Source organism: Elephas maximus, chromosome 1 (assembly GCF_024166365.1).
Source record: "Elephas maximus indicus isolate mEleMax1 chromosome 1, mEleMax1 primary haplotype, whole genome shotgun sequence".
In the NCBI taxonomy this organism is placed as follows: domain Eukaryota; kingdom Metazoa; phylum Chordata; class Mammalia; order Proboscidea; family Elephantidae; genus Elephas; species Elephas maximus.
In genome coordinates, this window is record NC_064819.1 from 106,599,247 (window position 1) to 107,174,259 (window position 575,013).

The 575,013-nt window shown below is 42.0% G+C and overlaps 5 protein-coding genes and 1 non-coding gene across 37 annotated transcripts; 1 reads left to right on the top strand and 5 right to left on the bottom strand.

The window, feature by feature from the left end:
• Nucleotides 1-682: 682 nt before the first annotated feature.
• On the bottom strand, nucleotides 683-9,640 carry GUCA1B (guanylate cyclase activator 1B). Its single transcript, XM_049875298.1, has 4 exons — nucleotides 9,434-9,640; nucleotides 3,242-3,391; nucleotides 1,730-1,850; nucleotides 683-810 (listed from the first exon to the last, which is right to left on the bottom strand). The coding sequence occupies exons 1-4, from the start codon at nucleotides 9,638-9,640 to the stop codon at nucleotides 683-685; spliced, it is 606 nt and encodes a 201-aa protein (XP_049731255.1).
• Nucleotides 9,641-16,697: 7,057 nt separating this feature from the next.
• On the bottom strand, nucleotides 16,698-27,142 carry MRPS10 (mitochondrial ribosomal protein S10). 2 transcript variants are annotated; one of them, XM_049891965.1, is made up of 7 exons: nucleotides 27,083-27,142; nucleotides 24,039-24,103; nucleotides 23,872-23,941; nucleotides 21,626-21,762; nucleotides 20,536-20,644; nucleotides 18,804-18,893; nucleotides 16,698-18,298 (listed from the first exon to the last, which is right to left on the bottom strand). In XM_049891965.1, the coding sequence occupies exons 1-7, from the start codon at nucleotides 27,128-27,130 to the stop codon at nucleotides 18,203-18,205; spliced, it is 615 nt and encodes a 204-aa protein (XP_049747922.1). In that variant the 5' UTR covers nucleotides 27,131-27,142; the 3' UTR covers nucleotides 16,698-18,202. The 2 variants fall into 2 exon arrangements, with proteins under 2 accessions (XP_049747922.1, XP_049747915.1); XM_049891958.1 differs by having other exon boundaries at nucleotides 23,872-23,944.
• Nucleotides 27,143-35,338: 8,196 nt separating this feature from the next.
• Nucleotides 35,339-291,640, bottom strand: TRERF1 (transcriptional regulating factor 1). Of its 27 annotated transcripts, none has more exons than XM_049892037.1 (20): nucleotides 290,749-290,902; nucleotides 290,239-290,321; nucleotides 192,201-192,283; nucleotides 118,579-118,693; nucleotides 100,135-100,597; nucleotides 85,568-85,605; nucleotides 77,545-79,215; nucleotides 76,017-76,063; nucleotides 74,946-75,096; nucleotides 73,251-73,625; nucleotides 69,452-69,836; nucleotides 68,649-68,715; nucleotides 67,396-67,535; nucleotides 67,145-67,248; nucleotides 65,570-65,645; nucleotides 56,580-56,668; nucleotides 54,594-54,707; nucleotides 46,064-46,270; nucleotides 43,205-43,452; nucleotides 35,339-39,096 (listed from the first exon to the last, which is right to left on the bottom strand). In XM_049892037.1, the coding sequence occupies exons 7-20, from the start codon at nucleotides 78,952-78,954 to the stop codon at nucleotides 38,772-38,774; spliced, it is 3,738 nt and encodes a 1,245-aa protein (XP_049747994.1). In that variant the 5' UTR covers nucleotides 78,955-79,215; nucleotides 85,568-85,605; nucleotides 100,135-100,597; nucleotides 118,579-118,693; nucleotides 192,201-192,283; nucleotides 290,239-290,321; nucleotides 290,749-290,902; the 3' UTR covers nucleotides 35,339-38,771. The 27 variants fall into 27 exon arrangements, with proteins under 27 accessions (XP_049747994.1, XP_049748010.1, XP_049747980.1 ...); XM_049892053.1 differs by having other exon boundaries at nucleotides 100,131-100,597; XM_049892023.1 differs by lacking the exons at nucleotides 85,568-85,605; nucleotides 100,135-100,597 and adding exons at nucleotides 223,254-223,349; nucleotides 241,564-241,620.
• On the bottom strand, nucleotides 131,758-131,864 carry LOC126058069 (U6 spliceosomal RNA). The gene has a single exon (XR_007513075.1). It is a non-coding gene; the product is annotated as a U6 spliceosomal RNA (small nuclear RNA).
• Nucleotides 291,641-416,159: 124,519 nt separating the features above from the next.
• UBR2 (ubiquitin protein ligase E3 component n-recognin 2) lies at nucleotides 416,160-545,390 on the top strand. Of its 5 annotated transcripts, none has more exons than XM_049892205.1 (47): nucleotides 416,160-416,645; nucleotides 424,655-424,914; nucleotides 452,761-452,839; nucleotides 454,744-454,857; nucleotides 461,070-461,200; nucleotides 463,983-464,121; nucleotides 464,744-464,806; nucleotides 466,268-466,388; nucleotides 468,693-468,800; nucleotides 469,547-469,635; nucleotides 470,560-470,658; nucleotides 480,255-480,418; nucleotides 480,504-480,603; nucleotides 482,072-482,200; nucleotides 483,684-483,867; nucleotides 486,840-486,901; nucleotides 487,090-487,200; nucleotides 487,857-487,922; nucleotides 490,843-490,965; nucleotides 491,091-491,154; nucleotides 492,545-492,669; nucleotides 494,852-494,904; nucleotides 497,006-497,108; nucleotides 497,885-497,933; nucleotides 498,450-498,604; nucleotides 499,873-499,975; nucleotides 503,813-503,922; nucleotides 504,033-504,116; nucleotides 504,441-504,619; nucleotides 505,137-505,336; nucleotides 512,346-512,439; nucleotides 513,256-513,417; nucleotides 516,114-516,208; nucleotides 517,251-517,329; nucleotides 519,534-519,682; nucleotides 519,951-520,006; nucleotides 528,704-528,800; nucleotides 529,245-529,312; nucleotides 530,557-530,692; nucleotides 531,898-531,988; nucleotides 533,408-533,538; nucleotides 534,941-535,049; nucleotides 535,911-535,967; nucleotides 539,046-539,123; nucleotides 539,914-540,084; nucleotides 541,852-541,953; nucleotides 543,230-545,388. In XM_049892205.1, the coding sequence occupies exons 1-47, from the start codon at nucleotides 416,568-416,570 to the stop codon at nucleotides 543,369-543,371; spliced, it is 5,262 nt and encodes a 1,753-aa protein (XP_049748162.1). In that variant the 5' UTR covers nucleotides 416,160-416,567; the 3' UTR covers nucleotides 543,372-545,388. The 5 variants fall into 5 exon arrangements, with proteins under 5 accessions (XP_049748162.1, XP_049748173.1, XP_049748184.1 ...); XM_049892216.1 differs by lacking the exon at nucleotides 470,560-470,658 and adding an exon at nucleotides 470,729-470,827; XM_049892227.1 differs by lacking the exon at nucleotides 470,560-470,658 and adding an exon at nucleotides 470,729-470,827 and having other exon boundaries at nucleotides 516,117-516,208.
• Nucleotides 545,391-549,492: 4,102 nt separating this feature from the next.
• Nucleotides 549,493-567,916, bottom strand: PRPH2 (peripherin 2). Its single transcript, XM_049875307.1, has 3 exons — nucleotides 567,336-567,916; nucleotides 557,154-557,400; nucleotides 549,493-549,705 (listed from the first exon to the last, which is right to left on the bottom strand). Exons 1-3 carry the CDS (start codon nucleotides 567,914-567,916, stop codon nucleotides 549,493-549,495), a joined length of 1,041 nt encoding a protein of 346 aa, XP_049731264.1.
• Nucleotides 567,917-575,013: the final 7,097 nt, after the last annotated feature.

A 575,013-nucleotide genomic window follows, 5' to 3' on the forward strand; every position in this document is an offset into this window, starting at 1 on the left:
AGGGTGGTGCTTGAGAGTTGACAGCACCAGGCAGAGCTGAAACAGCCCCTTTAAGCAGATCTCACCTCTCCGGGGGGCTGGAAGACCACAGCTACCTCACTTGCTGCAAGTTTACCTTGTTGACATTCTGGGGAGGAGGCCTTGAGGAGGAGGAAGCAAGGGTCCTCCCCAAGAACACCCCTCCGGATCCTGGGGGGAATGTAATTTTTATTTCCCCCACTCTTACATCTTCTTCAGACTCAACCCCTCCAGCCCCTGCCTTCTACCAGTCTTTACTTTGTACCCTGTGGGTGTGGTGGTTCTCATTGCCAATTTAGTCTATGGAAGCCCCACCCATCAGCTGGCCTATCTTTCTAGCTTGGGAGCCACCTAGAAATTTGTGGGGGCCCCACAACCCTGCCAAGTCGTTGTCTTCCCAGGAGCAGCTGAAGGGCAAGGGTAGCCCAGTTCCCTCCACCACCCAATAATGTCCCCTGAAATGGATGGTGCCCTGTTGGCCACTTCAGGCTCAGCAGTCTCCAGCTCCCAACTCACTGCCCTACACAGAGTGAAGTCCAAGCCAGGATAAGAGTGGACATGAAGGGGCTAAGACAGGGACCCTCCCACTACTTGCAAACCTGGGTGAGCTTGGAATCCTGGAAGGAGGCTGTGGGCTCCTTCGGGGCTCCCAGGGCCTGATCCCTCAGAACATGGCGCTTCTCCGCCTCTGCTGAGAGACCCAGCTGCCGGGACTCACATCCATGTGCAGCATCTTCATCACCCACTTGTCACGGCGGGCCCCTTCCAGGAATTCAGTCAGAGACAGCTGGCCTGAGCAAAGGGCAGGAGTGATAATCATTTGGGGAGAGGGGAAGAAAGGGAGGAGGGGTAGGAGTAGAAACATTTTCTCCTTCAGGTGTACCTACACCTCTTACACAAACTAGCCTGTGGTTTCGGGTGCTAAGCAGGTAGGCTTGTCAATTCTCCAAGAGTCTCCTAGAACTTAAAAGGGGCTCTCTTTGCAAATAAGTTGAGGCTTTACTTTTTTCCCCATGATACCCCTGAAATACTGGGTGGAGCTGACAAGTTCTTGAGGTCTCTTCTGGGATGTGTTCTAAGCCAGCTTTCTCCTTGCACAGCCTTGGAGCTGGGAATTGAGCTACAGAGAGAAGGGCCCAAGTCCTTGGATGGCACAAATGGTTAAGCACTTGGCTACTAGCCAAAAGGTTGGCAGTTTGAACCCACCCAGAGGAGACTTGGAAGAAAGGCCTGGCAATCTTTTTCCAAAAGGTTACAGCCATGAAAATTCTATGGAGCATAGTTCTATTCTAAAATACATGGGGTCGACATGAGTCAGAATCAACTGGATATCAACTAGATACTTCATATATCCTATGCCTGGCACTTAAGTTCATTATCTCATTTATTCTTCTCAACCACTATCATTATCCCCACTTTCCAGATGAGAAAATTGAGACCAGCCAAGAGGTTAAATGTATCATCCTGACCTACCTGATTCCAAAGCTCCTATTAGACTCACCTGGCCTCCATCATCAAGTCCGATAGGAGTTTTAATCACGTTACAAACATGATGTCCCTTGTTATTTCTTACAGTCCTCTCCACCCTCATCTCACAGATGAGAGTACTAATCATTGGGAGGTGGAGAGCCTTGCCCAAGGTCACATAGCCAGAAAGAAGGGGTGCTACAGAGTGGGCAGCCCTCCCCACCACCGTCTTCGCCCCTGTTACCATCTCCGTTCTCGTCTACCAGGAGGAAGATCCTGTCCACCACCTCCTCGGGTGTGAGCAGCTGGCCTTGCTGCTCCGCCTCCATCTCCACCTGGCAGGCTTTCTTCATCTTGTAGATAGCCTGCCGGAGAAAAGCCAGCTGCATTGACGGGAGACCCTGCAAGCCCTGTGACCCACGTCCCTAAGCACCCCCTCCCCAGCACTGTCCTCCCAGGGTGCTCATCTTGGGACCACATGATCCAGGTCCAAATAAAAACTGACTTGTCCTAAGGGTGTTCTCTCAGAATCCCAGGGGCCTCATTCCACCTGAGAGGTTCCTGGCCTGACATGTGAGCGTCAATGCCCGAAACCCAAGAGCTCTAATCAGGGATGATTAAGCCACTGCAATTAAATATTTTAGAACTGGAAAGACTCCAATGGTCTGCACTCCATTTTAGAGAGTCAGAGAAGAAAATTCAGCATATTTATGTGTGTGTGTGTGCGCACGCGCTTGCATATGTGTAAAATAGAATGATGGGAGATACAAGTGTTTGGACTAGAGGGGAAAGGAGAGGTTTCTTCTTTGCCCTGTTTCCTCTCCAGATGAGATAACATATGGGAAAGCACTATGTTCACTAAGAAGAGAAAGACAAATATGAAGACTAGCCTTTGTTCCTAGACTGGACGCTCTCTGAGGACAGAGGCTGTGGCTTCCTGATGCCTGGCCTCACGGCCTAGCACTGTGCCTGACACAAAGCAGGTACTCATTAAAGCTGTTTGGGAGTTTCAGGGGTTAAGTCCTGCTCCAGCACTTCCTAGCTATATGAACCTGGGCAAACTACAGAACCTCTATGAGACTGTTTCCTTATTTATAAAATGGGGCTAACAATTCCCACACCATAATGTAGCTGTGGGGGTTAAACAGGTTAACACAGGTAAGTGTCAGAGTCTGGGATAGAGCAGGTGCTTTTCTTCCTGTGGTCATTTTTGCTAGTGGTCTATCAGTTTTCTTAGCCTTTTTAAAGAACCAACTTGACGTTTTGTTGACTTGTTTTTTCTCTTGTACGTTTGTTTCCTATTTCTTTAATTACTCTTCTTTTTTCTAATATCTTGATAGGGCTTCCTAGATCATTGATTTGTAGTCTTTCTTATTTTCTAATATATATGTTTTAAGGCTATAAATTTCCCTGTAAACCCAGCTTTAGCTGCACTCTGTAAGTTTTGGTATGCCATGTTTTCAATTAAAATAAAATTCAGTGTAAATCCTTTTCTGGTGTGTGTGTGTAATTATTTCTTTGATTCATGGGGTATTTAGAAATGTACTGCCTAACTTCCAAATAGATGGGGATTTTCTAGTTATCTTTTTGTAATTGATTTCTAGTTTAATTCCACTGTGATCAGAAAACACACTGAATGATTTAATCCCTCTTCCTCTACCCCTGCCCCAGGAGCTCCACATCAGCTGGCCACCTCCAGGTACCCCTCAGAGCTCAAGTGTTCAGGTGTCTGGGCCCCATGGGCAGAGACACTGACCTCCACGATGTCCAGTAGCTCCAGGCGGTCAATGCAGCCATCGCGGTCCTTATCATAGATCTTAAAGGTCCACTTCAGCTTGTGCTCCAGAGTGCCTCTCAGCACGAGGTTTAGGGCTGCCACATACTCCAGGAAGTCGATGGTGTTGTCCTACATTGGGAGTGGGAGCTGCTAAGGCCCCTCTGACCTCTGCAAAGGGTGGGTGTCAGTCCTATTCAAGACCATCCATCCCTCAAACTCAGGGCTTTTCCTCTTCCTTGCAATTGATATGGCCTCTGCATCTTTGCTCATGCTGCTCTCCACCCCTGGAATCCTTTCCCAATCCCTATGCTTACCCAAGAAAGCTCTCGTGGTGCAAATGATTAAGTGCTCAGCTGCTAACAGGTTGGCGGCGATTTGAACCCACCCAGAGGCTTTATGGGAGAAAGACCTGGGGATCTACTTCCATAAAGATTAAACAAAAAAAAGCTCACTGCCATGGAGTTGCTTCCAACTCACACAGACTCTATAGGACAGAGTAGAACTGCCCCATGGGGTTTCCAAGGCTGTAATCTTTAGGGAAGCAGATTGCCACATCTTTCTCCCATGGAGCGGCTGATGGGTTCAAAACGCCAGCCTTCTGGTTAGCAGGTGAGCTCTTTAGCTACTGCGCCACTAGGGCTCCTTTGCCAAAAAGATTACAGCCAAGAAAACTCCATGGGCAGTTGTACTCTGTCAGGTGAGGTTGCTATGAGTTGGAATTGACTCGACAGCACCCAACAACAATACAATACGATTACCCAATCATACTTACCCTTCAAGGTTCAGCTAAAGGGTCTCCTCCTTGAGGAAGCCTTCCTTCTCTGACTACTTGGCCACAGTGCTCGCTCTCTGTCCCCATTGTACCATTCACAGTGCCTAGTACCTATACTACCTGTTTCAGTATTGTCACATATAACTGTATCCTAATGTGTCTCATTATAAGCTCCTGGGGAATAGGGAGGGGCTCTTGCTTCTGTCTCCCCTCTATGCCTCCCTCAGTTCCACATATGCCCAGAGCTGAGGTCCCGTGAATATTTATGAATCAATGAATAAATGATGGACTCAATCTGAATTTGGTACTAAGGTAGTTTGAAAGGAGATGAGAAAGCTGTGCTCACATTTAAAATTTCCTTTGCCCTCTCATTCAAGTTGGAGGTTTCTATATCCTGAGTCTGAGGAAAGACAGGCAGTGGCTCCTGCCCCCCACCCTCAGCCTATAGGGTGGACATTACACGGAAGGACAGGCCGGCACTCTTATCCCCATCCAGGAGGAGAAGGGGAAGACAGAGCTCATGGGATAATTGGGCAGGCAAAGGAAAAGGGGCAAAGTCCTCTTCTAAGGTGTCAGCTATTACTTTCCTGTAGTTCTGAATTCTTCTCTCACAGAAATGTGACAGCAAAAATTACCCCCAAAACAGCAAATGAGAAATGGAGGGGAGAATTTTCTTGCTTTTCTATTTCAAGTGAGTTTGTGGTGGAAAGCTGGTGCTAGGGGTGGCAGATGCCACAATGGGTAGTTGGGCCAGGGTTCCAGGATGACCCTCCTCATACAGGGTTGATGTGTCAGACTTCCAAATTAAAAATCTGAGTCATCATCACCCCCCAGAAGTCATTTTGTAATCAGAAATAACATGGCTCACCCAGAGCACCTCTGTCCCACTGGGTCAGGACTCTCAGGAGACCCAATAACAGATCAAGGGCACCTGGGTGAGCAAAGTTTAAGCAACAGGAGAAAACGGGGGAAATAATAAAAAAGAAAGAGAAAATCAAAGAAGAAAATAAAAAGATTTTATCAAAATTAAAAAGGAAAATCAAGAAGGAAATAAAACTAGCCTAACCCCAACACCTAACGTGTTTTATTCAACATCTTTTATATAATTCCTCCTGGGGTTTCCCTCCACGCATATATTTACGTAATTGAGGTCAGATGGTTTCTGTGGTTTTACTTACTGGATTTTTATTTAATATTTTCTCATGTCCTTAGAAATTATTTAAAACCATAACTTTTTTGGGGGGAGTACCGGACATTCCCTCTTTTTTTTTTTTTTAATTAACTTTTATTAAGCTTCACGTGAACGTTTACAAATCCAATCAGTCTGTCACATATAAGTTTACATACATCTTACTCTGTACTCCCACTTGCTCTCCCCCTATTGAGTCAGCCCTTTCAGTCTCTCCTTTCGTGACAATTTTGCCAGCTTCCCTCTCTCTCTATCCTCCCATCCCCCCTCCAGACAAGAGTTGCCAACACACTCTCAAGTGACCACCTGATATAATTAGCTCACTCTTCATCAGCATCTCTCTCCCACCCGCTGACCAGTCCCTTTCATGTCTGATGAGTTGTCTTCGGGGATGGTTCCTGTCCTGTGCCAACATGGACATTCCGTCTTATTGAACATGGTTTTAATATTTTACTTTACACAGTGGACATCTTTCTGCATGTATATTTTTCTTATATCTCTGGTAATTCCTATAGGGTAGATTCTTAGCGGTGGTTGTTCTTTCAAGAGTTATTTTCATGTATAGTTATTATTTATTAAGCTTACTATGAACTGATCTTGTGTTTCTTTTTTTAGTGATAAGTGAGTATAAACTATACACAAAAATGGCTGGTAGGGGCCATCTCTTTTACATACATCACATCCCTCAGGTCTGTTACCCCCATTTTACAGGTGAGGAATCTGAGACTCACAGGTTGAATAAGCTGTCCAAGGCCACCCAGTCAGCAAGGGGCAGGACCTTTCAGGCTACAGATTGTCTCTAGTTCAAGTTTTAAGAACTTCCCTTCTCACTCAAGGTCTACTTCTGTCTAAAAGGCTAGCCTGGTGTCTAGCACCAAGGGTAGAAATAAACAATTAAAAAAAAAAAAAGCACGGACAAATTCCTAGATTCTCTCTCATTTTTTGTCTAGAACCTTCTGTTCTCACCATATCCTCTCTCAACACCTTAGTGTTTCTACAATGACTCCTTGGCCCCTTCCTGACAAGTGATCTCACCCGTGAGGTTCCTTCAAACCCCAGGGCCATTTCTGGGAGTTTCCAGCTGGGGCTAATCTCATATGATGTGCACGGGCTCTTGTCAGCTTCAATTACCCAGAGAGGCCTAAGAGTGACGGAAATGCCTCTGTTTACTCAAGAGTAAGAGCAGATGTGATGGGTATGATCTGTTCTATGAGATTACCTGCCCCATTTCTCCCTGAATTCACTTCATCTGTACACCAGCTCTGACCCTCCCCGCAATGCATGTTATATAAGAATCCCAAATGCCATTTGCTCTTCATCCTCCTTTTCTTCCATTTCAGTTTATCACAGGACAACTGCTAGGGAAGAGAGTTCAATGGAAGGAGTAGTAAGAACAAGGTGTTCCTACTCCTTTGCCTCCACCAAACTCCTGTTTCTATCACTACATATTTTGAAATATGAGCTAAATCTATGAACTCTTTTGCTTTTAGTTACTCTAGAAATCTCAGACTCAGTGCCTAGAAATGGGACTCCCTGATACAAAGATAGCGCCAAAGTGGGGAATGGATCAGGATGTGGGATTGGAGAGACACTAAGTGGGAAAAGAAAGGAGACTGAGTTCCTGACAGAGGGACTTAGAAACAGCTTCTAGGAAAGCTCTTCCTTACAATAGAATGCCAACTAATAAAGAAGGGAGGACGGAGCTAGAAAATCATCACTGGAGGCCAAAACCAGGAGATGAAAATTTGATGAACAACAGGATATTTACTTGGTCTGGAAGTATCTCCCTATAAGACGCTGCTTAGTTTCAAAGGGAAAAACAGTAACTTTACACTGAAGAAACCTGGCAGACACCACCTTAACCAAATGATTAGTCTCACCAGTAACGGGGCAAACTGACATCATACGACCCCTGATATCATGCACTTAGAAGGACATAACTATCGCTTCTGTGGTATTTCTGCAAGAAGTGTATAAACTGAATCTATCATGAGGAAATATTAGAAAAGTTCAAATTGTGGGACATTCTGCAAAATAATTGGTGTGTAATGTTAAAAAATGTCAAGTTGTGTCTGTTTTTCTATCTTTAAAAAAAATTTTTTTTTTTAATATTGACTATCATAAGAAACCCTGTTGCAGGCCTCAAATTCTCCTAAAAATACCAGACTGAGACTAGAGGGACCCCGAAGTCATGTTCCCCAGACCTTCTGTTAGCCCAAGACTGGAATCATTCTTGAAGCCAACACTTCAGACAGGGATTGGACTGGACTATAAGACAGAAAATGATACTGATGAGGACTGAGCTTCTTGGCTCAAGTAGACACATGGGACTATGTGGGCAGCTCCTGTCTGGAGGCGAGATGAGAAGGCAGTGGGGGACACAAGCTGGCTGAATGGTCACGGGAATACAGTGTGGAGAGGATGAGTGCGCTATCTCATTTAGGGGGAGAGCAGCTAGGAGTACATAGCAAAGTGTGTATAAGTTTTTGTATGAGAGACTGACTTGATCTATAAACTTTCACTTAAAGCACAACAAAAAAAGAAGAAGAAAAAGAAACCCTGGTGGCGTACTGGTTAGGAGCTACAGCTGCTAACCAAAAAAGGTTGGCAGGGCGAATCCACCAGGCACTCCTTGGAAACCCTATGGAGTAGTTCTACTCCATCCTATATGGTCTCTATGAGTCAGAACTGACTCGACGGCAACAAGTTTTTTGGTTTTATCATAAGAAAAATAAATAAATAGATCAGGTCTATGGGAAGACACACACAGACCCACAGACAAACACACACACACAAAATTACCTTCCAGGCAGGGACACTTGACTAGGAGTCAGTACCTTGAGGAGATGATTGTGGGTAAATCAATTCACTTTCTTTTGCCCCAGTTTGTCATTACTTAATTTCGAATAACAAAAACTATCCCCCTCCTTCACAGGACAGTCATGGAGGGGAGGAGGAGCTTTGGAAAGACGGAAGCTAGCTCTGTGCCCTTCCGAGAGGGTTTCTGTGGCATTGAAGATGCTGATTCCTCCCTTCCCACCCTGGGGAAGGGATACTGAGGAAATGTGTGGTGACAGCTTTCAGAGACGGGGTCAGACCTGCGGAGGCGTTCCCCATGACTCAGCCTTGAAAGGCCAGCCAATGAAGTCCTCCACTCACCAAGAAGTGGAGTACTAAGACTTTCTCCAGGTTAGTTGTCTAGGTTCAACCCACCCCCTCAAAAAATTTTGAAGTGAAATAGGTATCTGAGGTATACCTACTGGTTTAAAATGTTGAAGGGGCACCAAACTGGATGGCCTTGAAAAATCAAGGAATGTCGATTTTTAAGTTCAATTTCCAGGTATGGGTTTTCAAAATTTATTACCCTCCTAGCTGCTGATGCCATTGGAGGGCTTTAAGAAATCCTGTGGTTTGAATGGTTTCATGGAATCTTCCATGACTAGAGGAGTTGAAAGGGACATCTGCAATAGTCCCTTCTATCTCCCTGTCAGTGCAGTGCCTCCTCCAGCATCTTGATGGGGAAGACCTGATCAGTCTCAATTCAAAGAACCTGACAAGGGGAGATCACAGTCTATCCCAAGATAGCTCATCTCATTTAGGACAGCTCTTAGCTCTGCATGTTTAGAGTGAAAGGGGCTCCAAACCACACCCACTGTCATCAGGTTGATTCCAGCTCATAGCGCCTTTATAGGACTGAGTAGAACTGCCCTCGTAGGGTTTCCAAGGCTGTAAATCTTTATGGAAGCAGACTACCACATCTTTCTTCTGTGGAGCAGCTGGTGGGTTGGAACCACAGACCTTTCGGTCAGCAGCTAAGCGCTTTAATCACTGTGCCACCAGGGTTTCTTACAGGGGCTCCGGTGGGTGTGAAAAACCAGGTCCACGGGCTGCAGAGACCTTGCCAAAAATACACAAAGAGAGGACGTGGACTGTCTGTCCTTCTGCCCTGCCTACCTCCAGCTCTCAGGAGGACAGGTGAGACTTAGAAAGGGTAAGGAAAGACAGGAAGGGACAGGATGATGGAGAGACAGAGAAGAGTTGGGGAAAGAGTAAGACAGAAAAGGTGAGAGGGAGATAGAAAGAAAAGGAGAGCAGGGGAGGAGCAGGTGGAATGGGAGTTGGGAGCTCCCACTGAAGATGCTCCTTTGCTCAAGGGTAAGAAGTGGGTCAGGTGGACTGGTCACTGGTTCTCCCCTCCAGAGTACCTTACCCCATTCTTGTCGAAGGCCCGGAACATGCCCTCTACATACTGGGTGGCTTCCTCATTGTCTGTGACCTTGAAGAAGCGCTTAAACTCATGCATGAAGAGTGTGCCGCTGGGACACTCCACTACGAACTTCTTGTACCACTCCTGGAGCTCGGCCATGTCCATCTCACCGGATGCCTCCACCTCCTCCCAGCTGAACTGCTGCCCCATCCTCGCCCAAGGAACGTCAGGAAATGAGGGTGTCTCCTCTGAACCTCTGCAGACTGATTCCTTAGGCTATGGCCCTTTTCTTTCCTTTCCTTTGCTTAACCAGCCTCTTCATCATCTCCTGGGCATGATAGGCAGGGAAAAGGCTGTTGGGGGTTGGGGGGCAGCTAAGCTGTTCTAAGATCATTAAGAGGATTCTCTTTGAAAGTCTAACCTCCTGCTGGCTAAGTGCCCCCGGCCTCACCCCTCCCCTTGGCCTTACCAACCAAGCAACTAAGCAGGACCAGTAGATTCTGAGGAGGGAGAATGGGAAGAAGCTGAGAGATGGGCGGCAGAAGGATGGAGTGAAGAAAAGTTGGAAAGAGGCTGGGACCCTCGCATCTTACACTCTCTCCCTGTCCCATTAGTTGGGCACCACAAAAGTCCGGAGAAGAACTTCTTGGAGACACAGGAGATTCCAAAGTCTGGAAAAGAAGCAAGACCAACTCCAAACCCATAAAATAGAATCTGCTGCTGACCAGGGGCTCCCCGCTCCTGCGTGGTCTAGGGAGAGCAGAATCTATGATATGAAGGACTCTAGGTGAGCTGCTCTGTCCTCAAGTTATCTCAGCCCCGCCATAGTACCTGAAGCTCCACTAGATAGAGATCTCTCCTTTGAGTCTTAGAGCTTTTTCATTTTCCAGCTTAAAGTACAAACGCTTCCCTCCGATACCCTTCCCCCAAGATTCATACCTACAGCCAAGGCTCTTCCTACTTTTCCTCCAAAGTACTAACAGTGACAAAGATCTGGAAGCATAGCCTAAAATATCTTTGAAGACTCTTACTTCTTTATGAAAGATCCATGCAATTTTTTTCAAATCAAATAACACATTCGTGTTTGTTTTAATACAAAAATGATGCCTCCAAGAAATCAGAAGATCTGGAGCACTGACTTTTCCAGAAGATGTTACAGGCAATCGTCCCAGTGTATCTGCAGTTAGCCTCGGAGGTGACACTGCCCGTCCTGACTGGACATTCATCCCTGAGTTGTTTTGTACATCTCCAGGCCTGGCCCCGTCTCTCGCTGCTCCTTGCCTCCCACACATTTCTCAAGGTTCCTTTAACATTCTTGCTCTTCCTGAAATGGAAGCCTCCTTCCTCTGTTGTCCTTTCAAGTACTGGTGGATTTCTCTCCCACATACCCCAGGGTCTGGAGAGAAGGGTTAATGTCCTCTATGCTCCTCATTGTCTCCAATGGTCTGTTCATTTTTCTCCCTCAGACATGGCAGCCCCCCTTAGAAGCCATGTCAGACTCAACACCCCCTGACACATGCACACACTCACATTTACCCTCCCGTGTGGTCATCAATCCCAAGTGACTTCACCACTTGGCTCAAGACATCATTTTAGTGACTTCACAATCCAAGTGGATAGATGATCCATCCCACACAAAGGTCCTTGATCTCCTTAGCTCCCAAGAACTTTTCTTCCCCCCACAGTGGCCTCCCACCCACATGTGGTCCCTGGACCAGCAGCTGCAGCATGTGTGAACTAATTAGAAATGCAAATTCTCAGGCGCCACCCCCCCTTCCCCCATGATTCCAGAGTCCCTTGGCTGCTAACTGAAAGGTTGAGGTTTGAGCCCACCCAGAGGTATCTTGGCCATCTAATTCCAAAAAATCACTCGTTGAAAACCTATGGAGCACAGTTCTGCTCTGACACACATGGGGTCGCTATGAGTTGGAATCGAATCAATGGCAAGTGGTGATGGTGGGGCCAGATGGTTCCAACGTACACTAAAGATTGAGAATCACTACCCTAGACTTTGCCATCATCAATTTCTGCCCCACCTCAGAAACATTCAAGCACTGCATTCCTTCATCATCATCCCCTCTCCTTCCAGCTCACTTATTGAAACACCTTCACCCCAGTAACTCACCAGCCTTAACTAGGCTTCCAATCTGTTGATTTACATTTCTTTTACCATCCATCACCTCCCTCATATCCTCACTGCCTCCTTCTCCTTACTCCATAGCCTAGCACGTTTGCCATTTCCTTGTCATAACCTTGACTTTTGTGCCCTTCTTTCCCTCCAACTAGTCACTTGACACAACCTGACCCCGGTTAAAGTTATCCACTAACTAGGCACTACCACCTCACCTGCACCCAAGAGGCTGAACATTGCTGGAGAAAATCAGAAAATCATGCTAGCGGCACATACTTCAAATGATGCCAGGCAATCCTACTGCATGCTCTTTTCTGCTAAGTTCCCTTTCCTTTTCTGAGATGACTACTCCACAATGTTTCCTCTCCTCAAACCTTCCACTCACTCCCACCTTCAGCTGATGACCTTGTCACATGCTTCATAGAGAAACAGGTGCTTCACACAACTACCTCAATCTTCCCACCACAATATTTACCAGCGTATCAGTGTCCATATACTTTGCCCCTCTTCCTGTTTTGGTGACAGCACGGTCCCTTTTCCACTCTTCCACCTGTCAGCTCCTCCACTGCTCCCTAGAGCCATCTCTCTTTGCCTACTCAAGGATTTTATTTCCACAATTCTCTTTCTCTTCTGCATTCTCAATCTCTCCCTTTCTACCACATCATTCCCATCAGCATTCAGACATGCTTTAATATCACTCTTTTCTTTTATTGTGTTAAAAATATATATAACAAACATCTGCCATTTCAACGTTTTTATGTGTACAGATCAGTGACATTATGTTCATCAGGCTATACAACCATCACTGTTTCCAAGCTTTTCCAGCATCCTTGACAGAAATCAGTGTCCCCTAAGTAATGACTCCTTTTCCCCCCTCCCTTCTGCCCTTGGTAACCACTAATGTACTTTGGTCTCTATACGTTTGCCTACTCTAGGTATTTCATACAGTATTTGTCCCTTTGTGACTGATTTATTTCATTCAGCATAATGTTTTCAAGGTTCATCCATGTTGTAGTTTGTATCAGGAATTATCATTCTTATTAAAACAAAACAAAAATCCTTCCTTGACCCCACATCCAGGTCTACATTATGACTTTCGGGGGCCCTATGCATTTTTGTCTTCATGGGCCCTTTCCACCATAAAAAAATATTAAAAATTATATTTTATTACTCATTGGTAAAAAGACAAATATAATCCAGGCTGGATTATATGAATTTTTTTCTGATTTTTTAATATGAGATACCCAGAATAAGTAAATCCACAAAGACAGAAGTAGATTGGTAGTTGCCAAAGGCTAGGGGTGGGAGAATGGGGAATGACTGCTTAATGGGTAAGGGGGTTTCCTTTTTGGGGTGATCAAAATGTTTTGGAACTAGATAGAGGTGATGGTTGTACAACACTGTGAAATCATTAATTTTATGTTATGTGAATTTCCCCTCAGTTTTTAAAAAGTCGATAACGGTTTCCACCTGGCTTTTTCTGCTTGCCTTTGGAACCCAGCCACCATGTGGTAAGGAAGCCACATGTATGGGTTAAGATCTCGGGTGGCAGCCACATGAGTGAGCCTTCAGATGAATCCAGCCCCAGCCTTTGAGCCAGCCCAGCTGGTATCAAATGGAGCAGACACTATCCTGGTGAGGCCCAAATTGCCGGTTTGTGTAAAAAGTACATGTCATTATTTTAAGCCACTAAGTGTTCGATAAGGAGCCCTGGTGGTGCAGTGGTTAAGTGCTCAGTTGTGAAAGAAAAGGTTGGCGGTTTGAACCCACCAGCTGCTCTGCATGAGAAAGATGTGGCAGCAGTCTGCTTCTGTAAGGATTACAGCCTTGGAAACCCTATGAGGCACCTCTTCTCCGTCCTATAGGTTGTTATGAGCTGCAATCTATGCAATGGCAATGCGGAAGTTGTAGGTGTTAAGATAGTAATAAGTAACTGCAGTCCCTGGGTGGTGCCAACAGTTAACATGCTCAGCTGCCAACCAAAGGATTGGAGTCTCGAGTCCACTCAGAGGCACCTTAGAAGAAAGGTTTGGTGATCTACTTCCAAAAAAGCAGCCAGTGAAAACCCTACGGAGCACAGTCCTACTTGGACACAGATGAGGTCACATGAGTTAGAGTCAATTCAATGGCAACTGGTTTAGAACAGTGCTTGGTACATAGGAAGAACTCAAATACTTGGGGAGTGACTGACCAAAGTGCTTGGCCTGCAGTGCTGGGTTAATGCAAGGGATTACTCCTTAATTTTACAAGGCAACTCATCTTGATGCATTTGGGTGTCTGGGTTAGCAGGTATTTGGTGAAGTTATAAGATACTGGGATTTTGGAACTGGAAGAGGCCTTGGAGATCATCTAGCACAACAATTTTCAACATTCTCCAATCTCAACACTCCTGAAGAAAACATGCCCATCAGCAACTGTGGCTTTCTAACAGCAATAACGCAGTTGGCTTGGTGTGATGGTGGTGTTCTCCCTGTCTGTTTCTTAATATTTATTGATATTTAAGCAACTTTGGGGAGTGATTAAAGGACAGTACCGTGTGCTCAAGTGAATAAACTGTATGAATGAAATCCAACTTGATTCAACCTCTGGCTAAGGAATCCAGAATTTGATTGGCTTTTCATGTGGGTCAGTTGCCCATGACCTGCCCCTATAAATACCGTTGAGCTGTTGGGGTATAAATATATCTTTTTAAAGAGGATTAGGAGTCCATAAGAGAGAATGATAGCTTGCCATGAGTAACAATAATGAGGATTTAAAGAGGGCAGGGTCAGGAATTCAGCGGGGATTTGCAAAGAGAACCCTGGCGATCCCAGGCAGTCAGCCATAAACCTTGCTCCAGGAGTAAAGAAACGCTCGAGACAGCCCGAGAGACAAGCCAATTTCTACCGAGCCCCAGAGAGGCCTGGCCAGAGGCCCTACTGTAAATCACCTGTATGCCAGTGTTCTTGTGACCCAGCAGAACCCGCACTGCTGAAGCCTAAACTCTCATGTTGACAAGTGTCAGCCAGCAGGACCATTAGGATCGCACTGTGCATTCTGTTGCTTGCCTTTATCCATATGCATTTCCATATTACTCCTTAGATTTTTTCCCCTAGTCGGTTTCTTCTTAGCTTTAGGAGAAATGAATATATTCTGCTAATGTGAAAGGAGAAATAAATCTGAAAACTAGGTTTGAATAGTCTGCATTTACTATGTGGATGTCTGAGCGCCTCAAACCAAAACCAAACCTGTTGCTGTAGAGTCGATTTTGACTCACAGCAACTCTACACGACAGAGTAGATCTGCCCCAAAGGTTCCCAAGGAGCGGCTGGTGGATTCAAACTGCTGACTTTTCAGTTAGCAGCCAAGCTCTTAACCACTGTGCCACCAGGGCTCCTGAGTACTCATAAAAAATTTTTTTAAAAACTTGCTGCTATAGAGTTGATTCTAACTCATAGCGTAGAAACTGCCTCATAGGGTTTCAAAGAAGCAGCTGGTGGATTTGAACTGCTGACCTATTGGTTAGCTGCCATAATTCTTAACCACTATACCACTCCAAGTACCTCACAGCTCTTTTAAAAATTAGGTTCTAGGGCTGTCTCTATCAGTAAACTGAACTCTGACACATGAATTTCACCTTTTTTTTGCCTCAGCCTCATCTGTGAACTAAAAGGATGGTTGAGTAGACAAGTCATAACTCTCTAAGCCTTGGTTTTCCCTTGATAATAATAGTATGACTTCATTGGGTTGTTTATAAAGATTAAATATCTGTAAATGAGACTGTTCATGTAAAATGCTTAGCACAGTGGACAGCTAATGCATGCGTGGCTGTTAAAATAAGCACGTTACATGTTTTCTTATCTAAATTAAACTTCATGACCATAGTCTAAGGTAAGTATTATCCTCACCTTTCCAGCTGGTTTTTACACAATACAGCACTCAAGTGTCTGAGAGCTTTACAGGTTATCTAATTTAATACTCCCAACTTTAGTAAGTAGGAATTATTTTCCCTATGTTACTGAGTAAACTGAGGCTCTGACATGGTTAAGTATCTTGGCCAAGTTTATAGGTTTGAGCTCTTACCTGACTCAGGCTGTCTGGCTCCAAAATCCATGCTTTCTCCACTATGCTACTCATTAACACTGTAGTAAAGCTAAAAACAATTCGATGATATAACGCAGAAAAAGCATGCTCGCTGACAAGAGAAATTTAAAAAACCATCTATGGTTTAAAATAATTTATATATTTACTGTTACATGTTTAAATGGTCAAAGGAATATATAAGTAATTCTCTTCCAAAAGCATACCAATCATTCTGAAGTATTAAACACCCGTACCAATTACTTACATATAACTAACATTGTAAATGAAGGGAGAGAACACGAATGGAGAGAAATAGTGATACCAATTGTACAAATGGTATTGTTAAGACACAGGCATTTAAAAAGATTATAAAATTATTTAATATGAAAATATACTTCAGGTCAGAGAAATCAACAATACTGGCTTGTTGTAAAAATGACAACTAGGACAGTGGTATCTTGAAACAACATTTAATTTGACAATTACTTCTTAAAAGGTGTCCTTTAATATTGAGGGATGAAATTAAGCTGCTTTGAAGTCTTTTTACAATTTCTACATTGACTTTAAAGCTTTTGTCAAATAGGTATATGAGAACAATGAACTGAGGGCTTTTCCTCAATAAAAAATAATCTCACTTCCTACCTGCCTTCTGGTTCTTTCTACAGTCAGGTCCAGTCTTCTCTCAACACCTTCCACCCCGACCTGGGCATTAATTCTAATTTTCAGAAAATGCATTTTATTGAGACTCATTCTTTAAAACTTTCTCAGACTATCAGAATAAAGAAATGACTTTGCTTATATCAAGCAGGAGGTTTTAAACACAACTAAAACTTTTGTCAAGGCAACAATGCTACTATTTTTGTCCTGTGCAGTTTATTTGGATATATGTATTAAAACAAGATTTTGATATATAATTTGAAGTGCTTGGCTAAGTAATCTGGTTTACAGGTTCTGGTTTTTAGTCTAAAAACAGCTGCAGGTAAATGCACACCTTTGAAGGCGCACACATGGAAGCTACTAGGGCAGAGTACGTAGAAATCAACCTCGTATGATACAGTGATTTATACTGTCTGTAAAAACCAAAAAAAAAAAAAACTGCTTAGGTGTGGGTCTACATTTTTAAAGAATTATTATTTCTTTTAAAATGAAAATGTGTCATGAATTGCTGCTTTGGTAGACAGTTACCATTATACCACTCTTGCTTCATAGACTAGTTTTTTATCCTGAGGCTTATCCTTGGGATTTCTGCTTTGGCCCTTTACGAATGACACTCGACAACTGAGCTATTAGTGGAATGAGGTCATGGGGCACAGGGCAGCTATTCTTTTAATGTTAATGACAGTCATGTAAATCTCATACATAAGCAGTATGTATTCAAAACACTGATACCTGATAGTTGACTGGGAAGACTACAGGCACTCCAGTTTAAGGGGGAAAAACTGAGAAGTCCTAACTACCCCAGAATTGTGAAGGAAACCACAAAAGACCCAGACCTGATTCTGCTGTAAAAAGGAAATGAATTGCTCCCTTGAGGTTAATATGCTGTTTCAGCCCTTTCTGTCTTGCTTCTTTCAGTGCTTTAACTACAGTTTAATTTCATGGAATAACAGACATCTGCAAGCAAAAAGAGTACCATTAGCCAAAAGAAAAGGGCTTCTATCAGTGAAGAGAAGGCCTGGTGGCACAGTGGTTGAGAGCCTGACTGCCAACCAAAGGGTCGGCAGTTTGAATCCACCAGTCGCTCTTTCGAAACCCTATAGGGCAGTCCTTCACGATTGCTATGAGTCGCTATGACTCAAAGGCAATGGGTATCAGTGAAGAAACAATCAGGAAATATATTTATCTGCGCCTTGCTCAATTTTCAAAAGCCATTACTTCTCATTCAGTGCCGGGTGCAAAGAACACAACATAAAAGTTTGTTGAATGAATGACTCACAGCATGAATGAAATGATATCAATAATCATTTCTTGAGAGTTCAAATTCCATTACAGTGACCCTTTCACAGGCAGTCCTGTAAGGGCTTGGACTACAGGAAGAGTTCAGTGCACATCACAAATGTGCCTGATCTGCCACAAAGGCTACTCACTTCAAGAATTTAATGCTAAAATGCGGTAAAATTGGTGGTCACCACTCCTAAATCAGCATATGCTAGTTTGTCACTAAAGTAGGTAAGAAAAGTTATACTGCTCAGTAAATTGACCAAAACTACCAAAGATTCCTCCCAGAAACCTCAAATGATAACAACAAAACCTTATGTGAGGAATACATCAAACACTCACTGTCAGATGAAAGAACTGATACAATAAAAATCTGATTCTTTTGGCTTATAGTAGTGGAAATAGTTTGCTCACGTTTCTTAAAATAAGATCTGAAGTAACGACATGTATAAAATCCCAGATAACACAGTTATTCTACTGTAGTCCAATCTATCATTAAAGTTGCACGTCTTGCTCTCCACTGATCAGGGTTATGGGCTCAGCAGAGCATTAGGTGGGCTCAAAACTGTCTCAGCTGCAAGCAATCTCATTTAAACACATACATCAGCTCTGTTCTCATTTCAAACCCAGGCACAAGTGGCCTAGCTGAGGCTCGGTGACTTGCTGTCTTCTTTTTCTGCTGGTCCAGTTTCCCAGATTGGCTCCTTGATGTGTTCTGGTAACCGTTCTAATTTTGTCTAAAAATGAACACACAAAAACATCAAAAAGCTAAACTATAATATCATGTGGACTTAACTGAACTCTTTGGCCACATATTGGATTTATGAATTTTGTTCCCCCAAATCCTCTTGACGTCTTTTCCTTTTATTTTTCTCTCCTTTTTGCAGGGCTTTGAAACAGAGAAGGAAACGTGGTGCTTTATAAAGTGCACTCACACATATACTCTATTTGGCCCTCTATGATCTCCAGGGACTGCCACATAACATGGTCTTCATGTCTAGACAACTACTTTGAGAAAGGGCGACTTTAGAGGAGGCTTGGGAGGACCTGAGCTGGCAGTAGCAGGATTCTGCTCGGCTGACACCACAGCACAGGGAGTGAAGGCCCTCAACCACTATGGCAATAATGCCTCCCCACTGGCCACAGGCCCTCCCCTTCACTCAGTGGGCCAGAACCAAGCTGCAACATATCAAAAGGACAATACAGATGTTTCCCTCCAACACATAGAAACTCAAGTCATACCTTTGTGACTTCCATGGCAACCCCTTCAGGCAAGTTTCGCTGAATATATTCCAAGTAGACATCTGCTGTACTTCCAGTTAGATGTTCTAGCTAAAATATCAAATGTGAAATTGATTTAGGCTATGCTTTTAAAGCAGATTTTTTTTTTAATTAGGGTAAAATTCAGCTAACATAGACTTAACCTTTCTGAAGTGTACAATTCAGTGGCATTTAGTACATTCACAATGTTGTACAACCAACCTCACTGTCTAGTTCTAGGACATTTTCATCACTCCAAAAGGAAACCCCGTACCCAGTAGGCAGTTGCTCCTCATTCCCTCTTCACCCCAGCCCCTAGAAACTACTAATCTGCTTTGTCTCTGTGAATTTGCCCATTATATTCATACAAATGACATCATACAATATGTGGTCTTTTGTGTCTGATTCTTTAACTCAGCATAATGGTTCTGAGGTTCATTTATGTTGTCGCATGTATCAGTAATTCATTTATTTTTATGGCCGAATAATATCTCACTGTATGGATATACATTTTGTTTAGCCACTCATCAGCTGATGGGCATTTGGGCACAAGTTTTTGTTTGAATATCTGTTTTCAATTCTTTTGTGTACATACCTAGGATTGGAACTGCTGGGTCACGTGGTAAATTCTACATTTAACTTTTTGAGGAACCATTAAACAGTTTTCCTAAAGCAGAGGTTTTTTAAAGTGTGTGTATGTTTTATGTTTGTAAAGCAGTGGAGCCTTTCCTCCTGCTAAGAAATCTTACATAGAATTCCCAATTTAACTGGATGGGGGAGCTCAGTCCTGAAGTTTCCTTCCCTCCACCTGCAGCTGCCTTAAGGCTAGTGCTCCATGCAACAGAGCTGGCAAGCATGGCATCAGAGCAGGATACTCCAGACAAAAAGAAACAAAAGGACTAGATTATAAGATATTCTTAGAACAAAATTTTCTGTGTGCTCCATGAGGATATTTTTCTGTCACACATGAGTGGATAGAGTTTTGGGTTCTTCTTTTTCATTTAAGAATAAGGACTATGTCTTAATTATATATGCACTCTCAAAGCCTAATGGAGCACGTCCCATATGAAGGACACAGAAATGCTTGTTTTAATAATGTTTACTACGTGATGGAAGTATTCTAAGTGCTTTCGATAAATATCTCATTTAATCCTTACACTAGTCTAATGGTATCGGTACCACTTAGTCCCATTTATAGATGATGGAATTGAGGCAAGGTCACACAGCTAATAAGTACCCGGGCTTGGGTGTTAGCAGTCTGACTCCAGAAGCCGTGTTCTCCTTAACCATGAGATTATGCTGATCCTAGGGGATGAATGGGTGAATGAAAAACCACAATGATGCCCACAGTTAACATGGCAAATCCAGTTAGCATGTGAAAAGAATTATTAGAACTATGTGGAAACAATTCCAATTTTTGAACTATAAGCAAAATTATTCCAACACTATCATGCTGTATATACATGAGCCTACTAGTAATGCTTTGCGTTACTGTGTTAAAGTGTGTGCTACCCTAAAGGATGGCTTTCTTTGAGTCTGACTTTCCTACCATGCCACTTCCATAAGAACAAAAAAGACATGTCCCTTTCCTACAATTAATAGGCACGGGCTGACTGAAAGGAAGTCAACCTCGTCAATGTTAAAGTTACGATATGCTAGTGTAAAGTTTTGGGAATTTAACTAAAACTGTGTTTCATGTCTGAAACAAACTCACCTCTAAACACCTGTAAAGTGTTCTCATTTCATACTGAACTCTGTGCTTCTTGAAAATATGCACAGATTTGAGAAGAGTAAATCGCTCTATTTTCCTTGGAGGTTCGTGTCTGAAAATTAATGGGCAAAATAATATACTTAAGCTAACTGATGTTAAAACTTGAGTCACTGATATCAAAGCATAATTTTACAATTTTGTTGGTCAGGCTGACACCCAATGACAGGCATTAACTACCATTTACAGACTTCTATTTGCCAAGATTGTCATCTGTAACAACAACTGCTGTCATAAGGCTCAGACCAAAATAAACACCGCAGACAGCAAGAGAACATTCTTCCACAGATTCAAATAGGAGCACTGGCATGCAAATGCGTGCACGCACACACACACACATACGCATGCCTGCACCTTTATACTCTCTAAGATCCTAGTGACCAAATACATGAATTATTAAGAACAGCATCAGTGTGTTAGGCACAGTGCAATGTAAGCTGTAAGTGTTTTGTTTTCAGAAAATCTACAGATGCGTCGATAATCACAAAACCAGTCAGCATTTTGGAAAATGTGTAAGTTCCTTCTGTTTTTGCTAGAAAGCAAAGCTGGCAAAACCCCAAATGGGTCTTGTTCAGCACCACAAGGAACAAAAGACAAGACAAAGGAGGCACTTCTGCTTGACCCTGCAAGACCACATGAAGCCCGCCTGCTCACACAGAGAATTACTACGTGGGTGGCGAGTCTCAGGGCAGATTCGAAACAAAAGATCATCAAATCCAAAAGGCCTAAAAGATTGTTTGTTCACCTAATCTACCTCCCCTCCCCACCCCATGGAGATCCTAGACACGAGGGCTTCTCCTTTCTGTGCAACCCCTAGAGAAATGACTGCCTTCATTTTTCTGGTTCACTCATTCCAGTAAAAATTCTAGTAGATAAGGTTAATCCTGCTAAGGATAATACACGACAAACCTACACACTATCCATTACGAGTTTCTATTCCATTTTAAGAGCTCAGACCTACGGGGGATCAGCACCGTTTTCCTGGGTGACTTCATCACAGCAGCTAACAGGTCGGATTAGGAAAGGTTATACTCACACTTTAATAGAGACACCAAGTTCTTTAGCAGCAAGCACAGCAAAATATTCGTAGCTGTCCAATACAGCCTTATCGTGGCCTTTTACTAAAACTGACAGGCGCTTATATAACGTGTCTGGTTCATCAGAAATCGTTATCTACAATTTTAAAATCAAAGATAAGTTTCAATCTAATATTTATCACTAGTAAATTTAATATGCTATCTTCAATTGAACAACCTAAGAGTTTATTAAGCAAGGGGGAGAAAAATGCTGAGTAACACCTTAACACTGTTAGCTTAAGTATTTTGATATTATTACATTCAGACCTGCACAATGATCTTCAGAATCTGTTAAGATACCATGTGAATCAAAATGACTTTCAAGGCAACCTACACAATCACTAATGGAACTGTCCAACTTAAAAGTTATTGAGCTCCAAATACACAACGGGGAAGATTCTGGGGTCTATTAACAAAATAGCCTGGTCGGAAGACCTGGATTCAAAACTAAACTCTGCCACTTCTACATGAGTGACGATGGGCAAGCCATTGCATCTCACTGCACTTTAGTTTCCTCATATATAAAACAGGATAATAACACCTATGCTAGAGTTCACAGCATTTCTATAAGAAACAAATATGAAAACATAGGTTTAAGTGTTTATGCATTATACAACATTATTTTACAAAGGCAAGCTATTGCTCTTCATATTCTGTTTTACTAGGTTTTATTCACATGTGGTTTGCCTGTCCTAATATACGATTTGTTCATTTGTAATTAAAATGCGATGACACTGACGGTACACATTACTTCTACCTCTTCTACCTAATTCCTAATGAACGACCTTAGAAATAATGGGCTCGACATTTCTGACTTTCTTCCAGGAGATGAATTACTTCACTCTATTCATCCATTAAGCCAGTAATTTAAACAGTATTTCTAATCCAATGATTCAGGGTTAAGTCATTTCATCCCGGAAAGAGATTTACTTACTAACCAGGAAGCTAGCCATCCACTCCCAAAAAACCAAAACCAAACCCACTGCAGTCCAGTCAATCCCAGCTCACAGTGACCCTGTAGAACACAGGAGAACTGCCCTATAAGGTTTCCAAGGCTGTGTAATCTTTCACAGGAGCAGACCGCAGATCTTTCTCCCACAGAGCAATCGGTAGGTTTGAACCACCGACTTTTCAGTTAGTAGCCAGTGCTTTTACCACTGTGCTACCAGGGCTTCTTCATCCACTTCCAACTACCCAAAATAGAATTCTTGGAAGACAATATACTGATAACGTTTATGTCACAAGCTGCAGCACAGAGGAGAAGGGAAACGGCCCCAAGATATGTTTTATTTGTCCCCTCTACTGTTTTAAAGAAATTCCGCATTTTTTACAAATATTAAAAATCAGGAGATTTCACATAAAAATTTAGATGTTCAGTTTTACTTGGAAATATAGAAGACCTGGCATCACTAGGTTTGATTTCCCACATGGCAACAAGTGGCCAGAGTTAAGGAGCAGCCGCCACTGTGCCCTTCTGGCCCCTTTCCTTACAAGCCTGGCCCCTGCAGGCAACTGAGTTGGAGTCCCTGGATTATATGAACTGTCACAGAAATACATTCAATATCTATTAAGTGAAAAAAACGAAACATCAGTACATTATATAAAATACAAGTCCATACTGTTAAAAAAAATTAAGTGCATTTTTATTTTAAAATTTTAAATTTAACTTTAAAATTTTAAACACAAAAACTTGGTTGATGGAATCACAGCTTTTCCCCAAAGCAGTCAAGGTTACAGAGCTGTATCTGGACTTCCATCTGTGCTAAAGCTCTTTTTTTTACTATTAAAATAAAGCACTGTCCATGTCCAGGCCCCATGTCTTAAAATAAAAACAAAGACTTGAAGGTTACAAGAAACTTTTCCGTAACATAGAACATCACATAAAATCAAGTATTCTGCATCATTAGTTACGGCAAATCAAAACACTCTTCCCATTATGCTGAGCTAAGAGCAAGAGACTGTTCATTCCCATGGTTATTTGGGGTAAATAATTTATTCCTTTAGAACTTATCTTGAAACTCTGAAAGATAACATGAGCACCCAGGGACATGAAAGAATACTTTACTCAGGCACACTGTGGATTTGCCAGTATTCCAGAAAAAAAAACTTTTTTTCCTGAACTGTTTGGGAAACAATCTCAAATGAAACAATGAGGAAAATTTATTGCTGATATAACTCCATAAACCAAGAAATAGGGAGTACATACCGTAGGCTTGGTCAAATCCTTGGGAATATCAATGTATAGGTTTGAAAACTGTATCCACTTCATATTGGTACTGCTACATGCAGGAGGAAAAACAAAACAAAAGCTAAGTAAAACAGCACAAGAGCCCATTATATTGTTCAGTTTAGCATATCCAATTGTGTACTTACAGAAGGAAGCCACCATTCCTGGCTGTACTGCTCTTGGAATTGTTCACAGAAAAAGTCCCTGAACCCTTAAAAAAAAAAAAGGGGTGGTGGGGGAACATGTGTTAGAATTAGAGTCAATCCACAAACCATTCAGTTCCCACTAAAAATAAAAAGATACATAATGCTTCAAATGAAGCGATACCTAATTATCTCAGATGAAGGTATCAGTCCAACTAAAATGGCCATATTAAATTTCATTTAAAAAAATGAGGACAACAATAGGGTTGATAATCAAACAGCACCCTCAAAATATTAAAGAACCCATATGTTGTAAAGCTCAGGAGCAAGAACTTTAAAAAAAAAAAGCAATTTTCACATCAAAAGAACAGCTATGAATTAAACATGTGGACATCAAGGAATAAAATAAATAACATCACAGGTGATTTCATGTTTCCCATCTTTTTTTACATAATCAACATACTTCAATATAATACTTATTTTGATGGAATATTTTTGATCGAAGAAAACTATTAAGTGTCTGTGTAATCTAATTTATTAAGAATTGGAATAAGAATTCTAAAGTATCCATTTTTGAAGCTTTCATAGACCTTTCCCAGCATATGTAATTCTTGGCTTGACTAGGATAACTCATTTATAAACACATTAAAGTACACACTGGAGCTTTTACATTTATTATCATCTACTGTGCCACAAGCTGCAACAATCCAGTGTTTCTAAATTCTTTATTGTTGGCGCCTCCTGGTGGTACAAAACTTCTAGTTTAGAAAAACCCAACCCAGTGTCGTGGAGTGGATTCTGACTCATAGCGACCCTGTAGGACAGAGTAGAACTGCCCCATTTTAGAAGCTTATAAAAAACTCAGTGCCAAGGAGTCATTTCCGACTCATACCTTACAGTACTACACATAATAGTTTATCATCTACCTGCTTTTCCTTTAAGCTTTCCTGAGATTAAAAAGTGGAACCCGAGAAAGTGGAAGCACAATGCTGTTGTTGTGTGCCGTCCAGTCAGAGTACTGAGTGCACTCTGACTCAAAGTGACCCTATATGACAGAGTTCAACTGTCCCATAGGGTCTCCTAGGCTGAAATCTCTTATGGGAGCAGATCTCCAGGTCTTTTCTCCTGCAGAGCCAGTGGTGGGTTCGAACCACTGACCTTTGGGTTAGTAGCGCAGTACCTAACCACTGAACCACCGGGCTCCTTCAGAAGCACAATAGCATCCTTTAACATACTTTGGATTAATATTTTAGCACAAGGAAGTTTAATTAAAACACCTGATGATTACCTAAATATATTAAAAAGTATAAAAAGAAGTTCTGTCCCCAGCCTATTCTTAGTTTTATTGTCCTTCCTCTCTTTACTCAAGATGGAGGCAAATCAAAGCTTTCCATATTCTCCGTTGGATCACAGGGAAAAAAACCGAAAGCAAGGAAATCGGACACAGTACAAGGTAGGAAGAGGCATATGTCATTCTTCACATCATCACACAGAAAATTCCTTCCCCACATTTATGCCATGACCCCACAATCCAGTTCTGCAAAATGACCACTTCCCAATCACGATCCCCCAGTGGACGCCTCTGCTTCTCAAAGTTGGAGCCCCAAAGTGCTGTTACACCCACAAATCAACCTTAAATTAAATAAGGCTTTTTATTGTGGTAAATATATATGTAACTAAAAATTGCCATTTCAGTATTCTTCACATGTACAATTCAGTGACATTATGTTAAGAAGTTCTTAAAGTTTTTCTCTCCTTCTCTTTCCTTTCTTTCAGGGGTGGACTTGTGTGTGTGTGTGAGGTGGGGGAGGTAGGGGAAGGCTGCCTGGGTCAGTCTGTTTTCATTCAAAAACTTCAACCCCTAACACCATCTGCCTTTTCTTAAGAAAAGCTGTTCTTAAGTGGGGTCTAAGAACCTCCGGGGCTTCACTCAGACACTTTTAGGAGGTTAAAAAAAAAAAACGTTGCCGTGGAGTAGATTCCAACTCAAAGCGACCCTAGAAGACAGAGAACTGCCGGAAAGAGTTTCCAAGGAGGGCCTGGTGGATTTAACTGCCGACCTGTTGGTTAGCAGCTCTAGCACTTAACCACTACAACACCAGGGTCTCCTTTCAGGAGGTACGGGGCAGCGAAAAACTATTTTCATAATATCACTATCCACTCTCATGCTCTCACGAGTATACAGTGAAGTTTTCCAGAGGCTACGTGACTGTGATATAGCAACAGACTGAATGCAGAAACAGAGAGAATCCAGTTGTCTTCCTATTAAAGACGCTTGCAAAAATGTAAAACGTCATTCTTCTCACTAAACGTGTTTTTGTTTAGGAAACAATAGTTACTTTTCATAAAACATGTTGTTAACATGTAATGGATATATTAGTGTTACTTTTAAGCGAAAAAGTATTTTTTAAGATTCTCAGTTTTATTTCTCGTAAGATAAGTACCGGTAGCCCCCCCCCCCAAAAAAAACTCTTTGATGTTCTCTATCATTTTTTAGAGTGTGACGGGGTCCTAAGGCCAAAAAACTTGAGAACCACTGCTTCAGAAGTTTTTGCTTCTCCTCCGAAGAACCACCATCAGGAGACAGCCACACCACCCCTCTGGCTTTATCGACTCTTGTCTAAATCTCAGACGCCCGGGTATCAGGAGCATATCTCAGTTTAGTTCCAGGGGAAGTGTCTGAAATCGCGTGCCAGCTCAGCCCTTAATTTTCGCGGGGCAAGCTTTCTGTCCTCTCTGCGCTTGTTTGTTTTGCAAATCTCAAAGGGCTGGGGTACTGGAAGATATGATGTTCAAGATCTTTACCAGCTCTTAAGATTCTAAGATTCTTCTTCCTGTGTTTGCCTTGACTACTAACATATGTTTAATCTCATGAGAAAACAGGAGATAAAATCAGCTCCTTTCTCGCCATATTCCTTGTAAACACCGGGTTCAGGTGCGGAATAAATATTGGGAAAGGCTTCTGCGGGCACAACTCTGGGTGACAGAAAGACTTAGGGGCAACTGTCCCTGTCGGCCCGCCCGGCACCCACCAAAACGCCCATTACCTGCCAAAGGCGCCGGCACACTGCACCGACAGCCGCTCGCGCCGCCATTTTGCCGCCCGCTTCCCCAGGATCGCTTCCGGGGTCACAGCCGCGTCCTCAGACCATAGAGTTCGGCAGCGACCATAGAGACAGGACTCCTCACTTTGTCAGGATGGAGCACGGAATACAGGCCACGCTCCTAGGCTTGGTGGACTGCCTGGCACCGGTTTTGATAATGTCGCTTCAGTTCATATCTAGATGGTTACCAAGTCTCATCAGTGTTTTCCTTTTTCAAATTGTGTTTGTCCTATGTGGTTTATTTTGTTGGACACGAGCAAAACGCATTTCTTGTAAAAAAAAAAAAAAGTAATATATTTACAGTGATTATCTCTGGGTATTGGGATAATTGTTGATTTATTTTCCTATTTCTGCATTTTTCAAAAATTTAACGAAATATATATTAATTAAAAGAAAAAAAGAAAAGTTTATCTCTGCTATTGTTTCTGGAGTCCCTGAGAGGTGCAAACAGTTAAGCACTTGGCTACCAGCTAAGAGGTTGGAGATTTGAACCCACTCAGCCATGTCTTGGATGACAAGCCTGGCAGATCTGCTTCTGAAAGATCACAGCTTTGAAAACCCTATGGAGCAGTTCTACTCTGCGCATCTAATTACCATGGATTAGTATCAACCCAACAGGCAACTAACAACAATGAGTTCCTACCCCAGTCCTGTACCTCATTGCAATAGCTTTCTAGCTATGTAACCTTCCTTCCCCGCAGCCACTGACCTTCTTGTTCTCTAGCCATCCTGCACACCACTGTCCTACCGATCTTCCTAAATCATTCATTTAATTATGTTACTTTAGTATTTCAGAATTTATAATGGCTCACTTCACCTATTACAACAAGCCAAAAGTATTTTGTCTGGTTATTATTGTTCACCATAACTGACCTGCAGCTAAAAAGGTTTATAACTGGCATTTGCTGCGATAAAAATTTCTTCCATTTGTGCAACTTTCTAAGCTTTATTTTCCCAAAGTGCTTTCACATGTGCAATTTGTCAGAGCACTCTAGATGTACAATCATTAAATTAGTTGATAAATCAATTAAATCTAACTTATTATAATTGGGTACCCTGGTGGCATAGTGGTTAAGAGCTAGGGCTGCTAACCAAAAGGTCAGTTCAAATCCACCAGGCACTCCTTGGAAACCCTCTGGGGCAGTTCTGCCCTGTACTGTAGGGTCATTATGAGTTGGAATCAACTCGATGGCAATGGGTTTGGTTTTGGTTTGGGTATTATAATCGTTGTTTGAATGCAAATAAATAAGGAAATTTGATTGGTTTCCTCATCTTCCTGGGCCAAGCCATGTCATGTCAGGGTAAGCCTATGCGTCTAATGGTTTTGGGTCAGATATTAACTCATAATGAGTAGTAAAACCAGGCTTTGTCTACAACAGGGCTGTGTACAGGCTGTTTTCTTTGGCATGGCATGTAGACTTGAAGAGTGTTCTGAAACTCAGCTTATCCATCATGGATCTCTTCCCTGCAACCTAAACTTTCAAACATCTAACCTAATGCAGATGAGCAGGAAGCCAATGATTCAAAATGGTTCATGCAAGGACACTTTGCTTTATATTCAGGAAAAACAAAAGTGTGTACCTCAAATATTTGTAAATTAAATGACACGTTGATTGCACCTGCAGTTCTGTTTTGAAAGACAGCCCTTTTCAAAAGATTTTATCTCTTAGAGTGATGGAAAACATTCACCTTGAGAAGAGAAACTAGACAAGGATGCCATTTCTCACCACTCTTATTCAACACTGTGCTGGAGGTCCTAGCCAGAGCAATAAGGCAAGAAGAAGAAATAAGGGGCATCCAGATTGATAAGAAAGAAGTAAAAGGATCCCTATTTGCAGATGATAGGATCTTATATACAGAAAACCCCAAAGAATCCACAAGAAAGCTCCTGGAACTAATAGATTTCAGCAAAGTTGCAGGATACAAGATTAACATACAAAAATAGGTAGGATTCCTCTACACCAACAAAGAGAACTTTGAAAAGGAAATTACCAAATCAATACCTTTCACAATAGCCCCCAAGAAGATAAAGTGCTTAGGAATAAAACCAGGACATAAAAGACCTAGACAAACAAAACTATAAAACACTATGGCAAGAAACCAAAAGAGACATATCAGTGGAAAAACATACCATACTCATGGATAGGAACGCTCAACATTGTGAAAACGTCAATTCTTCCCAAAGCAATCTACAGATACAATGCAATCTTGATCCAAATTCCAATGGCATTTTTTAATGAGACAGAGAAACAAAGCACCAACTTTATATGGAAAGGGAAGAGGCCCCATATAAGTAAAGCATAACTGAAGAAGAACAAAGTGGGAGGCCTCACATTAACTGCTTTTAGAATCTATTATACTGTCATGGTAGTCAAAACAGCAAGGTACTGGTACAACAACAGACACATAGACCAATGGAACAGAATTGAGAACCCAGATGTAAATCCATCCACCTGTGAGCAGCTGATATTTGACAAAGTTCCAAACTCCATTAAATGGGGAAAAGACAGTCTCTTTAACAAACGGTGTTGGCATAACTGGATAAAAAACAAAACAAAACTGGATAGCCATCTCTAAAAAAGTGAAACAAGACCCATACCTCACACCATGCACAAAAACTAACTGAAAATGGATCAAAGACCTAAATATAAAATCTAAAACGATAAAGATCATGGAAGAAAAAATAGGGACAATGCTACGGGCCCTAATACATGGCATAAATACTATACAAACCATAACTAACAATGCACGAACACCAGAAGAGAAACTAGATAACTGGAGGCTCCTAAAAATCAAACACTTATGCTCATCCAAAGACTTCACCAAAAGGGTAAAAACAGAAGCTACGGACTGGGAGAAAAATTTTTGGCTATAATGTATCTGATAAGGGTCTAACCTCTGAAATCTACAAGATACTGCATCTCAACAACAAAAAGAAAAATAATACAATTAAAAAGTGGGCAAAGGATATGAACAGACACTTCACCATAGAAGACACTCAGGGGGCTAACAGACACAGGAAGAAATGCTCATGAGCATTAGCCATTAGAGAAATGCAAATCAAAACTACAATTAGACACCATCTCACCCAACATTATTGGCACTAATAAAAAAAAATGTTGGAGAGGTTGTGGGGAGATTGGAACTCCTATGCACTGCTGGTGGGAATATAAAATGGTACAAGCACTTTGGAAAACAATATGGTGCTTCCTTAAAAAGCTAGAAATAGAAACACCATATGATCCAGCAATTCCATTCCTAGGGAAGTAAGAGCCGTCATGTGAATAGACATATGCACACTCATGTTCCTTGCAGCACGATTCACAATAGCAAAAAGATGGAAACAACCTAAATGCCCATCAGCAGATGAATGGATAAACAAATTATGGTACATAACACAATGAGATACTATGTAACGACAAAGAACAGTGATGAATCTGTGAAACACCTCAGGATATGGGTGAATCTGGAGGGCATTATGCTGAGTGAAACAAATCAATCACAAAAGGACAAATTTTGTAAGAGACCACTATTATGAAAACTCAAGAAAAGATTTAAACACAGAAAAAAAAATTCTTTGATGATTATGAGGGTGGGGAGGTAGAGAAGGGAAATCACTAACTAAATAGTAGACAAGGGTCAACTTCAGTGAAGGGGAGGACAACACACAATACAGGGGAAGTCAGCACAACAGGACCAAAGCAAAAGCAAAGAAGTTTCCTAGACACATCCAAACACTTTGAGGGACAGAGTAGCTGGGGCTGGGGTCTGGGGACCATAGTTTCAGGGGTTGTCTAGGTCTATTGGCATAACATAGTTTATAAAGAAAATGTGCTACAACCCACTTTGGTGAGTAGTGTCTGGGGTCTTAAAAGCTTGCGAGCAGTCATCTAAGATACACCTATTTGTCCCATCCCACCTGGAGCAAAGGAGAATGAAGGAATCCAAAGACACAAGTAAAATACTAGCCCAAAGGACAAAGGACCAAATGAACCAGAGACTCCACCAGCCTGAGACCAGAAGAACTAGATGGTGCCCAGCTACCACCAAGACTGCCCTGACGGGAGACACAACAGAGAGTCCCAGACAGAGCAGGGGAAGAATGTAGAACAGAATTCAAATTCATGTAAAAAGACCAGACTAAATGGTCTGACAGAGACTAGAGGAACCCCTGAAAGTATGGTCTCTGGATACTCTGTTAAGCCAGATCTGAAACTATTCCCGAAGCCCACTCTTTAGACGTCAAGTCGATTCTGACTCATAGCAACCCTATAGGACAGAGTAGAGCTACCCCATAGTTTCCACGGAGTGCCTGGTGGATTCAAACTGCCGACCTTTTGGTTAGCAGCTGTAGCACTTAACCACTATGACACTAGAGTTTCCAGACAAAGATTAGACAGGCCTATAAAACATAAAGTAATACATGTGAGGAATGTGGTTCTCAGTTCAATCACACGTAAGAGACCAAATGGGCATCTCCTGTCCAAAAGCAGGGATGAGAAGTCAGGAAGAGACAGGAACTGGTCGAATGGACACAGTGAACCAGTAGTGGAAAGGGGGAGTGTGCTGTAACCTTTTGGGGACTGCAACAAATATCACAAAACAATATGTATATAAATTTTTGAATGAGAAATTAACTTGAGCTGTAAATTTCACCTAAAGCACAATTAAAAAAAAACTTTTTTTAATCTCTAGAACTACCGTAAGACCCAACTATTCCAATCCCAGGTATATACCCATAAGAAGGAAAAGCAGTAACTCAAACAGAAACCTGTACACCAATGTTGCTTGCAGCACTTTTTACAACAGTAAAATTTGGAAACAACCAAAATGTCCAACGATAGATGAATGGATAAACAAAATGCAGCATATGCATACGATGGAATATTATTCAGCCATAAAGAGAAGTGAAAGTCTTGATGCATGGCACAGCGTGGATGAACCTTGAAAACATTGTTGAGTGAAATAAGTCAGCTGCAAAAGAACAGATAGCACATGATCTCCCTGATATGAAATGATACAATATATAGAAACCAAAGATTATTAGTGCTTACCAAGGGTGGGAGAGAGGGGAAAGAGGGAGCATTTTTGCTTAGGGAGCATTAAGTTCATGTTCATGGTGGTAGAATGATTTTGTGGAATGAATGGTTGCATAACTTGAAGAATGTAGTCAATGTCACTGCGTTATACATGTAGAAATTGTTGGGGAGAAAAGATTATATCTCTTACATGAAGGAGATAATCAGCCTTTTGGATCTTTTATACAAGAGCAATTGTGATCCAAGGATCACTTATGGCTCACTTAGTGTCTTAGTTAGCTAGTGCTGCTGTAACAGAAATACCACAGGTAGGTGGCTTTAACAAAACAGAAATTTATTTTCTCACAGTTTAGGAGGTTCGAAGTCCAAAACCAGGGTGCTGGCTGTAGGGGAAGGTTTTCTCTGTCAGCTCTGGAGGAAGGTCCTTGTCTCTTCTAAGCTTCTGCTCCTGGGCAATCTTCATGTGAGTTGGCATTGTCTTCGCCATCTGTGCTTGCTCTCTTGCTTGTTTATTCTCTTTTACACCTCAAAAGACATTGACTCAAAACGCACCCTACACTAATCTTGCTTTGTTAACATAACAGACAACTCATTCCCAAATGGGATTATAACCACAGGCATAGAGGTAAGAATTTATAATATATTTTGGGGGGACATGACTCAACCCTTAATATTTAGGAATATATTATTCAGTTCCTTAATGTGCTTCATCCTAATCATGTTTTGCTTATGTCAACATTAAAACTCATCCACATTCCTAGAGCACACCTCAGCTGGCTGGCTGTGGCATGCAGAATTGACTTTAGGTAAACTCTAGTGTTATTTACACACACACACACACGTCTGTTGGTGGGCTAGAGGGGTAATTAATTTAACAAAGAATTGCCGAGCACCTGCTGGATATTGCAGTGTACGTGTGGGCGGTGGTGAGAGAATTCAGAATATTAATAAAGCATGAACTTTGCTCTTCCGATAGTGGGATTGGATCAGTTCCCAGCCCCCCATATGCTCTTTCTAGGTATTAAATTCCTTGGCGAGAAAGAGCCATGTCACAGCCATCTTTTTCACACATGGATAATACAGTGTAGAGTAGTGCCTGGTACATGGTGGCTCAAGAGTATTAAATGAATGAACATAACAGGCCAAAGTCTTCAGATTGAACACCTGGGTGCCCGGCAGCAAAATGAAATGCACATTGCTTCTAGAGGAGTAGCTATTTTATTGGGTACACGACTATCTAAAATAGATAGCTAAAATTAAAGATGCCAGAAGAACCTAGAATATCAAGGTCTTGAGCTGGTCTTGAGCTGGTATGCCCTCACTTAAAGCAAATTCTGTGTAAAATCCAGAATTTCAACTTTCTTCTGAAGGTTGTTTTCAAATATTTAAAAGCAAGCACACTTATGAAAATTTAGAAATGTAGATTTGCAATGCACATAAATCAGGGTGGACATGGATTTTTTGGAGGATTTACTGTTAAGATACCTTTATGTGTGTCAGAGTAGAACTGTGCTCCATAGGGTTTTCAGTGGGTGATTTTTCAGAAGTAGATTCCTAGGCCTTTCTTCTTTTAATGAAATAAATAATTTTCTAGATCATAACAAATATCCAACATATGTTAACCAAATATAATACTAATAGCATATGTGTATTTAACATGTGCACTGTCTGTAACTTGAGCTTGTTGTTGTTGCTAGCTGCTGTCAAGTCGATTCTGACTCATGGTGACCCCATGTGTACAGAGTACAACTGCTCCATAGGGTTTTCAAGGCTGTGACCTTTTGGAAGCAGATTGGCAGTCCTGTCTTCTGAGGCGCCTCTAGATGGGTTTGAACCACCAACATTTTGGCTAGTAGTTGAGCTTAAGTAATACTACAAAAGGCCATTATTTTACTCATAAAGCACTTAGAACAGTGCTTGGCCCATATCGCTGTTGTTAAGTGCCTTCAAGTTTGTTCCAACTCATAATAACCCTATGTACAACAAAATGAAACACTGCCCAGTCCTATGCCATCCTCACAATCATTGTTATGCTTGAGCCCATTGTTGCAGCCACTGTGTCAGTCCAACTCATTGAAGTTCTTCCTCTTTTTCCCTGACCCTCTAGTTTACCAAGCATGATGTCCTTCTCCATGGACTGATCCCTCTTGATAACATGTCCAAAGTATATGAGACATAGTCTGGCCATCCTTGCTTCTAAGGAACATTCTGGTTGTACTTCTTCCAAGACGGATTTGTTCGTTCTTTTGGCAGTCCATGGTATATTCAATATTCTTCACCAACACAATTCAAAGGCATCAATTCTTCTTCGGTCTTCCTTATTCATTGTCCTGCTTTCGCATGCATATGAGGCAATTGAAAATACCATAGCTTGGGTCAGGCACACATTAGTCTTCAAGGTGTCATCTTTCCTAGGCCTTTCTTCTGAGGTGCCTCTGGGTGGACTACGACTTCTAAACTTTCAGTTAGCAGCTGAGGGCATTAATCATTTCCGACACCCCGGGACTTCATGTAATACCGAGTTCTCCTAAATTGAAGTTTGAGTAACATTGCTTGTTGTTGTGTGCCATTGACTGATTCTCACAGTAACTCTACAGGGTAGAGGAGAACTGCCCAGGGCTTTACAGGCTGTAATCTTTACTACTGAAGCAGATTGATAGGTCTTTCTCTCAGATAGTTGCTGGGTGGGTTTGAACCACCAACCTTTTGGTCAGCAGCTGAGTGCTTAACCACTATGTCACCAGGAAATCTCTGTAAAGATTATCGTCTAGGAAACCCTATGGGACAGTTCTACTCCGTCATACTGGGTCGCCATGAGTTGGAATCGACTTGACAGCACTGGGTTTAATCTTTAACTGGGAGCAGATCACCGGGTCTTTTCCCCCATGGAGTGGCTGGTGGATTTGAACCACCAATCTTTCAGTTAGCAGCCGAGCCCAACTCTTCAGTGTCTCATCCACAGCTTGAAGAGCAGAAACGTGTGTCCTAGCCTCCAGCGTGGGTGGGCACTTTGATGAACATTCAGCTCCATCAACAGACCTCCAATTCTTCAGAAGCCAACCAACAAGTGAATTAGCATTTACGCAGCACTGAAGTCATTTCAGTGGCTAGAAAGAAGAAATATTTAAGCCAAAATGAAACTCATAAAGGTAATATTTTATTTTCAGAGCAGCTGATGCAATATTGAATCAGGTTTTCACAAATAAATATGACAGTGTCTATTTGGTTACATCTCTATTTGATGAATGTCCATCCATAGGAACTGAAATAAATTTCTGAGAAGGCTAATGACTGGAACTTTTTAAGCTAAATCCTCCTGGTTTCTCTTTCTGAGGAGGTATCATGACAATTAAAAAAAAATGCCGATCACTCAGGGGGGAAAAACAACCTAGAATGCCCCAGCTTTTTGTTTGTTCTTTTAAAGGAATGCACCCTTTTAGGACAAGTCTATAAAACATCTTTATTTATTTGTTACATATGATGTTTAAATATAACTTTGCTTTCAAGCTTCAATTTTTTTTTTTAACCCCTGGTAAAATAAGACTTTTGTTTCATCTTAACAAAAACTGACCTAGGAGAAACATTTTTAGCAAAATGTTATTATAAAATTCACTAGAAAATACTGTCCTTTTTTTTTTTTTTGCCAAAATGTTACATAAAATCCTTATTAAAAATACACACATTACAAAAGAAAAATTATGAATAGGCTATACATAGTGCTCTTGATATGAACCAAGGGATCTGCATTCCGGGAAAATACAGTTAAGCACACTGGATATTATGACGTCAACTTGTAATAGTGCAAATGTGAATAAATTACATCCTGAAATGGGAAGGCATGCAAGTCAGTTGCTGAGAATAGAACTTAACGAAGCCAGAACAGGAAGCAATCACAACCACTATTTAAAAATGTTTTCATTTTTATTACATTAGGTTTTTTTTTCAAAAATACTTTTCTTTACAATAGAACTCCTAGAAAATATGTACACCCTTCCTCTAATAAAATATAACAGCAGTTAAATATATTTGAAAATAAGATGGGTTTTTCCATAAAATATATCTGTTAACTTTTTATATACAAGCTTTCTCAAGGAGGTCTAAATTCACTCATGAAAAACCATCTGATAGTAAACAGTAACTGTGTTGAAGACATTAACCATTAGAAAGGAAACTTCTTTGGGGTGGGGTGGGGGCTAAAACACAACACATACATGCAGGCAGAATCATTTCAGAAAAAAAAAAGTGCAAATTTTACTATGAAGTCAATTCTTTAAGTTGATATTGTCAAGAAATACTAATTCAGAATTTGAACCGTCTCGTGAAGGAGGAGTTCTTTGGTTATCTCAAGTCAAAAATCCTTATGCTGTACTGCACAAAAAATTAAACTGTGCATTTTATTTTTACCTTGGCAACTCAAGTTTCTTTTTAATGTTTAAAACCAGAACAGCTGGGTAAATCTCCCAACAGAAGAAATGCATTGGCTCCTTTGATAGATAAGCTTCCATAGACCGAGGAACAGAACCATTCGGAGTCACTCCCAGACACCAGTAAGTGAAGGGAAGTGGGCACAGTGGCCGATTCCATCTGAGTCAGCCGACCGACCATATGACAGCTGGAATGGTTCCGTAATAGTTCTGCCATAAAGTTGATGTCTACTGTCAAGGCAAGTTCTCAACTCAAAACCGCTTAGATAAAACATAGAATATAATAACCTGTCTGAAATGGCAGCAAATAGAACACTTTTTTTAAAAAAACCTATTTTCTGAAAACAGAATGATGAAAATGAAAAGAATCTATTTTTCTTCTGTCTAGGGCTTTCCAGAGTTTCCAAGAACATTGCCCTTGTGGGGCCGCTGTGGGCCAGAGCTGACTTCTGATGAGGTTGTACCAATGCTTTCGGAGAGTCAAAGATGCTCCTCGAGCCCTACCCTCTTGCTTCCACTGGTAACTCCTGTGTTGAGCTATTAACCTGCCAGTCTAGAGGCCCAGCATGATCACTGCACTTGCACAGAGCTGGGGAACAAGCCTACCTGGGCTGGGGCAAGGCCTGAAAACACCTGCTTCGGATGCCATGGGCACTAACGTTGAAGGGGGAGCAGTGACACGCAGGGTCTTCCCTGTTCGGGTTGGCGTCTGCCTAACAGTGGGCTAGATCAGTCTGACTCAGTCAGAAGCCTGAGCTGAATGACATTTTTGAAGGATTACAGGTTTATTACCTTCAAGTACAAACAGCAACCATGCTGACAGGAACAGGAAGAGACAAAGTTATGCAGCTTGGAGAATTCTCGAAGTGCTTTGGTGAGAAGTGTAATGAATGCATTTGTTGCTTGAATGCAAACGTGGTAGCTAAAGTGGTATCTGAAACCATTTTTGCTGGCTTTCAATGCTATTTCCCTTGTATTTGCAATCCCTTTTTGTTAGAAAACTCTCACAGCTAGTGTCAAGGTTAACCAGTTCAGCATAGGTGAATTTCAGCAAAATCCTAACGAATGAGGTTTCACAGTACTTCCAAATGGTGCAAAGTAACTTCAGAACCCCAATGACCATGAACAGTGCTGCAAAAAAAAAAAAAGAGAGCAGACTCTTGGGATCTTGTCTTTGGGCAAAAGAATACTTCTTGGATTCCAGGTGCTTCAGTGTATGGCCCTCATCCACCCTCCCTAAAAACAAAAGCCATCCTCTACGGCCTTGGCTATAATAATAATAAAAAAGAAAAAATAGTCGGGGTTATTTTACTCGAGGGGTCTCCACATCAGCTCTCACCGAAACACAGCTCTGCCAGCCCATGATTCAGAGCCGACCATAGACAGGGACAGGGGAGAGGCCATGTCTGCCCTGCAGGCCAGGTCCTTGGTAAGTCACTCAGTAATGGCCTAAGGTCATGCAGTCCTCAGTTGCTGTAAATAGGTCACATCAAGGAACAGGCCAGGTAGAGTGAAAATCTGTTTGGTCACTCTTCAAACGATCTATGTGCTAGAGGAAAGCTGTGGAATGTGAAGGCTTGCTTTACCCACTGGAAAGCAACCCCTGCACAGTCTCCTGAAAAAGACACCAGGTTCATTGCAAACTACAGAACAAGGCCAGAACAGAACAAAAATAACTCTTGATAGGAAAAGACGGCTCAAGGCCCCAGCACAGAGAGGGGAGCCTGCTTCACACACATGCACACGCGTGGAAGCGCGCACACGCACACACGCACGCGCGCACACACACACACACACACACACACACACACAGAGCAAGCTTTGGGATAAAAGGCAACCAGGATGGTGGACATCTGAAAGCAAATGGAACGTGGACATCAGGTTTGTCACCTGCCAGGAATGATTACAGGAGAACACAGCCCAGATGGAACACCTCTTAAAGATATTTGTGCCAATTATTTATTCCCCCCAAGCCCCCCCAACAAAACTTTTTTTTTTTTTTTAAATAAAAGGAAAAGAAACTGGATTTTTTTCCCCCTCTAAACCTGAATAAAACGACCACTGTTTAAACAGGTAGTTTAAAATGGTTACAAAACAAGCAGGCAGTCCAGGTTTCCTGATAATGAAGATGGAGGCCGTGGTTCCACTGTCTCTAAGCAACAAGGGGCTTCATAGTTCTGTGTCACCCTGAAGCAAAACTGAATCTTGATCATCCAAGAGGAGATCGGTATCCACGACCTCAGCCTCTTCCATGACACCTCCTAGCTGCTGGACCATGTCGTCATCCAGGATGTCCACGTCCTTAATGGGCTTGATCAAGTTCAGCTGGTCCAGGGGCAGCAGCCCCGGCCCCCCGGCCGGCCCTGTAGTCCTCTCAATGGTGGCTGCCATTTCAGCCGCAAAAGCCGCTTTCTGAGCCTTTTGCCTCTGCTGTTCCTCCTGCTGCCTGTGGGTTTTCATGTGCGCGTTTCGGCTTTTGATCTTGAAGAAGACCCTAAAAATGAAGAGAAAGAGCTATGTGAAATTGAGGAGGTCCTAGGTCCTGGAAATCAGGGCGTCTTAGAGGGAACAGAGTTTGATGCCTTGTTTGGGGTGGCTTTGCCAGAGTCCCTGCTCCTCAGATCTCCTCACCCTGTGACCTGTCACTGCCCCTCTCTCATTGTCAAGAAAAAGTGGTGGACAGGTTACGGAGCTTCCTTCCTGTTACAATGGAGGATGCATTGCCAAAGGCAGTCCTGCCCATCTGGAGGGTATGCCCTTCCTCCTCCTTCAGCGTCCCCCGATCCTCACCATCACTAATCACCCTGCTTGACTGGAGACTCCCCCAATCATGCCAACAAGCTCTGATGGTCCCCATCATCTGCCTCTGGCCCCTGCTCCAGCTCTTCCACAGCCCAAAGTCTTGAAGAATCAGCCTACACACACTCGGAGTATCACTGTTTCTTCAACCCTCTCCCATGGATCTCAGGTCCCCTCCACTTCAATCCAATTGCTCTTCTCAAAGTCACCAATAACTCTGTGAGGTCAGATCCAATGGGCCATAGTCTGTCTTCATTGTACTTCTGAGCTGCACCCACCTCAGCCAACCAGTCCTTTTCACCTGAGACCCCTTCTTGCTAGCCATCATATTGTCATCATTTCCTGTTTACTCTAGACTAAAATAATGGTTCTCAAGCGAGGGTGGTTTTGCCTTCCCAGGGAACATTTGGTAGTGCCTGGAGACATTTTTAGTTGTCACAACTGGGGGGAGGTACTACTGGCATCTAGTGTGTAGAGGCCAGGGATGCTGCGAAACATCCTACAATGCAAAGGACGGCCCGTCCCCTAGATAAAGAACGATCAGGCCAAACTATCAAGATTGTTGAAGTTGTTTTGAGGCTGGGATAAAAGGATATCACATTTTGGGATTAATTCTCTAGACCAGAGGTCTGCAAACTGTGACTAGCAGGCCAAATCCAGCCCATCACCTACTTTTGTAAGAAACGTGTTACTGGAACACAGCCACGTGTATTCATTTACGTATTGTCTGTGGCTGCTTTTGCAGTGCACTGGCAGAGCAGAGTCACTGTGACAGACAGTATGGTTTGCAAAACCTAAAATATCTACATTTGGACTTTTTTAAGAATAAAGTTTGCCCATAAACATGGGCCTGTCTGCTTATGGGGAAGAGGTGCTGTAAATACTTTATATTCATTCCTGAGCCCATAAAAGACGAGAAATCACACTGATTTCTTGGACTGAGTCAAAGAGATTGGTGAATCACAATTCTGCCTGGGTGTACTGAAAACTGTTCCATGTAATGAATATAATTTCAGCAGGTGAGAGAGGCATTCTGTGAACATTTGCCTGATGCTATCCCTAGTCTGGAGTCCGGGTGGCCCAGTGGTTGAGAGCTACAGCTGCTAAACAAAAGGACGGCAGTTCGAATCCACCAGCTGCTCCTTGGAAACCCTGTGGGGCAGTTCTATTCTGTCCTATACAGTTGCTATGAGTCTTTTTTTTTTTTTTTTTGCTTATTTCTAGTCTGGGAAACCGCAGAAAATATTTCTATTTCCCATAAAATCTTTGCTGGAGTTAAAAAACCAAAAACCAAACCCACTGCTGTCGAGTCGATTCCCACTTACAGCGACCGTATAGGACAGAGCAGAACTGCCCCCATAGAGTTTCCAACGAGCGCCTGGTGGATTTGAACTGCTGACCTTTTGGTTAGCAGCCATAGCTCTTAACCGCTATGCCACCAGGGTTTCCTAGCTGGAGTTATACTAGAAAAATGTCCTAAGCAATGTAAAAAAAAAACAAAAAAACAAGGAATATATTTAATGGATGCCGCTGAAAGTCAGCCAGAAAGCTCTAAATACTAAATTTTGTTTGCTAAAATGTCCTTTGTCTCCATCTGTGTGAGCTGAGGGAACAGAAGGTGCGGGCTCCTCTTCGAGGAAACTGGCAAGACCCCAATGCCCCCCAACTTCTACCCCAGGGCTAAGAGGTGGGAGTTAACAGACAGTCAGTTGGGGCAATTTCATTATCTCTAATAAATAAACCTAGCGATCAACCTAGGGCTGCATTTCCTCTGTGGCTTAATCACCATGTGATGGTGGGATGTGACATGACGATGGTGTCATGTCTGGGCTCTGGACAATGTCGGGGCACAGAGAGCGGACAAACACTTGAACTTATTTCCCCCATCCCTGCACTTCATGGAGTGGAAGAGGGCCCCACCTGATGACATGACATGCGGCTAGTTCCAATTCACATTGGCGGGTGCCACCTAACAAAGGTGGGCTTTCTCAGAGGCAGCACAATGCAGGGCTCAGAGCACGGGGCCTGGGGCCAGCCTACATTTTTTTTTTAACATTTATTTTTACATTACTTGTATTAATCATGTTTTCTCTCACTAAATCCTCCCAACAATCCCAGGAGGTAGGTACTAATATTACCCCACATTTGACAGATAACGAGGTGGGACCAGGATGTGAAGTGTAGACATTCTGACTCCAAAGCCCGGCTTCCGAATCACTATCCTATACTGCCTGCGTGGTTTGAGGCCCCACTCGGCCACTCATTTGCAGCATACCTTGGCAAGCCGCTTAACCTTCCTGTGCCTCAGTTTCTCCACTCGTTAAAAAAGAAGTTACTAATAGTAGCTACCTCAAAGGATTATTCTAAATGTTAAATTAATCAGTGTCTGTAAAAATCCTTTGAAACAATGCCAAGCTCATAGTGAGTGCCTGATGAATGGGAACTACTATTATGTTGTCTGATGTCATTTATGAGGATGTATATTATGCACTGAGGTCCCAGGTGGCCTGGCTTGTATAATTAGGGATTGTTTTCTTGGCAGAGTTTTAGCAGCTACCTGGTGGGCAGATAACATTTCTCTTCACATCTGAGGCACTGGAAGAGAAACTCAGCAAGGCTCCTAAAGGATGTCACCAATGCCAATGTCGTACCTCTCCAAGTCTGGCAGGCTTGCTGAGAATTAAACTGGACTTCTATACTGGATGCAGCAGGGAGGGGACTGTGCATCTTAGTATCCATGAGCTCACTCTGACCATTTATTTCCTACCTAAAGTAAATAAACAAGCAGAGCAAAACCGATAGGACAGGGCAGTGGTAGAAGCTCAGATTCTGCATTCAGACAATGCTGGGTTCAAATCTCTACTCTGCTCTTGTAGTGCATCCCGGGGCAAGTTGTTTTGCCTAACTTCCAAATTCCTTATCAAGGATAAACAAACAGTATTTATAAGGAGGATAGAAACGGTATTTACACCATAAAGGTTTGTCATGTGAGGATTAAATGAGTTCATGCACCTGAAGTATATCACATAAGTGCTCAATAAATGTTAGCTATTATTATTATTACTGCAAACCCCAATGGCATAGTGGTTAAGAGCTACGGCTGCTAACCAAAAGGTTGGCAGTTCGAATCCACCAGGCGCTCCTTGGAAACTGTATGGGGCAGTTCTACTCTGTTCCATAGGGTCGCTATGAGTCAGAATCGAATACACAGCAATGGTTTTATTATTATTACTATCCACTGTCAATTTCTCCCCCTTAGTTGTTGTTTTAAATTATACCTCTAAGGGAAGGGATGGCGAGTAGGTTTTATTTCATGTATGAACTCTGATCCATCAGTTGTGCCACAGTGAAAGGGATTTTGAAGCCCTGTCTAATGTGGCAGCAAAGAGGGTAAGAGGGTCCTGGACTGGCCATTCCTGCTATAGAAAGTTCCTGGTTAGGTGTTGAGGGGTGCAAAGAGAGTGATGCTAGTGAATACAGGTTGAGTGTGAAAGAAAGAAGTGGGAATCAGAGTTTCACCCACCATTTCAGGAAAAGAAAAAACTTTTGCTGCGAGAGGTTCACTCTCTGAAAATGCCCATCCTTACTAAGCTGTAAGACATCAGAATGACCATGTTCTGAGTCAGAGACAAGGTCCGCCCACCCTGAGGCACCGTGGAGCCTCAAGGGCAGTATGAGGGAGAGTTCTGAGAGTCGGGGTTCTTTTTCTAGCTGAAGAAACCTTTGACCACCTCAGGCCTGGCCCCTACAGAGCAATTATCTGTCACAAGCTTAGAGTCCATCCCAGGTCCAACTTCACCTACTTGCCACACTCCTTGCAGGGGAAGATGGTGGTGGGGTCCGTCTCACCGCTGGTGGTGCTGTGAGAGGGTGAGCTCTTCACTGAGCAGTACCCACTCTGGGCACCACCAGGCTTCTGCTTCCCAGAAGGGACGGTACCCCGGGCTTTGGCCACCTGGTTGGTGCCGCCATGGATGCGGGCGTGGCCGTTCAGTGCCTGTCGGGAGCTGAACACCTGGGGAAGAAAGGGAGTGACATGACATCTACAGTCCTGAAAAGGAAATTAGGGTTATTAGTTACTTAATGGTAAAACATGGGATACTTGAAACAGCGTTTAATGACAGGACGCAGGGTTTTCTACAACTTTGGGCATAATGTCACAGAAGTAGGGCTCCAATACTACAACCACAAATGCCATGCCGACAAAAACACCCCATCATTATAATAACCAGAAGACAGACACTGTGGCAGTGTGCGAAGGACAAAGCTCCAATCTAGAAGTCAAGAGACCAGGGTCTAGATCAGCTCTGTCATAACTACCGGGCAGGCCATTAGGCCATTTCCCTCTGTACACCTCAGTTTTTCTACCTGTAAAATGAGGGGTTGGACCAGCCTTCAAAATTTTTTTTAAGCTGAGAACTAGCCCCCACTTTTCCTTTCTCCCTCCCTCCTTCCTTCCCTCCTAACAAGTTAAGTCTTACTCCAAAGCCCGATGTGTAAAATACTTCGAAGCAGGGGTGCTCTGGTTGCATGAAGACAGCACCCCATAACTCAGGCTGTTTGCTCAGCTCTATCTCCCCCAGGAAGCCACAGACACTGACGAGCTGCTCTGGAATATTCTATATGATATGTCCGAGTCCCAGCCCACTGCTGCAGCAGTGGTTCAGACCCCACAATTTTAATGCAGGATGACAAAAAGAGGGAAGAGCTGGGCAGTCTTGAAGCTTGCCATAAAGCAGGGTTTCTCACCCGCAACACTGCTGACATTTTGGGCTGGATAATTCTTTGTTATGGGGGACTGTGTTCTGTAGGGTGTTTGGCAGCATCCCTGGTCTCTACCCACCAGATGCTAGTAGCATCTCCCCAGTTATGACAACCAATATCTCTAGACATTGCCAAATGTCCCCTGAGGGGCAAAAGCACTCCCAGTTGAGAACCAGTGCTGCCAAGGGATGTGTTCCACCGTCTTGAAGTCCAAGAGCACTAACTTCTAGCTCATTAAACTCGTTGGCTAAATGGAGTGCCCAAAGAGCTATCAACCTGGAGGCGGCTGCTCTCAGTTAAATAAAGCTTGCTTATTCCCTTTCAGGGACAAAAAAAATACTGCTGATTTAGCAATCTTATCCTCCATAACTAGGCAAAGAATAAAACCAACATGTTTTTTGCCTTGTGATTTTTAAAAGTCATTAAAAACACATCCATCTTCTTGCCAAGTATTTCTAACTGGGACAAGTAAAAGATGACTTCCCACTCCATAAAAAATTTACTGTACCCCAAAACTGGGAATTGAGGAAGCATCCAATTTCTGAACAAGTTCACCAAGAAACACTGCTGTTTAAAGTCACATCTTATGGTCTCTGAAGTGTGCTATACAAAATGGCACTGATGGAGTGAAACGTTCATTAAACATCAAAGACGGCAACAAGGCTGCAATTTCTTATGTTCTCTTGAAAGCGAATGCAAAATGAACACTGCCTTTTTTTTTTTTTTTTAAAGCTTTTCCATTATTTTCTTAACTACGTAAACCAAGTGAACTTCTGCCTTAGGATCTAAATATTTTAAGGGCTGCTGCTTTATTTAAGTGACAGACTCAACGAGCAGCATCCAATAAACTCTGGAAGACAGCAATGTCCTATATAATGAACAAGCAACGACAAGAGCACTAGTTTGAGGAAAATTGGGCTTCTTGGGAAAAAAAAAGCCACATTCTCATTTTTTTGGGTAACATCTCTAGAACTTGCCCATACAGGTGTGCCTGGCTTTAAGAAACCCTATTCGGCAAAAGCTCACCAATTCACTCTGCCTCTTGACAGAGAGGAGGGTTTTGAATTCAGACTAATGGGGACTGAGAAGAGCCTAAAGCAAAGTCCTTTAATACACACACGGCGTCTTAGTTGAGACCAGTGCAGACCTGGCAAGGACTTTCCTTAGTGATAAGAACAGTCAACCTGTGAATTAGTTTTAATTAACTAAATGATGCTTCTAAAGTATTTGAAAAGTTCTAGGTTAAGTAATTACATAGACCATCTTTTAGTCTTTTTACATGATTAATTTGCTTAATAAATCTTTTTATTTTCACATGTAGAGTATACAAAGATAAACTTTGGCTAAATCTTTGTAACAACTTGCTCAAACTTCAAATTAGTGGCATTTGAATTAGGAACACTTTATGGGATATGAAATGCAAAAATCGTCCAGACAGGTAAAACTGCAGGGGGGTGGGGCCGATAAGGAACCATGTTATTAAAAAATAACCTTCGAGGGTGCCCCTAGCGCATGTACATGTGTGTTTACATGGCTTGACTTGTCTGACATACAGCCCAGAGGAATGGAGAAGCACCAAGAAGTGCGGACAGAAAGTTCTGGAAGTCAATGACCACTGCAGAGCCACTGTAACGGCAGTGAAGCTCTCCGAGTCACACACTTCTTATGGGCAGGGACCTCATTTGTGTCCTCAGAGCACCCATCATAGTGCTTGATACAGAACACACACTCCATAAATCTTCACTGGCCGAATGAATGAAAGATAACAATGGGAACATCTGAATTGTTTAACCGAACCCTTTCTAAAAGGCACGGTCTCTTAAAGTAAGGCACAACTGCATAGACCTTGCTAGTCCTAGAGCCCCGGAGGGGTAAAAGGGTGGCACAAAGACACTTACAGCCCCACAGTTGGGCATTTCACAGATGAAGGAGCCCAAGGGCTGGCTGAGGGCCTGCAGGGCCAGCCCCTCCGCGGGAGCCAGGGCAGGGACTGGCGGTGGTGGCTCCGGGGACTTCGCGGCTTCACTCTCCTCTTCTTTTGTGGATTTCCTATCTTCTTCTAGGTCCTCCTCCTCCTCCTCTAGCTCTTCTTCTTCTTCGCTCGTCTAGCGTTAAGGTAATAAAAGGAAGAGAAGTCCTCAAATGCCAACTTAGGGACAAACAGAGCTCACAGGCTAGTAGAGGGGATGGAAGCGATTCATCTGTTTCTGCGTAAGGAACAGCTGGAGATAAATAAGGTCTTGAAAAGCTTTGGTCTCTGGACACTTGGAATTTTTAGTTAAAGAAGCCCCTTCCTTCTCTTTGTGTCCCCTCATCCCTTATACAAATATGCTAATGGCAGGGAGCAGAGATTTCTGTATGTAGTTTCTTCCCCTTGCTGGAGACCATCAGATCTTGAAAGTGACTGTTATGGACTGAATTGTGTCTCCCCAAATATGTGCTGAAATCCTAACCCTATACTTATGGAAACGGGCTTTTCTTTGTTGTGCTAATTAGATCATACTTGAGTAGGGTGGGTTCTAAATCTAATCATTTTTGAGTTATAAACAGAGCAGATTAGATACATACAGCCACACACACAAACGGGGGAAGACAAATACCATATGAGGACTGTCTAACAAGCCAAGGGACCAAGGAAAGCCTGAGGTTGTCTACAAGGAAGGAACTGACATAGTCAAAATTTTTAGCCTCCAGAAGGGCAAGAAAATAAATTTCTGTTCTTTAAAGCCACCGACTTGTGCTATTTGTTACAGCAGCAAGAGGCAACTAAGATAGTGACAACAACTGAAGCAGACTGCCCCTGCTGTGGGCAGAGAGGAGGGTTTTCAAGCAATAGCAGTACTGTGGGAATCCCTCTGGAGAGACTAAACACCTAGGATAACTTGTTTTATAGGTTAATGGCCTTGTAACACTTCCACGAGCCTCACCGAGATGCCTGATCTGACCCTGGTCACTTAGAAAGCACACGCCACACAGTTATAACGTGCTCTTGCTCTGCTCTTCCAGAAAACATGATGGAAGAGGGAGCCTCGGTGACTTTGAGAAGGAGAGAAAACGGGAGGGGGTATTTCATTTTGATTTCTCATGTGCTTTTTCCTTGGTCTCTGACCATGGGTTAGGAAAAAACAGAGTGTTCAATGCTTCTTTTCACTCATTTTCTCCATCCAGAGGCATTTTATGAAAAAGAACAAGAAAAATATTTTCTATGAATAATGATTCTCTCAGCTGTTATGCCCCTCCCCCACCCCCCTTCAGAACAGCAACTGTGTGGAGAGTTAAGGGGCCACTCCTGCCCTCCTCAAGGTTAACAAAGTAAGTTCCTGGAGGGAGCAGCTTGGAGCAGGCACTCTGGGTGGGGGTTGGGTGGAAGGGTAGGGATATGGGGGCTTTCATTCTACTCCTTGATCAACTCTTGTTGTTGTTGAGGCCCATCTAGTTGGTTTCGACTCAGAGAGACCCCATGTGACACTGCAGAACTGCCCATAGGGTTTTCTAGGCTGAAATCTTTAGAAGGGCAGATCACCAGGTCTTTCTCCTGTGGAGCTGCTGGGTGAGTTGGAAACACCAACCTTTAGATTAGTAGCCAAGTGCTTAACCATTGAGCCACCAGGGCTCCTTGCTCAAGCTTCTCTGCTCTCTCTGTCCTTACCTGGGTAGCAGGTGGAGGCATGCTGGCTCTTCCTGGCCCAGAAAGGACTGAGGACCAGGAAAAGGAATCCTAGGTTATAGTAACCTCATTCCAGCTTATACGTGACAGCACTTTATAGTTTACAAGGTACTTTCACATTGACTATGTCACTGAATTGGCTGTTAATCAAAACCAAACCAGACTTATTGCCGTCGAATTGCTTCCAACTCATGGTGACCCTATAAGACAGCGTAGAACTGCCCCATAGAGTTTCCAAGGAGCGGCTCGTGGATTCAAAGTGCTACCTTTTTTGATTAGCTGCTGTAGCATCTAAACACTACGCCACCAGGGACCTCTCATTTTACAAACAAGGAAACAAAAAGTACATCCAGCTGCCTCTGGCCACTCACTGACAGGCCAGTTGTCTCTGCCAGGCTCTCTTTACAGATTCATGCTTAACGCACGTGGGTTCCCATTTACTGGACCCCTAACACTGATGTAACTTTCGGGAACCTATGATTCCTAGATCACAAAAGTGAGGATTTCCAAGTAGAATAAAGATTTCTGAGAGTGGCAGTACCCTAGGATCCAGAAACCACAGCTTCCTCTCTCTAGCTTGGATTGGGCGTGGGGGACAAAGAAAATGCCGGCAAATATGGTACATTTAGAACCTCCCTCACTGTTTCAGTATTTTCAGTATTTAATGTCATCTTTATATGTGTAATTGAGATGATTTATTAACAGGATGTATATAAGAAACTACCACCTGTCTGTCAGTTTGTTGTACTGTGGTGGCTTGCATGTTGCCATGATACTGGGATACAGGTTTCAGTGGAGCTTCCAGACTAAGACAGACTAGGAAGAAAGGCCTGGTGAGCTCCTTCTGAAAAGTGGCCAGTGAAAACCTTATGGATCACAATAGACTACTTACTGTCCGATACAGTGTTGGAAGGTGAACCCCTCGAGGTTGGAAGCCACTCAAAGTACACAGAAGCTGCAACAATGGATTTGAGCATGCCAACAATTGTGAAGGCAGTGCAGGACTGCGCGATGTTTTGTTCTGTTGTACATGGGGTTGCCATGAGTTGGAGCCAATTCAAAGGCAACTAACAACACTTAAGTCCGAGCTCGTTTCCAGTGGGCTAATCAGAATTAATCGGTGAGGATTACATTTGCGGAAAGACTTTAAGGAATACAGGTGCAGGTCCAATACCCACATTTTATATAGCAGTTTATGATATGAGCTGTAAGCCTCGTAAGAGTGTAGAACATATAGGCTGATTTCACTTAAATGGTCTTATTCCCATATGAATTTTACCCATCTTTCATGCTCTTTAAATTTTGGGTAAAAGCACTTTATGCTGAACTCTAAGTGTTCGCCCCATTCCTTTATAGAATTGGAACTCTGTGGTCTCAAATACCAGTTATTAAGCAGACCATGACCTACAATTTGGCATTTAAAATAAATTACACAATCACTTGTAACGACAATGACATTTGTTTCATGGTGTTTGTTATACATACAATTTTCTCATAATGCCACTCCTTGGTTTAAAAACTCTTAGAAGAAACATTCCATATAGCCACAAAATTATAGATTACATTATACTCTACTATGGTTAAGCATGTCTCAGGAATTTAGACAGGCTTTATTTCAACTGGCAATCTATACATGCTTACGGAACGATTTATCGTGAAGCCCCATGGTGACTAAGAGATACAAAGATAACCCAGTGCCATCGAGTCAAAGATAGGAGGACAAAAATCCTAACACGTAGAATTTTGTATCATCAAGTTGGCCACTTTATGATGTATTGTGAAAGGAAACATTTAGTAATATTCTAAAATTGGTAAAAGGTGGCCAAATAGGGGGCAAAGAAGTGGTTATAGTTTAACATGGTGTTCAAAACCATGAAAGTCCTCAATAAAGGTGTCTTGAGGAAGATGACATTTTTATTTCTCAGGCATGAAACTGCTCAACAACTCAAATTTACACAAAGACACAAATTTGAGTGTTACAGTCATTGATGATGACGATGATGTACTGAATGCCTGCTATGAATAAGGCACCACACACATACATACTTTATAGTCCTCACAACAACCTTGTACAAATTTTTCTTTTTTAAACAAGTGAAGAAACTGGCCAGAGAAGTAATTTTCTCAGGATCACATAGCTGGTCAAGAAGCTGAATGGGGATTCAAGTCCTGGCCTGGTCTTATTCGCAAACCTCAGCCTTTTCCACTCTTTGCCCTTCTGCAAATGTCCACAGGTATAAATTTGTCCCTCTGTAAAATGGCTGAGATTTTAGCTCAAACACAGAGATCCTAAACCTCTCAAAATCACTGGAACCAATTGCCTTTAAAAGTCAAAGGGAAGGAGACGTTTCCCAAACCCATTGCCTGTGGACCATGTTGTACCTAAACTTGTGCTTAGACCATAGGCAAGCTTCACTTCTGCCACTGGAGCCCTGACCACTGTCTTCCGGAGCTGAGTAACTACCTCACTTGGTTTATTTTGTTGTTGTTGTTGAGAATATACACAGCAGAACATTCACCAATTCAAAAATTTCTAAATGTAGACTGGTAGGGTAGGAGTTAAGAGCTATGGCTGCTAAGCAAAAGGTTGGCAGTTCAAATCTACCAGGTGCTCCTTGGAAATTCTATGGGGCAGTTCTACTCTGTCTTACAGGGTCACTATGAGTCAGAATCGACTCAATAGCAATGGGTTTGGTTTTTGGTTTTTACTTCAGTGACATAGCTTACATTCTTCAAGTTGTGCAACCTTCTCGATCTCCTTTTCTGAACTGTTTCCCGTTAACATAAATGCACTGCTCCCTAAGGTTCCTATCTGATCTTCTGAATTGCTGTTGTCAATTAGATCCCATGTAGACAGTCCTTAAAACAGCACAATGCTCAAGGCAGACATTCTTTACTAGTTAAGCTAACGTATTGTTTTGTTTTAAGAAGATTTTGGGGGATCTTTTTGGTTTAAGGTTTAAAGATTATCTCAGGGCAATAGTTCGAAGGGTTCATCTAGAGTCCATGGCTCCAGAAACTCTGGTGTCCATGAAATTTGAAATTCTGTTCTCCATTTTCCTTCTTTTGATCAGGATTCTTCTATACAATCTTTGATCAAAATGTTCAGTAATGGTAGCCGGGCACCATCTAGTTCTTCAGGTCTCATAGCAAAGGAGGCAGGCATTCATGGAGGCTATTAGCCACACATTCCATTTCCTCCTCCTATTCCTGACTCTCCTTCTTCCTCTGTTGCTCCACTCACTTGGTTTCTTAAACTATGTTCAATTTTGGTCACAGACAGACCCACATATTTTGGGCTTGAGTAGGGAGCATGGGCAGGGGACAGGAAGGTGTGACCAGCACCCTTTCCTTCTACCTCCTCAATAGGACCCACCTTCTTCTGCCTCCAGGGGTGGAAGGGCCTGTGATGGCCTTGGGTCAAAAGTCAAACCACCCCTGTTGAGTGAGTCAAACCACCCGTCTTGCTGACCTGTTGGCTCCTAAAAATGCAGTCGTTCCTTCCAAATGTTCCTCCTTTTCCCTTCTCCCCTTTAAGTCCTTAACAAACCCTGAACTACCTGAGCATGTTCCATCGCTGGGAGGAAATGGTCACTGGTTCCTTTTACAAACCACTGAGGACCCATGATCAGGACAGCCATCCCAGTTGTCCCAGGCAGCCCAGAGGACCAAGGGCAGGACCCTCCCTAAGTCCCTGCATGATACCAATTTTTCATCTCCACTTGGCAGGTGATCCTCAGATGGCTGACTTGCACACAGTGCTCAAAAGGGAGCTCTGAGCTACCAAGCTGGCCTGAAATCAAGATCTTCTTGTTTTTGTGGGTGTGAGTCATCGCTGTATGTAAGCTCTTTGTTCTCCCTAAGCTCACAGGTCACAAGGGTGTGGATACTCCTGACCTAGCCCAGTACTATCTCTTGGTGAATAAACCCAAAGTGGCACGTCCCCTGGGGCACCTCTTCTCCTCCTTAATCTGGCCTGGGTGAGCCTTTCCTATCCATCTTCAAAGCCCCGTCGGCCCAAAATGGAGCCTCTTTGTGGTGTGGTAACATCTTTTGCAGTGCCCCTCTGCTCAGCATCTCGCTTTTACCAAGCCTCTGTCTAGAGGTTCACAGAGGAACTGTTGGTATGAACAGGAGTGACTCCTATCTTGGAAAAGTATTCACTCATTCAGTCAACAAATGTGAATTGAGTGTCTAAGGAAACCCTGGTGGCATAGTGGTTAAGTGCTACGGCTGCTAACCAAAGGGTTGGCAGTTCAAATCCGCCAGGCACTCCTTGGAAACTCTATGGGGTAGTTCTACTCTGTCCTATAGGGTCGTTATAAGTCGGAATCATCTTGACGGCACTGGGTTTGGTTTTTATAGTATGCCTGACCCTCTCCTAAGCACTTGGTAATTCCCGAGGCTAAAGAGACACCAATTTGCCTTAGAAGACTTTATCTTCTGAGTTTGCTTTCATCCAAAAGATAGCACTGACAGAGCCCAGAACATTCCAGAACTGGAAGGTACTTTCCAAATCATCAAAGGAGCGCTGGTGGTACGGGAGTTAAGTGCTTGGCTACTAACAGAAAGGTCAGTGGTTTGAACTCACCAGCTGATCCCTGGGAGAAAGAAGGGGCAGTCTGCTTCTATGAAGATTTACAACCTTGTAAACCCTGTGGGGCAGTTCTACTCTGTCCTAAAGGGTCGCTAAGAGTTGGAATTGACTCGATGGTAACAGGTTCCAAATCATCTGCTCATCTTACCAGTAAGGAAGCTGAGATTGGAAGGGGGCAGTGACTGGCCTAAGATGGGCCTTGGAACCAGGACCGAGGTCTCCAAGGCCAGGATTCTTGGTGCTTCCTTGTTTACTGCCTATTCTACTCACTTAGAAAGCAATGCTCTGTGGGACCTTGGGCAAGCCCCTTCCCATCTTTGGTCCTCAACTTCCTGTCAAATGGTGGAGTCGGATAAGAGAGTCCCTGAGGTCCTCTCTAACTTTCAGACTCTCTCTGGTTCTCATCTCCCACTGACCTTAAACACTCTGAGGGTCATGGTAAACTTTCCCCTTGTATGTGCCACATCTTTGCAACTAGAACACATGCTCCAGGGGCAGAGGGCATTTATTAACAGCCCTGGGTCACCCATAGCACCACAAACATATCACTGTTTACCCCTTCAAATGCTTTTAGTTGATTGAACCAGAGGCCACACTGCTTTTAAAAAACAAAACATTAGGCCTCAGATGAGAAAATACGATTCAAATGCAAGACATTACTGCTATAAACCAGTCAAACAAAAACCCTGGTTGCAGGAAACCCTGAATATAGAATACTGTCTGCCATCTTTGATTAAAAAAAATGGCAATACCATCCTATCATACAGGTATATATTTTCTCTGATACCTGTTTCCAAATATAAGTTTATAGGTATATGTATGTTTCCTAGCTAGGATCAATTCTTAGTTAAGAGCTTGGGCTTTGAAGTCATTAATGAATCCAAGTGCTTTTACAGTTAAGAGAATTTACATTTGACTGCGCTTAAGTATCACACAAGGGAATCAGGCTCAGACAACACACTCACCAGGTGTCTGACCACGGGCAAGTTAACTAAGCCCTGTGCCTCAGTTTCCTGCCTCGGGATGAAATGAGCCAATCTGTGCAAAGTGCCTAGAACAATGCCTAGCACACAGAAAGTATGATGTAAGTGCTGGTTAAATAAAATAACCCACTTATGTAAAAAAAAAAAAAAAAGTACTAACACTTATATGCGGGGCATGAATGAGAATGAAAGTATAATTAGAACTGTTCACAACATGCATGAATTCCAAACACTTTCCCTGATGGGGACAGAGGCTGGAGTTAAATAATTTGTTGAAAGCTGCATCCTCTTTACATACACACACATGGCAGGCATGTTTTCCATGAAATGTGAAAAGGAGATTTCCCCTGGCTGTGGATGCAGAGAAGAGAGTTAACTACGAGGATGAAAAGTGACAATAATTACCAAAGTCACACATATGGGCTTTGAAAGATATCTTGATCTTGCTATGTCTTTACTACGCACTTACTCCTCATATGCAGATAACTTCTGACCATCTACTAACGGGGAAATCAACGGAGGAGAAAGGTCATGGAAGGATTAGAAGAATTTATACACTGATAGCTAGTCCTCAATAATTGAGAGTTCCTGGCACTATCCAGAGGTCAGAGCTCCTCCTTGTTCATGTTTTACAACAACTGGGATAAAATCCAAGGACTTCTTCCTCTTTCTGAGGCATGTTCTGTTCTCTGGCTGGTAGCATCTGTGACATGGAAGGATCAGGGAGGGATGCTTATGTCGTCTTTAGCGGCACTCCTCTGCTCAATAGCCCCCTTTCACCCCATCTCTCTCTAGTGGGTTCATAGAGTGACTGTTGCTATGAAACAGTGTGATTTCTGTCTTGGAAAAATGTTCATTCCTTCATTCAACAAATGTTCATTGAGCAGTCCCTGCATCCCTGAACACCCTCAATGACCCTTAAGGATCCAAGCTCTGTGAGGTCACCACTTACAAGCCCACTCAAGCAAGCCATCACCTCCTAAACATTGAACTCTAGGGCAACCCCGAAGACGCCTTCCTCTGCCTATAGTAGGAAGGTCAAGTCCTGAATCCAGCCAGGAAGCTGGGCCTCTGTCACCTATTCATGAGGCCACCTCGGTGGCAAAACCAAATCAAACAGCAGACACTTACTAACTCAGGTGTGGGGTCAGCACAAGCAAGGACTGAGTAGCTTCACTCACCACACAATCCTCTATGATCTCTGTGAGGCGTGTCCGATGTTTCCGCCCTAAGCGCATTATTTTTTTCCATGTGTAGTAGTATTCCACACACTGAGCCACTGTCTTAGACTTCACCTGCCAGGAAAGCGAGTTCAAGATTAGCTCCAGCCGTGGGCAGTGTGCAGAGCAGCAAGCTTTTTTTGAAGATTTAATTTTGTAATAGGTAGTATAATTATGCCATTCAATAAAAAATGTATACAGTGGAAATTCTCCTTCCCACCTGTTCTGACTCCCCATCCTGCAACACAGAAAGGCTGTTATTAATTTTGTGGGTATCATTCCAGAATTTCTTTATGCATATACCAACACACACAAAAATCTTTTCCTCCTTCACGAGAGGTAGCACACTAAATATGTTGCTTTGCAATTTCATTATTTTTCACAATATAGCTTGGAGATTTTTCTATATCAGTACATAGAGAGCTTATTCATTTGTTAATCCATAAAGGTGCACGCTTTTTTATTTAATGTACCTGAATGTACTAGCTCTACAAATTGGTGACCTTCAAAATCTTTTTATGGAAAGTGTTCCTTAGTAATCAAGCAGGAATATAAAGAAAAAGTTATGATGACAAGAGCTTAGTTTTTGCAGGGACCAAGCCTTGCCTTGTTCACCTCCAAAGAGGAAACGGTGTATGTATTCTGAAGAGAAAACATCCCTTTGTTTAGCTCATGTACCCCTAAGCTCAAGGAGGAGATTCAATAAGGTGGGTTTTGGGCTGCAGGTAAAAGGCTGGCTCTACCCTTGGGGGTCAGGGCAGGGAACACAGTCACCCACATGGTGAGATGGAGAGACACCCTCAGAAGTCTTGTCTGCTCAAAGTTGCCCCTGTCACATCCATCTGGGAATTTCTACAGCAGAATCGCCCCGGGGAGTGAGGATACCACCCTGCAGAGCCTCTGTTTAAAAACCTGTTTCCTGGGAAGCACAACACATGAATCCATCATCAATCAAAGAGGTGCGTGGCCTTCAAGGAAGAGGCCTACAGCAGGTTGGTACCAGGGGCAGGTGACTCTGGAAAGGTCAGAGCACAGAGCTGCTGGGCCTACAGGGCAGCAAAGGGCATGCTGGCCACAAAGGCAGGGAAAGGTAGGAGAGGATGCATTCAGCAGAGACCAGGCAAAGACAACACCACCTGTTCCTGATTCCCATCTGGGCAAGGGCCTAGATTAAGAACAAGAGACATGCCATCCCAGGTGAGCCCTGAGGATCCGGTGGACCAGCCTGGAGCCACTGGAAGCTGTCACCTGTGACCCTGAACATACTTAATGACTCTTAATAATACAATTTGGTCCCACCATTCATCGGCTTGCTGACATACTCTTTGAATCATTTTAACTTTTTGGCCTAAGCCACCTCTCAGCTAATTAGGTCCTATTAAGTTTACTAGCTGCTATATAAAATGCTATTTCACGTGTCTGAAAGTCTTTGTTTTGCTGTAAAATGCTCTAAATGTGAGGTGTGATTGTTATTACTATTACTGTCATTACGATTAGGGGCCAATACCGGGAACTCTGCTACTGGGTTGTGGGGAGGATGTGTCTTTCCCTCCCCAATTTCCTAGAAAAAAAATTCTAGCTATCAGAAATTACAACATATCTATCAGATATCCATCAAATAAATTACGCGAATTGTGAATCAGAAGCCCTCATTCCATTTACTCTGAGAAAATGTACGAGTTACACATTTTTTATTAAGAAAATAAACTCCCCACCACTGCCATGTCCAAGTAATTATGTCCTTCCTTCCATCCTTCCCTCTCCCCCACATCCCTACACTGGGGTCATGCCACCCCTAAGACAACTATCACCCTACACCAGCAAGGGCTAGAAGACATCCTTTTGTATAAGAGCGTGAAGTCGGTAAGCAAATATATCTAAATAAATATTTTACATTCTAAAAATCTACCACTTCCCAAATTTGAGCAATGAGAAAAGCAGGCTTACCATCTTCTGTACAAAAATAAAGTCTTTGCTGTAAGTGGCTAGTGCTTTATTAAACAGTTTTCTTTCTAGAGAGGTCCACTTGTCGGAACCTACAACAAAACAAAAACTTCGTAAGAACAGCCCACAGTTCTCCCTATTTTTAGCTGTAGTTCACTTGGGTTACAAAACTTAAGTTTTAGCAAGTGATATAATACATATCAAACTTCTGGTTTAACAAAGAACCAGTGTGGTGTCATAATTAGCAGCCCTGACTACTGGGGTTCAAATCCCAGCTATGGCTTTGTTACTTAACCCGAGACTCAATTTTGTTACCTGCAAATGGGAATAATTATAATTATCCCCACCTCACAGGACTGTTACAAATATTCAACAAGATAATGCATGTAAAGTGCCTAGCTTAGTAATTAGGAAATGGCACTCAACAAATTTTAGCTATATTTTTGTGTAATTATTACACTCATGAGTGCCTATATGTAACAAGCGTTGTTCATCTCCACCCTCAAGATGCTCACAGTCTACTGGGGAGACAAGCCAAGGTTAGTTATGAGTGTAATGATAAAGGTAAAGGTGAGGTGCCAATGGGGCATAAGGGGGGAACACATAGGGCCAGGGCAGCCGGGAAGGCTTCCTCATAGGGAAAATACCAGAGCTGAGTTTTAAAGGACACAGAGATGTAAGTTAGAGGCAAAAAGTGACATGATGTACTTCATTCATTTGTTTTCTAGCAAGACACTGTGCTGAGGGAAAGAAGCGCTAATATTTTTAAGTGCTCACTATATGCCCTGTTCTCAGTATTTTATAGGTATTAATCATTTAGTTCTACCGACACCCTTGTAAGACTGGTATTACCATTACCCTATTTTACAGACGGGGAAATGGAGGTGTTTAAAGAACGACCTATAATCCAGTATGGTTCAACTATAGGGTTCCAGCAAAGGAAATACCAATGAAGCTGAAGGGGTGAATGGGGCTAGTTCTTGACAGATTTGCAGAGTGAAGGTGGAGGGGCTCTGCAGTGTAGGCTGGTGCCTCTGCTTGGCTGCCTAAACTTGAAACTCGCGTCTTTTTCCTCAATAAAAGAGAAAGTAAGATATGTAGATGATTATATAGAATGGTTCTGGCCTGTTCTGGGCAAGAGATAAGGTTGAAGAGCTGTACTGTCCCCAGTGCTGGGGGTTCGAAGGCTCAATCATTATGACTGGTTCACAGAAAGCCCGACTCCTGGCTTTCTGAATTTCCCACGTCTCCGAGCCTCCTGAGTGGTAGACGGCCAGGCCTTTGGCATTCCTCCACTTCTTCTCAAATCCGTCATCCCCAAACCATGGGATCCTTCCTCCCAACCAGGACAAGTCCAAGGTTTCCACTTTGCTATGGTTGGCTGATGGGGCTGAAGTATATCAAAGTTAAATCTCCTCTTCCCTTGGAAGCCTTGACCAAAATGACAATCTGGAGAATCAAGTAAAGCCACTCTGGGCTATGGGGTGGGATCTTAGGCTCTTTGAGAGAATATGATTCAGTGATATAAATTCAGATTTCTGAAATAAACACATACATGCCCCTTGTGATTCTGATGAGTCCTCAAGCCTAGAGCTCTGGCTTCAGTCAGAATATGCTCCACATAGCTGGGCTGGTTCCGATGTCTAAAAAGGCAGGACCATCGTCCTATTTGTTTGGTTTGCAAGTTTATCTCTTTACTTCTAGAAAGAAAGCAGCAGTCCAATAAATTCCCAGTTGAAGGAAGCATCTTCCACAGGTTCTGGAAGCCTGGACATCTCTGGATGTGAAAATCACGGCAACAAAAGAGATACTGCTTGGTGTTTGGAGATGGTGTTCGGAAAAGCCTTGCTGGAGTGGGAGTGGATGTGAGCAGAGGTGAGTAGAATTTGGGGCTCTGTAGCTGTCCCACTGCCATGCCTCAAATTCTGTCCAACATTCAAGGCCCTGGGGTTTCAGCTCCCATAGGTTTCCCTCACCCAGGATGAAAAGCAGAAAGTGGAAGACAGAAACCATTAGCCAGCAACTAGTTGAATGACCTAGTAGTCATGGTTCCTTTCAGATATTCATTAAAAGAGCAAACGGGTAGGAGGGATCAGAAAGACAATGATGGAAGATGACGGTAATGGTGACACGTCGCACCAGGTAAGCCCCTGGACCACTTTATAAAGAGACTGAAGTGCAGGTCCAGAGTCTATGGAGCCCTGGGCTGAATTTCAGATGGGGAACCAGGGGATATTATGCTGATGAAAATACCCAACTAGAGAATCCTTTTCAATGACTCAGCCAGCCCATAAGGTTCCTGAGTTAGGGTGCAGTTCTAAGACCTGGTGAGACACTAACAGGGTCATCCATCCTTCTTAGGCCAGCACCATGTCTACGGAGGGCACACTTTCTCCCACCCTATAGCAGGCTCACCACCTGATTTCTGGGTCTGTCTACATCTGAGGAGCATGTCCCAAATGGCTTCTCAGCTGCAACTCTACAGAAGGTGAAGTAATTTTCTAGCCTATCTGTTATGGGGAATGCCCAAGCCTCGTGGGGAAAGGGGCCTTCTTTTGCTGACTCCCCCGGTGGTTTTCAGGGCAGCTGCTCTGTGATGGGAACAACGCTAGTCTTTAGTCCTCTGGATTCCAGTGTTCATCCCACACACCAGTCCTGGACTGGAAGGGGCTGCGCCATCTTCCACTCTGAGGGCTGCAGGGGCTGGGGGAGGGGGCATGTTCTTACAGAGTAAGAGACGATGGTTCTTCCACATGCTCCTAGTATCCATGCTTTAACGCAAACGATATCGCTATGTGTGCGCTCAATTAGGTGTCTGTGAGGTGAGAAGCAGAGACTGGGCTGGACAAGCTAACTCATTCTCATGCTCACGGCTCCATCTTCACTGCATCCTGATTCCAGGACTGTCTAATGGGGCTTAAAGTCCACCCCAGGGCTCTCTGACTGAATTCCCAGGCCAAAGGCTGCTTTATGTAAACAGCACCTGAATATGCTCTCCCCAAATAATAAGGTAACTGTGCTGTGAGAAAAAGGGGTGAATTTAGTGAAGGCATCTTAGGCTGCAAACCTGGTTCTGCCTGTGACTCCAGGCAAGTGTACTTAACTTCTCTGAGTCTCAGTTTCCTCATCTGTGACATGGGAATCATGACAGTCACCCCTGCGACTGACAGTGTCTGGTCCTAAAGTAGGTGCTCAAGAAATGTTTTGGATCTTCGTTGGCAACTCAATGAGCAGATTCCAAACCAGCCCCCAGATATGGAACACACAGTAATCCCTACTGATGTCTGTGTGAATGGCACTCAGCAAGATGCCTGTTCTGGCCAGCGTTCTTTGTTGTGTGGATTTGTAATGCCACAGCCTTACTCCCAGCTGCTCCTAACTGCCATGCCCCCCAAACCCCTTTGTAATCCAAAGTCAAGGAAAGAATCAAGTGTTCCCATTTCCTGGAGTTGCTGATGGGGGTACCTTCTTCATTCTTAGACAAGGTTCTAGGCCAAACCTTCCTAGATTCTGTGTCTTGGACAAAGTCCAGGACAAAATGCAAAACCAAGGCAGGGGGCCGCCTCAAATCCTCCCCTTCCCTTGTGCCCTCGCAATGCCACCCCTTTCTTTTGAAGCTTCCTGCTGTCTTCTTAGCACACACAGAAGGCTAGTCGGATGACATCCCCCCAGGAGCCATTTGTTCTACCTGGGGATTCCTGGCTATTGGGTTATTATCAGCAGGGGCCCCCTAACAAGATGATTAAGGCTAATTACAAAGAGCCTAATTAACTGGATGTAACTGGTGCTGGAACGGTATCAAGAGGAAAAATATTCTCAGCTTTGGTTGCTGGGAAACAGGCTCTGGACTGTGGCTAATTTTGGGGCCATCTACAGTGAACTCATGCAATTAAAGAGAGACAAGAAGGGGTTACAGAAAGTTTGGCCATGGTACCTTTTTAAAGAAGGCCTTTTGGTTTTCCTTTCAAGAATTTTAAAACTTTTATTGATGTTCCTATTTTTACAGTCACAAAGAGAAGACATGTTCATTGCAGGAAAAGGTGGGCTGTTTTTCTCAGACCTTTATTTCCGTGTAGGGTTTTCCATAGTGGGTGAAAACGGAATAACTTTTTCAGGCACGCAGAGTGAAGCCGGCTGCTACCAAAGTTCCCTCTGGGGGCAAAATAGAGAGGGAGGCTGGATCTGAATCCAAAACTCGAGCCTGTCCACTAAGCCTTTTTGTTACAAGTGCTGTGTCAGACAAGGCAAGGAGCAGAGAGTATTAGCTCAGTTCCTGCCCTTAAGCAGATCACAATCTAGCTAGACACATGGGCTAAGAATGCCTGGAAAATTTAAGTTATAGCTGTGTTTCTTGCATGGTATGCTCCTAAGCATGTAATTCCGTCTCCTTCATCAAACTAGGGCACCTTCCAGGACAGAGACTCTTCTCGGGTGCCGTCAAGTTGATCCTGAGTCATAGTGACCCCATGTGACAAAGCAGAACTGTCTCATTAGGTTTTCTAGGCTGTAATCTTCATGGGAGATCACCAGGTCTTTCTCCTGCGGAGCAGCTGGGGGGGTTCGAACTGCCAATCATTCAGTTAGCAGCCGAGTGCTTAACTGCTGCACCAGAAGGGCTCTTTAGGGAAGAGACAAGGTCTCTCCAATTGAATGTGTATCTCCCAGGTTTCCCCATCTGCAGAGCTCAGGCTTCAGGACCCAGTGAGAGCTTGAACTATGGTGGGAACCAAGGGCAGCCTCTGTGAAACCCTTGCCGAAAAGCCCAGGGCCACTTCTGACATCCCCTCTGCTCTGCATCTACTGCAGGAAGGACCAATTCAACGGAAAAACCAAGGAGGCTGCAATCCTCTAATCACAATCAGGCACCCTCCCCAGTCTGGCTCCCCACGCCCCCACTCAACCTTCCCCCACCCAATCCAACTGCTAATGGGGAACCACTGCAAACGACTGCTAACCACACATGGAGGCAGCACTGAGGCTCTGTGGGGGAGAGAGAGGGTAAAGGCAGAGAGGGCCAAACCAGGTACCTTGATGGGAATTAGAGTGCTGGGAGCTATTATAGGTCCCTGGGTAGCATAAGTGGTTTGTGCTGGGCTAGTTGAAATGTTGGCCATTCGAACCTACCCAGCAGCACTGCAGAAGCCTGACAATCTGCTTCTGTAAACAACTACAGCCAAGAAAACCCTATGGAGCACAGTTCTACTCTGTAACACATGGGGTCGCCATGAGTCAGAGCCAACTGAGTGGCAACAGGTTTGGTTTTGGGAACCTCTACAGCCGTACCTTCCTCCGAGAATCTTGTCTAGGGCTCTTGTGGTCTTGGCAAGCAGCCCTCAAGCTGGGGTTGCCCAGCCCACACAGGTCAGCTCCACTCCCCTCAAAAGTCTTTTCCTGGGCCCCAGCACTGGTCACCTTTTCCTTTTCTTACTGAACTAGCTGGGAGGGGTGAAGCAGGGAAGGGAATGAGTAAAACAGGGGAAGTGATTTTCGTAAGGCTATGTCTCTGTCTTTTTTCTCCCCTTTTCCCCAAATTGGCAGCCTTCCCCTTAGCCCAGTCTTGCTGTCTTCCCCAGACAGGCCTGGGAGGTCTGACCACCTTCTCCAGACAACTGGGAGCCTGGAGTGCAATTCCAGGGCCGGGAGTCGGGTGGGCTGCCCCTGGCCATAGCCACAGAATTGGATACCAGGAGAAATACAGAAGACAGTGTCCTGACGGGGCTGGAATGGAGCCAGACCGACCTACTGAAGAGCAACCCAAAGGGGCTTGGTACAAAGGCCAAATCAGGGTGGGACAACAGAGATAGGATTTGTTGCTGCCCGGGAACCCAGTGTCATGGACTGAATTATGTCCCCCCAAAATATGTGTCAACTTTGGTTAGACAGGATTCCCAGTATTGTGTGGTTGTCCTCCATTTTGTGATTTTCCTATGTGTTATACATCATAATCTCCGCCTGTGGTTAAAGAGGATTAGAGTGGGATGTAACACCCTTGCTTAGGTCACATCCCTGATCCAACCTAAAGGGAGCTTCCCTGGGGTGTAGCCTGTACCACCTTTTATGTTATGAGATAAAAGGAAAGGGAAGCAAGCAGAGAGTTGGGGACCTGCTACCACCAAGAAAGCAGTGCTGGGAGAAGAGCATGTCCTTTGGACCCGGGTTCTCTCGCAGAGAAGCTCCTAGTCCAGGAGAAGACTGATGAGAAGGACTTTCCTCCAGAGCCAATGGGAAAAGCCTTCCCCTGGAGGTGATGCCCTGAATTTGGACTTCCAGCCTACTAGACTGTGAGAGAATAAACTTCTGTTTGTTAAAACCATCCACTTGTGGTATTTCTGTTAGAGCAGCACTAGATGACTAAGACACCAAGTAAATGGGGGTCAGGAGTGTGGGAAGGAGGTGGCGGCTGGGAGCTGGAGACACGCGATGAGAGTGAGCTCTGCTGCCTTCTCCTTCTTCTGTGGCTTGGAAGGGCGCTGTTAGGAGAGTGCAGTCAAGTGAGGCTTTCAAGATCAATGACTTCAGAGAGCATACCTTGGAGGAAAACAAGCCCTTTTTGCTTGTAATTCCTGAAGATTTTCTGGGACCCAGTCTGTGATCACTTGATAGAGAAGGCAGGGGCTGGCTGACACAATTACCCCTTTCCAGGGGATGCACAGCTAGTAGGATATCAACCCTCTACCCTTCACCTCCTCCTTTCTTGCCTCCAAGGGTCAAAATGATATAAAGTGAAAGAGGCCCTCCTGGTCTGCCTCTGAGGGAAGGGTCAGGAGACAGGTAAGGGATTAGCCTGACATCCCCAAAACAAAACAAAAAAAAACCGGTTGCCTTTGACTGCCTCATAGGGTTTCCAAAGCCGTAAATCTTTACAGAAGCAGACTGCCACATCTTTCTCCCGCGGAGTGGCTGATAGGTTCGAACTGCCAACCTTTTGGTTAGCAGCCAAGTGCAGCCACTGTGCCACCAAGGTTCCTTAGTCCCCCTAGGTCAGTTAATCTTAGCAGAATTCAAAGTCCCCCTCCCCCCCGCTGTTTCAAAATTCTTAGTATCATTTTGGTGTTTTAGTTTAGTTTTGTTTCATTTGGGGGGGTAGAGGGAGCTTCTACTCCATAGTTTTCAAACCTTTTTATGTCATGATATACATAAAAAATAATAATGCTTGTTTGGCATTCCAGGAGGAACTGGTAGGTAGGTATCCGGGACCCAACCTTGGGTCTCCAAGGTTGTTCACAGCTGGAGCTGAGGAGCCCAGAGACGCTGGCCACCCCAGGCACCCTGAGAACCAAGAGTATCAGCATCTCAGAGTACAAGGTTGGGAAACTCCTCTGGTCAACCAACTATCTCACCCATTATGGTAAGAAGCTTGGGACAGGCTCCAAGAGGGTGGACAGCCTGTCAAGGTTTAACGGGCAGCTGATGACGCTGAGAATTCAGAGAGGGTTGGATTATTTCCATGGCGGATGATGGAGAACTCCCACATCGTTCTACCCACATTAGGGGCAGACATCAAGAAGGAAATGATTTAGACAATGTTAACTGGTTAAATGGTGCCTATCTTATTCCATGTGTCTGTTTTGGGTCTGCCTAGTTGTGTGGCTTCAGAGGACTTTCCTCCTCATAGGAGAAGCACTAACAGGCAGGAGGGCAGCTTGTCAGAGAGGAGGAGCACATGGAGCAAGGCAAAGGGCAATGAGGTAAGGAGTCCACTGAGAGCACTTGGCATTTGCAGACAAGCCTTCACATTAGGCCACATCTGCCTCCTGGACCAATGATGGGAGAAGGTACTACTAGCTCCCCAAGACCCCATGTTTAGTACCTTCCTATGCAGGGTCTGCTCTAGGCACCAAAAATACTGTTGCCGTCGAGTCAGTTCCAACTCATAGCAAGTAATCTTATACAGCAGAGCAGAATCGCTCCAGAGGGTTTCCAAGGCTGTAATCTTTACGGGAGCAGATTGCCACATCTTTCTCTAACACAGCAGTTAGTGGGTTCGAACCACCAACCTTTTGGTTAGCAGCCAAGCTCTTAACCCCCGCACCACCAGGGCTCCTCCCCAGGCACCAGAGACCCTCAAATGACTGAAAATCAGAGGCACTGGGGATTCAAGCCCCTCTGAAATACAGAACCAAGGCAGGTTCATGGAGACCTGTAGTATATGGGGATTTACTGGATTTAATGGAAATAAAGGTGTTTGACCTCAGCGTTATTTGTTACTTCTTAGGCTTCCCAGCCTGTTTCCTTCTCTCTTTGTGATTCTCACTCCATTCCAATCTCAAAGGTATCTTCTTCTTCCCTCTCAGTGGTGGTGCTGTTGTTAATCCACACACTCAGAAGACCCTATATGCATAAGGTCTTTCTCCTGCCATTAGTGCAACCTCGTTTCATACTGTCTCCCCCTCAGACTCCACACTGCATCAAGCAGGACAATGCCACAATCACTGTTGCACCTTTGTGCCCAGCACAGTTCCCTGTACTCAGTATGCTCTTAATAAGTAATTGTCTAATTACTTAATAATGACAACTAATAGTATGTGCCCAGCATTGGGATACATAGACTAACTAATCCTCACAAGATGCTGCAAGGGATGAAAATGAGCCCACTTTACAGGTGAGGAAACAAAGGCTGCAAAAGGTCAAGGGGCTTGGCCAAGGGGCACAATCAGGATGTGAACCCACATCTAGCTGATTCCAAAGCCGGGGGCTGCTGAGTCGTTGGCTCAGCACTGCATGCTCTGTGGCTTTCTCTCTGTCTCATCAGGCTCCAAGCACTCTCACTCGGCTCTCAGTCGACTCACAGAGGCAGCAGCTCACGCAGACACACCCCCAACAAGTGCCCATTCAACAGACATACTGTCCCACAGCTCCACTCCAGAAGGCCTGGAGATCATGAGTGCAGACTATGATAGAACCAATGCTATCTATTACTAAAAATCAACAACCAAACATGCACCTGGCCCGCTTTCAGGAAGCAATGGGGCATGGGGCACCTGGCAACCTACCGGCATAGTGGTAATTTGCTAAAGGATGATATTTTAACCTGACTGGCTTCCGCAGCAGCAGCATTTCCAGAGCAGCCTGCAAACCCAGGGGAGAGAAAAGGCAAGAGTCAGTAAGAGAGTTGTGTGTCCTAGGGAGACCATCTGCCCCAAGAGGGAAGGGGATTAGCACTGCAGAGCCCATGGGGACACTGGAAGGAACATCAGGCAGAGTCCTCCCTACTTGGGGTTTCCTTTCCTTAGCACCCAATAGCCTCCCCGGCCACTATGCTTGCAGTAAGTTGGTCATGTCAGAGAAAGACAGCTGTGGCAGCAGAGGCTGACTCCTTCCTTGGTGAGTGCCCCTAGCCTCAGAGATGGGTGGGACTTACTTTGAACAGAGGCTAAATCTCTAGGGAAGGGCTCCAAGGAAATGAGTGGGTGATTTGTAAATGATTTTACAGAAAAATCACGTATTTCATTATAACCGAACGTAAACAGCTATATTAGTAATAACTGTACCACACATGCACTTCCAGACAGCCTAGCTAAACCCTTTCAAACCGTTTCTGCCTCCTTTAGTCTTGTCCACGTTTTAAAATATGCTGCAGGTAGAGTTGAGCAGCGGATGGTTTGAGGGCCGAGCAAACTCTAGAATCTTGCTACTCCAACTGTGGTCCACAGACCAGCAGCACCGGCATTCCCGGGGAGCTTGTGAGAAATGCGGAACCTTGGACCCCACCCCAGACCCGCTGAATCAGAATCTGTATTTTAACAAGATCCCCAAGTGACTCCCGTACACATGAAATTTGAGAAGCACCACAACACGGATCTCAAAGGATTAAGGGTAGTTCTCTAACATGCTAGAAAATACTTGTAAGGTATTAATAATCTCACGAGAAGATAATATTGGTAAATTTGTTTTACTTTCACATTTTCATAAAATCAAAAAAACCGCAAGCTAGATCTGGTACCAGGAAGAATCAAGTAATGACTAAGGGGGAAACTGAGAACACTGATGGCACGATACCACCAAGAGTGGCGGCTGAGTAAGCAAACCGTCAGTTCTGGTTCTGGGAAGAGGCAGCTAGGTTTGGGGACACCCAAAGAACCACATCAGAGGCGGAGGGATAAAACCAGTTGGTGAAAAGTAAACACCTCATTTTGGGTAGGGAGGAAAACAGTTCTGTGAACATCAAACTTAGGCTGGTTTCTATAGGAGGGAAAAACAACCAGCAGAGTTACAACAGGCTTATTTTAGCCCAGTCTTCAGTAAGGCCTTTTGTCTCCATCGCTGGAGACCAGTTCTCTGATGTGAAGTATAAGACTCGTGAAAAGAAATCATTCTCATTTCCCAAGACAGATATACCCACAATTATAGCTTTGGGAACACATGTGTAAGCGGAAGTCCAAAAAGAGATTTTTCTACAAGTGTTTAAATTCTGACCTATTCATTGACGTGAGGATAAACGACATGGAGACACAGTGATTGATTATCACTTTATGAGTTGCTTGGAGGGTACGTGGAACAATATAGAAGCTACAGAAAATACTTTTTGGAATTCTGACACTGTGAGTCTGCTTGTCATGATTCCTTACCATCACATCACCTTTGGCCTCGAAGAGAGAGTGCAAAGCAAATTCAGAATTGGTCCCTCCGCCTGGCAATGCGCTTGAACAGCATAAATTCAGGAGATTCTCCACTGTTGGGGACAAGGAGAAGCCACTGCATCAAAGAGACCTCAGTATCATGGAAAAACAAGTTTCTGTGGGGGCACACTGATCCTGGAGCCAGAGATCCCAGTGAGAGAAATAGGCCTCTCCCACCCAGCTCCTCCCACGGCCAATACCTCTTTGCTGCAGGTCGTGGTTTTCCAGCTCTGGCCAGGGCTTCCATACCAGTGTGGCCTTGTGTATGTCCTGGGCCAAGGCAGAGGCGTCCTGGAGTTCTGGGATCTCTGCTTGGAATCTTAAGCCAATGTTGATACGTCTTTAATGACAAGAAGAAAAACAACAGTGCGGTCTTCAATTTGATGACCTAGGCCAAGGGCAGCTGTCAGAACTTGAGAAAGGATGAACTGGCCCCTTCTGCAATAAAAATGCAAGGGCATTTCCTCATAGTGTGACCCTAAGATTCCAGGCATGACCTTTTCAATGGGATAAAAAACATCTTCAAGACTGAGGAGAGATGCTGAAGGGAGAAAGGAGACCATCGGCCTGGGGCTTCCCTGTAAATGGGAGAGAGAGGGTGGCTAATTCCAAAGGGCCAGGGGCCAAGAGCATGGTTGAGGTACCGTTTAACTACGCAAAATGGGACAAATAACAAGTGCTTACTTAATTTTTATCCCTTTCAGACCACTTTCACATACATTATCCCATCTGAACCTCACAAAGACCTGTGACGTAAGCAAGGCAGCAATAATTATCACGGTTAATTGATGAGCCAATTAAAACCTGGAAAAGTTGATGTAATCAAGATCGAATAAAAAAAACGGTGTCAGAAATGGGACTAAATTCAGGCTTTCTGATTCCTGACCCCATCTCCTCACCACTCTACTACATGGCCTGTTCACGTCATTCAAAATAATCACTTTCCCCCTTCCATGATCTTCCCCACTGCCCACCCAAGTCCATTTGGGAGACTGTCAAGAATCTTAGGGAGGGATTGGGGACAGCAAGGGCATTTGGAAGGAGCCTGTTAGAGAGGCTGGGTACCTCAAGAGAGATGGTTCAATGTCACTGGGGGTGTGAGAGCAAGTAGCTATAGCTATACTGGTCCACGGAGTTAGAGATGGGGATCCTGGTTCTCCAAATACAGAGATTTGTGCTTTTACTATGAATCTAGTCTTTGGCAAATACCGTGGAACAACAGTACTCAAGAAATACTGTGACCCTATGGAGCACAGTTCTGCTCTGACACACACATGGCTGCCATGAGTCAGAATTATCTCGAAAACACATGGCTATGTGTTTTGATTTCTACAACTCTCTCAAGTGGCTACTATAACTCCAGAAGTACTAACTGGAACCGCACTTCTCTAAGTTTCTGATCCGTTTCCTCAGCAAAGGTCTCTGTTCTATAAAATAATTGGTTTTTACTTACGGTTCAACATCCATGGTCTGCTCCCCAGGGCCTGGGGTGACAGTCACACTGCTGCCATCGATGCTATCTGAAACAAAAACAAAAGGTCACTGGGCAACATGGAAAAGAGACACAAAGATCAATCACTCTGTGATCAAGAAACTCAAGCAAATGAACAGTTACTTCATCAGTCATAAGTGGGCCCTTCTCCTACTCAACTTATGCCAGAGTTACCCCCAACAGTCTCCAGGGAGCTGAATGGAATGTGGTGCTAAATGGTATAGGGTTACCCCATTTCTCGCCCAGGGTAAAGAGAAGCCAGTTGCCCCACATCAGTCTGCTAAACTGTATTGTTTCTATGAAACTCTTCTTGCTCCAGAAAGATACGCTGGCTACAGGTCTCTCCATACTTGATCTTTATACGTCATGCTAAAACGCTGAGGCCTGATTATGCATGTAACACCTAATCCTACGTGTGCTGTATGTATTGTGCTTAGTATTTCTGGATATCTTACACAATCATCCACAATCTTAGATACACAGTGTGTGCAAACAGGAACTTTTTCCTTATCCCAAAGATATAATAATTATCACTTCATGTGTCTGTGTCCCCAGCCAGACTATAAGCCCCTTGAGCATTAGAACTTTATTTCATTCTAAGCATCTCTAGTACCCAGCACAGTGCCTGGTACATATAGCAGATACTCCATAAAACCTTGTGGAATAATGAGACAACTTAAGAAAGTGAGGCCTCCGAGGGTAGTGCCCAGCATAGACAGGGGCGAAGTCCCCTGGTTCATTAAGAGGCTGAAGAGGCGACTCACTGGAGCGGCAGAGCAACACGCGCGGCGTGGGCGTCAGGGGCGTGAGGGGCAGCTGCGGATGGGCGCCAGCGCCATGGCCGGAGATGAGGACATTGCTGAAGAGCCCCGAGCCCTGGCGGACTGGGCTCAGCATGGGCGGGGGCGTGTAGGGGGGCAGCTCGTGGGTGGGGTCCAGGAGCAGGTGGTCCCCGAGGACGCGCGGGGAGCGTAGCTGGCTCTGGTAGAGGGTTGCGCCCGAATAGGAAGAGGCGGGGTTCAGGTTGTAGGAGGGTGGTGGCGGGATGAAGAGCGGTTCCGGCCGGTGCCGGAACTTTTTCTTCTCTTGCACAGGCTTGAGGGGTTCCTCAGCTTTGGCCACGCCTGGCTGATGTTTCTTGGGAATTTCCTAAAACGGGAAAAATGATCTGATTCAAATACGTAGGCCCCTCGACAGACCATTTCCACAGACTTCAGGGAAAGGAAACTTCTACTGTTCTAACGGGGACCCTCTTCCCCTTGTTCCCTCCCAACCCCACCCAGCAGCCTCTGCCTTAAAAAGCAGCCACACGCATTTCAGGCCAAGAAGAGTCCTGGTGGATTGACCATAGAGAAGACTTTGGTTTTGGAGGAAATTGTAATGTCTGGAGAACGATGGGGGTGGTAGGAATAGTGGGTGGGCAAGAAGTAATAAATTCAGATTTTTTTATTGCTTATCACTACATTCCCATCTGCTGAGTGGAATCCAGCTGAGTGGGCTCTCTCATTCTCCAGCACTCTCCAGGGACAGACAACACATGTTCTGAGAGGGGACAGAATAATCTACTCAGGGAAGCTGGGGCAGAGGCTGCTGGGCAGGAGGAGGGGCTTCTGGCCCAGGCGAGGCTCCTAGGGCCAGTGACCCACATGAAGTTTTCCTTCTAGGCAAATTTCAGGCTAGGGAAGAGCCATCTGTGATGTTTATGGCCTGACTAATAGGCTCTCCTAAAAGTTAATTGGTTAACCTCCCCCCTCACAACCCCTCACTATTGCTCCCAACACTGGTGACTCATTTGTAGCAAGTTCTTCTCCTAGGTTAGCTTCCTGTCAGCAATGTTAGTTTATTTTTTGGCAGCCGGAGCCAAGCATAGTCTGGAAGGAAGATCTGCCACATGGATACATATACATATTAATAAGTAAACATATGCACGTAAATAGAGCAGGGCATGCCAAAGCGGAACAGAAAAAGACTTGGTTGTGTGCCAGCATCAGCACAGAAAACTCCAGAGCAGGGTGTGATTGGGAAAAGCAGTGGTGTGGTTGGGAGGCAGCAGGGATACCTGAAGAAAAATTCTGGACAGTCTGTGGTACCCTCTCAGGCTCTGCAGGCTAGTCACAGCTGCAGTTCCTGGCAATTCCTGAGCCCAGGATGGCACCTCCGTAGAAGGAAGCAGGGGGTGATGGAAGGGTTGGCCACGGTCACATAACCAGCTGTCTAGGCCATGTGACCTGCCCCAGTCTGCCCCTCACCTCTGGGATCCTCTCCTTCTGGAGCGCCTTCTGCCTTCAGCATTTGAGGATTTGCCCCACTCCTGTGTCTCCCTCAACTTCACTGTCTTCCACAGCACCTTTCTAACCCCAGGGAAGCAGAGAGGTAGGGAAAGAGGAAAGGGCCCCCAGCTTCCTAGCGGCAGTGTGGAGGTCTATAACCCCTACCTCACCCCCAGGGGGCTCTCCTTAGGCAAGAATGCTCCAACCTGCCTCCTCTCCCCCACCAGAGGGCTCCTCACCACCTCAGGCTGAGGAGAAGAGACAGGGCTGAGGAGAATGAGGGGGTCTGCCTGGGTGCAGGTCTGGTTCCCTCTCTTACCACCCTCCACCCCGGGAATAATTCCTGAATCACTTATGAGGTAATTCAAGCACATACAGACCTCGTGTCACCTCAACCTTGCACTGGAATCCAGACCTCTGATCACAGGGCTAAGGTCCCTTTTGGGCTCCCTCTCCTCCAGCCTCCTGTCCTGTTACTTCAGCTCCTCCAAGCCTGGATTTTCTGAACCTCCAAGCAAGACTCTGAGCCAACTGGGTCAGAGCAGAACCCCAGAATGTTACCTGAGAGAAAGTACTTACAATGTTCCAACCAACCAAGCTATTCACAATCTCTGGGGGGTGGGGCCGAGCCCTGAGGGCTTTTAAAAGCTGCCCAGGTGATTCTAGAGAGAGGTGAGCAGCCCTGATGAGCCCAACCCCTTCAAAGTCAGGGGAGGAAACCCTGGCTCAGAGAGTCTCAGCTGCCTCCTTTTTAGCTGGCTGGGGCAGAGCTGGGATTAGAACTCAGGGCTCCTCTCTGGGCTGTTTAGTTTCTTTACATCAAGTGACAGGACCTTGCTCACATGTGCTCAATCCCATCCACATGCTTCCACTTTGGCCCATCTTCCTACATAAGATGTCTCTCCCACCCGTTCCACAAAGCCAAGTTCGTCTCTGTCCTCAAATCCTTGCTCAGAGCTCCCCTAATGATGATCTCCCGATCAAAGTCAAGCCAAATTTCCTTCCTGCTCTCCACTCCCTGATTATTTTAGCCACTCAGGTGTATTCTCATTGGCTGCACCCAGTGCATCACTGTTTCTTGTCTGCCCTTGTCTTTCTCCCACTGTCCTGAATGAGTGGAGGTGTGTGTGCTGCCTGCAACCCTGACCCCGTGTGTGACTAGAACCTTACTATGTGTCCAGCTTCAGGGTGAGAGTTCGCCAAAGGTAGGAATATTGTCTCTCCCACTAAATCATCCCCTGAGCAAAGAGGGAAGCTTGGGAATGTCATTTCCTCTCCCTGCCTATTGCTGGCACCTCAAGTCCTGCTAGCTTATGAGACTCTGCACCCCCAGAGGTTCTCCATCAGTCTCTTCTCTTCTGAGGCCTTATTATTACAGAGAAAACAAAAAAGGCTCTCGCTGGATTTTTTGTTCTCTGAGTTATCTGCCTTGCCCCTTCTCTGGCCCGACCCAACCCTCATGCCTCCTGGAATCCCAGCAGCCATCTATTCTCTAAGGACAAGTATGGTGCAGAACACCAATTTGTAGGGGAGAGGAAAGGTCTGATGCAGCCAACCACGTAGGACACAAACTCCCAGAGGCCAGAGATGCAGGCCCCTGTCCAGAGAGAGAAATAGACAGAGTCTGAGAAAGACAGAGACAGACACCCATCTCTGCTTGGCTGAAGCACTTAGAATTTGAGAAAGAGGAGAGCTTAACAGTGAGAAAACAAATCTCTTTGCTTTCCTGAGATTGGGGGTAAATGTCACTCAGTGCATACTTTGGGACCCTTAACGAATTAGATCTTCCCAGGGTATTTAACTAGGCGTAAGAGTCAAAATGTCAAGCATCTGATAAGGCTGAGAGCATCAGAATGGATGCAGGCATACTGCTTGGAGGCCCTGCTGTGCCAGGAGCTACCTCTTTGGTTTCTGGATTTGGGGAGCTCTGGAGATCCTGGGGGAGGGGCCAGGTCCTGGCAACAGCTATTTATGATCTAGGACAGAAGTACTTCAATATTTTAATAACTGGTATAATTGTTTCAGTGAGTACCAGCTGAATTATTATCTGTTTGAACCCAGGAACACCATCTGGTCTCAGAATTTAACCCAGATAGTAAGCCTGGTAGAGTAACAGGTGGTCAGTGGGCAGCATGGACAAGGCCGGGACTTCTAAGGCTGCCATGGGGGCTCAGCCCCCAAGAGGCCAAGTCATGTCCCAGCTCAGGCCAGTGGCTCTGGAAGAGCTGACCCCATCTCCAAGAAAGCAAAGGGATTCCCCACCCCAGGCAGGTGGGGCAGAGCAGCAACTCACAGCAGGCGTGCGGGGGGCAGCCCCTTGGGGTGAGTGTGGGGGAGAGAGGGTCATCCTCACGAGCACGGGCATCTCGTCGTCCGACACCGAGCTGGCTGGCTTGTCTCTGGCCGAGGGGGCAGCAACGACGCTGGTGGCGAACCCCTGTGAGCTGGGCTTGGGCAGGAGAAGCTTGACAGGGACAGACACGGGCATGACCATAGGCGTGAGGCTATCTGCCTCGGGAGGGAGCTGCGGTGGCGGCGGAGGCGGAGGCGGCAGTGGTGGCTGGGGCTGAGGCTGAGGCTGAGGCTGAGGCTGAGGCTGACGCTGAGGCTGAGGCTGAGGCTGAGGCTGAGGCTGAGGCTGAGGCGGCGCGGCCTTCTCTCCTTCCTCCTACACAGACAATAAAGGCTTTGATCCCGAGCTGCAGAGCAGCTCTCACAAGGGGGAACGCACTTTGCTGTTCCTGAAAGGTTCCAGCACATCAGGCATGGCTGATAGAGAACCCCTGCAGGCTGGTTTCCTTCCTGCAACCCTGAGTCCTTTGGCCCAAGTGATGCCAGATGGCTGTGGACAAAGATATGAACTCTACTTCCTACCTTTCAAAAACCTGGACCATGTACTACTTGTATATTAAAAAGGCATTTTGGTGCTGTTGCTTTTAAAGAAAAGGACATGGACTTGTAATCAGGCCCCCCACAATGGACGATCTTGTGTAAACAAAAAAACAGTTGCTGTTGAGTCAACTACAACTCATTGTGACCCCATGTGTGTCAGGGTACAACTGTGTTCCACAGGACTTTCAATGGCTGAATTTTCAGAAGTAGATCACCAGGCCTTTCTTCCGAGGTGCCTCTGGATGGACTCAAACCTCCAACCCTTTGGTTAGCAGTCGGGTGTAGTAATCCAGGGACACAATGTGTAGAACATTTAAGTTCTGGGGGCCTCAGTTTACTCATCTGTCAAGTGGAGGTTGGGATTCCATCCTATATGTTATTCAGGTTAGGAAACCACTTTGAAAACACAAAGCATGCTAATTTTAAAAAGTGAAGACAAAGTTCTTTTATCTGGTGTGGTCAAGAGATGGAGTTATCTCATCTTGGTAGTCAAATTTTGGTTAACAGAGAGTTAATCTCATAGATTTAAATGAAGATCAACAATATTCAAAGAATTCTGAGAAAACTGTTTGAATTTTAATCTAACTCTGAATCTACGTGGAAATGGTATATTATTGCATCTTTCTGGGGTAATCCAGAGGGGATTTAAGGTTCTTTGGCTCCTAGAGTCCAACAGGGGTACATAGGTGAGTGGAAAATTCTGGTTACATGAGGCTTCCCTGAACACTGATCATTCATCTTGAAGACCCAAGTGACTCTGGCCTCGAGTGCTCCAAGCATCAGAGGTTAAAAACATTGCATCTCCATGTTTTCCTTTGCTGTCTTCTCCTAGGAGACGGAGAGGGGGAACGCTGGGATGCCCCAAAGGGTTTCTAGCACCTCTCTGTTGGACTATTATTCAGAAAGCCAGTGGAAGTGGGAAGCGCTGGACCTGGCTGGCTCTCAGGGCCAATGCATACGCATTCCCGTCAGGGGAGGACTGTGCCTCCCCAGGTGCCCGCATGGGGCTCACATCGCTCTCTGTTGGATGGCAGCAAAGCAAAGCAAGCAGCACATAGCCTGGGAAGGACCTAGGCAGGGGTGGCGCCCCACTAACCTGTTTGAGGCTGGGGGAGGCCCTCATTCCCCCGTGGGACCGCATGTGGCCATTCAGGGCAGGCAGGCTCTTGAACTCCTTCAGGCAGATGGAGCACGTTAGCTTGTTCTTGGCATCAAACTGCTCCCCAAACACTCCTTTGGCTTGGCCACTGCTCAAGGGTAGGGCCAAAGGGAGAGGACATGTACAATGAGGAAGGGGAAAGAACGATTTATCGGCAAGACCTCACACTCCACAACCAACACATTTTATTTATGCAATGCTCCCATGCCCATGATCCCACTTGTATCTCCCCCAACACCCTTCAGAGAAATAAACTCAATTTACAGATGAAAAGCCGAGGCTGAGCAGGAAAGGATTTGCCTAAAGTCATGTAAGAGTTGAACAAATCCTCCTCCTTCACTGCAGACATGCAGGTGCTGGGCTGTTCTCACTTTCCACCCTTCTACGGTCAGGTCAGCTCGGCCGCTTCCTTCAGAAGCCCTCCCTCAGAGTGTGTGTGGTGGTGAGCCTGGTCTAAATCTTCTGGTGTTCGGCCTCCATACTGCACACTGTTTTAGCCGTTTATCAGGTTCTCGCTAAATCTTTAATTATTCCACATGCCCATCAGGGAAGGAAGGAGGCGAGTCTGAATAATCCACTGCTACATTTGCAAACCTGGCACACAGTAGGCACTCAATAAATACTCACTGACTGACTGAACAAACAGTGGACAGAACACGGACTTTGGAGTCAATTCCAGCATTGCTACATACTTGATGTGAAACCTTAAGCCCTCTGAGCCTCAGTTTTCTTATCTGTAAAATAACAGTACTAATAGCTTACAATTATTGAGCGCTTACTATGTTCCAGGCACATGGCAATCATACCTGCCCTCGACGGGTTACCGTATTACACGTAATATATAGTGCCTAGTACATAATACATGCTGAAACTCAATAGCTGCTGTTATTATTCCTATGACCTTCTTTGAGGAATTGACCTTGAACTTAGAAGTGAATTGTGAGAGACAACCCAGAAAGACCTCTCAGTCTCCTAAACTGCCAGCTAGCCTCTGCTGATCCATCCTACCTTGACTCAGGAGACCCTGGCTGGGTTCTGCCATCAGGTAGGTGCATCTAATTTTGAGCCAAGCAGGACACCGAGAAAAAGAAGAGGAAAAAAAAACAAACACATTTCTGAAGGGAAGTATCCTTGAGTTGGGGGAACACCAGGGCCTGCACCCCTAGGACTCTTCCCACCTCACACCAAGCTCGCTCACATCCACTCACTCCTTCATTGTTCTACACCCTGGGGCCTCTTTCGTACTTGCTACCAGACTTAAGGGACTGGAGCTCCACTCCTGGAGCTGTTGTCATCCACAAGCCCACCAGGATGCAATACCCTCCTCGTTCCTTCCTGTTCTCCCTGTCCACCCACTCTGTGCATACAGGTTCCATTCCCACAAGTGACACAGAAAAGAGAGTTGGATGACACAGTACCATGGCAGGAGATCTCCTGCTGGAATTCCTTTCAAGCCTTAGTCACCTTCTTCTTATGCTCACAAGGGCTCTCAGTTACTATCAGGCCTGAGCCCCAGACAAAGCAGGGTCAAGGGGAAGTTCATTTCTTGCCTTCCACCTCCATTAGAGTCCTGTCTCCACTGAACCAGGTCCTATTCAGGGACCCCTCTTCCCTGCACCCTGGTGTCACATGAGCGCAGCACTAGGAGCACGCTAAAGCATGAAGAATGCCCAGCACATGGAAGGCTGTTTTGTGGTCACATATGTTTGGGAAGCAATCACCAGTTAGTAACTGTAGCCCACAGGCTGGATCTGGCCTGCAGACATGTTTTGCTTGGCTAGATTGTTTTAAAAATTCTGAATGAGAATGCCACTAGCTGGAACGTCTGCTCTCTAGTACACCGCAGTGGCCGCCACTCCCTGTTGTCTCACACCAGGCAATTCTCCTGTTCACTTGCCCTGCCTGGCTCCCGTGGGCAGCTATAGTCCTCATCGCTTCAACTGTATGTGATATCACCTTTTGGACATTTTTTACGATGTACATTAGCATGTTAACAGCCCTGAGAACCCTGCAGCACAGCAATTTATTTCACTTTAGGTAACCCCGAATTGATTTATCCAAAGAAGCCATGTTTCCCCAGCAATATTCATTAAACATTCTATAGAACTGCTGTCCTGAGCAGTACAATCAGAGAAAGGCTGCCACAATGTCATCTCCCTCCTAAAGAGGGAACGTTTTCACAGGGAATTCCCTGAGGACCGGGATCCCGGGGGCAGCGACACCCTCGCTCTGTGTCCCCAAGCACTCGACTCAAGGCCTTGGTCATTACATGAATCATTCGGGAGAAGACACAGTATTTGGGCCATCTCCTTAGTAAGATTATAAACTCTTTGGGCAAAGGGCTGAGTCATAACTGGTTTTCTATTCCAAGTGCCTAACACAGACAGCACCTGGCACACATAGGTTAATGTGTATGGAATGAATAAAAAACCAAAGGGCTGAAGGGGCTGAAGAGAGGATTCAGCACTGCATACACGCAGCTTGGCGGCCCCGTCGCACATTGAGATACCAGGAAAAACTCCCACTGTGAGAATACCTGGGGCCACATGGCACTGGGGGATAGCTGCTGGTGCTGAGGCCCCACGCTGTTGAGGTGGATCCCACTGGGGGACAGGAGCGATCGATGGGGAAGGGCACTGCTGACCCGGTTCAGGTCCGAGCTTGCTGGGTCCCCCATTCCTGTATCGGGAGGTCCCAGGTCCCCGTGGGAGCTCAGCAGGGCCTGGGCCTGCCTGTCACTGGGATAAGTCTTCGGCTGACTGTCCTCACGCTGCTGGTGCTGAGGCAGGTGGCTCTGCTGGTAGAGGGGGTGGCCGTAGGGCTGCTGGGGCTCCTGGTAGTAGTACTGGGGCATGGAGCCCAGCTGAATCAGCTGGACAGCGTGCGCCTGCTCTGGGGTGTATTGGTGGGGGTCCCTGTGATAAGAGGGGGGTTGTAGGTGCATCTGTTGCTGCTGTTGCTGCTCTTGCAAGTGCTGCACCATGGGTTGGGGCTGATAATACTGAGGTATCTGCATTGCACCCTGGCGCTGCTGCAGCTGTAGCTGCTGCTGAGGCTGTGACGGGTGAATCTGCTGCTGCTGCTCCATTTCTTGCACAGAGATCCGCTGTTGTCCAGCTTGCTGCTGTTGCTGCGGGTAATACTGGTGCTGCTGCACCTGCTGCATGTGCTGTGACAGCATCTGAGGGGCCTGCAGTGGCTGTCCCCCCTGCACTGGCATTTGAGCCAGTGGCTGCTGGTAGTCATAATACAGGTGCCCTTGGGTAGGGTGCTGCCCGACCTGAAGAGCTGGTTTCGACAGTCCGCCAGTGAAACCAGGGTGAGGCTGCTGTGGCACCTGCTGGTAGCGGGGAGGAATAGCCGCTGCTGGGGGCTCCATGGGTTTCTGAGACAGCAACTGGCGGAGGGCACTGTCAGGAGTCCCGTCCATCACTGCTGACTGGGCGTGCAGCACCTGGGCCATATTGTTGACCTGAATGCGCAGGTTTTGGTTGGCAAACACCTGGGTGAAAGAGTCCAGCTTGTGCAGGACACCGCTGGTAAGCTTCTGGGTCCGGATCTCACTGGCCTGGGAGTAGGTATATTGGTAGCCATCGGTGGGCTCAGCCTGGGCTGACGCGCCCCACATCATATTGGAATTGGCCAGGTTGCCACGCAGCTGGACATGGTTTCCGGGCCCAGAATGGCCTCCCCACCCTCCCTGCCTCGAAGTATCCACTTGGCCAAGGCTTTTGGAAGCAACAGATAAGCCCAGGCTATCTCGAGTATCTTGAGGGAAGTGGGGGGAGATGGGAGAAGCCTGAGGGGCATCCATCCCACCCCCTGTGACTGTATTCCCATAGTTGTGGTTCAGGCTGCTGTGGATGCCCAGGGGGGGCTGTTGGTAGAAGAGGTTCTCACTGCTGTGGGCCACGTGGTTGGTCTTGTACAGTTGCTGATCCCCCATGGTGCTTGCCTTGGTCGTGAATGTCCAGCCACAAAACCATAAAAAAAGGTAAATGAAACAAACCAAAAAGGACCGAAACCCTGAGAAGCTGAGAGAAAACGTCCACACTACTCCATGGCTGACATGTCTGTGACGGTGGTGGCTGGAGCCAGGTGTCCCTGCTGGCCTGAACCACTCATGTGCAGAGTGGGGAGTTTTACATCCTCGCCCAGGCTGAGGTACGGACCAAACACCACCTTGGTGAGGAGATGCTGCTCACACCTGCAAGACAAGAATCAAAGGAAAGGAAAGGTTTACATGGATGTTTCCCAATGAGCAATTATACCTCCCAGGTCCAGTGATAGGAGTCTCTGAGAGGCACAAATAGTTCAATGAGCAAAACAATGAATTAGCAAATCAATGAGCCAATGAATAATGGCTTGAAAATAAGAGTTTACATTCATATGGTGGTCAAGATCTATGGGATCAGTGTAAAAAGTGGGAAGTCTGAAACTAGGTATTCTAGTCTTTTGCTTTGTTTTTACTTTTATAAGTAGACCAGTAGTCTAGTTATAGACTACTGCTAACCAAAAGGCTGGTGGTTTAAGTCTACCCTGAGGCACCTCAGAAGAAAGGCCTGGTCATCTACTTCTGAAAAATCAGCCATTGAAAACCCCATGGAGCACAGTTCTATTCCAACACCATGGAGTCGCCATGAGTTGAAGTCGACTTGACAGCAACTATCTTTTTTTTTTTAAATTGGTCAAGTTATAAAAGTAAAAACAAAGCAAAAGACTAGAATAGAAATACCCAGTTTCAGACTTCCCAGTTTTTACATTGATCCTGCAGATCTTGACCCTCATGTAAACGTAAACTCTTACTTCCAAGCCATTATTCAATGGCTCGTTAGCTCATTGATTTGCTAATTCATTGTTTTACTCACTGAACAATTCAGTCTTTCTTCTGAGACTCTGTTAAAGTCCAGCACTATTCTAGGACCTGTGGAGGATATGAAGAAATTTAAGACATTCATTAATCAATACACCTGTTCAACAAATATAGTATTCCTACTAAGTGTACTGCACAATGCTAGGAAGTGATTAGACACGAAGCCTACTCTCCAGGAACTTACAGTCAGAAAAGGTGAGAAGACACATGAGTTGTTAGGTGTCATCGAGTTGGTCCCAACTCATAGCAATCCTATGTACAACAGAATGAAACACTACCCAGTTCTGTTATGTTTGAGCTGATTGTTGCAGCCACTGTCTGTCAATCCATCTCGTGAAGGGTCTCCCTCTTCTATGCTGACCCTCTACTTTACCAAGCGTGATGTCCTTCTCCAGGGACTGGTCCCTCCTGATAACACGTCCAAAGTACGTGAGATGAAGTCTTGCTGTCCTTGCTTCTGTGCAGCATTCTGGCTGTACTTCTTCCAAGACAGATTTGTTCTTCTGGCAGTCCACATTATATTCAATATTCTTTGACAATGCCATAATTCAAATACATCAATTCTTCTTCAGTATTCCTTATTCACTGTCCAGTTTTCGCATGCATATGAGGTGACTAAAAATATCATGGCTTGGGTCGGGGCACCTTAGTCTTCAAGGCGACATCTTTGCTTTTTAATACCTTAGAGAGGTCTTATGCTGTATATTTGCCCAATGCAGTATGTTGTTTGACTTCCTGACTGCTGCTTCCATGGGTGTGGATTGTGGAACCAAGTAAAATGAAATCCTTGACAATCTCAATATTTTCTCTGGTCATGATGTTGCTTATTGGTCCAGTTGTGAGGATTTTTGTTTTCTTTATGTTGAGGTGTAATCCACACTGAAGGCTGTAATCTTTAATTTTCATCAGTAAGTGCTTCAAGTTCTCTTTGCTTTCAGCAAGCGAGGCTGTGTCATCTGCATATCACAGGTTGTTCATAAGTCTTCCACCAATCCTGATATCACTTTCTTCTTCCTATAGTCCAGCCTCTCAGAGTATTTGCTCAGCATACAGATTGAATAAGTGTAGTGAAAGGATACAACCCTGACTCACACCTTTTCTGATTTTAAACCACTCAGTATTCCCTTGTTCTGTTCAAAGGACTGCCTTTTGGTCTATGTACAGGTTCCTTGTGAGCACAATTCAGTGTTCCAGAATTCCCATTATTTGCAATGTTATCCATAATTTGTTATGATCCGCACAGTTGAATGCCTCTGCATAGTCAATAAAACACAGGTGAACATCTTTCTGGTATTCTCTGCTTTCAGCAAAGGTCCATCTGACATCATCAATGGTATCCTTTGTTCCACGTCCTCTCCTGAATCCAGCTTGAATTTCTGCCAGTTCCCTGCCGATGTTCCGCTGCAACAACTTTTGAATTATCTTCAGCAAAATTTTATTTGTGTGTGATATTAATGATATTGTCTTGATAATTTCATATTCTGTTGGATCACCTTTCTTGGGAATAGGCACAAACACGGATCTCTTCCAGTCGCTTGGCCAGGTACCTGTCTTCCAAATTTCTTGGCACAGTGAGTGCTTCCAGTGTTGCATCCATTTGTTGAAACATCTCAACTGGTATTCCTTCAATTCCTGGAGCCTTGTTTTTCACCAATGCCTTCAGTGTAGCTTGGACTTTTTCCTTGAATACCATCAGTTCTTGATAATGTCCTACCTTCTGAAATAGATGAACGTCGATGAATTCTTTTTGGTACGGTGACTATGTATTCCTTCCATCTTCTTTTGACGCTTCCTGTGTCATTCAGTATTTTGCCCACGGAATCCTTCACTATAGCAACTTGAGGCTTGAATTTTTTCTTCAACTCTTTCAGTTTGAGAAATGCCAGGTGTGTTCTTCCCTTTTGGTTTTCTAGCTCCAGGTCTTTGCAAATTTCATTACAGTACTTTGTCTTCTCAAGCTGCCCTTTGAAATCTTCTGACACACGAGTAAGTACTTATAATACAAGAGAAAAGAGATACATTTAATGAAACGGTAAAAATAAGAGCGAGGGGAATTCAGAGATTAGAGCACTTATTTACAGCAGAAGAATGGAACTGGAGAAGGTTTCAATGAGGAGTACTGCCTATGTCAACTTGACTGCCAGGTCAACACAGTCACCTGCCTCTTGTGATCCCTGCTCAGGGAAACAACTGTGCACAGGGAGTGACCACCTGGCCAGAAGCCTATGACACAGCCTTCCTCCCGCCCCCCCTCCCCCCACCACAAATAGGCTGGGCTAAGGAGATTTCCTTTTTTCAGTTGTGCGTTAGGTGAGAGTTTACAGCTCAAGTTATTGTCTCATTCAAAAATTTATACACATATTCTTTGGTGAAATTGGTTGCAATGTCCACAATGTGACAGCACACGTTCCCTTTCCACCCTGGGTACCCTGTGTCCATTCAACCATTTCTTGTCCTTTCTTGCCTTTTCATCCTGCTTTTAGACAGGAGCTGCCCATTTTGTCTCTTATGCATGATTGAACTAGCAGCACGTTTCTCTCATATATTATTTTTTGCTTTATAGTCCTGCCTAATCTTTGTCTGAAAGTGGGCTTCAGGAATGGTTTCAGTTCTGGGTTAGCAGAGCATCTAGGGGCCGTAGTTTTGGGGGTTCTGCCAGTCTCTGTCAGACCATTAAGTCTGGTCTTTTTATGTGTATTTGAATTCTGTCCTACATTTTCCTCTTGCTCTGTCTGGGACTCTCTGTTGTGTTTCCTGTCAGAGCGGTCATTGGTGGTAGCCGGGCACCATCTAGTTCTTCTGGTCTCAGGCTGGTGGAGTCTCTGGTTCATTTGGTCCTTCAGCCCTTTGGGCTAGTATTTTCCTGTGTCTTTGGTTTTCTTCATTCTCCTTTGCCCTGAGTGGGATGGGACCAATAGATGTATCTTAGATGGTCGTTCATCTTAGATGGTCGTTCGCAAGCTTTTAAGACCCCAGATGCCACTCACCAAAGTGGGATATAGATGATTTTCTTTATAAACTATATTATGCCAACTGACCTAGATGTACCCATGGTCCCCAGACCCCAGCCCCAGCTACTCTGTCCCTCAAAGTGTTTGGATGTGTCTAGGAAACTTCTTTGCTTTTGCTTTGGTCCAGTTGTGCTGACTTCCCCTGTATTGTCCTTCTCTTTATCAAAGTTGACCCTTGTCTACTATCTAGTTAGTGACTTCCCCTCCTTCTCCCTCCCCACCCTCATAACCATCAAAGAATGCTTTTTTCCTGTGTGCAAATCTTTTCTTGAGCTCTTCCAGTAGTGAGATTCCCTTTTTTTAAAAAAATTATTTATCTTGTTGCTGTTGTTGAGAATATACACAGCAAAACATACACCAATTCAACAGCTTCTACATGTGCAATTCAGTGACAATGATTACATTCTTTGAGTTGTGCAACCATTCTCACCGTCCTTTCCTGAGTTGTTCCTCCCCATTAGCAGAAATTCACTGCCCTCTAAGTTTCCTATCTAATTTTTCAAGTTGCTGTTATCATTTTGATCCCATATAGATGATAGTTCTTAAAAGAGCATGATGCTCAAGGCAGACAGTTAATACTAGTTAAACTAAACCATTGTTTGATTTTAAGAAGACTTAAGGGAATATTTTTGTTTTAAGGGTTAGGGCAATAGTTTCAGGGGTTCATCCAAACTTCACAGCTCCAAGAAGTCTGCAGGCCCTGAGAATTTGAAATTCTGTTCTATATTTTCCCCCTATTGATCAGGACTATTCTGTAGGATCTTTGATCGAAATGTTCAGTAATGGTAGTCGGCACCATCTAGTTATTCTGTTCTCATGGCAAAGGAGGCGGTTGTTCATGGTGGCAATTAGTCACACCTTTTACCACACATTTCACCAAACAGGGCATTCAAATGGCCACCAAAACACACGAAAAGATGCTCAGTGTCATTAGCCATCAGAGAGATGCAAATCAAAACCATAATGAAATACCAAATCACTCCCACTAGGATGGCTAAGATAAGATAAAATAAAAAAACTGAAAATAACATATGTTGCTGAAGATGTGGGAAAACTGGAACCTTATCCATTGCTGGTGGGAATACAAAATGGTACAGCCGTTGTGGAACAGTGTGGTGGTTCCTCAAAACACTAAAAATAGAACGACCATATGATCCAGCAATTCCACTTCTAGGTATATATTCCAGAGATTTGAAAGCAGGGACAAACAAGAGACTTGTACGCCAATGTTCATTGCAGCACTATCCACAATAGACAAAAGGTGGAAACAACCTAAATACCTACCCACAGATCAATGCGTGAAAAAATGTAGTACATACAAAGAATGGAATACTCAGCTAGTAGGAGACAGGAAGTCTTGATGCATGCTACAATATGGATGGAGCTGGAAGACATTGTGTTGAGTGAAATAAGTCAATCACAAAAGGACAAATATTTTATGACCTCACTTATATAAAAAGACCAGAAAAGGCAAATGTAAAGAGAACAAAGTTTATTCGTGATTACCAGGGGTGGGAGGGATGGGGAAAGTGGGAGTTAGCAGTGATGGAAACAACGCATTGATTAATTGGTTGCACAGCTGATTACTGTAATTGATGTCAATAGGTTGTATACCTATAAAAAGTTGAGTTTGGCAAAAGTTGCGTGATATATTTACAACAATGACAGAACAAATAAAAAAAGAGCAGCTGCTAAGGCTGCTTATGTACAGCCAAACACTTCATAGGATTTGGTTCCTTGGCTCAGAGGCTTAGGGTCGTGGTTTCACAGGACATCCCAGTTAATTGGCCTAATAACATGTTTACTGCTTCTGTTCTACCTCCTAGTTCGTTTTGTAGTGCCTAGGGTCTTAAGAGCCCACAAGTGGCCATCCAAGGCACAACAATTGGTCTCTATTTGCCTGAAGAAACATTGGAAGAAAGAATGAGAAATAGGAGGAGGATATGGAACGTGTGGCTAGTTGCCTCCAAGAACTGCCTCCTTTGCCATTAGACCAGATTTCCTGTTATAGAAACACAAACTAGGCAATTTGGAGAGCCTGGTCTCGTTCCTGTTTGAGTCCATACCAGCTTCAAACTGGGGAGTACACGAGATTTTCCAAAAATGACATATGTGCACTAAGTTTTACGAGAATCTACGTCCAGATCCTAAACTTTCATAGAAACTCTAGAATTGAACGGGGATGGAGGTGCAGGCTGTCCTTTTCCACGTGCTTTCTCACAATCATCCTCCTCCTTTACAAACAAGCAGACTTCTCCCATCCCGTCTCAAACCTGAGCCTGGCTCACTGCACCAGGGAGAAAAACCTCCCTGCACCAAGCAAGAAGACACTTAAACAATTGAGAGCAACCCTGACAACTGAGTGATAAACCTTTTTGCAAGACAGGTGGTTTCTAGTTCTTTTTTATTAGGAAAACTCGTTGTCTTCGAGTCGACTCCAACTCATAGCAACCCTATAGGACAGGGCAGAACTGCCCCATAGGGTTTTCAAGGAGCACGTGGTGGATTCAAGCCGCAGACCGTTTTTGGTTAGCAGCCTAGCTCTTAACCAGGGCTCCCTAGTAGAAATAATTAAAAGATAATTTTGAATGCTAGATGATGATGTGATTTTTGGGGTTGTAATAGATCAACGGATTGAGTGAATCTGCTGTAACAAAACTAGTATTTCTATTTACCTGTTCATGTGAACAAGGGTTTTCAGTGTGATTTATATCTACATAGATGGAAAAAAAAAAAAAAAAGAAGTGCGTTAGATGCTAGTCCTTGTCTCACGTTAGCAACAAATAATATCCTTCCATGCATAAATTAACAAATTAAAGAACTAACCAGCACAGCAACAATCTATTTCCGGACCTGGGCAATAACTTCACGGGCACGCTCACTCTATGATAACTCAAGTTGTAAACTTATGACCTGGTCACATATGGGTCTATATACATGTTGTTGCAAACTGTTAATGTGCTTGGTTGGAGGTTTGTGTTTACCCAGAGGTGCCTTGGAAGAAAGGCCTGGTGACCTACTTCTGAAAGGTCACAGCTATTGAAAACCCTATGGAATACAGTTCTACTCTGACACACACGGAGTTGCCATGAGTCAGTGTCAACCTGATGGCAACTAGTGGTGGTAGATATATGTTGTATGCCAATAAAAAAGTTTATTTTAAAAAGTCACCCAGAACTACCATGTCACTGAGATACATTTTTAATGTAACTTTGTATGTTTATTAATTATTTATCTAAATTGGTAATACATTTATGCTGTTTTGATGAACTGTGTACCACTAGTAATTGTAATGATAACTCAAACCAGAAGAAAATTTTAATACTCAGAGCTTTACGATTTTAGGAAATTAAAAAAAATTGTAACTTTATATAAAATTGTTGCAGAGAAATATGATAGGGCCCACCCATTGCCGTCGAGTCAATTCTGACTCATAGCGACCCTATAGCACAGATAGGGCAGCAGATAAAAAAGTTTTAAGTGTGATAATACATTACATATACAACAGTAGGATAAAATTCCATGGTGAGAGTGAAATAAAAATAAAAGTTCACAGAGAAAAAGGGACAATGACTATTAAAGAAGAGCTTGTTTATGCATTTCTAAAATGGATGACGGTGGGTATCAGATTGCTATGGTGTTTAGATTCCACTGGATAAATGAAAAACAGTGATGTAATAGTTTTACTTATAAAAATCAATGTTTACAATATGCTGGAAATTGCACCTTCTAAAACTTATGATAAAATATGTAGATGTAAACTTAAAAATGTGTGAGGGTGTAAATAGTTTTACAAAATTCTTCTGGGGGGATTTTAAGCAGAAATGTTTGAAGAAGACTGCAGAAGTCCCCCACCCCCCCGCCCCCAGCCCAGGGAGCTAGCTTGAGTTGGGTTCAGTCCCTTTCCAAACTATAAAAGAAGGAGGGGGAAAAATTCAGAGCGAAGGGTTCGACTGGATGGAATGAAGGGGAGCAGCGGCAGGAGATGACGGCTGGCCAAAGATGGCTGGGACAGACCCTGAGCGTGCAGCTCCGTGGTGGCTGATGAGAGAAGCAGGGAGACCAGCTGACCTCAGTGCCCGCAATGCGGTCCATGTCACCTGGGAGCTTACTAGAAAAACAGAATCTCGGCCCCAGCCCAGACCTACTGAAACAGAACATACACTTTATCAAGAGCCCCAAGTAATTCATGTACACATGAGAGTTTGAGAAGCTCTGGATTAGGAGGCTCCTGCTGCATCCAGGCAGGACATAAGACCTAAACTAGGATAATAATGGTGGGCAGAAAGAGAGGGAGGAAGGAGAGAGACACATCGGTGCTGACAGTGGGAAGTGACCCTTCCTCCTCAAAATGCTCTGCCCTTCAGGGAATTTTGAGGAATCTGGGAGACACTCCCTCCTTTTCTTACACACACTCTCCCCTTACATTCTCATCCTGCGACTCCCGGTGACTCCCCCTAGCTGAGATCATTTGAGCTCCTGACCAGCTGCCTGCTCCACATCACCACTTCCACGGTTGAGGCCACCTAAAACTCAACATCATCTCCCCCAGCTGGATCCTTGTCCTTGATTCCTCACTCTCTCTTAACCAATCACCACATCCTATTCATTCCCCTCTCAAGTATTTCTTAACTCAATCCATCTTTCTCAGACTCTACTGCTACCTCCCTACTCCAAGGCACCACATTTATCTTCTGGACTATTCCAACAGCCTCCTAACTGGTCTCCCTGCATCTACTCTTGCCCACTCTCCAGACAGCAGTAGCAGAATGAGCTTTTCAAAATGTCACACTGATTCCATCAGGCCACTGCTGAAAACCCTGTGGTGGTGTCCTATAGCTCTTAGATTAAAAATCAAAACCATGAACAAGGCCAACAGGGGTCTGCAGTCTGTCCCTAGTCTCAAGCTGTAACCTTTTTCTTGCTCTTCATCTCTCTCTCTCACACCACAGGATCTTTGCACATGCTGTTTCTACCCTTTGGAGAGTTCTTCTTCCTACTCCCTCTTCATCTAGCCATCTGGGCATCCTTCATTTCTCAGGTCAAACTCCATTTCCTCAGAAAGCCCACCTTGACTCTGACCCCCACGTCTACATCAGGTTCCTATAAAAACCACATTCCTTTCCTTCAGACCACTCTTCGCCATTTGTAATTGTACTTCCAACAATGCAATTATTTGATTAATGTATCTTTCCCCATTGGAGCAGGGATCACGTCCGTTTTTGCCTATGATTCTGTATTACCAATGCCTAGCATAATGCCCAGCACACAGTAGGACTTGTTGAAGGAAAGGTAGCATTTGCTGAATGAATGAATCAATTAAAGGAAAAAAGCTAGATAACAACGTTCACGTGCACCACTGATACAGGCAGGAATGGACACAGTATAGGTGGAAGCAGATGGCAAAATTCTCATGAACAAGAGTCAGATTTCACCTTGATCTTGATGGACAATAGGGCCTACAGAGGTGGATGGGGTCAGGAAGGGAACAGTGCGAACAAAGGCATGGAGTCAGGAGGGACCATGAAAGGTAGAAGTGTCCATGCTGGGGCACCATGTCCTTGTCGGTAACTCACTGATGATAAGGCTGAATTTGTAAGGTAGGGGCAAACTGTGGTGGGCTTTAAAATGACATCCAACAGTGTTATCTTGTGGGCATTAGGGAGGGCCTGGCAATTTCCGAATGCCCTGAACCCTTCCTCAAAAGGGTTGTACAAAGTCACCTCTCCAATAAGACTTACTTGTTTAAACACACTGGACTCTGACTCCAACAATCTGATTTCATGTCCCTTCACCATGCCCCTGTGGGTAAAATGGAAGCTAGATAATTTTCTTAACTGTTTCCAATCTGCTGAGTGAAGGGGTTACTTTGCATCCTCAGCTAGAGGACCAAAGAAAAAAACAAGTGCGTTGCTGTCAAGACAATTCCAACTCATGGCAACCCTATGTGTTGCAGAGTAGAAGTGCTTCATAGAGCTTTCTTGACTATAGTCTTTATGGGAGCTGCTTGCCAGGCCTTTCTTCTGTGGTGCTGTTGAGTGGGTTCAAACCGTCAAGCTTTAAGTTGGTAGCTGAACACAAACCATTTATGCCACCCAGGGACCTTCAGCAGGAGGAATCTATTCTTTATAACTGATCTGTTCGCCAATAAGGTAACTGTTTTGCTCATTAATATTTTCAGAACCGCAAATGTAGTTTATTCACAAGAGCAGAACCCTAGAATGTAAGAAGTGGGTTCCCAAAGTGTGATTCCCAGGCTAGCAGCATCAGTACCTCCTGGGAACTTGTTATAAATGCTGATTCTTGGGCTCCACTCCAGACCTACTGAATCAGAACCTCTGAGGTGGTGTCATGGATTGAACTGTGTCCCCCCAAAACATATATCAACTTGGTTAGGCCACAATGCCCAGTATTGTGTGGTTGTCCTCCATTTTGAGATTGTAATTTTATGTTAAAGAGGATTAGGGTGGGATTGTAACACCCTTACCCGGGTCACATTCCTGATCCAACATAAAGGGAGTTTTCCTGGGGTGTGGCCCGCACCACCTTTTAGATCTCAAGCGATAAAAAGGAAAGGTGAGCAAGCAAAGAGGGAAAACTCACACCACCAAGAAAGCAGTGCCAGGAGCAGAACGTGTCCTTTGGACCTGGGGTCCCTGCGCGGAGAAGCTCCTAGTCCCAGGGAAGATTGATGAGAAGGCTGACAGAGAGAGAAAGCCTTCCCCTGGAGTTGAAGCCCTGAATTTGGACTTTGAGACTACTCTACTGTGAAGAAATAAATTTCTCTTTGTTAAAGCCATCCACTTGTGGTATTTCTGCTATAGCGGCACTAGATGACTAAGGCAGGTGGGCTCTAGCAATCCTTGTTTTGATGAGCCCTCCAGTTAATTCTGATGCCTACCCTAGTAGAGGACCACTGCCTTAGAGGTCATCTAGTCCAGTCTCCCCCGTATTACAGATAAACAAACTGAGGCCCAGAGATGTAATTTCTTGGTTTAAAGTAGTATGTGGGGTCATAGTAGGCAATCAAGAATCATTTGCTGAATGAAAGAGGGGAAAAGATTTCCCTAAGACAACACAGGGAGCTAGTGGCAAAGCTATGAGATATTTATTTTACATTTGTTAGGGACTGAATTATGTCCGTTCCCCCCATCCCAAATATGTGTTGTAAATCCTAACCCCTATACCTGTGGTTAGAATCCCATTTGGGAATGGGTTTTGTTATGTTAATGGACAATATTAATGTAAGGTGTGTCTTAAGTCAATCTCCTTTGAGTATGAAAGAGCATATCAAGCAAAGAAGCAAGCAAGCAAGCAGAGCTGGGGGAAGACAGATGCCAGGCCACATGAAGATCAGGGAGGAGCCAAGGAACCGAAGCTGAAAGAAGACAAGGACCTTCCTCCAGAACCTACAGAGAGAATGCCTTCCCCTAGAGCTGGGGCACCTGATTTTGGACTACTGACCTCCTAAACTGAGAGAACGAATTTCTGTTTGTTAAAGCCACCCACTGGTGGTACTTCTGCTACAGCAGCACTAGACAACTAAGACAACATTAAAATTATATATATTTTTGAATAGGTACTATATTCACATGCTTCAGAATTCAAAAGATAAAAAGAGTATACAACAGAATGAAAATGACCCCAAATAAAGGCTTGAACATAAAGTGAAAAAGTTACACCAAATTTTTAAAAAGGTACGAGTTGGAATCAGTTTGATGGCAATGGGTTTGGTTTTTTAATTTTTTTATACGTGCAAAGTCTCCCATGACCCCTGGTCACAGGCACCTAGCACCATTCCTGGGACACTCATTCAGGTTCTTGCATATTCTCCTGGACACATTTATGCCCGTACAAGAACACTGACACATCACCTCTCCCCTGACCCCTTTTATACAAATGGTAGTGTGCTGGGTCCACAGTTCAGCATCTTGCCAAAAGGGTATTTTAAACACATTATTCAAAATCTGGAAACTGTTCTTGGTGGATTAGTCAATCTCACAGAACTGCTAGAAGACCAAGTCAGGATTCAAGTCTTTATTATTTTTCTAATCAGGTACCCATTTTGCTCATTACGTACATTTCCTATTGGGTAATTGGTACCAGGAGGTTTTATCATTCATGAGCTAATTAACAAAACGACTACATTCACATATCTTTGGTCAATTCCTTCCTTAGAACAAGACTCTAGGATTCAAGTGGGCTCAACAAATAAATACCCACTCAGAATTAAAAGGGAGCTCTAGTGGGACAAAGGTCTTGGCTGCCAACTGAAAGGTCGGCGGTTTGAATCCAACCAGCGGCTCCGTGGGAGAAAAACCTGATGAAGTGCTCCCATAAAGATTTACAGCCTAAGAAACCGTATGGGGAAGTTCTATTCTGTCATACACGGTCACTATGAGTGGAAATTGACTTGATGGCACACAACAACAACAGAACGCAAAGTGCTATTACAGATTAAATTGTATCCCCCAAAATTTATGTTGATGATGTCCTAACCCCTGTACCTGTGACCATGATGGTGTTTGGGAATTGGGTCTTTGAAGATGTTATCAGTTAATATAAGGTTATACTGGAGTAGGGTGGGTCTGGAAACCCTGGCGGCATAGTGGTTAAGAGCTACAACTGCTAACTGGCAGTTCAAATCCACTAGGTGCTCCTTGGAAGCTCTATGGGGCAGTTCTACTCTGTCCTACAGGGTCACTATTAGTTGAAATCGACTCAATGGTAATGGGTTTTTTTAACGGGTTTTAGGGTGAGTCTTAATCTTATATGACTGGTGTTCTATAAAAGAGAAGAGATACAGAGATAGACACAGACAGAAAGAGGATGGCTATGTGAGAAATATCTACAATCCAAGGAACACCTGGGGCTACCAGAAGCTGGGAAAGACAAGGAAGGCCCTTCCCCTACAGGATTTGGAGAGAATATTGTGCCACCATGCTGAATTCGGACTCCTAGCCTCCAGAACTGTGAGACAATAAATTTCTGTTCTTATACCAAAACAAAAACCAAATCCAGTGCCGTCGAGTCGATTCCAACTCATAGTGACCCTACAGGACAGAGTAGAACTGCCCCATAGAGTTTCCAAGGAGCGCCCGACGGATTCAAACTGCTGACCCTTTGGTTAGCAGCTGTAGCACTTAACCACTATGTCACCAGGGTTTATAAGCTTATAAGCCATCCAATTTGTGGTATATTGTTATGGCAGCCCTGTTGTTGTTAGGTGCTGTAGAATCGATTTCAAATCACAGAGACCCCATATGACAGTACAGAACTACCCCATAGGGTTTTCAAGGCTGTAGTCTTTATTGGAGATCACTAAGTCTTTCCCCTGCAGTGTTGCTGGGTGGGTCTGAATGGCCAATCATTTGGTTAGCAGCCAAGCACTGCAGTGCAATGGATCACTTATATATGGCTTTTTTTGCCATGGTCACGTAACTCCCATCCAAGTGATTGGGTGGGACTAGGCAAATGAGGTCTGTGGAACCCTAACAAAGAGACTGGTCAGTTTTGCCATTCTTCTAGGCTTCAAATGAATTACCCCAGAGATGGAAAAGAGAGGATCTCACCACTACCAAGGAAGAAGAGCCAGGAGTGGAGTGTGTCTTTTGGACCTGGGATCCCTGGGCTGAGAGGCTCCTGGAATCAGGAGACCAAGAGAGAGAGTTGTAACACAGAAGATGGCAAGAAATAGCAGCAGCACAACCAGGAGACCAGCAGGAGAGGGCCCAGCCCATGGAATGAGAAAGCTGAGTAGCTTTGGGCAGGAGGCTTGCTGGCAGAGTAGGGTGCCTCACGGTAGAGCTAGGTTTGCCAACCCACAGAGCTAGAGCTTAGCGCTTTCGGGCCGAGGCTTCCTGGCAGAGTAGGGGTGCCTCAGGGTACTTACTGGCAGAGGTAAAAGAGCTTTCTAACACCTGCTCTAGTAGGGCAGAGGCCAAGGGGCCAGCGAGAGGTGTGCCCGTGGGCACAGCTGAGAAGAGGCTGTCCTGATGAAAAAACTGTATCCTGAGCATTCCCGAACCTGAACTGTAACCTGTCATTCCCCTAATAAACCCCATAACTGTGAGTATTGTCTGTGAGCTCTGTGTGGCCATTGCAACAACTTAGCGAACTCAGCAGAGAAGTAGAGAGTGCTGTGGGCTGGATGGCTGGTGTCAGAACTGGTAAAGATGGCGGAAAGGAGGCATATCGGATCTCCACTTCATAGGAATCAGCCTTGGGCTGTTATCTTAATCCTCCTTCCCCCTTGTGAAGTTAGAGAAGGCCAGATACCGCCCCCACAACATTTTTTACAAGCACTTCACCATTTGCACCACTAGGTTCCTTATGCTAGCCCTAGGAAATTAGACAGTGCCCCTACATGACCCTAGCAGCCTGTAATAGCCTTCTCTGCTGAATTCACCACAGCGCAGTCCCATGACCCGTCTCCCCGACTGGCCATCCAGTCAGGGACAGCATCCCACCCATCTGTGTCTACAGTAACTGAGACACAGGAGAGGATTGATCTGAAACGTTGAGCCAGGCAAGTGAGCCCCAGAGCAGGTCCCTTCACCTCCCAGGTTCCCTGACATGGTCAGAATTTACCATTTTCTGTTGAGACCATGGTGCCCTAAATTAGTGCCAGATGCATGGAGTGCTGGAGAAACTAACAAGGCTCTACAGAGACCTCCCAGCACAGGGGTCCACACACTTTATATCTAAAGGGCCAGAGAGTCAATATTTTCAGGCTTGCAGGCCACACAGTCTGTTGGAACTCTGTAGTTGTAGCCTGAAAGCAGCCACAGACAACATACATGTAAGCAGATGGGCATGACTGTGTTCCAACACAACTTAATTTAGAGACACTGAAATTTGAATCTCCTGTCATCTTCATGAAGCCCTGGTGGCGCAGTGCTTCAGAGCTTGGCTGCAAATCAAAAGGCTGGCAGTTCGAATACACCAGCTGCTTCTTGGAAACCCTATGGGGCAGCTTTACTCTGTCCTATAGGGTCACTATGAGTCAGAGCCAACTTGACAGCAATGGTTTTTGGTTTTATAATTTTCACATGTCAAGAAATAGTGTTCTTTTTCTTTTTCTTCAACCATTTAAAGATGTAAAAACCCTTCTAAGCTCACAGGCTGTACAAGAACAGGCAGTGGGCTGCATTTGGCCCGAGAGCCATAGTTTGCTGATCCTCGTTGTAGTGCATCAAAGTCCCTCTCCCTGTCTCCCGACCCCCAGGGGTACCAGGAGTCAGAGGCACAGTCTGCAGGGAGGATATGTGTCAGAAAGGGCCATCCTTTGAACCAGACAGAGAGGAAGTCCACTTTGCCAAGGTCTCAGCAGGACTTGTTTGCTTACAAACCCAAAAGGGTAACACCCTGCTCCTGCCAGACCACCACCGCTTATTTGAGAAAGAAAAACCAGAAAGATTTTCCTTTTGCTGATACCAGATCATCATTTAGCAGCTGTATACACAATTCCAAGGAGCCCTGGTGGCTAAGTAGTTATGTGCTCGATTCATAACTGAAAGGTCAGCAGTTCGAACCCACCAGCCACTCCCAGGGAGAACGATGTGGCAGTCTACTTCCATAAAGATCTACAGCCTTGGAAACTCTATGGACAGTTCTACCCTGTCCTATAGGGTCTCTGAGTTAGAACTGACTCAATGGCAATGCGTTTATATTAAATTCCTCACATGATTAGGCTTATGTCTTTTTTTTTTTTTTAATTATTATTATTTAGGCTTATGTTTCAGTCAAGCCTTCCTCTCAGGTCCATCAAATAACTTGAACTCAGATTCCCCTGGAATTTCTCTTATTCCAACCCTCCCAACCCCCAAAAGGAGGCAGGAGCCAAGGGCAGCTCTCCAGGATACAGGCTCATGATTTCCTTTCTAGCAAAGTTGTTGTTTTAAATGCTTTCTGATTAGTCTTCTAAATAAAGCCAGAGCATAACCCGATTGCTGTGGACATGTTCTGCCAATGACAGCGATCAGCACCCAACCCTCCCTCAGCTTGGAGTGTCGGGCTCCCTCATTCTTTCATGGCCCCTCTGATTCCTTCCCTGGACTTCATGCTGCATCTCAGCTGTAAGAGGATTTTCAAGGCTCCCTTTGGTCAACAAAACTCCCTAAAAAATCGGTTACTGTTGAGTCGATTCCAACTCATAGCCACCCCATGTGTCGCAGAGTAGAACTGTGCTCTATAGAGTTTTCATGTCTGTGACCTTTCGGAAGCAAATTGCCATGGTCTTTCTTCTTTAGTGCCTCTGGGTAGGTTAGAACAGTCAACCCTTTGGTTAGCAGCCAGTACTTAATCATTTGTGCCACCCAAGGACACCTCTGGGCATCAAGGGGCATTGATTCCTGCATTCCTTGGTCTCACCCTGTGGCATCAACTGCTCCCTCCAAGCCCTTGGAAACACCAAGAAGCCTGACTCACAGCCCAGGAACACTCAAATTAAAAGGTCTGAGCCTTGCCTCCTGTAGATGGATCTCTACCAGGAAGTGGAGATTGGAGCTATGTGGTATGATTAATTACTTTGGTGTGTGGCCTTTCTAGCCATGGTCTTGTGACTCCCACCCGGGTGACTGAGTAAGGCTGTGCAAATAAGATAATTGTGGCTCACTGAGGGGACTGGTCAGTTTTGCCTTAAAAGAGAGACAGCTCCAGAGCAGGAGGAGAGCTCACCACCATGGCGGACTGGCAGTGGGCTTCCTGGACCATGGAGCCTGCGGAGCGAGAAAGCTGACTGCCTTTGGGCAGAGATTAAGGGCCAGGGAGAAGTCTATGCCTGACCCACGAATTTGGGACTTACCAGCCTCCACAACCACTTGAGCCATTTCCTTTACGTGGTTCGTGAACTCTGTGAGAGGTTGCGGCAAATTAGGGAACCAAAGATAGGAGGGAGAGTACTGAGGGGAGAGGGAATAGTTGATGTGAGAGATGATGGACTGGTATAGCAGCCTGGAAAACTTGGACACTCGAGACCTCTTTAACCTCTGCCTCGTAGGATCCAGCTTTGTGCTGATCCTTATAAAAGAAATTATTCGTTTAAGCTATTTCATTTTCTGGTGCGGGGGTTCCTGGTCCTTGTTGCCAAGGCTCTTTCCTCTGGGCTAGCAGTAGTTCTTTACCGGAGAATGTAACATTGTCTTCCCCCGTGACTTTCATATGCCATTTTTTCTCTCCTTATCTATCTGGTGTAGAGCAATGTGGATGTTGAGGAGATGGGGAGAGAAGTGGGGGCCCACAGGAGTCTAGGGTGGCTTCCTGGAGGAGGCGGCCATGGTCTGAGGGGGCCCTATTGATATAGTCCTAAGTAAATTTTTTCAAACCACCCATCTCCACAAATGGCTAGGGCTGGGTAGGGAGATTAGGAATATGAGGAGCAATTCTGTAAATATGGTGTAGTAAGAGGGACACTGGACAAGAAAACAGGAGCTGTTATGGACTGAATTGTGTCCCCCAAAATATGTGTTGAAATCCTAACCCTTCTACCTGGTGATATAGTGGTTGAGAGCTATGGCTGCTAACCAAAAGGTCAGCAGTTCGAATCCACCAGGCACTCCTTGGAAGCTCTATGGGGCAGTTCTACTCTGTTCTATAGGGTTGCTTTGAATCAGTTGACTGAATGGCAATGGGTTTGGTTTTTTTTTTATACCTGTGGCTAGGAGCACTGGTGGCGTGGTGGTTAAAAGCGCCTGTCTGCTAACCAAAAGGTCAACTGTTCTGTAGAAGATGTGGCAGTCTACTTCTGTAAAGATTTACAGCCTTGGAACTCCTATGGGGCAGTTCTACTTTGTCTTATAGGGTTCTTGTGAGTTGGAATCAACTCAAGAGCAAGGAGTTTTTTGGTCTTATGCTTGTGTATGTAATCCCATTTGGGAATAGGGTTTTCTTTGTTATATTAATGAGGTCCTATTTTTTAGTTATTAGTATAGGGTGTGTCTTAAATTTACTCACTTTTGAGATATAGAAAGAGCCAATTAGGCACAAGAAGCAAGCACAAATGGAGGGGAAGGTACGTGCAACGTGACATGGAGATCACCAAGGAACCAAGGAATGGTGGGTCTACAGAAACTGAAAGACACCCTCCCCCAGAGGTGACAGAGAGAGGGCTTTCCCCTAGAGCTGGTGCCCTGAATTCGAACTTTTAACCTCCTGAACTGTGAGAAAATAAATTTGTTTTTTAAAATCACCGACTTGTGGTATTTCTGTTATAGCAGCACTAAGAGACGAGCCCTGAAGTTCCACTGACTCATTGTGTGACCCTGGGTAAGTTATTTGCCCTTCTCTGGACCCCAGCCATGTTTTATATATCCAGATAATTGAAGCAAAGCCTTCCTGGAGCGAGCCTGAATACAATCAATAAAGTGTCTCCATCTTTTATTGACTTGGAAAGTCTGAAATCAGGTTTCTGCAACCAGCTGGTATTCGATGCATGAACCTGACCACTGTTTAGGGGGCAAATGCACAAAGCATGGAGACCACCACGTGGTGTCCTCCCCTCCTTCCAGGACACAGAAGTTAGGGAAGGGGGAGGCAGTGTTAGCTGACCTAACTGATGTTAGGAAGCACTGACTGAGTGCTTCTTGTATACTGAGCACCACATGAATGTTCCTCAAATGAGTGCTTTAAAAATAAATCAAAACTCAAAGAAACTGAAACATAAGGTTTATTCTTAGCAGTTATTCTATATGCATATAGGGAGATCATTCTGATTCCAAAAAAAAAGTAAACAGCTGGAAGTAGGCTGGTTACAAGGAAGCTTATAAAGAAAAGAGGACGGAGAAGAATAGAAAGCCAACCACTGGCTCATGTTAACATGATTGATTGAACCTTGCCCTTCTCAGTCTTACTGAAACCAACTGATTACTGAATGGTCTCTGGCCTGGCAGCTAAAATTTTGGTTTTGTGGGTAAAGAAAAAACTTTCAAATCAAAGTAAGATGTCTGTTATTAATTTTTCTCTTTGACAGGACTGATAAAGACAGTTATCACCTATGGTCCCAGGGAGAAACTGACATGATACATATGCAGAGCTAATGTAGGAAACTTACCCTAACTTTCAGAGCCTAATGGGCAAGATGCAATAAGCTCCAACAGGGACATGCCAGGGATGAGGGCCACACCAGCCTGCCTGCCGCCTCCACGGAGCCTTCCCCAACCCACAGTTGACCCAACGCCCTCCTCATCCCTTATCCCCTGTGATGATGAGGCTGACACATGACTCAGCCAAGTGGTCTGCAGAGAGAAGATAGGGCAGGGAGACACCTAAACAATCCACAGGTGAGATCCCAAGTGACCCAAATCCTGGCCATGTCATAATTACAGGTTTTTCTTCTTCTGCTAGGAGAAGTTCCGAATCAATCAGCAGCCATACTGAGGACCTCCTCTGTGTCAAGATAGAGAGATGAACAGGTCATGGTCCTGGCCTCACAAAGCTTACTGTCATGGGGGCTGGGGACCTCATGGCTAGAAGACAGGCAGCTTCGCCCTGCCCCGACCTTCACATTCTTTCAAACAGACACTGAAGTCCCATTGTGCCAGGACTCTAAGGGAGATACAAAAAACTGCACACCTGTGTCTTTAAGCTCACAGCCTGTGGCAGGGCCTTCCAAAAGACTGTTGGAAATTTTACATCAAAGAGGGAGAGAAAGGCGATTAGCAATCCCAAATTGAGTGGGAGTCACAGTAAGAGGTTCACACCTTGCAGGCTGCTGAGGTTACTCTCAGCCAGGGCCCAGGAGGTGTTGTGGACCCAGGGAGGGTCCGTGCAGGGTCCTAGCTGGAGGGGTCTGTGTCAGGACTCACACTGAGGCTCTTCCACTCCTGCCCTGGAGGACATGGGGCACCAGGCCTTGTGAATCAGTGCTTGGGACTGCAGCCAAAGAAAGGTCCCCATCCCCACAGCTATCCAGGACTGGCTGGGGCAGGGCAGGTGCAACAGGGCAGGGCTGGGAGGAGGGGAGGAGATTTCCCTCTGGCTTATTCCTGGGAAGCCACAGGGAGTACAGGAGGTGAAGATGGAGGGGAAAGGGAGCTGGCGGGGAGAGCTGACCCCCTTTGCGCCACCCCCAGCCTCAGAATGAATTATCAATCTAAGACGACACGTCAAGCGCCCGAGCGCTCTGTTCCCATTACTCAAGCCCCACACCCAGCATCTTGGGATCCGGGTGGCTAGGAGAGCCTCTGGCCTGGCCAACACAGACTGCTTCCCCTATAGGGGCTGGTGGGGAGGGGAGTGGCCAACAGTGTCCCTGTGTCCCTGCCATGCACAGCCAGGATTGTACTACTCCACAAGGTCTTTTCAGGCCCTAGGATTTCAGGTCTCAGGCCAGGGTGCTCAGGGGTGGGAGTCTTCAGATGCCATGGTTATGGGTTCAGTTCCCCAATGGACCTGCTGGCTTGGCTTTGGTCTGCAGCCTTCAAAGGCATAAAAACAAAACAAAACAAGACAAAACAAAAACCAAAACTCCAATGTTGTTGAGTCAATTCTGACTCATAGTGACCTTATAGGACAGGGTAGAAATGCCCCATAGGCTTCCAAGGGTGTAATCTTTACAGGAGCAGGCTTCCACATCTTTCTCCCATGGAGTAGCTGGTGGGTTTGAACTACTGATCTTTCAGTTAACAGCCAAATGCTTAACCACTGTGCCACCAGGGCTCCTTTCAAAGGCATTAGACTGTATAAAAAACAAATGCCCCAGGACACCCAGGACCCCTTAGAAGGGGTGGGTATCTTAGGAAAAACCATCCCCCTTCTTGCTGGAAAACAGCTCACAACTCTCTGGGTAACAAAGTTAGTGATACTCCCTTGTATATAAAATAGTTGTCTTTGTGTTTGCTGAGGGTCAGCTGCCACCATATTTGGGTGCTTGTTGGTGTCTTCTGGGCTCTCCTGCCTGTACTTCACATGGGAAGTTCCTTGCAGGACTCCCAGGGTGCAGGTGTCATTGCCACACTTGGGGCATTCTGTAAACACTGGCAGTAAAGATGGCCCACAGAGCCCACCCAGGGGGGACGCCTGGGCCCCCGTCTCTTCACTGGGGCCTTGGACAGGCAATCCTTCAGGTCGTTTTGGCTCAGAGTTCTAAAACCTTTTGGGGAATTCTGTGAGTAAACAAATAAGCCAGATGGACCTCTGGTGCCTGGGGCTGGAGCCTTCCCAGGGGCACTTCCTGAGTCACCCCCTCCTCCAAGAGGCCCTGGTAAACCTAACTGCTGTCAGTCAGTTGCTCACACTCACCTACCCAGCAGGTGGGAACCCTCGAGGGCAGGCAGCGTCTGCTAGTGCTTATAGCCTGTGTGCCTTGTGGTGTTCACCCGTGTTTAATCGATGAAGCCAGGTTGAGGTTCCTCTCTCACTTCAAGTTTCCCATCGCCTGTAGTCCACCAAGGTTTGAACCCCTTGCTTGGCTGCCTCTAGTGTTAGCTCCTTTGCCCTTCAATATGCGGAGGAAGGCCAGCCTTCCCAGTCAGAGGAGAAAGCTTCCTCACTCAAGGGTCCAGGAAAGCCTCCTCCTGCAGCACCTTGCACAGGCTCTCAGGGCCCCTGTGAGCTGTGGAGGGTGGGGAAAGCAGGGAGTGATGGGGCCAAAGGCATGAATCAAGGAAGACATACTGGAAGAGTCAAAAGCTGACAGGTGCTGCTGCCTACCTGAGACTGTTTTGGTGGGAGGATCTTGCTCCAAACTTGTTCCAGATCACGGCCTGCTGAGATTTTCAAAAATTGTGTATGTTCATTTACAAAAGCTTCTAAGAATTCAAGTGTGATAAAAACCCAAACCCATTGCTATCGAGTTGATTCCGACTCATAGCAGCCCTATAGGACAGAGTAGAACCGCCTGATAGAGTTTCCAAGGAGCACCTAGTGGATTCAAACTTTCAACCTCTTGGTTAGCAGCTGTAGCACTTAACCACTACGCCACCAGGGTTTTCTCAAGTACGATAGAGTATATAAAGTTGGAAGTGGAAATTCCCTACACCCCCCTCACTTGAGATCCTCACTGTTAAAATAGTTTTATGTGTGGCAGTATCAAGGGATCACAAAGCTTGGCTTCCCCCTACCAGAGGGTTTCTGAGAGGCCTCAGGAAATATCTTGCCCCTTCTGGGTTTGTTCCCTCCTCTGGTAATGCTTCCTGTCTCCCATGGGGAGCCCCCAAACCTGTCTGGATTCGCTCAAGATAGATTTCCAGTTGGTCATTGGCCCCCATTATCTCACTGGGCAAATTTCTTGCCTGAACAACTTCCCTTTCTGTTAGGGGACCAGAGAGCTGAAGGGAAGCATCCACCAGGGGTCCCTACAGCTGAACTGAGCAGAAATGGGGACCCCGAGCATAGGGGGGGTGGGCAGCAGAGAGAGTGTGAGGAACACACACACACACAAACACACACACACCCACCCCTCCCTGCCTTCTCTATTGTACCATGAACAGAGTTTGGCCCAAAGCAGATTCACTCAGTGTTTACAGAATGCAACAAACAAGTTCGTCAAACATTGGCCCTGTGTGCCTAAAGATTAGGAAGGGACGGAGCTAATGCCTTTCACAGGGAGCCGATGAGGTACAGGGTTGAGCCTGGGACTCATAACAAATGATACATACAAATGACCTATACCAAGGGTATTCCCTGTATAATTGTTTGAATAGCAAAAGGCTGAAAACAACCCAGCAACAAAGGATTTGGTTAAAGGGAATTAGGAAATAACCATACACTGGAATACAACACAGCTGTTAAAAAGAGCAGGGAAACTCTCTAGGAGATGATAAAAAGATCTCCAATGTTCAGTGAAAAAGCATGATGCAAAACAGTGTGTTTAATACGTTGTCTTCTGGGTAAAAAATGGTTAAAATAAGAATATATATGTGTGTGTATGTATGCGTGTGTATTCATAGTTGCTTGTGTATGTATAAAGATATTCTGGAAAGATCCAAAAAACTAGTAATAGTTGCCTGGTGGGGGGGGGAAGACTGGTGGCATAATGGTTAAGAACTAAGGCTGCTAACCAAAAGGTCGGCAGTTTGAATCTACCAGGTGCTCCTTGGAAACCATATGGGGCAGTTCTACTCTGTCCTATATGGTCGCTACGAGTTGGAATTGACTCCACGGCAATGGGTTTGGTTTGTTTATTTTTTTGTGGAGAAGGGGTGAGAATTGGGCAGGTTGCGGGGAAGGGCAGGAAGGAAACTTTTCCCTTTATAGTTTTTTATATTTTTCTAAAATTTTGGACTATATGAATGTATTACTTCTTTCCAAAATAAACAGATATAATGGAACAGCGAAAAAAATCCCATGCACACTTAAAAGCAATACATTTGTACCTTAAAAATTGATTTTAACTTAAAACATAAACGTCTTACTAATCTTTTGAGGTAGACCCCAGGCCTTTTCTTTACTTATAGATCTGTTGACTAGAACCCTGCAGTTGTCTTTTATGCATAAACCACCCCACAATGCGTAATCTTTAATTTTCCCGTTTGGTTCTTTTAAAAAGCAGCCAGAAGTGGAAGACACTAGTAAAGGAACTGTGGCGCAGAGCCCTCTCAGATACTGACATTCCCCCTCCCTCTTCCACCAGTCTTTAACCCTTGCCATTCCCACACCTAACTCAGCAACAATTTTCTTTTGTGGCTTGCTTTCATAAATTCTTTCTAAAGCATTCAGTTTGCTATTCATAGAAACAGCACTTCTCTTTTTGCATTCACAGGTCATCAGCTTACATCACATTCAATTAATTAACGTAATTACAGTAACAGGTGCAACGGGCATAAACAGGTTTGCGGACAAACACAGCTGGTGGTGGTTCAGCCCTGACTACATTTGTGGGACTGAAGCCCTGGTGGCAAAACAGTAAAGTAATCCGCTGTTACCTGGCAGTTCAAACCCATCCAGTGCTCCTCAGGAGAACGACCTGGCTGGATCTGCTCCCAGAAAGGTTACCAAAAGCCCATTGCCTTTGATTCGATTCCTGCTCATAGTAACCCTACAGGACAAAGTAGAACTGCCCCATAGGATTTCCAAGGCAGAAATCTTTACGGAAGCAGCCTGCTACATCTTTCTCCCACAGAGCAGCTAACCACTCCAGAAAACCCTATGGGGCAGTTCTAATCTGTCACATGGTCTAGTTGGAATAGACTCTCTGTACCTAGCGACAACAAAAACGTTTGTGGGAGCAGGTTCCCAGGAGTACTAAGGAGCCCTGGGAGGCAGTCAGTTGCCAGTACTGTGTATGTAAATGCCTTGTAAACTTAACCACACTACAAAAACGCTAGGTATGATGAATTGTCTTCTTGCATTGCTCTGGTGGCGCAGTGGTTAAAGGGCTCAGTTGCTAACTGAACAGTGGGTTCAAACCCACCAGCCGCGCTGGGGGAGAAAGATGTGGTCGTCTGTGCTTCTGTAGAGATTTAGTCTTGGAAACCCTCCGGTGCAGTTCTACTCAGTCCTATAGGGTTGCTATGAGTAGCAATTGACGAGGTTTTTTCTTTTGGTTTTGCATCGCTCTTCTTGTGTTTCTAGGTCCAGACTTCTTGGGGGCAGAGCTGGATTCCCCACGGTGCTCAGGGCAGAGCTGGTGCCTGGTAGGCCCTCAGCGACCATTTTCTGAAGTGAACAGACCTCTTTTTCCAAGGCCTTCAAGGTAGGATTTCTGACAAAGCTGACATTTAGACATATTTTAGTTTTCCTTTTTGTATGAGGAAAGGCAGGTCTGTAGGCTCTCCTGAACCCCAAAACCAAATCCAGTGCTTCTGAATTGATTCCGACTCACAGCAACCCTACAGGACAGAGAACAGCTGCCCCATAGGGTTTCCAAGGAGCGGCTGGTGGATTTGAACTGCCGACCTTTTGGTTAGCAGTCGAACGTTTAACCACCACACAACCAGGGCTCCGGCTCTCTTGAAGTGTCCCATTACCCCCCAAAGGAGTTTTCTGAGCTATAAATCCTGACTCTGGGCCCCCAGCACCCCCTGCTTGTGGTGGATCCCCCAACAATTTGGGGATGACACAGAAACCTCTGCACCAGGGCAAGAGACCATGACCTGAAACCAAACTGTCTTTGTCTCGGCAGATGGCCCTGACCCTCACTTTGTGAAGACAATGGAGGCTTGCAAACACTTATCCTCTCAACTTTCTGCCCCCAAATTCACCTGCAGTTACCTTTAACTCACCCCTCTACTCCTCTTCTATTTCAAGCATCTTAAATGAGCAGAAGCCCTTCTCCCAAGAGCCTAAATCAGAAGCGTGGAACCCTAAGAGCCCACCTTTCTCCTTACCCGCACTTACTTCCAATAGACCTCTCACTTACTTCCTGTTGGTCTCTCCTCCATAGTATTTCCCCGGACCATCTTCTCCTCTCATTCCCACTACCTACACTCACTGGTTCTCATCTAATTTATGACCAAAAAACCCCCCCAAAAAACAACCAAACCCGTTGCAGTCAAGTTGGTTCTGACTCATGGTGACCCCCTGTGTGTCAAAGTAGATCTGTGCTCCATGAAGTTTTCAATGGCTGATTTTGGGGAAGTTGATCCTTTCTTCTGAGACGCCTCTGGGTGGACTCCAACCTCCAGCCTCTGGTTAGCTGCTGAGAGCACTAACCATTTGCATCACCCAAGGACTCATATTCACTGGAACAAACTACTTATTGAATGCTCACTGTGTACCACGCACATGTGCCAGCTCTCATGAGGCCTGCAGTTGGCAGGGGAGTCAGACACAGACAAATACAATTCTACAACCGTCATAAGTGCCAAGAGAGAGAAGTGGTGCTCTGAGAGCCTATAATAAAGTGGCATGACCTCGGCCAGGAGGTCAGGGAAGGATCCTGAGGAAGTCACCACTATGCTGGGATTTAAAGAGTGAGAAGACCTAAGTAGGGGAAATAAGGTGTGGAAAGCTACATTCCAGACAGAATCAAAGGTAGCATGAGCAAAAGCCCTGTGACAAGTGGGGACATGGTGGATATAGGAACTAAATGAAGGCAGAGTGGCTGGAGTGGAAAAACAGGTGCATGGCGATGAAACTGCAGAGGGGCAGGGGTCAATCACTCAAGGTTCTTAAAGGTAAGAAGTTGTATTTTTATCCTAAAAGCAACAGGGAAGCTATTAAGTGTTTTGAGCACAGTATGTGTGTATATGAGAGAGAGAAAGAGAGAGAGAGCACATAGCCATGTGTGACTGATCAGCTTTCCATTTTGAAAAGCTTGGTCTGGCCATGGTGTAGACCAGGAGTCAGTACATTTTCTGTAAAGGGCCAGATAATAAATATTTTAGGCTTTGCAGCCAAGTGGCAAAACTGAGGCTAGTATGTAGGTACTTATATAATAAGAGAAAAACCACATTTCTTAACAATTTTTTATTGATGAAATTGTTGTTGTGTGCTATTGAGTCGATTCTGACTCATAGTGAGCCTATAGGACAGAGTAGAACTGCCCTATAGCGTTTCCTAGACTGTATTATGGGAGCAGATTGCCAGGTCTTTTCTCCCGTGGAGTAGCTGGTGGGTTCAAACTGCCAACCTTTCAGTTAGTAGCTGAGCACTTAACCATGGCACCACCAGGCTTCCTTATTGATGAAATTAAAAATATAGTATTAATTGAGTATAATTTTTTGTCAAACAGCTCTGCTAAATAAGAATGGAATTATTTTTTTGGGGGGATAACATTTTGCTTAATTTGGGTTCAAAGTCAGTGTTCCGTATGATCAAATCAACTGCAAGTGTTCATCCACAAAAACCATTTTTAGCTCACTGGCTGTACCAAACGAGGCAGTGTGCTAGATTTGGCCTGTGGGCCATTGTTGACCGCTGGTATAGACAACAGACTGGCGGAGGATAAGGAAGGATAGGAGGAGACTTATTTTTGCATGAGGATGGTTATGGTGGGGTGAAGCTGATAGGGCTTAGTGATGGAATGAGCATGGGGTGAGGGAGAGGGAGGCGTCAAGTAAGACTCCTAGATGTCAGGTTCACATTTACCACGGTGGAGGCACTGGGAAGTTCAGTTCTGAGATGTGCCTCAGGGGCTGTTACTGAGGCCGGTGGACAGAGGGCTACAAGGCTCAGAGAGGACTGTGAGTCCGGACTACGGGCAGCAAATACAGGCAGAGACAAGAGAAGAAATGCCTGGAGAGCCAGCAAGAAGGGGCCCAGGACTCAGCCGGCATGCCTTTATTTCACCACTTTAGCACCTTGTTCAGAACTCCTCTATCAGATGGGGCCTCCTGCAAGGACTGCCTCATTCAACTCTGTCTCCAGGGACCAGCATAATACATGACACTCAAACCTGCTGCCCGAGTGGACTCCTGGTGACCTCAGGTGTGTCAGCGTAGAACTGTGCTCCACAGGGTTTTCAGTGGCTGATTTTTCAGCACCCAGTGGGCGTTAAAGACATAAGAGAGGATGGGAGGGAGAAGAGGAAAGGGATATCTTTGCTTCCATAAGTAAACACAGAGAAGATCATCTTGATTCACAATGGAAGCCAACTCCTCATGCCTGCTCTAACCAGCTGACCATCCCCTGTGGCTAACCTTCCACAAGAATTGCTTTTGATAAGGGTCACTGGACCCTTCCCCAATCACTTTAAATCATCCAAGTGTGCATGCGCACCACACACTTAAACACAAATCTCCTCTCGATCAACCCTTGGAACATAATTTGTGGTGATGGTGTATTGACAACACACCCATCAACTGTCAGTTCAACGTGTCTAAATATTATACTCCATCATTCAGATCATTTTTTTAAATTAAAAAAAAAAAGTGGCAGTCCTACTCAAAACAAGCAGAGAAGAAGAAGAAGAAAAAAAAGCCACAGGTTAAAGAAAACGAATTTTACTTCCCCCTCCCCCACTTTTAGCAGAACAGTAAAGAGCTGACAATGCCATCTCTTCAATAACCCTGGGAGGAGGAGGTCAAAGATAAGATGTAGAAGTGGTCTGTTCCGGTGGCTATGGGATATGTTTGCTTGACATTAATGGCACTCAGAGGAGACCAGTAATCCTGGCCATAGCCACGAATCCAGTGGTCCAATGTTGAGTCTCTGATGGGGACACTGAGGAGTTCATGGCAATAATAACATTCCAGAAAGCACTACACAAAGCATAGACATACACTATTTTATTTTGTCCCTATGGTAAACCCATGTGGTCAGAATTGTTTTCTCCATTGACCAAACAAAAAACAAAACCAAACCCAGTGCTGTCGAGTTGACTCTGACTCATAGCGACCCTATAGGACAGAGTAGAACTGCCCCATAGAGTTTCCAAGGACTGCCTAGAGGATTCCAACTGCTGAAAGCCGTAGCACTTAACCACTATGCCACCAGGGTTTCTCCACTGACAGATGAGGGAATTAACAAACAGAGAGGTGATCTGCTTGAAGTTGTACAACTAGTGACAAAGGGCTAGGCCCCCAACCCTCTGATGACAAAGAATAAGGCTTCCTTTAAGATACTGCAAAGTTTATTATTCACCTATGGAAGGTGTGATTAGCCTTTTTTTTTTTTTTTTTACTTCCCCTTTTCAGCGTTTATTCTTTACTTTTGAAAAAGTCAGTGATCACTACCTTATACCATAGTATAGATGTGCCCCAGGAATCTGGCCATCAGCTCCAAGCAGCCTTCAACCATCCAGCATAGAGCCGTGACTGAATGTGTGGAAAGGAAAAAAAAAGCTGATATACTTTACACCAAAAAACAAACAAACAAAAAAAAAAACACTTTCTACACTGAAATGGCTCAGGTTCAGTTATCTGGAAAAGTTATTCATCAGGAACATCTCATTGGCGAGAAACAAAGGGGTTATGTGATGAGAATTTCCTCCCAGGAATACCAAGAGCACAGAGACCACTGTTCAAATGTTAACATTCTACTGGCAAAGTGAATAACCCATGCAGGCCAACTTAACCTATTTTGGGCCTCAGTTTTGCCATTGGTAAAAGAGAAATAATACCTACTGTACTAGGTTTTTGTGAAGATTAAATAGGAGAACGTACGGGCAGGACATGCCTGACCCCTGGTCCCAGAGTCTCACCAGCGGGGTGGGGCTTCTGTTGTTTTGTTTTGACTTGGGTACGGTTTAGATTGTGCTCAATGACTCAGTTGTGATTTAATCAGTTTGGTTATTTGTTTCCTGGGCAACGTTGGGCTCTCCCTTTGTTTCAATTAGTAGACAGAAGTAACATGGTGCTCAGAGGCAGGAACTGCCGGGAATGGACACAATAGGGAGGAAAGCAACCATCCACTGGGGAACCTTAGCTGTCTGAAGCCGCCGGATGTAGGGACCAACAACCTCACTTTTCCTCATGCCCCTCGAAAGCACCACTGCACTGGGGTCCATTCACTTGCATCCATACGATGATCCCGAGACATCAAGACAAGGCAACTTACTTTCAATGTATTGCTCACTGCTCGAGAAATAAAGGGATGAATGGAGATGCTCATATGACTTACTCATTGTTGCAGGAAGCTTCTTGGGGCAGGTCAGCCTTGCAGAGGAAAGACCTGGGGTCCCACATGGGCCAGTTCAATTCAAGAGGTGCACAGAGGGAATGTGAACGGGGCTATGGATTAAGCTGAACTCTCCAGCTTGCTCTTATCAGTAATGAAGGTGGTTTTCAGCTCTCTGGGGCTAGCTCTCAAGTAGTTTCAGGCCTCAGGAAAGGGAAAGAGAAGTACTTACTTACTGGTCACCTAAAGCTTAACAACATCTACCCACGGTTATCACTGAAGAAACAAGTTTAAAGGGGTGTGCCTCAGTTACCTGGAGTTATTTCATTCCCTCTATGATGTCAAATAAGGAAACGATATTGTACTTCCTCCTCTGTCTTAAGACAGTCCCTAGAACTCAGATTCCAGGAAAGGGGCTGTGACTCTGTCCCTATCTGCCATTTCCTGACTTAGTTACAGCCCCCCCACCTGTTTAAACAACTGCCCTCTCTACAGGAGCTTAGGGCACCTTGTCTGGCAGGGCTTTCCCAAGCCTGGCTGTGGCTGGCTTGGAGGGCTAAGGAGACATTCCCTGTTGGAAGCACCTAACTATCTCAGAGCTCATGACAACCTCACACACATTAAAAAAGAAACAGTAAGGCCAACCTAACCCTTTAAAGTGAGGACATGGTGGTTCAGTGATAGAATTCTCACCTTCCATGCAGGAGACCAGGGTTTGATGACCAACCAATGCACCTCACCACCTGTCCATTCTCAACGGAGGCTTGCATGTTGCTATGATGCTGAACACGTTTCAGCAGTGCTTACAGACTAGGAAGAAAGGCCTGGCATCAGACAATGAAAACGCTGCAGAGCACAAAGGTCTGATCTGCAACCAATCACGTGGATGGTGCAGGACCAGGCAGTGTTTTGTTTCGTTGTGCATGGGGTTGCCATGAGTCAGGGGCCAGCTCAGTGGCAGCTAACATCTGCATTCTCACACCCATTATCTCTCTGTGAGGCAGGCCCAGCAGGAGTCTTTATTCCCATTTTGAGCTACACTATGGAAGCTCTGAGAAAAGGAAGAGATTTATCCTGCATCACATGTCCCCGTTACCTGAGGGCAACGAGGGCTCCCAGCTCCCAGGCCAAAAAGCCTCCCAGAAGCCACAAAACCCCTGCTACTAAAATGCAACTAGAGTTCTACATGATCGAATGTTCTCCAAAAATGCAAACAAGACGGCATCACTGAAATAGGAAGAAACAAACCCATGTTTATTTCTGTATTGTCTATAAAAATGTCACAGCTTTTTCTGAAGAGCTCTCATTTCTTTTCCTCCTTCTCACTCCTCACTCTTGGTCTTCTGGACCAAAACCAAGCCTCCCCCTCTCCTCTTGATTATGTGCACATAGATTATGTCCCTCTTCATGGGACAGTCACAGGAAATTTAAACATTCTCAGAGGAGGTTCTTTTAAGGCCACTTCCCCTGCCCTCCACCCCCACCCCTCACCCAGTTGCTGAGTATTCAGGAAATGCAAACCCAATATAAAGATAACCCGGACTAAACAGAAAAGGAGACCAGCCCTGTGACCCTGTTGGGCAAATAACTTCCCCTCCCTGAGCCTCAGACTCGGCTTCTGCAGAACAAGGAAGCTAACCTGCTGAGCTCCCAGGACGGCCTTTTGGCTCTGACCTGCTTAAGGCTCAGCTGGACGAACCGCCCCAGACCCTGCCTGCTCCAGGAGACTAAGGCAGTAGGGTTTTTCACCACTGACACCTGGCTCTATTGTGGGGAAAAGCTCTGAAATTTAGTCTCAGTTCTGCCATCTTTTTGAAGAGGGAAGAGAATGAGTTTGGCAAGGGGGTGGGGAGGGTATCAGAGCAGACTTAAGCTCTAGCTATAATGTTTTAATTTTTTTTTTTATACTATTACTAGTATAACAAAGATTACTAAGATATTTTTAGAAGGGAGAAGACCACTTAACAGTGATAAGAAGCTAGTGATCAATCTCCAGAGCAGCCCTTATGGACTCAGTTTATAACATCGGCTTTTACTTGGTTCTGTAAGCATATCATTCCTTTGCCTGGGGTGCCTCTTGTCTCTATGTTATTGTTAGCTGCTGTCGAGTAGGCTCCGACTCATGGCAACCTTATGTACAACAGAACAAAACACTGTCTGGTCCTGTGCCATCTTCATGATCATTGTTATGTTTGAGACCACTGTTGCCTTGCAGCCTAGGGGGCTCATCTTCCAGCACTATATCAGACAATATTCTGTTGTGAGCCACACAGTTTTCATTAACTAATTTTCAGAAGGAGGTCACCAGGTCTTTCTTCCTAGTCTATATTAGTCTAGAAGTTCTGCTGAATGTTGTCCACCATGGGTGACCCTGCTGGTATCTGAAATACTGGTGGCATAACTTCCAGTGTGACAGCAATGTGCAAGCCACCACTGTATTATAAACTGACAGATGGGTGGTGGCCTGTCTTTATAAGTAACCAAATAACCTTGCACCAGAATCTCCCCAGAGAACACCACACATGCTGTGTCCTGACTTTCTGGTTCTGGGAACGGTCTCCCTATGTGCATCTAGGACTTGCTTGTTTCACTGTACAGGGTTTGGCTGACAAGAAGAGCCTGGGGCATCACTGTTGAAGAATAATATAACAGTTGAGCAACCCATGGCAAGGCCAGCTGGATAGAGTAAGTAATCAATCTTGAATCATAGCTCTGAGAAATTAGAATGGGGAGGGGACAGGAAGCATGAATCATCATTATCGAGAGACAGGCTGTTAATAAACTTTGAGGTTTGCTGTGGGGGGTGGGGTGTCAGGGGGTAGGGCGAGAGGAAGTTGGGCATTTAAGCCCAGGTGAACAGGCCTAGCTGTTCGGCTGGGTTGAGAATATCCGGGACACCATCTTGGGAGTTGTGGAAGAACAAAGAAGCCCCTTCCCTAACTTCGACAACATCTACACTCAGGCTCCCTAAAAACCCTTACCCGTCTAAATATTTGAGCAACACTTGGAAAAAGAAGACAAGTAGCCAGTTCCTTATGATTTCTGGGGACTCAAGGATTCAACTTTCACCATGCTTATTCAATCTGTATGCTAAGCAAATAATCCAAGAAGCTGGACTATATGAAAAAGAACAAGGCATCAGGATTGGAGAAAGGCTCATTAACAACCCGCAATGCGCAAATGACACAACCTTGCTTGCTAAAAGTGAAGAGGACTTGAAGCGCTTACTGATGAATATCAAAGACTATAGCCTGCAGTATGGATTGCACCTCAATATAAAGAAAACAAAAATCCTCACAACTTGACCAATAAGCAGTATCACGATCAATGGAGAAAATACCAAAGTTGTAAAGGATTTCATTTTACTTGGATCCACAATCAGCACCCATGGAAGCAGTGGTCAAGAAACCAAATGACAAACGTTCTGCATCCCACTTTGGTGAGTGGGGTCTGGGGTCTTAAACACTAGCAAGCGGCCATCTAAGATGCATCCATTGGTCTCAACCCAGCTGCGGCAAAGGAGAATGAAGAACAGCAAAGACACAAGGTAAATATGAGCCCAAGAGACAGAAAGAGCCACATGAATCAGAGACTCCATCAGCCTGAGGCTGGAAGAACTAGATGGTGCCTAGCTACCACCGATGACTGCCCTGACAGGGAATATAACAGAGAATACCTGATAGAGCAGGGGAACAGTGGGATGCAAACCTCACATTCTCATAAAAAGACTAGACTTAATGGTCTGACTGAGATTGGAGGAACCCCAGAGGTCATGGGCCCCAGACCCTCTGTTAGCCCAAGACTGGAACCATTCCCGAAGCCAATTCTTCAGACAGGGATTAGACTGGACTATAAGATAGAAAATGATACTGGTGAGGAGTGAGCTTCTCGGCTCAAGTAGACACATCAGACTATGTGGGCAGCTCCTGTCTGGAGGAGAGATGAGAAGGCAGAGGGGGACAGGAGCTGGTTGAATGGACACGGGAAATACAGGGTGGAGAGGAGTGTGCTGTCACATTGTACAGAGAGCAATTAGGGTCACATAACAACGTGTATATAAGTTTTTATATGAGAAATTAACTTGAATTGTAAACTTGCACTTAAAGAAAAAAAAAAACCAAACTACATATTGCTTGGACAAATCTGCTACAAAATACCTTAAAGTGTTAAAAAAACATGTCATTTTGAGGCCTAAGGCATGCCTGACCCAAGCCATGGTATCTTCAATCACTTCATATGCGTGCCAAAGCTGGACAATGAATAAGGAAGACTGAAGAAGAACTGACACCTTTAAATTATGCTGTTGGCAAAGAATATTCAATATACCATGGACTGCCAGAGGAATGAACAAATTTGTCTTAGAAGAAGTACAGCCAGAATGCTCCTTAGAAGTGAGGATGGCAAGACTTCATCTCACATGCTTTGGACATATTATCAGGAGGGACCAGTCTCTGGAGAAGGACATCACGCTTGGTAAGGTAGAAGGTCAGCAAAAAAGAAGAAGGCCCTCCAGAAGATGGACTGACACAGTGGCTGCAATAATAGGCTCAAGCATAGCAACCTGGGAGTGTTTCATTCTGTTGTACACAGGGTCGCTCCAAGTCAGAACTGACTTGACGGCACTTAACAACAACAAAAACAACAGACTCAACGTTTGAAGAAAATTGTCAGCCTTTGTTTCACAAAAGTGGGTTGGTGGCCCAGAAAAGAGTAACAGAAGCCATATGCAAGTTCATTCAAGAACCTCCATGTTCCTCAGCTATGAGTGGTCAAGCACGCTCAGGAAACCTGGGTAAACAGTCAAACAGTGACTGCAGGACTTTTGATATGTTCATGGGTGGTGCCTCTGCACCCATTATATGTTTCATTTTTTTAAAAAAAGGAATGATAGATACTACTAGTATAAAAAAGATTGCTCAAAGATTTTCTGAAAGGAGACGACTACCTGTTTTAGTTATCTAGTGCTGCTATAACAGAAATACCACAAGTGGGTGGTTTTAACAAACAGAAATTAATTTTCTCACAGTTGAGGCTAGAAGTCTGACTGTCAGCTCTGGGGTCCTTGTCTCTTTTCGCTCTGTTCCTGGGTGAACTTTTTTTTTTTTAAGTTGTACTTTAGATGAAGGTTTACAGAACAGACTAGTTTCTCATCAAACAGTTAGTACACACATTGTTTTATGAGATTGGTTAACAACCCCACGACATGTCAACACTCTCCCTTCTCAACCCTAGGTTTGCTATTACCAGCTTTCCTGTTCCCTTCTGCCTTCCAGTCCCTGCCCTTTTAGTCTTGTTTTGTCCCATGGGCCTGTTCAATCTTTGGCTGAAGGATGAACCTCAGGAGTGACCTCATTACTGAGTTGAAAGAGTGTCCAGGGGCCATACTTTCAGGGTTTCTCCAGTCTCTGTCAGGCCAGCAATCCTGGGTCATCTTCATGTGACTTGGAATCTCTCTTCCCCCATCCTCACTCACTTGCTTGCTTGTTTAATCTTTTTTATATCTCAAAAGAGATTGACTCAAGACATACCCTACACTTTTATCTCATTAGCATAACAAAGATAACCCACCTCCAAATGGGATTATAACCACAGGCATAGAGGTTAGGATTTACAACATTTATTTTTTGGGGACACAATTCAATTTATAACATCTGTCAACAGGGGGAAGGGGCTGGTTGTCAATGTCCAGAGCAGCACTTATAGACTTAGTTTATAACATATTTCCATCGGCTTTTATGTGGCTTCGCAAGCATGTGATTCCTCAGTCAGGGGAATGCAGCGTGTTATTTATCCAAATATATTTAGCTACAAAGGACACTTGGAGGGCTGGCATGGCACAGAAAACCTACTCTGGGAAGCACTGTACTGAGTATCCCTGCCTCATGAGAATGCCCATCCCTAAACCTTGGTTTACACCATTTCTACTCCCAGAACTCTCTGTAGATGTCTTATCCCTACCAGTAACCAGCAGCCATGGAGTGGCTTCCAACTCCTCTCCTGACCCAAGTGGGAGAGGAGAACTGTACTTCAGAGGGTTTTCAATGGCTGATTTTTGGGAAGTAGAGGGCCAGGCTTTTGTCCCAAGGCGGCTCTGGGTAGATTTGAATCTCCAACCTTTCAGTTAGCAGCTGGATACTTTATCATTTGCACCACCAAGGAATGTCTTATCCCTACTTATCCTAAATCTGCCTCCTCCAGGAAGCCTTCCCTGATCACTCAAGGGCATAGTGCTTTTTCTCCTTTGAAGCCCACTGGCATTTTATTCTCTGAACACCTGTCATTTAATCATATGAAGAACAGGATCCTGTTTTATGCATTTCTGTATCACCTGCCCACTGTATACAGCCCAGAGTCACTACAAAAGTAGGTGCTGACAAGAGTCACTGCCTGATAGATATACCAGGAGGTGACACAAACCTGAGAGTCCTATAAATCTACCTACTAGAAGGCAGCATGTGAGATAAAAAGCCTCATGTCAGCTATGAGAATGGAGGTTAAGTGGACAGTGAAGACTACTCCCTCCTCGTAGGACACGTCCTGGGGGCTCTACAAGGGAACCCCCTCAGTGAGTGGTGTGGTGTGGTGTGGTGTGGTGTGGTGTGGTGTGGTGTGGTGTGGTGTGGTGTGGTGTGGTGTGGTGTGGTGTGGTGTGGTGTGGTGTGGTGTGGTGTGGTGTGGTGTGGTGTGGTGTGGTGTGGTGTGGTGTGGTGTGGTGTGGTTCCAGCACTATCTTGGCTCAGGAACAGAGGGCACAGCTCAAGGGGTGGGCCCCGATGCCAGGATGTAGGGGTCTCGGCCCCATTTCCAGGACCCATGGTTTGTATTTCCTACCAACACCAGTCAGATCGCCGCGTTCTGTCTTCCCTCAGATAATGTTTAAAAACACCCAAGTTTGAGGAACATAATAGTGAGGCAGGGAATCCCACATTTACACTAGATTTATGCCTCCATTTTTATCACATTTTATAAACCAGCTCTATCAACCTAAAAACATCACTGAGCAAGGGCCCTGGCCTGGAAGCAGTCTGTTCTCAGTCATAATAATGGTACCCACTATTGAGTGACAGCTTATTATGTGTCAAGCACTGCGCTACAAGCCCTACATGCATCATCTAATTTAATCCAGGAACAGCTCTGACTATCTTCTCCCCATGTTACAAATAAGGAAAGGAAGCTCAGAGAGATTAAGCTAGTAAGTGGCACAGCTTGATTCAAACTCATTTCTCTCTCTCCCCTAAGCCCAAAGAGCCTGACCACTGTGCTCTGTGGACTCCCCTCTGATCAAAGGATACCATGATGGCAGAGAAAAACCAATAGCAGGAAGTGGCACAGGAAGGGAAGAGAGTGAGGGGAAAGAGAGAGCAGCACGAGGAGCGTAAGTGAGGGGTGTGGATGAGATGCACTTGAGTTCTGGCTTTGGGTCCAAGAGTCTTCTAGGGAGTGGGACTGCAGCAGGAAAGTTGCTGGTGACTGCTAGAGAAACAAACCACAAAACATGCAGAAACCATTTCCTCTCTCGAGGAAGATAAACAATAGATTCATAAACAAATTTTACAAAGCTGCCCAGCTATTTAAAGCATTCCAGTCAGAACTCATATCCTTTATGAAGAATAAGGCTAATCCTGATGAAATGGTGGACAGTAATCTTGGGTAGAGGGAAAGTGGGAAGAGGAGAGAGGAGGGGGATGTAGTCCTTCTCAGTCATTTGCTTGCTAGCTCTGTGATTTTAGCCAGTTACACAGTCTCTCTGAGCCTTGGTTCCCTCTTCTGTTAAATAGAATTAGTAACTTCTGCCCCATAGGGCTATCATGGAGAAGAAATGAGGTATACTCTCTGGCCATATGGTAGACCAGATACCCTACTCACCTGTCTCAACAGGAACAACCAACATGCTAGATAAAATTTAAAATACAAAGATTGTATATGCATTGCAGAGCTGGTATAAAAGGAAGGAATCTTCAAAAAACCAAAAACGAACCAAAAGGAGGAACCTTGGGAGGTAAGCTAGCACCTGAGGGTTTCTGCTGAACCCTGGAGATTGCAATTTTCCCCCTTGAGAGCTGCACAAAGTTCAGGAAACAGGAGAAAAAGGCTAGAGAGACCCCTCCATACAGCTGGAACTCCAAATGGCTCGGCCTGCAGTGAATGGGAAATAAATGCACAACACAGAGAGGAACGGCAAGGAAACTTGACCTTGGAGCTGGGTAGAATGGGAAAAATATCTCCCCCTGCAAATGAGTAACCATAAGCTGGACCTCACATAGCTTAGCAGTCTGGAATCATGCTACTTGTGTAGCCAGAAAAGCCTTAACTAGATAATTTAAAATGATTTTTGTTTGGTAGTGCCCCCTCCCCCTCCCCACCTTCCCAGACACCTAACAGAAGTGAATGAAAATCTTCTCTAGAAAAATCAGCTTCAACCTATACTTCAAATAATTTCCAAGAACAAAGCTCCAAAGAAAATGAGCAGCTCACAGGCAACAATAATAACAAAAGGAAACAAGCCACGATGAGTACAAAAAACAACAGATGGCAGAATCAGACCTGCAAAGACTCCATATTCTGAAATTACCAACATAAAATGTAAAGTTTCTTTTAGCTACTTCAACGTTTTAAATAAACAAATAAAAATTTGTAAATATGAGCAAGAAATAAGAGACCATAAAAATGACCAAGCAGACTTGAAAAATAATGGATCAGAACTTCTAGAAATGGCAAATGAAGGAGCTGAAAGGAAAAATTCAATGGATATACTAAACAGCATTTAAAACACAGAATATATTAGTGAACTAGAAGACAAATCTAAAGAAATTATTCAGAGTACACCACAGTCACAGAGAGACAATGAGATTAAAAAAAAAAAAAATGGAATAGAGGTTAAAAGACCCAGACACTAGACTGAGAAGGTCTAACATTAGTCTAATTGGAGTTCCAGAAAGTGATATTAGAGAATGGGGAAGAGGCAATATTCAAAGAAATAATGCATGAGAACTTTCCAGAACTGTTGAAAGACCTATCTTTAGCTCTAAATCTCAACAAAACCCAGGCAAAAAAAAAAAAAAGAGAGAATCTACACATAGACACATCAAAATGAAGCTGAGGAACACTAAGCCCCTCTCCCCGCCAAAACAAGAAATCCCACGGTATCTTTAATGCAGCATACAGAAGTGGCATGATGCATGTTTCAAACACTCTCCAAGGATCCAAACCTATTTTGTCTAAAAAACGACAGGGACCCCGCCTTTCTTTTTCATTGATGGATCTCCAGAGCCCAGCCCAGTACCTGTCACAAAGGAAGCCCTGAATATTTACTGAAGAATGAATGATTCTCTGTGCAGGATGGCACAGGTTGAATGAGCAACTGGCTGAGCAGACACTCGAGGTAATGAAGCCCTTTCCAACATGGAGGGGGATGAGAGAACAAGATGGGTGGTGCCAGTCTCTAGGGAGAAATTATACAAAAAAGAACAGTTGTGGTAGCCATTTTCAAATTTAAAGGGAGTCATGTGGAAGATTCTTTGAAAATTCATCTTTGTGGTTCCAAATGGCAGAGCAGAGCCTAGTAGACAGAAATTCCAGAGAAGCAGAATTTGTCTAAATATTAGGAAGTATTTTCTGACAATTAACAAAAAACATTGTTTGAGAACTGGCATGGCTGATCTTCTAAGGTTCCTTAACTGTGCAATACTGTAGTCTCTGCCTAGGATGTACTAGGAGTCACAGACCATGGAGTAAGACAAACCCATTGCCGTCGGGTCAATTCTGATTCCTAATGACCCTGTAGGACAGAGTAGAACTGTCCCATAGAGTTTCCAAGAAGCAGCAGGTGGACTTGAACTGCTGACCTTTTGGTTAGCAGCCGTAGCACTTAACCACTATGCCACCAGGGTTTCCATGGAGTAAGCAGTCCTTCCAGTTCCATCCTATCTCACAGATTCTTTCACCCAAAACTCTCTGGATACCCAATTCCCCAAAAGACTTCCCCAAGATCCCAGATTCAGGAGGCAGAGGAGAAATAACGAGAACTCCAGGCTCCAGACACTCAAGTCAGTGTCCTTCCCACTCCCACCAGTCTCTCCATTAACCCAAACAAGCATACTTTGTCCCACTGAGCTGACACATGCCTTCTAAATCTACCTGTGTCCAGTCAACCCCATTCTTCTAGCACATGGCCAGGGATTACAAAAGCATATAGAACCAGATAAAATGAAAACTCCTAAGCCTTCCAGGAGAAGGAAAGCAAGCTTACCTTGACCTCCACAGCAGATGGCTGAGTTGGGGGCCTGGTTCCGGGGGCTTCTCCTGCGGCCGGCCAGTCATGCTGCTCTCATGCTGCTGGACAGGTGGGAAGAGGAGACCTGGTTCTGTGGGGACGGGAGAAGGAAAAGGTTACTTCTTCATCACCTGCTCCTGGCTCTCCATCACCAGCCTCTGTAGAACACTACCCAGTGGCCCAGGGAGATGCTCAGGCTGGCCTCAGCCACTCATGTAACTGGTAAGCAGGCAGGCATGCATTCAACAAGTGTTTCCCAAACCCGAATGAGGCTACAAGGATGAATTAGACACAGTCCCTGCTCTAAAGACAGTCTAGCAGGAGAGAGAGACATATATACTTTTCATTATGATGTCATTTAGTAAGTGCTATGATTTCCCAAAATTCATTCAACAGCCTACCTATCCCACAGGGGAGCTGAGGCAGTTTACAAGCGCACAGTGCGTCTCAGATAATTTGTGATGAAGAACCAGTTTTTTAGTGTTTTTTTTTTTTTCCAAACTTCCAATCCATTACCGTTGAATACTTTTGTAAAATATAAAAAAAGAATTGCTAGAAAAATGAAGTGAAAAATATTCATACAAAATACAAGCCCACTTTTTTATTATTTGATTCAACCGATAGCTCTATCAAATTGGTATGAAAGTTTCTGACTCTTAATTTCTGTACTTAACTTGTGGACCAGGACAGTTTGCAGACCAGCACCATTCCACAGATTTTGAGTTGTTGTTGTTGTTGTTGTGTGCCGTGGAGTTGATTGCAACTCATGGTGATCCCGTACGACAGAGTAAAATGGGCCCATAGGGTTTCCTAGGCTGTAACCTATATGGGTGCAGATTCCCAGGTCTTTTCACCTGCAGAACTGCTGGGTGGGTTCATATTGCCAACCTTTCAGTTAGCAAGAGAGTACTTAACCACTGTGCCATCAGCAGGGCTGAATTAAGGCATGTGAGGGCCCTAAACACTGATTATCTGTGGTGTCCCCTCCTCTGCTTACTCATGCATTCAAACAGGACATGTGGGCTATACACACACTTACGCGCGTGTGTGCACGCATAAGCCTCAGCTATTCCTGATGTAAGTTCTTTTTAAATGTGACTATAATATCAGCGACTGAACGCAAAAGTGGTGCGTAACATTTTAGCGGAATAAGATGAACTGCATTATAAAATTTTTAGTGGATGTGGGGCACTAAGATTTTTATTATATACCACATTTTCTACAAAAGGTATACTCCACATATTCTACAACAAAGAAAATGAGTCTGTGAACTTAGTTGTTTCAACAATCAATGTAAAATTCTTTAAATGGTTCATACTTCAATTCTGACACTTTTTGTAATAAATGTTATAAATGAACAAATGAAAAGATATCAGAAAAGAAATTTGATAATCAGAAAACAAATACAACAAATTACTATATTTTATTTTTAGATAGATCTTTTACCTCTAACACGTTATAATGCAAAACCTTTCTACTCTTCGCTCTTATAAATTCTTTAACAATTTTGTCACAAGTATTGCTGCCAAACAATATTTCCATATATAATAAGGATAACAAATTGAGTCTTTCTTGAACTACTGTTGTATGCTAAAGGTTTTTGAGACTCCTTAGGAAAGAATATGAGCGTTTTGTTGTACAGTTTGTGATTATTAAAGTTAGGAATATTTGTAAAGCGATTATAACATTGGGAAATGTGTATTGTATTTTATCTTCTATTACAGAATCATACATACCTACGTGAGTAAAATTTGTCTTTCCTGAATCCGTAAACTTAGTTCTCATGTAAGAACAAAATGGTCGCACTTCTCTGTAACTCATCGAGATAAGCCTGCATTCTTTATCAGATATATCCACATTGTTTAAGAATGAAAATCCATTTGAAAGATCTTCATACACTTTCACCCTTCTTTTCATGTAAGGTTCAAGTGTGTCAGTGATGGTGTAGTTTGTGGTTACATGGAATGGATTTCTGGCACTCAGTACTTCTGGAGAACTTCTGTCATTTACTAGTTTCTTTCTAATGCTTCTGTGAGGGTGAGCTGCTTGATAATCAGTATTTGGCAGTATTTGTTTTACTATGTTTTCAAGTTTTTCAAAATCTTTTCTTAAATTACGTAAATACCCTGTTAATGACTGGCAGTATTCTGTGCCTGTCTTTAATGTACTCCTGAATCTTGGAGAGTTTGGCTTGTCCGATGAAAATACCCCAATATATTATTCCATATAACCAACATAAATACATACTCAAGTGTTTGCATTTTGTTGGTGATGTTCTCAGCTTTTCTTTTGGTATCTCCTTTTTGTCTTGTCTTCAGCAATATTTTCTAAGGCACCTAGAATCTGAGTGTACGATTCCAGGGTTGCACTCGTTGCTACAGCATGCACTTTTCAATGTGCTTTAGAAAGACATTTTAATACTTGATCACTGCCTAAATATGTTTTAAGAACTGCCCATCAGTGAGTAGAGGTATAGAGTAACCGAACAGTAGAAAAAAATTTAACTGCTTACGGACAACAATCTACTACACTACATCCTACAAGATTATAAGTGAATGTACAGCACATAGTGTGAAAATGGCATATTCATTGCCTTCTAAAATTTTCTGTTGCACACCTTTATAACACCCTGACATATGGGCAGCATTGTCATAGAACTGGCCTCTGCACTTAGAAAATCAATTTTGCAAACTTCACATAAATAGTGAAATACTTGATCTGCAGTTTCTTCACCAGTGTCTTAGTTATCTAGTGCTTCTGTAACAGAAATACCACAAGTGGATGGCTTTAACAAACAGAAATTTATTCTTGCACAGTCTAGGGGGCTAAAAATCCAAATTCAAGGTGCCAGCCCCAGGGGAAGACTTTCTCTGTTGGTTCTAGGGGAAGGTCCTTGTCATGAATCTTCCCCTGGTCTAGGAGCTTCTCAGCACGGGGACACCAGGTCCAAAGGGCACGCACCCCTTCTGGTTCTTCATTCTTGGTGGTAGGTCCTCCTGTCTTTTGGCTCACTTCTCTCCTTTATACCTCAAAAGAGATTGACTCAGATACAATCTAATCCAGTAGATTGAGTCTTGACTCATAAACATTAACTGCCTCTAATCCTGCCTCCTTAACACCATAGAGGTAGGATTTACGACACATAGGAAAATCGTATCAGATGACAAAATGGTAGACAATCACACAATACTGGGCATCATGGCCTAGCCAAGCTGACACACATTTTAGGGGGAGGAAATTTAATCCATGACAAGCAGTATGATTTTTGAAACTAATAAATACGATAAACTGCTTGACAGGTTTTCCATCTGTTGGAGATAAAAGTATCTTAAAATGATACTTAGCTGATCTGTATGAGGAAGGTCAGGAGTGGATCTACAAACTGAAATATCGAGCTATACTTATTTCACTGAAAATACCTGATTGAATGCTATCACTTATTAAGTTTATTAATTCTTCGCAGGTTGTTTTAGACATATACGATGTGTTACCGTTTCCTGTGCTACCATATTTTGAGATGTGACCTGCTAAAAATGGATCGAACTGATCAAATTCAAGTAAGCCCCTCGAATTTCTATTTTATGGGGACCCAAACACTTCATTTCTTCCTCAAAAAGATGGTCCACATTCAGCGATTGTTCTAATGATGACAACATGTTGCAAAACAACTTTCCAATACTGATGTTCTTCATTAATATGTGTTCCCAGTTCACGAGTTAAGCCAAAACTATGTCTTTGGTTTAAATAGGACAACATAAAATCTCTGTGAATTGAACTGTTTTCATGTTTATCAATCATATTTGAGTTGTGCCAATTGCTAAATCCATCCGTAAGAATGAGAATTAAATGCTTTAGGTCTGAATAGTTTGCAAACAAAACAATATACAGAGCCAACTGAGGGAGAACACAGTAGCTACTCCCTCTTACAATTTTCACCATTAGCTTTGCACCCTAGAAATACATTCTGGCTACAGGACCTTGTTTGTTTACCATCCAGAAATTTTTGACACGCATTTTCAAATGGTCCACTGTGACGTTGACAACCACTTGGCCCTTTTTTGATCCAATAATTTACATCATTAGAACAAAAATTATTCGCAAAGCAGGATCTGTATTTCTGTTTTTTACGGGGTCTGCAGGTGTGATAATTTCAGATTCTAAAACAGTTTCATTTTCTTTCTACACCATTATTAATTTTTTACTACAGCAAGAAATGAACGCAGAATTTGGAAAAAATTCTGTTACATGTGTATTGCTATTAGTAGTTTCAGCACTAGCAGTACTGGTACAACAATTTGCACCCATTAAACTCCAGCGTTCAACGGAAGAACTCTCTTCTGATTCATTACATTTTCAAAGGGAAGTTAATTTTAGAATTGTCTTTGGGGATTCACAAATCTTTTTCTTTTATCTTCTCGAGCTTTTGTTTTTGCACTCCACTTAATTGTTGCCATTTCACTTTACCTGGATATAAAATTATGTCACTTTTAAAATTTGGTTCTACCATCGCAAATAAATTTGAATAATTGAAAATAAATAAAATTTATAACTCAAAACCAAACCCACTGCCGTCAAGTTGATTCCAACTCATTCTGACTCATTCCAAGGCTGTAAATTTCTATGGAAGCAGACTGCCACATCTTTCTCCTGAGGAGCCACTGGTGGTTTCGAACCACGGACCTTTTGGTTAGCAGTCAATTGCTTTAACCACTGTGCCACCAGGGCTTCTTAAAACTTATAAGTAAAATGTATAAAATAAAATTTACACTTGAATTTGAGTGTTAACACAAAAATTTTTATTTGAAAATTAGTAAGTAATAAAAAATTGATTTGGAACATATAACTTTGTTCTTTAGATCTGAGGCAGTCAAAAGAAATAGTACTTACAAGGCAGTCAGAAATAATTTCATTCGTTTGTTATACGATGTTTGACGACGGGCCCTTCAAAGATCTCCGTGAGTGTTTTTCGTTTTGAAATAATACTTAAAAACCTGTGCATCCACTTTCCGTCCTTTGATGCTACACCTTCATAGTTCCCTGAACTACTGCTGATACCCAATGGGGCAAAAGCTACTGCAAAGAGCACGATACAAATACAAGGGCACGCTCAATCTGAAGACGTGTTTTGGTTCGCTTTGCACAGGACCAGATACATCACAAGTCACATGATCATAGAGCCGCTGGTGTGCTCTTACGTGGTTGATGCGACGGAAATGAATGTGAGGTTACACTTGAAGGGTCCGAAATGAACAGGAAAATATAACTGTTATTATATACAAAATTTATAAAATGGTATCAATTTCATTTTGTGCCTGCCAGTTCCCTTCTACTGTGGTGCTCAGTTTTCCTTGTGTCCTGTCTGCTTGACATCTATGGGTCTTTGCTTTGGACGACTGGTGTCTCTGTTCTGTTGATGTCCTAAGCACATGCTTACCTTGCTTATTGGATAATCTGTCCCTAGCCACCAGGGCTAGCATTGCTATGTAGAAGTTTATACAGAGTGTAACGTTCCTAAGATGCCTGGCTAATCAATCTCTTGGTCCAGAGAGGATGGCTAAAAATGAAAGTGATTCCAAATTTACTCTCCGGACTACAAAAGGTTCTCCAGGAGGGAGCATGTTGGCAGGCGCTTTGCTTTGGAAAGTGTGGCGGTACCAACTTGCCAGGCTCAGGTAACAGAGAGTGAGGCTCACCAAACCTGGTCTAAAGCTGTGCGGGAGCCCTGTCTGGTTCCACCTTGAACTTCCCAACCCTAACTATGGCAACCCTGCCAAGGCAACCTCCCTGAAGGAGAATAGTCATCTATCAGAAGGAGCTGGAACATTTCAGAAAATAAATCATTTTCAAAATGTCAGGAGGGCTGCTGGTGTTCATTCCTACTATTCAATGCTATAAAAATGATTTAAAAAAAAAAAATTGAGAAATCCTTTGTCTGTGACAGCCAGCTCCAAAAAAGCCTTTAAATGCCTACTGCCTTAATACTTGAGGGAGAGATGATAAGTCATTTTCACCCATTTGAATGTTTAAGAGAAAGCGTTCATTCCTCTGAACTCTCAGCTTTTAAGTAGTCCTTTATTTTAAACCTTAGAAGATAACTCTGCAGAAGAAAAACTTCCATTTTCAAAGCCTTGGTTTTTTTTTTTCTTCCCTCCTAAATGCAAACACACACAGACTCATTCCCAGCTTCAAACGCTAAAATCATCTGCAATTTGGGAGTTTGTTGTTCATGAAATTCTAGCGATAAGCACATCATAAACATTCCTATAGCAACAGACTGTTTTTGAAGCGATGTCTGCAATGTTACAAAGATTGTGTATCATTATCTCTGAATGTTGGCGAAGAGAAGTTTATGGGGAATAACTGTTTATGTACAAATAAGTCAATATAGTAACTGGCATCCTGAATAGCAGACCTTACCAAGGAGCTAAACCATGGCATGGAATTGAAGTTGGAATGCTCTTCATTCTGTCTCCATGAATAAATACCCCATCCTTACCCTCAACATATGACAATAACTCTCCAGGCTCCCTCATAGCAGCATGAGTCCTTGGAACTGGTTGCCTCATGGGCAAGAGTTTTACTTAGACAACCACATTGTTGTTGTTGTTAGCTGCCATTGAGAAGGTCCCCGACTCAGGGAGACACCATGCATGATGAGACTGAACTATTGTAGTCCACACAATCTTCACTGGTTGATTTTCAGAAGTAGGTCACCAGGCCTTTCTTCGTAGTCTATCTTAGTCTGGAAGCACTGCTGAAACCTGTTTAGCATCACAGCAACACACAAGCCTCCAACGACACACGAGTGGTGGTTGTGCTTGAGGTACGCTGGCCGGAAATCCAACCTAGGTCTCCCGCATGGGAGGTGAGAACTCTACCACTGAACCAGCACTAGACAACCATATACTCACCTTTTATTGGTAATCCCTTATATTTCAGACACTGGGTTAACCTCTAGGGTTTTAAAAATGGGTTCTTCTTCAAGGAGGCTCAAGAAAGACATATTAACAGGTAATTACAATTTCTCTTCCCTGTTAAGAAGAGACTATTGGTTGGAGTTGAGGGAAAGGAAAGGAAGTTAACTCAGTCCATCCATTCATTCAACGATCCATTCACCTATCCAATGCTGAATGGGTGCCCAGTATGTACAAGGTAAGTGCAAGGCACCAGACATTCAACTGTTGAGTGAGACCAATATGGTCCCTGCCCTCATGGAGTTTATAGTCTAGTGGGAAAAGCCAACATTAAAAAACGAGAAATAACTGTAATAGTGATTTACTCTAAAGAAATATGGATTAACAGCATGTAACAGGGGGCAGGAAACCCTGGTGGCGTAGTAGTTAAGTGCTACGGCTGCTAATCAAAAAGGTCGGCAGTTCGAATCCACCAGGGGCTCCTTGGAAACTCTGTGGGGCAGTTCTACTCTGTCCTATAGGGTCACTATGAGTCCGAATCGACTCAACGGCAACGGGTTTGGCTTTTGGTTTTAACAGGGGGCAGATCAGTATGGAAAGAGGTCAGTAGTGGTTTCCCCATGGAATTCATCTTTACTCTGAGCACCGAGAATAAATTAGTGAAGCAAAGTAGGGAGGGGAGGAAGGAAAAGATAGGAAGAAAGGGTATTGCAGGCATAAAGAATAGCCGTGCAAAGTCCTGTGGCAGGAATAACATCTAAGAAACAGTACAGAGAGTAATCAATTTGATGAGAAATCTCAGGAGGCTCCTAATGTGGACCAAATAGGTTTTTGATCTAAGACTGTGCTCCAATCACTGTGGTAATCAAGACAGGCATTAAAGATGTGTAGTTGAAAAAAAAAAAAAAAAGTCCAACAAGTTACCTAGGACAACCCAGGCACGTCATGTACATATCTGCTAAATTCTCCTTCTTCCTAAGTGTCAGAAGACATCCAAATTGGGGCCACTTTGCCCTCCTTCTCAATTTATACCAAGTTTTAGAACTCTTACCTATTTTTCTCTGCAACAATGGTAACTTGGTTAAATTCAGTTCAGCCGGTGGTAAAATTAGTTGGTAAACTCTGATATAAGGCTGACAGTGAGGATAGATTTTGGGACATGGACGAGCTTTGTATTATTAAAATTAATAATGCTCGTGATGCAAGTTACTTTAAGGAATGCCATAGATTTACGCTTTAGAGAACATGAGCTTTGGAGCCAAGCAGACCTGGGTTCAAATGTGTCCCCGCACCTCACTGGTCGGGGTTAGCTGTGTCCTCTTTGCAGGGGTATCACGGAGATCAGGGAGAATGTAGGTCCTACACTGAGCACCACCTGCCTCCCAAAAGGCTTGGATAAATGGTGGCCGTCACTATTGCTACATACCAGTGAGTGGGGACCATCATGCCCCTCCCTCAATAGGAATCCATGAAACTGCTTCCCAGCTGGTACTGGGGCTGCAGGGCTACTTTGCAAAGGCCCAGGGGTCAATCCCCAGGGTCCTGATGACGCACCATTTCCTGGTCTGTACCCTTACGGGTTCCCATCCACTGTGCTGGGAGGTCCCAGTAGCAAGTCCCACTCCTCACCAGAACCAACCCTCACTGAGTCATGCCCTATCCTGCTGCCCCAGGCTTAACCTCCCCAGGGCACTCCAGATACCTAGAAGCTTAGGGCTGGAAGCCAGTAAACCTGGGTCCCGGTTCCTGCTCCACTGCTAATGACTGGGGCCCTCTGGGACAAGGGCCAAATCTCAGATGGTAGAGGAGGTGGAACAGCTGTCACATCTGGAAACCTAATAGAGCCCCCACATGGTGCTGCAACTGCCCGGACAGTGCCTCTTGTATCTACAAGAATCTTGTGTGCTGATAGCATCACCATTTTACAAGTGAGGAAACTGGTTCAGTGTCTTGGCCAAAGCCACACAACTGTAAGAGGCAGAGCGAGGACCCGAAGCACCAAAGCCTCGAGTTCCCTCTTTACCCCATGACCACACTGCCTAAAAAACCAAACCAAACCCACTGCCGTTGAGTTGATTCCGACTCACAGCGACCCTATAGGACAGGGCAGACTGCCCCCATAGGCTTTCCAAGGCTATAAATCTTTATGGAAGCAGACCATCACATCTTTCTCCTGTGGAGTAGCTGGTGATTTCGAACCGCTGACCTTTCAGTTAGCGGCGGAGTACTTAACTACTGTGCTTACCAGGGCTCCCTCATACTGCCTCACAGGAAAGGAAATCTTACTTATGCTCTTCTCACGTTGCCAGTGAGGAAGCCTTCCTGGAGTGCTGTGTGATTTTCTAAGGACCTACAGCCAGCAAGCCCCCAGGCACGGCCAGAATCTGTGCCTCTGGAAGCTCTTTCCACTACCCTGCACTTCCATCTGGGCCTCAGTTTCCCTTCTGCCCAATGACAGTGACAAATGCTGCCTTACATACTACACACTGTTTTTAGAGTGAAGGGGGAAAGCAGGTTTAAGAGTCTTGGAGAGGAAGAACATCTAACATACAGAAATGAGCACTTTATACGGGTCTCTACAAAGCCCCAAGAGGAAGGGCTCTTCTCAGTCACAAGGCGGTTGGAATGAAGAGAACAGCTCACACCCCACCAGGCAGGACAGAGGGGAGGAACCCAGCCAGGGGCAGGAAGGGAACCCAGGATATAAACTATGGGCTTATGAAATGGGAAGCAGCAGGATCAGATGAAGTGTGAAGAATTCCCTCCATGCCACCCACATCAATTAGAAATTGGCACAGATTTTAAAAAAAGAGGGAAAAGATGGGGGGGAGAATGGGGAAGAGACGGAGGAATTAATATTGAAGCAAGATCCACAAAGCATCTAAGACACAGTACAGAGAGAATCCGCAAACTCCAGTCACCTGAAGGCCAATCATTCCATCAAATTAGTTCTCTTAGGTAGAGACAATGGTGACATGGAAGGAGATCTAACTTTCAACTGAGACACCCAACAGCCCAAAAGCCAGGGGGCCCAGAAGTTTTTCAGATGTAGTGAGGTCTCCCATTCTCTCTCTAAGCTTCTCTCCTTTTCTTTTGACGCCCCACCTATACCCCCTAGAAGGTAAAGGAAAAAATAACTTCTATGGGCTGGAGAAGGGGTCCTGTCCAGACCACATGAGATACAGTTGTTGTTGTTGTTGTTAGGTGCTGTCGAGGAGTTGGTTCCAACCCATAGCAACCCCATGCACAACAGAACAAAACACTGCCCGGTCCTGCGCCATCCTTACAATCGTTGTTATGCTTGAGTTCATGGTTGCAGCCGCTGTATCAATCCACCTCGTTGAGGGTCTTCCTTTTTTCCGCTGACCCTGTACTTTGCAAAGCATGATGTCCTTCTCCAGGGACTGATCCCTCCTGACAACATGCCCAAAGTATGTGAGATGCAGTCTTGCCATCGTGGCTTCTAAGGAGCATTCTGGTTGCACTTCTTCCAAGACAGATTTGTTCGTTGTTTTGGCAGTCCATGGTATACTCAATATTCTTTGCCAACACCACAATTCAAAGGCGTCAATTCTTCATCAATTCTTCTTCGGTCTGCCTTATTCATTGTCCAGCTTTCACATGCATATGATGCGATTGAAAATACCATGGGTTGGGTCAGGTGCACCTTAGTCTTCAAGGTGACACTTTGCTTTTCAACACTTTAAAGAGGTACTTTGTGGCCGATTTACCCAATGGTTGTGAGATACAGGGGACCACTTAATCAGGTCTACATGCAGCTGCTCATTAGAGAACACAGGTGAACTGAAGCTGAACCTTCCAGATCAATACTGGAGCAGCTCAAACATTGGGAGCATGTCAGATGGACTTGTCGTGGGCTGATAATGGATGACAGGCCACCGTCCACCCTCCAACCTCATCTTGGGCCTCCCACAGCCTTGATCACAGCTTCAATAGGCTCGTCTTTCAGATTCTCAAACACTCCAAGCTCTTTTCCACACCACTGCCTTTGCACATACTGGTCCCGCTGGCTGGGATGCTGTTCTCCCAGCTCACCCCTCATTAACATTTACTCAGTTGTTATGGATTGAATTGTGTTTCCCACCCCCCGCCCCCAAAAAGATACGTTGAATTCCTAACCTCTGTACCTGTGAGTGTAACTGTTTAGAAACAGGGCTTTTCTTTTGTTATCAGTTAAGTTAAATGAGGTCACTCTGGAGCAGGGTGAGTTTGAATCCTAATTCCTTCTGAGTGGTGTCTCAAGAAAAGGGAGCTAGGGGCAGGGAGCGGGAGGACAGGTGCCCTGTGGTGGTGGAGGCAGCAGAGAAACATCAAGGACAGCTGCAGCAGCCACCAGAAGCTTGGGGGAGCGGCATGGAGCAGCTCGTCTCTCAAAGCCCCAGAAGCAATGGACACAGCTGATACCCTAATTTAGACTTCTAGCCTTTATAACTGTGAGAAAATTAATTTCTGTCCTTTAAAGTCACACACTTTGTGGTATCGTTAGGAAACGAAGCCATCATCTTTCAGGCTACAGCTTCAGTGAGGTTTCTCTCACCATCCAGAAACGTCAGTGTGCAGCAGCACTGATGGGAGTTATAATTATGTGATTAACGAGTTGGTCTCCCCAGTCAGAATGAAAGCTCTGCAAGGGCCGTGTGTTTTTCTGCTGTCGTGCCCCACGGGCCAGCGCAGGGCTTCTTAATATGGATTGTACGTTAGAATCACCTCAGAAGCTTTAAAAAAAAAAAAAAAAAAGGGTGCCTGGGCTCTACCCCATCGGTTAAATGTTTAGAAGCTCACCTGGTGATTGCAATGTGAGACCAAGGTTGAGAATCACTGACTTTGAGAAAAGGCCCTAGGCACTGGGCTTATGTCCCGGAGCAATCTTGAAGCGGCTCTCAGGAAGTTACAGCAGGACATTGCTCCCTTTTCTTGTGCATACAATGTATCACTTAAATATTGTTTTCCACCCTAGAGATTAATTTTGAGGAAATTCCGGAAAAAAGAAACAAAATCCTGTCCTTAAGAGGAAGACTAGCGCTTTCATTAAGTGCCCCCATGCAGCCCCTTCCCACCACACCTCCGTCCCCTTAATCTCCTTTATCATCTTTATCGTCAGAGCCATAGGATTAACCTGATATGTTTCTGAAATACACTTAAACATCTGATGTAAAACCTGGTAACTGTTAATTTAAACAGGCCCAGCTATACTACACAGGTGGTGTTGTCAGGTGCCGTTGAGCTGGTTCCGACTCATAGCGACCCTACGTACATCAGAATGAAATATTGCCCGGTCCTGCACCATCCTCACAATTGTTGTTATGCTTGAGTCCATTGTTGCAGCCACCGTGTCAATCCATTTTGTTGAGGGTCTTCCTCTTTTTCGCTGACCCTCTACTTTACCAAGCATGATATCCTTCTCCAAGGACTAGTCCCTCTAATAACACGCCCAGAGTATGTGAGATGATGTCTCGCCATCCTTGCTTCTAAGGAGCATTCTGGCTGTACTTCTTCCAAGACAGATTTGTTCTTTCCTCTGGCAGTCAATGGTATATTCAATACACAGTAGAACGGGATATTTCACATTAAATTTTATTAAAACAGGAGAGTTCAAAGCCAGTTTGTGCTGGAACAGACCCTCCAGGCCAGCTCTGGGCAGACAGGTAGGGGTGCTTTGCAGAAGTACATCCTGGGGCACTGGTGAGGGGGGAGCTCACTTATGGAGGTAGGTCATCTGATCTGGGAAGTCCAGAGAGAACGCCCTACCAACTCAGTTACCCTTACTAGGGGGAGAAGGAGGATAATCTCAGTTATGTAGTGCTGCTACAACAGGAACACCACAAGTGGGTGGCGTTAACAAGCAGAAATTTATTCTCTCCCAGTTTAGGAGGCTAGAAGTCCAAATTCAGGCCACTGGCTCTAGGGGAAGGCTTTCTCTCTCTGTTGGCTCTGGGGGAAGTTCCTTGTCTCTTTTCAACTTCTGTACCTTCAGCTCCTTGGTGATCTCCGTGTTGCTAGGTGTCTATCTCCCCCTATCTCCTCCTATCTCTACTTGCTTGCTTAATCTGCTTTTTTTTTTTTTTGGCTTCAACAAACAGAAGTTTGTTCTCTCACAGTTTAGGAAGCTAGAAGCCCAATTTCAGGGTGTCAGCTCCAGAGGAAGGCCTTCTCTTCTCTGTTGGTTCTAGTGGAAGGTCCTTGTCAACTATCTTCACTTGGTCTAAGAGCTTTTCTGTGCAAAAATATGGAACGCTTCACGAATTTGCATGTCATCCTTGCGCAGGGGCCATGCTAATCTTCTCTGTATCGTTCCAATTTTAGTATATGTGCTGCTGAAGCGAGCACTTAATCTGCTTTTATATGTCAAAAGAGATTGGTTTAAGATATACTCTATGCTTACTGCTTCATTAACATAACAAAGAAAACTCATTCCCAAATAGGATTATAACCACAGGTACAGGGGTTAGGATTTACAACACACATTTGGGAGAGGGGGCACAATTTAATGCATAACATGGACAGTGTGTGAAAAAATTCCAATTGCTCTTAAAACAGCCCATGAAGTTGCAGCTTCAATTCCCTGATGGGTTTTGCCACACAATAGAAGTAACGCTCTACCCAATTCTCCGTGAGAAGTAAACTCTCACTTAACTAAGTGGGGCCCAAAGTGGTTCTCCAATCTGAATATTCATAAAGACTACCCAGGACCTTGGTAAGATGTTAAGAATGAAGCCTCCCTTCATACCTACTAGACTGGCAGTTAAAAAACCAAAAACCATGGAGAAAAACAAGTGTTGATGAGGATGTGGAGAGACTGGAACCCTCATGCGTTGCTGGTGGGAATGTAAAATGGAGCAGCCACTGTGGAAAAGTTTGGCAGTACCTCAAAAAGATAATTGTAGAACTACCATATGACCCAGCAATCCCAATCCAAGGTACACACCCAGAAGAACCGAAAGCAGCAACTCAAGCTGACACACGTACACCGATGTTCATCGCAGCTCAATTAACAATGGCCAAAAAGTGGAAACAACCCAAGTGCCCATCAACAGATGAATAAAAAAACAAAAAGTGGTATATCCATAAAACGGAATATTATTCAGTCATAAAAAGGAACGAAGTTATGACACATGCTACCACGTGGATGAACCTTGAAAATATTTATGCTGAGTAATATAAGCCAGACACATGAGGACAAATATTGGGTGATTCCATTTATCTGAAACCTCCAAACCAAACCAAAACCCACTGCTGTCAAGTTGATTACGACTCATAGTGACCCTACAGGACAGAGCAGAACTGCCCCATAGGGTTTCCAAGGAACAGCTGGTGGATTTGAACTGCCGACTTTTTGGTTAGCAGCTGAGCTCTTAACCACTGAGCCACCAGGGCTCCATGAAACATTCAGAATAGGCAAATCCATAGAAACAGAAAGTAAATAAGTGGTTGCCAGGGGCTGAGTGGCAGAAGAAATGGGGAGTGGCTGCTTAATGGACACAAGGTTTACTTTTGGGTTAATGAAAGTGTTCTAGAACTAGACTGCGGTGAAGGGTGCACAATATTGTTAATATACTAAATGCCATTGGATTGTATACTTTGTTGTTGTTAGGTGCTGTCAGGTCAGTACCGACTCATAGTGACCCCATGTATAACAGAACAAAACACTGCCCGGTTTTGCACCATCATCACAATTGTTGTTATGCTTGAGTGCATTGTTGTAGCCACTGTGTCAGTCCATCTTGCTGAAGGTATTCCTCATTTTCACTGACACTCTACTTTATCAAGCATGTCTTCTCCAGGGACTGATCCCTCCTGGTAACATGTTGAAAGTATGTGAGGCATAGTCTCACCATTCTTGCTTCTAAGGAGCATTCTGGTTGTACACTTTAAAACGGTTATAATAGTAAATTTTATCTTAATAAAAATAAAATAATAAAGAATAAGCTTCCTGGGCTCCACAATGAGAGGCTCGGACTCAGAAAGTTTGGGCTGGGGTCTGGAAACCTACATTTTAAAAGAACACCTGGGTGACTTTTGAGATGGGATGGCCTTAAAGGCAAGGCCTATATTTTCTTTATTTATTTTAATTGTGCTTTAGGTGAAAGTTTAGAGAACAAATTAGTTTCTCATTAAACAGTGAATACACAAACTGTTTTGTGACATTGGCTGCCACCCCAGGTTCCCTGTTTCCATTCATCCAGTTTTCCTGTTCCTTCCTGCCTTCTCGTCTTTGCTCTTGGGCTGGTGTGCTCATTAGCCTCATATGATTAAACTACGAAGCATGTTCCTCACATGTGTTACTGTTGGGCCTATAGACCTGTCTAATCTTTGGCTTATGCCTTTATTTTAGATGAATCAATAACTGTTGCTATTTACGGAGTGCCAAGTATGTGCCAGGCACTGGGCTTGGTGCTTTCAAACATACTATCTCAGGCTGCAAGGTGGAATAGTCACTGTTTTATTTTACATATGAGGAGACTGAGGCTCAGAGAGGATAAGTAAGTTGCCCAGGGCACAAAGCCGATTAACAAGGAATCCCATATTCAAACCAATCTCCCTGTAACTCCACAGCCCATCTTTTTCCCACAACCTTCACTATGTTGCTGTGTCCTCTAACAAGCTCATCCAGGCAGCAGAAATGTCATTCTTTATGCAATATGTAGAAAAAAAATGCTCTTAATGTTAGAGACTCAGATTGTCCTACAGTGTGATCCTCAGGCCAGCAGCTTCAGAACTTATGAGAAATGCAGATTCTTGGGCCTCACCCCAGATTTGCTGCATCAGTGTTTGCTATCCCCAGAGGATTCGTGTGCACATTAAGGTATGAGAAGGACCCGTCTCCCTGGAGCTGTGCTGCCTGGCTTTTAAATTTAAATTAAGATTAAATAAGCATGAAATTCAGTTCTTCAGTTTCACTAGCCACTTTTCAAGTGCTCTGTAGTCACATGGGGCTACTGGCTACTGTATCGGACAGCACAGAAGAGAGTATGTTCATCATCATAAAACATCCTACTGGACGGCGCTGAGCCGGGTTACTCAGCCTTGGCACTACGAGCATTCTGGGCTGGATAATCCCTTGTTGTGGGGGCTTCCTGTGCATGGTAGTGCAGTAGCTCTCAACCTGGGGTGATTTTGCTCTCCAGGGCACACTTGGCAATGTCTGGAGACATTTTTGATTGTCACAATTGGGGGCCCTACTGGCATCTAGTGGGTAGAGGCCAGGATGTTACTAAACATCCTATAATTACAGGACAATTCCCAAAACAAAGAATTATCTGGCCCAATATGTCACTAGAGCCGATGTTGAGAAGCCCTGCTCTAGAATAATCAAGAAAACATAGCCAGCCTCAGTAATACTGGCAGCAGAAGACCAAAGTGCCACTGCTCTCTCTTGCCAAATTCAGAACCCTGAAAAGCTGCTGTCTGAGCAAACAGGTATCGAGTTTTGCCAAGGCTGCAGAGTGAGAAATCCTGGTTTCCAAAACAAACCTACAGGCTCATTGCTGAGATAAAGTCCCTATACTTCAAATTCCAGGGGCAGGGAAAGGAAGAAATTCATTTTTGGCATTGATGTTCAGAATATGGTTTCAAATTCTACATAGAAACCATGACCTGCTTGTTGGTAGATTTAATCATTCATTCATCTGTTTATTGAGCACCTGTTATGTGACATGCACTGTTCTAGTGTTGGAAACAAAGCAGTAAAGACAAACCAGTATCTTGCCCCTGTAGAGCTGACATTCCAGGGGAGAAGACCCACGGTACACAAGTAAACAAATAACTATATAACATAAAGAAGGGTAGTGGCCAGTGTTACAAAAAAAAAAAAAAACCAGAATAAGGCAACAGAAGAGCGATGGGGATAGGTAGGGATCTACTGAGGAAGGGTGATCAGGGAAGGCGTCTCAGAAAAGGGGACATATGGGCAGAAACATGAGAGAACAGAGATTGAGCCAGGTGACTTGGGGAGAGAAGAGAGTCCCAGGCACAGGTAACAGTGGGTGCTAAGACCTTCTGCAGAGCTGGCTTGATGTCACCTACCAACTTAGAAAGGCAGCGTGACAGATAATGGGAAGAGGAGTGGCAGGGGCCAGGTTGCATGGGGCCTCAAAGATACAGGGACCTACCATTGAGCAATCTGAACAGGGAGAGATGGGGTTTGATTAACTTTTCATATGGAGAAGAAACTGTAGGAAGACATGAGTGGAAAAAATGATGTCAGTTATGAGGCTGCTGTAGTATTCCAAATGAGGGATGATGACGGCTTAATATTATTAATCAATCAATTAATATTAACACTAGTTGGCTACACAGTCGAGTCTATTACTATTAATATCTTAATATATTTTATTTTATACTATAGAATATATTCTATAATATTCTAATTAATAGTAGACCAAGCATCATGTTTCAGCTACTTCTTTGCGAAAATGCATTCTGAGTCTCAGATGGTCAACTTGAAATCTTTTCTATCCCCCTTAGGTTGAAGTCAGGGACTTTGTGGTCTGGTAGAAGACAGTGGGAAAGGCGGATGGGGGCTAGGGCAAGTTATCAAGAGGAAAATGACGTATGCCCTGATCATCCTCTTTCCCCAAAGCCATAGGAGAAGAGGATCTAAGAGTTCTTCCCAACATAATTCTTCCAGCGGTTGCTGGGCAGCAGATGGATGGGACCCAGATGCTCCACTCCAGATGGAAGAGAGGGGAAAGGGCTGCTTATCCTGGAAGGGTGGGATGCACTATAGCTGTGTCCAAAGGAGACTGGAGTCTTTTGCAAAAGCAAGGGAGAATGTACTGCTGGGGTTCTGAGGTTTCAGAGCAACAAAGCATCATGGAGACAGCCATGGAGTCAGCAGATTTAGGGTGGAATCACCCAGCTGTGCCTTTTACTAACTGCGCAACACTGGCATGTCACCCGATCTCTGGTTCTCAGCTTCCGCCTCTGTAAATAAGAAACAATAACTCCTGCCTCTCAGAGTTGCTATGCTGGATCAAATCAGGTGATGCCTGTGTGGAGGGTGGATGACAATGTCCAGTCCATGTTCTGAAGTCTGGGTACCTGCACCTGCTGGAGCAGACACAGATCTACCATCCTGCACATGCACGTTGGTTTGTGCTGTACTCACATCTAGTAGTACAGCTTTGAAGGAGCCCTGGCAGCACAACAGTTAAGTGCTTAGCTGCTGTTATGGATTGAATTGTGTCCCCCCAAAATATGTGCCAACTTGGTGAGACTGTGATTCCCAGTATCATGTGGTTGTCCTCCATTGTGTGATCTGAAGTATTTCTCCTAAACAAACAAACAAAAAAAAAACAGTGCTCTCCTACGTGTTGTAAATGCTAACCTCCATGACAACTGGTAGTTGGAAAATACAGCCTTCCTGATAGAAATGATGCTAGAGATGGCATGATAGAATTTTGCAAGACCAATGACTTCTTCACTGCAAATACCTTTTTCAACAACATAAATGGTGACTATACACGTGGACCTTGCCAGATGGAATACACAGGAATCAAATCGACTACATCTGTGGAAAGAGACAATGGAAAAGCTCAACATCATCAGTTAGAACATGGCCAGGGATGGAACAGACCACCAATTGCTCATATGCAAGTTCAAGTTGAAACTGAAGAAAATTAGAACAAGTCCACAACAGCCAAAGTATGGCCTTGAGTATATCCCATCTGAATTTAGAGACCATCTCAAGAATAGATTTGATGCGTTGAACACTAATGACCAAAGACCATCAAGTTGTGGAATGACATCAGGGACATCATACATGAAGAAAGAGACTATTAAAAAGACAGGAAAGATATATCCGCACAATGGAATACTACACATGGATAAAGAACAATGATGAACCCATGAAACTTTTCGTTATATGGAGGAATCTGGAAGGCATTATGCTGACTGAAATTAGTCAGTTGCAAAAGGACAAATATTGTATGAGACCACTATTATGAGAACTCAAAAAATAGTTTAAACAGCGAAGAAAATATTCTTTGATGTTTACGAGAGTGGGGAGGGAGGGAGGGAGAGGGGTATTCACTAATTAGATAGTAGATAAAAGCTATTTTAGGTGAAGGGAAAGACAACACACAATACAAGAGGTCAGCACAACTGGACCAAACCAAAAGCAAAGAAGTTTCCTGAATAAACTGAATGCCTCAAAGGCAGCATAGCAGGGGCGGGGGTTTGGGGACCATGGTTTCAAGGGACATCTAAGTCAATTGGCATAATAAAATCTATTAAGAAAACATTCTGCATCCCACTTTGGAGAGTGGTGTCTGGGAGAGCGGCCATCTAAGATGCATCAATTGGTCTCAACCCACCTGGAGCAAAGGAAAATGAAGAACACCAAGGATGTAAGGTAATTATGAGCCCAAGAGACAGAAAGGGCCACATAAACCAGAGACTACATCAGCCTGAGACCAGAAGAACTAGATGTTGCCCGGCTACAACCGATGACTGCCCTGACAGGGAACACAACAGAGAACCCCTGAGGGAGCAGGAGAGCAGTGGGATGCAGACCCCAAATTCTTGTAAAAAGACTAGAATTAATAGTCTGACTGAGAGTAGAAAGACCCCAGAGGTCATGGTCCCCAGATCTTCTGTTAACCCAATATAGGAATCATTCCCAAAGGCAACTCTTCAGACAGGGATTGGACTGGACTACAGGATAGCAAATGATACTGGTGAAGAGTAAGCTTCTTGAATCAAGTAGACACATGAGACTATGTGGGCAGCTCCTGTCTGGAGAAGAGATGAGAGGGCAGAGAGGGTCAAAAGCTGACTGAATGGACATGAAAATATAGAGTGGAGGGAAGGAGTGTGCTGTCTCATTACAGGAAGAGCAACTTGGAGTATATAGCAAGGTGTATATAAGTTTTTGTATGAGAGACTGACTTGATTTGTAAACTTTGACTTAAAGCACAATAAAAATTAAAGAAAAAGGAAAAAAGACAGGAAAGACAGAAATGACCAAAATGGATGTCAGAAGAGATTGAAACTTGCTCTTGAACATTGAGGAGCTAAAGCAAAAGGAAGAAATGATGAAGGAAAAGAGCTGAACAGAAGATTTCAAAGGACTGCTCAAGAAGACAAAGTATTATAATGACATGTGCAAAGACCTGGAGATAGAAAACCAAAAGGGAAGAACATGCTTGGCATTTCTTAAGCTGAATGAGCTGAATTAAAAATTCAAGCCTCGAGCTGCAATACTGAAGGATTCTATGGGGAAAATATTAAATGATGCAGGAAGCATCAAAAGAAGATGGAAGGAATACAGAGAACCATTACACCAAAAAGAATTGGTCGATGTTCAACCATTTCAGGACGTAGAATATGATCAGGAACCCACGGTACTGAAGGAAGAAGTCCAAGCTACACTGAAGGCACGGGCGAAAAACAAGTCTCCAGGAATTGACGGAACACCAACTGAGATGTTTGAACAAACTTATGCAGCACTGGAAGTGCTCATCTGTCTATGCCAAGAAATTTGGAAGACAACTACTTGGCCAACTGATTGGAAGAGATCCATATTTATGTCTATTCCCATGAAAAGTGATCCAACTAAATGTGGAAATTACTGAACAATATCATTAATATCACAGGCAAGCAAAATTTTGCTGAAGATCATTCAAAAGCGGCTGCAGCAGTACATCAACAGAGAACTGCCAGAAATTCAAGGCAGATTCAGGAGAGGACATAGAACAAGGGATATCATTGCTGATGTCAGACTGATCCTGGCTGAAAGCAGAGAATACTAGAAAGATGTTTATCTGTGTTTTATTGACTATGCAAAGGCATTTGACTCTGTGGATCATAACAAACTATGGATAACATTGTGAAGAATAAGAATTTGGGACACTTAATTGTGCTTATGAGGAACCCATACATAGATCGAGAGGCAGTCATTCGAACAGAACAAAGAGATACTACGTGGTTTAAAGTAAGGAGAGGTGTACACCAGTGTTGTATCCTTTCACCATACCTATTCAATCTGTCTGCTGAACAAATAATCCAAGACGCTGGGCTATATGAAGAAGAACGTGGCATCAGGATTGGAGGAAGACTCATTAACAACCTGTGTTATGCAGATGACACAGCTCTGCTTGCTGAAAGTGAAGAGGACTTGAAGTACTTACTGATGAAGATCTAAGTCCACACCTCAACATAAAGAAAACAAAAATCCTCACAACTAGACCGATAAGGACAACGAATAAGGAAGACCAAAGAAGAATTGATGATGCCTCTGAATTGTGGTGTTGGCAAAGAATATTGAATATACCGCTGACTACCAAAAGAACAAACTGTCTGTCTGAATGCTTCTAGAAGCAAGGATGGTGAGATTACATTTCACATACTTTGGACGTGTTATCAGGAGAGATCAGTCCCTGGAGAAGGACATCATGCTTAGCAAAGTAGAGGGTTGGCAAAAAAGAGGAAGACCCTCAATGGGATGCATTGACACAGCGGCTACAGTGATGAGCTCAAGCATAACAGGGATTGTGCGGATGGTGCAGGACCAGGCAACATTTCATTCTCTTGTACATGGGGTCGTTATGAGTCAGAATTGACTCGACAGCACCTAACAACAACAACAGGATATTAATGAGGCAGGATTAGTGACAGTCATGTTAATACGGCAGGACTCAATGTGTAGGATTATGTTGTATCTTGAGTCGATCTCTTTTGAGATATTAAAGAGAGAAGCCAGCAGAGAAGCCAACAAGAAATAAGCATCAGGAGTGGAATGTGCCCTTTGGACCTGGGGTTCCGTGCTGAGATGCTCCTTGACCAGGGGAAGATTGATGACACGGACCTTCCCCCAGAGCCAGCAGAGACAGAAGGCATTCCCTGGAGCTGGCGCCCTGAATTTGAACTTCTAGCCTCCTAGACTGTAAGAGAATAAATTTGTTTGTTAGAGCCATCCACTTGTGGTATTTCTGTTATAGTAGCACTAGATACTAAGGCAGCTGCTAACTAAAAGGCTGGTGGTTCAAACCCACCCAGTGGCTCTTCAGAAAAAAGACCTGGCAATCTTCTCCCATAAAGATCACAGCCTAGAAAATCCTATGGGACAGTTCTACTCTGTCACATGGGGTTACTATGAGTTGGAATCGACAACACCTAACAACAAGACAACTTCACACATGGAAAAAGGAAAAAGGGGCTTCCTTTTCATGAATTCATCTATTCAACACACATTCACTGAGTCTTTGTGCCAGGTGTGGTGTCTGGAAGAAACAATAAGATGCAGCTCCTCCTCCAAGAACATATGGGCAGCTGGGAAGACAGACATGAAATACCAATATTTATCTACTACTTGTCCCTTGGTGCCTGGTGGCCATTGCCTAGAGATGGTTTTTGTACCTCTGGACTAAAGTCACCTGCCCTTTGGGACCTGCAGTGCCCCCTCATCTACCTGCAGCTTGTGGAGTCGGCCCTGGGGGCAGTGCCCACTGTTCGTCTCTAGGCGTGGCAAGTGGGCCTGGTCATTGCTGCAGAAGCAGGAAGAGATGGTGAGAAAAAGGCAGCCTGGCTGGGAGAAGCATTTGCCTTTGGCCAGACCCTCCTTGCACCCCCATTTCCTCTCTTCTGTGGGCTCAGCTCCAAGATATAAAGAAGACCAGTATGGGCCTGGGCCAGGACACCCACTCCTGATCCCCAGGTCACCTGTGGCTCAGCATCTCTCCAGCACCTCCCAAGGAATGTCTTCAGGAGAAGGTCCCAGCTCTGAGTCATCTGCAGCGGAGAGGAGGCCTTGTAAAAATAACTCAAAGTACGAGGCTCTTGTGCTCATTTTATTCATGATACAAAGAACAAAAAAGCAGGGCAGGAAGCAGAGGAGGGAAGTGTCGTTCACATCAGTTTTCTCCAAATGACAAGCAGCCAGGAACTCACTTGCTGAGCCTCAGCTCTCTCACTCTCCTTGGAGCGATTACGTAAGCTGGAGAGAGGGTCTTCTTTCAACCTTTTCAACTCTCCCACCCACCTCTTCTCTATCAGTTTCCTTCAAATCTGAGCCTTCCCTGTAACCCCACCAGGACACAAACAGGGACTCAGGTTGGGCCCTCTCCTGAGAGGTCCGCCCTGGAATAGGAAATCCCTTTGAAGACCCAAGAACCTCCTCCGAGCCCCAGGGGTAGAATTTCTAGCACCATGACAACGTGAGGGAGAACCTGTGGGGGGGCGGCCACAGGGCTGGCCCCTGTCCCTGATGACATACATGGTGTAGCTTCCTCAAAAGGTCCAGAATTTCAAAATGCTAGGACTTCCTGGCTAGGTGGCCTTGGGGACTCACTTGGTCATAGTCAGGGCTTTTCGGGCTCCAAGGGGTAGTGCTGCTGACTCACTCCCACTCAGCTTTCTGGGGGACGTGGTCTTTAGGGTCATGAGTAAGGACAGGGACTGTGAGATAAGGAAGAGTTTGGAGAAAAGGAATGTGTTATACGCTTGGGGAGTGAAGGCCCAATAAGGGTCGAAGCGAGGGAAGGAGACTAGGAGTGGGGGGAGATGAGAAATAAAAATGATCCTGGGTGGCGGGAGACAGGCAGAGGTGCGGCCATAATGCTTTTATTCAGCACTTATTAAACCATGGCTCTTGACAGGGAGCCATCATAGTTGTGGTCCTGACCTCTTGTGACTCATAATTAAGAACAAACTAATAACTACTTTTAGACAGGTGCACACACATATTGGGAAATAAAAGCCACAACTAAGGCATGGGAAGTATAAAGTCAGAAGTCCGGCTAATGCCAGTAAAAGCAGAACTATTAGCAAATTCATTGCTCTGTGCTTTGTAAACACCCTTGTTCATGAGAAAAAATGCTTTAGAGTATGAATCTACCCGGACTGCAGACTTCACCAACAGAAGTCTCTGGCTTCAGAAGAAGAAGCCAAGCTCACCCAATGCTTCCAGACATTGACAGCTATGTAACGGCAGAGGCCCTCACTAGTCTTGCAAAATAGAGCTTATTCATTCAAAAAGTATTTATTGAGCGCCTGTTACGTGTTGGGCATTGTTCTGGGTGACTGACATACAACAGTGACCAAAAAGACAAAACTCCCTCCTGCCCTCATGGAATTTTCATTTTAAAAGGGGGAAAACAGAAAATAAAAACAAATAATTAAAATAGATAGTATGATAGATGGTTATAGGGGCTATGGCTAAAAATAAAACATGAAAGGGGGAGTGGTCAGGGAAGGCCTCAATGAGAACGTGACATCTGAACAAAGACCTAAAGGAGGTAAGTGAGCCAAGTGAACATCTGCGGAAAGAGCATTCCAGGCAGAGGGAACAGCAAGGGTAAAGGGTCTAGGGCAGGAACATGCCTGGTATGACTGAGGAACTACAAGAAGGATGATGAGGCTGGAATGGAAAGAATGAGGGGAAAGTAGTAAGAAATGAGGTCAGACAGATTCTAAGGATAGTTAAAAGACAAACCAAGTACGGGAATATGATAGGACCCCTGGTAGCTCAGACAGTTAAGCACTTGGCTGTTAAAAGTAAGGCTGGCGGTTAGAATCCACCCAGTGGCTCCATGGGAGAAAAACCTGGCGATCTGTTTCTGTAAAGATTACAGCCAAGAAAACCCTATGGGCAGTTCTACTCTGTCACATGGGGTCTCTATGAGTTGGAACTGACTTGACGGTACACAGCAACAAGGGAAATCTGACAGTGTGACTGGGCTGGTCACATAGGGTGCTCAGGAAAAGCCTTGGTAAGGAGGTGTTAGTTGGGCTTCACATGACTGGCAGGTGAAGATCTGAGAAGCAAATATTCCAAGCAATGACAAGAGCTAATACAATGGCCCTGTGGTAGAAATATGACCAGGTGTGGCAAGTACACAGTGGGTAGGATGGGGCAGATGTGTGGTGGGAGAAGGTACCCCATCATGCAGGGTAGTGGTTCTCAACCTGGAACAATTTTGCCCTACAGAGGATACCTGGTAATGTCTGGAGGCATTTTTAATTGTCACAACTATGGGATCCTCCTAGCACCTAGTGGATAAAGGAACAGGGATGCTGCTAAACATCCTACAATACACATGAAAGCCCCAACAACAAAGAATTATCTGGTCCAAAATGTCAATGGGGCTGAGATTGAGAAAAGTTGGGTGAGGGCCTTGTAAACCATGGTAAGAAGTATGTGTGTAAACAGAAGCACAACTTGTGGATTTACTAATTCCTTGTGACTGTCAGAGTTTGGTCCGTATACACGACAAAATCTATCATGTGGTCGGGGTCCAGAGTACATGTGTTGGGATGAAAAATAAAAGGTACTAGTAATGGCTCTCAGAGCACAGGTGCAAGGCTGGAGCTGAGAGGGAGGTCCTGAAAAAGAAACATAGGCGGTCAAATGGGGAGACATCAAGAATGCCTCTTCCAGAAGCTGATGTTCCTGAAGAGTCAAAGTGAGGTCCTGGGTTGGGGGAGAGGAACAAACCTGTCATAGTAAAAGTACCAAGGGTGGGGGAATGCCACTTGTCTATGGAGGCACTAGATGAGGCCAGTGTGTCAACAGTGGAGGGCCCAAGAGCATGCATCAATTAAAAAGGAGGGACTTAGGTGGGGGATGACAAGGGGAAAGGACCACCAAGCCCAAGAATACAATGAGTAAGGAACAGACGCAAATGAGGAAGCAAGAGGAGCTGGGAACACCAGGGGCTCTTTCAGTATGATCTCAAATTTGGTTACTGCTACAGAATGGGTTGTTCTCTGCTCCACTGAGTATATGTTGGGGGAGGGGGAGTACCTGGAAGCCAGGCTCTCTGGTCACTGCCAACACAGTAGCACTTCAAGTCACAAGCTATTTCATTTTCCCCCCAAAGTCAAGCAAGTCCACAGGTCTGGGAAGTGGCCAAGGTGGCCAATGACTTTGACATGCAGTTAACCTGCAGTATGTCTCTCCTCCTCCCCGCCCCCCCCCCCCCCCGTTTATAATCTCTCTTATTCATCCAGAGAAGTCGGTCCTGCCTAAGTGGAAAGATAATCTAGATAAAGTTCTCATCACGTAGAAACGAGAAAAAATTTTCAGTGTAGAAGCAGGCCATTTATTATCCCTTCCCTGGTCACTACTCAAAGAACCTTTTTTTAGCTTGCAAGCAGCCGTTCAAGGTTCAACAATTGGTCTCTGTTTGCTGGGAACACCAAAGGAAGAAGGAGGGTCAGGAATCTGTGGAGGAAATGGAATATGTGAACAATCGCCTCCTTTGTCATGAGACCAGAAGACCTAGATGGTGCCCAGCTACCACTACTGAACATTTAGATAAAAAATTCTAGTGAAGAATCCTGATGAAAAGGGAGAAAATGAGGAACAGAATTTAAAATTCTCAGGGAATCCAGGCTTTCTGAAGCCATTGAGGCCAGATAATCCCCGACACATACTCCGACTATTACCCTAAGGAAATCTTTAAACCCTGAACAGAAACTATCCCCTGAAGTCATCATCTTTGAACCAAACAATACTTTAGCTTAATTAGAAAAGAATGCCTATATTAAGAATTATACTCTTTTAAAGGATTATCCCTGTGATCAAATAGACAACAGCAACGAGAAAGGATAGATGAGAAGCGTAGGGGGCAGTAAGTTTGTGTTAATGTTGGTGAAATAGTTTGGAAAACGTCGAGAAAGGTGGCACAACTTGAAGACTGTAACCAATGTCACTGAATTGTACATGCAGAAATTGTTGAAGCACTGTGTTTTGTTGTACATATTTTCACCAAAAAAAAAAAAAGTTGTACCAGTACTGAGGATATTAGGAAACTATGTTCTAGGGAAAAAAAAAACAAAAACCTTTTTTAATTTGAGGGAGTGTGGAAAGGAGAGGCTGCCTCATAGTGACTTTATTCCTACAAAATTTCTAATGATGTTCTCAGGTCTAAGTTTGTATGTAGATGCCCTCCTTAGCACTCTCTTAATCAGTGCTAATTCCCCTCCTGTACATCTTTTAACATTTATTATTCTCTGACTATAAAAGTAAAACATACTCATTGTCAAAATTTTACAAGACACATACAAAATAAAAAGAAGACTATAAAAGCCACTCATAATCCCATCACCTGGTGAGGGTATATTCTTCCAGTCTTTTTGATAAACTTTTCTGAAAATAGATTTGAGCGTCAAGATAGGCATAACATAATTTTGTATCCTGCTTATAAGACAGGCATTTTATCGTGCTATTAAAAGCTCTTTGCAAATTTCAGTTTTTACCACTGAATAATAATCCACTGAAAGCTATGGTCTGTTCCCCCATTGCAATGAGAAGCAGAGGCCCATATCCTCCAAGGACTGGTTTCACCTAGTTTTTATCTTCCATGAGGAAGTCCCAGGTTCGGCCAATGCATCTCACGCACAGCCAACTGTCTGTCAGTGGAGGCCTGTGTGTTGCTACGATGGTGAACAGGTTTCACCGGAGCTTCCAGACTAAAACAGACAAGGAAGAAAGGCCTGGAGATCTACTTCTGAAAATCTGCCAACGTAAACCTTGTGGATCACAAGAGTCTGATCTGCAACCAGTGATGGGATGGCACAAGACCAGACAGTGTTTTGTTCCACGTGCATCAGTTTCCATGAGTTGGGGGCTAACAATAAAAACAAGGAGTCTTTTGAGACATATATTTTCCTAATTGTCTCCCTCATTGAAATCTTAATGCCATAGATACACTGTGTATCTGTTTATGTAGTGTAGATATATCTGCAATTTATGCATAGAAAAGTAAAAATTTTTTCTGGCCCCCAAGAACCAATTTTTGCCCCCTTGGGGGTGATATCACCCCTGTTGAGAATGTAAGCTTTACGGCATAGCAGAGTCACAAAATGGAAAGCATGTGGGCCCCTGAATCACCTTGTGGGAGAAAGCCAGTCACAACCTGGAACGTCTGCATTTGACTGTTGTAAGAGCGAGAAATAAACTTTATCATGTTAAACTCCTGAAATTTGGGGGATGATTACAGCAGCTAACCTTGCTCTAACTGCATATAAAACAATAAACAAAGAACCTCTCCCAAATCCTAAAGGAGGTAAATTTAGGATTAAAAAGCCTCTACTTTAGATGGTGGAGAGTTTAGCCCATTAGTGCTTAAAGTGGTATAGGCCAAAAATATAGACAGAATCAAGAAGGGCTGTGATCAATTCATGAGAGTAACGTATTAAAGACTTATAACAAAGTAACTACATGCATTTATATCCTCTCCATCTGGACACAAGGAGCCCTGGTGACGCACTGGTTAAGTGCTTGGATGCTAACTGAAAGGTCTGCGGTTCGAACCCACCAGCTCTCTGAGGGAGAAAAGATCTGGCGATCTGTTCCCATAAAGACTGCAGCCTAGAAAATCCTATGGGGCAGTTCTTCTCTGTCACATAGGATGGCTATAAGTAGGAATCAACTCCACAGCACGCAACAATAACATCTGGATGCATCACCATCAAGGTGAGAGTGACAGAATTAAAAAAAAATTCTTTTTCTTTAAGGCATAACTCCAAACAATAAAGGGAACAAGTGAGGGTTACCTGGGAAAGAGGCTGAGACAATTGTGTGGAACACACAGAATATGGACGATTAGAAACCAATGGCATAGGCACAGGAAACCTGAGCCTGGAGTGGGCTCAGATGTTATGGGAGACCACCAGCCTGGAAGAATGGCCAAGAGCTCAGGACTCAGAGATGCCAGGACAATGGAAGGCAGGAATCAGACGTGAAGCCAAAAAGGGCAGATTATACAAAACCTGAAGTCAGAACAGTTGAGCCCTCTACAGGGAGTTCAAAAGGCAACCAGATTCCTACTCTCCCCCAAGCAAAATACTGGAATTTCTTTCTCTGGAAAAACTGAATGGACTCAGAGAAAAGATACAGGATCCAGAAAGAAGTGAAACCAACCTAGAAAAATAGTACAGGGAAATCCCACGTGACAGCTCTGTAGCAGGCCTAGAGAGCAACCAGGTCAGACTTGAGGAAAGGAGTAGAGGACTCTGGGAGGAAGGGGGAGTTTTTAAAACACCCAACTGGGTAGAGAATTTGAGTGGAATGGGGGGGAGGGAGAAAACGAGGATATGATAACAGCAAATGGTAAAAAAAAAAAAGGCAATTAGAAACTCTTGGGAAAATTAAAATCTATAAAAGAAACTATTCATAATACATTACTTGGCTCCAAAGAAAATAATAGATCAGGCATTGGAGTCACATACTTAAATCTTCCAGGGTAAGGTAAACAAGAAAATGCACAATCAGGCCAGTTATTTGAGCATATGCACACACATGCTGTGTGAGTGGCAGGGCCTGTGGCAGGATGGAGCACACATGCCCAGGCTAAAGGGGGCAGCCTCCAGCAGAATGTTACCATATAGGAAGTCAGACCGTACATGTCAGATCTTCCAACTTTTTAAATGAAACTTCAAATTCCAAATCTTTTATGAAACTCTCCCAATTTTAAAACACTGGCTGACCATTTTCTAAAAATCACCAGGCAAACCAAACAAGTACGTCTGAGGGCCAACGGTCAATGCTTAACTTCTCGTTTATACGTTCACAATAACATTAACTATCTATTGATTTTTGCAGATTTTAGAATCGAGCTACAGATAAAGCTTTCAAGATGTATTGATAGTTACAAAATAAAAGTGTAAATGTTATTCATCTTAACAATATAAAAGTAAAAAATGGTGATGAAGTTGGAGGTAGAAGGCAACCTGGGATGATAAGGACACTAATATCTTCATCTAACTGAACAGGGGATCTTGTTAGGAACAAGAAATATGATAGTAATAATATTACTTGTTAAGGTAACCAAATAGAGGAACCATAAACAACCATATAACTGTTTTGTGAGGATGTGGGGAGGGGAGATACAAGACTGCTATAAACAACCTACATCGTCATCTATCACAACAGGAAGTCAGCAGATAATTTCTAAAATAGGAGTGAAATAAAAGCACATTATTTAAAGACATGGCGGTAAATGTCAGGGGGAAAAAAAACTTAAAAGAGTTAAAAGTGGTTGGCTCAGGGGAGTGAGACTGGGTTTGGGAGGGAAGGGGCCAGGAGATTGTTATTTTTATTACAAATTCTTCTGAGTGCTGCCCCACCCTTCAAAAAACAAACAAATTCCTTTTTCAAGAAAATGAAACAGATTAATTCATGGTTGGTTACTGGGACAACTAACTATACTTGTAAGGTTGACTCTCAGTAAGATATTATAAATGCCACAGTCAAAAGGGTTGAAAGGAAAAAAATTTAATGAATGGACCAGTTGCAGAGCTGTGGGCAAGGTTAAGGGAACCAACATAAATGGTACAGCACCCACAGACTCAGACCAGCAGGAAGCTGTTACTATCTCTAAGTCTAAAGGGCAAAGGACAGGACTGGTGTTACTGGAACCCAATGAGTCTAGTGCATTGGAAGAAAGGCAGCAGCTGTAAAACAGCTGTTGCCAGAAATCAGATGAAGCAGAGGGGGAGCAGGGAGATAAATACTCCAACCTCTCTTTCCTCTTGTGTTCGCATCTCCTGCTGATGTCCCCTACTGGCCAAACCCAACTTGAAGCCAGAAGGTAAAGGAGCCCAGTTAATGCAATCCATAGAGGCCAGCCTGCCTTCTAAGACACAGGAGAGACTAGAATTCGGGAGTGGGGACAAATGAAGAATAGCCAGCAGTGAAAAATGGTTAGATAAAACACACACCTGCCTCAGGGTTGTCTGACCTCCTCTAGTTCAGGAGCAGAACTGAGGGACTGCTAGGGAGAGGTGATTAAAGACATGTAATTTCTCCCAACTTTTATTAGCAAATATAGATGGTAGACACGGCATTCAGTCACAGAAGAGAACAAAGATACACAAGCAAGAATCCCACCAATTTCACCATAGAGGAGGTGAGACACACTCCCACAGAAAGATAATGATACCATGTAGTGTGATAAACACTCCTTAAAAAGTACAACGACGTATCTCTTCAAGTTCCAATCCAGAAGACAATGTGTCTCCCCAGGCCATTCTTGGAAGGTCTTCCAGAGCAAGGGAGCCTTGGACGGCCCTTGAAGGGTGAGTGGAATTAGACAGACAGAGGAGGCAGTATGTTGAGATGTGTTTGAGATCCCCCTGGTCATAGGAGGAATGAGAAACAGACTGGGCAGCATAATGGAGAGATCCAAATGCCTGGCTCTGGAGCTGGGATTTATTTTTGAAGCAGGATGTTACCAAGTTTCTCTGATCCAGTGACATGTCTGAAGCCATGTTTGAGGGGAATCACATGGGTGGGACGTGCAGGACATTTGTTGAACCAATGTCGAAAAGAGAGAAGGTGGGGATATAAGCTGGGAAGGATGAGAGGGAAGGGAGGAAGGAAGACTGGGTAAATGGATCTAAGCAAGCAGAGACCTTGTCTTTTAAGACTCATCTGCAAGGTAATCTCCTCTATTAGATCTTTCCTGGCCAAACCCTGCTTTGCCCTGCTAGTGGGACTATTAGGCCCCAACTATCTGAGCTTGGGGAGTCCGTGGGTGTGCAAACATCTGCTAAACAAAGGTCCACCCAGAAGTGATTTGGAAGAAAATTCTGGCTACCTACTTCTGAAAAATCAGCCATTTAAACCCTATGGAGCACAGCTCTACTCCGACACATTTGGGGTTACCACAAGTCGGAGCTGATTCCATAGCAACTAGCTTTTATCCGAGCTTGGAACTCTTCATTGACCACATGTTTCCTGATAAAATTGTGTAAAATCTTTGAATGCAAGGATGATGATTTAATTATCTGCATATCACCAGGTTCTAGCACAGGGCCAGTAAGTGCTCAAAAAACGTTCATTGGGCAGGTGGATGGACGGACAGACGGACGGATGGATGGATGACAGGAGCCTGCATTAGGGTGGTATCAGTGAGAATGAATGGGATGAGATGGCAGAATCAATAGGACTTAGAGACCGGATGCTTCCCAGAGTGTGCAGGCCTGATGCTGTCTCTTTGGAAAGTGGGAGATTATAGCATAATTGCTTTATCACTCTGTAAATATTCCCCAGCCTGTGAGGACATGTTTGGTTATTAACAAATTATGCCACAAATTAGACACAGGAAACAAACCACGAATGATAGAAAGGCGGGTGAGGCCCAGGGCAAGAACCAGAGACCAAAGCCTCCTCTTCCGTACTATTTAGGAGGATGGGATCAGACACTTCAGCTTGCTTTACTTTAAAGGTCTGATTGCTCCATTCTGTATAGTCCATTTCAGGAGGAGGACAAGGAGGGAGAATCCCTTTCCCCGTGGCTGTTTCCTCACTGTGCTCCAACACGTCATCTATTACCATGGCCTTGTTATTAACTAACAGTCTTGGCAAAAACGATAGAAAGCAAAACATTGCTCTTGCATTAGGTTCCAGAATAACACCAGCTGTTGGAATTAAACAGTCAGGCTGGTAGCCTACTGATGCATGATGAAAACCTCCTTCAAAAAATGCCACCAGTAGACAAGGGACTTGTGAGTGGTCACCTACCCTGGACAACAAAACCCACCCCTTCCAATCAGATGGGACTGTTGCCCCGAATACCATAATCCTATGGGCCAGTTATGTAAGTGTGGCATCTCTTACATCATCGGCCCAAAAAAGGATATCCCAGCTAGAATCTCTCAGCCATTTAAGAAGTCCCTGATGCTTTACCACAGCTTCCACCAGACTGAATCCCATACAACTAGATGGTGCCTGGCTACCACCACTGACTGCTCTGACAGGGATCACAATAGAGGGTCCCGGACAGAGCTGGAGAAAAATGTAGAACAAAATTTTAACTCACAAAAAAAAGACCAGACTTACCAGTCAGATAGATACTGGAGAAACCCAGAGAATATGGCCCCCGAATACCCTTTTAACTCAGTACTGAAGTCACTCCTGAGGTTCACCCTTCACCCAAAGATTAGGCAGGCCCATAAAAGAAAACGAGACTAAATGGGCACACCAGCCCAGGGGTGAGGGCAAGAATGCAGAAGGGGACAGGAAAGTTGGTAATGGGGAACCCAAGGTCGAGAGAGGGAGAGTGTTGACATGTCGTGGTACTGGCAACCAATGTCACAAAACAATATGTGTGTTAATTGTTTAATGAGAAACTAATTTACTCTGTAAACCTTATCTAAAGCACAGTTTTAAAAAAGTTAAAAAAAAATTCCTTGATGCTATAAAATGCCCATAAGTAAGGAAGCGTGGAATCTGATAACAACTAAGTACCACCAGGACAGAAATGAGTGTGCGTGTATGCGTGCGTGCATGTGTGTGCATGTGTGTGTCCAATTCTCTACCTCTCCTTCATCCAGGCAGGAAGAGAGACCATGCTTGTTGTCTTCTAGTCTCAGAAGTGAGGCTGCCTGTGACTCTGTGCCTTTGTATCCCCCTGTGCACCTCCCAAAGTGATTCCATCAATGGATCTTACAAGAATCCAGAAGAGTAGCTGGGGTAGGTCCCTTTATTCCCATTTTACAGACAGAAAAATTAAAGTTCAGGTAAGTAAGAACTTGCTCAAGGCCTCAGAGGGGAGTCGCTGACCTAGCCCAAACTGGAATGTTGGTCTCCTGATGACCTGAATACAAGCATAGTGACATACTCATCTTTGTGTCCCCAGGTCCTAGCACAGGGCCTGGCCCTTCAAAAGTGTTAAAGAAATATTTACTGAATAGATGGCTCCCAGTGCCAAACTACTGCATTAACCTCTGTCAGGACTTGGTTTCTTCATCTGTAAAATGGGAATAACAATCTCCTCATAGGGTAGGAGTCCCTGGGTGGTGTAAATGGTTGATGTGCTTGATTGATAACCGAGAAGTTGGCAGTTTGAGTTCACCCAGAAGTGCCTCGGAAGAAAAGGCTGGCAATCTACTTTTAAAAAATCAGCCACTAAAAACCCTATGGAGCACAGTTCTACTCCGACACACACGGGGTCACCATGAGTCGGCGTTGACTCAGCGGCAACTAGTAACTCAATGTAAGAATCATATGCGTTCATACACGTACAGCTTTTACAACACTGCTGGGTACATGGCAGGCACTCTTTATACTAGCTGCAATTATTATTCTCCTTGTTGTAACTGCTATGAAGAAGATAATAAGAGAATGTGAGACAGAATGGCATAGAAGAGGTGGGGAAAAGGCTGCCTTAACCAGGGCTGTTGGGAAAGGCTTCTCTGAGGGTGCAACATGGCAGCAAAGACCTAAATGATGAGAAGCAGCCGGCCCTGCTGGATCCGGAGAAGGGCAGGGCAGGCAGGAGGCAAGGCAAAGGCAAGGGCTTGGAAATGGGGAGGAATTTGAAGCCTTGGAGGGGCAGACGGAAGTGTTACTTTTGTATCGATCACAATCCACCCTATTATATTTTCTTATGCCCCAAGTCCTACCTCCAACTTTTAGGAGGAAACGTGGAATTGTCCCTATGAATAATGACCCTCACACTGGACAGACTTTTTAAGGGCCACTCTGGAGGTTTGGTTAGATTATTTCAAATAGAAATACTTGCCCAAAGTTAAAGGGAAAAAAAAAAAAAATCCCCTCAGCACTGTTCACACACTTCTAAAGCTAATCTTACTTTCTAGGCCAGAGGAGACCTGGCTGGGGAAATGAGGCTCCAAGTCACCTCAATCCTGGAAGTCCCCAGCTTACTCTCAGCAACAGCAGCTCAGAGTAATTTACTGGCATCCACCCCTAGTCTGGTCTCCCCAACCAGGCCTTACCGGGAAATAAATCTGGTAAATGGAAAGGAGCTAGGCAAGTTAATATAGTTAAGAGCTGGGGAGAAACACAAATTGGAAGGCAAAGCCATTGCATTAAAAAAAAAAAAAAAGTTCTGTCATTGTTGATGTTTGATGCTCTGATCATAGTGAAGCCAGAGTTTAACAAGTCACTTGGGCTTTTAAAAGTCCTGGCCCCACGTGTCAGTTCCTGATTCCTTCCTAGGCTTGATCAACCAAGGCCAGAGATGGGACCTGGCAGAATGGACTTGGCCAGGAATGGCCTCTCCTCTTGACCACTGGCTTGGTTCCCACGGCACTAGCGGTGAACACTACCTCTAAGGCCAGCTGTTAGTGGCAGGAGGGGTTTATTGAGACCTGAAGCCACACACCTTGCAACCTTCACCCTCTGCCTCTGGGTCATCACAATGCAAGGATGGTCCTCAAACACTCCAGACCAGCGACACTCCAGGTCTATGTTGCAGACTCTCAAGAGGCAGCTGCCTCTTCTCCAGAACGACCTCCACCGGCCATCCACCAAGACTGAGCAGCTCCCAAAAAAACTGCCAATGGTGAACATGCCCCTTTTCTGGAACTATTATCCATGACTCCATGACCTGGAACTTGGTCACAGACACATCTGCAGCCAGTCCATTACTTAAAAAAAAAAACCTAACCCGTTGCCATCAAGTCGACTCTGACGCATGGCAACCCCATGTATTACAGGGTAGAACTAAGCTCCATAGGATTTCTTGAATGTAATCTTTATGGGCACAGAACTGTCAAGCCTTTCGTACATGGCACCACTGAGTGGGTCTGAACTGCCAATCTTTACATTAATAGCTGATTGCAAACTGCTTGCAATGCAGGGACCTCTGCCCGTTCCTCATTGTCGTTGTTAGGTGCTGTCAAGTCAGTTCCAATTCACAGCGACGCTTTGTACAACAGAGCCAAACACTGTCAGGTCCTGTGTCATCCTCACATTAGTTATGCTTAAGCCCATTGTTGCAGCCATTGTGTCAATCCATCTCATTGAGGGTCTTCAGCTTTCTTGCTGACCCTCTACCTTACCAAGCATGATGTCCTTCTCTAGGGACTGGTCCCTCGTGAAAACATGTCCAAAGTATGTGAGATGAAGTCTCATTATCCTTGCTTCTAAGGAGCATTCTGGGTACACTTCTTCCAAGATAGATTTGTTCGTTCTTCTGGCAGTCCATGGTATATTCAATTTTCTTCGCCCGTTCCTTAGTCCCCAGCAAATGAAGCAGCAAAGAAAATCCAGGAAGTCCAAGATTCAGGTAATCTTGGGAGCATGCCACAAAAGGCTGAGAAACTTTACTGCTTAAAACATATTAGTTCCGTGTGTAAAAAAATTAGGATAAATAAAATTAAATGTCAACAAAATGAGAAAAGTTTCCACATATGTGGCAATGGTTAATATCCTTAATAGATAAAGAAGCTGAAAATCTACTACGAAAACAATAAAAACACCAAGAGAAAAATGGGTTACAAACAGTCTACAAAAGAAGAAATATAAATGGCACCGGAAAAAAAAAAATGGCCGTTGAGTCGATTCCAACTCATAGCGACCCTATAGGACAGAGTAGAACTGCCCCATAGCGTTTCCAAGGAGTGCCTGGTGGGTCTGAACTGCTGACCTTTTAGCTAGCAGCCGTAGCTCTTAACCACTACACTACTAGAATTTCCACAAATGGCACAAAGACATGAAAAACATTCAACCTCATGACAAATCAATAAAATGCAAATTAAAGTAACCTAGCAAATTGGCAAATATTTTTAAATCATAGTGAAGGGATGGCAAGGCTACAGAGGAACCAAGCAAGCTCATACACTGATGTCAGGAGAAAAACTTATTAATTGGTAAAATGTAATGAGCATGTGTTCTGACCTAGGAACCTATCCTGCAGAATACTCACATTTTATACACAAAAATATACATTCGAAGATACCCAGTACTGACAAGGGTATGGAGAAGCAGGCACATTAACATAATGCTAGTGGGAACACAAATTAGTATCATGTTTTATGAAGAGAAATTTAATAACATGCACCATAAACATCTTAAAGTGTTGCATATTCCTTGAATCAGAAACTCTACTTACAAAATTTGACTCTTAGGTAATCATCGTGGATTTGCCTACAGATTTTGTTACAAGGATGCTCATGCAAGCATTGTTTTTAATCAGGAGCACAAGAAAACAATCTAAATGTGCAAAAACACAAGGCTGGGTAAATAGAAAGTAAAACATAGGATGGAATACCATGCAAACATTTCACCAAAGAGGATATTTGAACGGTTAACAAGCACATGAAAAGATGCTCAACGTCATTATCCATTAAAACAAAAACCAAAAACCAAACTCGTTGCCGTCCAGTTGCTTTCAACTCAGAGACCCTATAGGACAGAGTAGAACTGCTCCATAGGGTTTCCAAGGCTGTAATCTTTATGGGAGCTGACTGCCAGGCCTTTCTCCTGCAGAATTGCTAGTGGGTTTGAACCGCTGACCTTTAGGTTAGCAGCTGAATGTTTAGCCACTGCGTCATCAGGGTTCCTCATTATCCATTCCAAAACCCAAACCCAAACCCAAACCCACTGCCGTCGAGTCGATTCCAACTCATAGCGACCCTATCCAGTAAAAAAAAAAAATAGGTAGATGCAAATCAGAACCATACTGAGATAGCACCTCACCTCCATCAGAATGGTAATCATAAAAATGACAGGTGTTGGCGAGGTTGTAGAGAAACTGGAACCCTCAACCATGGCTGCTGAGAATGTAAAAGGGTACAAACCCAAAACCAAACCCACTGCCATCAAGTCAATTCCAACTCATAACGACTCCATAGGGCTTCCAAGGATATAAATCTCTACAGAAGCTGACTGCCACATCTTTCTCCCACGGAGCTGGTGGTACTTTCGAATTGCTGACCTTTCAGTTAGCAGTTAATCGCTTTAACCACTGTGCCACCAGAGCTCCTTAAAGGGGTACAAATGCTGTGGAAAACAGTTTGATGGTTCCTCAAAAAGTTGAACGAAGAACTACCATATGACACAGCAATCCCAATCCTAGGTATATACCCAGAAGAAGTGAAAGCAGGAAGAAACCTATACGTCAGTGTTCACTGCAGCACTTTCTATAACCGCCAAAAGGTGGAAACAACCAAAACGCCCATCAACAAGATGAATGAATAAACAAAATGTGGAATATATATACACAATGGAATATCACTCAGTCACAAAGAGAAATGAAGTCCTGATACATGCCACAACAAAGATAAACCCTGAAAAACATCATGCTGAGCAAAATACATCGGCTGCAAAAGGACAAATACTGTATGATCTCACTTACATGAAATGAGCAAATGTATAGAAACCAAAGATTATTAGTGGTTACTCAGGGTTGGGAGGGATGGGGAAGAGGAGGAGCCTTAGTTTAGGGAGCACCGAATTTATGTCTGGAAACCCTGGTGACATAGTGGTTAAGAGCTATGGCTGCTAACTGAATGGTCAGCAGTTCAGACCCACGAGGCACTCCCTGGAAACTCTACGGGGCAGTTCTACTCTTCTTCTATAGGATCCCTATGAGTCAGAATCAAGTTGATGGCAATGGATTTGATTTGGGTTTTAACCCACCGTTTTCCTGAAAAATCAGGAAACATTCGAAACTAGGCGTGACACCCTTAGTGAAGAACAGGGTGAGGTGTGTGGGGCCAGGTCCAAGGGCGCCATTCTAACTTTTCCTCGTTCTCTGCAGAGAGAGAACATGGCTCAGAAAACACTCTCCACTATAGCATTCCCCTGATGGTCAAGGCTCTCCCAGAGATGACACTTGCTGCAAAGCCACTCTAGCTCCTTGGACTGCAGGTGATATCAGAAGGGACAGAAACCTCAAGTGAGTGGGGGGGGGGAGGACAGAAGCATCTCTCCTCAGCCTTCTACACAGGCAACAGTCCCATCTCCTGGTGGATGGGACAGTCTAGTCTAAAGGAAAGGAGATAACTTTTGCTCCCTCTCTAAAGCCCCCTCCCCAACATGAGAAACCTCACCTCTATAAATGTGCTCAAAGGGCTCTCACAATTATGTATGGCCAGTCTGAGGAAGACCTCGTCCACTGGCCTCTTAAAGGGAGCCAAGATTTATTTTCCTGCCATGATGTTTATTCTAAGAAACCCAAAAGGCTGTGTTCTGGCCATTAAGACATAGGTCAAGAAGGGAAGATGTCTCCAGATGAGTCAGTTGAGTTTACTATGGAGCAACTAGCTCAGTCCCATTGTATCCTTCTACTGAGCTCAAGGGAAAGGATATGAAGCTGGCCTGCTTTTATGGTCTGGCCTTCCACCATTTTCCCAACAAGCGTAGAGAGAGTACTTATGATGTTCCAAGGACTGCTGGAAGGCAAAAGAACCAACCCTCGTCCCTAAGGAGATTCCTGAAGTGATGGGGTGGTAGGTTAATACAAAACCTGGGTTTAAGAGCCAGCAGAATGAACTTACAGCCCAGGACAGAAACATACACTCATCCATGAAGGTCTTCTTCCTTTACCAAGATGCATCTTGGGTTGATTGGTGTTACCTAAGATGGCTTCTGATTAAAATCATCAGTCATTGAACATGTATCTCAATTTTCAGAAGCTCATTTCACACATCTTGCTTTCACCTTTCTTGGATTTCACATATATTGGGGAGCTAGGTTCAGGCAACATTTTGGGGAGCTCATGACTGTCGACAATGCTTAAGATCTTACTTAAATGAGTGGGCTACAACTCTGTTCGTGTGAAGTGAGTAAGACATTGGAGGGGGTGTCTTCCTCTATCTTCCAAAGGCTCTATAATGGTATCATATCAGCACCAGACTCGTTGATTACTTAAGCTTCTTCACTGCTGGTACTTGTTTTGTTCGACACAAACCTGCAGCAGCCACATCAAAGCCAGCAGTTTCTATTCATCTTGGCGGAGCTGAGAAAAAAGATTCTTCTTGGCTGAGAAGAACTGACCTTCGGCCCATGACCAAGGATGCTGGGTGCCTGGCAATAGTCGGTAAGGGGACCCTACATTCCAATTTGTACAAGGGGCGGAAAATAACCACAAGATCCAAAGAGGGCCCCATTACTGACTTCAGCCTCCATAGGAGAAAACCAGAGGAGCTTTCAAGAGCCACTTGGGCCCCTCTAGTGCTTACTTAATGCAAAGAGGAAATTGCTCCACAAACACCCACCAACGGATACAGAGACACGGAGGCCAAGGGCAGTGATGAATCCCAACGGCCACATCTGACCATCTCCAGCCATAAAGAAACGGGAAATTTTTAAGGATGCAGCAAGGGATATTTTTTCTCTTAGGTTGGCACTCCTGGGTGGGGTTTCATCTAAGGCCCCTTAAAAAATATATATAACATTAATATATATAATATTATATACATATGGTGTGTGTATATAATAGCCAAAATCCCTGGGGGGATAAATATGGAAATCTTAAAGTCAAAGAAAACATGGGGGAGCCAGAGGAATCCAGCGATCTGAAGGTAGTCTCAGTATGGGGCGATGGCAAGCTTAAGACAGGAACCTCAGGGAACCTGACTATGGGAACCACTGACAAACTTCTTCCAAAATAGCAGCTGTCTCAGAATCCTCAACTCCTGCTCCCACCATTAGCACCTTTCAGAGTTCTAAAGCAACTCAAGACTCAACTCTAATATCCAACAATTATATTCCTAGCAACATTATATAGGCCAATCTTATTTATCAAATCTCATTACAAGAACTGCTTATACGGGCCAAGTTTCGATTCAGTTAGAAAAAATGGCTCTTTGGGAGCTAATCCTATAGAGCAAATTCTGTATTATCTGGGCCTATCCCTGTAGAGTGACCCTCTCTGTAATGAAAGTAGCTGGGTCTCTGCTGGGAGCATGGCAGCCCTGTGAGGGGGCTGGTGGAGCGCGTAGGCCCTGCTTATACCGCCAACTCCCCAATGGGAAAGAGCAATTAGACTCTGAGACCCCACCCAGCTGAAGGCCACCACACACCATGGGTCCAGGGGCACTGGAGCTGTAAAAACGAAATGGGGTTGGGGGTTCCCCCTGATGTTTCCCAATTTGTGAGTAAGTGATCCGGCCGTAGAACACAAAGACGCCCCCCATGCATTGTGGGGGACACTGGTGTGGCAATCAGAGACTGGGTCCCAGTCAGATGGATGAGTCTAGCTTACTCAGCTTCATCACTGGCAGAATGATGGGGGTTGGCCCAGACAGTCCCTTCCACCTCCAGGACCCTATTGTTTATAATGAGTGTTACAACTGAACTTGCTGGATTGAGATTCAGCTGGATGGCACTCAAGCCACAGAAATGAGTGTAACCGCCGGGCCCTCTGCACAGTCAAGCTCTGGCATTTGCAGGGGCAGCTGTGGGGAGAGGAAGGAATGGGGCAGGGCGGGAAGAGGGCATGGGGGTCAAACCTCTTGGCTCACCTGGCAGTGGGACCAAGGAGCCCAGAAGCTCTGCTCCCAGAAGCTAGGGGCTAGGACCAGGCACTCCTTGATTCTATAAGGAACTCGCAGTAGGGCATCCCCTCTGTTTTCAAGATAGGGGCACTGGGCAGCTACAATAATAATAGTAGCCAACACTAAACAGAGTTCACAGTGTGACAGGTCCTTTACAGTATTAACTTATTTAATCTGCACAACTCTACAATGTATGTATTATCATTATGTCCATTTTACAGATGAGAAAACTGAGGCGTTGGGTTTAAGTAAGTGGTAGAGCCAGGATTTGAACCCAGACTATCTGGATCCAGACTCTGTGCCGACCAGATAGCCAGGGCCTGTGCGTCCATGCAGTTCTGGGTTAAACAGCTATTGTGAGTGTGGATAGGGCATGTCATTTATTGAATGCTGGTCATGTGCTAAGTCTAGGTACTTTCACGTGCATAACCCTGGAATTCTCTCCCTTCTACTCTCTCCTCCAACTCCTCTGCCACCTGGTTAGCACCTGGTCCAATTCCAGCTCAAATACCATTTCCTCAGGGTAACCTTCTTTGACTCCACTCAACTAGACTGGATATCTGTTCGTGGCTTCCTCTGCTTAGTCTTCCTATCGTCTCCTATCGCTTGATGTTATTTGCTCGCCTGATTACTTCTCTCCTGACCAGACTCTAAACCAGTGCAGTCCAGTAGGATTTTTGGTGACAATGTATATGTCTTATATGTGCGCTGTCACTTTGGTAGCCACTAGCCATAGTAGTGTGTGACTGGGAAACTGAATTTTTAGTTTTAATTAATTTAAACAGCCATCTGTGGCTATTTAAATTAGACAGCTACAGGTCTAATCCTCAAGAGAGCTTGTTTTGAACTGCAACATCCCCAGTGCCTAGCACAGAGACTGACACAGTCAGGACGCAATAAACATTTGTTAAATGAATGAATGAATGCAAGAACACATGAGCGGAAAGCTGATGAGGAACAAAGAACAGGATCTAAGGAGCATCAAATTCTTCTTTTCCATCTTCTACTCCCTCCCTGGAGCCCTGGTGGCTTGTCTGCTAACCAAAAGGCCAGCAGTTTGAATCTACCAGCCGCTCCTTGGAAACCCTATGCGGCAGTTCTACACTGTCCTATAGGGTCACTATGAGTAGGAATCAACCCAATGGCAACAACGGTTTTTCTTTTTTGGGGGGTACCCCTTCTCCATTGCCCATCTCCCACTGTCCCAGACCATCATGTCACATTCCCTGGATCTTCAGAAGCTCCTCAGAGCAGCTTCCTCCTCTACCTTTTGCAGCCTCTGAGCTCAGTTGAAGCCCAGAGCCATAAATGCCCGTTCCTATTCCTCCCATGACTTCTGCAGACTGCCTTAAATTCCACCCATTAGAGATGTACTGGGGTGAGCACACAATCACCTCTGAGAAAGAGGATCAGCACTCCTTCCCCACACTAAGATCTGTGGCAGGGGAGTCCTGTGCCCCTGTGGGGTTCCTGTCACACCTGCATAGAACTGAGTAGGGCAAGTATTGATTCATCTTATCAGACTGCCTGCCTCCCAACCAGTGGCTGAGAAGCGTGAACGAGGAAGAAACAGTGATGTACGTGGTGCGGGGCAAACTCACAGCGTGCAGACTGGGGAGCCAGCAGCCCTGGGTTCACATTCCAGTTCTGCCATTAATAGGTCACAGAGCTTGCGGAGGCGCCTGTCTCAGCTGGTGCACAATGTCATTCATCGCATAATTTATTAAGTTCCTACCATGTGCCAGGTTGTGTGCGAGGCATGGGGGTATGATGGAGGATGGGGTAATCATGGCTCCTGTTCAATGGGGCACTTACAAGTTACCACTTGCCATCGAGTAGATTCTGACCCATGGTGCCCCCAGGTATGTCAAAGTAGAACTGTGATTTATACGGTTTTCAATGGCTGTTTTTTCAGAACTCAAAACCAAACCCATTGCAGTTGAGTCAATTAGTAGGTTTTTTTTTTAATTTTATTGTAAAAACATACATAACAGAACAATTTCTACCTGTACAATTCAGTAACATTGATTGCATTCTTCAAGTTGTGCAACCATTCTCGCTATCCTTTTCCAAATCTTTCTTCCACCATTAACATAAACCCAATGCCCTCTTACACAGAAAGTCCTCCTTCCTCCCACCGTCCCCTCCCCCCCCCGGTAGCCACTAATAAACTTTGGGTTCTATATATCTGCTTATTTCATATAAGTGAGATCACACAATATTTGTCTGAACTTTGGGTTCTATATATCTGCTTATTTCATATAAGTGAGATCACACAATATTTGTCTGAACTTTGGGTTCTATATATCTGCTTATTTCATATAAGTGAGATCACACAATATTTGTCTGACTTATTTTGCTCAGAATGTTTTCCAGGTTCATCCATGTTGTAGCATGCATCAGGAGTTCATTTCTCTTTATGGCTGAGTAGTATTCAAACTATTGTATATATATGCCACATTTTGTTTATCCATTCATCTGTTGATGGACATTTCAGTTGTTTCCACCTTTGAGCTACTGTGAAAAGTGCTGCAATGAACACTTGTGCAAAGGCTTTTGTTTGCATTCCTGCTTTCACTTCTCCTGGGTATATACACAGGATTGAGATGGCTAGGTCCTATGTTCACCTTTTTTGAGGAACCACCAAGCTGTCTTCCACAGTGGCTGCACCATTTGACATTCCCACCAGCAACGGATGGGGACGGCAAATTCACCACATCCTCGCCAACACTTGTTGTTATCTGTTTTTCTGATCACAGCTATCCTAGTAGAGGTAAAGTAGTATCTCGTTGTGGTTTGGATCTGCATTTTGGCTTTTTTTTTTTTTTTTTAAATTAAAAGCATCTGGCTCTCTTCTGTGGGGAAATGACAGGACCGAAAACAGCAACACAACCAAAATGACCGAAAGAGGAATAGTTCCGTGTGAGAGAACTGGCCTCTGCTGAGCACCAGGAGAAAGGAAGGTCACCATACAGAACAGACACAGGGGAGAGGAAAGAAAGGAACGGAAGGAGGGGGAACCAGCGTTCTCAGCAAGACTGGGATTCTATGAGACACCGAGAAGAAAAAGTGACCCTGGCCACATGCACGAAAAAAAAAAAAAAAGTAGCACTAACGATGTAGCAGACTTTAAAAGCTACCACCACAAGCCAAGTATCCTAAATTAAATGCATCTGTTCATTAAAATACAATTTACAAAGAAACTAATAAGCACTCTACTATTAACTTCTGAAAAGCAGCAGCCTTGCTTTAGAGAATTATGAGCTGAAAACTGGAGCAAAGGTAGACCCCAAATGGTGCTACTTTGCCTCCTCCCTTCCTTATGCACCATCCCTGTCAATCAAGACTCAAGATGGCTTTCCCTGAACCCAGCCTGCAATCTCAAAAACAGGCCTTGGTTCCCATCCACCAAATGGCTGCGATGGGATCTAAATGATGACCTTCCACACCATCACCCCAGGGTTCCCATGTGGGGCTCCATTCACAGCCTACATGTAGGATCTTCCCAGGACCATCTGCCTTCTGTGGTGAGGGCAGAAGCGGAGCTTATTCAGAAGATAACTCCGCGGATACAGTATTCCCCCCGCCCCCCCCGCAACTGGTCTGTGTTGGACACAATTGGCTGGTTACTTAACAACCATTTCTAACTGCCCCTGTTCATTTCCATTACAGGGGCTGGCAAAGGTAAATAATCCCCTTCCCAGCCTATCTTGCAGCTATCTCTTCCCACATGATACTTCCAGAACTGACCATGAGACAAGAAGCACAGCGACAAACAGCCTAAGGATGGCAAGGCAGAAAGACTAAAAAACTCCGGTCCTTAATATTATTACTGCCGAACTGCCACATAATACCAGATAACTACCACCTCCACCCAAATGTCTATTGTTTCATGAGACAAATGTATTACTCAAGCCACTATTTGTTTATTTTCCTGTTACTTGTAGCCAAAAGTACGCCTATGGTCTTTCCTAGCCTCAATTCCTCTTGGTTCACTTCTTTGCCTATTTACTATTTCCATCTAGCTTTTGCAACAACTTTCAGACTACTCATTTTCTTCTTCTTTTCCTACTATCTCCTCCAACCCCACTCACAATAGCAGGGTCAGACGACATACCCCCACTTTTGAAACGTCACGTCTTAATATCCACCCCTTAGTCCTCTGATAGCACCGTCTTCTGAACCCTGATAACTTTAGCACAACTACAATTTTTACCCAAAGCTACAAAGAACAAAGAGCAAATTCCATTATTATGCTGTTGTTTCTTTACAGATTGGGTTACTTTTTGTTTGTTTTTTCAGTCAGTCTGATTTTTTTTTTTTTGTACTTTAGGTGTAAGTTTACAGAACAAGCTAGCTTCTCATTAAACAGTTAGTACATATGTTGTTTTATGACACTGGTTAACAACCCCACGACATGTCAACACTCTCTCTTCTTGCCCTTGGGTTCCCTGTTACTCAGATTACTGTTTTAAGCTAATAGAAGTATATAAGGCTCTTTCTCAAGTGCATGTGTATCTAAAATATCCTGAATTTCATAGCACTTGGTATCCAGACTCAACCAACTCATGCAGGATGACACATCCACAAAGACAAGCAACAACTCCTGAGAACAGACATGTAAACAGAAAGGCAACTTGCGAATTAGCCCAGTGCTCTTCCCCAAGTAGGCGGATGTCATTCAGACACTACCTGGCTGGCCCCAGGTGTCTCCCTCCAGAATTTAATCAGACATGTGATTAGGAAAAATGTATTTTAATCTTGATTAAGTCTAAGATTTCCATCTTTCAGTTTACTACTTAATTTATGTTTAAACCAACATGTTCTCCGCAACTATCAACACACCTTGGCCTCCTTTAGGTCGTAAAGTGCTCAAAGGTAAGAACTCTGTCCAAATGGCACTGTGTCATCCTTCCACACTGCATGCACCCCAGGGCCAAGTCTGGTCCCATCTCCAAAACAACAGCAACCAAGTCAAAAGCAGAAATTACACGGCAATGCCAGTCACAACCAAACAGCCATGTCTTACCTGTACGTGCTATAGAAATTAGTCACATTTTCAGGGCTCCCTCATTTCAAGAATGATTCACAACTTTTTGTGACTCAGATACACCACCTCATTCCTGCTCTAGCTCATAAGGACGGTGGGGTGACAGCTTCAAGGGATGGGCGAGTACTCCAAGATTACCCTGGGGGGGTGGCAGTCAGACACAGAGAGAGACAGGACTTCACCAGGACCATTCACAGAAGGCTGTGAATTCTTTCTAATTGCAAGACTCAGTTTGCCAAAAGACTATTTCTGCCATGATCAGCATCTATTCATCAGTACACAAACTGATCTATTTATTTTTTTTACAAGTGGTATCCCCTCCCCCTTTCTTAGCCTTGTTTCTTCTTCACACACATGAAGCTTCAGACGGTCATCTTTCCCCAACCATAAATATGAGTGTTATGGATCGAGTTGTGTTCCCTCCCCACCAAAATATGTGTGTCAACTTGGCTAGTCCATAATTCCCAGAATTGTGTGATTGTCTACCATTTTGTCATCTGATGTGATTTTCCTATGTGTTGTAAATTCTACCTCTACATTAATGAGATACTGGCAGTTATGCTAATGATGCAGGACTCAATCTACAAGATTAGGTTGTATCTTAAGCCAATCTCTTTTGATATATAAAAGAGAGAAGCGAGCAGACATGGGGACCTCATATCACTAAGAAAGTAGCTCTGGGAGCAGAGCACATCCTTTGGACCTGGGGTCCCTGTGCTTAGAAGCTCCTAGAACATGAGAAGATTGATGACAAGGACCTTCCCCGTGAGCCAACAGAGACAGAAAACCTTCCCCTAGAGCTGGCGCCCCGAATTCAGACTTCTAGTCTCCTGGACTATGAGAGTAAATTTCTGATTGTTAAGGCCATCTACTTGTGACATTTCTGTTATAGCAGCACAAGATAACTAAGACAAAGAGCAAAAGAGAAAATGCTCTTGTCAGATTACTTTAAATTAACATTCTCAGAGGGTTCTCCTGAAATGATCGATTTCTTTCTAGAAACTTCTCTGACCAGTACACCATTTCTCCATACACCATCCCTAGCTGATTGGTCTTTAAGGGGTAATCTCTATGCACCTAGCACCTGGCTATGGGAGCTGGGAAACTGTTCAGAATAGGATACTCCAAAGTCCCTGCCAGTTCAAAGGTGCTCAGAGCTCATCAATACTGACCGGACCCCAAAACAGGCACCTGTACACAGTATGGAGCCCAGTCTGGTACGTTCTCCTCATATTCTTCCAGATTTGGGTACAAGATTTTCACGACCCCAAACCATCCACCAGCAGAGCAGAGAGTAAAAAGAATAAGGAACTTTATAGACAGAAAGCTAGGTTTGAACTCTGCTTGTGACTTCCTAGCTGAGTGAGCTCAGTCAGTTACTCAACTCCTCCAAGTCTTGGTTTTCTCATCTGTAAATTAACACCTACCCTGCAGGGTTGTTTCAAGGATCACAAATAATGTAAGAAGTTTCTGGCACAGAGGAGATGTTTCCAAACCCAAATCCATTGCTGTCAAGTAGATTCCAACTCATAGAGACATTATAGGACAGATCAGAACTGCCCCCACAGGGTTTCCAAGGCTGTAAATCTTTATGGAAGCACACTGCCACATCTTTCTCCCACAGAGCACCTTTTGGGTTCAAACAGTCAACCTTTCAGTTAGCAGCCAAGCACTTGATCACTGCGCTAACAGGGCTCCTTTGAGGAGATGCTTAATACTGGTCAATTACCAATAATCATCTTCATCATTATCACCACAGGGAGAACATTCCAGAAACACACTCACCTCTGTGACAGCTTAATCACCTAAGTATAGGCACCACCTGGTCTGTGTATCTGTTCAGAGTTTTCATTCTGGTGTGGGTCTGTCCTCTTTATACTGGTATGTCCAGTATGGGACCGCCTTAGATTCTAAGGCCACCAGGGTAGGAGGGTGTGGAGACAGAGCAAGGTCTTATCCCCAAGCTCTGGGACAATGCAAAAACATGTTTCCATCACAGGTGAGGTGTCTGGTTTTTTTTTTTTTTTTGAGGGGGGCGATCTGCTTACTATTGAGAGCCAGTTAATTCAAGTGGGTACAAATAGTTAACACGCTTAACTGCTAACCAAGAAGTCAGAGGTTCAAGTCCCCCCAGAGGCACCTTGGAAGAAAAGCCTGGCAAGCTACTTCTGAAAAATCAGCCACTGAAAACCCTGTGGAGCACAGCTGTACTCTGACACACGCGGGATTGCCATGAGTCAGAATCAGCTCCACAGTAAGTGGTTGCTGTCGGAGTAATTCCGCGAGTTAGCCTGCCCACTGTCCGAACGACACCAGGACCCCAGGTCTAACCCTGACCGGGCTCTCTCTTCCAAAGCTGTGGAGACCACACCCCTCACTGGCCAGCAGTTTCATGAAGAAAACGATCACCTGCCACAAAGGACGCTATCGGAAGAAAGCTAAAAACGTGGCCATCGGTTCACCTTGGACAAGATGGGGTAGGAGTTTCAACCATATTTGCAGAAAGGATGACACATGAGTGTTTAATATCAAGTCATATGCAGACAACGTCCTCGCACCCCCACCCAGGCTTTGATAATTATTAGTGGAGCCATCTGCTCAGCCTAATGAAATGTGCAATCTCCTGTACATATAATTAGTGAAGTCATTTTAATTAATTAAACAAATTAATTAATTGCAAGGGTACTGCAACCAGTTCCCAGGAACTGCATCCAAGTCATTCATTCTGCACGTGTCTACTGGGCTCCTACTGAAGGCAAAGCCCGTGATAATGCTCTGAGGAGATTACAAAGATGCTCATGGCACACCATAAGCAGAAACGGAAGCCCAATGTGCACAGTTTCTGATGACCAGCTCTTCTGCTTGGGGTGACGAATTCATTCCTGTTTTCCTGAGACTGCCTTGGTTTTGAACTGAAGGTCCCATGTCCCGGGAACTCCCTTGGTTGCAGGCAAACCAGGCTAATGGGTCACTTTCCTGCTTGACCTGGGTCAGAAGTCACCACTGGACAATCACCACTGGAAAGAAACAGCAAATCCTGGGCATCCTGTAACCCCAGGCCCCTGCTCATGGCAGGCATTGCTAATAGATCAGGGAGCTCCTACTTGCTTAGCCAGGACTGAAGCAGGCCAAAATCCTTGTCACTTCTGCTCTAGGCAGCCACATTAATCACACTGAATAGGAGGTCTAAGAAATGAAACCTATTTTCCATCTATGTCCTAGAATCACAGAAGCTCTGGGCTAGAAAAACCTTCTAAGCCTAGTCTAATCACCCATCCAGAGCTTAAATTCCCTCTCCAGTATTCTCCACAAGTGGTTAACCAGCTCATCCTTGCAAACCTCTAGTGATGGGGAACTCACTACCTCTTAAGGCAACCCTTCTAGTCTCAACAATTTTGACTGTTACAACCCTGTCCTTTAAATTAGCAAAATGTCTCTCTCCAATCTTTACTCTTACCAACCCATTTTGGGGGCCACATGAAATACAGTTTGTTATAAATTCCTCAGCCTTCTTTTTTCCAGATCCAATTTCTTCAACTGTTACTCCATGACTTGATATAAAGTTGGCGTGCCATTCTGGTCTTATACTGCCCTGTCTAAGTCCCTTTTAGGGTACAGTATTCAAGATGGCCCCCACTCCAGTCACCTTATTCCTGGTAGGTCCTCATTCTGTTAAAGCATCTGGCAGTCCCCACCCCACACAGACACTGACTCATACCGACACCGACACTCTTTCCGAACGCGCCACTGTTGACCCACAGCTCCATCCATCTGCCACAGGACATCCCAGGGGCTTACACTCCATCTGGAGCCCTGGGATACGAGAAACCCCAAGAGACTGTCAGAAAATATAAGTTACAGAATATTGATTTCCCAGCTACAAACAACTTGCTCTAAAGGTTTGCTTAAAAATTATTTCTTTAGAATCCAGACAGCATGTAGCCACAGAAACCCTATTTAAAATAACGGTTAAGACTCCCAGGCCAGCCCACAAAAGCCTTCTGAACTCATAATGTACCTGCAGCATAAAACAAACGGTGCTATTTTAACTGTATACAGCCACCACTTATATTATGGTTTCCATGGTAACATGCATTCTGCATTCCATTTTGGAGAACTAGACACAAGCAGTACTCTGCCTGCGGTGCTCTAGGTTGCCTGTGTACATTGGGGCAGGGGGGTGGGGGGAGAGAGATGGGGAACTGCTGCCCTTAGAGAACTGGCTCTCAACACTAACTTCCCCACCCCTACTCAGACCCACGCATCCTTTAAAGTGTTGAAGGCCCGTAAGGTCCAGGCGAGCTGTGAGGCTGCTGCCAAAGAGAATTTCTTGAAGGAGCTAAGTAATAATGGCTATGGGTTTGGTTGTGTTTGTTTGTGGTAGTGGTGTTTTCAAACAGTCTTCTATCAGACACAAAGATAGGGGCATTTCCCAAAGTCAGACATTTAAAATTAATTGTTATTAGTGGCCACTGAGTTGGCCCCTGACTCATGGCAATCTCATGCACAACCACAGGGCTTTCACTGGCTGACTTTTGGAAGTAGATCACCAGGCCTTTACCCCTGGTCCAGCTTAGCCTGGAAGCTCTGTTGAAACCTGTTTAGCATCTTAGCAACATGCAAGCTGCCAGTGACGGATGGTGGCTGTACATGAGGTGCACTGGCTGGGAATCAAACCTGGGTCTCCCCCATGGGAGGCCAGAATTCTACCAATGAGCCACCAATGCCCCTACTACCTCACCCCAGACACAAAGTCATGGGTATTTCTCAAAGTCAGGAGTTTAAAACCAGAAAAGACACTTATCATCTCGTTCCTCTCTGCATCCTTAAAAAGGGTATTTACAAGCTGGTGGCTACAATGATAGGAAGGGAAGCAGAGTAAGAGGCACTAGCATCCTACTGGCTGCAGTGGGGGTGCCGGCCAGAGCTAGTGGCCAGCCTCAGTTCTTGCCTGTGGATCCTCCACATTTCTTCCTTCTTCCCTCCCCAGCTGTCTGCCACCCCCGTGCCTATGCCCAGGCCTTCTCTTCTGAGGAATCTATAGAGAAATTAGGAAGGCAATGAATGGAATTTGTCATCAAGGCTCCCTAGGTTTCACACCTGAAGCAGGAGGAGCTTACCTGGAGAAGGGCTGGTGCTCAAGTAGACCAGGCTGGGTTTGGATTCTGAAGGCCACGGTTTGTAAAGCTATTCCACCCACCAATACCGTGAACTTGTTAACTAGGCTGTTAAGCTCTCCAAGCCTCACCTTCCCCATCTATAAACTGAGCCTAAGAGCCTTTGCTGCGAGTAATAAGTGCAAGGTAATAACAATAGCCAAACTTTTTAAGCTCTTACTAGCACTGTTCTATGTACATAGCTCATTTGAATTCGTTTAAATTTTACAACAATCCTACTACTTCAAAAGTGAGGATACTGAGGCCCAGAGAGGGTAGGTAATTTACTCAAAAATAGTAAGCAGCAAGGCCAGGATGATAGATAAAAAGGTGCTTTGGAAACCACAACATGTTGTATGTGTGTTGGTCATTATTACTGTTAATGGTACCAACAAGGGAAAATGCTTGAATGCTGGAGCTGTACTTTCCACAAGCGATCTGAACAGTTCCCGCCCAGCACTCCTGAGGCCTGGCTAGGGTGTCTCCAGCCACAGAGTACAGACCTAACCCCAGTCATCTTAGCTGAGCGTGCTGTTCGTTAAACGCTGAAACCCACGGTGCCTGCTCAAAGACCTCATCCTCACCCGACCACCCTATTCAAAACTGCAAAAGCCATTTTACTCCTGCAGTCCCTACCTGCCTTCCTTGTCGTTTTTCCCACAGCACTGATCACCTTCTAACTTACTATATATTTTACTTGTTACTGCCTGTCTCCTCCAGTTAGACTATAGGTTTCATTAAGACAAGAAATTTTATCTCTTTTGTTCAGTGCTCTGTCCCCAGCACCCAGACCAGTGCTTTTCATCTTTACTGACAGGGGTAGAATGTCTGTAATATACCGTTAAGCAAAGAAACCAAACCAAACCCATTGCCATCCAGTCAATTCTGACTCATAGAAACGCTATAGGACAGAGTAGAACTGCACCCCATAGGGTTTCCAAGGAGGGGCTGGTGGATTCGAACTGCCAACTTTCTGGCTGTTAGCGGAGCTCTTAACTGTTCCGCCACCAGGGCTCCAAGCAAAGAAAGCAGGCCCTAAGTTTTATATACCTATATATGTATATATCATGATCCCATCTGTGTAAACATATTATTGTATGTGAGTACACAGAAAAAAATGTCTAGGAAGGTACATATGAAAGTGTTCTTTGTGGTTATTTCTAAGGGGTAGGAGTAAAGACAATTTTAATGTTCTTCTAAATGTTTTACAGAAGCCATGCCTTATCCCTATCCATTTTTAAAGCTATTTACATTTGAAAACACACTCATGTGGTGGCATGTTCTCACACATACACACACACACACACACACACAGCAGAAGCATGCAGTTGGTTACAGAAGACCCAAGCATGAAATTATGACTGGCAACAGCTCAAAGTACCAACCTTCCTGATGGTGGATGACAGCAGCATCTTCACCACAGATGAACAATGCTAAGAGAAATAACTGAATTAGGTCTATAGGATCAGGGACTCTGTAGCACCTCCTCCAAAAAGGCAAAGAATTAAAAAAGGAAAACTCTATAAAAATCAAAAACCACTTCACTGCCTCTCTTGGAATTGTTTCATCCTTTGCAATTATTTTTAAAATTACTTTAGAATGTTCCAGAAAATGCAAAGCCAACCACATAAAGTACAGTATTTTGCAACTAAAAATCCACTTCGCATAAAAAGCCTCATTCTCCTGTACCAGTGTTAAAGAGGAAGTCAGGGTAACTGGATTCATTCCATCCATGGTCCCAGACCTCATTTAGGGCACAGTCTCCATTCCTGACCTTTTCCTCCATGTTGTCAACGTATCCTGCACACAGGTGCTCACAGGGAAGCAACCCACATGCTTACATGTTCTCTGTCACCCATAAATCACCAAAAAAACATCAGTCAACAATATTAATCAAGCAAGGGCCAACTCTGTGCCCAGCACAAGGCCAGGTGCTACGGGGTGGAAGGAAAGGAAACACAAGTTAAAGTCCGCTCTTCAGGCAGACTAACACATGAGCAACATGGAAGAAAACAATTATACTCACTGAACAGCACAGCACTTACTATATGTGTAATAAGAGTTCTGAGAAAAAAGGCGTAAGTGCGGGCAACAAGGCTTTGAGGAAGAGGGCGGGCTAGGGCAAGGGCTGAGGCGAGGAGGTCAGTCTGAGCAGAGAGGAAAGAGGAGCCGAGGGCTGAGGCTGGAGACAAGGGCTGAGGCTGGGGATGAGAGGCAGTGGACCTCATTCAGGTGACATCAGTACTGTGGGTGGAGCTACACTGGCTGATGCTTCTCCTGCCCTTACCATCCAGGCAGAGGGTGCTGCTTTGCCATGTTGGCTGGTCACCCACTTATTGAGCACCCCATGTATACAAAGAGCCTCCCACTGAGAGGACAGACTCTCCTTGAAGGCAGACAGATTCTAACTTTATGTGACAGAAGCTTTCACATCTCAACTGATTTCAAGAGCAGTCCAGAACCAGCAATGACATGAAAGCAGTACTACATCTAGCTGCAACAACTATGGCTAGCTCCAGGAATTCTGGTCAACCCACAGCGATTCAGAACGCTGGTCTGGAAAAGTAGAAACGCAACAACAGAAATGCAAGCCAGGCTGACAGCAGCCCTTGGAAAGGGTAAGGTAGAAGCAACAGAGAAAGCAGAAAAAGAAGAGGGACAGGGCTCAGTCAAGGGTAATGAAAAGGGAAAAGGAATTAAGACTGACAGGGGCAGGGAAGGGAGCAAGCGGCATCTGACATGATTAATCATCCCACTTTGGCAGGGACTGAGGGATTCCCAAGAGTTTTAGGACTTTCAGTGCTAAAACCAGGAAAATCCTAGGCAAACCACGGTGAGTTGGTCACCCTTTTGGTACCAGAACACTCAGGGATGCTAGGGGGTTGCTTGGCTTTTGACTGCTCCTTCCCTCTGCTATGTGGACAGTCACTGCTCATGAGCAGCCCCCAGGGCCAATGGGAAGGAAAAACAGGGCAACATGAGAGGTGACCACTGTGCCCTTTCTTCTGTAATCTGGTCTTGCATCTTCTCATCTCAACCATGCAGATTTCTGAAGTGGCTCAGGTAGAACAGAAACCTCTTTATTGTTGTTTTTAAAATAAAACTTAGAATCTTGGCCACTATCCTTTACTTGACTATTTCTCAGGCATGAGCTCACCAGGCACCCAGGTGGGAGAGAACATAGCCCTCCACCCACAGGGAAGTGCCTTATCTGTACTTCGAAATCAGAAGTGGGGAGGGGTTGGCACACTAGGTCTTGAACCCCATCCGCACCCAGTCTCAAGAACCCTCTTCCCTCTCAGAGCGTCAGTTCCCATCTGCCTCTCCAGAAAGCAGGTTCCACGTAATGCATTAATTCAACAAGGGTTTATTGAGCATTTACTACACGGCAGACACTGTGTTAGGCAGGCACTGTCAAACATACAAGGAAAAATCAGAGTCTCCGACTTCAAAGAACTTATGGTTCAGTGACAGGGGGTAGGGAGGCCGGAAGCATTCAATTATTCAACACATAATTATTTTGCCCTTAATACGTATCAAGAATTGTACTGGGGGAATGGAAACAAGTAGCCAGACAACTGCAAAGCCACATGATAAGTACAACGACGGAGATATGGGAGCACTGCAGAGAAGCACCCATCAACGAACCAGATACCAACTGGGCACCCACTTCACGTGAGCATGCAGTAACTGCTGTGGAGGATTTTTTAAAAAAAGATGGTAAGACCAAGCCCTGACCTCAAACAGTTAACCAAATGATCAAGGAGATAAAACACGTATATATGAAACAATCAGCGAACCACAGGATACAGGGTGAGGTGCCAGCTATGGAATGTATATCTTCAGCACAAGGAGAAAGTCTACAGAGCTTCACAGAGGAAGTGAAAGTAAAACTGAAGGTGAAATATTGATGGGGGAAGGTTTTCCAGGGAGGAGGAACACAATTGGTACCAGTGATTTTTCTTAAAAATGAAAAGCAAATGTATAGCTATTATTCAAAATGTCTCTAAGTGGCGCACCTATCCATAGGTCTTTGGTGTAATTAGGACCTTGCCAACAGTGACCTTTACCAACGTAAGTTATGTAATTTCAATTATCCACACTATGGAGGTGGGGAATTAAAACATACTTAATTTTGTAATGCAGACCCATGTGCATGCTTGCGTGTGCACACGTGCATGCACGCACACACACACAGAGCCTCTCTTGGCTCTTCCCTGAATCTCTACCTTCAATAGCTCCAAACTTCATCCTTCTCTTGGAAGAATCCCATAATTCAGAGAAGGAGAAACTGAATTGTCAGGGACAATACACAAATTAATAACTGGGAATCGACCACATTGGCTTTTGCTATAATGATATTCACATAATATAAGCAGAAAGGCCACCTTTGGTCTGATGGTACTCTGGTCAGTCAATAACAAGTTAACGACTATTGACTGACTGTCTATTTAACGAAGAACCCTGCACTGGTGTTGGGGGAACGGAAGAAGAGGGGTGGCAAGAAGGGTCAGAGAGAGAAGGCAGAATGCAGTGAAAAGAAATTGAAAGAGTCATAAAATCCTGAATGTGGTCCAGCTCCACCACTGACAAGGCCTTGGGTAACTTGAACCCACAGCAGACTTCACTTTCTCATCCACAAAATGCCCTACCTACCTCTCAGGCTTTCATTTCAAATGAGATAACGTAAGCCTAAGAGCTTAGAAAAGCAGAACCAAAACCAAACCAAACCCAGTGCCATCGAGTCGATTCTGACTCATAGAAACCCTATAGGATAGCATAGAACTGCCCCATAGAGTTTCCAAGGAGCACCTGGCAGATTCGAACTGCCAACCTTTGGTTAGCAGCCATAGCACTTAACCACTACACCACCAGGGTTTCCAGAAAAGCAGAAGGCTCTGTATAGTGCATAGTGGAGGTTTGGAGGTACCTCCCCAGCATCATTACCCAGAATCTCCCAGGCAGTCAATTCATCCCATGCTCTTGGCACAGTATCTGGTTCAGGAGAGCACAGGATCCAAGTCAAGTCAACCAGGGAAACCAAACTCAATTCCAGGCCTTTGGTTGGCCCATTAAGAAAGAACAAGGAAATTTGCAGCCCAGAAACTGCAGGCTGCCATCTTTGGACTAGAAGGGGAACTCATGGCTGAGAAAGGAAGCAACACTGAAGGAGAAAAACTCGGTCTTGGGCACCTCATTTGAGCCCTAAATAAAACCTCACCAGATGCCAGGATCTACCCCTGGGTTGCTCAGTCACATACAGCATACTTTTTTTCTTGTTTGTTTGGGCTTAAGCCAATTGAATTGGTTTTCAGTTAACCTAACTGATATAAAACGAGAGAAAATATGGCTAGATAAAGCAATGATATAGACCTTGCCAGCCCCTCACCAAATCCCTGTGGTTCTATAAACTACTCAGGAAGCCATTTCCTACCCAGCATCCTCCTGAAGTGGGTAAAGACATTAAGGGGAATTGCTCAAGAACCAAAAAGAAGAAAAGCAACCATAAGCAATAAGATATGTGATTACTGGGCCTGCCTTTATTTGGTCCCTATTTTCTAAGACCAGTGAGGGTCGCAGTGATGGAAAGGAAAAAACTCACTCATCAATAACTGTAGAACCAGAGTCTCTGCCTCAGCTTTCCTTCTGCATGTTTTCTCCACAATGTTTATTTTTTCCCTTTTATAGTAACCACGAAGTAGCCCAGAGGAACAATATCAGTATCCACTGATTTATTTCATATCTTAAAAAATTACTCAGAGTCTGCAGTACTGAGCTCAAGTTCAAATTAAGTTTGCTGGAAATCTAATTTGGGATGAGTAATTTAATTTGGCTACTACAATTAAAAGTGGTGCAGTATTTGTGTTTTAGAGGAAAATCATATTAGATTCATCTAATCTTATTAGGTGACTATCACATTTACATCACATTATATCTGGGGAAGATATATACTGGGTTGATTTCTTTCATATATCACTCGGGAGACTAGAGGGACTGACCTGCTCTCCCCTCTCCGCCCACCCACCTGACACAGGTAAATGCAGGCACTGAATGCAGACGAGGCCCCACAGAGCTCCATCACACAGCCCTTGAATTCATGCACCCAAAACATCTCTGAGAACACCCCTTCACATTTCCCCCAGCTGCCGTTGAGTTGACTCTGACTCATGGCAACCCTATGTGTGTCAAAGTAGAACTGTGCTCCATAAGGTTTTCAATGGCTAACTTTTCAGAAGTAGATTGCCAGGCCTTTTTTCCAAGGTGCCTCTGGGTGGATTTGAACCTCCAACTGAAAGGTTAGCAGCCAAGTGCATTAACTGTTAGCACCACCCAGGGACTCTTCTTTGCATTTCACAGATGAGTAAACTGAGGCCTCACGTGGACAAGAGACTTGCTCAGAATCACAGTCAATCAGACAGTGGCATGGCTAGGACGACAACTCAGTTCTCTGACTCCCAGTTTGAGCTGCTTCCACTCTACCACATTTTTTTAAAAATAAAATCTAACATGGAAAACAGCTGAGCCTGCTGCTACTCACTTAGCTAAACAACGGAGTTCTCAGATACCACCCACCGGCCCATCTTCCTATCTCTCTTAAGTTTCCTAGGAAGATAGAGTGGCCAGAAGCTGATCTCACTATCTCCGTGGGTAACGCAGACCAGTGCCCCAAATCCTTCTTGTCAAGCCCATTTCCTTGATCAATAGTATAAGTCTCTCTCATCCCCACATAACTGAAATTCACATTAAGAACATCCAAACGATATGATGGGTCGGAATAAAGAAATTTGCTTTGCTTTTTTAAAATGTTATTAATCTCAGGCCTCCTGCTAACCAGGCAGATTCAATGGGTGTGGTATCACACATCAGGGATCCAACTGCAGAGGTTTAATCTAAGACAATTAAGTTCTGAAGCAAAACCAAGGAAAAGAGAAGTTAGATAAAAATATTTGCAACATATGACAATATACATACTGCATACAAATCACTTGAACAAATTATTGAAAAAAAAAAAAAAAGATGACCACCAAAAGATAAAAATGGAGAAAAGAACCAAAGAGGCAAATCACAAAGATGACTAATGACCTCATGAAAAAATGTTCAAACCTATTAGTGAGCAAAACCTGCAAATTAAAAAACTGGATTGGTTTTCAATGCAACAGCACTTTCAATGCAACACTTTTTCAATGCAACAATGCAATACAGCTTTCAACTATCAAATTGACAAAAAAAAAATCAAAACAACTATAATGGCCAGTATAGTCAAGGGTGCTCTGAAATGGTAATTCTCAGACATTACTGAGGAGGGTGTAAATTAGTCCACATTTCTGAAGGGCCATCTGGTAATCTGTACCTCCAGCCTTAATACTGAGCATGCTCCCTTCTAAGAATTTTCCCCGAGGAAATAATCAGAGGAATGCTCGAAGATTTATGCACAAGGACACTTATGGCATCACTATTCGTAATAATGAAAATCTAGAAAAACCTAACTGTGCCCTAAGAGAAAGACGGTTAAATAAATTATGTGCATCAATGCAAAGAATAATATGCAGACATTAAAAATCGTGTTTTTGGAAAAGATTTAAAGACAGGGAAATAGCAACAAAATGATACTAAAATTCAAAACTTCTAATAGGATGATTCCATTTTGTAAAGAAGATATATATCATATACATTATAAATGTAATATATGGTAGCAGATTCAGCTAATGTCCAGCAAATATTCACACTTCCCTTCCGCTGTGTAGGGTTTTCACTGGGCAACAGCTGCCCAGCCAGGAGCTACATTTCCCAGCCTTCCTTGCATCTAAAACAAAAAATTAAACTCCTTGCCCATCGCATTGATTCCGACTCATAGTGACCCTACAGGACAGAGTAGAGCTGTCCCATAGGGCTCCCAGGGCTGTAATCTTTACAGAAGCAGACTGCTACATCTTTTTTCCCGGAAGAGCAGCTGGTAGATTTGAACTACCAACCTTTTGGTTAGCTGCTGAGCACTTGACCACTGCATTACCAGGGCTCCGTCCCTTGCATCTAGGTTGTGCTATATGACTATTCCCACCAAAAGAACACCAGTGGAAGTGATATGGGGCACCCCCAGGTTGTGGTGGTTAGGAAATGCTGTGCCTTCTCCATGCTCTCTTCTTCCATCAGTCAGTGGGATGTAGAAAACTCCAAAGCCCTGGGGTATGGCAAAGTCACAAAGTGGAAGGGGCCTGGGCTACTAAACCACCCAGTGAAGGGCAGATCACCATCAGAAACGCCTACACTGGATTTATTGAGAAATAAACCCCTACTATTTTTTTTTTTTTTTTAATGTTACAACATTATTTGGGGTTTTTATTTTTTTTTTAGCTAATGTTACCCTAACTACATAAATATAGAAAAATTACTGAAAGGAAAACTCTCAAATTTTATCAGATGCTCTGTATGGTAGTCAAATTATAAGTATATTAAGGATTTTTTTTTCTTTCCACATTTAAAAAATTCTACACTACACTGTGGTTTTTCTAATGTGATAACCAAATAAGTTATTGAAATAAAAACAAATTTTAGATGGCATAACTATATAATAAAATATCTTAGTAAGATATCAATTTATTTATAAGCTTGATGAATAAAAATATAAAAAATTGCAAGGACTCAAAGGAAAAATTATAATCATTAAGCAAATTTACTAAAACTATTCTGGATAGATGAGTGGAAAAGGTTAAAAAGCAAACAACAAACTAGGGGGGAAAAGTTGCAAATTACACAAAATATATAAACAGCTCTGATAAATCAATAAGGAGGAATATATATATAATAATTGAGGGAAAAGACAAATACTTATTCACAAAATAAGAAATACAAGTTACTTATACACATATGAAAAGATTTTCAACTAATAAATAAATGAAAATTTAGATTGGATATCCTTTATCCCTCTATCATATTGGCAACAATTAAAAATACTGAGAATATAGGATCTAATAATGTTAAGAGTATGACGAAATGGATAGTCACATACACAGTGAGAGGGTATTTAAAATGATACCATATTTCCAACGAGCAATTTGACATGACAGAGGAAAAAAAAAAGACTTAAAAAGATATTTGTCCAGTGAAATAATTAAACAAGTGTACAGCGGAATTGTTTGAATAGGAAAAAAAGAAAACAACTCAGATATTCATCCATCAGGGACTGGTTAAGTCAATTACGGCACATATATAGCTGCACACGTTGGAATAATACACAGCCATTAAAAATTATGCTAATGATCTAAATGTAAAGCACAAAGGTTCCCACAATGTAAACACGCAGGATATAAAACAATACCAATAATAAAATTTCCTTATTGCTTTAAAATGTGTGTATATATGTATGTGTGTGTGTATAAAATGTGTATATATACGTGTGTATATATGTATGTGGATGTATGTGTATATACGTGTGTATATATGTATGTGGATATGTGTGTATATGTATGTGGATGTGTGTGTATATATATGTGTGTAAAAAATTTTTTTATATACGTGTGTGTATATATGGATATGGATATGTGTGTGTATATACATGTGTGTGTGTACGTGTGTATATATGTATGTGGATATGTGTGTGTATAGATGTCTATATATACGTGTGTGTATGTATGTGGATATGTGTGTATATATGTATATATGCGTGTATATATGTATGTGGCTATATGTGTGTATATACATGTGTGTATATGTGTGTATATACATGTGTATGTATGTACGTGGATATATGTATCTATTTTATCTATATGTGTATATATATGTGTGTGTATATATGCATGTGGATATATGTGTATCTATATATGTGTATACATACGTGTGGATATATGTATGTGTATGTGTGTGTATATACGTGTGTGTATATATGTATGTGGATATGTGTGTGTGTATACGTGTGTGGATATATGTATGTGGATGTGTGTGTGTGTATATATATGTGGATATATGTGCGTATATATACGTGTGGATATATGTATGTGGATATATGTGTGTGTATCTATATATGTGTATATATATGTATGTATATATACACACACACACATATATGAGCATGTGCTGTAAATGCATAAGGAAAATGTATGGGGAGATTGTTATCAAATGTTGATAAATAGTTCTCTCTGAGGAGTGGGATTATATGGGTGACTTTCATTTATTTCTTTATACTTTTCTACATTTTATAAATTTTTAATTTTGAACATGTATCTTTTTTATTTTTTATGTTATATTATGGGAAATTTCAAATACATACTAAAGTAGTAAGAATATAATGAACCTCTATTTACCTGCTGCCAAGCTTCAACTATTCTACATGGCTGACCTTATTCCTCTATATCCCTCCGTGTCCTCTACCCACAATGGATGATTTTAACATAAATCCTTTATATATCATTCACCCATAAATACTTAAAATATGTATCTCTAAAATATAAGGACTTTGTTGAACAAGAGAGATGCTCAGTGACTATTTGTGGACTAATTTACTTTTCCAAATAATAATCCCAAGTGTATTTTTTTTACATTTTCAATCCATCTCCCCTTCTGCCTCAGTGGTAAAGCTTATCACCCTCTGAGCAATGGTAATCCATCCAATGCAAGCGAGCCTTCCTTCCATCATCCTACAGTTGCAATCTTCTTTAATCCTCCTTTTTATTTTTTTTAATGTAATGTGAGCACATAATTGAAAATTTACAAATGAGAAAATAACAAAAGAACCACCAATAACGTCACCTCTCACAGTCACTGTTACCAATATATACACTTCCTTACCACCTTCATTACCAATAGACCACTTGTGGTAAAATTAACCCCAACTCATGGTGACCTCATGTGTGTCAGAGTAGAACTGTGCTCCACAGGTTTTTGTAAATTTTATTTTTCTTGAGAATACACACAGCAGAACATACATACAATTCAGTGACACTGCTTACATTCTGCAAGTTGCACAACCATTCTCACCCTCCTTTTCTGAATTGTTCCTTCTCCATTAACAAAACTCATTGACCCCTAAATTTCCTATCTAATATTTTGTATTGCTGTTGTTAATTTGATCCCATATAAGCAGTTCTTTAAAAAGAACAATGCTCGTGGCAGGCATTCTTTACTAACGAAGCTAAATCCATAGGGTTTTCAATGGCTGATTTTACCATCTACATTAAAAAAAATACTCCCTGCCATTGAATCAAGTCCGACTCATAGCGGTCGTATAGAACACAGTAGAAATGCCCCATAGAGTTTCCAAGGAGCGCCTGGTGGATTCGAACTGCCGACCTTCTGGTTAGCAGCCGTAGCTCTTAACCACTATGACACCAGGGTTTCCCCATCTACATTACCCCACTGCCGTCGAGTTGATTCCGACTCATAGTGACCCTACAGGACAGAGTAGAACTACCCAATAGAGTTTCCAAGGAGCCCCTGGCAGATTCGAACTGCCGACCTTTTGTTTAGCAGCCGTAGCACTTAACCACTACTCCACCAGGGTTTCCAAATCACTGCTGTCGAGTTGATTCCAACTCACAGTGACCATCTACATTAGGAGTACATATTTTTCACACGATCATAGTAAGTGAATACAAGTTTCAATACTATTTTGTTGTTGTTTTAGGTGCCATAGAATCAATTTTCAACTGATAGCAACCCCATGTGACGGAGTAGAACTGCCCCATAGGGTTTTCTTGGCTGTAACTTTTACAGGAGCAAATTGCCAGGTCTTTCTCCCTAAGAGCAACTGAGTAGGTTCAAACTGCCAATCTTTTGGTGAGCAGCCAAGAAGTTTACATTGTTATTAAGTGCCCTTGAGTTGGTTCTGACTCATAGCAACTCTATGCACAACAGAATGAAACACTGCCTGGTCTTGTGTCATCCTCACAATTGTTGCTGTGTTTGAGCCCATTTTTGCAACCACTGTGTCAATCCATCTTGTGGAGGGTCTTCCTCTTTTTCGCTGACCTACTTTACCAAGCATGATGTCCTTTTCCAGGGACTGGTCCTTTCTGATAACATGTCCAAAGTACATGAGATGAAGTCTCACCATACATGCTTCTAAGGAGCATTCTGACTGTACTTCTTCCAAGACAAACTTGTTCATTCCTCTGGCAGTCCGTGGAATATTCAATATTCTTCGCCAGCACAATAATTCCAATCCTTCAATGCTTTTTCAGTCTTCCTTACTCATTGTCCAGTTTTTGCACGCATACGAAGTGATTGAAAATACCATGGCTTGGGTCAGGAGCACCTTAGTCCTCAAGATGACATCTTTGCTTTTTAACAGTAGGTCTGCCCAATGCAATACATCCTTTGACTTCTTGACTGCTGTTACAATGGGTGCTGGCTGTGGATCTACGTAAAATGAAATCCTTGACAACTTCAATGTTTTCTCCATTTAATGTGATGTTGCTTATTGGTCCAATTGTGAGGATTTTTTAGTGTTCCATTTCATTTTTGACAACTTCCAATTTTCCCAGAATCATACTTCATACAGTCCATGTTCTGATTATTAACGAATGTTTACATTTGTTTCTTCTCATTTTGAGTCATGCCACATCAGCAAGTGAAGGTCCATCCATGTTATTAAGGTCATCTCTACTTTCAGGAGGCAGCTCTTCCCCAGTTGTATTTTGAGTGCCTTCCAACCTGAGGGGCTCATCTTCCGGCACTATATCAGGCAATGGTCAGCTGCTATCCATAAGGTTTTCACTGGACAATTTTTTCAGAAGTACATTGCCAGTCAGTCCTTCTTCCTAGTCTGTCTTAGTCTGGAAGCGCCACTTAAATCTGTCCACCATGGGTGATCTTGCTGGTATTTGAAATTCTGTGGCACAGATTTCAGCATCACAGCAATACAGAAGCCACCACAGTATAACAAACTGACAGACAAGTGGTGGAAGTTAACACTAAATACATGAAAAAATACTTACATGTGAACGGTATGAAAAAACAGCAGTAATACCTACACATGTATGCACCACCCAGCTTAAGGAAGAGAACTTTACCAGTCCCTTGGATACCCTCAGGGGCGCCTGCCTGATCCTAACCTCTCCTCCTACCACTAAGCTGAATTTCTGTCTATTGTTCACTTGTTCTTATGGGTTTTATAGCATGTGTAATGGATGTCTAAACAATATAGCATTAGTTTTGCATGCCTCCAAATTTTATGTAATTGGAATCACACTGCATGTGTTCTGCAATTTGCTTTTTTTTACTTAATACTATGTTCCTGAGATTCATCTGCGTTGATGTATGCAGCTATTGTTCATTCATTTTAACAGCACAGCTATATAGCTGTATTCCAGTGTATTCCACAGTGAGATTATACCACAATTTATACTGCAATTTCTGCACATAAAATTATATTGTAAATATCTTGTCACTTTGCTACATAGTCTTCAAAATAATTTTTAATTATAGTAGAGCATTATGCTGAGAGAAGGGCTAATATTTTATAGTTATCCAACTGTTGGACACTGCGTGTGTGTTTGCTTTGTAAATAACGAATCAGGGAGCATCTCTGTCTAAATAGCTTATTAAATATTTTTGCAATATTTCCTTTGTAAGTGAGGGCAATGGGAGATGGTTCACAGAAATGGTATTACTGGGTCCAAATGTATGCATAAATAATATAGATTTTGAATGCATTACAAAATTGCTTTGTAAAATTGCAATACTACCAAAATTGGGACTATCGTTAAAAGTGGTTTTTTATTTCTTGGGGTAATACTTAAAATGGAAGGAGCCCAGTGCTGCAATAATGGTTAAAGGCTCAACTGCTAACAGAAAGATCAGAGATTTGAACCCAGCAGCAGCTCATCGGAAGAAAAGACCTGGGGATACGATCTCGCAAAGATTATAGCCTAGGAAACTCGGTGAGCAGTTCTACTCTGTCCTATAGGGTCGATATGACTCAGAATCGACTCGACAGCATACAACAACAAAATGTTCAATGGTACTGTACAGCTGTTTTATTTTGCATATCTTTTATTAGTACTGAATTTGAACATCTTCCATATATTTGCCTAGTATTGTATTTAGTTACCTACTCAATGTTCTACGAAGGATTTAGTACTTTTCTTTTTAATCTATACGAGTATTTCACATAATAAAGATACTAATTCTGTCATGGTTACTGCAAATCTTTTCCTAGTCTGTTGCTTCCCCATTGGTTTTTTTTACATGAAGACATCTTTGATTTCCCTGTAGCTTAACTGGCTATTCTTTTCCTTTTCCAATACTTTTCTTTTGTTTCTAAGCAATATTCAATTCTATGGATTTCCTACGCCTCTGCATTTTGCACTTAATTGTTTAATCCATCTGTAATTCATTTTGGTGAAGCCAAAATGATTTTTTCCAAATTGCTAACTAGGCATTCAAAATTATTTACTGAATAATTTTTCTCTTCCCCACTGATTTGCAGTGACTTCTTTATGGCGTACTAAATTATTTATGTGAGGGTTTACTTCTGAGCTACACTAGTTCACTTTACCTACTCCTTCCTCCTAAGCCAGCACCACAGTATTTTACTTAAAAAGTCTCCATAATGCATTTCAATAATTTGTTGTGGTACATATTTTAAGGCTCATCTGACACCCTCCTCCCAAAACAATGTCAGAATTCCCCTTGAAGTTCTCATCTATTTACTTTTCCAATCGGACTTACATTCACCTTCTGAAATTTAAAACATCCTCATGGGACTTTCAAAGGAATGGCAGTGGGCCCGGGAACTAACTTCAGAAGAATCCACTACCTAGAAAGAGAGTTTCGGTTCATCTCTTTAATTTTCTTTTTTGGTCTACAACTAAGCAATCTGTAATTAATGATAATTTTATCTAATATTAAATATTTCATAAAATTATCATTAATTATAGATTTCTTAGCTGTAGACCAAGAACACTTACAGAGATTAACTATTTTATGACTTTCTGCATTGGCTAAAGCTTAAAGAAACAATGTCTAAAAGTACCAGCCTTGTTTTGATCTACACGGTAACCAAAGACGCCCTCAGGGCTTTTCAATAAGTACAATGCTGATAGGCTGTATGAACGCAACCTTCCTTATCCTATTAAGGAATGGTCATCTTTTATACTCCCTTTTAAATGCTCTGTAAAAATTAGAAGTTAGATTTGATTTAAATGTGCTTTTGGAATTAATCAGGTTATTACCTATTTTTACTTAACCAATTCACGTGAATTATATGAAAAAACATAAATATGTCTATGAAGCCATTCTTGCATTCCAGGAATATAAACTATTTGGTTATGGTGGAGCAGTCACAGATTCTATTGTTGAAATCTGTTCACTTGGGTTTTATCTGAAATTTTTACATTCCTAAGTGAAACTGGTATACAGCCTCCCCTTTGGGGCTTGCCAGCTTTGATATGAGGGTCATGTTTGCTTGACAGAATAATCTGGAAGTTCTCCGTCTTTTTTCTAAATCCTGGAACAGTTTATACAACACAGGAATTATCTGTCCCATGAAAGTTTAAAAGGATTTTCAAAGGCCTTTATATGTTGTAAAATATTCCACCTGGCCGGAGACCGCCCACACGTGTGTTTGTATGTGTCCATGTGGAATTACCCCGTGTGTATATGTTCATAATGACACTATAAGATACTGATCTCAAATTAAACAGGGAACAGCTTTATTACCGTTTGTTGCCTTTTTTTCTCCGTGAAAAGGGAGTAAATGGCCAAGATGATGGAGTGCATGAAAAAAAAATTTTTCCCAGGCTTTGGCTCCAAAAGCCTCCTTTTTAGAGGCACATAAAAAGGGGGCCACAGAAGGAGGTCGAGGAATATTTAATACTGAATCTTCCAAATTTCACTGAGGCTGACCAAATTTGGCAACCACAACTTTACCACTGATGCATGGAACTAGGAAGCCTAAGATCTAAAAAGACAAAGAGGTCACCTTGTTTAACCCAAGGTCACCTCTAGTTCTGTGGTAAAAGTCTCCCAACTTTCCACTCCACCAAGCCATTGTCTCCAGCTGTAGGACACTTCACCTCTTTCACAGCAATGAAAGCTTGTAATTTCAGGGCTTTCTCTATCGCAGGACTCCTGGACTAATGGCCCTGAAAACACTTCAAAGGGACCACAAATAAAGAGTCATAGTTGTGGTAACAATGTCAAGAACAACGCTAAGCTACAGCTACACAGATCACAGTCTGGTTTAGAGTGGGTTATACCTTGAAAGAGACAAGAGGTAAATAGTCTAGACAAATGAAGAGCGAGTGTTTGCTAGAACATGCAAGAACTGTGCCATATGAACATAGCTGAGCTTATAAAAAGGACTCAGACAGTGCACCACACCCAAGAATGCAGTTGTGAAGCAGGAGTAACGGCAGATGTAAGTATGCCACAAAAAGGCCTTTTTCTTGAGAAGACACGTCTTAGTTCATGCCCTTGTCTACAGAGCATCCAATGAAAAGCTAAGGATTCTGGCATAGGACACCTTTTGTCAGCCAAGGTGATGGGTGTTAGGATCAACCCCTCTTTGGCATGAGGATTCTGTGATTCCATTCCAAGATTTCACACAGGCATGTAAACTGCCTTTTCTTTCCCTCAACAAGGACAGGGAGGTTGCTTTCACACCAGCCATGGACTAACAAGAAACTTAATCCCTTGCTGGAAGGCAAGACAGGTTTGTGGCAATGTCAAGCAAGCGTATGAAATGAAGCAGAATGATTAACATTTTATTACTGTTTTGGGTGCCAGGGGTAGCTGGGTGTATGTATGGTGTTTTTTTTTTTTTGTTTTTTTAATGACTCCAAAAGGCATCTTAAAAAGTCATACTATTTTGGCAGCCCCAAGATGCATTGTTGCTACAAGTACTAACAGTTGCCAGCGATTGATTGATGCAGAAGCTGCTTTTCTCACGGGCACCCATTCCTGTCTGGGGCGCAAACCAAGTTTCTGGAGGTATGCTCGCGCATTTGCATGCACGCGTGTGTGTCTGTGTCTGTGTGTGTACCTGTCCACCCACACAGGCATACCATACCACTCAAGGCCAAAACAAGTTGAACTGATTTATCATTTTTAGGGTTAAACATGAAAAAAGAAAACCTGTTGACACACCTTTGAATGTGAGTTATGTAGTTATCATAAGATTTTTCTCCAGACTAGTGCAAAATTAAACAATTCTAAGTTAATGACTTGAGAGTAAATAGTTCTATGTTAACTGAATTTTTCAAGACTTGTGTTCAAGTCAATTTTTCCCCATCCATTTAAATCACATGAATTCCTAGGCTCCAAGAGATGGTTTATATGGGCTCTCTCTTGCTCTCCACTCTCTTCTTCAAAAAAGTCTAATTTTTCCCCCTAAAGTTGCACATTAAGCAGATCACTCTGTATCTCTAGGTGGTTGCCCAATACCTGTTATGGGCAGATGCAGGGCAGTGCCCATCTTTGATGTAGTTTTCACAGGTGATGATCATCAGAAAAATAACACTGCAGTACTAAAAGTTGGATGCTTTGAATTTAAAGGTTTATATGTTTTATTCTTAGATTAACTTCTCCTACTATTTTGGCATCAAGGCAGTCCTCTCTTTTATGAAATACAGTGATAGATGTTAAAAAAATTTTTTAATGACTTCCCTTGGCAAAATAAAAAAAAATTGGTAGCCCTAAGCTAACCCCTACTCCCTGAATAATTTTTTGATACTTTGCCTGGTTCGGGCAATCTAAATTTGAGAACTACTTCTCTGTAGCATCCCCTGATTGAGAGTTATCAGCTCTCATCTAGTCTAATTTTAGTCAATACTCAGGGGAGGGGGAATGAAAATGTTACGGTCTATAAATTTATGATCTATAAAGTTTCTGATCACTCTGGAACTTTTTCTCTATGCACCAGCCCCTCACTTTAATCTCCCCCTCAACCATCCTCAAAGCTGCCTCCTCCTGGTTTTAGAACAGAAGTGACAGGGTATGAAGGTCATCAACTATTTAAAAGGTTTTTCAACTATTTACATTATATCAATATATTGCATGTAAGGAGCCCTTTTTGGTGGCTCAACGGTTAAGTGCTAGGCTGCTAACTGAAAGGTTGGTGATTCAAAACCACCCAGCAGCTCTGTGGGAGAAGGACCTGGCGATCTGCTTCCATAAAGATTATAGCCTAAATGACCCTCGGGGGCAGTTCTATTCTACATGGGGTTGCTGTAAGTTGAAATTGAGTCGATGGCATCCAACAACAATATACTGAATAAAATTAAATAATCCCTATGTTCCCGGGATGGTATCTGCTTTTAAATTATTTGTATGCTACTTAAAATTTTCTTTATTTACACGTTCCCTAAAATGAATTCTAATTAAAAAAAAAAAAACTATAAACACTAAATATTTTAATACCCTTATTTACCTTGTCTCTAACAGAGCTAATCGGTGACAGATATCTGTTGTGAAGAAAGCTAATTTCCTAGACTAAACATGCACATAAACATGTGAACGTTACACTATTTTGAGATATATGATACAAATCAAGGTAACAGTTACTGGACCAGTCACCAGGCTAAGTACTTTACTTGACTATCTCAGTTAATCCTTACAGCAAACCTATCAAGTAGGTGCTATTCTTATCCCCATTTTATAGAAGAGGTGATAAATGAGGAACCTTATTACTGTAATTTAATCTCCACCAAACCAGAATTTAAGCTCAGTGTTTACTCTGGCTATAAAAAGACTGAATAAGCAAATGAGGAATTAAACCGGACTACGGAAGACACATTTAACCTGCTAGATGGCTCCGTGTTTTAAGACATACTGAAAAACAGACGCTAATTGCAAACCTTTCAACAGTAACTTTTTGGGTCATTGTTGTTAGGTGCCTTCGAGTTGATTCTGACTCATAGCCACTCTACAGGACAGAGTAGAACTGCCCCATAGTGTTTCCAAGGAGCGGCTGGTGGATTCGAACTTCAGACCTTTTAGTTAGCAGCTGAGCTCTTAACCACTACGCTTTGTTAAAATACTGTATAATTCAGATTTTGACTAATTAAAAGTAGCTGTTCCCTCTATTACCTTACTATTACCCCCAACAATTAGTCCAAATTACCAGTTGCCTTCCAGTTGACTCTGACTCATGGTGACCCCATGTGTGTCAGAGTAGAATTGCACTCTGTAGGGTTTTCAGTGGCTGATTTTTCAGAGGTAGATCACCAGGTCTTTCTTCCAAGATGCCTCTTGGTGGACTCCAACCTCCAATCTTTCAGTTAGCAGCCCAGCACTTAACCTTCTGCACCATGTAAGGGCTCCAGTCCAAATTAGTAGGACTTCACTGAATTTCTATCAACGATACAGTATGGTGGGTGTCAGTTGCTGCCTCCTAATATCCATTTCCCTCTTTCCCCAACAGTACCGAGGACTCTGTTCACTCCCCTACCCTGAGCTCCAGTGTTATACAGGGAAGCTGCCCCTTCCTCCCCCACTAAGGGAAAGGCCAATCAGAAAAATCTCCAAACCTGCCAATCAACAGAGGGCATTCTCCCAGCCATAGGGATTGGTTTAGGAATGGGCACATGACTCAATTCAGGCCAATGAAATGCCAGGGTTGGTTTGCTGGGGCGAGACCAACCCTAAGAAAGAAAGATTCTTCTCAGACTTTTTGTAAGAGTTACTAGAAGTGATGCTTTCTTTCCATCTGGCCAGAGAAATGTGCAAAAATGGACCCAGGAACTTTTGCAGCCATCCTGCCTTCACAAAAGAAGCCATCCTGAGGATGAGCTGAACTCGCAGAAGAGTAGAGAGATGGAAAGAAACTGGGCCACTGATGACATCACCCAGCCACTGTTTGCTACCGGCCCTGCAGCCACTCCATCCATATCCCTATACTTTGCGGGTGCATGAGCCTATTCATCCCCTGAGCTGTTGAAGCCCTTCTGAGTTAGGTTTCTGTGATTCACAACCCAAAAGAATCTGAACTGATAACTGGGGAAACAAGTGCTAATCCACAGCCTTCTCTTGGCACTTGATCAGGGTTTGCTTTGCATTGCTTCTTCACTGTTGCAAATGTTTTGTGTTGTTTTTCCAAGAAAATCTAATAGGTTTTCAAGAAACCCTTTAATGAATTACTGAGCAACCGTGGACAAGTCACTTGACTTCCCTGAGCCTTTTCAACTATAAAAACAATGAGGTATGACTGGAGATTCCTCTCTCTCCTTTAACCCCCTCAGCCAGTAGCTCTATGCAGCTGATAGGAGGAGGCAAAAAAAGTTTCACTTAAACAAACAAAAAAAAACTCTCTTTGGATTCTAAAATAGAAGCATCCCTTATAATATAATCCAAGTAATCTGTCATCTCGGCCATGTCAGACATGTTCCATTTCCCCTCTAGACCCACCCCCCTGAGGCTTCTCCTCTCTGCTCCGCACCCCAGAGGCTCTGATCTTTGTGGGCAGCATCAATGGGGCTCCCTTGCCTTCTGGCTTCTAGGTGAATATGGCTAATGGGAGGCACCCTCAGGAGACCGTAGAACAGAGAGGAGAGTTCAGTGAGACTATTTGTTTTGGCTCTTTCCTGGCCACATTGCTGTAGGTTGGTTGTATCCCTCTATCAGAGATGGCTTTTCCATATAACTTCTCTTTTGCTAGTGGTGTAGTGGTTATGAGCTACGGCCGCTAACCAAAAGGTCGGCCATTCAAATCCACCAGGCACTCCTTGGAAACTCTATGGGGCAGTTCTACTCTGTCCTATAGGGTCGCTATGAGTCTGAATCAACTCAACAGCAATGGGTTTCGTTTGGTTTTGGTTCTCTTTCCCAGTTCTGGTAATCAATCCCTCCCTTCTTCCTTTCTGGACTGACAAGACAACAAATACGGTACTGCCTCCCTGAAATTATAGCCCTGAGATGCTTAGAGATCCCTTATTGGTTCCTCTTAAATCTGCCTAACCACTGCTGTCAAGTTGACTCCAATTCATGGCGATTGCACGTGTGCCAGAGAGAAACTGTGCCCCATAGGGTTGTTAAAAAAAAAAAAATCAAACCTATTGCCGTCCAGTCGATTCTGACTCATAGCGACCCCATAGGACAGAGCAGAACTGCCCCATAGAGTTTCCAAGGAGCGCCTGGTGGATTCGAACTGCCAACCTTTTGGTTAGCAGCCATAGCTCTTAACCACTACGCCCCCAGAGTTTCCATAGGGCTGTTAGTGGCTGATTTTTTTGCAAGTAGATCGCCAGACCTTTCTTTCAAGGCGCTTCTGGATGGTTTTGAACTTCCAAGCTCTCAGTTAGCAGCTGAGCATATTAACCACTTGTACCACTAAGGGACTCCTAACCCTGCCTACACCCGTATAAATAATAGTCCCTTCACGAGAGTAGTGAGCCATCATGTCCTACCGGAATCCCAAGACACAATGGCTTAAGAATACAATCGATACCAGACACAATTAAAAAAAACAAAAACCTGAATCAATCAACTCTGAGTCTCATATAAGAGCAATGAAAAGCATGGCACGTGCCAAGAACAAAAACCAAAAAAAAAACATACACCAAAAGGATCAAATCAGACATCCCCACCCTTCCTTCCCACTGTTACTGAGAATTAGTGGAAAATAGCCACCTTGCTAGACCAGGGTTTTAACCTCAAAACACAAATAAAATTATTTATACAGAGACTTGTTAGCCTTTCAGACAGCTTTGGTGTGGAACCTGGCAGAGGGACTGTGGCTGTGTGCCCATTTTGTAGAGGGACAAACTGAGCCTGGAAGAGATGAAAAGTCACTAGAAATGCTCTAGGGTCAGCTCAAAGGTTCCTTGGTGCTGACTCTGCCTCTGGTAGGCTCTGCAGAGTTTCTCAGAGGCCTTCTGTGATACCATTTCCCAGCATCTCTGAGTCCCTCTTAGCACTTCTAGAGCCACCATCTACGAACATTCTGTGGGTCCTTCAATTATTCACAACTACTCTGCAAAGTCAAGAAAGACAAGACAGGCCCTGTTCCAGAAGATGCTAGATTCCAACTGGTGGATCCCTAACCATTGACCATTTCCCAGGGAATGTTTTCCAGAAATCTATGGGTGTCCAAGAGGAGAAGAGCCTTCCTCTCCTTCTCAGGGTATTTCCCACACCACAAGGGTTGCTTAGTGAGAATATTTGTTCTCCTTGTTCTTTCCAGGTCATGTTGCTGTAGGTTGGTTATATCCCTCTACCATACAGCTTCTCTTTCCCAGTTCTAGTCATCAATCCCTCCCCCTTTCTTAAGAAACAATCTTATGACTCCCTTCCCATAAGGCATTCAGACACCAAGAATTCCAAAGACGCTACCTGTTTCAGGGTTAAGAAGCTCAGTCTTTCAGGGCTGTCCTGCTTCCAGGTCTTCCTCTTTCAGCATCCTCCAGAACCAGGGCCTATAGGAGTGACCCAAACAGCACATTGAGGATATTTGGTTCAACATGGGAACAGGTAATATCAGGCAGGGAGAGGCTGGGGAAGGAACCAAAGATGGAGCCCTGAAGAACCCAACAGCTGATGGACTTGCCCAGGAGAAGGATGCAGCAAAGGCTGCTGAGGAAGGTCCCTGAGGGAGGAGAGGAAGACATCCAACTCTACTCTTCTAGTTATTGAGCCCCAAAACACAGAAGCCATCATGACCCCCATCTTTCCCTCATACCCCACATCCAATCCATCAGCAAAGGTGTCAGCTTTATTGTCAACATACAGGTAATCCCCGATTTATGATGTATTCAAGTTAGGATGAACTGCACTTATGACCATTTGTTTTTGTTTTTTTGTCCATTTTATCAACAGTAATATGGGCTACATACAATGTTGCAGTGTGTAATTTGCTGACATCATCATTCTCAGATGTTCACTTGTAGATGTTCAAAGATATTGATAATAAAAGGCTATAATAATGAAAACTTAAAAAAAAAGTATTCGAGTTACGTCAGAGCCGACTTAGTGATGGGGTCACTGGAACGGAATCCTACTGTAAGTAGGGGACTGACTACCTGTATACACACTCTCGCCACTTCTTACCACCTTCATCGCTACCACTTTGGTGGATGCTTCCAACATCTCTACTAGGTTATTGCAATAACCTCTTAATAGGCCTCCCAACTTCACCCTTGCCGTTTTCTAATCCATGTTCCCCACAGCAGCCTAAGCGATGACTTAAAAATCACTTCTCTGCTCAAAACACTCCCATAGTGTTTTAGCTCTCTCAAGGGAAAAGCCAAAGCCCTTGAAATGACCATATAACCTGGCCTGGCCCCGTCTCTGACCTCCTCTCCTACTCTGCCCTTTCCCAATTTCCTGCAACCACAATGGCTTCCTCAAACATCCCAAGCAGGCTTCTGCCTCAGGGACTTTGCACTTGTTCTTCCCTCTGCCTGGAACACTCTTCCCCCAGGTATCCTTTACTTCTTTCTGTTTTGCTCTAACATCACCTTCTCAATGAGGCTTTCCACTTGCACCCCAGTACCCTTCCTATCCCCCTTCCCAGTTTTATTTTTCTTTGTAGCTTTTATTATCACCTAGCATTTTTTTTCCATCTCTCTTCCCTAACCCTAGAATACAAACTTCCTGAGAACAGGGACATCGTAACATGCTGTGCTCCAGATCCTAGCACACAGTAGGTGCTCAAGAAATACTTGTTGAAAGATTTATTGTGGTATCAAAAAAGCCAAGAGAGTTGCAAGAAGGAGGAAGTTGTCCGCAGTGTCAAAAGTAGCAAAGAGAAATAGAAAGATAAGCACTGAAGCGTCCGTTGGATGTGGCAATATGGAGGCCACAGGTTCCACAGTTCCTGAGGAAGGCAGAAGCCCTTCCACAGCAAAATCCAAAGTCCCTCGTGTGTACAGGCACAGCTCCCCAGGCAGAAGGCCGCCTCAGCGGGCTACGTCAGCATGGATGGGATGCCAGGGAGCAAAACCTGAGGGCAGACTCTTCCCAGATGTCTGTCTGTGAGGGGAGAAGAAAAGGGAATGGCAAGCGAGGAGGATGAAGGTTTGAGGAAAGACTGCAGTGCTGAAGGACTGAGGGAGGTCAGGTCCAGGAGGTATGGGGGGTAGGGGGTTTATAGGGAGAGGGTTCTCTCTGGAAGGAGGAAGGGTGTGTCTTTCTCTGAGGGGAAGGAAACCAGGCAGGGATGAGCCAGGATGCAGATAAACACAGGGGAGGGGAGGCGGAACCTGAGTAGGTTTGCTGCTCAGCGACTTGACTTTTTTCCACGAATAAATGAAGTAAGGTTATTGCCTGAGTGGACAGACCGCAGACGGGGAGAAAGGGCTCTACGGAGGTGGGGGGTGGTATGGAACATCCTACTGTGGGGAATCACACAGATGCACCTGAAACTGAGTGTCTCCTTAAATCTCCTGCCTGTGGCACCTAAACCTAACTCGCCTTGCCCTGGTCTGGCCCTGTTCAGCTGTGATGGGAGAGACAGCTGGGCTGGCCAGCACCACTGAGGGCAGGCTGAAACTGTTTTTGTTGTGTGCTGTTGACTCGATTTTCAACTCATAATGACCCCATGTGACAGAGTAGAACTGCCCCAAAGGGTTTTCTTGACTGTAATCTTTATAGATGCGGACCGCCAGGTCCTTCTCCTGCAGCACCCGAGTGGGTATGAATCACCAACGTTTTAGTCAGCAGCTGAACACCTACCCAGCTGAAACTAGTGGCCATGATTAGTAGGCACACAATCTCTGCAGGCTGTGGGTTTTTCTCTGACAGGTTCTCAGTAGCCTGGGTTTAGGGGGACCTTCCTCCAAAAACTAAATTTGAGGACCCCTAACAACTCCACCCACTTGTGTTTGGGGTGCATGCACCCAGACTCCCAGATTCAAAACCTATGAGTCCTCACTCTTCCCAGGCAGTAACAAAATTATGCCTCTTACAATGTGAGAGGACTTGTATTTACTGAGCACCTACTATGTGCTGGATGCATTACAACTAAAATCCTCACACAATCATCCTGCGAAGTATGTGTAGCCTCTCTTTACAGATGAGGACCCTGAGGTTTGATGAGATTAAGTAACTTGCTTAGGGTCACACAGGTAGCAAGCGGTAATGCTGGGATTTGAAACCCTGTCTGTCTTACTTTTCCATCCGTCCCTCCTTTCTATCCACACAACCACTGCTAGCCCAAGCCCTCAATATTTCATTCCTAAAATTCAACATGATAAATGTCTTCGAACTCACCTCCCAGCATCCCCCATTTAGAATCCACACATCCAGACAAATCTTCTTAAAGCACTATTCTTCCCTATTCCTGTCCTATTCAATCCACAGACATCCCTTGGGGCCCTTCATAAATGATGCAGATGTCCTTCAATCTTGTTTCCCACAGGCGCCCCCTATTCCGCCTCCTCCAGTGTGCTCCTCACTCTTTTCATGCACCCAAGGCCCAACGCCTGGCACATTCTCCCCTGCAGTTCACCCCAAAGAAGGCCTTTCCCTCAGCCCTTTCTTTACAGCCCTACTCCCCTGTTCTCCTGGGCAGCACCGCCCCTGCTTGCTGAGCTCACTGCACACAGGTTCCCTTGGCAAGTGTTCCATTCTGTCCATGGAGTCTGCAAACCCCTTGAGGGTGTTGAAAACACTAGGAACTGCCCACCGCTCAACACAGTGTCTCAGATAATAAACATTTCCGGAACACAACAGTTCTGATGAAGCTCAGCTAATGTAACTTCAGAAGTTTTCCATGAAATACAGGAGAACTGAGATTGGAGAAAGGGAAAGAAGCAGGGACTTCTTGAAGTTTCTGGAAGCACACCTCTTCTTCCTTTGCAGGAGACACCCAGAGTCTGGCCCCTTGTAACAGCTATTCCAATATGGAGGAGAATGGCTGGGTTTAGCTCTCCCTCTTCTTCCTGCCCCTATGCATTCAAGGTCTTGGTACCCTTTCTTAGCAGCCCTTCCACATGCTTCCATAGACATAGATATCCAATCTTCCTCCCTCTTCAAGGGAAGAGTTTGAAATGTGAGAAACCTGGCTGAGTGAAGAAGCTCACGGTGACCGGCAGTATGGTCAGTGCTGGGTGCGCCCAGAGGCAAGAGAAAAGATCCTCTCTCCCTAGGAAAAGGTGCCTGGGTGGTGCAAATGGTTTGTGCTCAACTGCTAACCTAAAGGTTGGCTGTTTGAACCCACCCAGTGGTGCCCCAAAAGAAAGGCCTGGCGATCTGCTTTGGTAAACATTACAGCCGAGAAAATCCTACGGAGCACAGTTCTGCTCTGTAACGTATGGGGTCACCATGAGTTGGAATCAACTAGACGGCAACTAACAACAGTCCCTGGGAAATTGCAAGTTGGCCCTAAACCACTTCAATCATCAGCCGTGGACCACCACCCAACAACTGGGGGATTCCCCGGGTCACAGAGGGAGGATGGCTAGGAGAAGTAAAAGTCAGTAAATCATTTAAGGGTCATCAAATCACCCCCACAGGTAGAAGAGGCAACACATGAATAACAAGCTCCCGAGAGAAAACTGTGGGAGTCAAGGTGACACTGCCCAGTAAGATCTGCAATGAGAAATCAAGATCCACCCAAACCAGTGGAACTAAAGGGGCAGCGTGGTCTTTATGGTGTAGTTGAAAGAACAGGAGCTCTGGAGCCAGGTAACCATGCCACCTAATGGCTGTTCAGCCTTGCTCTGGTCTCTTAACCTCTCTGAGCCTGGTTCTGCATGAGCTAATGTGAGGCTCAAATAAAACACGTAACGCATAAAAACATCTAGTACAGTGCCTGGCATTATATAAGGGGCCCAATAAATGTTGGTCCCTCCCTCCTTCCTGCTTTCAGATCTCACAGCTCTCTCAACCCTCACTAATAGGAACAAGTACAGAAGCTCCAGGGCATTTCCCAGAGAGAAGGTTTGCAAAGGAGGACACCAAAGCTTAGCACAGGTGAGAAGAAACAGGCTACTCCAAGGCCGGTGTTCCGTGAATGCTCAGGTTTCAAAACACACAGAACTTCGAGCTTCGGACCATACCTAAACAGGAAATTTGTGACAAACTTAAAAAACACACATGTACAACTGCAGGAGATTGCGCACTGCTCAGAAAAGATGAAACCCAGCACTTCTGGAGGGGTCATTGTGGATTAAAAGGAGTGGGCCTGGCCAACACTCCAAATGCACAAAGCTCTTCCCGGGTGTGTCGGTGTGTCGGGATGCACTCCTGCCCTGCCCTGCCCTGCCCTGCCCTCCTCCATACCACAAACAAGTGGGGGAACTGGGCCATATCGCATGGAGTTGTTTTGGTTTTCCAAAGTCGGGGTCCTTCGACTCATTCCCACTCACTCCCCTCACTCCTATGTCCTCAGGTGTCAAGGACACAGGGTGTTCTGAACAGCTATCGGGGCTGGGTGACTTAGGTGTGAAGGATCATTTCTCAGCTGGGGGAACTTAGCACAGAAAGAGGAAGTGACGTGTGGTGGTCACACACGGCTCCCAGTCCTCAGCCTCTAGCTGGCAGTCCAGCCAGTATGTTTCATCCAGCCTCCTACAGCTCCACAACCGGATCTGTAGGCTGCCATTTTGTCTCCTCTGAAGTCCTGCCCAGCACCAACATTTTCATTTGTACTGTTCACATGAGTATGGGGCCCTGTAGCTTGCATTCATTTATTTGTAAATTCAGGCAAATTGTGGAAACACATAACCCCCACAGTTTGTGTCCTATCTCCCCAAGTAGAGGGAAAAACTGGAGGCTCTTTCCCCTTTGTTCACCATCTTCTAAGCACCAATGGATTGAGCCTTCAGTTTAAGTGATATGTTTGGTGGATGTGCTCTAATAAATTTGTTGTTTTTGTTAGCTGCTCTGACTCATGGCGATTCTATGTACAACAGGACAAAACGGTGCCAATCCTGTGCCATTTTCTTGATCGCTGGTATGCCTGAGTCCACTGTTGTGGCCGCTGTGTATTCTGAGTGACTTCCAACCTCGGGGGCGCATATTCTAGCACTGTATTGGACGGTTTTCTGTTGTAATACACACGGTTTTCCTTGGCTAGTTTTCTGAAGTAGATTGTGACGCCTTTCTTTGTCATGTGTCTTAGTCTGAACACTCTGCTGAAAAGCAACACCGGTAGGGTCACCCATGGTGGACAGGTTCCATAGGTCTACCCTGCTGGTATCTGAAATATCAGTGGCATGGCATCCAGCATCATAGCAACACGCAAGCCACTGCAGTATGACAAACTGACAGACAAGTGATGGCTTTAATAAATACTCGGTTAATTAATAAAAAACATCAACACATCTCTCAACCACCCTACCTTCCACCAGGTTATTTCCCACTCATCTTTGATTTACTCTCACCAAAGATGGAGATAGGTCCCTGGGTCCACGCCTCCTGGGTGAATGACCCAATTGTAAACTTGGTCTCCTGACTGAACCAGCCATTTAAGCCAAAGTTGTCAGCACTGCTGCCTGCCCCCACCCTGCACCTCCTGCAGTGGTTCCCCCACCTCCCCAAGTTAGGTTCCTTTTTAAAAATGACTCATTTAGGAAGAGACAAAACCAAAAACTTCAATGACAAAGATAAAACAGCACCAAGTCTCTTTAAACACCTCCTACTCCATTTAGAATTTAGATCCGATAAAACCTCACTAAACTGGACCTTCTCATTTTGAGCTTACGGTACAGGCACTCAATTCTTCTGGCAAGAACACTACCAGTAATGTCTTCTCTCTTAACTTTTCAGGGTCTTCCTTACAAAGGGAGGTAGCCTCAGGCCTCTCTAGTTAATAGAGGAAATGAGGGAACATGAGAAAGTAAATGCTTTGTCCATGCTTTCAACTCCTCGGTCAAAAACTTAATTCTTTGATGTTTTATTATGCTTGTAATTTTGATTTATCAAATACTGGACATTATCATTATACCATGGGCCTAAGGAGAATGAGGGGAAGTTTGTCATAAAAACAGTTTACCTCTTGGTATGTAAGAAATTTACATTTCTGCACAGTATTTGAAAGGAAAAAAAATTATATAATGCATTACATGGAATCATAATATTTAGGGCTAAAAAGAGCAACTAGGATGATCCTAATTCAGGAATTCTCAACGTTGGCTGCATTTTTTTAGAAACGTCCCTACCCGCACAGACTGTGAGAAAATTGGACTGGAGTGCGGCTCTGGCGTCAGGTTTTTTTTTTTTTTTAAGTTTCTCAGTGATTTTAATGTGTATCCAGGGCTGAGAACCACTGGTCTACTGCAGATAAGAAAACTGAGATCTGAAGAAATGAAGAGGCAGTCCGAGCTTATACAGCCAGCCCGAGACAAAACCAGGATGACACCTCACTTTTGCCAACTCCCAGTCTAGTTCTGCAGTGGCTCAGATTTTTGGTGCTCACAGAGTTGTTAAAAGTTGTTTTTTGTTTTGCTTTTAATTGGGGGACTAACACAGAGTTGCCAACTTTTTGGTTTTCAAACAAGAATATTTTTAAAAACATTTACCAATTACTATCACTGCTTCCTGACAGGTCTCTTGTTCATCTGTATACCTGCTACCCCTGCTAATCCCCACCCAGGTGATAAAGTCTGACATTATCTGCCCACAGTCTCAATCACCTGTTCCTCACCAACAGCCATGTGGCAAATCCAAACAAAACCCAACCAGAACCGGTTGCCACTGAGTAGATTCTGACTTATAGTAGCCTTACGTGTGTCAGGCTAGAACTGTGCTCTAGAGGGTTTTCAATGGCTAATTTTTTGGAAGCAGGTCACTAGGCCTTTCTTTCAAGGTGATTCTGGGTAGACTCAAACCTCCGACCTTTTGGTTAGCAGGTGACAGCATTAACTGTACCACCCAGGGACTCCAAACGAAACCAAACCTATTGCCATCAAGTCAATTCTGATCATAGCGACCCTATAGGCCAGCACAAAACTGCCCCATTGGGTTTCCACAGAGCAGCTGGTGGATTCAAACTGCTGACTTTTTGGTTAGTAGCCAATTTCTTAACCATTGTGTCAGCAGGGGTCCACTAAACAAAACCCAGGCCTCAAAAATTCTCTATCTCCTCCTAATCCCACAGAAATCTATTTCTGAAAGTCCTTTCTCTAACCACAAACTACTTCCCAGTCGCTCATACCCGCCCTTCACCTTCCTCATGGTTTACATGTGACAACTAACATTTGTACAAATTACAACAACTAATATGTATAGTCGGCTGTTCCATACACATCATCGCTTCTAAATTTCTCCCTAACCAAGGATGCACTGGAAACAGTTAAGGGTGGCTCCCTCTGAGGAGTAGAATTAGGGGAGAAGGGGCTGGAGGCAGAGCAAGGGAGGCTCTCTTTTCCCTTCAGTTTGAATTTTTGGCAAGCCTATTATTTCACCTGTGTGTGGTAAAAATATATATAATAATAAGCTTGCCATTTTAACCATCTTTAAGTATATAATTCAGGGACATTAATTACATTCACCATGTTGTGTGACCATCACCACTATCCATTTCCAAAAGTTCTACATCACCCCAAACAGAAATTCAGTGCCCCTTTAGTAATAACTATGTCCAGCACATAGTAAACCAAATGTGGACAAAAAAGTCTTAATCCCTGCCCTCATGCAGTTACAACCTAACAGGAGAGATGGATGACCATTAACACAATCACACGAGTGCTATGGTGTGTGTAATGTGTTCAGTGAAGTAAAAGGCATTTGGAATATCTGGAGTATCTCCTAGAAGAGAGAAAAATCCAAAGAAGCTTTTAACAGCAAAATTTACAAGGGCCAGCAGAGAGAGGTCCAAGCAAAGGGCTCTCAGTTGTTCATCTGCTACTTGACCTTCAGACTATTTCCCCGTAATTTCACTCTATCCTTCCGGTGTCTAGGAGAATCTAGGCCAACAGGAGTGGATAGAAAAATAGGAATAGAGAAAAAAGAAATGAAATTAAGCAACACCACACTGAGGCAGGCTGAAGTCCACCAACATCAAGTCTTTGTAAGTGGCCTGGGGAAATTTTTGAGGCAGAGGACATGATGCTTATTACCCTCCTTGATGTCAGCAAAGTTGAAGGACATACACCAATTATCCAGGACCCTCTAGATAAATTTAAAAGTCCTTTGAAACTTCAAAACTCCCCAAACACAGACTGGCCATGCTCAACTCAGAGGTGCCTGTGGCCTGCGTGAGGCCCTTTGTGAAATCCCTCTGGTGGCCATTGGACCAACGCTCACCTCCTACTCTATAAGAAGATAGCCTGTCTTCTCTCCCCCAAACACTGCAGTACTGTGAGCGCCTACAGAGCTCAGCTCTAGCTTCTGCTCTTCTTTCTTTTAAAAAATCCTCCCTGTTGGCTTTTGTTATGGATTGAATTGTATCCCCCCAAAATATATGTTGTAATTCCTAACCTCTATGCATGTGGTAACCCTATGGGGCAGTTCTACTCTGTCTCAACTGCAACAGGTTTGGTTTTATGCCTGTGGTTATAATCCCATTCGAGAATGGGTTGTCTTTGTTATGTTATGAGGCAGGATTAGTGTAGGGTGTATCTTCAGTCAACCTTTTTTGAGATATAAAAGAGATTAAAGAAGCAGAGATGTGGGAAGAGAGATGCCATATGAAGATCTCCTAGGAGCAGAAGCTCAGAGACGAGGATCTTCCCCCAGAGCCGACAGAGAGAAAAAGCCTTCCCCTAGAGCAGGCACCCTGCATTCAAACTTCTAGCCTCCTAAACGGTGAGAAAATAAAGTTCTGTTTGTTAAAGCCAGCCACTTGTGGTATTTCTGTTATAGAAACATGAGATAACTAGGAGAATGTGGTACCAAGAAGTGGGGGTGCTACTCTAACAGATACCTAAAATGTGGAAGTAGTTTTGGAATTGGGTAATGGGTAGAGGCTGAAGGAGTTTTAAGGTACCTAAGAGTAAAAGCCTAGATTGCCCTGAAGAGACTGTTGATGGAATTATGGATGTCAAAGGAAATTCTGTCAAAGAAGTGAGGAGAGCCATAGAGAAAGTCTCTGTCGTCCTAGAGAATATGTATGGCACCAGCAACATGTTGCTAGAAATATGGATGTTAAATGTGCTTCTGGAGAGGCTTTAAAAGAAAATGATAAACACATAATTGGACAATGAAGGAAGGGCGATGTTTTTTATGCAGTGGCAAAGAATGTGTCCAAGTTATGTTCAAATATTTGGTGGAAGTGATGAACTTGGATATCTGCCTGAGGCGATTTCTAAGTAAGATCTTAAACGGGCTGCTGCTTATAATAAAATGTGAGAGGAAAGAGATGGACTTAAAAATGAACTGTGCAAAATGGAAGCAAAACTTAAAAATCTGGAAAATTCTATAGTACAAACTAAGGACACGTGTCCTAGAATTTTCACCAGTTACTAAGTAACTGAGGGAAACCCTGGTGGTGAAGGGCTACAGCTGCTAACCAAAAGGTCGGCAGCTCGAATCTAGCAGGCACTCCTTGGAAACTCTTTTGTTAAAGATTAAGCCTTTGACTGATGGATCTAACCAACTATCGGAGCAGAAGACCCATGAGCTTAGACTGAAGGGTCAGACACAAGACGAAAGGAAAGAAAACTGTCTGCCTCTTAGAATTCTACAGGTAGGAAACAAGGCAAAAGAGCTACATCTTTTCATTGTAAAGAAAAGGACCATCCCCGGAGCAGTCTGGAGATCAGCACAACTGTTGGAAGGAGCACGGGAAACAGCCTTCTGGTTTTCAAAGGGCGGGGCCACGTTCTTCTAGCCTTCAAAGAGTTGGATATTTGCCAACTCAGTTCCAGCGTATAGGGCTGCCGTTAAGGTGTGCCAGGGGGATGGGGCCTCTGCCCAAAGCCGAGGGGGTGGGGCTGCCATGCCCAAGGTGCAGAAGAACAGGGCCTGCCGGGGCCGAGTAGGTGGGGTTGCCACTCAGAGGGACTATGAGAATGGGGCCCACCCAAAGCCAACGAGCAGACTTGCCGTTCTAGTGGGCCTGGAAGGTGAAGCTGAAGCTCAGGGCCGAGGGACCTCCACCCAGAATCTAGAGAATGGCCAATACCCAGTGTTTGGAGGGCAGCGCCATTGCCCAGATGGTCTCAGAGAAGAGATTATTTTCAAGACTTGACAGCGAATGTAAATAGTTCTGCTGGGTTTTGGACTTGCTTGATGTCTGCTATCCCTACTTTCCTTCCAATTTCTCCCATCTGTAATGGAAATGTCTACTTGTGCCTGTTTTACCACTGTACTTTGGAAACAGATAATTTGTAATCTAAATTTCACAGGTTCACAGGTGAAGAAGAATTTTGCCCCAGGATGGAATGTGCCTAAAGTCTCACCCATGTTTGATTTAGATGATTCAGAAGATAAGATTTGGACTTGGAGTTGATTTAAGACTTTTGTGATTACGTGATCGGGTAGATATGTTTTACATGTGAGAAGGACATAAATTTTGAGGGACCAAAGGCTAGAATGTTATGGATCTAACTGTGCCCTGAAATAAGTGGTTATAGTTCCATTTGGAAATGGGTTGTCATTGTTGTGTTAATGAGATAGGATTAGTGTAGGGTGTTTCCTGAGTCAATCTCTTTTGAGATATAAAAGAAATTAAACAAGCAAGGAAGAGAAGTAGAGATGGGAGAAGAGAGATGCCAGGCCACATAGAGATCCCTCAGGAGCAGAAGCTCAAAGAGACCTTCCTCCATAGCCAACAGAGAGAGAAAGCCTTCCCCTAGAGCAGGCAACCTGAATTCAGACTTCTAGCCTCCTAAACTGTGAGAAAATAAATTTCTGTTTGTTAAAGCCATCCACTTGTGATTATTTCTGTCATGGCAGTACTACGTAAGTAATTGAGGGAAATTCTGGTGGTGAAGTGCTACAGCTGCTAACCAAAAGGTCAGCAGCTTGAATCTACCTGGTGCTCCTTGGAAACTGTGGGGCGGTTCTTCTCTTCCCATAGGGTCGCTATGAGCTGGAATCAACTTGAAGGCAACAGGTTTCGTTTTTTTTTTTTGGTTTAGGTAACTAAGACAACTTTCAATGGGCATTTACTAACCAAACAGAAAACCAATTCTCAGATCTATCAGCTCCTATCATGCGGCCCTCTTCCATGGCTATGGCTCTCAATGGGCTCCAGTTAACAGCTCCCTGTCTTCATCCCTTCAGGACTCAGAGTGGTCCTGGCTTCCCCGTGTTGCTGGTCCCTCAGTGCCTTACCATCCCTGTAGGTTCTCTTTTAACCCTGCCCATAGCTCTGTACATAATTCTTTTAATTAAATTCCTTTAACTCTCTTCAATTAAACTTTCTGAGTGTGTGAAAAGTTTGAAGAAAACTCAGGACCTAAGATCTGCACCTGAGAAAGTTAGACTCTCCTTGGAGATTTAGGTGATATACATACTCCGAACAGCTGAGTAATATCCTGAGGGTGTGGCGGTGGATAGTTATCTGCCGCTGGTTGCTAAAGGAATGAGGTGTGGGGGCCGGAATGGTTGGGGAAGGTCTCATGGAGGAAGTGAGATCTGAATTGGGTCTTAAAACATGAGTTCAACTGGGTCAAGGGGAGAGGAAGTGGGAAGACCATCCCTAGGCAGTGGGACCTGCATAAATATGTCGTTGACCACAGGGTGGGTGGGGCCACAGAACGGAGGAATGAGACTATGAGACAGTGAAAGGTTAAGAGCAGCACTTGGAAGTCAGACGGAACTTGGTCTGAGTCTGACTCTGCCTCATGTTAGCTGTGCACCTGGACAAGTTTCTAAGCTCTCTCCTTCCCATTTTACCCATTAGTGGCATAATGAAGATGGGGATAATAACGGTTCCTAATTGCTACGGCTGCTGTAAAGATTTCTGTTTTTCTTTTTGTTAGGTCCCATCAAGTTGGCCCCCAACTCATAGAAACCACATGTGCATAACAGAATGAAATGCTGCCTGGTCCTGCGCCATCTCCATGATCGACTGGGAATTGGACTATTGTGATTCATAGGGTTTTCACTGGCCCATTTTTGTAAGTAGATAACCAGGCCTTTCTTCCTAGTCCGTCTTAATCTGGAAGCTGCTCTGAAACCTGTTCAGCATCATAGCGACACACAAACCTCCACTGACAGACAGGTGGTAGCTGTGCTTGAGGTGCACTGGTTCAGAATTGAATTCAGATCTCCAACGTGGGAGGAAAGAATTCTACCAATGAACCACCACTGCCCGCCGTAAAACTTTAATGCATGTAAAATGCACAGGACACTCATGCCTGCCATCAATAAATGTTATATTATTGTTGCTACAGTCAAAATTACCCAGCGTCTATCCTGCTACTGCAGGCAGAGCACTCTCAAAACAGCCACCATGCTGGGAAGAAGTGAGCACTGGATGACTGGTCACATCTTAATAACCAAAGACATATAAGGCCAGCTGAGCACTAGAACCCCGGGCAGCCAGGGGTGGGTATTCTCCCCTTACTACACACACAGTGTGTTCTCTGCCTTTCTTGGACCACAACCTACTACACCAACGGGACTCCTTAGGCTTCCAGCTGGATTTGGGAAAAGTATGTATTTTGCCTTCCTCCTGCCTCTCCACAGTATGGTACTGGCTGTGTCCTTTCACCATTACAACTTCTATTGGGGTCCCTTCTCCCCCAACTCTGGGGCTTCCTCCTTTTGGCCTAGGGGTTGGTAACGGCTTTCCACTGCTGCCAGCCCAGAGATGCCTCACCACCCTTTGATAGTTCTTGTAACGCTGCCCACACGTCTGTAAATTGTCCCCTTCACTAAAGTCTCTCTAGTTAAAAACTTTCCATGTGTCAGCCATTTCCTGCTGGGACCCTGATGTATACAGCCAGGACCTTCATTCCTCCACCAAGTATATGGGGCTGAAAGTACAGCCTGTCTTACCCTCCCTCGCTTCATCCCTTCAGAGGCTGAATGTGAATGGCAGTATTTGAGACACAAGCCTCCCCTCTCATCTGTCCGTTTGTGGTACTGTGGTCGCTTGCAAGTTGCTGTGATGTTGGGAGCTACGCCACCAGTATTTCAAATACCAGCAGGGTCACCCTTGGTGGACAGATTTCAACAGAGTTTCCAGACTAAAACAAACTAGGAAGAAGGACCTGGCAGTCTACTTCTGAAATAACTGGCCAGTGAAAACCTTATGAATAGCAGCGGAACACGGTCTGATACAGTGCTGGAAGATGAGCCCCTCAGGTTGGAAGGCACTCGAAATATGACCGGGAAAGAGTAGCCTCCTCAAAGTAGAATCAACCTTAATGATGTGGATGAAGTAAAGCTTTCAGACCTTCATTTGCTGATATGGCAAGACTCAAAATGAGAAGAAACAGCTGCAAACATCCATTAATAATCAAACATGGAATGTACAAAGTATGAATCTTGGAAAATTGGAAGTCATCAAAAATGAATGGAACGCATAAAGATTGACATTCTAGGCATTACTGAGCTGAAATGGACTAGTATTGACCATCCTGAATTAGACAATCATATCGCCTTCTATGCTGGGAAGGACAAATTAAAGAGAAATGACATAGCATTCATCATCAAAAAGAACATTTCAAGACCTATCCTGAAGTACAACACTCAGTGATAGGATAATATCCATATGTCTTCAAGAAAGACCAGTTAATACAACTATTATTCAAATTTACAAACCAATCAGTAATGCCAGAGATGAAGAAACTGAAGATTTTTACCAAATTCTGCAGTCTAAAAGTGATCAAACATGCAATCAAGATGCACTGATAATTACTAGTGATTGGAATTCGAAACTGAGAAACAAAGAAGGATTGGTAGTTGGAAAACACGGCCTTGGTGACAGAAACAAAGCTGGGGATCGCATGATAGAATTTTGCAAGATCAACAACTTCTTCATTGCAAATACCTTTTTTCAACAACGTAAGCAAAGACTATACACATGGACCTCGCCAGATGGAATATACGGGAATTAAATTGACTTTACCTGTGGAAAAAGATGATGAAGAAGCTCAATATCACCAGTCAGAACAAGGCTGGGGCCGACTGCAAAACAGACCATCAATTGTTCGTTCAAGTTGAAGCTGAAGAAAATTAAAACAAGTGCACAAGATCCAAAGTATGACCTTAAGTACATCCCACCTGAATTTAGAGGCCATCTCAAAAAAATATTTGACACAGTAAACATTGACCAAAAAACTGACGAGTTGTAGAATGACAATAATGACATACATGAATAAAGCAAAAGGTCATTAAAAAGACAGGAAAGAAAGAAAAGACCAAAATGGATGTCAGAAGAGACTGAAACTTGCTCTTGAACATAAAGCAGCTAAAGTCAATGGAAGAAAGATGAAGTAAAAGATCTGAACAGAAGATTTCAAAGGGCAGCTCAAGAAGACAAGGAAAAGTATTAAAATGAAATGGGCAAAGACCTGAGGTTAGAAAACCAAAAGGGAAGAACAAGCTCAACATTTCTAAAGCTGAAAGAATTGAAGAAAAATTTCAAGCCTCAAGCTGCAATACTGAAGGATTCTACAGGCAAAATATTGAATGACGCAGGAAACATCAAAAGAAGATGGAAGGAATACACAGAGTAACTGCAACCAAAAAGAATCTGTCAGTGTTCAACCATTTTAAGAGGCAGCATATGATCAGGAACCAATGGTATTGAAGGAAGAAGCCCAAGCTGCACTGAAGGCACTGGCGAAAAACAAGGCTTCAGGAATTGACAAATACCAACTGAAACGTTTCAACAAATGGATGCAACCCTAGAAGCGCTTGTCTATCTCAAGAAATTTGGAAGAGAGCTACCTGGCCAACAGACTGGAAAAGATCCACATACATCCTTGTTCCAAAAGAAAGGTGATCCAGTGGAATGAGGAAATTGACAAACAATATCATTAATATCGCATGCAAGTAAAATTTTGCTGAAGAGCAGTCAAAAGCAGTTGGAGCAGTACATCCACAGGGACTGACAGAAATTCAAGACAGATTCAGACAAGGGACAAGGAATGAGGAACATTGCTGCTGATGTCAAATGGATCTTGGCTGAAAGCAGAGAATACCAGAAACATGTTCACCTGTGTTTCACTGATTATGCAAAGGCATTCGACTATGTGGATCATAACAAATTATGGATAACATTGCAAAGAATGGGAATCCCAGAATGCTTGATTGTACTCTTGAGAAACCTGTTCTTGGACCAAGAAGCAGTTGTTTGAACACAACAAGGACATACTGCGTGGTTTAAAATCAAGAAAGATGTGTGTCGGGTGTATTCTTTCACCAAACTTATTCAGGCTGTATGCTAAGCATATAATCTGAGAAGCTGGACTATATGAAGAAGAATATGGCATCAGGATTGGAGAAAGATTCATTAACAACCTGTGATGTGCAGATAATACAACTTTGATTGCTGAAAATGAAGAGGACTTGAAGCACTTACTGATGAAGATCGAAGACAAAAGCCTTCAGTATGGTTTACATCTCAACATAAAGAAAACAAAAATCCTCAGAACTGGACCACAAGAAACATCATGATAAACAGAGAAAAGACTGAAGTTGCCAAGGATTTCATTTTACTTGGATCCACACAATCAATGCTCATGGAAGCAGCAGTCAAGAAATCAAATGACATATTGCATTGGGCAAATCTGCTGCAAAAGACCTCTTTAAGTGTTAAAAAGCAAGGATGTCACTTTGAGGACTAAGGTGCACCTGACCCAAGCCATGGTATTTTCAATCGCCACATACGCATGTGAAAGCTGGACAATGAATAAGGAAGACCAAAGAATTATGGTGCTGGTGAAGAAAATCGAATATAGCATGGACTACCAGAAGAACAAACAAATCTGTTTTGGGAGAAGTACAGCCAGAATGCTCCTTAGAAGGAAGGATGGTGAGACCATCTCACCTACTTTGGACATGTTACCAGGAGGGATGAGCCAGTGGAGAAGGACACCATGCTTGCTAAAGTAGAGGTCAGCAAAAGAAAGGAAGACCCTCAACGAGATGGACTGACACAGTGGCTGCAACGATAGGCTCAAGCATAGCAATGATTGTGAGGATGGCCAAGGACCGGGCAGTGTTTTGTCCCGTTGTACACAGGGTTGCTATGTGTTGGAATTGACTCCACAACACGTAACAACAACAACAAGACACAAGCACTGCTGTGATGCGTTTTACCCAAGAGCAATCATGTGGGAATTTAACATCCCTGGGAAATCCAGATAAAACCCAGGAGGCTCAGGGCGAGGAAGCTCCCCCAGCCCAGGGAGTCCATTCAAAGCCCCTGACCTCCAACAACTCCATCATAAGATGAGGCCCCTCTAGAGTTCCAACAAAGTGACAGGATCTAGATCAGTGCCTGGCACATGATGGGCACTCAACAACTATTTGTTGATACAGCTACCCTGGGTGAGTTTGGACCCCTGAAATCCAAGAGAGCTTTCCAATGAAGCAGTTACTCCATGCGGCAGTCCTAAGATAGCCTCTGCTCATCATCCCACAAGCCGTGAAGCTCTGAGAAGCCTCATCTACACCCACCAGGCCCTGCATATCACAAATGCCATTTCCTCATCTTTTATCCAGTAATTCCAGAAGTATATGATTTTCTATTTGGAAAAGCTTCTCTTGCCGATTTTGTGGCTCCTCACTCCCTCAAATGGCCAGACGCAGCCTTGGTTCAGTGCAACTCAAAAGCATTTATAAGCGCTTACTGTGTACAAGCACCGTGCCAGGCACTGGCGATCCAAAGATGATTAAGATAAAGTTCTTGGAATTCAACGGACTTGCAAGCGTGGCCATGAAGAATATGGGGGAGGAAAACTGAAAGCTGAGTAGAGGGAATTCTGGGATGTTTCAAAAAAGAGGTGAAGCTTGGACTGAACTGGGCCTTGAAGGATGATGCTGTGAAAATTGGGGGGGGGGGCGGAGAAGGCAGCAGGAGGTATAAAGAGGGAAGTGGGAGGTTGGGGGGGACACTGGACAAGGAAGAACTGAACTGAATTGCATTGGAGAGAGCAGAAGAGTTATGGAAGGGATTTGCTCAAACTGGAACCATTTGATTCAAGATCCAAGCACATTAACAAAGTAGAAATGAAACCTGATCAGGATATTTCCACCCAGCAGTATCCAAAGACAAAATGTCTCGCCTTTGGGAAATGTTAAAGACAGCTTTGGCTGGGTTGGGGCAAAGACGCCAATCCTGAAGGGGGACATTTCTCAGCTTGCTGTTGTTGTTGTGTGCTGTTGAATTCATTCCGACTCATAGCGACCCTATAGGACAGAGTAGAACTGCCCCCATAACGTTTCTCTAAGCTGTCATCTTTATGGGAGCAGATCGCCAGGTCTTTTCTCCCATGGAGTCGCTGGTGGGTTCAAACACTGACCTTTTGGTTAGCAGTGTTGTGCCACCAAGGCTCCCTGCTACTCACCACCAACTTGGCCTCTTTTGGGGTCAGCCTCCTCAGTGTGTGGGAAGGGCATCTGGCCACTCCCTGGTTCCAGAGCCACTGACAGAATTCCTACCCCACAAAAAATAAAAAACTTCCACACATGCTTGCTCTTACTTGGAATTCTAAAATTAAATGTTCAGTCCTTTCACCTAAGGACCTTCTTCCCAGCTAATATGCAAATGTCTTAGGAGAGGCCAAGTCTTAGCAGCCACATACCTTAGCGTGAATACTTCCATAAGCTTCCATATGATCTTTCCCAGAAAACAGGCTATGGATGAGGAAAGCTGAAGAGATTATCTGTGACTAGAGGGGTGGGGACTTGGGGGAAGAGGAGGCAGGAGGAAGAGGGAGGGACCCATGGAAGGAAAGAAGGCCGCTCCTGCGCTGAATCAACAAGGCTGCCAAGGGCAGAATGATACAGGACTAAATGCTGAGCCCTCAAAAGATTTTTTTCCCACTAAATTTTTAAAATGGAGATATAAATCACATACCATAAAATTCACCCTTCTAAAGTGCACAGTTCAGTGGTTTGTAGCATATTCACAAATTGTGCGACCATCACCACTACTATAATTCCAGAACATTTTTATCACCCCAAAAAGAAACCCCATACCCTTAAGTGGCCACTCTGTACTCCCGCCCCCCCCCAACCCAGCAACCACTAATCTACTTTCTGTCTCCATGGATTTGTCTATTTTTTACATTTCATATAAATGGAATCATACAAAATTTGTCCTTTTGTGTTTGGCTTCTTTCACTCAGCATGTTTTCCAGGTTCATTCATGTTTTAGCATGTTTCAGTTCTTCTTCATTCCTTTTTATAGGTGAGTAATATTCCACCTTATGTACCAGTATATACCACATTTTGTTTATCTATGGAAAGTCTTTTCAAATGGCAGAAAGGAGCATGCCCGGGGCTGCTTAGGTAATGCAACCATTTATAAACTATCCTTCTCCGTGTCCCGGCCCCCCGCCCATGGACACCATCCAAACCCCCCCTTACCTGGTTGGAGTGATTTACCAAAAACACAGTGGATTAAGTCAGCAGCCCTAAATCACATAGCCCATTACAGAAACAACTCAAAGTCTTTTTGAGGGAATTTTTAATGACTCTTAAAATGAATTTTATAAGTCTCCATGGTCTTGGAAACATAGGATGGAAGCAGGACCAGCTTTATGGGCACATGACACTCAGGCCCCGCACTTGGTTTAATGCTCTGCTGTCTCCATCTTGAAAGTCCAAACAATCTTTAAATGAGAGGTTCTGCATTTTCATTTTGTACTGGGCCCAGCAAATTATGTAACTGGTTCTGGGCATGAGGCAAGAGTTTGGGAAGTGAGGGGAACTTGACAATCTTCTCAAAGATAGGAGGACTGTTGCCGCTGTGTTACAACAGCTCATTGGGCCAAGTTGGGGGTGCTGGGGGGAGCTGAAGATAAGGGGGAAAGGGGTGACAGCTTGACAGCAAAGCTGAAAACCCAGCTTCCAAACTGCCCGAGACCACATCTTCCTACCCTGAGGGCTCAACAGTTGGCTGATAAGGTCTCCCTGAAACAGTCAGACTAGTTGAAAGTAAACGTGATAAGTCAATGCGATACAGGCTCAGACTGTAAAGCGAAGGGGACTCAAACTGAAACTCGTTTGATCTTGTGATCGCTTACAGGTTAAGACCAAGAAGAAGAAAAGGGGGGGAAAAAACCCACACGTACTGAATTAACTGGCACCGAGTAAACTTTTAAACATTAACTTTTTTCTTAACTGTCACCTGTATTTCCAGCATATGAAGGAAGCCATTGTTTCACCAAAAACCTGATCCAAAACCAACCAAACCCACCACCATCGAGTCCATTCCAATTCATAGTGAACCTAGAGGACAGAGTATAACTGCCCCATAGGGTTTCCAAGGCTGTAAATCTTTATGGAAACAGACTGCCACATCTTTCTCCCAAGGAGCGGCTGGTGGGTTTGAACCGCCAACCTCACTGCTTCCAAACTGGGCAGTGAATTTAAAATGCAGGCATCTAAACTGAGTGTCAGTACTAGGAGGGAACTTAGGAACAACCCAGATTACCAGTTCTTGTCCACTTGGAGCAAGGGTCCTGTGAAACCCACCCACATGGACCCTCAGGGGCCTTAACCCTCAGGTGGAGTCCAATTCTCATTTTATAGATGAGGAAGTTGAAGCCATGAGAGAGGAAGTGACTGGCCAAGACCACCGCAAAGAGAGGAGGCCCAGAGCTTTCAGTTTCCCCTCCCAACCTCCCAATTTCAGGAGTCCAGACAAAATTCATATATTGGGTATACACCCTCCACTCCCAATCTTTAAAATTCACATATTGGGTATACACCCTCCACTCCCAATCTTTAAAATTCATATATTGGGTATACACCCTCTACTCCCAGTCTTTCTCTGGATCTTCAACTCAAGTCTTCTAGTACTTATCCTGGTCCCTCAGAAAAGGGAGTTTGGTCATGCAGATAAATTTAAGATTTATAAACCCTAAAGTAGAAAGAAGAGGAGCTCCTGAGTGGTACACCTGGTTAAGCGCTTGTCTACTAGCTGAAAGGCTGGCAGCTCAAACCCACCCAGAGGTACCTCGGAAGACTGGCCTGGCTATTTGCTTCAGAAAGGTCACAGCCTTGAAAACCCTACAGAGTAGTTCTACTCTGCTGCACACGTGGGGTCACCAGGAGTTGAATCAACTTGATGGCAACTTATAACAAGGTAGAAGAAGGCAGCTAGATTCCACCAGTGCAATCTCTATTCTGTCATTTGGCTAAGGGCCAGAGAAACTTCAAGAGACTTTCCATATCCAGGGCATTTATAAACATACTTTCTCTGAAAAGAGTGAAGTTGAATCCTAGTTTCTCCCAGTTATAGCTACAAGGATCACCCACGGTTAACAAAGCTCAGGGACAGACAGAAAGAGCCCCCAGTCCACCAAACCAAAGAAATCAGTCCAGTCAGTCATTGGAAGAGCAATGGACTCTCCACCACCCTGTCATATGTCCTATACAGCAGACTAACCAAGTCAAACCATCTACACCACCAAGTGACTGGATTTCTTTGATTTCAGTTTGTGTTTTATCCTTCCTCCATTCATCCCTCTCTCCTTCCTCCACTCTGCCTTTCTTCTCTCCCTCTGTGTCTTCCTCCTTTCCTTCCTTGAACATATAGATACCAAGCACTTAGTATGTGCTAGAATGTTCTAGATGCTGGGGATATGGCAGTGAATAAAACAGACCAAGTTTTGGTGTTTACATTCTAAAGGGAGGAAGCAAGGAAACAGTTAATAAATCAATAAATTTTACCATGTCAGATCATGATAAATACTCTGGAGAAAAATAAAATAGAGTAAGGGGGAGAGAGAACGGCAAGGGGAGAGAGCATTTTATCTAGGATTGCCAGAGCAGGACTCTGAAGGAGTGAACCATGCAGACATCTGGAGGAAGACATTGCAGGCCAAAAGATCAGCAAGTACAAAGGCCCCGAGGTAGGAATGTCCTGGTGCATTCAAGGAACAGCCAGGAGTTCAGTGTGGCGAGAGTGAAGGAGAGAGTCACAAGGTCAGAGAGGTGAAGTTGGGGAGAGGTTGTGCAGGGGGCACATCAGGGTACCTTAAAGCCACGGTAAGGCCTTTGGCTTATACCCAAGTGAGATGGGAGGCACCACAGGGCTTTGAGCAGGAGTGTAACTGATTTGACATAACAGAGCCTCCCAGACCATTGTTGTTACCAAATGGCCTATGCTGGGCATACCCATGAAGGAGACCAGGACCAGGAGCCAGAGCCTAAGCCCAGCATAGCCTCTAAGCAGTGTGTGATGCTGAGAAAAACACTTCTCTCTGGGCTTCCACATTGTCCTCTGTGAAATGGAAAGGTAGACTAGATGATGTCTAACACCTATTCTACAATATTCTTATTTTCTGACCCTAAGAGTGATAGACTAAAAGGTCTAAAAGTCTCATACTCTGACTCTGGAGAAGGCAAGAAACAGCAGCCAAGTTGTGGAAGCTCCCAACAGGCCCCAACGCCTTCCCCACCCCAAACCAAATTCTCAATCCCCGAAGGGCACAACTCTCTAGGGAGAAAGGTCCAGCCCAGGAAGAAGCCACGTCAGCAACGTCCTCTACAGATTAGGAAGGGCGACCACTAAAGATAGCGCAGCCTCCACACATGTTTCAGGGTGGGGCTCAGCCAACAGAGAGGCTAGCGAACACGGCTGCCCCAGGCAAACCAGCTGCATTCGCTCCTGCCACCCCCACTTCTTCTCCATCCCCTTGAGGGTACTATCTCTCTCACACCTCACCAAACTGGGTCAGAAACCAAGACCCAAATCTTCTCCATCAGGCTGGACAAGCAGGGTTGGTTTCACCCCTGTCAGACTCACACTACCTGAGAATATGGACTGTCTCATCCATCCAATTGTGAATTCCTGAGGGCAGGGACTACGCCTTCCCCATTAGACTGGATGCTCCCTGATGACAGGAACTGTGTCTCTCTCATGGGGGAGTGAGGGAGTTACTACGTGAGGGATAAGGCTGTGTCTCTCCCATCTGACTGGGAGTCTCTGATGTGCCTCCTCCATTTGAGTGGAAGCTCCCTGAGGACAGGGGTTTATCTGCCCCTTTCCCTCTATGGCCTCATTGTATCCCATTAGAAAAAAACCAAACCAAACCCACTGCCATTGAGTTGATTCCGACTCACAGCGACCCTACAGGCAGAGCAGAACTGCCCCATGGAGTTTCCCAGGAGCGCCTGGCAGATTCGAGCTGCTGACCTCTTGGTTAGCAGCCATAGCACTTAACCACTACGCCACCAGGGTTTCTATATTTGTTGTTGTTATGTGCCACTGAGTCGATTCTGACTTATTAGGAAAAAAAAAATTTTTTTTTTTTTCCTGACTTATAACGACCCTATATTACAGAGTAGGGAAGCAGATTGCCAGGTCTTTTCTCCCATGGAGTGGCTGGTGGGTTCGAACAGCCAACTTTTTGGTTAGCACCTGAGGACTTAACCATTGTGCCACCAGGGCCCCTTCTCTATATTTCCTAACCTAGTACCGTCTCTATATTTAGTAGATGCTTAAAACAAGAGGCTGATAGAAGCACATAGATCTCACCTACCCGGGCAGGATACCCCGTGATCCTGGTCATTAAATGATACATAAAAATGATCTGAATAAAAACCTCATGCAAAATGAAAAGAAAAAAAAAAAGCAAAAATCTGCTTCACCTAACAACTTTTTAGTAGACTGTAGGTTCTGCCCAAAGGCTGTCCCCAGTTTATAAGTAGTCCTTTCTGGCTGAGGCTTGAGCTGAAGTGTAATGTGCCTAGAGGACAGGGAGCAGAGAACCCTTCCCCCAGCCCCCGCCAAGGCCTGACAGAGCTGGGTCCTATGTGGGAGGCAGCCCACAGCCCAGACACAACCACTGTCTCAGCTTCCAATATGGGGTTTTCCATGGCAGTCCCCCTGAATAATGTAGTGGGAAACGGTAAATTTGCTGTGGTCAACAGAATCAGGAAAGTAGAATGAGGAGACCTCTCTCAGGGTGGCAGGGCTACTTTTTCTTCAAAGAAGGAGGTTAGGCATGGATGAGTGGAGATGGGGACAGACAGCGTTGGGCTGTCTTGGCACAAGCTCCTGGTGCCTCCTGGGAAAAGACACAGGGTGGAGCATGTGGACTCAGGGGGGCCACCAGAGCCTCGTCTGGAATCTAGTGTGCTAGCTCAATGTGGCAAAGAGTTTCCACAGAACTTCAGAGGAGGGCCGAGAAGGTTGGAACTTCCAACAGCTGAAACCAATAATCATAACAGCTAACAAGCACAGGAACTGTTCTAAGCTCTTTCCATATACTACCACCAAAACCAATACCGTGCCGTCGATTCCAACTCATGGCGACCCCTTGTGTATCAGAGTAGAACTGTGCTCCACAGGGTTTTCAAAGGCTGGTTTTTTGGAAGTTGAGCGCTCGGTCTTTCTTCGAGGTGCCTCTTGGTGGACTCGAACCTCCAACCTTTCAGTTAGCAGCCAAGCACATTAACGACTTGTACCACCCAGGGTCCCCTTCCTTACACTAACTCAGTCAATCTTCACAACACTGCTAACACTAGTCACCTTATATAGATGAGATGACTGAGTCCTGCCCAAAGTTATGCACAGGTACAAAGGGACAAAGATTTCAGCCAGGCAGTGGTTGAATCCAAAGTTGAAAATCTTCAGGTATGTCCACTGGTTTCTCCGAACTTCCAAGGTTGAATGCAGAAAGCTACCTGGCAACAGGCATCCTGAGGGCCTAAGTAAAGGGAGACTCAGGTGGCCCATCTTCCCGCTGTCCTCAGAGCCTGGACATCCTCTCAAAATGCCATCCTGCCAGCGTGGGTGACCTCTTCTTTCAGGAGCCTCAGGTTTAAAAAAATTCTACCCTTCCTGTTTGAGAATCACTGCTTTATGTTTAGATGAACTTCTAAGTGTTTGGAGTTTTGAGGGAAACATATGGAGCATAGTATGGAAAATATAACTTGCATACTGCTTAAAAATATGTTTATCCTATTTTTCCTGATGTTTCAGAAACCATGTATTTGTAAATTTAAGAGTAACTGCCATGTCCCTTTCCTGTGAATCTGTCTAAATTCAAATACTCAATGCCCAGGATCCCCCACTCCATTCTCTCTCCCAGTCCTCCCCCGTCTCACTCACAGCCACCCCAAAAACCAGCCAGCTCATTCTCATGTGTCCAACACACCTTTAGGCACTGCTCCCTGCCTGAGACAGATCAGTCCCAGCTCTGTAGGAGCACTGAGGGAGTAAGAGCCAGAAACAACTTGCCTCGGGGACTCCAGCAGCCTCAGAGGCAGTAATGGCTACGCCCAAGAAGACAGACCCATTTTCATCACCAGAGCAGTTGATATATCCCATTCTCCGAAGTCTCATTTGAATGCACAGCCTGCCGTAACCCCCAGCAGGGAACTATGCCAAACACAGAGCTGGGTCAAAGAGATGCCAAATCTAAACAACTGTGGAAGACCAACAACCCCGCAGGAAAATGGGCAAAGAGTATAATCGAAAGGAAAGGAAACACAAATGGATCTTAAACACATGAAAAGATGCTCAACCGCACTCATAAAAGAAATGCAAATTAAAACTAACTGAGATAGTACCAATTTTCACCTATCAGACTGGCAAAGATCAGAAAGTGTGATAATTCACTATGATGGCAAGAATGTCTCATTCATTAATGGTGTCAGTATAAACTGCAACAACCTCCTTGCAATGTCTACCCAAATCACAAACATACATACACTTTTACGAGCAATTCTACTTCAAGGAATTTATCCTACAGACATATTCCTACATATGCAAAGTGGTGTGTACACAAGGATACTCAACGCAGTATGGTTTGTAATGACAAAAGATTGGAAACAACCTCAGCACCCACCACTGGGGCCTACTTAAGTTATAACGTAATACTCTCCAGCTGGAAAACAAACAAACAGAAAAGGAGGGCATTCTCTATGTCACAATCTGGAATGATTTTCAATGTACACTGTTAGGTATGACAAGCAAGGCACAGAATGACCTGAATAGTATGCCAACATTTATTGAAAAATACTATGTATTCATACATGCATTTAAACACATAGGTTATCTTTGAAAAGGTAACCAATGGTTAATGCTCTCAGCTGCTAACAGAAAGGCTGGAGGCACTGCAAAGGAAAGGCCTGGCAATCTACTTCGAAAAAACATCAGTCGTTGAAAATACTATGGAGCAGAGTTCTACTCTGACGACAGACAGGGTAGCCGTGAGTCAGAATAAACTCCACAGCAACTCGTTTTACCTCCAGAGAGGGGAACGGGGAGACTGGGGGACATGGATGGGAGGGAGAATTACTTCATAGCTCTTTAGACCTTTGTAACTTCCAAACTGTATACCATGTGCATATATTAACTAGTCAAAAACTAAATAAATAAAAAGCGAAAAGAAAAAGATTTTAGGTGGCTGATCTAGCTCTACCATCACCGTGCATGCCAGGCATTATAGGTAGATTCTGTTTTACATTCTTATTCCCATACTAGAGAATTCATTGTCCATCCTTGGCCAAGGTTTTAATTCAAAAATAGCATGATCACAACATCCAGAAAACACAAGAAACTGACCAGCGCTGAACTTTCATCCTCAAAACTACCTTCCCCTGAAAAACACAGAAGAGAATTCCAAATTTTCATGGAATTCAGACTTTCTGGGGCCACTGCAGCCACAGATGACCCCCTGAAACTATTACCCTAAGGAAATCTTTAAAACTTGAATGAAAACTATCCCTTGAAGTCATCTCTGAACCAAATAATAGTTTCACCTAATTAGAAAAGCACGTCTGCCTTAAACATTATGCTCTTTTAAAGAGTTATCTCTACGTGATCAAATTGACAACAGCAACTTGAAAGGATAGATGAAAAGCTTAGGGAGAGGGCAGTGAATCTATGTCAATGGCCGTAGAACAGTTTGGCAAAGGTTGTCAAGAAAGGTGGCACAACTTGAAGAATGTAACCAATATCACTTAATTGTACTTGCAGAAATTGTTGACGTGGTGTATGTTTTGTTGTGTATATATTCCCCCCAAAAACAACTATTAGTTAATTAATTTATTAATAAAAAAACAACTACCTTCCCCTCACCTGAAAAATGTACAACCTCTGACACTGGGGCCACTAACACCCTGAATTTACACGGAATGGTAGAAGCCTTTAGAAGGTGCACTGCAGAATCAAATGCCAGGGACCCAGGAGGCACCCCCACTTTTACTAACGCCTCAAAGTGCTAGCCATCGGGACAGTGCAGCACAAAGTGACCTGGACCACGATACCAGTATCGGAGTTCAGGGACGGCAGGAACCCCCCACAGCCACCCCAGAAACATCCCTGCAGCTCTGCCTGTGCCGGTGTTTTAATGGTGTCTTACTCAAAGGTGCCACAGCCATCACTTTTAAACCTGCCCCACCACCACTGCCATTTCATCATAAAATAACCCTTATATGTTAAGCCATAAATCAGCATTTGTCAAGTTCTAAATTGGGCTACCACAATATTTATTCATCAAAGGATAAATCTTCCTTACACAGTCATAAAACTGCCTAATAATTTAATATGCTATCGTTCTTACCTGAAACTTGTCAAAAAGTGGCCTGAAAGAGGTATGTGTTTTACAGTTGAGTGGCAGTAAGTCTATAGTTGATTAAATAGCTCACATTTTTAATTCTCTACATGGGGGCCGGGGGGGGGGGGATGGTACACAGGACACATCCTATGCAGAATAGCAATTTGGAGATTTATTAACCTCTGTCTTGGGGTAGATAAAAACAGATATCCCAAAGAGGACCAAGGACTCCCCCAATTTAGCCTTAAGATGAGTGCTACAGACAGAAAAGCACCAGTATTTTTGTAGCTTTTTGAATGGGCTGGGGCAAAATGCTCTGCATTAGAGAATTAAGGTTGGGGGCCGGGTCCATCAAGCAACAAGACAAGATGGAGAAATGCTGGAAGAAAAGGGGGAAAAATTCCTCTAAGGTGCAGAATTATTACAGCTGGGTGGAGAAGCCAACTCCTGGGACCCTTTCAGATCCTTGGAGCAATAAGCTTTGCAGGCCTGGTGGTTCCACTTCAGCAGATGTATGTTCCACAGCCCAGTACTGAGACACAGCTCTGTTTAAGGATGAAATGGACAGCAACCAAGCCCTCAGATCAAGGTTTCTCAACCTCAGCACCACTGACATTTTGAACTGATAGTTCTTTGTTGTGGGAGCTGACCTGTGTGTGCACTGCAGGGTATTTAGCAGCATCCCTGGCCTCCACCCACTAGACACCAGTAGCACCCCTGCCCCCCCCCGCCCCAGTTATGACAATCAAAATCACCAAGTCTTTCTCCCACAGAGCCACTGGGTGGGTTTGAACCACCAACCTCTGGTTAGCAGCCGAGCACTTAACCATTGCGCCAGACACTGCCAAATGTTCCCTGGGGGCAAAATGGCCCCTAGTTCAGAGCCACTGCCCTAGATGAATTGCATCTAAATAAAAAAAAAAAATTAAAAAAAAAGGTGAGCTATTGGGGGTAAACGCATATCATTAAAACAAATAATATGTGCCTTTTCTCTGAACCTAAAAACACAAACCTAGGGAAATGCAGGAATTAGAACATTGATGTTTAGTTCACACACTGCAAACCTTCTCTCACCAAGAAGTCCTGGGGGCTAAGAGCTCTAGCCAGACTTTCCTTTCCTTTGTCCTTTCTCTCGTCTTCAGCCCCCTCCGACAAGCCCCCAGCCCTTTTACTACTTACTCACCCTCTCCCCTTCCATTATGGTTTTCCACAACCTTGCAGTTTACTTTGGCACAAGAACACGTTTCAGGTTGGCATTCACTGGTGGTTTAGTTCGAAGTGGATACCTAAGCCACAAACTCTATTAATTTTAAGCTGTTCAAATTCATTCTCCCTGTTTTTGGGTGAGTGAGCAAGGCAGCCCCTCCCCAGTGCTGAGCACTGAACTTACAGAACTGAAACAAATAATCAAAGATAGAGAGCCACTTTTTAATGTTAAAAAAAAAAAGCCAACTTCACATGTTCACATTCAAGGCCACATTTCCCACTAGAATTTTACAATCAACAGATGATACATTTAACCTGCAAGATTTTACCCAGCGAGCTACTGAGCTATGAAAGCATTGAAATCAACTGAGAGATAAATAACAGAACCTGGGCCGAACTCAAATGAACGTTGCTAGAAGATTCTGCTTTGATTTCTTTGTGAAGTTGGGCAGGGAGCGGGGGAGGCTAACTTTACTAGCTAGGTCAGTATTGGAAAAGGACGGGAAATATTAATATGAAGCTGGACTGGAGGTTTAGAATTACTTTCCATCTGCTTGTACTCATGAGTCAAGCAGTTAGATGTGCCCAACCCCCAAAGGCAGAATGGGGAAATCTGAGCTCTGTCCACCTCCACGTCCACCTCCATGGCCTCGGCCTCGGCCTCGGGCTCCATGCTGGGTGGCCTAGTATCTTGTCAGCAAAGCGACCACAGAGCCCCAGTTGAATCTGTTCAACTTCCAAATGTGCATGCCAACTTCTCTGCGTTTTTCTGGTTCATAAAACACTGAAAATCAGACTGCCATGAGACTTGTCTGAAAGCTCTACCTACCTTCCCCAAGTCGGGCGCATCATTTTATCCATTTGAAAATGCCAGCCATCAATCACCACCACCACCACCTAGCATGCTCTTAAACAGCTTGTGGGCACTGAGAGATTAAGAGACATTTAAGGGTTGGGGTCTTCAGAAGGTGGGGACTCTACATGCATTTTGTTGTCGTTGTCAAGTGCACCAGGGCCCCTTCCAGGCAAATTTAAGCCCGTTGCCATCCAGTCGATTCCAACTTACTGGGACTATACAGAATACGGGAGAGCCGCCCCCATAGGGTTTCCTAGGCTATAATCTTCACGGGGGCATATTGCTTTCTCCCGCTGAACCGCCAACCTTTTGGTTAGCAGCCAACAAACCTGTTTCTGTTGAGTCAGTTCCGACTCATAGTGACCCTACAGGGCAGAGCAGAACTACCCCATAGGGTTGCCAAGGAGCAGCTGGTGGATTTGAACTGCCGACCTTCAGTTTGCAGCCCAGCTCTTAACCACTGCGCCACCAGGGCTCCAGACAAGTTTGTTGTTGTTATATGCTGTTGAGTCAGTTTCAACTCATAGTGACTATAGAACAGAGTAGAACTGCCCCATAGGGTTTCTAAGGAGCCGCTGGTGGAGTCAAACTGTTGACTTTTTGGTTACCAGCCAGGCTCTTAACCACGGTGCCACCAGGGCTCCTTTTAGAGCTCCTAAAATTAACCCGTGAGTGCCAAACCAGGAGGCAATCCTACCTGGTTTTTTATCACGTCACTCCCACGCCCTAGTCTTTCTACTCACTGTACACAACTTCAATGAATTAGCTGACAGTCCAGTTTGCTTGTGCCCAGCATGCCTCTCCCCAAACAAGATTAAAACAAAACACAGAATTGAAGCCACAAGACACCAGGAAGATGCCTGAGTTGCACGTCACAATGCGCACTCGCCTACTGCTGCCTCGACGCACCACAAGTCTCACAGGTAAAAATAGCCTCTGTCTGTCTACCACACAACCGGTCACCAAGACTTTACCTCAGACACTCAGAGCAGGCCACGAACACAATCTCATATAAAATGCCATATACATAAAATACAACTGGGGAGGGGCAGTGGCTTAGGAGAAAAACAAACTTAACTTTCCCTTCAAACAATAGCCTGCTCACTGGGGCAATTCCTGTGGAATACAACTGACACATAAATCTGCAAGGCCAGTCACGGACGGGAAGCAAGGTGCCCCTCTGTGTATTGGTGGCAAGGCCACCTACCCATGAGCAAAGCTAATGGACTCTGGGTTGTGAAGTCCCCTGGACCAGCAAGTGTCCCTCAACAGACATTTTATTGCCAGGCCACACCCCAAGCCCAGTCATGTCAGAAATACACCAGTGAACACAGAAGGCGACAGGGTAGGCAGAAGCTGTTGCACAAATGAATTCAGGGCAAGACTCCTGGTTTAATACCTGCCCCATCATCTTGGGTCACTGAGCTAGGGCTCAATTGCCCATGTGTAAAATGGAGTTCCCTCAGTAAGATCATGCCTTGGCCTTAGCACAGGACCCATAAAACGTGCCCATTAACCACTCACTGGCTTATCATTCCTGTTTTCATTAGTAACGTTATTCAGCTTCCGTTTATTAAGCGCCTGTAATACCTTCCCTGCCAACTTCATAGGCCTGGTAGGAAGCTAAAATGAGGACTACAGGTGAAGTGTACACAAACACACTGCTCTTATCACTAGTTCCATTACTACTGTTAGCCCCTATGTAGGGCATTTAGCCCCAGCTAATTGGGCTACGGGGCAGTGGTTGTTTAATTGGGCTACGGGGCAGTGGTTGTTCAGTGATAGAATTCTTACCTTCCACACAGGAGATCTAGGTTCGATTCTCAGCCAGTGCACCTCATGTGCAGCTACCACCCGTCTGTCCACGGAGGCTCATATGTTGCTACGATGCTAAAAAAAAAAAAAGTTTCTGTGGAGTTTCTAGACTAACACAGACTAGGAAGAAAGGCCTGGAGATCTGTCTCTGAAAACCAGCCCATGAAAGCCTTATGGATCACAAAGGTCTAGATTTGTAACCGATCATGTTTTGCTCTCTTGTGCAAGGGGTTCACTGCGACTCAGGGGCCAACTAGATGGCAGCTACCAACAATTGGGCTACAATATTCGAAGACGGAATGCCTAACAGTACTTTCATTCCTCGGAGCCATGTTTACTCTTCCACTAACAGTCTCTCTCCCCATCTGGGGCAGCCATTGATTTGCCCTTGTAGTGTGAAGTGTGCTCTCCCTGATGGGTGGCACTTTAGGGAGTGACAATTCTCTGCAATGCTTGGTGGGGTCTTGTTAAAGTTGACATACTTGGGCCCTTCACAACACAATAAACTAATTATTGGATTTGCTCTTTTCCTTTTAAGGCATTCATAAGGGAAGCACGAACCAAGGTAGAGGCAGAAAAATAAAGATGTAGGGGCTAGAATTTACTTTCTCCACCATCTTCACATAGCAAAAAACACCCCCAAATCCATTGCCGTCGAGTGGATTCCGACTCATAGCACCCCTACAGGACAGAGCAGGACTACCCCATAGGGTTCCCAAGGAGCGGACAATGGATTCCAACTGCCGACCTTTTGGTTAACAGGGAAATGCTTAACCACTGGATTGCCAGGGCTCCTCTTCACGTACAAATAAGAGCTGTATCTAGTCCTACAAAGGAAAGTCTAAAAAAGGAGTAATTTAAATAACTTTCCCCAGCCCTCGCTAAAGAAAGGTGGAGTGAAAGGATCAAACAGCCTCGGAGAGCACCAACTGACATGAATTTGCATAACTTTTGCCAAGCCGGGGGTTGTTTACGTCTTCCCTAAATTTGTTTTCCACCCACCCCACACTCTCTCCATCCGCCTCTTAAGATGCCATTTAACCCAAAGAACTTCTACCTCAACAATTTAAGAGAACTATATGATTTTAAAAAGGAAAAAAAAGTCAACAGCGTTCTGAGGACACATCACAAGCTTTGTTCTGCTCCCTTCCCCACTTCCTGTTGCTTCCTCACCTCACAACTTTTTATCTTTGAAGCGTTTGTGTGCGCACTGTAAAGTTTCAGTGGGAGGCCATCAGAGGGACCAGGATGAGGAGCCGTACTGTTCTGAGTGAGACACCAGGACTGTACGAAAGACAGAAATCACAACCACCCAACCACTAGGAAAGTACACCCAAAAGTTCACCCTCTCCTTTTGACAGTGGGCCCACTGAAAAAACACTTGTGGGCGAGCTTTATTTTGCGGGGAACGTCTTGTGTGGGGAAAAAGGCCGCTTAACCACCAGCTAATACCAGGTGGCTTACAACTGGGAACCAAGGGGAATAAATACTTGGCACCCACAGACCAAGAAATATCCTGAATGAGAGACATTCCAGCCTTTGCATTACTCAGGCCTTTCCAAATCTTTCCCCAAACCTGCACTCCGGGGAGTGATGGCCACTTGGAAAAGGGACCAAACCAAAAACCAAACAAACTGCCATGGAGTCAATTCTGACTCACAGCACAGAGAGACTTAAATGCTTTGCAAGCAGGGCTCCATCTGTCTCTGGCTTGGAGTCCTGGAACCACTAACGGTCAGGGTAAACAGAGACAGCGACAATCATCGAGCCTGCTCCCTCCTGTTACAGATGAGGAAACCGAGAACAAGGCCTGTATCACACAGCTAAGTCAGTAACAACAGAGCAGAAACTGCATGCCACTTCTCTTAGCTCCCAGGGCAGGGCTTTTCACCATCTCATCAAATGAACATGCAGTGGCTGCTCAGTCAACACTGGCTTAGCCACGCTAGACACCGGTTGGTGCCCACGGCATGGGAGACGGCAGGCGTAGGGGGAGGCAGCCCTAACAGTCTTCTTGTCTGTTCCATACCAGAAGATGTCGTCTTTTAGAAGTAAATATTGAGGGATAGGGTAGTCTGTCCTCATAGCCCATTTCAGATCGTGAATGCCTGGGGTAAGGGCTACCCCTTCAACGGGTCCCTAAATTAGCTTACTGCACCCATCTGACATTATTCACCAGTTGGGTTTTTTAAAAAAATCTAGCAGACAAGGTGGTGTTGCACAAGACACAGGACTAGATCAGGGCAAGAGGAAAAACTGGGCTCTACACTCTGCTGAATAGTCTCACCAGGAGGCCGCAGGGAGTCATCCTGCCCTCCGTGTCTCTCTGTATCCACGTGTACCTTGAGAACACAAAGAAGCTGCCAGCCCTGTGGGTCTCTGGTTCTAAATCTGCACACCCTCTGCTACCTCCTGACGATCCCATCCCCAGCCACCACAGAGCTCATCTCTCCTCCCTCCTTCCCCACTCAGCCTTCTGTGTTCACCCCACCTGCCCAGCACACACGGGTCTGTACACCGAGGGGTTCAATGTGTGTATGTACCTGAATTGAGCTTTACCGTGAGCTCTCAAGGTTCCTTCCTATATCATGCCCATGCAAAAAAGCTTTGCTCCCAATCACTCAAACAATAAAAATGGGACAAGGGCCTATTGTGTGCAAGGCACTCAGCTAGGTACAGGGTAGGCTGTGAGACAGACAGCCAGGGCTGGAACCTAAACGGCCAAACCCCAAACCCCCTGCCTCTTCCCAAAAGCCTGTATCCCCTCTCCTGATTGATTTTTTTATAGCTCCCATCATCGCCTGACACTGTAGTATATGTTTCCCCTCTCCTGATTGATTTTTTTATAGCTCCCATCATCGCCTGACACTGTAGTATATGTTCACATGTTTATTATCTGTCTTGCTCATAAGAAGGAATGCTTCTTGAGGGCGGGGACTGGTTTTGTTCATCCTGGCAGGGAGAGCAGCACCTGGCACATGGCAGGGGTTTGATGTCAAATGAATGAATGAATGAAAAACTGGCTTTGATGTTGAATGAGCAAATGAATGAAAGATCGCATGCACAGTCAATTCTGGGCCTTCCTTAACCGCGACCAAGTTACTTAATGTCTCTAAGTTCTACACTTTCCTCATTTATAAAATGAGGATAATAATGATAACAAGTTCTTTCTATAACTGAAGTGAGGATCAAACAAGATGATGATTGTAAAAGCATCTGGGATGTACCTGGCATACAGCAAACAATCAATAAATGTTAGCTATTGCTTGTTAGTCACTATTATTACAGTCACCGATGGAAGCTCAGGGAAATAAAGTCTCATTATTACACCCTGGGCAGTTTTTAGGCTAAATAACTAAAATTGTGTTGATGTGTGAGAGTCATCTACAAAGGGTCATTAAAAAGAGGACTGGGCCCTGAGCCTGTCTAGCCACTACGGATCCCTCAGAGCTTAAGTCTCAGTGTAAAATTTTTCCATGTAGTTTAAAGTCACAAGTTCATTTGCATAAATACCGCTTTATGGGTTCCTATCATAGCTATTCTGGTATGTACCAGAAAGATGTTTAGCTGTATGTTATTGACTATTCAAAGGCATTTGGCTGTGTGGATCATAACAAATTATGAGTAAAACTACAAAGAATGGGAATTCCAGAACACTTAACTGTGCTCACGCAGAACCTGTACACAGACCAGGAGGCGGTCTTTCAAACAGAACAAGGGGATACTGAGTGGTTTAAAATCAGCAAAGGTGTGTGTCAGGGGTATATCCTTTCACCATACTTATTCAATCTGTATGCTAAGCAAATAATCTGAGAAACCGGACTACATGAAGAAGACTTCACCATCAGGATTGGAGGAAAGCTCGTTAACAACCTGCGATATGCAGGTGACACAACCTTGCTTACAGAAAACAGAGAGGACTTGAAGCATTTATCGATGAAAATCAAAGACTACAGTATGGATTACACCTCAACATAAAGAAAAAAAAATCCTCACAACTGGACCAGTAAGCAACATCGTGATAAACAGAGAAAAGATTGAAGTTGTCAAGGACTTCATTTTACTTGGATTCACAATCAATGCCCATGGAAGCAGCAGTCAAGAAATTAAATGACATATTGCATTGGGCAAATCAGCTGCAAAAGACCCCTTTAAAGTGTTGAAAAGCAAAGATGTAACTTTGAGGACTAACGTTCACCTGACCCAAGCTATGGTATTTTCAATTGCCTCAAATGCACAGGAAAGCTAGACAATGAATAAGGAAGGCTGAAGAAGAACTGATGCATTTGAATAATGGTGCTGGAAAAGAATCCTGAATACACCATGGACTGCCGGAAGAACAAACAAATTTGTCTTGGAAAAAGTATAGCTAGAGTGCTCCTTAGAAGCAATGTTATCAGGAGAGACCAGTCCCTGGAGAAGGACATCATGCTTGGTAAGGCAGAAGGTCAGCGAAAGGAAGGAAGACCATCGGTGAGATGGAGTGGCACAGTGGCTGTGACCATGTGCTCAAACACAGCAACGATGGTGAGGATGATGCAGGACCAGACGGTGTTTCGTTCTGTTGTACATAAGGTTGCTATGAGTTGGAACTGACTCCACGGCACCTCACAACAACAATATCATAGCCATTGTTATAGATTGAACTGTGGGCCCCCAAAATATGTGCTGTAAATCCTAACCCCAATACCTGTGGTTGGGAATGGGTTTTCTTTGTTATGTTAATGTGGCAGCATTAGTGTAGGGTGTGTCTTACGTCAACCTCTTTTGAGATATAAAAGAGATGAAACAAGCAAGCAACCAAGCAGGGATGGGGGAAGAGACATGCCAAGCTACGTGAACGTCACCAAGGAACCAAAGAACAGAGCCGAAAAGAGACAAGGACCTTCCCCTAAAGCCATCAAAGACAGAAAGCCTTCCCTTAGAGCAGATACCCTGAATTTGGACTTCTAGCCTCCTAAACAGTGAGACAATAAATTTGTTTATTAAAGCCACTCACTTGTGGTATTTCCGTCACAGCAACACTAGATAACTAAGATAGCCATGATCTGAGCAATTAAAGTTTTCAAATATCTAATTCCTGCCCTCAAGAGCTTAGTCCAGCTGGTGAAAGTGAGAAATTAATGTATGAAAGCAGAACTATAAACTCAAGACAATGTATATCAAATGTCAAATAAGTAGACTGCACACTAGTCCTGTGGCGTGCTGGTAAATATTTAATAACTAGTTCTCCAAAAAAAAGCCTTGACTGTAGTGCTTGTCGATTTCCATGGTGTAAATACCTCCAATTTGGCCAATTTCATGCTACTAACTTGAGAGCCACTGAACACGTAAACAGAAAGAGATGTGCACATTTGGCTCTCATGAGCTGGCACACCACCCGCCTAAACTACAAGTTGCCCTCAAGTCTATTCAGACTCCTGGTGACCTATGTGTATCAGAGTTCAAGTGTGCTCCATAGGGTTTTCAATGGATGACTTTTCAGAAGTAGATCACCAAGCCTTTCTTCTAAGTTGCCTCTGGGTGTACTCAAACTACCAATCTTTCAGTTAAGCAGCCAAGTGTGTTAACTGTTTGTCCCACCTAGGGATACCACTGGACTAGGCCCTGTAATTGTTTCTCGAAGAGGTCAAGGGCCAATGCTAACAACTAATACCTTTAATGGTACAGAACACATCCCAGGCCATGACTGCATTTCATTCTCAACATCTGGTCAGAAAGGTATTACCTACCCACTGTGGTTGAGTTGATTCCGCTCATAGTGACCCTATAAGACAGAGGAGAACTGCCCCATAGGGTTTCCAAGGCTGTAATCATTCGGGAAGCAGACTGCCACATCTTTCTCCCAGAAGCAAGTGGTGGGTTCGAACTGCGACCTTTCGGTTGGCAGCCGAGCTCTTTAACCACTGCGCCACCAGGGCTCCCTCAGAAAGGTATCACTGTCCTTATTTTGCAGATAAGGAAACTGAGTGTCAAAAAAGCAACACAAAATTTTCAGGGTCATTCCACTTGACAGTGACATCGTCAGGGCTTGAACTAGAATCTTCTGGGCAGCTGTGATCTCTCATTGCGCCCAATGCCTCGATAAGGCTTCCCACAGGAGATGCAGTTGACGGATGGGCAGTATTTGAAGTATGGGGTAGAAACTCAGGAGAAGTACCAGGCTTACCTGTACGGTGAATTTGCTAACAGAGCTCAAAGGTCTTTAAGGAGCATGTAAGGCATGAGACGATGTGAAACTAATGAAACCATTTGGTTCAGCATGCTTCACCAGAGAATTTCTTTCCTAAAACAGCGATCTAGCTATTAAAATCTGCCTTCCCAAATTCACGGCAGCATTAGGTGAAGGAGCAAAAAGAATGGAAAGTGATTTAAATGACTAACAATAGGGGGCTGGTTAAATAAGTTATGGAATATCTGAATACTAGAATGCCGCGCCACCACCGAAAATTATGGCTTAGAAAGACAGCTTATGACTGGAAAATACAACGTATTCAGTTTTAAAAGCAGGCTACACATAGAGGATCAAATTGACAACAGCAACTCAAAAGATCAGATGGGAACCTTAGGGGGCAGTTAGTTAACGTTAATTGGGGAGGAAACCCAAACCCAAACCGAACACACTGCCATCAAATTGATTCCGACTCATAGCGACCCTACAGGACAGAGCAGAACTGCCCGAGAGAGTTTCCAAGGAGCTCCTGGCGAATTCGAACTGCCGACCTCTTGGCTAGCAGCTGTAGCACTACGCCACCAGGGTTTCCAATGGGGGAGGAACATCTCAGAAAAAGGGGGTGAGAATGGTTGCACAACTCTGGGAATGGAATCCATGTCACTGAATGGTACATGCAGAAACTGTTGGATGGGGGTATGTTTTGCTGTGTACATTCTCAACAACAACAAAATAATTTTTTTAAAAAGCAGGTTACACAACGATATTAGTATGATTCCAGTTTTGTTAAAATGAACAAGCAAGCAAACACACCATATGAACAGACGCATAAAAAACCTGGAGGCATCGACTTCAAAATCCTCATGGTGGTTTCTTCCAGGAGAGTGGGGTTATAGGTAATTCTTATTTTCTTATCTACGATTTTCTGTATGCTCCAACTTTTCTATAACGTGTTGCTTTTGTAGCCAGAGAAACAATAAATAAAATACATTTTTAAATCTGGATTTTCAAAGGCTGAGAAGACTAACTGCAACAAGGAACTCCCCCCAAGAAGATAGTTCCCTGGGGCGAAGGTCCAAGTGCTCAGGCTTCTTACTCGGGCTTCTAATGCTATCCCCATATCACCCGAAGAAGGAGTCCTGGTGGTGCCAACAGTAAAGCCCTCAGCTGCTAACCCAAGGGTTGGCGGTTGGAACCCACTCAGTCGCTCTGTGGAAGAAAGGCCTGGAGATATGCTTCCACAAAGATTACAGCCAAGTAAACCCTGCGGGGCACTCTCCTGTCACGTGTGGTCACTGTGAGTCAGAATCAACTCAGTGGTACCCAACAACAACAATTCTTCAAAGAGAGTTTGCAGGTTTCCCGCAAACTCCAATTCCCCCTACACACATGCCCGCGCGTGCGCACACACACACACACACACACACACACAAACAATGGCACATGCCTCCACACCGTCCCTTCCCTGCCTCCTTAAGGAGGCTATCCCCTCACCTCAACCCCTGGTCTGCTCCCAACTTGGTGGACCTGGAAGACACAGTGGAGGATGGAGACCAATAATTCATGTGCACCCTCCCTGCACCACACAGCATGTCAGGGCCTCGCATATGTAATTCCAGACGTACATCAATTCTAAAACGTACGTACTGCTATCGACATTTTACAGGGGAGGGAACTAAAGTCCAGAAAGGTTAAATGACTTATCCAGGGTCACAAAGCCAGCAAGTACCTAGCATTGGCAATGAAATCCTAGTCTGACCACAGTAAATCTACAGACGTTTAAGAGGCTTTGCCCAGCAACTACACTTGCCCCTAATGCCAAATTATAATAATATTCCAATTCAACCTACTTAAATTTATACTGGGGATGAAAGTGAACTGCACCCACCAGTTCTGATATGAGAATATAAAGATATAGATATTTAATTTAAAAGGAAGAAAGAAAAGGGGGGAAAAAAAACCTTAGCTCTGCGCTCAACTCCCATTCAGCGAAGTAAAAATAAAAATCGAACCTTCCCCCAACACATTGTGCTTTAATGAAAGCACCAAGCCAATCTTCTTCACTACCACCCACCCCAACCCACTTCGTTTAAATTTAGGCAACCACCAGGCAAACTGTACCCAAGTGCATTATCTGAAATGAAGTCATAAAGTCTTCATCTGTAACACCGGCTCGAATTCCAAGTACAAAGGGGCAGGGCAGATAGGGCCGGCAACTACAGGGGCAGTCTGGGCTGTGTCTTGGAAGAATCCTTTGCAAAGACTCAGTTCTGTAATCTGGCTCTGCCAGATCAGGCCGTGTGACTTTGTGGCAGCCAACTTCCCCTCTCTGGGTCTCAGTCAGCCCTCTACAAAGTGAAGGGTGGACTGACTAAAGAAATCACTAAGGCCCACCTAAATGCAAAGCTCTATGGTTCCTAGGAGCCTGGTGTGCAGAAGTGAGCCCCCAACTCATGGTGACCCCATGCACGACGGAATCAAACACTTGCCAGTCCTGTGCCATTCCAATGATCAGATGGGACTGTTGTGATCTATAGGGTTTTCATTGGTTGATTTTCAGAAACAGATCACCAGGCTTTTCTTCCTAGTCCATCTTAGACTGGACACTCCACTGAAGCCTGTTCAGCATTACAGCAACACACAAGCCTCCACTGAGGGATGGGTGGTGGCTGTGCTTGAGGTACACTGGCCAGGAACTGAACCCAGGTCTCCCATATGGAAGGTGGGACCTATCACTAAACAACCAACGTGTCCAAGATGTGGGCAGACTGGGACTAAACAAGTTGGTAAGACCTAAAGCTGCTATGGTTCTTAAGCTCTTCCTTTAGATTATTCAGTTTCCCAGTAAATGTTTGGCAACAGGAAAAAGAGAGAGGGTTGAAGCTAGCAGGAAAGTTTCAGCAAGGAGGGTTCTGCCTGCCACCCTCTGGTCCCATCTCCACAGCCTGCAGTGCGTTAGATGAAACGGTCCACCTGGGCAACACCAGGAGGGATTTTGCTACTGGGACTCAAGAAACTCAGAGTCCCTGATCCCTCCCTTCCTCCGCAAGTGACTTTTCAAAAGTGATCTAGTTGGAGAAGAAGGGAGTTACTAGCTAATGAAAAACTCTCCTCAGTTTTCTGGATGAATCTTTAGGGGCCCAGAAGCTAGCTCGATTTTTCTTCCAGCAACCGAGTTAATAGACTTCTTTTCAAGGTTTCTTTCCAGTGTTTCATGAGTGTGCCTAAGCCCTTATAGTAGTTCTGCACCCAACTCCTCAGGCAGAGATAGGTGGCACCCTGGGAAAGGAGAATAAAATCAATATTCACAACTCAAGGAGAAGCACAGCCTCAACAAAAACAGACCTCCCAGCTCCATATTAGAGACACCATTAACATGGCTTTGTGCTCGCTGGGACCCATGGATTGACCCTCTTGTTTAACCAAACCATGACTCCAACTCCTGCAGCCAAAAAACTGGCAAGCCGGACCTGATCAACAGTCACACACACACACACACACACACACACACACACTCAATTCTAGCTCTCCTCAGGCCCTGACCCCTTCACTTCTGGAATGTTCCAAGCAGGTTGTTCCCAGTTCCTCATCCACTGAGGATGGCTCTAAGGACACCATCAGAAATCCAGTAGAAAAGCAGAAAGATCAGAGAAAGATTTAGAGAAAGGGGAGGTAAAAAGTGGGCTTAGTACCCCAAAAGCAAGAAGGATCGAGACTGCAGAGGCAGAGCAAGGGACAGGCACATCAGTTCCCTTCCCCCCCCAGCCACCTCCCACCATGCTACACACACACCCGTAGCATTCTCTGCAGCAGGAGGCCCTCACTCACAAACCCTCTCCAGCCACCCTTGAAGACCCTGAACACTGCAGAAATGCTCTAAACATCTGGTTTCCAAACTATTTTTTTAGCAGCAGAATCCCAGACCCCAACATACAGAAGAGAGAGGAAAAGGCAAGATGTTCTTGGAGAAGAGGATTCTAAGATTAACTGATCTGAAGTTCTGGAAGGATCATGCATACTAAAATTACACTGTAATGGAGAAGGGAGAGAAAGGAAGGAGGCTGAGGGAGTCATCAGAGGAGAACGGCGGCAAGAAATTAGATGCGTAACAGGCTTGGGACTTCACAGGGACTACACTTCCTTCATGTGATAAAACCAGCAGCCTCAGGCACCTTCCCCAACAATATTCTTTGCACAAGCCCTTACTAGAGGGGTCAAATGAGAGGACAGAGGCACCATCAAGATGCACTCTAGAATTATCAATACGGTATCATATCATTGGAGCCCTGGTGGCACAGTAGTTAAGAGCTTGGATGCTAACCAAAAGGTCAGCAGTTCAAATCCACCAGCTGCTCCTCGGAAACTCTATGGGGTAATTCTACTCTGTCCTATAGGGCCGCTACATATCAGAATTGACCCGATGGCAAGGGGTTTATCATATCATTACCAAATATTTATTAAGATTCGAACACCCACCTTACTCCCCGAACAATGCTCACTTACCTGACACACCCTGGAGTCTCAAGACATGACTTGGGAAAACGGGTGCAAAATTCCCAATCCTCAGTCTAGTGCCTTTGCCCCAGGAAGTGCCATGCCTCTTCAGGCAGCTTGGCTCAACTTACTCACTCTCACTGTTTCTCCTTTTAGATTTCATGGGACATCATTAGTTTGTCCAACAAAAAATCCACCTCTTCAAACAGAAGGAAATTCAGCTAGTTCCACCAGTTCAAAAGCTTGTCTCCATTCAACATTCATTAAAAACCCATTCAAGCACAGAACATGACTTGCCAGTTTGGACAGGTCATAGGTTAGAAGATACTTGCTCCTCAGAAAAATAATGTATTTGGCAATCATCCAATAAAAGAGCCAAATAATAGCATTACAAAAGAAGGGCACCACAGAGGGCCCTCCAGAAAGCATGACCAAAATGGAAATATTCCCGCCACTTACCACAGAAAGTTTCAGTGACATGATTTACAATAAGCATTCCCACCTATCAAAAGCCAACTCTACTTTGCAACCTCAACCTTATTGTTTGCGAATTATGCTCGTACTCACATTAGTGAATCCCCAGGAGAAAGTGATAAAGCCATAGGGTGAGAAGAGCAGAGGACCTGAAATTAGAGTCCTGAGTTCAAATCCCAGCTCCAGCACTTGCTAGCTGTGTGCCTCAGATTAGATAGTATATGCCATGAATGCATAAATGTCCGTAAAACACTCAATAAATACTAACCCTCTCCTACATCCATCCTTCTACCCACAACCCTAGCCCCAAAGTGAAGGAGGACCAAGCATTCTGTAAAACCATTATCTGACAAATACCCACTTAAAACCAGGACATGATTACCTCTGTGTTTGTACAGTGTGGTATTAAGGAATCAAGATTGTGGTCATAATTTGCCCTTGGTCCTTATTTCCTCAAGTGTCTTTTCTTTTTTCTTAAAAAAATTTTTTTTTTAATTTTATTGTGCTTTAGGTGAAAGTTTATAGCACTAATTAGTTTCGCATTCAAGAATTTATACACAAATTGTTTTGTTACATTGGTTGCAATCCCTAAAATGTGTCAGCACTCTCCCCCTTCCCATCCCAGGTTCCCCGTGTCCATTTGTCCAGTTTCCTGTCCCTTCCCGAATTCTCATCTTCCCTTTGGTCAGGAGTTGCCCATTTGGTCTCCTATACTTGACTGAACTAAGAAGCCCATTCCTCAAGCGTGTTACCATTTGTTTTATCGGCCTGTCTAATCTTTTGCTGAAAAGTGGGCTTCGGGGGTGGGTTTGGTTCTGAGTTAGCAGGGTGTTTGGGGCCCACAGTCTCAGGGGTTCCTCCAGTCTCTGTCAGACCAGTAAGTCTGATCCTTTTTTGCGTGTGAATCTGAATTTTGTTCTACATTTTTCTCCCGCTCTGTCCAGGGCCCTCTATTGTGATCCTTGCCAGAGCACTGGTAGTAGTAGCCGGGCACCATCTAGTTCTTTGGTTCATGTGGTCCATTAGTCCTTTGTTCCAAGTGTTTTTTCATAGTCTGCCTACTATAAAAACTCTGCTCCTCCTTCAAAACTTAACTTCATTGCCATCTTCACATCTCTCACCAAAAATTAACATCACCTTCCACGACTCCATTTTGCTGGTATGCTTATTATAGTACTTATTTTTTTCTGGTTGGTATTACAGTTGTACTACACTTCTGTCCTTTCCCCTACCTCCAACTCCAAAGAAAGGGTGTACAAAATTCTTCAGAAGTGGAATCTGCTGGAGATGTGTCCTCCCTTGATCCTTAAACCCCTCTGGGCCTGGCACACAGCTTTGTGCACAGCATGTCAAGAAATATTCTGGCTGGATGAATGGACGGATGGATAAGAAATTCACTCAGATTATTCTGACACCACATAATATGCATTAGCATAATAATTCTTTAATAAAAGCTCATGTTAAGCAAGCCAATGAAATACCAGAAAGCAGTGCTTAAGGATATACGGAGACAGGGTTAATATCCCACAAGTAACACCAACATTCTGCTAAGAAGCAGAGGACTAGCCTGGAACCTCTAAGCAGGCTATGTCTGATTCTAGCCCTGCTCCAATTTAGACATCAATCAAGTCTCATCTCCTCTGTGGGCCTCAGTTTCTCCATCTCAACTCCTGTTACCCCATTAGACGCACGGAGAATCTCAACCAGATGGTGAGAAGGAAGGCACCTTGGAGAGAAGATGCTATGTGTTTTCCAAAGTCCAGTTTTATCTTCTAAGTGGTTTTGGTTTTTATCGTATATTGCCAGAGACTTTTCTAAAAGTCCAGAGGAAGAGAAATGAAACAGAATGTACAGAATTTAAAAAAAAAATAAAACAAATAACAAGAGGAAGTGGGTCCCTCTCACCAGTTTCTCATTAAACCAAGAGTCGACTTTTAGTACACAGCATGTGTTATGGTTTCCATTACAGATAAGAGTATAATAAACCTAAAATGATCAAACAGAAAGTACAGGCCCCACTGCAACTAAACTCTACCCCCTGACAATGAGGTCTTATTTTTTCCCAATCACCAATGGGAAACTCGGGTTTCACCAGGTACCTACTTAATGAAAAGAAGGGGAAAGGCATCACTGATACCCAAATGCCAACACAACCAGAAAAGAGCCCACGCTCTCCAAGGGGCTGCAGTGCTGCTGGTCTTGGCAAATGCAGTCCTAATGTGGCTTCATATTAAGACACTGGGACAAGTGAATTCTTCCAATATTTAAGGCTTTAGAAAAGGAACACACAATGCTGCAGTCAATCCTGGCCTAATGCTGATTTGGAGTAACCAGAAATTGACAATGGGGACGGAGGGAGGGTAGGGAGTATAGAGCTCCAGTGGGTCGCTACGGCTAGAGTTATTGAGGGCTCTGGGAGAAGAGGCCAGCCTCTCTATCCTAATTCCCGATTACTATCCCTCACGGTCTGATCCTCTTCTAGTGTGGCAGGGGATGGAGAAAGTCACTTTTGGAGACCGCCAATTATCTACTCTTCCTCCTCTCCAAGAAGGTCCTTGAGACCCAGAGTGATTGGAATTCCAGTATCAGAGCACTCTAGTATTCCAGGAGTTGGTGTGATGCTGTACAAAGAACATTATCTTTGGATTCAGAACTGTGTTAGAATTCTGATTATTATACACAAGAGGTCACTCATCCTCTCTAACCCACCCGACATGAGTAGCCTTTCTACATTCCATTGGCTCCAGCTACCAATGAAAACAGAGGTCACAGGATCAGTCTCTTTTGTGCAGAGAAAAACACTCCTGTCCTGGTCGCAGAAGGCACCCTAACCCCAGCCCACTCTAAACCCTGCACCGTTACTACACTAGGCAGAACCAAGCAAAGGGGTGTACAGCTCAATGTGGCACAACTCAAATGTCAGCTACATAAACACATACAAAGAAGAGGGAATGACGCATCCAAAAAATCGCAAATATTAGGGGGTGTTGAGTTTATGTTAATGGTGGTGGAATAATTTGGAAAGGAAAGTGTTGATGGTTGCACAATATGAAGAATGTAATCAATGTCACTGAATTACACATGTAGAAATTGTTAAATTGGCCAGTGTTCTGCTGTGCATATTTTTACCACAATTTAAAAAAGTAAGAACAGAAAATAATAACTATTCCTTTCCTGTGGTAGTGGGGCTGAGGTGAGGAAGACCAGTTTCACCCTATCTGAATTTTTTATCATTAAGAGGGGTTTTCATTTGGCATGTCATTCATTCATTCACTCATTCACCCACTCACTCAACACTTGCTTATTGAGGGGATGTCCTGGGGATACAGCCACCAACAAGACACAAAGGTCCCCACCACCAAGAACCTTACCCTCTGGGAGGGCAATAAATACTGTGTTGGAAAAGGCAATGATATCACTGAGAAGTTGGGAATTTAATAAGCAAGGGGTATCTGCTCTAGGAAAGCAACTTCTACCCCAAAAGCTGGGGATGGGCGAGGACTAGGGGAGACACCAGCAATAAAGAAGAAGAATGATGCAAGGGACGATCCTTTTGCCCCATAGTCCTTCATGCAGATAAAGTCCGGCTATGACAACCAAGTCTCAAATTTCAAATAGTCTGTCACCACTGCTCCCATGAACTCTGCCTATGTCCCAGAGGGCCCATAATTTCAGAAACCCAAACAGATGTTCTTGACAGCCGGTTGTTCCCAAGGGAGACACAAAAATCTCCGGCAGACCTGGGTCCTGACTGGGACTTTGGAAAAGGCAACACTCAAACTCACCACCTGCTGTGCCTGAATGGCCAGAGGAAGGTGTGAGGGTGTGAACTACACTGCAAAGCTCATGCAGTCCTCTACATGCACCAGACAAGCATGTCAGTTCAAGCAGCTGAGGCCCATCAAGGAACGAGACCAAGAAGAGACAAGCCTTGGAGGATGGGGAAGGGGCCAGCAGCAAATGCCCAAGTGGAGAGGCAGAAACTAATAAAACAAATGCAGAGGCCAACATACGTAAGTGAATCAATTTCCATCAAAACTCAGGAAGTCAACCACTAGTTACCTAAACCCAAAACAACCCCTTGTCTCACCAAAGGCCTCCTTCCTCATTCGTGTTCCCAAAATAAAAGATTCAGAGCACTGCTCATAATGAGAACTACCACTTTTTGAGCCCTACTATGTACTAAACCTATACTAAGTACCTTACATATTTCATCAAATCCTTAAAACCGCCCTACTGAGGAAGGTGTCATTATCCCCATTTTACAGACGAGGAAACTGAGGCTTACCCAAGGCCCCATGGCACAGATATGCAAACAGACACACACAAAAGCATTTTATCTGTACACCCAGATTTTAAATTCCGTGAGGGCCCCAGGACCTGCCACACAGCCGGCATGTGGGAAACCTGGTTCCCATCATGGGGCCAGACACATACAGGGCATCTGTGGGTGCCTCTCTAGCCACTCACCGCTCCCCACACCCTGCCCCACCCAGCTCCACCTGCAAGAGGCAACACGCTGAGCCTGGGAGTCTTGTCTTTTCAGTTCTTCACAATCAAGTTCATCCCAAGAAGCCAGAAATGCCCCAAGCCCTATCTAACACTGGAGACCAAATGGAATTTCACAGGTTCATCTCTTGAAAGGAACAGAAAACCATCACCTGCAGGCAGAGAGGAGCCAAAGAAATTTCAACTTAAAAGGAAAAAAGCACTGCTCTTGGTAGCCGATGGTCAAAAAACAAGAAAAGTGGGTCAAAAAAATAATAATAATAAAACAAATTCAGTATTTCACACAAAAACAAAAACAGACACAAGCATGAATCTCTAGAACTAGGTAAACACAAATTTGCACAGACTTATTTAGTTGGCTTCAAAACGTGTCGACCACTGTTTTATAGGTCAGAATATACTTCCAGTAGGAAATTTTGGAAGGAGGGGCCTAAGACAGCTGCACACCCTCACCTAAGACCTCTGTACTACTTGAGATCACAAGAAGAATTTACTGTCTGTCTCTAGATGCCCACAGCTGGGCTGCCTGTGTTGCCAAAGCCCCTGTCACTCCCGACTGGCATGTGTCTGACGGGCATCTGAGAGCTTTACAGTAAATGGTGACTCATTTATTGCAGCCACCATAGCTACCGCCAATGTAATAAGCCTAAGTTTGTTCCATCCACATGAAAGAGAAACGCTGGGTGCAGGGCTGTAAGCTTGACTCAAACTGCGACCCCTATTCAACACCACTTGTCAGCATTTATCTGAAACTCAAACTGTAATTACCCAGCTCTTGGGGGCTGAAGGCAGAAGGAAGGGGGCTTCTAAAGAAAGGTATAACTTAGTGCACTCACATTCGTTAACACACAAGTGTCATCACTTATCAATCAAGATAAGTCTCCCCAAGCGATCATTTATTCAACAAAAATATTTACGGAGCACCTACTATGTCAGACACTGTGCCAAGTGCCGGATACACAACGGCAAACAAACCAAGCATGGCTTCGGCCCTCACAGAGATTCTAGGTCCCGACTAGCTGCTTTACCTGCCTTTTCTCATTCCATTTATTAAATTCTCATTTAATAGCCCCATTTATAGATGGGGAAACTGAGGCTAAGAAAAGTTAAGGAAATCACTCAGGGTCACATAGTTAATTCAGTGAAGAGCTACTACTCTAAAACTGGGGGTCTCAACCACCAGGTTATAGAAAGAAGAGATGAGCAAGGACAGGTCCCTGTTCTCAGAGAGCTCACGGCTAGTGGGGAACCCAGACAATAAATAGTGTTGTGGGTGCTCTCACAGAGGGAGAAGCTCACGAGACAGAGACAATGAACCTCAGCCAAAGTAGATCCTGGACCTCTTCCCAACAGAAGGCTGTGGCAGGGCAGGAGGAGGAATAATGCCAAAACAGCAGGTAGAGGCCTGTAGTAGGTTTAGTTGTAGTCAGCTGCTGTTGAGTTGGCCCCAACTCATGGCGACCCCATGCACAACAGAACAAAACGCTGCCCCGTCCTGCACTATCCACATGAGTAAGTTGCAGATCAGACTGCTGTGATCCATGGGCTTTTCACTGGCTTATTTTTGGAAGTAGGTCTCCATACCTTTCTTCCTAGCCTTTAGTTTGGAAGCTCCACTGAAACCTGTTCAGCAAACCTCCACTGACAGAAGGGTGGTAGATACACATGAGATACACTGGCAGGATGTAAACCCAGGTCTCCCATATGGAAGGTGAGAATGCTACTACTGGACCACCAACGCCTCGGACTGAGTTGAACAGTGTTCCCCAAAAACTCATGTCCGCGTGGAAACTCAGAATGTGACCTTGTTCGGAAAAAGGGTCTTTGCAGATGTAGTTAGTTAAGATGAGGACATACTGGACTAGTAGAGCCCCTAATCTAAGGACTAACATCATTAGAAAAGAAAACACAGACCCAGGCACACACACAAGGACTTGACGATGCAGGCCAAGATTAGAGCGATGCAGCTACAAGCCAAGGAGAGCTGGGAGCCACCAGAAGCTAAGAAAGAAACATGGAGCAAACTCTCCTTTGTTCCGCGCTTTGGAAGGAACCAACCCTACCAACACCTTGATTTCGAACTTCTAGCCTCCAGAACTGCAAGAGAATACATGTCTGTTGTTTGAAGTCACCCAGTTTGTGGCTTTGTTAGAGCAGCCCTAGGAACTTACACAGGCCTGATCTGAACAAGCCTCGTACATTGGGTAAAGGTGTTCAGACTCCACCCTGCAGGCTAGGGGGCAAATTAAAACAATTTTAAGAGTAGGGCACTGGTTTTACAGCATATTTCATAAAACCAGTCTGGTCCTATATCCCTCATCTCTGTGGACCCCAGTCCTCTGCTAGTGTCCCCACGGCTCCACCGTCCTCCTGATTTTCCCAGCCTATGTTCTTCTTGCTCATCTCATCCACCCCTATGGCTTCAAGAACTGAAATCTGTTGCAGATGGTGTCTAATTTCATCAGAATATTCTTTGAACTTGATGGTTCCTCCACCTGGGTGCCTCACAGGTTTCTCAGCCTCAACGAGTCCAAGAATGAGCTCCAAACCTTGTCCCTCTGTTTTATCTTTGTCAGTGCCACTGCCGAACAAACAGTCCCCGCACTAAAAACTGGGGTCCTCCTAGACTCCCTCACTCACCTCCACATCCAAGGAGTCATCAAACTGCTTCTCCATTCCAGCCTCACTCATTCATCCCTACAATCAGAGCAAAATCCTGCATCATTTCCTTCCTGGATTTCTGCTGTGGCCGCATCATAGGTTTTCATTCTTCCAAGGGGACTCTCCCTTTCCTTGTCCCTCCCCCCAATCCATCTATCCTGAAAACAGCAGCCAAGGCTAACTTAGAGAAGCACAAGTTTCAAAAGAACTGACCTCCAGCCCACTGCACCCAGCCCTCGGGCCTCTGGCTGATTCACAGGTCTTTACAGAGCCAGGAGCCCCACCCAACCTCAATTCCCTACCCTCCCGCCCTACTCTCCTCTTGCGTCTTGATCCTACCCTCAAACTGTTCCCGGCGTTAATTCCTCCTTCCTGTCCCAGCTAAACAACCGCAGAACCAAATGCCCCAAGAAAGGAATACCCTACGGCTGCTTGCTTTCTCTTACTAGGAAACTCGCACACTGAGCAGCTGTCTTTGTAAGTTCACTTCTGCGTGCCACTAAAAAAAAAAACAAAACCGAACCCATTGCCATCGAGTTGATTACAACTCATAGCAACCCTATAGGACAGAGTAGAACTGTCCCACAGGGTTTCCAAGGAGCAGCTGGTGGATTTGAACTGCCCACCTTTTGGTTAGCAGCCAAGCTCTTAACCACTAGGCCACCAGGGCTACTAGAACTCCTTTTTCCTAAGGGCACAAGCAGGCAGATGTGAGAGTCCCTAAAGTTCTCACATATTTAAAAACTAGTTGCCATAGTTGACTCCTACCTCAGGGCTAACTGACTCATTCCCTAGGCTAACAACGCAAAAGGGTCCAGTTCCCAGAGGGCTGGGCAGTACCTCAGGAGGTTGCAGACAAGGATAAGAGCAGCCACCAGTTAACAGCACGCCTCGCTGTGTACCACTTAACAGCGCACCTCGCTTCACGCTAACCCTACCAATTCAGTGCTATTATCATTGCCATTTTACAGACAAGAAGAGTGAGGCATTGAGTAGCTAAGTACCTTTACTCCAAGTCATACAATTAAGGGAGGGAAAAGGCAGAAATAACAGACCACCCCAGCTGTGTTCTAGCAAGCTCACTAGCTAGAAAGGGGCAGGGAATTTGGTCCACACAAGCCGTAGATTTGGGTCCATCACACAGTATGTTCTCTAGGTGATTGAGACTGGGTCTAAATCTTCTCCCATGGGCCTCTAGGGCTCAGTTTTCTTATCTGAAAAATAAGAATAGTTAACTTTGCCTCAGAGGGCTATTGTGAAGACTTTAAACATATGTAAAAATACAGAGCAAAATGCCGGACATATACCAAAAAAAAAAAAAAAAACCTATTGCCTTGGAGTCAACTCCATAAAGAACAGAGTAGAAGTGCCCCATAGGGTTTCCAAGGCAGTAAATCCTTACGGAAAGACTGCTGTATCTTTCTCCTGTGGAGCGGCTGCTGGGTTCAAACCAACGCCCTCTCGATTGGCAGCCAAGTGCTTAATAACTACACCGCCAGAGCTCCGTTTGCCTGACATATAGGAGGTGCTTAACAAAGGTTAGCTGCTTTAGTTTTGCTGTGTGTATTTTCAACAACAATAAAATTTTCAAAAAGGGTTAGCTGCTTTAAAAGGAAAATAGAGAGGAGCAGAGAAAGAACGAGACAGAGAGGCAGGGAGAGGGGGAGAAGTACCTACATGTTCATGTAGAATGCAGGGAACCTGTTACTGACCTACTAGGCAGGATAGGGCCCAACACCAATGAGGTAAAGGCACCATCATTTCACAGAGGCACCAATCCTCTGTGACCGCAATAAATAGTGATAATAACAATAAACCAGTTGCCACTGAGTTGACTCAAACTCATGGCAACCCTATGTGTATCTGAGTAGAACTATGCTCCATAGGGTTTTCAATGGCTGGCTTTTCAAAAGTAGGTTGCTATGGACTGCCAGAAGAACAAACAAATCTGTCTTGGAAGAAGTACAGCCAGAATGTTCCTTCGAAGCAAGGATGGCAAGATTTCATGTCACATACTTTGAACATGTTACCGGGAAGGGCCAGTCTTTAGAGAAAGACATCATCATGTTTGGCAAAGCAGACTGTCAGCAAAAAAAGAGGAAGACCCTCCAAGAGATGGATTGACACAATAGCTGCAACAGTGGGCTCAAACATAGATAGCAACGATTGTGAGGATGGTGCAGGACAGGGCAGTGTTTCGTTCTGTTGTACATAGGGTCACTGTGAGTAGGAACCCACTCGACAGCACCTAACAACAAACAAAAAAGTTGCCAGGCCTTTCTTCAAAGGTGCTTCTGAGTGGACTCAAATCTCCAACCTTTCAGTTATCAGCAGAGCACATTAACCATCTGCACCTCCCAGGGACTCCTAGTAACAACAACAGCTATTGTACATGGAAGACTTACTAAGTGCCAAGCACTTCCCGCACATAACTCATTAATTTCACCACAACCCTAGGAGGTAGGTGCGGTACTCCTGTTTTACAGAAGGAGAAACTGAGGCTCAGAAAGGTTAACTAACTTGGTCATGGTCGTGGTTATGGGGGCTGGTAGTTGTGGCTCTGGGACCTGACCCTCTAGTGACTGACCCCAGGTCCCATATATCCCATTCCTACCTCCCTAAAATCAGTCGTTTGTGACCTTCACCTTCCCTCTTCTCCACCTCAAATTTTTCCTGTCCTTCATTCTCTAGTCTTCTGCTCCCTTCTTCATTTAGAGGGAGAAGCTGAGCTCTAGTCAGTGCCCAAGACTCTTCTTCTTGAGAGGGCGTGTGGAAAGATGAAGGAACACAGGGAGAGGAGGCAAAAGGACTCTGTTCTGGGACCCTTCAGCTGAGGAAGAAGTTTAAATTCCTTCAATTCCTGCAAACCTAGGTTCCCTCACCTTAACCAAAACCAAAGCAAACTCATTGCCATGGCATCGGTTCCAACTCACGGTGACCCCACAAGTTACAGAAATGTTCTATAAAGTTTTCTTGGCCGTCATCTTTACAGGGGCAGACCACCAGGCCTTTCTTCCACAGTGCCACTGGGTGGGTTCAAACTGCCAAGCTTTAGGTTAGTAGTGGACTACAAACTGCTTGTGCCATCCAAAGACTTCAGCTAGAGGAATCTATTCTTTATTCCTGATCTATTCTCTATCTCATCTGTTCTTTAACAAGGTAACTCTTTTGCTTATTAATATTTTCAGAACCAGGTATATAGTTTATTTATAAGCACAGAACCTCACCTTACAGGTTTCTATAAGGCTCAACTGAGGAAAGAGACATGGATGTGCTCCGCACATCCTATCGTTGTGGTTAACTACCATAAAGTCAACTCTGACGCATGGCGATGTTACATACAACAGAACAAAATATTGCCCAGCCCTGTGCCATCTTCAAATCCATCTTAGGTCTTCTGGAACCTTCCTCCATTAAGTATCACCTCTTTCCTGGGCAACCCCATTCTCTATCTTGACTACTCACCAGTCCATTGCCCTGAATGGCCCCAACTTCCCTCAGCCTAAAATCACCATCCTGATCTTATACCTTCTCATGACACTTACCCATTGGTTTCATGGCATAGGGATTTGTGTCATCCTCTCCTCTGGCAGGGATAATAATTCAGACAGTTCTGTATTACCCACGAGATCTAGCATTACGCTCTTTTTGGCATGCATTCAGGGTAAACTTCGACAAACAGTAAGTGAAAGCACAAAGAACATGCAAGCATAACACCCTAAGACAGTCTCACCACAAATTAAAGCGACAGAGAAGTTATCCCCATTTCACAGTGAGGAAATACGGGCTCTGGTTACAGAGTTCAAAGTCACCCAGTTGCCAACTGGTGAAACTCAACACTGGAATTTATTAATTGGGCCTTAGCGTGTCCCAAACACACCAGATGAGTGGTGGCTTCCTTGCCTTCTTTCTTCTCCGTCCACAAAGCAGCCTTATAAAAAGGTTCAACTGTATAGCAAATCTGAGTTTGGTCAACAAAATATTCTCCAAAGTCTTCATCTTTTATTCTTGGGCTACACATCCCCGGGTGGCACAAAAGGTTAAGCACTGGACTACTACCTGAAAGGTTGGCAGTTAGAACTCACCCAGAGGCACCTCAGAAGCCAGGCCTGGCAATCTGCTTCTGAAAGGTCACATCCTTGAAGACCCTATGGAGTGGTTCTAATCTACACACATGGTGTCGCCATGAATCGGAATCAACTTGAGTGCGGTAACACCACCACCATGCCCTGGTATGAAATGGGAAGGGCACCTATTTCTCTGCTTAATATTTCGTGGGGGCCGAAGTGCATTCTCTAGATTATTTGCAACAGCTCTACTGGCTGCCTTTGTTTTGGGGTGTGCTTGCTTGCCCCTCCTCCCCTACTGTCACGCTAGAAGTGGGTCCATGGCTGTCCTAGAGACATTCTGGAGAGATGGGGGTGAAATGTGGGAGAGCAGGCAAAGGCCTCCAGCACTCTGCAAAACTGGTTGAATGAAAGAGTGATTTCTCAGAAGCCAAGAAATCCTGTGATCTAATGTGTGGGTGTCACCATTACCTCCTTTTGGGGTAGAAACAAGGGGAATGGAGATACGTGACTTGCCCAAAACCACATGGCAACGTAGTGACTCAATCCAGTTCCCTGTGGACGCCTTGCCCAGGGCTGTCTCTTTGCCACAGCGCTGCCGAAGTTTCCTCTTTTTAGTACCAGAACTGTCCCCCTCCTTTCTTCTTTTAGACGTCTACATTATATATTAACGATCGTACAGGGAAGACATTCTAATCCAAAACACATCAAGTAAGTTCTGCACCATTTCCAGATTGTTATAACCATATGTTTATAGTTTATATTTTGACCTGGTTGCCATCAGCACAGGTAAGCTATTCCATGTTCTTCTCGTTCATTCTACTTTATTCATAAAACACTCGTTTCGAGTGGCTCAGGAATGCACTGTATTGTTGTCACACAGTGTACTTAACCATTCCCCAATTACTGACATTTGGGTTATTTCCAATTTTTTCCCATCCTTGGGCAAGTTGCTTTTCTTCCCCTTTGGAATCATTTCCATGGGATATATTTCCAAAAGGAAAAATACTGGGCCAAAGGGTATGAACAGTGTTGCAGTCCAACATCAGGATGCATTCTCAGAAACCAGTTCCACTTTTTAATAACACTAGTGGTACGCTGTTTCCCACAGGCCTCAACAGTGGGCTTTATAAATTTGATCCATTTGTCACTAATATTATAGGCCAACTGACGTACCACCTCAGAGCTGTTATAACTTACATTTCTGTTACGGTTATGAAGCTAGACATTTTTCCACGCCTCAGGATATTATCTGGGCTTCATACGAAATGACCTGTTCCTATCCCTTTGCTATTTTACCAACCCAGTCTGAGTATCTGCCTTGAAGATCTTTATTAATTCTGTACATAATTTTGACACCATGTCATATCCATCAGCTTATTACAGCTGTTTCCCCTTCTATTACCTTCCACTTGAACACGATTTTATTATTTTTATTGTACAGATTTTATTCCTTTAGAGGTGAACACACCCCACTTTGTCACTGATGATTTTTCTGGAATTTTCACAAATGCATTTGCTCTCCACAGCACGGATAAGTACTCCATCTGCTTTCTCTGAGTTTTTAAGGGTTTTAAAAACTGTTTAACTTTTTAATACATCTAGAATTCATAACACATGATGTGAGACTTCGATCCAAGTTCATTTTCTCCACACTGTTACCTAGTTTTTCCCAAGAGCCATTTACTTTTAAATGATTTCTTTCACTATTGTTTGCTTCTCCAAATTTGCCATAAATGTCTTCCATTTGCGTAGATACATTTTACTGTGCCGAACTTCCATTTTTCTGTCTTATCCCAGTATGATACAGTTTTAATAATTGCTACTTACCTGCCTTGCTTGCATAGATAAGCCCTGTTGCTGCAGGACTTTCAAAGCATTCTTTGCTATCCTTCACCACCAAGTTTTCCTAAGTTTTATTATCATCTTTTTTCAGGCTTTATAAAGTACTGGACTAGAATATTAACTGCTAGGGCATGGCGTCTAGGCATAAGCCTTGCAATATTGACCTTTTGGTACTTTAAGTTCTGATTAGAAGCAGCCATTGAGGATTTTGTAATTTTCTTTGAATAGAAATTGTGTCATTTGCAAACAGTGATATTTTTATCTCTTCCTTCCCTATACCAATCCCTTAGTTTCTCTTTGTTCCTATACTGTTATGACAAGCATCTGTTAAACCATGCTAAATAACAGTAGTGATAAGGGGCATTTGAGTTTAGTTCCCGTTTTCAGAGTACTAGTATTTCTCCGCCCTGTAACTGCAGCCCCCGTCTGCATGCTGTCCAGCCCCTCAGGCCTAATATATGATTATACGCAAGCAAGCTCTTTATCATAAAACCAAAAAACCAAACCCCTTGCCTCTGAGTCAGTTCTAACTTATGGAGCCCCGGTGGCAGAGTGGTGAAACACTGGTCTGCTAACTGAAAGGTCAGTAGTTTGAACCCACCAGTCACTCCAGGGGAGGAAGATGTGGCAGTCTGCTTCCATAAAGATTACAGCCTTAGAAACCCAATGGGACAGTTCTACTCTGTCCTATAGGGTCGCTATGAGTCGGAATCAACTCGAGACAATGAGCTTAATGGATATGGGTGTTTTCAGGTGAAGTTGGTCTATAATTTCCTTACCTGGATCAGGAAGGCAAGCACACATAAAGGAGCTGTGACCTGGTGGGCAAGCCTCCTGTCCAAGGGGATGCTGGTCATCTCCAGCTAGAGGCTGGGCTCTCTATGACTTTGGGAAAAGTCATAAGGTGACATTATGAAGGGTCCCAAAAAGTGGGTAAAGCCCTAAAATGGGGGAATCCAGGACAGGTGACCCTCAACAACACAGGCATGAGAGACATTTATCAAAGGCTACCAAGGCCCGAACTGGCTGGATCAGGCAAAACTCCAATCTCTGGAAGCAGGACAAGTAATACTAGTTACTGGTTACCAACATATTCTAGGCACCAGACATATTTACATAACTAATGTTCAAACTATTCTGCAAGACATATTCTATTGTTCCCACCACACACATAAAGAAACTGAGATTTGGTCAGATTAAGTAATTTACCTATTTCTACAGGGCCAGTAAGTGGATGAGCTGGGATTCGAACTGATGTCTTCGTACCACACCTTGCTATCTCCAAAAAAGGGACAGGGAGGGGTCTTGGTCCCAGGTTAGGGCCCGGGTATCAGGCATGCTAGCAGAACAGGAACCAACATAAAAGCCTCTTAGAAGAACTGAGACTTAGAGAAGGAAACGGGACACAGGAACAAGGTGGGAGGCCCCACCATGTCAAAGCCAGAAAAGTTTCTGAGTCCAGAATCCTGGCCGGAAGGGATTTGAGTCTCTGCTTCCTCCAACCAGAGTGACTGCAAGAACTGAGGGCAGGGCTGAGCTGAAAGAAGTAACCCATGGAGCTGCCTTCACCCGAAATGATGCAGGCTGGGTCTGGGTGCGTATGTACCTCTCAGCTCAACAGACCACAAGGGGAACCGACATCTGGCCAAGCAGGTCTTCCACTGCCAAGGGCAGCACCATCCGCACTTAGAATGGGACTCATGGAACATGGAGAATCTGACTTTGAATACATGTCAGAAGTTCCTGGAATTTGGTTTCCTTATCTATAAAGTGAACAGGGCTGGACCATATGGCTTCTGCAGGGGCTGTGGACTCTGATTGTCATTTTGGGATTCTTTGCCTTAGCAGCACCATTTAAATCAAGGGAACCCTGGTGGTGCAGTGGTTAAGAGCTCAGCCAAAAGGTCAGTAGTTCAAATCCACCAGCTGCTCCTTGGAAACCCTACGGGGCAGTTCTACTCTGTTCTATAGGGTTGCTATGAGAAGGAACTGACTCGACGGCAACAGATTTGGTATATTTTTGATTTATGGCCTACAGATGGACTTTACGGGGCATGAAGCCTACAAAAGTGAAAGCAGAATTTGGGGTTTCAGTATGCACCAGTGGGGGTAAAGCATGTTTCTAGAGAGAAAATCCATAGCTTCAATCATATTCCCAAAGGGGTTCACCGAAAATGTTAACAACGACTGATGCAATCGTACCTAAAAACTCAAGTTAAACCAATTAGTGGAGGCTACACAACTGTGCTAAGCCGAGACTGTCAGCTCAACTAGCTGAAACTGTCCAAAAGAATTCTGTAGCCGCAAATGCTCTTCTAGCCTTCCCAACCATCTGCAAAGTGTATGGTCACTAATGAAGCCGCAGAAAGTGATCGGGTGGGCAGGCATCCCATCTTCACTACTTTAAAGGGAAACAGTATGAATTTTATTGCAATAGTTAAAAGCATCACCTTTATACTGTGTTAACATGACTTCTCTAATGTAGTCACTGTGAGGCATTGATGGTTCAGTGGTAGAATTCTTGCCTTCCGTGCAGGAGATCCAGGTTTGACTCCCGGTCAATGCACCTCATGTGCGGCCAGCCATCACCCGTCTGTCAGTGGAGCTTGGATGTTACTATGCTGAACATGTTTCAGCAGAGCCTTCAGACTGAAACAGACTAGGAAGAAAGGCCTGGCAATCTATTTCAGAAAATCAGTTGATGAAAGCCCTCTGGATCACAACAGAAACATTGTCCAATCTGTAGTCAATCACGGGGGTGGTGCAGGATCCACAGCATTCTATTCCATTGCGCAAAAGTCGGCCAGCTGGAAGGCGGCTAATAACAACTATGTGGAGACTAGTGCTCAAAGGTTAGGGTCCCCTACTTCCTGGCTCCTCAGATGTCGCCCCACCTAAAGATGCTTGGAAATGCAGAATCTGGAGCCTCGCTCTGGGTCAGCTAAATCATAATCTGCATTTTAACAAAGGCTCCAGAACCTGGGTAATTTACCTGCATGTTACAGTTTAGGAAGCCCTGTTATTCTTGGGGAAACCCTGGTGGTGTAGTGGTTAAGAGCTATTGCAGCTAACCAAAAGGCTGGCAGTTCAAATCCACTAGGTGCTCCTTGGAAACTCTGTGGGGTGGTTCTACTCTGTCCTATAGGGTCCCTGTGAGTCAGACTTGATGGCAGTGGGTGTTTTGGTAGTGTTCTTGGAGATGCCCTGGCTGCCCAGTGGTTAAGCCTCGGGCTACTAATCAAGAAGTCAGCAATTCGAACCCACCAGGCCACTCTGTGGCAGTCTGCTTCCATAAAGATTTACAACCTTGGAAACCCTATAGGGCAGTTCTACTCTGTCCTATAGGATAACTATGAGTTGGAATCGACTCGATGGCAAAGGGTTTATTGTTATTGTATTGATGAAAATTCAGAGAGGAAAAAAATGAAGCATACAAAAAAATAAATAAAAGTGAAAACAGAATTAACAAATATGTGAGCAAATAACAGGAAGGAAAGAAAACCAAAAGTTGCCTCTTTGAGAAAAAAAAAGTAACAAAATTAATAAACCACAGGCCCAATCAATTGCAAAAGAGTATATTGAAAAAGGTAGAAAAGAAACACAAAGGCCCAATAAATGAGCCACTGATACAAAGTTTAAGAAATTTTTACTTGCAGTCTTAAACTAATAACTAAAAAACAAAGTTAACTGAGTGATATTTACAAATTTATAAAATACCCAAATTAAAGCAAAAGGAAAGACACTTAAACTGTTCAGCAACAGAAGATGAACTAGAAAACGCCAAGAACAATCGGGGGGGAAAGCCCCTGGACTTGATGAGTTCCATGACATGTAAACTTAATCACATAAATACACACTTAAACATACATTTAGAACATTCATACTCTTTCCTTACAAATTAGAGCATGCAAGATAAAGCTCCAAAACCCACTGCTGTTGAGTCGATTCTGACTCATAGTAACCCTACAGGACAGAGCAGAACTGTCCCACTGGGTTTCCAAGGAGCTGCCGATAGATTTGAACTGCTGACCTTGGGGTTAGCAGCTACAGCTCTTAACCACTGCGACACCAGGGCTCCAAATATCAAACTGTGATAAAATTCAAAACCAAAATACCAAGCTTGTTGCTGTCAATTTCGACTCATGGTGACCCCAGAGGACAGAGTAGAACTGCCCCATATGGTTTCCAAGGACCTGCTGGTGGATTCGAACTGCCAACCTTTTGATTAGTAGTTGAGCTCTTTACCACTGTACCACCAGGGCCCCTGTGATAAAGCTCAGGTGCCTCTAAATACCATTCCAACTCTCAGATGGAGCGTTTTATATGAGCCAGGTACACATCTTTTCTAGTCTTTTTTATATGTATGGATACATGATTCCACAAAATACGATACCGTTTTATGTATGTTTCTTTTTCAAAAGTGGTGTCCCATTGTTTGTATCACTCTGCAACTTGCTTTTTCACTCAACACTACATTTCTAAGATCATGTCTTATTGCAAGGTGTGAATTTAATATATTCCTTTCAACTACTCTTGCCGTGCTTTCCAACTTTTCTGACCAAGTCCCACAGTTAGAAATGCATTTTATAGTGTGACCCAGTTCACGCTTGTACATGAAGCTGCAAAACTGAAACAAAAATCTTACCAATTACTATTTATCCACACTATATGCCATGCTCTCAGCTATTTTCTAGTCTTTGTTTTCTCCACTGTATTGCAACTCACTAAATGGATTTACTGACCCACCAATGGGCTGAAGAGTCCACATTTTATTTAGTCCTTCTCCTACCTACTGAGAGATATTTACGTCATCTCAATTTTTCACTATTACAACAATGTTCAAGGAACATACTTCTCTATTTGTCTTTACGTCTTCTGGTGCACACATGCGAGCATTGCTCTAGGGCAGATACCTACGGGTGGAACTGCTGGGTACTAGGGTATGGGCATTTATAATTGTGAATAAATATCACAGACGGCCTCCCAAAGCACTTGTACCTATTTGCTCTCACCAGAAATGGCCCAAAGCACCTTATTACCAAACATATTCCCAAATGTTTTCATCTCTTCTGATCTGAGAGGTTAAGAATGCCATCTTATTGTAGTCTTGATTTGCCTTTTTTTAGTATAACGAGTTTGTACATCTTCCCAAATATTTAAGAGCAATTTACACTTCTTTCCTATGAACTATCTGTGCATGCCCTTTGTTCATTTTTCAGTTAAGTTCATGATTTTTTTGTTTCTAAGAGCTCTCTATGCATCAAAAAAAAAAAAAAGATCCTTTTGTCTTAAGTATTTGTCTTAGTTATCTAATGCTGCCATAACAGAAATACCACAAATGGACGGCTTTAACAAACAAATTTATTCTCTCACAGTTTACGAGGCTACAAGTCCAAATTCAGGGTGCCAGCTCTAGGGGAAGGCTTTTCCCCTCGGCCTGCTCTGGAGGAAGGTCTCTGTCTCTTTCAAGCTTCTTCTCCTGGGCAATCTTCATCTGGCTTGGCATGTCTCTTTCCCCATCTCTACTTCTCAATTGCTTGCTTCATCTCTTTTACATCTCAAAAAAGACTGAGTTAAAACACACCCTACAGTAATGCTGTCTCATTAACATAACAAAGAAAATCCCATTCCCAAAGGGGATTATAATCTCAGGTATAAGGGTTAGGATTTACAACATATATTTTGGGGGGACACAATTCAATACATAACAGTACTGCAAATATTTTTTTCTCAGATTATCATCTCTCTTTTGACTTTAAGATGTTTTTCTCATGCAGAAGTTTTCATTTTTATGTTGTCAAATTTATCAATCTTTTATTTTTTGCCTACTGGGGTTTGTATCAAACAGAAAGGTCTTAGAGAGTAGAAAGAGAGAGTAGTGCTTTTACAGTTTCATTTCTTATTTAAATCTTTGATCTATTTTTGATAGACTTATTTTAGTCTACGGCATGAAGCAGGGATCCTGCTTTTTTCCCCAGATAACTGTATCTAGTTGTGAATATACTATCTCCCCCCGAAATGTGAAAGAACTGTCTTTATCGGCAGCATCTCTCTCTCGTTCTCTCTTTCTTACACACACTCACTATTTTGAGGCTCTGTATTCTGTTCCAACGCTTGGTCAGTCTGTTTGTTGTTGCTAGTTGCCACAAATCAATTCAGATTCACATCGATCCCAGGTGTACAGAGTAAACTTGTTCCACAGAGTTTTCAAGGCTGTGGCCTTTTGGAAGCAGATTACCAGGACTGTGCTCTGAGAAGCCTCTGGGTGAGTTCAATCGGCCAACTCTACAGCTAGTAGTTGAGCACTTAACTGTCTGTGCCACCCAGGGACTCCAGGATTAATAATGAGCCATGACAATTATCTTAATTACTGCAGCTTTAAAAATGTTAGTTTTCATTTTCATATTTTTCAAGCACGTTAGTTTTTCCATATGAACTTAGACTCAGTTTTTCAAGTACCAAAATAATCCTATTTGTAATTTTATTATGTTCACATTCAAAACTTATAGACTACGGACAACTGACATTTGTATAACATTGACTTTTTCTAGTCAGGGTTTCATTATCTTCCTGTTTAAATCTTTTATATCTCTTTGTAGCATTTAAATTAGATATAATTTCTAAGCTTTTAACTAGGTATTTGATCTCTTTTGGTGCTTACATAAATGGGTTGTTTTTTTTCTTCTTCCGTCATGTTTTCTAGCTGAATGTTGTTTAGGTGGGAAAGCTACTAATTTTTGCGCATTAATTGTGTGACCAATCACCTTACTCAATTCTTCTACTGTTTATCTTTTAGTTCTGCCTTCTCCTTTCTAGGTTTTCTACCTCTTTTTTTTTTCTTCTTCTTCTTTTATCTAATTATACCAGTTTATACCTCCAAACAGAGCTCTGGTGGCACTGTGGTTAAGAGCTTGGCTGCTAACCAAAAGGTCGGCAGTTCAAATCCACCAGCTGTTCCTTGGAAACCCTATGGGGTAGTTCTACTCTGTCCTATAGAGTTGCTATGAGTTGGAATAGACTTCATGGCAACAAGTGTTTGTTTTTGTTTTTTTGGTATACCTCCAAACAAGGTTACATAATTATGGCCCTTAATCGTGATTTTAGTAAGAATTCATCTAGTATTCACCATTCCAACAGCAAAATTTTGGTCTCTGGCTTGACAAAGATGTATTTGTAGAGGTGGTATCTAACTAGTCCTATGCTGTAAGAGTTTTTATCAAAAGCAGGTGTTCATTTTTATCATAAATCTTTTCAGCATCTGATTTTCTCCTTGGATCCCTTAATGTGGTGAAATTTATTAATAGAAATCCTAAATTTAACCTATCCTCACAGTCCTGTTCTGAAACCCACGTGATCGTGGAGTTCTTTCAGTGGGCTGCTGGATTTCATGTGCTAATTATGTTATTAGGATTCTGGATTGATATTCAAACTGAGATCACTTTGCAGTTGTATGATTGCTCACCCTGTTCTTCTGTCGTGTTTTATTACACCAGCTTCATAAAAAGAATTGAAGGATTCCTTCTTTCTTTGCTCTAGAACAATTTAAATAGCATAGAATCAGCTGTACCTTCAATATTTGAAAAAATTTACCTGTGAACCCATCTGGTTTTAGGACTATTTTAAGGAACAGATCTTTGACAACTTTCTCCATTTCTTGTATAGTAATTTGTCTGTTTAAATTTTACTCCATTCTGGTGTCAGCTTATTATTATTGTTTTTTTTTATTGTTGAATAACACATACTCTCCTATCACATAAACTATTTCTAAACACAGGAAAAGATCCTACCAGCATCACTGTACGAAGTAAATACAGCCTCCGCCCCAAACCTTACCGTGACAACGCCCAAATCTCTGACCGCTCCTAACTTCTGCATCCCTGCTCCTCACCCCTCCTTAAACCTCACCAGATTCACAGAAAGAGAAGGCAGAAGAGTTTGTAACAAACCAGAGATCCATGCTCCAATGAACACAGTGGGGCTGGCACTAATGGCTTTTAGTGGTTACCTGGGGTGGGGGTGGGGGGCGGGGAGCGGAGGGAATAATTCCCTGGGAAGTAATGGGTTTAGGGTGATGGGAAAATTGGCATCGATTACAGGTAGTGGTTATACAACTTGCTGAGTGAAACTGTTATCACTAAGTTCTACACCAGAAAAGGGGTGAAATGGCAAATACTGTGGCATATCTAATTTTAGAACAACAAAAGCAACCAGAAGATAAAATAAAAAAGAAGCTAAAGTTACTGATACTACTTAAGTACATCCAATCCAAATACCTCATAGGATTAGTTCTGTTGGAGATTCAGGGTTATCACTTTGGGGGGCTGTCTAGTTCATTGGCCTAATTTTTGTTTTTAGAGTTACTGCTCCATTCCTTATTTCCGTGAGTAAGGCCTGGGGTCTTAAAAGCTTCAGAGTGGCCATCCAAGGTACAACGATTGATGTCTATTCATCTGGAGCAGCAGAGGAAGAAGGAGACCCAGGAATCAGAGAAGAAACTGGACTGCAGTCTAATTGCCTTCATGAACTACTCCCTTCTTTGCCATGACACCGGAAGAACTGGATGGTGCCTAGCTACCATTACTGAACATTTTGATTAAGGAATCAACAGATGAATTCTGGTCAAAAGGGGGAAAACGTGGAACAGAAACTCAAATTCTTACAGAATCCAGACTAACTGGACCTACTAAGACTGGAGGAACCCCTGAATCTATCGCTCTGAGAACATCTTCAAACCATGAACAGAAATTATCCCCTGAAGTTATCTTTAGACTAAACAACTGTTTAACTAAATTAGTAAAGAATGTTCAACATGAACACTGAACTTAAAGAATTACCTAAGATCAAACTGTCAACAGTAACTCTAAAGTGTAGATGAAAAGTTTAAGGGGCACTGAGTCCAAGTCAATTGTGGTGAAACAATATGGGCAGAGACAGCGAGAATGGTGACACAATGTGAGGAATGTAACCAATGTTACTGAACTATATGTACGTGTAGAAATTGATGCATGGGTGTATGTTCCGCTGTGTATACTGTCACACACACACACACAAAAAAAACCTTACTCTGCTGTTACATAAACCATTTCTAGACACAGAAAAAGATCTTACCAGCATCACTGTAAGAAGTAAATACAGCCTCCGCCTCAAAACTTACCAGGACAACACCCAAAGCTCTGACCACTCCTAACTTCTGAGTCCCTCCTCCTCACCCCTCCTTAATCCTCATCTTTTCTCATCACCAGTTTCTCAGAAAGAGAAGACAGAAGAGTTTACAAAAATCAGAGAACCATGTTCCAGTGAAACAGTGGGGCTAGCGCTGCCCCTCTCCCACACACACACCCACGTCCAGTACCAGCAGGGAAGGACAGCTGAAACTTGCCTCACTTCCTCTTCTGTAGTCAAATGGCCCCGATTCCCTCTAACTTCGCTCAGTGGAGTCCCTTCCTACCTCTTCTGGTTGTTTCTCAGAGCCCTCACCAGGCCTTTCCCCATCTGTGAACCCAGCATCTACCCTACTGTACTCACTCCAACTCCTCTGCCTCCCGACCAACAGTATCAAGGAATCCACAGTGCTAACTCCCAGGCACCTGTCAGATATGAGCAGAGAATTTTAATAGATGAACAACCATAGAAAAAACGGAGAAATTTGTCAGAGCTGTTCCTTAAAATAGTTCTAAAAGTGGATGGGTTCACAAGTCATTTTTTTCAAATATTGAAGGCACAGGTGATTCTAATGCTATTTAAATTGTTCTAGGGCAAAGAAGGGTCCCTGGGTGATGCAACGGTTAATGTGCTCAGCTGCTAACCCAAAGGTTGGAGGTTTGAGTCCACCCAGAAGCACCTTGGAAAAAGGCCTGGCTATCTACATTTGAGGAAAAAAAAAAAAAAAAAAATCAGCCACTGAAAACCCCATGGAGCATACAAGAATCCTGTGCTCTAAAAGCATTTATCTGAGTGAGGGGTCAAGACCTGCAAGAAACAGCCCTTAATGACCAGGTACTAAATAATGCAGCAGTGAGTGGACGAGGAGAAGAGGACAGAGAACAGATACTGGGTGACCAGGGAGGGCCGAGGAACGCACATGGAGTAGGAGACACAGAGCAAGGCTAAAGGCAGGCCTGAGCCCAGTGGCTGATGGTGGACAGTGGGGACACTGACTTGCCAGGGAAGGGGCAGATCAGGCTGGGCCACGTGGGCCCTGGAAGCCCCAGCAAGAGGTTTGGACATGACACAGCAGGCAGCGGGAGCCCCTGTGAGCTCCTGTGCAGGGGAGTAACAGGAAGAAAGTGGTGTTTTGGTCACAACCCCCACATTCTATGATGCCAGACTTGCATTCAAAGAAATGACTAGCTGTGCCAAGAACTCGGTGAACTTGGTGGGGGTGGGGGGACTGTAAGCCACAAGCCCAGGCTGATGCCACAAGTGACACTGGAAACACACATATACAATTCCAGGCTCTAATGACTGACAGCCAAAAAACCAAACCAAATCCATTGCTGACGAGTCGATTCTGGCTCATAGCGACCCTACAGTAGGACAAAGTAGAATTGCCCCATAGAGTTTCCAAGGAGCGCCTGGTGGATTCGAACTGCAGACCTTTTGGTTGGCAGCCGTAGCTCTTAACCACTACGCCACCAGGGCTTCCAATGACAGGCAGCAGAGGGGTTTAAATCATTTATTACACTAGACAATAAAAACTACACTGTCACAAACCTTTAGCCTCCAGGGGCATCTGTGCTAGCCCAGCACCCACATCACCTGAGGGTCTTGTTAAAAATGCAGATTCTAATTCTGAAATTGTGGGTGAGGCCTGAGGTTATGCATATATTTCTAAGCAGCTCCCAGGTGATGCCTGATGCTGCTGGTCCAGAGACCACACTTAGAGTAGCAAAGAGCTAGGTGATACTGAGGTTCTAAGTGGGCTCACGGCAGCAGAGTAAGGGAACTAGCCACAGGCAGAGGTATCAAGGGCTGGCTGGGGTCTAAGCAGAGCACCCAAATTAACCAACTCATTTTCTATTCACCACAGGGGGTTCAGTAACAGGCAGAGCTGTCTTAAAGCCGCCGAGGGCCATTAATAAATGGAAACCACCTCTGCATTTCACAACTACCCGTCTAATTGCTCTCACGTAACCCTTCACAGCAGCCCTAAACCAACGCTTTCAAGTGCTGATGCCACCAATCAAGTCATAAAGCCTTAAAGCGTCAGATTATTAGCCTTGATAACAGAGCGTAAAACAAACCCATTCGTGTTTGCCTCTCCTCCCAGCTGAGGCCATCAGTCAAGCTAACATTCACAGTTATGTCTCATCTCAGGTCAAGGAAAAAAGGCATTTAACCAGTGGGAACCCTGCATTTGGCATGGGCCATTCAAGAGAAATTTATCAGTTCTTTTATGCTCCATCTGAGAAGATTCTGGAAACCAATCATAACCCGCTGCAATCCTGGTGACTTCTTTCCTGCCCCATCTCCTTGGGTCACCTGGAAGCCGAGAAGAAACACCTACTTTTCTCTACCCCTCCTGCTTTTCTCCTGCCCCTCACATCACCTACTTAGGCACAACCACCACCACCACTTCAATTCCAACTCATGGCAACTCCATGTGTGTCAGAGTAGAACTGCACTCCAGGAGGTTTTCAGTGGCTGGTTTTTTGGAACTAGATCACCAGGCCTTTCTTCCAAGGCACTGCTAGGTGGACTCGAACCTCCAACCTTTTGGTTAGAAGCCCAATGCTTAACCATTTGCACCACCCACAGAACGCCTACATAGGCACAAAGTGATGCAATTAAAAGCAGCCCCATCACAAACCACAGTGCCCTCTGTCACGGCTCGATTCTGAACTCACACGGCCTGTATCTCAAGCTGCATGCCTGTGTCCCGTGGACATGAGGCGCGGGGTAGATCAACAGAGCCACAATCACAGTGCATGTTCAAAGGAAGGCCCATAATATTCTACTCCCCCCATGCATAGGCACGCACGCAGGAATGCGCACACACAAAGAGGCCATCAATTCAACGAATCAGGCCTCTAAAGCGTGCACTCTACCACACACTGTGGATACTGGAAGACATAAGCCCTGAACTTGATGGGTTGGTTGAAGAGGAGATACACCCCACATTAATGCAGCCACCACACTTTATGTTCCCAGAGGGCTGGCGCCCCCCAGTCTGAGAATTTCCTGAACAGCCTAAGGTGCTACCACACGCAACTGACAACCTGTCCAGGGTGATTAGGCCAATCTCTCTGAAAGGAAATGTGTCTGAGGACACGCAGTGCCAGCAGTGAGCTCTCCAGCCCAGACGCTGACGAAGTAATAAGTGAGGAACAAGAATTACCTGGAAATACACGAAGACAAAAGTTTATCAGTGGTTACCAGAGGTTGGGGAGAAAGGGAATGTGGAGTTACTGCTTAAGGGGTACTGAGTTTCTGTTTGGGGTGATGAAAAACATTTGGAAATAGGTAATAGTAATGGTTGCTCAAGATGGTAAATGTAATTACTATCACTGAATTGTACTCTTAAAAGTGGTTAAAATATATACAGCAAATTTTTTGTTAAATATATTTAACTACAATACAATCTAAAAAGAAAAAGAATTAATCTGCATCCAACGGCTATGGGTTAAGTGACTCACTACCCAAAATCACACAGTGAGTTTCAAAGCTTGGACCAGAACTCTGGTCTCCCAACTCCAGGCTGAGGTTCTTTCAACTAAATCACACTCCGCTCACCTCCACTTTGGAACTTCCTCACGAAATCAGAATTAGAAGCTTTGCTGCCCTTTCTTTGCTCTTTATTCCCCCCACTGCCTCACCCAACCTTCACTACCCCCTTTCTCTTGGAGAAACAACATAATTTAACCTACCTGAGAACTGGCCCCAAGGTCCCTTAAAACCTTAACCTTAACCCACTGCCGTCGAGTCGAGTCGATTCCGACTCATAGCGACCCTACAGGACAGAGTAGAACTGCCCCATAGAGTTTCCAAGGAGTGCCTGGTAGATTTGAACTGCCGACATTTTGGTTAGCAGCTGTAGCTCTTAACCACTACGCCACCAGGGTTTCCCCAAGGTCCCTAGGTGGCACAAATGGTTTGCACTTGACTACTAACCTAAAAGTTGGCAGTTGGAACCCACCCAGGGGCACCACGGAAGACAGGCCTGTCAATATGCTTCCATAAAGATTACAGTCAAGAAAAGCCTATGGTGCACAGTTCTACTCTGTAACACATGGGGTTGCCATGAGTTGAAACTGACTCAACGGCAATGAGTTTGAGAACTGGTCCCATCTATGCCCTCCACTGATGGGTCAATGCAGCAAAGTCATGTCCCTTCTTTAGGACTTTGTTTCCTTTCCCTAAAATGAAGGGGTTAGTGGAGATGATTTCTAAGATCCTTTCCAGCTTTAAACAAAATCAGTGGGAGCTTCACCATGTAGTTATGAGAGCAAAAAGATCTCCCTCAACCCATGCCCCCTGCCTCATTCTGATCTAGGCAGGGAGGATAGCATGGTCTCGGGAACTGAGAAGAAGCTGCAGTCTCAAAGCGTCTGCCCACCAATCGCTTCCCGTTGCCCACACAGAGCCTCCCCAGCCCACACAAGGGGAGGAACAGCAAGCTGCCAGCTGTCTCTCCTGAATTTGCCAGGAAGAATTCTTTTTTTTTTTTTTTAATGTAACAATTCTTTTATTATTTTTTGTACAATTTATTTTACGGCACTGGGTTTGTTGTTGTTGAGAATATACATGGCAGAATGCACCCCAATTCAACAGCTTCTATATGTACAATTCAGTGACACTGACTACATTCTTAGGGCTGTACAACCATTCTCACCCTCCTCCCCGCTAACATAAACTCACTCTCCCCTAAGGTTCCCATCTAATCTCTGGAGTTGCAGTTGTCAGTTTGACTCCATATTGATAGACTTAAAAGAGCACAAGGCTCAAGGCAGACATTCTTTACTAGTTAAGCTAAACTATTGTTTGGTTTTAAGAAGACTTCAGGGGATATTTTTTGGTTTAAAGATTCAAATTCTTCTCAGGTTAATAGTTTCTGAGGTGCATCCAACTGCCATAGCTCCAGAAAATCCAGATTTGTCAGGAAGAATTCTTAAAGCTTTTTTATTACAACACAGTATGGTTTTATTTTTAATAACTTCTTAAAATTATAAAATCAATTCAGGTTCATTACAGAAAAATCAGAAAACTTTTTTTTAATAACTTTTGGAAATCATAAAATAAATGCACGATCATAACAGAACGATCAGGACACTTGTTAAAACAAATCTAAGTCTACGTATTAATTAAATCACTTTCCAGTGGAGAATCAAAGAAACCCAAGAGTTGAAATTGACCTTACAGTGACTGTATAGGTGGAGCCCTGGGATACGCCACATGATGTCAGCGGAGAATACCATCCAGTCCAAATCTCCTACTAGGTGGGAGGAGGTGGGCAGGAACCCTGACTAGTAGCCACTGAGCCTCTGCTCGAACATTCCCACTTTTCTAGCCCTTTCCCAGACAGCTGGACCATGTTTGGGATAGCCCCATCAATGGTTCTTCCTGCAGCAGCAGGTACTTATGATATGCACAGGCTTTAGAGAGAGCTGGACTTGGGTTCAATACCAGGCTCAACCTCTTACATGTTCCATGACCCTGGGAAAGTTGCTTAATCTCTTTGAACTTGAATTTCTGCATTTCTAAAATGGGAACACGGGAAGCCCTGGAGGCACAGTGGTTAAGTTCCTAGCTGCTAACTGTAGGTTCAAACCCACCAGCCCCTCCGTGGAAGAAAGATGTGGCACTCTGTTTCTGTAAAGACTTGCGGCTTTAGAAACTCTATAGGGCAGTTCTACTCTGTCCTACAGGGTTGCTATGAGTTGGAATCAATTCAACTGCAATGGGTTTGGGTTTTTTTGGTAAGATGGGAACAATAACGCCTGCTTCATAGGGTTGTTGGGAGATTTAAATGAGAAAATGTATATAAAGCACTTAGCATAGTGCCCAGTATAAGTGCTCAGGAAGCAGTAACTATTAATATTTGATGGCAGCTAGTTTTTTTGTTTTTTTTTTTTAGTATCAGTGGCCTTCAAATTTTTTTGGCCCTAGCCGCCACTAAGAAATTATACTTTATATCATGACCTAACGGGGCCCTAGTGGCACAGTGGTTAAGAGCTACAGTGAGCTACAGCTGCTAACCAAAAGTTCTGCAGTTCTAATCTACCAGCCGCTCCTTGGAAACCCTATGCGGCAGTTCTACTCTGTCCTATAGGATCGCTATGAGTCAGAATTGACTCGATGGCATCGGGTTTGGCTTTTTTTTTTATCATGACCTAATACATTAAAAATACATATATATGTTGTTGTTAGGTGCTGTCTATTCTAACTTATAGCAACCCCAAGTGACAAAGTAGAACTGCCTATAGTATTTTCTGGGCTGTAATCTTAATAGAGGCAGATCGCCAGGTCTTTCTCCCACAAAGCCACTGAGTGGGCTGGAATTGCCAACCTTTCAGTCAGTAGCCAAGAACTTAACCACTGCAGACCAGGGCATACACACATAAAAATATATAAAACTGAACAGATATTTTCAAGAACTAATACTGATCCATACAAATCTGATCCACTCCGACTTTTTCCTATTCTATTTTTTCCTTTTCTACTCTATTTCATTTTTTTAAATTGCTGGTCTTGATCACTAAATTGATTGCACAGTCCACTAATGGATTGCAAACTGCAGTTTGAAAAACATTGATTCATACTAACACCAAATGTCTCTTCCTGTAGCTTCCACCTTCCAATTCTAGCTTTACCTTCTGGGACCACACAGGACAACTCTGCTCCATCTTCCACACGTTAGACTTGGAAGCATTTCAAGCACCTCCTGTTCTCCAAACCAGTCCTTGTATATTACCTGGCTTTCCCAAGCCCTCTCCTTCCCCATCCCTCTCCTCTGGACTCCTTCCTTCCCCTACACACCTTCCTCCTTCCATCACTGCTGCCCAGGATGGTGCTCACTCTAGCAGCCACACTGCTCCTCTGATGGCTTCTAGCAGCCTCAGGTCAAGCAGCTAGCTCCCACATGGGCATCTTTTTGGACCTTCAAGTCAGACGCTCTATTTATCCCCAGAGAAACTCATCTCGGTCACTCCAGCCCATCCCTGGCTCCTCTCTGAAAGCCAGTTCTTTCAAACAAAGGTGTTCCTATAGCTTCTACTTTGTCCTTCCACGGATTAGATTAGAATGCCTAAAGGCCCATCAAACAAGAACAGCGAAAGTGAGGAAGAGTTTCAATATGCATATTGGAGCCAAATTCTATAACCATTAAGGGCTCGCTTCTTACTCATTTCTGAACCAGCTCTGCCTTCTAAGCCTGGAACCATGCTGTGAAGGCCTCATCATCTGGGACAGGGTCATATCTGTCCCTGCACAGTAAAAGCGGCCCTGCGACAAGGAATCTCACACCTGGCTGCAAACACAGCTCTTCAGAGCTGAGATCTCCCAGCACCGGCTTGTGTGGGCAGGAAACGATGGCTATCAGATACAGGCAGTTTCCCATATCCTATCTGTGTCTGTGGTCATCAAAAAATGCATCCGTGGTAATGAAAAAAATAAAATGCATACACATACACCTAGCATCACTACTCTTATGGGTAACATTTTGTAATGTGGGTTAAAAAAAAAAAAAAGTTTCCAAAGCAATAACCAAAAAAAATCTACTCTGCCTTCAACATACGAACTGGCCCCTCCTCGCTCCCATCTGCGTCAGTGTATTTGGGGCTCTCGTCACTCAGCAAACACATTCAGGAGGGCCTCCCCCCAAGAAGAGACCTCACAAACCCATCACCCAACATTTATGGTTTTATTATGTCTACTGGCATCCCTAAGCAATGGAATTTTACTTTTTTTGTTGATTTTAAACTTCTTTGAAAAGGTATCATGCTGGATAGAATATTCAGGGTCTTGCTTTTTTTAAAATTCAACATTATACTACCAAGATTCACTCATGTCACTGCATATAGACGTAGTTCATTCATTTTGCTGCCGTATAACATTCTAGCAAGTGACCACAATGCATCTGCCCATTCACCAGCTGCTAAGCATCTGGGTTTCCAGTTTGCTGCTATCACGGAGAGTGGGCTACGATGAACGTTCTCAGTACACATCTCTTGGTGCCCATGGTTCTATACTTCTTGTTGTTAGGTGCCATCGAGTCAATTCCAACTCACAGAGACCTCACGTGACAGAACACAACTGCCCCATAGGGTTTTCTAGGCTGTAATCTTTAGGGGACCAGATCACCAGGTCTTTCTCCCGAGGAGCCACTGGGTGGGTTCAAACCGCCAACCTTTCAGTTAGCAGCTGAGCACCTAACCATTACACCACCAGGGCTCCTTGGTTATACACCTAAGAGTGGAACAGAATGTGAACGTACAACAACTTTACAAGATGATACCAAACTGTTTTCCAAAGGAGTTGTATCAGTTTACACTCCCATCAGCAGCACGTAAGAGATCATAGTGATCTCTATCCTTTCCAACGCTTGCTACTGCACGGCTTCATAATTTTTAACAATCAAATGGGGGATAAAATGGAATCTCACTGTGATGTGGATCTGTATCCCACTTAATAATGAAATTGAGTGTCTCATCAGAAAAAGAGAAAGAGATGCTCCTCCAGCCTGACTCCCTGTCTTTTCCCAGCTCTTAGCAAGTCTGAAGTTAAACATCTCTGGGGTTATTTGATTAGAGCCCATCCCTGTGTGTGTTTCCACCACTGCTGACTGCGCGACTGGCCCAAAGTCAGGCCTCTGTGCATGTGTCGAATGAATATACGTGTGAATGAATCAAGGGCTGAGTAAATGTGACTAAAGCTACTCCTCAGATCTGATTCTGTTCAAACCCTGTGTTCTCCAGGTGGGATCTGACCTCCCTGGCTGTGTGATCAGGAGGGTGGATACGAACCCTGAACTGAAGGCGGGGAAGAGCTCACGGGTCAGGAGTAAGTCCAGTCTTGGACCAGGGCTATCCGCAGTGCCTCTTCAGGAGCAATAACAGTAAAACAGCTACTGTGAACTGCATGCCTAACATGCACCACACACTTCAAGCTGAATAATGTTGTCGTGGTGGACCATCGAATAGATTTCCATCTCATAGTGACCCCACGTACAGAATAGAACTCCCTCACAAGGTTCTCTTGGCTGCCATCTTTATGGAAGCAGATTGCCGGGTCTTTTCTCCAGCAGAGCTGCTGGGTGGGTTTGAACTACCAACCTTCTGGTTAGCAGCCAAGTGCTTAACCGTTGTTCTACCAGGGCTCCTTACACCCAGTAATAACAGCTATACACAGCATGCTTATTACATGCAAGGCACATGTGATCACCGGGTTATTCATCTGCTCTTCCCAACATCTCTATGGAATGGATAGGAAAACCACCACTTTATTGCAGAGGAAACTGAGGCTCAGAGAGGCTAGGAAGGTGCCCAGTCACAGAGAACGTAAGGGGCGAACACAGAGTCAAGAGTCAAGCCAAGGTCAGTCTGGCCCATTTGCACACACTTTACTGCCAAGCCAAGGCTCCTAGGCTTTTTATCTACTCTGCATGGGGCTGCTTTTCCTCCCTTCAAAGATCCTGAGACTCCAAGTTTGCTCCACAGCCCACAAATCTTTTCCCCTGCACTTGGGGAGCAGTGCTCAGGGGTAAAAATCACCCTACTATCTGCCACTGACAACAACTTACCTGGAAGATCCCTGGCTGTGAGATGCTAAGTGTTACCTACTAGATTGGCCAGAGGACATCACCCACGCCTGGCTCTCCCAAGGTTCTCCCAAGTCAACAGTTTCCACCTGTGGAGTTTCTGCAGAAACTTTTCAAACTTTTAAAGGCTTTTTACTTCAACTGGACACAAACCTCTACCAAATGCCTACTACATGCCAGGCACATGACATGCCTTCACTCGGCAAGAAATACTATGTAGCCACAAAAATTATACAATCCATGCCAGACACATGGAAATGTGTATGTGAAATTATGTCAAGTGGAAAAAAGCAACTCAAAAACAGAGCTTGCATGCCAAATGTAAGTACACACAGTACCTCAGACAGAATGGAAACAGAACTGAGCGTTCACTAGAATCTTTCTTCTATAAAGTTATTTAGGATTCCATACCCCTCAAAAGCTACTTGTCAACTAACTATACATAACAGCTGTGGTTTCAAAGCAATGCTGCCAACAGTAGCAAAAAGAATTATTCCCAGGAAGAATGAAAGTTCCGTGGCGGTCATGATCATGTCTGTTTTGTTCAAAGCTGTGTTTCCAGAAGGGGTTGAAGGAGTCGGGCCATGAATGGATCAAAGAGGTCTAGCCAGGGGTCAGCAACTATGGCCCACCTGCTAAATCCAGCCCGATGCCTAGTTTTATAAGTGAAGTTTTACTGGAACATAGCCGTGTTCATTCATCTACCTGTTGTCTATGGTTGCTTTCACGCTACACTGGCAGTAACAACAGCGTTGAGTAGTTAAGACAAAAATCTATCACATGCCTACTCTACGGCTAGAGACATGGCTGGTAAAGCGGAAAATATTCACTCTCTGGCCCTTTACCGAAAGTTTGCCAACCCCTGCTGTATATAGCGCTAGTGTGTGTGTGTGTGAACGTTCAATAAATATTTATTGAATTAATTATTTCAAATGAACTCAAACAAAACTCATACATACGAATAAAGACCTTATTCACCCAGGACACATACTAACAAATTCCTAGCAAATGGGATATATGCTCCCTTATAAACCAACCCAAACCAAACCCAGTGCCTTCGAGTTGATTCTGACTCATAGCGACCCTATAGGACCCTATAGGACAGAGCCCCGTAGAGTTTCCAAGGAGTGTCTGGAGGATTTGAACTGCTGACCCTTTGGTTAGCAGCCGTAGCACTTAACCACTACCTGCTCCCTTATATATTAAAAAAAAAAATTGGACTCCCAACATCATCAGTTGGGGTTATGCCTTGAGCAGTTTCTTCCACGGTGGAGATGGATTATACCAAGTCAAGCACAATCTGTAGCTACACTATCCGGCAGTAATTAGCTTGCAGTGGAAGACAGCTGGTAAGGGCTAGGCATGCCATCTGGGGCCAAAATTAGGAGTCAAGTCTGGGTAACCAGTCAAGACGCTGTAATAATCCCCAAGTGAGGTTCCAACCAGGATTTTGGCCTCGTTAGCCTTATGTTCTAAACAACGAAACTACAGGCCCAGACCCAACTAGGGTGAAATCATTTCACTTATTTCCTGTGTAACTTTTGGTCGAGACAATGAATCAGTAAACAATTATAGGCTTAATTTATCGGTATACCTGCATCATAATGCAACTGTGTATTTTTAGTTCTGCAGACCCGATTATTCAGAGGCTGATAATTCGGCTGGTGGCTTTTTGAAGCTCATTATGGCCCAGGTACCAGAAGAGGGGCAAAAGGAAGTGAAAGGAGGTGAACTTAAATCAGCTGGTATGGCTACCTTACTAGCAGATGAGATGTCAAGACCGGTGAAGAAGGGGTAGTAGCAGGTGAAACCCCAGGTCTTGAGAGCCATGGCTCTCCTCAGGCACCCTTTATAAGGCTCCCATATCTTACATCACTGCATGTTGTTGGCCTGTCAAACTTTTTTTTATACTGCTCTATCCTATAATAGGCAGTCCAAATGGTTAAGTGCTCAGCTGCTAAGTGAAAGGCTGAAGGTTCAAGCCCACCCAGAGGTACCTCAGAAGAAAGAGCTGGCAATCACTACAAAAATAATCAGCCATTGGAAACCCTATGGCACACAGCTCTACTCAGACCACATGGGGTCGCCATGAGTCAGAATCAACTCTACAGCAAATGGTTTGTTTGTTTGTATCATCCTTGTAATGATCTAAGACTATTACTCTCTAAGCTCACTTCCTTTGTGCATACAGAAAAACCAAAAGTCCAAAGGAGACTGATGATGTCAAGATAGGTCTGCCCTGACTCTGGAAACCCTGAGTATGGATTCATTTAGGAAAATGTTTAGAAAAGAATGCTGGGAGGAGTCTAAGCCACTTCCTTATAGAGCAGCTGCCTCCTCCTCCCTCCCTTCCATGCACATTACTTATTCCCAGCAGGCCTTCCCACTTCTCAGGAACCCACAAATAGGGGAGAAGTTCAAGACATTGGCTCTGAGCCCTGGGTTACACCCAACGTCCCTGGAAGTGTCCCTCCTGCAAGTGGGCTGGGTGGTGATTGGAGATTTGACTCCAGTCCCAGGCCCACAGGCCCCCACATTCACCCTTCAAGCTCCATAACTGCTGTTGAACAAATGAATGAAATCCTCATTATTTTCAGTGACAACTAAAAGTTATGCCCAAGGAGAACTATAATCCTTATTTCTCCCTTATTCGTTCGAATGAACCATACAAAATGCATCTCTCACTCCTCTGACTTCTCTCTCCAGCCTGCTTCCTTTTTTCTTCCATTCTGAAGGTAGCATTCTCTCTGGCTGACAGCCAACTCTACGGCAGACATACCCTGTGAGGTCTGGGAGCCTCTGCTCACCACGACCTAGTGGGCCTCAGAAAACCAAGGAGGGAAAAAATGGAAGGAAGCACCACTGATGCCGCCGCCTCCCACTTTCCCCCGGGCCTTAGCTCTGTCAGATTCTGAAGCATAATGAGTTTTGTTTCATAACAGTCTTAAATGAACTGGAGGGGGGAAGGGGATAACAATGATAAAAATCTTAATTAAAAAAAAAAAATTCCTACAGGGAAGGAGATTTCCCAGATCTTAAGATGTGACAATAATCTCTTGAGCTAGGTACCCTACAGAGCCCCCCCAACCCCCACCCCCCACACAGCATTCAGCATACATCAATTGAGTGCCTACTATGTACCTGGCACTATTCTGGGCACTTAGGATGTTGCAGTGAACAAACACACAAAGTTCCCCCAGTTCTTGGAGCTCATATCCTAGGAGGGAGGGAGAAAGGCAATGAAGATGATGAACAAGCAAGTTATAAGGAATGTTAGGAGGTTAAAGTGTTTTGGGGGAAAAAAGAAAAAAACAGAACAAATCAGAGTGGGGGTGGGGAATTCAGGTGGAAGGCAGGGTGGAATGTTAAACAGGGAGGTGAGAAAGGCCTCATTGAGAGAGAGAAAGCTGAGAAAAGAAAGGCTTGAAAAAGGTGAGGAAATAAGCAATGCATGGCTATCTAGGTTCCAGATGAGCAATCCAGGCAGAGAGGGTGGCCTGTGCAAAGGCTCTGAGGCAAAAACTTGACCCCTGTGTTCAAGCAACAGCCAGGAGGCTGGTGTGGCTGGAGCTGACTGAGGCAGAGAGCAGTAGAAGATGGCGTCACGGAAGAAGGAGGAACAGACCAAAGAGGGCTCTCCAGATCACTGTAAGGACTTTGGCTTTCACCGAGTGAGGTGGGGGCCGCTGAAAGGTTATAAGCAGGGGAGGGGCAGGTCCCCCTTTGATTCTCTGCCACCCCCTCCATTCTTTCCTGGCAGCTTCCGTTGATGCCATTAAATAAACATGGCTCAAAGCCATCTCTTCTACAAAGCCCTCTCTGACTAATCATTACAAGCTATAATTGCAAACAAATAACCCTAGGAAACCCAGCAAGCCCCAAGCCTCCTGTCCCCCCAAAATCAACATTAGGCCATCTTCACCCACTTCAAGCAGCAAGGAGTTGAGCCTCTTTTCTATGAAGAGCCACTAACCCACAGAAGAAATAGAAAATGTTAATTAATAACCAAAGACAAAAAAACAACAACGGTGGGTGTCGAGTCGATTCCGACTCATAGCAACCCTACAGGACAGAGTAGAACTGCCCCACGGGGTTTCCAAGGAGTTGCTGGTGGATTCAAGCTGCCGACCTCTTAGTTAGTAGCTGCGCTCTTAGCCACTGTGCCACTAGGACTCCAAGGGAAGAGCTATTTCATTCATAAATTTTTTTTTGAGACAGCAAAAATGAAAAAGCTGTTTTTAGATTATTATCAGGAAACAAAGTTTATTCAATAAATACATATATTTTTAAATAAGAAGCCCTGGTGGCGCAATGATTAAGCACTAAGCTGCTAACCAAAAGGATGGTGGTTCGAATCCACCCAGTGGCTCCATGAGAGACCTGGATATCTGCTTCCATAAAGACTATATTCTAGAAAACTCTATGGAGCAGTTCTACTCTGTCACATGGGGTCACTATGAGTCGAAATCAACTCAATGCCACCCAACAACAACATATTTTAAAATACAGGATACTTCCAATCTATATGATTAGCAATTAATAGAAAGGGGGAAAGGGAGAGAAATAAACAATCACAGAGAGGGACAGGGAGTTATACTCGGAAAAGTACAGAAAGTTCCAAAGATAGAGGCAGAAAGACAAAAGAAATGAAGTTCAACAGGTCTGAGGTCTCTTACTCTTCACTCACTCCGTGCCATTTATTAGGTCCAGAGCACTGGCAGGCACTTAATCTTTTCAATCCCTGCTGCTCTGTGGCTGCGCTCATACTCCAGTTAGTGGGCAAGCCCTCTATTCACACCTCTTTAACTACTCTTTAGCCGAAGTCCTGGTGGCATCCTGGTTAAGCACTAGTGGTTCTAACCCACCCACCACTCCGTGGGAGCAGGAGGTGGCAGTCTGTTTCCATAAAGATTTCCAGCCTTAGAAAACCTATGGGGTGAGTCTACTTTGACCTAGAGGGTCACCACGAGTTGGAATCAACTCTAAGGCAACAGGTAACTACTCTTTATCCTTGCATTAAGTGGTACTGGAGGAAGGAGAAAGATTAAATTACTCCTACTCTAAACCGCCAGGGCAGTGCCAACACTAACCAATCAAGCCAGACGTAGAAGCAGAAATTCCCTTGTCATTAAACACACACCAGGGATCCACGAAAGGATACGCTACAAGCCACTAAGCAGCCTAATCTAGTCAAGCTATAAAGTGAACTGTCACTGAGACCGTTATAGATCCAGTCCCAATAGCAACTTCTGCCAATGCCACCTCCTTCCCCAAACTGTCCCCACATTCACATGCATTGCTCAGCAACCACACTGCAGGCGAAAAAATAATGCCCAATTAAGAGAAGGTTGGGGAAGCCCTGGAATAAGGTAGAAAGGAAGTAATAAATTAGAACAATTAGCTGAAGGTGGTACAGTGCAGTAGTTACAAGTACAGGCTCTGGAGCCAGCTCTGCCACTGACCTTGGGCTATGTAACCATGGGCAAGTTACCTACCTTCTCAGCCCTCAGATTCATTATCTTAAAAAAGGGAATGGTAACTACATCCTAGGGCTCTTAAGAGAACTAAAGTGAGTATTATAAAGCACATAAAAGAAGGTTCGGCACATGGTAAGCATGATATGAATATTTTTACATAAACAAAAACACTTTATAAAAGGAAAGTTTCTTTATGAACCAGTGAGACAAAGGGTCTGTAGTTTTACTTTTTGTACATGACAGATGTATAAAAACTGCTCCTGACTAATAATTTCCACTCTGATAATTCCTGTTCCACATCTTTAAAATATTAATAAGATGCTTTGGCACAAAGATATTACTGCAGCATTATTTATAAAAGCAAATTATGGGAAATGACCTAAGTATCTGACAAAAGAGGAAAGCCATGAGAAGAGGTTTTGTGTGGATATTAAGAATTATCTATTCTAGCCTCCTAGACTGTGGGAGAATAAATTTCTCTTTGTTAAAAAAAAAAAAAAGAAAGAATTATCTAATTAAGAATTTTTAAAGACATGCAAGATACTTGTTATGCTGTCAAACAGTAAAGGATACAAAATTAGAGTTCCACTTTCAGCTATCATGGCACAGCTGATATTAAACTAATCCTTCTGTATAGAATAACTACAAAAAATGCAAAAAATAAATACAGGTAGTCTCCAATTTACAAAGGGGCTCTGTTCCAATGACTCTGTCGCAAGTCGGTTTTTTTTAAAGTTTTCATTATTGCCATAGCCTGCTATACAGCAGTGTTTTGCACAGAAATCATACCATTGAACATCTGTGAGTCAACATCTGAGAATGACAACATCAGCAAATTACAAGCTGCAACACTGTATGTACTACGTATTACTAATGATAAGATGTACCAAAAAAACTGCAGTTCTATGTGACACGAACATGTCTTAAACTGGGGACTACCTGTAAATAAATAGGTTTCTAAAGGAACGGGAGTTCAACAACGCACATAGGACTTGAGAAACCAAGCTCCTAGAAGAAAGAGAAGCTCAGTGATGTGAGCAGTGTATTAGTGGCTACTGGTTTCTGGGTGGGTTTCTCTTCAGGACACTTGCCGATTTGGTACAAGGAACATAGAGGTGAAACAGAAAGCAGCAAGTTACAGCTTGTAGCAGCTTTCTCTGTAGACTGAGAATGGAAGACAAAAACTGGAGCTCAGGGCTACCACACAGGACTTGAGATGTGAAGATGCCAGAGAAAAGTGAACCAATGTTCTGTGAGCAACTACCCCTTCAGACACTCACTGACACATAATCCATGCATACACAGGGCCAGGCCCTGGGAATCCAAGCAGAAAGAAGCTGTTTAAAAGACTGAAAAATTAAACAGAGGTTTTGGTAGTTTCACTGTACTGGGGAGACAAAACTTGGAGATCAGGGCCTACTAAGGAGGAGTGACCCAAACAAACATCCACTCTATGAGTCAGAGCAACTCAGAACTAGATCAGCCTTAACTAAATCAAGGTAATACAACATCTAGAGCATCTACATTTTCCATGCAAAATGCCCAGCATACAATCAAAAATTACCAAGCATGCCAGGAAACAGGGCCAAATGATTGAAAAACAAGAGAAAAATATAATTAATAAAAACAAACCCCAGAAACAAGCCCTGCATGATACTGGAGTTATCTATCATACAGAACTTTAAAATAAATATGGTTACTATGTCCGAGAAAATTTGGGAGAATTTCAACAAAGAACTGGAATCTATGGGAAAAAAAAGAATTACACAGAAATCCTATAACTGAAAATATGGTAAGTAAAATTAAGAATTGAATAGATGTATTTGATAGCAAATAAGAAACAGTAGAGAAAACACTGGAAGGTACATCAGTAGAAAAATATACTCAGATTGAAACACAAAAAATACAGAAACGAACTTCAGGGACGTGTAGGATACCATGAAAAGTTCTCACATGTATGTGTAGATGTCCAAGAAAAAGAGGAGAATGATAATGGAGCAGAAGTAGTACCTGAAGAAAACTGTCCAAGAATTTACTGAAACTGACCAAAAATATCAAGCAACAGATTCCAGAAGCTCTCCAAACTCTAATGAAGATAAATATAAAGAGAACTACTATCTACACACATCATAGTATAATTGCTAAAATTCAAAGTCAGTGAGAAAAAAAAGATACTACTTTCAAAGGTGCCACAATAAAGCTAACAGATGACTTTTTAACAGGAATGAAGGAACCCAAAAGACAGTGAAGTGGCATCTTTAAAGGATTAAAATAACAGATACAATTAGAATTCTATACCCAGCAAAAATAACCTTCAGACATGAAGGTGAATTAAAGACATCCTCAAACAAACAAAAACTGAGCGACTACTCTAGCAGATCCCCCCACTGCGCAATACACAAATTAAGGGGAGTTCTTCAGACAAAGAAACTGATCTGAAATAGAAGCATGGTTGTATAGGAAGAAATGAAGAACACCAAAAAGAGTAAACATGTGGATTAATCTAAATTATTACTGTTTAAAACAATAATGTCATGTGGAGTTTAAAATATATGGAGAGAGTTAAAATACACAAGACCCAAAAAGGCAAGAAGGAGGTAAAAAGTGTTAAAGTGTTGTACTTAGTATGCACTGTTCAGAAAATGGTTAAAGTATTAATTTAGGGTAGGCTCTAAAAAATAAGATATATGCACATACACACAAACACACACACAATAAGCATTCAATTATGCAAAAATACGTGTAATGAAAAAATACTAGAAGGAAATATGCCTTTTTTTTTAAATAGAGGTTCTAGTACATGATGGGATGACGGCTGGCTGACTTTCATTTTCTTTATACTTATAGCATTTTTGATGCAGCAGCTTTTTTCTCAGTTAAACGTTTCAGGTATAATTCGTACAACATATTCTTATACTTAGGGGAGGTAACAGTAACTTTCATCTTCTCATAAAGGTTCAAACAGAACAAATTCCTGGAAAATTGGACGGAGACCCCATAATCCTGCAGCTAATTATTAACAGCATTTATTCTTATGAGTCAAGAATGGTGTGGTTTGCTTGCCAATACAGACCAGATACATCCTGTGCCCTGGCCAAAGAATGACTGCTCGCTCTATGTTTGGTAAGAGAAAAGAAGCACTCATAAAGCGTTCTTTTGATAAGAACGAGGAAATTCTAACTTAGCAAAAAGTATCATTTTTGATAATAATTCAGGTCATTTACATAGTCTTTCCCCAACAAAAATCCAAAGATCTTGCTAAATTGACAAGTAACAGTCATCATGCGACAGTTGTACTCCACCTTACAGCAAGAAAAAACTGAGTCCCAGAGAAGTAATGTATATTGTTTAGAAAACAATCCATGCTACACAAAAATTGTCATTTTGAAAAATAATAATATTGGGGCTGATGAAACGAGGTGAGTGCTGGTACCATGAATGAAAACTTTCTTAAGAGTTAGGAAATATTATCAAGAACCCCCAAAATGCCCATTCTCTTTAACAAAGTCATTCACCTTTCTAGGAATTTATCCTAAGAAAATAATGCTACATGTGCTCAAAGATACCATGTACCAGGATGTTACCAAAGCATTATTCTTAACAGTCGAAAATTTCAAACTAGTTAAATTTCCAATAATAAGGTCTAGTTAAATAAATTTCGGGACTCAGTACCTGGTATGCAGTAGACACCCCGTAAGTACTTGTTGAACACACATTCACATAAGAGGATATTAAGCAACTGTTTAAGAAAAAAGTTTTCCAAAGAATATTTAGTGAGATTACTAACTGAAAGGTTGGTGGTTTGAACCCACCCAGAGGTGCCTTGGAAGACTGGCCTGAAAATTTGTTTCTGAAAGGTCACAGCCTTGAAAACCCTATGCAGCGGTTCTACTCTACATACATGGGTCGCCGTGATTCAGAACCAAACCTGTAGCAACAGGTTTGGTTTGGTTCTCGAACCTCAGTATTATCTTAAAGCAAAACGAGTAATAACCAACACTAAACCTACTGCCATCTAGTCAATTCCAACTCACAGCGACCTTATAGGACAGAGTAGAACCGCACCACAGAGCTTCCAAGCTGTCATCTTTACAGAACCAAACTGCCATATCTTTCTCCCGTGGAGTGGCTAGTGGGTTCGAACTGCTGACCTTTCGGTTAGCAGCCGAGCGCTTAACCACTGCACCACCAGGGCTCCTCGTAATAATAAAAGCTAGTATTTATTGAGAACTTAATATCTGCCAGGCATAGCCCTAAGTGTTTTATGTGTATTATCTCATTTCTTCTCACCCAGCCCCCAAAAGTGTCCCTGGAGAAGGACCTGGCCTGGGTTGAAAAAGACAGAAGGCTGAACTCCAGCTTTTATGTTCTGTGCTTCTGCTCAGATTAGATAATAAGGGTTAGTTACAGGATGACGTGAGGTAAAACACCCCCTGAAAGGTAAAGAATGGGTAAGCTTAGAGTAGGGTAGGAGGGAGGGCAGGAGGTCAGCCCACAAACAAAGTAGAGAATGGAAAGGGGGTATTACAGAGTACCTGGCTGGGGGCTTCAAAGAAGGCAGAGGTTTTGGGATCCAGAGTAAGTGGAAGGGAATTCTCTCAGAGATTCCCTTCAGAAACTGAAAAAAGCACCCAAAACAGACAGAGAAATGACAGGAGGCCCTGACTCAGAAAGGCAATAATGCTGGTCCTTCATCATCACTGACATAGCCTAAGAGGTCCAGACCCTTGGCCCTCTCACCTGCGTGTTTTCAACCCTTTCCTCACTGATGTCGTGGCCCTCAGGCTCAGTCCCTCTAGCCTGTCCTTCATATCTCAGAGTGATCTTTCTAATAAGACACAAACCCGACTTGACACCATGCCCCCCACATAACTCTCCTCCCTCCAAACCCTTCAGTGGCTCCCCCTATGCCTAGAGGGTCAACACCAAGCTCCATAATGGACACCAAGTCCTCCCTGCCCAATCCCTGCTTACCTCTCCAGGCTCATCACCTGGCAACTTTCACTGAGAACTCGGTACGTGCCAGGCCCCATGCTGGATACTGGAGACCCAAGATAAACAAGACAGAGCCCAAGGACGAAAAACGCATGGCTCATGTCCTTAAGAAATTTCAACGTCTGTGAGAAAGGCAGACACATAAAGGGATTGTTGCAATCCAGATGAGCAATGGCATGGAAGCCCAGCTTGGGGTGTTTCGGGAAGGCCTCTGGAGGAAGGAAATAGGAGTGAACCAGGCAAACGGCAAGTGAGAACATTCCATCCAGAGGAAACAGCAAAGTTTTAGAACAGCGCTATCTAACAGAACTCTTCAAACTGATGAAAATGTTCTAAATCTGTGCTATCTAATATGGTAGCCACTAGCCACATGTGGCTATTGAGCACTTGACATGTGGCTAGTACAAATGGGGACTGAATTTTTTTTTTTATTGTGCTTCAAGTGAAAGTTTACAAATCAAGTCAGTCTCTCATACAAAAACGTATATACACCTTTCTATGTACTCCTAGTTGCTCTCCCCCTAATGAGACAGCACACTCCTTCTCTCCACCCTGTACTTCTGTGTCCATTCAGTCAGCTTCTGTCCCTCTTTGCCTTCTCATCTCCCCTCCAGACAGGAGCTGCCCACATAGTCTCATGTGTCTACTTGAGCCAAGAAGCTCACTCCTCACCAGAATCATTTTCTATCTTATAGTCCAGTCCAATCCATGTCTGAAGAGTTGGCTTTGGGAATGGTTCCTGTCTTGGGCTAACAGAAGGTCTGGGGACCATGACCTCCGGGGTCCTTCCAGTCTCAGTCAGACCGTTAAGTCTGGTCTTTTTACGAGAATTTGAGGTCTGCATCCCACCTCCCTCGGAGGTTCTCTAGTGGACTGAATTTTTTATTTTAATTTTTAATTAGTTTAAATTTAAATAGCGACTACCATATTAAACAGTACAGTTCTAGAGCATTAAACTGAAGGTGATGGAAAGTGAAGCTAGATAGCACTCTGGATTGAACCACATTTCCCAAAAAGATATGTTGAAGTCCTAATCTAAATCTGAATGTGACTTTGTTTGCAAATAGTGTCTTTGAAGATGTTATCAGTTGTGTTAACATGAGGTCATACTGGCGTATGACAGCTCCTAATCCAATATGAGCGGTGTTCTATTATAAAAGAGAAAAAGAAACCTGGAGAGAGACACAGAGGGAAGATGGCCATGTGAAGAGGGAGGTGGAGATTGGAATGCTCTGCAAACAAGGAAGGCCAAGGATCGCAGGCTGTCACCAGACGCTAGGAGGGAGGCATGGAACAGATTGTCCATCAGAGCCCTCAGAAGGAATCAACACAGCCAACACCCTGATTTCAGACTGCTAGCCTCCAGAACTATGAGACAAATTTCTGTCCTTATACACCACCCAATTTTTGGTACTTTGTAAGCTTTGAAGTTGAATATGATGCTTCAATTGTTGTTGTTGCTAGCTGGCATCACTGAATCGGCCGCGACTCATGGTGACCCCACACACGACAAAACGCTGCCCCGTTCTGCATCATCCCCATGACTGGTTGCATATCAGACCATTGTGATCAGACCAACTGTATGTAGCTTTGTATACTTCCCATGCTATCATCTGCTGTTCCCTTCCCCATTGTCTACCTGACAAGCCCTGCCAAACCCACACAACTCCACCCATGTCTCACCTCTCTCTGAAGACTTCCTTGGCTGTTCTAGACAGTCTCTCCTACCTGCTATTTATAGAAAAGCATCATCGTGTATTGTATTTATATGTTCACATGACAGTCCTCCACTACACTCTAAATTTCCTGTCTTATTTGTCTTGGTATTCCCAATCACTGGTACAATCCTGGCACATGGCAGGGATGGAATAAACACTTGAGGAATAAACTGTCAGCAACAAGGGTGTGAGACCCTAACCTAGATATTCCTTAGAATGACAGCTCTGTCCAGGAACTCGGGAAAGGATCTCTTAAACACCCTGAGCAGTCTATGCATAACTGTCAATAGCAGGCCTTGTGGGTGGCTCTATTTTGCCAATGTTCTTAGAAACTGGAGGCCTACACAGAGCAAGTGACTAGTCAAGTTGTAAAGGCAGCAGAGCCTTATGATCAAGAACCAGCCTTTGGAGTTAGCCCTAGGTTTGGATACCAGCTCTGCAACTCAGCACCTGCGTGTCCTTAAGCAAGATGCTGAAAAGTGCTAAGCCTCAGTGTCTTCAAATGAAAAGTGGACATCGTTATCTGCCCCTCACCATTGTTTCGATGGAATGGCTGAAACACTCAGCCCAAGGCCAGGCACCTAGTAAGCTCTCTATAAATAGTAACTACTGCTATTAAAACAATTTGGAACCCTAATTCTGAGCTACCCCATGGCCTTTGCAAATTCCTGAGCCCTGGAATGACTTTTCTTCATGCTCTCAGGATGCAAGGGATATAATCCAATCTCTGACTCACAGTGTTACCAAAATTCTCCTCAAGTTCCCAAGAGAATTTTTATTTTAATTCCCTCTAACTTGAAAAATTAAACAATCCTTAAAACACTTTGGGGGTGGCAGGGGTAAGGAAGGAGACCATGAAATCCAACAAGCAGCTTTAAAAAGGTTACAAACTGATTGAAGAAAGCAAAGAGAAGGCAGCTGGAGGGGGTGAGAAGGGGGGATGGAGACAATCCCCTGAGTTTCTGCTATTATTGAATACCCCAACTCTCAAAGCAGCCAGGCCGCCCCCTCCTCCATGTGGGCTAAGCTCTGTTAATGAGAAAGCGGAGCTCTGCCTACATTACCACAATAATGATTTCCCTGTTGCATTTTTACATGCCTGCCGCTTTATCATAGCAGAAGTAGACATATATTTTCAATAAATCCCTTCTCTCCTTCCCCCTTCCCAACTCGAGCTCTCCCAGTAAATGCTGTTCCCTCTGCGCCCTCCCCCAACGCAATCCCAACCCTGGAGCACAATGAGTTCCACTAATCAAAACAGAAAGAAAAAGAAAAATGGAAAAATCACAGCTGCTGAAAAACAGCATTTGCTACAAGTCAAAGCCCTCCACATTTTTCTGCAGGCAGCATTTACTTCTTCAAGGACACACCACCCCTCCCCTATCAGAAATCTTATGTAGAGTTGCTCAAGGGGGAAGGAGGAGGGGATGAGTGAAGAAATCTAATATTCACTCGTTTTCCTATTTTGACTAAGCCAGCACAGACAGAAATATAGATAAGGCCTTGAATAACTGATTTAACAAAATGTCACTTATTAAAAGGGCTGGGGGATGGGGCGGTATTTGCATTCGAGAGCTCAGTTGAAACCATCCTAGCAGGGCCAAGGCAGACTAGGAGGAAGGAAACATTTCTCTTGTCTGGTCTCTTTCAACAGCTGCAAGAACTGGACCTGGTGGCACAGAGCGGCCTGGATTTCACCCTCCAACGAGAACCAATGGGGAGAAAACCAGAGGCAAGGAAACAAAACCAAAAGCAAAAACAGCTGATTCTTAAGTAAGTAAGCATTTATATAGAGCATCAACTAGTCACAGGTTCTGTGCTAGGAGCTGGGGGTACAAGCATGAGTGATGACCCAGTTCTGCCCTCCCCAGGCTCCCAGTCTAGAGACACACCCAGTGGTAGGTGTGACAACAGCAGCCCTATGAACCACGTGCTCCAGAGGCCGGAGTTGAGCCTCTGGAAGCCCACCCCACAGCCCTGGCATGGGACCAGGCACACAGAGCACTCAAGAAACTTCAGGAATGAGGTCTGCACAGTGAACTCTTCTGAATTCTATACTGGCTTCAAAATAAGCTTAGGCTCTTCAAAAGGAAAAACAAAAACCAAACCCACTGCCATTGAGCCGATTCCAATTCCTAGAGACCCTTTAGGACAAAGCAGAACTGCCTCCTAGGGGTTCCGAAGCTGTAAATCTTTACGGAAGCAGACTGCCACATCTAACTCCCACGGACTGGCTGGTGGATTCGTGCCAACCTTTTGGTTAGCAGCGGAGCGCTTAGCCACTGCACCACCAGGGCTCCCTTCAAAACAAAACAAACTTAAAAAACCAAAACTGTTGCCCTCGAGCCGATTCTGACTCACAGCGACTCCACAGGACATAGCAGAACTGCCCCATAGGGCTTCCAAGAAGTGGCTAATGGAATAGAACTGCCCACCTTTTGGTTTGCAGCCGTAGCTCTTAACCACTGTGCCTCCAGGGCTCCGTTTCAAAAGAAAAGAGGCCCCTAAATGTCCTTACCTACTGTGGCTCCCCCTGAAAATCCCTCTGCTCACAAGCATTCACCCAATTAAAGAAGAAAAGGGAACAAGGCCCAATACTTCAGAATCAGACTCATTACTGGTACCCTTCAGCTGAATTTTAAGGGAGTTTCGTATCTCCCATTGTGATGACAACAGAGGGAACTCAAACGACACTCCTATTAAAACTCCTTGGGCATCAACGCCACTTTTCTTTTTTTTTTTTAATCTCCTTTCAAAAGAGTTAGATTAGGGGCAGCTTCCCAAAGACCAGGAGGGGCCCTCCAGAGTAGCCTCTGTTAAAACAAACACCCCCCAGGGGCCCTCAGGAAGGATTCTTTTCAAGGTAGCAAACTGCTCAGGGCTCAGTTATGTCCAAAGCCACAGCATCTAGAAATTACCACCAGACTGGCCAGGCTTCCTCCACTGAGAGGCCCCACAGAATGAGGTTGGTGGGGAATTGCTCCCTGATTTGTTAATGTCAAGACTTGGCTTTAATTAGGAGGCACCCTTAGAGCTGTGTGCTCCAGAAGGACAGAGTCAGACGACTCAAGTTTTTCAAAAATGTAATGCCCAAAACACGCTTAAATCATCTGAGTATTTCCAACTAAGGTCACTGGGTTTATAAGCCCCAAATTCCCAGATGATCTTAGTTTCCGAGATACCTTGCACACATTATACCACATTCTTATTTAATAAAGTACACAAAATCTGAAGACTATTCAAATTCTACCATTAAGCCAGGGCTTTGGATGCTGGCTGGACATGTGACTCTAGGTTAATCCCTTATTTTAATTTTTCAATTCTACTTCTTGAGCCTGAGTTTCCTCAACTGTAAATTTAGAGGAATATCTACCTCCCAGGGTTGTTGTCAGACATAAGAGAAATAAGACATGCCAAAGAGGCTTTGGAACTATAAAATGCTAGGTACACACTAGTTACTTCAATGATGGCATCCATTTCCTCTCTCTCTCTCTGATTTTTCTTTGATTATTTCCCCTTCTCTATGACACCAAATTCATATCGGTTCTATTGATCTTTCAAAACCAGTAACTTGTGTTTCTCATACAAATACAGGAAATAGTCCCATTATCCATAACAACCCAAAACCACTGCCGTGGAGTCAAGTGGAGTCAATTCCGACTCAAAGAGACCCTGTAGGACAGAACAGAACTGCCCCACAGGGGTGCCAAGGCTGCCAATCTTTATGAAAGCAGACTGCCACAACTTTCTCCAGTGGAGGAGCTGGTGAGTTTGAATCGCCAACGTTTTGGTTAGCAATTGAGCATTTTAATCACTGTGCCAACAGGACTCCTTCCTTATCCACCAAAATCTCCCTAGCTGCTAAATCTGGGTGATGGGTCCAAACCAGTTCATTATGTTAGTCTGTCTATTTTTGTGTATGCTTCAAGTTTTTTTCACAATAAAAATTAATTTAAAAATAAATAAAGCCTCATCGTCTTAGGTAGAGGCCAGGAATCCCATTAGTGAAGAGCACCCGATATCTTTTAAAACTGGAAATGACTTTCAAGCAGGCACAGCAAGACTAAGGGCTAACAATTGTTTTTGCGTAGACTTAGCTTTGGAGCCCTGGTGGCACACCGTTTAAGTGCTTGGCTGCTAACCAAAAGGTGGTTGGTTCGAACCTACCCAGCAGCTCCACGTGTTGCTGTGAGTCAGACTGGAGGGAATATAACAACAACAAAGCGTTATAGAGGAGTCCCTGGGTGGTATAAACACTAGACGTGCTCCACTGCCAACCGAAAGGTTGGAGGTTCAAGTCTACCAAGAGACACCTCAGAAGAAAGGCCTGGTGATCTAGTTCCAAAAATCAGTCATTGAAAACCCTAAGGAGCACAGTTGTACTCTGACATACAGAGGATCGCCAGGAGTTGAAATCAACTCAGCGCAACTGGTTAGCTTTATAGAACAGTCTTCATTTGCAAAACAAATACTGAATGCAAATGAAGACTACTAAAACCATCAGGCCACAGCCAGGTTTCTTAGGTAGGTTCAAGGTTCCCCTGAACCCAGCTCATGCAATTCTGGAGGAAGGTGAAGACAAATCACGTTCATTTAGCCTTTTAGGTGAGGAGGTCACAAATTCTGAATTATGGATCAGTTTGACCCTATATTTTGAACCTATATTGAGACCAACATTTCACAGCCAGCATTTCTGATGCCAGTCCTTCAACAAGAGCAGTTTCACCCAAAGACCATAAAGGACTTGAAAACCCCAAACGGAAAGTGGCTACGAGAAGGGAACAACAGTGGGAGTGGAGACAGTGAACAGAGTTTTAGTATAAGCTTTGGGAAATCAAGGGGAGTTTTTCACTGGTTGTCAGGTTTTATATCTGAAAAGGGGGTCTGACTGAAGATCAATTCACCCCACTGCTGCCTGTGTGCCATGCCTTTAAAAGTTTACAGAGCACTTTCCGTACATTATCTGATTCAATCCTCACAACTCTAGGAGGCTAGGAGACAGATGGTATCACCCTCTTTTTTTACAGATGCAGAGACAGGCTCCAAGGCTGACTTGTCCGGAGCTTTCGAGCAGGGCTGGAACCCACCCCAGGTCTCCTGAATCTTCCTCCCCCAGAGCCTCTCAACCCACCCACCTCCCATGCAGGCCCCTCGGCTACGGGCCACCAACGCTGGTGTGTGGGATATTTTTGAGAAAGACACCTGAAAGAAGGGCAATCCTTTGCTAATTTTATTCTTGAAGCTTTTTGCTCTAAGCATATATCACAGTGCCTACCAACTTTTGAAAAGGGCTGAAAAAAATCTCAGAAGTCTTTTTCCAACCATAGTTTTCAAATCAATCTAATCCAAGGCCCAAATTACTTTAGCTGAAGATTCTTTTCCCCCAAGCAAAAGAATCCACTCTTCGCTCTGTGAGGCTCAGTAATGCAGTCAAATATTCAGAAAAATGCAGTACGATCTCTGATGCAGTCTTAACCCTTGCTGTCTCAGCTGGTGACAAGTCCTGGGTCCACTTGACAGCAGCCTGGAGAGGCAGAATATCTGCCAGCCCTGGGTAAGTCTCCCTCACCTCCCCATTCACCTTCATCTTGCTCTTTTCTGTCATCCTCTATTATGATGGAGGAAGTGTCCCTCCCCCAGCAAAGGCCAACCTTCTCCAGGGCTTTTGCTCAAATGACCCAATCCATTTCTTTTGATCCATCACTCCCTCTCCATTGATCTTTTTCATCAGCACTCACATATATGCCCCCCTCAAAAAAAAAAAAAAATAAGCTTTCTTTTTGCATGTCCTTCTAGCTCCCACTCCATTTTTCTGCCTTCCTTTGCCAAAAAGTTGTCTACACATGCTATTCCCAGTTCCTCGTCTCACGATCCCCTCCCAACCCTCACTAGTCCTGCTCCATCACTCCACGGAAAGTACACTCTGCAATGTCTCCAGTGGCTTCCATTTTGCCAAATGCAATAGTGACCTTTCTGTTCCTACCAGATCAACCTGATTTTCATTGGTTGTCAGATTTTACAGAGCCTGAACATATACTGACTGAAACTAACACGTTTACACACACACACACACACACACACACACCCCACTGTGCGATGCCCAACGCTTTTCGCCTCCCTCTCCAGGCTCCTCAGTGGATCTCATCCAGTCTCATGGCTTTAAATACCTCCAAGCTGATGGCTCCCACATTTTAATCTCTCGCCTGGCCACTCCTCTGGCACTGGACTGCTGTATCAGACTACCAACTTGGCATCTCCACTTTGAAGTCTCCCAGACATCTCAGTTAGTGGTACCTAAGCAGAAATATCTTGATTTTGCCCCCTCCCTCTCCTAATCTTCTCCATCTCATCCAACAGGACCACCCATCTATCCAATTGCTCAAGCCAGAAACTTCAGTGTCATCCTAGGTTCCTTCTCCCCCCGCCACCACCAAATCCATCAGCAAGCCCTGTCCATTCTACCTTTAACATGCATCTCACACCCACTTGGTCCTCTCCATTCATGTCCTGTCAAGTCCTCATCTGGCCTGCTACCACAGCCTCTTTACTGTGCTCCCCAATACCATATCTGCCCCCTCCACTCTTTTCAACACCAATGCAATCCCTCTTTAAACATGAGTTAGGGCATGCCACTTCCCAATCCAGGCTATTATGCTCCCCATTACACCTCAAATAAAATCCAAACCTTACCAAGGCCCACAAAGCCCTACACAATTATCTCACACTGCCCTCTCTCCCCCTTGTAGAGCCTATACCTTTCGTTGTTGTTGTTGTGAGTTGCCACTGAGTCGACTCCAACTCATGGCAACCCCACGAGTGCAGAGTAGAACTGTTCCATGGAGTTTTTAAGGCCTTTCAGAAGCAGATCAGCAGGTCTGTCTTCCGTGGGGCTTCTAGGTGGGTTTGAACCGCCAACCTTTTGGTTAGTAGTTGAGCGCTTAACCATCTGTGCCACCCAGGGACTCCTTGTACCTCTTTTCAGTTCCTCCAAAAGCCGAAGTCCTTCTGCACAGGCTGTCTTCTGCCTGGTGCTGTTCTCCCCCACCGCACCCCTTTCCAGGTCACTCCAGCTAAGTAGGGCCAGGCCTGCTCCATGTGGTTTCGTCAGAGCACTTATCACATTTTGCAATATATATTTCATTATATGTCTGCCTCCCTCTGGACTGTAAGCTAGAGGATAGGGGATGGGGAGGGTGCATAGATAAAAATTAACAGCTGCCGCTGAGTTGATTCCAACTCATGGTGACCCATGTGTGTTAAAGAGTAGGGTTTTCAATGGCTGTGATCTTTCAGAAAGGAGCCCTGGTAAGGAAGTGGTTAAGCATTCAGCTGCTAACCAAAAGGTCGGTGGTTGGAACCTACCAGCCTCTCCTTGGGAGAAAGATGAGGCAATGTGCTCCCATAAAGATTACAGCCTTGGAAACCCTATAGAGCAGTTCTACTCTGTCCTATTGGGTTGCTATGAGTCAGCATCAACCCGACGGCAACAGATTTGGTTTTGTGATTTTTTTTAATCTTTTGGAAGTAGATCACTAGGACTTTCTTCCAAGGTGCCTCTGGGTGGATTCAAACTGCCAAGCCAAGCACTTAACCATCTGCACCACCCAGGGACTCTAAGGAAGATGATTATGTATTTTAATTATCCATGTATTCCCAGAGCCTAACATTGTGCCTGGCAAAGAGTAGGTGCTCAATAAGCAGCTGCTGAATATATGAATGAATAAACCAGGACCACTTGAGGCATGAAAATAACTGCTACCTAGTTCTACCAGCCCAGAGTTACCACTGCCATTCACACATACAGGTTCTTTTCCTCCTTCCTCCTCTACAAAAAAAAAAAAATTGTTTAAGGCTGCTGCACAACGGCCCAACAGCTCAGCATATCCCATTCCTTCCCCAACCTGTTGTCTTCCGTGAGGAAAAAGCAAAAATCATCTGCTTTCTCAATAAACCCAAATTAACCAGAAGACCCCATAAGCAGCTATTCTGAGAACTTAAAAGATTCTTAGAAGATATCACCGAGGTTTTTTATTGTGTTTTCTTTAACCCAGAAGAAAAGACTTATTAAGAAAGCCATGTGTCAAGCTCTTGCCACTAAGCTGTGTTGTTGCTGGTTGCCATCAAGTTGGCTCCAACTCATGATGCCCTTACGTATAACAGAACGAAACACTGCCCGATCCTGTATCATCTTCATGATCGTTGGTATGTTTCAGGCCATGGTCGTGGCTATTGTGGACTATTCTATTCTTTAAAAATGCCCCTTGTTGAAAAGCATGCCAATAACTAGAATCCTGTTGCTCTTGTCTCCCTGTCCCCACAAAAGAAATCAACTATGTTTCAGTCTCCCCTGTATTTCATTGGTTCCCCTACAACATGCAAATCCAGAGATATTATTATTCCACAAGATTCCAGCTGATTCCAATCCTCCCCTCCTCCCTCAGCCACACAGTTTTATGAAGACAGAAATAAAATTAGCTGAATTCCACTGTCTTTAGAGCAGGACAGTCAGCATTCACTTATACCGCCAGGGTTAGTCTAAGCCACGTGTCTCGATCCTCACTTTCCATGTCAATGTTCAAAGTCAATAAAAACATCAAGAGCTTTTCCAAAAAATGCCCCCAAGAAGATATATGATATCCCAGAAGTGACAGTAACAAAATATCATTACTATGAACAACATCACAAATATCCAGCCAAATCTCAACTACCCACATGTGAATTCTCCACAGAAAGTGGGTAATGTCTCCTCATGGAGAGAGTGGATTTGTATGCTGTATGTTGGTAAAGCCACACCGGGCTTTCTGGTTCCCCACTCCTCCCCAAAGCTACTTCCTTCTGCTACCTAGGACTAACAGCTCAATTAACCTTAGATTTGACCAAAGATAATTACACAGGTGAACCAGCTGGCTGCAGGGGAAACTTCCAAGATGAACTGAAATTATTTTTGGTGTCTGGGATTACATGCCCCAGTAATCAACCATACACCTGAGAATCAACCATACACTTCTTCCCCCAAGACTGTGGCAGCCTTTCTCTTGCATTTGACAGTCCAGATTATCAGGCCACTCAAGAGTCCTCTTTGGAATGCCAACATAGAAATCCACTCTCTCCATGAGGAGACAAAAACAGAAGTTAATTAACTCACCCAAGTCCATGAAGCAATTTGGCCGTTGGCCCAGGAAGAGACTTGTCAAGACCTCTTGAGACCTCTCTCCACAAGACCTTAGTCAGAGTCACAGAATTTCAGAGCTAGGAGGGAACTCACAGATGAAACCACGCATTTAAAAAAAAAAAAAAATCTGAAGCCCAGAAATGGCTACAAATTGGTATCCTCTCCTTTTCTGCTTTTCTTTCCTGTGACACATTTCCCCCCAGCCTTGAGCATCAAACCACTTAAAAGTTCTTTTTTGTCACTTCACAAATGCTGTACCAACTTGAGCCAACTACTGAATGGAAGACAATTTTAACACTTCCTGATTAACCACCTTTCTGGAGAATCCTTACACTTTGCAACAAACCAATGCTTTTGAATATTGACCCATTTTTCCATCAAAGAAGGAGAAAAAGAACATTATAAATAAGCTTCTTTGCTTTTGTGACCATACATTTTCTTATATAAGCAGCAAGGAACACTACAGTCTACCCTCTCTTATGCAATTAAAGCTCCAAACTCTTCAAAAACCACAGGCCCAAGCGGGTTAACGGAGGCAAAACTGAGTACTTTCCACACAGTTCATAGAATAACTGTTTTCACAGCAAGCTCACATAAATGCTGTGTGATATTAACACATGCCTGCTATGTGGAAGCCTGCTTACCAAGCTGTGAAAAGACCCATGTTTACTATGGAACCTGCGAAATTCATCTTCACAAGGCCTATAAAGCAGAAAGGAAACACTCTTTTTGAGATGTCAAGCTGGCTTCTAGACAATCCCTTGGCAAAAATGGACATGTCTAAAAGGGCGGGGTGCAAAGAGGCGTGTCATTCCAGGTATCAATTCCTATAAATCAAATCCTGACAATCACCACAATGTTCTAAAATGAGTGAATTATGATTCATGGGCCTTCAAACCTTTATTACCACAAGTACATTCTGCAGAGAAGAGGGGAAAAAAGCTACTGTGCCTTGATTAATGGCCAAAGCAAGACAATAAAATAAATCTCATAAATATAAGGAGGAAAAAAAAAAAAACCAGAATAACTGCTCTTGGCTTCGAGGTTCAGCATGTAAATAATTCCACCACCCTGGGATAAACACACATAAAGATTTTGTTTACCCTCCCAGCATATACCAACCAGACTCAGATTTTCAGCTCGTAAAAATAATAACTAATTTGTTTAACTAATGCCTAGTTAGGAACATTTGATAAGTGGCAATAATATTTAATTCCCAACTAGCTCAACTCTGAAACTGTGGATTACCAAACCCTCAATCTGGAAATCGAATGACAAAAAAAAAAAAAAAAAAAACTTTTCTTTTTTTTTTTTAACTCATTTTTTTCCCTGATAGAATTCAGCCTGTTTACAGAACTTGGAAAAGTTTAACCAACTTTGGTTGACCTGGCTGCTTTGTATTTACTCCCTGCCATCTCTAGGTTCGACCCTCCAACCCCCCTGGCAAAGTTAAAACTCCAGCACTATCCAAGGTGGATACCTGATAGCCAGGACTCAAAATTCATCTGCAGAAATCGGCAGGTTGGGGACCAGGCAAACTGAGAAAGGCCAGGCAAAGACTGCTGGATAACTAGTTAAGTGCTGAGTACTCCTGCTTGTTATCCTTCCAGGGGTCATCAAAGCCACATTTTCCATCACCAGACTCCTTTCTTGAAAAGGTAAATGATGCAGAAGTTTGGTACCAACTGGACAACTTAAAACTCCTTTCTTGAAGCACTCCTCCATGGCTTGTGGAAAAGTGCACCAAGAATGGCTTTCAGGTGGCATTTTTTAAAGAACTCTTCGGCCATCCCGGCATCCGTCATTCCTAAGCATGACTTCCATACACTTCACAAGCACAGTCCAGGCCCACGATGTTAGCAACCCACTTCAGCACGTCACTTGCCAAAGCTGCGTCTACTGTGGGGTGGGTTTCCACAAAGCTGGTTCTACCAGGCCGGTCGAAGGCACACGGAGGAACCAGAAGACGTTTTCTTTTAACCTAAGGATAGCAGGCGCACATGCTACAGCCCAGCGCTGGTCAGACGCAGCCAGCCAGGTGCTCTCGGCCTGCACCGGTGAACGGGTGGTTTTTTTGCTTTTCTCTTTAATATCTATTTCTTGAGACCACCAGCAGTAACTTCCCAGTCTCCCAAACTGAAGTTGGGGGATAAAGGGGCAGGTTTATCTCCTTACACAATCCTTTTCTCCCATCTGGGTGGCCACACTAACTTCTGGGGGGTACCCAGCCCCCACAGAGCCCGCAGACGCATATACACACACATATGCATCATGTCAAAAACCCCAAAAGGCACATCCCCAGGGTCCTGCGGTTTCTTGGCTGGAAGAATGAAGGCTTTATAACCTCACAACCTTCTATTGCCAGCCCCACCACCATCACCCTTCAAGCCGGGGTTGCCAATGATAGCGCCCACCTCACCCCTCCCCCTGTGCCGGGATGCTGTGCAGTCCGGAGAGGGAAGAGGGAAGAAGGGAAGCAGGGGGAAGAAGGCCCCGCTTACATATTGAAAGTAAAGAAAGGGGGTACTTTTCCTTCTCCGTCCCCCACTTCTCCCCGCTCCCATCTTCTCACGAGCATCCACCAACTAATTTTTTTTTAGTGAAACTTAATAAGCTTCTTGCCTACCTTGGCTGTGTCAGCAACAAGTGCATGGGCAATCCGAAAAGACTGGTCTCCGTTTGGGGGGTGAGATGTGGAGGCGAGCAGGGCTGATGGAGTAATTTCAATATTAATTTATGTCAGAGCCGCCTTCTCGCAGCGCTACTCACTTACAGTACTGCCCTCAGCCTGTAAACAAATATCGCTCCGCCAGGAAACATACTCCCCAGATGCATGCATGCCCCCTCTCCCCAGCAGGGAACCTAGCCCCTCGGCCCCCTCCTCAAACGGCGTGCTCCTCCAACGGCACCCCCGTGTAGGAACCTCCAAGCTGTCGAAGCACCAATCCACCACCTCCGCCACCACCCCAGCAAGAAACTTACTCTGTCCGTCTACGCCTCCACCCTCCCTTCAGGAAATCTACTCTCCATATGCATTCAGCCTCCCCGCAGGAAATCTGCTCCCCCCTCCCCCTCCTATATACATGCACCCCTCCCTCTTCTCCTCCCCAAGCGCCCTCCCCGGTCAGAAACTTACTAGCAAGCAAGCGTGCAGGCTCTCCCGATCCTGGAAACTTACTCCCAGATATAGCGCCCGCCAGCCCCCTTTCCCGGTCCTGCTCCCCTTCCTGCCCTCTGCCGCAAGCAACTCCAAACTCTCCGCATCCAGCCACTCGCCCTCCCCGGTGGAAATTTGCAGCGCCGGGCTGCGCGCGTGCACCCACCCTCCCCTTCAGGAAACTTACTCCCCTTCTGCATGCACCGCCTCTCAGCCATCGCTTAGAGGGAAGGGGGTGTGCTGGGGAGACAGAAATACATATGTATCTCTCGCCCCTCCCCCGGCCGCAGCCCACTCGGAGCTGAGCCTCGGTAACCTGGCCTTACCTTTTGCATTGCTTCCCACCCTCGCCCCCTTCCCTTAACCCTCCTAAGCCGCTCCCCGGAGCCCCCCTTTTTTCACCCAGTACCCACCCCTAGCAACCGTTCCCAAGCTCCTCTCTGCCTTTTTTTTTTTTTTAATCCAGGATGCAAATTCCTCCCCTGTCAGCAAATCGACTGTCAAATTATTTTCTTGCAAAAGGAGAAAGGCGGGGTGGGGGTGGGGGAGCGGGAGCAAAAAGGGGAGCGGGCGGGGAAAGGGAGGGAGAGAGACTGAAGAGGGGAGAGATATCCCTCCGCAGAGCTGGGTCCGCCGGCGGGTGGGGAAGCAGGAAGTAAGGTGTCCAGCGCCGCGGCCGGCCGGTCCTCCGCCGCTGCCCCCGCCCGCGCCGCCTGCCCCCCGGGGCGCCGCGCTCTGGATGGCGCAGGCCGGCCCGCGCATTGTTCGCAGCCGTGCCGGCGCTGCGCTGCCGACTTTGTGTGTTCTGCATGTGCGTGAGGTTGCACCTTTTGTAGGCTGGCGAGCCTCAGATCGAGAATGGGGCGGGGGGCGCGGGCCCCGCTGCAGCCTCGCACGGGACCTGTCAGCCGGCCTCGGAGTGCGGACTCTCTGGCATGGGTGGAAAATCGAGGCCCAGGAGAACGCGGCGTGGCCGGGAAGCTGCCCCCTAGACCTGGGCCAGTGCAGGATTGCTTCCTGCGCAGCCGTCCCGGTTATTGTACCGCGCTCTGCAATCTAACGACTGGGGTTTGGGTTTGTGTGGGGGTTTTTAGGGGGGCTGCGGGGAGATCGTTTGCGCCAACCGCCACCGCACTTCGGTCTCGGTGGGGCTGGGAGAGGGGCTGGGGCTCCCGGGAAGGGGCTGGAAAATTGCGAAGCGCACGGCTTCATACCTCCGCCCTAATGGGGGCGGGGAAGGGGTGCAGACGGCGCTGAAAACGCAGCTCTCTGGGGAGGGGGCTCTATCTCGGCGCAGCCGGCCGGGGAGGGAGGTTGCCTAGGAGAGGGGCCGGGCGGCGGAGGGAGGGAAGGGGGTGCGGGTGCAGCCGCGGCCCGCGCTCGCCCCTCCTCGCGCGCCATGACTGTGGAACGTGGTGCCGGGGAGGAGGGACGGCCGCCCGGGGCTGCTCGGCATTGGTGCGGAAACCTGAGCCTGGAGTCGGTCCCTTGCGTTGTCTCCTCCTCCTGCTCTGCGGGGGAAACCGCTGCACCCAAACCGAGAGCAGCTGCGAGCAGGGGGCAGGGCGCGAGTGGAAAGCCTAGCCAAGGGTTCAAACCTTGGCGACCCGGCCGGCAGGCGCCGGTCAAGGGGCGAGGGCAGGACAGCCCGCGAAGGCGCGGTCGCTTGTACACCTAGGTGCGGAGGGGCCACAACATTTCTAGTTTTCTTTCCTGGTCCGGGAAAACGTGAACCCAAGATGGTTCGGCTAAGCAGGCCACTTAGAGCGGGCTTCGAGGCATCTGAAAACAGCGAGTATTTGCACAAGAGAAACTTAAATCATGCTTTTTTTTTTTTTTTTTTTACCGGGGGGAAGTCATTAACACCCCTTTCCCCCAAATCTCGCGCGGATACGTAAGCTTCTCCGGCTACCCCGGCCTAAACTACTGCCCTCCACCCCCACCCTACAACCACTGGGGCGCTGGGTGTGGACAGGACCGGGGAAGGCTATATGGGAGCTTAAAGCATGAGGTCATGGGCGGGGGAGGCTGCTGCCAAAAGCGGCCGAGGGTTTTTTTAATGTGTTTTTGAGGGGTAACGGTTCTCCGTCTTTGGCAATGGGAAGTTCTCCTGCCTCCCCCTGTCAGTTATGAGGCACCTAGATCAGAAAGCCCCTGAAAGAGGATGGGGCTCTGGGCTGTTCTCGCTCACTTTTTCGTAGGGGCTCAGTCCTTTACCGGGCCTTTCTGCATTAGCAAAGAAAGCCAAGGAACCGCGTTCAATGACGTGGGGACTGCTAAAAGCTTCAGATGCTCGCGCACCCCCCGCCTCCCTGCCCCTTCCTCAGTCCTCCGTCATCTTCCAACTGGACTGCCTTCTGTGTTAGCCCCCTGTTCCCCTCCGACCCATCCTTCCCAAGCAGCTAGAGGAGTCTTTCTGTAACTCCTGATTTACAGGCCTTCAGCGGCTTCAAACCCCTCCCCACTGCTCTTAGAATAAAGCCAAGCTCTGAAAATAGTGGGTGATTTGGCCTCCACCCACATAGCTCCTCCTCCTGTACAGTAGGCTCTGTCAGGCTTGCTTTCTTTGTTCTGGATAAGTGAGGGGGGGGATCCCTAACCCTTCCCCCTCCTTCGTCTCTTACTAACTCCTGCGAGACCTTCAGGGCTAGGCTTAGCTGCCACTGCCTCCAAGAAGCCTTCCTGGGGATACACCCTCATCACTAACCCCCTCAGAAGAAAAAGATTGACCCCACAGCTCTGGGCGGCGGGCGCTGTGGCAGGAGGCTGGCCCCAGTGGTTGTCCTTTTCCATATTTAGGAGGAAGAGCCAAGCTTGAGTGGCGTCAGTGGCCGGGGTCCAGACTCCTGGGAAGGAGTAGCTAGAACAGAAGTTCAAAATACCCTGTTTCCTCAAGAGACCTGGGAAAAAAAGCAGACGCAGAAACCTGAGCCCCAACACCTCCCACCCCCCATCCCCCAGCAGACACCCACAGACTGCAAGAAGAGGTCTTTTACTATAAACCTCCTCTAGGGGCAGATAAGGAACTTGAGGCTCAGAGGGTAGGTACATTGTCTAGGGTCAATTTGGAAATTTACATCCTGTGCTTCTAAGTTCTTAAACCAGAAGTTGCAAAAAAAAAAAAAAAAAAAAAGCAAGGATTTGGGATCTGGTACCCCAGAGATTGCTCCTATACAAATGACACTTTGTCACCTTTAGAGGACCCCTGCATGCTTGGTTGGCTCTTCAGAGGTAGTATTTTCTAATGGTGAGTCATGCAGGCACTGACCTTGGGCAAGTTACTTAACCTCCCTTGGATCAGTTTCTTTGGCAGCAAAGTGGGACTGATGCTACAATACCTACAGTATGAGGAGCCCTGCTGATGCAATGGCACCCAACAACAACATAGTGATGGAGAACAGACCAGTGGAGAACTGCTCAGGGATTGCCAGGGAGCCCTGGAGGTACAGTGGTTAAGAGTTCGGCTGCTAACCAAAAGGTTGGTAGGTCAAATCCACCAGCAGCTCCTTGGAAACCCTATGGGACAATTCTACTCTGTCCTATAGGGTGGCTCTGAGTCAGAATCAATTTGATGGCAACAGTTTATGGGGAGAGGGGAGATTGTGACACTAAAGGGATAGCACAAGGGACTTTTAGATGATGCTAGAACAGTTCTAATTATAATGATGTATTGGAAACCCTGGTGGCATACTGGTTAAATGCTACGGCTGCTAACCAAAGGGTTGGCAGTTCGAATCTGCCAGGAGCTCCTTGGAAACTCCATGGGGCAGTTCTACTCTGTCCTGTAGGGTCGCTATGAGTCGGAATTGACTCAACAGCACTGGGTTTGGTTTTGGTTTTTTGGTATATGTACACACACAGAAGCCAATTATAGTGTATGTTAATTTAAAAAAAAAAAAAAGCTACACCTAGGCAGGGTGTTGAATCTATCTGAAAGATACAAAAGAGAAAACAAATATTCTTTAAGTCAAACAAACAATCAAATACAATAATAGGAAAAAACCACCAACAACAAAAATCATACCTACGTGTAAGCAAAGTCACACAATGCCAGAGTTGGTTTTCTAGGTAAATAGCATCCTATACATTGCTATTCAACCATGCTTCATATTATTAGAGCATCAAGTGAGTTGGAAAAACTAGATAGTGGTGCTTTCTAATGTCAAGGTGTTACTCTTCAGAGATTTACTGTTTGTTTTTTTTTTTTCTTCAGTGACTTCATTTTTTTTTTTTTTAATTTCAGGCTGGGTCTATTGATAAGCACCCTGACCTCATTTTTTTTTTTAAGTGTATGCGTGCATTCGTGTTCTTAGTGGGCTACAAGCGATCTGTGTTTTTTTTTCTTTTTGCACCTTAGTGTTTTCTAAAATTTCCCTGATTCCCTGATAAGCATTGTCTTAGTTTCCTAGTGCTGCCATAACAAAAGAAAAAAAATAGCACCAGTGTGTCCCTTTATAGGACAGAAATTAATTTTCTCACAGTTCCCACTCATAGCGACCCTATAGGACAGAGTAGAACTGCCCCATAGAGTTTCCAAGGAGCTCCTGGCGGATTCAAACTGCCATCCCTTTGGTTAGCAGCCGTAGCACTTAACCACTACTCCACCAGGGAGTCCTCTCACAGTTCAGGAGACTAGAAGTCCAAAGTCGGGGCGCGGCTCTAAGGGGAAGTCCTTCTTGTGGGTAGTCCTGGCATTCCTTGGTGTTCCTTGGTGTGTATCTCTTTGTCTTTAACACTTGGAAGTAATTAGTTTAGAACCCACCCTACTCAGGTATGACATCACTAACAAAAGAAACCCCGTCTTCCCAAAGAGAGTCTTATTTATGGGTACAAGGGTTAGGATTCAACACCTATTTCTGGGGATACAGTTCAATTCATAACAAGTACATATTTTTATAAACGAATAAGTTAAATTATAAGAACTTGAATCGATTGCTAACTAGAATATTTTCCACATAGAATGTTTTGTTTTGTAATCTCTCTTAAATCATAGATAAGAATGAGCCATAGTTAATGTGTTATGTTGTTGTTAGGTACTGTGAAGTCAATTCTGACTCATAGAGACCTCATGTGACAGAGGAGAACTGCCTCCTAAGGTTTTCTAGGCTGCAGTCTTTACAGGAACAGATTGCCAGGTCTTTCTCCCACAGAGAAGCTAGGTGGGAATGAACCACCAACCTTTTGATTAGCAGCCAAGCACTTAACAGCTGTACCACCAGGGCAGCTTATAGTTAACCTAGATATGATATAAAAAGATTGTAAATGAATGCTTCTTAAGGAATTCAAAACAGTGAGTTCCCTCAAGTGTACCCCTGCAGTCTTGTTTACATTTATAGCAAAGTCCTTTTTCCTTCAAGGAAGTTATAAAGGATAAATTCAGTTTTGCCCATTTCTGAATAGTTAGGAACTCTGATTGGAATGAAATCTGTGATATACACTTTCTTGAAAGTGATCTGGATAGTCTAAAAATGTTTAGAGGAATTGAATAGTCAGAATGGTTACAAGTCGGAATAATGAGCTCTCTTTGTACCGGCTGTCAGTGCTCCTTATACATAAAAAAAATCAACAAATATTTAATTAAAATAAAATTGTCTGCTGGAATATATTCAGTTGCCATTGACCAAAGAGCCCTTGCAATTCTTGGGATCTTGTGCTGCCAAAGGCACTTTTTGTTGTGGTGGTGGGCTAATGGTGAGAGAAGTAAGGGCGAAGGGGAGTGGGGTCTTGTCTACAATATTTGACTTTGGAGCCTGGAGTGTCTTTTTGAATTTTGAAATCTCAGGATTCTCTCTTCACTACTAGTGGCCCTTTAAAACACTCAAGTCTCTTCTCTTGATAATTCTTAGTTAAGCTTGTTTTTCCTTTGGAAGTATGTAAAAACCTGTTTTAGGATACATATGATACATACCAAATGACTATCCTTTAAAAATCACCAAGATTTAAAGCCTTTTGCTGAAATGGTTGCTTGTGATGTGTCTATTTTATTTACTACTCTTAACCAACAACAAAAACAAAAAAAAACCCATTGCCATCAAGTTGATCCCAACTCATGGTGATCCTGTGTGTTACAGAGTAGAACTGAGCTCTATCAGGTTTTCTGGGCTGTAATCTTAATGGTAGCAAATCACCAGGCATTTCTTCTGTAGTGCAGCTGGGTGGGTTTGAACCAACAAACCTTTGTTTAGTAGTAGAGTGCAAACCACTTGTACAACCCTGGAACTCCTTACTCTGAACCATGATCCTGAAAATTTCAGGTAAAAGCCCAGTCTGGAAAGACCTGTACAAAAAAAACTAGAAAACACTATTACAGGAAACCAAAAGAGACCTACATAAGTGGAAAAACATACCATGCTCATGAATAGGTAGACTCAACATTGTGAAAATGTCAGTCCTATTCAAAGCCACCTACAGATACAATGCAATGCTGATCCACATACCAACAGCATTCTTTAACAAGAAGAAAAAACTAACCACCAACTTTATATGGAAAGGAAAGAGGCCCTGGATAAGCAAAGCATTGCTGAAGAAAAAGAACAAAGTAGGAGGGCTCACACTATCTGATGTCAGAACCTAATATACAGCCACAGTAGTCAAAACAGCCTGATACTGGTACAATAGACACCCTGACCAATGGAACAGATTCAAGAGCCCAGATGTAAATCCATCCACCTATGGCCACCTGATCTTTGACAAAGGCCCAAAGTTCATTAAATGGGGAAAAGACAGTCTTTTTAACAAATGGTGCAGGCAAAGCTGGATGCCCATCTGTAAAAAAATGAAACAGGACCCATATCTCATACCATACACAAAAACTAACTCAAAATGAACCAAAGACTTAAATATAAAACAGTAAAGATCATGGAAGAAAAAACAGGACAACGCTAGAGGCCCTAATACATGGCATAAATACAATACAAACTGTAAATAACAATGTGCAAACACCAGAAGAGAAACTAGATAACTGGGAGCTCCTAAAAATTAAACACTTAATGTTCATCAAAAGACTTCACCAAAAGAGTAAAAAGAGAACATACGGACTGGGAAAAAAAAAACTTGGCTATGACACATCTCACAAGGGTTTAATCTCTAAAATCTATAAGATACTGCAATATCATAACAATAAAAAGACAATCTAATTTTTTTAAAAAATGAGCAAAGGATATGAACAGGCACTTCACCAAAGAAGACATTCAGGCAGCTAACACATGACGAAATGCTTGCATTCACTACCCATTAGAGAAATGCAATTCAAAACTGCAATGAGACACCATCTCACCCCGATATTACCAGCACTAATCAAAACAACAGAAAATAACAAATGTTGGAGAGGTTGCAGGGAGATTGGAACTCTTATGCACTGCTGGTGGGAATGTAAAATGGTATAACCACTATGGAAAATGATATGGTGCTTCCTTAAAAAGCTAGAAATACCTCACCAAAAAATCAAACCTGTTGCCGTCGAGTCAATTCTAACTCATATAATCCAGCAATCCTACTCCTAGGAATATATCCTAGAGAAATAAGAGCGATCACACAGATGAACATATCCACACTGATGTTCATTCAAGCATCATTCACAACAGCAAAAAGATGGAAACCTTAGTGCCAACCAACAGATGAATGGATAAACTATAGTACATGCACACGATGGACTACTTTACAATGATAAAGAGCAATGATGAATCCATGAAAAATCTCACAACGTGGATGAATCTGGAGGGCATTATGCTGAGTGAAATAACCCGAAACCCTGAACCATTGCCATCAAGTTGATTTCGACTCATAGCGACCCTACAGGGCAAAGTAGAACCGCCCCATAGAGTTTCCAAGGAGCACCTGGTGGATTTGAACCGCTGACCTTTTGGTTAACAGCTGTAGCACTTAACCGCTACACCACCAGGGTTCCCAGTGAAATAAGTCAATCACAAAAGGACAAATACTGTATGAGACCACTACTATAAAAACCCAAGAAAAGGTTTAAACACAGAAAAAAAACAATCTTTGATGATTATGAGGGAGAGGACGAGTGGGGAGGGGAATCATTAAAGAGCAGACAAATTAACTTTGGTGAAGGGAAAAACAACACACAAAATAAGGGAAGTCAGTACAACTTGACCAAGGCAAAGTCATAGAAGCTTCCTAGACACATCCAAACACCTTGAGGGACTGAGTTACTGGTGCTAAGGGGTGGGGACCATGGTTTCGGGGGATGTCTAGCTCTATTGGCATAACGTAGTTCATAAAGAAAATGTTCTACATCCTCCTTTGGTGAGTAGCGTCTGGGGTCTTAAAAGCTTGCGAGCAGCCAACTAAGATACATCTATTGGTCCCATCGCATTCAGAATAAAAGACAATGAAGAAAACCAAAGACACAAACGAAATATTAGTCCAAAGGACTAATGGACAACATGAACCACAGCCTCCACCACCCTGAGCGCAGAAGAACTAGATGGTGCCCAGCTACCACCACCTACCGCTCTGACAGGTCACAATAGAGGGTCCCAGACAAAGCAGGAGAAAAATGTAGAACAAAACTCGAATTCACAGGAAAAGACCAGACTTACTGGTCTGACTGAGACTGAAGGAGCCTCCAAGACTGTGGCCCCCGAACGCCCTGCTAACTCAGAACTGAAGACACTCCCAAAGTCCACCTTTCAGCCAAAGATTAGACAGGCCTATAAAATAAACAATAACACATGTGAGGAGCGTGCTTCTTAGTTCAATCAAGTATACGAGACCAAATGGGCAGCACCTGCCCAAATGTAAAGACGAGAAGGCAGGAAGGGACAGGAAAACTGGACTAGTAGACACAGAGAACCCAGGGTGGAAAGGGAAGAGTGCTGGCCTGCTGACATATTGTGGGGATTGCAGCCAACGTCACAAAACAATCTGTGTATAAATTTTTTAATGAAAAACTAATTTGTGCTATAAACTTGTAAACTGGCACCTAAAACACAATTAAAAAAGAAAAAGTCCCAGTCTGGATATTCTCTGTTCACCCTTCCAGACTCACTACTTTCCTCCACCATCCTCCATGCCCTGGCAGGCTAACCTCCATTGACTTCATTAATGGGCTCCTGGTGTCCTCTGGCTTCCTGTTGGATTTGGTCAATGAGAGGCATAGGCAGGAGATCACAGGGCAGGAGGAGAGAGAAGTTGGGGTATTTATTCACCTGTCTCCCTGTCTGTAGAGCCATGGGTTGGCTATGGCTGTGTACCTCTACTAAAGGTCATGGCTTTTGTGTGGCCCTCTTCTACAGCCACAGCCACAGCTTCAACAACAGCTCTCTCTTCATTCCAGATATTGCCCTTTCTGACCAAGGGGTGGTAAACACTCCACACCAGTATTAGTTCTTTGGTGCTGTACCATTGCTTGTTGGTCTACCTTAACCCTGCACATAGGATCAGCCACATAATTTGTGGGGCCCAATGCAAAATGAAAATGGAGGGCTGCTTGTTCAAAAATTACTAAGAATTTCAAAATGGCAGTAGCAGAGCGTTAAACCAGACACGGGGCCCTTCTAAGTAGAGGGTCCCGTGTGATTGCATACTTTGACCACCCACACTCCCCCACCTCCCACCCCATAAAGCTAGCTTGCCTACATGCTACTGTACATAGCCTTACCTTAAATACTGCTCAGTTACCTGTTGAGTGTACCACGTGTTTCCTGCAAGGATCCTTTCTGATACAAGGTCTCATGCGTTCTCTTTCCTAATAAAAAGAAGACAAAATCATGGCCCTATTAGGGGTCCTAGAAAAGTAGTCACTATATATCTACCACCGCCAGTTGCTCTGAGTGGATTCTGACTCCTGGCGACCCCATATGTGTCAGAGTAGAACTGTGCTCCATAGGGTTTTCAGTGGCTGATTTATTTTATGGAAGTAGATCGATAGGCCTTTCTTCTGAGGTGTCTCAGGGTAGACTGGAACTGCCAACCATTTGATTAGCAGCCAAGCATGTTAACCATTTGCACCACCTAGGGATTCCAGCCATTATATATACGTACCTTTAAAATCTGAGTAATTTAAAACTTTGTAATAGATTTGCATCAGCAATAGGAAATTCAATCACCATCTTCCTCGCTCTCATAGCTAACAAAGCCACTTATTTGGGACAACTTGAAGCTGGGAATCATCATGAGCAACTACAGCCTTGAGTACGTCCCACCACCACCACTGCACTAGAACCGTAGTTGAAACGTGTGGCTCCCAAACATGCCTCCTGGGCAGGTACGGGAATTTTTAGCAGAGATTTAAACCAGTTAACCGCTTTTTTTTTGGTATCAGATACAGAACCTACTAAGTATCCAAGAATATTTTTTCTTTGAAATATGACTTAAATTGAAAACCTTCTCATAGTCTGGAACCTATTTCCTCTCTCTGGCTAGAAACTTGCCCAAGATAGTGATCGCTTAGTATTACTAAACAAACACCAGTTAGGCCTCCTGTCTTGAGTAAGACCAGCTCTCTCAACACCATCCCTAACAGACTCAGGGTTGAGGTGACTACCAATATTGATAGTCATTGGTTTTAAAATGGGACTTCCAAATGCCCTTCTGTGCCACAATTTTTTTATTTCATTGCTTTGGTTGTTACATACTCAAGAACTGCAAAGACATAAGAGTTGAGGAACACCCCCCACAACCATGTTGTTCATTGCTTAAACTTGACACTCATTTGGCCCTGATCACTAAGCCTTCTCAACAACTCTATTATTTACATCCATCATTCATTTCTAAAAGCACACACTGACACGTTCTATCCTCGTGGTCTTCCTTCATTCTGCAACATTGGGTAAAGCAGGAAGTGGAAGTGGTATTTTCTATGTTCTTTTCCTTCCATGTCTCTAAGCCTCCGGTTTTTCCAGCTTTTAAGAAGTTTCTTAAGCTCAACATTTGTGTAATACGTAAAAATAATTCCAGTTGTTTAAGTCCAGAGCACTGAAAAATTACTCCTAGAACAATGCAGGAATGCTCACTGGGTCTAGAGCATTTCATTCAGTTATAAGTCAGATACATTTCCATTTCCATTCAGCTCTGAACTTTTTTCTGAGACAGGCAAATTGCCAGTGTGGGTTCGGAAATGATCTTTCTCCTGCAAAAACCAACAGCATTCCTGAGACTTCCAGTCTTGACAACTGGAAGGGGCAGGAGAGATCTTGCATCCAAACCGCTCGTTTATAAATGAGAGAACTGGTGCTCAGAGTCATGATCCCGGACCAGGTCACAGACTGGGAGTACAGAGTAGAGAATATCACCCAGTGCATCGTATCCCAAATCCATGCATTTGTTTTCAAGTTCATGCATTTTTGAAGTGCCTTTGTGATGACACACATTTTTTTGGTGAAAATCTGCCCCAAATTTATTTTGCTTATTCCTGTATCACTCAGTTCTCCAACCATTTTCCTTCCTGTAGGTTGTCTTCTGAGTGATTTTGAATGGGTCCTTACAAATAACTGCCTACCTTGTTCTCTGTGGCACTTGTGTCCCATGCCAGGGGAAGATGCTGCCCTAAATGTCTCACAGTAAAAAAACTGCCATTATTGTGTGCCTACTATATGTCAGTATTTTGTTAATTAAAAAGTTTTGATAACTATTGATAACAATAATAGCTGATTTGGTTTAATAATGTTTAATTTTAATGCTTTAAAAAAAATGTTAAAACATTTATGTTAGTTTTAAATTTATTTTCAAAGAAACGTATTTGTTTATTTCAAAGAAAATAAATTATATTTATTTTATACAAAACATTTCAAACATTCAACAGAAGTAGGGAGAATAATATAGCCAACCACCACCACTACCAGTTGCGGTCAAGCCTCGACCCTGTGTGTATTAGAGTAGAACTGTGCTCCATAGGGTTTGTTTTCAATGGCTGATTTCTGGGAAGAGTAGATCACAAGACCTTTCTTCCAAGGTGCCTCCGGGTAAACACAAACCTCCAACCTTTCTGTTAGCAGTCAAGCATGTTAACCATTTACACAACAGGGACTCCAGTATAATGAACAGCTTAAAGTATTATCCACGTTTTGCTAATCTTGTTTTTTAAATTTATCTCCTGCTTTTTGGGGGGTGGGGCTGAAGTATTTGAAAACAAATCCTAGACATATTTTCTCCCAAAAAACCTCATTATACAACTCCAACAGATAACAACTTAAAAAAGAAAAACCGTAACATCATTATCATGCTAAAAAATTAATAATTTCTTAACATCTAATATGAAGTCCACTTTTATATTTCCCTGATTGTTGCAAAAATGTCTTTTTAAACAATTGGTTTATTCAAATTGGATCCAAACAAGGGTTAAATATTGCATCTGGTCATTTATTAGTACTTTAAATGTCATTATTTACATGTATTTGAACTTTGTATCAGACCAATGAAGAAGGTATGGTTGCAGCTCACAAATGGTTGAACTGGGGCTCAGAGAGGTTATGAAAACTTCCCAAGAGCAAAGAAAAAAAATTAGACATGGAAACTGAATAAAACCTTGCTTAAAACCACTGGATAATAGAAGAAATCAAATACGGAATAAAAAAAATTTCTAGAATCAAATGAGAATGAAAACACAGCATGCCAAAACCTTTAGGACACAGAAAAGGCAGTGCTCAGAGGTCAATTTATAGCAATAGATGCACTTATCAAAAAAGAAGAAAGGAACAAAACTAAAACATGAGCAACTTGAAAAAATGTAAAGAGAACAGCAAAAGAAGCCCATGGTCACCAGAAGGAAGGAAATAATAAAGATCAGAGTGGAAGTAAATGAAATAGAGAATAGGAAACAATAGAAAGAATCAACAAAACCAAAAGTTGATTCCTTGAAAGGATCAACAAAAACAACAAACTATTGGCCAAACTGACAAAAGAAAAACAGGAGAGGAAGAAAATAACCCAAATAAAAAATGAAATGGGGGACATTACAACAGACCCAACTGAAACAAAAAGGCTTATAATAGCATATTATGAAAAACTGTACTCCAACAAATTTGAAAACCTAGAGGAAATCGACATATTTCTAGAAACACACTACCTACCTAAACTAACAAAGACAAGAGATTGAAAAGGTAATAGGAAAAAAAAAAAAAAAAAAACTCCCAACAAAACAAAAAATCATGGCCCAGATGGCTTCACTGGAGACTTCTACCAAACATTCAGAGAAGATCTCACACCAGCGCTACTCAAACTATTTCAGAACATAGAAAAGGAAGGGATACTTCCAAATTTATTCTATGAAGCCAGTGTAACCCTGATACCAAAAACAGGCAAAGATATCACAACAACAACAATGAAAAAACTGCATCTAGTATCTCTCATGAATATAGATGCAAACATTCTCAGGAAAATTCTAGCCAATAGAATTCAGCGACACATAAAAAAAAAATAATACACCCCAACCAAATGGGATTCATACCAGGTATACAAGGATGGTTCAACATTACAAAATCAATCAATGTAATCCACCACAAAAATAAAACAAGAGAATCACGTGATCATCTCAATCAATGCAGAAAAGGCACGTGATAAAGTTCAACACCGATTCCTGAAAAAAACTCTCAATAAAATAGGCATAGAAGGGAAATTTCTCAACATAATAAAGGGCATCTATATAAAAAAAAAGTTGTTTTTTTTTTTTATATAAAACCAGCTGGAGCCCTAGTGGTGCAGTGGTTAAGCATTCAGCTGCTAATCAAAAGGTTGGCAGCTTGAATTCACCAGCCACTCCTTGGAAACACTATGGGGCAGTTCTACTCTGTCCTATAGGGTCGCCGCAAGTTGGAATCAACCCAACAGCAATAGGCTCAGTTTATACAAAACCAACACCCAACATCATTCTCAATGGAGAAAGGCTGAAAACATTCCCCCTGAGAATGGGAACAAGACAAGGATGCCCTTTATCACAACTCCTATTTAACATTGTGCTGAAATTCCTAGCTAGAGCAATAAGGCAAGAAAAAGAAATAAAAGCATCCAAACTGGTAAGGAAGAAGTAAAACTATCCCTATTTGTGCATGATATGATACTATATGTAGAGAACCCAACAGACTCCACAAGAAAACTCCTGGAACTAATAGAAAGATTTAGCAGAGTAGCAGGACACAAGATAAACATATAAAAATCAGTTAGATCCCTATATGCCAGTAAAGAGATCTACAGAAAGGAAATCAGGGAAGCAATACCATTTATAATAGCCCCTAAAAAATAAAATACTTAGAATAAACTTAACCAAGGAAGTAAAAGACCTATTTAAAGAAAACTATAAAATACTACTGCAAGTAACCAAAAGAGACCTCCGTAAGTGGAAAAACGTACTATGCTCATGGATAGACTCAACATTGTGAAAATGCCAATTCTGCTCAAACACTCTGCAAATACAATGTAATCCTGATCCAAATACCAATGGCATTCTTTAACAAGATGGAAAAACTAATCATTAACTTTATATGGAAAAGAAAGAGGCCCTGGATAAGTAAAGCACTATTGAACAAGAATAAAGTAGGGTGCCTTGCACCACCTGACCTCAGAACCTACTATACAGCTACAGTGGTAAAACAGCCTGATACTGATACAACGACAGACACAATGACCAATGAAACAGAATCAAGAGCCCAGATGTAAATCCATCCACCTACTGTCACCTGATCTTTGGCAAAGGCCCAAAGTCCATTAGATGAGGGAAAAGACAGTCTTTTTAACAAATGGTGCTGGCAAAACTGGATGTCCATTTGCAAAAAAATGAAACAGGACCCATACCTTACACCATACACCATACACAAAAACTAATTCAAAATGGATCAAAAGCATAAATATAAAACCAAAAACTATAAAGATCATAGAAGGAAAAATAGGGCCAAGGCTAGAGGCCCTAAAACACGACATAAATAAGATATAAACCATAATTAAACATACATAAACACTAGAAGATAAACTAGGTAACTATGCTCATCAAAAGACTTCACCAAAAGAATAAAAACAGAATCTACAGACTGAAAAATTCTTTGCCTATGACAAGTCCAACAAAGTCCTAATATCTAAAATCTGTAAGAAAATCCGATTAAAAAGTGGGCAAAAGATATGAAGAGACACATCACCAAAGAAGACATTCAGGTGGCTAATAGACACATGAAGAAATGCTCACAATCACCAGCCATTAGAGAAATGCAAATCAAAACTTCAATGAGATACCATTCTCACCCCGACATTACTGGCACTAATCAAAAAAAAAAAAAACAAATGTTGGAGAAGTTGAGGAAAGATTGGAACTTTTATGCACTGCTGGTAGTAATGCAAAATGATTCAACAATTTCAGAAAATGATATGGTGCTTCCTTAAAAACTAGAAATAGAAATACCATATGATCCAGCAATCTCACAGCTAGAAATATATCCTGGAGAAAGAAGAGCCGTCCCACAAATAGACTACGCACACCCATGTTCATTGCAGCATTCTTCACAATAGTAAAAAGAAGGAAACAACCTAAGTGCCCATCAACAGATGAATGGATAAACAAACTATGGTACATACAAACAATCGAATACTATGCAAAGATAAAGAACAATTGATGAATCTGCCAAACACCTTACAACATGGATGAATATGGAGGGCATTATGCTGAGTGAAATAAGTCAGTCACAAAAGGACAACTACTGTATGAGACCACTATTATAAAAACTCATGAAAAGGTTTACACACAGAAAGAAACAATCTTTGATGAATCGGAGGGAGGATGGAATGGGGAAGGAAAAACACTAACTAGATAGTAGATAAGTAGTAACTGATGAATGGTAAGACAGTAAACAATACTGGTGGAGTCAGCACAACTTGATCAAAGGAAAGTCACAGAAGCTTCATAGACACATCCAAACTCCCTGAGGAACCCAGGTGAAGGCTGGAGACCGTGGACTTGAGGGACATCTAGCTCCCTGGGGAACTCTAGCTGAAGGCTGAAGACCATGGTCTTGGGGGACATCTAGCTCAACTGGCATAACATAGCTTATAAAGAAAATGTTCTACATCAGACTGTGGTGAGTAATGTCTGGGGTTTTAAAATACCGTGAGCAGTCATCTAAGACACATCTATTCGTCCCATCCTGGCTGGAGCAAAGGATAATGGAGAACACCAAAGACACAAGGGAAAGATTAGCCCAAAGGACTAATAGAACACAACTACCACAACCTCCACCAAACTGAGCCCAGAACAACTAGATGGTGCCTGGCTACCACCACCAACCACCCTGACAGGGATCACAATAGAGGGGCCTGGACAGAGTGGGAAAAAAAACGTACAACAAAATTCAAATAAAGAAAAAAAGACCAGATTTGCTGGTCTGACAGAGACTGAAGAAATCTCAAGAGTATGGCCCCAGACACCCTTTTAACTCAGTACTGACATTATTCCCAAGGTTCACCATTCAGCGAAAGATTAGACAGGTTTATAGGGCAAACAGTAACACACGTGAGGAGCATGCTTCGTAGTTCAACCATGTATATGAGACTATATGAGCACACCAGCCCAAAAGCGAAGATGGGAAGGGACAGGAAAACTGGATGAATGGAAACAGGAAACCCAGGGCAGAGAAGGGGAGAGTGTTGACATATCGTGCGGTTGGCAACTAATGCCACAGAATGATTTGTGTATTAATTGTTTAATGAGAAACTAATTTGCTCTGTAAACTGTCACCTAAACCACAATAAAAAGAGAGAAAGAAACCTTCCCAAGGCCACATAGCTCATAGGTATGAGATCCAGAGTTTGAATTAAGGACAGCCTAACCCTAAAAAAAAAAAAAAAAATCTAATTTTTTTTTTAACCCTAAAGACTCCATTCCACTCCTTCCCCTTGCGGCTACCAGAATTTTTTCCTGTGTTGCAGAGGCAAAAGAGCCAGTGGTTAAGAGAGAAGGTTTGGGTTCAAGTTGGCCTGGATGCAAACTGCAGCAAGTTATATAATCTCTCTGAGCCTCCATTTTTACATCTGTAAAATAAGGATAATGATGACGGTTTGGGGCAGGTTAAATGGGGTAATGATGTAGGATCGTTATGAGTCAGAATTGACTCAAAGGTTTTTTTAGTACTTAGCACAGTGCCTGGCACATAGAAAGCACTCAATAATGTTAGCTGTTATTATTAAAGGAGAAGAAAGAACCATAAAGTGTTTAAATTGTTTGCTTTTGTCAGTAAAAATATTGGTTAAGTATACTGGCTAAATGCAGTCTCTATATGTATTGTCTGTGCATTTATTGGTGCTTTCCCAGTCTTTCAGGCCATAGATCATTTTTGATGCTTAAATCAGTTAAGGCTCCAAAGACCTCTCTAGAGACCTTGGGAAGGGGGGCATATGACCCCATTCACGAATAACCAAGTGCTTGTCTAGGCACTGTTAATCTTTTACATATATTAACTCATTTAAGCCTCACAAAAACACTATACTATGGGTTGTTTTTGTTAGGGGTCAACTCATAGCAACCCCATGTCTGCACCATAGGGTTGTCTAGGCTGCAATCTTTACAGGACCAGATCACCAAGTCTTTCTCCCATGGTGGGTTCGACCCACAAACCTTTCAGTTAACAGCTGAACACTTAACCATTGTGCCACCAGGGCTCCTTCTCCATTACTGTAATTTTGCCTTTTTCCTGAATGTCATACAAATGGAATCATACAGTATGTAACCTTTTGATATTAGCTTCTTTCATTCTGTCTACTGCATCTGAGATTCATTTGTGTTGTTGCATGTATTAATAGTTTGTTCCTTTTTATCGCTGAGTTGTAATCCATTGTACAACCAGAATGTTCCTTAGGAGCACGGATGGGGAGACTGCGTCTTACATACTTTGGACATGTTGTCAGGAGAGATCAGTCCCTGGAGAAGGACATCATGCTTGGTAAAGTACAGGGTCAGTGGAAAAGAGGAAGACCCTCAATGGGATGGATTGACACAGTGGCTGCAACAATGGGCTCAAGCATAACAATGGTTGTGAGCATGGCACAGGACCAGGCAGAGTTTCGTTCTGTGGTACATAGGGTCTCTATGAGTCGGAACCGACTGGACAGCACCTAACAACAACAACAACAGCTCCACTGTATTAATGTACCACATTTTATCCATTCACTTGTTGAAGGACATTTGAGTTGTTTGGCCATGCTTAGGAATTAAGCTGCTATTTGGGTGCATGTTTTTGGGTGAACATAAGATTCATTTCTCTAGGGTAAATACCTAGGAGTGGGTCTGCTGGGTCATATGGTAAGTGGATGTACAACTTTATAAGAAACTGCCAAACTGTTTACCATTTCGAGTGCCTATATCATTTTATATTCCCACCAGGAATGAATGTGAGTTTCAGTTGCTCCACATCCTCACCAGCAGTAGATATTGTCAGGCTTTTGTTGTTGCTGCTTTTTCCATTCTAACAGGTGTGTAGTGGTATCTCATCATGGTTTAATTTGCATTTTCCTAATACTAATGATGTTGAGCATCTTTCCATTCACTTATTTTCCATCCATACATCCTCTTTGGTGAAGTGTCTAGTAAGTCTTTTGCCCATTTTTGTTCAACCATCTAACAAACTGCATATTTAGCTTATTGCCTGTCTCCCCTATTAAAATATAACTTCCATGAGGGCAGGGTTTTTTTTTTTTTTTTAATTTTTATTAAGCTTCAAGTGAACATTTACCATTCCAATCAGTCTGTCACATGTAGGTTTACATATATCTTACTCCCTTCTCCCACTTGCTCTCCCCCTATTGCGTCAGCCCTTATAGTCTCTCGTTTCGTGCCAATTTTGCCATCTTCCCTCTCTCTCTATCTTCCCATACCCCCTCCAGTCAAGAGTTGCCAACACATTCTCCCGTGTCCACCTGATTTAATTAGCTCACTCTTCATCAGCATCTCTCTCCCCCCCACTGACCAGTCCTTTTCATGCCTGATGATTTGTCTTCGGGGATGGTTCCTGTCCTGTGCCATCAGAAGTTCTGGGGAGCATTGTCTCTGGGATTCCTCTAGTCGCAGTCATACCATTAGGTGTGGTCTTTTAATGAGAATTTGGGGTCTGTATCCCATTGGTCTCCTGCTCCCTCAGGAGTTGTCTGTTGTGTTCCCTGACAGGGCAGACATCGATTGGGGCCGGACACCAACTAGTTCTTCTGGTCTCAGGATAATGTAGGTCTCTGGTTCAAGTGAGGGCAGGGGTTTTGATCTGTGCTGTTCACTGCTTTAGCAGCTGCGGCCTAATAACACCTATATAACCTACAATATCCTAGCATCTACGACAGGGCTTCACACATAGTAGCTGCCTAACTTTTATTTTTTGAATGAATGAATAAATGAGTTAACATTTATTGAGTGCTTTCTATGTGCCAGGCACCATTCTAAAAGTATTGCAGTATTATGAAATTAATTGGTTTTTGTTGTCATATAATTATTTTATCGATAATTTTTATTTTTTCTTTACGAGCTTAACATTTTTAACACACACATTGAGTGGTTATTATTAGTCAGTTACTATGCTAGAGTTTGAGAATGAAGTGGAAGCTACTGTTAGAGGACAGACAGGATAATACAGTGGGATAATGAAGGTGCTATGATAGAGGTATGCACAGGAACCTGGCAAACCATAACGAAGAAATACTGAAATCAGCCTTAAGAGTCAGGGATCGCTTTCTTGAAGAGCTGAATATTTGAATTAAATTAAGGTGAATAAAATGCTTAGTTTATACAACCTGTACAAGGAAAGGTCATGGTAGCTCCATAGAGACATCCAAACTCCCTGAGGGACCGAATTGCCGAGCTGGGGGCTCTGGGGACCATAGTCTCAGGGAACATCTAGCTCAATTGGCATAACATAGTTTATAAAGAATATGTTCTACATTTTACTTTGGTGAGTAGCATCTGAGGTCTTAAAAGCCTGTGAGCAGCCATGTAGGATACTCCACTGGTCGATACCCCTTCAAGAGCGAGGAAGAATGAAGAAAATTAAAGACACAAGGGAAAGATCAGTCCAAAGGACTAATGGACCACATCTACCACGGCCTCAACCAGACTAAGTCCAGAGCAACTTGATGGTGCCCAGCTACCACCACTCACTGCTCTGACAGAGATCACAATAGAGGGTCCTGGACAGAGCTGGAGAAAAATGTAGAACAAAATTCTAACTCGAAAAGAAAGACCAGACTTGCTGGCCTGACAGAGACTTGGAGAAACTCTGAGAGTATGGCCCCTGGACACTCTTTCAGCTCAGTAATGAGGTCGCTCCTGAGGTTCACCCTTCAGCCAAAGATTGAACAGGCCCATGGAACAAAACTAGACTAAAGGGGCGCACCAGCCCAGGGGCAGGGACTGGAAGGCACGAGGGAACGAGAAAGGTGTTGAGAAGGGAGTGTTGACATGTGATGGGGTTGTTAACCAATGTCATAGAACAATGTGTGTACTAATTGTTTGATGAGAAACTAGTTTTTCTGTAAACCTTCATCTACAGTACAATAATAAATAAACAAATAAAATGCCTAGCTTATGTTGTTAGGCACCGTTAAGTCGGCTCCGATTCATAACGATCCCATATACAACATAACGAAATTTATTTTCTCACAGTTCAGGAGGCTAGAAATCCAAAGGAGGCTAAGGTGTGGCTCTAAGGGGACATTTTTCCTGTGGGTAGTCCTGGCATTCCTTCGTGTTCCTTGGTGTATAGAGTTATTCATAGCATTCCTTTTTAATGTCTATGGAATCAGTAACAATATCTCCTCTTCCATTGCTGATAGTGGTAATCTGTCTTCTCTCTCAGAATAGTTAAGAGTTTACTAATGTCGTCGTCTTTTTTTAAGAACCAACTTTTGATTTCTCTATTTTGTTATTTTCTCTATTGTTTTTTCTGTTTTCAATTTCATTGATTTCTGCTCTTTATTATTTCCTTCCTTCTCATTATACTGTGTTTATTTTACTCTCTCTCTCTTTTTTTCTTTTGGTTTCTTAAGGAGAAAGCTTATTGTTGACTTGAGATGTTTCTTCTTTTCTAATATAAGCACTTTAATATTATAATTTTTCCTTTAAGCACTGCTTTAACCACATTCCACAAATTTTGATATGTTCTATTTTCATTTTGGTTCAGTTATAAATATTTTCCATATCCTTTGAGACTTTCTCCTTGACCCCTGGATTATTTAGAAGTGTGTTATTTAATTTCCGAGGACTTGGAGATTTACTAGTTATTGATTTCTGGTTTAATTCCTTTATGGTGAGAGAACATACTTTATTTAGATGATTGAAATTTTTTTTAATTTGTTGAGGTTTGTTTTATGGTCCAGGATGTGGTCTGTCTTGGGGAATGTTCCACGCACATTTGAAAAGGATGAGAATTCTGCTGTTGTTGGGTAGAACATTTTATAAATCACAATTAGATCCAGTTTGTTGATAGTATTGTTCAGATCTCCTTTCTGCTGATTTTTTTGTCTACTTTTTCCATTTATTACTGAGAGAGTATTGAAATCTCTAACTGTAGATTTGTCTATCAATTTTTACTTCAAGTATCTTGAAGCCTGATGGTTAGGTGTATTTATGTTTAGGACTTATCTCTTCTTGATGAATTGACCCATTTGAATTGGCCCATTTATTATTATGTAGTGTCCCTCTTTATTCTTGCTAATTTTTTTTTTTGCTCTAAAGTCTATTTTGTCTGCTATTAATATAGCCATTCCAGCTTTTTTTTTTTATGTTAGCATGGTATATCTTTTATATCCTTTTACTTCTAATTTATCTCTAATATTATATTTAAACTTGCTTTTAGGAGACAGCATATCTTTGGCTCTTTTTTTTTTTCTTTTAAACCATTCTGACAATCTCTGCATTTTAATTGCTATTTTTCTACCATTTACATTTAATGTAATTTTTGGTATGTTTGGACTTATAGCTGCCATTTTATTATTTGTTTTCTGTTTTTTTTATTCCTTTGTTTCTCTTTCCCTGATTTCTTTTGGATTATTTGAATGTCTGATGTTATGAACATTAGACATTTAGGTATTGTCCCATGGATCACTGAAGCTCTGTTCTTTTTTCTTTTTTTCTCTGTATTGTTAAGACTGATAATTTCTATTGATCTCTCTTCAAGTTCGTGGACTCTTTCCTCTGTCATCTCTGTTCTGTCTCTGAGCTCATCCAATGAATTTTATTTCAATTATTTTATTTTTTAAGTATATATTTGTTTCATCTTTATAGCTTTTTTTTTTGAATGGGACTTTCTGTCTGTCTATTTGTTTCAAAAGTGTTCCTCCTTACTGCTTTTAGTATGGTTATAAGAGGTTCTTCCAAGTCTTTGTCTGATAATTGCATCATGTCTTCTTGGGGATGGTGTCTGTTGATTATCTTTTCTTTTGTGAGTTTATATTCTCCTAGCTCTTCATATGGTGAGTAAATTTGGGTTGTATCCTGGACATTTCTAAGCAGGAGCCTCAAGAATTAGGATTTATTAGCAGGTTTTCAGGTTTAACTGGTTTCTGTGGTCTCATTCAAACCAGTAGAATATATGAGTATGGTCTGTGGTTGGGCTTTTTTTTTTTTCAATTAAATACAGTGAATATGTACATAAAGGTTTATGTTGAACTCCATTGCTTTTTAGCAAAGAATAAATCAGTGTTGCTCTTTTCTTTCTTAAGTAATAATATATTTATTGCACTGGCATGCAAGTTATGGCCATACTACTTGCTAAAATACTGAAGTATTTTTGATAGGTGTAGCTCCAGCCCTGACTCTCTCCACAATCTTCCTAGCATTACCTCAGCTTCTCCTTTGGGGCTACTCAGACCTTCCTTTAATCCATCAAGAAGTAGTGCCTCAACTAGTAGGGGGACTTCTGGACCCTGCTGTAGTTCTGTAGTTAAATACTATTCTGATTGGTCAAGGCCAGTGCCTGCTAGTTATTAAATGTTTTGAATATCCCCTCTGCTAGGACCTTATATTTGTACGACATCTTATACATATAATATCTTACTTAAGCTTCGCACCAACCCTGTGACATCAGTAGGTATTATTATTTCCACTAGAAAACATTTTTATTATAAAATTAACATATGATCTGTGTGGAAAATGAATTATTGCCATTCTACAAAAGGGAAACTCTAAGCTCAGAAAGGTTGTCACTTACCCATGGTTATGTGATTATAGGCGTCAGGACCTACACTTCTAATGGCTTCAATAATGCTATATACCTTAAGTACTCTGAGTTCTGTGGAGGAAGATTTCACTTTGGGCTGGATAGATCTGGAAAGGCAACTTTCAGTAGGAAGGCCCTGAGCTTGGTACTGAGAGACAGGACAGATATAAGTAGGTAGGGAGGAACAGCAAGGATATTTTACATGGGAACGTATGAGACATGGCCCAAATGTAGTAAAATAGTCTCTTTCCATGATCATTTCAGGACCCCTTCTCTGGAGATGCTGGAATTGAAATTCCACAAGGCTGAGGCAAAGCTCTTCTCTACTACATTGCATGCTCAATTCTGAATTGCTGTTGAAGGAAGCAGGAAGTAAACATTCATGAGCTGTTGAAGATGAATTGTACTAATTGGGCCATTTTTCTCCTTCATACATTGGTCCCTCCAGACAGAAGAGTTGATGAAAAAAAAATGAGAAAGTCCTAAATATTATTCACAGCTCCTCAGCTACGTTTACAAAGTTCACAAAGGTTTATCCAAGGTGCGAATGATGTTCTAAGTCTAACCACTAAAAACTAAGCTATGACAACTGTCATGGATTGAATTGTGCCCCCCAAAAAGTTATGCTGAAGTCCTGACCCCCGTTCTTGTAAATATGACCCTGTTTGGAAATAGGTGCTTTCTTTTGTTATGTTATTGAAGTAGAACCAGAGTATGTTGAGTCCTAAATATAATCCCTTCTGAGCGACGTCTTATAAAAAGAGCAGAATAGACAGACACACACAGGGTAAAGAGACGATGTGAGGAACAACCTACAAGCCTTGGCATGCAAAGGAATGCCTGGAGCTACCAACAAGAAAGGACCCTCCCCTAGAGTGGATGCCCTGATTTGGACTTTTAGCCTCCAAAACTATGAGGCAAAACACTTCTGTTCTTTAAAGGCACCAGCTTGTGGAATTTTTTGATATGGAAGCACTAGAAAACTAAGATGGTAATCATAGTCCTAAAATTCCTTTGGCTTCTGTATTCTTTCTTCAATAGCAATCCTTTCTGCAATTTGTTCACATAACACCTCTTAAGCTCAAATAACATCAGGGTTGGATCAAGGTTTTGTGGAGCCCGAATCTTCTACAGTTTGGGGCCTCTTTAAAAGAAAAACAAATAGAAAATTACCTATCAAACTTTGGAAAGAACTTCACAAGTGAAGACCTGGAAGTTTAAACTTCATTTGCTTCACATGATATCTATCCCTATTTAGCAGTAATAACGAATCTGATTAAAAGAGGGAAAATTACTGAATTAACTAGCATAGGAGTATTTCTCACAGTATATTCACCTCTGCCTAACAATAATTTTTAAAATCTGCTAAAAGGAGGAAGAATTACTTAATTAACAGAATGGAAGTATTTTTAATAGTAACTGTGTTTTCATTCTGGTTTTTTTTCTTCTCAGTGTAGCCTCACCTTCTGCTAAGGCTACAGCAGATGCCAACCTGGCTTATTGCCCAAGTCTGAGCCCACATACCCCTCTGGGGCCCCTCAGCCCAGTCATTTTTTTTTAAACAGTTTTTACATGTGCAGTTTAATGACAAAGATTACATATCTCACATTGTGTCACCATTTTCACTATCTCTACCCATATTGTTTCATATTGTTAACTTAGTCTCTCTGCCCCTTAAGGTTCTCATCTGTGCTTTAGGGTTACTGTTTTCAATTTGATTTCATACAGATAATTCTTTAGAAAAATGTAATGCTCAAGGCAAACATTCTTTGTTAATTGAGCTAAAATGTTGTTTAGTTTAAAAATGACTTCATGGGATAGTTTCGGTTCAAGGTTGAAAAATTGTTTCTAGGCAAGAGATTCGGGGTTTCACTCAGTCTCATGATCTTGTAAGTCTGGTTTCCATGAGAATTTGAAGTTCTGCTCCACGTTTTTCCTGCTTTGGATCAGGATCCATCTATTAGGCCCTTGATCAAAACGTTCAGTAATGGTAGCTGGATACCATCCATCTTCTGGTCCCATGGCAAAGGAGACAGTAGTTCATGAATAAAACTAGACTTGCCTCCAATTCCTGGGCCTCCTTTTTCCTCTGTTGCTTCAGGTGAATAGAGACTAATTGTTGTATCTCGGGTTCAACCCAGTCATTTTTTCCTTCCAAAGTAATTGCCACTGTACATTCGGGACTCAGTATTTTTTGCTGAGCACCTTCTCTTATTACTTAATCTGATATCTTTTCCAAATGAGATAATAAACCTCTAAAAGTCAAGAACATATTACTACCATACTTCCTAGCCTTGCCCTCCTCATCACAGAGTCTAGTACAACTTGAGAGATGCATTGTCTTAGTCATGTCGTACTGCTAGAACAGAAATACCACAATTGGATGGCTTCAACAAACAGAAGTTTATTCTCTCACAGTCTAGTAGACTAGAAGTCCAAATTCAGGGCATCAGCTCCAGGGGAAGGCTTTCTCTGTCACCTCTGGAGGAAGGTCCTTGTCATCAATCTTCCCCTGGACTAGGAGCTTGTCCACGCAGGAACCCTGAGTCCAAAGCGCACACTGTTCCCGGTGCTTCTTTCTTGGTTGTATGAGGTCCACACATCTCTCTGCTTGCTTTTCTCTTTTATATCTCAAAAGGGATTGGCTTAAGACACTATCTAATCTTGTAGATCTCATCAGTATAACTGCCACTAATCCATCTCATTATAGGTTGGTTTAATCCATCTCATTATATCATAGTGATAGGATTTACAACACAAAGGAAAATCACATCAGATGACAAAATGGTAGGCAATCATACAATACTGGGTATCATGACCTAGCCAAGTTAACAGATATTTTGGGGGGACACAACTCAATCCGTGACATATATATAACACCAATAACAAATCTGATGAAAGGAGGGGAAATTATTTGATTAAATAGCATAGGAGTGTTTCTCACAGTATATTCACCTCTATATAACTTTTAAAGTTTTATATACTACATATACATGTGTGTATATATGTTTCTTTTAAAATATAAATCATTCTTACTATAAAATTAATCATGGAATTAATAACAGTAATAGAAATGTTCATTATGGAAATATTAGATAACACAGACAAAAAGAGATGAATTTTAGGTCATCCATAATTCTACCATCCAAGAATAATTTTTTTTTGTATAGGGTATACACCAAGGTAGCTAAAATTTTAATGGAACAACTTGAAATGTACATAATCACAGGTAAGAAAGAGTCAGAGGACGGGGTTACATTTCTTGAAGAAACAGGAAGTAAAAACCCATCCAGACAATGTGCTTCTTGTGGCCCAGGGTGGGCAGCATAAGTATGTTTTTAGAGACCTGGCCAAGCTCACCAGCCAAAAATTCTCCCATTCATTCTTGCAATCGTCATACCAGGAGTCAAAGCTGTTCTTCCACAATAAATGACTTAAGGCAAAGTATCGTCACTTGGGAACTTGTTAAAAATGCACATTCTCAGGCCCCACCCCAGACCTACTGAGTCAGAAAATCTGGGGGTGGAATTTAGCAATATGTGTTTTAACATGCCCTCCAGATGATACTAACGTACAACAAAGTCTGAGAACCACTGACTTAAGGACTGCAGCTGTATATTGTTTTTGAGTTCTCTTTTACCAAGAAGGTAAAAAATAAAAATAAATTAATTAAAGGAAAACAAATACCCTTTGGAGATGGATTAATTTTTCAAATTATTTTTATCATGGAATATTTCTCACAGAAATGAGTAAAAGATATAATGAGGACCTAGCGTATCCAGCACTAGCTATAGCTGAATTAGCATTTTGCTATATTTCCTTCAGATTATTTTAAAGAACAAAAACATTACAGATACAACTGAGGACATTCTGTGCATCTTCTTCCCCATCACGTTTTTCCTCCTTCCTCCTCAGAAATAACCAATAGTGTGAAATGGGCATTGATCATTCTTATACATGTTTTATGATTTTACTACATATTTATGCATCTATAAACAATATATGATACTGTTTTGAAAGTTTTTAAACTATTTAAATGGTATCATACTCTACATATCCTCCAGTGAGGTTTTCTGTATTGTTTATAAGATTTATCCTTGTACAGATACAAAGCTGTGATTCATGATTATAATTGCTGTATAATATTCCCTTGTACTAATATACAATGATATATCAATTTGTTCTATTAATGGCATTTAAATGCTTTCAGTTGATTTAGTTTTTCACTATTAAAAGCAGTTCTCCCACACACATATGTATCTCCTGGTGCAGGCAGATAGTGTTTCTTTAAAGTACATACCTAGGAGTAGATTTCCTGGGTCTCAGGATATGAGTGGAGCCCTCATGACACAATGGTTAAGTGTTTGGCAGCTAACCAGAAGGTTGGCAGTTGGAATCCACCAGCTGCTCCTTGGAAACCCTATGGGGCAATTCTATTCTGTCCTATGGGGTCGCTATGAGTCGAAATTGACTCGATGGCAACAGGTTTTTTTTTTTTTTTTGGTTTTGAGGATATGAGCATTTTCATTCTTACTAAAATCAAATTGGGGTTGTACCCATTCACGCTCCCATTAGCAGTATATGAAGTTTCTATTTCTCCACCTTTTTTCCAATGTTTGGTATTATTGGACTTTAAAATTTCTGTCATTTGGTGAGTATGAAATATTTCATCATTGTTATAAAATGTTTAGTACCTTGCTACGTGCCAGACACATTTTCTAAGTGTTTTTATGTTTCCTAACTCTTTGTGCTTCAAAACAACCCTCTAAGTAGGTACAATTATTATCCTTACTGCATAGATGAGGAAACTGATGTAGAGAGGGGTTTAGAGACTTTCTCAAAGACACACAGCTAATGTTCAATGCAGTTGGTTTCTGGTTCTCAATCATTTCACTGTGTCATGTCAAAGAATCAGAATGCTAGGCAAACCCAAGGGAGGCATTTGGACTGTAGAAATGGACACATCCAAGCAATACCATTGCTCAGGGTATCAGAATGTCCCTGGATAAGCCTCAGGGGTTGTGAGGATCTCCTGAGAGTGTATACAAATTATATATCTATATGTGTGTACGTGTTTGCATGGTGTTCTAGGGAAGTTCATGGCTTTCATTGGATTCTCAAAGGAGTCCCCAAACACAGAAAAGTCGAACCATTGTTATAACGGAATAATAGCAGGACTTGGTGATCAGGAGGATTTAGGCACAAACTTTCCAACCTAACACTGGTGTGCCAGGAACAGGCTGAGTGTCAAGGTAGAAATTCCCTTTGCCCTCAAGATTACTGGAGCCTCTTTACTCTTGGTATCTCATCTTAGCTTGGGTTTCCACAAAAGCAAACCCTGAGAAAACGGATGTGTTGTACAAATAGGATCTTTTCTGTGTGTTCAAGTGCATGCTAGAGATTAGAAAGCACTGATTTAGGAAGTCAAGGTGGAGAAAAAGCCATATTCTAAGAGCACGAGTTAGTACTGAGGGGCCACTCAGTGCACACATGATTCTCCAGGCTTTTTCTGCACCAACACACCTAAGGACGTAGAGAGAGCATAAACCACCAGGGGCTACATCAGGGGCTTTCTATCCCAAGTACTTGCCTCTTCTGCCTGAGAGCCTTCTGTGGCCCCCATAGCATGTCAGTTCATACTCTTAGGAATTTAGCAGATAGATACTTGGCATCACCCTTGGTTGGACCATTTTGAGATGTGTCTTACATAGTCTATGAGAGGGTCCCCAGTGGGGCCGGGCCCCCGTTGCCCATAGCAGTAGCCTGCTCATCGATGTACCCTTTATTGACATTTCTCCTTTGTTTTTCTCAATTCCCCATCCCCTCGTTAGACTCCCAAATAAATTATTTGTATCTAAATCCTTGTCTTACAGTCTACTTGTAGGGGAACTCAGGCTTAGACAGCCCCCCTTGGGATCCTGTGTCAGTTGAGAATTCTGGTTGTATAGGCAAGGCCTCTGGCAGAGCTTGTGCCTATCTCTCCAGGTGGACCATGAGCATAAATAGCATTACTGGGTGGACTCACAAGACCCTAGAATGAATCTGAAGTGTTTCCAAAACAGAAAAAAAAATCATTAGTCCCTAACCTTAAATGAGAAACTCTATCATGAAAAAAAAAAACCCCGTTGCCGTCGAGTCAATTCCAACTCACACTGACCCTATAGAACAAAGTAGAGCTGCCCCATAGGGTTTCCAAGGAGCCAATTTATAAGTAGGCCTTTAAAAGAAGAATCTGGAGCAACCAGGGCCTCTGTAAAAGGTGGTACAGTTTGTGCCCTGGCTGAGGGGACAAGTGGGGCTGAATTCCAGCCTGAACTCTGCTCACCTAGCTGTGCACCCACCTGAAGGGTACCTTTTAAAAACTCGCACAAAGGTGGACATTCACACATGACCTTCTGTGCAGCCAGTGCACTCTCTGCTTCACTCCAAAAAAAACCCAGCTCAGTTTCATCTTCAGATCCAAAATATACTTGCTAGCAATATATTTTTTATAACAATATTCCACTGGTCTAGAACAAAAGCAATTTGAAAGCTCTGGGCTGTTTGTTGTAATGGAATTTTCCTCATGTGAAAAAGTAAGCATTGGTGTTGTATTATTAATGGAGTTTTATCCTTTTTTCCACCAACTTGACAGTTTTAGTAGCATGTTGGTACAATTTATTCTGCTAAATGATTGGGATACTTCTGTGTCACATTTCTATCTTCCTTTTCTAAATCGGAGATGTTTGTATTCTTGCTGCGTTTGTCAGACATTTAATGGGATTTGAACTTGTTTGCTTTGTGTTGAATGGGATTAACCCCCCTGCCGGTACCCACCCTCAGGTCTTTGTGTTGGGGAGGCCCCAGTTACGTGGGCAAATGGATGGTTATTCTCAGCAATAAAAAAGAGCAAATAACGTGAAAGCATCCATACCTCAAAAAGCAGAAGACTGACCTCTCTTTGACCTTGAGGTCTGCGTGCTAAAGACGAAAGCTCCCTAACAGACAAAACAAGCTGCAAGCCAGAGAAAAAGAGAAGAAGATTGCTTACTTTCTGATTACTTTGTTTAAACCAACCGCCTCTCTGGTTTATAATCCTTTATGAGAGCATATTAAGAAGTGGCAGTTTAAGGTCTGTTTAGAAAAGAGAAGAATTGTGAAATAAACAATTAATATTTAGAAAGGGGCCCAGAGCCTCTATTTGTAGGCCTTTTTCTCTCTCCTTTAGTGAGTAATAGTCTTGGACTGTGGTTTTAGGTTTTCCATGTATGTATTTTGATGACTGTTGTCCTGTATTCACCAGTCACATTCTTCGTGCCATTTTAGACAATTCAAAAGTAGGGGAACTCATTGGAGTCAATATTGTGATCATTTTTGCTGGTGTGAGTCATATATAGAATACAGGAGTGTCAATTCCAGTAACAGGAAGTAAATTCAGCAGTCACATTTTATAATGGCAAAGAGGTTTTGGAACTTCTCTTTTGGGTAATTTTTAGTCTTTCTTGTACAGCCTAAGTAAGACCCCCACCGTTGTATCTCAGCACATCTGGTCCAACTGGTCTGTTCCTGCCAAAGCTGATCGGCACTGTCCAGCATCTGGGTCAGGTCAGTGCCTCCTGCTGGGCTGCCCTCCCTACTCTTTTGAGTTCAAATCCTACTTCTTCCAAGAAGCTTTCTTAGATTGCCTTGACACCTTCTCTTCCTCCTCCAAACATCTGCAACCCACTGCTTGGCCCTTCCCAATATCCTATTAATTGTCTTTTCAATTTTTTTGTCTTATTTCCCCAGTTAAAATCTATGGCTCCTGAGGCAGAAATTGTAAGTTGCCGCTATATCTATTCCCTCCTCCCCTTTAGTAACAGAGCCCAAATTATTTAGTATGGCCATGTTGTTGTTGTTGTTAGCTGCCATGGCATCGACCCCTGACACATGGCAATCCCACGCACAACGGGATCAGGCCATTGTGATCCATGGGGTTCTCATTGGCTGATTTTTCAGAAGTAGATCGAGGATGGCAGTAAACCCACATAAAAATTACATTTTCCAGCCTCCCTTGCCAAATGTCGTCATGTGACTGGAGGAACTGAAGGAAAGCACCACTGATGGTCACGGCTGCCTGCTGCACCAAGGGGGGTGATTTTCAGAGGCCACTGTTGAATCTCACATCTGCCAAATCCCACACATCTGGTCACTGGAAAAATAATGGTTTCTGACTCTGCTCTGCCTCCCAGATCTTCTGCAAATTTCTCTCACTGGCAGAATCTTTCTAGGAACCCGCTGGTAAGAGATGCAGAGAAACATGGTTTCCAAGCTTCTAGGTCCAGCCATAATGGGTAGGGCAAAGAAGGAGGCAGAATGGTGTTTTGTTGCCAAACAGCAATCTAACACATCTGTTCCTCCAACTATTCCTCTGTCAAAGCATGAAATTCCACTGCAGGTTCACGATCACTCATCCATAAGCCCAAAAATCCAAAAAGCTCTGAAAACTGAAAGTACTTTTCTCAAGTTTCATCCAAACACACTTGGCAGCACAATCTGAACTGGCATAAGACTACGGTATATGTTTATTCAATTTAGTGTGACTATCCACGTGTTTCTCTACAGAACTATTACCATGTCTCATTACAAGGTATTTCCCCCACACCCCCGTGAGGGTATTGTGCAATATATGGTAGAGGCAATGTAAGATGCAACACTTCTGAATTCCAAAACACATCTGGCCCTAAAAATTTCAGATAAAGAATTTTGGACTTTTAGAGCAATTCATTCTCTATGGTCCACTGACAAGATGCAGTTATTTATGCATCTCTTAAAAATGGTGTTTATGAAGAATTTCTAGTAACACAGCAAAATAGTTACAACGTTATATAAAAAAAGGATACAAACCTATATGATATTTTTATTTTAGACTTTTATTGTGAATTTTGTTTGTTATGTATAGTAAAAGTAAATATAGCATAATTTTATCAGTGGTGTTTAGCTTTAGCTTTCTTGGCTATAGATTCCTTTGAGAATCTAATGAACACAACTAAAGTGGACTTTTTCGTTTTGTTTTGGGTTTTCCAGCATCTAACCACTCTTCCTATTCTAAGGGGATCCTTCACTGAGTGAGTCTTGGTGGGAGCTCGCTTTGCCTTCTATTGCAGAGGGGGTGAAGAATGCCACGTCCACCATTCCATCCTCAGACAGCTAGGAGCAGTCACATGACCTAGAATCTGCCAATTAGACACTCCCACTCGGGGTTCTGAATCTCCAGGAAAGGACAGGAAGATGACAGGACAACTAGAGATCACCCCATGGTGGCAGAACGGAGTTGAGAGTTCAGTTGGTGGCATTCTCCCCGCCAAACCCTTCCTCTGGTAATACTTTGGTTGTGTTTGTTTGTTGCTATCTGACCTCCTTCCGACAACTTCTTTTTCCTAGCCTGGTTTTCAGCCTTCCTGCCACTTCTGATGGCCTTTCAAAAAACAATTTGTTTGCTAAAATTAGCCAGGATTGGTCTCTGTGTTTTACAATCAAGTACCTTAATTTGTACAATTATAGATTCTTTCCTCAGAAAAATTTATACATATGTACAAATATTTGCACCCATTTTCAGGTGTTCTTGAACCCCCTTGAAGCCTATACATTGACCTATAAGAAGCCATGGACCCCTGTAGAAAATACTGTTTTTGAGACTATGGGATTATGGTGACTTTTTCCATTTTCCTACTAGATTTCCAGATTTTCCGCAATGAACATGTATTGCTTTCATAATCTGAGAAAGTAAATAAATTATATTTTAAAGCAATTTTATTCCAGAGATTTAAGGCATAGTCCCCATGCTCTTGAAAGAGAAATACATTAAGCCATTGTCAGTGATGAACTTATAAGAAAATAATCTCCAGACTATTTCCAGGGATCTGTAAATTGACCTTTAGAATATTCATTTAACTTTTCTTTGTAGCCCTTTGGCTGTCTATAACATCGTCACACATGTGTGCCAGTTCTTCCCCACGAGTGTGGCTGAGATTAATGAGGTCACCATTTCTAAAGGTACTTTAAGGTCCTTCCACGGAAAAGCACTTTGCAGGCAGAACAAATGATTATTGCCCTATTATTATTTCCTAGGACATTGATGGCTGACAATTTTGAATAAAATCTTATTTAAAAAGGAATACTCCTTATTTCTTTCTCTGGAATACAAAAAATCTATAGGACTCAATGGAGGAGGAATTCTGTTCAAAAGCTGTATGGAATATGTGGCAAATCATAAGCTCTTATCATTTTAAGGAAAAATATTTTAAAAGTTAAAACTCGAGTTTATATTTTTTTTCTCTCCACTTACCATCTCCATGCTCTGTGTCAAACTTAATACACACCTTGAAAGCAAAATGAAACAGGAAGTTTAAAACTTATTTGCACACATAAATTTTAATATGTAAAAACCTAAAACTAGAAAAAAAAAACAAAAAACAAACCCGTTGCCATAGCATCTGACTCTGCATTCTTCTTTCAGATAAATGAACAGCTAAACCGTAAAGTACAAGTTTCAGTCCATTCCATTTATAAAGGTCTCCAGGATTCAGTAAATCCATTGTTATCCCAGATATTCTTGTCCAACATTTTAAAGTTCTAGCTCATATATGACCACAGTATCTTCAACCCCACAACTGCCATGTTAAAATAGTTTTATAAGAGTATCACCAACACATGAAATCTTTTATTGGAAGCCCGGTTAGCAAAATCCAAACCAGTTGCCATCAATTCCATTCCAACTCATGGCAATCCCATGTGTGTCAGGGTAGAAAACTATGCTCCATAGAGTTCTTAGTGGCTGATTTTTTGGAAGTAGATGCCCTGGTTTTTCTCCTGAGGTGCCTCTAGGTGGATTCAAACATCCAGCCTTTCAGTTAGCAGCCGGAGTGTGTTAACCATTGCGCCACCCAAAGATTCCAGAAATCTAACTACATGTAGTGTAATGGCAGACGTTAGGGAAAGAGAGTTCTTCAAGTCCAGTCTTTGACTTGTTACAATTTTTTTTTTTATCTTTGTCATTAAATTTACTTATTTTTTATTGTACTGCAGATGAAGGTTTACAGAGCAAATTAGTTTCTCATTAAGCAATTAATACACATATTGTTTTGTGACATTGGTTGCCAATCCCAGGACATGTCAACATTCTCCTCTTCTCGAACTCGGGTTCCCCATTACCAGCTTTCCTGTCCATCCCCTCCTGTCTTTCCGTTCTTGCCCCTGAGCTGGTATGCCCATTTAGCCTCATTTTGTTTTAGGGCCTGTCTAATCTTTGCCTGAAGGGTGAACCTCAAGAGTAACTGAGTTAAAAAGGTGTCCAGGGGCCACATTATCAGGGTTTCTTCAGTCTCTGTCAGACCAGTAGTAAGTCTGGTCTTTTTTTGTGAGTAGAATTTTGTTCTACACTTTTCTCCAGCTCTGTCTCGGACCCTCTATTGTGATCCCTGTCAGAGCAATTGATGGTGGTAGCTTGGCACCATCTAGTTGCTTGAGGAGGTTGTGGTAGTTGTGGTCCATTAGTCCCTCCTCATCCCTCGTCTCGCTCCTATCCATCAAAGATTGTTTCTTTCTGTGTGTAAACCTTTTCGTGAATTTTTATAATAGTGGTCTCGTATGGTATTTGTCCTTTTGTGACTGACCTATCTCACTCAGCTGAATGCCCTCCAGATTCATCCATGTTGTGAGATGTTTCTCAGATTCATCATTGTTCTTTACTGTTGTATAGTATTCCACTGTGTGTATTTATCATAGTTTGTTTATTCATTCATCCGTTGATGGCCATTTAGGTTGTTTCCATCTTTTTGCTATTGTGAATAATGCTGCAGTGAATATGGGCGTGCAAATGTCTGTTTGTGTGAGACTTGTTACAGTTTTTGATTGAACATAAACAGGCACACATACACACAGGACACACAAATGATGTGGGTTTTCTTTTTCTTTTTTAAGTCAAATCAATAGCTTAAGTGGATAAGTAGGTATTTATGTCTGAAAATGGGAGCCTTCCATTCACAGGCCAGGTCATGGATTCTGTTCTGAAAATACATTTATAGAGGGAAACAGCTTTTCAGCAGAATAAAGGAACATTTTTCCTGGAAAATATTCCCAAAAGGAGAGAAGGAATGATTCAAAATTGACTTAATATCCAACCTATCTGTGATGTTAGGTCATATGCAAAATTAGGCCATTCATCCTTTTTATGCTCAAATAATCATGACTCAAGTCCCCAGCAGACAACTTGCTATAAATTGCCAAATGTTCCTCCCATAGGGTCTGAGAGGCTCCTCTGCAATTCACTTCTCCTGGCTTACCGCTCTCCAGGACATAACTCTCTTCTGCTAACTGATACAACTAACCATTTCTGTCCGTGGGGCACCACTTTTCCCTGTAACTCTTTGACCCTGTATGGGTACCAGCTCTTTCCTCGTAGATGAAAGTTCAGCACCACTGAGACTGAGCTGTAACTTTAATAACACTTACTGGAAGTTGGGAGTGATGGGAAGTGAGCACCACTTCAAAAATCAGTTGCTACTGAATTGATTCCAACTCACAGCAACCCCGTATGTGTCGGAGTAGAACTGTGCTCCCCAGGGTTTTCAGTGGCTGATTTTCAGATGTAGATCACCAGGCCTTTCTTCCAAGGTGTCTCTGGGTAGACGCAAACCTCCAACATTTCACTTAGCAGCTCAGCACTTTAACTGTTTGCACTACTCAGAGATTACACACCAAGAACAATTTATAGCTACTTTTCAATTTTTCAATCCCAGAGAAGTTCTCCACTATTCCCCTGGCCTGCCTCCAAGCAGTTCATGCTCTACCATGGAGGTGGTCCAGATCTTTCCTTTCTATGAGGAATGGATTTCCCTACCATCAATCATCCTGAAAATAGGTTAATCTTCAGTCAAGATATAAAACTGTAAGAGCCTTAAATGAGAGAGGCAAAGGGGAAATTTTATTTTCATTCTGTGGACTGGAAATCAGTTTTTCCAGGACTTAGAAATGGGAAAAGACCCAGAATTCCAGCCATCTTGGTACCATCCTAAGGATGAATCCAACCCATAAATAAGTTCAGGGCTAAGAGAAGTGCATGGAAACAGAGCTGATGACACTGGATTAGATCAATATTAAATCTGCCCTATCTCTGAAATTTTAGTAATGAGTGCTGTCTTAGGCTGGGTTCTGTAGAGAAGCAAAACCAGTAAAGCATATATCCCACCCAGTGCCGTTGAGTCGATTCCAACTCATAGCAACCCTATATATATATGTATATAGACAGAGAGAGAGATTTACCTCAAGGAAATGGCCCACGCAGTTGTAGAGGCTGGCAAGTCCCAAGTCCACGGGTCAGGCATCAGGCTTCAGGCTTCTCCTGACTCATGTAGCTGCAAGGGCAGACAAACCCAAGATTAGCTGGTCAGATGGCAGGCTGCTGGCTCATGGGTTGCAGAGGCTGATAAATCCCAAAATTGTCAGGTAAGCTGACAGGGCGCTGGCTCAAGCCCCAAGAACCAGAGGTCAGATGATGCCAAGCTGGATGCAGGATCCAGAGCAAGTAAGCAAGTTTTGCCTGAATGTCTATATATATATTGGATCCAGGCCACTCCCCAAGGAAACTCCCCTTACAACTGATTGGCTGATCACATCAGATCATATCATGGAGGATGACTACATCATTATGTAACTGCCAAATTTCATCATTGCATAACTGCCAAACTACATTATTACATAACTCCAAACTACATCATTACATGACTGCCAAACCACTGAAAATTGTGGCTCAGCCAAGTAGACATACAACCTTAACCATCACAGTCCACCCCTCATCAACTTGGCAAAGGTACACATCTTCTTAAACTATACACAAATCTCTAAAGATAATTACAAATTCATACTCAGAAATATTTGATGCACACAAACAAGGAAGAAATACCCATAACAATTACAGTCCTCATTTCTTCAACTGGTTATATGGCCGAAAATGGTATTTAGAATGACCTTCCTCCAACACACATTCCGTAATCCCTTTACCCTCACCAAGTACCTTAGCTGGTCATGGTTCTTTGTCTGGTGGAGTGACCCAAATCTTCATTCCTGAAGGGTCTGGGCCATTAGCCATCATGTCGTAATTGGGTTGCTGTAGTTTTCCTTTGACTTTAATCACAGGGCACAGTAGTATTAAGAGACGCTCTAAGGATCTCCTGCATTACAAACACACTATTTTTTTACCTCCGTTATGCAAAACCAATCTGACTTCCACTTGATAGTCAGGGTCGATCACACAAGCCAATGTGTTAACTCCCTTCTTTGCCTGTTGATCCACAGTCATGAGGAGCCCAAAGTGGCCCAATGACATTCTTAACTTCCAGTTCAATGGAATCCCTGTTGTTTCTCCAGGTGGGCACATTCCTTCCTTTGAATCTAAGACCTCTAGACCTACAGAGCATAGGGCTGAGGGTACACATAGTAAAAATTTTCTGAGTGGTTCACTAGGGGTAATAGTGAGTGGTGCCACTTCCATTTCCATATCTTAATTCCTGGACCCATGAATCTTGGCTATTGGAGAAACAGCACCATATATTGGATGCTGGTTTAGAGCATATACAGCCCCAACCCCGCAAAGTATTGCTGCCTAGCTATCCCCATAATTGTGTTTTTTAGAAGGTCATCCCATCGTTCTATCAATCTAGTTGCTTCAAGATGGTGGGGAACATGATAAAAACAGTGTGAATTCCATGAGTATGGGCCCATTATCATATTTCATTTTCTGTGAAGTGATTCCCTTGATCTGAGGCAATCCTATGTGGATATGAGGATGGTGGATAAGGCATTCTGTGAGTCTACAGATGGTAGTTTTGGCAGAGGCATTGCATGCAGGGAAGGCAAATCCATATCCAGAGTGTTCATCCCAGTAAGAACCAAACACTGCCATTTCCATGATGGAGGTGTCCAACATAATCAATCTGCCACCAGGTTGCTCACTGATCACCTTGAAGAATGGTGCCATATCAGGGACTGAGTGTTGGTCTCTGCTGCTGGAAGATTGGGCATTCAGCAGTGGCTGCAGCCAAATTGGCCTTGGAGAGTGGAAGTCCATGCTCCCGAGCCCAAGCATATCTTCCACCCCTGTCACCATGGCCCCATTGTTCATGAGCCTGTTGGACAATGATAGGAGTGGCTAAGAAAAGAGGATGACTGATTTCCACAGAACATGTCATCCTATCCACTTGACTGTTAAAATCCTCCTCTGTCAAGGTCACTCGTTGGTGAACATTCACGTAAGACACAAATGTCTTCGCTTCTTTGGCTTATTCAGAGAGGTCTATCCACATACCTCCTCCCCATACCTCCTTGTCTCCAGTTTTCCAATCATGTTCCTTTCAAATCCGTGATCACCTAGCCAAACCTTTAGCCACAGCTCCACAGCTCATGACTCAGTATAAAATCACATATCTGGACATTTCTCCTTTCAAGCAAAATGAACAACCAGGTGCACTGCCCAGAGTTTTGCCCACTGGGAGGATTTTCCTTCACCATTCTCCTTCAGGTAGGACCCAAAAAGGGCTGCAGTGCTGCTGCTGTCCACTTTTGAATGGTACCTGCATATTATGCGGAACCATCTGTAAACCAGAAATGGGTTTTCTCTTCCTCAGTCAGTTGATAATAAGGAACTCCCCATGAGGCCATAGGTGCAGACTGGGAGAGGGCAGATAATGTGACAGAAGTAGAAACCATGGGCATTTGTATCATTTTCTCATGCAACTAAGTTGTGCTTTTAGGTCGTGTTCGAGCTCAATCTCATATATATCACTTCCATTTAATGATAGTATTCTGCTCTGCACATCCAACTTTATGACTCTGTGGGTTAGACAACACCCAGTTCGTGATGGGCAGCTCAGGCTTCAAGGTGACTTGATGGCTCATGATTAACCATTAAGTTTCTGCTAAGGCCCAATAACAAGCCAAAAGCTGTTTCTCAAAAGGACGGTAGTTATCTAAAGGGGATGGTAGGGCTTTACTCCAAAATTCTAAGGGTTTGCTCTGTGATTCACTAATAGGGGCCTACCAAGGCCTCCAAACAGTATCTCAATCTGACACTGACACATCAAGTACCATTGGATCAGCCAGGTGATATGGCCTAAGTGGCAGAATGGCTTGCAGAGCAGCCTAAACCTGTTGCAGAGCCTTCTCTTGTTCTGGACCCCACTCAAAACTAGCAGATTATACAGTCGCTTGATAAATAGTTTGGAACAGCATACCCAAATGAGGGATATGTTGACTCCATAATGCAAAGAGGCCCAACTGGGGTTATGCCTCCTTTTTCATTGTAGGAGGGGCCAGATGACAAGACTTACCCATCACTTTAGAAGGAATATCTTGACATACCCCACACCACTGAACTCCTGGAATTTCACTGAGGTGGAAGGCACCTGAATTTTTGTGGGATTAATTCGCTACCCTCTAGCATGCAAATGCCTTACCAATAAGTCCAGAGTCATTGACACTTCTTCCTCGATACATCCAATCACGATAATGTCATCAATACCATGGATCACTGCGAAGTCTTGTGGAAGAGAAAGGTAGGTGATCAAGGTCACTGCAGATTAAAGTATGACATAAGGCTGGAGAGTTGATGTACCTCTGAGGTATGACAATGAATGTGTATTGCTGGCCTTGCCAGCTGATTGCAAACTTTCTGATGTTCCTTTGAAACCAGAACTGAGAAAAAGGCATTGGCCAGATCAATAGCTGCATACCAGGTACCAGAAGATGTATTAATTTGCTCAAGCAATGAAACCATAACTGGAACAGCAGCTGCAATTGGAGTCACCACCTGGTTAAGCTTTCGATAATCCATTGTCATTCTCCGAAATCCATCTGTTTTTTGCACAGGGCAAATAGGCAAGTTGAATAGGGATGTTGTGTGAATCACCACCCCTGCATTCTTTAAGTCCTTGATGGTGGCAATACTCTCTGTAATTCCTCCAGGAATGTGGTATTGCTTTTGGTTTACTATTTTTCTAGGTAGGGGCAGTTCTAATGGCTCCCACTTGGCTTTTCCTACCACAATAGCCCTTACGCCATTTGTCAGGGATCCAATGTGAGGGTTCTGCCAGTTGCTGAGTATACCTACTCTAATTGTACATCCTGGAACTGGGGAAATCACTAAAGGATGTGTTCAGGGACCACTGGACTTACTGTGAGATGAACCTAAGCTAAGACTTCATTAGTAACCTGACCTCCATATGCCTCCACTCTGCTTGGTGGGCCACAGTGACATTTTGGGTCTCCAGGAATTAGTGTCAGTTCAGAGCCAGTATCCAGTAATCCTCAAAAAATGTGATTATTTCCTTTTCCCCAATGAACAGTCACTCTCTTAAAAGGCTGTGGATTCCTTTGGGGAAGGCTGGGAGAAAGATTAACGGTATAAATTTTAGGTAGTGTAGTGGGGTCCTTCCTCAAGCGGATCGGCCTCTCCTTCATTCAAGAGGCTGTGGATACGTAAACTGGCTAATTTGGGAATTGAATGATGGACTGTGACTTTCTATTCTGTCTATTTGAGTTAGACTGCTTTTTACTTGTCCTAGAATTCTTCTGCTTGTACTGATCAAGGAAATATTAGTAGATTTCCCATCTATTTCATTCCTAGGGGCACTATGACTAAGTAGACAATGCCATAAGTCCATACGAGTCAGCCTATTCTGATTACTGCTTTGACTCCGCTGTACATTATGGTAACCACACCCACCTCTTTATCTATTGACAAAGTGTTGCCACTTAGACCCTAACACCATGGGGTCAAATCAGCCCCACTGTAGTTAGGTGTCTTAAGTCAGTTAAGGCAGTTCCCACTATCTAATCTAACTTACATAAAACAGCAATCACAGCAGGGGCTCCCTTCACAAATTTGTTCCTCACCAGTGTGGTAAAAGGTGCATCCTCTGGACACTCAGCGTGTGGATCTGTGGGTCTAACCTGATAAATCCACGCTACATGCCAATTTCTCTAAGTCTTTGAATATCTTCTTCTATAGTATACCAAGGCAGGTCTAGTACTTCAGCTTGATATAGTGTAGGTCACTGAATAATCCATGCTTCAGTGAACCATCCAAATAAACTATTAGATCCTTCCCTAACCTCTCAAGCTGAAACACTGAATAGAAGGATCTGTGCTTATTGGGTCCATAGCAATAAACACAGACTGATCCAAATTTATGTTCCTTGCACTATTATCCTACCCCCTTAGTAGCCATTCCCACACGTATTCCCCAGTTTTCTGTTTATACTTACTAGAGAAGTCAAGCAGTTCTTTTGGAGTGTAGGGTATCTCCTCCTGGGTCACACTTTCTACTTCATCTTTGGGGCTCACTCGGACTTAAATCTAGTTATTGGTCTAGAAGCAAGAATGGGTGGTACGTGTGGGTCTTGGGAACATTCAGCAATGTCTTGTAAGTCATCTACCACAGGCCCTGCCTCAGGTGATACCTCTGAAAAAGGCTCTTCAGGCACAGCTGGGTTAATCATCTGATGGGGTGGAAGGGATAACGGTTTTATCGGGGACAGTGGCTTAGCAGACAAAGATGAAGCGATCTCTTCAGATAGGAGTAAGAGGACTTGTTCTGTTGGCAGGAGTGAGTCAATGTATTTAGGAGCTCAGTGTCCTCAGCTTCCTGATTGTTGTTGTTAGGTGATTATTTGCCCATATATCTCCATCTCAAGTTTCAGGATCCAGTTTCCTCCCAATCAATGCCCTCATTTTAACTTCAGATACCATTCAAGGTTGGGAATTCAATTGGCATTGTAATTCAGCCACTCTTACAACAAGGCTCTGGTTTTGGTTTTTAGCAATATCAGCTCTGTTACTACAAGAGGTAAGGCTTTCTTTCAGAACAAAAGTGGCAACTTTGAGGTCTTTTATGTGGTGCTTCAACTGTGACTCTAAAGCCCTGAGCTCATCTCTTTCTTTCATCACTTTGTCTAGCAAAAGCAGCACCAACCACCCCCTTCCCTATACTTCTCATTCGACAAAATTGTAGAAAAGTATCAAACATGGATTCCCCAGAGCCTCGCTTCTCACCAGTACCTGATATATTGGTGGTGATACTTTGTGCATTAATATTGCCACCTCACATCATGGATTAGCAGCACCCTCTTTACTACTGGAGGCCGAGTCATCAGCACTTTTAAGACTAGTCACACTTGAGAACCAATTTAGCAAACTCAGCCTTATGATTTTGTTTCTCTAGAATCACACTTAGTACCAAATATCTTAGGCTGGGTTCGCCAGAGAAGCAAAACCACTGAAGCATATATATATATATAAACAATATCATTAATATCACACACAAGTAAAATTTTGCTGAAATCATTCAAAAGCAGCTGCAGCAGTATATTGACAGAGAACTGCCAGAAATTCAGGCTGGATTCAGAAGAGGATGAGGAGCCAGGGATATCATTGCTGATGTCAGATGGATTCTGGCTGAAAGCAGAGAATACCAGAAAGATCTTTACCTGTGCTTTATTGACTATGCAAAGGCATTCCACTGTGAGGATCACAACAAATTATGGATAACATTGAAAAGAATGGGAATTCCAAAACACTTAATTGTGCTCATGAGGAACTTGTACACAGATCAGGAGGCATTTGTTTGAACAGAACAAGGGGATACCACATGGTTTACAGTCAGGAAAGGTGTGTGTCAGGGTTGTATCCTTTCACCATACCTATTTAATCTGCATGCTGAGCAAACAATCTCAGAAACTGGACTCTATCAAGAAGAATGAGGCATCAGATTGGAGGAAGACTTATTAACAACCTGCGATATGCAGATGACACTGCTGAAAGTGAAGAGGACTTGAAGCACTTACTGATGAAGATCAAAGACCACAGCCTTCAGTATGGATTACACCTCAACATAAAGAAAACAAAACTCCTCACAACTGCACCAATAACCGACATCATGATAAATGGAGAAAAGATTGATGTTGTCAAGGATTTCATTTTACTTGGATCCACAATCAACACCCATGGAAGCAGCAGTCAAGAAATCAAAAATGCACTGCACTGGACAAATCTGCTGCAAGAGGCCTCTTTAAAGTGTTTAAAAACAAAGATGTCACCTTGAAGACTAAGGTGCGCCTAATCGAAGCCATGGTACTTTCAATTGCCTCATAGGCATGTGAAAGCTGGACAATGAATAAAGAAGACTGAAGAAGCATGGCAATGATTGTGAGGATGGCACAGGGCCGGCTAGTGTTTCATTCTATAGTACACAGGGTCACTATGAGTAGGAACTCATTCCATGGTACCTAACAAAAACAAATATATGTATACACATATATGTATGCAGAGAGAAAGAGAGAGAGAAATTTATCTGAAGGAAATGACTCACACAGTTGTCGTTGAGTTGCTTCTGATTCATAGCGGCCCTGTGTGCAACAGAAAGAAATACTGACCGGTCCTGCACCATCCTCACAATCATCATGCTTGAGCTCATAGTTTGAGCCACTGTGTCAATCCATCTTATTGAGAGTCTTCCTTTTTTTTTTGCTGAGCCTCCAATTTACCAAGCATGACATCCTTCTCTAGGGACTGGTCCTCCTAATAACATGTCCAAAGTATGTGAGACAAAGTCTTGCCATCCTTGTTTCTAAGGAGCATTTTGGCTATACTTCTTCTAAGACAGATTTGTTCATTCTTCTAGCAGTCCATGGTATCCTCAATATTCACTAACACCATAATTCAAAGGCATCAATTCTTCTGCGGTCTTCTTTATTGTCTAGCTTTCACATGCATATGAGACAATTGAAAACACCATGGCTTGGATCAGGTGGACCTTAGTCTTTAAAGTGACATCTTTGCTTTTTAAATCTTTAAAGAGGTCTTTTGCAGCAGATTTGCCTGATGCAATCCATCATTTGATTTCTTGACTGCTGCTTCCATGGGTGTTGATTGTGGATCCAAGTAAAACGAAATCCTGGACAACTTCAATCTTTTCTCCATTTATCATGATGTTGGTTATTGGTGCAGTTGTGAGGAGTTTTGTTTTCTTTATGTTGAGGTGTAATCCATACTGAAGGCTGTGGTCTTTGATCTTCATCAGTAAGTGCTTCAAGTCCTCTTCACTTTCAGCAGTGTCATCTGCATATCGCAGGTTGTTAATAAGTCTTCCTCCAATCTGATGCCTTATTCTTCTTGATAGAGTCCAGTTTCTGAGATTGTTTGCTCAGCATGCAGATTAAATAGGTATGGTGAAAGGATACAACCCTGACGCACACCTTTTCTGACTCTAAACCACGAGGTATCCCCTTGTTCTGTTCAAACAAGTGCCTCCTGATCTGTGTACAAGGTCCTCATGAGCGCAATTTAATTTTCGGAAATACCCATTCTTTTCAATGTTATCCATAATTTGTTGTGATCCTCACAGTGGAATGCCTTTGCATAGTCAATAAAGCACAGGTAAAGATCTTTCTGGTATTCTCTGCTTTTAGCCAAGATCCACCTGACATCAGCAATGATATCCTTTGTTTCACATCTTCTTCTGAATCCAGAACAGTAGTTGGAAAATATGGCCTTGGTGATACAAACAATGCTAAAGATTACATGATAGAATTTTGCAAGACCAACGACTTCTTCATTGCAAATACCTTTTTTCAACAACATAAATGGTGACTATACAGGTGGACCTCACCAGATGGAAAACACAAGAATCAAATCGACTATATCTGTGGAAAAAGAAGATGGAAAAGCTCTATATCATCAGTCAGAACAAGGCCAGGGGCAGATTGCAGATCATCAATTGCTCACAATCAAGTTCAAGTTGAAGCTCAAGAAAATTAGAATAAGTCCCTAAGAGCCAAAGTACAACCTTGAGTATATCCCACCTGAATTTAGAGACCCATCTCAAGAACGGAGTTGATACACTGAATACTAATGACTGAAGACCAAATGTGTTATGGAATGACATCAAGGACATCATATATGAAGAAAGCAAGAGGTCATTAAAAAGACAGGAAAGAAAGAAAAGACCAAAATGGATGTCAGGAGAGACTCTGAAATTTGCTCTTGAACGTGGAGTAGCTAAAGTGAAAAGAAGAAACAATGAAGTAAAAGAGCTGAACAGAAGATTTCAAAGGGCGGCTCGAGAAGACAAAGTAAAGTGTTATGATGAAAATGTGCAAAGACATGGAGCAGAAAAACCAAAAGGGAAGAACACACTCAGTATCTCTCAAGATGGAAGAACTGAGAAAAAATTTAAGCCTTAAGTTGCAACATTGAAGGATTCTATGGGGAAAACATATTAAACAATGCAGGAAGCAGCAAAAGAAGATAGCAAGAATACAGAGTCATTATACCAAAAAGAATTGGTTGACGTTCTACCACTTCAGGAGGTAGCATATAATCAAGATCTGATGGTACTGAAAGAAGAAGTCCAAGCTGCACGGAAGGAATTCGCGAAATGCAAGTCTCCAAGAACTGACAGAATAACAACTGAGATGTTTCAACAAACGGATGCAGCACTGAAAATTCTCACTCATCTATGCCAAGAAATTTGGAAGACAGCTACCTAGCCAATTGACTGGAAGAGATCCATATTTGTGCCCATTCCAAAGAAAGGTCATCCAACGGAATTGGGAAATTATCAAAGAATATCGTTAACATTACACACAAGTAAAATTTTACCGAAGATCATTCAAAAGCAGTTGCAGCATTACATCGACAGGGAACTGCCATGCAATAGTAGAGGCTGGCAAGTCCCAAGTCTATGGGTCAGGCTGGGCTTTCTCCTGACTCATGTAGCTGTAGTGGCTGATGACTTCCAAGACTGGTAGATAAAATGGCAGGCCGCTAGGTCAAATTCTAAGAAGCGGAGGTCAGATGATGTCAAGCTGGATGCAGGATCCAGAGCAAGAAAGTGAGCTTTGCCAGAACATCCATATATATTGGATGCAGTCCACACTCCTAAGGAAACTCCTCTTACAACTGATTGGCTGATCACATTAGATCACATCATGGAGGATGACTGCATCATTACATAACTGCCAAGATACATCATTACATAACTGCCAAACCCCTGAGAATCATGGCCCGGCCAAGTTGACACACAGCTTTAACTATCACAAGAGCCAGTAAATTTTCTTACAATTCTAGCTAAATTCAGAGTTAGGGCCATTTTTGTTGTTGGGAAAAAAAGGCACCCTAACGGATATGCCTCCATATTCCTAAATATGCTTCTACTATCATTTTTTGGTTTATCAATATTAGATATCTATTTAATATGTCATCCAAAACCAACCAAACTCAGTGCCGTCAAGTCGATTCCAACTCATAGCGACCCTATAGGACAGAGTAGAATGGCCCCCATAGAGTTTCCAAGGAGTGCCTGGTGGATTCGAACTGCCAACCCTTTGGTTAGCAGCCGTAGCACTTATCCACTACACCACCAGGATTTCCTTAATATGTCATAGAATAGATGAAATTAAGCCCATTTTTCAATACCTCCCCCACCTCCCCTTTTAGATCCTCTATTGGTTACCTTTATAACAACTATTTTGTTTCTTTATTGGTTACCTTTATAACTATATTTAACATCCTTTGTTGACAGGATGAAGATATAGCTTCCTTTCATGAAGACATAGCTCCCAACTAGTCCACTTGGCTCTTCTACAATTCTCTTTGCACTCTTTCTCATCTGTACTTGACTTTTGCATTATCAAAGTTGATAATATTTACATTATAACTAAGTCTTCTGAAATTTATTTGTAGGTTGGTGATGAACAGCTGAAAATAAATTAGATTCTTTACATTACTTTGACTGTGTAAATATTGTTAATTGCAGAACCTATGATCACTAGGGTTACATTTCCCTTCTTACTGCTTTTTGTTTTTCCTGGAGTTACTACCTGCCTTTCTTTTTACTCCATAATCCATTGCCATCGAGTCAATTCCAACTCATAGCAACCCTATAGGACAGAGTAGAACTGGCCCATAGGGTTTCCAAGGCTGTAATCTTTATGGAAGCAGACTGCCACATCTTTCTACTATGGAGCTGCTGGTGGGTTCAGACCACCAACCCTTTGGTTAGCAGCTGGGCACTTAACCACTCTGTCACCAGGTCTCCTTTTTCATTCTGTACCTTTTATAGATAAGGTAGGGAGTTTTCCCACATCATTATTTATAATTATTTCAGTTATTTTTGTAAAACTTCTGTATGTATTTGCATAATTGCATGTGTATGTGTGTTTTGAGAGAGAGAACAAGATTTTGTGGTTTTGCTTTACAAAAACATTATAATACTGTACATATGGTCCTTAACTCTCCTTTCTTACTCAACAATATGTCTTGGAGATTTTTACATGTCAGAAAAATATAACTCTATTTAGTGCTTTTCATTTCACTGTTACATATTAGTACATTTGTTTGTTTTCTAGGTGCACTAGACCTCAGCTGCACAAATGGATTGATTTTATTTGATTATTCATACTCCTCAGTTGTAGTCAATTTTTGCTTTTTGTCCCTTTTACTTCACTCCTTTACCATATCTATTTTCAAAATCAGCCAATGAAAACCCTATGGATCACAACACTCTGAGCCACAGTCAATTATGGGGATGGCTCAGGACCAGGTAACATTTTGTTCCATTGTACATGGGGCTGCCATGAGTCAATGGCATCAAACAACAACAGCCATGTATTTTATGTGTATCTTTATACGTCACCTGCTATATCTTTCTTACATATAACATTATTTTGTGAGGTTAAATATTTTATAGGTCCCTAGGTGGCACAAAAGGAACCCCGGTGGTGCAGTGGTTAAGTGCCCAGCTTCTAACCAAAAGGTCGGTAGTTCAAACCCACCAGTTGCTCCATGGAACTAAAATGTGGCAGTCTGATTCCATAAAGATTATAGCCTTGGAAACCCTATGGGGCAGTTCTACCCTATCCTATAGGGTCACTATGAATCAGAATTTACTCGATGGCAACAGATAATGGGTCCAAAAACCAAAACCTACTGCCGTTGAGTCAATTCTGACTCATAGCAACCCTATAGGACAGAGTAGAAACTGCCCCATAGAGTTTCCAAGGAGCACCTGGCAGATTCAAACTACTGATCTCTTGGTTAGCAGCCGTAGCACTTAACCACTACGCCACCAGGGTTTCCAGATAATGGGTAGGTGGCACAAAGAGTTTGCACTCTACTGCTAACCTAAAGGTTGGTGGTTCAAACCCACCCAGCAGTAAAGTAGAAAAAAGGTCTGAAGATCTGCTTCCATTAAGATTATGGCTAAGAAAACCCTATGGAACAGTTCTACTCTGTAACACATGGGGTCACCATTAATCAGGACTGACTTCACAGCAACTAACAACAGGCATTTTATAAAAATGGTATCACACCTGTATATCTTTGCAACATGCTTTTATCATGTAAATTATGCCCAAGATCCATCTGTGTTGATAAATGTCTACCCTATTCCTTTGAACTACTGTATGGTAATCCACCATATGACTAGACAACATTTTGTCTATTCATTCTCCAAGGTAATCATTTAGGATATTTTCAATTCTTTGCTATTAGAAACAGTGATGCAATTAACATTGTTATATAAGTCTCCTTGTGTACATGTACAATCCATAAATTATTTAATCATTTTACCTTTGATTCACAGTTTGCTTTTTAAATTTTACTATTATAGACAATGCTGCAAGGAAAATTCCGTTTATATTTCATTGTCATATGTGCATATGTTCTTCTAGACTATGCTGTGTAAGTAGTATTTTTACATAAAAGGGTATGCATTTTTAAATTTTTGATACAACTAAATTGCCTTCCAAAAGGACATCAATTTAAAGTCCCAACAACCAAATACAGGACTATCTATTTTTCTACACATCTGCCTGAACATAATACAATCAATATAGAATTCTTTCTTCTATCAAGGTAAAGAAATAGTATCTCATTGTTAAGATTTGCATGTCCCTGATGGGTACATTTGAGAGCCCTTATTGATCGTTTGTTTGGCCTTTGCTAATTTTTCTACCGAGTTGTCTGTTTTTTCTTACTGTTTGTCTAATATATTTGTGATATTCATTTTTTGTTACTGTGTATATGATGCAAATATTTTCTTCTAGTCTCTTGTTCTTTCTGTCACTTTGGTTTTGGTCTGTTTTATAAGCATAAAGCTTTTATTTTGAGGTAATCAAATTTATCAATCTTTCCTGTAAGGGTTTTTGTGTATTTGGGATGTGAGTGTGTTTGTCTTGCTTTAGAGAGTCTTCCCTGACCCATGGTTATATATATCAGCGACCCTATAGGACAGGGTAGAACTGCCCCATATAGTTTCCTATATATGTATTTTTTTAATTTTGAATGTGTGTATTTTCTTAAGTGGATTTTTTTTCTTCAGTGGTTATAAATATTTGCCGGTATATTTATATAATATTTTAATAGATTTTATTTTTAATTTATTTTACCCTTTAATCCCTCTGGAATTTAATTGTGAGGATGGTATGCGGTAGGGGAAACCTGGTGGCACAGTGGTTAAGCGCTACGGCTGCTAACCAAAGGGTTGGCAGTTTGAATCCACAAGGCACTCCTTGGAAACTCTATGGGGTGGTTCTACTCTGTCTTATAGGGTCACTATGAGTCAGAATCGACTCGATGGCATTGGTTTGGTTTTTCTTGGTTATGTGGTAGGGACGTAGCTTTGTTTTTTCCTAATTATTCCAATACTATTGAATTTGAAATGATACTATTATACACTAAAATCTCATAAAAAGATTCATTTCTATATTCTTTATTCTGCCCATTAATCTATTTGTCTATTTCTATGCCAAAACCATACATTTTAATTACTTCAGTTATAAAATATTTCGATATTTGATATGGCAAATCCTAACGTCTGTTTCTAGCAGTATAATAAACTACGTATCCTGAGCAAACCTCTTGCTGAAAGAAGACTTAGTCCAAGTCTTGTTAGAAAAAATGGATTTATTTTCAATTTTTAAAATGAAATACTTAAAATGAGCTGATCAGAAAGTGACAAAAATCCTCATAGGCCACATAAATGAAATCAGAAATCCAAATGGAATTCCAGGTGTCTTAGAGTCATCCGTCATGACATTGAGTTTCCATTTTGACACTCTCACAAGGCCAAGAGGTAGTCATTCGAACAGAACAAGGGGATACTGTGTGATTTAATGTCAAAAAGGTGTACATCAGGGTTGTATCCTTTCACCATACTTATTCAATCAGTATGCTCAGTGAATAATCCGAGAAGCTGGGCTATACGAAGAAGAACGGGCATCAGGATTGGAGGAAGATTCGTTAACAACCTGCAATATGCAGATAACACAACCTTGCTTGCTTAAAGTAAAAAGGACTTGAAGCACTTACTGATGAAGACCAAAGATCAAAGACTTCAGCCTTCAGTATGGATTATACTTCAACATAAAAAATAAAAAATAAGAAAAACTCACAACTGGATTCATAAGCAACATCATGATAAATGGAGAAAATACTGAAGTTGTAAAGGGTTTCATTTTACTTGGATCCACAATCGATGCCCATGGAAGCAGCAGTCAAGAAATCAAATGACACATTGCATTGGGCAAATCTGCTGCAAAAGACCTCTTTATTTTTTATTTTTTTATTGTGCTTTAAGTGAAAGTTTACAATTCAAGTCCGTTTCTCATACAAAATCTTTTACAAACATTGTTATGTGACCCTGGTTGCTCTCCCTACAATGCGACAGCACACTCCTCCTCTCTACCCTGTATTTCCTATGTCCATTCAACCAGCTACTGTCCCCCTCTGCCTTCTTATCTTGCCTCCAGACAGGAGCTGCCCACATAGTCTCATGTATCTATTTGAACTAAGAAGTGCACTCCTCACCAGTATCATTTTATATTTTATAGTCCAGTCTCATCTTTGCCTGAAGAGTTGGCTTCAAGAATGGTTTTAGTTTTGGGCTAACAGAGAGTCTGAGGGCCATAACCTCTGGGGTCCCTCCAGTCTCAGTCAGACCATTAAGTCTGGTCTTTGTAGTAGAATTTGAGGTCTGCATCCCACTTTTCTCCCGCTCCATCAGGGACTCTCTGTTGTGTTCCCTGTCAGGGTAGTCATTGGTGGTAGCTGGTCACCATCTAGTTCTTCCTGTTTCAGGCTGATGGAGTCTCTGGTTTATGTGGCCCTTTCTTTCTCTTGAGCTCATATTTTCCTTGTGTCCTTGGTGTTCTTCATTGTCCTTTGCTCCAGGTAGTCTGAGACCAATTGATGCACCTTAGATGGCTGCTTGCTAGCTTTTAAGACCCCAGACGCCACTCACCAAAGCGGGATGCAGAACATTTTCTTAATACACTTTGTTACGCCAATTGACCTAGATGTCCCCTGAAACCACAGTCCCCAGACCCCGCCCCTGCTACTTTGTTCCCTGAAGTGTTTGGTTGTATTCAGGAAACTTCTTAGATTTTTAATTAGTCCAGTTGTTCTGACTTCTCCTGTATTGTCTTGTCTTTCCCTCCACCTAAAATAATTCTTGTCTACTATTTAATTAATGAATACCCCCCTCCCTCCATCCTTCCCCATCCATAAAACCATGAAAGAATGTTTTCTTCTGTGTTTAAATCTTTTCTGGAGTTCTTCTAATAGTGGTTTCATACAATATTTGTCCTTTTGCACCTGACTAATTTCACTCAGCATAATGCCTTCCAGATTCCTAGATGTTATGAGACGTTTCACGGGTTCATCGTTGTTCTTTACCATTGCATAGCATTCCATTGTGTGAATATACCACAATTTGTCTTCCATTCATCCATTGGTGGACACCTTGGTTGTTTCCATCTTTTTGCTATTGTGAACACTGCTGCAAGGAACATGGGTATGCAAATATCTATTCATATGAAGGCTCCTATTTCTCTAGGATATATTCCAAGGAGTGGGATTACTGGATCATATGGTAGTTCCATTTCTAGCTTTCTAAGGAAGCACCAAATCGATTTCCAAAGTGGTTGTACCATTTTACATTCCCACCAGCAGTGTATAAGTGTTCTAGTCTCTTCGAAACCTCTCCAATATTTATTATTTTGTGTTTTTTGGATTAATTCCAGCCTTGGTGGGGTAAGATGGTATCTCATTGTAGTTTTGATTTGCATTTCTCCAATGACTAATGATCATGAGCATTTCATCACGTATCTGCTGGCCATCTAAATGTCTTCTTTGGTGAAGTACCTGTTCATATCTTTTGCCCATTTTTTAATCAGGTTATTTGTCTTTTTGATGTTGGGGTTTTGCAGTATCTTGTAGATTTTAGAGATTAGACGCTGATCAATTTGTCATAGCCAAATTTTTTTCCCAGTACAAAAGTCCTCTTTAAAGTATTAAAAAGCAAAGATGTCACTTTAAGGTGAGTCTGACCCAAGCCATGGTGTTTTTAATCACCTCATATGCGTATGAAAGCTGCACAACAAATAAGCAAGGTGGAAGAATTGCTATTGGGTTGATTTCGACTCATGGTGACCCCATGTGTGCAAAGTAGAACTGCTCCATAGGGTTTTCAAGGCTGTGACCTTTCAGAAGCAGATTGCTCAGCCTGTCTTCTGAGACACCTCTGGGGCTTCTGGAGCTCTATTAGCTGTTTTCAGGTATTAGTTATGTTGTATTTTATGCTTTTTTTTTTTTTTTTAACTTTTATTGAGCTTCAAGTGAACATTTACAAATCAAGTCAGTCTGTCACATATAAGTTTATATACATCTTACTCCGTACTCCCACTTGCTCTCCCCCTAATGAGTCAGCCCTTCCAGTCTCTCCTTTCGTGACAATTTTGCCAGCTTCCAACTCTCTCTATCCTCCCATCCCCCTCCAGAAAGGAGATGCCAACACAGTCTCAAGTGTCCACCTGATATAATTAGCTCACTCTTCATCAGCATCTCTCTCCCACCCGCTGACCAGTCCCTTTCATGTCTGATGAGTTGTCTTCGGGGATGGTTCCCGTCCTGTGCCAACAGAAGGTTTGGGGACCATGACCGCTGGGATTCCTCTAGTCTTAGTCAGACCATTAAGTATGGTCTTTTTGTGAGAATTTGGGGTCTGCATCCCACTGATCTCTTGCTCCCTCAGGGGTTCTCTGTTGTGCTCCCTGTCAGGGCAGTCATCGATTGTGGCCAGGCACCAACTAGTTCTTCTGGTCTCAGGATGATGTAGGTCTCAGGTTCATGTGGCCCTTTCTGTCTCTTGGGCTCTTAGTTGTCGTGTGACCTTGGTGTTCTTCATTCTCCTTTGCTCCAGGTGGGTTGAGACCAATTGATGCATCTTAGATGGCCACTTGTTAGCATTTAAGACCCCAGAAGCCACATTTCAAAGTGGGATGCAGAATGTTTTCATAATAGAATTATTTTGCCAATTGACTTAGAAGTCCCCTTAAACCATGGTCCCCAAACCCCCGCCCTTGCTCCGCTGACCTTTGAAGCATTCATTTCATCCCAGAAACTTCTTTGCTTTTGCTCCAGTCCAATTGAGCTGACCTTCCATGCATTGAGTGTTGTCCTTCCCTTCACCTAAAGTAGTTCTTATCTACTAATTAATCAGTAAAAAACCCTCTCCCTCCCTCCCTCCCTCCCCTCCTCGTAACCACAAAAGTATGTGTTCTTCTCAGTTTATACTATTTCTCAAGATCTTATAATAGTGGTCTTATACAATATTTGTCCTTTTGCCTCTGACTGATTTCGCTCAGCATAATGCCTTCCAGGTTCCTCCATGTTATGAAATGTTTGACAGATTCATCACTGTTCTTTATCGATGCGTACTATTCCATTGTGTGAATATACCACAATTTATTTACCCATCATCCGTTGATGGACACCTTGGTTGCTTCCAGCTTTTTGCTATTGTAAACAGAGCTGCAATAAACATGGGTGTGCATATATCTGTTTGTGTGAAGGCTCTTGTTTCTCTAGGGTATATTCCGAGGTTATGCTTCTCTTTTACGATACTTCAGGAAATCCTGGCTCTGCATACACACCTTTTCCTTTGAGATTCCATGTTATCTTGACTCTGGGAGCTGTTTATTGCAACCTGCTTCCAGGAACTATGGGTGAGGAAGATGGGGGTGGACCCCTATCTGGCCTTGTAAGTGTGGGTATCGGCAGCCTCCCAAGATGCTGCCCTGCCTCTTGGACCAGTGGGTCTCCCCTCATTGTCTGAGGGCAGACATCTTTGCTAACCATTGCATGGCACAAAATGAGAATTGGGGAGAGACAGAATTATCAGACTCCTCCCACCCAAGTAACCCTGCCAATCACCCTTGATCCATTTTTCAACTCATTTTTCACACCCTCACCTTCCTTCACTGTAAGATCATCAATTCCATGATACAATCTCTTGACTATTCTTTATTCTACTTCCCCCTCGTAGGTGACAACAATAACCTGAGCCTCCCTCCCCCAAGAGAAAGAAATTGATCACAAGACAGTCTTTCCTGCTCAGTGTCCCGGCAGTCAAAACTCAAAATATGCTCGTAGATATCGGGTCATCTTAATGATTAAGCTCTTTGAGTCTCGGCTTACTCATCTAGAAAATAGGAATGATAATATCGCTTACCGTACAGTTATGTACTATGAAGATTGAAGAAAGATAAGGTTCTTGAAGCCTTTGGCACAGAGCCTGGCTCTTAGTTAGTGTATTATATTTTTCCTTATGCTAAGTGAGATACAGATAAGATTAGTGATTATGGCGTGTATCAGAAGTAATACATGTCGGGGGCGGAGCCAAGATGGCGGAATAGACAGGCGCTTCTGGTGAGCCCTCTTACAACAAAGACCCAAAAACACAAGCGAAACGAGTATATTTATGACAAGCTAGGAGCTCTGAATATCAAAGGCAAGCTTAGAAAACGAACTGAGGGGCAGGGGAAGGAAGGGCTGGTTCAGAGGTGGAGAGGAGTTACCAGACCTGAATTGCAGGGAGCCCTCAGGCACCATTCCCAGAGTGGCAGTGAAGGGCTGGTACTAGCGTTCGGCTGCAGTTTCCTCAGGGAGAAGCAGCCAGCCACACAGCCTACTCACACCTCCAGAACCAGGGAAGAACGGCGCTTCAAGCTGGCTTCAGCGGCTGATGTCCCTAGGCCTGAGATGGGCCCTGTTGAGCACCTAGAGCCAACCTCCCGGCCTTGGAGAAGGAGTAAATTTACAATTGGGGGAAAAGATAATTTGCCAGCTCCACTAACCAGGGGAGCTCAGGACAGAAGCGGCTCCTATCCAGGCATAAACGGTCCATGGACTTTGAGTACCTTTCTCCTCTGCATGGACCTGTGTGGGCCTATTTCAGGAGAATAAGCCCTTGTTGGCAGACTCCAACCGTTTCAGCTGTGTGGCGGAGAGGTGGGTGTTTGATGTTTGACATTGCTTTGCCTATTAAACAGGGTTCTTACCTACCCACATCAGGGGCCTAAGGACTGGTGGCTCCACTCAGGTCACCCAGCCACCCATGACAGGGATCCAAGGATAATGGGTACCTCCAAGTCCTTACAACCAAAAAACATTGGGTGCCCATGGTCTGTCTGAAGAACCCACCCACCTGTACGCTCTAGGGAACAGGGACATGCTTTCCTCAGAGACACATGGCAGATGATTATCAGCCCCCTGCCTTGTTCAGACTGTGACCCCCTGCTGCAACCAGATACCGGTACCCACACCAATCACCTCTGCCCCTCTAAGACTGTAGGATAGAGCCTGTACCACACACTTGATGATGAGCTACCTGGACACCTGAGCTGAATTCATACAAGAAAAGTGAATGGACTCCTAGGCTGATATACCTGATAACATCTCTAGCCATCTGGGGACAGGACGTCGAGCTCCAAAGGTAAAAATAATCAAGCTAACTCACTCAAGCAACCCATTTGGGCATATCAAAACAAAACAAAGCAAGAAGCTACAACACACTAAGCAAACATAAAATAAATGAATACAATGACTTATAGATGGCTCGGAGACAATGGCCAATATCAAGTCACATAAAGAAACAGACCATGATCACCTCAACAAGCTCTCAAAACAAAGTCAAGGGATCTTCTAGATGAAAGTGCATTCCTCAAATTACCACAGGCAGAATACAAAAGATTAATATACAGAACCCTTTAAGACATCAGGAAGGAAATGAGGCAATATGCAGAACAAGCCAAGGAACATGCAGATAAAACAATTGAAGAAATTAAAAAGATTATTCAGAAACATAAAGAAGTAATACATGTCACCCTAACTTTTGGTCCTGTAACCCTAAGTCTGGGAATATACTTCAAGAAAATAACAATCTGATGGTGCTTAGCTGTCACCACTGACCATTCTGACAAGGGATACAATAAAAGGTCTCAGTTAGAGTAGGAGAAATATGTAGAGCAAAACTCAAATTCGTAAAAAAGACCAGACTTACTGGACTGATAGAGACTAGAAGAATGCCAAAGACTATCACCCTAAAATATTCTTTTAATCTGAAACTAAAGGCACTCCCACAGGTCACTGTCTTTGCTATCTAGTGCTGCTATAAGAGACATACCCCAAGTGGATGGCTTTAAGAAAGAGAAATTTATTCTCTCACAGGTTAGGAGGCTAGAAGTCCAAATTCAGGGCATCAGCTCCAGGGAAAGACTTTCTCTCTCTCTCTGTCAGCTCTGGAGGAAGGTCCTTGTCATCAATCTTCCCGTCCTAGGAGCTTCTCAGCACAGGGACCCCGAGTCCAAAGGACACACTATTTTCCTGGCTCTTGTTTCTTGGTAGCATGAGGTCCCCCATGTCTGTCTGCTTGCTTCTCTCTTTTATATCTCAAAAGAGATTGATTTAAGACACGACCTAATCTTGTAGATTGAGTCCTGCTTCATTAACATAACTGCAGCTAATCCTACCTCATTAACATCACAGAGGCAGTATCTACAACACGTAGGAAAATCACATCAGATGACAAAATGGTGGACAATCACACAACAGTGGGAATCATGGCCTAGCCAAATTGACAGATATTTTCTGGGGACACAATTCAATCCATGACAGTCACCTTTCAGTCAAATAATATTAACACCCATGAAGAATGTGCTCCTTCAAGCAATCAGCTGTATGAGACATTCCCCCAAACACAAAGATAAGAAGGCAAGGAGGGGCAGGGAAACTGGATGGATGGAAATAGAGGCAAGCGAGGTGGAAAAGGTCAAAGTGCTGACACATTTCTGGGATTGTAAACAATGGCACAGAACAATTTGTATATGAATTGTTGAATGGAAATCTAATTTGCTGTGTAAACTTTCCCACCTTAAACACAATAAAAAATTTTTAAAAGAAAGAATAAAACATAACAACCATCTCAATGCTTGAAAACGTTCATCACAATAATTTTTATAAAAGCAAGACACAGGCAAAAAAACGCTGTTGCCATCGAGTTGATTGCAACTGATAGAGACCCTATATATAGGACAGAGTAGAACTGCTCCATAGGATTTCCAAGGAGCAGCTGGTAGATTTGAACTGCTGACCTTTTGGTTAGCAGCCAAGTTCTTAACCACTGTGCCACCAGGGCTGCAAGACATAAGCAGTAACCCAAACAACCAACAATGGGAGAATGATTATGTAAATCTGCCTTTCCCAATATATATATTTTTACTATGCAAGTTTCCTTTCTCAGTGCCAGCCTTTTGACTAGGAGCCATAGCTCTTAACCACTGCACCACCAAAGCTCCCACAAAATTCACAGTATTCTTAAAAATTCTTCTATAATTTTTGTATTCTTTTTATTTAACAAATATGTGCCAGGCATTGCTTTAAGCACTTCAAAAATATTTAAAATATTGCATTTCTAAGTATTAGCTAGTTGAGATATGCTTTAATTTTTTGTGTAAAATATTTTATTTATCAAATAGTATTAAAATCATATAAAGATTATTTTAATAAAGCCTTCAACAATATCCATGTTATAAAGACAAAATTTAACTTCCTATTTAACACGTGACACATACTTTAAGGTAGTCACATAAGAAAAAGCATAATGAGTGATATACATTTTGAAATGGGATAGTTTATTGTGTTTTGTTTAAGGACCAAATCTATATTAAATATAAATGGAAAGTAACTACATACTATAGCATTAGAATGGATGAAAACTTTTCATTGCCTAATATTACAAATTCTTGCATTTTAGCTTAAAATATCAACTGTTTTATTTGTATAATTTTCATTTTTTTTTTTTTCAAAATTAAGAGATGAGAGAGATTTCAGGCTTCCATTTGCAAACATTTTTCTACGAATACATTTGGGAATGGAATTTGAGTGTAAGTAGCCTTTATCCTCAGTAAATGAATTGTTCCTCCCCTCTTTTAAACATATTTCAAAGTATCAGACATGTTTTGATGCTTCCTATAAGAATTACAAAATAAATGCAACTTACATATCTTGTAAGGACTATCTCAAATAAAATTTTTAGAATATTTTTTGTGTATGGTAAAATGCCATAACAAAAAATGTGCTATTACTGACATTTAGCACATTCACAATGTACTATCTAGTTCTAGAACATTTTTATCACCCCAAAAGGAAACCGCATTCTCATTAAGCAATCACTCCCATCCCCCATTCCCCCAACCCCCTTCCCTGGCAACCGCTAATCTGCTTTCTGTCTCTATGGATTTACCTATTCTGGACCATTTCAGATAAATGGAATCATACAATACATGGTCTTTCGTGTTTGGCTTCTTTCACTGAGCATAATGTTTTCAAGGTTCATTCATATTGTAATATGGATTAGTACAGAATTATAATTTTAATACTTCCCATTAACTTATATTTTAATAACAGCATTTCCTATTCTTCCTGTTTTTAATCCATAATCCATTATGAGTGTAGACTGAGTCATATATTAAAGAATAAAGACAATTTGTAAGTGCCCAACACTTTTCTTAGGCATTAGTGCCCAGTGATGTTGGACGGAGTTGGGCATGGACTGAATGACTAGCTCATGATTCACACTAACCCTGCGTACACTCACTCAGCACACATCCAGAGGTTCTCACACTGCTCAGCTTTAAAGGGAAAAGTCTTTAAATAACTAACTGAGCTATTTTTTGAAATTCAAACAAATGCTATTGCTACTTTTGACCGTGTGGACCCCCTGGAATAATGTTCACTGATCCTCCAGAGGTTCACATGCACTGGCTAGGATGCCCACAAGGTGGAATGTTTTCAGTCATTAAACATAATGCTCATAACGACAATGTATAACATGAAAAAATACAATGCTACAGGTAGAAAGCAGGACATGAGGTTGTAAGTATGCTCTGGAAATTTTTCAGAGGTAAATCACCAGACCTTTCTTCTGAGGTACCTCTGGGTGGACTCGAACCTTCGACCTTTTGGTTAGCAGCTGAGCACTTAAAGGAAGACTATTTGAAACTATGTAAAACATTTATAGGAAAAAGAAAGGGAATATGCAAGATAATAACAATAACATGGTGGATGGTGGAATTATTTTTTTCTTTTCTAATCTTTCCAAAATATCTATAATGTGCCTACATTACTTTCATAATTAAAGAATTATACATGAAGACAGATAACAGGTCATGGTCACTAACTTTTAGCAGCTTTCTGCCTAAGTCAACCTTGATTCAGGCCATCACAAAAGGACATGCAGACCCACACACACTCTATAGATAGAAATCTTGAAGTTAAATGCCTGCAAAATTACACAGGAGCCTCTTTTTTTTTTTTTTTAATAATTCTAGAAAGATTTATTTCTAAGGGGCTATTTACAAAGGTGCAAATACAGGGGAACCACAAAGACTAGTGCACTATGCTGGAGCCGGTAGCAGCTGTGATGTTTCCATCTTGAGACACACATGGCTAGGGGAATAGTTATAGTGGTTAGTAGAACCTAGAAGGAGAGAGAGCATGTAAAGTCGACTATTTGGAAGAACACTGATCTTCACTGGTGAGACACAGCCAAAGATACCATTTCAAGGAGAGACACAACAGAATAAATACCTTGGTCCCATCTTCCCTCCCCACTCTGATCTCCTGCCTGGCTCCCCAGTGGCCAAACCCAACCAAGGCACGAGAACCCTCTTGATGTGGTCCATAAGACCAGCCCCTAAGGGCAGAGAGCAGGGTAGAGAAAGGTGGAAAATGGATCTGGAAGGGTAAATGGAAGATATCTGACAACTACTATATTTGTAGGTCCTAAAACATTGCCAGACACATAGTAAGTTCTTTTTTTTTAAGTGTGCCTCTATAACAGCCTTATTAATACATAATGCACATACGCCATATACCCATTTAAAATATACAACTCAGTGGTTTTTAGTATATTCACAGTTGTACAATGATTTCCAAAGTCAGTATTAAAAAATTTTCACCACCACCCAAAAGAAACCCCATATCCATCAGCAGTCACTCCTCATTGTCCCATTTCTTTCAGCCATAGGCAACCATTAATCTACTTTCTTTCTAGATTTGCCTGTTCTGGATATCTTATATAAATGGAATCATACAATATATGGTCTTCTGTGGACTGGCTTTGTTGACTGAGCATAGTATTTTCAAGGCTCATCCATGGTGAAGCATATTATCAGTACTTCATTTCTTTTTATGACTGAATAATATTTCAACTTATGGAAATACACGTTTTATTTATCCATTCATCAGTCAGTAGACATTTGAGTTTTTTCCACTTTGTGGCTATTATGAATAATGCTGCTATGAGCATTTATGTCCAAGATTTTGTGTAGACGTACGTTGTCATATCTTTTGGGTATGTAAATTGCTGGGTCATATGGTAAGTCTACATTTAACCCTTTGAGGGAATTCCAGACTGTTTCCAAAGTGAGGAACCTCTTTCTAATGTTCACTTTGGAAAGGTAACTACCATTGGCTTGCCTTTTAGATGCCAGCTCCTTTAAGGGAGGCCCTTTTTGTACTTCATTAATTTCCCTTGGATGGCCTTTAATTATATCAAATCCTACTTACTGGGTACTTCTCAAAACAAAACCACAGTGTATTCATGTAATGTACCAGGCTATCTACTGTAATCTGATGGGAAGGACACTGCCTCAGGTGTCCAGGAGCCCTCAGTTCTAGCCTTAGCTGCGTGGCCTTGGGCAAGTCAAATACCTCTCTGAACTTCATCTTTCTCATCTGCACAATGAGGAGTTTCTTTGGATTCTAGATGAGAGGGAAATTCTCAGCTACTTGAATGGCCTCTGTATTTCTCACAAGTAGGGATACCTGGAAGGGCATCTGCATTCTACTAAAGTAGAAAAGGCTGGAGAGCAGGAAAGGGAGACGTGGTCATAAAGGGTACACTTGAACATAAGGAGGAGTCCCTAGTGGTACAAACAGTTAACACGCTTGGTGGCTAACTGAAAGGTTGGTGGTCTGAGTCTACTCAGAGGCACCTCAGAAGAAATTCCTGGTCATCTACTTCCAAAAAATCAGCCATTGAAAACCCTATGAAGCACAGTTCTACCCTGACACACATGGGACCACCAAGAGTTGGAATCCATTTGCTGGCAAATGATTTGTTTGTTTTTAAATAAGTAAGGCAGGACAGGAAGCACTGGAGGGAGAGTCTCAGGAGACTTTAATTCTAGTCCTAGCTCTGCCACTGCTAAGGCTGTGATCCTGAGTTAGTCATTTTCCCTTCTCTAAGGCTCAGCTTCTTCCTCTGTGAAATGAGGAGACGAGTCTAAGGTCCCTTCTAGTTACACACTGTTAATATGTGAGTCTATATGGTAGGACGAGCATTGCCTATTGTCTCTTGGTTCTCAGAGGGCCTCTTTTTTTTACCCAAGGGACTCCGCAAAATGTTGACTTTTTAATCTTTTAATTCATTCTTGTGTCATCCATGAAATAAATCAGAGGGGAAAATCCAGAGGAACATTCCCATTTAAGCCAGTTTCTTGAAGCTGATATTTTAATAAACAATAAACTGATGAATCATGAGATGGCCTTGGAAAATATTAGACACTTAAATCTTCTCAACATTTTTCAGGAAATAGGCTGTAAATGAAGGAAGAAAAAATGTAAATGTGTTCAAGATGGGGAACTGTCTTAAATAAAAATAACCACATTTTACTTTTAAATTAAAAAAAAAAAGACGCTTCTGAAAGAGTACTTGGAATGAGTACAAACATACTGTTGGTATATTTTCTTTAAATCCCATAGCTAATTCTTCGTTTGCTAAACACAGCATTCTGGAAAATTTGTATCATGAGTGCAGACCCAGGAAAGAGGGGAATTGAGATGGGTGACTTCTCCAGCCACTTTCTCAGAGATTTGGTTTTCCTGATAGTCACTTAGCCACAAAACCAAACTAATCTTCATCAAGAGACAGTGGTGTCACTAGGGTTGGTGTCACTCAGTGCGGTAACTCATGGTGTCAACATCCCCTACTAACTACCACCATACTGTAGCTAAAACACCAGAAAATTTGACACAATCAGAGACTATAAAAACACTGGCAGCAATAAAAACAACAGCACATGCTCGCAGCACATGCTGACAAAACCACGTGATGCGACGTGTCCTTGTAATTGGGTAATAACGATAGCTCTGACCAGAGGGCATTAGAAGGTTCAAAAAGTAAATTAGCATAGAGTTTCAGCCTCATAGGTATATCGATACACAGAAGCTTGGCTTACGAAAATTTTTCATTGTTGTTATAACTAACTACAGGGATATTTTTATAAAAAACTATAAATTTCTGCTGAAACACTGCACAAAAATTTTATGCAGTCATTTTGGTGTCATCCCCTCAGAGAGTGTCACCTGGTGTGGTCTGTACCCCCGAAGCGCCCTAGCAATGCCACTGTCAAGGGAAGCTGTGGGGTGAGAATGCGAGGGTGGCAAAGTTTATCTTCCAGCTCAGCATCTGGTTCTCCCCCTCAGTGGCAGCTCCTTGCATACCTGTAGTATTTTTTTTTCTTTATATATTCAAAACCTTTTACTGAGATAAATCTTCTAAATTTGTTGTTCTGAGCTATATGTGGTTGAGGATATCCTACAGTGGGTTATATATTCCCAGGGTTAGTAAGCTTTTATAGAATTCACAGGCTCAAGCAAATGGAGCATATTTTCCAGGTAGAATTATAGTCCTTGGTGGAGTGAGTATGGAGGTATGAGAGGAAGGAGTCTTTATAAAGCTTCTCAGTCAGGGTTTAGCTGAGATAATAGAAACCCCTTTTTAGTTTAAACAAATGATACTTTAATAAGAAAACTTGTTATTGCTGTAGAGTAGATTCTGACTCATGGCAACCTCGTGTGTACAGAATAGAACTGCTCTATAGGGTTTTCAAGCCTGTGACCTTTCAGAAGCAGACCACCAGGCCTGTCTTCTGAGGCACCTCTGAGTGTGTTCAAACCACCAACCTTTGGGCTAGTAGTTGAGTGCCAGCCACCAGGGCTCCCTAAGTACTCTTTAGCGGAGGGCAATTCCTGGAGAAGGCTGACAGCCGAACATTGTCTTTTAAAAACACTCCCAGCTGCTAGCACCTGGGGGATTAGGTCCTTCAGTCCTAAAGAGGCATCCAGGTGCTACAGAACAATACCTACCACAATGAGTCTTTCTAACTGAAGTAACAAATTGAGTCTTGAACAGAATAAATAAATACAACACCACACCTAGACACATCATCACATCTGCAGAATATGGACAAAGAAAAGATAAATCCAACCAAATTGGAGAGACTGCCTACTGAAGAACAATAATTACCAAGAACAGACTTCTCATCAGCAATAACAAATGCCAGAACAACATCCTCAGTGTATTGAGGGAAAGTAATTGTCAAACTAGAATTCTATATTCAGCTAAATCATGTTTCTAGAGTGGGCACAAAATAAGATAAAGACATTTTCTAACAAACAGACTGAGAGAGTTCACTTCTTACTGACACTGAAAGAACTCCTGGAGGATATTCTTCAGTAAGATAAAAATTGAAGAGCTGGGGTGCAAGAAGCAACAGTAGCAAGCAAATAGGTCGGTAATCTAAATTATAAATAAACATTCACTGGTGGCGCAGTGATTAAGCACTTAACTGCTAACTGAAAGGTCGGTGGTTCTAACCCACCGGTGTCTCCAAGGGAGAAAGATGTGGCAGTCTGCTTCCATAAAGATTACAGCCTTGGAAACCCTATGGGGCAGTTCTGCTCTGTCCTGTAAGGTTGCTATGAGTAGGAATTAACTCTACGGCAATGGATTTGGGTTTGGGTTATTTAAAAATCAGTAATATGTGTGGAGGTGTTTAAAACCAAGATGGAAATACATTTTAGGCAGCAGTAATGTGGAATATGGGAGAAGAGACAAAGGAATTAAATTCTTATAAAATCTTGTATTTTTTAGGAGGATGGTGATACTAACTAATGCTACACTTTGTGACAGCAAGAAGGGATGTTAAAATTCTACATATAGCCCCCAAAAGAATGGAAAATGGAATATATAAATTCTGAACCAGTGGAATAAGGAAGACCAAAGAAGACTCGATGCATTTGAATTATGGTGTTGGCAAAGAATATTGAATATACCATGGACTGCCAGAAGAACAAATAAATCTGTCTTGGAAGAAATATAGCCAGAATGCTCCTTAGAAGTTAGGATGGTAAGACTTTGTCTCACGTACTTTGGACATGATTATGAGGAGGGCCCAGTCCCTGGAGAAAGACATCATGCTTGGGAAAGTAGAGTGTCAGCAGAAAAGAAGACCCTCAATGAGATGGGTTAACACAGTGGCTGCAACAACGGGCTCAAACATAGCAACGATTGTGAGGATGGTGCAAGGCCAGGTAGTGTTCTGTTCTGTTCTGTATAGGGTTGCTATGAGTCGGAACCAACTCGATGACACCTAACAACAACAACAACAAAGAAATAAAGGAGGGGGGCATAAGAAAAACTTCATCGATACAATAGAAAGCAGAAAAAAGGAAAAGCATAGTAAATGAAAAGGACACACAAAAGGTAATAGATATAAATCCAAACAGATTACCAATCCCAATCGATTAAAACCACCTGTTAAAAGTCAAAGATTCCTAGATTGGAAAATAAAAATCCAACCACTATGCTCATTTTAAAAAGACAAACCTGAAACCTGATGACACAGGAAAGTTCAAAGCAAAGGGATGGAAGTAGATATACACCATGAAAATACTAACGAAAGAAGCTGGTGTGCCAATAGTAATATAATGTCATACAATAATAGGTGTTAAAGCAAAAAGCATTACTAGAGATAAAGTAGACTTCAGCTTCCATCCAAGATGAAATAACAAGGACCAGATTTACCCTCTGACCTGAAACAAGTAAAAAACCAGACAAGATATTTTTAAACACAGAGACTGGAGGAACTATGGCCCCCGGACACCCTGCTAACTCAGAACCAAAGCCGCTCCCAAAGTCCATCTTTGAGCCAAAAATTACACAGTCTTATTAAACAAACAATAACACATGTGAGGAACATGCTTCTTAGTTCAATCAAGTATACGACACCAAATGGGCAACTCCTGTCCAAAACCAAAGACAAGATGGCAGGAAAACTGGACAAATGGACAGGGGGAACCCAGGGTATAAAGAGAAAGGAAGACAGTGCTGACACATTGTGGGGATTGCAACCAATGTCACAAAACAATTTGTGTAAAAGTTTTTGATGAGAGAAACTAATTTTCACTGTAAACTTCTACCTAAAGCACAATTAAATATATATACATAAAACAATGGCTTTTCACAATTTGGACATTAGGCGGCACAGGACAATGATTCCTGAGAGAAGGGAAAGAAACGAGACATGAGCCCTCCATCTTAGCACCCGGAGAGAGTATCCAGGCCATAGCACAGGAAGGAAGAACCCAGGCAGACTCACATTCTCCCTGAGTTAAGGAGATAGATCTATGATTTTGAAGAAGTCAAAGCTGGTAGTGCTCTCAGGACACAGTATTGGAGAGGAGAGAACAGAACTGCACACCGAGAAAGACAGCTCCAGAGATCTGCAGAGGATCCCCCTCAAGTCTTCAGCTGAGCACTGATCAGTACATGAGTGTGAGGAAACTACCCAAGGAAAAGAATGACCCAAAAGGAGCAGAGGGAGCAATCCAGGGAGATTACACAGAGCTAAGGAACAGCTGTGTTCCCACCAAAAAAGGTGGAAAACCTTATAGTTTATGAGACATCAGATAAAGTAATCAGAAAGGTATTACCTCAGAAGTGGGGGAAAATCAACCCTAAATGAAAGACTGCTCAGGTCCCATCTAACAAAGCTTAAAAGAAGACCTTGAATGGATCAAACTGCTTCCAAGTAATTCAACCAGGGCTTCAAACCGGTTCTGATTCAAACCCCTACTGAGAGTCTGCAGGTCTAACAAGTTCCCAGGAAGCTATATAGAAGAATCACCTGGGGATCTTATTACTGTGTAGATGCTGATTCAGTATATCTGGGTTGGAGATGCAAATTTTCAGCAGGGAACTTGTTAGAAATGCAAATTCTCAGCAGGGGTTAGGGCCAGAACAAACTAGTTCAAAGCTCTGAATTTAACTGTCCCAGAACAAAGCTGAAGAATATTTACAGAAATACAAAAACTTCCAGCATCTGACAAGGTAGAATATACAATGTCTGGCATCCAATCAAAAACTACCAAGCTTGCAAAGAAGTAGGAAACTGTGACTCATCATGAGGAGAAAAATCAGTCACCAGAAAGAGATCCAGAAATAACCCAGATGACAGAATTATTAGGCAAGAACATTAAAAGTTATTGTAACTATACTCCACATCTTGAAGAAGGTAGAGGAAAGACTGGGCATGGTAAGTAGAAACATGCAAGATATTTTTTAAAAGACCCAACTGAACCTCTAGAGATGAAAACTACAATGTCTCAGATAAAATTAACAGCAGATTGTACACTTAAGGAAATAAAAGAATTATCAGGAAATTGTAATAAATATGAACCACCAAGAATCTAACAATGGAGCCTGCAAGTACGTTAAACAAATACTGGCAGATTTAAAGGAGAATTTTGATGACTTCACAGCCACAGTAGAAGATTTTAACACTGCTTTATCAAAGATTGATTGATCAAAATACAAAGTTCTATTTTTAAAAAAGTAAAAATTCAAAGTAAATAAAAACTGACACTGCAGGTTTTAAGCCTTCATGTATTGAGACACTGTCACCTACTGTGAACTCCTTGAGTGCTCAGCATTGATCCTCAGAGCCCAGCATGAGTCTGCTACATTTTAGATAATCAATCAATATTTATTGTGTTATTTCTAAATTAAATAGCAAAAACACTGGTAAGGCTATAAAAACCCATTGCTATCGAGTCTATTCCAACTCATAGTGACCCTATAGGACGGAGTAGAACTGCCTCATAGGGTTTCCAAGGAGCAGCTGGTGGATTCGAACTGCTGACCTTTAGGTTAGCCACTGAGCTCTCAACCACTGTACTACCAGACTGAAGTGCATAAGCTTGAACTAATGGATATGTTTAGAACTATACCTCACAAGAGAGAACACACATAGAAATTTTTTTTTTCAAGAAACATGTAAATATTTTTTTCAAGAACATATGAAACATTTATAAAAGCCAACCATACAGTAACCATTAGACAATGAAAAATTTGCTATAGTGTTGTTGCAGGATCATAGAACTCTAACTTACCTTTTCTTGCTATATAAGTAGCGATTTCAGGTGGTTCTTGCCAGTATAATTATAAACATGGTTTTGTTTTCTGGGAAGTAGAGGAGGGGGAATACTTCTTTTCTCCTTTCTTTCTCCTCATACTGACAAGGTAATATGGTTTCATCACCAGGGAATGAATGAGGGTCCTGATACAGGGATGTGACAAATGGGCAAGAAGCAATGTGGTGCCCTCAGAAGTGACTTAACACAAAACCTCACTATTGGAGAATGCAAGAATTCAGACCTACTCTCTGTACTGATCTTCACCTTACTGAGAGGAGGAAAATAAGAATATTAACCGAAAATTTGTACTATGCTAACTGTATAATAGACAGTTATCACTTCATATGTTGTCTCTATAAACTCCTCTATTAAAAAGCCCATTCAAGTATTGCTACACTTGGCTAATTGATTTAGCCTGACCTGGTGATTATAAGGAAACCCTGGTGGTGTAGTGGTTAAGTGCCATGGCTGCTAACCAAAGGGTCGGCAGTTCGATTCTACCAAGCACTCCTTGGAAACTCTACGGGGCAGCTCTACTCTGTCCTATAGGATCGCTATGAGTCGTAATCAACTCGACGGGACTGGTTTTTTGGTTTTTTTTTTGGGGTTTGGTGATTATAAGCAGGAGCCTGGTGCCCAAAGTGGTCAAAGCTAAACAAACATGGCATTGCCATGATTTGGAATCGACTCGACGGCAACTAACAATAACAACAAAAGTGTAAAGCAGACACAGAAACGGTCATTCTTACAAAAGAAGCTAAAGAAAAAAAAGACCCTTGGTGGCGCAGTGGTTAAGAGTTCACTGCTAACCAAAAGGTCATCAGTTCAAAACTATCAGCCACAACTTGGAAACCCTGTGGGGCAGTTCTACTCTGTCCTGTAGGGTTGCCATGAGTCAGAATCGACTCAGTGGCAATGAGTTTGGTTTAATACAAATTTTAAGGAGCCCTAGTGGTGCTGTGGTTAAGCGCTCAACTGATAACTAAAAGGTCAGCAGTTTGAACCCCACCAGCCACTTCACAGGAGAAAGATGTAGCAGTCTGCTTCCATAAAGATTACAGATTTGGAAACTTATGGGATGGTTCTACTCTGTCCTGTAAGGTTGCTACAAGTCAGAATCAACTTGAGGGCAATGGGTTACGTACAAATTTTGCCACATATGAAAATTAGCAGGTCGTTTTCATTTTCAAAGTGCAGCGTCTTCTGATAGTTTTAGACATTTGCCTTACCCACCATCACAAATGTTAGATTATTTCTTGAAGTGCATGCTTATATTTTCCAACAGAGGCCAGTTCCCTTCATGTATCCCCAAAGAATGGAGGTATCTGAAGAAGGAAAGAAGTGGAGGTCTCCATGCTGCAGAATCCCAGGGTACATTCCTGGATAGCACACCTGGAGATGATCTGCATTTTACAATATCTGAAAGCACCTTTCCAACATCCAATCCTAAGGCAAATTGGGACTTAATATTTTAAAAGTGCTCATTAAGGCTATTCCACAAAGGAACTGACTCCCTGGTGAGGTAGGTAGCTCCCATCCCCAGAATGGTTCAGATAGAGCTGGGCCACCTGTCAGGGATGCTGCAGTAAGGATTTGGAAAATTTGGAAAAGCCCTGACAACTTTTAGATCTTAAGATTTTAAGCCCGTTAAATGTAGAAACAGAAAACCCCAAACCCATTGATTTCAAATAGATTCTGACTCACATTGTTGTTGTTTTTAGGTGCCAGCACGTCAGTTCCTACTCATAGCAAAGCACTGAAATGCTGACCAGTCCTGCACCATCATCACAATCGTTGCTATGTTTGAGCCCATTGTTGCAGTCACTGTGTCAATCCATCTTGCCAAGGGTCTTCCTCTTTTTTGCTGACCCTCTGCCTTACCAAGCATGAGTCTTTCTCCAGGGACTGGTCCTTTCTGATAATATATCTAACGTACGTGAGACAAAGTCTCACCATCCTCACTTCCAAGGAGAACTCTGGCTATACCTCTTACAAGACAGACTTGTTCATTCTTCTGGAAGTCCATAGTATATTCAGCATTCTTTGCCAACACCATAATTCAAATGCATCCATTCTTCTTTGGTCTTCCTTATTCACTGTCCAGTTTTCGCATGCATAGGAGGCGATTGGAAATATCATGACTTGGGTTAGGCACACCTTAGTCCTCAAGGTGACATCTTTGCTTTTCAACACTTTAAAGAGGTCTTTTGCAGCAGATTTGCTCAATGCAATGAGTCATTTGATTTCTCGACTGCTGCTTCCATGGGTGTTGATTGTGGATCCAAATAAAATTAAATCCTTGACAACTTCAGTATTTTCTTCATTTATCATGGTGTTGCTCATTGGTCTAGGTGTGAGGACTTTTATTTTCTTTATGCTGCAGTGTAATCCACACTGAAGGCTGTGTGGTATTTGATGTTCATCAGTAAGTACTTCAAGTTCTCTTCACTTTTAGCAAGCAAGGTTGTGTCATCTACATATTGTAGGTTGTTAATGAGTCTTCCGCTAACCCTGATGCCATGTTCTTCTTCATATAGCCCAGCTTCTCGGATTATTTGCTCAGCATACAGACTGACTATGTATAAAGAAATGATACAACCCTGACGCACACCCTTCTGGATTTTAAACCATGCAATATCCCCTTGCTCTGTTTGAATGACTGCCTCTTGGTCTATGCACGGATTCCACGTGAGCACAATTAAAGGTTCCAGAATTCCCATTATTGATAACGTTATCCATAATTTGTTATGATCCACACAGTTGAGTGCCTTTGCATAGTCAGTAAACACAGGAAAACATCCTTCTGGTACCCTCTGGTATTCTGACTCATTGCGACCCTATAGGACAGAGTAGAACTGCCCCATAGGGCTTCCAAAGCTGTAATCTTTATGGAAGCAGACTGCCACATCTTTCTCCCTTGGAGCAGCTGGTGGGTTCAAGCCACCGACCTTTGGTTGGCAGCTGAGCTTTTAACCACTGTGCTACCAGGGATCCTATAGACACAGAATAGCCCACTAATCAGATGCTTTGATCTGAAGTCAGACACATCTGGGTTTATAATCTGGCTTCACCATTTACCTCTGGAAAATAGAGATCATAGCAGCACATATATTTAAGGTGTGTGTTCTACAGTTCAGCCCAAAAGGCATACAAATACTCCAGCCTTGGCACCACGGGTCTTCACCTTTAGGGTCGTGGGCTCCCATGAGAATCTAATGACAGCTTTAGACCCTCCACACCCCCTCTAACCCATGAACATATAGCAAAAATTTTGCTACAAGCTCATGGGTTTTACAGACTCCCAGCTTCTCATCCATGGTCCTCTTTAAAACAACAAAAACAGTTGTCACTAAGTCAATTCTGACTCAATGCAACCCATATGCGTCAGAGTAGAACTGTGCTCCATAGGGTTTTCAATCACTGATTTTTCAGAAGTACTAGATGGCTAGGCCTTTCTTCTGAGGCATTTGTGGGTAGACTCGAACTTTCAACCTTCTGGTTAGTAGACAAGCATGTAACTGTTTGCACCTCCCAGGAGCTATGATCCTCTGAGGGAATGATAAACCCTGGTTCCAGGATAAACACAATAGTAGGGAGTCCACAAAGAAAAGGCAGTGACTCCTACTGATGAAAATCACAGCAGCTCTAAAGGCTGGTCTGTACCTGGTCCTTTGAGAGTCTCCATCTATCTCTGAAGTCAGGAAGTGTAATCTTATGGGACTGAGCTGGCTTTACAGAAATTTTCCTTTATTTTGTGGCTTTAAGAAATGTCTTACAAGGAATAAAACTGAATAAGCAACACATGACTTATCTTAAACATTTTATTCATCTTTCTATAATCTAAAATTTTCAGGTTTTTTTTTTCTTTTGAGACGTTCTAGGGAGGAACACCTATTTTTTTTTTTTTCCAGAGTGTTCCCTGGATCTTCACTCTCTATTCTCCCACATAAAGACTAGAAGGCACAAATATATTGAGAAACCAACCTTGGAGGCCAAGTCTGCTATTAAAAAGGAAGCAGAGAACTGTATTAGTTTTCTGCATCTCACTCAAGCTCTGCCCTGGGGTATTGCCTAGGAGCTTACCAACTCTGCAAACATTTAGCAGTTGAAAATTCTGAGTCACCAGTGGGTACGAAGACCTGGTCCTATGGCAGATAAGGAGAATTACCAAATTAATCCACCCCAGAACTAGAGTGATTCTTTCAAGTCTACAAACTCCCAGAGGTGGGTCAGTAGGGTTTCTTCATAGGTGAAGAGGCCTTGCAAAATCTTTTGAGCATATTATTGCTAATTATTGATTATTATCAAGAAACTAATGGGTAGCATCGATCGTGTTTGAATAAGGAGTTTCTGCATCCCTCACATTGTTGTACACATCTCTTAGGTTGTTTTAAGCCAGAGCTTAATTTTTAATAATTCAGTAATGAATCTTGTTTAATCCCTCTTAATCCTTTTACCTAATTCTCTTTTACATTAAGGGATTAAATACGTCCAGAAGAGAAGATTTTACCAAACGATGACTCACTCTTGCTTTCAATGCTGGTATCCAAAGGTTGATAGACAAGAAGAAACGTAGCATAAGTGAATGAAACACACAAGTCTAAACTCAGATATAAATCATCTGAGTCTCAGTCTAGTTACTCTAACTTCCTCTTTCTTTCATGACACAAAAATTAGTCTTTAAAGGTTTGCAAATGCTGTTTAGTGCTGCACGTTCTACAAAATGTATCCTAATGAAGCTGATGGTATTAACTCACCGTCAGACTATGTGCTTTGAGCTGTTTCTCTCAGTGGGGATGGGCCGCACTGAGTCATCCACACTCTTCCTCAGTCCCCTGAGAACCCAGGAGGCGCGTTTTCTTGAAGGTTGAACAGCGTTAGCCATGTAGGGATTGTGGCTGTGGAGAGGAGGCCATGGCACACAGAGGGACTATATGCTTTTTGGGCCCAGACAGTGTTAGCCTGAGGAGGCTAAAGGGAGAGGTTGAGTCTCAGACTGGTTGGATGGACCCTGATCAGTTTCCCCTACAGAGCCCAGAAATGGTGCCCTGGTCACATTCACAGGGCTGTGATCTCACTCACCTACTTCCTGTTTCTACCCAAGCTGGTGAAATGAATCGTGATGGGGTGGAGCTGGAAGGATCCCTGCTTTGGGGCCACTTGTGTTTTTATTCCTTTTGAATTAGGCCTGGCAAGTTTCCCCTTTTCCACCAGCTTCCTTACCCTCATCAGCCTTTTGTGTGGGAGAATGGAGTAGGAGTTTCCTATATTCTATGACTTAAAAGTATGAGAAAAATTCCCCTTCCTGAGGAGACCTGCCACGTAGCTTAACAGACCTACATGACAGTCTTCTCTGTGGACGGCATTGAAAGCAGCTACTAAAAAGCAAATGAGGTTTGGGAAATCTAACATAAAAACCTATTCTCTGCCATTAACATCTTATCAAATTCATTAATCAGACTTGCCCGTTGGAACACCTGAACTCTGAAGACCGCGCTGTGGACTGGTTACTTTAACTGGAACCTGGGTCTAAAATTCCAAATTTGGAATCCTGCATATTTCTGCCAAAGATAATTCCAGCCATCATATTGAAACTATGTAGAAAATATCAAAATACGAGGATACCAAACATGAAACTATTCATACCTTGCAGCCCATACCCCTCCATTCATTCACAGGGTGCGTTCTTCACGTTTTAAGAAAGCAACAGTCAAACCAGTTTGGGGGGAAGTGTTTACTGTGATCTCTCAATGGTCCAGTCCAGGAGAGGAGAGTAAGAAAGCTTATGAAGAATTCAGAGTGGCAGATTATCCAGTGTAGAAGTTCATTTCTTCATGCATGCACTATTCCCTTTGTGGCCTCCCACTCCCAGGCAAACACCGAATTTATTTTGCTTTGGCCAGCAGCTGGTAACCTCATCTGTGGAGTGCAGGTGTGTTCTGGTCTGTCCCCCCAGCCATGTGGTAAGCCAAGCAGGGCAGGCTCTGCCCCAGCATGTGTAAAGAAAAAAAATTTTTTAATGTGTAGAAGATGATATTTTAGAGGGTAAATTGAAAACAGGAGCGTATTAGCGAGTCCCTTCGACTTAACAACCATGTCATATCTTCCAATCTGGCTTTGTCAGTGATTAAGCCAATATTTTAATCTCTAAAAAAAAAAATTTAATACGTATTTTTTAAGAATCCTAAGCAGAAATGGGGGAGAAAACATACTCTTCTGTGTTGCCCCACCCTGCATCTAGAGTCACTTTCAGTCTCACCTACAGATTTTTAGGAGTGCACTGCCAGGATCTCAGGGCTTGGGGAGAGTTCCCCAGGGTATTTCTGACTCAGCCTTTACTGACAGCCTCAGCCAGGCTATGGGGCCACTCATGGTATACGTATATGGGCTGGGTCCACAACTTTTTCATATTCTCAAGAAAGAGTGCCCTTTCACACCTCCCAGAAACGGTGAATATATTAAGTCTTGACACCAACTGAACAGATGTTTTTGTGTCAGATACTGAGAGATACCGAGTTTAAAAAAAAAGAAAGAAAATTCACGCATATTTCAGAAGATCGCGAAAACAAGTGATGTAAACAACTATTATACAATATGCTAAATTCTAGGATAGAGATATGCTGTAGGCATATAGAGGAGGAGGTATTTTATCTAGGGAAGAGAGTGCTTCAGAGAGGAGATATTGATAGATAGGTGATAGTGTCTTAGTTATCCAGTGCTACTATAACAGAAATAACACAAGTGGATGGCTTTAACAAAGACAAATTCATTCTCTCACAGCCTAGGAGGCTAGAAGTCCGAATTCAGAGTGCCAGCTCCAGGGGAAGGCTTTCTCTCTCTGTTGGCTCTGGGGGAAGGTCCTTGTCATCAATCTTCCTGTGGTCTGGGAGATTCTCAGCGCAGGGACCCCAGGTTCAAAGGACACACTCCTAGCGCTACTTTCTTGGTAGTATAAGGTCCGCATGTCTCTCTGCTCACTTCTCTCTTTTGTATCTCAAAAGAGATTGGCTTAAGACAAAACCTAATCTTGTAGATTGAGTCCTGCCTCATTAACATAACTGCCGCTAATCTTATCTCATCACGTCACATAGGAAAATTACATCAGATAACAAAATAGTGGACCATTCACATAATACTGGGAATCATGGCTTAGCCAAGTTGACAGATATTTTAGGGGGACACAATTCAATCCATGACAGACACATAGATACCTTTGAGCTGCAAGTAACAGAATACTCAACTACAGTGGCTTAAGTAGTGAAAATATTGCATATAACAAGAAATATGGCAGCAGGACCTCTGGGATTGACCTTGTTGCCATTAAGAACCAGGCTCCTTTCATCCTTCAGCCCCTCCATTTTCAAAACATTGGGTTTTCAACTTTGTGCAGGTTGACTCATGATTACAAAATAGCTGCTAGACATCATTATTGCACTCCATGTGTAGATTCATTTTTTTCTGTGTGGATATCTAGTTGTTCCAGCACCATTTGTTGAAAAGACATCTCAATTGAATCGCCTTTGCTTCACTGTCAAAATCAGTTGATTATATTTGTATTGGTCTATTTCTGAGCTGTCTATCCTGTGCCATGGATATATTTGTGTATTATTTTGCTAATACCATACTGTCTTAGTTATTTTGTTTTTCTTCAGAAAGGTCTTGTGTGTAATTCTTTTAAATGATGGAAAATCTGTGGAGTTGAAGTTCCACGGCTATTTTTAAATTTTAGATCTCTGAATAGGAGTCAAAAGACCTAGTTCATAGTTTCAGCTAGTCACTTAATATCTAAAAAATTCACAAAACTCCTCTCAGGCCCAGTTTTCTTAATGGGAGTGATAATCCCTGCCTGTTCCTCCTTTCAGAGTCTGCCTGAGGATCAGGAGAAATACTTAAAATAGATAAAAACATTTCAGTAGAGAGAGCCATCTTAATGCAAATTATTATTATTTTGTCAATATATAGCTAAAAATGAGAATGTGCCCAGTAAGGACTTTACCCTATAAAACAATCCAATCAATCAAGAAATAATTAGTGAGTATCATAAAAACAAACAAAAAAAAAAAACTCATTGCTGTCAAGTTAATTTCGACTTACGACAACCAAATGTGTTACAGGGTAGAACTCCATATGGTTTTCTTGGCTGTAAGAGCACCCATAAAATGCCCAGCTGTTTGCCAGGAATTAATTGGTTTTTTGAGACATGGGACTTTCTGTGATAAAACCAGGAAAGTCCCAGGCAAACCTGAACAAATTGGTCATCTTAAGTGTCAGGCACCCTCTTTAAACTCTAACATGCTAAGATGTTAGGGTTTTACACATAGGAAGGAGTCCCTGTTTGAGTGCAAATGGTTAACATGCTCAGCTGCTAAGTCCACCCACAAGTGCTTTGGAAGAAAGGCCTGGGAATCCGCTTCTGAAAAATTTGCCATTGAAAATCCTGTGGTGCACAGTTCTACTTTGACACAAATGGGGTCACCAACTAGAAGGCAAATGTTATATGTAAGAGAGATCCATGTCTGCAGGTGTTTCCAGTCTAATATTAAGTGAACACAAGTAAAAGCTTATGCAGCAGTGAGGGAATGCATACTTACTGCATTGCTCTATCAGGGCTTGGTTTCCCAAGGCCGCCATAACAAAATACCACAAAGTAGGTGGCTTTAAGGAACAGAAATTTACTGTCTTGCAGTTCTGGAGGCTAGAAGTCCAAAGCAGGGTATCAGCTGTGTCGATTCCTTCTGAGGGCTTTGAGAGAGGAATTATTTCATGCCTTGCTCCTACCTTCTGGTTGCTGCTTTCTTGGCGTTCCTTTACTGCTTAGAGCTGCATCAGCCTCTGTCATCACACGGCGTCTGTCTTCCTCCTATGTTTGTGATTGTTTCCGTGCCTGTTCTCCTCTTGTATGAAACACCAGCCGTACAGGATTAGGACTCACTTTACTCTGGTATGATGTTGTTTACTTCACTGATAACATCTGCAGAGAAAAACCCTATTTCCTCACACAAGGTCACATTCACAGGTACAACGGTTAGGACTTCAACACATCTTTTGAGTTGGGACACAATTCAATCCATAACAAGGGCTCCTGGTGCAATAAGGCTCACAACTAGACTGGAGACCCCAGTAGAGGTGCCTGAACTAGACTTAAAGAACAGGAAAGATTTGTATGGAATGGGATTCCACATGGGGAATAAGCAGGAAGTGGGAATCGGAACACCATTGCAAGGAAGAGATGATTTAGAGCTCAGCCCCTAGCTCGGAGAAACTCAGTGAGCCAAGTTCAATCACATTAAATGAACTTCTCTTGGCAACACAGAATTGGGACATGCGTGGAGCATTTTTTAGGGCTCTGAGTTCTGAAATCCACAGGATAAAACAATGAGAAATGGGGAAAACCACCTAAGAGGCTCCCTCCTAAAACACTAAATGAAATAATACAAAACTTATACAACCTTGTCAGCGGTTGAATTATGTTCCCCCAAAAATGTGTGTGTCAGTTGGGCTGGGCCATGATTCCTGGTGTGTAATTTTCTTATATGTTGTAAATCCTGCCTCAATGATGTTAATGAGAAAGGGTGGGTGGCAGTTGAGTTAGTGAGGCAGGGCTCAACCTACAAGATTGGATTGTCTTGAGACAATCTCTGGAGATATAAAAGGGAGACGAGAACAGAGAGACAGGAGGACCTCATACCACCAAGAAAGCAGTGCCGGGAGCAGAGCGCATCCTTTGGTCCCAGAGTCCCTGCACAGAGAAGCTCCTAGTCCAGGAGAAGATTGATGAGAAGGCTGACAGAGGGAGAAAGCCTTCCCCTGGAGCTGACACCCTGACTATGGACTTTTAGCCTATTTTACCGTGAGAAAATAAACTTCTCTTTGTTAAAGCCATCAACTTGTGGTATTTCTGTTACAGCAGCACTAGATAACTAAGGCAAACCTGTATGTTTTTTCTTTTTCTCTTGGCTGCCAGAAGTTTTAGAGCTAAATTTAGCACCCAGGATAATCTCGAAAACCAGTTCCTATTTACTCTTCTGCTTCCTTTAATCAGGCATTGCTTTTTCATGTCCTGAAATATCTTCGTTTGCATTGCTTCAAAAAAAAAAAAAAATGCTACTCAAAAGATACATTGCGGAAAGATTAGAATATAAAGGAAAATGTAAAGATGAAAGTTAAAATTGCTTTTATTCCCCCCAAGAATCCCATAAAAAAAATCCATTGCTGTCAATTCTGACTCATAGTCCCTGTTAATATTTAACTGTTTACCCGCACACACCCTCCAACTTCATTCTTTCTGGATGCTGTACTGAAAATGTTTTGTAAATTGCTTTTTTTAACTTGACAATATTTCATGAAGATTTTCCCATTCCAAAAAATAACTTCTACATCAGCACTCTTAGCAGTTACATATTACATTTTATGAGTATATGATCATCTATTTAATGAATCTCCCACAAGAAATGGGACATTGAGATTTTTCTAGGTTTGGCTTTGTTCTATATTATGCAGTTGTCTGATCATTTCCTTGACTAAAGTCCTAGAACTAAAATCACTGGGTCAAAGTCGAATTACATTTTTATATGATACCATTTAGAGGTTTAGAGGCAAGTTCTGGGGGTAGATTATCTGGGCTCAAATCTTCTATTTTATACCTCTATGGCTGTGGGTATGTTTTTTCTCTGAAAATAGGGATATTAATTGTACCTGTTGCATAGGATTGTTGTTAGGATATAGGTAAGTATGTGAAGCACTTAGCACAGTATTTGGCTTGGTGATATAGTGGTTAAGACCTACAGCTGCTAAGCAGAACATCAGCATTTCAAATCTACCAGGTGCTCCTTGGAAACCCTATGGGACAATTCTACTCTGTCCTATAGGTTTGTTATGAGTCAGAATTGACTTGATGGCAACAGGTTTGGTTTTGGTTTTGGTCTGACATACAGTCAGCACTCAAGAAGTATTTTCTATAATTGTTCTCCAGAGAAACTTATCAATTTTCATTCCTGGGAATAAGGTCAAGACCTTTGGGGAAGTTTATAGGATTTTAACTCTTAAATAAAAGTGAAAAAGTAACAATAATGTGCTGGTCCTTTGTCCATGAGGATGCCAGTGCCAACTCCAACTGTGAGCAGCTTCTCCAGGGACACAAGTGGTTTACCCCGTCCCCCTAGCGGCCAAGGAGCCTGAATTTGCAAGATTACTGAAGGAACACTGTTCTTTCAGGGTTAACTCAGAAAAGGGAAAGCAACCTCAATTTTTGTTTTAATGAAAATTTGCATAAGGTAACACACCTTAGGATCATATTAGATCTCTGATTTCTAAAGTTGTTAGCTTACTTTTCCAGATAGCTGTAGTCTGTTCATGGGGAAGAAAGATGAATAATCTGGCTAAAGCAGTGTTTCTCAATCTTTCTGTACTTCAGTATCCTGAAAAATACTCATGCCTGGTCCCCTCTCCAGAAATTCTGACTTAATCAGACATAGTATGACTTGGCATCAGGATTTTTAAAAGCTCCCAGGAGATTCTAATGCACAACTGAGGCTGAGAACCACTGGGCTAAAGAAAATTGGCAGAGACACCTTCAAATTCATTTTAACCTCTTTTCCATCCAATCCTAAACCCGACAGGCTGGAAGACACAACTTCCTCTCGCACTACTTTTTCTGCTCTGAGAGGGTTCCAACAAGAATGGACAACAAACTTGAATGATCCCGACTCTGCTAACTTTTATTGCCTCTGACTATCTAGAGCAGCATAGTCCAATAGAAATATAGTGTCAGCCACAAACGTAAGCCACATATATAATTTTAAATATTCTACTTTTTACATTTTAAAACCTAAAAAGAGACAGGTGAAATTAATCTTAATAATATATTTTATTTAACCCCCCCCAAAAAAACTCCTTGTCATCAAGTCGATTCCAACATATAGCAACCCTCTAGACTCCAATATAGCCAAAATATTCTCATTTCGATATATAACTAATATAAAACATTACTAATATATTCTATCTCTTTTTTTCATACTAAATCTTTGAACTCTGGTGTGTGTTTTACACTCACAGCTCATCTCAATTTAGACAAGCTACATTTCAAGGGATCGATAACCACATGTGGCTAATAGCTACCACATTAGAGAGTGAAAGGCTAGGGATTAAACGCAAATTAAGTAAACCTTCCAGGGCTCAGTTCCCCTTAAAACAAGGATATGGTAGTATTGCCTTTAGGGTTGTTGTGAGGATCCATGAAGCACCCATTACAATGACTGGCAGATAGCTAGCTCTCAGCAATGTTCAGTTTCTTCTGTCTTAAGAGGAAGAGAAGGTAAGAGTCTAAAGGGGTCTACAGTGGAATGAGTCTTCTTTTTCCTCCAAAACAGTATCTTTCAACCTTTTAAACCTGTGTCCCCTTTTACAAAATTTAAAAAGCTCATGCTCTCTTTCTGTGATATTTTTCATCTCAAAACACAATGGAGAATTAAATATCACAACTAAAGATAAAAGAAATTGCACAAAGCACTGCTTTGTTATTGTCTCCCCCCTAAACCTGGGAGCACATGCCCCCCTTTCCATTGAGAATCTCTGCTCTGAAAACATGTCCCCTGTTTAATGGCTGCTGTGCAAAATTCAGATCAGCATTCCATTAGTTTAGGGCTTTAAAATTAAAAATAACTTTTTTAAATCATTACAAAAGTAACACATTCTTCTTAAACAAAAACAGAAAAGCAGAAAGGAGGTCATCGGAACCAGTAGATTCCCACCATCCATAGGCTAATCACTCTGACACCTAGAGTGCATTCTCACAGCAGCCCTTTCTATCCCTGGCTGCCCATCAGGATCACCGGGGAGCTTTTAGCTCTGTGATGCCAGCCCCGCCCCCACAGACAGTAATTTAACTGGTCACTGGGCATTGGAAGTTTTTATGCTCCCCTGCCGATTCTAATGAGAATCCAAGATAAGACCAGTGTTCTGGAGGCAAGGCCTTAATATGCACACCAATCCCTATGGAGATCTTGTCAAAATGCAGATTCTGACTCAGTAGGTCTGGAATGGGGCCTAAGACTCTGCATTTCTAACCAGCTCCCAGACGATGCTGATGCTGCAGGTCTGCCAACCACACTGTTAATATCAAGATTCCAGACCCTTATCTATGCATATGTATCTATATGTACTTTTCTCCCTGAAAATGAGATCCCACCATAGAGGCTGTGAAAACGCAGGGTAACTGAAGGAGGTGGAGACTGGGGGATCCCGGGGGGAAGCAAGACAGGGAAGGCATTGCAGAGACTGCACAGTGGGGGATGAGGTACAAACTTCTTCATCAGGGTAGCCCGGACTGTCCAGCCAAAAGGAGGACTCAACTGGCAGCTAAAGATGGAGGGAAGAAAAGTTGAGCTGCAGTGTGTCCAGAAGATGCTGCAGGCTGGTGTGATGACCAGAGGAGGCACTTAGATGGTACAGGGAGCTGGAGGTGGAGGCAACATGGCAGTATAGACAGAAGTGCCATGCTGTGCCTCTACAGCAAAGACCCAAAAAGCTGAGTAAAACAGATACAAATGTTAATCCTGAAACCCTAAGCATCAAATGAAGGGATAAAGAACTTGATCAAGCACGGATGGAATAAGAAAATGACAGAGAACACAGAACGAGGAAAGCCACGGACTGGAAGTCCCCTACTAGCTAACGCGGCCTGGATTCACCATCTTGGACTCAGCCACCAAGAATGGTCGACAGGGAGTATGGGAAGGCAACTTCCTGGGGCTCCCAACAGGAAACAGAGCACTCGGTAAGCAGGGATACATGCTTTCCCACCCCCTGCCCTTCTTTGCTCTTTGCAACTCTGCTGCTTTCCAACAGGCTACGGTGGGTAGGCTGTAGGTACGTCTGCCCCACCCGCACCAGTGGGCTCTTTCAGTGTCCTTTTTTTGTTGTTATTATTACTATTTTTTGGCTTTTTTTGTTTCTTCTTTCTCCTTTCTCCCACCCAGTTAGCCCTGTGTGCCATCCCTGCCTCTTTTTTTTTAAAGTTGTATTATTTTTTATTGATAAATAATAACAGCATAATGAAAAAAAAAATGTTTTTTCGCCCCTCTCAATCCCCATCCTTTTTTTTTTAATTGTATCTTGCCATGCCCTGTGCTTGATGTAAGTCTGCAAAGATATATAATTTAGAGTTGCTTGATACAGCAAGTTCACACTTTCAAGCTAAACTGAAGGCGATGGCTTATATCAGTGACAGATCCACTAGGGTTGGATTTTCCAAAACAGTGTTGCATGAAGGCCTCAGATTTTTTTTTTCCTGCCCCTTCTTGACAGGCTGTGCCACATTGCTCAGCTAGAGAGCCACCAGCACACAGCCTCCCCGGATCCATGCCACCCCACCCACAGGCCCCTCAGTGCCACTTTCTCCTTTTTGGTTTCTTCTTTCTCTCTCTTCCTTTCCCTTCTACCATCTAGCTAGCCGCATGTGCCGTCCCCACCCCTTCTTGATGGGCTGTGCCACATTGCTTGGCTAGAGAACCACTTGCACATGGCCTTTTCAGGTCCACACTACCCTATGGGTGAGCTCCCTCAGTGCCTTTTTTTTTTTTTTTTTTTTCTGGTTTCTTCTGTTTCTCTCCTTTCCTTTCTCCTTCACACCTGGCCCATGTGTCATTCCCACCCCTTCCTGACGGGCTGTGTCACACCACTCTGCTAGAGAGCCACCAGCACATGGCCTCCCTTGGTCCATGCTGCCCCCACTGGCAGGCTCCTTCAGTGTCATTTTTTTTTCTTTCAGTTTCTTCTATATCTCTTCCATCCTTCCTTTCCTTTCTCCTGCCAAGCTAGCCACGTTTGACATCCCCCAACCCTTCTTGACAGGCTGTGCCACACTGCTTGCCTAGGGAGCCACCAGCACACGGCCTCCCTGGGTCTGTGTTGCCCCCACCAGCAGGCTCTCTCAGCGCCTTTTTTTTTGTTGTTGCTGTTTGCTTTTTTCCCTTCTTTTTGTTGTTGTTGTTTCTTCTCTCACACTCCTTCCTTCCTTTCCTTTCTCCCATTCACGTAGCCCCATGAGCCACCCTCTCCCCTTCTCAACAGGCTGTGCTATATTGCTTGGCTAGAGAGCCTCTGGCACATGACCTTCCCAGGTCTGCACTGCCACAACATGCTGGCTCCCTCAGCACCACATTTTTTATTTTTCTTTATCTTTACTCCTCTCCCTTTTCCTTCACCCTCCCACCTAGGCCCTGAGCTGCCTCTGCCCCTTCCTGATGGGCTGTGCTGTGGCACCCAGTGAGAGAGATATCAGCTCGCCACCAACCCAATTCTGCCCTGCCACAAATGGTCAGCTGCCCCAGCACCGTACTCATTTTTTGTCATTGTTGTTTTGTTTGTTGTTTCTCCTCTTTACTTTCCTTTCTCCTGCCCACCTAGCCCTGTGTGCCACTCATGCCCCTTCTCAACAGGCTGAGCTGCACTGCTCAGCTAGACAGCAACTGGTACACGGCCTCTATAGGTCTGCCCCACCACCTGCCGAATCCTACCAAGCCACCATTTATCACCTTTTTTTCCTTCTTTTTCTCACCCACTTAGTTCCAAGCATCAGATGCTCTCCCTCCCCTCTGCCTACCTGCACCACGTGCAAGTGCCATGCCCCAGAGCGGAAGCAGCATAAACCACTGGATCCTGCCCTGCACTGCCATGGACCCGCCCCATCGACCCCAGTACATGTCACAAACAACCCATCCCAAACCCTCCCCTGTGCTGGACCTGCCTTGTTGCACTATAGCTGAGCAACTGGCCCTGTCCACATAGGCAAGGTGGTGAGAAGTATTGCGCCCACAGGTGAGTGTGCAACAAAGCACGCCCAGCCCACCTGCCAGACAAAACCAAATAAAACAATAAAGCAGAAAGAAACAAACAAATCTACGGTCAATAAATGAAGAAAATAATTCCTGAATGTCCCAGAGGCAGCAGACAATATCAAAAATCGTATTTAAAAAAAGGACAAGATGGCTCTAGAAAGCTACCAAAATAAAACACCAGATGACCTTCCAGTCAAAGAAAAGGCACTGGAACTACCTGATAGGGAATTCAGAACTTTAATATTCAGTGCACTCCAAGGGATGAAGGAAAATGCAGACAAAAATAAGGAAAACATAGACAAAACCATGGAAAATACAGACAAAATCACAGAAAACACAAAGCAATGGAAGAATTCAGGAAAATAATACAGGAATTTAATACAATAAACAACTAGAAATCATACAAGAAAAGCAATTAGAAAGCCAAAAGATAAACAACAAGATTTCAGAAATGACAGTGCAATAAAAAGTTTTAGAAGCAAATTTGAAACAATGGAAGACAGGATCAGCGAAATCAAAGACAATTCCTTGGATACCACTTTGAGGAAAAATCAGAGAAAAGAGGAAAGAATGAAGAAACACTGAGAAAGACTGGGATACAATCAAAAGCAAAAATCTGCATGTGATCGGAGTTCCAAAACAGGGAGAGAAAACAAAACACAGAGAAGATCATTGAAGATTTGCTGTCAGAAAACTTCCCTAATATCACGAAAGATGAAAAGCTGACCATCCAAGAAGCTCAACAAACACCACACAGGACAGACGCCAAAAGAAAATCACCAAGACATAACATTACTCACTAAAACCAAAGACAAAGAAAGGATCCTGAGAGCAGCTCAAGAAAAATAAAAAGTCACATACAGAGGGGAAACAATAAGACTAAACTCTGATTACTCAGCAGAAACCATGCAGGCAAGAAGGCAATGGGATGACATATATAAAACCTTGAAAGAAAAAAAAATGTCAATCAAGAATAATATATCCCGTAAAACTCTTGCTCAAATATGATAGCGAAATTAGGACATTTCCAGATAAACAGAAATTAAGAGGATATGTTAAAACCAAATCAAATTTACAAGGACTATTAAAAGGAGTCCTTTGGTTAGAGAACTAACACCAGACAACAACTTGAATCTAGGACACAGGACAACATTGGCCAGATACCAACCTAGGTAATGAATTCTCAAGGATAAAACAAAACTAAAAGATTTACAACAGGGAACCAGAGAGGTCAATCTGTAAATCAGAAAAACATCAGAACAATAAAAGAGGGAATAAACAGTGTAGGTATAGAGCTTTCAAAGGAAGAAGAAGTCAAGGTAATATCAAGAAATAAAAGCCTGGTTTAAATTTAGGAAGATGGGGTAAATGTCCAGGTAACCAAAAAGAAAGTTAACAAACGTACTCATCAAAATAAAGAAGAAAAACACAAAGCCTCAGTAAAAACAAAATCTACAAAGACAAAAGCAATGAAAAAAACCCACAAACAAAAGGAATTCAATACAGGAGAGAACAAGGAGCAATGAAAATGTCAACACCACAAAAAAAAGCACTCAAAATGACAGCAGTGAACTCACACCTATCAATAATCACGCTGAACATAAATGGCTTAAATGCACCCATAAAAAGTCAGAGAGTGACAGAATGGATTAAAAAAAAAGAGGACTCATCAATATGCTGTCTACAAGAGACACATCTTAGAAGCAAAGAAATAAACATATTAAAAATATAAAAATGGAAAAATATATCAAGCAAACAGTTACCAAAAGAGAGCAGAGTGGTAATACTAATCTCAGATAAAATAGACTTTAAAACAAAACCCACTATAAAAGACAAAGCAGGATGTTTTATAATGATTAAAGGGACAATCCACCATGAGGATATAGCCATAATAAATATCTACACACCCAATTACAGGGCTGCAAAATTCATAAAACAAACTCTAACAGCACTAAAAAGAGAAATCAACAGCTCCACAATAATAGCTGGAGACTTCGACACACCACTCTTGGTAAAGGATAGAACACCAAGAAAGAAACTCAACAAAGATACAGAAGATCTAAAGGCCACAATTAACCAACCTGACCTCATAGGCATATATAGAATATTCCACCCAACAGCAGCAGAGTATGCATTCTTTTCCAATGCACATGGAACATTCTCCCAAACAGACCACATCTTAGATCACAAAGCAACCCTCAACAAAATCCAAAACACTGAGATAATACAAAACATCTTCTTCAATCACAATGCCATAAAAGTAGAAATTAATAAAAGGAAAATCAAGGGAAAAAAATCAAATACATAGAAACTGAATAACACCTTGCTTAAAAATCACTGGGGAATAGAAGAAATCAAAGATGGGATAAAAAAAATGCCTAGAATCAAATGAGAATGAAAACACATCATACAGCAAAGGCAGTCCTCAGAGGTCAATTTATAGCAATAGATGCACACATCAAAAAAGAGGAAAGGTACAAAATCAAAACATTAGCTAAACAACTCAAACAAAAACAGAATAGCAAAAGTAGTCCACAACTACCAGAAGAAAGGAAATAATAAAGATCAGAGCAGAAATAAATGAAATATAGAGACTAGAAAATAGAATCAACAAAACCAAAAGTTGGTTCTTTGAAAGGATCAACAAAATCGAGAAACCACTGGCCAAACTGACAAAAGAAAAACAGGAGAGGAAGCAAATAAGAAATAAAATGGTAGACATTGCAACAGATCCAGCTGAAATAAAAAGGATCATAACAGAGTACTACAAAAAACTATACTCCAAGAAATCTGAAAACCTAGAGGAAATGGACACATTTCTAGAAGCACACTATCTACTAAACTAACACAAACTTAAGTAAACAACCTGAACAGAGTCATACCAAGAGAAGAGATTGAAAAGGTAATTTAAAAAAAAAATCTCTCAACAATAAAAAGCCCTTACCCAGATGACTTCACTGGAGAATTTTACCAAACATTCAGAAAAAAGCTCACACTATTTCAGAACATAGAAAGTGAAGGGATACTTCCAAATTCATTATATGAAGCCAGCATAACCCTGATACCAAAACAAGACAAAGATACCACAAAAAAAGAAAATTACAAACCCATATCTCTCATGAATAGAGGTGCAAAAATTCTCAACAAAATTCTAGCCAATAGAATTCAGAATCACATTAAAAAAAAAAAATACACCCCAACCAAGTGGGATTCACACCAGGTATGCAAGAATGGTTCGACACTAGAAAATCAAAGTAATCCACCACATAAATAGAACAAAAGAAAAGAATCACATGATCATCTCAATCGATGCAGAAAAGGCATTCAATAAAGTCCAACACCCATTCCTGATAAAAACTCTCAATAAAATAGGTATAGAAGGGAAATTCTTCAATATAACAAAAGGTATCTATAAAAAACCAGCAGCCAACATCTTTTTAATGGAGAGAAGCTGAAAACACTCCCCCTGAGAACAGAAATAAGGCAAAGATGTCTTTATCACCACTCCTATTTAATATTGTACTGGAAATCCTAGCTAGGGCAAGTCACTCCTGAGGTTCACCCTTCAGCCACAGATTAGACAGGCCCATAAAACAAAATGAGACTAAGTGGGCACACCAGCCCAGGGGTAAGGATGAGAAGGCAGAAGGGGACAGGAAAGCTGGTAATGGGGAACCCAAAGTCAAGAAGGGGAGAGTGTTGACAAGTGATGGGGTTGGCAAACAACATCACAAAACAATTTGTGTATTAATTGCTTAATGAGAAATTAATTTGTTCTGTAAACCTTCAACTAAAGCACAATTTTAAGAAAAAATGGTACAGGGAGATGGTGAATCCACCAACATGGCCTCTGTTCCCCTGATGACCAATCAGAAACAGCAACCAGATTTTCCTACTTGGAGTCTAGTCTCTCTATCCAAAACCATCCATATACTTTCTGAGGACAGGTCTTAGGCATTCATGAAGATTTCCCTAAGACAAAAGATTTGGAAGCAAAGAAGAGTCCTACTGACCATCAGGCTGAATGGTTTAAGCAAATTCTCAGCTACTATCTAACTCAGATACAGGCCTGAATTTTACCAGTATCGCTCTAAGGGCTGTTAACTTAGTGACTTAAGTATCAGTTTGAGAAGGTTTACAAAATAATAATAAGAACATCAATAATAATGGTATCCTTTCTAAGATCCAGACACCATGCCTGAAGCTTATGCCCAATATCTCATTTTGTTTTCACATCAGCCTTATAAGATAGATTCTGTGATTGTTCCCATTTTATATATAAGCTGAAGCTCAGTGGGGTTCAGTAATTTGACCAACATCATATAGTTAATTCAACCAGAAATGGGATTCATGCTATTATCTTTCTGAATCTACAGTATATGCTCTTAGTCTCTGAGCTATACCAACTCATTAACTACGACAGTTAAAGAGGAATGTAGAGATGATCTAGTTCAAAGCCCATTTTAAAGATGATAACGTCTTCAAAACCTTCCCATTTCAGAGAATTGTGGACTTGGAGAATCATGGGAGTCACCCAGTCTTCTTGTTCAGCGGCTGTCTGATGGTACAGTCAAGCCTCTGTAGGTAGCCACTTCTGTTTGCAGACATAGCCAGAAGTTTCTCATTTGTAATATACTGAATTTTTTTTTCTAGACCCTACCATCCCAGCACTTCCCCAGGTAGTAGATATACTGCAAAAAGCCACTGGGTCTTGAATGAGCCAAATCAAGCCGAATAGTGAATCAAACACCACCACCTTCATCAAAAAAAAAAAAAAAAAAGGAACCAGCAAGCCACTAAGTCAACAGTGTTTAGCCATTTGTCAGCAAGTGACAACTCCAGACCTTGTTTCAGGGATGCAGAGATGCCCTCACATATTTTCTATGGGGAAACCTCTGGCAAGGTTACTGGGGAGACCACAGAATTGTGGGACTAAGTCTGAGGGCTGTGGAGAAAAGAATAATAGAAATTCCTTTTCCTTTGTCCTATTTAATCAGGCCTGCCTGTCTTGTGGTGGGCTAAAGGGAAACATATTTGTTCAACTAAATTCTTGTCCAAACAACACAATTAACTTCCTCCTCCTCCTATCCCTTTTCCTTCTCCTCCTTTTCCGGCTCCCTGAAGCTTCCAGAAAGTAAATTTTACATCTTTCATTCAACATTACTTCTGTGCCTGCTGAGACTATAGCTCACAAGGCTGGCAACAAGTCTGCTGAGAGGTCACCCTACAAACTGTCATTTGATTCGAGGGAGGACAAGGGCCAATCTGTCCAAGTACCGGACACTGTAGCTTTATAATTTACTCACTTGATAGTTCCAATGTTATTAAAAAAAAAGAAAACCCATTGCCATTGAGTGGACTCTGATTCATAGCGACCCTATAAGATAGATTAGAACTGCACCATAGAGTTTCCAAGGAGCAGCTGGTGGATTTGAACTGCCAACTTTTTGTTTAGCAGCCTGAGCTTTTAATCACCGTGCTGCCAATGCTATTAAACTGTTCAAAAGCATAAGAGAGAAAGCAAGCTGTAAAACTGGAGTAGGGGCAATGTCTGACCTCCTCTAACTTCACAAGGAGGAATGAGAATCAAGGTCAACCACCCAAGGCTGATTCTTATGAGGTGAAGGTTAGGTATGCCTCCTCACTCTGCCATCTTTACCAACTCTGACACCAACTGTCCCTCCCACAGCACTCTCTACTGGGTTCAATAATTCATTGCAACGGCCACACAGAACACACAGTCAATATTCATAATTATGGGGTTTATTAGGGAAGGAATAGGTTATAATTCAGGTTCAGGAACACTCGGGATACACTTCTTCCATCAGGACAGCTGTGCTCACAGACACACCTCTCTCTGGCCCTAGGCCTCTGCCCTGCTCAGGCAAGTGTTACAAAACTCCTTTAGCCCCTGTCAATAAGTCCCCAGAGCTCTTGTGGTGTAGTGGTTAATAGCTTGGCTGTTAACCAAAAGGTCAGCAGTTCGAATCCACTAGCTGCTCCGTGGAAACCCTATGGGGCAGTTCTGCTCTGTCTATAGGGTCACTGTGATTTTGGAATCTACTCAACGGCAATGGGTAATAAGTACCCAGAGGCACCCCAGGCACTCACCTTTCTCACTCTGTGGGCCAGGAAGCCCAATGCACAGTCTCTGGCTGGTCTCTCCTGCCACCACTTCTCACTGTCTTCAGAGTTACAGCTTGCTTTCTCTCTCGATCTCCTGGTTCCAGGAGCTTCTGCATGCAGGGATCCCAGGTCCAAATGACGCGATCTCCACTCCTGGCTGTTCTTCCTTTGTGGCGGTAAGATCCTCTCTCTGCTCTGGAAATGACTCTTTTAAGACAAAACTGACCAATCCCCTTGGTGGCCACAACTGCCTTATTTGCATAGTCCCGCCTTATCACGTGGGTGGGAATTACAAGACCATGGCTAGACATGTCACAGAAAAGCAATCCATTTCACTGCACAAACTTCTGGATTTTTTGCAAAGCCAGAATTACAGTGATACCAATACCTGAAAAACATAGCATCAAAAAGAAAACTACAGACAAATTCCACTCATGAATATAGATTTTTAAAATCCATAGATGACAAAAAAGGTATTTGAAAAAATTCAATCCTCATTTCTGATAAAATATCTTAACAAAAAAGAGGGATACTTCCTTAACATAATAAGTATATGCAATCAAATAAAAACCAGGTCATACTTACTGACTAAATACTAAAAAGTTTCCCAGGAAAAAGACAAGAATGCCCACATTACCACTATGTCTTATACCTTATACTGGAGGTATAAGACAGTGCAACTAGAGAATAGAAAGAAATAGGAAGTATAAAAATTAAGAAAGGAAAAAAAATTATTATATGTTGATGTTATCATTAGAAACTTTAAAAATTCCAGTGAGAAAATGCACTACAGTGTCTAGCTGCAAAATAAATACATAAAAATAAATAGTTATCTTCTAAGTAAATGACTCAGACCTAAGAAAATAGAATCGTAAGGTGGCAGTAGGGATAGATAAGAACCAAACCAACTTACACTACAACTTATACTACTTATACTCCCAAAGGCTCAGGAATTCATGGAACCAGTTACTCTCAAAAGTGAGGAAGGATAAAATAAAGAGAACTGATTGAAATACTGTTAAAAAGCAGATATCCCTGGATCCCCTCCCAACTCCCTGCCTCACCATAACAAAAGACTAGAGATGTATTCCCTGAAAAGGGCAAACTAGGGAGGTCTCTGTTCTGGACACTAGGCACACTTATTGTTGTTGTGTGCTGTTGAGTGATTCCAACTCATGGCAACCCTATATGAAAGAGCAGATCTGCCCCATAGGGTTTCCTAGGCTATAATCTTTACAGGAGTAGATCACCAGGTCTTTTCTCCCATGGAGTCACTAGTGGATTCGAACCTCCAAAGTTTTGGTTAGCAGCACATTGCTCAACCATTGCATAACCAGGGCTCCTTGGCACACTTGAGGGCAGGAATATCAGACAGAAAACAGAATTAGGTATAAGAATTAGATGCTCAAAATCCTGCCCTCTTCTGCCTCTATGTCTAGAACACTAGCAGCCTCGTTTTCACCCTTCCAGAATGACATTTGAGAAGATTTCTCTGAGGAATCTGACAGCCCACCAGGAAAGACATGAAAATACTGACATCAAGTGTTCCCCCAGTGAAACGAGCTAGCCAGAACACCCTATAAACCCTCCCTGACATGGTGAGAGCTTCTAATCAGCCTAAATAGGCACGGATAACGAAGGATCACTGAGGAAAACTTCTAACATAAAGTATAGAAACCAAAATGTGCAAACAGAACACTGAAACTTGGGGCAAATGGATTATGCAAGATTAAACAAAACAAGAAATTACCATTAATTAAAAGTTAATGATATAGAGATATTGTGTTCATAAAATAATAACTGAATGCTACAAAGAAGAAATATTCAGAGAGAAAAAAACGAGGAAGAGCTTTTGGGAAGTAAAAACATGGAATCAGGGGGAAAAAAAAACTTTTTAACTCTACAGAACATTTCGGAGATGATGTTGAGAGAATATTCCAAAGTATAGAGCACAAATACAAGGAGATAGAAAATTGGCAAGAAAAGATGAGAAATTAGAAGCCTAGTCCAGAAGGTCCAACATCCAAACAATAGGAGCTTCAGAAAGAATAAATAATGAACTTGGAAGGGAGGGAATCATTAAAGAAATATTTCCAAAAAAATTTCCCAGAACTGTAGGGTATAAGTTTCCAAATTAAAAAGGTCCAGCACAAGAAATCAAAATAGACTCATAATAAATCACGTAATTGTGAAATTTCAGAACAATGGGGACAAAGCAAAAAAAAAAAAAAAATTCTCCTTATCTCTAGAGAGGAAAATAGAAGACCCATACAAAATATCAGGAATAAAAATGGTTTCCACTTCTAGAAAGCAATAGAGCTATGCCTTCAAAACTCTGGAGTAAAATGGCTTTCAAGTTACAGTGCCATGACCAGTCATATAGTCATCCAAGTATCACAGTAAAACAAAGACATGCTTAGATGTGAAAGAGTTTACTTCCCTTCCTTGTGAAGCTATTAATGGATATGACTTACCAAACATGACAGTAAAGCCAGAAAACAGGAAGATACTGTATCCAGGAAATGGGAGCTCTATCATAGGAGACAGACTAAAAGAATCCCCAGGATAAATGACAACATAAGACAAAAGTTCACCAGGAAAAAAGAGTAACAAGTTCAGATTTGGGGGGAGGGGAGATAAACTGACAGAATAACCAATAATATTAGTATCTTGATAAGAGATTTATAAACTGGCAAAGAGCCTGCAGCTGAAATAATGATAATCACATTGAAAAAAAATAAGCAAATGAGGCAGGGAGAAATAATAATTACTAACTCCAGGGAAAAAAATACTAAAACACATTACAAATCTATTGTATTTGAAACAATCTGGTGCTGATTCAGGAAGGCAAAGCCAATTGTAACAGATTAAACAGTTCAGAAAAAGTCTCATATATAAATGAAAATTTAAAATGTGATATGGGTGACATATCAAATCAATGGAGAAAAGATAGGTTTTTCAATAAATCATGTTGGCAAGCTATTTAGAAAAAAGAAAAAAAAATTAAACGTTTTTCTTACTCTCTATTCCCAAATAAATTCTAGATGTATTCAAATTGATATAATGAAGCTATGAAGGTACTAGAAGAAAACTAAGTAAATATCAGGTAATCTAAAGTAAACATAAGAAAGATCTTTCTAAATAAAACTCAAAATCCAGAACCATAAAGAAAAAATTAATAAATTTGAGTACATAAAAATCTAAAGCATTTCATTCCAGAAAAAATTATTAAAAAGTCAAAAGACAAACAACAAATCAGGAATAATATTTGCAAAACATAAAATAGCCAGAGTTATCTACCTTAATATGTAAAGAGCATTAACAAATCACTAAGGGTCAACAATCCAAATGAAAACTGGAATTAGGCAATTTACTCACAAAGGACATATTAGTGGTTAATAAATACACAAAAAGACATGATGCTCAAGCTTATTCATAATTAATAAATTTATATTAACAAATATAAATTAAAACAAAATAAAATACTATTTCATGTGTAAGGCTGGAAAAAAATTTTAAAGTGTTATAATACTCAATGTTGTTAAGAATGTGGGGAAATAGTTATTGTCACACATTTTTAGTGGCATATAAATGCATACATTTTCTTGGGAGAGAAATAAAATATATTTATCAAAACTTACAGTTCACATACCATTTTGACCAGTAACCCAACTTCTAGAAATCTATACTTCAGATATATTCTTACATGTTTACAATGTCATATACTCAAGGTTGGTTATGTTACATGGATCCCTTCAGGACTGACCCGTTATGAAAACAGGGTTCAGGATAAATTCTGCAAGTTACACGGTGTAGGTTAAGAAACAGGCTTTAAGGGGGAAAGATCACAATCAACAAGAGAAGGTCCATGACCCCCATCAACTTACCAGCCCCTGGGGAGATGTACAGGGATAGAGGCCGACTACTGTAAGTGCAATGTGAGTCTGTGCTCCAACAGAAAGACCTTGTGCCTTGAGGGGCTCCCTTTTTTTTAAGGGAAAGCATGAGGATCACCTTATCAATGAAGGACAAGCTTGGGCACTGTGATATCTGGATATGGTGACAGCCAGAGCCCAGACTTAGGGTGAGGCAAATGAGGCACTCAGCTCTAGTGTAAAATTTAAGGGGTCAAAAAACTCAGTAATTTGGACATCAGCAAAAGCGTGGAGTAAACAGTTACAAACACCTACCACTCCATAGAAACGTTGCAAAAATAAGCAGAAACTGTCAAAACCAACTTTGTAAGAACTCTGGAAAATGGTTAAATGTACGCAGTAATAAAGCGAAGACTGAATCAAGAAAAGACAACTTTAAAGTGTTCTTGGTGTGTAAGGAAATATCTGTCAAAACACTGGCTGAAAAAAGTTAAAGGACTTCAGAGACCACACACAAGGAATACAGTCTTTGAAAAAATACTATGGAAAAGTCGATAAACAGATGACTACAGCCTTCAACAATAAAGAACAGCTAACCCTGGGAAAGGAGGAGAATCCAATTTAAGGAGTTACCACATTATAAAATTTGAATGTCCAATTTTCAGCAACAACAATAAAAAGTCACAAAGCATACAAAGAAACAGGGAAGTATGCCATTCAAAAGAAAAAAAAAATGACAGAAACTATCCCTGAAAAAAATCAGACATTGGACTTACGAGACAAACACTTTAAATCACCTGTCTTGAATATGCTCAAAGGGCTAAAGGAAACCACAAACAAAAAAACTAAAGGAAACCAGGAAAATGATGTACGAACAAAATGAAAATATCAATAAAGAGACAGAAATTATAAAAAGGAACCAAATAGAAATTCTGGAGCTGAAAAGTTCAATAATGAAGTGAAAACTTCACTAAAGAGGTTTAACAGCAGATTTTAGCAGGCAGAAGAAAGAATCAGAGCACTTGAAGATAGAACAACTGAAATTATAGTCTGAGAAACAAAGAAAATAGAATGAAGAAAAGTGAACAAAGCCTAAAGGACCCATGGGACACTACTGAGTGGACCTGAGGGAGAAGAGGAGAAAGAGGCAGGAAGAAACAATATTTGAAGAAACAATGCTGAAAACTTCCTAAATTTGATAAAAGACATGACTCTACATATCCAAGAAGCTCAATGAACCCTAAGCAGAATAAAAAACTCAGTAATCAAGACAAGTTATATTGTAATAAAATATTTTTTAAAACCAAAATTAATGTAAAATCTAATATGACTTGGAATAACACTGTTACCTAATTTTGTCTTTATTGAAAATTTTTATATTTGTTCATTATAGATATTTTACATTAATACTGATTTTTTTAAATACTGCTTTAAAATATTTATCTGATTACTGAGATTTTGATGCCTTCTTAAATTTTTCATCCAAGTACTCTAGTCCCAATCATTTTGCCATTGCTGACCATGTTGTCCAGAGAAGCCAGCTGCCAGCACCTGGGTGAGGGAGCCACTGGTTCTTCTAGCAGTGAGTTTAGGTACATTTCTGCTCACTGGAGAAGAAGGGTTGGGGGAAGTTCTGCATCTTGGCTGCTCATTGTCCAGGCCACCCAGAGAAACTTTTGGACAATCATTGCACCACAAAGATGTTCACTGCAACATTATGCATGGTAACAAAAAGGTGAAAATAGCCTAAATAACCATCAATAGAAACCAATTAAATTTTCAAAAAGGAGTTCTGTGTGTCTGTGAAAAATAGGCTAAACAAGATACACAAGGTGAAAAGAGAAAGGTATAGAACAATTTATATCATGTTTCCACTTGAATTTTTAAAGATATGACATATAATACTAATGATGATTACCATTATTGGTAATAAAAAAATTTTTTTTTATTTCAGTACTTTCTATATTCCAAACTCAATTAACTCAATGGCACTGTTTTTTTTTTTTTTTTTTAACACTTTAGGAGGCACATATTATTATTATCGCCATTTTACAAATGAGGAAACTAGAAACTAGAGAGATTATGTAACTCTTCCAAGATCACCCAGCTAATAATTGAAGGAGCTGAGATTTGAACACACATATAAATATTTGTGTGTACTTTTGAACAATTTATGGAAAGGCATACACAAAACCCTTAATGGTGGTTTCCTTTATGTGAGACTGGAAATCTAAGGTTTTTTTAGATTGCATTGATTTTCTTCTTACAATTAGGGTTGCCAGATAAAACCCAAGACACTCGGTTAAATTTGAATTTCAGAGAAATAACGTATCAATTTTTAGTATAAGTACACCCTATGCAACATTTGGACATGTTGTTAGGTGCCATCGAGTTGGTTCCAACTCATAGTGACCCTATGTTCAACAGAACGAAACACCTCCCAGTCCCGTGCCTTCCTCACAATTGTCGTTATGCTAGAGCCCATTGTTGCAGCTCATCACATTGAGGGTCTTCCTCTTTTCGCTGACCCTCTACTTTGCCAAGCATAGTGTCCTTTTCCGGGGACTGATACCTCCTGATAACATGTCCAAAGTACGTGAGACATAAGTCTCGCCATCCTTTCTTCTAAGGACCAGTCTGGTTGTACTTCTTCTAACCCAGATTTGTTCATTCTTTTGGCAGTCCACGGTACATTCAATATTCTTCGCCATCACCACAACTCAAAGGCATCAGTTACTCTGCGGTCTTCCTTATGCATTTTTCAGCTTTCGCATGCATAGGAGGCAAATGAAAACACCACAGCTTGGGTCAGGTGCACCTTACTCTTTAAGGTGACCTTTGCCTTTCAACACTTTAAAGACGTCTTTTGCAGCAGATTTGCCCAATACAATGTGTCATTTGATTTCTTGACTGCTGCTTCCATGGGTGTTGATTATGGATCCAAGTAAAACGAAATCCTTGACAACTTCAATCTTTTGTTTATGATGATGTCACTTATTGGTCCAGTTATGAGGATTTTTGTTTTCTTTATGTTGAGGTGCAATCCATACTGAAGGCTGTGTGGTCTTTGATCTTCACCAGTAAGTGCTTTCAAGTCCTCCTCACTTTCACCAAGCAAGGTTGTGTCATGAGCATATCGCAGGTTGTTAGTGAGTCTTCCTCCAATCCTGATGCCCCGTTCTTCTTCATATGGTCCAGCTTCTCAGATTATTTGCTCAGCATATGGATTGAATAGGTATGGTAAAAGGATACAACCCTGATTCACACCTTTCCTGACTTTAAACCACGCGTCTTTCAGTTTGTTGTACCGTTGGTGCTTGCGTGTTGCTGTGATGCTGGAAGCTGTGCCACCGGTATTCAGATACCGGCAGGGTCACCCGCGGTGGACAGGTTTCAGCTGAACTTCCAGACTAAGAATAGAAAGAAGGAACTGATGGACTACCTGGGAAAAGAATTGTTGTTGTTGTTAGGTGCCGTCAAGTCAGTTCTGACTCAGAGCGACCCTGTGCACAACAGAACGAAACACTGCCTGGTCCTGAGCCATCCTCACAATCGTTGTTATGCTTGAGCTCATTGTTGCAGCCACTGTGTCAATCCACCTCCTCGAGGGTCTTCCTCTTTTCTGCTGACCCTTTACTCTGCCAAGCATGATGTCCTTCTCCAGGGACTGATCCCTCCTGACAACATGTCCAAAGTATGTAAGATGCAGTCTCGCCATCCTTGCTTCTAAGGAGCATTCTGGTTGTACTTCTTCCAAGACAGACTTGTTTGTTCTTTTGGCAGTCCATGCTATATTCAATATTCTTCGCCAACACCACAATTCAAAGGTGTCAATTCCTCTTCGGTCTTCCTTATTCATTGTCCAGCTTTCACATGCATATGATACGACTGAAAATACCATGGCTTGGGTCAGGCACACCTTACTCTTCAGGGTGACATCTTTGCTCTTCAACACTTTGAAGTGGTCCTTTGCAGTAGATTTGCCCAATGCAATGCATTTTTTGATTTCTTGACTGCTGCTTCCATGGCTGTTGATTGTGGATCCGAGTAAAATGAAATCCTTGACAACTTCAATCTTTTCTCCTTTTATCATGATGGTGCTCATTGGTCCAGTTGTGAGGACTTTTGTTGTCTTTATGTTGAGGTGTAATCCATACTGAAGGCTGTGATCTTTGATCTTCATTAGTAAGTGCTTCAAGGCCTCTTCACTTTCAGCAAGCAAGGTTGTGTCATCTGCATATTGCAGGTTGTTAATGAGTCTTCCTCCAAACCTGACACTCCGTTCTTCTTCATATAGTCCAGCTTCTCATATTATTTGCTCAGCATACAGATTGAATAGGTATGGTGAAAGAATACAACCCTGGTGCACACCTTTCCTGACTTTAAACCAAACAGTATCCCCTTGTTCTGTCAAAACAACTGCCTCTTGATCTATGTAAAGGTTCTTCATGAGCACAATTAAGTGTTCTGGAATTCCCATTCTTCGCAATGTTATCCATAGTTTGTTATGATCCACACACTCGAATGCCTTTGCATACTCAATAAAACACAGGTAAACATCCTTCTGGTATTCTCTGTTTTCAGCCAGGAACCATCTGACATCAGCAATGATATCCCTGGTTCCACATCCTCTTTTGAAACCGGCCTGAATTTCTGGCAGTTCCCTGTCAATATACTGCTGCAGCTGTTTTTGAATGATCTTCAGCAAAATTTTGCTTGTGTGTGATATTAATGATATTGTTCTATGATTTCCACATTCGGTTGGATCACCTTTCTTGGGAATAGGCATAAATATGGATCTCTTCTAGTCAGTTGGCCAGAGAGCTGTCTTCCATATTTCTTGGCATAGATGAGTGAGAACCTCCAGCCCTGCATCTGTTTGTTGAAACATCTCAATTGATATTCCATCAATTCCTGGAGCCTTGTTTTTCGCCAATGCCTTCAGAGCAGCTTGGACTTCTTCCTTCACTACCATCAGTTCTTGATCATATGCCACCTCTTGAAATGGTTGAACATCGACGAATTCTTTTTGGTGTAATGACTCTGTGTATTCCTTCCATCTTCTTTTGATGCTTCTTGTGTCATTTAATATTTTCCCCATGGAATCCTTCACTATTGCAACTTGAGGCTTGAATTTTTCCTTCAGTTCTTTCAGCTTGAGAAACGCCAAGCGTGTTCTTCCCTTCTGTTTTTCCATCTCCAGCTCTTTGCACTTGTCATTATGATACTCTACTTTGTCTTCTCGAGCTGCCCTTTGTAATCTTCTGTTCAGTTCTTTTACTTCATCAATTCTTCCTTTTGCTTTAGCTGCTTGACGTTCGAGAGCAAGTTTCAGAGTCTCCTCTGACATCCATCTTGGTCTTTTCTTTCTTTCCTGTCTTTTCAATGTCCTCTTGCTTTCTGCATGGATGATGTCCTTGATGTCATTCCACAACTCGTCTGGTCTTCAGTCACTAGTGTTCAATGCGTCAAATCTATTCCTGAGATGCTCTTTAAATTCAGGTGGGATATACTCAAGGTCATATTTTGGCTCTCATGGACTTGCTCTGATTTTCTTCATTTTCAGCTTGAACTTGCATATAAGCAATTGATGGTCTGTTCCACAGTGGGCCCCTGGCCTTGTTCTGACTGGTGATATTGAGCTTTTCCATCATCTCTTTCCACAGATGTAGTCAATTTGATTTCTGTGTGTTCCATCTGGTGAGGTCCATGTGTATAGTCACTGTTCATGTTGGTGAAAGAAGGTATTTGCAATGAAGAAGTCGTCGGTCTTGCAAAATTCTATCATTCGATCTCCGGCATTGTTTCTGTCACCAAGGCTGTATTTTCCAACTACTGATCCTTCTTCTTTGTTTCCAGCTTTCGCATTCCAATCGCCAATTTATTATCAATGCATCCTGACTGCATGTTCAATCAATTTCAGACTGCAGCAGCTGATAAAAATCTTCTATTTCTTCATCTTTGGCCCTAGTGGTTGGTGTGTAAATTTGAATAATAATCACATTAACTGGTCTTCCTTGTAGGTGTATGGATATCATCCTATCACCGACAGCATTGTACTTCAGGATAGATCTTGAAATGTTCTTTTTGATCATGAGTGCAATACCATTCCTCTTCGAGTTCTCATTCCCAGCATAGCAGACTATAGTGATTGTCCAATTCAAAATGGCCAATGCCAGTCCATTTCAGCTCACTAATGCCTAGGATATCAATGTTTTATGCGTTCCATTCCATTTCCTATTTTCCTAGATTCATACTTCATACATTCCAGGTTCCAATTATTAACGGACATTTGCACCTGTTTCTTCTCATTTTGAGTTGTGCCACATCAGTAAATGAAGGTCCTGAAAGCTTTACTCCATCCACGTCATTAAGGCTGACTCTACTTTGAGGAGGCAGCTCTACCCCAGTCGTCTTTCGAGTGCCTTCCAACCTGGGGGGGCTCATCTTCCAGCACTATATCAGACAATGTTCTGCTGCTATTCATAAGGTTTTCACTGGCTAATGCTTTTCAGAAGTAGACCGTCGGGTCCTTCTTCCTAGTCTGTCTTAGTCTGGAAGCTCAGCTGAAGCCTGTCCTCCATGGGTGACCCTGCTGGTATCTGAATACTGGTGGCATAGCTTCCAGCATCACAGCAACATGCAAGCCCCCATAGTACGACAAACTGACAGACATGTGGGAGGGAAGAATTAGCCAGTGAAAACCTTATGAACAGCAGTGGAACACTGATATAGTGCCGGAAGATGAGCCCCTCAGGTTGGAAGGCGCTCAAAATACGACTGGTGAAGAGATGCCTCCTCAAAGTGGCATCAGCCTTAATGATATGGATGGAGTCAGGCTTTTGGGACCTTCATTTGTTGATGTGGCACGACTCAAAATGAGAACAAATAGCTGCAAACACCCATTAATAATCAGAACCTACAATGTACGAAGTATGAATCTACGTAAATTGGAACTCATTAAACATGAAATGGAATGCAAAAACATTGATATCCTAGGCATTAGTGAGCTGCAATGGACTGGTATCAGCCATCTTGAATTGGACAATCATATGGTCTACTACGCTGGGAACTTTATTTGGGAAATAGTTACACTAAAAAGTTATTTGCCATTTATTTGAAACTCAGATTTAACTGGGCATCCTGTATTTGTATTTGCTAAATCTGACAACCCTACTTACAGTCCTTTGGCAAGGCCAGCAATTTCCTTGGTCCTGCCCCAGTGAAATATCATTTCTCCAGCAATGTGCCATAATCTGATAAGGCAGTATTTCAACAGGTGTCCCAGACCTACTTCAGATACTGAGGTTATCGATACAATGATGACATAATTATCAGGGACAATTTAGAAACAACTGTGCCTGAAGCTCTGACTTCCCTTATTACATCAATAATACCCCCCCGCTTTTTTTTTTTTTATTGAAATGGAATGAGCCATCAATTGGGAAAAACTCCAGGGGATCTCCAAAACAGAGCTTGACTCTATCTCCCACCCCTACAAGAATTCACCCCAGACCAGGTAAAGGCTTTCATTTTTCAGGGCCCCTACCACAAAAAAGCAGGCACAGACAGTAACGGGCATCTTGGGCCCTGCAGACGGCTACCCCTCATCTGGGTATTAGATTATTAGAAGGATAGCAGAATTTGTATAGAGTCTGAACCACTAACTGCCTCTTAAGTCTTACAGACTACCGTACATGACACCCTTCCTCTGGGTCTGTATCACAGATCAAAATACCAGGCGTGTGTCCGAGACCAACGGCGTCTGTGGGGTTCCTGAGGGGATTTCCATTCCAGTTCCGGGATGGGATTGGCCTCTAGCTTCTTTCTGGTCCTGAGGCAACCAAACATCATGCTCCCTTTGAATGTCAGTTACCAGCTGCTTATTGGACCTAAAACAAAATCAAGTGACTTCAAGTACTTCTGCCTCCCAAACTGTGCAACAGGAATCGGATCACATTCAAACAAATATAAGCTTCATTGTTTAGAACAACCAGCGCCACGGAGGTTCGTCCCTCCTCCCAGCACTGCGAAGGCCAGCCCTGGGCAAGAGCGCCCCCTGCAGACATCGAGCACCATTGTCGGAGGGGAGGTACTGCCTCCTGGGAGACAGTTGTGTCTCCTGACTGAGAGCCACTCCTAAGCTTGTGATGGCTCTACCACCCTCACTTCTAGAACCTCTTTGAGTGGCAGCCATCTTAGACCCGGCCCGAGGGATTATTCACTCATAAAAGGACATACTAATGGTTTATAAACACACATTTGAGAGAAGAAAGAGGGGCCTCATTCCAGTGGGCAGAATTGAAGGCAGTATAGTAGTCACTTCATGAATCTGGGCTCTAGAGATAAAACAGGACATTATCTCATTTATTCAAATTCCTGAGCTACAGTTAATGTTTAGGCTGCTGGCTTAGTCTTTGGCATTTTGCCTGCACAGGCAAAATGCTGTAGATTCAACTTACTGGTAATTTTGCCAAAATTAAGCATCGGGTTGCTGTTTTCAGGGCACAAGATGCCTATTAATGTCTGCGCCTGCTTTTTAGTGGTTAGGGGGCCTGAAGAACAAAAGCCTTTACCTGGTCTAGGGTAAATTCTTGTAGGTGTCTGGGGGAATTCTTGTAGAGCCAAACTGTGTCTTGGAGATACCCTGAAAGTTTTCCTCATTGATGGCTCATCCCTTTTTAGTCAAAATTAACCCCTTATGTGGTTGATCCCTGATGAGGAATTCCATTGGGACAAAGCTGTAGATGTTGTGACAAGATGAGGGAGGCATGCAAGTAAACACAGGAGCAGTGTGAGTAGGGAGGAATGGATGCTGCCTTGGCATGGCACCGGCCCAAGGTATTTAACAGCCATCATACTGGCTGTGAGACTGGCTTTCCCTACTTACTGCTGTGCTTTGAGGTAATGGCCACATCCATTGCTGAAAGGTAGATTACGAATTTCACTGATGCCCAGCCCATCAGGGCCAAAAGTCTGTCGTCACAGCAATTAATGCTTAATCAGATAAAGGCAGCCATTATGGAATCAACTATTCGGGAGCTTCCATAGGAACCTGTGCAGAAATTCAGCATTCCTGATTTCTTGGCTTGATTATTGTTGTTGTTATTAGCTGCTGTCCAGTCAGAGCCCTAGAGGCATAGTGGTTAAGCACTTGGTCTGCCACTCCTTGGAAATCCCATGGGCAGCTCTACTCTGTCCTATGGGATTGCTATGAGTCGGAATCAACTCTATGGCAATGGGGTTTTTTTGTTTTGTTTTTGCCATCAAGTCAGGTCCCAACTCATAGGAACGCTATGTACAATGGAAGGAAATGCTGCCCAGCTGTGAACCATCCCCATGATGGGTTGCTGATGAGACCACTGTTATCCATAGTATATTAATTGGCTGATTTTCGGAAATAGATCCCCAGGCCTTTCTTTAGCCCTTTCTTCCTAGTCTTAGTCTGGAAGCTCCACTGAAACCTGTTCAGCATCACAGCAACATGCAAGCCCCCCCAGACACACAGATGGTGACTGTGCTTGAGGTGCAATGGCCAGGAATCAAACCTGGGTCTTCTACATGGAAGGCAAGGAGTCTACCATTGAACCACTACTGCCCCCTAGCATCTGACTGTTGTTGTTGTGTGCCATTGGGTCGATTCCAACTCATGGCAACCCTATAGGACACAGCAGAATTGCTCTGTAGGTTTTCTTAGGCTGTAATCTTTACAGAAGCAGGACACCAGGTCTTTTCTACCAGGGAGCTGTTGGGTGGGTTTGAACTGCTGACCTTTCAGTTAGCAGACAAGCACTTAACCATTGCACCACCAGGGCTCCTTAGCACCTGATGAGGAAACATAATTTCACAGCTAAAATGGTTCAAGAATCGGTTTATAATACAAATATGAAATGGTCCTTCCAACTTGGCCATCTCTCCCAAGCAGCAGGTAAAAAGGATGAGCTAGTGAGGATTCTCACTGGCTCAGAACATGAATGTTGCTGTTTGCCTTCAAGTTGCTTTTAACTCATAGTGAACCCATGTGTGTGGAGTAGAACAGTGCCCCATAGGGTTTTCAAGGCGGTGATATTTCGGAAGCAGATCTCCAAGCCTGTCCTCTGAGGCACCTCTGGGTAGGTTTGAACTGCCATATTTCAGTTAGGAGCTGAGTGCTTAACCATTTGCACCACCAAGCCATTTACTCTCAGGATAATTGCTCCCCATTGTATACTTCCATGGTAGACAGGACCAAAGTTTAAGTAAAAATAATGGGGTGCAGGTAAATGGACCAACACCCCAAGTATGTCTGGGATGCCACCTATGAAGGGATCTGATACATACTGTCTTAGACTGGGTTCTCTAGAGGAACAAAACCAGTGAAGTGTATAGATAAATAGGTATAAAAAACCAGTTGCCATTGGGTCAATTCCAACTCATAGCGACCCTACAGGACAGAGTAGAGCTGCCACATAGGGTTTCCAAGGAGGACCTGGTGGATCCAAACTCCCAACCTTTTGGTTAGCACCCATAGCGCTTAACTACTACACCACATGGAATTTGAACTGCTGACCTTTTGGTGAGCAGCCATAGCTCTTAGCCACTATGCTACACGGAAACCCTGCTGGCGTAGTGGTTAAGCGCTATGGCTGCTGACCAAAAGGTCCGCAATTCGAATCCACCAGGCACTCCTTGGAAACCCCATGGGGCATACTGCTTTGTCCTATAGGGTCGCTATGAGTCAGAATCGACTCGACGGCAACAGGTTTTTTTTGTTACAGATATATATGTATACACACACATCTGTATGTATGTGTGTATATATATTATGGATAGAATTGTAGCCCCCAAAATACGTGTCAACTTGACTACGCCATGATTCCCAGTATTGTGTGGTTGTCCACTATTTGATGATTTGATGTGATTATCCTATGTGCTGTAAGTCCTAACCTCTATGATGTTAATGAGGCAGTATTAGAGGCAGTTATGTTAATGAAGCAGGACTCAATCTACAGGATTAGGTTGTATCTTGAGTCAATCTCTTTTGAGATATACAACAGAGAATCCAGCACAGAGGAGAGGGACCTCCTACCACCAAGAATGAAGAACCAGGAGGGGAGTGTGTCCTTTAGACCCAGGGTTCCTGTGCCGAGAAGCTCCTAGACCAGGGGAAGATTGATGACAAGAGCCTTTCCCCAGTACAGGCAGACAGAAAAAGCCTTCCTCTGGAACTAACACCCTGAACTCAGACTTCCAGCCTCCTAGACTCTGAAAGAATAAATTTCTACTTGCTAAAGCCATCCACTTGTGGTATTTCTGTTATAGCAGCACTAGATGACTAAGAATTTGGTATCAAGAAAGCGGGGTACTGCTCTAACAGATACCTAAAATGTGGAAGCTGTTTTGAAACTGAATGGATAGAGGTTGGAAGAGTTTTAAAGTGTCTAATAGTAAAAGCCTAGATTGCCTTGAAGAGGCTGTTGGTGGAATTATGGACTTCAAAGACAATTCTGGTGAGGACTCAGAAGGAAGTTAGCAGAGCTGTAACACCAGAGATGACACAGACAGCGAGAAGCTGCAGCAGAGAAACAGTGGCAGCAGAACCACATGCCCCGACTCTGACTGGTTGGACCACAGTGATATTTTGGGTCTCCTAGAATTAGTGTCAGTTCAGAGCCAGTTATCTAGTAATCCCCAGAAAGTCTGAATATTTTCTTTTCCCCAGTGAACAGTCACTCTAGTGAAAGGCCATAGATCCCTTTGGGGAAGGCTGGGAGACAGATAAACAGTGTAAATTTTTGGCTGTGTAATGGGGTTCTTCTTCAAGGGGATCTAGCTTCCCTTTCATTTAAAGGGTTGTAGGTCTGTAAACTGGTTCAAGTCTGGAAATTGTTTGAGGGGCTGTGACTCTTTATTCTGGTGATTCAAGTTAGACTGCCGTTCACTTGATGGAGAATTCTTCTGCTTGTATAGATCAAGTAAGTATTAAAAGGTTTCCCAACTATTTCACACCTAGGGTGTCTTAGACTAGGTTCTCTAGAGGAGCTGAACCACTGAAGCATATGCATATAAATACACATGTATATATACATAGAGAGAGAGAGGGATTTATTTCAAGTAAACGACTCACACAGCTGTAGAGGCTAGCAGGTCATAAATCCGTGGGTCAGATGTCAGGCTGGAGGCTTCTCGACTGACTCATGTAGTTGCAGGGCTGACAAACCCAAAATCGGCACATCAGACGGCAGGCTGCTGGCTCATGTTCCAAGAACTGGAGGTCAGAGGATGACAAGTCAGATGCAGGATTCAGAAAGCAAGCTTTGCCAGAACAGCTGTATATACTGGATGCATGCCACACTCCCAAGGAAGCTCCTCTTCTAACTGATTGGCTGCTCACATCAAATCACAAAATGAAGGACAATTACATAATGCCTACCGAATCACTGATAATTATGGCCTAGCCAAGTTGACACATAACATTAACCATCACACATACAAATAAAAAGTTTTGTACTTTGACATAGCACAAGTGAAGAATTGGGGCAAAGAGTGGGAAAAGAATTTTGAATTGGGGAAAATTAACAACTAAAATTTAGTCTAAAAGGAAATTTCCCTCTACTTTCTGATTTTGCACAGTATAGGCGACCAATCTGATTGATAACCCACTGAGTAAACTGGGACAGGAACTTATGACTGCCCAATGTACCAGAAAGATTAAAGTAAAAATGGAAATTCTTTTTAAGCAAATAGGAGGTAAATTACAAACTATTTGGGAGCCGAGCAATGAAGGGGAGAAGGAATATGATCATAAACACAAATTCAGTACCCCCAAATCACATTAAGGAAACCCTGGTGGGATAGCGGTTAAGTGCTACGGCTGCTAACCAAAGGGTTGGCTGTTTGAATCTGCCAGGCGCTCCTTGGAAACTCTATGTGGCAGTTCTACTCTGTTCTATAGGGTCGCTGTGAGTGGGAATCGACTGGATTGCAGCAGGTAAAGCACATTAAGTTCAGAGGTATTTGGTTGGCTTTTCCTTTTCCAGTATAGCTGCTCTGATCGAGTTTCTTTTAATGATGGCTCTTGCTGGTCACAGGCCAGTTCTTGACACACGTGGGATTATTCCCTCCAATGAGAAGCAACGCCACCTACAGCACGAGGCGGCTCCTCATGTATCTGCTGTGGACAGACTAAGCACATTAGCAACCCCGTACCTTCATGAGGTGTATATAGAGAAAAACCATATGCTCTAATTAATAACACTCAATTGTACAGTACTTGTAGTTAGAAGACCGTATAGGAATAAGCTCAACTAGGCAAGGGTTCAACTATTGTAAGTTATTGGCAAAGGTAATTAATTAATGGACCAAAACACAGGTTGATAATAATTGGTATGTACAGATTCTAGATGACTGCACATGATTTTTTAAAAAATGTACTAGTACCCTTTTAACAGTAAAAAATGAAGACATTCATCACTTCTAGTCTACAGTAAATCTGTTTAACTAATTCAGTTTGGGAGCCAGGGAATTCTGTTCCTGCCAGGTCTGACAGTGGATGCCATATTAGACTACTCCTATGACAGTAAGAAAGACTAGACAATTTTAATATTATGTATGGCCAATTTAAGGAGCCCTGACCATGCAACGATTAAGTGCTCAGCTGAAAGTTTGGTGGCTCCACAAGAGAAAAGACCTGGCAATCGGCTCCCATAAGATTACAGCTGAGAAAACTGTACGGGGCAGTTCTACTCTGTCCTTTACAGTCACTATGAGTCAGAATCAATGCAAAGGCACACAACAATAAACAGTGTCCCTGTGAGGGATATGACGTATAGGTTATGAAGATCCTAATTATTAGCAACACCTTAATGGCTAAAGGAAACTAGAGCTCCTCAGAAGAGGTACGTAATTTGAGGGATAAAATTTACAACGTCCAAGAGTATCATTTGTGAATCCAAAGGACTTAATGAGACCTACCTGGGTTTACAGGTCATCTTAATCTGGACCAAAGTGAAATGGCATTATGTAAACTTTTAATACAGTAAGAAATTTTAACTTTATACTTTATAAAATTTAATGCAGGTATGGCTTACAGGTGAAGACAGCAGATTAAACACATACTTCTACTTTTATTGCTCCCTGAAACTCTACCAAAATTACAGGAAGTATAATTTTTAAAAGACATAAAACTACAAGGATGGTGGGTTATGGGAAAGACATATGAATCCCAAATTTTTGGAAGCTAGACAGCAGACAGCTAATTGGTAAGGGACTTAGTGAACCTGAGAAAACTGAATTCAAAGCTGGTAATGAGAAAACAGGAGTCCCGGGGTAGTACAGACAGTTAACACGCTTGGCTACTAACCAAAAGGTTAGAGGTTCAAGACCATCCAGAGGCACCTGGTAATCTATTTCCAAAAAGTCAGCCATGAAAAACCCTATGGAGCACACTTCTACTGTGACACACATGGGGTTGCCATAAGTCAGAATTTACTTGATTGGAACTTCAGGTAGAAAAGTCCAGAATCAATCTAATATGTAGAAGCTCCGGAAAGTTTAGGAACTAGCCTCATTGTACTACTGAAAGCAGAGATAAAGGATGGATTAACAAAGATTAGTTTAGTATTTATTTTACAGACAGTTGGAAACTCAAATTTTCTCCCCCATTTTTCCAAGAAGCCTAAATAAACCCTGACCCACCCCAGCAGAAAACCATAGAATTATTCTCTGAAGAGGAAATAAAAGAGTTTCTCTGGACTGAGGCATACCAAGTATAGCTGAGAATAGTGGTATCATACTGAAAAAAAAAAAAAACCCCATTGCTGTTGAGTTGATTCTGACTCTGAGCGACCGTTTAGGACAGAGTAGAACTGCCGCATAGGGTTTTCAAAGAGCGGCTGGTAGATCTGAACTGCTGACCTGTTGGTTAGCAGCTATAGCTCTTAACCACTGTACCACCATACTGAAAACAGGAGTATTAAGTTAAAGTTTACCTCCTGGGTGCTAAGATTCCCACCCATCTTTCCCCACCTAGCAATTGGAATGTGGCAACCCAGTCTTTACAACCCACACAAAAGACTCTGAGAAAGGTCAAGAAAAGGACCTAAAGATACTGACATCAGACGTTTCCGATGAAACAGCCCAGGTAGATCATCCTATAGCAAATTTCACAACTGATAAGCAAGTCCTACCCACACTTTTCAGAGTATCTCTTCAGCTTTTTAGTCTACCACCCTTAAAAAGTGAGCCAACAATTGCATATTACTAAGCATCCAAGAAAGCCTCTAATATGAAAAATAAAGACCAAAACAAAAGGGAAAAAGAAACCTGGAAGAAAGAGAAGCTATAAAGGAGGAAGAAAATTTCAACAAACAAAAAAACCTTCTACACCTATATTTTACATCCTCAGAGAGATATTAAAGCCATAAAATAAGAGCAAGATGTTCTTAAAAAGAGAACAATCAAGGAACAAAGCTGAGCTGTTGGACATTAAAAACGGAAGGGAAGAAATGAAAAACTCATCAAAAGAACTAAAGATTAAGTCCAGGAAATCTTCTAGAAAGAAACGCAAAGCTACAGAGATGAAAATAGGAGAGAAAAGATAAGAAAAATAGAGGATTAGCCCCAAAGTTCCAAGAAGAGAGAAAAGAGAAGACTAGGGGAGAACATCATTTAAAAAATCAACTCTTTATAATTTCCTAGATTTTAAGCACATTGAGTTTCAAAAGGGCCCACTTAGTGCCCAGCTTCAATGAATGGAAATAGACCCATATCAGGTCACATCATTTCGGAACACAAATTTCAGAATCCTAGGAATAAAAAAAGATCCTATAGGTTTCTAGAGAGAGAAAAACAGGTCACAAATCAGAGTGGCTTTAGATTTCTCAAGAGCAATACTGGAAGCTAGAAAACAATTGGGAAATGCCTTCAAAAATTTGCAGGAAAATTATTTCCAATCTAGAATTCCATTTGTAATCAAACTATCAGTCAACTGGGAGGAGAGAATAAAGATAATTTCAGAATTGCAAGGTCTCAAAAAATTTACCTCCTGTGTAACCTTTCTTAGGAAGCTATGAGAACAAAATGAGGGTAAATCCAAGAAAGAAAAAAACAAGACTGCATGAAATCCAGTAGGCAGAAGCTTCAACACAGAATGGAATAAAGGGAATCTTAAGAATAATTGAGATTGGATATTCCAATATGAAACTGAAAAGAGATCTCAGAATGTCAGCTGTGCACTAGGCAGCAGTGAAGTCAGGCTTTGCAGGGCCTGAGGCTTACATGATTGGGGGATCCTCTTTAAGAAAATAAAATACCAAATTAGGTATGAAAATGAGTAGTTAAAAAGCGAAAAGAAATCACAACAAATTACAAATTTTAAAGAGCTGACAAATATGAAAAAATAATAAGATCCAGAAAAATAGAATAATTTTTTTATGAATACTGCTTGACTAATGTCTGTAATACTTTTTTCCTCTGTATTTTTCAGCTATATATTCTTCCCGCCAACATTTTATTATGAAAACTTTCAAACCTATAGAAAAGTTGAATTTTAAATACTATATACGCACCACCTAAATTTTATACTTAACGTTCTACTATACTTGCTTTATGACAAATCTATTCACATAGCCATTCCTCTAGCCATCCACAATTCATTTTTTTTTGATGCATTTCAGAGTAAGTAGCGTGTATCAGTATACGTCCCTCCAACTACGTCAACTACATCAACATGTATATCACTAATAAGGCATCAATATTTGTTTACAATTCTTGCTTTTTTCTTTTGAGGGAAAATTTATATGTGATGAAATGTAAAAATCTTAATAATTTGCATACTTTTGGATCACCTCTTCATATAACAATGATTTTGTATTATTTTCTCTAGAGAGAATAGAAAGATAATTTAGTCTTTCCTCAAGCATGGTTAATCAAAATTTATTTATTTTTTTAATTTATTTTTATTATTGATAGCAGAGAGGTATAAAGTAAGCAACTTGACATATACATAGTATATAATATTGTCTGAAATACTGCTGCTAGTTCATGCAGAATTTTGATAAATTCTATTTACCTTATGCATTTCTAGTCAAAAAGGAAAAATGTATAGCGCATTTATAGTTGTACACGCTGCATTAGCCAGTATATTCCTTATAGGAAAGAACTCTCATTTTATCTAAGCAATGCTGAGAACTGAATCTATCACTTACAATTTCATATGTCTGATGATTGGAAAAAAATTTTCCTCAGACTAGCTTCTGGCACTGTACATCTCCAGCCTGTTTCTCCTCCCTACTCACCTACTTCTACTGCCAGGCAGCACAGGACATATTCATATCTCATTACGACCTGTGACCCCACACCTTTATGTTACAACCCAGGGAGTCAGCACAGTAGGAGGTAGATATATTTATGAAGCAATTCATACTGGGATAGCTAACAGTAACTTTACACAGATGTGACTGTAAACTACAGAAACCTAAACTAAATGGATCTCCAACTTACTTCCCTGTAGTTGCACCCCAAAATTCCAAGTAACCAATTGCCATTAAGATGTCTCACTTTGCAAATTAAAAAAACAAACAAACTTATGAGCATGTGAATACACTGTTAAGACAAATGAGGGCCCTGAAACTTAAACTTCATTAATCTCATGGAAATCCACCTCTTGCACCAGGCCAACAGGGTAACCGATCCATCTTAGAGTAGATCAGAAAGCTCCAGGAGAGCTTTCTACAAGATAAAATTTATAGACAACTGGATATGTCTCAATATATTGAGAAGGCTAGACAATTGGAGGAGAACTGGGGATTGAATTACCGATTCAGAGAAAATTATGAAAATATTAGAGAATTATTAATTCCATGAAAAACAAAAAGTTGTTTAGGAAAATGAAAGTCATAATAATTTACTGTATAAATAATTTTTATAGAGACATAATAATATAAACACTGACGTTTTACCTATCTAAGCCACAATATATTAGGCGGGTAGAGGAACAGGAAGGGCATATGTGTGTAGTGGGGGCAGGGGCTAAAAGAGAGCCCTCATCTTTCATAACAGGAAATACAGAAATGATGCTTAAAATGGAAAAAAATCAAGAAGCAATACAAGGAAGCTATTTTGAGACATGGAAACAGCTAAAAGACTTCAAAGTGATTGCCTCTTGGAAGGCGGAATGGAGGGAAGAGGACTAGGGGCTGCTTTGCTTCTGTTCTTTTCCTTTTCTTGCTTTCTTTTTTTTTAAACAAACTTCACAGAACTATTTGACTCTTCAAACTATGCACGTAAATAACTTTTATTGAATTTTAGATGAAGGTTTACAGAGCAAATTAGTTTCTCATTAAACAATTAATACACAGATTGTTTTGCAATATTGGTTGCCAACCCCACGACATGCCAACACTCTCCCCTTCTCGAACTTAGGTTCCCCATTACCAGCTTTCTTGTCCGCTCTTGCCTTCTCCTCCTTGCCCCCGGGCTGGTGTGCCCATTTATAGACTCGTTTTGTTTTATGGGCTTGTCTAATCTTTGGCTGAAGGGTGAACCTCAGGAAGGACTTCATTACTGAGCTACAAAGGTGTCAGGGGGCCAAACTCTCAGGGTTTCTCCAGTTTCTGTCAGACCAGTAAGTTTGGTCTTCTTTTACTTTTTTGAGTTAGAATTTTCTTCTACATTTTTCTCCAGCTCTGTCCAGGACCCACTATCATGATTCCTGTCAGAGCAGTCAGTGGTGGTAGCCAGGCACCATCTAGTTATGCTAGGCTCAGTCTGGTGGACGCTGTGGTAGTTGTGGTCCATTAGTCCTTTGGACTAATCTTTCCCTCATGACTGGTTTTCTTCATTCTCCCTTGCTCCAGACGGGGTGAGACCAGTGGAGTATTTCAGATGTCACCACAAGCTTTTAAGGCTCCAGACGCTATTCAACAAGGTGGAACGTAGAACATTTTCTTTATAAATTATGTTATGCTAATCACGCTAGATGTTCCCCGAGATTATGGTCCCCATAGCCATAAGTCCAGTAATTTAGCCCCTCAGGGAGTTTTGGTGTGTCTACGGAGCTTCCATGACCTTGACTTGGACAAGCTGTAATGGCTTCCCCAGTATTGTGTAATGTCTTATCCTTCACCAAAGTTACCACTTATCTATTGTCTAGTGTTTTTCCCTCCCACCCCTCCCCTCTCTCGTAAACATCAAAGATTTTTTCTCTCTTTTCTGTAAATCTTTTCATGAGTTTTTCTAACAGTGGTCTCATACAGTATTTGTCCTTTTTTGATTGACTTATTTCACTCAGCATAATGTCCTCCAGGTTCATCCATGTTTGTGGGATGCTTCACAGATTCATAGTTTATCCATTCATCTGTTGATGGGCATTTAGGTTATTTCCATCTTTTTGCTATTGCGAACAATGTTGCAATGAACATGGGTGTGCGTGTGTCTGTGTGACAGCTCTTATTTCTCTAGGATATATTCCTAGGAATGGAATTGCTGGATCATACTGTATTTCTATTTCTAGCTTTTTAAGGAAGTGCCATATCATTTTCCAAAATGGTTGTACCATTTTACATTCCCACCAGCAGTGCGTAAGAGTTCCAAATCTCCCTGCAGCCTCTCCAACATTTGTTATTTTCTGTTTTTTTGATTCATGTCAGTAATGTCAGGGTGAGATTGTATCTCATTGTAGTTTTGAATTGTATTTCTCTAATTTTTTTTAATAGCTAGCGTGATGGTTAAGATTCTGTGTCAGCTTGGCCAGGCCATGATTCTCAGTGTTTTCACAGTTGCATAATGTTGTGATCACTTCCCTCTTGAAATTTGATATGTGATTACCCCCATGATGCAATCTGCTGAGTGGTACCAGCAGGAGCAGGGCCTCTGGTGGCTCACTGGCCCCTCAGCTGACATCGCTCCACCCTCTGCCATCTACTTCTTTCCTGCTTGCCTTGCTAAGCTCTTTGGCTTGTTCTGGATCCTGCAGCTGCCTCTTGTTTGTCGGACCTCCAGTTCTTGGGATCTGAGCTGGCAGCTTACCTACCGATCTTGGGATTTGCTAACCTTCACAGCCTGTAAATGGGATCCCTGCTCTCCCACCTGCTGATCTTGGGTTTGCCAGCCCCTGTGGCTGAGTGAATCAGGACAGGCCTCTATCCTGATCCATGGACTTGAGACATTTCAGCCTCTACAATCACTTGAGCTCTTCCCTTGATATAAATCTCTATATACATATTTTTATATGCTTTACTAGTTTTGCTTCTGTAAAGAACCCAGCCTAAGGCAGCTAGTGATCGTACTTCCTCATGTGTCTGTTAGCCACCCTAATGCCTTCTTTGGTGAACTGTCTGTTCATAGCCTTTGCCCATCTTTTAATTGGATTATTTGCCTTTTTGTTGAAGAGACAAATTGTTGGATTTCCCTACAGATTTTAGAGATTAGACCTCTCTGGGATTTGTCATAGCCAAAAACTTTTTCCCAGTCTGAAGTTTCTCTTCTTACTCTTTTGGTGTAGTCTTTTGATGAGTAGAAGTGTTTACTTTTTAGAAGATTCCAGTTATCTAGCTTATCTTCTGGTGTTTGTGTATTGTTAGTTATGGTTTGTATCCTGTTAAGGCCATGTACTAGGGCCTCTAGAATTGACTCTATTTTTCTTCTATGATCTTTAGTTTTTGGTTTCATATTTAGGTCCTTGATCCATTTTAGTTCCTGTGTATGGTGTGAGGTATGGGTCCTGTTTCATTTTTTTTTGCAGGTGGACATCCAGTTTTGCCAGCATCAGCTGTTAAAAAGACTGTCTTTTCCCTGTTTGATGATCTTTGAGCCTTTGTCAAACACCACGTGATTATAGGTGGATAGATTTATATCCAGGTTCTCAATTCTGTTCCATTGGTCAATACGTCCATCATTGTACCAGTACGAGGCTGTTTTGACTACTGTAGCTGTATAGTAGGTTCTGAGGTCAGGTAGTGCAAATTCTCCTACTTTATTCTTCTTTTTCAATAGTGCTTTACTTATCTGGGGCTTCTTCCCTTTCCACATAAAGTTAATGATCAGTTTTTCCGTCTTGTTAAAGAATGCTGTCAGTATTTGGATTGGGATTGCATTGTATTTCTATATTGCTTTGGGTAGAATTGACATTTTCACTGATTCTGTCTTCCACTGTTACGAATTTGCTCCTAAAACTGTCTATTGCACTGTCCATTTCTGAAGTCTTGTTGTTTATCTTTTGGATTTCTAATTGCTGTTTTTCTGTGATTTCTAGCTGTTTATTATTTTGACATTTTGTTCCTGTATTATTTTCCTGATTTCTTCCATTGTTTTGTCTTTTATCTGATTCTGTCTGTATTTTCCATGATTTTGTCCATTTTTTCCTTATTTTTGTCTATATTTTCCTTCATCTGTTGGAGATCCCTGAATATCAGAGTTCTGTATTCCCTATCAGGTAGTTCCAGTGCCTTTTCTTCTAGCAGAAGGCCATCCAGTATTTTATTTTGGTCACTTTCTGGAGCCATCCTCTCCTTTTTTTTATGTTTTGATATTGTCTGCTGTCTCTAGAACATTCCAGAATTATTTACTTTGTTTATTGATTGTAGATTTGTTTATGTCCGGGTGTATTTTGTTGCTTGCTCACCTGTGTGTACTTCTTTCCACCTTGCCCAGGTGAGCAGGGCCAGTTAGTCAGCTATGGTACAGCAGGGCGTGTCCAGAGGGGGTGGAGGGGTAGGCATGGGTAGTTTGCAGCATGAACTGGGGGCGACAGGGTGGGGCTGAGGGGCTATGCAGGGCAAGGTCTGGGGGACTGTGTTGGTAGTGCTCGAGGGCATGACACTTGGTGTATGGTACAGATAGGCAGGAGGAAAGGAGAGGATGTGATGTGCAGAGCTAAGTGGGTAAGTGAAAGAAGAGAAAGGAGAAAAACAAAGAATAAAAGAGTTAAAAATAAAAGGCAAAAATGAAGTAAAACAAATACATAAATAAATAAAGTAAATGAAATGGCGGTGCTGTAGGATTCGGTGAGTGGGGCTGGGGCAGACCTAGCAAGGCTGTGTGCTGGTGGCTCTCTAGCTGAGCGGCGTGCCTCGGCCCATCGAGAAGTGGCATGGGTGGTGCACGGGGCTAGGTGGGCTGGAGGAAGGAAAGAAAAGAGGGAAGAGAGAGAGAAGAAACCAACAATCAAACAAATACCAAAGTAAATAAATAATAATAATAAATTTAAAAAAATATGGTGATGGGGGCACTGGCTGTTGGGGCGGTATAGAATTGGGGGTGGCAGTGAGCTAATGTCTCTCTTGCCAGGTGGCACAGCATGGCCTGTCAAGAAGGGGCAATGGCAATGCAGGGCCCCATGCTTTGTCTCCTGCTGGGAGCTCCATGGAGTTGCCTTCCTGTACTCCCTGTCTGCAGTTCTTGGTGGCTGAGTTCCAAGATGGTGAATCTGGGCGGCAGTGAGCTGGTATCTCTCCGGCTGAGCAACTGTGGCCCACTGGCAAGCAACAGAGGCCTCGTACAGGTAAGAAGGGTGTGAGGTGGGAAAGCGTGTATCCCTGGTTATCAGGTGCTCTGTCTTCTGCTGGGAACTCCACAAAGTTGCCTTTCGTACTCCCTGTCTGAGTCCTTTGGGGGCTGTAGCCCAAGATGGAAAACCCATCCGTGTTAGCTGGTATGGGACCTCCGCTCCATAGTTCTCCTTGTTCTCTGTCAGTTTCTTATTCCATTCAGTGCTTAACTGAGTTCTTTGTTCCTTCATTTGGTACTAGTATTCCAGGATTGACGTTTGTATCTGTTTTACTTAGTTTTTTGGGTCTTTGCTGCAGAGGGACAGCATGGTGCTTCTGTCTATTGCACCACATTGGCTCTACCTCTTTGCACATTAATAATTTAGTAAAATTAAAAAGCACTCATATCCTAAAATCCAGTGATTCCAGTTCTAGAGTTTTTATTTGTCCCACAGATATACTCACACATGCACATATGATATTTTTACAAGGTTATCTATTGTAGTACTATCTGTAATAGCAAAAAAAAAAAAAAAATGGAAATGATTTAAAAATCACTAGTAAGGGACTGGAAACTCTGGTGGCATAACGGTTAAGAGCTACGACTGCTAACCAAAAGGTCGGCAGTTCGAATTCACCAAGCGCTCCTTGGAAACTCTATGGGGCAGTTCTACTCTGTTCTATAGGGTCACTATGAGTCGGAATCAACTCAACAGTAATGGGTTTTTGGTTTTGGTTTTAGTACCCACTGCCGTTAGGTTGATTCTGACTCATAGTGACCCTACAGGACAGAGCAGAACTGCCCCATAGGGTTTCCAAGGAGTGCCTGGTGGATTCAAACTGCTGATCTTTTGGTTAGCAGTTGTAGCTCTTAACCACTATGTCACCTGGGTTTCCTTGGTTGGTTGTAGTTAGGGATTATTAAATAAGTTATGAAACATGTACCCATTAGAATATTTAAGAAAATGAGGTCATTCTATGTATATGGATATGCAGTATCTTGGGCTGGGTTCCTTGGAGGAGCAACACCTGTGAAGCATATGTATATGTGTATGTACATATACATATAAAGAGAGAGAGAGAGAGAGATTTAATTAAAGAAAATGGCTCACAGAGTTGTGGAGACTGGTTAAGTCCCAAATCTGTGGGTCTGGCATCAGGCTGGAGGCTTGCAGGGGCTGACAAACCCAAAACTGGCAGGTCCGACAGCAGACTGTTGGATTATGGGCTGTGGGAGCTGGCAAATCCCAAAATCTGCAGATCAGACAGCAGGAAGCACAGATCAGACTATGACAAGTCAGATGCAGGATCCAGAAAAAGCGAACTTTGCTAGAACATCCGTATATACTGGATGCAGGCCACACCCCCAAGGAAATTCCCTTTTCAACTGATTGGCTGCTCACATCACATCACAAAATGGGGATGACTACATCTGATCACAAAATGGAAAGTGATTACATCATTACATAACTGCCAAATTACATCATTATATAACTGCCAGACTACATCATTACATAACTGCCAAACCACCGAGAATCATGGTCCAGCCAAGTTGACACACAACCTTAACCATCACAGTCTACCCCTTGTCAACCTGGCACCGGTACACATCTCCTTAAACCATACATGATCTCTAAATAAAGACAATTACAAAGTCATACTTGTGCCTAACGTGATACAAATAACATGCATACCACCAAAAATGCACAAACCCAGTTTACGTATTCTATTTTATAATAAGTAATAAAATAAGGGAGGGAAGAAAACAAAGATAGTTGCTATATATATATATACACACACACGCATACGTACATACACACACATATATACATATATATGCATGCATGCACATATTTACATATACATAGGTACCCATACAAAACAAGCAAGAAATACAAAAAACAATTACAGTCCTCATTTCTGCAACTGGTCATGTGCTCATAGCTGGTAACGTAGAACTACTTTCTTCCACCATTCATTCCGTATTCCTTCTGCCCTCAGCAAACACCTCAGCTGGTCATGGTTCTTTGCCTGGTTGAATGACTCAAACCTTCATTCCTGAAGGTCTGGGCCATTAATACTCATGTTGGAGTTGGGTTGCTGTAGTTTTCCATTGACTTTAATCACAGGTCATGGTAGTACAAAGAAACATCCTAGGAGATCTCCTGTATTCCATGCATACTCTTCTTACCTTCATTATGTGGCATCAATCCTATTTCCCTTTGATAATCAGGATCAATCACAACAGCCAATATGGTAACTCCCTTCTTTGCTTGTTAATCCAGAGGCTGAGGAGCCCAAAGTGGCTGGCTGGCATTCTTAACTTTCAGTTCAATGGAATCAGTGTTGTGTCTCCTGATGGGCACATTCCTCCCTTTGGGACCAAGGCCTCTAGGCCTGCAGAACATAGGGTCACAGGGACAGGAAGCAAAAATTTTATGAATGGGTCACTAGAGGTAATGTCTTGTAAGACATCTGCCCCAGACAATGCCCCAGGTGATATCTCAGACAAAGGCTTTTCAGACACAGCTGGGTTAATCCGATCAGATGAGGATGGAATAGATAATGGTTCTACTGGGGAGGGTGGCTTAGCAGACAAAGATGGGGTAATCTCTTCAGATGGGAGTAAGAGGGCTGGTTGTGTTGGCAGGACTAATTCAATGGAATTTAGGGGCTCTGTGTTCTGAGCTTCCTGATTATCTGCCCATATGTCCCCATCCGAAGTTTCAGGATCCCATTTCTTCCCAATCAATGCCCTCACTTTAACTTCAGACACTTCGAGGTTGGGAATTCAACTGGCGTTGTTACTCAGCCACTCTTACGATAAGACTCTGGGTGTGGTTTTTGGCAATATTAGCTCTGTTACTACAAGAAATAAGGCATTCTTTTAAGGCACAAGTGGCAACTTTTAGGTCTTTTATGAGGCACTTGAGCCGTGACTCTGAAGCCCTAAGCTCATCTCTTTTTTTAATCACTTTGTCTAGCAAAAACAGGACCAACCAGCTTCCTTGTACTTCTCATTCTGACAAAATTGTAGAAAACTATCAAATATGCAGTACCCATGGCCTTGTTTCTCACAAATATTTGATCCATTGATAGTGATATTTTGTGTATTTTTATTGCTACCTCATGCCATGGGTTAGCAGTGCCCTCTTTACTACTGGACGCAGAGTCATCAGCACCTTTAAGGCTAGTCAGACTTGAGAACCAATTCAGAGAACTCACTCTTATGATTTTGTACTTCTAAAACCACTCTCAGTACCAAATATCTTAAGCTGGGTTCTTTAGAGGATCAAAACCAGTGAAGTAAAATCAAAGAAAGAAAGATTTAATACAAGGAAATAGCTCATGCAGTTGTGGAGGCTGGCAAGTCCCAAAACCATGGGGCACGCATCAGGCTGGAGGCTTCTCCTGACTCACGTGGTTGCAGGAGCTATGAATTCCAAAATCGACAGGTCAGATGGGAGTCTGCTGGCTCATGTCCCAGGAACCAGAGATCAGTGGATGATGAATTGGATGCAGGATCCAAAGAGAGTGAACTTTGTTAGAACATCCATATATATTGAATGCAGGCCACACCCCTAAGGAAACTCCCTTCTCAACAGATTGGCTGTTCATATCACATCACAAAATGGAGGATGACTACATCAGATCACAAAATGGATGATGATCACATCATAACTGCCAAACCACGGAGAACCATGGCCCAGCCAAGCTAACATACAACCTTAACCATCACATGGAGGAATCTCCTAAATGTAAAAAAAAAAAAAAACACACAAAATGGGTATATTAGCCTCCACTGGTGCTTATAATCCACAGAATATCTCTAAAAGGACACATAAGAAAATGGAAACAATAGTTGTTTCCATGACAGGGAACTTGATGGATAATGGGGTAGAAAGGAGACTTTTCACTAGGATACCCTTTCAATGTTTTAATATGACAATATTACCTATTTAAAAATAAAATTTTAATTAAAAAACTTTAATACAAGATGGAAAGGCCATAAAGTTGGCAATTAAATAAACCTAAAACAAGACAAATGTATATTTGCTAATTAGTAACTATCCATTAAGGTCCAGCTGCAGAAAATAAAAACTACTCCATAGCTTTTTAAGCAGCAAGGTATTTGGTACAAGGAACTAGATGCTCACACATTAGTTAGAAGGGGTTGAGGAGCACTGTTTAGGTTAAGCCCAGTTGAATTTTAAAACATACCCCCATCACTGTAATCCAAGGATCTGGAAGCTGCTGCCACCACCACAATAACTGCCTCTTAAAACTCTGGGAACTATAGACTAAATTCTGTTGTAGATACCTCAATATCTCCATGATCATGCTTGATATCACTAACAGTCATAGGAACAGAAAGATAGCCTCCAACTCACTACCAAATTCCAAATCTCACTGGAGTGTATCTAACTGGTAGAATTCAATTTGTTTACAGAACTCTACTTGTAAAAGAGGCTGGGAAACATAATTTTCAGCTTGTCACACTTTGTAGTACGGCAGTGGGTGTCGGTAAGGTATACCCAGAGGTGAGAATTGGCTGGGTAAGCCAATCCACAGTATATGCTACAGTAACTAAAACTTCTGAATGGTACTTTCTGAGAGGCTGGTATACTAGTGGAGTCCCTGGGTGGTACAAATGGTCAACACGGTCAGCTGGTAACTAAAAGGTTGGAGGTTCGAGTCCACCCAGAAGCGCCTCAGAAAAAAGACCTACTACTTCCAAAAAAGAAGCCATTGAAAACCCTACGGAGCACAGTTTTACCCTGACACACAGATGGCAACTGCTTTGGGTATAATAATACCCATGTCTGGCAGCCCTGAATCCTTGTCCTTTTCTGGTTGGGTGTCATAGTTTACTAATGTCTTTGAAAAGCAGTCAGACACCAGACCTCTTCTTTCATTTTCCATCACATAATGACCAGATGCAATTCTTCCTCACAGTATGCCATGTGACAGTCCTTTCCACATCCGGAAAAAAGGTAGCAATGACAAGCTAACTTTAGGGAACAAGGAGCCACAAGATCCCATTCCCAGGAAACAACCTGTATCAGTAACAATAGGTATGGAATACATAATGTATCCTTCAAAATCTTTTTATTTTTTTCTTCCCTGAGGACTTTTTGGTATGCCAGCTGCTTTATAACATCTCTATTAAGACTAGAAGAAACTCACTCTCAATGCCCCAAATGAGGTGGGAAAAAAAATTGCAATTGGCTGTCATCATTTTAATCATCTCAGACATAAAAGAGAGAACCAGGTAACTTTGTCCCCAAGAAAAGCAGAGCATGTGTCCACAGATCTTAATCATGAATGAACCTATCTTGAAGTGGCTTTCCTAACATAGAAATGTCTTTGTTCACTCTTTTGAAACAATTCAAAAACACAAAGTTCTCAATATTTTATCCATGGCCTGTAAGAGTCAAATAATATAGGACCCAACAAGGAGAAGGGAGCCTTCCCTGGCTTTTGGCCTACTGTACATGAGCTTGGTTAATTATATAAAATATATATATATGTATAAATTAACTTACCTGGAAATGGGTACACTGGAGAAGCAGCATTGCATGAAAAGAATATGAGCCTTGGAGTTGGAAAGACTTGAGTTCAAAGGCCAGCTCTGCCCCTTACCTGTGTGACTGAATTGATGGCTATAGCTGCATTAAAAATCACCCCAAAACTTAGTGGCTTAAAACATCAATTACTGCTTAATGAGCTCTGAGTTTCTGTTTGGGGTGAAAAAGTTTTGGAAATAGATAGTGATGGTGGTTGCACAACATTGTGAATGTAACAAATGTTACTGAATGCACATGTAAAAATACTTAAAATGGCAAATTTTATGTTTTATATGCTTTGCCATGAAAAATTTTTTTTTTAATTAATCATTTATTCATGATTCTGCAGGTTGGCAATTTAGGCCATTTTTTCTGGTCTCCCTCATGTGTCTGCAGCTACCCACAGGTCAGTTAGGTGCCTCTGCTTCTAGGAGTTGGCTGGCTGCCAGCTGTATCTAGATTCTCCTCCATGTGGTCTCGCATCCTATAGCAGGCTAGCGCAGACTTGTTCTTAGGGAGAAAGTGGGCACTCGAAGGAAGCATGCAAGACCACCTCTGGGGATTTAGGTTTGGGACTGCTATTCTATCACTTCTACCACATTCCATTCACTAAAGCAAGTGACAAGGCCAGCCCAGATTCAAGGGGTAGGGAAATACACAGCACTTCTTTATTTTATTTTATCATGCTTTAGGTGAGAGTTTACAGTACAAATTCGTTTCTCACTCAAAAATGTATACACAAATCATTTTGTGATATTGGTTGCAATCCTCACAACGTGTCAACACTCTTACCCTTTCTACCCCAAGTTCCCTGCGTCCATTCATCAAGTTGTCCTGTCCCTTCCTGCTTTCTCACCTTTGTCTTTGGGCAAGTGTTGCCCATTTGGTCTCATATACTTGAACTAAGAAGCATGTTCCTCACGTGTTATTTTTTGTTTTATAGGCCCATCTAATCTTTGGCTGAAAGGTGGACGTTGGGAGTGGCTTCAGTTCCGAGTTAGCAGGGTGTCTGGGGGCCATAGTCTCGGGGGTTCCTCTAGTCTCTGCCAGACCAGTAAGTCTGGTCTTTTTTTGTAGACACCACTTCTTGATGTAAAGAGTGGTAGAGTCACGTTGTAAAGGAAGTGCCTACAGGAAGCCCCCTAATGAGGGTCATTAAACTGCAGTCAACCTACCACAGTGACCTTGGGAAAGTTATCTTACCTTCATAAGTCTCAGTTTTGTTGTATCTAAACTGAAATGTATTAACACTTATCTGAAAGATGCTAGTTGAGAATAGGAATAATATACCTATTACTGTTACCAGCTGGCATAGCATTTATTAGTTTATATGAAAACTAACTGCCATGAAACTTATTGTTCCTGATTCATGCCAAGTCTGTTCCAGCCTTAAAACCCTTGCTGTTGCTGTCTACTTTGCCTAGAATGCCCTTGTCCCAGATCTTCACATGACTGACCCTTTCTTCTCATTCAAGACTCAGCTCAACTTTCCCCTCCTCAGATATACCTCTCTGATCACCCTAATTATTTTCTTTGAACATTTCTCAATATCTGTAATTGTATAATGTATTCACTCACTTACTTTTTTATTGTCTGTCTCTTCCACTAAAATATAAGCCCATGAAAGCAGTAACTGTGCCTGCTAATTGATATCTTGCCAGTAACAAGAATGTGACTGGCATTTAGTAGGAGCTTCAGAAAATATGCACTGAATGAATTGATGGGTGGATGGAAGGATGAATATGGCCAAAGACTGGGCTTTGTGGGAAATAGTACATAGATGGGTATCTTTTGCAGGGGGAGAGAGAGGGAAGTAGGTAATGAGCTGGAGGTTGAGACCATGTCTAGGCCCAGTGAGGAGCCAGGGTGGAAAGCCCTGAGCATAGGGAAGGTCCTGTGCCTGGGACTGGGTATAACAGGTGGCACCCAAGTGGGCCTTTTTACAGTCCTGCCCCTTCTGAGCCTCAGTTTGTACCTTTTGCCCTTTCACCAGTTACGTTATTTCCTTTCACCCAGAAAACTCCCTTCTACAAATTTATCCTTTGCTATACCTAAAATTTGGAAATCCTGGTGGCATAGTGGTTAAGTGCTATGGCTGCTAACCAAGAGGCCAGCAGTTTGAATCCACCAGGCGCTCCTTGCAAACTCTATGGGACAGTTCTACTCTGTTCTATAGGGTCGCTATGAGTTGGGATCGACTCGACAGCAGTGGGTTTTGTGGGTATACCTAAAATTTAGCTTGCCAATCAATATGAAAATGGAATTTAATTGAATATTCTTTTAATCACACAAAACACTGGAAAGAACCAATGAGTTCATCAATAGTTTAAACACATTGCGATACATTCATGGAATAGCACAGAACGCTATGCAGTCATAAAAATAACAAAGCATTATTAGGTTAAAAAAACCAAGGTGTATTGGGAATCTAATACGTCAGGCACTGTTTTAGGAACATATGTACATAAGTGAAAACAGAAAGTTACTGCCTACATGGAGCTCACATTTTAACTATCCTAAAAATATGGCAAACTTTATCATCTGAATCACCACCAATCCCAACACAAATACCTAGAAATGTTGGTTGAAAATATAATAATCTCAAATGTATATCTGAAAGGTTGAGGCACCCAGTGCTTCTGATTATGGAACCTTTGTGTTTTCTCTTCCTGGATGCTTGTAAGATTCTAAAATTTCCAAATTATAACAACAACAAAAACATGTTCCCTACTTGGTCTGGGTCAGAACTTTTTTTTTTTTTTTTTTTTGCGTAATGTAACTCACAACTTCCTTCTGGGAAAAAATTAGCACTCCTGATAAAACGTGTAACCAATTTTCTGATAAACTCTAAATGGTTGAAGATTTGTTTTAAGAAACCCATTCACCCAACTGTCAGTCAAGAATCTAATTGCCATTAACCAAACAGAATTTTTTTAAATATCTAATCTAACAATGGTTGTCTATGTCTATCAAATGTCCTTACCAAGAGTAAATCTTCAAATTGGCCTGATACAGTCCTTTTCCTTTGCAGGAAATTTTCGTAATCTTGATAAGCGGTCATAACTAAATTGCTTGAAAAGTTTTTCTATTAACAGCATTTAAACATATTTTAAAACCTTAAAACACCTGGGTAATGTTCAATTCGGTACTAGTCTAAGGGGAGAGAGGATGATGGATGACAGGGTCAAAGAATTCTACAGGAGTAGAATGCAATTCATCCATTCTTTTGACAAGCATTTGAGTGCCTACCTTAAGTCAGGCTTTGACAAGTACTTACGTGTCTACCACGTGCCAGGCACTGTTCAAAGCGCTGAAAATACAAAAATGAACAATTGGGTGTATGGGATAAAACTACAATTCCCACATTATCGTGTTCTGGTGCCTCTTCCGGAAATCCTGGTGGTGTAGTGGTTAAGAGCTACAGCTGCTAACCAAAACGTCCGCAGTTCGGATCCACCAGGCGCTCCTTGGAAACTCTATGGGGCAGTTCTACTCTGTCCTACAGGGTCGCTATCAATCCGAATCGACTCCACGACAAGAGGTTTGGTTTGGTCTTGGGTTCGTGCCTTTCCCAGGTAGGCGTCTCATGCCACTAATCTCTTCCCATGATTCTAGTCGTCCAGAAAGTCCCGCCCCCTTATCTGCCATTTGCTCAGTCTCCGGTTAGAAATGGACTACAACTCCCACAATACCCTCGTGGGGCACCCTATAAGGGTGTCACCGTTCTCTGTGCTGTGCTGAGATCTACTACAGTTCCCAGTATCCTCCTCTTCCCCTCCTGAGTGTTATTGCCCCTTTCCCGGTGCGGGAGACGGTAGTAGCGAGCAAGGGTGCCAGGTTTGGGTTCCTCTGTGTCCTTCCCCTGGGCAGGGACGAAGCAGTGACTTGACGCTTAGGCGCTGAGCCCGGGCGGGAGCGCAGAAGACCGCCGTCCCTCCTGTCCGGCTCACCGCGCCTTTCTCCCTCTGCTGCTTCCCCCGCAGCCGCCTGGGCGGCTCCGGGACTGACTGACTGACTGCCTGGGGCGAGGGTAGCGGTCGCGGCCGCCGGGGCCGTGGCGAGGCCGCGGCCCTCGGGGCGGCGGTAGCGGCGTCAGCGCTGGGGAGAAGGAGAAGGGAAGATGGCGTCGGAGCTGGAGCCCGAGGTGCAGGCCATCGACCGGAGTTTGCTGGAATGTTCGGCCGAGGAAACCGCGGGGGTGAGTGCCGGACCCGGGCGGGGACGTCCAGCCCTCGCTGGCCGCGCCGGGGGGAGGAACCCACTCCTGGAAATCCTGGTGCAGTCTGGTCCTGACTTGGGGTGACGACCGGGCCGGCCTGGCCTTGTGGAGTAACGGCCCGGGCAGGCCACCGATCGTTTTTCCCCTCTCCTTTCTCTCCTTCCCTCTTCATTCTCAAACAGCCGCCAGCACTGCACTGTGCACCAGCCGCGTTTACATTCCCTTTTAGTCCCGGCTGACCCAAGAGCTCTCATTATTCTTCTTCCCCTCACCCTCCCGCAAGTCCCCAACACGCAGGCCTTTGCCCTTTATTCCAGCTCTTGGAAGATGGGAGGGAAAGAGATGTTTCCTAGCGTTTTGGGTATTATCGCCCTACTTGGTCTTCCCGATTCCGTTTTCTGAGATAAGCGGAGATACACATTGTCCACCAAAAAAGGTTCATTAACTGAGCCCCCACTTTGTTTCTGGGACTGCCCTAGGCACCGGGGATGCAAACGACACAGTTCTCTCCCTTAACCCCTTCAGCGCGCTTTTTAACCTGTTTGGTCGGTCCACAACGTTTATGAATGCGTGGAAGATAGTGTCTTGACACGTTTAGTGAATGTGTGAAAGTAGTAGTGATGGAGGCTGCAGGTGAAATTTTTTTTTTCTAGGAGTTGATGGTCTTTGGATAGACGACAAACGTTATATAACTTCGAGGCAGCAGTTTTCACCAAATATAAGCTAATAATATGAGGGTTGGCTAAAGCATAGTAGAAGCAGTATGCCCCAAACTGATACTTAGCATTGTAGTGAAACTGTAATTTGAATATGCTAGTAGTTGTAAAATGATTGATGAAACTCGATGGCATTTTTCCCCAAGCAGGACAGGGAACACCCATTAGAACAGATTGTCCAGATTGATTATGAATGGACCAAAACAACTTGGGCCCCACCTCTAAGGCCTCCAGTTTAAAAAACTACTAGGAAGGGAGTGAACACAAGTCGACAGTCTGAATGTTATGAAAAAAATTTGAGCAGGGGGCACTGTGGGGCTGTTGGGCAGTGAAGTTATTTTGAGTGAATTGATGAAGACACTGAAGTTTTAGGGTGGAAATAAGTGAAGGCAGGAGTAGAGGTGAACATTTAAAGAAATCCATGGTTCTTTGCTTGTTTTTTTGTTGTTGGTTTTAACCACAGTCCTGACTTGGTTGCTTAGTCTATGTTTTCTTTTACTTTCTGCTTAATGTGGTAACAACCCAAGGATTTACATCCCCCATCTGCGTTTCATTGGTAATTATCAAAGAGATTTGAACAAGAAAATGAAAGCAGCATTACAAGTAAACAGTAATATTATAATAACGGCAGCTATTCCTTATCCATGGTCTTGCCTGTTGATATTGAATAAGTTAGTTACCTCAAAGTAATTTTTTTAATCCCGCCAAATATTAGTGCCTGTTGGCCCAGAGATGCAGGCTACATATTCTATTATCCCTATTCTAAAAGTGCAAACTATTGAGTAGCAGAGCTTCTCCAACTTGTTGAGGTTCCTGAAGAAACCAGTTAACAGAAACGGTGCTGGAGACCAGTGCTCCTAGTTCTTGAGCAGTGAAATTCTCAAGCAGACACAATGGGGAAAATAAAGGGAAATGCAATAAAAATTTATTAATTTGGACTTCATTTGAGTTTGTGAAGATCAACAAACTGAATTCCATTTTACTATTGCTCTGTTTACTTTAAATGGCTTTCTGACCAATAATATAAAGAAAAATGTTTACTCTAATAATTAACAAAATTCCTTCAAATATTAGGTGCAAACTAATATGAAAATATAAGATTCCTCCAGCTATAAAGCCTAGCCTTACTTTGTAAAGGATTACTGTCTGTATTTTAGTTATGTTAGCATAGCACTTAAAACTATTCTTTCAACTTAGGCTCCAGCACAGCTCTTTTTCACAGACTTAATAAAGTTTCCTCTCCAATTTAAAGTAAATGTTAGAGAGGATAAACAATACTGGTAATTTGTTGGGATCACATCCGTTTTAGATTACTAGTGAGCGCTAGTTTCTTCTTTCCCACACTTTATTTACACACCGCTTTTCTTATTTCTGTTATGAGGAGAAAGGACTTTATTGTGATCCCATATATCCTAAGTACTATGCCTCACAAAAAGCATCTAGGCTGGCTTTAATTATTATAAATTTAGGATATGGAAATGGCTCCCTCTTCTCAGTCTTCTCATTTTCCTGATAGAATTGATTCCACAACAACTATGACTTTCCCAAAACTTCTCAGCTCTTATTTACTACATTTTGTGCTCCACAGATTTGATTATAATAATATTGTGCTCTAATGGGTGATTATGTTTTAAGAAATACATGTATTGTTTTCCCCCAATTATAAATGAAATACATATTCGCTGTAGAAGTTTTAAGTCTATATATATTTTTTGCTTTAATATTTTAACAGATTTGAAAAAAAATTCATACACAGTCAATTCAGTGGGTTTTAGTATATTCATAGAGTTGTACAACCATCACAGCAATTAATCTTAGAACATTTTCATCACCCTAAAAAAGAATCTCTGTATCCATTAGCAGTCACTTTCCATTTCTGCATAAACCTCCAAGCCTCAGACAGCCATTAATCTACTTTCTGTCTTTATAGATTTGGCTATTCTGGAGATTTCATATAGATGGAATAATACAATATGTATGTGACTGGCTTCTTTCATTTAATGTAATGTTTTTAGCTAGGTTGTAGCATGTATCAATACTTAATTCCTTTTTATTACTAAATAATATTCCATATTATGGATACACCACATTTCATTTATCCATCAGTTGATAAACAATTGGGTTGTTTTCACATTTTGCATATTATGACTTATGCCGCTGTGAGCATTCACATACAAGTTTGTTTTGTGATTTTGGAGGAAATTTACATAGCAAATTAGATTCTCGTTAAACAATTTCTATACATATTATTGAGTGACATTTGTTACGCTTTTCACAATGCGTTAGCATTCTCATTATTTCCATTCTGGTTGTTCTGTTTCCATTCCTTGCCCCCATTTTTCATCTTTGGTCTAGGGCAAGTGTTGACCGTTAGGTCTCATTTAGGTGATTGTTTAGAGGAGTGCAGTACTCACAGGTGATGTTATTTATTTTATGAGGCACTGTCTTTTGGCTGATAGGTGGCGTCCAGGAGTAGTTTGAGTTCCAAGTTTAAAGGGTATCCCAAGACGATAGTGTTGAAGGTTCCTCTAGTCTCTGCTGGTCCAGTAAGTCTGGCCTTTCTTAGGAATTTGAGTTTTGTTGCACATTTTCTCCCATTCTATCTGGGACCTTATATCATGTTCCTGGGCAGACCAGGTGGTAGCGGTAGCCGGGCACCATCTAGTTCTTCTGGTCTGAGGTAGGTGAGGCTTTGGTTTGAGTAGACTATTAGCCCTGTAGACTAATTTCTTCTTTGAGTCTTTGGTTTCCTTCTTTCTCTTTTGCTCCAGACATTGTGGGGAACAATAGTTGTATCTTAGATGGCTGCTCTCGAGCTTTTAAGACCCCAGATGCTACTCATGGAACTAGAATGCGGAAAGTTTTCTTTATGAGCTATGTTATGCCGGTTGACCAAGTTGCCACTTGAGACTATGGTTCTAAGCCCTCAAACCCAGTAACCCAATCCTGCAAGGTGTTTGGTTATGTTCATGTACAAATTTTTGCAGGGACTTGGGTTTTCTTTTGGGGGGGGTATCTAGGAGTGAAATTGCTGGGTCATATGCTAACCGTGGAGCCTTGGTGGCGAAGTGGTAAAGAGCTCGTCTGCCAACCAAAAGGTCAGCGATTTGAATCTATCAGCCACTCATTGGAAACCCTATGGGATAGTTCTACTCTGTCCTATAGGGTCGCTGTGAGTCAGAATCGACTCAGTGGCAACTAGTTTGGTTTTTTTTTTTATGCTAACTCTGTTTAGCTTTTTGAGGAACTGTCAGACTGTTCCAAAGTAGCTGCACCATTTTACATTCCTCCCAGCAATTTCTCCACTTTCTCAACGACACTCATCATTATCTAACTTTTTGATTATAACCATCCTAATGTGTATGAAGTGGTATCTCATTGTGGGTTTGGTTTGTATTTACCTAATTACTCATGATGTTAAGCATCTTTTCATGAGGGTATTGGCCATTTGTATATCTTCTTTGGACTATTTTTTAAATTAGATTATTTGCTTATTATTATTGAGTTTCTATATTGCTTGATTTGTAAATACTCTCCCTGTTTCATTTTTAGAGCTTTTAAGATAATTTAAGTTTTTTCTTAATATGGTTCCCTAAAATACTGTTTGAGGAGTAGTGATTGTTGTTTTATGATTAGCTTACATGATGCTTATCCCTGTTTGAAGCAAAACCAAATGTGGTGTAGAGGATACAATTTTAATTGAGTAATACTTAGATTGGGCTGGGTAATAATTAGATACTGTGATAAAAGGCTAACCTCTAGAAATTCTTTCATTTTTGTGTTTACTGTACTTGCTCTCTATCCTAAGGCTTAGATTTAGGGTGCAGTAAGGAAAGCTCCTGGAAAATTGTAATAAAATGTTTAGTGGGATAAGTTGACAGTTTCTTTACTTTCCCTTATCAAAGGACTTCTAGTAAGATGTTGTTAGCTGCCAAGGAGTCAGCTGACTCATGGCGACCCTGTGTACAACGGGAATCAGAACCTTGGGAGTCATAGGGTTTTCACTGGCTGATTTTTTGAAGTAGGGATGCTTATACTCTCCTGTGCACATAGGTGTGACAGCTGTTAAGTGTCTGAAATAAGGACAAATTAAAATGCACCTAAATCAGAAATCTCGGTAAATTTTGTCAGAGAAACAGTTAAAAGCTAGTATATGTTGATGAGGACAACAGGAAAGCTAGAGATTTTATTCCTTTGAGAAATGTGTGAGCCATTATTCTGAACGGCGGTCCTAATTTTTTTCCTTCTGCTTGCTTTCTCCTCATTCCTTTTTTTTTTTTTAACCTATAATATTACCATTTACTGATTCAGTATCTTAGGTATAGAATTCTCATATAAAGGTGCTTTGCTTTATATATTACGTGTGTAAATTTAATCAGGTTAAAGTGCCTTTGACAGCTCCCAAATCTGTTAGGTAATTTTGAATTTTTTGCGTAATAGTATTAAACTTTTTAAAGATGGAGATTATTTGCCCACTTTTATTGAACCAGATTTTTAAGTCTTGTTAATAATTTACAATAATATATAATAAAATTTGGTATTTAGAATAAACTAGTTACTTGCTTATTTTACTAATAATATATATTTATGTAGGGTGGCTAGTTTGTTTGTTTTAGCCAGAAGCTGATACTAGTTTTTGGATTTTTTGTTTAAAAAATTTAAGAACAAATTTGACCTGTTTTTGGAGCCACGAGACTATAAAATTTCTTTTAGAAAACATCCTGTTTTATTTTCTTTGGATTAAAATTCTGTAAAAGTGAAGTTTTAGGAAAAATGGGAACATAAAGCATAAGAGAAACAAAAATTGCTTTTTAAATAAAATCTCCAAGTGTGTTGTAAATTAAGATCGTCTGAAGCGCTGAACTTTCTATGATCATAAAGGTGAATTTTCTCTTAATGCGTTTTTTATTCATAAAGAATAAGTTACTTAGACTAATTTGACTACCTTTGTTCATATTTTGAAACAGGGTTTGCAGATAATGGGTGAAAAACTAGACATTATCCTTGTATGTGGCCAGTGGACTGTTTTTTTTTTTTTTTTACTTTTATAATTTCTGAGCTTAAAGTGTGTGTGTTTATTTTTTTTTTGTATGTTTGTTTAGAGCTGTTTCTCCAAAGGGAGGGAATTCTTGAAACCTGCAGGATTGTCTTCCCCCAAATATTTTTATTTTAAGAGTAATTCAGTCTGTTTCCTATTTCTAGAAAGCAAACACAGCAAAATTAGTGAGCTTTGGAAAAGGTAGTTTTACCTTAGGGTTGGAAACTTTTTCACTGTTTCCTCTGTTTCAAGTTTTCATGTAGTCCCTTAACTTGTGAACAAAATTTTTATATACTTAGTAAGAACATTCTGAAAATGTGAAATTGATTAGAAAGTTAATATATGACACTTCATGAATATTTAAAATCTCTATATATTTTAGGAGGGAAGTGGGCTGAAGATTGTGCAAGTAATAGTTAAAATGAAAACCTCCTATTTTCTTCTTATGGTGTTAAACATCTTTTTTAACAAAGATGTAATTGAGACTTAAGTTGTAATCCATAGGTAAACATTGGACCTGAGTTATGTTAGCAGTTTAGTTAATTGCATTTTAGTAAAAACAAGTCATTTTATTTAAAATTTTTATTTGGCTTAGAGCCACAGTGACTTAAAATAACACAAAGCAGCATGGAGGACAAATAAACATACAGGCAGAGTTGATAGGGGAGACAGAGATAAACAGCAGAGTAAAGGGGACAGACTTAAGGAAAGAGAAAAATAAAGGAGGTAGTTTGAAGGGTGCCTTATCCAGGGCTTATTTGGTTTGGTTTGGTTTTTAGACACGGAGCTGCAGGCCTGGATCTGCTTTATCTCTGCTTTCATTAAAGGCACAAGGAGCATCTTTTTGGAATGTCAATGTTATATGACAGTAAGTAGTATAAACATATAGTCATTCAGTTAACAGATGTTACTAAATGCCCCATTGAGTCTAGGTTCTTTTTTAGATCCTGGGGGTTGTGGGGAAAGGAGGTTGGGGTGGGAAATGGGCGGAGAAGGCATCTCAGAGAAAGTTAAACATAAACTTAGATCTAAAGAATGAGTAGAAAATAGCTTTGTAAAGTAAGTGGAGAAGAGCATTAGAGGTCAGGAGTTGGAAACTGGAGAGTATGATAAAGGCAAAGGATCTTGTAACCCATGTCAGGGGGCTTGGGCTTGATCCTAAATACAGTGGGAAGCTAAATGATCCAGTTGACATTTTGCAAGGATCACTCTGGCAGCAAGATTGGAAAATAGATTGCAGAAGGGCAAGACTAACGGGGACACCAGTTAGGACATTGTTGTACTAATCCTGATGAGAGATGAGGGAGTTTGGATTAGGGTAGTGAAGGTAGGAGTGACTGTGGGAACGGAGAGAAAGAAATGGGTGGGTTCAAGAGATGTTTAGGAAGCCTGATAGACACGATGTGATGATTACTTGGATGTTGGGGTGAGGAAGAGAGAAGATTTTCAGGTTTTTCTAGTTTAGTATAGTTAACTAAAATAGGGAGATACAGTTAATTTGGGGGGGAAGATCATGAGTTTCATTTTAGACATATTGAGTGGATATCTATGAGATATCTAAGTATAATTCCCACAGGCAATTGGATCTAAAGGTTTGGGGGACAGAAAATGTGTTTTTTTAAATTTGTGTTTTGGAGTGAGAGCAAAGGACTTATATAGAGCAATTGTTCAGGAAAAGAAGGCGTAATTGATAGGACAAAGTCTCTGTGGACCGACATAATCATGTACTATAACTATATAAACTTGCTAATTAATTAGCCTACAAGAAATATAACTAGTGTATTGGCTGTTCGTATTCACCGCATGCTCTTTCTATAGACAAACTGACAGGAGAATCCAAATCACAATCAGTATATCATGTGAGCAGGAATCAGGAAGGAAGTCAGATGTGCTCAGTAGCTAGTGTCTGTATAATGATTTGTGTGGCCACTTTCCCGTACTGCCTGCAGAAGGTCACTTCGAGTCGTTTTGAGGAGGAGGAGCTCATTTCACTTAAATTTTAATTTCTCTGTAAATAAAGGATTCTAGAATACTTGGCATTTTAATAAAGATATAGGTGAATTTTGTCCTTTTAGAATGAAGACATACACAGTGACAAGTGTTATGAACAAAGTGATTTATAAGTTACTATTTTTGTTCCTAAAAGAAAGTACAAAAATAGGTTTGAATAGGTTTAATTTATTCAAATTACCAGTTGATTGACATTGTGTAAAACTATTTTTTCTTTTTTAAAGAAATGGCTGCAAGCAACTGACCTCACTAGAGAAGTATACCAGCATTTAGCCCACTACGTACCCAAAATCTACTGCAGGGGTCCCAACCCTTTCCCTCAAAAAGAAGACATGCTGGCACAGCATATTTTGTTGGGACCCATGGAGTGGTACCTTTGTGGTGAAGATCCTGGATTTGGATTTTCAAAACTTGAACAAGCAAACAAACCTTCTCATCTTTGCGGTCGTGTTTTTAAAGTAGGAGAGCCTACATACTCTTGCAGGTAAAATATTATAATTTTTTTTCTTGAAGTTTCTTGTTTTCACTTGACACCTTTTAATGAAACCTAAAACTTTGTTTTAAAATTATGAAATACACGTTAAAAAGTCCCTATAACAACTGTGTACACGGGCTCCACTTATCAGCTATCTTATTTGGCATTTCAAGTTTACGACAGTAGTAAAAAAATCTATTCCAACCATCTTGCACATTAATGAGGCGGTGGGCATGGCAGCAACAGTTGGCACATGTTCCCTCCCTCAAGGAGGGTCTCCGGCTATCCTCCAGGAAGCTGGGTCATGCTGCCTCACACCCTCTGCTCCCTCCTGCCATTGGGGGCACCACCTACAGCTGCTGTAAGGGCGGGCCTCCTCCCTGGTGGGTGGATGCTCAGGCAGCACCTGTTCTGGGTTCCCAGTTCCTATGGAGCCTGAGGCCCTGCAGCTCAAGATTGCTGTGGGGTGGGAAGGGAGGAAAGAAAGCATTGGAGAGGGTGTTTGGATGAAATGCGTGCAAGTTTAATGACATCCCAAAGTAAGCTGAACTGGGCCTGAAGCCTAGTGCCCTTATAGGAAGCCCAGTGCCCTTATAGGAAGCCCCCAGCCTTAGTGACTGGCCAGGCCCAGAGGGCCCAGCAGGCTCTGAGATCAAATGCAGGGCTTGCAGCGGTGGGAGTGGAGCCCTGGAGGTAGCTGGGTGAGGGAAGCTCTGACCTAGCACAGGAGGAAGGTTAAGTGGTTAAACCCTGGGCTTTCTAGTCACAGCCCAGCTTTATCCAGCTTTGTTTCTTCCAGGCCTCCTTCTCTGCAGAGGAATAATCCGTAACTGGACTCATCATAGTGATGAGCACGTCAGTAAATTTTAGCTGTTGTTATTTCTGTGATCATATTTTTTAAATAAAAAAAATCGGACTAACAGGTGGTCTGAAAACAGGAAAAAAAAACCCTCCATTTTCACATAATACCGATTTTCATGTAACGACCTGGTCTTTGAAACCTAACCATGTCAATAAGTGAGGAGGGGATGTAGTTTAAAAATAATTATAAAATGAAGATTCATTTGATTATTTTCCAGGTCAAGAAATAAAACATCACCAGCATTCCAGAAGCTCACTGGGTGCTTCTTTCCTCCCCAATAATTAACTGCTATCTTGACTTTTTAATAATCCCTTCCTTACTTTTCGTCATGATATTTTTTTATTGTGCTTGAAGTGAAAGTGTACAGATCAGGTCAGTCTCTCATACAAGGTCTTATACACACTTTGCTGTGTACTCCTGGTTGCTCTCCCCCTAATGAGACAGCACACTCCTCCTCTCCACTCTGTATTCCCACGTCCATTCAGCCAACTTCTGTCCGCCTCTACCTTCTCATCTCCCCTCAAGACAGGCACTGCGCACATAGTCTCACGTGTCTACTTGAGCCAAGAAGCTCACTCCTCACCAATATAATTTTTTATCTTATAGTCCAGTCTAATCCCTGTCTGAAGAATTGGCTTTGGTTCCAGTCTTGGGCTAACAGAAGGTCTCGGTCAGACCATTAAGTCTGGTCTTTTTAAGAGAATTTGAGGTCTGCATCCCACGGCTCTCCTGCTCTATCAGGGATTCTCTGTTGTGTTCCCTGTCAGGACAGTCATCAGTTGTAGCCAGGCACCATCTAGTTCTTCTGGTCTCAGGCTGGTGTAGTCTCTGATTTATGTGGCCCTTTCTGTCTCTTGGGCTCATAATTACCTTATGTCTTTGGTGTTCTTCATTCTCCTTTGATCCAGGTGGTTTGAGACCAATTGATGCATCTTAGGTGGCTGCTTGCTAGCATTTAAGACCCCAGATGCCACTCTCCAAAGTGGGATGCAGAATGTTTTCTTAATAGATTTTATTATGCCATTTGACCTAGATGTCCCCTGAAACTGGTCCCCAAGCCCCCTCCCCTGCTACTCTGGCCCTGAAAGCATTTGGTTTATTAAGGAAACTGCTTTGCTTTTGGTTTAGTCCAGTTGTGCTGACCTCTCCTGTATTGTTTGTTGTCTTTGCCTTCACCTAAAATAGTTCTTGTCTACTATCTAATTAGTGAATACCCCTCTCTCTCCCTCCTCCCCCACTCTTGTAACCATCAAAGAATATTTTCTTCTCTGTTTAAACTCTTTTTTGAGTTCTTACAATAGTCGTCTCATACAATATTTGTCCTTTTGCAACTGACTAATTTCACTCAGCATAATTCCTTCCAGATTCCTTCATGTTATGAGATGTTTCACAGATTCGTTATAGTTCTTTATCAATGCGTAGTATTCCATTGTGTGAATATACCATAATTTATTTATCCATTCATCCACTGATGGGAACCTTGGTTGCCTCCATCTTTTTGCTATTGTAAACAGTGCTGCAGTGAACGTGGGTGTGCATATATCTGTTCGTGTAAAGGCTCTTATTTCTCTAGGATATATTCCAAGGAGTGGGATTGCTGGATCGTATGGTAGTTCTATTTCTAGCTTTTTAAGGAAGCGCCAAATCGATTACCAAAGTGGTTGTACCATTTGACATTCCCGCCAGCAGTGTATAAGTGCTCTAGTCTCTCCACAACCTCTCCAACATTTATTATTTTGTGTTTTTTGGATTAATGCTAGCCTTGTTAGAGTGAGATGGACTCTCACTGTAGTTTTGATTTGCATTTCTCTAAAGGCTAATGATTGTGAGCATTTCCTCATGTACCTGTTAGCTACCTGAATGTCTTCTTTAGTGAAGTACCTGTTCACATCCTTTGCCTGTTTTTTAATTGGGTTGTCTTTGTGTTGTTGAGTTTTTACAGTATCATGTAGATTTTAGAGATCAGACACTGATCTGCAATGTAATAGCTAAAAACATTTTCCCAGTCTGTAAGTAATCTTTTTACTTTTTTGGTAAAGTCTTTGGATGAGCATAGGTGTTTGATATTTAGGAGCTCCCAGTTAACTAGTTTCTCTTCTGGCATTTGTGCATTGCTAGTAATGTTTTATATACTGGTTATGCCGTGTATTAGGGCTCCTAGCATTGTCCCTGTTTTTTCTCCCATGATCTTTATCATTTTAGATTTTATATTTAGGTCTTTGATCCATTTTGACTTAGTTTTTGTGCATGGTGTGAGGTATGGGTCTTGTTTCATTTTTTTGCAGACGGATATCCAGTTACGCCAGCACCGTTTGTTAAAGAGACTGTCTTTCCCCCATTTAACTCACTTTAGGCCTTTGTCAAATATCAGCTGCTCGTATGTGGATGGATTTATGTTTGGATTCTCAATTCTGTTCCATTGCCCTATGTATCTGTTGGCATACCAGTACCAGGCTGTTTTGACTACTGTGGTGGTATAATACGTTCTAAAATCAGGTAGTGTGAGGCCTCCCACTTTGTTCTTCTTTTTCAGTAATGCTTTACTTATCCGGGGCCTCTTTCCCTTCCATATGAAGTTGGCGATTTGTTTCTCCATCTCATTAAAAAAAATGTCATTGGAATTTGGATCGGAATTGCATTGTATCTGTAGATCATTTTTGGTAGAAAAGACATTTTTATGATGTTGAGTCTTTCTGTCTATCTTCATAATTTTTTAATTACAGTGACTCTTGTTAGTGTTCAAATTGTCCCAGATTTGGCCAGTGGTAGTTCCCTCACACTAAGTTCTTTGTACTTTTCACATGCCTTCATTAATTTTTGAGCACGTCTTTGCTTTCTTTTACAACAAGATGTCCACAGCTCACTTGTGCTTAACTCTGACCCATATTTAGGATCAGCCATTTCTGTAAGAAGTTTCCTTTTAGTTGGGAATGGTATTTAGAAACCAAGATCTATATTAGTTATTATTTAATAATGACTTTTTTTTTTTTAATTTCTGGTACACAAGGGTAGGGAGAGTAAAGTACCCTAACCCTTTTTTGACCGTCCATTTCTACTTCCCAGAAGTAATCTTTTTTTAACGTTTTCTTTTGTATGCTTTTAGGAAATTTCTGTGCATATATAGGCCTATGTGTATGGGTATCTTAAGCGCACATACGTATAAGAGGGGATATGTTGTGTGTGTATGTATATATATACTGGAACAAATTTGCTTTTTATGTAACGAATTCTTGACAGATTTTCACATGAGTTTATAAAACTAGATGGTATTCCATTGTGTGGATGTGCTTATCAATGGAGGCATTATTTAACGTTTTTTTCGTTTGGGTTTTTTCCTGTAAGACTTAAATTTGATTTAATTTTGTTTAAGGCCTCTGAGTGTCTCTGGTAGCCTTTATCAGTATGGTTAGAATACCAGTAGAGATCATTTTATATGTTGAAAGATTGTTAGATCTGGATTTTTTTCTCGTTTATTTATATTTACAAAAACATCTTTTTGGAAGAGTAGATCTTATTTAACCTCATGATTTTACAGATAAGAAAATTGAGACCCAGTTGTCCCAATAATGTCCTCCGTAACAGAAGGATCAGGTTCTAAATCATGCATTTGAGTGTCATGTCCTTTAATCTTCAATATGGAATATTTCTTTGGTTTTTCTTTAACTCTGATGATCTTGATACTTTTGAAGATTATAGGCCAGTTATTTTGGAAATGTCCCTCAACTTGGATTTGTGTGATATTTCTTCGTAATTAGATTCAAATTGCATCTTAGGCAGGAATACCACAGAAGTGATGTGTTCTCATTGCAGCCTATCAGGTGGCATATGATTTTGATTTGTTCTATACCTGGTGATGTTAACTTTGATCACTTGATTAAGGAGGTGTCTGCAAGCTTCTCTACAGTAATATTACATTTTTTCCTTCTGGAATGAATCAGTAAGTATTTTGTGGGAGGTATTTTGACACCATTGAATATCCTGTTCCTCGTCAGACTTTGGGCTCACAGTCGCTTCTCACTGTTTGCAGTAATGCTCTCTAAAGTTGCCACAGGCGCTGGATTCGCAAATACTCAGCTTTTGCTTCTGGGGGAAATAAAGAGTTGGACCTCTTTGAGCATGTGGTCACAGTATTTTCATCAACCGATTGACACATGACCTTGTTTTGGGTGTGTTTCTGTTTAGAGGTACTTTAATATATTTCTTACAAATAATTAATGTATCAGTATTTTTTTATACTTTAAAATACTAGCCAAGAAGTATTTAACATCTTCTCGACCCTGGGTAAGGTGACCTTAAATTTCTTTGGCTTTCAACCTCAAAAATGCTGTCCACTGTGCTTTTTTTAATCCGTTGTCATCTCATGAATCCACAAATTTAGCCACCTTTTCATCTTTTCCATAGCTCGATCATGTGCTGTAGGTGTTACCTTAGCACTTTTGCAGCAGCCTGACATACACAGCAAATTTCCTTTTTCTCTGGATATACCGTATTGTTGATTCTTCAACATTGAACTCTGCCTACAGCACTGTAACTCACTGCCTGAACAAAGCTCACCTAGTGTAAGGCGCGTCACAGCCTTCTTATGCTTAGAAACACTTTACAGCACTTCAGCACTACACTTAGGGGCCGTTTAAACATTTAAAAAATTATCATCAAGAAGCACAGAAATGCAAAAAATGTGGCACTGAATAAGCTGCAAAAAGGACACCTGTTCGTAGTATAAGAACTGAGCCAAAAAGGCACAGCATTGCCTTGTTTGACCTCATCTGGGAACTATTCATATTTTTTGCCACTCTGCGCACGTCTGCACGTATCTGTGAAACACCATGAGTATTGATTTTGGCATTACAAATAAATTTTAGCGAGTCGGCAAATTCACAAGTACACAGTCTGCAAATACCGAGTGTCAACTGTATCCATCTGTCTGTCTATCTATATCAGTATTGATTCATGGAGTCCCATTATCTTGATCTCCGATTGTTTAAGATTGGGCCGGTGGGAGCCCCTTCAAGCTGTTTTCTTTGTCAGTTTCATGTCCCCATCATTTTTTTGAGTACTTCTTTACTTTCTGTCTAGAACCCCAAAGTCCTCTGGCCCTGCTCGACCTCAGCTATGTCTATGGCACTCTTTATTCCATAGCAGCAACTCTCTGCTAAACTTAGGGATTATCACTCTGTTCTTGGGCAGCTCAACCCTCAGCCAGGGACTCTCATGCACCCCCTTTGTAGATTTCTGCCTTTTCCCACACCTTCTTCACCCTGTCTTCTTCATTCATCCCTTCTTTCTGGTGCCCTGAACCACTGCTTCTAGCTGTTCTATTTGCCCAAGCTGTGATATAGTCTCAGCTCAGCAGGACCTTCGTGCTCTGCTTAGGCTCTAGCAGCTGTGCCGCAGGTGGGAAATTACACCTGGCTGAAAGTCAGCGCAATCCGTGAGGCTCACCTCGTGAATTTTCCTTCTCTTAGTTACTGCAGTCTTATGCTGTCTAGTACAATAGATGCCTCATGTACTTCATCTAGTTTTATGGTTGTTCATAGTGGGAGGTCTAATTCAATTCCAGATACGCAGTAGCCAAAAGCGGAAGTCCCAAAATTTATTTTAACCAATGAAAGTTTCTTATGTTTCTTGAGCACCTTCTAGGTGCCAGATTCAATGCAAAGCACTTTATAAATAATCATGTTTAATCCTTCCCAAAACCTCTGAGATAATATCCCTGAAGTCCAGAGAAGGTAAGTGACTTACTGCAGTTGTACAGCCTGAAACCAGGGCGCTCTGACTCTAAAATCCATGTCATTTTCGTTTTGCCTTTCTTTCTCAAATATTGGTCTGTGATGAATTTTTCACTTGTAGGCACTAAAATGAGGAAAAAACTAGAGGAAACATACTGAGTTTTTCTTGCAGCTGAATTTGTTTAGTTTCTAAATTCCGGGAAATGTCCTTTCTTGTTAAAATACCAGCTAATGAAATGTTAGTGATGATTTAGGTAATTTTGTTTTTTTAATGCTCTTGGCCAAAAACAAACAAACAAAAATATATATAGTAGGTCTTTTTTTTTTTTTTTTTGGTCATTCTGCTGAAACACAAATCTGGGGACCACTCAGCACTACTCTGATTCTTAAACAGAAAATTAAGTTGTGTTGGAGTACTATCTTCTATACCACAAAGTATGTCCACACAATATTTTTTTAAAAATTTGTATTTGGGCTGTAAAAAGAGGTCTTTGTGACTCAGAGTTGTGGACTTGGCCTGAATCCTTTTTTCTCTCATTTCCTCAGTTGGACTGGTCTGTGAGCTACTGGTTCTCAGCTGCAGACATTAGGCACATATATAGTGCCTCGCTCCTGTTACGTGCTCAGCAAATATTTCTTGAGCATATGTCTGTGATGTTATTCAGAGTACAGAAGACAGTTTTAAAGATGTTATTTTGCTGCTTCTACTTTAGTTAAAATGCTTGAGTATTCTTTTTTGCTGTACATGTTTGTACAATGTCCTATCCACTGGCAATATCACATTTAATTATAGACCAGCTATTGTCTAGGATATTATTTATGATTATGTTCAGGAAATCCTTCCCATTCTAGATTTTACAATTTCAGACATTCATCTTGTACCCAGCCAGTTCATTAACAGGGTAGCTGGTGCTACAGGTACACAGGACAGTAATCTCTCATATGAACTTACTGTCATTTCATTTCTTTGGGACTCTTTTAAGCATAGGTACAGTGTAGGTAGTCCTCGTCTTATGATGGGGTTCTGTTGCAAAGACTCTATTGTAAGTTTGTTCTGATGTAAGTCGAATACCTCTTTTTTCTTTTTTCATTCTTACTGGCATTTATTATCAGTATCTTTAAAAATCCAATCTTTAGTTGTCTTTGGGGGTTTACATTATATATAAACTTACAGACTTATTTTAATACATACATAAAAAATACACAAATCATAAAAATTTGCTGTCATGATGAAGAGTTGGATGACATGGGCATTTTGTCAGTTGCAGTAATAACTCCACTTGTGGAAGGTTCTGGATCATCTGGATTATCCCTGGGAATAGGGATAGTGTTTCTAGTCAGAAAGAGAGAATTGTCTATTTGGCCTGTTTCTTTTTTTCTTAATATATTTCACACTAACATCTCACTGTTTTTCTGAATCTGCCTGTCAACTTCAGCAAAGCAATCAGTGTTTAGGTCCATGTTTTTAAGCAACTGAAGCCCCTGATTTAGCTTAGAAAAAACTCCAGCTAATCTTTCCTCTGCAAAATTTTTTGACATCTTCTCTCCTTCCTCTTCCTCATTGTTTCTTCTTCAGCATTTCTTTCCTCTTCAAAATCCATTAAGTCCTGATCTATCAGTTCCCCGTCTTCATGATTTGAGCTGTTGCACATCGATGATACCAAGTTTTAGATTTAGCGTTCTTGCCATATAGGTGATTTTCCACCAATCTCTTCCTTCATGTTATCCTGATCAAATGCTTGGAGCATGTTCATAACTCAGCAGGTTTTTCCATATCCCCTGCATGCATTTTCCCATCATGTCCTCCCAGGGAGATGCAATCAGTGTTCCAGATATACTGATGGTTATGGGTGCGGTTCGTCATAACTCAAATACATCGTAAGTGGAGACTTCCCTCATTCAGGAATTTTGTTAGTTCTAGGAATACTGTATATGTCTGTGCGTGGGTTCATCCTAGAGGAAAAGAGGTTGGGTGCAGGGAAAACTTACTGTTTGGATGCTTTATAAGGAAACCCTGATTAAATGACAGAGTCCTAAGATCTTCCATTACTAGAAGGGGAGGTAAGAAGAACCTCGTTTTCAACAGTGATCATAGTTTAGGCTTCTGGGAGTTTGGTTGGGGTGGAAGTGAAGGTGGGATGGTAGGAAAAGGAGTGTATTTATTGTCATGGTAAATTATGGTAAGCTCTTTTCCTATATTTGAAGCTTAAATGTGTTATAAGATTTATGAATGAGACCTAGTCAGAGATGATCTCACCAAATTTTTCCTGTATTAGGTATGGTGGAGTTTGAACTTGAATATTTCAGTCTGGGGTTTCCCTGCGATATAAATTGTTTCACAAGAGTCTAGAGAGTATAGGTTGACCTCTTCATACTTATTTCATATTTATAACATATATATAATTTGAGGGAAAGGAAGGCATCAGAAATGGGAGGAATGCTTTATGGTGTGAGGAGAGGATTTTCACTTAGATGACATCATCTAAAGAGAGTCACAAGAGTAAATTTACTAAGGACAAAGAATAGTTTAGGCACTACAGTTTTAAAAATTGACTTTAAAAGTTTAATAAGCAAAACATGAACTGGTACAATGTTCAAAAGGTATAAAAGAATATACCATGAAAAGTATCCTTCCCTCCATTGTCCCTTAATTTGCCTTCCCATACCCAGAAATAACCAGTGTTATTACTAGTTTCTTGTGTATCCTTCAGCTACTCTATGCATATGCAAGCATTTTTATATATATCTTTTGATAAACGCTAGCATTCCACATAAACAGTTCTCATCTTGCTTATTTCATTTGAAATTTATCCTTAATACTCCACTGGTCTCACCCCTTCAGGAACAAGGAAGAATGAAGAAAACTAAAGATACAAGGGAAAGATTAGTCCAAAGGACTAATGGACCACATCTACCACACCCTCCCCCAGACTGAGTCCAGTACAACTAGGTGGTGCCCGGCTACCACCACTGACTTCTCTGACAGGGATCACAATTTAGGGTCCCAGAGAGATCTGGATAAAAATGTAGAACAAGATTCTAACTTAAAAAGAAAGACTAGATTTACAGGCCTGACAGAGACTGGAGAAACCCTGAGAATATGGCCCCCCAGACACCCTTTCAGCTCAGTAATGAGGTCCCTTCTGAGATTCACCCTTCAGTCAAAGATTGAACAGGCTCATGGAACAAAATGAGAACTAAAAGGGTGCACCAGCCCTGGCGCAGGGACTGGAAGGCAGGAGGGAACAGGAAGTCTGGCAATAGGGAACCCAGGGTTGAGAAGGGAGAGTGTTGACATGTCATGGGGTTGTAAATCAGTGTCATACAACAGTGTGTGTACTGTTTGATGAGAAACTAGTTCTATAAACCTTCATCTAAAGTTCAATTAAAAAAAAATTTATCCTTAAGATTGTTATATAAGGATATATTGAACACTGCTTTTTCTTAACTTTCCAATGGTATACAGTATTCTACTGTATGGGTGCCCTGTACTGAGCTAGCCTTCTGTTAGTAGGCATTTATGTTGTCTCTGCTATCACAGATAATACAGCATTGAACATCTTGGTGTCCTTGTGCGCATGTAGAAATATATCCGTAGGGTAAATTCCTGCAAGTAGAACTGCTTGGTCAAAAGATGCACAGATTTTAGATGTTTATATTGCTACAAAAGTTTTCCCAAACTACCTTCCCACCAACAATGTATAAGAGAAATCAGTACTTCTTGAGAATTTCTGAAATTTGTAATCTCATCTGTCTTTTGTTTATATTACATCATCTATTTCCTTTTAGTGGCCAATAGCAAAAACTCTATGAAAAGGGGATGTCCTAGTTGAGGATGGGGGACACACAGCAAAAAATGTTAACAGATATAAAGGGGAGAAAATCTGCCTTATGAGGAGGAGAAACCAAGGAAGAACAGAGTAGGTTGTAGCAGCCAGAAAGAAGAGAGGCATATTGTCAAATGCCTTGAACTGTGGATGAAAGAAAGCAGCATCTTGTAACCTGGACTGGAACAGACAAGTAGCATAGGAGAACAAAGGAATTTAATATCCAAAAGGGCCCTTGGGCCCACGTTTGGACCAGACTCTTTAACTGCAGTTTCTTTAACTATGACTTGGGGATAATACCAGTATTGTTGTTGACAGGGTAAATGAGATCCTTTTTGTAGTTCTTGGTGCATAGTAAATGACCGTTCTAGGTGCCCGGGATGAATATCTCATGTTAGAGATAGGTGTTCCCATGAAACCCAATACCCTGGTGAGATGACATGGAGTCCACTGTTTGGAAAGATGAAATATGATCGTTGAAACTCTGGGAAGTTTCTTGACTAGTCCCTTCATTATAAAGGCGACTGATAGCTACAGTGGGGAGGTTTTCTTTCAGTAGAAAAAGAATGGTATCTAGGAGTCTTGTAAGTGTAGTTCTTGGGAAGAGGCTTTGTGGAGGGAATGGGTTAATTTTCCTGTGGAGAGTTCATTGTTTATAGTTTTTAAAATTGTGTAGATCATAAGAAATTGTTTTGATGAAGTTTCTGTGACATCAGAAAGAGTCATCTCTTTGTTTCCAGGCTGTTGTCTAATTTTTATGGTATTTGTCTCTACTTAGTTCTCTGTTGAAAGAGCCCTCGTGGTGCAGTGATTACGTGCTCGGCTGCTAACCAAACGGTTGGCAGTTCAAATGTACCCAGTGGCTCCGCAGGAGAAAGACCTGGCAATTTGCTTCCGTAAAGATTACAGCCAAGGAAACTCTATAGGGCAGTTCTGCTCTGTTGCGTGAGGTTGCAGTGAGTCGAAATCGACTCAGTGGCACCTAACAAGTTCTCTGTTAGGGTAAGAGTAGTCAAAATTAGCATTTCACTTTTCTTACTCAATAGATGTGGATTTACAGTATTATTGGGGAAACAGTCTTAATGTTGATTTTTATTATAACTGTATATTTTGACATTTTATTATTAAGGAAAACAAATAATTAGTAGAATAATGTAGTAAATAGAAGTCTTACTTGAGTGGTTTAAGATTTGAGTTCAATATTTATGTTGGATATAGAGAAGTGAGGTTGAGGGCCATTGTTTTCTTTGCATAGCTAAAATGAGAACACTTTTTTTTTTTTTTTTAACATTTAAGAACAGATTGCATGAATGTTTTAGGTAACCAAAAGTTGGGGTTGGGGGGGTGGCTTATGCTGCCATCAGTTGAGAATATTCTTAGCATATGTTTCCAGATAGTACTTTATGAAGGTTTATTACTTTTTAATAATTTTCCTCATATTTTTTTTACTGAGATTACTCAGCCATAATAGACTAGGTTATACTTCAGTAAGAAACAACCTTACAATCTTGGTGATTTCAGACACCCAAAATTTGTTTATTACTCACTGTGTGACCTGTTCAGATCAGTAGGGGTGTGGGATGGGGGTTAGAGGTCTCCTTCACGTATTTATACCACACCACCTTATGTCTCCATAGCTTAGCCTAATGCTTTTAGGGTTCACCGCAGCAAGCGAAGAGTAGACTTCCAGGATCGTGCCCACTAAGTAAAAGCTCTGGCTCAGAGATGACAATCTCTCCCATATCCTGTTAGCCAGAACTAGCCTCTGTCCAACTGTAAATGGAGTGGGCAAGTATAATTCTCCCATGTATCTGGAAGGAGTGCAGTTGTGGGTGTGAATGATCATTAGATGTCTCTCCAGCATTGATTGTTTTAGGGTTTTGGAGATCCTATGATACTGCAGGGTGTGAAGAATTCCTCGCTTCTAGTCTACAACTTAATAAATTGTGTCATCTCTTTGACAAGTCACTAAACTTCCTTAAGCCTTAGATTCCTCAGATTTCTCATCCAAATAATAGGAATAATAATAATCTGCTTTTTGTACCTTACTGAGTTGTTAGGATAAAATGAGGTAACGTATATAAAAGCAGCTAGGAACTATAAAGGATCACACATATGTAAGATTATTTTTTTAACCAGATAGTTAATTTTCAGATAAATTACTGAGCCATCCATAATACTCAAACAGAGGGGTTAGATTTATTTCTTCTCTGCCTAGAAGCATAAAGCTCTAACGTGGAACCACTTTTTTCCAGTAAGAAGAGTTATTTAGTTTCTTGCTTTTTAAAAAACTTGAAACCCTGATCTTTTTTTAGCAGAGTTTTATTTTAAGGCTGTTTCTTTTTAACATGAATAATCCAAAGATTGAAATCAATGCTCTGTTAGTTTTAAAAACAGTTATTTTTAAATAACTATTTTAAAAAAGTAGGCCACATTTGGGAGCCCTGGTGGCACAGTGGTTAAGAGCTACAGCTGCTAGCCAAAAGGTCAGCAGTTCAAATCCATCAGCCGCTCCCTGGAAACCCTATGCGGCAGTTCTGCTCTATTTTATAGGGTCGCTATGACTCAAAATTGACTCCACAGCAAGGGGTTTGGTTTTTCTGTTTGTAAGTGACAGTTACATATTGGTATATATTGTATTGTGGCTTACTTTTTTCCTTTCAGCAATTGGTCTTGATGATCTTTCCGTGTGAACATATATAAATTTACTTAATTCCTAATTCTTCTTAACTGCTGTGTAGCATTTGTAATATTTCATCTAAACAACAGGTCATAATTTATTTGGTTGACGTGTAAGGAGTTTGCCAAATGTTTAAGTCAGAGGGAACAGACTCTGCAAGAGTGCCCTCACGTTAGACACCAACTACCCAGAGTTGGTCAAACTGTGAAGTTAAGGCCACCGTCCTGTTACTGGGTAACAACCCCAGGTTCTTACTCGGCATGACTCGCGTTGGCCAGTAAACGAGATCAAGGTGGGAGAATACGAAACGTACCTTTATTTCCTTGTACAAGGAAAGGGAGTCAGGCGGAGCTGTTGCTGCCAAGACTACTCGCCAAGGGCAGGCAGGCAAGTTACTTTTAAATGGGTTTACAAGCAGGGAGTATATACAAGCAACATTCTTAATCATACTGAGGAGCAGTGGGGTTTGCATATAACTTCCAGGCAAAAGCAATTCAAATGGAAAGCTGGGGTGGGGACGGCCAGCGAAGGAAATGATTTTTCAGTACAGCACTGTAGGTGAGGAAGCCAGGTGAAGTTCTCCACTTTGCCGAGTCTGCCCGAGACTTCTGGTATCAGCTGCCGGTTCGAGGGTTTCCCAAAGTCATCCTCAGGTTCAGTAATTAACTAGAAAGACTTAAAGAACTCTGGAAAATGCTATGCTTACAAATACAGTAAAAAGCTACACATATGAGTCAGCCAAAAGAAGAGACATGTAGGGCCAAGTGTGGGATGGGTCTGTACATGGAGCTTCTGTTGTGCTCTCCTGGTGCAGTCCTGCAAAGTGTTAACCTCCTCCCAGCTACAATATGTAACAATACTCAGAGTATTGCCTACCAGGGACACTTGTTCGAGCCTCAGCGTCCAGAAGTTTTTGTTGAGGCTTCGTTATGGTAGGCAACGTTGATTGTTTCATTACCCACTACTTGAACTCAATCTCTGCCCTCTTCCCAGAGGTCAGGCTGTTAACACCTGGCCCAAGGCTGCAACTCTCTAATCTCTGATTGATCTTTCTGATGTGACCGGTTCCTTCCCCCCTTCCATCTTGTTGGCATAAACTATATTGCCCACAATCCATTGTCCTCTTGATAAATATTTAGGTTGTTTCTAGTTTTTGGCTATTGTGAATGAAGCTTCTGTGAACATTCTTATACATGTGTTTTTGTGGGCATAAACGTTTATTTTTTTTTCCTAGATAAATCCCTAGGAGTGGAATTGCTGGGTTAAAGTGCAGGTATATGCTGAACTTAGCAAGAAATTGCCAAACGTTTCCTAAAATGCTTTACATTCCCATCAGTAATATATGAAAATTCCAAATGGTCCATATCCTCATCAACATTTGGTATTGTCAGTCTTTTTAATTTTAGTATTCTACTGAGTGTGTGGTAGCATCTCATTGTGGTTTTACTTTTCCCTGATGACTAATGATGTTGGTGCAGTTTTACCTGTGCGCATTGCCCACCTAACTTGTGTGATGTTATTGTTCAGGTCTTTTGTTCATTTTTATTGGATTGTTTGTCTTGTTATTGTTGAGTTTTGAAGTTCTTTATATATTTTGGATACAAATCCTTTGTCAGATATGTTTTGTGAATATTTTCCTCCAGTTTGTGGCTTTTGATGAAAAGTTTTTTTTTTTAATGAAGTTCTGTATATCAATTTTTTTTTCTTTATAAGCATTGTTTTCTGCATTTAAGAAATCGCTGCCTTCTTCCGGGTTGCAAAGGTAGTTTCCATACTTCTGTAAACTTTGTAATTTTAGCGTTTATGTTTGGGTGTATGATGTATCTCAAACTAATTTTTGGATATTGTTTGAAGTAGGGGTTGAGCTTCATTTCTTTCCATGTGGATATTTAGTTGTTCTAACACCATTTGTTCCTCACTACATTGAATTACTTTGGTACCTTATCAAAAATCATTGACCGTATACATCTGGATCTGTTTCTGAACAGAGTTCCATTTACTGATATGTCTATTTTTATGCCAGTGTCACATCATCTTGATAACCATAGCTTTATAGGAAGTCTTGAACTGATTAGTGTAAGTCTTCTGGCTTTGTTCTTTTAAGGTTTGTATTAGCTATTTCAGCTCCTTCGCATTTTGTGAATTTTAGAATTACCTTGTCAATTTTTATTTTTTAAAAAGCTTATTGGATTGCATTTAATCTATAGAACCAGTTTGGGGAGAATTGACATTTTAACACTATTGAGTCTTTGAATCCATGAACATGCTTAATAATTTCTTTCGTAACGATCAGCACAAAGCTGGTTCCTGTTAGGCGAGGTTAAAGATGTCCCAAACATCCACCTGTTACAAACTGCTGTACCACTCCATCATCTCTAACATCAATTACTCCCCCTTGCCTTAGTACTCTCCCTCCCGCCTTTGGGTTCCGTAATTCACTGCAACGTCTCACAGGACTCACAAACTGTGTAAAGGAAATGACTCACAATATTGTGGAGGCTGGCAAGTCCCAAATCCCTGGGTCAGGCATAGGCTTCTCCCAACCCTACATGGCAGCAGGGGCTGATGAACTCAAACAGGCAGTTCAGAACACAGGCTGCTGGCTCACAAAGCTGCGGAATATGGTGAATCAAGTCGAATGATGGAGGTCGATGAAATCAGCCTGTCAGACAGCAGGCCTCTGGCTCAGGTCCCAAGAACTGGAGGTCAGTTGATCATGAACCAGACATGGGAGCCAGATGCAGAGAGAGAGAAAGAGAGCCCCCCCAGGCCATCCACACCTATATCATAGGTACAGACCACACCCCAGGGAAGGGCATAACTTGAGTAAGGGTGGGACTTGAGTCATGCCCTTCTGCAAGGCTACCACCCAAGACACACCCTATGCCAGTCCTGTCTCATCAACATGTAGAGGTCAGGATCCACAGCATATAAAATGGAGGACAACAATACAATACTGGGAATCATGGCCTAGCCAAGTCAACACAACACCAACCCTCACAGGTGCCATATACCTTATTTGCATAGTCCTACCCAACCATTGTGTGTGAGTCACAAAGACCTGGCTAGAGGGCCATATTAAGTAATTCATTACACTGCAATTTCATGCCTCTTTGTTTATTAAGGTCGTCTTTATCTCAGCAGTGCCTTACAGCTTTTAATGTAGAGATGGCACACACCTTTTATTATATTTATTGCGAAGTATTTTATGATGCTGTTGTAAATTGAATTTTTTCTTAATTTCCATTTGTTTGCTGCTAATATAAAAGAATAGGTTTTTGATGTTGAACTTAACACTCTGTGGCCTTGCTAAATTTAGTTGTTCTGATAGTTTTGTTTCATTTGGGGTTTGTACCTTGGATTTCTCTATAAATAATCATGTCCTCTGTGAATGGGGGCAGTTTTATTTCTTCCTTTCCAATCTTTTATTTGTTTTTTATGCCTTATTGCACTGGTAGAAGTGGACATCCTTGCCTTGTTGTCAATCTTAGGGGGAAAGCATTTAGTCTTTTACTATTAATTATGTTAAGTGTAGCTTTTTTCATACATACCCTTTATCTCATTGAGGAAGTTCCCTTCTTTTCCTAGTTTGCTGGAAGGTTTTTTTGTTTTTTGTTATTTTAATGTTATAAATGGTTATTGAATGTTGCCAAGTGCTTTTACTGCATCTATTGAGGTGATCATATAGTTTTTCTCCTTTATTCTATGGTGGATTCCATTGATTGATTTTTTCAAGTGATAAACCCTACTTGGTTATCTTGTATTATATTTTTTATATATTGCTGGATTAAATTTGCTAATGTCATGTTAAGAATTTTTTATGTCTGTGTTCCATGAAAGATATCAGTCTGTAGTTTTCTTGTAATGTCTTTGTCTTGTTTTGGTATCAGTTGTGCTGGCATTTAAAATAAACTTGGAAATACTCTTTCTTTCTCTGTTTACTGAAAGACTTTTTATAAGATTAGTATTCTTTCTTAAATGTTAGAGAGAATTCACCAGTAGAACAAACTATCAAGGCCTAGAGTTTTCTTTATAAGGAAGTTTTTTTATAACAAATTTCCTTGATACTTACTAGAGTTATTCAAAGATTTAATTTGTCTTGTGTCAGGTTTGGTGATTACAGTTTTTCAAGGAATGTAATTGTTTCAGCTGTGTTGTCAAATTTATTGGCATAAAGTGCATATTTCCTTAGGCTTTCGATGCCTATAGTAGCTGTAGTGATACCCTCTCTTTCATCCCTGATATTGGTAATTTGTGTTGTCTCCTTATTTGTCTTCTCTTTTGTCTGTCTTATCAATTTGTGTTCTTATCGTTATTTCTTTCTTCTACTTATTTTGAATTTAATATGCTTATACTTTCTGCTTTGATCCATGAGTTATTTAGAAGTATATCATTTAATTTCAGAATATTTGGAGTTCTTCTGGAATCTGTATTATTACTGAGGAGCCCTGATGGTGCAGTAGTTAAAGTGCTCAACTGCTAACCAAAAGGCCAGTGGTTTGAACCCACCAGCTGCTCCATGGGAGAAAGATATGGCAGTCAGCTTCTGGAAAGATTTACAGCCTTAGAAACCCTATGGGGCAGTTCTACTCTGTCCTTTAGGATTGCTACGAGTCGGAATTGACTTGACGATAGTGGATTTGGTTTTTTGGTGTGGTATATTGTTGTTTTGGAAACCCCGGTGGCGTAGTGGTTAAGTGCTACGGCTGCTACGCAAAGGGACAGCAGTTCGAATCCACCAGGCGCTCCTTGGAAACTCTATAGGGCAGTTCTACTCTGTCCTGTAAGATCGCTATGAGTCAGAATCGACTTGATGGCACTGGGTTTGGGGTTTTTTTCTTTTTTGGTTATATTATTGATTTCTGATATAATTACATGTTCCTTAAGATTTTGGTCTTTTGAGCTTTATTGAGCCTTGTTTTATGGCACAGCATCTGATCAATATTGAATTTGCATATGCACTTGAAAAGAATGTATATTCTGCAGTTGTTGGGTGCATTATTCTGTAAATGTCAATTAGGACAAAGTGATTGATAGTGTCGTTCAGGACTGCCATATCCTTACTGATTTTTTTGTGTTCTATCAGTTACTAGAAAGTGCTATTAAAATCTTCAAATGTGATTGTGAATTTGTCTGCTTCTTTTAGGTTGGTTTTTGTTTCATGTATTTTTAAGCTTTTTTATTGGGCACATATATATTTATGATTGTTATGACTTCCTGATGTATTGATCCTTTTATCATTATGCAGTGTCCTTCCTTTTTAACTCTGGTGTTATTCTTAAAGTCTATTTTATCAGATGTTAATATAGCCACCCCAATTTTATTGTGATTAGTGTCTTCATGCTATAGCTTTTTCCATCCTTTTACTTTTAAGCAATTTGTGTCTTTATAATTACAGTACATTTCTTCTAAGCAGCAATTTGATATTCCTTTCCTTATCTAGTCTGACAATCTGCCTTTTAATTGGTGTGTTTAGTCCCTTTATATTTAATGTGATTATTTGGTTGGTTATAATTATTAATGTGTATCTTGATTTTGGTGTGCCATTTTTCTTTGTTTTCTGTTTGTCTGATGTGTTTTTTATTCCTCTGTTCCTCACTTTATGCCGCCTTTTAGGCATAAAAAATACATATAATCTTTAACTTTTGCCCACATGTACATCAGTGATCTTCATTCCTTCCTGTGGGTCAGAAGTCAGCAAACATTTGACTGTTGTAAACATCCAGGTAGCGGCTTTGCAGGCCATGTATGGTCTCTGTTGTATATTCTTCTTCTGTTTATTTTTGTAACCTTTTAAATGTGTAAAACCATTCTTAGTTTGCAGGCTGTACAAAAATAGACTTCAGGCTGTGGTTTGCTGATTCCTGCTCTAGATCCTAGTTACAGTCTGATATCATTTCCCTTCAGTGTGGTAATGAATTCTTTCAGTTTATATTTGTCTGAAAATGTTTTTATTTTATAATCATTTTTAAAGGATGTTTTTCCTGAATATAGAATTCTGAGTTGATGGGGGCAGGAGGTTGTTGGTGTTTTTCAGCATCCTGTATGGAATACGTTGGTTTTCTCCAGCAGTCTTCAAGATTTTCTCTTTATCTTTGGGCTTTAATAGTTTGGACTTGATGTACCTAGGTGCATATTCTTTGCGGAGCCCTAATGGTACAGTGGTGCAGTGGTTAAGAGCTCGGCTGCTCACCAAAGGTTGGCAGTTCAAATTCACCAGCCTCTCCTTGAGACCCTATGGTGCAGTTCTGCTCTGTCCTACAGGGTCACTGGAGTCAGAATCAACTCGACCGCAGTGGTTTTTTTTAATATTCCTTGTATGAAGCCTTTTGGGGTTTGTCGAGTTTCTTGGATCTATAAGTTGATTTTTTTTTTTTTTTTTTTTTTACCAAATATGGGAAGTTTAAATTTTATTTCTTCAAATATTTTTTCTGCCTAATTTTTTCCACTCCTAGGACTTCTGTTATACTGTGGTATAATTGGGAGAGACTAATTAGTGCAGTTGTACGTGTTTATAACTTATAAATACATGTAAAATATAATATCAGTATATATTTAATACGAATAGGTATTTATAGATAGATGTGTGCTCAGAACATTTTGATAGAAGGGATATGTGATTGAGAGAGTTTAGAGATGACTGCTTTAGACAGTTCCTAACATTGTGAGTGCTCTAAATGCACCGACTTTGGCCAACCCTGGGTGCCTTTAAGACGGACCTTAACAAGGGGCACTGACGCTATGTACACCTGTCTTTTCTGTTAAAGGACAGACCCCTAGAGGGCCAGCTCTAGCTTTACTCTTCTTTATATAAAAATATAAAGACAGTGGCTCTCAGATTGATATTTTTCTTTAATCCAAAAATATTATCTGTAGGAAACAAACTAAAAAAAGGTCACTGAAAGCAGAAAGAGAAAGATGGGTAAAAAGTATACCAGGCAAATAATATAATACAAAAGAAAGTTAGAGTAGCAGTTTTAATATCTGACAGAATAGTGTTTAAGGCAAAAAGCTTAAGGGACACAAAAGGACATTGTATGCTTTTAAAAGGAGCAATAAACAAATATCTATAATGAACAAATATGCATGTAACAATCATGTCTTGATATATATCAAGGAAGAACTGCAGGGAAAAATAAAAAAATAAACAATTATTATTAGAGACTTTAATATCTGCCCCTCAGAAACTGATAGATTAAGCAAACCAGAGATACCTAGGATTTGAACAATTAATAGACTTGCTATCAAATATAATAGAACTCTTAAAGAGAATATGTATTTTTTCAAGTATACATAGAACAGTTACAAAAGTAGTCTGTGTGATAAATCTATGGGATAGATCAGAGAGAAATAAACTCTTACGTGTAATGGTTAATTGATTTTTGACAGGGTTGCCAAAACTATTCAGTATGGGAAAGAGTAGTCTTCCGACACGTGGTGCAGGAACAACTAGATACACATATGCAAAAAAGGAAGTTGGAGACTACTTCATACAGTATGCAGATGTAAACTCAAATAGATCAGTAACCTAAATATAAGAAAATATATTTAAAAAGCCAAAATTACACAGCTCCTGGAACAAAACATAGGTGTCTTTGTGATTCTAGATTAAGCGAAGGTTTCTTAGGTATGACACCAAAAGCACAAGCAACTACAGTAAAACAAAAAAAAAAAAAAAAAGATAAATTGGACGTAATTCAAACTGAAAACTTTTGTGCATCAAAGGACAGAATCAAGAAAGTGAAAATACAGTCCACAAAGTGGAAGAAAATATTTGCAAATCATATCCACATAAGGAACTCTTACAACTCAGCAATAAAAGGCAAGTAACCCAATTTTTAAAATGTACAAAGGATTTGAATAGAACATTTGTTCAAAGAAGATCTGCAAATGGCCAACAAGTGCATGAGAAGATGTTCAGCATCGTTAATAATTGCGAAATGCAAATCAGAACCACAATGCAATACCACTTCAAAGAGGCAGACAGTAAGGAGTGTTGGTGAGGCTGCAGAGAGGTTGGAGCTCGCATACACAGCCGACAGGATTGTAAAATGGTGTAGCTGCTGTGGAAAACAGTTTGACAGTTTCTCAGACTACTAGACATAAAGCTACTGTATGACCTTTTATGACCCAGCAGTTTTCTTCCTAGCTGTGTGCTGAAGAGAAGTGAAAGCGTATGTCCATGCAGGAACGGGGACGCTAGCGGCTGTAGCAGCGTTGTTTATAACAGCCAGAAATGGCAACAGCCCGAGTGTCTGTCAACTGAAAAATGCACAGGAACGTTAGCTGTAAGATGAAATGAAGTACTGATACATGCTACAATGTGGCTGGACCTTGAAAACATTTTGCCAAATGAAAGAAGCCATATACAAAAGGCCACGTATTATATGATTCTGCTTATATGAAATGTCCAGAATAGGCAAATCCATAGAGACAGAAAGTAGATTAGTGGTTGCCAGGGTCTGAGAGAAGAGGACAATGGAGAATTACTGCCAATGGGTACAGCATTTCTTTTGGGGATGATGAAGTGTTCTGGAAGGAGATAGTGGTGGTTGCACAACTTTTGAGTATACTAAGAACCATGAAATTGCACACTTCAGAAGAGTGAATCTTATGGCATATGAATTATACTCAATCTCTAAAAAAAAGTAATCTCTGTGTTTGCCTAGATAAACCCATTGCTGTCGAGTTGGTTCCGACTCGTAGCGACCCTACAGGATAGAGTAGAACTGCACCATCGGGTTTCTAAGGAGCAGGTGGTGGATTCGAACTGCCGACCTATTGGTTAACAGCCGAGCTCTTAACCACTGTGCCAGCAGGGCTCCATTTGTCTAGATACTGGTTTCTAAATACCATTGTCCAATAAAAGAAATTGGAGCTCACTGGAAAAGAGATTGATTTCAGAGTTGGGGCAAGGAAAATACAAAATAAGTCTAGAGCATCTGGTAGTGTCTGAAGGTACAGAAGTGCTCAAGAAAAAGGTGGGACGTGTTGAAAGGACACAAGAGCCATCCTGAAGGAGCTCCCAGTGACCAAAACTGAAACAATTTTAGCAACAAAGTAAAAACGATAGATTATAATCCATAGAATAAAATAATTGTGAGTCCACACTAATATAACCAAATAATTGAATAATAAACAAATGGGAGATAAGGGTCAGTTCTCTCTTAACTGAAGAACTCTGATAAATAAAGCAGGAATGAGGGAAATAGAAATCACCATTAGGCAAACACCACAGTGATAATTGTAAGCAAGATCTACTGTTGGAGGGTAAAATTAGCGGGTGAAAGTTTGAAGAGAAACAAGATATTTGCATAGTCACAAAGTATCTCCCAAAATATGTTTATTAATTATAAAGTGAATAATAGTAACTTTTTTTCCCAGTAAAGAAATCTGGCAAACACTATCTTAACCAAGGTAGCATCACCAGGAATAAGACATATCAAATCAATTTCATTTAGTCCTAGTTATAATGCACTGAGAAGGCCACATCATTTCTGTGGTGTTCTTGCCAAGAATGCATAACCTCAGTCTAATCATGAGAACATCAAACAAACCCAAATTGAGGGACATTCTACAAAATAACTGACCAATACTCTTCTAAAGTATCATGGTCATGAAAGACTAGAGAACTCAGGAACTGTCACAAATTGGAGGAGATAAAGGAGACATGACAATTAAATGCATTGTGGGATCCTGGATTGGATACTGGCACAGAAAAAGAAATTTTTGTGGGAAATATGGTAAAATTTGAATAGGATTTGTAGCTGATAGTATTGTGCCAGTGTTAATTTGCTGATTTTGATAATTGAACTATGATTAACATTAGAAGCTGGGTGAAGTATATACAGAACTCCCTACTATTTTTTTTTTAACTTTTCTGTACATCTAAAATTATTCTAAAATTAAAAATAAAACATTCAGCTCAAGAAGCTAGAAAAAGAACAACAGAGCACTCATAGAAATAAGAAAGGGAATAATAAAGACAAGATCTGAAAATGAAATAGAAAAGTTGAGAGGCTGGCTCTTTGGAATAATTAGTAAGCCAAATTTCTGGCAAGACCAATTAGGAAAAAGATGTGAATACACAAAATGAAAACTGAAAAATACACTTAACTGTATTCCTTTTGGAGACCGTGGTGGCGTAGTGGTTAAATGCTACAGCTGCTAACCAAGAGGTCGGCAGTGCAAATCCACCGGGCGCTCCTTGGAAACTCTATGGGGCAGTTCTACTCTGTCCTATGGGGTCGCTATGAGTTGGAATCAACTCGACAGCACTGGGTTTGGTTTTTGGTTTTGGTATTCCTTTTAATGGCATTGTGTCTTGCAAAGCTGGGTTCTCTGCGGTTGTTGTGATAAGTAAATACTTTGTGGAAATCAATGTGGATTAGGAAATGAGGGCGGTAGCAACCAATCTGATTGGAAAGTTTGAGAAGTTAGGCAGTGTCCAACAGATGCTAAGTTTTTTTTTAGCCTAACTGTTTGATAAACAGAACTGTTTATCTTTTGGCCTTGAGGTGCCCTGGAAAAATTACCAAACACCGAAAGTGCCAGGAACCAAGAAAATTTGGAAACTTAGATGAAATATATAAATTTCTAGAAAAAATGATAGGCAACTTGGTAGAATATGAAAAATATTGGGATAATAGTCAAAGATCTGTGCCTGTGTGATAAAAACCAAACCAAACCCTTTGCCGTCAAATGAATTCCGATTCATAGCAACCCTATAGGACAGAGTAGAACTGCCCCATAGGGTTTCCAAGGAACAGCTGGTGGATTCAAACTGCTGGTTTGGTTTAAAAAAAAAAGCATCTGTTAACTCTTAGGCCTGGATGATAAAAAACCCATTGCCATCGAGTCGATTCCAACTCATAGCGTCCTTATAGGACAGAGTAGAATTATCCCATAAAGCTTCGAAGGAGTGCCTGGTGGATTCGAACTGCTGACCTTTTGGTTAGCAACTGTAGCCCTTAACCACTATCCCACCAGGGTTTCCATGCCTGGATGGTAGTACTAGTAAATTCTATCAAATTTTAAAGGAACAATTAATTCCTTTCTTACACGTTACTGCAGGAAGTGAGAAAAAAGTAAAAGCTGCTCAGCTTTTTTATGAAGCTAGTATGATCTTGATTCCAAAACTGGATAAAGACAATATAAGAGGAAGAGCATTATAAAACCATTTCTTTTATTGCTGTAGAGCAAAGGTTCCTAAATAAAACATGAGCTATCTGAATTCAGGAATGATACATCACAATCACATGGAGTTTAGCCAGGAATCCAAAAGTAGTTCAACTTTAAAACGTATTCGTGTGATTTATCATTTTAGTAGTTGAAAGATGAAAAATAGGTTCTTCTGATTTGATTCAGAAAAGTATCTTAGAAGTCTCAGTAGCTATTTATGATATAAATTCTTAGCAAACTAGGTATGTAGGGAAACTTTATTATGTGTCTGGGTGTTGAACTTTGAAATCCTTTTTATTACTGACAATTTCAAACATAATAAAAGTAGTGTGAATAGTATCATGGACCTGACATGTACTCATCGTTCAGCTTCAGCGATTATCAACATATGGCAACTCTTTTTAGTCTATATACCCCGTGCACATAATTCTTTTTCTGTCCTGCCAGATGACTTTAAAGTAAATGCCAGACATCATACCCTTTTATCAACAGATACTCAGTATGTAGCTTTTTTTTTTGCCCCACAACCATTAACATCGTATAAAAGAACGCTAATTCCTTAATGTCATCTAATGTCTAGCCAGGGTTGAAATTGTCCTGATCGATTCATAAATGTGGACCCAAAGTTCACACATTGCATTTGCTACTGTGCCTCTTGTTTTTTAAATCCATAATAACTTGTAATAACTTTAACTTCATAAGGACTTGTGTATAATTTCTTAGTTCTTAATGTGTCACATGATGCTTGGCTGCTGTCATTTTGTTAAGATTGATCAGTCAGTTCAGGTGTTTGATAGATATATCAATGCATAAATGCATGCATACATACGTCAACCTTTTTACCTAATGTTTTAGCAGTCAGTGAAGATTGCCTATGAGTTGGAATTGACTCGACGACAATGGGTTTTGGGGTTTGGATGATTGCCTAGGTCTATTATTTCATTGTTGTTAGGTGCCATCGAGTCAGTTCCGACTCGTAGTGACCCTGTGTACAACAGAACAAAACACTGCCAGGTCCCATGCCATCCTCACAATCATCGTTACGCTTGAGCCCATTGTTGCAGCCACTGTGTCAGTCCATCTCATTGAGGGTGTTCCTCTTTTTCGCTGACCCTCTACCAAGCGTGATGTCTTTCTCCGGGGACTGATCCCTCCTGATAACATGTCCAAAGTATGTGAGACGCTGTCTCACCGTTCTTGCTTCTAAGGAGCGTTCTGACTGTGCTTCTTCCAAGACGGATTTGTTCTTTTGGTAGTTCATGGTATATTCAGTATTCTTTGCCATCACCACAATTCAAAGGCATCAATTATTCTTCAGTCTTCCTTATTCATTGTCCAGCTTTCGCATGCATATGAAGTGATTGAAAACACTGTTTCATTAGAAATAACAAAATTGTGGTATTCTCATTTTATCGTTTGTTTGTTTTTATTAGCTAGACGTCTTGTATAAAAGAAAAATAGTCCCTCATCGATCCTTTGATTACCCTGAGGCATAGAAAGGCAAAATAGAAGCTTGATTCTTTCTAGGAAGAAACTTTCTCATTAAACCTACAGGAACATAATATTTAATGGAAAGCCTTTAGATGTGTTTATGTTAAGATCTGGAGCATGACAAAAATGCCCACTATTACTGCTGTTGTTTTGCATATTGTTGAAGTTCAGTGCCAGCACTATAAGGAATAGAAATAAAAAATGTAAAGATTGGAAGGAAAAAGATAAAATTGTCATAATATACAGACTATACATTCATTTACTTTGGGGGTGGAGGGACAGAATCAGTGAACTATTAGAGCTATCTTTACTTCATCAGGAAACCCTGGTGGCATAGTGGTTAAGAGCTATGGCTGCTAACCAAAAGGTCAGCAGTTTGAATGCGCAGGTACTCCTTGGAAACCCTATGGGGCAGTTCTACTCTGTCCTCTAGGGTCACTATGAGTCGGAATCGACTCAGTGGCAACAGGTTTGGTTTTTTTTTTTTTGCTTCATCAAGGGTACTAACATCAATAGTATTCTTTTTTTAATCAAACTTAACCAACTAGAAAATGAGATTTTATATATATATGTAATTTATATGTATATATATGTATATACACACATATATAATTCAAACAGCAAAACCCAGAAAGTACCTAGATATTAATCTAATCAAGAATACAAAGCATTCGTGTGAAGAAAATTTTAAAACTTTAATAAAGGACATAGAAAATTAAATTGGATATGATAATTTATTCTTATAAGGATGTTAGTACTCCTGAAAGTTGGATATTTTTAAGGAGCTCTGTGAACTTATACTAAATGATGTGTGGAAGAATAAATAAGAGTTCTTGAATAGCTTAAAAAAAGTGAACCTTAAAAAAAGGAGACTAAAGGGAAACTTACCCTACCATATATTACAACACAGTATATGAGACCGGAAGAACAAGATGGTAGCTGGCAATCACTACTGACTAGTCTGACCAGGACCACAATAGATGGCGCCACATAGAATAGGATAAAAATGTAAAACAAAACTAAAATTTTTTTTAAAAGGCCAGACTAACTGGACCAATTGAGACCAGAGAACTCCCTGAGACTGTCACCCTGAGATATTCTAAACCTTGAACCAAAACTTTCCTGAGATCATCTTTTAGCAAAACAACATTCATAAAATAAAGGATGTTACTTGTACATATGGTGCTTTACCCAAAAACCATCTCTGTGAGATCAAAAGGTCGATATTTAAAGCAAAAATGAGAACTTAATGGGGCAGGGAAACTTAGATTACTAGAAACTGAACAACCAGAACACAATTAAAGATAATGTTGACATGTTGTGAAAATGTAACTAATCATGACTCGGCGTCTCATTTCCTGGAATCATAAAGATTCTCCTATTTAAGATATGATCTGTAAATGCATCTAACTGGCAGTATGATGCAGGCCAATGAAACAACTGAGGACAGCGCTGTCAACTCATCTACCTGTAGAACTCTCACTTCCCCCTCAGGATGCCTCATGGACCATATGTGTTACGTGACAGTTGGACATGTGGACCAAGTGAGGACATCCATGTCAGTCTGTATATTGAACACTTAGAAAGTTTAATTTCCCATTTAAATTAGAATTTAAACATTTTTTATTTAAATTTGATAAAGTTTTAAACATAATTTAAACATTTAATTTCTTCATTACTTTAAAGACCCTTGATCTAAAATAACTACTTAGAGGGAGTTATTTGAAGCCTGGAGATAATATATCTTAAGCAACTATGCAAATTTTGAATCTACTCCATATACATCTGTGTTTTAGTATAAAATACGGTTTCCCCAGATTTTTGAGAAAAACTACCGTTCTATAATAAAAACCCGTATGCCATGCCTTTAAAGATTCCCTAGCACACATCCAGTATGAGAAGCAAAGTCTTAAGCTGATTTCATTGATCAAAGATCTTTGGGAATGATTATTTCCTCTCTTATAACACCAAGAAACTTCTATTCTGGCTCTTGTAGGATGGGTTCCAATTTGAAGCTATTCTGTTATGAAACACACAGTTACTTTATGAGACTCTGATTTTTTTTTTTTTCCTTTAACTTTACAGAGACTGTGCAGTTGATCCAACTTGTGTTTTATGCATGGAGTGCTTTTTGGGAAGTGTTCACAGAGACCATCGATATAGGGTTAGTAATGTCAAGATAATAACCGTACTGAGTATTGAATTTCATATGAGATACCTTTTCGTCCTTTTTAAAACCCAAAGATTTAGTATTCAAAAGGGGGGAGAGTGATTTTAGCAATGTGGTATTAAATACCATTGAACATATGATAGCAGTGTAGAAGTGAATTATGAATTCAGCCCTCTTGGGACACACATTTTTAAGAATGACAGTGTAGATATCAGCTCTTCCGTATTGGTTTTCAAATAGTTTGTTTTTGCTTTGCTATTTTTTATGTTTATCATTTTTGTAATTCTAGGTTTATGAAAAGAATTATCAAAAATTAAAGGATAAAAGTAAGAGTTACAGATGTGAGAGGGAGGTTCTGAAGGGAGGATGTGAAAGAAAAGGCATAAGCAAAAGTGATATGATGATACATTTAAGAAATGTGCTATGATCATCTTTTACAGAAGATTTGTCATTTCTTAATATTAAAGAGGCGTCGACTACAGTGCAGGAAAAGGGTCCAGCTCCAGAGCACAAGACCTACCAGTGTTGTTTTTCTTTCACTGCTGTAATGCAGTCATATGTTTCAGAAACCAGATAGATTTGCCTTTAAGTCAGGGTTACAGGTAGAGGCAGATTACCCCTAAGCCTATCCCAATTCCTCTACTGGAAATTGAAGACAGAGACATGACGATTTAGAGGTTAGATGGAACTTTTCACCCTATTCTCAAGTGAAAAGGCGGAGAAGGAATATATCATCATTGTTCTTAATGAACAAAAATCCTGCTGGGCTCAGGACTGTTCCTCCTGTTTATTTTTACTTACTCTACCTATGTGCTGATAATGATGAACTAAAACAACCACATTAGGTTCCTTCTTTCTTGTATGTTCTCTTTGTTCTCATAAATCAGCAAGAGAATCCCAGTTTCCTTTAACCTGCTCTACCTGTATTTGATAACAGAAACAAGCGTTTAAGCTGTAGGATAGGGTTGTCATTTTCAAGATGGCTGCCTGCCCATGTTTCTTGGTGTATATATTTGCAGCCTTTGGGAATAACTGCAGTTTGTGGAGGTTATATTCATTGTATTGTGATATGTAACACACAAATTCTTCAGAGAGAATTGGATAGGACTCATTCTAAAAATTACTGCATCTCATAATTATTCTTGACAGTATTGTAAGAAAAGCAGCATTTCCAGTCTACTAATTATTAATTATAGATTCTATCTTACTAGATTGCTTGAATCACTGCCATACTTTAAGAGGAGGTGTGAATAGTATTTGAACCCCACAAGTGGTAAAAACTTTTTTTTTTTTTTTACCAGACAGTCCACTTTTCTATTTCCTGAGCCTCTCTATTACCTGGCCTTTCAAAGAGTGGCGATTTAGAGAGTGTTGGAGAAGAAAAATAAACATATCTGTAGTCTTTGTTGGTAACTTTCTCTTAAAGACTCTTCCAGGAGACAGAAGCTGTAGGAATCTTTATGCCCTTGAATCTGTTATACTACACTCTAGCACCACAACCCATTAGTATAGATACCAACATTATAGCAATTTAGCCAAAACACAGCTGAAAAAACCCTTGTGGTCCTTGTGGTTTTCCTAATTAAGGAAATCATGTACGTGGACATATTCTACTTCTTACAGTATCTGTAGTTTCCTAGACACTACAACGTAGGTTATTTTATTTTTAAATCACTTAGATTAGCCTATAGGCTTATTTAAAATAAGCTTTAAAATATTTTAAAATAAGCTTTAAAATATTTTTAGTTTGATATTTAATGAAGGTAAGTACCCCTCCAGAGAAATTAAACGCCTAAGCAGTGTTATTTGCTTAGCACTCAGTATTCTTATTTACATGCTGATTTAAATCGCCCTTAGTAAATAGTTGTTGACAAGATACTTTACACTTTTTTTTCAAGATGACAACTTCAGGAGGTGGAGGTTTCTGTGACTGTGGTGATACTGAAGCTTGGAAAGAGGGACCTTACTGTCAAAAACATGAACTTAACACCTCTGAAATTGAGGAAGAGGAGGTAAAAACATTTTTGCCAAGTTATTTTGAAGGAAATACTCTTTAACCATGAGTTTGAAATATTTTCAGACATAGGGATTAGGTTTTAATATGAAAAAGGGTGAGCAAAATAATCTTGTCACTATTAACAGTGCTTAAAGGTACTTGGAAAATTCTTTGCTTTTTTGGCGGGGGGTAGATGCTGTCCTATTGCTAGTAGTATACCCTTGAAATTCTACAAATTCAGTTTAAAATTCCTTTTTTTTTTTTTAATTTTAATTTGGTTAGGTCTTTTTGTTTCGATATTTCGTTTCGTTTTACGTATGTATGAATTTTTTTTTTTAAGGCCTAATTTATTATTGAAGGAATTTTTTTTAGTATGTGTAGACCAGTTAACTTGGTTTTTGTATATTTGTGTTGTAACTAAGGCTTTGTAGGCCAGATTTCTTTCGTATGGCCATACATGGCAGCCAATCCTAACCAGCATCTCCTGGTAAATCAGTGCCATTGGATATGCAATGGGACCAAGCATGGAGATAATAGCTCAGTACAAATTATACCCACTCCACCTGTAAATATGTGCATTCTGTTGTTGTTGGTCCTGCCTTTTTTTTTTTTTTTCCCTAAATATTTGTGATGATGTCGTGGACCTTCCCACTAAATAAATGTTTGAATTTCTGCTGCTGTTGTTTGCAACAATTTGATGTTCGGCTGAAGACCCTTATTTTAGATTTTATCATTTTATTGTGCTTTAAGTGAAAGTTTACAGCTCAAGTTAATTTCTCATTCAAAAATTTATACACATACTGTTTTGTAACATGAGTTGCAATCTAGATTTTATTATTTTTAAATGGCAGGGAGGTGGGTATGTTTAACAGTGTCAGTAGGCCTGGTACTGATTTAGGGCAAGTGGACATTAATAGTCCTTGCTGATGCACATACTTTGCAGGTCTCAGATATTTTAATGGAATGACCAAGACTCTGTGGTGTAGAACAGTGTCTTTTTAAACAGTGTTTCATGGAAACCTGAGACTTTGTGCAAGTGTTCTGGAATTTGCCATAGGGAGATACCAAGTGGTGAAGGCTCCAGGATTTCTTCACTTGAATTGGACCGGCTCCATTTTTATCTTTTTTTATATGTTGGATTGGAGATCTGTATGTAAAAATACAAAGCTAATAAAAACATTTTTTTAAAAAAAAAAGAATTCTACTCTAACAAAAGATTAAAACCACTTTAGGACTTCTGTTACCTTTTTGTCCTTGTGTTTGAATAGACTTAACATAGTTTTCTAAGAAAAAAATTTGGACCTGCAGTTTCTTTGTTGGCTTATTCTTATATATTAATGGGGTGGCTATCAAATAGTGTGTTCTCTGATTAATTTTCTGAATTTTAAGATGATGCCAGCCACAGCCTGGCTGAAATCATATGGTCATGCCCTAGAAAGTATATACTCTAGGAACCTGAAAGAGAGTAAAAACTCCAAACTCTTCCATTTAACTGTTATTTTTAAAAGTTCAGTTAAGAAATATGAAGTCTTTAAGGACTACTTAAAAGATGGCATATCTGGTCTCCACTCACTAAATTTATAAATACATCTAGGTTTTCTACAATTTATGCTTGAACTGAAAGAGACCTATATGTTCTTTATTTTATTTTATTTTTATTCTTACTATGCCTTAAGTGAAAGTTTACAAATCAAGTCAGTCTCTCATACAAAAATTTATACACACCTTGCTATATACTCCTAGTTGCCCTCCCCCTAATGAGACAGCACACTCCTTCTCTCTACCCTGTATTCCCCATGTCCATTCAGCCAGCTTCTGTCCCCCTCTGAAAGAGACCTATATATTTCTTGGAATATAGTTTTTTTAGCCTGTCATAAAATTCCTTTTGTTCAACATAATTTTTTTGGTGTACATTCAGCCTGCATTTCAAGAAAAAGGCTAGCAAAAGCTTGGTAATGTATTTTGTAGGGATAATGTTTAGGAGTTTCATGAATCTTCTCAACTCTTGGCATTTGGGATGGGACAGTTCTTCATCATATAGGCCACAAGTGGGCTATAGTCCCACAGACCACATCTCGTCTGCTACCTGTCTTGGGCTGGCTGGTGAGCTAAGAATGGTTTTTACATTTTTAAATAGTTGAAAAAATTCAAAAGAATAGTATTTTGTGACGTGTGAAAATTATATAAAATTCACATTTCAGTGTCCATAAAGTTTTATTGGAAGTCATTTATATGTTGTTTATAGCAGCTTTCCCACTGCAGTAGCAGGATTGAGTAGTTACCACAGAGTCTCTGCAGGCTGTGAAGACTAAAATGCTTACTATCTGACCCTTTACAGAAAAAGTTTACCAACCCCGGTATAGACTGTCAGAAGCATTGTGTTTAGCATACCTGGTTCCCACTCACTAAATGCTAGTAGCATCTCCCACCACTGTGACAGCAAAAAATGCCCAACCAGATTTCCGAATGGCCCGTTGGGCATGGGAATGAGCAGAGTGTGTGGGTACGAAGATACCTCTAGGAGCGGTAATTCAGAACCACCACATCCTACGTGATAGTGTCTCCTTTGTTAATCTTCATAAAGGTCCATAAGAAATTCCTCTTAGGTCTCTGCAGTAAGAAACATTCTGTGTTTTTTGGTATGAGTCTGACAATTGATTGTGTTTCCTTTTGTTGAGCCTTCTGAGGGACACAGAGCTAAATGTTTGGCCAGTCTATACTATACTGTACAGCTGTATGGACATTTATTTGATCTTCATTATAGATAGATGTTATCTTGACTTATTTTCCTACCTTTATTTTCTGTTACCTACTTTGTGCATCTCTTTTTTGTTTCGAATACTATTTTATTGCATTGGATGTATCACTTAAGTTGCTGCAAATCCTTTTTAAAATGAGATTTAGTTAAATAACAAATATTAACTGAACGAACAACCTTAGTGAAGATTTTGATAATCTGAAATGTTCGCCCGTCAATGCTGCTCCCATCTCATTTGAATGTAGATGAGTGATTATTAACAGCTAAAACTTATACCAAGTACTTCACTTGATTTATCTCATTAATTCTCAGAACAATCCTATACAATGGATAACTCTTGTTACTAATATTTTATAAACGCAGAAGGTTGAGTTTCAGAGAGAGCTGAAATTTGCCCAAAGCCTCCCACGTAGTAAGTGCTGGAGCTGAGGTTTGAACCTACGTAGAACAACGAAGTCTAGACCCCAGAAACGGAACTCTTAATAGTACATTATATTAGTTTTTTAAAGCATTTTTAGCGGTGAGATTGTTTGTGTTTGTTTATTTTCAAATAAAATTCTAATACAAAATTCCTGTAATAAAACAGATAAAAATGATATTACTAATAGGTTTAGTTTTTGTAAGTTAAACAGCATATTATTTATTTGGTCAATTCATAAGGTGAATTAATAACTTCATTAAATTACTTAATTAAATCTCATCCTAAAGAGGATTTGCAGCACCTTAAGCAATACATCCAATGTAGTAAAATAGTACTCAGAACAAAAAGAGATGTATAGAGTAGGTAAAGGGAAAATAGATAGGAGATGAGTCAAGATAACATCTATTTATAATGTAGATCATAGCATAGACAAACCTTCCGCTCTGTGTTTTGATAACTTTTCTTGGAGTTGCCTTAATAAAATACCACAAAGTGAGTAGCCTGAAAGAACAGAAATTTATTTTCTCACAGTTCTGGAGACTAGAAGTCTAAATCAAGGTATCGAGCCGTGTTGATTCCTTCTGGGAACTTTGAGAAAGGAACTGTTCGGTGCCTCTCCTGGCTTCTGGTGGCTGCCTACATCCTTGGCATTCTTTGCTTGTAGGTCCTCGTAAGCTGTCTTCCCCTTGTGTGTGACCGTTTCCATGTGCGTCCTTTTCTTTTAGAAGATACCACTCAGAAGGGTTAGGATTAGGACCCACCCTCCTCCAGTATGACTTTATTATAACATCTGCAAAGAAAAACCTGTTTCTCCAAACAAGGTCACACTAACTAGTACAGGGGGTTAGGACTTCAACATATCTTTTCGGGGGACACATTTCAATCCATAACATAACCGTTAAGTCTTTAGTTTATTTCTATATTTTGTTTTAGTTGGGCAGTAAAGAGAAAATCCTTGTTCATACCTTATTTGCATATGACAGCATTTAAAGTCTTTATTGTGATACAGGCTTATATGTAAAAATGCAAACGGTACAGAAGTGTATCACCTGCAAGATTGAAGTTCTCTGTAACTCCCATTGCCCTCTTAGATAACCATTGATGAACTTCATAACCTCTTTCTAGCTTGAAAGAAGAGTAAATCAAAGTTGACTCACCAAAAAAATGCCTGCATTCTCTCACATAAATACAATCAAAGAACTAAAATTATTAGTAATAATTGATAACACAACATAGGATAAGGTGGTCATTTATTTACTTATCACAACTGACTTATGCTGTGACAATAGCACTTTGTGCACAAGTGCCTCAGTCTTTCCTGGCATTTAATTTACTAATCAGTGACACATTTTTCAAGAAGTTTACATGTATGTACAAAGATGGCAAGAGAATCTGCTTTCCTAGGCCTGCCCCAAAGTGGGTTAATCTAGCTGCAAAATTACCCATTGGTGATTCCCAATATGTAACATAATACATTTTAGAGTATATTTTCCTACTACAGTTTTTTAATATAGATTATTATATATTTTTTAACTGACATGTAAATCAAATAGGAAGCACCTCTACCGGACCCTGGGATTTTGTAGAATGAAGTTTGAGAACTACTGGCTTGGATTTTCAATAATTAGCTGATCTTTCTGTTTTAGGATCATTTGATTCTTATGAATTCTGTTTCTCATAATTCTTCATTCTCTAAATGTTTTATATTATGGGATGTAGTTGTAAGAAATGGAATGACTATATAAATGAGATAATATAACTCAATAAAAACTCAAGAAAGTTGAGTTTTGGTTTTACTTTCTATTCTGGTGTAGTTCGAGTTTCATGTTATTATTATGCCCACTCTTTTGTGAATACCAGGAGATACCAATTCTAGTTCCTTCTGTGCACATGTGGTTTTATTATAACAACATCTAGCACCGCCATAAGAAATAATAATAAACCTTGCTAACTGAAAGAAAATACTCGATGGAACAAATAAAGCAGCCTGTATGGGAAGAGTCATAAGTAAAAGGTGCTGTAAGAACTCGGAAACTCCTTTTCTTTCTGGGAAACATACCTTCTTCAACCCCTAGATCCATCTACTTTAGGAATCTTTGTCCTTTTTCCTCCATTCTTTTTTGTATTCCACCTTCTCCATTTGTTTTACAGCAGTCTGCCAGGTTTATCTTTGGTGTATGCATTCAAAGATATTCTACATCCTTATATGTACATTTGCAAAAATTTGCTGATTCCATTCCATGGTGGGGATTTTCTTATTTGAAAAAATGAATTCAACCCTGTTTAGCCATCAAGCTAAGCAAAGTGTTAAGACTTAAGGTAAAGTGTTACAATTAAAGATTGTGTAAAACATTTTGCCAACCTTAACTGAAAGAAACAATGATAAAAACTTAGTGTAAGAAACTAGGTTTTTTTTTTTACATTAACCTAGAAATGTAGTGGCTTCTTCACTGTTAAGCCTGATGTGTGATGGTCCCCAGTTAACACACATTTGCACCTCACCTGCTGAGAGAAAGTAGACACCTGAGTGATTCGTACAAGATTAAGGGGACGTTTTCTGACGTGGTTGAGTTCTTACCTGCAAAATCCCCCAAATTAGTCTCTCCATTATACCTATAAAACCAAAGATTGCTTGGCTGTCTTAAGATAACATTTTTTTGTTTATTGTGAGAAATTGGGGGTTAGTAGTATATGAAGCTATAAAGATGGTTTGATCTTAGAGATACTAGAATGCAATTTTAGATTTATGCATTGGGCATTGAAGTATCATTTAGTGTTTTGATTCATCAGTTCAGTAACTGGAATTACTCTGAGCAGAATGTTTTAGGAAGCTTGATTTGATAGGAAGTAATGTAAAAAAAAAAAAAAAAATTTTTTTTTTTTTTTTTTTTTTTTAATGTGTAGGATCAATTTGAGTGAAGCGAAGCTGGAGCTGGAAGACCAATCAGCATTTTACAGTAGTCCTCTGAAGAGTAGAGGCAGAGCAGGGAAGAGGAGAGTTAATGTGTGTTTAATATGGTTGCTTTTTTCCCCCTACTTTTTCTTTCAGGATCCTCTTGTGCATTTATCAGAAGACATGATAGCAAGAGCTTACAATATTTTTGCTATTATGTTTCGGTATGCTGTAGAGATACTAACCTGGGAAAAAGAAGATGAATTGCCAGCAGATTTAGAGATGGTGTAAGTATAACCCATTTATTTTTGTTTTTTGAGGAACTACTGAATTTTAATACAACTAGAGTAGGACATGATCTTTTTAAAAAAAAAAAAATTAGTGTCCAGCAGAAGAATAGCCTTGATTTTTTAGTTTTCAAATACATGTAATCCACTTAACTGGTTTATCCCTTTTGGTTGGTTGGTTGGTTTGTAGACATATTTAAACCACGTCGAGGCTCTACCACTGGATTCAGGCATATTCAGTTTTGTATTCTTTGATTGTGTCATAAAATTGATAAGTTAACTCTGTAACATGCTCTGATGATTATTTTTTGTTTCACTTATCAGATATCATTAGGCAATGAGTTCTTTGATATGAGTTTTCTGGTTCAAATAAATGCTCAAACTCAATTTTAACCATTTTCATTCTAAATCTTTATAAAATTCTACACTTTGCATTTTTAGAGTATTGTGGGAGTTGCAAATTTGTAACCAGGGAGTAAGATTCTTCCATAGCTGTATCTTGCTTTATTTTAATTTCAGATATTCCCAATATCAAAATTAGAAGACTTGATTTAAAAAATTGTTTTCCATCTTACCTGGGAAAAAATCACGTCTGGTAAACCTGGCCACCATCAGTAGACTGGTTGCTGTCTCCTTAGAGGAAAATGTACCCTCCCTTTGACCAGCATCTACCCGACTTCTTCATTCAGTTATATTACCTGTCTGGCCCAATACACATTTGAATTCGAGGCCTCTGAAGTAGACGCCATTGAAGAATGTTTACAATACATTAACACACCCCAACCAGTTATATTTTTTGAGTTCTTGTGTCTGCTTTTATCACAGGAATTTGTTCCTCTGTGTTTTTTATTAAATTTGAGATTAAAGGCTCACTTTTTTGTTTTGTTTTGTTTACTGTGCTTGCTTCAAACAGCCTTTCCTTTTAATTCTAACCAATACTTGTTAGAATTGTACTCATAGTTATGATGAATACAAGCTGGAGGTAGGCCTGCAGGACACTTGGTGTGTTTCTTTTTAGCTTTCTCAACAATATTCCAGATAGTTAAGGTTGTGGGTTAAATGTTTTCTAGATAAGTATACTGTACTCTCTTTGGAAATGTCAAAAATGACTTAGAACCTCATGACTTTATCTTTCTACACTTCAGGTTGGGAACCATTGATACAAGATCTAAGTTTAGACCCTAGAGAATATAATAGTTTTTGTTTTTCATTCCATTGTAGGTTCAGAGTCACCAGCATGAAAGGCAAAAGAATCTAACTTGGTTCTTTTATAATGTAAATGGTGTTCCATCTGTCCAAAAACATGACTCACCCATTGTCCTTTAGATACCAAGTCCAGCTGGTTCTCCTTCCTAAAAACCTGTCACATCTTTGTGTGTGTGTGTGTGCGCTTTAAGTGAAAGTTTACAATTCAAGCCAGTTTCTGATACAAAAACTTATACACACATTGTTATGTGACCCTAGTTGCTCCCCCTACAATGTGACAGCACACTGCTTCTCTACCCTGTATTTCCTGTGTCCATTCAGCCAGCTCCTGTCCTCCCCCTGCTCTCTAATGTTGCCTCCAGATAGGAGTTGCCTCATTGTCCCATGTGTCTGCTTGAGCTAGGAAGCACACTCCTCACCAGTACCATTTTCTGTCTTATAGTCCAGTCTAATCTTTGTCTGAAGAGTTGGCTTCGGGAGTATAAAAACCTTTCAAATCTTTATTCTTCTGTTCATCTCCATTACTACTACCCTAGATGCCTAATTATGCTTGAACAGCCTGGGCTCCTAACTGGGCTCCCATATCCACTTCTGATTCATTCTTCACACTGTAGCAAAAATGAGCTTTAAGGCAAATCTGATCATATCTCCTATTTCAAAGCCATGATTGCCCTTGTTGCTGCTGTTGTGTGCCATCGATTTGATTCCGACTCATAGTGACTCTATAGGCCAGAACAGAACTGTCCCATTGGGTTTCCTAGGCTGTAGTTTTTACAGGAGCAGATTATCAGGCCTTTTCTCCCACAGAGCGACTGGTAGGTTCAAACCACCAACCTTTCAGTAACATCGGAGAGCATTAACCCTTGGGCCACTAGGGCTCCTTTGATTGTCCTTAGGATGACAAAAGCCAAAATCCATTTTAAGGTCTTCAAGATTTCTGCCTATCTCTTCAGACTAATACTAATCTCTTTCTTCCTCTTTTTGGTCCAGCTCTCAATATTTACCTAATCCACGTCCAGCCTTTGGTTTTACCTTCCTCTAGTCCAGGGTGTCCCAACCTTGGCATTATTGGTACTTTTGTTCTGATTACTTCTTTGTTACAGGGGTTTTCTGGCACATTGTAGGATGTTTAGCAGCATTCCTGGCTACTAAACCTGCTAGGTGCCAGTAGTAATCACCCTTCCAGGCATAACAGCCAAAAATGGCTCCAGACATTGCCATATGGTTCCCTGGAAGGACCAGCTCATCCTCGATTGAGAACCACTCGTAGCTACTTCTGACTTTAGGTCTCAGATTACTTTTCCAGCAGCTCTTTTCTGAATTCCTAGACCTGTCATACCCTGCTCTTGCATGCCGCCCTTAATAAAAGCCAGTGCATATAGACTTAGATATTCAGAATCTGTCTTCCCCCCAGACTATAGTGTGAGAGCACAGGTACCACGGATGACTTCTTTACACATATGTGATCAGTACATAAGCACATTGCCTAGAACAAAGTATGCTCTTAATAATCAGCCTGGAGCAAGATAATGTACAAACAGAAAATTCAATATATAATGTATGTTTTGTCCCACAGAGAGAATAGTGACACCTACTACTGCATGCTGTTTAATGATGAGGTGCACACCTATGAACAGGTTATTTATACTCTTCAGAAAGCTGTGAACTGTACACAAAAAGAAGCCATTGGCTTTGCGACCACAGTAGATCGAGATGTAAGGAATTTCATTTTATTATATTACATAATAAATTGAACTTTTACTAATGATACATTATCCCAGAAAATTGAGTTAGAGGGTATATATAGCTAGGCTATTTTTAAGTTCCATTTAAACATTGGCCCAAGTGTATATCAGGTATAAATGCCATTGCCGTTGAGTCGATTCCAACTCATAGCGACCCTATAGGACAGAGTAGAGCTGCCGCATAGGTTTCCAAGGAGCGGGTAGTGGATTCTAACTGCTGACCTTTTGGTTAGCAGCTGAGCTGTTAACTATTATACCTCTAAGTTATTGCCAGATAGGAAGTTTAAAGAGGAAACATAGATACAGTTGCCCTCATTCTAGCCAGTGATTAAAAATTTTCAGTTAGGAAAATTGAAATTATAGCAGTCTGGAAGAATAAATGTTGTGATATTCAAGGAAATATGCATATTGGTGGCTTGAGAGAGTTAAGATAGCTTTGAAGGAAAACATTTTGATTTGCTTTTCATTGATGAATAGGATGAACATTGTAAATATTAAAATTGACCATAAAGTTTGTTTGCTTACTGGTTTAAAGCTTCTTAAAATTGAATATAATATTTTTAAAAATTGATTTTAAATGTCTTGTTTATAGGGGCGTAGGTCTGTTCGATATGGAGACTTCCAGTATTGTGAACAAGCAAAATCAGTAATTGTTGTAAGTAATTTTAAACATGACTCCATTATTATTCCTTATTCGTTTAAAACTTTTCCAGGTTTTGGCATTTATGAACCCTTTTTTCTGGACAGTTATACTAGTGAAACAGAATAGAGTCCAGAAATAGATACTAGTATAATCTAGAATATCTAGGAGGCTACAAATACATCCTAAGGTGGAACGAGAACTTCTTAGTCAAGATGAGACCCCCCAGAAGTTAGAAAAAAACTATACAAGTTTTTTGGCTATATAAAAAATTTGCACAGCCAAGTATTCCATAAGCAAAGTCAGTAGACAAATACATGATTTGGAAAACCTGTGTCTAACACAGAGGATAGACAGTTAATATTTATAATAAAGAGAATGTTCTGATAGATTACTGTGCAGGGAACAAGCAACGAAATAGAAAAATGAACAAAGAATTTGAAAAGGCAGATCATAACAGAGAAAATCCCAGTAGCTAGTATACATGAAAAGAGGCTCACTCACTCATAGTCAGTAAAATAACAGATTTCATACCAATCAGAATGACAAAATTGAGTGATAAAATATCTTGCCGACAGAGATGCAGAGAATAAGAATTTTAGTATAAAAACAAATTGTTAACAGTATTTTTGGAAAGCAATCCAGTAACATTTATTAAACTTTTACCTCTCCTTGGAATTTATCCCATAGAAATATAAGCACCAGTAAGTGTATGTACAGAGATGTTCAGTAATGCTTTTATGTAGTCACAGAATATTGGAAACAAAATAAATATGAATTACCTTCTCTAGGGGATGTTTAAATAAACCCATGCTATGGATTATGCAGTTATTAACCAAAAAAAAAAAAAAAAAATCAGTTAAAACTGCACAGGATGATCTGAGTACGTTTATGCTGAGAAAAGCAAGATGCGCAGAGATATTTACAGTATCCCATTCCTATAAACCAGGCTAACAAAAAATCCTTTATAACTGTCTGCATATGTAATGTATATACACGTAGAAAATATGTACTGAGTTAACATGGATTATGGGATGGAACGAAGGAAGGGGTCAAGAAGATCCAAGCAAAAAGCGGAACAGGGAAAATCATGTTAAAAGTCTTGATAACATGATTACATGAGGTTAATTATTAAATAAGTGTATAGTGTGCATTAAGGAATTTAAAGACATAAAGCATTTTTAAAATCTGTAATTAATATAGCTGATTTTCAAAAACAGAACTGAAGATTTAGGTTATTCTTAAGCTATAGTGTCTTACCTTTTTTCAGAATTCCTGAGAAATAGTTACAGCCTTCTAGAAAATTAGAGTCTGAAACAAATAAGGCAAGCTATGTGGTGTTTTTTTACATGCATACAGGAAAAACCCTCCAGTGTTGATGATCATGTGGATATGTTAACTAAAAATGTTAGCTTTTTTCTGCCAATAAAGTAAACTTTTTAAGCATTTTTTTTCATCTTGCCATTTCTTTTTAAGAGAAGTACCAGTCGACAGACAAAGCCACTCAAAGTTCAAGTTATGCATTCATCTATTGTTGCACATCAAAATTTTGGTTTGAAGCTTTTGTCTTGGCTGGGAAATATTATTGGATATTCAGGTAGGTTCATAAAAGGTTGTGTTGTTAATAGTTAAAAATGAGCTCATATGCCCTTGTAAGAGTTTTTTTGAAAAAATATCAAATGAAGTAATTTCTTGTTTTAATTTTGCATTTTATAATGCTATTTTGGAATACATTTTTACACAAAGAATTCTGTCCCAAATTTTGTCCAATAGGATTTTTTTAAAGAATTCTGTGGTCAAATAAATGCAAGAAACACTGGGTTAAACAATAGTAGTTAGACTTTTTTGTTGCTGTTTTAGGTGAAAGTTTACAGCTCAAGTTAATTTCTCATTCAGAAATTTATGCACATACTGTTTTGTGACATTGGTTGTAATCCCCACAATGTGACAGCACACTCCCCCTTTGCACCCCGAGCTACTTTTGTCCATTTGTCCAGTTCCTATCCCTACCTGCCTTCTCATCCTGCCTTTGGGCAAGAGCTTCCCGTTTGGTCTTGTATATTTGATTGAACCAAGATACACATTCCTTACGTGTATTCATTTTTTCTTTGTTTTATATGCTGTCTGTTCTTTGTCTGAAAAGTGGGCTTCGGGAATGGTTTCAGTTCTGGGTTAGCAGAGTGTCTGGGGACCGTAGTTTTGGGAGTTCCTCCAGACTCTGTCAGACTATTAAGTCTGGTCTTTTCCTGTTGTGTTTCCCGTCAGGGTGGTCATTGCTGGTAGCCAGGTACCATCTAGTTCTTCATGTCTCATGCTGGTAGAGTCTCTGGTTCATGTGGTCCTTTAGTTCTTTGGGCTAGTATTTTCCTTGTGTCTGGTGTTCTTCATTCTTCTTTGCTCTGGGTGGGATGGGACCAATGGAAGTAACATGCAATGTGAATCTCACAAACTCAATAAAAGAACCACCACTACCCCCTTTTCCACAGTGTCCTGTGGAATTAGTGTTCCACTGACTAAACTTGAAAATGCCACTGTAAATAAAACCTAAGTGATTCCTGGTTAGCAGTTTAAAAAATAAAACTCTGATGTTGATAACATTGTTTTAACTCCTGCAGGTTTTGGTTACCAAAAATCCTACTGATCTATATTTGGTCTACAAATTTTTCTTCATGTAATGGTAACAATTACGAACCCTCACATCCAAAGCCCATAAGTACAAGTTTGGTTTATGACTTTAAGGGTAAAATAGGAATAGATCTAAGCTCCCTCTCACCTGCCGTTCTTCAGGCAAGAAAGGCAATATGGATAAATGACATTCTGATGTTTACTATAAAGAATATTCCTAACACATCTGTATGAAAACACTGTTAGAGCATTGCCACACTGATCTGACAGGTGGAGAAAGAAGATATGCAGGTGTGGAAATTTAGGAGAACATATTTGCTGGCCTTTCAAATGTCTTTCCAATTATTTTTCTTGGCCCCATTTTGTTAAATTTTAGTATTTTCCATTGAACATCTGTATGCTAAATACTGTGCTATGGTTAATGAATAGTATCAGTGAGGCAATTTTCTGCTGAAATTTTTCTTTGGAGTGTTTATCACCAGTAATTTAAAGAACTTAGCATCTATTATTTGGTATATATGTAAGATTTTCTCTTTAGCTTCTTAACTGATTTCCATTTGCTGACTTTTATATTAAAGTTATTCCATTTTTTTCTCATTATTTTCCATGCTTGAAGAAGACTTAAAAAGAAGTCTAAATTTTAAAATACGGAGCAAAAAGTTATTAACATTTTGGTTATTTTAATGCTTATGTTAACATTTGAAGAGCTTTTTACAAGTTTAGCATTTAGAAGATGTAGGAACTTGTCTTCCAGGTCCTCTGGTAGATGGTAGGTGCTCAGTGGATTTTTGTTTAATTGATGAAGAACATTTTGTATAACATTAATAAAATGCAGTGATAAATATTATAATATGGAGGTTAAACATTCTTTTTAAATTTTAGCACAATTTTACTTTATACCTACCTTCTGTCATCATGGAATATGTAACAGCTTTACTGTAATAGGGTTTTATTAGCAAAAAGTGCTTAAAAGATGATACTTATTTCAGTGGTTCTGCTTTAATTAAATTCTTTAAAGCATAAGAGGTTATTGCCTTTCTGATAGGCATGTATTTGGTATGCTGGAGCAAGTGTTGGTGTATAATATAAGACATGGAATTTTTTCCTTTTTGTGAAGTTATTAACAAATACTTAATATATTTACTTTTTCTGATAAATTTGACCTGTAATAAAACATATGGCACTCTACAGATCCAATTGAACATTTCTGCTAAAATGCCACTTTATTTTAATATTTGAAGTTGCTACCTCATGGCTCTTTTCTTTCTGTCTTAAGATGGCCTTCGCCGAATTTTATGCCAGGTTGGTTTACAAGAAGGGCCAGATGGTGAAAACTATTCTCTTGTGGATAGATTGATGCTTAGTGATTCCAAATTGTGGAAAGGTAAATCTCTTAAGTACTTTTCAAGCTTTAGAGAAAGCTGTTTAGATACTTGTGATGTTAAAAGTTTGTTTTTTGTTGCATTGTGTTATGTTTTCCCCATTTGGGAAAATATTTTATTTATGCTTTTAAAGATTAGCATATGCAATCTCATTCTTTGGCGGCAGGGGGGTGGGGAGGACAGATTTTTTGAGGTCTGTGAAATTAAAAGCAAGAAATGTGATAAAACAGAAATGTATTTAGTGTTTTTCTATATGTTGAATATTTTGTTAGAAAATTATACCTTAGGGGCTGAGAGTTGAAAAAGGGGAATCATTACTCAATGGCTGTAGAGTGTTCGGAGTTGGAGACGGAAGAAGTTTGAAACTAGAGAGGTGGTGGTGGTATAGCATTGTTAACGGACTAAGCGCCACTGAATTATGCAAATGCTTGTATGTTATGTGAACTCTACCTCAATTTAAAAAATAGTTTGAGAAGCACTGCCCTAGGAAATGGCAGTGCCACATAGAAGGAACTTATATCCCTAAATGACTGCATAGAGCACCATGACCTGGCAGCTTGGAACATTCCTCTGGAACCGTTACATGAATAAGAAATAAACTTTGTTCTTTAGAAAGAAAAAAAATACACATGAAGAGTTTTGCTGTTGAGACTTAAAATATAATTGATCATATAAAAACTTTGGAAATGTAATTTTCGGCATGTTTGGTATATCCTTATCTTATATATCCTGATCTTTTTCTTATCAGGTGCTAGGAGTGTGTATCATCAGTTGTTCATGAGCAGCCTACTTATGGATTTGAAATACAAGAAACTGTTTGCTGTTCGTTTTGCAAAAGTAAGTAGTTTCTCAGTTTTGGAGATTAGCAAAATAGGTTATATGAAGAGTAACTATAGCCCATGATATCTGTTACTGGCGACTAGTAGTAATGTGTTTTGGTTCTATGACACTTCAGAAATGACCTCTTTTTATCTTTTATTAATAGAACGAAATTTTATCAAAGTAGGGCTTCATTTGCTTATCACCTCTCATGATGATAAGAATATTCATCTATGCAGTGTCCCTTTCTTTTTGTGTAGTTTAGAAGGTGATATGAAATGATAAATGAAGAATATAAACCTATGCCATTGTGAAATCATGGTATTGTTCTTATTAAAATTTGTGTAAGAAAAAGATAGTTTAAATGACATTTATACATAGATTCTGATTTAGGAATCATGAACTCTATGTTGTTAATATAATTGAATTATGTTCAGCTAACTGCATATTTTCTATTTGCCTGAATTAGAGATTTGTTAACCCAGGAAACATGTAAAAAACCATTTGGGCATCTCTTTCAGAAGACATGTCTGTGTTCCCTCCTCAAACCTCCTGAAGCAGATTCCCCAGGAGTGGGGCCTAAGCATGTATGCTCTGACAGGAGCCACCCAGATGATTCTGATAGGCGTCAGAAGTAATGAGAGTCTCATTTCATCAGAGACGATGAAACCCTATTGTGGTTTAGCCCCACCAGTGTATGGCGACATCCCAGGTTTTTAGTAGCTGTTACTTCCTACTGTGGCTCACAAACTGCCATTGTGCTCCATAAGAGTGTAGTAACTACAGTGAATCAATATTTATACGGGGTGTAAGTTTTAGGAATCAGTTCTCCTTCTCATAGTAATGTTATCTTACTGACTTCCTCCAGCACTGACTTTTCCTTATAACCCTTAAACATTTGGTCAATGTGGATTAGAGGTGAATCTCCCCCTTGTTGTTTAGAATTACCAGCAGTTGCAGAGAGATTTTATGGAGGACGATCACGAGCGAGCAGTGTCGGTGACTGCTCTGTCTGTCCAGTTCTTCACCGCACCTACCCTGGTGAGTAGTGCTTGCCTTTTCTTTGTAACTGATAGCTGGCACTCCTTGCCTTTTTTTGCCTTCTTAATAGAACTATGAGCGTTTGCAGTATGATTATGTGACAGATGACCACGACAGAGAGTTTTCAATCGCAGACCTCTCGGTACAGATATTCACGGTTCCTTCACTTGTAAGTACTGAAAGACTTAAGAAGAACTTTGTTTTCTGTTGTCTTAATCATCTAGTGCTGCGATAACAGATATACCACAAGTGGATGGCTTTAACAAAGAGAAGTTTATTTCCTCACAGTAAAGTAGGCTAGAAGTCCAAATTCAAGGCGTTGGCTCCACGCGAAGCCTTTCTCCCTCTGTCACCTCTGGAGGAAGGTCCTGGTCTTCAGTCTTCCCATGGTCGAGGAGCTTCTCAGGCACTTTGCTCCTGGTGCTGCTTTCTTGGTGGTATGAGGTCCCTGTCTCTTTGCTTGATTATGTCTTTTATCGCTCAAGAGATTGTCACAAGACATAATCCAATCCTGTAGGTTGAGTCCTGCCTCACTAACACAACTGCCGCCCATCTTCCCTCATTAACATCATAGAGGCAGTATTTACATAGGAAGATCACACAATACTGGGAATCATGGCCCACCCCAATTGATAACACATTTTTGGGGGGGATATAATTCAATCCATGACATCTATTAATAAAAGTAAAGCCTTAAAATAATAGTGACCTAAGATCTGTATTTTACTGAATACAATATTTCATTAACGAGCAGTCAGAAGTCAAGACACCTTCAACCATGCTAAAACATATCTTTGAATATCAAAATAATCTGGGTGGGAGTCATTTGGAAAAAAAAAAAAAGAACAACTTCCTGATGTTAAAATTAGTATTAAAAAACTTTTAATCCTTACGCTCTCATAGTCCTTCCCTGAGGTTTTGAACTGATGAGGATGAGTTAAAAATTAAGTTGATTGGTTTAACAAATTTGATCCGGGATGTTAGAATCAGACAGCATACTGTGTACCATCTCACAGTTTGAGAAAGCCCATTGGTAAAGGGAGAGGTAGCTAAGGCAGTTGAATCAGAATGATTGAGTTGCTTTTACTAAGCTTCACTAGTAGCTCCTGCAGACATCACTGTGTTTTAGCACTGTATAGTAATTAAAACTCATGTTTTAATTCACTTAACAAATATTTATTAGGTACCTGTTTTTTCACAGTTCTAGGCTTTGGGAATGTAATGGTGAACAAAAACAGACGAGGTCCCTGCCCTCTTGGAATTTACAGTAGTAGAAAAGACTCATATACATAGTTAATTAAAACTCTGAAGAATTACGTGCTTTAAGAGAGAATAATAGGGAGACCTGGCCTTTTTCACAGTTCAGAGAAGGTTTCCCTAAGAGAAATCTTAACACTATAGAAGTGGATGGACTAGTGAGGGGAAGATGTTCATGTTGAGGGACCAGCACTTGAGAAAGTCCTGAAGTAGGGAGGAGCATTACCTATATGGGGAACAGAAGGAAGACCACTAAGGTTGAAGATCCTGGAACATGGACTGAAATAAGACTAGAAAAGTAGGCAGGGACCAAACTGTATAGATTTAAGAGCATTATATAGTTATTTTACTGACCAGATGTGTTTTCTAGGGTTTTGTTATTTTTGATTATTTTTTCCTCAGATTACTTTTATGTTTAAGGATATATTTTAGTGCAGTCTAAGCTGTTTCATTCTGTTGTATGTGGGGTCGCTATGAGTAGAAGCCGAGTTGACAGCACCTAACAGCAAAGCTATGTGAAGCCCACTTGTCCATTAATAAGATATTATAAGCCAAATTAAGGATTTTGGTTTTTAAGAGCATGGGACGGCGTTGAAGAGCTTTAAGCGACACTCAAATCATCACAGCTGTGATTTTAAAAAATCACCGTGTTTATAATTGGGGGAATGAATTGGCAGGAAACAAAAGTGAACGTAGGGAAGCCAATTAAAAGCTAATACAACAACTGAGAGAAGAATTGATAACTTGAGCTAGGATGGTGGCAGTGGATCTGAGTTGTGAAAGATATTTAGGTACCAAAATCTATAGAACTGGTGAGATGTTAGGTTTGAGGGATGTTGGGCCTGATGACTGATTGGATGTTGGGTTTGAGGGAGAAGAGTAAGGATGATTCCCAGGTTTCTTGCTTGCAGCTGGGTGGATGTTGTGCCACTTACTGGTGGAGAGAGTGATGCTTTCAGTTTACCAGGGTTGAGTTTGAAAAGCCTGCGAGATGATCCCATGTGTATTTAAACCTTTCCTTGCATTATTTTCCCAAAATTTAATTATTCTTAGGCTTTTTTTTTCTTTAAGATGAACTGAAATCAATATGTCAGCTACCAAAAAGACCACTTTGGGATTTTGACTGAAAAGACATTGTATTTCTAGATTACTTCGAGAAGAACTAATGTCTTTGCAATATTGAATATTCCCATGTGGCAACATAGTTTGTCCTCAATCATTCAAGTGTTATGTTTTTGGTAAAAGTTTTATAGTTTTCTTATTATAGACCTTACACATTTTTAAAATTAAGTTTATGTATTTTTGATGCTATAGTAAAACTTTTACATTTTTTAACTGGTTATGGCTAGTATGTAGAAATGCTACATATTCATCTTGTATCTATCTAGTCCTCTTATTAACCTTTCTTATTCTAATACTTAGTGTTGATTCCTTTGGAATTTCTAATTGTCTGCAAATAATCATTTTTATTTTTTTCTAATATTTCAACTTTTGTTTCTTGTCTGTCTGCTTTAGATAGAACCATTTCCTTCATTTATTCAAAATATTTATTGAATGCCTTTTTTAGCTACCCACTGCTTTGGGCACTGGTATAAAATACAGCAGTGAACAAAACAGACGCTAGAGCCTGCTCCTGTGGAACTTATAGTCTAGTTGTGGGGAGACAGGTACATAAACAAATCCATAATATTTTTTATAAGTCAAGTGTTGATGAATGTTACAAAGTAGAAAAACAGGTTAAGGAAATAAGAGAGCGGTCATAGAAGGCCTGTCAGAAAGGTGATGTTTGAGCAGAGACCTGAAGGAAGTGAGAGAGTGAGTGTTTTGACTAACTGGTGGAAGAGCCTCCTAGGCAGAAGGAATAGCAAGTGCAAAAGTTCTAAAGCGATTACGCACTTGGCATTTTGGTGGAAGGGACCAAAAGGAAGCCAGTGTTGTTAGAGAAAGTGAGGAGGAGGATGTCAGTGATAGCATTCACTGTGAAGATAGGGTAAAGGGGGGAGTGGGCAGTGCCAGAGCACAGAGGGCCTTGCAGGCCATTTTAAGAACTTCCGTCTTTTACGCTGAGTAAGATGGGAAGACGCATGATATCTAGGACCACTCTAGATAGCAGCAATGTCTTTATCTGATCACTGATTTGAATGGAAGTCTCTCCAAGTGTTTTAATCTCGTATTAAAAGATAGTGTTTGCTTCTGGTTTTGATAAATACTGTGTCATGCGAAGGATATTTCCTTTTGTTCCTAGTTTACTAAAAATTATGTTGGTTTATTTTTTAATCAGAATTAAATGTTGATTTTTAGCGAATGCTTTTTCTCTGTTAGAATCTTTTTTCCCCTCCCTTTGAGCTATTAATGTAACAAATACACTTATTAATCAAAGAAGGAAAAATTACATCTTTGACCTATTAATGTAATAAATTGTATTAGATTTTCTAATTTTGAAGCATCCTGATATTGTGTTATATAAATACTACATAGCCATAGCCATGATATATTCTTGTAACACACTGGTAAGCCCAATTTGCTAATATTTTGCTTAGAATTTTTATATACGTAATCACAAGTAAGACTGGTCAGTGTTTTTCTTCATGTGTATGTGTGTGCTTTATCAGATTTTGGCTCTGCAAAATGAACTGGGAATATTTCTGTCTATGCTCAGGAATAGATTAAATAACATGGAATATCTATTCTTTGAAGATATAATTAATCTAAACTTAGAATCTTTTGGAGGTTAAATCTTTTGGAAAACCTTTTCAATTTCATCTCATCCATTCAGGTTGTATTCTTGAGCCAATTTTTTAAATTTATACTTTCCTTAATAGTGGCTCTTCCCCTTCACAGCAACTTGATTCCACTTACAAACTTAATGCACATACTTCCTCCCTTTCTCTAGGACAGCAGACATACTTCAAAATCACCTGTGGAACCTTTTAAAAGTAGTTTTCTGCTGCCATTACTTGCCTGCTACCTCCTCCCCTGTCCTCATTCTTCCCAGAGTCATAGCCCCTAGAGATGGGCCAGGCATGTGTAGTTTTGTTTTATTTTGATCTTTTAAATTTTGTCGAGATATATACAAAAAAGTGGGCATGTGGTAATTGTATAGACCAGTGAATTTTTACCCACCCATGTCACCAGCATCCCAGAAGTAGTGTCCCTATTCTCCCCAGAAATAACTCTGCAGAAATAACCATTATCCTGTCTTCTAACACTATAGATTGTTTTGTCTGTGTTTGAATTTTATGTAAATAAATTCATGTGATATGACTCTTTTGTACCTGGCTTCTTCCACTCAACATTATGGTTTTGAGTAGATCATTCATTCTTATTGCTATGTAGTATTCCATTGTATTACTATACCATCTTTTATCTATTTTCCAGTTAGTGGGGTTTTCCTGTTTTGTGCTATTAAAAATAAAGCTGCTTTGCACACATCTTTTACTAGAAAATAAGTACTCAGGTTTTGGGGTTCATACCCAGGAGGTTATGAGATACATATGTGTTCAGCCTTAGTAAGTTCTGCCGAACTGTTTTCCAAAATGGTTGAACCAGTTGGTACTTTCATCAACAATTTACGAGAGTTCCAGTTAGTTTCTGCACATTTTCACCAACATTTGCTATTATCAGTCTTTTAAATTTTTATGTATTAGTTTAAATTATCTCTTAATTTTATCTATTCTGGTATTGGCATCTCATTGTAGTTTTAATTTGCATTTCCCTGGTGATAATGAAGTTGAGTTCCTTTCTGTGTATTTATTGGCCCTTGGCTACCCTCCTTTGTGAATGCCTGTTCAGGTTTTCCACTGATTATCTTTTGGGTTGTCTGCCTTTTTCTTATTGATTTGTAAGAGGTTTTTTTTTAATACATTCTGCAGATTCTTTGTTGGGCATGTGTATTTACAAATATATTTTTCCAGGTTGTGATTTGTCTTTTCACTCTCTTAATAGTGTCTCCTAATGAATTGAAGTTCCTCATCTAATGTATTTTATCAAGTTTTCTTTTATAGTTATCACTTTTTATATCTTGATTAAACAGTATTTGCTCATCCTGCAATCATAAAGATATTCTCCTGTGTTTTCTTCTAAAAACTTGCCTTCTACATTTAAAGTCCCGATCCATCTAGAATTTATTTTTGTGTATAGTATGAAGTAGGAGTCTAGGTTTTTTTTTTTTTTCCTCCCCAAACGGATATCCACCTGATCTAGCTCCGTTTATTGAAAAGATCATCCTTTCACCTATTGTATTTCAGTTGCCCCTTTTATATATATGGGTCTGGTTTTTGTTCTGTTGGTCTGTTTATCTTTGTGCTAATACCATAGTGCCTAAATTATAATAGCTGTATAGTGAGTCTTGATATCTGATAGTTAAGTCTTCCAGCTTTGTTCTTCAGGATTACTTTAGCCGTTTTTGGTCCTTTGCATTTCCATATAAATTTTACTTGGGAAGAATTGATATCTTTATTCTGTTGAGCCTTTCAACCCATGAACTTATATACTCCTTCACTTATTTAGTTTTAAATTTCTCTCACTAATGATTTATAGTTTTCAGTATAGAGGTCTTCTCAGTCTTTTAAATGTATTCCAAGATATTTGATGGTTTTTGATGGGAAATTGGATCATTTTTTAAATTTGACTTTGTGTTTGCTGGTATATACAAAATATAATCATTTTTGTATGCTGCCCTTATGTCCAGGAACCTTCTAAATTCATTTTGAATTCTGATAGTTGATAGATTCTTTTGAATTTTCTGTGTATGTAGCCATATCCTCTATTGTCTGTGAATGGTGACAGTTTTGATCTTATTCCCCATTCTTTGTATCTTTTATTTTCTTATTGCACTGGCTAGAACCCCCAGTACAGTGGTGGATAGAAGCATGAATCTTTTTTTCATTCCTGATCTTTGGAGAAAAGTTTTTAATGTTAAACCATGAAGTATGATGCTTTGCTGTCGTTTTGGGTTTTTTGTTTTTGTTTTTTAGGTACTGTTTTTATCAGATTATAGAAATTCGTTTTTATTCCTAGTTTGTTATAAGGTATTTTGTTGTTGTTTTTAATCATGAACAAATGTTTAGTTTTCATTCATTCATGAAAACTGCATGATTTTTTTTTAATCCTGTTTATAAAATGAATTATGTCAGTTTTTTCAGGTGTTAAATAGCACTCTTATGTTAAGAAAATAAAGTGATGTATTATTCTTTCCTAAATTGCATTATTTAGTTTATGCAACCTCATTTGTAAAAGATACTAGATTGTAATTTTTCTTTCTTGTGACATCTTTGTCAGGTTTTGAAATCAAGACTCGCTAGTAAACTGGAAAGTATATACTCTTCTTTGTTTACTGGAAAAGCTTTATTCCTTCCTTGAATGTTTGGACGAATTCACCAGTGTAGTCATCTAGGCCTAGAGATTTCTTTGTGGGAAGGTTTTAAATTATCAATTTAATTTCCTTAATAGATACAGAATGATTCAGATGTTCTGTTTCTTTTTCTTTCCCTTTTCATAGCCTGTGGGTTTTTTTTGCTTTGTTTTATTTTAGGAATTTATTCATTTCTTTTGAATTTTCAAATACATTGGTATAAAGTTGTTCCTGATATTGGCTTATTTTCTGTTTAGTTACCTGTACAATATGTAGTTTTTTGTAGCATTTTTTTAAGTACTTTTCTAAAATTCCTGATATTGGTAAATCTAAATTTTTCTTTTTTTCTTGATTTGTCTTGTTAGACATCTATCCTTTTGGTTTGTTTGTTTTGGTTTCCTTTTCAAAGAACCAGCTTTTGGTTGGTTGATTTTTCTTTTCTTGTTTGCTTTGTCTCATTAGTTTCTGCTCATTTTTTCCATTTGTCTCCTTTTGGGGTTTAATTTGCTATTCTCTTTCTAATTTCTTGAAATAAAATCGAACTCAGAGAATATACTCTGGGTGATTTCACTTCTTCAGATTTTGTTAAGCCTTGCTATATGGCCAGGATGTTTTTAGTTTTGGTAAATGTTCTGTATGCACTTGAAAATATTGTACATTCTGTGATTGGGTGCAGTGTTTAATATGTTAGGTCAAGTTTCTTAATTTTCATTGTGCAGGTCTTCTATATCCTTACTAATTTTTGCCCACTTGTTCTGTCAGCTGTTTGAAGCATGTTATAGTCTTCCACAGGGCACTGGTGGTGCAGTGGTTAAGTTTGGCTGCTAACCAAAAGGTCAAATACACCAGCCACTCCCTGGAAACCCTATGGGGCAGCTCTGCTTTCTCTGATACGGTCACTGAGTTGGAATCAACTCGACGGCAACGGGTTTGGTTTTTTTGTTTTTTATAGTCTTCCACAATGATTGTAGATTTGACTATTTCTCTTTTTAATTCCCTCAGTTTTTGCTTTATATAATCTTGAAGCTATGTGATTGAGTGCATACAAATTTAGAATTTTTGTACTTCTAGGATTAAACCCTTTATTATTAGGAATTACCACTTTCCATCTCAAATAATGCTTCTGACTTTGAAGTCTAATTTATCTGGTATTATAGCAACAACTACTTTCTTTTGGTTAGTGTTTACATAATATATCTTTTTCTGTTGTTACATTTCCAGTTTCTCCGTACCCTAATATTCAAGGTGTATGTCTTTTAAAAAACCTGTATTTAGATTTTATTGTTTATCCAGTCTGACACTTAGTATTTTAATTATATTACAATTCATTTAATATAATTACAGGTGTATTTGGCTTTATGTATACCATCTTATGATTTTTTTTCTTCTCCATTTAATCCAGCTGATTTGCTTCTTTTTCTTTTCCTGCCTTCTTTAGGATTAACCAAATATGTATTATTTCATTTTTCCCCTTTTTTAGCTTGTTTACGTTCATTCGATATTCTTTTAAGGGTTACTCTAGAACAGTTTTACTCAAAGGGTCAGTTCATGACAAGATAAATAACTTGCACCAGAAATTTGCTTCTTTCAGGAAAAATATTGCTATGATAGAAATGTCAGTATAACTCCTGTAAACAGTTAACTTACCTTTTCTCGTGTGCTTCTTTTCATAGCTGGCACAAGCGTTTCACAGGTTTCTGGTCCATGGACCATACTTTGAGTGGTACTGCCTAGAGGTTATAACATGCATCTTAGATTTGCAACAGTCTAGTATAAAATATTACTTTAGAAACAACTTTCTAGTGCTGAGACCTCAGGATACTTTAACTCTATTTGCCCACCTTTTGTGTTATTTTTGTCATGCAGCTTAATTTATGTACATTTTAAATCCTACAAAATGTTATTGTTTGGCATATCCACATATTTGTCTTTTCCATTGCTATTCATCCTTTTTGCATTTCCATGTTCCCCTCTAGGAGCAAAGAATTATTTTTGGTATTTCTTTTTAGTGCAGGTCGGCTAACGGCAAATTCTCTGTTTCTGTCTGAAAATATTTTTATTTCACCTTTTTTTTTTAATTGTGCTTTAAGTGAAAGTTTACAAACTAAGTCAGTCTCTTATACAAAAATTTATATACACCTTGCTGTATACTCCTACACTCCTACAGCAGTATCATTTTCCATCCCATAGTCCAGTCCAATCCCTGTCTGAAGAGTTGGCTTTGGGAGTGGCTCCTGTTTTGGGCTAATAGAAGGTCCAGAGATCATGACCTCTGGGGTCCTTCTAGTCTCAGTCAGACCATTAAGTCTGGTCTTTTTGTGAGAATTTGAGGTCTGCATCCCACTGCTCACCTGCTCCCTCAGAGGTTTTCTGTTGTGTTCCCTGTCAGGGCTGTCATTGGTTGTAGCCAGGCGCCATCAAGTTCTTCTGGTCTTAGGCTGATATAGTCGCTGGTTTATATGGCCCTTTCTGTCTCTTGGGGTCCTAATTCCCTTGTGTCTTTGGTGTTCTTCATTCTCCTTTGCTCCAGGTAGGTTGAGACCAATTAATGCATCTTAGTTGGCCGCTTGCTAGCACTTAAGACCCCAGACGCCACTCTCCAAAGTGGGATGCAGAATGTTTTCTAAATAGATTTTATTATGCCAATTTGACCTAGATGTCCCCTGAAACCATGGTCCCCAAACCCCTGCCCCTGCTACGCTGGCCTTTGAAGCGTTCTGTTTATTCAGGAAACTTCTTTGATTTTGGTTTAGTCCAGTTATGCCAACTTCTCCTATATGTTTTTTTTTTCTTAATAGATTTTATTATGCCAGTTCACCTAGATGTCCCCTGAAACCATGCTCTCCAAACCCGCATCCCTGCTACTCTGGCCTTCGAAGCATTCATTTTAGTCAGGAAAGTCCTTTACTTTTGATTTAGTCAGGTTATGCTAACTAGTCTCCTAGTGAATCATTTTTGATTACTATGGACTCTCATATTGTTTCAGGCTCGAATGCTTATCACAGAAGAAAACCTGATGACCATTATCATTAAGACTTTTATGGATCATTTGAGACACCGAGATGCCCAGGGCAGGTTTCAATTTGAACGATACACTGCTTTGCAAGCCTTCAAGTTTAGGAGAGTTCAGAGCCTTATTTTAGATCTCAAGTAAGCTTTTATTTAATTATCAAAACAGTTGCAACTTACAAAACATAGGTGTTTATTTATTCATAGTTATTTTTGTCTTGTTCAGATATGTGTTAATTAGCAAGCCAACTGAATGGTCAGATGAGCTAAGACAAAAGTTCCTAGAGGGGTTTGATGCCTTTTTGGAATTACTGAAATGTATGCAGGTATGTATAAATTGACACATTTTAAAAAGGGAAGTCTTGATTTTTTTTTTTTTTTTTTAATTTTTTAATTGAACATCTTTCTGTCTATGTATTTTCTTCCTTTTGGGCACATTTCCAAAAGAGCAGTTTGGATGGCAACAGTTTGGGCCAAGAAGCTCCTCTTTAATTGGAGACTCTTAGAAAGCTGTAGAGCAGATGAGATCCCAGCAAAGATTGTGGCATCTACTGCTCTTTTGTATTGCTAATTCTTTTGGTTACTATTAACATTCTTTCTTTGGCAATTGCAGGGTTTTTTGTTTTGTTTTGTTTTTAATATGTTCACACAGAAGTAGAGTTATTTGAGAAACAATTATGTTAATTTTTTTGTTTCCATATGTCTTTTTCTCTCCTTGTTATGACATTTATATAATACAGTATAGAACGTTTTTCCCTTCTGTTTAATCCTCTTTTTTGGAAACATCTCCATATAGAAAACAGAATCTAGAAGCAAGATGGACTAGTTTTTTTAACCAGTTTTAACAGTAAGAAAAGATAGGTGACATCTCTAAAAATCTAAGCAAGTACTATTGTGATTCCTTTAGCAGTTTTCTGACTTTCTTAAGAAAACGAATAAAGTTGATTTATCATTTTTAGAAAATATTCTAGTTCTTTGGAAACCATGGTGGCATGGTGTTAAGTGCTATGGCTGCTAACCAAAAGGTCGGCAGTTCAAATCTACTAGGTGCTCCTTGGAAACTATGAAGCGGTTCTACTCTGTCCTGTAGGGCCCTTATGAGTCATAATCGACTGGACGACAACAGGGTTGGTTTGGGGTTTTGCTTATGTAGTGGTTTTCATGGGTGTTTAATTTATTGTAATATTTACTTATTTTTTTTCTTTTGTCAGTGAAATTAATAGTTGCTTTGGTTATTTTGAATATTTGAGGGGTCTTATAGTCTGTATTATTTAATCAATTCCGAGAAGTCAAACTTGTGTCTAAAAAGTGATTATTCTTTTGTATTAAAACCTCTTTGTCTTTTTCTTGTTTTACTCTCTTTTAGGCTCTATGAAAACTTTTAGTTCCAGGTTAGGGAGTAAATATAAAAATATCTTTCTAGTATACTATAAAATATTAAATTTATAAAGTTTTAAAAGCCTGTCAAATTTCTTCTAACAATTTTTTTCATAGGTACAGACCTAAAAAGGAATTTGAAGGATTGTTATAGTAAAGTATATATTTTATTGTCTAAGATATAGAAGATTGCCTCTAAAATAATTTGTTCCATACTTCACAGAGATTTTTTATTTGTATTTTAGAAAATGTTATGTAAGCACGTAATTTAAAAAGTTATGACCTCTCATACTACTTGAAGCTTCCTGTTCAGACTCTTTGTTTTTATAATCAATGTGTATTTCTTCATTATTACGTTTCTATATAAGAGAACGAATATAATTTTAATTCATATAAAACTTGTTTACTTCCGTTAAGGGAATGGATCCAATTACACGTCAAGTAGGACAGCATATCGAAATGGAACCGGAGTGGGAAGCAGCCTTTACACTACAAATGAAATTAACACATATCATTTCAATGATGCAGGACTGGTGTGCTTTAGATGTGAGTCTCTTATAGTAGGGGTCCCTGGGTGGTGCAAACTGTTAAGACCCTCAGCTCTTCTACTCTGACACACATGGGGTTGCTGTAAGTCAGAATTACTTAATGCCAACTGTTTTTTTTTTTTTTTTTTCATCCTCGGAGTGGCATGAAGTAGGAAGGGGAGATTCCTAGGTAAATTTTGAGATTTGGAGAAAATGATGGTGATCACTTAGCTCATAAAACAATATATTTTACCTTTCACCTATAAATTTAGTGAAGTTTAAAAGTTAAAATGCTAAAGCCTTAGCAAAAAACTTGGGAAATAGATGAAAGACGAAATAATCCACAATCTCTCTTTACTAATGTAACTACCATCATTTTTTTCATAATCTATTTTCAACTTTAGAAACCCTGGTGTAGCAGTTAAGTGCTACGGCTGCTAACCATAAGGGTCGGCAGATCGAATCTGCCGGGCACTCCTTGGAAACTCTGTGGGGCAGTTCTACTCTGTCCTATAGGGTCGCTATGAGTCGGACTCGACTCGATGGCACTGGGCTCGATTCGGTTCGTTATTTTCAACTTTATGCATATAAAAACAGTAATTTATAAATATGTCCAAAAATAGTTTTACTGTCAGTACATTTACCCTATGTCTTAATATTATCTTGGCCTACTTTTGGCCAAAAAAGACTGAATGAGAGTCTGTATAAGTTGAGGGGATCAGGGGAGGTTTTCTGTGTGTGAGAGTTAAATGATCAGAGAGTAAAGAATATTCTTCACTGAGAGTACAGGTATATCATGCTCTGTGCAGAAAGACAGCGTGGCTTTTTTGGTAGCTGTGAAAAGGCCCTGTGGCTGGAGTACAGAGGTTGAGAGTGGAAAAGTAGAGCATTTCTTCGCAGAGACTTGGAAGCCATGGAAAGGAGTTTGGATCGCATGCTAATTGAAGTAGGCCGCCATTAAAGGCTACCAAGCAGGGATACGGCCTGAGCTGATTGACAAGTTTCTTTTAAAACAAAAAACTGTGTAGACAGTGGATGAGGAGCCAAGAGTAGCAACAGAGAATTTAATAGAGGGATGGTTGGTTGACAGTGTCTTGGAGGTAGTGGAGATAGAGCATAGTGGCCAGGTTTGAGAGAAGTTTAGAGAACGAAATAATGAGGAATGAGGGAAAGGAGAGTATTGGAATAACTTCTAGATTTCCACATCTGTACGGATAGAGGTGTCATTCACTGAGATAGGGGCTACCGGAAAAAGGACCAAGTTTGGGAAGGGAAGGTTGAGTTTGATTTTGCCCATATTGATACTTGACGCCAACATGTCCAGGGCAGATATCATTTTGAAAGATACACTGTTTTACAAGCCTTTAAGTTTAGAAGAATTCAGAGCCTTATTTTAGATCTCGAGTAAGCTTTTGCTTAATTATTGTCAAATTCCAGGTGCTTATTCAATGTTAAAGAAACCCAACCTTTTGAGTAACTTAACAGAAACCCTCTTTTTTTAGGAAAAAGTACTAATTGAAGCATACAAGAAATGCCTCGCTGTATTGATGCAATGTCACAGTGGTTTTACTGATGGTGAACAGCCAATCACACTAAGCATTTGTGGACATTCAGTGGAAACTATCAGATACTGTGTTTCCCAAGAAAAAGTTAGCATTCACCTCCCAGTTTCTCGCTTACTTGCAGGTAAAGCATTTCCCAGAATGAAGAAAAACCATGAAAATTACTTTTTAAATTGTTGTGTGTTGTTACTATGTATTTGATACTTACCGTGAGCCAGACGTTTTTTCAAGAGTTTTACATGTATTACATTTAATCATCATATTGGCCTATGAAGTAGATACTATTATGGGCACTGGGCATGTACATACCAGCTACATTTTCCTCCCCTAGAAGTTTATTGGCAGGCATCTGACCCACTTTAGTACATTCTGGCATTATGGCAGATACTGGTGCAGCCGTCTAAAAACAAGGAAGTTTGCACCACATTTGAGCATTGAGAGCTGTTTGTATGAGGGGATGCTTCCTGGAGGAGCGATTATGTGAAACTTTATACACTTTTGGCTTCTCTATACAGCAAGATAAGGCTTGCAGGTATATTCACTATTTCCTTTGTGTCATTGGGAAGGTATGGTCACTAGCATTCGAAAATATTCAAGTAATTGAGTTATTTTGGGGGTGAAAACAGTTTGCAGTGCGCTTCCTGGGCCATGGTACCGATATGTACCATATGTGTGATGTACTTCATGGAATGTGGTACTGACATGACCCACTTGAAATTGGCACTCCATTTTTTCAAACAAAAAAAGTGCCAACAGACAATGATTCGATATCCATGAATCATTAGTGAAAAAACATGGCATCACCAAAAATTAAAAAAAAAAAATTTCGTCCAGTAAAAGGTTAAGGTCACTTTACAGGTAGGAGGATTGAGGCACAGATAGTGACTTGCATAGTGTGATACAGCAAGAAAGAGACAATTAGGATTTGAGGCAATTTAGCAACTGAAGACATAATTATAACCATTAGACTATGAGTTTTTTTTTTTGTACTTCTTAGCTGTAGATGCCACATGTTTTGTTAACTCACCTTCAAAGTCTGTGTTGTTCAATTCAGCCCAGCCTATCACTTAAGCAGTTGCTAGTGAATTGAAACCACCCTGACTTTTCTCTCCCTCTTTTTCACTCTTTTATTGATAACTTTTTAAGCAACAGATCAAGAGGGAGTCCCAAATTGGGGTGATGGTTTTTTCATCAAGTAGTTGATTTATAAGCCGTTTGTAATTGGTAGAATATCTGAAGCTACTAGCTTGCAGTGGCAGAAGATTTTGAATATGAACTTGTCCATCGCTACAGATTCATTTCTTATGTCTAGGTATTCTTATCCTGCTCACACACTATTCTTGTTTGATTTTTAACTCTGAGAATAGAAAGAAGAGAACTTCTAAAGATAGATGATTTATTTATTTCAGTATTTTTAATTTATCTTAAATATGAGTCATTAACTTAATGTGTTGCGAAGGCATTTTGGGAGTGATGGGGACATAATGGAGAACTGGTGTCATTTCTTCCTTCAGTGTTGGGTAGAAGTCACCAGTGAAGTGATCTGAACCTGATACTTCCAATTTTTTTTGCAAGTTAGTAATTATGAATAAAATTTCTTTTATAGATACAGGCCTATTCAGGTTATCTATTCCTCCTTGTTTGAGTTTTGGTAGTTTGTGTCTTCCAAGGAATTGGTCCATTTCATCTGAGTTACCAAATTTGTGAGCATAGAGTTGTTCAAAGTATTCCTTTATTATCCTTTTAATATACATGGAATCAGTAATGACAATCCTGCTTTCACTTCTGAAGACTTTTTAAAATCATTCTGAGCATTGTCACATTATCCTGCTTATAGACCCTAACATTCCAAAAGTCTTTTGGGATGTTATTGAAATCCTGGTGATTTATGATACCTATTGTGGGAATTAGGAAGTGTTCTTCTTAGACATAGGAATATCAAAACAGTACAACAAATAACTGCCGAGAATGAAATTATGATTGTAAAAAGAAATATCTCTTATTCCTGTAACTTGTTGAGGCTCAGTTTTGTTTTCATTCATTTGTTTGAGTGCTTTGAACGTACTAAACTGTTGATCCTCAGCATAAGCAAGTGGCAGCATGATGTTGTGGAAAAGTACTGGACTAGAAGGCAGGAAAGTGGGTCGCGTCTCCAACTCAGCCGCTGATCTCTTCTGCATTTAAAAATCCGGTTATATGGATGGAACCTGACATTGATGGTTTATCCACCCAGAAAATTGTCAATTTTCTGAAAAGATACTAATTTCTGTCTGTTCAGTGAACGTTTTTTAGCATTTCTGTCTCACAGTATTTGATAAACCTTGGCCTGAATGCTTGCAGTCTAATTGGAAAGCTAAGTAAATATACACAAAACAGTTCAAGAACAGCTTGAAATGTGTGATAGTGGAGTTTGAGTAGTGGATATTGAGAACCAGTTACTCGGATGAGATTAGTAATGCAAGTCTTCTTAAAGGAGTAGACCCAAGCTTGAGCAAGTGGCCCACAAAGATTGATAAGATTATAAAGAGTGTTCTCTGTTTAGGCAACAACATAAGAAGAATATAATCAGAATGAACTGAGGTCGAGCCATAAAAGAGCCCACTGCTGATGGGAATTAAAGAGACTTTGATCCTAAATTGGGAGTTCTGAGAGACTTCATTCTGAGCTCAGGATCAGTGCAGACCATGAGTGTTCGGACCAGTTTCTCTGTTCAGTTGCCAGAAGGATCTCTCACTACTATACTTTAAATTGTAATAAACTCGATGGCCCAGTGAAATATGACAGAATTGCCATAACTATGTAAATTGCTTTGATAGTTACATAGCTGCTTTTGCTGTATTTGTGTATCTAGCATTTACTTCTGTACGGTTTCCTCGCCATATGTCGGTACATGTGATTAAGGCTCTAAGTGTACTTTTGATACAGAGATTCATAAGAATAACAGCTGAAAAGCTTCATTTGTGGACCCAGTTCATTTTATACATTCTCAAAGAGAAGGTAAAGAAGTTAGATATAAAGTTGAGTGAATATTTAGATTTTTCTTTTCCAAATGATTTTCACTTATAAAAATACTTTTTTGTTTGTTCTTCTGTGCAGGTTTGCATGCATTATTAAGCAAAAGTGAAGTGGCATATAAATTTCCAGAGCTCCTACCTCTAGTAAGTGGTACTGAGATTTGAAAGTGAATACCTACTTATTATGTTCTGTGTAGTTGAAATGACTTTAAAACAAAAAGTGTCTTAAAATAATTTCAACCCGTTTTATATAAAGCTTTTCTCCCTATCATCCAGTCTTCTTTATAACAGTTGAGATGTTTGTGGGTTTTTTTGTTTTTTTTAATATACAGAGTGAACTTAGCCCACCCATGTTGATAGAACACCCTCTTAGATGTCTTGTGTTATGTGCCCAAGTACATGCTGGAATGTGGAGAAGAAATGGGTTTTCTCTAGTAAACCAGGTAAGTGTTTAACTCTATGGAGAATTTTCATTCCATTTTTTTGGCCTCTTTTTTTTTTTTTTTTATGAAGGCTGTAGTTTTCAAAAGTTAAATATCTATAATCAGATAGTTTAAAAAGACAGATCTATGATAAACCAAAAAATTTCTTCTGTAACTTGTAGTTTGTCAAGGAACAATATCAGAAGTAAAAATGAATGACAATGGTTTTGATTTTCACTTGAAATCAGTTTTTAGAACAAAGTTGTCTATTTAAAAAAATAATAATAAAAATAGATTTCATGCATTTAAATTGGGTTGAAAGTTAGAAATTCTGTTAGGTATCTCTGAAATTGAGGTTTTAATTTTTAAATCTCAACAAGGTGTAGTATGGATATTTCTTCTTTTTTTGGTAATTATAAACCTACTAAAACAACCTTTTACTTTGTTGTAAGACCCAGAAAATTGGCTGCAAAATATGAACTATAGAGTGACCACTGTAACCTGGAAGTTTCCAATTAATTAATCTCTACTAAGATCGTGTTAACTGTTAGGGAAACCACATCGTGTGCGTGTGTGTGCGCGCGTGCGCACAGACTGTATGCTTTTTGGGGGAGTGGGGAGAGGAGGGTTGGGCAAATAAAACCTAGTTATCCAGTATAATAATTTTTTTTTTTTAGATTTATTATTACCATAATGTGAAATGCAGGAGGGAGATGTTTGACAAGGATATAGTAATGCTTCAGGTAATGAATTTAAAAGCATACTTAAAGGTTGTGTGGAGGGAGTGGGGGGCATCATTTACTTCTTGTTACTGCCACAGAATCCAGTCATTTATCATGGCTCCCAAATTAATAATTCCATCTGAGCCCTGTCTATTAAGCTTCAAACTCATATAGTTAACAGCCTATAGAACATTTCCATCTGGAATTACTGGACACATTTCAGATTTAACAAGTTCAAAACAACTATTTTTTCCATAACTTCTCCCTATTTTATGTTTCCTACTATAAAAATGGCATGGTGGGGACATCTGACCTCCTCTAACTTCACAAGGGGGAGAGAGAATCACCATCAGCCGAAAGCTGATTCTTGTGAAGTAGAGGTCAAACATACCTCATCTCCCCAACCTTTTTTCCAATTCTGACACCAGCCATCCCTCCATGGCACTCGCTACTTCTCTCCTGGGTTTAATGATTCATTGTAACAGCCACACAGAACTCACAGACAATACGCATGATATTGGGGTTTACTAGGGAAGTAACAGGTTACAATTCAGGATCAGAAACTACTCAGGATACAGTTCTTCAGTCAGTACAACTTCTTGGCTGTGCCCACAGGCAGGCCTCTCCCGGGCCCTTGGCCCCTGGGCCTTATAGGCCTCTTGGACTGGCCCGGCCTCTGCCCTGCTCAGGTAAGTGTTGTGAAGCTCTTTAGCTTTACCAATAGGTGCCCCCAAAGTGACCCCATTCCGCCAGCAAGCCTCTGGCCCAGAAGCACTCAGCTTTCTCACTCTGTGGGCTTGGAAGCCCACCGCCCTATCTTCTGCTGGTCTCCTGGTTCTGCTGCTGCCAGTTGTCATGCTTGCCGCCACTTCTAGCTGTCTTGTATTGTCTCTGGTGTTACAGCTCTCTGTCTCCTGGGTCTAGGAGGTTCTCAGTGCAGGGACCCCAGGTCCAAAGAACACATTCTACCTCTAGCTCTTTCCTGGTGGTAGTGAGGTCTTTCTCTGCTCTGAGATTGGCTCTCTTTTAAGTCTAGCAGATAGCAAAACTAACCAATCACTTCGTTAGGGTTCCATACACTTTATTTGCATGGTTTCACCCCCAACAAGGGTGCATGCTCCTTGTTTGCATTATTAGAAAGCTATCCATTCCCCTCTGTGGGCCACAAGTACCTTATTTGCATACTCTAACCCAATCATTTTGTAGGAGTCACAAGACCATGCATGGCTCGAAGGGCCATATTAAGTAATTCACTGCACCGCACCTACCTCAGTGAATTGTTCCACAACATATACAGTTGTTAAAGTCAGGAAGCTGAAAGCCATTCTTTCATCTTCTGGTTAAAGACACAAACTGTTAAACTGATCTTCGAGTCCTGTGCTACTCTCCATTCCATACTGCTATCCCAAGAATATTTAATTACATCAAAATTCCCTGAATTTGCAGTGCTATATCTCCTAAGTCTTAAACTCTCCATGTTTATTTCTTTTGCTCCCTAAATTGCCCTCCTCTTCCTTTACCTCACCTAGCTAACTTCTTTACTGCAAGCCTTAGTTTAGTGTGACTTTCTCCAGGCCTTTCCTGGCCCACCAAAGCTTGATCGAGTATGCCTTTCTTGGGGACCTTTGGTGCTTATCCTTGCCATAGCATTTATAACTCAATATTATGATTGCCTGTTTACTTTTTGTCTCCCCCACTAAACTGTGGCAAGTGTATCTTGTTCCTTTTTTGTCCTTTGTGCTTAGCACAATGCTTGTCACATAGTAGTTGTTTCATATTATTGCTGAATGGATTTCATAATTATAGGAACATAAAGTCAAGAAATATAAATTTCAAAGATAGGTTCAAAATAAATGAAAAGCTAGGTTAGTTTAGAATTTATACAAATGGAATTAAAGGGAAATTAAGGACTCTCGAAACTAATTTTAAAAACTGTCACTTCTGCTAGTATAGCGTTTACTATAAAAAAATAGGTTGACAGCAGCTACAGCGTCATCTACCCTGAGACTGGAAGAAGTAGATGTACAGCTCCCAGCCATTCTGATCAGGGTCAAAATAGATGGACCCTGGTAGAGTGGGAGAAAAACATGGAACAGAACTCACATTCTTAGAAAGTCCAGACTTACTGGACCAGTTGAGACTAGAAGACTGCATGAGACTGTTACCTTCAGACACTTTTTAAATCTTGAGCCGAAACTGATCCCAGAGTCACCTTTTAGTGAAGTAACAGATCAGCACACAAAACAAAGGACATTATCTGGGAGTACAGTGTTCCATTAAAAAACCGTCTATACAAGACCAAAGGTGAGCAGCTACTCTAAAGCAAAGATGAGACGATAAGGTGGCAGGGAAACTAGGGTCCTGGAGACAGAACGACGAGAATGCAGTTAAAGAGGATGTGGGCACATTACGAAAAACGTTAACTAGTGTCACTGAGCAGTTTGTGTAGAAATTGTCAAATGGAAACCTAATTTGCTGTGTAAGCTTTCACCAAAAACACAATAAAATATTATTAAATAAATAAATAGGTTGAGAGTTCTTGATAAAGGTTTAATATGTATATTAAGCAGTACTGGAAGCTTAATTGACATACTACATTCAGAGCCCATACACCAGACAGTGATTAGAGAACCCTGAAATAAAACTTGGGAGCTAAATTCATTATTTTAAAGCATTACAGAAAAAGAGAATTCATAGTCCATGTTAGTCTGATGTGTGGATTCAGGTTTGGTTTGGTTTGGTTTTACATGCTTAGATTCCTGCCCACACTTGTCACCTAACACAGTAGAGATTGGGACTAAATGGATTTCCTTCTTTTATTGGGATTGGTGAATAAATAGACTGCTTTCTGTTGTGCAAAACAAAATACCATTAATTGTGTAATAACGTTTTTGACCTTCCCCTTTTCCTTTATCTCAAACGTTTAAAAAAAAAAAAAAAGACAGGTGTCTCCATGATGGATCCAAACCATTTCCTGATGATCATGCTGAGCCGCTTTGAGCTTTATCAGATTTTCAGCACTCCAGACTACGGAACAAGGTTCAGCTCTGAGGTTACCCACAAGGTAGGGACGCGTCTAACGACAGACATCACCAAAGGAGCACCTTTCATTTTGTTGTTACGTTAATTATTTGAGATGCAGTATGCGTATTCTTATCTCTGAACTTTATCTTCCCCCGCTTGCTATAGGATGTTGTACAGCAGAACAATACTCTAATAGAAGAGATGCTATACCTCATTATAATGCTTGTTGGTAAGTTCGGATTGCTTGAGATGTTTATAAATTATATTGGTTTCTGTGGTAGCAGATACTTCAGAATTTCCAAACTATGTTTCTTTTGTTTAGAGCTGATACTCAGTTTTAAGGAAGGGGAATTAGAGTATCTATCTTTTCTCCGTCTAGTTACTGTAATGTTCAGAGTGATTGTGCTTTGGCGCTTTGGAGAAAGGATGGTGTACAGCTCCTGAAGCAGAATAAACGAGAAGATTCTAAGTTTGGGGGAGAAAATGGGGACAGGAGAATTTATCAAGCAAGGATTAGGATATTTAAGAGCTATTCGCTGTTACTTTATGCTTTAGCTCTGTTTCCCACCATGGTTTTGTGATACAAAAATGACTTTGTGACATTAAAAAAAAAAAACCTATTGCCATCAAGTTGATTCCAACTCATAATGACCCTATAGGACAGAGTAGAACTGCCCCATAAGGTTTTCAGGGAGTGGCTGGTAGACTCAAACTGCTGACCTTTTGGTTAGCAGGTGAGCTCTTAACCACTGCGCCACCAGAAGCCCAATTCCTATTTAATGGAGACCGATGGCTAATAGAAAGGAGCCCGGGTGGTACAACAGTTAAGCACTGGGATGCTAACTGAAAGGCTGGCAGTTGGGACCCGCGCAGCAGCTCTACAGGGAGATTATCCATCAATCAAGCATCAGACCTATGGCTCTAATGCCCCTCCCATAAAACTGAGTATCAGACCTGGTGATCTGCTTCTGTAAAGATTACAGCCAAGAAAAGCTTATGGGGCAGTTTTGCTCTGTCACTGGGGTCACTACGAGATGCAGTCAATTTGATGGCACCTGACAACAACATGGCTAATAGGTACAGCTTTCTTTTCTTGTTGCCTGTATTTCCAGTCTATTTTTCCCCCCATCTTTCCCATTCTTTTATCCCTTGCCTTGTCCCACCTCCCTTCCTATTTTAGACCCTCTACAGTCCATAGAGCAGAGAATCCTGACTACTGTCAGTAGGTGATATCTTATTTGCCACTAGACAGAGTAGGAAAGGGAGGCTCTCTCTCTCTCTCTACCATGTGGCAGATGGAGTGAATCCAGTTTTCCAGGCTATTGTTTTTCACTACTTCTCATCCCTTCTCAACCTTCCTATCCTGTTCCTCTAAAGCAGCAGCCAGAGTTCTTTCTCTCCACTGCCTGAAGTGTGCACTCACCCGTTGTGTCTGAGACTCAGAAGTGTGATCAGTGCTGCTCTCTCTGTAGCTTGTTGCCAGACCAGTCATCGCTTTCCCATTGCACAGACAGAATTATATAGAGAAATGCGTTGTGTTGCATAACTTATAAGTGTAATGCCACTCAAGTATTGTGGTTGTGTTAAATGCGATGTACATACTTGTTCATTATTGACAGGAGAGAGATTTAGTCCTGGAGTTGGACTGGTAAATGCTGCAGATGAAATTAAGCGGGAGATTATCCACCAGTTGAGCATCAGACCCATGGCTCACAGTGAATTGGTAAAGTCTTTACCTGAAGATGTAAGTACCTACATTTTTAAAAAGAAAATTTTAAAAATCTTCTCATACCTATCTGTCTAGTATATACAAAGCAAAATAGAGATAGACTCTTTTACACCGAAGCCTTGAAAGAGATAAGGATGCTGGGGCAAAAAAAGAAAAGTAATCCCAGCTCTTAGAACTGAACTACTGTATCTGTTAGAGAGGGATTTTTATAAGGCCCTTAGTGTGAAGCTGCCACAAGTAGAGATAGTGCTTTGTAACTTAACATGTTGAGGGAAAGGAGTGGGAAAATACCTGCTCAGTTTTTGAGTCTTATCCTTCTCAAGCATTCAGTGATTCTCCTCCTTGGTGAGCCATCTGTTTCATCTTAATGAGTGTAAAATAATATTCACAAGAGCATTCGTAGGTTGAATTGCAACTGTTTTTCCTCTCTGGGTCTTAAGTTCCTCAGCCATCTATTTTTCAGCGTTGGGGCTTTTCAGAAACTCAACACTTAATAGTTAGTAAAGGACTTTATTTTCATTGAGGCTTTTCAAGATAATGTTTTCCCAAGATTGAAACACAGATCAAAACTTTCAATGTAACAGTTCTTAATCTGAGCTGGCAACCTGTCTTATATGTGTTGCATAATAATACTTTTTAAAACCTTTTTATTAACATTTTCAAACATCTACAGAAATAGAAAATATAGTATAACAGACTCCATGTTCTCATCACCAGCTTCAACAGATGGCCAGTCTTGTATCATCTATACCCTTACCTAACCCCCATCTACTCACTGGATTGTTTTGTAGAGAATACCAGATTTGTCATTTCATCTATAAATAGGGCTATATGTATTTAAAATAGCGGTTCTCAACTGGGTATGATTTTTCCTTCCAGGGGTACATTTGGCAATGTTTGGAAACATTTTTCATTGTCACTACTCAGGGTGAGGGAGGATGGTCCTGGCATCTAGTGGGTAGAAGCCAGGAATGATAACTGAACATCTTGTAATACACTGGACAGCCTCCCACAACAAAGAACTGTGTGCTCTAAAATGTCAGTGGTGCTGAGGTTGAGAAACTCAGATCTAAATGATAAAGGATTTTTTTTAACCCATGTACCATTATCGCACCTAAAAAATTAACAGTAATTAATAATTTCTTAATATCTCCAAATATCTATTCAGATGAAATGGCTTGTACTTTTTTTAGTGCAGGAAATTCTGAGTTTTTAGATGAGGAAGCAATTATAATTTACCCTAGGCTTTAGGATAAGAGGAGTCCCTAGGTGACACAAACGATTAACACGCTTGGCTACTAACCCAAAGGTTGGCAGTTTGAATCTACGCAGAGCACCTCAGAAGAAACACCTGGTGATCTACTTCGAAAAAATCAGCCACTGAAAACCCCATGGAGCACAGTTCTACTCTGACCCATACGGGGTTGTCGTGAGTCGTAATTGACTCAATAGCAACTATTTTTCTTTTTTTAGGATAAGGAAGAATAAAATTTGAAACAGCTTTTTAAAGCTGTTTATACAAGGTGGTGGTATATAGTCACCCAATCTGTGTCCTGTAGAACACACAAGATAGTAAATGGGTAGCCTGGGGAAAAGCTTAGTGGTGTGTTACATATTTTAGAATTACTCTGTAGTATGTTACCTTTTGGAGAATCATAATTACTTTAGCGAAATAAAGACTCTGAGAAGTCTTATAGTAAAAGAACATATGCAACTTTTCTTAAACCATATTTCCCAAGCTTTTTATCAGAACTTATTTTTATTAAAACAGGAATTCAAAATTCCTATTAACATCTTGTCATGAATGAAATATGATTTGGGAAATGCTGTTTTACTGAAACTAGATAAGAAATTAGTGTAACTATTTCACAAGATAAAACTATTTTAGATAATATTTTGTTTAAATGTTATATGTAGACTTTGTATTTTCATTTAATTCTTTTGAAAATAGTTATTTCGATTCTATATGGTAGTGACTTTTTTTTTTTAATTATAGCATTCTGAATGAATGTCAGCTTACCAAATAATCTGCCTAATTGTATATTAATCATGTTTACTATGGGATCCTCATCTGTAAAAATAGGGCTAATAGTATATCTACTTCATAGGTTGCTATGAGGGTTAATGAGATAAAAACATAGTTCTCAGAGTGTTAGCAATTATTAACACAAAGCACACTTATTTCTTATATCTTTAGGAGAACAAAGAAACTGGCATGGAGAGTGTAATTGAAGCAGTTGCCCATTTCAAGTGAGCTTACTTCCTATTATTTCACATTCCGTATTTTATACATTCACCTTTCTTAGATTGTTTCCTTTGCTGGAACTGAGCATGAAGTTGTTGCTTTCAGAGAGTGACAAATATTTTCAAACTTACAACTAAATTAGATTTCTCACTGACATTTCACTCTTGTAATCTAGGCCTGCAAACAATAACTTAAAGTAACTTTATGAGGGTTTTCGATACATTTACAGTAAGGGTTCATAGCTGATGGTTTCACTGAGCAGGTGATCCAAGTAAATGCATTGGGCTTTCTTCAGATTTCTTTGTGTCCATTTGAATGTGGCACCTAAATTGTGGACTAAATGCTTCCTTCTCTAGTGTCCACTGTGTTGCCCAGTCGTTAGTTTGTCTCATTAAGGTTGTTGAGGCAGTTGCTTAATCCTACTTTTTTCTTGCTTCCTACTCCACTCCAGTGGCAGTGTCTTTTTGTTGATTGTGAAGACAATATGTTCTTTTAAAGAAAATACGGAAAAGTAAAAAGAAAAAAAAAAAATTTATTATCTTAACTGCTCCCCGTTGACTTCAATTACATTTAGATATATATCTTTCTAAACTTTTTTTCTGTGCTTGTAACACTTACATCTATATGTATATGTAAGAGGCTAGAAAGATACATACTTTAGCAAAAAATTTATTCATTTTGTATTTACTGTTCCGTAGCCTTTTTTTAATTAAACTTCATTGCGGATATTTCTGGAGCTTGTCTGCTAACCAGAAGGTCAGCAGTTCACGTCCACCAGCTGCTCCCTGGAAACCCTAAGGGTCATTTCTACTCTGTTCTATAGGGTTGCTCTGAGTCTGAACTGACTGGATGGCAGTGGATTTGGTTTTTTGGTTTGGGGGTATTTCTATATCTTCGTGTCTTTTTTTTTTTTTTTCAATCTAATACGCCTTGTCAGGACATGCAGGTTTACTTTTTTCTTTTTTTTCATAGTCGTGTACTGTACCGTATTTAATCTCTTCCCACTTGATGGATATTTAAGTTTCCATATTTTCTCTATCATAAATGAAGTATTGAATATCCTTGCACATATATCACATATTTTGATGTGTAAAAGTATTTCTTTGAGGATTTGTTAGATCAAAGGGAAGGCACATGTTACATTTTGATACATACCTCCAAAGTGTCACCCCAAAAAAGTCATCAGTTTACACTAGCAGTGTATGAGAGTGCCCTGCATCTTGGCCAGCACTTGAGATGTATAGCCTTCTTAATTTCTACACATCCAATGGGTAGGAAATGTTACCTTGTTATTTCAGTTTGCATTTCTCTACTTTTGTACATTTTTCTTTAGGATTGTCTCTATCTTAGTATTCCATAGGCTTTTTTCCTATATTACCCATAGCTGTCAAGTCGAGTCCTACTCATAGCAACACCATAGGACGGTGGAACTGTCCCATAGGGTTTCCAAGGAGCTCCTGGTGGATTCGAACTGCCGACCTTTTGGTTAGCAGCGGTAGCTCTTAACCACTACACCACCAGGGTTTCCTTTTCATATATTAAAAAATTAATTCTTACAATATTAAATACATAACAAGTATTTTCTCCCCAGACTGTCACTTGAGTTTCAACTTTGTTTATGGTATCATTTCACATAATTTAATTTTCATGGGACTTAAATCTTTCTGTCTTTTATGGTTTCTGGGTTTCATAACTTGCCTGTGAAGGTTTTTGAAGCCACAAAATTGTGAAAATATTTTTCTAAAATGTCACCTGCTTTTTTCCACTTAATAGAACTTTGTGTGTCGGAATGTAGAGATTAACATCACTTTGAATAGTGTTTAATTGTCTGGAGATGTTGTAATTTGTGTAACCCATTCCCTTATTATTAGACTTTTAAAATTGTTGATCCTCTAGTGACCATTCAGTTACTTGTCCAGGTAGGATACATTCAAAGTAGACTTGCTAGATAAAGCTTTGGATTTAGATTGCCAGGTTAACCTGTGGAAAATATACACTCCCCAGCAGTATATGAGAGGTCTGCTTTCTTATTCTGACATCTAATTACTGTCTCATAAATTAGCATGTGACTTTAGTAATAATATTTGAAGGACCTTTGTTTCATAGGAAACCGGGATTAACAGGACGAGGCATGTATGAACTGAAACCAGAGTGTGCCAAAGAGTTCAACTTGTATTTCTATCACTTTTCAAGGGCAGAGCAGTCCAAGGTAATTGCGAAAGTTGAAGGTATACTGGGGAGCGGGCAGAATTTTTTTTCCTGAACAACTTTTACTATTTTACGCAAATTGAAAAAGGATCATCTTTGTTATAGAAAATTTGGAAAATTTAAAAAAAAATGAGGAAAATACAAATTACCTGTAATACCACTAACAGTGTTTTGTGTGTACGTATATAAGATCTATATAATTACATACATTTGTTGTTGTTGTATGCCATCCAGTTGATTCCGACTCATAGCAACCCTATAGGACAGAATAGAACTGCCCCATAGGATTTGCTAGGCAGACTGCCAGTTCTTTTCTCCCAAGACCCACACATATATAATTGTATTATTTTATTGATTTTTGAAAACTGGTTCTAAACCTTTATTGTAACTGGTTAACCCATTTTATACACATAGAGGTTTATGGAGTTATAATCTTAGGTAGGCAAATTTTGACTTTTAGCAGTCTTCTCTTAAAACCCTTTTTTAGTAAAGCTCTTGTTTAATTTTTGATGCTCATAGATCTCAGGTCTAAATAAGATTTTTTATTTGGGTATGTACGTGTCTCTCCTGCATTTCAGTGCAACAGATAACTCATTTTTTACTTCTTTTAGTAGAAAAAAAATTAATGTTGATGTCTATATTGGAGGGACTGCAACATTAAGAATGAAAATCCAAAATCAGAATATAACATAGCAAAGATTGATTTACTTCACTAGTATAGGATATTAAGTTGTTTGTATTAATAATTTCTAATCCAAATAACTTTCTTTTTATCAGGCAGAAGAAGCTCAACGGAAATTGAAAAGACAAAATAGGGAAGATACAGGTATTTTTAAATTCTTTTTTCAAAAATCTCACGTCAGTCTATTTTGCTTATTTTACAGTAAGGTAAGAGTAACAAGACTGCTGTGCCAGCAATTGTATATAAGACCATTTTTAAAAACATTTTTTTCTATCGACTGTTATCATGATGAATATCCTTGGTGAAGTAAAAGATTTAAATATAAGCTCTCAAAGTGAACACTCTCCTTATTCAAAGGAATAATAAATACGCTAATATAAAAGTGGTCTGTACTGATTCACCTTTGGGTTAATGGTTTTATTTTAGGTTGTAAGACATTTCTAGGGGGAAAAAGGCTTTCCTTTGTACTTCTGCTGTTTATGTAACTTTTTATGTATCTGACCTTGAGAAGGTCATTGACCTTGAGAAGGTAAAATATAGGTATTAGATGTTTGTTAATGAATATTCTTTGAGTGATAGACTATCAAAAGTATCTAACAAAGGGATGGGTTTTTTATATGCATGATCTACAAAAGAAACCAATAATAGCTTTATTTTCAGCACTTCCACCTCCAGTGTTGCCTCCATTCTGCCCCTTGTTTGAAAGCCTGGTTAACATTTTGCAATCAGATGTCATGTTGTGCATCATGGGAACAATCCTGCAGTGGGCCGTAGAGCATAATGGATATGCCTGGTCAGAGTCCATGCTGCAAAGGGTAAGTTTGCAGACATTTATTATTTGTATTTTAGTGCTTTTGTAGTAAAAGCCAGAATACTCTTCTCAGTATCTGTACAAAGATAATTTAGGACAAAAATGTACACTATTACCTTAATTTGAAATACATAGTATATTGTTACTGCTTTTGTGTCTAGCAGTGAGAATGAGTGCGTGACAAATTTTTTTTATGCCACGTTGTTATGATTGGTTCAGTCCCATTTTAGTCTGTCTCACTGCTCATCAGTTGGTCCTGATCTGTCTTTGTATACGCAGTACTTTGATATTTCTAGAGAGAAGGTGTTTTTTCTGTTTTAAAGATGATAAAGTAGGCTCAGAGGGCTTCCTTGAGGGTGTGTAGCTTAAAAGCAGGAAAGCCAGGATTCAAGCACAGGCCAGCCTTCCCCCAAAGCTACTATTCTTTCCATTTTATCAGCAGACTGAGGTATTTCTTTGGCTATACTATGTGTATAATTACACCCCTTTCCATGGAGCTGTGGTGCACTATAGAGAATATCGGTATTATGATAGCAAAAGATTTGTGGAAAGTGATGGGAGAAAGGGTGAACAGAGTTTATTCTTTGTTTACATTCGCTTTTTGTCATTCAGGCTTCTGAGAACCAGAATAGCCTAATATGGAGGGAAGGATACAGACACCAGACACATGTATCTTTCAAAATCGAAGAGCAGGATAAAAGCAAAAAAAAAAATGCTGATGGATTCGATATAGTTTGTGTGTGTGTGTGTGTGTGTGTGTGTGTGTGTGTGTGTGTGTGTATTTAAGCCTTGTGAGGAATTTTTTGTGAGATATACTGAAGAACTATAAACATCCTTATAAACTGTGTTGCTGTAGAGATAAAAATGTCTGTCTTAATTTAGCCTGACTAAATTTAAGATGTACTCTTTAGTCAGTATCATAGACTAGATTATTATATGGTGGAGACTTTCAGCTCTGTAACTGGCCACTGATACGCAGTAAAACGGAAGCCTTGTGTATTACATGAATCACAGGCCATTATCTAGTGGTAATTTTAGCTTATCTTAAGAATTAGCGATTGAGTTTTCTTGCTAGCTGAGATAGGATTTTTTGTTTTCCTTGCTGAGAATTCTGTAAGTTCCTAGCTTGAATTGTTTTTTGTTGCTCTTTGTCTTTAATAGTTTGATTTCTCCTTCTTCAATAGTGAATTAATTTTCTTTTTGTTATTTCCTGTAAAGATATACACTTGATTTTTTTTTTTACTAAAGGTTACAAAATGTGTTTTATTTGAGGTGTTGCATTTAATTGGAATGGCGCTACGAGAAGAAAAACAGCATTTAGAGAATGTCGCAGAAGGGCATGTAGTAACATTTACCTTCTCTCAGAAGATATCTAGTATGTATATACCCTTTACTAAGTTCACTCAAGATGTGATTTTAAACATGTAATGCAACCTGTTTTATTTGATCATAATAGATTCTAAATGAGCTCTATTGACTCCAGATATTTGAGGCTGTAAGTATACATCTCTGATTAAAGGTACTATATCAGATGCTAATGTATTTTTATAAAGTTACCTGGGGCCTGCACATACTTAAAATACATATATTTAATTCATAAACAGCAAAAATAATGAGGAGTCCTTAGTTTGAAATGGATATAACACATATATTTGAATTCTAGGATATACTTCTTAAGACATAAAATATGCTATCAGGATTTCGCCTTTAAATTTTTGCTGTTAGCATATAAAAATGTAAGATTCTTCGGTATTGAAGATAAGAAAATTAGCTATGGGGGATTAGATTATCATTGTATATTATTTTCTATAAAATAATGTGACTTTTTGTAGAGGGCCAAGGTGGTTTTCTTTAACTTTTTATTTTGAAAATTTTAAACATATAAAAAAAAAACCCAGTGCCGTCGAGTCAGATAGACAAGTTGAAAAAGTAGGACAGTAAACCTAGATTCAGTAGTTAATATTTTGGTCTGTTTGCATTTATACTTGTACACTTTTTGAACGATTTGTTGTAGACATCGTAACATCTCACCTCTAATAATTAAGCATTTCCCTCCTAAGAAAGACATTGTCCAACATCCCACAATACATGTAGTCCCCAACTTACAAAATATTCGAGTTACGACAAGCCAGACTTAACAACCGTGTGACTTTTTTTTGTTGTTTGTACATTTTATCACTAGTAATACGTACTACTTACAGTTATGCAGCACATAATGTGTTGATGTTACCTGTCTCAGATCTTCACTCCCAGATGTTCAGTTCTGTGATTTACTGTTCACAGCACTTGCGTACAGCAGGCTATGGCCTGGTCTGCAGTGAAGTCAGTATTGAGAGTCACAGCGGATAGAAATTGGGCAATGTTCAACTCTAACGACATAGGAGAGTTGAACTGCACATGCACGTGACAGCCATTACAACTCTAACTGCGCTGTTGCAACACTGGCGCCAACTTTATTGTACACCAGGCCTAGAGCATGATCTTATTCAGCGTTTTGTACCGTAAGAAGCATCAGCTGTTAATCTGAAATGAGGTATTTGACTTTTGTCAGAACCGATTTACAGTGGAGTTGTTGGAACAAAACCCTGTCAATAGTCAGGGACTGCCTGTACTATCATCACGCCTAAGAAAATTAGCAGTAATACCCCAAATCTAGTCACGCTCTGGTTTTCCCAGTTGTCCCAAAAATCCTGGTAAGAAAAATACACTGTTGTTAGATATGTCTCTTTTAATCTCCAGTCTCTCCAACTTCATTTTTTTTTAAGGAATTGTGTTTTTGAAAAGCCCAGACTAGTTTCCGTATAAAATAGCTCACATTTTGGGTTTTACTTATTGTTGCCTTGTGGTGGTGTTTAACTTTTTCTTTTATCCCCTATATTTCCTATACACTGGAAAATTAGTCAAGAGCTTGATTAAATTCAGTTAAACAAATTTGGGAAGAATACTTTATAGGTGATGCTGAGTCCTTCATATTGTATGACATCAGGAGACACATAATGACAGGATGTCCCGCTATTTGTGACCCAAGTATGATCACTTGGTTCAGTGGTGACCACTGGATCGCCCCATTGATCTATTTCACTTAGCACTTAGTCTGTGGGGTGATGTTTTGGCACTGCAAAGTATCCTATTCTCCAGCAACTTTTTTACCTTAGTCACTTTAGCACTCATTCATGATCCTTTCTGAATCAGTTATTCCACTGGGGCTTGTAAACTAGTGATTTTCTAATTCCATGATTCCTTCCTGGCTGAAGCACCTCATGAGCAGGCACCACTCGTCTGTCAGTGGAGGCTTGCATGCTGTTATGATGCTGAAAAGTTTCAGCTGAGTTTCCAGTCTAAGATGGACTAGGAAGAAAGGCTGGCTATCTACGGCTCCCTCGGCTTTAGGCTCACCGTTCTCCTAGTCCATCTGAGTGACGACTCCACCCTTAGGAACACCAGAGGCCGCGGCTCCACCCTTTGAAACCCCAGAAGTCGTGGCCATACCGTTTGAGACTGAGGCAACTCAGCTTCCTGTATTCCTTGTCTCTAGTAGGCCCCTCAGGCCTCATGTCCACATCAGCCCTGCTGGGGCAAGTGTTCCAGAGCTCCGTAACTCTACCGATAAGTGCTTAGGGGCACCCTACTCCGCCAGTAAACTTCATCTGGAAGGCACTCAGCCCCATGGGTCGGCTCCAGCGCTGCCTGGCGCTTGTCTAGTACTGCTGCTGGAGGTCCTCTATCCATTCACAGTTTCAAAACTGCTTCCACATTTAACGTATCTGTTAGAGCAGCACCCCACTCTCTCAGCACCAAATTCTTAGTCATCTAGCGCTGTTCTAACAAATACCCCAAGTGGATGGCCTTCACAAAGAGATATTTATTTCCTCATAGTAAAGTAGGCTAGAAGTCCAAATTCAGGGTGTCAGCTCCAGAAGGCTTTCTCTCTGTCTTTCAGCTCTGGGGGAAGGTCCTTCTCATCAATCTTCGTCTGGATTAGAAGCTTCTCTACACAGGGACCCTGGGTCCAAAGGACACCCTGTGCTCCCTGCCCTGCTTTGTTTTATAAGATAAAAGGTGGTACAGGCCACACCCTAGGGAAAATCACGTTACATTGGATCAGGGATGTGACCTTAGTAAGGGGGTTACAATCCCACCCGAATCCTCTTTGACATAAGATTACAATCACAGAACGGAAGACAACCACACAATACTAGAAATATGGCCTGACCAAGCTGACACATATTTTGGGAGGACACAATCCATGACACCCCCTGAAGGCTATATTCTTGGGTGCCAGCCTTTTCCTCGGTCATTATTTCTGTGGGCCATTGTGTCTTTTGCTTTCTCTGTATCCAGGGTGTTTACTTTAGGATAACCACACCGAAAACTCCCTAATTTTTTTCACTGAACCCACAAGATCTCAGGTTCTCTCTCACTCACTCTCTTTTTTTTTTTAAACAAGCATCATTTTTTCTGGACATTCCGATTATTTCTCTTTAAACATTTTATGTACTTAAGACCCTCTATGTATGTGTGTGATATATACATACATATATATATATTTGGGGGGCGGGGAACCTTCCCCTTTCCAGAGTCAAACTCCTGATTAACAGCCACAGAATTTTAATTCTGGAAGGATATTAAAGATCACATAAGTTAAATCTCCTCCCCTCTTAGGGAAGAGGAAGATTTTGCCAGAATAGTTGCGCTTAAATCGAGAAATTCTATGATGGAGCACTTCCGACTGTGAAACTGGATTTAATAAATGTACCCTTGAGAACATGGACTTGACATTTATCTTTTTCTCAAAAAAATTCTTAAGGAAGTTATTTTAAATCTAGCTTTTATTAAAAGTGCGAAGCGAACAAATGTATTTTAAATGCATTCCTATAATCCTAATTCATTTTCTTAGGCTTGTAAGATCTCAGGTAGACTAGTTTTTTAGCTGGTTTTTTATTTGATTTTGCTAGAGGATATGTTAAAATTATCATTTGGTATGAGAAGCAAGTTTCAAATGCTTAAAGCACCACATTTGTTAACAGCTTGCTTGTAAAGTACAAATATGTGTTGCATTCTTGAGAAGTATTGAAAATCTCTAATAATTAGAGCTGTAATCAAGTGATGGCCAATAAAAGTTATAAACAACTCCATTTATCTTCTTGTGCATAGACTTAAGCACTGTGAAGAGTTAGCTGCTGTTATTATGCCTTTTATTTTTCCACCGTAGGACCTGGTGAAGCACCAAACAACTCTCCTAGCATACTAGCTATGCTGGAAACACTACAAAATGCTCCCTACCTAGAAGTGCACAAAGACATGATTAGGTGGATATTGAAGGTAAAATTTCCTGCATTGTTCTGCCTTCTGTGAGAAATATTTGTTATTTATACATTTTGATAATGTTTTATAGCTTCGGGATAACTGAGTCTTTTTTTTTTTTTTGGTAGACTTTTAATGCTATTAAGAAGGTGAGGGAGAGTTCATCTACCAGTCCTGTGGCAGAGACAGGAGGAGGAGCTATAATGGAAGAGGTATAAGAAATAAAGTGTGGTAATACTGAAAAATTGTAGCAAGCTCATTATAAACAAATTTAATTTATCTGCATTAAGTTAATAGTTGATACTATTCACAAACGTTTAAATGTCAAGAAACATGCCACTACTTATTTGTTGTAGCAGTTTTTTTGGTTTTCCCCTTTTTTTTTTGAACATGTGAGATTAATTAAGAAGTCTTGTTTAAGTGAGAGTGTTAAGTAGTTTTTAATTAATGTGTAGTTATCAATAATATATTTCTGCTTTGGTAAAAAGATGTTCATTTAACATCTAATGGTCTAATTGAATGAAGCATAATTTCAGAATTCAAGAGACAAAGACAAAGCTGAGAGGAAGAGAAAAGCCGAGATTGCCAGACTGCGCAGAGAAAAGATCATGGCCCAGATGTCGGAGATGCAGCGGCACTTTATTGATGAGAACAGAGAACTCTTCCAGCAGACATTAGACCTGGATGCCTCTCCCTCTGCTGTTTTTGATCATAGGTAAAACTTAATAATAATTTTTGAATCATTCAACTAGGGGTGATTTTGCTTTTTTTCTTTATAAGTGTACTTTTAAGCCTAAAGTAATTTAGTAAACTTGATAGGTGAATTTTGTGACCTTCACTTGGAGGAATTAAGCTTAGAAATCTTGACTTTCTTAGTATATGTTTATGAGCATATCTCTGACTACAGATAAGGCAATTCATGTGTATACTTATGTTACACATAAGACCCTTGACATTCATGAAAGAATGAGTTCATTAAGCTCAGTTAATTGAGTATTTGGCTTCTGTGTTCCATATTAGATTGCTGTGAGGATTACAAGAGATGGTCTTGATACATATGAGAGACTTTTGACAACTCAGGCCATCAAAACCATATCTGTTAAGTATATACATACATGGGATCTACTGTTTTATGATTAATGTTATATATTTATATATATATAATATGTTATATATGTTATGTTTTATAGAAACTGCTTAGAATCATTCTATTCATAATCTTTTTATTGCAGCCCTGTGGCTTCAGATATGACCCTTACAGCATTGGGCCCAGCACAAACACGGGTCCCTGAACAGAGACAGTTTATTACCTGTATATTGTGTCAAGAAGAGCAAGAGGTTAAGGTGGAAAGTAGGGCAATGGTCTTGGCAGCATTTATTCAAAGATCAACTGTATTGTCAAAAAACAGAAGTAAATTCATTCAGGATCCAGGTAAGTCATAGCTAGATCCTTGTCTTCTCTAATAATAATGACTGCCATCTGGTGCATTGGTGATATACAGAGATGTTATTTATTAATAATTCCATAAGCTTGTTGATATCTTAGGCAAGAATTGTATCTTACGTATTTCCTCCACTTCGCAGATGTGGAAACACTCAGGAAATTAAGTATTATGCTTGAACCGTACACTGATAAATAGCAGAGATTCAAAGAAAAGCTTTTCTTTGTGATATAACATTAACATACTTTGTGTCTTAGGCTGGGTTCTCTAGAGAAGCAAAACCAGTGAAGCGTATGTATATATATAGAGAGAGAGATTTATCTCAAGGAAATGGCTCACACGGTTGTAGAGGCTGGCAAGTCACAAATCCGTGAGTCAGGTTTCAGACTGGAGGCTTCTCCTGACTCACGTAGCTGCAGGGACTGACGAACCCAAGATCGGCAGGTCAGACAGCAGGCTGCGCAGGCCAAGGAATCCCAAGATTGACAGGTAAGCTGCTAGCTCAAGTCCCAAGAGCCAGAGGTCAGGCGATGACTGAGCCAGATACAGGATCCAGAGCGAGAGCCTGCTGGAACATCAGTTTATACACTGAGGCAGGCCACATTCCTAAGGAAACCCCCTTTCAACTGATTGGTTACTTATAGCAGATTTCATCATGGAGTTGCTTACGTCATTATGTAATGGTCAAACTACATCATAAAACTGCCAAACCACTGAGAGTCATGGCCTGGCCAAGTTGACATACAACCTTAACCACCATACCTTGTCAACTGGGCACCTGGACACCTCTCCTTAAACCATATGTAATCTCTAAATAAAGACAGTTATGAAGTCATACTTGCATGTAACATGATACAATTTAAACATATACAACTGAAAACACACTAGCCCTGTTTACATCTTATATTTTATAAGTGAAGAAAATGAAAATATTTCATGCACCATATACAAGGAAGAAGTAACTCATAACAAATACAGTCCTCATTTCTGCAGCTGATCGTGTGGTTGTTACTGGTATTTAAAACTGCCTTCTTCCACCACCCGTTCCATATTTCCTTTACTTTCAGCAAGCACCTCAGTGGCCGTGGTTCTTTGCCTGGTGGAATGACCCAAACCTTCATTCCTGAAGTGATGTTGGAATTGGGTTGCTGTAGTTTTCCGTTGAATTTAATCCAGGGCATGGTAGTACTAAGAAGTGTCCTAGGGTATCTCCAGTGTTCCAGGTATACTTTTCTCTATCTCCATTATGTAATATCAATTCAGTTTCCTCTTGGTAATCAGGGTCAGACACACCAGTCAGTGTTGTAGCTCCATTCTTTGCCTGTTGATCCAGAAACATAAGGAGCCCAAAGTGCCCAAAGTGGCTGGGTGGCATTCTTAATTTCCAGTTCAGTAGAATCAGTGATGGGCAGCTCAGGATGCCTGGTGACTTAGTGGTCCATGGTTAAGCATTCAGTCTCTACTAAGGCCCAGTCACGAGCCAAAAGCTGTTTCTCAAAAGAAGAGTAGTTATCTGTAGATGACGGGAGGGCTTTGCTCCAAAATCCTCAGGGTCTGCGCTGTGATTCACCAATAAGGGCCTGCCAGAGACTCCAGAAAGCAACGCTTATCTGCCACCAACACTTCAAGCACCTCTGGATCGGCTGGATCATATGGCCTAAGTGGCTGAGTGGCTTGCACGGCAGCCTGAACCTGTTGCAGAGCCTTCTCTTGTTCTGGGCCCCACTCAAAACTAGCAGCTTTTCAAGACCCTTGATAAATAGGCTGGAGTAGCACATCCACACGAGGCATATGCTGCCTCAGAATCCAAAGAGGCCCACCAGGGATTGTGCCTCCTTTTTAGTTGTAGAAGGGGCCAGATGCAACAACTTATCCTTCACTTTAGAAGGACTATCTCAGCATACCCTACACCACTAGACCCCTAGAAATTTCACTGAGGTGGAAGGTGCCTGAATTTTGTCGGGTTAATTTCCCACCCTCTAGCACGCAAATGTCTTAGCAGTAAGTCTAGAAACATTGATACTTCTTCCTGACTAGGTCCAATCAGCATAATGTCATCAATGTAATGGACCAGTGTGACATCTTGTGGAAGGGAAAGGCTGTCAAGGTTCCTGCAGACTAAGTTATGAATAGGGATGGAGAGTTGATGTACGCCTGAGGTAGGACAGTGAAGGTATATTGCTGGCCTTGCCAGCTGAAGGCAAACTGCTTCTAGTGGTCCTTTGAAACAGATATGGAGAAAAAGGCATTAACCAGATCAATAGCTGCATACCAGGTACCAGGAGATGTATTAATTTGCTGAAGCAATGAAACTTCATCTGGAATAGCAGCTGCAACTGGAGTCACCACCTGGTTAAGTTTTCAGTAATCCACTGTTATTCTCCAAGGTCCATCTGTTTTTTGTATAGGCCAAATAGGCAAACTGAATAGGGATGTGGTGGGAATTACCACCCCTGCATCCTTCAAGTCCTTGATGGTGGCACTAATTTCTGCAGTCCCTCCACGAACACAGTATTGCTTTTGGTTTACTATTTTCCTAGGTAGGGGCAGTTCTAATGGCTTCCACTTAGCCTTTCGCACCATAATAGCCCATGTCAGGGATTCATGGTGGGGGTTCTGCCAATTGCTGAGTATGTTTACTTCAATTATGTATTCTGGACCTGATACTACAGGATTACTTCGGAAGCCCACTGGACCCACTATGAGTTAGACGTGAGCTAAGACTCCATAATAACCTGACCTTCCTATGCCCCCCACTCTGACTGGTAGGCCACAGTGATGTTTTAAGTCTGATGGAATTAGTGTCAATTCAGAACCAGTGTCTAGTAGTCCCTGAAAGATCTGATTATTTCCTTTTCCCCAGTGAACAGTCACTTGTGAAGGGCTGTAGATCCCTTTGGGGAAGGCTTGAAGAAAGATTAACAGTATAAGCTTTTGGAAGTGCAGTGGGGTCGTTTCTCAAGGGGACCCAGCCTCCCCTTCATTCAGTGGGTTGTAAGTCTGTAAACTGACTGAAGTCTGGAAATTGATTGAGGAGCATGACTCTCTACTCTCACTACTCAAGTTAGGCTGTGTTTGCTTGACCTAGAATTCTTCCACTTGTACAGATCAAGTAAATATTTAGTAGATTTTCCATCTGTTTCACTCCTAGTGACACCATGACTTAAGTAGCCAGCGTCAAAAGTCCACCATGAGTTAGACTACTCTGATTACTGCTTTGACTCCACTGTCCGTTACAGTAAACAAGCCCACCTTGTCTTTGTCAATTGAGTGCCACCACATGACCCTGATAAATCCAGTCTAACATGCCAATTTCTCTAAGCATTTGGATACTTTCTTCTACAGTATACCAGGGCAGGTCTGCTTCTTCACCTCCATTTAGTGTAGGCCACCACATAATCCATGCTTCAGCAAACCAACCAAGTAAACTATTAGGTCCTTTTTCGTTTAGTGTTTTCCGCTTTCAAGCTGAAACATCAAATGAAGAATCTGTGCTTAGTTGGGCCGTATCCATATACTCAGACTGATCCAATTTTATGTTCTTTGCACCATTATCCCACACCCTTAATATCCATTCCCATACATATTCCCCAGGTTTCTGTTTGTACATGTTAGAAAAGTCAAGCAGTACTTTTGGAGTGTAGCATACCTCTTTTTGGGTCACACTTTGTATTTCACCCTTTGGAGCTTGCTAGAACTTAAGTCTAGTTATAGGTCTAGAAGCAAAAATGAGGGGTGAGGATGTGTTCTGAGAACATTCAGCAACATCTGGTAAGGCATCTCTCTCCTGCAATTCCCCAGGCAATGACTCAGACAAGGGCTCTTCAGACACAGCTGAGTTAATCTGATCAAATGGGGGTAGAGGGCTAATGGTTTTACTGGAAAGGGTGGCTTAGCAGACAAAGGTGGAGTAATCTCTTCATATGGGAGTGAGAGGGCTGATTCTGTTGGCAGGAGTGATTCAATAGAATTTAGGTGCTCTGGGTTCCCAGGTTCCTGATTATCTGCCCATTGTGTCCTCATCCCAAGTTTCAGGATCCCATTTCTTCGCAATCAATACCCTTGGTTTACCCTTGGTTTAACTTTACACACCATTAATTCAGCCACTCTTAAAATAAGATTCTGGGTTTGGTTTTAGGCAGTTTTCGCTCTCTCACTATAAGAAGTAAGGCTTTCTTTCAGGGAGCAAGTGGCAACTTTGAGGTCTTTTATATGGTGCTTGAGCTGTGACTCTGAAGCCCTGAGCATATCTTCTTTCACCACTGTCTAGCAAAAGTAGGACCAACCAGCTTCCTTATACTTCTCATTCTGGTGAAATTGTAGAAGAGTGTCAAACATACAGTCACCCAGAGCCTTGCCTCTCTCCAGTACTTGATCTGTTGGTGGTGATAATTTGCTACCTCATGGCATGGGTTAGCGGTGCTCTCTTTACTACGGGAAGCAGAGTCATCAATTATCTTTAAGACTAACCAGACTTGAGAACTAATTTACAAAATTCATCTTTACAATTTTGGTTCTCTAGAACCACTCTTGGTACCAAATGTCTTAGGCTGGGTTCTCTAGAGAAGCAAAACCAGTGATGTGTAGAGAGAGAGAGATTTATCTCAAGGAAATGGCACACGTGGTTATAGAGGCTGGCAAGTCCCAAATCCATGGGTCAGGCATCAGGCTGGCGGGGGCGGGGCTTCTCCCGACTCACAGCTGCAGGGGCTGAGGAACCCAGATTGGCAGGCAGCAGGTTCCTGGCTCACAGGTGGCAGAGGCTGACGATTCCCAAGATTAACAGGTAAGCTGGTAGCTCAGGTCCCTAAAAATCAGAAATCAGATGATAACTGACCCAGATACAGGATCCAGGGCGAGAGCCTTGCTGGAACATCCATTTATGTACTGCCTGCTCATAGCAGATTTCATCATGGAGTTGATTACGTTGTTACATAACTGCCAAACTCCATCATAACTTCCAAACCACTGAGAATCATAGCCCAGCCAAGTTGACATACAACCTTAACTGTCACACTTTGGTTCTTAATGATCGTTCTCGTTTTTTAACAAACTGGTAAAGCCCTAACAATTTTTTGTCACACTGAAGCAACTAATTACTGTTACTTACAGAAATGATAGAGTCAGGGTAGAGACCCTTGAAAACAACGGTATCAGTTACCTATGTCAGAAGCAGTCCTTGAGCCAGATTATTATTTAGAATAGTGATACCATCACCAATAGGGTCTGCCAGAGAGCACATTCTTTAAGATAGACATTACTGTGCAGGACATTTATTGGGGAAAGTCTTGGGATTAAGATCTATGGATTGGAGAAGAAGTAGATTTGAGTGAAGAGAGAAATTGAGCTATAATGCAGTCCCCAAGAGGCCTCAGCCAACTCCAGGGAGAGCTCTGGAGTTAGATGCCCATTCGGAGTTGTCCTGAATTAGGGCAAAGGACTGGGTCTTTATCCCAGTGCTGATCGGTGACTGGTTGTGGACCACCCCTGGGAAGAGGGATGACTTAGAGCGAGGCAGTTTTCCCTCAAAGAGGGTTGACACTTGAGGGCCCTCTTCCAGCTGCTAAGAGACTTATCTGTCAGCCTTTCATCCCTGTAGGGGATCTGGGCCACACATTGTGTTCACCAGATACTTTTATGTCTCTAAGGCTTTTTTATGTTGGTATGCACCTCAGCTATACCTATAAACTTCTTAAGAGCAAAGCTGTGTCTTAGGAATTCCCAAGACACTTATATAACTAGTGCCTTACGGAGCCCTGGTGGCTCTGTGGTTAAGAGCTCAGCTGCTAACCAAAAGGTAGCAATTCAGATCCACCAGCTGCTCCTTGGAAACCCTGTGGGGGCAGTTCTGCTCTGTCCCATAGGGTCTTTATGAGTCGGAATCGACTCGACAGCAGTGGGTTTGCCCCCCACCCCCTATCGTAGGATTGAAAGGAAGTGTGAGAGCCCATTGGTAAGATTGCCTTCTGTATATAAGGAGAGTCTTTACAGTGTGGCTTTTTAAGCACCCTAGTTTAGAGAGTTTGGTCTGCTTCATCTTTAAAAATGGTCATTTGAACTAAGTGATTTATAAATTTTATTGAATTCTAGGCTGAGAATAAAGTTGCTAATTTAATTTGTTACTAAGAGAAAACTCTGGCTGGCTATAAGTGGATTTTCCAAATGCTTTCACAATTTATATCATAAAACATTTTCTTTATCCAGTGACATTTGCACTGTTCTAGTAAATAAAGCAAGTTATACTTTAGTAATTCTTCTTGAATGTTACGGAACAACATTCTACAACTAACTATACAAGCTTATATAAAGAATTCAAAAAATCTGCGAAGAAACCAGGCACCCTCTCCTTTGAATATAAAAAGTAAGCAGAACTTAAGACTTTCTAAATTGCTTATTTTCCCTCTGATCTGTCTTCTTAGATATTTTGTTGCCATTTTGGCACTGTACAGTGGTAGTAGTAATTCTGTACATGAGTGTCTTTAGGCAGAATCTCCTCTAGGGAGAGCCCCATTACTGCCAAAATGTCTTTCTTGTTATAGATCGTTGTAACCCAGCTGCCCTGAAGGTATTAAATACAGCCCAGTAAAGAATATCCCTTCTTACCTTGAGCTCAGGCGGTCCTCTAGACCTGGCTTTTCCTTGGGGCGTGATGGGAGGGATTTGAGTCTCCTAGTGTTCTAAAAGCATGAGGTGTTCAAAAGATTGGATGTACTTCAATACAAGTTTCCGTATCACTTAACAGTTGAGGGATGATTAATTTGTTCAGGATGATAAAAATGAGAAAGACCTGCTTTCTAAATAACTCAGGCTCTTATGTAAAATTATTGGTATTTCAAATGAAAGGGGTAAACTAGTATTCCATGTTAAGGTTACAACCCCTTATAGAGGACTGTACAGTTTAAAGTTGCACATTTGTTACAGGAAAATTAAATGCTTGGTTTTTTGTTTGTTTCGTTTTTGTTTGTTTCGTTTTTGTTTGTTTTTTGTTTTGTAATGCAGAGAAGTATGATCCATTATTCACGCACCCCGATCTGTCTTGTGGAACACACACTGGTAGCTGTGGGCACATTATGCATGCTCACTGTTGGCAAAGGTAATTTCTATTCTCAATATGTGTCGGGAGAAGTGTATGCAAAGGCTCCAGATTGACTTTTTAAATAGAGGAAGTTCTATTCTAGAAAAAGGGAGAGAGAACTAAAGATGTTGACCGAAAAACCCCATATCCTTGCCAAATGTATAACAATTAAAATTAATTTGCTTTATCAGAGATGTAAAGGAGTAACTTAGAAACTTCATAGTATCTCAACTATATTTCTTAATGTAGCCGTATATCAAAATCTCTCCATTAGCTAACAAACTGGATGAAGAAAAGGATTTTTACGGTGAGAGAAAACCTACAAAAGTAATGTTTTTTTAGGTCTAAGGTGACTAACTCTTGATTCTGAAGGTGTTAATACTTGCCTCATTCCCTCCCAAGATTGTCATGATTCCCAGTGTTAAGAGGGAATAACCCTGAACTCATTCTACCTTGGTGCTTTCTGTGCTTATGCAAAACCAAGAAATGAGTACTATCATTCTAGCACTGTGCACATCGAGTTATGTGAGCTACCCATAACAAGTACCTATCAGCTCTTAGGGAGGGACCAGATAGCACTGGGACCAGAAAATTTCTGTTGGTGCTTTGTGAATGCTTACTTGCAAGGAAGTCCTTTTTTTTCCTGTTTTAGAAATACTGTCATTTTGATGATTAAAACAACTCAAACCTCAAAATGACAGTGTTAAGAATTCATTTTAGAATTTTAATTTTTTGACTACTTGTAGAAACAACTATTTAAAAGATTGAAGATTGTAGCTCTCATTTTAAAAAATTACCATTGCTTTTGATACCTCATGTTCTCTAATTGTAAAGGTATTTTGATTCCGTTCAAGCTAAAGAACAGCGAAGGCAACAGAGATTACGCTTACATACAAGCTATGACGTAGAAAATGGCGAATTCCTTTGTCCCCTTTGTGAATGCTTGAGTAATACTGTTATTCCTCTGCTGCTTCCTCCAAGAAATATTTTTAACAGGTAAATTTTGGCTCATAAACCCTTTATAATAAAGCAACAATTTGTTTTGAAGATAATGAAATAATAAACCAGGAAAAAATTATTCTAGGTAATTGCATAATGTTTTCCAGACAACTTTCTGAACTTTCTTTTCAGTCATTTTTTCTGGCACACCCTTGTGATACAATTTTGGTTTCTGGAAAAGAACAGGCCAAGAATTTAACAGTTTCTTCTTCTTCTTAGGTGCCCTTGGGTTGGTTCTGACTCACAGTAACCTTATGTAACAGTTTCTCACACAAACAAAAAAAACTCATTGCCATTCATTCAGTCTATTCCAACTCATAGCGACCCTCTAGGACAGAGTAGAACTGCCCTAGTTCTTAACCACTACACCACCAGGGTTTCCGTAAGTACTATAGAAGATATAAAATTGCCATGTATTTATGAAAACTAAGCATCTTCTTTATGTCTAGGGACCCTACATTAAATATCTGTACTAAAGTAGTCTTCTTCAGTAATCTCCCTCATACTTTGAAAGAGATACTCACTAAATGGATAGGGAGAGGAAGGGCAAGTCAAACTTACTCTACTGAATATTTTAGCAAATCAAGTACAATTTTTTGCAGTTTACTAGTGAACAGCACCCAGAAGAATCAGGTCAAAAATGAAAATCTGTTGTGTTTAAAATGGAAAATTTTTGTCATTCCGTAATTTTTACAGTGCCACTAGGCACTCCTTGGAAACTGTGGGGCAGTTCTACTCTGTCCTATAGGGTCGCTATGAGTCAGAATCGACTTGACAGCACTGGGCACTGGGTTCTTTTAATATTGGTATTGCACATACTTATTTCAGATAGGAATCAGATACTATCTACTCAAATCTGACCTTTATTTCTCAGTTCAGAATAACATAAATACTAGTTTTATGAATCATCTATTTATTCCTATGCTACTGCTTAGATTCACTTCAAAGTAAAATCAGCTTTTTTCTCTTCAATTTTAGGAGTTCAAACTGTGGTGTCTTAATCTTATGCTACCAGAAAATGTTCCTAAAATACCATTAGATTTGAGTGTAAGCTCATGCTTTTTAATCATTAAAACCATCATGGTGCTCCCCCAAAACTGGCCTCCAGACACACTGTTAACCCAGAACTGAATCCATATCCGAAGCTCACTCTTGAGTCAAAGATTAGACAGGACTGTAAAACAAAAAATAATACACATGATGGATGTTTCTTAGTTCAGTCATATACACGAGACCAAATGGGCAGCTGCTGTCCAAAAGCGGAATGAGAAGGCAGGAAGGGACAAGAACTGGTCGAATGGACATAGGGAACCCAGGGTGAAAAGGGGGAGTGTGCTGTCACATTGTGGGGATTGCAACTAATGTCACAAAACAATATGTGTATAAATTTTTATATGTGAAATTAACTTGAGCTGTAAACTTAAAGCACAATAAAAAGGAAAAAAATCATGATGCTAATTTGTATCTGAATTAGAACTGTTGAAGAAATTAATCATTGTGAGATTAAGGATTAACTGCATAGAAGGAGAAATCACCTTTGTTGGATTTCACCCATCACTTTTGTGGTTCAGGTTTCATTTTTTTCCCTTGAAAGTCAACAGGGACATCATATAAAGAACACAAGCTTTGGAGTCTGACATACCTGAGTTTGAATGCCGGCTCTAGCCCTTTTATGTGTTTAGTCAAGTTACATAGCTCTAAACCTCAGTTTCTTCATCTATAAAATCAGGACAGTAATATAACCTCTCTCATAGGAATGTTTTGAGGATCAAATTAAATATTTTGGTGGTTAATACTGTAAAATGTTTATAGCAAAATGCTTTACTCAGTGCTTGTCACATAATAAGCACTCAATAAACACTACTGGTAGTGGTGATTGTGATGGTTAAGACATATATACTAGCGAACCCTAATGCTGAAAAAAAATGAATTTTTTGACAGCATCATATTGACAAATAATAGGTTTTCGTTTCCACTGGCTGATATCTATCCTGATTTTTTAAAATGCAACAACTTTTCCCTCTAGCTTTTTTTTCCGGGGGGGGGGGGAAGTATGTTTAAAATATTATGCCATGATCATTTAAGGAGGATGTTTTATATCTTACAAACCAAGCATCAGTCCAGACAACTAGATGGTGCCCGGCTACCACCACCACCACCAATTCTGACAGGGATCACGATAGAGGGTACCAGACAGAGCTGAAGAAAAATATGGAACAAAATTCTGTATCACCAAAAAAGACCAGAATTACTGGTCTGACAAAGACTGGAGAAACCCCAAGAGCGTGGCAACCAGACACCCTTTTAACTCAGTACTGACGTCAATCCTTACGTTCACCCTTCAGCCAAAGATTAGACAGGCCTACCAAACTAACACACGTAGCTCAACCACATATATGAGACTAAATGGGCATACCAGCCCAGGGGCAAAAACGAGAAGACGAGAGGGGACAGAAAAGCTGGGCAAATGAAAACAGGGAACCCGAGGTCGAGAAGGGGGAGAGTATTGACAAGTCACAGGGTTGGCAACCAGTGTCACAAAACAATATGTGTATTGTTTAATGAGAATCTTAATTTGTTCTGTATACCTTCATCTAAAGCACAATAAAATAAATAAAAGCAAAAAACTGGTCAACTGAAAGAAAAAAAGCAACAACAATAAGATACTAACTGCCCTCTATAATCTTTTCTAGCAGGTTAAATTTTTCAGAACAACCAAATCTGACTCAGTGGATTAGAACAATATCTCAGCAAATAAAAGCATTACAGGTTCTTAAGAAAGAAGAAAGTAAGTACTCCTAGTAAGTGCTAATAACCTGCTTTCATTCTTCCCTAAAGTCTGAGGTTGTTGAAAATGTACTTCCAGAAGAAACTGTTTAGAAGTGTTTTAAAAGTGAAACTGCCCATTTGAAAATTTGACTCAGATTATCTTTGTCTTAAACAATACTGGTAAAGAGAGTGCTTCTTAGCTCAAATAGATACGTGAGACTAAATGGGCAGCTCCTGTCTGGAGGCGAGATGAGAAGGCAGAAAGGGCAGGAGCTGGTTGAGTGGACATGGGAAATCCAGGGTGGAAAGGAGTGTGCTGTCACGTTATAGGGAGAGCAACTAGGGTCTCATAACAATGTGTGTATAAATTTTTGTATGAAAAACTAACAAACTGTAAATTTTCACTTAAAGCACAATTAAAAAAAAATAAAATTTTGTATACAAATATGTATATTCATACATTATCCTATATTGGAGAGAAATTAAAATATCTGAAAATACATGAAAAATTTTTTTCTTAGCTAAATTTTACTTTACTACATTTCTCCAGGTACCTTAAAAATACACAAGCTCATATAAAATTTATAATAAATACTCATGCATTCCCTCATTTTATTGAAGAGCTTCTGGGGGTGGGGAAGATGTAACTGAATGTTGAAGAGCTAGCTTTAGCTTCCAGTGGGCTAACTCACTTCACTGTTGGCATTTCCAAAGGCTTCCCCAAGTCACATAGACCATGCTCAGCACTTTTGGCATTGTGAGAAAGCAATATGAGCAGGAATTTATATTCTTGATTTTTAGAGAAACAAAATAGCATACTCTTATCTTCCTTAGTTGTGTTCTAGTAGCTATAGTTTTATTAGGACAAGCACAGGTGACTAAGGAAGGTGCCCTGGTCAACAAAAGCAATCATATTTTTCATGCTTTGTATGGGTATTGTGTCAGTTTTATTTATAGGAATTTTTGTTTGTTTGTTTTTTAATTTCTTTGACCTACATAACTCAGATTAATAGAAATACTGTGGCCTGTTGAGTAATGATATAAAATGCCTGTTTCTATAGATACTGTCTCTTCAAAGAATTTGGAAAATATGGATAAATTACAGCTCCCTGAAGGATTTAGGCCGGATTTTCGTCCTAAGTGAGTGTATTATTTTATTCATTTCAAATTTGGCCCACTTGAAGTGAAAAATTAAGTCAGTGGTTAGTAGGAATGGGATTTGTCAAGCCAAGGAGCAAAATGTTATCTAGGACATTGATCTTGAATTCTGCAGTTTAAGCATTACACAAAGCATTGCATGTATTGATAAAAACCCAAGAGCCACTTTGCATGTTTAACTCTCACCAACCTGAGTTTGCATTGCTGGCTGCTTGCTATACCCCTTTATCTGGTTCTCTTTGATAACACCTCTTCAATTACTTCTAAACCAAACTGTCCATCTCCCCTACCAAATCCTGTGCTTCCTTCTGACTTCTGTGTTTCTACTTAGGCCTCTCAACCTCTCGGTAACCCAGGTCAAAACCAGAGAATTTTCAACACCATTTTCACCCATAGCCAGGTATACCTACTCCTTACTTTATCGACTGTCTTGTTATCTAACATTTCACATTTACGACAAGAGGACAAAATCTACTATCCAGCTGTTTTGCACATTAATGACATATGTCTGGCAGTAACAAATGCCAAGGCACTAGGTGAGAGTTAATGCTGGCTGTGATGGTTAAGGTTATGCATCAACTTGCCTGGGCTGTGATTATCAGTGATTTGGCAATTATGATGTAATTTGGCAGTTACATAATGATACAGTCATCTATTTTTGTGATCTAATATGATCATCCTCCATTTTCACATAACGCTGATTTTTGCATGATGGCCTGGTCTTTGAACCTAAACATGTTGATAAGTGAGGAGTGGGTATAGTTACAAAGTATAGCATAGATTCAAGAGCTAGAATGCTTGGTTCATTTCCCAGCACCACTGCTTACTACCCGTGTGACTTTGAGTACATTGCTTGACCTCTCTGTGTCTTGGTTTCCTTTTCTATAAAGTGAGAATAATAGTGACATAATACATGCATGTAAAGCCACCTGGAGACTGTTTGGCACATACTAAGCAACTCATTAAAAATAGTACTGATAGGCATAAATAGAAAAAACATTATCCTTCTCTCTCCCAATTAGCCATTCCCAGTCCTGTCATTTTGTTTGTTTCTTCTTGTATTTTCTTCCATATTTCTAATTAATATGATTAGTCTGCTGTCTTCTTGATTTAAAATTTTTAGACAGCATCTTTATGTTGAATAGTAGTTTAGGATTCAACTCTTACCTCTGCCTGTCCACTTCTTACCAGCTTCCCATTAGAGTTATTTCATAATTTTTGGTTAAATCAGTTGTCAGGTTTTACGTTATAACTGTGCTTCCTACCAATATAGTTGTACATTGTAGTTATATTTCCTTCCCTGTACAATTTTATCTTTCTGTGGTTAATAATTACCTTGTTTTTTCATGTTCTTCCTTTTCTATGTATATATTAATTTTTTGTTTGTTTTGTTTTTTAATGCTGCAATAGATCAGATGCCTAGCAGTAGTTTTTCCAAGTACTTACATCCATCAGGTGATCTCTTATCCTGGGACCTTCCATCCCACAGCCTTCCGTCCTCCTAAACTAATCAGAAGCGGGCACAGAAGTCATCCTGAGACTTCCCTTTGCCATGCTTCTCTTGATTTCTGGATCCTGTATCTTAGATTATAAAATGTTTAGACCCCGCACATCTGAAAATACATTTATTCTGTCCATGTGCTTGATTGATGGTTTGGGTATAGAATTATGGGTTAGAAGTAATTTTTCATCTCGATTTTTGAAGGCGTTTTACTAACTTCTAGCATCCACTGAGAAATTAATGGCATTCTGATTCCTATTTCTTTGTGACTTCACTACTTGGGGAAACTGTTAGGATATTCTCTTTATCCCCAGTATTCTGAAGTTTCTCTGTGATATTTCTTGGTGTATGAATCTTTTTTCATTCATTTTGCTAGGTTCTGAATAAACCCTTTGAATCTGAAGATTCACGTCCTTCAGTTCTGATAATTTTTTTTAATTGTTTCTTTGATAATTTTCTACTCTTGGTTTCTATGTTCTCTGAGGTGATCCTACTGTTAGCTCACTGTGGGCCTGTTGAGCTAATCCTTAAATTTTCTAAGTTTTCTGCCTTCTCCACTGTCTCTGTTTGCCCCTGAGTTATCTTTTTTCAGTTTGTTTTGGTATGCCTCTTTCATGTTTGATACTTTCCTTAAATGTTTCTTGATTCTTAGGTGACTAACCAATCCTATACATGTTCACTCCAGGAACCCTTATTCTGAGAGCATAAGAGAAATGCTAACAACATTTGGAACTGCTACTTATAAGGTGGGACTGAAGGTTCATCCCAACGAAGAGGATCCCCGTGTGCCCATAATGTGTTGGGGTAGTTGCGCATACACCATCCAAAGCACAGGTGAGAGAGTTAGAGTTATCTCTCTTTAAGTCACAAGCAGGCATTGACATGAATTATGTGTAGAATCCTGTTTTGAAATGAAATGTGGAGAGCTGGCAACAATATGAAAAAAATAATATAAAGACTTTGAAGCAGAACTCATTTTGGTGGTAATTATAGCTTCATGTCAGCTAAGGGAATTTGCTTTCATTTTTACTCTTCATCCAAAGTTAATTCTGGTGATAAGTCTCAAAGATTCTGAAACCTGACAGTATTGTGCTTTCCACAGAAAGAATTCTAAGTGATGAAGATAAACCATTGTTTGGTCCTTTGCCTTGCAGACTGGTAAGTTCTCCGTTTACTCCATTCAGGGAAGGGTAGAGTGGGAATTAGGTGGTTCTACCTTTTCTCATCTTAAAAACCTGAAACAGTTATTCACATGTGGGTTCACTGCTTTCGTAGTAAAACACATTTTCTTTAAGGATACTGAAGAAGTAATGTTTGTGGTTAAATTTTTTCATGATTTTTCTTGTAAGTAGACTTCAGCAGGTAATTGCACCTCTCTTTTCCTCCAGAGCATTTGGTTAAGCACTTGAAAAAATACAGTGGTGGGTTGCTTGTTCTCAAATTTTTGATAGTATAGTTAGAGACATAGGACAGAACACATTCTCTATTACATTTAACCATATAAACTAATGTCAAAATTGAGTACATATAATGCCGAGGAAAATGAGGAAGGCATATGTAGACAAGGCTTGCTAATTTTACTGTGTGGCTAGTATATGACAACGTCCTACCTGCTATTCAAGCTTATAATTGTAGAAAGTGCCTTTGAGAAAGAAATCATCTAATTGTATTCATGTAGAATCACTCGGGGAACTTTGAAAAATCCCCAGGCACTACCACAGATCAGTTAATCAGAATCTCTGGAGATGGGCCCCAAGTATTAATATTTTTGAAGAGTTTCCCAGGTGCCAGGATTGAGAACCACTGATGTAAGGGCTTAACTAAGAAATGAAAACCAGTGTAGTACACACAGGTGTGATTACTCAGCAACTAGTTAGTTTGCTGGCATTGGTTTTCACTGCAAACACTAGAGCCTCAAGACCCCTTTTTATAGTTTCAGGAGTATAGGTCCTGTATCAGAGGTTCTCAGCTGGAAGTTGTACATCAAAATCGTCTTTGGAGGTGTTTGAAAATACTGATACTTGGGCCCCTTTGAACTAAATTGAAATTGAACTGAAATGTCTGGGAGTAGGACCTGTTGTTAAAACTATCTTTATAGTAAACCAGCAGAATGGCAATTCACATTTAGATCAGTCTTGGCTATGTTATTTTTTGCTTAGTAAATAAGAGTTGATAAGTATGTTGAATATTGAAAAGACTCACAAATGTACAGTTCTGTCTATTTTTAAGGCAGTTCTAAACACATTTCTTTGATTCTGTCTACTTCTGACTACCTCTTCAGCACACTGTTGATTCTTGTACATCCATTTTTTCTGTTACTGTGTAATCAATTTACATTATCTTTTTTATTGTATCCACTATATTTGATTTGGTAGTATTTTCTCTAGGATTTTTACATCTATATTCATAAGACAGGTTGACCTATTTCTTATAATGTCCTTATCAGGTTTCGATATCAAAGTCATGCTGGCCTTATAAAATGCAGTCTATATTCTTTTAAAAAACTATTCTAAATTTACTTTTTTAAAGTATATAGCCATTATATATATAAGGTTTTCTTTCTACCTCTCTGGCTGCTCCTTCTTAGGTGAGCTGCTCTATTTTCCTGCCTCCCCCCGCCCCCTTCAAACTTATGCACATCTCCGTTCACCATTTTCTCATATATTACAGGATAAGAGACCCCAGGATACGGTGGCTTATCCCTCCACCCTATATCTGGAATCCATTCCCTCTCCATCTTTTACCTCTCTTTTTTTTTTTTTCAACCTACTTCTACTCTCTGTCTCCTAGGACTTCTGGGGATAAAAATGTCCAGTTACCCCTCCTCTTACTCTTGCCCTCAGCATCACCTTCCTTCTGCCTGCCACGTTAGCTTTTTCATTCCTTTTTGTGACCAATCCATTCTAAAGCATATTTCCTTTTACTATGCAGGTAATCCATGTGGTAGAAAATATTTAAATACAGAAAAGCAAAATAATAATAACATCCCCAATTTTTGATTTCATTTCACATCCTTCTAAAATATTTGTGTGTATATGTGTGTCACTATGAGTCAGAATCGACTCGATGGCAGTGGGTTTATTAACTTATTTATTTATTTTGGTTGTGTGTGTGTGATTTTATACACATCAAAACTTCTTTAGAGAATAATGTATACTCTGTCTTCAATTTCTTGCTAACTATTCACTTTTCAACTCCCTGCAATTTGGCTTTCACCCCTAATGCTTTTTTCACTTTTTGGAAATGACTCTTGTGAAATGATCTCCTGATTATCACTTTGGTGGGCATTTTTTCAGACCTTTTCTTAATTGATATCTCTATTTACTTAATTATGTTAACTGCTACTGCCCTTTTTTTTAATTAACTGCTGCTTCCGTCTGAAACTCATTTCTCTCTTGCTTTCTGTGACACCCTGGTTTTCTTTCTACCTCTCTGGCTGCTTCTTCTCAGTCTGTTCTCCTGCTCTTTCAGACTATCCTCTTGCCTCCTGTAAACGTTATTTTAAACCCCCCTGGGCTCTGCCCATGGTTCTCTCTTCCCATGCCAACCTCATCTATACTTTTGATTTCAGTTATATCCAAGTGATTTCCATATATGTATCTCCAACCCAGACCTTTATTTTGGATCCAGGCCCATTATATCATTGCCTGCTTTTTTTCTTTTTTTTTTTTTAACCTGGATCTCCTAACCAACCCACTCCCATCGAGTCAATTCCGACTCATAGTGACTCCATAGGACAGAGTAGAACTGCCCCATAGGGTTTTCAAGGCTGTAAATCTTTACTGGAGCAGCCTGCCACATCTTTCTCCCACAGAGCAGCTGATGGGTTTGAACTGCGGACCTTTTAGTTAACAGCCAAGCACTTTAACCACTGCACCACCAGGGCTCATGGATCTCCTAAAGTCACTTCAAATTCAGCAATCCAAATTAAATTCTTTCTCTTCCCATAGTCCCTGTTTTAGTTAATGTCACCACTGTCTGTCCAGTTGACCAAGCCAGAAACTTGGAAGTCCTAGTATAGATACATCATTTGCCCTGGACGTTCCCATCCACTTGTTCAGCAGAGTCTGTTGGATTCCCCTTCTGCACACTTGTCCCATTTCTCCAGTTGCTACTTCTACTTGTTTGGTTCAGCTCATATCATTTCTTGCTGGATTACTGTAGCAGTCTCTACCCCGAATCTCACTCTTCCCTAATCCATCATCAGAAGAACTCTGCCAAAATGCAACCCTGAGTCAGTCTTGCAGAATCACTGCTAACTCCCACATGCTAGTTCTCAGGCCTTTGCATATTTCCTTTCCTCTGCCTAGAGCGCCCTAAGCCAACTCCTGCTCTTCAAGGTGCTTTCCAAGCTTTATCTTCCCCTGGGAAAACTCTCAGAGCTGTGTTGTTGTTATTAAGTGCCATTGAGCCAATTTTCAACTCATAGCAACGCCCTGTGACAGAGTAGAACGACCCCATAGGGTTTTCTAGGCTGTCATCTTTATAAGAGCAGATTGCCTGGTCTTTCTCCCGTGGAGCCACTGGCTGGGGTCAAACCTCCAACTTTCTAGTTTGCAGCTGAACGCTTAACCGTTGTACCAAGGGCTCATTATATTATGAGTTATATTTTATATATATATATAATCACTATATCTGTGACATCTGCCTCCTTCAGTTGTCTCTCCTGTGAGCTCGAGAGCAGGAAGAGGCAGTGTGAGTTTTCATTTTAAGATCAAAACTAAGACCTGGGATATTACAGAATTACGGAAAATAGAGAAGTAAGCAGGAAGGAAAAACTCATCATCCTGTCAACCATCTGTCTTTTTCCACATAGCATATTTATACTTGATTAAACTTGGTGCTTACATGTAGTTTTGTTTCTGCTATATTCTTTACTTTAAATCAAGAGCTTTCTCATTGTTAATGCCTAGTCCCCATAAGTTTTTAATGGCTGCAGAGAGCCTGATTTGTGTACCATTCTAAATTGTATAGGAATGGACATCAAAGCATATAGTTTCCCCAGTATTTAGAGTATTTGCCATCTTTTAGAGTGTCTCTTTAGGACAAATATAAAGAATACTGCAATTTATGCACCCAATGACATGGCTGCAAGATGCATAAAACAAACTTTAACAGAACTGAAAAGTGAGATAGACACCTCCACAATTATAGTAGGAGACTTCAACACACCACTTTTGGAGAAGAATAGAACTTCCAGTAAGAAGCTCAGTAGAAACACAGAAGACCTAATTGCTATAATCAACCAACTTGACCTCATAGACTTATACAGAACACTCCACCCAACAGCTGCAAAGTATACTTTTTTTTTCTAGTGCACACGGAACATTCTCTAGAATAGATCACATATTAGGTCATAAAACAAACCTTTGCAGAATCCAAAACATCGAAATATTACAAAGCATCTTCTTAGAACACAAGGCCATAAAAGTGGAAATCAGTAACAGAAAAATCAGGGAAAAGAAATCAAATACTTGGAAACTGAACAAATACCCTGCTCAAAAAAGACTGGGTTATAGAAGACATTAAGGAGGGAATAAAGAAATTCATAGAATGCAACAAGAATGAAAACACTTCCTATCAAAACCTCTGGGATACCGCAAAAGCAGTGCTCAGAGGTCAATTTATATCGATAAATGCACACATACATAAAGAAGAAAGAGCCAAAATCAGAGAACTGTCCCTACAACTTGAACAAATAAAGAGCGAGCAATGAAAGAATCCATCAGGCACCAGAAGAAAACAAATAATAAAAATTAAAGCTGAACTAACTGAATTAGAGAACAGAAAAACAATTGAAAGAATTAACAAAGCCAAAAGCTGGTTCTTTGAAAAAATTAACAAAATTGATAAACCATTGGCCAGACTGACTAAAGAAATACAGGAAAGGAAACAAATAACCCAAATAAGAAACAAGATGGGCCACATCACAACAGACCCAACTGAAATTAAAAGAATCATATCACATTATTACAAAAAATTGTACTCTAACAAATTTGAAAACCTAGAAGAAATGGATGAATTCCTATAAAAACACCACCTACCTAAACTAACACAGTCAGAAGTAAGACGGCTAAATAGACCCATAACAGAAAAAGAGATTGAAAAGGTAATCAGAAAACTCCCAAGAAAAAAAAGCCCTGGCCTGGACAGCTTCACTGCAGAGTTCTACCAAACTTTCAGAGAAGAGTTAACACCACCACTACGAAAGGTACTTCAAAGCATAGAAAATGATGGAATACTACCTAACTCATTCTATGAAGCCACCATATCCCTGATACCAAAACCAGGTAAAAAAAAAGACACCACAAAAAAAGAAAATTACAGACCTATATCCCTCATGAACATAGATGCAAAAATCTTCAACAAAATTCCAGCCGATAGAATAACAACAACGTATCAAAAAAATAACCCACCATGACCAAGTGGGATTTATTCCAGGTATGCAAGCCTCGTTTAATATTAGAAAAACCATTAATGTAATCCACCATATAAATAAAACAAAAGACAAAAACCACATGATCTTATCAATTGATGCAGAAAAGGCATTTGACAAAGTCCAACACCCATTCATGATAAAAACTCTCAGCAAAATGGGAATTGAAGGAAAATTCCTCAACATAATAAAGGGCATCTATACAAAGCCAACAGCCAACATCACTCTAAATGGGGAGAGCCTGAAAGCATTTCCCTTGAGAACGGGAACCAGACAAGGATGCCCTTTATCACTGCTCTTATTCAACATTGTGCTAGAAGTCCTAGCCAGGGCAATTAGGCTAGACAAAGAAATAAAGGGCATTCGGATTGGCAAGGAAGAAGTAAAATTATCTCTGTTTGCAGATGACATGATCTTATACACAGAAAACCCTAAGGAATCCTCCAGAAAACTACTGAAACTAATAGAAGAGTTCGGCAGAGTCTCAGGTTATAAGATAAACATACAAAAATCACTTGGATTCCTCTACATCAACAAAAAGAACATCGAAGAAGAAATCGCCAAATCAATACCATTCACAGTAGCCCCCAAGAAGATAAAATACTTAGGAATAAATCTTACCAAAGATGTAAAAGACCTATACAAAGAAAACTGCAAAGTACTAGTGCAAGAAACTAAAAGGGACCTACATAAGTGGAAAAACATACCTTCCTCATGGATAGGAAGACTTAACATAGTAAAAATGTCTGTTCTACCAAAAGCCATCGATACATACAATGCACTTCTGATCCAAATTCCAATGGCATTTTTTAATGTGATGGAGAAACACATCACCAACTTCATATGGAAGGGAAAGAAACCCCGGATAAGTAAAGCATTACTGAAAAAGAAGAAAGTGGGAGGCCTCAGTCTACCTGATTTTAGAACATATTATACAGCCACAGTAGTCAAAACAGCCTAGTACTGGTACAACAACAGGCACATAGACCAGTGAAACAGAATTGAGAACCCAGATATAAATCCATCCACATATGAGCAGCTGATATTTGACAAAGGCCCAGTGTCAGTTAATTGGGGAAAAGATAGTCTTTTTAACAAGTGGTGCTGGTATAACTGGATATCCATTTGCAAAAAAATGAAACAGGACCCATACCTCACACCATGCACAAAAACTAACTCCAAGTGGATCAAAGACCTAAACATAAAGACTAAAACGATAAAGATCATGGAAGAAAAAATAGGGAGAACGTTAGGAGCCCTAATACAAGGCATAAACAGAATACAAAGCATTACTAAAAATGATGAAGAGAAACCAGGTAACTGGGAGCTCCTAAAAATCAAACACCTATGCTTATCTACAGAGTAAAAAGACCACCTACAGATTGGGAGAAAATTTGCAGCTATGACATCTCCGAACAGCGCCTGATCTCTAAAATCTATATAATTCTGTTAAAACACAACCACAAAAAGGCAAACAACCCAATCAAAAAGTGGGCAAAGGATATGAACACGCACTTCACTAAAGAAGATATTCAGGCAGCTAACAGATACATGAGAAAGTGCTCTCTATCATTAGCCATTAGAGAAATGCAAATTAAAAACTACGATGAGATTCCATCTCACTCCAACAAGGCTGGCATTAATCCAAAAAACACAAAATAGTGAATGTTGGAGAGGCTGCAGAGAGATTGGAACTCTTATACACTGCTGGTGGGAATGTAAAATGGTACAACCACTTTGGAAATCAATCTGGTGTTTTCTTAAAAAGTTAGAAATAGAACTACCTTACAACCCAGAAATCCCACTCCTCGGAATATACCCTAGAGAAATAAGAGCCTTTACACGAACAGATATATGCACACCCATGTTTGTTGCAGCTCTGTTTACAATAGCAAAAAGCTGGAAGCAACCAAGGTGTCCATCAACGGATGAATGGTTAAATAAATTATGGTATATTCACACAATGGAATACTACACATCGATAAAGAACAGCGACAAATCTGTGAAACATTTCATAACATGGAGGAACCTGGAAGGCATTATGCTGAGTGAAATTAGTTAAATATAAAACGACAAATATTGTATAAGACCATTATTATAAGATCTTGAGAAATAGTATAAACTGAGAAGAACACATTCTTTTGTGGTTACGAGGCAGGGAGGGTGGGAGAGGGTTATTTACTGATTAGTTAGTAGATAAGAACTACTTTAGGTGAAGGGAAGGATAACACTCAATACAGGGAAGGTCAGCCCAACTGGACTGGACCAAAAGCAAAGCAGTTTCCGGGATACACTGAATGCTTCGAAGGTCTGTGAAGCAAGGGCGGGGGTTTGGGGACTATGGCTTAAGCGGACTTCTAAGTCAATTGGCAAAATAAATTCTATTATGAAAACATTCTGCATCCCACTTTGAAATGTGGCATCTGGGGTCTTAAATGCTAACCAGCGGCCATCTAAGATGCATCAATTGGTCTCAACCCACCTGGATCAAAGGAGAATGAAGAACACCCAGGTCACATGGCAACTATGAGCCCAAGAGACAGAAAGGGCCACATGAACCAGAGACTTAAATCATCCTGAGACCAGAAGAACTAGATGGTGCCCAGCCACAACCCATGACTGCCCTGACAGAGAGCACAGCAGAGAACCCCTGAGAGAGCAGGAGAACAGTGGGATGCAGACCCCAAATTCCCATAAAAAGGCCAGACTTAATGGTCTGACTGAGACTAGAAGAATCCCGGTGGCCATGGGCCCCAAACCTTCTGTTTACCCAGGACAGGAACTATTCCTGAAGACAACTCATCAGACACGGAAGGGACTGGACAATGGGTTGGAGAGAGATGCTGAGGAACAGTAAGCTACTTGTATCAGGTGGACATCTCCTGTCTGGAGGGGAGATGGGAGTGTAGAGAGGGTTAGAAACTGGCAAAACAGTCACGAAAGGAGAGACTGGAAGGAGGCAGCGGGCTGACGCATTAGGGAGAGAGTAAATGGGAGTATGTAGTAAGGTGTATATAAGCTTATATGTGACAGACTGACTTGATTTGTAAACTTTCACTTAATGCACAATAAAAATTATTTAAAAAAAAAAAGAATACTGCACTGAATTTTTAGCATTTTCTGTGGCTGGCTGGCTTGATGTATGTGTCCTTCTTTTCCTTTCCACAGAGAGTCAGTGTGGTGGCAAGGAGTTAGCTTTTGTTTGTTTAGTATACAACTCAATATTTCTTAATTAGAGACGATCCCCGTTAGAGACATGGCATCAAAGATGTCACGTACGCATTGCCGTACAACCTAGAGAGATTTCAGTGTACATACAGCTGTGCTTTGACTAGCTGTGCTTTGAACTAGCATTCCTGAAAAAAGAGAGCTGCTTCAAATGCTGTCATCTTTGTTAACTGTCAGCTTCTCTATTTCAGGATGACTGTCTGAGGTCACTGACAAGATTTGCAGCAGCACATTGGACAGTTGCATCACTTCCAGTGGTACAAGGACACTTTTGTAAACTTTTTGCATGTGAGTGTTAATACATTTGCCATATATATTACAGTCATTTTTCATCTTCTGTAATTTTTTTTTTAGTGGTTCAACTTCTCTCCATTATGAAGGAACTATTTTGAGATACTACTTGTCTTATATGCAAGCTCTAGGTTATAAATTCATATATACAGTGAAACCTGTGAGAGCCGGAACTCCGTGAGACTGCATTGTTTTTCTGGGTCTCACAAGTTTTCCACCTTTGACAAGGTTCAGTCTTACCGCATTTCTGTCACTTCATTTTAGCGGAAAATATTCAGGTTTTCTTTCTCTGACAGATTTCCACCTTACACAGATTCCACCTGTCACAGGTTTTACTGCATCTTATGAAAAGATAAATTTACATTATATACATTTTAAAAATAATTTAATACTCATGTTGGCATATGAAATGTACTAATGTATTTCTCTTGAAATATTTAGCATTGGTGCCTGATGAGAACCATGGAGATCTTCCATGCATATTAGATATCGACATGTTTCATTTATTGGTGAGTATTTTGCAACTTGGGTTTGAAGTTCTGTTTATTGTACTACATACCTTGACCGTTGGCTTGGTGAGTAGTGTAGGGGCAGATAGGAGTTACATGACATTACCGTTACCACTTCTGACGATGATTTTTTTTCCTGAAGTGCTTCAAAAAGAAAATATTAAGGAATTTAGTTGAGATTCTTGACCTGAGTGTCAAGGCACTTAAATTCGAATCCTACCTCTCTTATTTTCCTTTGTGGCTAAGGTCAATAATTTAACCTCACTGTGCTTTTTACCTAAAAAGAGGTAAAGATAATATCAGCAGCATAAGGGCTACTGCTGGTCCATACAGTGGTTTTGTGTGTAAGATCTGTCTGGTCACACTACTTAGTGACAGACAGCCCCTTTGAATGCTGTAGGAGAGGTATGTCCTCTGAGCAGGTGCCAACTAGTACCAGGGCACACAGCTACGCAAACAGTGGGTAGCTGGATATCAGTTCCACCTCATCTCTGTCCCCATGTGCAGGGCATAGAGTGCACCACCACACACAGCAACCCCAAGTACCGCCCCTTACTCTCTTTGGGCTTCAGATTCTGTACCTATAAGTTGGTTAGTACCTATCTCATATGACTGAGAACCCAGTGGGAAAATCCACGTAAAGAGCTTAGACCAATTTGTGCCAAATAAATATTATCTGTTCCCATTGCTGCTACTGAAATTACCAGTGCTAGGCCCACCATACTGGCAGCAGGAGGCTAACAAAGAGCTAGCATATATTGTATACCTAAGCGCTTTCACGTGCATTCTCTTTTAGTCCTTAATCCTTCCTACTGAGATGTTAAAAACATATATATGTAATTCACCAATAAGGAAATTGAGGCTCAGAGATGTTAATTTGTCTAAAAAACTTGTAAGAGGAGGAGCTGGGAGTCATAACTAGATCTTTGTGAGTCCAAAACCCATGTTTTTTCCGCTGCTCACACCCTGGAAAGTTTCCAAGTGCTGTTTTTATTATAATTAACAATAAGCTGTGTATCGGGGAACCACCGGATGAATGAAAGGATAGTGTCCATCAAGACCCCTTCAGTGCTTTCGTAATTTTCTTTAACCAATCCTAGTGGAATTTCTACCGTGTATACCCTTTAAGAACAAAGATTTCCTATGAGAAGAGGCTAAGCTCAGAAGGGCATCACCTTAAGAAAACAGAACTGCGTTTTGCCGTGATGAAGGTGGTCTCTCTGACCTCTGTGTTTGCCATCTAGGTGGGCTTGGTGCTGGCTTTCCCTGCCTTGCAGTGTCAGGATTTTTCAGGAACGAGCCTTGGCACTGGAGACCTTCACATCTTCCATCTGGTTACGATGGCACACATCGTCCAGATCTTACTTACCTCGTGTACAGGTAATGCTTTCCTTTTTCACAGCTTCTTGAAGAAAATACTTGCGTTTTCTCAGTTTAAAAAAAAGAATATTAGAGGAATACGTACTTGGACAAGAATAATATATGAATTATAATTAGGCTGTTTTTTTTTTCTGTTTTATTTTGTTTATTTTTTTTTTTTTTGCTGTGAGATATTCTTTTTTTTATTGTGCTTTAGGTGAAAGTATACAGCTTAAGTGAATTTCTCATACAGAAATTTATACACATTTTGTTATGTGACACTAGTTGCAAGCCCTATAACGTAACAGCACACTCTCCCTTTCCACCCTGGGTTTCCCATGTCCATCCAGGCACCTCCTGTCCCTTCCTACCTTCTCATCCTGCCTCCAGACAGGAGCTGCCCATTTGATCTAAGAAGCACACTCTTCACGACGATTATTTTATGTTTTATAGTCCAATCTAACCTTTGTCTGAAGAGTGGGCTTAGGGAATGATTTTGGTTCTGGTTAACAGAGCATCTTAGGGCCTTGGCTTCGGGGGTTCCTCCAGTCTCAGTCAGACCATCAAGTCTGGTCTTTTTACGTGAATTTGGGTTCTGCTCCACACTTCTCACCTGCTCCATCAGGGATTCTCTGTCACGTTCCCTTTCAGGGCAGTACTGGTGGTAGCTAGGCACCATCTAGTTCTTCAGATCTCAAGCTGATGGAATCTCTGGTTTAGGCTGCTTTTTGAAGCACATTTCTTTCTCATCTTAAACCCCCCTAGCAGTGTGAATGTTCCTATACTTTTTATTTCATAAGTTCAGTGATATTTAAGTAGCATAGTGGTTAAGCCTCTTAGAATTTTAAATTTTAGGATGTCAGTTTTGTTTTAGCTTACATGTTTCTTAATGCCCTCATGAGTTCATCATTAAATTATGTTTTGCATTCAAGCTTCCTGTTTTTACAACATTTTAAGACTATATATTTAGTGATTTTACCCCAGCAGGCCATTTGGCACCCTGAAGCACATTGGCTTCCTCTCCCAGAGCCCACTGGCTCTCTGGTTCTGATGGAGATCAATACTGTGTTCACACCTCAGGTATTAAATTCTTCATGTTTTCTGAGAGTGTGTTCATATTATGTGTTAGTGGATAAATATATGAGTGCTTAAATGATTTAGACAGCAGTTGTGTTGACAGCACTTAATAGGCAAATACGGAGTGCTAATATTTCCTTATTTTTCAGGAGAAAATGGCATGGATCAAGAAAATCCTATTGGTGAAGAAGAACTAGCAGTTCTTGATTTGTATAAAACACTTCACCAGTATACAGGAAGGTGAGATCATAATTTTTATATGACAGGCATTTCCCCAAATATTCATGGGTGATAACATGAAAAAGGAATTGAGTCATTAAATAAAGGAAATTACTGTCAACTAATGTATTTAGAAAAGAAGGTGGGTGATGGTCGCACAATATAGCAACTGTAATCAATGTCACAGAATTATACATGTAAAAATGGCCGAGACAGCAAATGTTTTGTTATTTACTGTATTTTACACAAATAATTCGTGCCTTTCTGTGTTTGCTTACCTGCGTGCCCTCCCCCCACAAGGTATTTTCTCAAGCATACTGTGCTAATTTTTTTTACAGCAACTTATGGAAGAGAATTGGCATGGCAGCACTTGTGAGGGTGCCTCGCAGTGGGAGGGCACAGCTGGCAAACAAATGCAGAAAATGTGCGTTATTTGTGTAAAAATATGGTGTATATACATTACCACAAAATTTAAGGAAAAAAAAGAGGAAGAGGAGGTAGGAGAAATGATTGGTGGGATTTCACAGAACTTTTAGCATACTGAAATATGTTGGGAACCTCTAAGACAGATGTAATATGCAGAGCTTCCCCAATTATTTTGGCCACGGAACCCTTCCTTTGTTCAGAGGATCTGGCATGGACTAATGGCAACATGAAGCATACTTTGGAAATTGCTGTTCTCAACATTTGTTGTCTTACTAGAAATAAAAAAATTGCAAATTAGCATAATACACTTTGAAGGTAATCTAGGACTAGCCAAAGTGCACTAAAATTATTAGAAATTCACATAGTGTTGGAGTCCCTGTAATTTGGTACAACAGTTCCACTTAGCTTTTTGACAGCAGATGTGAATAACCTATAAAAATATTTGTTCTTTGACTATTATTCCATTTTGGAGAATCCACACTAACAAAATGATCCAACATGTAGAAAAACCTATAGGCATAAGGAAGTACTCCCTGATATTATTTATATTAGCAAAGAATGAAAAACAATGTGAGAGAGAGAATAAGTTGGTATAGGTTAGGGTTGATGTGTTCCAGAATATTACAAATCCATTAGAAGTTACGGTTTATGAAGTTCTAAACCACATGTTAATTTTAAATTTCATTTATTACAACAGTTCAGTGTGAAAATAGTATGCCAGAATAATACTCATTAATATAAAGTCCTGAAATAGTTGATGGTTTTTTATTTTCCCAGTATTCTCCTTACGTGGCTCTGTGTCACTTTTATAAATTTTAATAACAGAATTGGAGGCTGTGTCACCGTCCGTACCTGACATCCTCTAGCAGTCAGGGCTTCGGCTAGTCTGCTAACTCACCTCTTAAGCACATGTGCCCTCGGTTCCAAATAGCAGCCATCTCTGTTTTCACACTACTCTAGCTAGAATGGCCTTTTCTTATGAAATCTCCCAATAATGACTTTTCTCTCTTGTAGTGCCTTGAAAGAAACACCCTCAGCCTGGCATCTGTGGAGGAGTGTCAGAGCTGGAATCACGCCTTTCCTGAAGTGTTCTGCGTTGTTTTTTCATTACTTAAATGGAGTTCCTTCCCCATCTGAAGTTCAAGGTAATTTCTCATTTCTTTCAAAATGTAGGAACTGTTTGTAGTCTTTTACCCCAAAAGTTTAGAATGAAAAATGACTTGCAAAAATGAGGGCCAATTAAAAATGTTAAAACACAGCTTATTGACTGTGGTGGTTGTCTTAGTCATCTAGTGCTGCTGTAACAGAAATACCACAAGTGGATGGCTTTAACAAAGAGAAGTTTATTTCTTCACAGTAAAGTAGGCCAAATTAAGGGCATTGGCTCCAGGGGAAGGCTTTCTCTCTCTGTTGCCTCTGGAGGAAGGTCCTTGTCCTCAATCTTCCCATGATCAAGGAGCTCCTCAGGTTGCAGGGACCCCGGTTTCAAAGGATGTGCTCTGCTCCCGGTGCTGCTTTCTTGGTGGTATGAGGTCCCCCTCTCTGCTTGCTTCCCTTTCCTTTTATCTCTTGAGCAATAAAAGGTGGTGCAGGCCACACCCCAGGGAAACTCCCCTTCCATTGGAGCAGGGATATGACCAGGTAAGGGTGTTACAGTCCCACCCTAATCCTCTCTAACGTAAAGTTGCAATCACAAAATGAAGGACAGCCACAGAATACTGGGAATCATGGCCTAACCAAGTTGATACACACATTTTTGGGGGGACATAATTGAGTTCATGACAGTGATGTTCATGTTTATAGAATAAAAATGCATATTTGTATATAAATCTGATTTTATTTGGATCTCAGTAAATGTGCCATTAAACATTAAATAATAATTGCACATGAATCTGATTTTAATGTGGGGACTGTTGTTCCACACCTCTTTCTATATTCTGTTTTAATTCATTTCATAAAAGGAGTATAAAGGTAGATTGAAAGTTTATCATATTTCTGTATTCTCATAGCACCTGGCACTGATCATAGAGGGCCTTCATGCTGCTCTTTAAACGTACCGACTGGCACCTTTATTCACCCAGTTGCCCAGCCACCATATAGAAGAGTGTAGACTTCCAAATTTGCAATGGTGATTACAGATACTATTTAAATCCACCTATCATAATAAAACCAACTTACATTTCTGTATTGCTTTATACTTTTCCAGAGCACCTATACATTATTTTTGTCATTTAATATTTGAAGTAGGCCCATGAAGTAGATCATGCAGGTATATATACCATTTTACAAATGGTAAAGCTGAGACACCAGAAAATTGTGAACTGTTCAGTGTAGGAACTGCCTGATTCCACTCTATCCCTGTGTCATTTCCTGTGGAGTCCTACCCTGTACCATCCTGTTAACTTCCTAAGTTATGTATCCAGCAAATTTGAACTCTTGAATTTTGGTGGGTTGGTTGGCTTTTCAAGCCCTACTGTTGCTTACTCCCATGCAGGACCTACTCTTACTTGTTATAAGCATTAAGTTTGTCTTCTTCTACATTTGCAGTTATTGGAACAAGCCATTTTGAGCACTTATGTAACTATCTTTCCCTACCAAGCAACCTCATTTGCCTTTTTCAAGAAAATAGTGAGATAATGAATTCACTGATTGAAAGGTAATAATTATACACTTTACTTCATTATATTGACTATTTATACAGAACCAAACTTTATTACGTATTTGGCAAAATTGTCAGATAATGAGCCTGGCCGAATTCGATCTGTGTAATTTAAACTGTAATGAGTAGGCCTTCTTAGCTCTAAGGGTTTACCTTTGTGGTAAGATTTTTGCCAGGCTAGTGAATTTACCATATGGGGCAGCTCTACTCTGTCCTGTAGGGTTGCTATGAGTTGGAATTGACTTGACAGCAATGGGTTTTGTTTTTTTTTTTTTTTTTTTTGGTTTACCCTCACTTTATGTTTGAGAAAATAGAAACCTAGAGAATTCGATCTATTTAAGAATCATGTGAAGTTACTGAGTTAAGATTAAACATGGGTGTTCTAGCTCCAGATAATAAGAGTTCGTCGTTAATTTAGACTGGTTTTTCCAGAGTGTCCAGATTAGTGAGGTTATAGTGTATGTGAAAACCCTAGTGACATAGTGGTTAAGAGCTACGGCTGCTAACCAAAAGGTCGGCAGTTCCAATCCACCAGGTGCTCCTATGGAGCAGTGCTACACTGTCCTATAGGGTCGCTATGAGTCGGGATCGACTCAACAGCAACAGGTTTTTTTTTTTTATAGTGTATGTAGTTGCAAGTTAATACATCAAGTCACAGGTCATATTCTTCTGATTTTAAAAGTTGCAGGCAAGATATGGAATTTCTTTCAGTTCCTTTGGTTAGGCAAAGTGTATCATATTAACCCAAGAAAGTTATTTTTTTATTACTGGATTTAGAAGGGGGAAAAATTCTTTTAGCCATTTAAAAGTAAAGATGTTTTAGGTTTTTTTTTTATTTTTCCTCTGCTTATATTCAAGTTGGTGTCATAACAATGAAGTTAAAAGATACCTAGAAGGTGAAAGAGATGCTATAAGGTAAGTTAAAGATTGTTAAAGACTTGGTTGGGGTGGGAGGTAGGGAGAAAGCAGGATGTAAGAGCTGTCTTCCTTGGAAGCTGACTTCCCAAGCCTTCAGTGATTCCAAGAGGTGGGACTTCTTGCCCTCATGCTTTCTTTTTTATTAGTCTAGTGATAAGAATTTGTAAAAACATCAGAATTATGAATATAAATATGGTATGGTACATTATTCTTGGCAGAGGAAACAAAATTATTATTATATTTTAGAATATTTGATTTTAAAAAATGTAGGTCCCTTTCCAGGTTTTCCTAAGTGCTTTCTCTCTCTTTTAAAATCCTTTATTATGGAAAATTTCAAACTGTCGGAAAGTAGGGAGAATCATATAATGAGAACTTGTGTACCTGTCACTTAACTTCAGTTATTATCAAATCGTGGCCAGTCATTTTTATGTTTACAGTTTATTTGTTTGAACCAAGATCCAAATAAGGTTTATATATTACAATTGGTTGGTGTATCTCTTAGGTCTCTTTTAAACTCTAGGTCCTTCTTCCTGTTTATTTGTTAAAGAAATTGCATCAAATGTCCTGTAGAGTTTTCTACAGCCTGAATTTTTCTATGTCCCCATGGTGCTGTCGTGTTCTTCTGTGAGCTGCTTTCTATAATTAGCTCTTAGAGGCTTGATCAGGTTCAGGTTGTTTTTGTTTTCCCAGTAATACTTTATAGGAGGTATGTATGCTTCACAAGAAGGCATACAATGATGTCAGATCATCTCTTTTTGTGATATCACTAGCCCCTGGTGTTTTTATTGGGTTGAACCATATGAAATTCCAATTTTTATAAGTCAAATATGGTTGAACATCAGCAGTTCTTATGGCTCAACCCTGTAGCCAGAAAACGCAGTACAGTAGTTCTCAGTTTGAAGTGCATATCAGTATAACATGGTTGTGTCCCACTGAGTTGATTCTGACTCATAGCAACCCTATGGGACAGAGTAGAACTGCCCCATAGGGTTTCCTAGGCTATAATCTTTATGGGAGCAGATTACCAGGTCTTTTCTCCCTCAGAGCCACTGGTGGGTTTGAACTGCCAACCTATTGGTTAGCAGCTGAGAGTGCTTGCCAGTTGTGCCACTGGGGCTCCTTAGTATAACCTTAGAAACTTTAAAAAAAATACTCCAGCTTCTTCCTACCAAATCGAGTTTCTCTAAAATTTGGGTCTGTGTAGTAATGGAAAACTGTTTTGGCCTTTGCCCATGCTTTCTGTTGAAGTAACCCTGGGAGTAATTGAGGTTCCTTTATCTGAAACCTCCAGGCCCCACATGAGGATTTGTGCTAATGAGTGGGTGCTGGCCAGACCAGAAAAGATTCACCTGGTAGGTCAATTCAGCTAACCTCAGGAGGCATGCTTTAGCCTATCATGTATATGCATGAGGACTCAATCATGACTGGCTGATGGAAGCCCTAAATGCTGAGGCTCAGAGCTTCCTGGTTGGTAAAGGGAGGGTGATGCAGCCTCTTTGGGAGGTGGAAGCTCCCAGACCTCGCCCACGCGTTTCTTCCTAATGACGATCCTGATTTGTATTCTTTTGCTATAGTCTATAAGTATAGTACTTTGTATGAGTCCTGTGAGATGTTCCAACAAATCAAACACGAAGGAGTAGGGTAGGGGGAGTCAGCAGGTAAAAATGAGGGGACCCAAGGAGACCCCCAAGCCTGCAGCTAGCATCCTGAAGGGGTAGTGAGAAAACTGCAAATCCGTGACCAGTAGGTCAGAAGTTTGGGGTGTTACGTGAATTCCCCAAACTTGAAATTGGCATCTGCCTATTTAGCAATCTGAAGGACAGTGTCCTTTTAACTTGTGAGACCTGCCTTAGCTCCAAGTGGCTAGGGTCAAAGAGAGAAAGTACTGTGTGGGCAGCTGGTTTCACAAAGGATGGAGAAGGGGGAACGTGGGGATTTGATTACTCCTCACATTTGGGGATCACATTTATGCCAGTTATTATCCACAGAGGGTCCCAGCATGTATATTCCCCCCAAATTCCTCAAGTGGTTCTTATATGCAACCCTGACTAAGAACTACTGTCTATAAAGTTTTACCCTCTCAGGTTAAATCCATATATCTTTGCAGTAGGTAAAGTACTACCTCATCTCTCATGTTGGGCAGATGAAGTGGCTAACACTGAGACCAGGTCCTCAAGTGCTAATTGAATTTGGATCTAAATTTTGTCTGAATTAACTTGCGTGGCAGAATCAAAGTGGCCTGGTATCTCTAATTTAAAGAAAACCCGTCTCCTACTGCCTCCTCTCCTCCAACTCATTTCTGCCTTAAAAAAACCCATTGCCATCAGTTCGATTCCAATTCAGAGTGACCCTATAGGAGTAGGACTGCCCTATCGAATTTCCAAGGAGCAGCTGGTAGATTTGAACTGCCAACCTTTTGGCTAGCAGCCGAGCTCTTAACCACTGTGCCACCAGGGCTCCTAATAAGCCTACATACCTTTTCTGTCTTCTAGATCCTAAGTCCTGTGGTTGGGCTCTATATTACTGTGTTGGTTAGGTAGAAGCCCAGGGGTAAATATCCTTTTCTACCCCTCACTTACTTCCCAGAGCTACTAAATTTGCACTTATATAGGCAGATACAAGAGCCCTGGTGGCTCAGTGGTTAAGCACTCAGCTGCTAACTGAAAAGTCTGTAGTTTGAACCTACCAGCCGCTCTGCAGGAGAAAGATGGGGCAGTTCACATCTGTAAAGATTTACAGCCTTGGAAACCCTATGGGACAGGTCTGTTCTGTCCTGTAGGATCGCTGTCAGAATCCAGCAGACAACAGTAGGTTTGGTTTGGGGTTGGGGCAGGTACTAAGTACCATTGCTACAGTCCTGTTAATTTATTCTGAGCTTTTCAAGTACAAATCCCCTAAGGCATTGTGTCACTGAGAGTGCTTTTTTTTTTTTTACTCTGGCATCTTACACCACTGTGGTAGTACATGATCACTCAGGTTCAAAGTTTTCCTTTGTTTTGGCTACGTTGAGTTATCCTGTTGTCATTATAATATGTATGACCTCGTCTTATCTGGATTTCTTTTTTCCTTTTTTAGCTATCCAAGAGAATCTAACAAATTAATAGACCTACCAGAGGATTACAGCAGCCTCATTAACCAAGCATCTAATTTCTCGTAAGTTTTGATATTAGAGTATTGAGCTTTTCCTACCACTAGAAACGTTCACCTTTCTACAAAGAATCTGAGGAATTTTTTGTTGTTCTTTATCCTGTTTGGGTAGGGAAATGATAACACCAGTAGTATATTACACTGCTAGCTCCTTGTATAAGCATCATTCTACCATGTTTCAGAATAAGAAATAATAATTTTGCAGTTCAAAGTAATAAATGTCCTTAGCAATTTTAACATATTATTAAATATTCCATATACAAGCAGCATAAAGAATAATACAGCAGTACAAGAAATTAAACATCACCTAGACCATTGAAGCTCCCTGCGTGTCCCTTCTGCGTTGCCTCCCCTTTTCCCTGCAGAGATCCACTGTCCTCAGCGTGATAGTAATCATTCCTCTGCATCTGTACGTTAACTGTATCTGTTTCTGTTCCTAAGCAACTATATTATTTTGTATGGTTAGGGTTTAAGTTGTACCACCTTCTTCAGTCAGCGTTATTTGTAAGATTTATCCATATTGACATTTACCTCTTTAATTTGTAGATTGTTTTACTGCTGTGGATAGTATTATATGACAAAGCACAGTTTATTTCTCTTTTTCTGCTATTGATGATTTTATTTATCTTTTCTCCCACTGATAATTATTGAATTGTTTCCAGGGCATGGTTCTTGGTGTATGTGCAAAAGGTTCCCTACTCCCTATTTTAGGATATATGCATCTTTAGCTCTACTTGATATTGTAAAGTTCTTCTCCATTTTTGAGAAAAACTTATGTTTTCTTTGTCCCATGGAGGTGCCCCAAATCAGGTGGGGACAAGAGCAGAGCCCCCACGCTGTGCCTTGTCTGTGGAACCCTGCTGTGCTCCCAGAGCTACTGCTGTCAGACAGAGCTGGAAGGGGAGGATGTGGGAGCCTGCACAGCCCACACCTACTCCTGTGGCTCTGGGGTGGGCATCTTCCTGAGGTAAGGCCCTGCAGGGAGCGTCTTAGCGTTGGACCTGCTTTATCATGTGCCTGTTGAGGTGGTGGCACAAGACTAGTACACTGCAGAGGATTTTAAGACCACTGTTCTTATATATTTTACTCAATTGGAGAACATGGGAAGCCTGTCTAAAGTCTCACGTTTGACACATGCTAACTCTGTGTTGGCCCTTCTGTTGCATCATCCTACTACTCATACTCCCACCCCTGAGGTCACAATTCTGTTCTCCTTTCTTCATGTCTCATTCTGATGTGAAACTTTCAGCTGTTCCTGGTTTCCCCCCCACACACAAATCCAGTCAGAATTGCCCTTTTGTTATATTCTCCTGGCTTTTGGACTTTATCTCTATTCATACATGCCACAGGTTAACATAAATAGTTGTATGCATTTGATAAATATTTATCTAGTGCCAACTATGCACTAGGCATTGAGAATGCAGTAGTCAACAAAGCAAACAAAAACCTGCTGTCATGGAACTAGGGAGATTCAATTCAAAACCCAACGAGATACCACTTTTCCCCCACTGTGATGGCTAAGATTTAAAAAATGGAAAATAACAAATGTTAGAGACCACGTGTAGAAATTGTATCTCTCATCCATTGCTGGTGGAAATGCAAAATGGCACACCATCAATCTAACTGGAGAACTGTTTATTATCACAACATCATTTTCATGGTCCAATCTTACTACAATACTATTACTATTTTTCCCATAGGACTAAATGTGTTAATCACCACAATATATACCCTCTACATAATAACCACAACTCAACGAGGAGAAGCATCACACCATGCTAAATGACCCACATGACCCACCATTGAATAGGAAGCATTGAGTATCTGCGGTGATGAAAAACTTGGCAACAGATATTGGTTGCAGAATATGATTAATGTAATTAGTGTCATTGAATTATGAATGGAAAAAATGTTGAGTTGGCAGATTTCGTGTTATACAGTATATATTGTTTACAATAATAAAAAAATCAGGCTATTACCAAAAAAAAGATGGGTAAGAAAAATATATGCTATGATATGAATGTCAGGCAAATCTCTGAGGGATCAGGGACAAATTTTTAAATAGACCTTGGGAGAAATGTAAAAACGGCATATTTCCAGATTCTTTTGGTCATATACAAAGTGAGTAGCCTTGTGTCTCAACCTAATTCATTATGTTTGTGCACCTTTTTTTTAGGTGGATAATTTCCTCATAATAGTGGTTCAAATATCAGCACCTATTTTATGTTTAGAAGTTAATTATCTTTCTCACACTTGACAGTTTTTTAATTATTGCTGTCATTTGAGTTGTCAGTTCCTAATCCTAGGTGTCCTTCCCCATTGCTGTACTGAGTTACCATACAATCATTTGTGTTATTTTGAAAACTTGGACAGATGTGTTGATACTCTTCAGTGTCTCTGCTGCAAATGCCGTTCTCTTCTAGCACTGCTTTTATTTTTATGAGACTTCAGTCCATGTGGAACTGAACCCAAGCCTTGCTTAATCCAACCAAACCCATTGCAGTTGAGTCAATCCTGATTCATAGCGACCCTATGTGACAAAGTAGAACTGCCCCATAGGGTTTCCAAAGCTGTAATCTTTAGGGAGCCATATCTGTTCCCTGCCGAGTGATTAGTGGACTCAGACTGCCAGCCTTTTGGTTAGTAGTCGAGCGCTTTAACCACTGTGTGACCAGGGCTCCTATAAACCTTGCTGACCGTTGTCTAAATGCTATTATAAATGGTCTCTCTACAGAGTACGGGAATGTCAGGTGCTGTTTTTAGCCGGGAAAACCAAAGGCTGTTTTTATGCTCCTCCTTACCTTGATGACTATGGGGAGACCGACCAGGGACTCAGGTAAGGGCCCAGCCTGGCTGCGTTGGCTGGCTCTGGTCTTCTAGAGCCCTTCAGTACATGGTGAACAAAATGAACTGTGTGGCCCTGAAGTCAGCCCTAAAGACAACCAAGGAGCTTAGGTGATTTGGCAGAGTGGGTTTGGTGATCTGTGGCCCTTTCCTAAGGATGACACCATGACTACCTAGTTTGACCTTCTTTTCCCAGCTCCCAAAGTGCCATGAAGGGCCATCAGGTAAATAAGGAGAAGAATGGGGTAGAGCACAACTTTTTTCACTTATTACTCCAAAGAATTGTTTGAATTGCCACATGCCATCAAAATTAAAATAAAATAAAACACTACCAGATGGCCATTCTGACTTCTTTGGCTTTATATAGGGGAGACCCTGGCATTATTCATGTGATATAAAAGAGCGTATCTTAATTGATAACAGACATTCTTGTCTTACGTAAAAACCTCTGGGGGACTAAGATTTAGAACATACGGAGCAATGTGACAGTATTTGGGGACTTAGTCACTCTTAATGTGGTAGCTTCTATTATATCATAAGCAAAACGCTAACCATTTTCCTCAAGCACTGTTAAGGAACTTTATTTAGACTATTGCTTTTTCCTCAAAAGGAGGTCAGAGTTTTAATATACAGTGTGCAGCCTTAGGAAGGGAAGTTGAAGGCCTGAAAACCACAGCAAGAGAAGTAGCTAAGCTGCCCCAGGTATTTGGCTGCAAGGTTGCAAGGCATGTGCCACCTGGCCAAGGAGTGTGGGCCCTCAGGAGGAGCGGCCATGGGTAGAGAGTGAGAGGGGGTAAGCTCTGACTGGGGTACAGAGGTGCACAGCTCAGAGCACTTGGCCCAGGCATAAGATCACCGAAACTTGTGCTGATGATTAAAGACAGAAGTCACTCCCGTTTGACTGCTCTTTGCTTATGCTGTGGCTGAAAGACTCAGCACTCTGAGGAACATTTGTGCCCCTGTAATTCTCCTTCACCTTCTCCCCTTTTTGGGCAATGAATGGGGTAGTGTCAGCCTCTCAACCTAAGCCCTCCTGTCCCACCCCCACCCTATTTCTCACTCCCACTTTGGGTAAGTGTGGCTTGTGTATTTTTTCTTTTCAGCAGACACGAGTCCAGCTAATGTGTTAATATCCGCAGTCACTTGCTGAACAGAAGTTTCGCAGAGGGTCTAAGATCAATAACTTGTAACCTTTCGTCAGTCAGGAAGGGCTAGGGTAAACATATGTGTAAGTAGAGGACATCTTGATACATGTGTCTTCTCTGCAGACGGGGCAATCCTTTACACTTGTGCACAGAGCGATTTAAGAAGATTCAGAAGCTCTGGCAGCAGCACAGCATCACGGAGGAAATCGGACACGCTCAGGAAGCAAATCAGACCCTGGTTGGCATCGACTGGCAGCACTTATAAGGGTTTCACTACCAAAAACACAAACTTTGATTCTTTTGTAACCCAGTTGGCTTTTCAAGAAAGACAGTAGGAAATAAGGTCTACTGAATTTGGAAATAAATTGTTTGTTTAAGCTTTTCTTCCCAGTTTTATTTTTATAGTTTCTGGCCCTAGGGACTAGACGAACACCATCCTCGTCGGCAGATTCCCATGCATCATTTGCTGTTTGCCTCAGATGTAACTGGTCGGGTTTTAGGGCCCAGCAAGGAGCTTCTCTTCCTGAGCCCAGCTATCTGTTGTGGAAGCCTGACTCAACTCAGAAGTCTGACTGGGTCAACCTGAGCCATTTTGCATCCGTGATTGCAATGAACTGCAGGCCCAGAGCGGATCTCGAAGAGGCAGGAAGCCAAGTCTCTGGTGTTTTGAGGTCACACTTCGTGGTCCCTCTCAGTGACTCAGCACTGGGACTGGGTTGATTATCTCCTTGCTAAAGAGCTCCTAGCTCCAGAGCAAGGCAGTCGATTGTGAAGCTGGTATTCCTGTCTCCATCTGCTGTGAGAGGGCTGGGAGGTACCCGAGGGAGGAGCCCATTGGGAGGATTGGGGGAGGTGGTGTACTGGGTGCTGTTTTAGTGCTATAGACAGTTGTTTTTTTTTTTTAGTGAGACTTTTGGCTTTGAGAGAAAAAAACTCATTTTAAAGGGCTTTTTAAGAAAATGATATATTCTAATTTTTCAGACAGTACTGTTCTCTGGTATCATTTCTACAACTAAATTGAAAGAGTGTGCGCATCTAGAATCAAACACTCGTGGAAGAATGAGAACCTGGTGTTTTGAGATTGCCGCACCCCCACCCCTTCTGGCATTTCCTGGGGTGGAGGAGTTGCTGCTTACCTGCTGGTCTCGTAGTTCCTGGGGCAGCCTGTGCACCCAGGCTTTTTTTTTAGAAAAACATTGTTCTTACTAAGAGGTGCCTTCCTAGAATGATAGCCACTTAGTAAAATAGCTTATAACCATTATATACCACACAACCCCTCTTGTTTGAAAGCTTGAATACTCACCGAGAGTGGTGGCAGATTTAATGGAGAAATAAACTCTGAGCCTCCCTAAGGTGGGGCTAGGGGACAAATGAATAATTTTGGCTCTTGAAGTTTTTTTTAACCAATGCAAGTGACCCTTTCACTCAGCTGTCTTTGAACTGCATCCATAAGTTGTGTTCTGCTGAGCTTTGCGCACCCCACAGCACACCCAGGAGGAAGGCAGAAACCCAAACCTGAAGCGCAAGTACGTTGGGATGCAGCAGCAGTATTCAGTGCCTCCTCTCCAGCAGTGTGTGAAGGAACCACCTCCTCTCAGAAGGATGCCTTGTCCCTTCCGGCTTGGGACTGGCTCGCCCAGCTGAGAGGAGGACCAACAGGAAGAAAACCCAGATTAAAATCATCTTTTGGCCCCCTTTTTTGTCCTGTCTTCCATTCTTAAGATCTGGTTGTTTGTGGATGGTATGATGATTTTAATATTTATTTTGGCCTCTCTGTCACATCTCAGTTCCTTCAGCTTTTAAGTCCAGCTTCTTTTGGCTTTCCTCCATACGTTCACCAAGCTGAAGTTTAAAATTGTAAGACCAGGTTTTCCCTCTCTAAATGTACTGTAGACATTTCTACAGAGGCAAACAACTCTCCACCTTCACAGAAGCCTGAGATTAACAGACAGAGGGTGCCCCTGGCCTCCATTCTCTGAGAATGTCAGGGAATCGTTGAGAGAATATGAATTTACATGAAATAGCAGCATACACACACTTTTTACCTTCTGGCGTGCACATTGTTAAGCTAGTTGTCTTCCCTACCTAACGAATCATCTTCGTTTTATGATTTGTTCCGCATGTATTTTGTCTGTTGTAGAAATGTTTATATAACATGCTTTCCATATCAGGGAAAATCATATCTGTTTAATAAATTGACTATAACTTTAATATCTGTGGACAACTTGTAAAATTTGGGATGTATCATATGTAAAAAGTTTAAAGATATCCAAATAAATGCTTTAGGTGTTGACATTACTTGGGCCAGCCTACGTCTTTTTCTGTTTTACCTGTATATATTTAAATGCCATGGAAGTATTCCCCATGTCACCTTGGTACAAATAAAGTGGGACACCTGTATTAGGTTGAAATTTAAGATGCTTATATTATTAGTGTCAATTATGGCCATTAGCCAAACCATCTTGACCTCCCCTGGAAAAGCTTAATCAGCATTTCAGCCGATTATGTTTCATATTCATTGACTGTGACAGCTTGTGACCTTTCTGGACCATTATGGACTGCAAATCACTTGGAAAACAAGACACTTGAAGTCTCTCCCACAGCCCCAAGACCTGTCTCGAGGTTTAAATTTTTGTGTTCATCCTTCACCTGGTGACCTCCACATCCTAGTCCTTACACACTCCCCAAACTCTTCTGCTTATGAGATACAGGTAGTAAGGAGACTATACTCTAGTTTTAGGGTAAGTCATTGCCTATGAGAGCTCTGCCCTGCTTTTCAACATCCGTCTTGAAGGAAAGCATCAAACGAAAGAGGCCAGGGTGTGTGTGTTCCCTGTCTCCTGACAATTAAGGCTGCTCCCTGCATCCTCCCTTCCCCAGTCTGGCTGTCTTCAGGTCCAGGACTCACTAAGCCCCTCTGACATGCTGATTCCTGTGTCCCTACTCTTCTGTAAAAGTCAAGTTTATTAAGGTATTTTATACACAGTAAAATTCACCCTTTTTAGTGTACAGTTTTATTCATTTTGACAAACACAGTCATTTAACAACCACCACAACTAAGAAGTAGAATAGTTCTATTACCCCCAGAAAGTTCCCTCAGGCTTCCTTGTAGTCATTTATGTCCCTTGACTCTCAGTCCCTGGTAACACTGACCTTTTTCTGCCCCTTGGTCTTTCCCAGGGTGTTATAAAAATGGTATTATATATGTAGCCTTTTGAGTCTGGTTTCTTTTTCACTAAGAAGAAGAATACACGAGAGTGAGTCATCCATGTTGTTGTGTTCCTTTTGACTTCTGAGTAGTATTCCATCAGAAGGATGTTTATGTACTTACCAGGTGAAGGACATTTGGGCGGTTTTGGACAATTATGAATAAAGCCTCTATAAGCATTTCTGTAAAGGTTTCTGAAGGAGCCTAAGTTTTCATTTCCATTAGGTAAATAAGTAGGGGGTTATTTCTCGTATCTTAGTCCTCCACCCACACCGTCCTTGGAGCACAACGTTCACTGCTGTCTAACTTGCTGTTTACACTCATCCTCTGATTTGGAGGATAGGATATAATGCCATCAGGGGTAAGAACTGAAGTTTTGTTCCTTCAAGCCAATCTTCTATCCAGTGAGAACTGGGAAGGCATTCCCTTTGTCCCCTGGAGTTCCTAACACGGCTCTGCTGGCTGGCCACATTTCATTGAGAACTGTATTTATGAGTGAGAGGCCCTAAGTTGCCTTGGCATACCCCTGCCCTGGCTAAACTGCAAACCTGCTGGCCTAGCATTACAGGTGCCCGGACAAGGAGTGGCAGAGGACTGTGCAGAGCAAGCTCCTAATCTGATTAACCCGTATTGAGGTCACTCAGGGTTTATCTGCTGGTGGCACAGCCCTGGGCTTGAAGCATGTTGCACGAGGCAGTGGGTTCTTGAGCTGAGGCCACAAATCCCAGGACACCCCTCTTTCTGAAGGGGCAGAATAAGTAGCTATTACCTGCTTCTTCATTTTGAAGTGAATGTTTTAAAAAGAAGTAGTAAAGCCCTGTCTTTACCTTTTATGCCACGCCAGGGCCGGCCTGGCAGAACTTTTCAAAAAAGTTGTTGGTAGTCCCTTGGGAGAAACAAGTTTACACTGGCCCAAGGAAAGACAAGAAGAACCTGGTGCCAGAGTCTTGCTGGGCACTGGTAGGTGGCCAGAAGGGAGGGGCCAGATTTCTTTTGCGGCTGTTTGGCTACCTGGGAAGACCCAGGTAAGGTCTGTCAACCCTAAGCCTGCTCTGGACCAACTGACAGGATTTGTCATTGGGTCACTTTGCCCTTGGTCTTCCCACCGGCAGTCACGCTCTCAGGTTGCTCCATCTGCCCCATAACCTGGCCCCAGGAAGACGCATTTCCCTGTTTGGGGGAGAGTAGGGGGGAAAAAAATGGAATTTTTGCGTAAATCACTAAATTAAGATCCCACGTATTAAATAAATTCAGTTCTGGCCCAAACTCCAGCCAATGTCAAGACTATTTGAATAACCTAATAGTCATTTGTTCTTGTGAGTAAGAGACAGCAGGAGGGAGAGAGGTGACGCCTGCATTGTTGAAGCGGCATCCCAGATCATTGGCAATGCTTCCTTTTTAATGTCATTTTCTTCCCCCCTTTTTTTTCCAGTAGTAAATATTAGCTAGAGTTGGAGATCCTGTTGTACATGTTGTTGAATGGCCTAAGACACTCATTTAACATAAGTGATTTTCATAAATATAATATTTAATGCCTATTGTAAAGCTGTAACAGCACAGTTACACCCGTGGGCCTAGAGCAGCAGTTACATGGTGGTTTTCAGCATTCCTGAGAAGGTAGGAGAGCTCGGGGACCCTTGTCAGAGGGGGCTGACTCCCTCAGCAGTTTCAGTGTAGCTCGTTACTTGGTCTCAAGGAGACTCAAAAGTCAAATTGAACCTAGGACCAAAGTCCAACAGGGGGTCCAAACGTCCGTGACCTGGTCTTCTGCCTGAGAGAATTAACGCCCGGAACATACCCCAGGCAACACCAGAAGTCCTATTTTCTCCACATTGAAAATTCTTAGGACAGCAATGAACCCAAACAGTCCAAAGCAATCCGTTCCTCAACACCATTGTTCGGTCAGAAGCAGAGGTCAATTGTCCGTGGGCTGTTGCCTTTCCATTTCCTTCTGGCTTTGGTCTTCAGCCAGGTGGGAATGGGCATCTTGATTGTTCATCTGCTTGCCAGAATATGCTGAGCCCTGCCTTGGTCACAAGTGAAATCATTCCTTCCCCTGAAAGCTTCCTTCCTCTCTTGTTCCAGAGGGAAGTAAAAATTCCTGCGCTTGCTGGCTTGGGAAGGTGGGCTCTCAAAGATTTATCTTCACTGGAGGCATTCCAGAAATACTGCTTTGCATAGTAGTATCTGCAGGGAGAAGTTCTCCAAGACCTCACCCTCTACTGTGGACATCTAGCATTGTGCATGAAGCCTGTCATGGCCACCTGTGTGGGTATCCCTGGGCCCCCAAATAGATGAGGCCTGTTCTCAAATGGGGGAGCTCTTGTCTGAGTTTTGCACCTCTTCCACAGAAGGGCAGTAATCTAGCCCAGTGCTTACGGACAAGCCAAAGGAGATCACCCTGCACTTCAGGGCTAGGAACTGCCAACCATCTGACTTCCTCCGCCGTGGCTCCCTACTGGCCAAGTGACTGAGGGCATGTGAATGTAACAAAAGCAGGCCTTCAGCTGTGTTTTGGGGGAAGAGAAATAATCCCCTGTCTTAAAGTTTTCTTGCCCCATGGTTGAAGAATTCCTGTTTTGAGCCCTCAATGCTTTTGAAGAGTCCATTACTCTTAGAAGAGTATCACTGTCCCCCACCTCCCACCTCTAAACAAACAAAATGGCCGACCTGTTATTCTTGGCATTCAAAAAAAAAGTGACAACATGGCCAGTACATTTTTCAGACTCCAAGTGATGCTTTGGACATTGTATGAAGCAACTTTGAGCTCATAACAGGCAAACAAAAGGGAAGCAGCCCTCAGGTATGGCCAGTAGCCTCGGGGTGGAACTGAATTCTTGTGCTTTGGAGACAGACTTGTGCTAGGTGTGGTCATCCGTTGAGAGGCCCCAAATGTGGGAAAAAATGGAGGTACTCCCCTAAGTGTACCATGAGGGCATATGCTAGGGCAGTGGACCAGAGTAGGGGCTCATTTATTTGCATTTTGAGTCAATCATTCAACAGATGTTCACCAAATGTTTCCAGAGACCCTAAACTTTAAATCCCACCATCAAGAAGAGTCTCTGGAAGATGGTGCCCTCCTCGGGAGATTCAGACTTTCAGAGTTGGGCGAGGGGGGATCACGTTTCTTGAAGTCCACTACTTCTCAGTGTTCAGGAGGGGTGGGGACTCTGGACCTTCAGCCAGCCTCTGGGGCCTGGCCCGCATCCTCGCCCTGGGCGTCCACCTGGTTGCTCTTGCCCAGCTTCTTCAAGCTCTCAAGGAAGGCCTTCCACGTCTCCTGCACACTCTTCTCCAGCAGCCAGCCCTCACTCTCGCACTCTGGGTCCTCGGGGTTCGACACGCTTTCCAGCGCTGTGTGCAGGTAACGCAGCCCGATCGTTATGGTCACCTAGTGGGGAGGAGAGGAGACTTACAGGAGAGCAGAGAGGAGTAGCTGGTGATTGGGGCCATTCGGAAACCATGGAAACCACTGGACTATCCTCCTCAACCAGTTGCCATTGGTCAATTCCATTCAACAGTGTGTACCACAGGATCCCCAACTCCAGCTAATATTTACTACCAAAATTGTGCTTCATAGGGTTTTCAATGGCTGATTTTTTAGAAATAGATAGTGAGCCCTTTCTTCTGAGGCACATCTGGGTGAATTCGAACCTTCAACCTTTTGGTTACCAGCTGAACATGTTAACCACTTGTACCACCTAAGGATTCCCTGTATCTCCCTAAACCAAACCAAACCCATTGCCATCGAGTCAGTTCCAACTCACAGCAACACTGTAGGACAGAGTAGAACTGCCCCCATAAGGTTTCCAAGTCTGTCATCTTTACAGAAGCAGACTGCCACATCTTTCTTCTATGGAGTGGCTGGTGGCTTCGAACTGCTGACCTTTCAATTAGCAGCTGAGTGCTTAACCATTGCACGACCAGGGCTCCTTTGTACCTCCCTGGGGCCCTTAAAATAAGGCGAGCACTGTTGAGTCGGGGTTAGTGAAGGCCTGCTCCACCCACCCTGGCCTCAGTGTTCAAGATACCTGCCCTTCTCCAAGCTCATCTCCATTCTCCTCTTTCCAGCCACCACCCTGGGCTTCTTTGGATTCCTCCCACACACCACCCTTTCTTCCCTCCAGGTCTTTACCATTTGCTGTTCTCTCTGCCTAGAACATTTTCCTCTCTGTATTCACCTGCCTAATTCAGCCTCAAGGAGCCCAGGTGCACAGTGGTTAAGTGCTCAGTTGCTAACAAAAGGTCTGCAGTTTGAACCCACAAGCCACTCTGCAGGAGAAAGATGTGGCAATCTGTTTCCATAAAGATTACAGCCTTGAAAACCCTATGGGGCAGTTCTCCTACTCTGTCCTACAGGGTCACTATGAGTCGGAATCAACTCGTCCGGCAATGGGTTTAATTCAGCCTCATCCCTCAATGTCCTTCCTGCTGCACATCTCCCCTCCCCTCACCCTGGGCGCTCACCGTCCGTGTGCATTAGTGCCTTGCTCCCACAGTATTGGGCCCAAATTCCTAGCGCATTGCTTTGCACAGATCAGATGTTCAGTAACTGTTGGACTGAATTAAAAGTCACCTCCTTTTCTCCAAACAGTATATGAGTGATCTCCCTTTACTTTCATTATTTTGATTAGTCCAGTGATGGACAGATGAATGACGGAATGGATGCTAGTAATGGATCATTTGGGTTTGTTCACCAGTAGTCACTGTGGGACAGATAGTGGTATCAGAATTCCTGGGCTCAAATCCCAGCTCTGGCACTCAACCAACCATGTGACTAAAAAAACCAAACACCTTTATTCCTCTGGTTTGTAGATGTTCAGAGGAAACGGTGCCTGCCTCGCATGGGTGCTGTGATACTTCAGCATGTGTGACCTGCTCAGTGCCTGGTGCACGGTAGGGGCTGATGTGTTAGCTGTAGTTTGTTAGTATTCAGCTTGGTAAGTATTGCTTTCACTTTTCTAATTACATAATCTGTTAACCACTTGTTTCTACTTATATTTCCTGTTTGCTCTCTTATCCTTCTCCTTTTATGATACAGCAAACTGTGAGAACAGGCCTGCTAAAGGAGAGCATCTATTCCCTGAGGGCAAGAGTGGGCCTTGCCAGTCTTGGTCACCCAATATCCCAGCACCTAGAATAGCATCAGCTAGTGGTGGGGCCTCAGTAAGTATCTGTTGAATGAATGCTCTGGGACAATTTATAATTATGATAGTAGATGACACTAGTAACTGATAAAGATTTATTATTATTATCCATTGACCACCACTCATCTGGATATTATCCTATCACTGTCATACTGTGGTAGCTTGTGAGTTGCTGTGATGCTGGAAGCTATGCCACCAGTATTTCAAATACAAGCAGGGTCACCCATGGTGGACAAGTTTCAGTGGAGCTTCCAGACTAAGACTAAGAAAAAGGACCTGCAATAGGTAAGTGGTAACTTTGATGAAGAATAAGACAGTACACAATACCGGGGAAGTTAGCACAACTTGACCAAGGCAAAGTCATAGAAGCTCCATAGACACATCCAAATTCCCTGAGGAAACAAATTACAGGACTAAGGGCTGGGCACAATGCTTTCAGGGGACATCCAGCTCAATTGGCATACCATAGTTTATAAAGAAAATGTTCTACATCCTATTTGGGTGAGGAGCATCTTGGGTCTTAAAAGCTTGTGAGTAGCCATCTAAGACACTCCACCGGTTCCACCCTGTTTGGAGAGAGAATGAAAAAAACCAAAGATACAAGGGAAAGATTAGTCCAAAGGGCTCGTGGACCACAACTACCACAGCCTCCACCAGACTGAGTCCAGCACAACTAGATGGTACCTGGCTACTACCACTGACTGCTCTGATAGGGATCACAATAGAGGGTCCCGGACAGAGTTGGAGAAAAATATAGAGCAAAATTCAAACTCACAAAAAAAGACTAAACTTACTAACCTGACAGAGACTGGAGAACCCCAAGAGTATGGCCCCAGAGGCCCTTTTAACTCAGTACTGAAGTTACTCCTGAGGTTCACCCTTTAGCCAAGATTAGACAGGCCATAAAACAAACAATAATACACATAGCTCAACCATGGATATGAGACTAAATCGGCACACCAGCCCAGGAGCAAAGACGAGAAGGCAGGAGGGGACAGGAAAGCTAGACTAATAGAAATGGGGAACCCAAGTTCGAGAAGGGAGGAGTAGTGACATGTCACAGGCTTGAAAACCAGTGTCACAAAACAATATGTGTATTAATTGTTTAATGAGACACTAATTTGCTCTGTAAACCTTCATCTAAAGCACAGTAAAAAAAAAAAAAAAGGAATTTGGAAGACAGCTACCTGCCCAACCGACTATAAGGGACCCATATTTGTGCCCATTCTAAAGAAAGATGATGCAACAGAATGTGGAAAGTATCAAACAATATCATTAGCATCCCATCCAAGTAAAATTTTCCTGAAGATAGTTCAAAAATGGTTACAGCCGTACATCAACAGGTAACTGTCAGAAATTCAAGCCGGACTCAGGAGAGGGTGTGGAATGAGGGATATCATTGCTGATGTCAGATAGATCTTGGCTGAAAGCAGAGAATGCCAGAAAGATGTTTACCTGTGTTTTACTGGCTATGTAAAAGCATTCGACTGTGTGGATCATAATAAATTCTGGATAAGGTGAAGAATGGGAATTCCAAAGCAGTCAAGAACTTAGTTGTGCTCATGAGGAACCTGTACTTAGATCAAGAGGCAGTCATTTGAACAGAGCAAAGGGATCCTGCGTTGTTTAAAAATCAGGAAAGGTGTGCGTCAGGGGTGTATCCTTTCACCATACTTATTCAGTCTGTATACTGAGCAAATAATCTGAGAAGGTGGACTATATGAAGAAGAATGTGACATCAGGATTGGAGGAAGACTCATTAACAACCTGTGATATGCAGATGATACAACCTTGTGTGTTGAAAGCAGGGGATTTGAAGAACTTACTGATAAGATCAAAGACCACACAGCCTTCAGTATGCATTACATCTCAGAGTAAAGAAAAGAAAAAGCCTCACAACTGGACCAAGAAGCAACATCATGATAAATGGAGAAAAGATAGAAGTTGTCAAGGATTTCATTTTACTTGAATCCACAATCAACACCATGGAAGCAGCAGTCAAGGAACCAAACGACATATTGCATTGGGCTAATCTGCTGCAAAAGACCTCCTTAAAGCGTTAAAAAGTAAAGATGCCATTTTGAGGACTAAGGCGCACCTCATCTGCATACAAAAGCTGGACAATGAATAAAGAAGACTGAAGAAGAACTCATGCCTTTGAATCATGGTGTTGAGGAAGAATACTGAATATACTATGGACTGCCAGAAGAACGAACAAATCTATCTTGGAAGAAGTACAGTCAAAATGCTCATTAGGAACAAGAATGATAAGACTTCGTCTCACATAATTTAGATGTGTCCCTGAAGAAGGACATCATGCTTGGTAAAGTAGAAGGTAGACGAAAAAGTAGAAGACCCTCAAGGAGATGGACTGACACAGGGCTGCTACAATGGGCTCAAACATAGCAATGATTGTGAGGATGGTTTGGGACTGGGCAATGTTTCTTTCTGTTGTACCCAGGGTTGCTATGAGTTGGAACTGACTCATGACACGTAACAAGTGTCCATTGAAAGTGTAATAAAATATTTTTAAAGTGGAAAAGGTTGCCTCCTCCAGGAAGTCCTCTTGGTGTGAATGTGCCCACTCTGATCCCCCTCCTGCTTTCCTGAAAGAGGCCTGCTACACTATGAATTTTGCATTTGACAATGGCCCTCCTTTTCGTTAATAAGTTAGATTTCATCCCCTAACCAGATTGTGACGCCCGGGAAGATAAGGCTCAGGTCCAGGAATTCTATTGTTAGCCCAGTTACCTTTGTGCCCATCACAAAGGTCTGCCCACTAAAAGATCTTGAATAAAAGTCAAGGGCATTCAAATTGCTGTTCTCAGTGAGCTGGTCCTTATCTCCCTGTTGTGTGAGATCGAAAGGATTCCAACTCATAGCAACCCTATAGGACAGAGTAGAACTGCCCCCATAGACTGTGATCTTTATGCGAGCAGACCATCAGTTCTTTTCTCTCGCAAAGCAGCTGGTAGGTTCAAACCACCAACCTTCCAGTTAGCAGCCAAGTGCGTAACCTTTGTGCCACCAGAGCTCCTGCCTCATCTTACTAGGTTCCTGTAGAGGTGAGTGTAAATGGAACCCCGTTTGCCCACTGACTTCCATTAGCCTTTTAGGCTTCTTTTCATGGATTTTCAGGAGACGCTACCTCCTAACTTTCTAGCCATGCGCTTCTCTCCTTGTTCTACCCACTCATCCCAAAGCTCTGCCTCAATGAGCCAAAGACCAATAAATCGTCACTGAATGTGCCTTTTGCTTCAACACTGAAGAAGCCTTTCTAGAACACAGTCACCCTCTAGTTTTATGTGATGAGTTAGAATACGTGTATCTCAGCCGAGAGCACAACTACAGAATGTGAATTTCTACAGAGTGCTGGAGTCCGTGGGTGGTGTAAACAGTTAACCCAAAAGGTTGGAGTTCGAGTCAGCCCAGAGATGCCTCAAAAGAAAGGTCTAGTGACCTTACTTCAAAAAAAATCAGCCATTGAACATCTAGCTCAATTGGCATAACATAGTTTATAAAGAATATGTTCTACAGTCTATTTTGGTGAGAAGCATCTGGGGTCTTAAAAGCCTGCAAGCAGCCATCTAGGATCTCACCCCTTTGGGAGCAAGGAAGAATGAAGGAAACTAAAGAAACAAGGGAAAGATTAGTCCAAAGGACCAATGGACCACATCTACCACGGCCTCCGCCAGGCTGAATCCGGTAAAACTAGATGGTGCCTGGCTACCACCATTGACTGCTCTGACAGGAATCACAATAGAGGGTCCCAGACAGAGCTGGAGAAAAATATAGAACAAAATTCTAACTCATAAAGAAAGACCAGGCTTCCTGGCCTGACAGAGACTGGAGAAACCCTGAGAGTACGGCCCCTGGACATACTCAGTAATGAAGTCACTCCTGAGGTTCACCCTTCATCTAAAGATTGAACAAGCCCATGCAACAAAACAGACTAAAGGGGCACACCAGCCCTGGGCCAGGGATTTGAAGGAAGTAGGGAACAGGAAAGCTGGTAATAGGGAACCCAGGGTTAAGAAGGGAGAGTGTTGACATGTGGTGGGGTTGTTAACCAATGTCATAGAACAATGTGTGTACTGTTTGATGGGAAACTAGTTTGTTCTGTAAACCTTCATCTAAAGTACAATTTAAAAAAAAACAAAATCAGCCATTGAAAGCCCTATGGAGCACAGTTCTACTCTGACACACATGGGGTCACCATTTGACTCGAAGGCAACTCGTTGTAAGAAATCAACTTACTTAAAGAAACCTTCCAGGAAACCTTCTCTAAAGGAAAAAGCTTCCCCACCTAATGTTTCTTGTTTTATACACTTTTATTCTGGAGTCTAGATTAGCTCAAATAGGTGCCCCTGAGTCATCTTCTGTGTCACCTTGGTCTAAAAAAAATCCCATTGCCATCGAGTTGATTCCTGACCCATAGCAACGCTATAAGACGGGGTAGAACTGCCCCATAGGGTTTCCAAGGACCAGATGGTAGATTCAAACTGCCGACCTTTTGGTTAGCAACCAAGCTCTTAACCACTGTGCCACCAGGGCCCCACCATCTTGGTCTACCACCCACTAACACACTCTCTCGTTCAACACCTAGGACAGTGCTTGGCACACTGTAGGGATTTAAGAAATAGCTCTTCAACAAATTACTGAATTTAACAGATGTGCACGGAGGCTGAGGGTTTACTACCTTCCAAGCCCTGTAGCTACAGACAGGAATGAAGCTATGGGCCTTCTGGTTCTCACAAATGAGATAAGATGAACCCACAAAGAATTAGAATAACAAGTAAATGATGACTGCCATCTCCAGAGAAGCACAAATCCAAACAGCTCCCACTTCCTGACCACCCCCAATGTTCATATCATCTCCCGTTGCCGCCTAAGAGTCCCCAAAGCTAAGGGCTGTGTGTTATCTCCATAGGACATGGAAGTTTTGCCCAGACCTCAGAATCAAAAAGTGGAGGCACTGGGTGAACCTTCAAAACATTCTGCTAAGACAAAAGGTCACTCTTGTCTGATCCCGTTTGTATGAAATGTCTACAATAGGTGGATCCATAGAGATGGAAGGCAGACTGGTAGTTGTCAAGGGCTGGGGAATGGGGGGGATGTGGGGGGTAACTGCTTAATGGGTAGGAGTTTCCTTTTCGGGTGATGAAAATGTTCTGGAACAAGACAGAGGTGGTGGTTGCACAATGCTGGGGAGTGCTAAATGCCACTGAATTGTTATTTTGAAACGGTTAGTTTAATGTTAGCAGCCCCTGCGTGATGCAAACAGTTAAGCACTCAACTACTAGCTCAAAGGTTGACAGTTCGAATCCACCCACAGGTGCCTCAGAAGACAGGCCTGGCGATGTTTCTGAAAGGTCACAGCCTTGAAAACCTTAGGGAGCTCAATTCTACTTGCACACATGGGGTCGCCATGAGTCAGAGCCAACTCAATGCAACTAATGACAACAACAGTTTAATGTTATATGAATTTCACCTCAGTAGACTTTATTCTAAGAGGCAGGGAAAAATAAAAGAGTAGAGACACTGGGATTCAAGCCCAGCCCATCTGAACCGCGGCAAGACTGAGGCTGGCTCTGAGGAGGGAGAGATGCTCTCCAGCCTGCATCCACCCAGTTAAGCCCAAAGGGGGAAGGTGGTACCCTCTGTCCTCGTGCCTCAGCTGGCCCAGACCCACCTCGAAGAGCCAGACGAGGAGTACAGCAGCACCCATGGAGTTCATGAGGCTGCTGTAGTAGCTCAGTAGGGCGTCCCTGCAGCCACGCACCCACAGGTTGAGCTCCTCAGTCTGGTGGTCGTAGCTGTAGTGCGCCGAGTTGTTGGTCAACTGGTACTGGATGCAGGGCCGTGGAGAGCTGGGGTTGCAGCAGCTGAAGGGAACACCATCCACTAGGTACCGCCCATCCACGTTGCTCTTGACGCGACTGGAGGAGAAACAGACAGCCTGAAACAGGCTTCCAGACTTCTCACCAGGGGTCAGTTCCTCCAGCCCCTACCTCGAAGCCGAGCATATTCGTTCATTCGCTCACACAATAAATATTCTCTGTATGCCTCCTATGTGCCAGCCACTTTCTAGGCACTGAGGATAGAGCAGTGGACACTCAGCCAATGCCCCTGCCTTCCTGGAGCTTATGTTCTAGAGGGGAGAGACCGGTGCCAAATGAAGCCAGTGAACGGGCGCATAGGAATTCTCTCACCTACACTGAGTGCTGCCAGGCTCCCGTGCCAGGCTGGTAAGCCTCAGGCAGGGGTGAGAGAGGTGAAATGGGAAGGAAGCACAGAAATGGGAGAGTCCTTACCAGGTGCTGTGACTGTCAGACTTGAGCCCCCAGCCCCTCTTCAGCCTTATCCCCCCTCACAGGTCACTGGTGACCAAGACCCCTCTGGCCAGATCAGCTCTGCTCCAGAATACGTTCCAGAAGGCCTGCTCTGATCCAGGGCTCACTCAGGGGCTGAGATGGAGAGGAGTCCCTTGCTGGTGCAAATGGTTAACATGCCCTCTCAGCTGCTAACTGAAAAGTTGGAGGTTCCAGTCTACCCTGAGGCACCTCGGAAGAAAGGCCTGGCAATCTACTTCTGAAATATCAGCCGTTGAAAATCCGATAGAGCACAGTTCTACTCAGACACACATGAGGTCGTCATGAGTCAGAGTTAACTCCATAGCAACTGATTAGGGATGGATACGCAAGCAAGGCAAGCACAGTCCTTGCCCTCAGGTGCTCACCTTCCATGGTGAACTCTGCCCCCAGCCACGTGGGAGCCCCGTGCTCACCTGCAGGAAGGATGTGGCCTGCACCCTCAGCTGTCCAGGTACTACAGGAGAACTCAGGGTGGCCGGCAGGGCTCCCAGCGTAACTTTTGTATTTCTAGTTTCTATGTTTACAGCACACCATACACCTCATGGGGTCAGAAGTCTCAGGGAAAAGTCTCCTTCCCTGTCAGCGAACTGGCTGTGTTCTCTCCTGACCTTAGTGGGGTCACACAGGCATCTTTGTAAAACGTCATCAAGCTGTGCACTGAGAACCTGTGCGTTTTACTGTGTGCATGCCATCTCCGGTAAAGTTTTTTTTTTTTTTTTTAAGTTTCACATGAACAGTGCAATACATAATCACAGCTGACCTTTACAACACAAGAAGAGAAAGCATGTTATTGTTTAAAGTGGAAATTATTTTCTACAATGATAATCGAAATGGCAACTATACTCTTTAAAAAGATATCAGTGTTTAGCATCTAAATAAAATCTCTTGAATACAAAGATTCGCCCTCTCCTTCCTGTCCCCCAGGTCCCCTCGCTGGGGGCAAACCACTGTGGCCAGCTCAGCCAACACAGACAAGCAAACACGGATTCTACAGATATTCTCATTCTTCCAGGGTGTGTTTGCTTGTCTGTTAGTTTAACCCACATGGTAAGATTACATAATGCTGTCTTGAACCTCTCTTTTTTCCCTTAGAATTGTCTCAGGGATTTTCTCATTTCCACCCTTGGAGAGCGTTCTTGGTTTCTCTAAAGAGCTTCGTGACACTCCGTTGTGTGGATGGGCCGTGGGCTCTAACCACTGATGGACATGTGGATTTTGCCCAATCTCCTGTTCGTGCAAACATGGCACCTGGGTCATTTTGCAGATGTGTGAGTATATCTAGAAGGTAAATTTCTCGAAGAGGCATCCCTGCATCAGAGGGTGGTTTCATCTGTGAACTTGTCAGATTTCTCTCCCTGGGCGTTGCGTGATTGCACCCCTGCCAGCTGTGCCTGAGAAAGCCTGCCCCCCACAGCTGCACCAACACATGGTCCTGCCCAACTTTTAATCTTTGCCAACCTGGCAGATGAAAAATGTTACCTCCAGGTTGTTTTAATTCCCATTTTTCTTATTGCAAGTGAGGCTGAGCATCTTTTGATATTTTTTTAATTTTTTTTAATCTGTAAGTGAAAGTTTACAGTTCAAGTTAGTTTCTCATACCAAAATTTATACCCACATTGTTATATGATCCTAGTTGCTCTCCCCATAATGTGACAGCACACTACTCCTTTCCACCCTGGATTTCCCGTGTCCATTCAGTCAGCTCCTGTCCCTTTCTGCCTTCTCATCCCACCTCCGGACAGGAGCTGCCTTTTGATATGTTTAAGAGCCGTTTCTGGCTCATTTTCTGTGAACTATCTGTTGATCTCCAGTGCTATTAGGACTCCAGGAAGGCTGGACAAGGTGGCCTCCTTGATTCTGAAACAACCCTCACCTGGGTTATGGCAACACTACTTCCACACCCCCTGCAGCCCCTGACCTCTACTTTGTGGACAGGACCCACATCCTGGAGGACAGGTGGCCCTGAGTGGCATGAGCATGCAGGACGGTGATGAGGGCAGGACCGCTGGGTTTGGCTCTGGCTCTACCACAAACCAGCTCTGCCCCTCTGGACACATTCCTTAACCTCTCCAGGCCTCAGCTTCCTTATATGTAAAACACGGTTGACACGAGGAGTCGGTGAAACAATACATGTAAAAATGCTTAGAAGAGTGCTATACCTGGTAGGTGTGCAATAAGCATGAACTACTATTGTTACTCAGAGTCTCTCTGGTGGCACAAATGGTTAACGTGCTTGGCTGCTAACCAAGAGGTTACAGCTTCAAATCCACCCAGAAGCTCCTCAGAAGAAAAGCCTGGCAATCTACTTCTGAAAAATCACCCATTGAAAAGCCTGTGGAGCACGGTTCTACTCTGACACACACACCTTCTCCATGAATCAGCAACTAGGGCTTTTTTTTTTTTTGGTTATTATTATTATTCATGAGTGAAGGCTGACTCTTGCTGCAGAGAGAAAGCTCACAATCCAGTTGTGAAAACAGGACAGACCCATCCAGCACTGGCAGTGGTCACCATAAGAACTGTAGAGGCTGAACCATCAGCTTCTCGAGGCGACGACCATGTCTGATGTTGTCGGTGTATCCCAGCACAGAGCTCACTGCCTGGCACACGGGGTGCTGTTAAACATAGGCTGGGGAGGGAGTAACTAGTACTAAAGCTTGTGCCTGTCCCCTGATTAGCCCACTCAGCTCTGGCTCAGGAGCCCCTCGCTCAGGGTCCAGCCAGGTAGGGCCCTGGGTAAGTGCTGCCTGGGGGGCCTTCTGCAGGGCAAAGGGCAGGCTGGAGGGTGTTGGAGGGGCCATCAGATTGGGGCTCCTCTTCCCTGTGAGAGGGTACCACTAAGCAAACCGTAGTCTCTGAAGTGCTCCTTCCCACCACACAGCTAAGCCCAACACATACTCCTCAAGGCTGGGGGCCCCCAAACTCAGAGCTGTCTGTCCCTCTTCCTGGCTTGCGGGCTGTCCCTTGAGCCCTCACTCTCCAGCACAACGTCCCAGGTGACCCGTTTGTGTCCCCACACAGAGAATGGATATAGTAGAGAGCAGAGCTTTGAGTCCTAAATCTGCATTTGTGAGCCACAGAAGTTAACCTCTCTGAGCTGTGTGAGGCAGGATGAATACAGGGGTCTTGGGGACATCAGGCTTGGTACCTGGTTGACCCTCAGAAAATGTTAACTCCTCCTCCCTTAGGGAGCCCTCGTGCCTTAGTGGTTAAGAGCTCAGCTGCTAACCAAAAAGTCAGCAGTTCAAATCCACTAGCCGCTCGTTGGAAACCCTATGGGGCAGTTCTACTCTGTCCTATAGAGTAGCTATGAATCGGAATCAACTCAACCGCAAGGGGTTTGCTGCAGTGGGTTCCCCCCTTAGAGCCATTCAGTGTAAGAGCTGGACAGGACCTCAAAAACTACCAGATGCTTCTACAGAGGAGGAAGTGAGGCCCAAAGCGGGCAGGGCCTGGCCCCAAGCCACAGACCCCACCCAGCCTGCAGCAGTTGGACATCCCATCCATGGACATCCCATCCATGTCCCCCCTCTCAGGTCCTTCCTGCATGTTGGCTTTTTCTAAACTTCCTGGGAAAGTGTGAGTTCCTTCCCCTGTACCAGCAGCCCTTTCCTGGCCACCATCACCTCTCTTTATGCATCTCCAGGTGTCCCTAATTTGGGGTAAAGTTTGCAGATCTGCCTCATATACACTACACCTGCAGTCGTGTGGGCTGAGGCCAGCAGAAGCACTGGGTGGCCCTCAGTCGGCAGGCTGGCCTCCCAGACAGCATCCATCTCCTCATCTCACCTTGCTGACCCCCAGTGGACAAGCTGTCTTGCTGGTCTCCACAGGGCAGGGTTGTGTCTCCCCTCAGACTGGGGCTCCCTTAGGGCAAGGCTGTGTCTCCCCCTCCTACTGGGGCTCCCTGAGGGCAGGGCTTTGTCTCCCTTCAGACTGGGGCTCCCTGAGGGCAGGGCTTTATCTCCCTTCAGAATGGGGCTCCCTGAGGGCAGGGCCTGGGTCAGCCTGGAGGACGCAGGCTGACTTGGTGGAGGTCGGGCTGCCTGTGAGTGACCCCAGCCTGGGACCTCTCAGGGTTCCACACCTCTGGAACCAGCCCTACCCCAGAAGCATCAGCTTGTTTACTCAGTGCTTGCCCTCCTTCCAACCATAGATTAAGGTCCCACTCACCCTCTTAAGATAAAGCTAGGCAGCAGAGATCTTAGGTGGTGAGCTGGGTATTTATATCAGGGAGTGTTTCCCAGGCTACAAATCTCTAAGTTTCCTAGGACACCCTAGAAGGGAGGGGGCATACCAGGGGCAGGCCCTGGGAACGCAGGCAGAGTGAGAGAACCCAGCCCTCCTCTCAGGAACTGCACTGGAAAGCTAGAGGGTGAGAACCTCGACTTTCTCTACCCCAGCAGCTAGCTGTGTTCATCCTTCATGTGAACAGAATGCCTCAGGGAAACCCTCTGGAAAACGATATGCCGGGGCACAGCCGCAAGCACCAGAACCCTGCCCACGCCTGCCTGCCCGGTACCAGCGACGCTTGAGGACTGTGGGAATCTTCTCCAGACTATCCACCCACTAATCAGCTCATGGCTACAGGATCACCTCCTGTAGTCCTGGGGTCCAGGAAAAGAGTGGGGTTCACCCCAGACTTTTTACTGACTCCTCCAAATTCAGTGGGGGAAGTAAGAAGGAAAAAGGAGAAGGGAATTATTTAAAAAAAAAAAAATCTTGGTGGTGATGAATAAATATATGCACACCCATGTTCGATGCAGCACTGTTCACAATAGCAAAAAGATGGAAACCACCTAGGTGCCTACCAACAGACGAAGGGATAAACAAATTATGGCATATACTGTGCAACAATAAAGAACAACAACGAATCTGCGAAACATTTCATAACATGGATGAACCTGGAAGGCATTATGCTGAGTGAAATTAGTCAGTTAAAAAAGGACAAATATTATATGAGACCACTATTATAAGAACTCAAGAAAACATTTAAACACAGAAGAAAACATTCTTTGATGGTTATGAGGGTGGGGAGGGAGGGAGATGGGTATTCACTAACTAGATAGTAGACAAGAATTATATTAGGTGAAGGGAAAGACAACACACAATACAGGGGAAGTCAACACAATTGGACTAAACCAAAAGCTAAGAAGTTTCCTGAAAACAACAAAACACTTCAAGGCACAGAGTAGCAGAGGCGGAGGTCTGGGGACCATGGTTTCAGGGGACATCTAGGGCAATTGGCATGACAAAATTTATTAAGAAAACGTTCTGCATCCCACTGTGGTGAGTGGCATCTGCGGTCTTAAAAGCTAGCAAGCTGCCATCTAAGATGCGCCAGTTGGTCCCCACTGACCTGTAGCAAAGGAGAATGAAGAACACTAAAGACACAAGGAAAATATTGGCCGAAGATACAGAAAGGGCCACATAAACTAGAGACTCCGTCAGCCTGTGACCGGAAGAACTAGATGGTGCCTGACTACAACCAATGACTGCCCTGACAGGGAACACAGCAGAGGGTCCATCATGGAGCAGGAGAAAAGTGGGGTGCAGAACTCAAATTCTAGTAAAAAGACCAGGCTTATTGGTCTGACTGAGACTGAAGGAACCCTGGCAGACATGGTCCCCGGACTTTCTGTTAACCCAGAACTAAAATCATCATTCCTGAAGCCAACTCTTGAGACAAAGATTATAGTGGACCATAAGACATAAAAATGACACTCGTGAAGAGTGTGCTTCTTAGGTCAAGTAAATACACGAGACTAAATGGGCAGCTCCTGTCCAGAGGTGAGATGAGAAGGCAGAAAGGGACAGGAGCTGGTTGAATGAAACACGGGAAATCCGGGAAGGAAAGGAGGAGTGTGCTGTCACATTATAGAGAGAGCAACCAGGGTCACAGAACAACGTGTATATAAATTTTTGTATGAGAAACTAACTTGAGCTGTAAACTTTCACTTAAAGCACAATTAAAAAATAAATAAATAAATACCTTGGTGGTGAATAATAAAAGTCCCTGGGTATGCAAATAGTTAACACATTCAGCTGCTAACCAAAAGGTTGGAGGTTCAAGTCCACCCAGAGGCACCTCAGAAGAAAGGCCTGGTGATCTACTTCCCAAAAATTAGCCATTGAAAACCCTCTGGACACATACAAGGTCACCATGAGTTGAAGTGGACTCCAAGATGAATGGTAACAGTACCCTCTTCTCCTGCCTTCCTGCTAGACCCTCCCCAGCTACTCAGCCATCTTATGCCTCAGGACCCTAGCCCTTAAGGTGCTGCCAAGAAGACCCTGAAGAACTCGGCTGCTAACCAGAAGGTTGGCAGTTTGAATCCACCAGCCCGCCACTCCTTGGAAACTCTAGGGGACAGTTCTACTTTGTCCTATCTGGTCGCTATGAGTCAGAATCGACTCAGTAACAACGTGTTTTGGATTTGGTCATCTCACAAAAACAAGTGTACTTTATGTTTTTCAGAGGATGATTTTGGTGAGCCAGTTTTGTTGCATAAACTTATATAACACTCCTAAATCAAGCAGTCAAGATGTGAACAGAAAAAAATTTTTTTTAGTGTTCCTGTGTGGGGTGAAGTGGCAGGCCACATTCTCTCATTCATTCCTGTGATCATTCATTCATTTGTTCATTGTTTCTACAAAACAAAAAGGGCCGTGCTGGGCACTGGTCCCAGGTGCCACCCTTCAGGCAAAGCCAACTAACTCCATGACGCTTCCTGGACACAACTCCAGGGCCTCACATCCCTCACGGGCACTGTCCACAGACCATTCATTTATAAGTTTGGGAAATGATGATGTGACCCTCTCTCTGCGAAGGGGACCCCAGAGCAACCCTCTCAGGCTACGTAGCCCCTGGCAGCATGGGAGACACCAACAAGGGACCTCAATCCCTGGAGGTTTTGGAAAGGAGACAGGGATTTTAGTTCTACAAAAAGAGAACACACATTTTCTTCCTGGAAATTTAATCTAGGGAAATAATACAGGCTGAGAGGGTGGTGGTAGAAAGAGAAAGAAGGCAAAAGTCACAAAGATGTCAGAAGGTAAATAAGAACAACCTAAGCGGCTACCTAAGGGACAGGGCTAAGCATAGACTGATACAGTCATTCAGTGGAATATTATTGTTGTTGTATGCTGGCAAGTTGATTCTGATTCCTATCAACCCTACAGGACAGAGTAAAGCTGCCCCATAGGGTTTCCTAGGCTGTAATCTTTATGGGAGCAGATACCAGGTCTTTTCTCCCGTGCCTCTCTGCTGGTGAGTTCCAACCACCAACCTTTCGCTGAGCAGCTGAGTGCTTAACCACTGTGTCACTGGAGCTCCTTCGAATATTATGCAACCATTACATATGATCAGTTTGAACAGTATGCAAATGTAACACTATTAAATTATAAAACAAAGCACTCAATTTATTCATACTATGTTTTTTTTTTTTTTTATGGTTACACTGTGTTGTCATGTGAATGTTAGCAAGACTAGGCTGAAATGTGGAAAATTAAATCAATGGATTAGTTGTGGATGAGAATCTGCCTTGAATTTCCTTTCCTGTTTTCTTTTCTCTCCTTGTCCCTATAGAGAAACTTTTTTTTCAAGTCAGTGGAGTTAGGATAATTTCGCACCAACAAGTCAATATGGGACAACATGGCAGTCTTGATCAAGCTAAATGTTTCCCTGCAAATCTAGAGAAACTGACCATTGGGAGTGGAGCAACCTGGAGAATTTCTCTGCTTTGGGACAGAAGAGGATTTGAGGATTACAGGGAGATTTTGTAAGTCCCTCCAAGGACTTTCTCTATGCAGAAGACAATCAAGGAAAATGGCAGAGGAAAAGGTGAAAAGCCCCTTCTCTTCCGCTCACAAATGCCGCTTCCACTATCAGCCTCTGCCCCCAGCTCTAGGAATTCTGCTCCTCCCTCCTGGGGGCAGGCCACCTTGTGCTGCCCCTGTGGACCTGTCATCTAGGAAGGCCAGAGTGATGTACAACCCTCTCCTTGAATGGGATTTGTAGCAGACTAGCAGTAATCCGCATCCACAAAGTCCCAAGTGATGACCTAGAATCTGAATTCCCTTCCATTTAAGGTGCAGCTTAGCTAGCCACCTGGGGTTCATTAGTGTTGTCTGGGCTTTAAGCACGCCCTGTTACTGGTGCCCAAGGTCCTGAGTTCAAGTCTCCCTTGGACTTGCCAACTTCACTCAGAGGAAAAAACACTCTGGGGAGCAGAGCTGAACTGCCAGCTTCAGCCCAGGTATAGGTAGAGCTGGACAGAGAGAAGAGGTGAGGGTGACCCATGATGGTGGCCCACTGGGAATAACAGTACACAGGCAGTTGTCTCTAACACAGAAGATGAGATTCTGCTTTCTCGCTAACATGTCCTTACATCCCATCACAGGATGTGGTTTTCACATACACCAAGAATACTCTAGAAACATGTCATCGTGCTGCACTATCATGATTTAAGAAGTAAATATCAGCAGGCACATAATGAGAACCTACTACATATGCCAGGCTCTGAACAGAGCTGGAAGGTGACCTATAAGATCACCCATTCTAGCGCCTTCGTTTAATACACGGGTGAAGGATGGTGATCTGTCCCCTAAAGCCTGGGAAATCCTATGGGGTAGTTCTTCTTTGTCCTATAGGGTCGCTATGAATTGGAATCAAATGGACAAATGCCACACAACGATAACAACAACAAAGGAAGGCCCAGAGGGACTTGCCCAAGGTCATACAGCTAATTAACAACTACAGCCTAGATGTCCTGATTGCCCTGTTCTCTGTTTTCTCCACCATATGTGAGGACAAACACCCTGGGAGTGGGTGTTCAGGGTCGAATGATTGGAAAACAGGTAGTTAATTGAGAAATTTAAGCTTCTGGGACTGAATCAATCTACCCGAGTAAATGAGACGTGAAGCCAAATAATGTCTCAGGGTATGTGACCTTGGAATAATACCGTCCCTACTTCACGATGCAGACATACATTCCTGGCCAGGTCTTCCTCCCTGGGGACTTCTATCCAAGCAAGTTATATAATTTGCTATCTTATTCCCACCAACCATAGGAAGTTGCCATTTTTGTAAGTCAAAAACGATAGAATATTGGCTATTCCACATAGTTCGACCTAATTTTGTTGTTGTTGTTGTTGTGAGCCACTGAGTCGATTCTGACTCATAGTGACTCTGTAGGACAGAGTAAAACTGCCCCAGAGGGTTTCCTAGGCTGTAATCTTTATAGCAGCAGATCACCAAGTCTTTTCTCCTGTGGAGCAGCTGGTGGGTTTGAACCACCAACCTTTTGGTTAGCAGCTGAGCACTTAACCACTGGACCACCAGGGCTTCTTGTTCAACCTGATTATACACTCACATATGCAGTAATAAGTAGTACACACAGAGCCCATTGGGGAGGAAAAGGCCCTGGATAGAGGCGGGTCAGAGGCCTGAACCTCTGTGTTCCCATAGAGCTCTGACCCTGGGGCTGGAAGCCACTCACTCTTTGACTTCTTTGGAGGAAAAGTCCAGGTAGCGGTTGCTGATCCACTGAATCTCAAACCAGTCCCTAAAGCCATTGTTGCCACAGCATTTGAACTCAATCTGCAGCATGTCGATGGTCTTCTTCATGAAGCACCTGCCGGGGGTGTCGGTGTCCCGGTAATACTTCATGCCGTTCTTGAGCCCATGAGCCAGGGTGCTCTCCAGCGAGCCTCGCATCAGAAAGCAGCAAAGGGCCACAAGGAAGAGGGCAATGTTGAAGAGGACACAGATGGCCAGGTATGGCTTCAGCAAGGGCTTCCACTTGGCGTACTTGGCAGGGTCCAGGGCATCATAGCAGATCTTGCCAGCCAGAGAGTTGAAGACACAGGACAGCACCCCCACCCCTATCAAGGAGTTGGGCACAAAATGGCTCTCTGAATTATTCATCACATCGCTCCTCTTCCGGAGTTCAATCTTCAGGAACAGCCCAAGGCTGAAGATGATGATACCAGCCAACACAGACAGCCAGTTCATGAGCCAAAGCCCTTGGGCCAACTTGACCCGCTTCTTCTGGTCAAATTTGACTTTCAGGAGCGCCATGCTTGCAGGGTGCAGTCCCGGTAGCCTCCCACAACCAACCTTGCACTCCTGACTTTAATGAGCTCAGAGGCTGATGATTCAGGGCCTTGGGAAGGGTGCAGGCGGCTGAAGGCAGCAGCTCCAGGGGCTGCCCATGTTGAGCTCCCCCTAGCCTGAGACCCCCACTAACCCAGGCGTGGAGGCAGAGTCACAGTTCACGCAGGGGCTAGTCCTTGGCGTCGTTTCTGCAGCTCCTTTCCCAGCCAACAAGCTGAACATTGCAGATTAAAAGTGGGATCCATAAGACATCTTGCTAATCTCCTTAGCCAGGTTCATCCCATTAGATAAAGCCCTGCCAGCCTCAAAACATGGCCAAAAGGAGCCTCCACATACACACTGCAGAAAAAGCTCTGCATTCAGCTGGGAGAGTCAGGAGCAAAATGGGGGAGACTGGCCAGAAGGGCTTTATCCTGAAGGTCTGGGTCAGGTCATGTGTCTCCCCAGAAGCAAGTTTCCAGGCCTAGCTCCTCCAGAATGTCCTATCTTGCCCACAGCTCCCTCTCACCCACACCTCCCATTACAGAGCATCCTGTTGGTATTAGTTGCTGTCAAGTCGATTCTGATTGATGGTGACCCAAGTATGCACAGTAGAATGCTCCATACAGTTTTCAAGGCTGTGACCTTTGCAACAGGCAGGTTGCCAGGCCTGTCTTCTGAGGTGCCTCTGGGTGAGTTTGAACCACCAACCTTTCAGCTAGTAGTCAAGGACTTTGCCGTTTGGGCCACCCAGGGACTCATCACAGGGCATACCCATTGCCGCCAAGTTGATTCCAACTGATAGTGACCCTTATAGGACAGAGCAGAACTGCCTCATAGAGTTTCCAAGGCTGTAACCTTTACGGTAGCAGACTGCCACATCTTTCTCCTATGGAGCAGCTGGTGGGTTCAAACCACTGACCTTTCCGTTAACAGCCGAGCATTTAACCACTGTGCCACCAGCACTCCTTATTACAGGGGATAGTGAAGCGTAATTAGTCAAGAATAATGAAGAGTTGGTCTCAAGAAATCTGAGACATTGGCTTCTTTAAGGTATCTCTTGGTATCCCCATGGCACTCAGCCTAGCGCCAGGCCAAGGACAGGCACTCAATATATATCAAATGAAAGAATGAACATATAAAACTAAGATGCTACTGTGGATTAATTACTTCTGTGTTTGGCCTTTTTAGCTATGGTCTTGTAACTCCCACCAAAGTGATTATGTGATAGGGTAATTGTGGCCTACCAAGGGGATTGGTCACTTTTGCCTTAAAAGAGAGCCAATTCCAGAGCAGAGAGGAGGAGCCCACCAAAAAGGAAGGAGAGACCCAACAACAGAGACCCAGCAGCAAGAGACTGCCCTTTGGGCTTCCCAGCCCATGGAGAAAGAAAGCTGAGTGCCTTTGCGCAGAGACTGAGGGCCAGGGAGAGGCATGCCTGTGAGCACAGCTGGGGAGAGGCTATCCTGATGGAAGAACTGTATCCTGAGTGTTCTTGAGCCTGAATTGTAACTATTACTTCCCTTATAATAAACCCCATAATCATGAGTAAGGTCTTTGAGTTCTGTGTGGCCATTGCAATGAACTATCAAATCTAGTAGAGAGTGCTGGGGGAGGGACAGTTGGTGTCAGAACTAGTAGAGATGGCAGAGAGAGGAGGCTTGTCTGGCCTCCACCTCACGGGGGTCAGCCTTGCGCAGTGGTTGAAAGCTTGGCTGCTAACCAAAAGGTCGACAGTTTGAATCCACCTGCAGCTCTTCGGAAACCCTATGGGGCGGTTCCAGTCTCCTATAGGGATCTTGGTTCTCCTTCCCCTTTGTGGGGTCGGAGGCAGTCAGACACCTCTCCTACACCATTTTTATAGATGCCTTTCAAGGGAAAGTGCAAGGTAGACACATGGGTGGACCAATGGATGGGTAGATGGATGGACGGACGGACGGACGGACGGATGGGCATGTACGCATGTATATATACATACATAAAACCAAACCAGTTGCCGTCAAGTTGATTCCAACTCGTAGCAACCCTGTAGGACAGAGTAGAACTGCCCCATAGGGCTTCCAAGGAGCTGCTGGTAGATTCGAACTGCCAACCTTTTGGTTAGCAGCCAAGCTCTCAACCACAGTGCAACCAGGGCTCCAGGTACACATAGAAGTAGTCATAAAATAAATTTTATTAACTCTAGAAAAACCCAATTGTCATCAAGTTAATTCTGACTCATGGCACCCTCATGTGTGTCAGAGTAGAACTGTGCTGCACAGGGCTTTCAATGGCTGATTATTCAGGAGCAGGTCACCAGGCCTTTCTTCAGAGGTGCCTCCAGGTAGACTTGAACCTCCAAGTGTTGGTTAGCAGCTAAGCATGTTAACCATTTGTAGCACCCAGGGACTTCTTATGAAACCTATCATTATCAAAATTTAAAACTTCTACTTGACAAAAAACATTATTAACAAAGTGGTAAAAGAAATGATAGATTGTGAGAAAATGTTTGCCACACATAAAACAATTAATATGAAGTTTTTTTAAAAAAACTCCCACAAATCCTTATCAAACTGGAAACAATCAATTGAAAAAACAGGTAAAGGACAGGAGCAGGCATTCATATAAGGGAATGTAGAAAGTCCAGACAATCAGGGAAAGATGCTCAATCTTACTAGCACTCAGGGAAATGCAAATTAAAACAATAATAAAATACCAAACTGGATCCATCAGATTGAACATATGTCAAAATTCTGTCCCCATAGGGTATAAACAAAGATGGTGAAAATGGTGGGACCTTAACTTTTTGCAGCCTTTTGGAAGGTTAATTTAGCTATCTCTGTTAAAATATAAAATGGGCATTCCCAATGATCCAGCAATTCCGTTTCTCAGAACAACCAGTGAATACGCACAAGTTTTAGGAACAAATCAATCTTGTCAAATTCACGTCCACCTACTACCAAAAAGAGGAGCCCTGGTGGCGCAGTGGTTAAGCACTCAATTGCTAACCGAAAGGTCAACGGTTTGAACCCACCAGCTAAGAAAGATGTGGCAGTCTGCTTCCATAAAGATTACCGGCTTGGAAACTCTATAGGGCAGTTCTACTCTGTCATATAGGGCTGCTATGAGCAGGAACTAACTCGAGACAACGAGTAGTACCAAAGAAGTCTTCACGATTAGAGTGACACTGATGAGCTCAGACAGCAAGTGGGTCAAATTTCCAATATGGAATCTCCTTTCTTCTGTTATTTGCCTTGGTTCCATCTAGATTCACCCCCCTGCACACTCTTCTTTAGGATCTCCAGACCACTAAGTAAAACCAAAGGAGCATTTCTCTCCACAGAGAGAGGAGGTATAAGAACAAAGCAATAAAACATGAGTTTTTTTCCCCTCCGGCGTAGGCACCTTAAAAAACAGAACACTGATTCCATTTTTCAAACCAGGTTCAGATTCTAATTTGGGGGTGATCTCCAAGACCAAGTTCTGAGCCATATGACTAAACCTGTCTTGTTATTTGACTGTCATACCATACTTTGGGTCAAAATCAACATTACCCAGGGTGATCACTCTTCTCATTGCCAAGACTTGGCTTCTAATAGCTTTGGAATTTCAAAGGATTTCAACTTTTTTACCATTGGAGACTTTGAAAAGAATATGCTTCAGTTTCTGGATTTTTTTTTTTCCAGTAAAGGGATATTTCAACAGAGGGTCACAACCAGAGGTATGACCAGACTCATACCGCCTACACAAAAAACTCAGAAGGCAGACTCTCCTAAGAGAAAAGGAATGTGGATGACTGTGATGCTATCTCTGAGAATCTCTTGGGAGCACACATATGGACAAGAGAAAATCAGAGGGAAGGAGAGGAAGAAAGATTTGATGTAGAAACCAGAAATAAAAATATAAAAATAGCTCTACAAAAATAACCCGATTAGCTAAGGGCCTTTTTATCCTCACATGACCCAGAAATGTATACAAGGAGTTGGAGCAGCTCTGAGCCTGTGGCAAGTCTGTTGTGCCCTCTGGTGGCCAAAAATAGAATGGCTTTAAGGGATAGAAAAGGGCGACTTTAGCCTCTTTCCAGTTAGAATCTCCGAGGATGTTAAGCTACCTAAAAAGGTAAAAGTGAGCGAACACATATGACATGTTGGCCAGATCTCTCAAGTGTGAAGCAAGGCAGGAGGTAGGTATGAAGGAGCATAGAAAAGTGGGCTGCTGGGAGGAGTAATGTATTTCTGGCAGAAGATGCAGAAAGTTGGCTCCCTTCGCCCTTTGGACCAATAGATGTGAGTCCAGATGCTATCAATCTATTACATAAGGTAATAGAATCAGGCTAATGGGATTAAAAAAGTGATTTATTTTTCTTTTCTAGAAATTCTTTTAATGTTATTATAATAATGGCATCATAACCTGTCTATTAATAATGGAATAAAAATAATAAAATTTTACAATTAAAAAAAAAAAGGAATTCAAAAGGTCATCTCTCTGGACCTTCCACCTAAGGAAGAATGAAGCACAGGTTGGCTGTTTGGATTATTATTAACTAACTGACTACTATTTCTTTAATCTCTTTCCCTTGAATGTCATCCTGACTTCTCTCTACACTTTCTTTTTTTCCCCCCTGTTAAATATATCATACATAAAAAGAGTAAAGAATAATAATCAAATGAGCATTCATATTCTCTTCCCCCAGCATAAGAAACAAAATGTTACCCAAACCAAACCGTATGTCAATGGAGTAGATTCCGACTCATAGCGACCCTATACGACAGAGTAGAACTGCCCCATAGGGTTTCCGAGGAGCCGATGGTGGATTCAAACTGCCAACCTTCTGGTTAGCAGCCATAGCTCTTAACCACTACGCCGCCAGGGTTTCCAAAATGTTACCAGGACTTATGAAACTCCCTAGAAGCCCCTTTTTCTTTGCTCCCGGAAGTAACCACCATTCTGAACTTCACATTTATCCTTCTTTAGTGGCATAAATGGTTTGTGCTCAATTGCTAACCTAAAAGTTGATGGTTCGAACCCACCCAGCGACACCACAGAAGAAAGCCCTGGTGATCTGCTTCTGCAAAGATTACAGAAGAAACACGTGGCGTTGCCATGAGTCGCAATCAACTTTTGGCCGTCGAGGCAACACGTTTGGGTTTAGTTTTGGTTTAGTGTTGCACACAAAATACTTTTTAGTCTTACTGCACCAGCTAGGACCTTCAGTATAGTTTGAATACAGATGGTGTTTATAGGCATCCCTGTTTAGATCTTGATCTTAGCTGTTAACAATTCACGTTAACTGTGAAGTACCATGGTTTCTGTGAGTTTTAGCAGATACTCAACAAATTACTTCTATTCTTACTTTGCCAAAAATTTGTTTTCATGAACAGATGCTGAATTTTATAGAAGACTTTTTCTACCTCCATTAAGACAACGGTATGGGTTTTTTATTTTTTCCTTAGTCTCTTAAAGTGAATTAAAGCAATCATTTTTCTTAAGTCAAACTAAGCTAAAATAATTCTTGATATATTATCTTTTTTATATACCACTGGATTTGGTTTATGAGAGGCGACAGAGTCAGACCCTGGTTTGCTGCACAAAATCTGAGGGGCAACATGGCAAATCGGCAACGTACTCCCAGATCGTACATGATTGCTAGGCAGCCGGGAGGCCGTTAGCAAAAGACCGGCATGTCCTTCCTTCAAGTCAGAACCTAAACACACGTTAGCACTTGGAAAGTAACTTTTATTACTTACTGAAGAAAGAAGACGGGGGGAGAAAACAGGTGAGCAGTCCCCCCCAACCCCCGGCTCAAAAGCTGTCCTGGTGGAGATAACACTTCTTCCACACCCACCTCACTTTGTGTTCTGGATGAGGGACTCACATGGGACACTCGCAGGACTCCTGACCCCCTGGCTCCTGGAAACTGTCCCAGTGGATGTACATTCTTCCACACCTGCCCTACACCTGGAAGCATGGCTGAGGGACACAATGGGAGCCTACCTATTGCCATTCTCCCTAGAGCCTAGCTTGGGGAGGTCTCCCCCTGACCAGCTAGGTCCACTTAGGTAGGTTCTACGTTTAATGCTACACAGGCTGCCGTTAGCACCGTAGCTGAGGAGTCGCAAAAAAACCCCTCCCAAGCTCTTCCATACCCCCAGGCTACGTGACCCATCACATGGAGAATTCTCCCCCTGTCCACCTGAGGAGGTACAAGCACTCAGTACCACATGTGGCTAGGGCAGCTCTATAGAACTGAAACTCTGAATATATAACTTTTCACTCTGTTCCCTGTATCTCTTATCCACCCTTTCTTTCTTCATCTCTTGTCTCTCTGTGCTATAATTTGGGTAACTTTTTCAGATGTATGTCCTAGTTTATTAATTCTTTTTTCAAATGTATCTACTGTGATGTTTGTCCTCTTTAGTAAGTTTTTATTCTAAACCATTAAGGTTTTTTTTTTATTATTTTTATTATTGTGATAAAATATCACCCCAAAATTGCTGTTTTATGAGACCAGAAATGGATGGTGCCCGGCTACCATTACTGAACATTCTGATCAAAGATTCTATAGGAGAATCCTGATCAAAAGGGGAAAACTGCAGAGGAGAATTTCAAATTCTCATGGAATCCAGACTTTCTTGAGCCACGGAGGCTAGATGAGCCCCTGAAACTATTGCCCTGAGATACTCTTTAAACCTTAAAGCAAAAATATCCCCTGAAGTCTTCTTAAAACGAGACAATAGTTTAGCTTAACTAGTAAAAAGTGTCTGCCTTGAGCATTATGCTCTTTTAAGAACTATCTATATTGGATCAAACTAACAACAGCAACACGAAAGATTAGATAGGAACCTTTGGGGGCAGTGATTTTATGTTATTTGGGAGGAACAACTCAGAAAAGGAGGATGAGAATGGTTGCACAACTCAAAGAATGTAATCTATGTTACTGAATTGTACATGTAGAAACCGTTGAATTGGTGTATGTTTTGCTGTGTATATTCTCAACAACAACAAAATAAATAAAAAATTTTAAAACTGCTGTTTTAACGAGTCTTAACATTAAAATCACATTTGCCACGCTTATAGATTTATAACTCTGAGGAGAATCAACA

Coding starts and splice junctions, on each gene's coding strand:
- GUCA1B (XM_049875298.1), bottom strand. CDS start 9,640: ATGGGGCAGCAGTTCAGCTGGGAGGAGGTGGAGGCATCCGGTGAGATG. Junction 1,851..3,241: donor AGCTACTGGACATCGTGGAG/GTCAGTGTCTCT, acceptor TTTCTCCGGCAG/GCTATCTACAAGATGAAGAA. Junction 811..1,729: donor GGTAGACGAGAACGGAGATG/GTAACAGGGGCG, acceptor CCCTTTGCTCAG/GCCAGCTGTCTCTGACTGAA.
- MRPS10 (XM_049891958.1), bottom strand. CDS start 27,130: ATGGCGGCGCGAGCGGCTGTCGGTGCAGTGTGCCGGCGCCTTTGGCAG. Junction 23,945..24,038: donor AGGAATGGTGGCTTCCTTCT/GTAAGTACACAA, acceptor TCCTGCATGTAG/CAGTACCAATATGAAGTGGA. Junction 18,894..20,535: donor CACTTTACAGGTGTTTAGAG/GTGAGTTTGTTT, acceptor TTGATATTTTAG/CTAGAACATCTAACTGGAAG.
- TRERF1 (XM_049892031.1), bottom strand. CDS start 78,954: ATGGGGGATCAGCAACTGTACAAGACCAACCACGTGGCCCACAGCAGT. Junction 75,097..76,016: donor CCAGGGTCTCCTGAGTCAAG/GTAGGATGGATC, acceptor ACCCTTGAGCAG/TGGCCAAGCCAAAGGAGTGT. Junction 67,249..67,395: donor CCACGACCTGCAGCAAAGAG/GTATTGGCCGTG, acceptor TGTCCCCAACAG/TGGAGAATCTCCTGAATTTA.
- UBR2 (XM_049892205.1), top strand. CDS start 416,568: ATGGCGTCGGAGCTGGAGCCCGAGGTGCAGGCCATCGACCGGAGTTTG. Junction 480,604..482,071: donor AATTACTGAAATGTATGCAG/GTATGTATAAAT, acceptor ACTTCCGTTAAG/GGAATGGATCCAATTACACG. Junction 491,155..492,544: donor CCTCATTATAATGCTTGTTG/GTAAGTTCGGAT, acceptor CATTATTGACAG/GAGAGAGATTTAGTCCTGGA.
- PRPH2 (XM_049875307.1), bottom strand. CDS start 567,916: ATGGCGCTCCTGAAAGTCAAATTTGACCAGAAGAAGCGGGTCAAGTTG. Junction 557,401..567,335: donor TCCTCCAAAGAAGTCAAAGA/GTGAGTGGCTTC, acceptor TTTCTCCTCCAG/TCGCGTCAAGAGCAACGTGG. Junction 549,706..557,153: donor TCCTCGTCTGGCTCTTCGAG/GTGGGTCTGGGC, acceptor CCTCCCCACTAG/GTGACCATAACGATCGGGCT.